Source organism: Ambystoma mexicanum, chromosome 2p, assembly GCF_040938575.1.
Source record: "Ambystoma mexicanum isolate Mex_15411 chromosome 2p, UKY_AmexF1_1, whole genome shotgun sequence".
NCBI lineage: Eukaryota > Metazoa > Chordata > Amphibia > Caudata > Ambystomatidae > Ambystoma > Ambystoma mexicanum.
In genome coordinates this window covers 1,078,193,678-1,078,770,393 of record NC_090923.1, presented here as the reverse complement: position 1 = coordinate 1,078,770,393, position 576,716 = coordinate 1,078,193,678, and the positions used below count along the sequence as shown (strand labels likewise).

The window sequence follows — 576,716 nt, the reverse complement described above, 5'->3', positions numbered from 1 at the left end:
TCAGATGAGGAAAGAGTCCGGTCTTGGGGTAGAAGGTGAGAGCCCGTGCGCCCCAGAAGGAAACCTGCAAATGGATAAGGAAGTATGATGGTCGGATCTGGAACAACCTAAAGATAGAACACCAGATCCTATAGCGTACCTGACCATCCCGAGGACGATCACATAGTGAGAAGGGCGAGTCCCCACTATATGTGAGTAGGTTAAGGTCGTTACCCACAAGGAGACAGACAGGGACGATTATCACTGCCATGGATAGGTTAATAGTGGGATCCGACTATGGGACGGGGTTTACAGAGTTTACCTTTTTTAGAAAAAGGGGGAGCAAGACCGCAATATATTCCATGGCCACAGATGGACAAGGATATGCAAGCTCCCTAGTTGGACTTCAGGCGCTGGGAAATTGATTTACAAATTAGAAAAAATGATAGGAGGCAATACCCTGGCCATAGGGGACATAAAAGGTCTCCTGGCAGCTATTGTTGGGGAGAGGGCTGGTGACATATGGAGAAGAGCGGGATATTCAAGTGTGACTGCACAAAACAGCGCATGATGGAGCGCTGCTTAATAATTGTAAAGCGGATGTTTTGAGGGCACTCAGGGTACAGTATCATGACATCACATAGGGGTGCAATTATGACACGTAAAATGAAGGAAGATGAAGACCCTATTGCTTACATTCAGGATATTCAGGAGAAATGGCAGCTTCAAACTCGCGAGCCATGGGGAAAAAGACAGTGGCATTATTTGACCACATTTAATGTCAGTGATTGCCTGAGTCAATACAAAGGCAGATGGAAATAAAAGTAGGGATGGATGCAAAGCCATGGGCTGAGATACAATTGACAATAGTGCACCATTGTCAGTTATTACAAGAGAAGGATGAGAATATGAAAATCGAGGAAGCCAAGTTAGAAGGGGCGGTACTGACAAGCGGAGATGGACTGTGAATGCAGGAAACAATGGGTACATCGCATGCAAATAATCTGCGGCCGATGGTTCAAGGTGGATATGGGTACATACCACGAGGCAGAGGTATGGGTTACAGAAGAAGAGGAGGCAGATTTCAAAATAATCAGGGTGGGTTTCAAGGTACGCAGAATGAGAACCAGCATGTTCAGGGAGGATATAACCAAGGAGGGACTAATAGGAGAGTTCCTCCAGCACGTTGAAATTGTGGAATGACAGGACACACTGCGTGCGAATGTGGGAAGGTACAAAATTGACAGTTCTCAAGAGGGGGCAACAGCTTTTCCTCCACCATACAGCACACAGACCAGAGGAGGTTTTGCCCAAGAGCACACATTTTATCAGACACAAGTGCAGCAAGAACAGCAGGTACAACAGCAGGAACTAGTGCAACTTAATCCACCACAAGGGCAGTCGCAACAAGCCCCTGTGCAGACACAGCAGTATGCAAACACAGGACAAGTATTGATGCCCAGAATAGGAGGTGTCACTGTTGTAGGAGGAAATCCTTTCACACACGGGGATGAGCCTGTATCCACAATAGGACAGCTCACAGTGTGACAATGTGTTCCGTACTATAGGGGACACCAGACCCCCAAGAGGAACCAGAACTCGATGTGACAATAGGAGGCAAATCCTTTTCTTTCTTGTAGACACTTGGGCAACTCGTTTGTGTATACAAGAGGGAAAATATCCAATGTCAGGTATTGCCATGAATGCTCAAGGGTTCTCTGGAGCTACAAGTCGAGTTCCTTTTACTGATACATTTCCAGTCACTATAGGAGAATGTTCTGTTCCCCTGTTATATTCACGACAGACACCCGTTAATATTCTGCAAAGAGATTTAATGACAAAACTTAATATGACAATTTCATTTACTGATCAAGGAATAGTGTGCTTCACTCCAGGAATACACTATGTAAAACGTGGGAGAGTTTATATTGGCATTCCCAGGGCAAGTGGCTCTGTGAGGCGTTCCAATAGATCCAGAAATGTTTCTTTATGGAGTAAGAATTTCATTGACATGGCTACCTGGCTTGGTGGGAAAGATTGTGAGAATACCGGATGAGTTTCTGTTTAGACCACAAATACCTATGGTTGCAGAAGGTGAACAGATTATTCCTATAGAAGCAGCCATAGTACAAAAAGAAATGCCAATGCTTGAAGGGAGAGACGATGAGAGTAGACCATGGAGAACAGTGATAGCTCTCGAGGAAGGGTACAGATTGAGTGACATAACTGATGACAAGATGTTTAGGGAAGACCGAACAGATGACAAAGTGGTGTTCCTCATGAGCATTACATACCGGATGAGGCTAGAGTCCCACAGTGAATGGCGATAATGCGGCAAAGACCTGCATCTTTTAAGGAAGACTTGGAAAAGGTGCCAAGTGTCTTATGCACCACAGGCCCTTATGACGTAGGTTTATTAAAGGGGATAGGAGAGGTTAAAATAAAGCTTAAGCCAGGAGCGATGTTACCTCGAGCAAAACAACACACCATGTCTTGTGAATCTGATCAGGGTATATTTCAGACTATTTCAGCACTGATGAATTCTGGTACCATCAGAATCATTGTGTAATAGGATAGGTGTTGAAAGCCTGCGATCCAAATGATCGAGGGAAAAAAGACCGAAGATTATTTTTCCGAAATTATCTTCAGTCTTTTCTCCCCTGAACAATTACAAACTGGTCCCCAACACACACATACACTTATGCTTACTTACCTTGTGTCCCTGCAACGCCTGTTCCTTTTCACTTCTGTGATAGGGAACCAGTACTGCAGGGTCCTTTCTTTTTTGGGACGGCTGCAGGGGACACCCCGGATCACAATATAGTGAGCAATGGTGCGGCGGGACAGGGGCGTAGGAGACACAATCTGGGGAGGGGGGGGGGGGGGACAGGGGACATCTTGGGGACTTTGCTTTATTTATTGTGTTCTAGTCAAAGAACTCGACTTTTCACAAGATTAGAATTAAAATAGCAGTACGTATTAAATTACAAACATCACTGTATAAAACAAGAGAAAAAAGAAAATTAAAGGATGCAGCAGCAAAGAACATGTCTTTGTATGTTGCATTTCTGGATTTTTCATTTGACTATGAGCTCATGGTAAGCGAGAGGAAATAATTACTTCCAGTGGGCCACAGCTAGGACGCCAGCTCGTTAAGAGGCAGATCACCTGTAAGTGGACTCCTGCCAAATAAAGGAGTTGCAGCCTTTTCTACCAACTGCAAATTGCTACTTATTTGTGTGGGGCAAGGAGACATGCGTGTCTCTTGGAATGGAAGGATGGGGGTTTCAAAGAAAGAGGAAATCTTGTTTGTACCTCTGAATAAGCCCTGTTATGGGAGTAGAGGGACCAGGTGTGTGATGTTGCTGCTTTGACCGTCCTCCGTGAGGGGGCGCAGTTGTGAATACAACAAATAAGGCGTATGAGTGTATCGCAAGCCCACCCCCTAATAAGCACTCCCGAGGTCCGCGGCCGGATGTGTCGGACCCAGGGGATGCCTAGTAGGTGGGGTGTATGTGGACCCGGGGGGGGTGGCCAGAGGGGCAGCCCGCTATGTGGGCTGCCCCTCCAGCGCCCCTGCGAGGGCTGGGCCAGCCTCTCACGATGAGTCTGATCCCTCTTATTCCATCTCATGCTGGCTTCACAGCCTAGCCTTTCTTTGCCTTTTTTATTCTGAATGCAGAGCTGGACTCTGTTCCTTTCTCGTTTAACATTTGCTGCAAAGCCTGATCCATTTGATTCTCTCATATGTTACTCGGACGGCAGAGCATGGGTCATCTGCCCTGTTACATTATTCAAAGAGCCCCCGCTGTCCTTTCTTTGCCTCTCCGTTGTCTCACTGCTTGCTTGCTTAATACATACCTCCTTGCTTGAACACTCAACATATTCTCCCTAACGCAGCAATGGCAGCTGCAGTCTGTCTTAACTTCTATTTGTTCTGTATCTTGAATTGGCCTCTTATTCCGCTTTTCTGTCAGCAGGGGAAAGGCATTTGCCAGTCACTGCCATGATGGATCTACCTGGCCATAAGAGGGCAACAGCTAGCCAATATTGGAAGAACATGGGCATATTATGCCAGAGGCTGGCCAATGCCTTCCTAATGCCTACACAAGAGACAACTCTTTCCTTTGTTTCTAACAGTAATTCAGTGGATGAAGAGACGTGAGAACACACATATTGCTTATAAATGAAGGGGATGATGTCACACTTGGTTAAGGCATTTTGCTCTCGCCAGGAGCTAATTTCCAGCTGCAATTAAGCATTTACGGGGCCTATTACTTTTGGTTGTACGTACCCTTTGAGGGTGGGCAGACATTGCCTCCTGCTTTAGCCCACTAACAGCTCTGCTTCGCAACTTTATCACACATACCTGTCAGGTGGCATGTAACTCAATGCTACTAATGTTATCAGCCTCAGAAGTCTGGAATCCTTTGCCACATCAACTAGGGTACAGGCTTCCTACCCGAGACTTGCTACCTGAGACTTGCCCATGTCTGAGTCGGCATCTGTCTCCCTGTGGGGAAGACACACGCAGAAAGAGCAGGGCACAGTGCCCTTGTGGGCTTTACACACTTCTTCCTCAGGGTGGGCACAACTCACTCCGCAAAGAAAGTGGCACATGCTGGGCAACATTCTCCCACTTTGACAATTTCACCCAAAGAGCGAAATTGGCCATTTGAAATACCTCTGTCGACTTATTATTGCGCAATCCACACTGATCCTGCTTAACGCGAGATGGCAATTAAGGGCATTTGCCAACGCACTCAAGAAGCACAGGACACCCTCTTACCAGCGACATGCCATGCTCACTCATTCTGATCACGAATTGCCATTTATCTGGGGTCATGTTAAAAGTATTGATTTATTTATTACATGTGTAGTATCACGTAAAACCCCCAAGCATCAAGGCACAAAGTAAACTGCATGGAGTGGACCACTTCCATTGGCCCACGTTTTTACTTTTCCGCCACGAAATGGAAGATTTTAGCGTAAAAGGCAGGTGAAATCACATTGCTTTTCCACTTTGGAAGAGTGTAAATACCTTGTGCAATTAGCAATTGCTGGCAGAATTGAAAATGGCTTCCTCTGGACTCTGCCCGCTTTCACCAGGTTTCATTTCCAAGCAGATCCCAGAGGAATCCCTTTCCTAATTTACAGCATGAGAATCCATGGTGGCAGTAAGGCCGCTTTTGTCTGGTGGAGCGGGAAATACAGGGGGTGATGGTATGTCCACTCGGCTCCTGAACTCCACCTAGAAAATGCACGAAAATCTGGCTAATTAGAAAAAGCGACAGTAAGTGTTTTCCACCACTTTTTCTGAACCAATTGACCTGGAAAATGCTGCGTTGCATCGGAAGCTGAATGCATTCACACTGCCTATTATCCCACCGGAAGATTAAGCCAGGAAGTGAACACAGGTGTTACATATTTCTTTGTACAATCTGCATTTGGAGCATTAACTAACTGAGCTACCTTACAAATTATATCTCCTCTGGAGCTTTACCGTCTTAACCCCTTAACTGCCATGGGTATTTCCCCCCCAGTGCCAAGGCCTTTTTTGGTGATTTCGGTATGTCACCATTCAATCCCTTGTAACTTCTTTGTTACATGAGATATCTCGGCCAAAGTTGGCCCCTTTTTTCCCACATCTAGGCGGTTGTAACGCCACCCAGGAATCCTAGTTTGCTGTAGGGGGGTGAGAGAAAATAACCAAAAAGGAGAACATTTGTTTTTTTTTCTCCAGAAAATGCCAATAAAATGTTGTACAAAGAAGCTTGTGGTGTTTTCCTTGTAAAAGCTAGGAACAAATGGTTTGCTGGGATAAGCCATTTTCCAGGCTTTCAAGAACAGATTGAGTGGAAACCAAAATAACATTTTGATATTCTAATGAGCTATTTTTTGAGAGGTAGGTGTTTTTGGCGTTTTTTTGTCCAATAGGACATGCGTGGACGGAATGGAAGAAAAGGGTAGGAAAGCTGAATGGGAAGCCAGAAAGGCATACATTTCTGAAAAGTATACAATATTCCAAGTTTAGAGAGGGGTGATTAGGTCAGGCAACAACTATGTAGGGAAAGATTCCATAGGTTGGGGGGAAATCGGGAAAATGACAGAAAAAAAAAAACACAATTTCCGCACATTTCACTCTGGACACCCACCGAAACACGCAGCCAACAACACATGGCCTACCTTCCTGCGTTCCCACAGGTTTCCCAATGAAAACAGTACCTGACATGTGTGGGTGCACCTACCTGGGTGCAAAAGGAAAATCCTAAAACACTGGGAACCCCAAGTCTTTTCACAGAGCAGATTTTCAGAAATTTTGCTCATGTGGACAACCTACAGATTTGGGCCTAGGGTGTCAAAGCCACGAAGGAAAATAGGGAACCCCATGCATTTCCAAAAAGAAGACACCCGTGGGAATCCACAGAGGTCTGACTTGCACGAATTGCCCCATAATTCATGACCCACAATCCCTGACACAGTCTGAAATTTGGTGGAAAAAACACACTTTTCACTTTGTCTGGGATTGTGGTAATAAATTATGGGGCAATTCACGCAAGTCAGACCTCTGTGGATTTCCACGGGTGTCTTCTTTTCGGAAATGCATGGGGGACCCTGTTTTCCTTTGTGGCTTCGACACCCTAGGCCCAAATGTGCAGGTTGTCTCCCCAAACCCTTTGGGGGTTACCAGTGGTTTAGCCTGTTCCCTTTGCACCCAGGTAGGTGCACCCACACATGTGAGGTACCGTTTACGTCGGGACACCTGTGGGAATGTGGGAAGGTAGGACATGTGGAGTTGGCAGCAGGTTTGTGGCTGGCAAGAGGGAAAGGTCTGAAAATTGTAGTTTTCACTAAATTTCAGATTTTGCCAGGGATTGTGGGTAATACATTCTAGGGCGATTCGCTCAAGTCAGACCTCTGTGGATTCCCACGGGTGTCCTTTTTTTGGAAATGCAAGGGGTTCCCTGTTTTCGTCAGGACACCTGTTGGAATGCAGGATGGTAGGACATGTGTTGTTGGCGGTGTGGTTCAGTGGGTGGCCAGAGTGAAATGTCTGAAAATTGTGTTTTTTACCAAATTTCAGAGACATTTCCCTCTGCCCACCCACCGAAACTCGCCGCCAACAACAGATGTCCTACCTTCCCGCCTTCCCACAGGTGTCCCGACGAAAACGGTACCTCACACGTGTGGATGCACTTACCTCTGCGCAAAGGGAAAAGGCTAACCCACTGATAACCCCAAGCCTTTCGGCAATGCAGATTTTGCACTTGTGGACAACCTACAGATTTGGGTCTAGGTTGTCAAAGCCACCAAGGAAAACAGAGAACCCCATGCATTTCCAAAAAGAAGACACCCGTGGGCACCCCCTTTGCAATAAAAACATCCATGGTGGTTTAGTGACCCCCCACACCCACTCAAAACAAGTTATCTTTTTTTAATTTTTGTTTTGCCTCTTTCCTAGGTGCAGATTGTGCTAGCAATCTGGCCCCAGGGAGGGCTCCATTTGATGCCCCCCATCCATTGGGGTGGGGGGGGGAGAGGGCCACCCCCCTTTCCACTAAAAACATCTACGGTGGTTCAGTGGCCCCCCACACCCACCCAAAACAAGTTATAATTTGTTTTATTTTTGTTTAGCCCCTTTCCTAGGGGCAGATGGGCACATGTGTGTGGCCATCTGCCCCCGGGGGGCAAAATGTACTGCCCCAGGCTTGGGGGGTGGCTCTGCCAATATTTAGGGCGTCTCATGTACCCCTTGCTAGGGGCAGAAATCTCCCCCAGGGAAGGCTACATAAGGTGCCCCCATTCACTTAGGGTGGGGGGAAGAGGGCCACCCACCCTTTCAAACAAAAAAATCCTTGTAGTCTAGTGGGCCCTCCACCCCCACCCAAAACAAGATATAGATAGATAGATAGATATATATATACACACATTTGTTTTGCCCTTTCCTAGGGGCAGATGGGCACATGTGTGTGACCATCTGCCCCCAGGGGGGTGGCAAAACATACTGACCCAGGCTTGGGGGGTGGGGTGGCTCTGCCAATATTTGCAGTGGCCTCTCCTCTCACCCCAAATGGATGGGGGCATCTCATGTACCCCTTCCTACGAGCAGAAATCTGCCACCAGGGAGGGCTACATAAGGTGCCCCCATCCACTTAGGGTGGGGGGTGCACCCCCTTTCAAACACAAAACATCCTTGTAGTCTAGTGGGCCCTCCACCCCCACCCAAAACAAGATATAGATAGATAGATATATATATATATACACACACATTTGTTTTGCCCTTTCCTAGGGGCAGATGGGCACATGTGTGTGGCCATCTGCCCCCAGGGGGGGTCAAGATGTACTGCCCCAGGCTTGGGAGGCTCTGCCAATATTTGCAGTGGCCTCTCCCCTCACCCCAAATGGATGGGGGGCATCTCATGTACCCCTTCCTAGGGGCAGAAATCTGCCTCCAGGGTGGGCTACTTAGGGTTGGGGGGAGAGGGCCACCCCATTGCAAAAATCCCTGGTGACTAGTGGCCCCACCCAAAACTATGTTTTAAAAAGAAAATGTTTTTTTTTGTTTGCACCCCTTCCCTGGGGCAGATGATCACCCATCTGCCCCCAGGGTATTGCCCTATGCTTTGGGGGCCGGGGAGGGGGGAGAGCAGCTTACATAGTAAGCAGCCCCTCCCCCCACTTCAAAAACAGATCTCTGCATGGCACACCAAACATATATTCTGGGAGGGATAAATGACATTACATCCCCCCACTTAAAATTGTGGGGGGGGATTTGTCCCACCCACCATGTCCTACACCCATGCGGCGGGACAACCCTGCAGCCCTCTTATTTTTGTATACAAGATAAGAGACAGATTAACCAGATTGTAGATGCAGAATTTCCTCTAGTTCCTAATCTGGCGACAATATTGTGCAGTATCCCGGTGGAAGCTCGATATTTCACAGTGATCGATTTGAAGAATGCGTTTTTCTCAATACCGTTGCGCAAGGACTCACAAGACTTGACTTCATTTACTTTTCACAAAAAAAAAGACTAAAACATACTTGTTTACTTCAAGGGAACTGTGAGTCTCCATCGATCTTTAACAGAGTACTACAGATGGATTTATGCAATATTGATCTCAAAAGTGCAGTGATACAATACGTAGATGACATCTTGATTTGTAGTGGCACAGACGATGAGTGCAGACAGGATTCTGTTCAGTTGATGACCATTTTAACAGACAAGGGATATAAAGTAGACAAGGAGAAGTTACAATACTGTCAAGAAGAGGTGTCGTATATAGGTCCATTGATTTCACATGATGGAAGAAAGTGACACCTGAAAAAGCTGAGACAATCATGAAAATCTCAAAATCAAACACATGAGGCCGCTGCAATAGTTTTTGGGTTTATGCAACTATGTTAGAGCCTGGGTGTTCGATTATAGCACATACACAAGACCACTTATGCAAGCATTAAAGAAAGCGCAAGTGGGTAAAATAAAATGGACTGAAGAAATGGAGGAAGGATTGGAGTTGAAAATAACTATTTGTACAGGCCCTGTTTTAGGAATTTCCAATTATGCTGAGGAATTCCATTTGTTTTCACATACAAATGAGACAGTTATGACAGCAGTACTTACAAAGAGAACCACATTGGGGTACAAACCTTTGTCGTATTACAGTGGGATTGTACAACCTGTTATGAAAGAACACTTCCCTTGCAAACAATCTTTGGCAGCTGCCGCGTTCGAGAAATCAACAGGTATTGTTATGGGCTGCTCTATGAGCCTCTTGGGGAGCATGCTCTTTTTGCCATTTTAGAGAAACCCAAGGGCACATTGACATGCCAAAGGGTTTCTGCTTATGAGGTAATGATTTGTAACCCAGCGAGTAAAATCGTAGAATGTAAAATAGTGAACCCTGCCACATTTATAGCTGAGCCAGTAGAAGACGGTTCTTCGAAAATTGATCAGACTAGTGGGGAAAGACATTCGGGTGCTGCAGTAATAAGACTCAGGTTAAATGGAGAATTTGAAGTAGTAGCAAGTGCAAGACTACCATCTCACTTTACAGCGCAAGCCGCAGAATTAGTAGTGCTCATCGTCGAGCTTGAAAAACACAAAAGGACAGGAAGTGATGGTGTACAGTGACTCTGCCTATGTGACATCAACCATACACGCAGGTTTGGCATGTTGGAAAAGGAGGGGCTACCTCAGCACAGACAGCTCTCCAGTGCAGCATGCATCCTTGTTGGATAGGCTTATTAAGGTACTGCAACTCACAGTGGCCATAGCGGTCATTAAATGCGCAGTGCATCTAAGCTAACAGATAAGATCACTTGCCGGAACGAAGCCGCAGACAATGAAGCCAAAAGGGTTGCATATTCTCCAGAAATTTGGAGTTTTGATACTGAGAGTATTAAAGAAAAAGTAGTTACAACCATGTTAGTGCAAGAGGGGTTTAATAAGTTGTCGATAAACCAATTAAGAGATTCAGGGAAGTGCACCACAGCAAGAGCAAGAACTATGAAAAGAAGGGGGTGTTCTTTATCCCCCACAGAAGCATTATGGCGACATGACAGCACTGGAAAGCTAGTGATGCCAGTAACGTTATTAAGGGTCGCTGTTCAACAGCTGCATTACCCTACACATGTAACTAGAGAGTCTTGTTGCTACGATTGCAGAAGACTGGTTCATTCCTAATTTGTTGGAACATGTTGCACTATTTATGATGAACTGCATCGTGTGTCAAAGGTTTACTGCTGGGCACACACTGTGGGCCTCATCATGAGTTGGGCGGTATCCCAGCGGTAATACCGCCGGGGCCATTAGCCCCAGATCACGGGTTTGGCAGAACGGTAATTCTGCATTGGGCCCATTGGGGAATTTTCAGCGCTGCTACCACTGGCGGTATTAGCACACGGTAATAGCATCAAATATCAGAAAATTTGCAGCAGTAAATCCTGCCACACCCGTGATTTGGCTGACCCTTAAATGTGGTGGCAATAGTGTTACCGCCGCATTTAAGGGTTACCGCCAAACTCGTGATGAGGCAGTGAGAACGATCAGAGGGGGTAATACCTGGACTAAATGGACCGTTTCAGCATTTATGTCAATATGCTACAGGTCTGTAACGGATATAGGCATCTATAAGTGGTGGTGTGTTCCTTTTCTGGGTGGATCGAAGCAGATCCATGTACACACACTGGTGCCACTTGTGCAGCGATGTTTTTAGTGCGTGATGTTTCCCCGAGGTGGGGGGTGTGTGAGATGCGATAATGGGCTGCATTTTGTAAATAAACTATAAAGCACAAGTTTTCTTCTGCTGATCACCCGCAAGCGAACGAGATATGTGAGACTCAACGGCCTCAACTAAAGGATTGCCAAGATCAAACAGACTTTTAAAAAGGGATGGCTGTATTGCCTACCCCATCCTTTATATGCCCTTTGGAATCAGCCGGGATCAGACCACCACCTCACCCCGCATGAGCTAGTTACAGGGCGTGCATGCGAACGACCCTTACACCTCCGTCTAGGAGTAGCAGTGATGCCCAGAGTGTAGCGAAAACTTTAGATGAGATGCACTATTATTTGACATGTATGACCTGTAGTATTTCTTTCATTTCAGATCAAATATAAGCACCAGCAGGGGTCGGTCTAAGAACAGAGAAGATAATTCGACAACCAATCCAAGCAAACTATTACCACCACCTAAGTTATATGTTGGGGACCTAGTCTCAATTAGAAATGTTACCAGAAAGTGACATGCGCCTCATTTCCATTGCCCTTTCTGTGTTGAAGAAGCGTCCCCTCCTGCTGTTAAAAAAACATGAATGAAGAGTTTGGCTGCACCTGGGTGATGTGAAGATCTATAAAGGAAAGACCTGCTCCCCCACGGTTGCCGATCCAGAAGCAAGACAAGAAGAAGAATTTCAGCGTGTGCAGACTCGATCAATGACAAAGAAGGATGACAAAACAACAAGTGATTAATACAGATTTTACGTTGGACTGGAATGCAATGCCTAAACGTCACTTCTTCAGCAGAAATGGGAAACGAGATAAGTACCCAGACACATTTCATGGACAGTTTTTGTTTTAAGTGATTAAACATACGGTACCTGTCGAGAGTGACGTTCATCGGATTGTGATAGCTGTCTTTGTGTTCATACTTCTATCCTACCCTGCTCCCGTTAGAAGAGACGTTAATATTCACACTTTTTTGAAGGATCCGAAAAATGACTCCGTGATAAGAAGACTTCTTATTGCTATAATTGAACAGATTTTACAGTTACAAAGAAATGTGATGATTGTATTGAAAATGATTAAAGAATAAAGTGGCAAGGTTCTAGAAGATGAAGCACAACGAGTAGTAGGATGGCTTGAGAGATGGATGCGTATGTTCTTATGCATAATATACGCTTGCAGGATTGTTCCCTTTGTCTTTCTGTTCCTCATCTTTCAGTCTCTTTCATGTTAGCACTTCCACTGAAGGAGAGGTCCCTATGGTTCTCCCTAATATGAAAACAAACTGCTTTTGATTCACTCCATGAGTATTACACAACATTTAGAAGACACAAGAGAGATACAGAGGAGGAAAGTGAAGGGATACATACCTATCTAGTTAACACCGCATTTGGGGAATAACGTGTTACCAACACATGAAAAAAGTGGGAGAGAAAGCATCTAAGGAGGGTTACTACATCTGCTCTATCATCCCCTATGCCATGAATACAGTATGCACTTTCATTGCCAGAGAGATTCCAGAGCACGATACAAGGTGCCCCAGTCATCTTGCAACATGTACAACTCGAGGACAATTCCAAGGAGGCTGAGCAACTTTGCGATGGAGATCGAAATGGCTGTTTCCATACCAGGATGACTATATCAAGACCTTACAAATGGAAAAGGAACCTGGATGGAAGAGCAGGATGCTGGCGTATCCTGCTGCAGGATGGGGTGATCATTAAAGAGATGAAGAAAATAAACTGCCCTGATGTGACGGAAATAGCTGGATCATCTGGATGTTTGGAACAAAGTCAATTTTTGATCTATGGACGAGTGAAATCCAAGAAGGGATGGCAAGAAGGAATGATGTCCTTTGCATTCCACCTGAACAGAGTACGTACAAGAAGTGCAGAAGTGAAACGCAAAAGTAGATTAAGTCATCAGAGAAGCTGGCTATATGTAGCGAATAGAATGCAGGCAGAGCCGCCATTGTGCAGAAGCTGGACATCAGTGTCAATTTAGTAAGCCAGGACCCATGAAGAGAAAAAGCGAGAATTGTGTTGCAGCAAGAATAAGCTGAAATCGTGGAGCTGCATGGTGAAGCTGTCAGGCCTGGTATCAAAACTGAAGCAGCCAAGGTCTGCTATCTATTCTTGAAAGGAGTGAACGTGCAAAGGATGAATCATCCCTTGTTAAGGTGTAGAGAAAGAACACCAGGAGTGCCAAATTTTATTCATTTAAGACCTTAAAAAACCTGCAAAATTGACCAAATCGTGGTCTCCTGTCACGTGAGCCAAGGATGAAAATAGAGTTGAACTTGGGAGTCCTAGAAGAACGATAGCGAGTGCCTGCACTCCCATGTATTCCCAGAGACATGGATTCTTTGAAAAGGCCAGGTTCAAAGACAATCTTCATGGCAGAAGGGATGAGAGATGTTGGGCTAATTGGGTTGGGAGGTAGAGTCAGGCCCACCTTCTTGGACATGGGTCTGGTCTTACGTGCTGCTAAGTGAACCGAATGTTCCAGACATGGCACAAGTGTGCCAACCAATTGCAGAGGTTCGTATAATGAAGGACCTTCTAGTTTGAAAACCAATTGTAAACCGTTTACTTAATGATTTTGAAGATGACATGTTTTAGAGGTGGACATACATTGTCCACCTGACAGTGGTCAGCCAATCACAATCCCAGTTCCTATGTAATGCATATTTATATGTTCCCCTTAAGCCAATTACAATCCCTAGTAGGTTTTTCATTATTTGCGACGTAGTAGGACGTCACCTCTGACATATTTTGAGTATAAAATGTATGTCTTATGAAAAGATCGCTGAGAGAAAATTGAGTGAACGTCCGTTGATGTTCGTTTTAACTCCCTGTTTTAGATAATTGTTAATAAAACAGAACATTACTATCTTCCCGAGTTGGTTTTATTATTTGGACTCAGTTATTCTGCAAACCCATCCATTGTATGCACGTTACAAAAGGGCCCTAAACTCACTCACCAAGATGTTTCATTGTGAGCAAACCGACTGAATGCTGGCTACAAAAATTCATTGGGTCTGAAACACCAAATTAGTGGGCAGTTATGTAACTAGGAATATCATCCATTAGTATTAGGTTAAGTTATATGGTTAGTGTACTTGTCCCAGATAACTCAAAAGTTTAGTAACTCTCAGTCTGATACTTTTGAAGTTTGGAAAGTTGGCATGAATCAACAATTTCTTCTTTTTACCTGAAATTAGTATATGTATAAGTAAATAGTCATTGGTAGTGATGACTTGTGTCAATATTGAAATATTGCATTATGTTGAAAAAATACTATAGCTAGCTAATCATCTTCCATGTCATCCAAAAGATTTTTTATCGGTATGGATCCCCAATTGGACTTTTGTCCTGGTTGTTTAATCTGGATTCATTAGAGTATATGGTGATAAACTCAATTTAGTAATATAATGAAACTGTCACAAACTATATATGGGATACATTACTCACCGTAATCGTATTTCTGATGCTTGTATCTGCTTAGATTCACATGCTGTGCATAGGCCGACATCTAGTGGAAGCTGCGGAGTATTACAGTTTGTTTTTCGAAAGTCGAAAATGGGCGTCGACACAGGCGTGCCAGTAATACTATCCCTAGTGTGACGTCCACTGTACCCAAGATCCCTCACGCGTGTAGGATCCTCAGATTGTATTTTTTCTGACATGAGGAAGCATGAGGAGTAGCGTGAGTACAGATAATCCAAGCAGATAGATAGAAAGGTAAGACTACAAGCAATCATGCGCCTTCTCTCGGAGGGGAGGAAGGGTGGGTCGCATGTGAATCTAAGCAGATACAAGCATCAGAAATACGATTACGGTGAGTAATGTATCCCTTCTGAGGCTTGTGGAATCTGCTTAGATCACATGCTGTGCATAGATTAGCGAGCAGTACCAGAAGAAGGAGGTGGGATGTGAGAAGGGTCATGAGCAAACAGATGTCTTAGAACCGCTTGTCCCACTTGTGTATCTGTCTTGGAATGAGTGTCAATGCAGTAATGCTGAGTAAAAGTGTGAATAGAGCTCCAAATAGCCGCTTTGCAAATGGTGTCGAGGGGAACATTTGCAATGAAAGCCAGAGTGGCACCAATGCCTCTAGTAGAGTGGGCCCTTGGCGTAAAAGGCAGAGTCTTTTCAGAAAGAGAGTAACACAGCTGTATACACAGTTGATAATCCACTTCGAGATAGCGCCCTTAGAGACGCGATCCCCCTCTCTGCCTGTAGCTACGGAGACAAACAGTTGATCTGTTTTCCTTAGCGGTCTGGTTTTATTTACATAGTATAGGACCGCCCTACGCACATCTAGGGTGTGTAGTTTCACCTCAGCCGAGCTTTGCGGGTTCTGGAAGAAAGCCGGAAGCTCGATGGACTGGTTTACATGGAACTTGGATATGAATTTAGGTGAGAACCTAGGGTGTGTGCGTAAAACCAGTTTGTCCTTGTGGATAGTAAAGAAAGGATCCTGCACTGACAGAGCCTGAATTTCACTGACCCTTCTTATGGAGGTAATGGCTACTAAGAAGGCCGTTTTATAAGTCAGGTGTTTGAGACTACTTTTATGCATGGGTTCGAATGGGGGTCCCATGAGCTTAGCTAGCACCACGTTGAGGTCCCATCCTGGCGGTGGGTTCGAAATAGGAGGGTGAAGTCTCTTTACTCCTTCCATGAAGGCTTTAACCACTGGTACTTTCCACCACGAGACCTTGTTATGGGATGTGGTGTAAGCCGAGAGGGCTGCCAGGTGTACTTTCAGCGAGTTAAAAACCAACCCTGCATCCAGCAGGTGGAGCATGTATGTCACAACGTTGGAAGGAGTGCAATCAACCGGGTTGATTTGTTTATTCTGGCACCAGATAACGAATCTTTTCCACTTATCAAAGTAACAGTGCCTTGTATTTGGTTTCCTGGACTCCTTTAGAATGTCCATACACCTTTGTGGTAATTTGAGATGTCCAAACTCTATGACTTCAGGAGCCATGCTGCTAGGTTCATAGAGTTGGGTTCCTGATGCACTGTTTGACCCTGTTGCTGGGACAGTAGGTTGTACCAGGCTGGGAGTCTGATGGGTTCGCACACCGCCATCCTGCGTAGGTGTGGAAACCATGGTTGTCTTGCCCACATGGGAGCAACTAGGATGAGCGTCATCGATTCCGTGTTCATCTTGTACACCACCTTCCTGATGAGGAGTTGGTGGAAAAGCGTACGCAAACATCCCTGACCAGTTCATCCACAGGGCATTCCCTTGGGAGTCCGGCTGGGGGAACCTGGATGCAAATCCTGGGCATTGTTTGTTTTCGCTTGTGGCGAATAGGTCTATAGTGGGGAAACCCCACTGAGAGAAGAGATCTTCTACTACGTCTCTGTGAAGGACCCATTCGTGTTCTTCTGGGAGGGAGTCTCTGCTTAGAGTATCCGCTAGTGAATTGAGCTCCCCTGGAACATGTTGCGATGACAGGAAGATGTTCCGTCTGAGTGCCCATATCCATATTTTCTGGGCAAGCTTGGACAGATTTGGCGAACGAGTCCCCCCTTGCTTGTTCAGATAGAACATGGCTGTCGTGCTGTCCGTCCTGATCTGCACCGACAAGTTCAGTAGATGGGGCTCGAACGCCTTTAGCGCTCGGAATACTGCCAGAAGCTCTAGCAGATTGATGTGGTTTTTGGCTACTGAGTGAGACCAGAGACCCTGAGCTGTGTGGTGGAGATGGTGAGCTCCCCACCCGGTCAGGCATGCATCTGTAGTCACCACGGCTTGTACTTCGGGATCGTAAAAGGGTTTCCCCTTTGCGAGATTCTCTCTTGTCCACCAGTGTAGGCTCTGTACGAGTGTTGGCGAAACGACCACTAGATCGTCCCAATGACCACTTGCCTGAGACCACTGTTTCGCCAACCATTCCTGCATGGGACGCATGCGCAGACGCGCGTGGGGGACCAGGTAAATGCATGACGCCATCATGCCCACTAACCGCATAGCTTTGCGTACTGTTATCTGTTGACCTGACTGATAATGCGGAATTTGCAGAAGTATATTCCGAATTCTCTCTTCCGAAGGGAAGGTCAATCCTTTCTGAGTATCTAGGATAGCTCCTAGAAACTGTTTTGAGGTGCTTGGCACCAGACTTGACTTTTTCTCGTTGATGGAGAAGCCTAATTCGTGGAGGAGGTCGATAGTCCTCTGAATGTTTGACCTGCAAATTCCTGGGGTTTCCCCCGTTATGAGCCAGTCGTCCAGATAAGGGTACACCGGGATTGCTTCCCTGCGTAAGTGTGCAGCCGCCACCGCCAGTACCTTGGTGAATACCCTTGGTGCTGAAGCTATCCCGAAGGGCAGTACCTTGAATTGGTAGTGGCGACTGTCTACCTTGAAGCGCAAGTACTTTCTGTGCGCTGGGAGCATGGAAATATGAAAATAAGCATCTTTCATATCCAGGGTTGCCATGTAATCCCCTTTTTTAGGAGGGGGATTACCTCTTGTAGCGTGGTCATACAGAATTTTTGGGGCTTGACATACTTGTTGGCAGGCCGTAAGTCCAATACTGGGCGCATTGTCAAATCTTTCTTTGGCACAAGGAAGTAAGTTGAATAGATACCCTTGTTTACCTGGTGTCCTGGGACGAGTTCTATCGCGTCCTTTTCTAGCAGAATGGCGATCTCCTCGAGAAGGATCCTTTGATGCTCTAGGGAGTGCACTCTTTGTCGTGGAGGATGGTTCCGGGGACGCTGCAGTAGTTCTATACAATATCCTGCGGATACTGTTGACAGCACCCATCTGTCTGAGGTGATCCCTTCCCAAGCCTGGGTGAAGGTGGAAATGCGTCCCCCTACTGGGGTTGCTTGGCAAGGGACCCTGAACTGAGCGTCACTGTTTTGGTGGAGGCGTGCCACCTCCCTTGTTGGGGCTGCCTCTGCCTCTTCCACGACCTCTCTTGTTACCCCTGCCGTAACTCTGGGTAGACTGCTGGTTGTTATTCCATTGTGTACCCTGTCCCTGGGCATAGTTGCCTCTTTGTGAATTTTGGCCGCGTGGGCGACGAAAATTACTGTTCCCCCTCTGGTTAGGGGGTTTGTTGGTAAGCTGGCCAAGGGATTTGAGAGTCTCATATTCATCTTTGGCATTTTTAAGTGCGTCTTCGACCGCTTTCCCAAACAATAGGTCGGGTTCCACCGGCTTGTCTATTAAAGAAGCCTGGGTTTCTGTCTTGAATCCCGACTGCCGTAACCACGCATGTCTCTTGATAACAGTACCTTCTGCTATCAATCTCCCTGCGTTGTCAGCGGCGTCGAAAGTTGCTTTTAAAATGCAACCAGACACGGCTCTCCCCTCTGCCGAGATCCGAGCCAGCTGGCCCTTTAACGGTTCTGGAGCAGAGGCAATGAGCGCCGCGACTTCTTCCCATTGATGGCAATTGTAACTAGCCAACAGGGTGGTGGAATTCGCAATCCTTGCCTGGTAGGCGGACGTTGAGGCTACCTTCCTGCCAAACCCGTAAAGTTTTTTGCTCTCCTTGTCGGGAGGAGCTTCTGATGAAGATAAGGGCGTGCCAGCCCTTTTTCTAGTGTTGGTAACCACTAGGGAATCTGGTTTAAGATGTCCCCTTATATACAGAGGGTCAGACTGGGCTGCCCGGAAAATCTTTTCAATTCTGGGGTTGACAGCTCTGGTGAGGTTCGGATTCACCAGGGAAGGATCTATTCTTCGTTGGATGGATTTGAGGATAGGGATGGTCTGAGCGACCGGTCTTCTCTCTCCTACAAACTCCTCCGCGAAGTCCCTTTCCTCCTGTACACCGTGGGTGTCGATGTGGAAGTGTTCCGCTGCTCGAGTGAGAACCTCGTTAAGGAGGGGCTGGTTATCAACTGGAGAGTCAGTAACTGGGGCTTCGCTTTGTACTGGGGAATCTACTCTGTAAATTTCCTGCTCATCTTCTCCCTCCTCCAGGTCCTCATCCTCTGCATAGTAATCTGTCCCGGTTTGTTCTTCCATAATTTCAAACTCCTGGTCCTCTTCAGGGAAAACTTGTCCCTGGTAACTGGGGAGTGGAGTAGAATATGGAGTGGAGTAAGGCTGAACCTCGAAGGGTTCAGGTCTTTCGAACCGGGGCTTTTTACTTAGCGGGATAGGATCGGAGGAGCCTGAGGGTGTGGCCCCTTGAGGGTTATATGAAAGAAAGTGTTCTGGGTTCTTATCATAAAAATCAGCCAAGGAAGACATCCTAGACATAACCCTGTCTATGTCTTCACTGGACCATTCCCTGGAACAGGGTATTACTTTAGCAGGTGGTGATTTATGGGACTTTTCAAGGGTAGACTTGTGTTTGCTTGTCTGCCTAGGGTGAGAGGATGGCTTTACAGGGGTGGAAGGCTGTGCTTTCCGCTGTTTCCCCCCCCTCCCCGTGCGTGGAAAAATGTTTTCCCTGTCCCTTGGGGGCCCCCAGAGACTTTCGACGCCTGGCGCCGAGGGTCTGGAGAGGTATCTGTGTGCTTCGGGCGTGGGGCCTCACTGGTGTTAACCGCGGTCTCGGTATCTTGGAGCGCGGCTTGGGGGTGGAAGTCGTCTTCGTCTCCCGACGATCGAACTTCCGTTAATGTGTGTAGCGAGGCACTCTTGGCAAGAGTGGATGATTGCCTTGCGTCGTGAGGTGATCTCGATCGAGAGCGCCCAGAGGACACCGAGTCGGACCGTTCTTTTTGTGCCTCTTTCCGGGAAGTCGACGTCGTCGAGGTCCGGTTGGTCTTAGTGTGTTTAGTGTGTGTTAGTTGTGTAGCGCTTGCGTCGCCGGGGGTCTTCCCCATAGCCGCCCTGCCGGACGACCTTCCGAGGTCGGGGACCTGCGCTCGCCGGCTGTCTTTCGACGCCGTAATGCCCTCGCCGTCCGAAAGTACGGCGTTGCTGCCATCGCTGAAGGCGCCCTCCGCTGCCATGGCCTCCTGCCTGGCGTGGTGGGCCCAACGCTTTGTCGAACGGTCCTTAAGTGTCTTAGGTTTAAACCTACTACACGCTCTGCAGTTCGCTTCGGGGTGATCCCTCGGCAAGCAGAGATTGCACGTGGCGTGCCTGTCGACCCAAGGGTATTTGCGATTGCACTTGGGGCAGAATTGAAAAGGGGTACCCTCCATACGCACCTTAAGGCAGCGGGCTGCTAAGTGTAGGAATATATAAAATGTAACTATATATCAAGAGTGAAGAGTATGTACCACCCCCCACTCTCCCTGCTTGTAAGGGCCGAGGCCAGCGGCCTACTAGGCCCGGGCCGAGGCCAGCGGCCTTCCGAGGCCCAGATCCGTCGTGCAGCAGTCGACGGTCGATGACTTCTCCAGCCGTCGTCGAGGTTGAGGGTCGACGTTGGGGTGGGGAAGGGAATGAATAAGAATTATAATTATAATAACAGCAAAAGTATGGCTAAGGCCAGGGAACTCCGCAAGATGCTTCCGACCAGTATGGCGGAAAAAAACTGAGGATCCTACACGCGTGAGGGATCTTGGGTACAGTGGACGTCACACTAGGGATAGTATTACTGGCACGCCTGTGTCGACGCCCATTTTCGACTTTCGAAAAACAAACTGTAATACTCCGCAGCTTCCACTAGATGTCGGCCTATGCACAGCATGTGATCTAAGCAGATTCCACAAGCCTCAGAAACATGGTTACTTCCTCATAAATATGTATGCTAATGATGCTCATCATTAGTAATAAAGAGTCCTTATTTGGGGCTCTTAAGCCACGTTCGGCGTGCCGCATGTATTCAAACATCCATTTCGGAACCCTTGTATTTAAGTAATGGCATCACGCACATGTGACATCAGATGCACGCAGCGCATAAATGCAACGTCTGATGTCATACCCGGTTTTGAATCTGAACAAACTATGCTTTCGCTGACATAGTAATAAGTATATAAAGTCTAGTGAGGTCAATATTCATTGAATTTTCTTAAGTACAATTATTGGTAGTAATACAACCCGAAAAAAAAATGGTGACGATTCTAAGGGTGTGGAGTCCAGTTGGTTCAAACGCCTCCAGTCACAGTATAGAAATCATCACAAGTGACCAAAGGATAAAGCATCCCATCACATACATTACACATTGCACTAATGACTTATTCATTTTCTTCTGAGAAACTGATAAATACTGTGCATGAAATGATTAAATCATTGTGTTAAGAACCAATAACACAAATAAGGGTGGGGAATTAACATCTGAATGGATTTCTATAATCCAAGATAAATAATAACTAATGGAGTTCGATTGATTCATGCTTTTCTGAAGGTGCAGAGTTCTATCTTCAGATTTAGAATGTATGAAGTCTATTTATAAAAATGGTGCACATATAACAAAACATCTTTTCCTTTTTGTTTTGCATTTGTTCTTTTTTCTGTTCCCTTATTTCCATGTCCCCAACCCTCTGCATTGGCCAATACATTTTTCTTTTTCAATTGTGTATACTATCTTTTTAATTGGGAAACTGTCTAAAGTGTGATCGAATTAAGGATTGGTTTTGTCATAATGTTGCCTTGATAATGACTTAGGTCGAAACACGCGTCAGCTTGAATAGGCATTTGTAGAATTGGACATGGCAGCCTGAATAGGCACATGTAGAATATGAGACTGATACAAAAATGGGTATTCTGTCGAATTGATACATTAGACATATGATGTAATTGTGATCTATGGTACCACTTAATTTATGTTTATAAAAGAAGTTATTCAAATATTTTCTTTATAACAGTCTTTTCCAGGCATGCGCAATCTTTGGGAATTATGCTTTAATCCAGTTGAATTTTTTGAAGGCGGTGGACAAGGCCTTTCACAATCCCTTTGCAGCAAAAACCCAGATCAATAATTTTGTAGTGGCCTAAGCACACAGTATCTGGATTGTTCAAACCTGGGTATCACCTTGAAGATACTGGTTGCATGTCCTGCTGCTTTTACCAAAGTCTGCTTTCCCGCTCCTGAGCCAGCAAATTACCAGAATTGCAAAGCTATTACCATGACAGGTGAGACAGACACTCCTGGTGCACCAAAGCGGTATAAATTGATCTCTCCACGAAGTGTAATGCATGGGCAATGAATAGCATGGCTCACGCGTGTGGTGCCCATGCCCTGCACTCAGAGACCTTGCATTTTGGTCATACTCCTCCACTCCCGACTCATCTCCAGAACCTTGATTAGTATGTACCACCCTAAGAAACCTATCAGGCTCTCAAATACCTTAAGGGGTCTCTGCATATTTGAAAGGGTAGCCCCTCGTCAGGGAGGAATGGCAAGTCTCTCTGATTTAACGTTTATGTTTGGGTGCTAAGAACTTTGCATCTGAGAAGCCCCCACACAGATCTAGTTGGTTACCGAAATATGTAATAAACTCTTGTCCCCATGGAGTGTGGCCTGGCTGGAAGCTAATGGCGGTCCAATCCCAATAGCTCCGCAGCCCAGAGAAGCTTAATGCAGCATGTGCAGACTCCAGACAGAGCATCCCAACATTGTGAAGCTGGATCAAGGCTCCTGAACTGGTGGGCCACTGAAATTTAGCAACTCCCGGATCGGGTTGCTGGAACTCGCTGCAATATTGGTGGGGACGGGCTGATGCAGGCTGTTTTACTGTGCCGAGAAAGTATGGCAGCCACCTGAGACGGTAGGATTAGAAGCCGGGAACCGCTCTGTGCCTAAGGACACTGCATCCTGCAAGCCACAGATGGAAAGCTGATAGCGGAGAAGCCTACGGTTTCTGCAGAGCAGGTTGCTGCCCGCGAGATCGGTGTGCATTGGGGATCCCCCTGATTGCCAGGGAAGGTCCCCTGAGGACTGAGCAGAATCTGCGCCGCATGGGACTGCCAAGCTGTCGGATCACCGGGCAGCCTCACCTTCATATCAGCCCCCCTGAGGAAGGGTGCAGGCCGGTAACCAGCAACGGACATGAGCAGGAGCCCGCCCGGGTGAAGGGTGGGCTCTGCGCTCCATAGGATTAACCGGGAGGCAGCTGGAGTGTTTAAAAACCCTGTTACAGCATGGTGGCATGGAGCGGGGGAACTGCAACGAGTGGTCAGCCTTTAAATATGTCCCCTTCCACTCCCACCACTGCAGCCCCACTTTGCAGCTCTACTATAAGACCTAAGAGCTGCCGCATAGTGTTTCTTACCCCTGCCAGTGGGGTGGAGCACACTACAGTAGAGATTTGACAAGGGCTGAGCGGCGATACAGTAATCGCCTCCGAATTTCCACCACCCCACCCCCCCGAGAGTAGAGGGGTTTCGTATGGTGGTGCATATTGTTAAGTTTTGATTCCTTAACTTCCCCAGATTCCAGTTCTCACTCCTCTGTCTGTAATTCGAGTCGCCGAGCGCTGTAGTACGTCTTCTTGTGAAGAGAAGGTCTCTCCCGGAAGTGATCCACAGTGAAGCCTCAGACTCGGCTTACCTGTGAACCCTCTCCGGCGGGTGACTGCAAGGTGGGGGGGGCGAGGGGGGGGTAGTGGAGGGGAAGCCGATACTGGCTGAAAAAAAACCCACTTGAGAATGGAGACTGCGGAGAGAAGTTCGTAAGCAAGTGTACCGGAGTGAAGTGTGGGCTCCAATGGATTAGAACCAAGTTTATGTCCAGACCGGGCACGACGAGAAGGCATAGCAGAGAAAGCAGAAAGGCAGAAACAAGGTAAGTCTGGGAAAACATCCCAGTTCTTCCGTGGGACCGGAAGAACAGGAGAGCGGAAGAGTCGCTTGCTGCCAAGAGTCAAAAGGCAAGGAGGTAAGAGGGAAAAGAGGCAGGTCTTCCCCAAGAAGAGGACCCAGAGAAAGAAAGCGGTGGCCAGAGGCCAAGAGAAAACATTAGCGAAGTGCAACCAAAGCCGCAGCGAGGAAACTGCACATTTGCAATGCACCGAGCCAACAGTGGGCGGGGCTTAGATACGCTACACAGCGTAAACAAAACTCGAATGCGGATCGCAGTCTAGGGAAGCGATACCTAACCCACAAGCGCCACTGCCCATGACAGTATGCCCTCTCATCCGAATTCCCCCCGGCTTCCCTGGATGGGCGAAATGGAATTTGCGGAGGACTGGGGCAGAGATATGAGACATGGGCTCCCAAGAGTCTTCCGAATGTGGATATCCTTTCCAGTGCACCAAGTATTCCAGCCGCCCTCATCTGTGCCTGGAATCACAGAGTTCTACTTCGTACTCTTATGAAGGGGGATTGCTGGTTTTCACTGGATCGGAACGCACCTTAGAACCCAATGACACTCCTTTGAGGAGAGAAGAATGAAACACTGGGTGTACTCATCTCAAGCTGGTGGGTAACTGGAGACGAAAAGCAACAGGGTTGATCCTTTCTATAATAGGATAAGGACCGATATACTTGGGGGGGGGGGGGGGGGGGGGAGTAGATTGTCGTACCCATCTATGTAGGTATTTAGTGGACAGCCAAACCTTCGAGCCCACCTTCCACTCTGGATTCTCCAGACTGTTTATCCGCTTGGTTCTTGCTTCTCATTCTACTATCCTGCAGGCTGAGTAAGGCCGTCTTGTGAGCCTCCGAAATGTTGTGTATAGCATCCTCCACTGCTGGCAGTTGTTTGCACTGAGAAATTTGGTAGGGCAGCATGAGGATGTTGACCGAAAGTGCAACAGAATGGAGTCCTACCAGTCGCTGAATGTTGGGTGTTATAAGCAAACTCTGCTGTGGGCAGAAGAGGCACCCAATTGTCTTGTTCCCTGTTGACATAACATTATAGATATTGTTTGAGAGTACCATTCAGTGGCTCGGTCTGCCCATTAGTTTGGGGATGAAATCCTGATGACATAGCCCATTCGATACCTAAGTTGGCACACAGATTTCCAAAACTTTGAGGTGTACTGGCTCCCTCAGTCAGCGGGCAAGCTGTGAAGACGAAATATGTCCTTGAGAAAAGGACCATGCCAGCTGCCATTGGTAGACCAGGGAGAGGAGAGAAATGGGCCAAATTGGTCAAAGTATCCACCGAAACCATAATGCAAGTACAAAACTGTGAGGAGGCAGGTCCACAATGAAGTCAGTAGTGATATGACTCCAAGGACACAAGGGTAATTGATCCTGTTGAAGCAAAGCACATGCCCTTTGGGTGTCATTTGTTTCAGGCATAAGTTGTACATGATTGCACATACTTCGCAACATCTGACCACAGCGAAGGACAAAAGAACGACGTTCAAATCAATTCTGTGGTACCAGACCTACCACGATGACCTGCAATTTTGGAATCATGACACCATTCAAGTGCTTGTTGACAAAGCGAGGAGGTAGGAAGGTATAATCTACTGCCCAGAAACAGCAAACCTTCCCGGTTGAGAACTTTAGAACTGTCTTCGATGGAAGGGTTGGAAATCAGCGCTTCCCTGCATTCTTGAAGGAAATAAGAAGCACGTGCTATAAAGAGATTCTTCTGGAAGAAACGTTCTGTCTGAAATGCTGTCCTTCTCCAATGTCTTGCGTGACAGGGCATCTGCTACTGTATATTGAGATCCTGGAATGTACGTGATAGTGAAATCATATTGTGCGAAAAAATGAGCCCGCCTGGCGGGAGTTGACGCACTCCATGGTCTGTAATACCTGTAGACTTTTATGATCAGTGCGGATGGTGAAAGGATGCAAACCACCTTGCAATAAATGTCTCAATTCTGCACACTAATTTCAAAGCCAAGAGTTCTTTTCCCAGCACTGAGTAGTTCTTTTGACTGTCTGTAAGGGTGCGAGAAAGGTAGGCTATGGGATGTTCCTGATTTTTGGATTCTTGAAGTAACACTGCTCCGATAGCGAAGGCTGAGGCATCAATCCCCACCACAAAAGGTTTCTGTTGGTTGGGATGTCTCAGAATGGGAGCTGTACAGAATAGCTCTTTTAGTTTCTTAAAGCCTTCTTCGGCCTCAGAACTCCAATGAAAAGGTAAATAAGTATTTTTCAGCAGCTGGTTAATTGGCATAACAGTTTCTGAAAAATTGGGAATAAACAATCGATAGAAATTGGCCAGTCCCAGAAATCTCTGTACTTCTTTGACAGTTGTAGGGGACTCCCATTTCAGAATTGCTTCTACCTTCTTGTCTTCCATGAGAATACCTCCTTGAGATAGGATAAAACAGGTAAGGCACTGAAGTAACCCCAGACAGACACTTCTTTCTTGGCGAACAAATGAGTTTGCAGACGGCTCAGAACTTTCTTGAGGTAATAGTCATATTTCTGGGGATCCCTGGAGAAGACAAGGATATCTCAGTAGACGATGACTGACATGAACATTAGATCCGAGAAGATTGGATCCATAAACCTTTGAAAAACTGCTGGGGCGTTCACAAGCCCAAATGGCATCACACAGTATTCAAATAGCCCAAATGGTGTACGGAAAGCTGTTTTCCATTCATCGCCGGCTTTTATCCGAAGGAGATGATAGGCGCTGCGAAGATCCAATTTTGAGAAGATTTGTGCTCCTTGGACTGCTTCCAGGAGGTCGGTAATGAGGGGCATGGGATAACGGTCTATGATGGTGACCTTATTGAGGCCTCTGAAGTCAATACACGGACGTAATTCTCATGGGTCGCTCTTTGGTATGAAAAACAAAAGGTGCCCCTGCGGGGGACTTGGAGGGTCTGATGAGTCCGTGCTTGAGATTGTCATCCAAGTATGACCGAAAGGTTTGTCTTTAAAATAAAGACAAGGAGAACATGCGCCCAAACGGAACCAATGCAGTGGGTGTCAGATCAATGGCACAGTCCTCTGTCTGTGGGGCGGCAACTGGAGGGCGGCCTCTTCCGCGAAAACTTCTGCATACTCCATGCGAATACCTGGAAGTGAATGACCCTTCACAGTGGGAGAAGTGATTGCAGCTTGAGCGGGCGTATGTAGAGGCGTTGGTTCTGGAAAACAGTGTTCCTTGCAATACTGAGAATCGAACACTAATTAGTTTGTGGTCCAATTTATCTGTGGATTAGGTTTATGTAGCCAAGTGATTCCCAGAATTATGGGAAAGTGAGCTGCTCTGATGATGCCAAAACAGTCTCCTGATGTTGAAATATGGTGATAAGTAGGTCATCAGTGGTTTGAGTTATGAGTCCCGAGTGGAGTGCCATCCACTCCTTCCACCTTCTGCTCTTCCTTGCGTTCTTTGCGGTGTAATCCCACCTGATAAGCCCACATGGTATCCACAAAGTTTCCTGCTGCCCCACAGTCAAGTAGGGCAAGGACCTCTAGGACTTTAGAACCTACTGTCAGTTTCACGGCAATCACTACGAGTCTTGAGTCGTCTGAAGGAGAGCGGGGGCTTATAGAGAGAACCATAGGGACTTCTGTTTGTCCTCGGTTGCCTGTCCCTAATGGGGCCGAGGATGATCGTTTCCCAAGCTCTGGGAAGCCAATTCCAGGCAGTTCTTGATTAAATGGGAATCCGAGCCGCAACAGGCGCAAAGACCCCTTTCTCTTCTGCAACGTCGTTCTTCCGAGGTCAAAGGTGCTTGAGTAGCCCCGATCTGCATGGGTTCATCTGTGCGGGAGGTTGAGGTCATAGGAGGAGGGAATTCGGAATAAAGGAAAGAACTCTTCATTCAACGCCTTTCCTGTCGTTCTTGAAGCCGGAATTCAATATGAAGAGCCGCTGACACCAATTCTGGAAATGTAGAGGGACGAGGAGCTCTGGCTAATTCGTCCTTTAGGTCTTCTTTAAGATCTCTCCGAAAATTCACGTACTGTGCCTGCTAAGACCAGCCAGCCGCTGTGGCTAGTCTTTTGAAATTTGTAATGTATGAGAGAACATCCATTTGACCCGGTCTCGCATCCAACAGGTCTTCACATACCTTGTAAGCGATTTCCGGTCTCTCAAATGCTTGCTGTAACTGACGAGTAAAAGCCGCAAAGTCCTGTATAACCGGATCTGAACTGGTAACCAATGGGGTAGCCCATGCCAGAGCGTTACCCGTGAAATCAGAAATTAGATATCCCACCTTGGTATGATCTGTGGAATAGGTATTGGTCCGGAATGCAAAATGGATATGACAAGCATCCAAAAATTCCTTTAATCTCTTGGGAGAGCCATCGAATTTGTCAGTAGACAATGCTATGGGCAGGAGCTCTGAAGGACGAACTTCTTTTGTGGTCATGTGCCCTAAGACATTGTTTTCAGTCTTCAATGTTCGTATTTCTACTGATATCTTCTGTATTTCTACAGTCATGTTCTGTACAGTAGATACTAGCTCTTGTAGAGGTTCTGGCGTTGCCATGTTTGGGCGTTGCAATTTGTTATGTTTTGATTCCTTAACTTTCCCGGATTCCAGTTCTCCCTCCTCCTCACCTGAATCTCCTGGTGGCCGTAATCCAAGTCGCCGGGCTCTGTAGTCCTTCTTGCGAAGAGAAGGTCTCACCCGGAAGGGATCCACAGTGAAGCCTCAAACTCTGCTTACCTGTGAACCCTCTCCGGCGGGAGACTGCAAGGGGGAAAAAGCCGATACTGGCTGAAAAACCCCCCACTTGAGAATGGAGACTGCGGAGAGAAGTTTGCAAGCACGCGTACCGGAGTGTGTGGGCTCCAATGGAACGGAACCAAGTCCAGACAGGGCACGCCGAGAAGGCGTAGCAGAGAAAGCAGAAACAATGCAAGTCTGGGAAAACGTAGCCGGCCGCGGGACCGTAAGAACAGGAGAGCGGAAGAGTTGCTCGCTGCCAAGAGTCAAAAGGCAAGGATGTAAAGGAAACAGAGGCAGGTCTTCCCCAAGAAGGGGACCCAAAGAAAGAAAGTGGTGGCCAGAGGCCACGAGAACACTTTAGCAAAGCGCAACCAAAGCCGCAGCGAGGAAACTGCACAGTTGCAACGCACACAGTGGGCGAGGCTTAAATAAGCTACGCAGCATAAACAAAACTAGAATGCAGATCGCAGTCTAGGGAAGCGATACCTAGCCCACAAACGCCACGGCCTGTTACCCATGACATATCCAGATTGCTCCAATCCGGCAGTGGCTGGCCAGGAGAGGGACAAGAGGCGAAAGAAGCGCAGCCAGCAATACACTTACTTATCTGCACCACCTCTGCTGTCCCAAGTCTGTTCCTACGCCAACAGGGCAGCCCTGTTGGAACATTACTTTATTCATCCAGAAGCGCCCTCCAGGGTAATTGAGCACCCCTTGGCTTGCAAAGCCACAGCCCTATCCCTGGCCTTAGATCTCGTTGGGGGTAGAACATGGAGGGGAAAATCGCCGGTGGAGAGCGTGGGTCTAGCAGGCGCTGGAACTGGCTGTGCTTTGGAGGAGAATGGGTGGTCCCAGCAATCTCACAGTGGCTCTGGAGCATGCACTGTTCTTTAGTATTATTAGCCTAATGGATTCCTGAAAGTAGCAAACTGTTTAGTTCCATCCATGCGCAAGATGAAATCTGTAAAGGCTAAGGAGAGGTTGATGCCAACCATCAAGGAGATGCTTCAACAATCAAAGGCAGTCTCTGACCCAAAGCAGGAGGCAGAGGACAATACGCAGCCCGTCAAAAAGGGAGACATCCTGCGCTTATTCCAATACACCCAGAAGGAAAGGGCGACGATGAAGGAATTTAAAAGCTCCCTCCAGGAATTGTCTCATAATGTGCAACAGAATGAGACCAGTTTGGGTGAACTTTAATCTGCCTTCTGTGACCGGGCAAACTCACATGATCAGTTAAGAGCAGAGGGTAGCAGTGCTTGAAGCTTATAGACCAACGTTGAAGAAAAGCAAGAGGATGCTGAAAACCGATCCTGTATAAATAATATCCAGATTAGAAGGATGCCAAGGGAAATAAAAGCCTAGGACCTGGAAGAATATGTCTAGGGGTTGTTCCGAGAAATAATAGGGGATGCAGATGTTGACCTCACGCTCAACTGAACACACAAGGTGTTTTCCAACTTCCAATTGAGGAAGAACCTCCTCCCGGACGTCTTTACAGGAGTCCACTTCTTTAAGACTAAAGACCATTTATTAAAAGTCCATATCGCTAAGGGGCCTGGAATTTAGGGGATCATCTCTTCAACTGGTCCAGGACCTTCCCCAAGGAACGATTAAAAAACGCGAGTCGATGAGGCCGTTGACCAATTGACTGTCACATAAAGGGATCCGCTATAGGTGGGGATACCCGTTTCAAATGAAAGGGGTCCAACACCAATTCACATCCCTCCAAGCAGCTGTGGAAACCTTGAAGATTCCTGAAGCGAACATTCATGCCCGAGGAGAGACCCCCCTATGGCTTCATCTGCCTCATGGTCCCAAACACTCTAGAAAGATCAGGAGAAGAGAAAAAAAGAAGGCCCTTGATGGACAGAAAGGAAAGGGGCAGACACTCGGAGGGCCCCGATTGAGTGGTATCCCAGGTGGACTGCACCAAAATTAGATCTCACAGGGATGCTAGCACAAAGATGTTGGTCAATGGTCAGAATTTGTAAAAAGTGGCAATTACTGTTATTAGGGCTTCGTTATGCCGTAAGGGTTTAAAATTATGATCAAGGTTAGGGATATTAGGAGTATGCGCCCTCTTTCAGGCGGTTCTGCCTGATGTTTACCCCAAACAGGATTATGACGTTCTAGTTTTTATTTTTGTTTCTATCCAAAATGGCAATGCGTTTCCGGAAAAACTGTGGCCACATAATACTTCAGTGCTCTAGCCACATCCAGCGAGTGCATAGTCCTTTCAGCTGGCACAAAGGTTTTGGAAAAAATACAGGTAACACCAAGGGCTCGTTGAGGTGAAATTCCGACGGAACCTTGGGCATGAAGGAGGGGAGCGTCCGCAGCACCACCCTTGTCGAATGAAAAATCAAGTAAGCAAGCTTGCATGATGGGGCCTGGATTTTACCTACTCGTCTTGCAGAGGTGATGGACTCAAGAAAAGCGGTCTTCCACAACAGAAACTTAAGCAGAGCTGAATGCATAGGTTTGAATGGCGTGGGTCCACCCCCCCCCCCCCCAATGAGCCTGGTCCACATTGAGTTCCCACATTGGGGCCGGAGCCTTCACCAGCGGGAAAAAGCAGAACTGTCCTTTGATTAACTCCTTCACCAGACGGTACAACCACAGGGAAGACCGTCCCGGAAGCTGGTGTAGCGGGAGATAGCCACCAGATGTTCGTTAATGGAAGCATGGGCCAGTCCCTATTTGGCCAATGACAGCAAATATGGAAGTACTTTTGGAGCCGTGACCTGCAAGGGGTTAATCTTCTGAGACCCGCATCAAATCGCAAAACACTTCCACTTGTGTCAGTAGCATTTCCGAGTAGACGATGCCCTAGCCTTGGCGAGAACTTCCTTGTAGTCCGCCGGGAGATCATACTGAATTCTAGCACTGCAGGAGCCAGGCCTTCAGGTTCAGAGACCCCGATTGTGCTGAAGAAAGGCACCTCCTTCCCTGGCGAGAAGATCCACGACCACTGGCAGCTTGACTGGTGGGGACGCTGACATAAGGAGGTCTGGGTACTAGATCTGCCTCGACAGCCATGCCGGTGCGACGAGGATCATCCTGCACTGGTACCGCCTGAGTGGACTGATGACTAACAACGGCAACAGAGGGAACGCATACAGAAAGGCCTTCCAAAGGGAATGAGAATTCATCCCCCATGCTTCCCCTGCTGGGGGAACCTGCTGGCAAACCTCCAGCACTTGGTGTTCGTCGCAAACTAATCGATCTGGAGAATGCCCCATTTGACCAAAAGATTCTCCACTAGGTCCTGCTGAAGTTCCCACTCATGGCAAGAGCGAAGCTCCCTGCTTAGAGAGTCAGCGACAGTGTTCTTTACTCCTGCCAGATTAAATGGAATGAGAAACATCTCCTGGGCCATACGTCCTGCGCCTCTTTGGAGAGTGCCAGGGATCTGGTGCCCCTCTGTTTCTGGATGTAAAACATTGTGGTGGTATTGTCTGAAGACCCTCAATACCTTGCCCTTGAGGGACAGCAGGAACGACTGAGGGCCCAAAACACCACCCATAGCTCCAGAACGTTGATGTGCAACGTCTTCTCCTCCGGCAGCCACAGGCCTCTGGCATGAAGACTTCCGGTGTGGGCTCCCCAATCTTCCAGGGAAGCGTCCGTCGTGACAGTCCACTGGTACGGTGGGGCCTGGAAATCCACGCCTCCCGTCAAATAAGAGCACACACCCCACCGCCTTATCGCTCGATGTATACCCTCGTATAGCATGATCCTGTCATGGAAACTACTGGACACCTGGGTCGAGGAACTCCTGCAGCAGTCCCATCCGTAACCTGCAGAGTCGGATGAGGTAAATGCATGATGACATGCCGAGCAGAAACTTGATGGCCCTCACCGTGGAGATGTTCAGTGCTAGCAGCCGCTGCACCTTGCCCAGGATGGCCTCTATCCTCTCCTCCGACGGTGATGCAGGCATGACACTTGAGGCGGGATCCCATGAACAGCACATCCTGCAATTGAGTCAAGCAGGACTTTGCGTAGTTCACTGCGAACCCCAGATCCGTCAGAAGGCGGACGGTCCTCGCCATGTGGTTGACAGCGACTTCTCTTGATCTGGCCTGGATGAGCCAGTCGTCCAAGTAAGGGTAGACGTGGATTCCTTGCAGTCGTAGATGGGCCGCCACCGTAGCCAGGCCCTTGGTGAAGACTCTAGGCGCTGACTTCAGTCCAAAGCGGAGGGCCTTGAATTGGTACTGCTTCCAATGAGCAACGAAGCGCAGAAACTTAGTGTCCTCTGTGAATGGGAATGGAACAAGTTACTTACCTGTAACTGTTCTCCAGCATGGATGCACATTCTCATGAATATTCCCCATCATCAGGCTGGGAATCCTCGGTAAAGAAAAAATCTGTTTAATTTCTGAACTTTCTCGTAACAACCAATCACTGTTCTCTGGGTCATACTGCCCCCAGCCAATGACTGCCCTCTACCTAAGCCCCTCCTCTGGCAGCCATCTTCAGATTTGGTAGCACGCAAAGTGGCAGTAGGACCAAGAAAAGAGTTGTACAGAGGTAGGTGGGAGGGTTTGCATAGGAATAAATGCTGGACCCATGCTAGAGAACAGGTGCAGGTAAGTAACTGCTAGACACATACGCAGACAAAATTACATTGGTTGCGCTGGAGTGGGTGCATTGTCACTTACGGCCCATGCCCTTCCCCATAAAATATTACACCACACCATTGGGTCAAGTGTTGGCAATAAAAAGGCCGTAGGTTTTATTATTTACAAATATGGTTATGGAACAAACAATCTCATGACATAATAATGCAGTACTTTGGGGCACCGTGTCCTGAGGTTACCCCCTCTGGTCCGTGCCGCCTTAGTTGTCCCACGACTTGCTGTGGCCACCATACAGTGTCCTGAGTTTCTTTCAGTTGTTCTTCACCCCTTTTCTAGGGTGGGCGGGCTTTGTGGCAAAGAAAAGTCAAAGTGAAGACGCTGAGAACACAGCGAACTTCAGTAATATATTTGGGTCCCTGTGCAGGGTCCACAAACAGATGGGCTGTCAGCAGCCCTCCCAGCCAGCCCCAGCCAACTACCTATGCCCCCCCCTGAGGAGGGGGGCATTTCTTTGTTTATCGCCCTGCCTGCCTATTCTTGTAACCCCTGGGTGCACTGCACCCATATATTCTGTTGGAAGGGTGAGGTATTTTTTATTACCTCACCCCGCCTGCGCTTTGAAGCACCAGAGCGGCTCTCCCCTCATCAATTGTGTGCAAGGGGAGCTGGCCCCCCGGGGAGGGCAGCTGACCCCTCTCATAATCCTGCCGCCATGTGGTTCCAGTTACCAGGCCTCGCATGGGGCGGCCCGGCGGCGTGGCCCATAACAGCTAGACACATATGCAGGCAAACTTACATTGGTTGTGCTGGAGTGGGTGCATTGTGACCTAAGGACCATGCCCTTCCCCTTAAAATATTAAACCGCAACAGTGGGTCAACTGTTGGCAATAAAAAGACTGTAGGTTTTATGGTTTACAAATATGGTTATGGAACAAACAATCTCATAACATAATAATGTAGTTCTTTTGGGCACCGGGTCCTGAGGTTACCCTCTCTGGTCCGTGCCGCCACACGGGTAAGTTCTCGGCTGCCTGTGTTCCCCCAAAAGTCCTGCTATTTACAGCCCCTGGTAGCGAAAGAACTGGTGATTTCCCTATATAATTGCTCCATGCCGTGCCCTGATAGGTGGGTGCCTTCCTTGTGAAACAGATCAGGGTCACCTAAAGTTATGGACGGGTGTTTTATAAAACCCAGCCCCCTGGCTACACAGAATTTTTCGATCCCTCGGTTCAATTTTCTCCTGGAATTGTCTACAGATTTATAACATGTGGCCCCCCTGCCAATTTTTCCTAGGCAGTATTGCAGAAAAGAAAATGTGTCCCTCCAGTTGTGTGAAATGCCTGCTAGTGAGGCGCATCTCTCTACATATAAAACCTTTCTCCCCATGCTCACAAGGTCATTGCCCCCCAAATGAATTAAGAATTCAGGTGGGTCTCTGTATGCGACTAAATCAGCCAATTTATCATGTATGTCTGTAAATTGGAGGCCTCTGTGGCCCCACTATGACGCAATCGTGTTCTTGAACGCTGGCCCGTCTTTAGTTTCCTCAGCCCACCGCCCCGTCCTGAACACAAACGAATGACCGACTATCCAGGATAATGTTAAAAGGTGCGTCCTGGTCCGCCGGGTTTTCTGGAGAGGAAAAAACGGGTGTGGGCAGGTGCGTGGAGGGGGGAGGGGAACAAGAAAACTATATTAGCTGTTGTCTGATTAGCTGTTTTATAAAATCCGATTTCCATCCCCCAATTTTCATTACTTGCTGAGGGCCCAACCCTCCCTCCCCCCCTGCTGCCCCAATCCTAAAAGAGTGGGTGCCAAACTTCCCACCGTCGGAAGAGGGGATCCACTAGATCATGCCGTAGTTCCCACTCGTGGCACGAGCGCAGCTCCCTGCTGAGTGAGTCGGCGATGGTGTTTTTTATCCCTGCCAGATGAAACGGCACCAGAAACATCCTTTGGGCGACGGCCCAATGCCACAGGTCCTGCGCCTCCTTGGACAGTGCTGGGGACCTGGTTCCGCCCTGTTTCCTGATGTAAAACATGGTGGTGGTGTTGTCGGTGAAGATCCTCACCACCTTGCCCTTGAGGGACGGAAGGAAGGACCTGAGGGCCCAAAACACTGCACGGAGCTCCAGGACGTTGATATGGAGGGACTTCCCCGTCAGGAGCCAAAGGCCTCTCGCGTGCAGATTTCCGGTGTGCGCTCCCCACCCTTCCAGGGAGGCATCCGTGGTCACTGTCTCCTGGTGGCCTGGGGTCTGGAAGTCCATGTCCGCCGTCAGATGCGCGCGGGTGCCCCACCACCGGATCGCTCGTCGGAAACTCTCGTCGAGTGTGATCCTCTCCTCGAAGTTGCCCGTCGTTTGGATCCAGCGCGCGTCCAGGAACTCCTGCAACGGGCGCATCCGGAGCCTGCACATGGAATGAGGTAGATGCAAGAAGACATCATTCCGAGGAGGGACTTGATGGCCCTCACCTTGGCCGCGTCGGCAACCAACATCCGCTGTACCTTGCCCAGGATGGCCCTGGTCCTTTCCTTCGACGGGGAGGCCAGAAGGGACACTGTCGAGCTTCGCTACCAGAAACAGTGCGTCTTGCGCAGGCACCAGGTGGGACTTGGCGTAGTTCACGGAGAATCCCAGGTCCGTGAGAAGTTGGACGGTCCTTGCCGTGTGCTCCACGGCGAGCTCCCTCGTCTTGGCTCGGATGAGCCAGTCGTCCAGGTAGGGGTAGACGTGGATCCCCTCTCGGCGCAGCTGTGCCGCCACTGGTGCAAGGCATTTGGTGAATACCTTGGGTGCCGACCGCAGACCGAAGGGAAGGGCTCTGAACTGATAGTGACGCCCTTGGACCACGAACCTGAGAAATTTTCGGTGCCCCTTTAGGATGGAAATATGGAAGTAGGCATCCTCCAAATCCAACGACAGGAAGTCGCCCTCCTCCAGCTGACCCAGGACGTGTTGGAGGGTGACCATCCGGAACTTCTGCGCCTTGATGAACTTGTTCAGCCGTCGTAGGTCTAGGATGGGGCGCCATCCTCCCGTCTTCTTCATGAGGAAGTATCTTGAGTAAACTCCGGAGCCCCGAAGCCTCTTTGGGACGAGTTCGATGGCGCCCTTCCTGAGATCGCCTTTACCTCCCGGAGAAGCTGAGGGACGTGAAGCTCTTTCCTGGCCACAGAGGGGACGCGCGGGCACCTTCTTTGAAACTCGAGTGCGTGGCCCTGGGCCAGGGCATCCAGCACCCAACGGTCGGTGGAGATGGACTCCCACACGCTGACGAAGCTCGCCAGCCGGCCTCCCACCGGGGGTGCTTCGGTGGGGGCCCGACCCCACGGCCGGTTCAATCCTGCTTAGACGAGGCTTTGCCGCCTTGACCTCCTTGGCGACGACGGCGGGGTCCGCCTGACTTGCCTCGTCCCCTGTAAGCTTCTTGAGATGACGAACGGGCCGCTTGACGGTAGGTGGAAAATCCGCCTTTGGAGGCACCCTTGCCTCCGCCGCTCCGAAAGGGCGGCCGCCGTTGCTGGAGAACCACGAGAGCCCGGGCCGTCTCCGTGTCCGCTTTAATGGCTTGAAGGGAATCGTCCACTGTTTTCCCAAACAGGTTGTTCCCATCGAACGGCATGTCCAGGACTCTGGTCTGTACGTCTTGACGGAAGTCATAAGCCCTGAGCCATCCACGCCGCCTAAGGCACACACCGTTGCCCAACTGGCGAAATCCAGTGTCGGCGATGTCCGTCGCAATCGTGATGGCGTGGTCCGACGCCACTTCACCTTCCTGCAAGATCTCTAGGGCATCCGCCCTCTTGTCGTCCGGTAGGAAGTCCAGCAGGGGAGCCAGTTTGTACCACAGCTCCCTGTCGTAGCGGGCTACGATAGCCAAGGCGTTGGCCGCCTTAATCGTCGTCTCTGCAGACGAGATGACCCTGCGCCCCATCGTGTCCAATTTCTTTCCCTCGCCGTCCGGCGGGGAAGTCGACGTGGAGGCCGCACCGAACTCCCCCCCCCCCCCCCCCCCGCTTTCTTCCTGGCCGCCGCAGAGACGACGGAGTCCGGGGTAGGCTGTGCCCGGAGGCACAAAGGGGCCGCGTCCGGGACCCGGTACTTCTTCTCGTACTGGTCTCTTCTAGCCGGCGTCGTGGATGGGTTCTTGAGGAGGGCAAGGCCCTCATCCCAAATATCGTCCAGCAGAGGTACCGAGAGGACCGTCTTCCTCTTGGCCTCGCGCCGCTGATAAAGGAAACCTTCCTTCTCCTCAGGGCAGAGCTGGAAGAGCTCTGACGCTCTGCCGATCATGGAGTGAAAAGATCCAATCTCGTCGGGCGGGGAAGCCCGGGTGGGAGGCGACGACGGCAGATCCTCCTCGTACACCTCGTCGTCCGTACCCGTCGCGGCCGTGTCATCCCCTCGAGTCGTGGACGGGGAGGAGGGCTGAACGGGGCGCGACGGCTGAAAAGGAGGTGGAGGGTGAATCCTTTTCTTAGGAGGGGGGCTGCCCGAAGAGCCTGGTTCCGGGTCCCCCGACGGGATCTCCACTGGCAACGGCAGTCTCGTCCTTATCTCTGAGCATAAGGACTGTATAGCCAACAAAATGGCTGCCGAGTTGTCTTGCGGCGCTGGTAGAGGGGAGTCGGACGGGCGATCAGGGGCCCCGTCGCTACCCTCGACTCCTGCGCCGTGGCTTAAGACCTCGACCAGTTCTTCCTCAGAGGTTGAGGCCGAATCCACGACGACCTCCTGCCCCCCCTTTTTCTTCTCCGGAGGTTTCACGGGGGTCCTGTCGATGGGCATAAAAGAGGACTCCCTCCGTGGTGGCAGGGAGACTGAGCCCCAAGGTCGCCACCACTGGTGTAGCCTCCACAGGCTGAGCCAGGGCCGCCGCGACTGTCTCGATAGAGGCCTTGGCCGGATTGATTAAGGCTTTCACCACCTTAGGTGCGCTCACCGCCTTCTCCTTGAGGGGGGGGGGGGGACAATGCCTCGCTCCCCCTCCGCCTTCGAGCTCGACCGGGGCCTCTCCAGGAGCTTCGCCGGGTGCTCGGCCTTCCTCTTACCCGACCCAGAGCGTTGGCTCGTGGTTGATGGTGCCGGGGAGAGTGCGCCCTGCCTGGCGCCTGTAGAGCCCGACCGTTCGGCGCTCCCGGTGCCAGCGGACTCGCGGTGCTTGGCCTTGTGTTGGACCCCCGTCGCCGGGGCGTCCTCAAAGGTCTTAGAAGACCGTTTGGATTTCTTCCTCCAGCCAGTTGGCGAGACGTTGATGGCGGTCCTTCATGGTCCGCTCCGACATGTTGCCGCAAAACGCACAGTCCTTCTCCACATGCGTCTTGTCCTCATGTAGGCAATAAAGACAAAAGGAGTGTTTGTCTTCCTTAAAGACATTCTGTAGCTGGCATCCAGGGCAGACCCTGAACAGCTTTCCGGGCGTTGAGCTTCCCTTCTCCTGGGCCATGACCGAGATGGGCCTGAGAAACTTCTGGAATCCTCCAAAAGCGTAGCTCGACGAATCTTCACCCTTGAGGGGCGTAGACGAATCCGACACGGGTCCCCGTTGATCGGATGGAGAGTCAGCGGAGCTTGAGGCTCTTTTGACCGAAAAAATGAAGTTTTTTGAGAAAAAACGTGAAAAAATAGCACTAACGCTCGAGAGCAATAGCACGAGGATCCCAACACATGAACGTGTGGTAAAAATCTGAAGATGGCTGCCAGAGGCGGGGCTTAGGTAGAGGGCAGTCATTGGCCGTGGTCAGTATGACGCAGAGACCAGTGATTGGTTACTACGAAAGAGATCAGAAACAAAACTGATACTGGTTTTTTTCTTTACCGAGGATTCCCAGCCTGACGGGGAATATTCATGAGCATGTGAATCCATGCCAGACCCCATGCTGGAGAATTAGGACTCTTTTGGCCCCCGTTTTTGATCATTGTATATCTATGCTGATGCTGTCACTTCTTACCCTGGTTTCCATGATGCCCAAACCATTGATGGTTTTGGTGCTGGAAGCTATGAACTCTCCCACCCTAAAGGCCCCAAAGTAGGCGAGTGAGAACGCTGTCTTGAATAATAAATCTTCATACGGATGCGAGCATATGCTGTCTAATAAATTTATTTTCACTAACTTATCAAAATCCAGTGGGCGCCGAGTGTCTACCTGAGGCCCCTCCATTTTGCCCCAACCCTTCAATGCATATGAAATTACTGCACTTTGTGTGGGGTCAGAGTCACCCCGTAATTTCAAATAGGATACTGCTACTAAATATCTTTTAGCCCACTCTCTTAAACCCTTGATCGTGAGCCCACTTCTAAAAGAATTCTCTTATTGTTATTAACTCCACATGCTTAACCCATGTTCTTTTAAAGACTGTTTGCAGACACACTGTATTGGGCTGTAGTGCTGCTTGCCAGTGCTTTCCCCGCCATCTCTGCTAGGAAGCTCATGGCAGGGTTCATGCTTTCTGTGGGCAGCATGCTGCTGGCACTTGTTTTTGGGGTGCCTGCTTGTTGATGCGCATCCCGGCCTCTGCCCTCAGGCGCAGGCGTTGATTCAACTCTCTGGCTGCCCATAATTGCCCAGAAGTCCGCCGGGATTGGTGTCATCTTCTCCTGGGCGTGTGGTGCTAGCTCCCGGAATCTTGTCCGCTGAAAGAGACAACGCATCTGCAATGTTATTATCTGCTCCAATGATGTGCTTTGCTTTGACAACAATGTTTTGGTGCAGTGTGACTGCTGTGATAGCTAGTAACACTCTGAGCACCAGGTGGCATTTGGTGGTCCTTCTGTTTATAATTCCTACCACTGCCATGATGTCACAGCATACCATGCGTTCCGTGTTTGCCAGCCGCCTACCCCATATGTGTATTGTTAGCCAGATAGTGAATATTTCGAATAGCGCAATGTTGTTTGCCCATCCCGCTGTGTGCCATGCCTCGGGCCATTGTCCGGCCACCCATTCTGTTTCTACCATCACCCCAAATCTCTTGCTTCCTGCTGCATCTGTAAACGGGACCCGTTTATCCCCAGTGTTCAATGGCGCACGCCAAAGTGTGGACCCGTTGAAATTTGTGAGGAAATTCCCCCAGACTTTAAGGTCCTCTTTCACTCCTCTGCCTAGCCTGATGTGCAGGTGGGGTTTGGTGCATGCTTTGGTCTTATGTTCCAGGCTCCTGGAGAATACTTTTCTCTGAGGGATTATCCTGGCCGTGAAATTGAGACTGCCAGCCAGTGATTGCAACTCCCTTACTGTGCCCTTGTTTTTCATGCTTAGTCCTTGGATTTTTGCCAAAAGATCTGCTACTTTTGATATTGGGATTCTGCAAACCCCTTCTGCTGAGTCAATCTCTATCCCCCAAGAAGATAATGTTAGTGGATGGCTTGGTCGTCTTCCCCACTGCCAACGGGATGCCCCATTGTGCCGCCATTTTCTTCAACTTTGTCAGCAACCTACCGCATTCGTATGATTTGGTAGGGCCCATCACCATAAAGTCATCCAAATAAACACCACTCTAACTCCTGGTAATTGCCTCTGAAATACCCATTGGAAAAAAGAGCTAAACTGCTCAAAAAGAGCACAGGAAAGTGAAACCTAACCATTGCTGTGATTTCGGGTGTACTGGTAGTAGCCTAAAGGCAGACTCAATGTCCAGGTTTGCCATGAGGGCTTTCCTACCGCAGTCCTGTATGAATCTTAACACCTCCTAAAAATGTGTGTATGTGACCGCAGATTCAGTGTGAGGTATGCCGTCATTTAGAGAGCAACCCCTGGGATATGATAAGTGATGTATTAACCTCATTTTACCGGGTTCTTTTTTGGGAACCAAGCCTAGTGGCGACACTAGGTAATTTGAAAAAGGCATTGTATCCCAAGGGCCTGCAATCCTGCCCAGCTGTAATTCTTTATCGATTTTTACTCTTACTATCTGCAGGTTGTCCCTGACTGAAACCAAATTCTTTGGTATTCTGTGGGACCCTACCCCCTTATACAGGATAATAAAATCATCTTTGAAACCTTGTTCGATTGCTGCGCTTATTTCCTTGTCGGGATACGACATTAATGCTGTGCTAAAGTTTTTGGGATTTATCTGGGTTCTGCCCAGTACTAGCACTGACAGGGGTGTTTCTTTATTGCTCTTTTTTGGTGTTTTTGGTCGGTAGTCTGGTGCAATTGCTTGCCGGGTGTTGCCCGTTGCAGTTGGAGCAGTTGTGCTTATACCAGCACTCCTTACCCCATGTGCACAGGTTTTTCCCATAATTCCGGCATGGAATATTGGCTTTTGTGGCGTGATGAGTCTTGCTCTGTCCGCGGGCATTTGACCTAGCCAACCATGGCTGTGTTTCTGAAAGGGCTGCTCCGCCTTCCTCTGCTTTTCGTTCTCTGAAAATCTGCTACCCTCTTGTGAGTATCTATTTGAATTCCCGGTTGCTAGGGCAACTTCCTCCTCAGATGGAGGCTCGGCATTCAATATGTACAGATCATTCTGAACTTCATCCCATTCAATGGCTGGTCTTTCTTACCTACTCCTAAAGTTTACGTCGTATGCCAGCCAACCCTTCCCTTCCCTTTATGGGCAAGTTTTACCTCTCTGATTTTGTCCATATATGCCCATAGTTTCACCCCATCCCCAGGGAACTTTTCAAGGTAAATTGTTGCTAAGATCGCAAATGATTTTAGCCAATTGTCCCAGTTCTGCTTCACATGTGCATTCCTGGCTATGGCTTTGTCCTCAATTTTCTTGGGGTCCCTAAAAGCATCCCTGCCCTTGCGTTGAGCCTCAATGAGCGAGAATATTACAATGAATTTGTTTACCCAAATAGCTTCCTTAATGGTTATGTCAATGTTCCATGCCAGGGATTTCTGATACCTATTAAGGATTTCTGTTTCAAAGGCTCTCAGTTAAACTCTAGCTGGGCGCTACTGAATATCATAATATCCGTATTGCTGTTGCCGATTGGGTCCATGGGCTCTGCGCTGCTTGTAGTGGGCATCGCCCATGCCTTTAGCGGGCCTGCTGTTTTTAGCCCTATTGGTGCAGCCACTGTTGCTAGCGTAACTGTGGGCGTGGTCACCTGTGTCGGTACTACTGTGAGAGACGTCCCTGGCATTGATGGTACTGGTGTTACGGTCAGTGGCACTACCAGTGTCACCGGATTTTTACTAGTATGGCTTCCACCGGTATGCTTTGGCCTGGTCCCCCTTCTGACACTTTGGGGACTTGCTTCCCTCTAATTTCTATCATCTTTTGCATCTCTTCCATATTCTTGCATAATTTTGACACTACGCTGTTTGTTACCTTTGCTAAGGCTTCCTCGGGCCTTGGTTTTCTTCGCAGGGGAGGGGCTGTCTTCATCCCTTGGTGGCAGTTGCAACCCCCCCTTTGGCAGCCAGTATAGATGTTCCCTGACCCAATCCCATCCGTAATGCTCGGCTGCCTCCTCTGCCACTCGCAGGTGTGGGGATTTGGGTTTTTGTGGCGTGTTAGTGGGGTCCTGTGGCTTCCGTTTGAGTGCCATGCTTCCTCCCATTTTAAAAAACACAAACTTTTAAAGTTTAAAGGCTACCTGCAATGGGCGCCCCTCATGCAACCTGCTATAGCCTGTAAGGAACAAGTTACTTACCTGTAAATGTTCTCCAGCATGGGTCTGGCATGGATTCACAGTAGCAGTTTCGTTTCTGATCCGTCTTCCTTAGTAGTAACCAATCACTGGTCTCTGGGTCATACGGTATACACGCATTTCGCCGACCTATTTTTCAACGTGGATCTTTTCATCGCCAATTTTCATCGCCAAAATCCCAGTTTTTTCAATTTTTTATTTTGGGGGTGTTTTGTAGGTGTTGGGGTATGATTATAATAGTAAGGGGGGTCTAGGGTAACCCCCCCACAATGCAAAAAAAAAAACAGGGTTGTTGACGAAGTCCCACGTTGAAAAATAGGTCGGCGTAATAACGTAGAACCGGGTCATACTGCGCCCAGCCAATGACTGCCCTCTCCCTAGGCCCCGCCTCTGGCAGCCATCTTCAGATTTGGTAGCACATAAAGTGGCAGTATGACCAAGTGAAGAGCCGCAGAGGGGTAGGAGGGAGGGTTCGCATGTGAATCCATGCCAGACCCATGCTGGAGAACAGTTACAGGTAAGTAACTTGTTCCTTCTCCAGCATGGAGTCTGGCATGGATTAACAAGCTCATGAATAGAAGAGTACATAGCAGTACACACATGCACAACCACTGGAGGTGGCAAAAGGCTCAACATTAAGCATTAAATAAACTTAACATTAAGCAACTCTTACCTCCCCACCAGGCACACCTTCAGGCGAACAGGTTGTGCAGCACTGCTTGGCTGACTCTGGACTCTTCCCAGGAATCCAGGTCGACGCAGTAGAATCTCGTGAATGTGTGCGTCGACCTCCACGTAGCAGCCCTGCAGCTGTCCAGCAGGGGCACACCAGACAAGATCGCTGTGGTAGCAGCGATCGCTCTGGTCGAATGGGCTCTCGGACGGCCGGGCAACGGTCGGTTTGCCAACCGGTGACAGTGCATGATGCAGCCGGAGAGCCATCTGGAGATGGAAGCCTTCGCGAGAGCCTTCCCTTGGTTCAGAGATCTAAAGTTCACAAACAGCTGTGATGTCTTCCGAAAACTCTTTGTGCGGTCCACGTATAACTTCAGCGCTCTAGCCACATCCAGCGTCCTCTCGGCCAGCGACAAAGGCGACGGGAAGAAAACTGGTAACACCAAGGGCTCGTTGAGGTGGAAGTCCGATGGTACCTTGGGCATAAAGGAGGGGTGCGTCCTCAGCACCACCCTCGTGTCGTGAAAAGTCAAGTATGGAGGCTTGCAGGATAGAGCCTGGATCTCTCCCACTTGTTGTGCAGAGGTGATGGCCACAAGAAAAGCTGTCTGCATTCGGTGCCATTGAAGTTCCCGTCGTGGAAGAGGCTCGAATGGCACCCCCATGAGCCTAGACAGCACCATGTTGAGTTCTCACACCAGGGCAGGAGCCTTCACCGGCGGGAACAATCGGAACAGTCCCTTCATAAATTCCTTCACCAGGCGATGAGACCACAAGGACGCCCGTCTCGTAGTTCTGGTGTATCGGGAGATCGCAACCAGATGTATCTTGATGCAAGCGTGAGCTAGTCCAGCCTTGGCCAGTGACAGTAGGTACGGCAGTACTTGAGGGCCGTAATCCACACAGGGTTAATCTTCTGTGCACGGCACCAGACAGAGAACCTCTTCCACTTAGGTCCATTGTACTCGAGAGTTGAGGACGCCTTGGCCTTTGCAAGAATCTCTCTGCAGTCAGCCGGGATATCGTACCCTCCAAACTCTAGTGCTGCAGGAGCCAGGCCTGCAAGTTAAGCGACTCCGGGTCGTGATGAAGGATGGCGCCTCCTTCTCTGGAAAGAAGATCTGCGTCCGTCGGCAGCTTGAACGGTAGGGACGCCGACAAGTCCAGAAGGTCGGGGAACCAGATCTGCCTCGGCCACCCTGGTGCGACAAGGATCATCCTGCACCGGGACCTCTTGAGCCGTTTGATGAGTCGGAGCAGCAACGGCAATGGAGGGAACGCATATAGGAACAGGCCATCCCAGGGGACCGAGAAAGCATCGCCCATGCTCCTCGGTTGAGGAAACCTGCTGGCGAACCTCTGGCACTTAGTTTGTCGCCGTCGCGAATAGGTCAATCTGGGGTTTGTCCACTTGATCCTGGCGTAGTTCCCACTCGTGGCACGAGCGTAGCTCTCTGCTGAGTGAGTCGGCGATGGTGTTTTTTATCCCTGCCAGATGAAACAGCACCAGAAACATCCCTTGGGCAATGGCCCAATTCCACAGATCCTGGGCTTCTTTGGATAGGGCTGGGGCTCTGGTTCCGCCCCGCTTCCGGATGTAGAACATCGTGGTGGGGTTGTCGGTGAAGCTCCTCACTACCTTGCCCTTGAGGGACGGGAGAAAGAACCCGAGGGCCCAGAACACTGCCCGGAGATCCAGGATGTTGATGTGGAGCGGCTTCTCCTCCGGGAGCCAAAGGCCTCTCGCGTGAAGACCTCCGGTGTGCGCTCCCCACCCCTCCAGGGAGGCATCCGTCATCACCGTCGCCTGGTGGGCCGGGGTCTGCAAGTCTGTCCCTGCCGCTAGATGAGCGCGAGTGCCCCACCACCGGATCGCTCGTCGGAAGGTCTCGTTGAGGGGTCCTGTCCTCGAAGCTGCCCGTCACTTGAATCCAGCGGGCGTCGAGGAACTCCTGCAGAGGGCGCATCCGCAGCCTGCACAGGCGCACAAGATAAATGCAAGAGGACATCATCCCGAGGGGGGACTTGGACCTCACCCTGGCCACGTCTGTGGCCAGCACACGCTGCACCTTGCCTAGGATGGCCTTTGTCCTTTCCTCCGACGGCGAGGCCAGACGCACCACTGTGTCGAGCTTGGCTCCCAGAAACAGTGCGACTTGAGAGGGGACCAGGTGGGACTTGGGGAAGTTGGAGAACCCCAGGTCCATGAGCAGCTGGACGGTCTTCGCTGTGTGTTCTACGGCGAGCTCCCTTGTCCTTGCTCGGATGAGACAATCGTCCAGGTAGGGGTAGACGTGGATCCCCTGCAGGCACAGCCGCGCCGCCACTGGAGCGAGGCACTTGGTGAAAACCATGGGTGCCGACTTCAATCCGAACAGGAGGGCCTTTAACATGTAGTGCCGCCCTTGGACCACGAACCTGAGGAACATCCGGTGTCCTTTTAATCCAACGACGACAGGAAATCGCTGGAGGGTGACCATCCGGAAATTCTGTGCCTTGATGTACTTGTTCAGTCGTCGCAGGTCCAGGATGGGCCGCCACCCTCCTGTCTTCTTTTTCACGAGGAAGTACCTTGAGTATAATCCGGAGCCCCGGAGCCTCTTTGGGACGAGCTCGATGGCACCTTTCTTGAGCATCGCCCTTACCTCCAACAGTAGTTAAGACGTGGTTTTCCTTCCTGGCCACAGGAGGAATGCAGGGGCATTTTTGTTTTTTTTTAGAAATTCGAGGGCGTGCCCCTGGGCCAGGGCGTCCAGCACCCAACGGTCAGTGGAAATGGACTCCCACACGCTGACTAACTTTGCCAGCTGGCCTCCCACCGGGGTGTTTCGGCGGATCCCGAAGCCACGGTCGGTTCAATCTTGCTTGGAGGACGCCTTGCCTCCCTGGCGACGACGGCGGGAACCACCCGACTTGCCTCGTCCTCTATAGGCTTCCTGCGACGAGGAGCGGGCTGCTTGGCGGTACATAGAGGAGCCATCGCCGAATCCCTTGGAGGTACCCTGTTTGCCTCCAGAGCTCCGAAAGGACGGCCTTCGCTGGAGAACTCCTAGGGCCTTAGCTGTCTGTGTCCGCCATTATGATGGCTTGGAGGGACTCATCCACCGTTTTCCCAAACAGGTTGTTCCCGTCGAACGGCATGTCCAAAACCTTGGCTTGTATGTCATGGCGGAAATCCGTCGCCTTGAGCCACCCTCGTCTGAGGCAAACGTTGTTGCCTAGCTGGCGGAAACCGGTGTCGGCAATGTCCATTGCCACCGTTATGGTATGATCCGACGCCACCTCACCTTCCTGCAAGATCTCCAGGGCCTCAGCCCTCTTGTCATCCGGTAGGAAGTCCAACAGGGGGCGATCTTGTACTATAACTTCCTGTTGTAGCGGGCCACGATCGTGAGGGCGTTGGCTGCCTTAATCGTTGTTGCCGCCAACGAGATAACTCGTCCCATTGCATCCAGCTTCTTTCCTTCGCCGTCCGGCGGGGAAGTTGACGTTGAGGCCGATGCCCCCCCCCCGCTTTCTTCTTGGCCACCGCTGAGACGACAGAGTCAGGGGTCGGCTGCGCCCTAAGGAACAAAGGGGGCGCGTCGGGGACCCGGTACTACTTCTCGTACTGATCCCTCTTGGCAGGCGTCATAGACGGGTTCTTGAGAAAGGTGAGACACTCGTCCCAGATGTCATCCAACAGAGGCACGGCGAGGACTGTCTTCCTCTTGGCCTCGCGCCATAGGTAAACGAAACCTTCCTTCCTTCTCTTCGGGGCAGAGCTGAAAAAGCTCAGATGCCCTGGCGATCATAGCGTGGAAAGACCCAATCTCATCGGGCGGGGAGGCCCGGGCTGGAGGCGATGGGAGCTCTGTCCCGTCGTCACCACCGTCATCATCCGTGGCCGTTCCCGTGTCATCCCCAGGTACGGGGGACGTGGGCAAAGGTTGAGCAGGCTGCGAGGGCTGAAAAGGCAGGGCTGGATGGGTCCGTCTTTTCTTGTTTGGGGGACTTCCCCGACGGGCCTGGCTCTGGCTCCTCCGTCATGCCTGGTTCCGGCTCCTCCGTCGGTGGTAGGGGCAATCTCATCCTTATCTCCGAACAGAAGGATTGTATTGCCAACAAAATGGCCGCCGAGTTGTCCTGCGGCTCCGGAAGCGACGGGCGCGATGGTTGACTAGGACCCTCGCCGGCGTCGCAGTCGCTCTCGTCATCCCCTTCATCTGGATCCCTCCCGTGGGACCGGGCCTCTTCGACGCCCTCGTCGAGGCCCTCCAAGACTTCAACCAGTTCCTCCTCAGAGGCTGTGTCCGTGTCCACAATGGCCACCGGCTCCCCCCCCTCTTTTTCCGCCGGGGTCTTCACGGGGGTCTTCTCGATGGGCCTGAAAGAGGCTTCCCTCGGCGGTGGCAGAGAAACTCTGGGCCCCGAAGTCGCCTCCACTGGTGTAGCCTCCCAGGCTGCACCAGGGCCGCCGCCACTTCCTTGATAGAGGCCTTCGCCGGGTGAATCAAGGCCTTCACTGCCTTCTGCGGGCCTGTGGCCTTCACCTTGGGGGGAGGGTCACCGCCTTGGTCCCCCTCGGCTGGATCCTTCGAGACGACCGGGGCCTCTCCAGAAGCTTCGCCGGGTTCTCGGCTTTCCTCTTCCCTGAGCCAGAGCGTTGGCTCGTGGTTGATGGCGCTGGAGAGGATGCGCCCTGCTGTCATGATGCCTACCTCCAAGGAGCCAGGTCCGACCCAGCAACCCCAGAGGCAGGCATCATTTCCCCCAGGGGAGTGCCAGCGGGCCCAAGCTGGGGCCCTTTGGATCTCAGTCCTGGCGCCTTAGGCGGCAGGCTCACGTTGGACCTCTGTCCTGGCGCCTTAGGCGCCAGGCTCATAAAGCTTCACATGTGTTCAAGTGTTTTAATGTGCACTTACCTGATGCAGACCATGCTGCCACATCCAGGCCCTCTTGAGGCCTGAATAGGAACTACTTTACCTGTGGGACTACTTTCCACCCGGGTGTGGTCGGGGAAGGATACATACCTGATCAGAGGAAGGATACACACTTGGAACTTCTTCCAAAGCTATTTAACCACACCCGATCAGCAACTCACGCTTCGCGTTGTTATGCTCCTCGCAGCTGGACGCTCACCGTGTCAGCTCCTGCATCTGGACTTCAGCCACGCCTGTCAGCATCCTGGGTCACCTGCAAAGGGAGACAAGAGACCTACCAGCTAATCTGCACCACGGAGACATCACCGACGATCCTGAAAGGGAAGACATTTTTAAAAGCATTTCGTTACGATCGCTGCAGCGCTGCATTTCACTCACCTTTCCTGGGTGCCTCCATCTTCAGCAGCAATCATCCGGATACACAGCCACTTCCCAGAGCCTAGAGAAAAAAACAAGAATAAGAGGTGAGAGAAGGAAGGGAATAGGAAAAGCTCAGTTTCCTTCTAAGACTTACCTGTTGGGTCATTCCCATTTCATTTCGGGTCTTGCTGCTTCCAAGCAGGACCCCGGCCCCTATGGGGAAAAAAGACAGACATTAGATGAGCGAATGCAAAAACATTACCTGAGCGCTCATCTAGGACTTACCAGATCTTTACTGGAACTGCACGTTTCACTTCGGGTCGGCGCCATATCTCCGGCATTCCGAACCCTGGCCCCTATGGGGAAAAGACATCAACATCAGCGCTTTGTTGCAAGAAGCCTCCAAAGGAATCTTCATTCATCACCTGAAAAATGTTCACCATGAATATTATTTAAAGCTTGAACTTTTGAACTTGCAACAGAACTTTTACAGCGCCTTACCAGTATAATCAAGCTTACCTGAACTCCCATCCAACCTCAATCCAGTGAAGTAACTGGGTTCAACGCGCCCCTGCGTCAGAAGCAGGATGGAGAGCTCGTCCTTTCAGACCCTAAGGTGAGACTTCACAGGGAATCGTGGAAGGGTATCGTGGAGGGTTGGAAGAGAGTGGGAGGCTTGAGCATAACTCAGTCAGTAGGTAATACTCCCTTTTCACGAACAGGGGAATATTCCTGCGAGCCGGAGAAGCCAGAGTAGAGGGCCCTTCCTGTCCATCTTCAGAGTCCTGCGCTTCACCATTGAAGAAGCAACAGCACTCGAAGCCAGACCTGCGCCTCCGTGGGAATCAGGTGAGCGTTACACCTGCCTGGCAGCCGAGGAGCCCGACCGTTCAACGCTCCAAGGTGCCCGCGGACTCACAGTGCTTTGCCCTTCTGTTGGGCCCCCGTCGCCGGGGCGCCCTCACAGGACTTCGAGGACCGCTTAGACTTCTCACCCGACGGGCTCTTTCCTTCCAGCCAGTGGTCTGTTCCGACATGTTCCCGCAAAACGCACAGTCCTTCTCCACGTGCGTTTTGTCCTCATGAAGGCAGTAGAGGCACTTCGAATGCTCGTCCTCTGAACACATTCTGCAGCTGGCATCCATGGCAAACCCTGAACAGCTTTCCGGGCGTTGAGCTTCCTTTCTCATGGGCCATGTCTGGGGGTAGGCCACAGAAACCTCTGGACTCCTCCAAGAAGCGTAACTCGACGAAAACTTCACCCTTGATGGGCGTAGAAAAATCCGAAACGGGTCCCCGTTGATAGGATGTAGAAACGGTGGAGCTTGAGGCTCTATTTGACTGAAAAATGAGAAAATCTCTTTGAAAAAGTGCAAAAATGCAGCAAAAAGCTCGAGAGCTACACACAAGGACTCCCAACACTTGATCGTGCGGTAAAAATCTGAAGATGGCTGCCAGAGGCGGGGCTTAGGGAGAGGGCAGTCATTGGCTGGGGGCAGTATGACCCAGAGACCAGTGATTGGTTACTACTAAGGAAGACAGATCAGAAACGAAACTGATACTGATTTTTTCTTTACCGAGGATTCCCAGCCTGACGGGGAATGAGCATGTGAATCCATGCCAGACCCCATGCTGGAGAAGGTTAGTTGCTCCTCGTGTTGAGCGATGCTGTGTTGTACCCCGTAGCAGGGTACTGTCTGGCTGCAGGTTTGTCCTTAGACGGACTGTGTAATGCCGTTTGTCCTCAACTGTCCCGTATCACTTCCCAAATCTATTATGTAGCACCTTTAAACTTGTGTCCAAAAAGAAATTGCCCCGTAGGAATAACGCGCTGTAGGTTAAAAGAAGTCTCCCCCCCTCCCCCCCACTGAGACGCACCCCAATTTAAATGCTTGTTTGCTCCCGTATTCCTGCACTAATTTCATTAGTACAGCTGGTCTGCACTTGCGTCCCAGAAAGAGTAAAACCCAACTTCCATTCTAGAAAAACATGCATTGTGTCTGCTCGACACCATGCGCATGTGTGTTCTGCACAAACTGGGCCTATCCGTTTTTATTAAACAAACGTCTTTACTTTCGAGCAAAACCTTAATGTGTCAAATGATTCTTTTGACAGTCTCTTTAACAAGGCTTGCTTTAAACCCAGGTTCGCCCAGTGCTTGTGGGTTCATTGTGCCGCCTCCCCGAGCTCCTGGAGTATTCTTCCTATGCTCAGTTAAATGAACACCTCTCCCCACTTAACTTTACCTGCATCCCCAGCGGTGTTGCTAAACCCTGTCTGCATTGCGTAGGCTTGCTCCTAATTAGCAGCCATGCTCCTGATGATGCGGGGCTTGCTGCATAGCCCGTGGTCGAGAATGCCCGGTGCAAAGGCTGACTTACATGGAATCAAGGTGCAAAATTCGCCGGTGGCGCTGAATTCCTTTCTGCAGCTTTGTCTCCCTGGAGGCTCCAAGCTGTAAAATTCAATGTCCTCTGGCCCTGCCTTGGCTGAAGCCGTGGTTTGCTGTCCTATAGGTTGCAGCTGGGCCACTCCACGAAAACTGCTAGTTTATTCTGCCACTACAGAAACAGGCCAATGTTCTGAGTGGAGGGCAGGAAAATACATGACACTGCGGCGAACATGCAGGGAAAGACAAAGTCCAAGAAAAGTCAAAGTGAAGCCACTGAGAACACAGCGAACTTCAGTAATATGTTTGGGTCCCCGTGCAGGGTACACAAACAGATAGTGATTTTTTAGAGCTGCAAGCAGCTCATTATATAGGACCCAGGGAGGCCCTGGGTCTCTGTGCTACTCTGTGTGGGCTGTCAGCAGCCCACTCGGCCAGCCCCAGCTGACTACCTATGCCCCCCCCATGCCCGCCTATTCTTGTAACCCCTGGGTGCACTGCACCCATATATTCTGTTGGAAGGGTGAGGTATTTTTATTACCTCATCCCGCCTGCGCTTTGAAGCGCCAGAGCTGCTCTCCCAGTGCAGCTCTCTCCTTATCAATTGTGTGCGAGGGGAGCTGGCCCCCCGGGGAGGGCTGCTGACCCCTCTCAATCCTGCCGCCATGTGGTACCAGTTACCAGGCCTCGCCTGGGGCGGCCCGGCGGCATTGCCCATAACTTGTTGCTTCTCCAGCATGGGGTCTAGCATGGATTCACATGCTCATGAATAAAGAATACATAGCAGTACAGACATGCAAAACCACGGGAGGTGGAAAGGCTCACCTTCAAGCAAACAGGTTGCGCAGCACTGCTTGGCCGATTCCGGACTCCTCCCTGCAATCCATGTCGATGCAGTAGAACTTCGTAGAAGGTGTGCGTCAACCTCCACGTAGCAGCCCTGCAGATGTCCAGCAAGGGCACACCAAATGGAAGCCTTGGAGAGGGCCTTCCCATGGTTCACAGGGCCAAAGTTCACAAAAAGTTGCGACGTCTTCTGGAAACTTTGTGCGGTCCACATAGAACTTTAGAACTCTAGCCACATCAAACGAGTTCAAAGTCCTCTCAGCCAGCGACAAAGGCGTCGGGAAGAATACATGCAACACCAAGGGCTCATTTAGATGAAAAATCCAACAGCACCTTTGGCATGAAGGAGGGGCGCTTCTGTAGCACTACCCTCATCTCATGGAATGTCAAGTAAGGTGGTTTACAAGAGGACCTGTGTATCTCTCCCACTCATCGTGCAGCGGTGATGGCCACAAGAAAAGCAGTTTTCCACGACAATAATCTCAGTGGACGCTAATGCATAGGCTCCAGCGATGGACCCATGAGCCTACTCAGCACCACATGGAGTTCCCACGCGGGGCCAGAGCCTTCACCAGCGGGAATGAACAGAACAGTCCCTTGACAAACTTCTTAACCAGACGGTGCAACCATATCGACCGTCCCAGAGATCTGGTGTAGCGGGAGATAGCCGTCAGATGAAGTTTGATGGAGGCATGGGCCATTTCAGCCTTGGCCAACAGCAAATACAGCAGTACCTGAGGAGCCGTGACTCTTACAGGACCTTCTGTGCATGGCACCAAACGGCAAACCTCTTCCATTTAGGTCCATAGCATGTCAGAGTAGACGATGGTCTGACCTTGGCAAGAACCTCCTTGCAGTACGCTGGGAGATCGTAGCCCCCAAACTCTAAACGCTGCAGGAGCTAGGCCTCCAGGCTCAGCGATCCTGGGTTGTGGTACAGAATTGTGCCTCCTTCCCTGGAAGATTCCCGACACTTGTATCCAATAGTCGTCGAGGAACTCCTGTAGAGGACGCATCCGCAGCCTGCATGGTCGGATGAGGTAGATGCATGATGACATCATGTCGAGCAGAGACTTGATGGATCTCACTGTGGCAACCTTCAGTGCCAACAGCTGTTGCACCTTGCCCAAAATGGCCGCTATCCTTTCCTCCAACGGAGACGCCACGCACAACACTGTTGAGTCGGGATCCCAGAAACAGCGCGCCGGACGGTCCTCGCTGTGTGGTCGACAGATGTCCTTTGAGCTTGCCTGGATGAGCCAGTCTTGCAGGAATGGATGCCTTGTAGCCGCAGCTGTGCCACCACCAGCACCAGGTGAAAACCCTTGGCGCTGACTTCAATCCGAAGGGAAGGGCCTTGAACTGGTAATGTTGCCCATGAACCACGAAGCGCAGAAACTTGCAGTGTCCCTTGTGGATGGGGATGTGAAAGTAAGCGATAAAGTCCCCCTCTTCTACCCGTCCAGTCATCATCCAGAACTTTTGGGACTTTATGTACTTGTTCAGACAACGGAGGTCTAGGATGGGCCTCCACCTGCCGGTCGTGTTACGAGAGTACACTCCGGAGCCTCTTTAGGACGAGCCACATCGTGCCCTTTTTTAGCATGGCCCGCACCTCCAGCAGCAGCTGAGGGACATGGTTTTCCTGCCGGACAACTGGTGGTATTTGGGGACACTTCCCTTGAAATTCCAGGGTGTGTCACTGGGCGAGAGTGTGCAGCACCCAACAGTCGGAGATGGCCTTCCACACGCTGACAGAGTTCACCAGCCAGCCTCCCACCAGGGTGCCCAGGTGGGGGCCCAATGCCATGGCCGGTTCAATCCTGTTTTGATGTCGTAGTGCCACCTTGGCGACAACATCCTCCTCCAGATTTGGCACGGCCCTTGTAGGTCTCCTGGGTCGAAGAGCGGGAGGGTTGACGGTAGGACGAGGCACCTCCACTGAATCCTTTGGAAGAACCATGTGATTTTCCGTCTGAAGTCCGAAAAGACGGCCGTCACTGTTGAAGTCTTGATGGCTTGAAGAGACTCACCCACGTTCTTCCCGAACAAATTGTCCCCTTCAAATGGCATGTCCAGCACCTCTGACTGAACATCCTGGCGAAGATGTGTGGCCCCAAGACAGCCTCGCCGACTAAGGCAAACGCTGTTGCCCATTTGGCGGAATCCTGTGTCAGCAATGCCTGTGACAACCGTGATGGCGCGGTCCGACGCACCTCGCCTTCCTGTAGAATCTCCAAAGCTTCTGCCTTCTTGTCATCGGGAAGGAAGTCCAGGATGGGAGCGATTTTGAACCACAGCTCCAGGTCGGAACGCGCTACAATGGCGAGTGCGTTGGCGGCCTTGATGGTAGTCGCTGCCGACGTGAAAACTCTTTGCCCCATGGCATCCAGCTTCTTCCCCTCACTGTTCAGAGGAGAAAAGGCCGCAGAAGAGGAGGAGTCCGAAGACTACTTCTTGGCTGCTGCCGAAACCAGAGTCTGGGTACAGTTGGGAACGCAAGCAATTAGGCGCAGAGTCTTGCACCCTGTACTACTTCTCATAACAGTCCCCTCTTCGCCGGAGCGGAGTAAGGATTCTTGAGGGACAAACCCTGGTTGCAAAGATCATCCAGGAGTGGGATCGAAAGTACGGTCTTCCTCTTCACTCCACGACGCTGGTATAGGAAACCCTCTTCTCCTCAGGGACAAGCTGGAATAGCTCTGAGGCCCTGGAGATCATGGCGTGGAACGAGCCCTATCTCGTCGGACAGTGTAGATCTGGGAGTTGGAGACAGGAGAACCCCAATCCGCTGTCGTCTGTGCCTGCCGTCGCCGTGTCAGGATCCGTCTCATCCCTTGGGGGCAGGGGGTAGACTAGGGGAGGTGGGGTGGGCGAGGGATGGCAAGGAGGCGGAGAGTGAACTTTGCTCTTCTTGGCCGGTGGTTCCCCTGACGGTACCAGTGCCAAGGGAAGGGCCGTCAGCGCACGAGATCCTCCTCCGAATCGGAGCATAGATTATACGAAGCAGCGAGAAGGTCCACCGAGAAATCTCCAGGTGGCTGCTGAGGGGGCTTTGGCGACAGAGGAGAAGGCGTTTGCTGCCCAGGGTGGTCCTCCAAGCTGTCAACGCCCTGCTGTTCCTCGGTCTCCTCGTCACCATCTTCACCCTCGTCGGGATCCTTGTCGTAGGGCCTGCTCTTGATGCATCGTTCCTCCTGGAAGGGCTGGAGGTTGGTAAGCTCCTCCTCTGAGGCGATATCAGTACCCTGGAGGGCTACCGTGCCCCCACCCTCTGCAACCAAAGGAGACCGTTTCAGTGAAATGATAGGCAACATTTTCTCCAGCGTCTTTTTGATGGGCTGAAAAGAGGACTCCCTCCTGGCAGGCAGGTATACTCTTGCCTTCAGGGTTGTGCCCTGCGGATCCGGCAGCCTTCGCGAGGGACGCCACCACTCCTTCGATGGAAGGTTGGGCTTCATGGCCTTGGTTGAGCCCGTGGCCTTCACCTTAAGGGGAGGGTCTGAGCTCCGCTCCCCCTTGGCCTTCTCCGGAGGGCTTGCCTGCATCTTCTCCAAGAGTCTACCCGGTTGATCCGACATCCTCTTCGCCGAAGATCCTAAGCGTTGGCTAGTGACCAAAGCCGCTGGAGACACTGTACTTGCCCTGGCCGCCAAGGAGCCCGTCACAACAGCGCTCCCGGTTATAGTGGACTCATGATGCTTAGTTGTTTGTTGGACACCCGCAGGAGTGCCGTTCCCCAAAGGTCTTAGAAGACCGCTCCACTTTCTTCTGGGCAGGGGCGGCATGCTGCCGGGATACACCCAGAGCAGAGGGCTTAGCCTGCAGCCACTCCTTGAGGCACCTGTGCCTTGAGGCACCGATACTTCAGGGTGCAGGGCACCATCTACTGACAAAGCGCAAAGTCCTTCTCTACGTGCGTCTGGTCTGAGTGCAGGCAGTAAAGGCACAGGGAATGTCCGTCGTCCGAAAAGACATTCCACAAGCCGCAGCCGGAACAATTCTTGAAAAGAGGCGCCGAGTCCTTCTCATCCGCCATGTGAACGCGACGTAGGCCTTGAAGAAGCTTCTGGAATCCTCCAAGAAGAACTAACGAAATTCAGCCTTGAGGGGCCCTGAAGAATGTGAAAAACTGGTCCCTGTTAAATCAGAAAGTAGATCGATGGAGAGTGAGGCTCAATTGACCGAAAAAATAAAGTATAACTCTTCCAAAAAGTGAAATTCGCAGTAAAAGCTCAAGAGCTAAGCACGAGGACGCCCAACACTTGAAGGTGCGGTAAAAATATGAAGATGGCTGCCAGAGGAGTGGCTTAGGTAGAGGGCAGTTATTGGCTGGGGACACCATGACCCAGAGTTCATTGATTGGTTGTTAGGAGAAAGACAGCTCAGAAATGAAACACTGATTTTTCTTTTACCAAGGATTCCCAGCCTGACTGGGAATAACCATGAGCATGTGAATCCATGCCAGACCCCATGCTGGAGAAGAACAAGTTACTCTCTTACCTGGTAACGTTCTTTCGATGGGATGGTCCGACGACGTACTCCATATCTATGACAGTAATCACCACAGCTGTGCTGCTTAGGAACATTTTCGGCATCTGCGTCCTGCGTCGATACGCTGTCCTCGAGGGCCTCCATCGAGCCGACATAACCGGATGTTGTAAGTAGGACGCACGTAGCCTCAGTTGTAGTTTTTTTCCCCAGAACGTGTGGCACCAAACCACTGCCAGTATGACCACAGAAAGCCTTGCAGAAAAGTAAGCTGCAATCGCATAAGAAATTTTGTAGCGGGGCAGCTAGGGAGGGAGTGATATGGAATACGTCGTCGGACCATCCCATCGAAAGAATGTTACCAGGGAAGAGAGTAACTTGTTCTTCGAGGGGATTGGGTCCTCTGACGTATTCCATATCTATGACAGACTCACAAAGCAGTACCAACGTATGAGGTGGGAAAAAATTTAGAATATAGACATTTAGAATGCCCAATCAAATTGCAGAGTAAAGGACCGCCTTACCAAAGGCCAAATCCTGCCCATGGATGGAATCTAGGGAGTAGTGATGTACAAAAGTATGGACCGAAGCCCATGTGGCTGCTTCACAGATGTTACGAATAGGAACACCCCTCTGCAGGGCAGTAGAATGGGCCCGTAAACCCACCGGAGGGTCCGTACCCGCCAAGTGTTAACATTCAGAAATTGCCAAGATAATCCATCCAGACAAAGTCTGCTTAGTAACAGCTTGTCCCAAACGCCTTCCAGCATAACCAATAAAGAGCTGATCATCCACTCTGACCCGGGACATTCGAGCAACGTAGAAACTTAAAGCTTTCCTAGGATCCAACCTATGGAGCCTCTCCCCTTCCTTATCAGGATGTGGAGGAGGATAAAATGCTGGAAGAATAACCTTGTGGCTTAAATGAAATTCCGACACCACATTCAGAAGAGAGGAAGGACGAACTCCAAGGACATCCCTGTCCTTATGAAACAGTGAAGGGTGGCTTAACTGAAAATGCCTGCAACTCACTCACTCTGAGCGGTGACCGCAACTAAAAACACAGTTTCAAGGGTTAACAGCCTCAAAGGACAAGAATGTAAAGGCTCAAACAGAGCACCCATAAGGAATTTCAGAACAAGGTTCAAATCCTAACCAGGCACCTGGAAAGGTGACGGCGGAAACACATTAGAGAGTCCTTTGAGAAACTGAGAAATTAAATGAGTTTTGAAATAAGAACACTTCTCAGACAAGCGCTTAAATATAGGCAGCGAAGCCAGGTAACCTTTAACAGTATCCACTTGCAGGTCCCTGTGGGCCAACGAAAGCAAAAAACACAGAACCACAGGAATGTCGCATGAAAAAGGATCCACATTCTTAACCCTGCACCAGTCGCAGAAATTTCTCCAATGGCAACGGTACAGGGACTTTGTTGCCGGCCGTCTGGCCGAAAGCAACACCTCCATCACATCTTCAGGGAGGTCCCAATCCTACCTCAACCTTTCAGAAGCCAAGCGTGAAGGTTGAGGGATCCGACCTCCGTATGGAGAACCTGACCTCCCTCCCGTGAGAGCAGATTGTCTCGGTAGGGAAGACGACATGGAGGGCAGATGGACAAGTCGAGAAGGTCCGGGTACCACGTCCTCTGGGCCCAAGCCGGAGCAATGAGGATTATCCGGGAAGCGAAACTCCGTAACCTCTGCAGCACTTGCGGGATGACGGGGACTGGAGAAAACGAGTACAGCAGTGGGAAGGACCACTCCACCACGAACACGTCTCCTAAGGCTCCTCTTGGAGGAAATTCCTGCAAGCAGAACCTTTCGCACTTCTGGTTGACACTGGAGGCGAAGAGATCCACCTGAGGGGTCCCCCAAAGGGCAAAGATCTCCAGGAGAATCTCCTGATCCAGCTCCCACTCGTGAGAGATTGCGCTCTGCCTGCTCAGAGCATCCGCCGTCTCGTTTTTTTCCGACCAGATGAGCTGCAGAGATCGAAACTTCCTGCTGGATGGCCCAGAACCAGAGCTGCATCGCCTCCCCACACAGAGGAAGTGACCCCGCCCCCCCCCCTTTTTGTTGAGGTAGTGCATGGCTACTGTGTTTTTTCCGTTAGAATCATGACATTCTTCCCTCGCACAGTCGGCAGAAAAGCCTTCAGGGCAAGCCTGATGGCCCTCAGCTCCAACAGATTGATATGGAGTCGACGGAGACCAACGACCACTGACTCAACTCGTTGGCATGAACTCCCCATCCCGTGAGGGATGCGTCCATCATGATCGTCACCTCCGGCCAGGGTAGCCAAAACAGAGCCCCCTTCATCTGATTGCCTTCAAAGCCCCACCACAGAAGGTCCTGGGCGACTGAGGGCAGCACCTGAACAGGGTCAGACATCCTGCCGGAGGACCGACCACTGCATCTTGGGGGCCCATTGCATGATCTCATCCGCAACCTGGCCTCTGGCACCAGAAGAATGCAGGATGCCATGAGGCCGAGCAACCTCAGGAACTCGAACGCCAGGAGACTGTGGGCATGTCGAAACTTGTGCACCGTCTGCTGAATGTGAAGTGCCCTAACCTGGGGAGGAACACACTACACCAGGGATGTATAGAGCACTGCTCCGATGTACTGGAGCCGCTACGTTGGCGTCAAATGGGATTTCAAGTTGAGGGAGAAGTCCAGCTTGTCAAGGGAGTGGCAGGTGATGGACAGATGATCCAGGACTTGCTCGGGAGAGCGCGCCCTGATCAACCAATAGTCCAGGTAGGCGTAGACGTGAATCCCCTTTCCTGAGATACGCTGCCACCACCATGAGCTTGGTGAAGACCCTCAGGGCGGAGGTCAATCCGAACGGTAGGACCCGAAACTGAAAGTGTGAGTTGCCAATCGCAAACCTCATGTACTTTTTGTGCTTTGGATGGATCGGCACATGAAAATAAGCGTCCTTGAGGTCGAGAGACACCCACCAGTCCTGAAGTTGAAGGGCCTGGAGGACTTGAGAAAGAGTAACCATCTTGAACTTGTCCTTCCTGAGGAGCTTGTTCAAACCGTGCAAGTCCACGATTGGTCACAATCCCAGTCTTTCTTCTAAATCAAAAAATAAGGGGAATACCATCCATTGTTCCTCTCCGCTACAGGCACCAGTTCTATGGCGCCTTTCTCCAGCAGGGATTGAATTTCCTGCGCAAGGAGCGGATCCGGACTCTTCAAAGAGATTCCCTGGTGGATTGTCGTGAGGCCTCTGCCAGAAAGGAAGACAGTAGCCATGGGCTATGATCTCCAGAACCCACACATCTGAAGTAATGGCACGCCACTCTACAAGATGCTGCGCCAGCCTTCCCCCAACTGACGAACCATGGGACATGGCCTCATGACTGAGCTGAAGCGGCAGTGCCTGACGGCAAAGAAAACTGCCCGAGCGGCCTTGGAACCTTGAGTACCCCGTTTTCCACCTCTGGCACTCCTACGGTGGCCCCTTTGACTTGCAGCTCCTCTCGATTTACTGAAGGATGAGTAATATCGAAAGGAACCTCCCCTCCATTGCTGTCCCCTAGGACGAAAAGGCGGAGGTTGGCGAACTGCAGCGCCCAACGACTTTGCTGCAGCTTTGGAGGTCTGCAACCTCTCAAGGCTCTCGTCAGCCTTGCTGCCAAAATGATGTACACCATCAAAGGACATGTTGAGGAGCCGGGGCTGCTCATCAGGAGCAAACCCTGATGTCCGCAACCACGCAAACATGCGTATTACGGTGCTCGCCGCCATGGACCGGCTGACACAATCTGCCATGTGCAGACCCGACTGAACGGACTCCCACATGGCATCCTTGCCATCCTGCAAGAAAAACCATCCCGTTCCTCCCCTTCGGGAATATGTGCAGCTGCTAACGAAATACAGTTCCACAGTGTGCCTGAAACGAGGCACGGAGTTGGCTGCCTGTAGAGCCATACCCCCTGAAGAAAACACTTTCTTCGCCCAGCCATCAAAACGCTTGTCGTCCCCATCAGGAGGGATGGTAGGATACGACGCCTGCTTTGCTGGGGCCGTAGCCACATGCACCACCAAACTCTCCGGAGTGGGGTGCGTGGTCAAGTAGCAGCGGTCGCTACCAGCTGGGCGGTATTTTCACGGCAAAGACTTGCTCACTGCCGGGAGACTCTCCGGAGCAGTCCAAGCTGCAGCCACCCTTCTTTGCAAAGCCATATGGAATGGCAGTACCGGGTCAGTTGGAGCACCTTGGTTGATGATGTCCGTCAGGTCATCCTGCAGAAAATTCACAGGGGGGGGGGCAGACCACCCCAAGTATTCCGTGACCCTCGACATAAGGCGCCAGTACGAGGACTCGGCATGGGTACCAGGCTCAGGCCTACAGAACTCCACCTCCGGAGAGGTGTCCAGACCACTAGCGTCGTGCAGTGACTGACGCAGGTCTTCAATCTGGCTATGACCAGACAAAATCTTGTCAGGCACCTCCTCAGGTACCATACCTTCCTCAGACCCCTCAGAAATACAATCCAGAGGCTGGAAAGAGGGCACAGAAAAAGGGACAAAGACATTTTTAGTCTTGACCAGAGCCTTTCTAGGGGGTTCCACCGTGCCACAGGGTACCTCCGACAAACTAGCCTCGAAAGGCGTTGACGGAATCGGAGTTGAGCGTGGCGCCGACAACTTCGACGTCAACACAGGCCTCAAGGGCAGAGCCCCGAGTGTGTCCTACAGCCTGGGCGCCGATGGCGTCAACGGCTTCCTCAGAGGCAGAGCCTTGAGAGAGTCCCTCGACGACCTCTGTGCCGATTTCTTCCTCGAAGACTTCACAGGCTCACGTGGTCTTGAGAGCGTCGAGGACCGGGACCTGGAACGGGCATGTCTAGAGCGACCATCCTTGTCCGACCGGGACCTCAAAGGCACCCGGTGGTCGCGACAACCGCTCGAGCCCAAAGGCGCACGAGTGGTCTCTAGCACGGTCATGGCTGGCGTCTTTCGACGGCACGGACGAACTGGAGCCCTACGACTGAAAAATTCCCATCATCTCCTTTCGGAAGGATTCCTATTTCTCAGGAGTGGAATGCTTGTTGGGACAAGCAACCCGCCGATGGGCGGAGTCCTCGGAAGAGGACGGGGAAGGCGACTTGTGACGGCCCTTCGATGTTAGCAACTGGCAGTCGACAGTCATCTGTATCGTGGTCCTCCCCCGAGGCACCAGAGGCCAGCGTTGTGCGTGTCCTTCAATGACATCTTGGAGCCGCAAACCCAACACTACTTTAAACCCGACTGGGGGTGGAAGAAGCCGAAGACATCATTCTCAAACACAAACGAACAGGTTCGAAGAACCGAAAGAACAGGATTCAGTAGAACCGAGGCATGCCGAGATCTCCAAAGCGAACACATTCGCAGAAAAAATGGAACTGAGGCTACGGCATTGTGCGTCCTACTTATAACATCCGGTGACGTCGGCTCGACAGAGGCCCTCGAGGACAGCGTATCAACGTCATCGATGTAAGAAATTTTCCAAAGCAGCACAGCTGTGGTGATTACTGTCAGATTTGGAATACGTCGGAGGACCCAATCCCCTCGAAGCAGCGATCGCTCTGGTAGAACGGCCAGGCAACTGTCGGTTTGACAACCGGTGACAGTGAGTAAGTAATACAGCCAGAGAGCCACCTGGAAATGGAAGCCTTGGACAGGGCCTTCCCATGGTTCACAAGACAAATGTTCGCAAAAAGCTGAGAAGTATTCTGGAAACTTTGTGCGTGCCACATAAAACTTCAGCGCTCTAGCTACATCCAGTAAGTGCAAAGCCGTTTCAGCCGGCAACGAAGGCGTTGGAAAAAAACAGGCATGACCAAGGGCTTGTTTAGATGAAAGTCCAACAGCACCTTGGGCATGAAGGAGGGGTGCGTCCTCAGCACCACCCTGGTCTCATGGAAAGTCAATTAAGGTGATTTACACGATAGGGCGTGGATCTCACCTACTTGTCCTGCAGAGATGATGGCCACGAGAAAGGCTGTCTTCCACGACAGAAACGAGAGAGACAGAATGTATAGTCTCGAATGGGGCTCCCATGAGCCTAATAAGTACCACATTGAGCTCCCACGCCGGGGCTGAAGCCTTCACCGGCAGGAACGAGGGGAATAGTCCCTTGACAAATTCCTTGACTAACCGGTGTAACCACAAGGAGATAGCCACCAGAAGAACATTGATGAGACGTGAGCTAGTTCCGATTTTGCCAGCAACAGCAAATAAGGAAGTACTTGAGGGACTGTGACCCTCAGAGGGTCGATCTGTGAACAGCACCAAATGGCAAATCCTTTCCATTTGAGTCCGTAGCATTTCAAAGTGACGCTCTGGCCTTGGCGAGTGCCTCCTTGCAGTCTGCCGGAAGATCATAACCCCCCCCGAATTCTAATGCTACAGGAACCAGGCCTTCAGGTTCAGTGATCCTGGGTCATGGTGCAGAATTGCTCCACCTCCCCTGGTGAGAAGATCGGCGACCACTGGCAGCTTGACTGGAGGGGCCTCTGGCATGCTGAGAAGGTCCGGGTACCAGATCTGCCTCGGCCACGCTGGTGCGATGAGGCTCATCCTGCACCAGCACTGTCTGAGCTGATTGATGACTTGAAAATGCAACGGAGAGAACGCATACAGAAACAGGCCGTCCCAGGAGAATGAGTCCCCCATACTCTCCGGCTGGGGAAACCTGCTGGCAAATCTTCGGCACTTGGTGTTCGTCGATGTCGCAAACAGATATCAGGATAGCCCCATTTGTCATACAGGTTGTCCACTTGGTCCTGCCCATGTTCCCATGCATGGCAAGAGCGTAGTACCCTGCTGAGAGAGTAAGCAACTGTTCTTTACTCCTGCCAGGTGGAATGTAATAACAAAGTTACTCACTGTAGTGACTTACTCCTAGTCCATAGTCCCCTTTCCTCCATACATTTGGGACATTCCGTCCAGTGGGACAGGACCAGAGCACTTTTGTAAAAAAGCATCACATTGAAAAATGTCTCCTCTTTACGTGGGGTACAGCACGTGGCCGGAACCCCGCCATCCTTAGCTCTGCATCGCCCTTCAGTCCTTTTCTATCGCCAGGTCTGAGACCTTTAAGCAATAATAGGATACTGCTTAGAGGGGACGGCGGGTGGGCGTATAGAGGAAAGGGGACTATGGATTAGGAGTAAGATAGTCACTACAGTGAGTAATTTATACTCCTACGCCCTGTCCTTTCCTCCATACTTTTGGGAGATTAGCAAGCACTCCTCAAAGGAAATACAGGTGGATGGAACCGCCTTACTGAAAAAGGTTTTTAAGAACAGTCTGGCCGAATTGAGCATCGGCTCTGGAGCCCAGGTCTAAGAGGTAATGCTTACCAAAATCTGGTGGGAAAGCCCACGTAGCTGCTTTGGCAACGGTTTGATGTGATTACAGAGCGACCAATAGATAGGAGGCAATGAGGGGAAAGCATAAGCTTTCATGTTGACCCACAAGCTGCAAAGAGGACCACCTCTGGCATGCCCCATTGCTGGAAAAAGTTGGAGATGATATTGCTGTTCATCTCACACTCGTAACCAATGCCAACTTGCGACTGAATTAATCTACGGTCACATTGAGGTGACCCAGGATGTGTGAAGCCTGGAGTCAAACAATATACTGGACGGCCGAGCACAAATGTGTATGCCAAGATCCACAAGGAGAGGGTCGCCCTGCTTGTTGATGTAAAACCTCACTTTAAGGGAGGTATTCAAAATGGCAGCCGTGGCCCGCAGAGGTTGGGCCGCCATCACCACACACCAGGGGCGAACTGCATCACAGGAGCAAGTGGAGCAATAGTCTCCCCAGGGGAGTCGGGGGCCTTGCGGGCCATCCTAGCCTTGAAACAAGGAACCTCGGCAGAGCCGGTACTGGCAGATCTAGGGTGTTTACTCGATACACAAGGGGCTTCTCCAGAATTAGCCTCTAGTGGAGGATCCTCGGCAAAGGCGGCACTGGAAGGTCTGTGGATGGTGACCACCTTCTTTCGCATCCTCAACAGAACTGGTATCACCACGGCTACGCGCGGAAAAGCTTAGGGATATCCCTTACAGCCAGGACCCTCGATGCGGGCCTCTAAATTGTGGTGACCAATTTAGCCCCAAGCAGGGGCACCTCAAGTTTAACCCTGGTCTTATAGCCGCCTCGAGCCAAGACTCTCTACAGTTGGCTCCAGATGGAGAAGCCTCAGGGCGAACCCAGGTATCCAAAGCCCAAGCAGAACTGGGATCAGGCTTAGCTCCAAATGGGGAACCTTGGAAGAAGATCCGGTATTGGGCGAGGCCCCTGAGAGGAGTTTCCGGTGCGTCTCGCCGAGCCCAAAAGGAATACCAGAATCTGAAGTGTTCTGCTCCCACGGAGAACCGCAGATATTTCATATGCGGGCTCCAGAGAACCGCAGATATTTCATATGCGGGCTCCAAGTAAGAATGTGCATTTACACATCCTGGAAGACCACCACACTGAGCCAATCGCTCTTCCGAAGAGGACTTTCTTTGGAAGGGCGTGATCAACTTGAATGTTTCTCGGGAAGATCGAAGATAGTGCGCAGACCAGCCTGGTTGGGCACTGTGAAAGGACAGCAGTACTAGCCCCTCCCTTGCTCCATGAGCAAAAACCCGCCTAACCGATGGACAAACCCCAGCAGTCTGTGATGGTTTGCCACGCCTCCAGATGAGACGGGATTCGTCCTACCAGCGAAGTGTAGTGTGACCGACAAAAAAAATATCATTTGGTGATTTGTAGAGGGGGCTGATAGAGAGAAAACCAACCACCTTGCAGCTGAACCTTAAGGCAGGGCTACCAACAGGAGTTTCAGATCAGCGTGCACAGCGACCCTGAAACCCCCTGATCCCAGAGAAGGACCGTACAAGGGGACTTAACTGAAGCAGTCACCAGGACCGACAAACGGGTCTTTGTTGTCCACATAGCGTGGAAAAGCTGCTCAGCCCAAAAGGAATGCTCCCAGCACCAGTCATGAAAGTTGGTGTAAGGGGGGCATCCAAAATGGCTGGGCAGCACCTGAAGAGAACTGTCATAGGAGAAAATGAGGCAACTGTCCCCTCAGGGGAGTCAGGGGACTTAAACACTTGGCCTTGAAACAAGGATCCTCGTCCGAGCCAGTGCTGGCAGACTAGGATGTTTAGTGGACATCCGAGGAACTGACCCAGAATTAGCCTCCAATGGCGGAACCTCGGGAGAGCCGATACTGGAAGGCCTGTTGCTGATCACCTCTGCCCTCTCGACAGAATCGGTACAACCACAACTCCGAGGGTGGGACGGTTGAGGAATGTACCCTACCGACAGGACCCTTAAAATATCCCTCGACTCAGTCGGTACTGTATTTAGAGGAACCTTTGGTTTAAACCCAGGACATAAAGCTCCCTAAAGAGGGGCCTTAAGCCGTGGCTCGGTGTGACAAGCACCAGAAACAGAGACCTCAGGATGTACCTCAGTATCCAGAGCCAAAGACTAACTGAGCTGAACCTTAGCACCCAAATGGTGAACCTCGGAACCACGTCCGGTTTTGGCAGGTCCTCTGAGGGGCCCTCAGAGAACACTCTGGTGCACATATTAGGCCCTTGTGGCACCTCAGGGGAATCCCTGGCAACAGCGCTACACAAGCCCCTCCCGGTCATGGAATGCTCTCACCGAGCGGGGCTGTTCATCGCCGTCCTCATCCGCTTAAGGATCATCCCAACGAGGCAGGAACAGAAGACTGGTCCTCCACGCCTACCGCCTCAGATTTTAAAAGAAAATCTGAAACTGAGCAGCCGGGGCTTGAAATACCTCCTCATAGGGTCAGAGTGCACAAGCATCTGAAACTTCCCAACAAAAATCTTCCTCAGCCGAGGACTTGGGTGTCGAAGAGGAAGAAACCGCTCGTAAGGGTCCTACTCTTCACCCCCCAAACTCAAGGAGGATGGTTGCCAGGAGGGTACACCATCGGCCGGGTCCACATAGATCAGTGGAGCAAAAGCAGGAGGGAGTGAGACAGTATGAGGTAGCGGAGCCTACGCATGCCGGTCAAACAAGGGTGAATAGGTTACTAGTGCCAAAAGGAATGCTCCCATCACCAGACGTCGGTATAAGGGAGGTATCCAAAATGGCCACCGTAGACCACGCAAGTTGGGCCGAAATTTTGTCGCCACCTGAAGAGAACTGCGTCACATGCGTAGCTGAGGCAATTGCCTCCTCAGGAGAGTCAGGGGACGAGACACTTTAGCCTTAAAAGGATCCTCGGCAGAGCCGGTACTGGGTGGTCTCGGGTGTTTAATTGACTTCTTCGAACCAGTCTCAAAATTAGCCTCCAACGGAGGAACCTCGGACAAGCCGGTACCAGAGGGAATGCGGTGCGTGACCCCCCTTGACAGAACCGGTACCACCATGACCCCGTGCGTGGGACGGTTGAGGACAATACCTCACCGACAAGACCCTCTGAAAAAGCCCCTCAGATCTGTTGATATAGACTTTAGCCTCCACAAGAGGAACCTCAGGTTTCAACCTGGTACGTAAAAAGCTCCCTTAAAAAGGCGCCTCGAGTCAGGACTGAGTACAGACTTTAGCCTCCAGAAGAGGAACCTCAGGTTTCAACCTGGTTACAGCACGGAAAGCTCCAGAAACAGACCTCAGAGTGAACCCTGGTATCCCAGCATCCAGACGAAGTGGGCTTAACTTTAGTACCGTGATGGTGACCCTCGGAACAATGTCTGGTACTGGCAGGTGAGTCAGAACCCTCAGAGGAATCTCCGGTATGCCCGTTAGGCCCTTGGGGCACATTAGGGGCAACCCTGGTAGCAGAGCTACAAGAAAGGCCCTTAAAGTAATCCCTCATGGGGTCAGAGTGCATAAGTCACTGAACCTTCCCTGAAAAGGCATCCTCTGACGAAGATGCTGCCAGGAAGCGAGACCGTATGCGGTAGTGGCATCCGAGCGTACCAGTCATTAAGGACAGAACGGGTTCGCACTGACCCGTGGAAACAGTTAACCAAAAAGAAGGTTCCTAGCACCCGCTGTCGATAGCGTGGGTGTAGAATCCAGAATTTCTTCGCAGACCATGCAGGAAGGCCTGCCATTTTGTTAACATCTGAAGAGAACTGCGTCATGTGTGGATGAGGCGGACATCTCCATAAACTGGTCAGGGGACTTGATTGAAACTTCAGCCTGGTCACAAAGATCTTCAGCAGGGCCGGTACTATGGTGCCCCAGATGTTTACTGGACATCCTGCCCCTTGAATTATCCTCCTAGAGAGGTACCTCGGCAAAGCCTGTAACAGGAGGAGTTATGGTCAGAGGCCTCTCCTTTTGCCCCCTCAACAGAACCGGTATCACTGCGAGCGCAGGAATGTTGAGGAATCCACCTCACAGACAAGACCTTGACAGGTCTCAGTTCTGTCGGTACACACCTTTGCCTCAAAAAGAGGAACCTCGAAACAGTGTTCAGTCTGAACAGCTCCCCCAAGAGGTGCCTCGAACCGTGGTTCGGTACAGAAAACCTAAACAGTGGCCTCAGGGCGCACCCCAGTGTCTGTATGGGAAGCTCCAGACAAGGAGACCTCGGAGCAAACGCCGGTACCCAACGCTCAGAAGGACTGGGCTGACTATTAGCACCCGATTGGTGAACCTCAGATCGTAATCCAGTGTCGGCAGGACCCTCGCGGGAACCCTCAGAGAAAACTCTGGTACACCCATTAGGCCTGCGAGGCACCTCGGAGGAAACCCTGGTAGCAGAGCTGTTAAAGCCCCTACCGGACCTGGAGGACCCCAGGAAGGAGTCCCCCGACCGGAGTACCATCAAAAGTAAGGAACTTACCGAGCATCTCTTTCCGTTGATGAAGAGTTGAAAATGCGGTGGAGGAATGTGCGGGAAGATTTCCTCCCACCGACGAAGACACTGAAGTGCACGGACCGAAAGGGAGTCGTAGAAACATGAGTCCCAACGGTGATCCGGTCCCAGACACTTCAGGGACATCTTCAATTTGACGTTACAGGTCATCCCATTTGTGGCAGCCATATCTAGCTAGAAGTGTAGTGTTGTTCGCTATTCTGGCTTGGTATGCCGCTGAGGAGGCAACTTTTCTGCCGAATGTACAGCTTACCATGCTTTCCCCGTCTGGCAGGGCCATAGCCGATGACAGGGGAATGCCCGCCCTCTTTCTGGTTATGGTGACCACTAGTGAATCAGGTTTTGGCTGACTCCCAATATACAGTGTCAGTGGGCGCTGGCCGGAATAGTTTTTCTATTCTGGGGATTAGCTGCCCTTGTGAGACTAGGCGAATGTAGCGAGGGCTGTATAAGTGTTAACAGACTGTAGAAGTGGAATTAACTGAGTGGCAGTCTGGCTCCCAGAATTTCCTCCACAAAGTCCTTGTCGACTTGTGCCTCTCGAGTGTCAATGTTAAAAAGTTGTGCAACTTTCAGCATCAGTTCTTTATATTGCAGTTGGTCATCAACGGGAGAATCTGCTACCGGCTGGTCTTGGTGGTCTGGCCGACTGGATGACGTAGATAGTCATAGAATTGGTCCCAACTATAAAGGTCCCCTTGAGAGCAAGGGTCTCGAGACCCTGTGAAATCTTCATTGTACATGTCCGAAGAGGGGTTTTGGTAGGTCAAGGATAGGGGGGCCTAGAGGAGAGGTGCTAGGCTGTGGCTCAAGACGTTTGTTTTGGCAGAGGGTTGTTTTGTTGAGGCCCCATGGCTGTGAGGCCTCTCTAAGGGACGTTAGGTCTACAGGATGCCTGTCCACAAAACAGAACATCCTTTTTAAAATAGTATTAAATTGTACAGGAGTATTTCAACAAAAGGTAGCTGGCGCTCCTCTCCAGAAAGAACATGGCATGATAACCTGTTCTGAGGTGAGAGTTTGCAGCACATGCTTTTTGCTCACTGTGCCTTTCACAGATGGGAAATATCCATTTGCATATCAGTCTTTGTCCCGCCCACATGGGCAGTCCAGCACCGAAATGCTATGGCAATTCCTCTCTGAACAAGAGTACCAAAAGCAACCCCATACACGTGTTTCAGCCATTGTTCAGGAGTATAGTCACAAGGTGGGAAGCCTGGCATCGAAGGGAGTCTGGTTCCCGATAGTGTATCTACAGGGGAGGAAGAAAATACAGACAAAAGCGTAGAAGATTGAGTTTTTTTGGTGATTTTGGTTTTAACAGGGTAGCACCAACGTGTTTAACAAATTCCTGCATTTTCGGCGTTTGTTTGGAAGATGCAGATGCAACAAGTTACTTACCTGTAACTGTTCTCCAGCATGGGTCTGGCATGGATTCACATGCTCATGAATATTCCCCGTCAGGCTGGGAATCCTCGGTAAAGAAAAAAATCATTATCAGTTTCGTTTCTGATCTGTCTTTCTTAGTAGTAACCAATCACTGATCTCTGGGTCATACTGCCCACAGCCAATGACTGTCCTCTCCCTAAGCCCCTCCCCTGGCAGCCATCCTCAGATTTGGTAGCACGTAAAGTGGCAGTATGACCAAGTGAAGAGCCGCAGCCGGGAAGGAGGGAGGGTTCGCATGTGAATCCATGCCAGACCCATGCTGGAGAACAACAGTTACAGGTAAGTAACTTGTTCCTTCTCCAGCATGGGGTCTGGCATGGATTCACATGCTCATGATTATAGGCATACATAGCAGTACACACATGCACAACCACGGGAGGTGGCAAAAGGCTCAACATTAAGCATTACATAAACTCAACATTAAGCAACTCTTACCTCCCCACCAGGCCCACCTTCAGCCGAACAGGTTGCGCAGCACTGCTTGGCCGACTCTGGACTCCTCCCTGGAATCCCGGTCGACGCAGTAGAATCTCGTGAAGGTGTGCGTCGACCTTCCCGTAGCAGCCCTGCAGAGGTCCAGCAGGTGCACACCAGACAAGAACGCCGTAGTAGCAGCGATCGCTCTGGTCGAATGGGCTCTCAGACGGCCGGGCAACGGTCGGTTTGCCAGCCGGTGACAGTGCATGATGCAGCCTGAGAGCCATCTGGAAATGGAAGCCTTCTAGAGAGCCTTCCCCTGGTTCACAGGTTCAAAGATCACAAACCGCTCTGATGTCTTCCAAAAACTTTGTTCGGTCCACGTAGAAGAACAAGTTAATTCTTACCTTGTAACAGTCTTTCGATGGGATGTTCCTCCGACATATTCCTTATCTTTGATAATTCGTCTCCAACTTGCTGGCCTCGGAAATTTTTTCTCTGTAGCGGGCGCTGCGCGTCGCCGTCTGCCGAGTCGATGTCCCTCGACAGCCACTGTATCGCCGCCGACGTCACCATGCTCATAAATAGCCACGCGCGGCGTCCGTTGCTCAGTTCTGTTTTGTAGCATAAGATAAGTAATGCCTGAATTGGTTATTGACCTTGAAGGAGCAACCCCAACGGAAGTATTACTGCGGGGATGGATGGGAGGGACGATAAGGAATACGTCGGAGGAACACCCCATCGAAAGAACGTTACAAGGTAAGAAGTAACTTGTTCTTCGAAGGGATTGTGTCCTCCGACGTATTCCTTATCTTTGATAGACTCCCATAGTAGTGGCATGTAATTGGAGGTGGGAGTAATGTTATGTATCGCCTTTAGGAATGAACCGCATGTAATACAGCTTTTCCAAATCTGGTCTCTTGACTAGCGGAGGAATCCAGGTTGTAAAGTTTTGTGAACGTATGTGCGGACGACCATGTGGCAGCCGCACATATGTCTCGGACCGGTACCCCTCTTTGGAGGGCCGAAGAGGCTGCGATACCCCTGGTTGAATGAGCCCTAAGATTTTGGGGTGGCTCTTTCCCTGCCAGTTTGTAACATTCCAGAATGGGCAAAATAATCCACCTGGAAATGGTCTGTTTTGTTATGGGTAATCCCAACTTGTGACCTGAGTATCCTACAAACAGTTGGTCTGCTTGCCTAATCCTAGCCAGTCTGCTGATGTAAAAGCTCAGATCTCGCCTTGGGTCCAGCCTATGTAGCCTTTCTTCCCCTTTCCCTGGATGGGAAGGAGAGTAGAACGAAGGTAAGGTAATTTTCTGAGTAATATGAAATTCAGAAACCACCTTTGGGAGGAAATTAGGCTTCACCTGTAGGACAACTTTGTCCTTATGGAAAACTGTATGGTGGGGGGTTTACAAGAGAGCTTGTAGCTCGCTCACCCTGTTAGCAGATGTTAGTGCTACCAATAGGACAGTTTTAAGCGTGAGAAATCTCAGCGAACAAGACTGGAGTGGTTCGAATGGAGTACCCATTAGGAAGTTTAAGACTAAATTTAAGTCCCATAAGGGAACTTGGAATGGTCTTGGAGGATAAACATTAGTTAATCCCTTGAGAAATTGTATTACTAGAGGTAGTTTGAAATACGATGGTTCCTCCGCAGTGCGCTTGAAGATTGAAAGCGCTGCGAGATAGTCTTTTACAGTGCCAACTTGAAGGCCTGAGTTTGCCAAGTAGAGTAGAAACGATAACACCGTTGGTGTACCACATGAAAAAAGGTCGATATTCCCTTCTCTACACCAGCTGCAAAATTTGTTCCAACGGCAGCGGTATAAAGACTTTGTTGCTGGCCTTCTGGCCGAAAGCAACACCTCCATGATGTCATCAGGGAGGTCCCAAACCTTGTACCTCACCCCTTCAGAAGCCAAGCATGAAGGTTGAGGGTTCTGATGTCTGGATGGAGAACCTGACCTCCCTTCTGCGAGAGAAGATTCTCTTTGAGTGGAAGACGGATTGGAGGGCAGATGGACATATCTAGAAGGTCCGGGTACCGCGTTCTCCTGGCCCAGTCCGGGGCAATTAGGATCATGGTTTTCGGGAATCTTCTCAACCTCCTGATCATTTGAGGAACAACAGGGACTGGTGGAAACGTGTAAAGGAGTGGGAACTCCCAGTCCACTACGAACGCATCTCCTAGAGCTCCTCTCGGGGGAAATTCCCTTGAACAGAACAGATCGCACTTCCTGTTGGTGCTTGTGGCGAACAGATCCACCTGAGGGGTTCCCCAAAACGTGAAGATCTCTTGAAGGACTTCCTGAGCTAGCTCCCACTCGTGGGAGACTGCTCTGCCTGCTCAGAGCATCCGCTGACAAGTTCTTCTCTCCGGCTAGGTGGACTGCCGATAGAGAGATTCCTTCCTGAATTGCCCAAAACCTGAGCTGCATTGCCTCTCTGCACAGTGGCAGTGACCCTACGCCTCTTTTGTTGAGGTAGTGCATGGCCACCGTGTTGTCCGTCATTATCAGGACATTTCTCCCCTGTACTGATGGCAGGAAAGCTTTCAGCGCTAGTCTGATCGCTCTCAGCTCCAATAGGTTGATGTGTAGTCTGGACTCCGATGGAGACCAACGACCGCTGATGGTCAAGTCTTTGGCATGGGCTCCCCACCCCGTGAGTGAGGCGTCCGACTACCGTTATCTCCGGCCATGGTTGCCAAAACAGTTCTCCTTTCAAGATGTTCTCTGGATAGGCCCACCATTGAAGGTCGTGGGCTACCTTGTCCGGAATCCGGAGATATGTCATTCTCCCTGAGAATTGCGACCACTGAGTTCTCAGTGCCCACTGAAGAGATCTCATTCTCAGGCGAGCCTCTGGCACAAGGAAGATGCAGGATGCCATGAGACCTAGCAACCTCAAAAAGTCGAAGGCCGGGAGACGTTGGGCATTTTGGAACTTGATGACTATCTGCAGAATATCTTGAGCCCTCACCTCTGGTGGCGAGGCTTTTCCCCAGGGAAGTGTCCAGGACCGCTCAAATGAACAGGAGTCTCTGTGATGGAATCATCTGCGACTTCTTTAAATTGAGGGAGAAGCCCAGTTTGTGAAGGAAGTGGCAGACATAATCTAGCTGGATCTGAGCTTGTTCCGAAGATACAGCCCTGATCAGCCAATCGTCTAGGTAGGGGTAGACGTGGATCCCCTTCCTCCTTAGACTCGCAGCCACTACCGACATTAGCTTGGTGAAGACCCTCGGGCGGAGGTCAGCCCAAATGGCAGAACTCAAAATTGATAATGAGAGTCGCCAATTGCGAACCTCAGGTATTTCCTGTGTTTGAGATGGATTGGCACATGGAAATAAGCATTCTGAAGGTCCAGAGATAACAGCCAGTCCTGGAGCCGGAGGGCCTGAAGGAACTGAGAGACACCATCTTGAACTTTTCCTTCCTGAGGAACTTGTTCAATTCTCGTAAGTCCAGGATTGGTCTCAGTCCTCCGTCCTTCTTTGGTATGAGAAAGTAAGGGGTGGGGGTTGGGGGGGGGGGAGGGGGGGAGTACCAGCCCTTGTTCCTGTCCGCTACAGGTACTGGTTCTATGGCACCTTTCTCTAGCAGGTCTATAATTTCCTGCAAGAGGAGTGGATCTGGAACTTTTAGAGAACTGTGCCCCGGTGGATGACTCCGAGGGATGTGTAGAAAGGGTAGGCAGTAACCCTGGGCAACTGTCTCCAATGCCCAAGCATCTGACGTTATAGCCTGCCATTCCGTCAGATGGAGAGTTAACCTGCCCCCTACAGGTGTTTTGTGTGGAAAGACCTCAGAGTGGTTTGGGGGCAGCTGATGCAGATGCCGAGGGTAAAGAGGCACCTGCTGCTGCTGCGGCTTTAACACTTTTGACCAGTCCACCTCGGGTGGATCTCCTTTGGCCTCTGAGCTGGCTGTCCTCTGCCTTTCCCGAATGCGGAATAGCGAAAAAACTTTCCTCTTCCAGAGGTTCCTGAGGGGCGAAAAGGAGTTTGGCGGATTGCAGCTCCTAACGATTTTGCCGCTGCTTTAGATGTCTGCAACTTTTCCAGACTGTCATCAGCCTTTTTACCGAATAAAGAAGAGCCGTCAAAGGGCATATTCAAAAGTCTGGCCTGTACATCTGGAGCAAAGCCAGACTTTCGCAACCACGCATGCCTGCGGATTGTCGTACTTGCCGCCATGGCCCTGCTGATACTGTCAGCAGAATCAATGCCAGTTTGAAGTGACTCGCACATGGCATCTTTGCCATCTTTAATAATGTTAAGGAAGGCTTCCCTTTCCTCTCCTTCGGGTCTGCAGTCAGCCGCTGATGAAGCACACTCCCACAGTGTGACACTGAACCTGGCGAACGTACAGGTGGCTTTGATGGACTTCAACGCCGACCTACAAGCAGAAAATACTTTTTTTGCCATAAAATTGTACCTCTTGTCATCTCTATCCTGTGGGACAGTAGGGTAAGCGGACCTGCTGCTTGATGAAGTTGCCGCTTGGACCACCAGGCTCTCTGGAGTCGGGTGTTTTGACAAGTATTCAGGGTCAGCCGCAGCTATCCTATACTTGGCTGACAATCTTTTATTGACTGCAGGGATAACTTCAGGAGTTTCCCAATTAGATGAAATCTCTCTTTGTAAGGCTGCATGGAAGGGGACCACAGGATCTTCCTGTGGACCTTTTTCTAATTTGTCTGTCAGGTCATCCTGTTGAAAAACAGGCGAAGGCGCAGACCAATCCATAAATTCAATAATCCTTGTCATCAGGGTTCTATAGGGTGTTTCGGCATGTTCCCCTGTGTCTGGCTTAACAAATTCCACTTCTGGGGAAGTGTCCAGCCCACTTGCCTCATGTAATTACTCCTGTAGGTCTTTCAACCTTCTTTCTTCAGAGGTGAATTCCTCTGAAACAGGTAGTGTGGTCCTCTGCAACCCGAAGGTTTCCTGGTCAGAATCCTCCTTCTTCATAAATTGAAGATAATCCAGGGTACACTGACCTCGGAAATGGTGTAAAACCCATTTCTAAGGCAGAAGGAGCCAAACACGTCATTATTGGGCGAGAAAACGTTGATGCCGATGTGACAGGCTTCGAAGGCGCCGAGAACGGCGTCGAGAACACTGGAAGAGGCCTCGAAGAACTCAAGAGGATCGGGATCCTACTCGAGGATGTCGACGGTCTCGGCGTCGTGCCCGAGGCTCTTGGTATCACCGTTGGCTGTGAAGTAGCTGTGGTTTTCTCCTTCATCGGCATCGATATCGGCAACAAGTCGATCGACCGATGAGTCGAAGAACCCTTCGACAACGGCGTTGATGGCGCCGATCCATGCGTCAAGGGGATCTTCGACGACGGCGAAGACAGTGCCTTCTTACCCGATGGCCCGTGGCGCTCTCGGGTGGAATCTTTCGCCGGGTGCAGCGATTCGCGGCGTTTCGATTTTTTGGGTTTTTCACCCGGGGCATCACCCTCAGCTGTCTTCGAGGGGGTCGAGGCCGCTTTCTCGAAGACGCTTAGCATTTTCTTCCTGAATTCCTCCCACTCAGCCCGAGAGCTGTGTTTTGTGGGGCAGGAGACCCTTTCTGGGGAAACAGAAGATGACGAGGAAGGGGATCTTCGACGTCTCTTCTTTGATTGTCTCGATCTCTACGAATGGTGGGAGCTAATTCGAGATCTAGAATGGGAATGCTTTCGACGGCGAGGAGACGAATGCCTCCACTCAGCCGAAGAAACTTTCGAGGAGGTTTTGACGGACTTACCTCTCTTGAGCTTGCCCTTGCGCTCCTTCAAGGCTTTCGCCGTCATGGACATGCAGTCCTCACACTCCGAACAATGGTGCTCGGCTCCCAAGCACCACAAGCGGATCCTGTGTGAATCCGTTAGACATTTTTTTACCGCAGTCTCGACATTTTTTGAAGCCGGATCGCAGCGTTGTCGGTTCCGATGAAGATGCCATCGAGAACGAGTTGATATATTCGAGTAAATGTAGAGGGTTTATCTGACTGAACTGAGCAACGATATTCCGAAGCCCCACAAAGCACGGAAAAACAGAACTGAGCAACGGACGCCACGCGTGGCTATTTATGGGCATGGTGACGTTGGCGCCGATACGGTGGCTGTCGAGGGACATCGACTCGGCGGACGTCGACGCGCAGCGCCCTCTACAGAGAAAACATTTCCGAGGCCAGCAAGCTGGAGACGAATTATCATAGATAAGGAATACGTCGGAGGACACAATCCCTTTGAACTTAAGCGCTCTAGCTACATCCAGCGAGTGCAAAGTCCTCTCAGCCGGCAACGAAGGCGACAGGAAGAAAACTGGTAACACCAAGGGCTTAAGATGGAAGTCCGATGGCACCTTGGGCATGAAGGAGGGGTGCGTCCTCAGCACCACCCTCGTATCGTGAAAAGTCAAGTATGGGGGCTTGCAGGATAGGGCGGGTCGTGCGGAGGTGATGGCCACCAGGAACGCTGTCTTCCACGACAGGAACTTCAAAGGAGCCGAATGCAAAGGCTCAATTGGCGGTCCCATGAGCCTGGTCAGCACCACGTTGAGCTCCCACGCCGGGGCTGGAGCCTTCACCGGCACGAACGATAGGAACAGTCCTTTCATAAATTCCTTCACCAGTCGATGAGTCCACAAGGACGGCCGTCCTGTAGTTCTGGTGTACCGGGAGATCGCCACCAGATATATCTTGATGGAAGCGTGAGCTAGTCCAGCCTTGGCCAGCGACAGTAGGTATGGTAGAACTTGAGGTGCCGTAATCCGTAGAGGGTTGATCTGTGCACGGCACCAGACAGGGGACCTCTTCCACTTGTGTCCGTAGGACATAAGAGTGGAGGATGCCCTGGCCTTTGCAAGAACCTCTCTGCAGTCAGCCGGGATACCGTACCCTCCAAACTCTAGTGCTGCAGGAGACAGGCCTGCAAGTTCAGCGACTCCGGGTCGTGATGAAGGATGGTGCCTCCTTCTCTGGAAAGAAGAGCTGCGTCCGTCAGCAGCTTGACCGGTGGGGACGCTGACCAGTCCGAAGGTCTGGGAACCAGATCTGCCTTGGCCACGCCGGTGCGATGAGGATCATCTTGCACCGGGACCTCTTGAGCTGGTTAATGAGTCGGAGCAGCAACGGCAACGGAGGGAACGCATATAGGAACAGGCGGTCCCAGGGGAACGAGAAGGCATGGCCCATGCTCCTCGGCTGGGGAAACCTGCTGGCGAACCTCTGGCATTTGGAGTTCGTCGCCGTCGCGAACAGGTCGATCTGGGGTTTTCCCCATCGCTGAAAGTCGATCCACTTGATCCTGGCGTAGTTCCCACTCGTGGCACGAGCGCAGCTCCCTGCTGAGAGCGTCGGCTATGGTTTTTATCCCTGCCAGATGAAACAGCACCAGAAACATCCCTTGGGCAACGTCCCACTGCCACAGATCCTGGGCTTCCTTGGATAGGGCAGGGGATCTGGTTCCGCCCTGCTTCCGAGTTGATGTGGAGCAGCTTCTCCTCTGGGAGCCAGAGGCCTCTCGCGTGAAGATCTCCGGTGTGCGCTCCCCACCCCTCCAGGGAGGCATCCGTCGTCAATTTTACCTGGTGGGCCGGGGTCTGAAAGTCTGTCCCTGCCGCCAGATGAGCGTGGGTGCCCCACCACTGGATCGCTCGTCAGAAGGTCTCGTTGAGAGGGATCCTGTCCTCAGAGCTGCCCGTCGCTTGGATCCAGTGGGCGTCTAGGAACTCCTGTAGAGGGCGCATCCGAAGCCTGCACAGACGCATGAGATCTATCAAGAGGACGTCATCCCGAGGAGGGACTTGATGAACCTCACCCTGACCACGTCCGTGGCCAGCAGACGCTGCACCTTGCCCAGGATGGCCTTTGTCCTTTCCTCCGACGGCGAGGCCAGACGCGCCACTGTGTCGAGCTTGGCTCCCAGAAACAGTGCGACTTGCGAGGGGACCAGATGGGATTTCGGGAAGTTGAGAACCCCAGGTCCGTGAGCAGCTGGACGGTCTTCGCTGCGTGTTCTACGGCGAGCTCCCTTGTCCCTGCACGGATGAGCCAATCGTCTAGGTAGGGGGAGACGTGGATCCCCTGCAGGGGTACACGTAGATCCACTGCAGGCGCAGCAGTGCCCCCACTGGTGCGAGGCACTTGGTGAACACCCTGGGTGCCGACCTCAATCCGAAGGGAAGGGCTCTGAACTGGTAGGGATGCCCTTGGACCACGAATCTGAGAAACTTTCGGTGTCCCTTTAGGATGGGGATATGGAAGTAAGCATCCTCCAAATCCAACGACGACAGGAAATCGCCCTCCTCCAGCTGACCCAGGACGTGCTGGAGGGTGACCATCTGGAACTTCTGTGCCTTGATGAATTTGTTCAGTCGTAGGTCCAGGAAGGGACGCCATCCTCCTGTCTTCTTCATGAGGAAGTATCTTGAGTAAAGTCCGGAGCCCCGAAGCCTCTTTGGGACGAGCTCGATGGCGCCTTTGAGCATCGCCTTTACCTCCAAGAGAAGTTGAGGGACGCAATGTTCTTTCCTGGCCTTGGGGGGGGGGGGGGACGCGCAGGCACTTCTTTAGAAACTCGAGCGCGTGACCCTGGGCCAGGGCGTCCAGCACCCAACGGTCGGTGGAGATGGACTCCCACACGCTGATGAAGTTCGCCAGCCGGCCTCCCACCGGGATGCTTCGGTGGAGGCCCGACCCCACGGCCGGTTCAGTCCTGCTTCGACGAGGCTTTGCCGCCTTGTCCTCCCTGGCAACGACGGCGGGGTCCGCCCGACTTGCCTCGTCCCCTGTAGGCTTCCTGTGACAACAGGTCGCTTGACGGTAGGTGGAATATCCGCCGCCGGAACCTTTGGAGGCACCCTGCTTGCCTCCGGTGCTCCGAAAGGGCGGCCGTCGTTGCTGGAGAACACCAAGAGCCCGGGCCGTCTCCGTCTTGATGGCTTGTAGGGAATCGTCCACTGTTTTCCCAAACAGGTTGCTCCCGTCGAACGGCATGTCCAAAACTCTGGTCTGCACGTCCTGCCGGAAGTCCGTTGCCTTGAGCCATCCACGCCGTCTAAGGCACACGCTGTTGCCCAACTGGCGAAATCCAGTGTCAGCGATGTCCGTTGCTATCGTAATGGTGTGGTCCGACGCCACTTCTCCTTCCTGCAAGATCTCTAGGGCCTCCGCCCTCTTGTCGTCCGGTAGGAAGTCCAGCAGGGGGGCGATCTTGTACCAAAACTCCCTGTCGTAGCGGGCTACGATAGCCAAGGCGTTGGCAGCCTTAATTGTCGCTGCTGCCGATGAGATGACTCTGCGTCCCATCGTGTCCAATTTCTTTCCCTCGCCGTCCGGGGGGAGGTTGACGTAGAGGCCGAAGCCCCCCCCGCTTTCTTCCTGGCCGCCGCGGAGACGACCGAGTCCGGGGTTGGCTGTGCCCGAAGGCACAAGGGGGCCGCGTCCGGGACCCGGTACTTCTCGTACCGATCCCTTCTCGCAGGCGTTGTGGATGGGTTCTTGAGGGTGAGACCTTCATCCCAGATATCGTCCAGTAGAGGTACAGCGAGGACAGTCTTCCTATTGGTCTTGCGCCGTTGATAAAGGAAACCTTCCTTCTCTTCCGGGCAGAGCTGGAAAAGCTCGGATGCCCTGGCGATCATGGCATGAAACGATCCTATCTCGTCGGGCGGGGAAGCCCGGGAGGAGGTGACGACGGAAGATCCTAGTCGTAAACCTAGTCGTCTGTACCCGTCGCGGCCATGTCCGTCCCCGTATCATCCCCACGGGTCGTGGACGGGGAGGAGGGCTGAGCAGGGCGCAATGGTTGTAAAGGAGGTGGAGGATGAATCCTCCTCTTAGGAGGAGGGCTCCCAGAAAGGCCTGGCTCCGGGTCCCCCGTCGGGAGCGGTTCCTCCGTTGGTGGTAACGGCAATCTCGTCCTCATCTCCGAACATAAGGACTGTATAGCCAACAAAATGGCCGCCGAGTTGTCTTCCGGCACTGGTTGAGGGGATTCAGACGGGCGGTCAGGAGCCTCGTCGGCACCCTCGACGTTCTCGTCTCCTACGTCGGGGTCCCTCCCGACTGGCTGGTCGTCTTCCACGCCAATGCCGTGGCTTAAGACTTCGATCAGCTCCTCTTCAGGGGTTGAGGCCGAATCCACGACGACCTCCTGCCCCCCCCTTTTTCTTCTCCGTCGGAGGTTTCACGGGGGTCCTGTCGATGGGCTTGAAAGAGGACTCCCTCCGCGGTGGCAGGGAGACTCTGGGCCCCGAGGTCGCCTCCACTGGTGTAGCCTCCACAGGCTGAGCCAGGGCCGCCGCGACTGTCTCGATAGAGGCCTTGGCAGGGTGGATCAAGGCTTTCACCACCTTAGGTGCGCTCACCGCCTTCTCCTTGGGGGAGGGTCACCGCCTCGCTCCCCCTCCGATGGGGCCTTCGAGCTCGACCGGGGTCTCTCCAGGAGCTTCGCCGGGTGCTCGGCCTTCCTCTTACTCGAGCCAGAGCGTTGGCTTGTGGTTGATGGCGCCCGGGAGGATGCGCCCTGCCTGGCAACCGTAGAGCCTGACCGTTCGGCGCTCCCGGTGCCAGCGGACTCGCGGTGCTTGGCCTTCTGTTGGGCCCGCGTCGCCGGGGCGCCCTCAAAGGTCTTAGAAGACTGCTCAGACTTTTTTCTCGCCTGACAGGCTCTTCCCTTCCAGCCAGTTGGCGAGACACAGATGGCGGTCCTTCATGGTCAGCTCTGACATATTGCCGCAAAAGGCACAGTCCTTCTCCACGTGCGTCTTGTCCTCATGCAGGCAGTAGAGGCAAAGGGAGTGTTCATCCTCCTTAAAGACATTCTGAAGCTGGCATCCAGGGCAGACCCTGAACAGCTTTCCGGGCGTCGAGCTTCCCTTCTCCTGGGCCATGTCCGAGATGGGCCTGAGAAACTTCTGGAGTCCTCCAAAAGCGTGGCTCGACGAAATCTTCACCCTTGAGGGGCGTAGAAGAATCCGACACGGGTCCCCGTTGATCAGATAAAGAAACGGTGGAGCTTGAGGCTCTTTTGACCGAAAAAAAAGAATTTTCCTATGAAAAAGCGCGAAAACGCACTAAAGCTCGAGAGCAATAGCACGAGGATCCCAACACTTGAACGTGCGGTAAAAATCTGAAGATGGCTGCCAGAGGCGCAGCTTAGGGAGATGGCAGTCATTGGCTGTGGTCAGTATGACGCAGAGATCAGTGATTGGTTACTACTACGAAAGACAGATCAGAAATGAAACTGATACTGATTTTTCTTTACAGAGGATTCCCAGCCTGACGGGGAAATTCATGAGCATGTGAATCCATGCCAGACCCCATGCTGGAGAAGTATGCATCCACCAAATCCAACGACGGGAAATCGCCCTCCTCCAGCTGTCCCAGCACGTGCTGGAGGGTGACCATCCGGAACTTCTGTGCCTTGATGTACTTGTTCAGTCGTCGCAGGTCCAGGATGGGCCGCCATCCTCATGTCTTCTTTTTCACGAGGAAGGAGAAAGTACCTCGAGTATACTCCGGAGCCCCGGAGCCTCTTCGGGACGAGCTCAATGGCACCTTTCTCGAGCATATCCCTTACCTCCAGTAGTAGTTGAGGGATGTGGTTTTCCTTCCTGGCCACGGGAGGAATGCGGGGGCACTTTTTTTTTAGAAACTCGAGGGCGTGCCCCTGGGCCAGGGCGTCCAGCACCCAACGGTCGGTGGAGATGGACTCCCACACACTGACGAACTTCGCCAGCCGGCTTCCCACCGGGGTGCTTTGGTGGGGGCTCGACGCCACTGTCGGTTCAGTCTTGCTTGGAGGATGCCTTGCCACCTTGGCCTCCCTGGCGACGACGAGATCCACCCAACTTGCCTCGCCCTATAGGCTTCTTGCGACGAGGAGCGGGCCGCCTGGCGGTATGTAGAGGAGCCACCGCCGAATCCCTTGGAGGCACCTTGCTTGCCTCCAGAGCTCCAAAAGGACGGCCGTCATTGCTGGAGAACTCCTAGGGCCCGAGCCGTCTGTCCGCCTTGATGGCTTGGAGGGACTCATCCACTGTTTTCCCAAACAGGTTGTTCCCATCAGAGGGCATGTCCAACACCTTGGTTTGTACGTCCTGGCGGAAATCTGTCGCCTTGAGCCACCAACGCCGTCTAAGGCAAACGCCGTTGCCTAGCTGGCGGAAACCGGTGTCGGCAAAGTCCGTTGCCACCGTTATGGCGTGGTCCGACGCCACCTCACCTTCCTGCAAGATCTCGAGGGCCTCCGCCCTCTTGTCGTCCGGTAGGAAGTCCAACAGGGGGGCGATCTTGTAACACAACTCCCTGTCATAGCGTGCTACGATCGCAAGGGCATTGGCCGCCTTAATCGTTGCCGCCGACGAGAACTCGTCGTGCCATCGCATCCAGCTTCTTTCCTTGGCCGTCCGGCGGGGAAGTTGACGTTCAGGCCGATGCGCCCCCCCCGTACTTTCTTCTTGGCCGCTGCTGAGACGACCGAGTCAGGGGTCGGTTGCGCCCCAAAGTACAGGGTGGGCGGCGTCGGGGACCCAGTACTTCTCGTACCGATCTCTTAGCAGGCGTCAGATGGGTTCTTGAGATGGGCGAGTCCCTCGTCCCAGATGTCATCCAGCAGAGGCACGGCGAGGACCGTCTTCCTCTTGGCCTCGCGCTGTTGGTAAAGGAACCCCTCGTTCTCTTCGGGGCAGAGCTGGAAAAGCTTGGATGCCCTGGCAATCATAACGTGGAAGGACCCAATGTCGTCGGGCAGGGAGGCCCGAGTCGGAGGCAATGGGAGATCCGTCCCATCGTCACCGCCGTCGTCATCCGTGCCCATCGTGGCCGTTCCCGTGTCATCCCCAGGGACGGGGGCAAAGGTTGAGCAGGCCGAGAGGGCTGAAAAGGCGGGGCTGGATGGGTCTGTCTCCTCTTGCTGGGGGGACTTCCCGACGGGCCTGGTTCTGGCTCCTCAGTCGGAAGTAGGGGCAAGCTAGTCGTCCTCTCCGTACATAAGGATTGTATTGCCAACAAAATGGCCGCTGAGTTGTCCTGCGGCTCCGGAAGCGACGGTTGACTTGGAAACTTGTCGGCACCGCCATCGCTCTCGTTGTCGGGATCCTTCCCATGGGGCCCAGGCCTCCTCAACGCCCTTGTCGAGGTCCTCCAAGACTTCAACCAGCTCCTCCTCAGAGGTCATGTCCGTATCCACGATGGCCACCACCCCCCCTCTTTCTGCCAGGGTCTTCACGGGGGTCTTCTCGATGGGCCTGAAAGAGACTTCCCTCCGCAGTGGCAGGGAACCTCTGGGCCCCGAGGTCACCTCCACTGATGCAGCCTCCACAGGCTGTGTCGGGGCCGCCGCGACTTCCTCGATAGAGGCCTTAGCCGGGCGAATCAAGGCCTTCACCACCTTCTGTGGGACTGTGGCCTTCACCTTGGGGGGGGGGGGGTCAGGGGGGGGGATCACCGCCTCGCTCCCCCTTAGCTGGATCCTTAGAGCCCGACCGGGGCCTCTCCAGAAGCTTCGCCGGGTTCTCGGCTTTCCTCTTCCCCGAGCCAGAGCGTTGGCTCGTGGTTGATGGCGCCGGAGAGGACGCGCCCTGCCTGGCAGCCGAGGAGCCCGACCGTTCGGCGCTCCTGGTGCCCGCAGTACTTTGCCTTCTGTTGGGCCCCCGTCACCAGGGCGCCCTCACAGGACTTAGAAGACCGCTCGGACTTCTCACCTGACGGGCTCTTCCTTTCCATTCAGTTGGAGGTGAAGAGGTCGATACTTCATGGTCCGCTCCGACATGTTCCCGCAAAACGCACAGTCCTCCACGTGCGTTTTGTCCTCATGAAGGCAGTAGAGGCATTTCGAATGCTCGTCCTCCTTGAACACATTCTGTAGCTGGAATCTAGGACAAACCCTGAACAGCTTTCCTAGCGTTGAGCTTCCTTTCTCCTGGGCCATGTCCATGTAGGCCTCAGAAAATTCTGGACTCCTCCAAGAAGCGTAACTCGACGAAAACTTCACCCTTGAGGGGCGTAGGAAATCCGAAACGGGACCCCGTTGATCGGATGGAGAAACAGGTGAGCTTGAGGCTCTGTTTAACCGCAAAATGAGAATCTCTTTGAAAAAAGCGCGAAAACGCAGCAAGCTCGAGAGCTAAAGCACGAGGACTCCCAGCACTTGAACGTGCAGTCAAAATCTGAGGATGGCTGCCAGGGGAGGGGCTTAGGGAGAGGACAGTCATTGGCTGTGGGCAGTATGACCCAGAGATCAGTGATTGGTTACTAAGAAAGACAGATCAGAAACGAAACACTGATTTTTTCTTTAGCGGATTCCCACCCTGACAGGGAATATTCATGAGCATGTGAATCCATGCCAAACCCCATGTTGGAGAAGCACCTTTTGCTGCCTGATCTTTGGCATGCGAAAGGAGAGCCTTTTTATGCAAGGTACCCAAACCAACCTGGGGGTCCGGTTCCGGAGCCCTGTAGTGTGGCGATAGCGTAAACGATGGCACAGACGATAGGGAAGAACTGGAGGCTTTTTCCGCAGACATCACATGGGCCTCAACGCTGGTCGAAAGTCTGCCGTAGGGCATGTGCTTTGTGTTCTTGGACTTGTGTGCGCTATGGCCGCTTAGTGTCACATAGCCGCCGGCCTGCTTACTGGAGTCGGGGTGCTGCACATGGGGTTTGGACGAACGCCACTCACCTTCAGCGTCACTAAGGACCCTGATACTGCCCTCACTGGAGTCCATGTCGAAGGCCCCGGCCTGCATTGCGTTAGCGGGCCAGCGTTCCGCCTGTCCGAAAGCCACATCTGATCTAGAGCCAGCATCCAAACTGTAGTGCTTGCAGAAAGCCGAAGGGGTGGCCCATGTGGCTGCCCTGGTTATGACTTGCCAGGGGACATGCTACTGGAAAGCGATGGCTGTTGCCTTGGCTCTGACCGCGTGGGCTTGCATGTTGGCTGGCAGTGGCTTGTGCTGTCCCTCATAGGCTTCTTTGATAGCTGAGACCATCCAACGGGCCATGGAGGCCTTCTAGCCCGTTCTTGATCCTCTGAAGGTTACAAAAAGTGTGTCCAACTTGCGGAAGCCCTTGGCCCTGTTCGGGTAGAATTTTAGGGCACGCCAGACACCAAGGCACTGCAGAACTATGTGCCTTGTCTTTGGGTTCAGCAAAAAAAACACGGGCAACACAATTTCTTTGATCAGATGGAATGCGGAAGGCACCTTGGGTAGGAATGCTGGGTGCATCCGTAGGACTATTTTGTCCTTGTGAAACAGTGTATGGCTCCTAGGCTACCAGTGCCTGGATTTCGCTGCTTTTGCAAGCTGAGGTGAGGCCGACTAACAAGGCCATCTTAATGGTGACCAGCCCGATGTCCGCGGATGCCACTGGTTCAAATGGTTTGTGCGCCAGGACACCCAAAACTATGTTGGAGGTCCCACCCGGGGTGCGGCCACTTCATGGGCAGGTAGAGCCTGGCGAGACCCCTCAAATGTTTGACAATCAGGTTGGAAGAGTAAAAGCTCTCCGCCTCAGAGTTCCATACCAGCCTCCGCACCTCAGCCCTTGGCTCCTAGCACCCCCCCCCTTCAGTGCCGGAACCGGAGATGGACACAGAGGAGGACCCTGACATGCCGTCTTCAACCAAGGCCTTCCACAAACGTCTGGCAGAGTACTTTGGCCTTCCTCAGCCTGAGGTCGAGCTACCAGCAGAGGGGGTCCTTGCAGAAATCCTCATGCTACGTCCCGTTGCCAGAACGGGATCCCGATGCAGAACATAGTTGCCTTGGCCAAGAAGGGTTGGCTCAAGCCCCACTCAGCCCAGCTGGTGAATAAACACCTGGATGCCAAGTACAGGCAGATGGAGGGTGATACTCTTGCTATCTGCCCATCCTCAGCCACACTCCTGATTGCTGCAGCATCAATGTACTCCAAGCCTCAGTCCTCAGCCTCCTCCTATGCGTCGCTACTAGGCAGGATGATCTTGGAGGCGTGCGGGAAGAAGCTGTATTCCAACGCGTCCTTGCACCTGCGTCAAGCCAACATTGATGCCATGCTGGCAGCCGTTAACCAGAGGCTCTGGCGGGAAATTGCAGATTTCCTCCCACAGCTTCCGGTGCAGAGTCAATCACGATTGAAGGCGGGATTGGCGGAGGCCAAGATTGTGGCGCAGGACATCGTGGAGTACTCCGTGGCCCACATTGACACCTCTGGCTGGGCCATCTGTATTGGCACGGACATGAGAGAAGAATGGCCTGGCTCTGTGCTACGAAATTCAACCCTGATGTCCACGAATGTATACTAGATCTTTGTTCGGAGGAGGTGACCTCTTCCACTCCACAACAGACGAGCTGGATAAAAAGAAACAACTCTCAAACGGCCAAGTCTTTATTCATCCTTACAAAGACCATGCCCAAACCGTACACCCAGTCACAGAAGTGCTCTAAGAAGGGGCGTACATATGGAGGGTTGCGCGGCTTCCAAGAGCGGAATTCCAGGCAGCCTTACTGTTCCCAGTCCCAACATCAGCGCAAACAAAAATGGGGTGAGGGCCCTTAGGCCTTTTTCCAATCCCCCTCCGCAACAGCCTCAGAGGGACGGAAGGCATGACACCCTCCGGGTCCATGTGTCTCCAGTGGGGGGCAGGCTTGCTCTGCACGCACATTTCAGGCGCCAGAATTTCACGGACCCCTGGATCCTCTGTAGTCTCCACGGGGTACCACATCCCTATCCCAGCCTCTCCTCCCTCCTCCTCTCCCACAGGTTGGAACAGTAACTCTTGGCGGAGATCCGGTCGCCCATCGAGAGCCAGGCAGTGGAGGAAGTCCCAGCCTCCCAGCGAGGCTTTGGCTTTTACTCCAGGATTTTCACCATGCAGAAGAACCAGGCGAGTTGTGCTGGGTGGCCTCTCCAAGAGGCTTAACAGCTCTGAGAACCATGGCCTGGCTGGCCACCAGGGAGCTATTAGAATGATGCTGAGGTGGCGAGACTCCTTGATCTTGCATATCACCCCGAGTATCAGCGGTGTGGGTGGAAAGGCGTATGCTGTCATTCTGTCCCACCGAATCTGGAATGCATCGCCCAGGGAACCCGGGCCCTAACCCTGCCAGGAGGCTAACAGTTGGCATTTCCTGTTGTCCCAGGAGTCAAAGAGGTCCACCTGGGGGTGTCCCCATTTGCTGAAGATCTCCCAAAGTACTAGGTCTTTCAACTGCCACTCGTAGTTGTCCGCTCCCAGTCTGCAGAGATCGTCTGCCTCCAGGTTGGATTCCCTCGGCAGGTGGACGGCCGTGAGGTAGATGTTCTCCAGGGCCCATTCCTACATGCCGACTGCCAAATTCTATGATTTCAGGTGCCAGGCTGCTAAGTTCAGAGTTTATGGGCATGGGTGTAGGGTCTTCCCCCTGTCCTGAGACATGTTGTATGGGCAGGGTAGTTTTACTGGTGGGGAGAGGGACATTTCCAGATGAGCGAACCAGGGTTGGCGGGCCCACATGGGGGCCACCAGTATCATGGTAACTGGTTCCTGGTGCACTATCTTGTTGATAAGGGGAGTCGGGGGAGAGTGGGGGGTGGGGACGATGAGGGGGGGCGGAAGTGTAGAAAAATTTCCCGGACCATGTTATCCAGAGACCGTTCCCCTTGGAGCGGTTTTGGGGGTACCTGGAGGCGTAGTCTTGGCATTGGGCATTCTGCCGAGTTTCGAACAGGTTGATTTCTGGGAAGCCCCATTCTGCGAAGACATTGGACAAGTCTTCGCGCAGACATCATTCGTATTCTTAGGGCAGAGGAAAATCTCTGCTGAGCACGTCTGCCAGAAGTTCCCCTGGAACATGTTGGGACAACAGAAACATCTTGTGTCTGAGCCCATATCCAAATGTTTTGGGACAGCTTGGATAGCCCTGGAGAGTGAGTGCCCACCTGTTTGTTCAGGTAATACATGGCTGTAGTGCAGGCTGTTAGAATCAGCACGGTCTTCCCTTGTAGTTGCATCTGAAATGCCTTGAACACCGCTAATAGCTCCAGTAAATTTACATGGTTGGATACTACTTGAGGGGACCACACTCCATGTGCTGTCTGCTGAAGCAGGTCAGCCCCCCCGCCACCCCGTGAGAGATGCGTCTGTCGTGAGAGTGGCTTCCACTGAAGGGGTGGTGAAGTTCTATCCCTTCAAGAGGTTTTTTCTTGACCACCACTGCACAGAGAACAAGGGCTGGCGAGACAACTACCAGATCTTCCCATTGTCTGCTGGCCTGACACCACTGCCTGTTGAGCCACTCTTGCATGGGACGCATGCGCAGCCGTGCGTGGGGAACCACGTACATGCAAAATGCCATCATTCCTAGCAAATGCATGGCTTTGCGCACAGTCACCTCCCGACTGGCTATATTGAGGGATCTGAAAAAGCATGTTCTGAACCCTCTCGTTGGAGGGGACGACGAGGCCGTCTTTTATCCGGATTAGAGCTCCCAGAAATTGTTTTATTTGACTGGGGATTAGACTGGATTTCTTCTCATCGATAGAGAACCCCGGACTGAACAGAAGGTCTATGGTCTTTTGGGTGTCCAAAAAACATGTGTCGTACGAGACCCCTGTTATGAGCCAGTCACCGAGAAAAGGGTAAACAGGGACGGATAACCTGCGCAGGTGTGCTGCAGCTACTGCCAGGACCTTCGTAAACACCCTTGGCGCCGAGGAGATGCCAAAGGGGAGTACCTTGAATTGGTAATGCCTGTCCACATCATGAACCTTCGATATTTCCTGTGCGCTGGCAAAATTGAAATATGAAAGTATGCATCTTTCATGTCCAATGTTGCCATGTAGTCCCCTGTTTCAACAGTGGGATCACCTCCTGTAGCGTTACCATGCAAAAATAGAGATTTTATGAACTTGTTCAGTGGGTGCAGGTCTAGAACAGGGCGCATGGTGAGGTCCTTTTTGGGTACAAGGAAGTACACTAGATAAATACCCTTGTTTACCTGAAGAATAGGGACGGCTTCTATGGTGTCCTTTCCCAGCAGCGCTTCCACGTCTTGATTCAGGATCTCCAGATGGTCCACCAAAGGCGCCGTGAGCACAGTGGTCTGAATTGCGAAGGTCAGGCGAATTCCACGCAGTACCAGTGGGCGACCATCTTTATGACCCACTGGTCTGAAGTTATCCCTTCCCATGCCGTGAGGAAAGATGTTAAGCGCCCCCGACTGGTGTGACATGGAAGGGTACCTGGATCCAATGGTCATTTCTGACCGGAGACTGCGGCTCGTCTAGGATTGGGGCCTCTACCTCTGGCTTTGCTGCGTCGCTGATCCCTTGGAGGGTAGCATGCAGGGCTTCCTGATGTTTGTCCAGCACTGAAGTTTCCCGTGCCATAGTTCCACTTGCATGGGACTGCCCTCGAAAGGACCGCCAAGAATGACTTACTCTCTGGGGGGATGGTCTTTGAATGATGTTGCAGAGACTTAAAAGTCTAATGCTCTTTTTTGGCTGTTTCTAGGGCCTCAACGACCGCCTTTCCGAAGAGGTTAGCTTCTATTGGTTTATTGATGAGCAAGGACAGTGTTTCAGGCTTAAACCCTGAGGTACACAGCCAAGTGTGCCTTTTGAGTAAGGTTCCTTGGGCCAGAGACGGCCTGCTGTTTCAGCCGCGTCCAGAGTGTTCATTACATTCTGGTTCACATGCCTGCCTTCGGTGACAATAGTGAGAAGCTTGGACCTGACTGGCTCTGGGACCTCTTGGAGACCTTCCTGTAGTAGGTTCCACTGAGCGTCAGCATAACTCGCCAATAGCGTAGTGGTTTTTGCAATGCGCGTGGGATATGCGGCAGCCGAGGTAACCCGTATACCTAGGGCCTATAACCTCTTGGATTCTGAAGGCACCTCCCCCATAGCAAGGGGTACTCCTGCCCGTTTACGGGTGGTAGTCACTACCATAGGGCATATAATCTCTTGGATTCTCTATCTGAAGGCACCTCCCCCATAGCAAGGGGTACTCCTGCCCGTTTCCGGGTGGTAGTCACTACCAGGGAATCGGGGTGGCGTGCCCTTTAATATATTGAGGGTCGGAAGGAGCTGGCCATAATAACTTTTCAACTCTTGGGTTCTCCTTAGGAATATCTTCTACAAAGTCTTGGTCAGGAACTGCCTCTTGAGTAGAGATAATAAAATGTTCAGCTGCCTTCTTTAACATGGTATTGAAGGCCATTTGGTCGTCTACAGGCAAGGCCTGGCGAGCCGGGGTGGACGGAGGGGAATCCAGGCACAATACATCAGTGTCCCGATCTTGATGGGGAAGCATCCATGGTCCGTCCCCACTTGCTGGGTTTCTTCCCAATTGTCCGTGGCATCCGCCTGATCCTCATCGTAATTCTGAAGGAAGGAATGTTCTTCATCTTCACTGTAAATGTCCCTATAAGTATCCATCTGGACAATGTCTTCATGATGGACAGGGACAGAAGGCGGATCTTCTTGGAAATGTGAAGCAGATTGCAGATTAGGCTCTCCATGAGATCTTTTCGGGGAAGGATGTTCAGAAAAACTGATAATTCTTTCAAGACATTGCATACGCCCTTGAAATGTCTCCCTTGTCCAGTTAAAGGACCGAGAAGGGCCTACAGGTGGAAAAGCGTCATCATCTGCCCTTTGGCGCTGAAAATCGTCTCAGGGTGTTGGAAAGAGCCTCTTTACTGCCCACATAGGTATCATGAGAATGGGGGCACCATGGCGTATCCAAAAATGTGTCCGCGGCCTGCTCCATGTTTTTGCGGCGGAACAGGAATAAGCCTAACCGCCGAAGTAATTCTTACGATGCTGTGTTCTATTACCGCCAAAACGGCGTGAGTTAGTGGGTCCGAAGGGCTATCGGTAGACTTACTGCCTTCTGCGGCGTTAGAGGGCCTAGTGGTCGGTTTTTCACCTTGAGACCTAGTCATGATTTTTGGGCCTTTGGGACAGTCGTAGTGTCGGATTTCCGCGCTTCGACATGCGCTTCGACATGTAAACCTGATTTAGGGGTAGCACCCTGGTTTGTTTTGGAATGCCCAGTCGCAAGACGCTGTTGCGGATGCGGGAAGGCTTTGGTTCTGTACGATCCGAGGAATCCGCCGAAATTTGACGGCCCTGCTGGCGCTTTCACCTTTTTTGACGTACCAGTTGAAATAGGTGGAGGGGCTGTGTGCTTAGTGAAATGAGATTATACGCCCCTGTCGCCGGGTGTTGTCCCTGAAGTGAGACCAGAGTTAGGCCTTAAAGGGTCAGGGACAGGCGTGGCAGACCTAGAAGTGTCCGCCTCAAGGTCTATTACATTCGCAATGGATGTTTGGTCATCGGAGGTGCCCCCGTCACTTTCGGTGGGTGTGGCGGTGGGGAAAGGGGGTTCCACGTGACATACCGTACGCAGCCCACCGCTTTACACAGCGCTCCTTAAGGGTCTTAGGCCAAAGGAGTTTACAAGCCGCACACCGCTTCTCGCCGTGATCTAAGGGGAGACAGGAGTTGCACGTCCTGTGTTCGTCCTTCCACGGATATCTGACCCTACACTTAGGGCAGAACCTAAATTGAGTCCTTTCCAAATCAAAAGGGGAAGATGACCATACCTAGAGGGTAAAGAGGGGGGAAAAATGAAAAACATACCGGAAATATGGCCACCCCGACACCACTCGCCCTAAAGTAAAGGCCGGCTAGAAGGCCCGGCCACGTGGATGCTTCAGCCGCCGGATCGTAGGCACCGAAATCCACCGCCATAGACAAGTCCCCCGTAGTCTTCCTCGAAGTTGTTCTTGGCGTGGAAATGACTTAAGGGGGATGGGGGCGGGGGGAGGAGGTGGTTGGGGAGAATAACCGACAATTGGGTTTAGGATAAACAATGTCTTATGTAAGAGCTCTGCTATAGGGCGACCAGTTATCTGGGTGGAAAAAAAACAATCGGAGGGACCTCGGCGCGTGAGGGATTTTGGGTACACTACACGTCACGATAGTGTTACACGCCTATGCCAACGTCCCTTTTCGGTCACCGAAAGACAAGATGCAATACTCTGCGATTACCGCTGGATGTCAGACCATATGCACAGCATGCGATTCTAAGCAGATTAAGAAGCATCAGAAACTACCTTTTACAGCGACAAAGTAATCCCGCGGGGACACCGAGCATTTCTGCCAAAAGTGCCGTCGCCTTTCAACTTGAACGAGGAAATAGTCCATCCTACGTTCTTTGCCGATCCCAAGTACGAAGCACAGAGTGCTGCACTGCCTGGATGTCAGACGTGCCTTGAAATTCTACTTGGACAGGACCCAGGGCTTCCGCAAATCGGGCACCCGGTTTGTCACTTTCGGAGGCTCAAGACCAGGCGGTCAGGCCTCCAAATCCCAATGGATGGTCTTGGCCACCAAAGTAGCGCACGAGGGCCAGCACAAGCCGCTTCTGGCCAACATGCACGACCACGCAGTGGTCAAGGCAACGGCCATAGCATTCCAGCGCCATGTCCCTTGGCAAGTCATAAGCAGAGAGGCCACTTAGGCCACTCCCTCGGCTTTCTGCAAGCATTACTGTTTGGATGACGGCTCTAGAGCCGATGCGGCTTTCTGACGTGTCGTCAATGGGGACTGAGGTGTGGCACTGGAGGGGGATGGGGGGGAGGGGGGAGTCAAGGCAGCGCATGCTCCCAGGGCTGCACCGCCACGCGCCTCTAAATTTAAAGAGGAAGGTTTTTTTTCTGGTGAAAAAGGTTCTGTCTCCCGTCCCTTGGAAGGGCTGCCCATGCAGTATGGAGGAAAGGGGACCAAGGACTTACAGTACGTTAGTCACCACGGTGAGTAACTAATTTACACAACACTACTGCCTAGATACACTAGGTCTTCAGGTGGTACAAGTGGTGCTAAGACATCTTTGCTACTGTTCCTCTGGGTTCTGCTTGCTAGTCTATGCACATCATGTTATTCTAAGCACATTCACAAGCATCAGAAAACATTACTCACTGTAATAGCATTTCGGATTGTATCTGCTTAGATTCGCATGCACCCACCCTTCCTCCCCTCGTGGAGGAAGAACAGACCTCTTACACCGTCTCTTTTGTACTCGCAAACGCTGACTATAAGGCTCCCTCACGGCAGAAAAAACGCAACCACTTAGACGCATGAGATTTTTGGTACACTACACATCACGTTAGGGATAGTGTTAGTCACGCCCATGTCTATGTCCCCTTTGTTCGAAAGAAATATGCAATACTCTGCAATTTCAGCTAGATGTCGGACTATAAGCACAGCATGTGAATCAAAGCAGATACAATCATCAGAAATTCTATTACGGTGAGTAATGCATGTCATATATATTTCTAAGGCTTGTGGAATCTGCTTAGATCACAAGCTATGCATAGGCCGACGTCTAGTGGAAACTGCAGAGTATTCGTTTTCGAAACTCGAAAAGGGATGTCGAAAGGGCGTGCCAGTAATACTATCCCTAGAGTGACATCCACTGTACCCATGGTGCTTCACACGTCCAGATCACTCAGATTGTTTTTTCCCGCCATCGTGAGCAGTCGCTTTTATATTTCGGCCGTCGGCATTTGCTGATAAGTTTAAATATAGTTCTGATGCTTGTTAATCTGCTTAGATTCCCATGCTGTACATATAGTCTGACATCCAGTGGTAATCGCCGAGTATTGTATCTTGTCTTACGAGAATCGAAAGGGGACGTCTACATGGGCGTGCCTGTAACACTATCCCTAACGTAACATGTAGTGTACCCAAAATCCCTCGTGTCGAGGTCCCTCAGATTGTTTTTTCCGCCCAGTTTACTGGTCGCCTTATGCGGAGCTCTTCCAGAGACATTGCTATATTGTTATACTTATTGATCTTTGGTCGTTTTATATTCTCTTACCGTCCCTTCCGTCGACGTCTGTTTCCTGACCTACGGCGAAGCCTGCTCTACGGACCTTCGACAGCAGTTGATCCGGTCGGCAGCGCCGACCCTGTGGCTGGGCCTTCTGGCTGGCCTACACAGTATGGAGAGTTGGGTCGGGGTGGACATTTCCTTTTTAAGAATGCCTTTCCCTTTCCTGTCTGTTCCCTTCGTTTTGACGTCATTTATTCTTGCGCTATGGACAGGACTCAATTTAGATTTTGTCCTTCATGCAAGGCAAAATTCCCGTGGAAAGAAACAGTGTAATAGGTGTCTTCCCCTTAACCACAATGAGGCGGCCTGTGCAGCTTGTAAGCTCCTCCAAGACAGTAAAGAAGCGCAGTGTTAAGCGGTGGGCGGCCTACGGAATGTCACAGGCCGAGAGAAGTTCCACCACAGAGTGTGATGACCAGGGTTTAGTGACAAGGGCTCCAATTCGGAGGCCATTAACCTCGCACCAGAGCGCTCCCGCGCCACGTCTTCCGACCACAGCATCCCAACAGACAACGTAGGTATGGCTATGAGGACTGTACATCCCAGCGACAAGGACGCACATTCTTCCCACACTAAAGACACAATCCCCAGTCTGTCTTGGAAACACTCGAAGAGTTCCATAGCGCCAACGGGAACACTGGATAGTTCGGCAGTGTCTGCCGATCTTCAGGATCGGCAGTCCACTCCGCTACCGCAGGTGCGGCATGCGACCGGGCAGTCTAAATCCAAGGGCGCTACCACCAATATTCAAGCGACTGTCGAAACGCACCAGAAGAAGGCGTCGGCAGCGTACAAGGCCCCAGTTACGCTGAAAACAACTGTGCAACTGCAAGCCCAGTCCAAACACTTTCCTGTGACACCAAGTATTACCGAAAGCATCGCCAAGATCGTTTCGGCGGCAACGGTCGAAGGACTCATCGAAACCCAAGGACAAACCTAAGGTCACGTCGAAAGAAAGATACATCAAAACCTACAGATGGGCCTAAAGACACGTTCGAAGACCCGCCACAACCATCGGAACCTCAAAGACTTTTCAGAGAGCCCTGTGTCTTTTAGACGTTAAAAGGAAAATCTCAGCGTTCTATAGAAGATCAACTAGAAGAGCCTTTTCCACCCCAAGACTCCTTTGGTTCCTTGTTATGGACCAGAGACATTTGAGGAGTGTATGAATAGGTTAGAGAGATTTGTTCAGAGACTTTCACACCCAAAAGGCCGAGAGGAGAGCCTTTTTACTCCTGTTGCAAAATTTCAAAAGACCTTTGATCCCTCTCGGGAAGAAGAGACCTATGACCTTACTGAGGAGGAGATCCCTATTGACCAATTCATTCAAGATTAATACCCCTTTGGGGACCCTGTGGATGATCCCATTGACCCCACAGCAGGTAGGGAGAACAATCACGACCGGGTCAACCCTCAGCCTTGGGCATCACCTACTACGCCCTGTGAATGGATCCCCCCACTACACCTACTCGACAGGCCTACCCATTTGACTACCAGATGGTGTTGAACGCCATCTTAAAAAGGGCAGCTGAAAATTTCCAGATTGCTACTCAGAGCTGTACCAGAGGCTGATTTTGTCAAGCACATCTTAAAAGAAAAGCCACCGGCCAGTCAGGCTATTCCATTGTTGAATTCAATCAAACGCTTGGCTCCTTCATTGTTGACACCCGCAAGGGCACCATAGAAGTCCTACCTCTTCTACAGGTAAACAAGGGTATTTATTCAGTGTACTTCCTTATACCCAAAAAGAATCTCACCATGTGCCCTTTATTAGATTTGCACCCAGAAAACAAATTCGTCAAACCTCAAAAGTTTTGTATGGTCACTCTGCAGGAAGTAATTCCCCTGCTCACACAGGGAGACTACCATTGGACATGAAAGATGCATAGTTTCATATTTCAAGGTCATCAGCGTACAGAAAATACCTTAGCGTTTGTCTTCTATCATGAATCTATCAGTTCAAAGTACTACCCTTTGGCATTGCCTCAGCGCAGAGGTTATTTACAAAAAGGTACTGGCTGTGGCAGCAGCACGCCTGCGCAGGCTATACATCCCAGTTTATCCTTACCTCAACGACTGGCTCATAACGGGATTCCTACGTAACATGCCCGTCAAATACAAAAGACTATAGACCTTTTATTCAGCCTGGGATTCTCCAACGAGAAGAAATCCAGCTTAGACCCCAGTCAAGTCAAGCAGTTCTTAGGGCTCCAATTCGAACAAAGGACGACCTGGTCTTCCCCTCCAACGAGAGGGTTCAAAACATATTTCAAATCCCTCAATATGTAGCCAGTCGGGAGGTGACGGTACGCAAGGCTATGCGACTATTAGGAATGATGGCGTCCTGCATTTATTTGGTTCCTCGTGCACGGTAGCGCATGCGTCCAATGCAAGAGTGGCGCAACAGACAGTGGTGTCAGGCCAGTGGACAATGGCATGATCTAGTGTTTGTCCCGCCAGCCCTCGTTCTCTCTGCAGTGGTGGTCAAGGGAAACCTCTTGAAGGGAAAGTCCTTCACCACCCCTGTAGTAGAAGCCACTCACGACAGACGCATCTCTTACGGGGTGGGGGGGGCTCACTTGCTTCAGCAAACGGCACACAGCGTTTGGTCCTCAGAAGTAGCATCAAACCACAAATCTGTTGGAGCCATTAGCAATATTCAACGCTCTGAAAGCCTTTCAGACACAGCTGCAAGGAAAGACGGTCCCGATTCTTACAGACGGCACCAGAGCCATGAACTATCTTAAACAAGGGGGTACTCACTCTTCAGGGCTGTCCTAACTGTCCCAGAACATTTGGAAATGGGCTCTCAATGTTGTCACAACATGTTCCAGGGGAACTAAATCTTCTGGCAGACGTACGCAGCAGAGATTTCCCACTACCCATGGAATATGAATGGCAATTACACGAAGACATAGTCTCCAACATTTTCGCAGAATGGGGCTTCCCAGAGATCGACCGGTTTGCAACTCTGGAGAACGCTCAATGCCAAGATTACGCCTCCAAATACCCACAGAATAGTTCCAAGGGGAACAGACTATGGATCACATGGTCAGGGAAATTTGTTTACGCTCGTCCTCCCTCCACCCCAACGCCTCCCCTACTCAAGATCGTGCACAAGATGCACCAGGAACCAGTCACCATGATATTGGTGGGTCCCATGTGGGCTTGCCAACCCTGGTTCGCTCATCTGATGGAGATGAGCCCGATGAAACTGCCTTGACCGTACAACAGGTCTCAAGACAAGGGGGAGACACTACACCCATGCCCGCAAACACTGAACTTAGCGGCCTGGCTCCTGAGGTCAGAGTTCGGGCACCTACAACTCCCTCAGATGCATGGGCATACTTGTAGAGGCAAGGAAACCTAACACCCGATATTGCTAGTCCAGTAAGTGGAAGCGCTTTGTCATTGGGTGCAATTACAAGAGCATCAACCCCATTGACTGCTCTCCTACCCACATTGTTTTGTACTGGACTAATTTACTAGACTCAGGGCTGGTGTTTAACTCAATAAAAGTTCACTTAGCTGCTCTTTCAGCCTACACCACGTCACACCAGAAGGTGTCGTGGTGGAAGATACCAGTTAAGGCTTTCATGGAGGGAGTGAAGAAAATTCACCCCCCCCCCAATTCTAACCCGGCTCCTGGATGGGACCTAAATGTGGTAGTGACTAGACTTATGGGGTCTGCGTTCAAGCCCATGCATAGAGCAAGTCATAAGGATCTTACCTACAAAACAGCCTTCTTAATAGCTATCACTTCCATAAGAAGTCAGTGAACTATAGGCCCTCAGTTCTAGACCCCTTTGTTACAGTTCAGAGATGAACAAGTTACTTCTTACCTGGTAACGTTCTTTCGATGGGATGTTCCTCCGACATATTCCATATCTTAACAGATCTCCAGGCTGCGCATCGATGTCCCTCGAGCCGATGTCCCTCGACAGCCTCCGTATCGGCGCCGACGTCATCATGCGTATAAATAGACTCGTGCAGCGTCCGTTGCTCAGTTCCGTTTTGACGTTAACAGTTGTTTTACATGAATTGGTTAGTGACACAGAAGGAGCGTAAACTGTAACCACAAGGGAAGTGTAACGCTCACCTGGCTCCCACGGAGGCGCTGGTCTAGTCTGGGTTGCTGTGGCCTCTTCAAGCGTGAAGCGCAGAACTCGGACCACCGATTGAACAGGACCCCCAAATCTTGCTGGTCTGGCCCGTAGGAATATCCTTCTGCAGATGAGAAAGGGGAATTAACTGTCTGCAGAATAGTGTGCATGCTTCCCCTTTTCCCCTCTTCGTTCTACTCTGACTTCCTCCAAAACCCCCGGTTTAAGCTCACCTTATGGTTTGGAAGGATGAACTCTCCATCCTGCTTCTGGTGCAGGGGTGCGCGTTCGTCCAGTTACTTCACTGGTTTTCAGAATGGCACTGGCAAAATCCACACTTTTCGGAGCGATACGCCGTAAGTATGAAGATTCAAAAGTTCAAGTGTGAGCTTCTTTTAATGTTGTCTTCCTAACCTGTGATCTGTCCTTTATTTCAGGTGCAGAACGAAGGCGATGGGTTGAGGGGTTAAATTGCCGACGGTAAAATCAGGTGAGTTAGTGATGAGGGCGACCCCTCTAAATGTCTTTATAATTCCCCAGTAATGTCTTTTGTCCTTTCCCCATAGGGGCCGGGTGCGGTACATGCCAAAGGAGCGGCGCCGACCCGAAATGTGGAATGGTTCACCACGAAAAGCCGGTAAGTATTATGGCTGAAAATTCGGCTTTCCTCCTGGGTTCCCTCTGCTCACCTTTTGTCTCTTCTCTCCCCTAGGTGCAGAGATGTGGCGACCGGTGCTGACAGCCGCGATGGACCCGGGAGATGTCTCGAGGACAGGTGAGTGAAGCGCGGCGCTGCAGCGAGCAACGCAATGCTTTTAAATGGAAGTCTCTTCAAGAATGCTGGCGTGAAGATTCCGGATGCAAGTAAGAAGTTTGAATAAGTTCTTGGTTGTCACCTTTCTCTTCTCTTCTTTCCTTACAGGTGTTCCATGTTCGAGGCGGGCGTGGCTGGAGTCCAGGTGCAGGAGCAGACACGGTGAGCGTTCAGCTGCTGGCATGCAGAACAACGCGAAGCACGTGTGGCTGTCCGGGCGTGGCTTAAATAGCCTTGGAAGAAGTATTCTTCCACAGCCCCACCCAAGTAACAAAATAGTCCCTTCAGAAAAATAGTCCCTCCTAAGCCTCATTTGGCTTGGGTCTTCATGCAGCATGGTCTGCATCAGGTGAGTATGCAGCATGGTCTGCATCAGGTAAGTGCAAACACTTTCCTTTATGAGCCTGGCGCCTATGGCACAAGGACTGATGTCGAACATGAGCCGGGCGCCAAAGGCGCCAGGACAGAGTCCAAAGAGCCCCTATAAGGGGCCGCTGGGCTTTTACCCGGGGGCGTGATGCCTGCTCCCGGGGGTGCTGGGCCTGGTGCTCTGGGGGTAGGCATCATGACAGGAAGTTTTACTAAGGGGATGGATGGGAGGGGCGATAAGGAATAGGTCGGAGGAACATCCCATCGAAAGAACGTTACCAGGTAAGAAGTAACTTGTTCTTCGAAGGGATTGTGTCCTCCGACGTATTCCTTATTTTGATAGACTCCCATAGCAGTGGTGTGTAACTGGAGGTGGGAGTAAAATTGCCATGTTTCCCTTCAAGAGTGAACAGAGTGCAACACAGCTTTGCCAAACCTAGTCTCTTGGCTAGAGGAGGAATCCAGGTTGTAAAATCTTGTGAAGGTATGTGCAGACGACCATGTGGCAGCCGCACATATGTCTCGAATTGGTACCCCTCTTTGGAGGGCCGAAGAGGCTGCAATACCCATGGTTGAATGATCCCTAAGATTTTGAGGAGGCTCTTTCCGTGCCAGTTTGTAACATTCCAGAATGGCTAAAATGATCCTTCTGGAAATGGTTTTTGTTATCAGTAATCCCAATTTGTGCCCTGAGTAACCTACGAACAGTTGGTCTGCTTGCCTAATCCTAGCAAGTCTGCTGACGTAAAAGCTCAAAGCCTGCCTTGGGTCCAGCCTATGCAGCCCTTCTTCCTCTTTCCCTGGATGGGGAGGGGGATAAAATGAAGGCAAGGTAATCTTCTGAGTGATGTGGAATTCAATAACCTTTGGGAGAAAATGTGGCTTCACTTGTAGGACAACTTTATCTTTATGAAAAATGGTATGAGGGGGTTTACAAGATAGAACCTGTAATTCGCTCACCCTCCTAGCAGATGTCAATGCCACCAATAAGACAGTTTTAAGGGTGAGAAACCTTAGTGAACAAGAGTGGAGTGGTTCAAAAGGAGTACCCATCAGGAAATTTAAGACTAAATTTAAGTCCCATAAGGGAACTTGGAATGGTCTTGGAGGATAGACATTGGTTAACCCCTTCAGAAATTGTATTACTATGGGTAACTTGAAATACGATGTTTCCTCTGCAGTGCGCTTGAAGATCGATAGCGCTGCGAGATCGCCCTTGATAGTGCCAACCTGAAGGCCCGAATTTGCCAAATAGAGTAGGAAGATAGAGTTGGTGTACCACATGAAAAGGGGTCAATATTCTTTTCTCTACACCAGCTGCAAAATTTGTTCCAACGGCAGCGGTATAAAGTCTTTGTTGCTGGCCTTCTTGCCGAAAGCAACACCTCCATGACGTCATTAGGGAGGTCCCAATTCTTGTATCTCAACCTTTCAGATACCAAGCGTGAAGGTTGAGGGTTCTGATGTCTGGATGGAGAACCTGACCTCCCTTCTGCGAGAGAAGATTCTCCTTGAGTGGAAGACTAATTGGAGGGCAGATGGACATGTCCAGAAGGTCCGGGTACCACGTTCTCCTGGCCCAGTCCGGGGCAATTAGGATCATGGCTTTCCGGAACCTTCTCAACCTCCTGATCATTTGAGGAATGACAGGGACTGGAGGAAACGCGTACAGAAGTGGAAACTCCCAGTCCAATACGAACGCGTCCCCTAGAGCTCCTCTCGGGGGAAATTCCCTTGAACAAAACTGATCGCACTTCCTGTTGATGCTGGTGGCAAACATATCCGCTTGAGGGATTCCCCAAAGAGTGAAGATCTGTTAAAGGCTTCCTGAGCTAGTTCCCACTCGTGGGAGACTGTACTCTGCCTGCTCAGAGCGTCCGCTGTCCAGCTAAGTGAACTGCCGACTGATTCCTTCTTGGATTGCCCAAAACCAGAGGTGCATCGCCTCTCTGAACAGCGGCAGTGATCCTACGCCTCCTCTTTTGTTGAGGTAGTGCATGGCCACTGTGTTGTCTGTCATTATCAGGACATTTTTCCCCTGTACAGATGGCAGAAAAGCCTTCAGCGCTAGTCTGATTGCTCTCAGCTCTAACAGGTTGCTATGTAGTCTGGACTCCAATGGAGACCAACGACCGCTGATGGTCAAGTCGTTGGTATGGGCTCCCCATCCCGTGAGTGAGGCATCTGACTACTGTTATCTCCGGCCATGGTTGCCAAAACAGTTCTCCCTTAAAGATGTTTTCCTGGCAGGCCCATCACTGAAGGTCTCGAGCCACCTTGTCCGGAACCTGAAGTAGGTCTGTCATTCTCCCTGAGAATTGCAACCACTGCGTTCAGTGCCCACTGAAGAGATCTCATTCTCAGGCGGGCCTCTGGCACAAGGAAGTTGCAGGATGCCATGAGACCTAGCAACCTCAAAAAGCCGAAGGCTGGAAGACGTTGGGCATTTTGAAACTTGGTAACCATCTGCAGAATATCTTGGGCCCTCACCTCTGGTGGCGAGGCTTTTCCCAGGGAAGTGCCCAGGACGCTCCAATGAACTGGAGTCTCTGTGATGGAATCATCGGTGACTTCTTTAAATTGAGGGAGAAGCCCAGTTTGTGAAGGAAGTGGCTAACAATCTAGCTGGATCTGAGCTTGTTCCGGAGATACATCTCTGATCAGCCAATCGTCCAGGTAGGGGTAGACATGAATCCCTTCCCTCACACTTGCAGCCACTACCGACATTAGTTGGGTGAAGACCCTCGGGGCGGAGGTCAGCCCAAATGGCAGAACTCGAAATTGATAAGTCGCCAATTGCGAACCTCAGGTATTTCCTGTGTTTGAGATGGATTGGCACATGGAAATAAGCATCCTGAAGGTCCAGATACCAGCCAGTCCTGGAGCTGGAGAGCCTGAAGGATCTGAGAAAGAGTTAACATCTTGAACTTGTCCTTCCTGAGGAACTTGTTCAATTCTCGTAAGTTCTAGATAGGTCTCAGTCCTCCGTCGTCCTTCGGTATTAGGTAGTAGGGGGGAGTACCAGCCCTTGTTCCTCTTCGCTACAGGTACCGGTTCTATGGCACCTTTCTCCAGCAGGTCTACAATTTCCTGCAAAAGGAGCGGATCGGGAACTTTCCGAGAGCTGTTCCTCGGTGAATGCGTAGAAAAGGCAGGCAGTAACCTTGGGCAACTGTCTCCAATGCCCAAGCATCTGACGTAATAGCCTGCCATTCCGTCAGATGGTGAGTTTGCCTGCCCCCTACTGGTGTCTTGTGAGGAGAGTCCACAGAGATTTAGAGGTGGCTGATGCAGGTGCCGATGGTAAAGAGGTACCTGCTGCGGCTTTTGTATTTTTGCCCCATCCACCTCGTGTGAATCTTTTTTGACCTCTTTGAACAGACTGTCCTCTGTCTTTTCCGAATGCGGAATAAAAGCGAAAGGACTTACCTCTCCAAGGAGGTTCCCGAAGGGCAATATGGCGTTTGGCGGATTGCAGCACCCAGGGATTTTGCTACTGCTTTGGATGTCCAACTTTTCTAGGCTGTCATCCGCCTTCTTACCAAACAAAGAGCCGTCAAAGGGCATATTTAAAAGTCTGGCTTGTACATCTGGAGCAAACCCAGACTTTCGCAATCACGCAAATCTGCGAGTTGTAGTACTTGCCGCCATGGACCTACTGATGCTGTCAGCAGAATCAGTGCCAGTTTGAAGGGATTCGCACATTGTGTCTTTACCATCTTTAATGATGTTTAGAAACGCTTCCCTTTCTTCTCCCTCTGGGAGGCAGTCGCCGCTGATGAAGCACACTCCCAAAGTGTATGGCTGAACCTTGCGAGCGTACAAGTAGCGTTAATAGATTTCAACGCCATGCTACATGCAGAAAAAACTTTTAGCCATAGTGTTGTATCTTTTGTCATCCCTGTCCTGTGGAACAGAAGGGTATCCCTGTCCTGTGGAACAGAAGGGTATCTCTACTGCCTGATGCATATCCTGCTTGGACAACCAGACTCTCTGGAGTTGGATGTTTAGACAAAAATTCCGGGACAGTAGTAGATACCCTATATTTGGCTGATAACTTTGTTAACCCCCGGGATAACCTCAGGAGTTTCCCAGTTAGCCAATATTATTCTTTGTAATGCAGCGTGAAATGGAACCACAGGATCCTCCTCTGGGCCTTTGACTAAGATGTCTGTAAGGTCATCCTGTTGGAATGCAGGTGAAGGTGTAGACCAACCCATGAATTCTATAATTGCCATTAAAATTCTGTAAGGGGTCTCAGCATGTTCCCCTGGGTCTGGTTTGGCAAATTCTATTTCTGGGGAAGTATCTAACCCACTTGCCTCATGTAGGGATTATCTAAGGTCCTTCAACCTATTTTCCTCTTGTTCTGGTGTTGCAGATCACTGCACCCCAAAGGGTCTTTCTTGATCTGAATCCTCCCCTTCCTCAAAGATTGAAGACAAAGGACTAAATGATGAAGATCTTGGAAATGCCTTAAATCCCATCTCCAGATCAGAAGGGGCTAAATTTGTCGTAATCGGTTGGGAAAACGCTGACGTCGTCGATGCGGACGTTAAAGGCTTCGGAAACACCGAAAAAGGCATCGAGAAGATTGGAAGTGGCCTCGAAGAACTCGAGAGGACCGGGATCCTACTCGAGGTTGTCGATGACCTCAACGTCATGATAGAGGCTCTGGGTATAACCACTGGCTGTGAGGTAGTGATGGCCGTGGGTTTGCTCTTTTTCGGCAACAGTGTCGATTCGATCGACCTGTGTGTCGATGAGCCCTTTGATAATGGCGTCGATGACGCAAATTTATGCGAAGGGACCTTCGACGATGGCGTTGATGGCACAGTGCCTTTGCTCGAGGGTTCATGACGCTCGAGTAGTTTCTTTCACCGGGTGCATCGACTCTCAGCGTTTAGATTTTTCGGGTCTTTCACCCAGGGTATCACCCTCAGATGTCTTTGAGGGGGTCGAGGCCGCTTTCTCGAAGACGCTAAGCATCCTTTTACGGAATTCCTCCCACTCAGCCTGAGAGCTATGTTTTGTGGGGCAGGTGACTTTCCGGAGAAACAGAAGACGAGGAAGGGGATCTTTGACGTCTCTTACTTGAATGCTTGGAGCTCGAAGAGTGGTGGGAGCTGCTTCGAGACCTAGACCAAGAATGTTTGCTGTGTCGGCGAGGAGACTAATGTCTCGACTCTGCCGAGGAAACTATCAAAGGAGTTTTAACTGTCTTACCTCTCTCAAGCTTCCCCTTACGCTCCTTCAAGGCTTTTGCCGTCATGGACATGCAGTCCTCGCACTCCGAACATTGGTGCTCCGATCCCAGGCACCACAAACAGATCCTGTGAGGATCTGTCAACGACACTTTCTTTTCACAGTCAACATTTTTTGAAGCCGGACCGTGGAGTCGTCGGTTCGGATGAGGAAGCCATCGAGTAAGAGTTGGTTTATTCGAGGAATAATGAATATATTCTCAGAGTAACGAACTGAGCAACGCGATTCCGAGGCCCACGAAGCGCGGAAAAACGGAACTGAGCAATGGACGTTGCGCAAGTCTATTTATACGCATGACGACGTCAGCACAGATACGGAGGCTGCCGATGGACATCGGCTCGAGGGACAGCAACGCGCAGCACCCTCTACTGAAAAAAAAATTCCGAGGCCAGCAAGCTAGAGATGATCTATTAAGAAAAGGAATACGTTGGAGGACACAATCCCTTTGAAAAGGTAGTTCAGAGATGAGGTGGTTCTGCGCCCTGACCCTAGATTTGTGCCTAAATTCATTTCAAAGTTCCATGTGAACCAGTCCATAGAACTACCAACATTCTTTCAGTACCCCTCAAACGTGGCAGAAAGAAGCCTGCACACACTGGATGTACGCAGGGCAGTCATGAACTCGACCACTAAGAAAGACAAACCAGTTTTTCGTTTGTGGCAGCGGGTAGAGAGGGTGACCTTATCTCCAAATCTATCTGAAGGTGGATTTGGAAATGCATCACAATTTGTTACAGTTTTACTAAATGAGAACTGCCCTTCAAGCCTAGAGCACACTTTACTCGAGGCACTGGGGCTTCCATAGCATTCATTGCAAATGTTCCCCTAGAGTCCATTTGCAAAGCAGCAACCCGGCGTTCTGTACACATCTTTACAAAACACTTGACTAGACACTCATTCTAGGTCTGATTCTCAGGTGGGACAAGCAGTGCCAATACATCTTTTCACTACTGTTCCTTCTCACAACCCACCTCCGGGTACTGCTCGCTAGTCTATGCACAGCATGTGATTGATTCTAAGTAAATTAACAAGCATCAGAAGACCTGCATTACTTGCCGTAAATGCATTTCTGATGATTGTACCTGCTTAGATTCACATGCGCCCACCCTTCCTCCCCATTTGGATGGAAGGAACATAGAAGTCTACTGCTTTCTCTCTTTTCTGTACTCATTCATGATAGTCATAAGGCTCCCTCAGGGCAGAAAAATTACAATCGGAGGGACCTCGACGCGTGAGGGATTTTGGGTACCCTACAGGTCACGTTAGGGATAGTGTTACAGGCACGCCCATGTCGACGTCCCCTTTTGGTTCTCGAAAGACAAGATGCAATACTCTGCAGTTACCACTGGATGACAGACTATTTGCACAGCATTTGAATCTAAGCAGATACAATCATCAGAAATGCTTTTACAGTAATTAATGCATGTCTTATACTCTGTCCTTTCCCTTCCGACATCCACAAATTCATCGACGCAGTGGAAAAGACAAGACAGCGATGTCAGACGAAGTCAAAATTCGACGGACCCCTTCGGCCTTGGTTGACCCACTGGGCCAAGGCCCTTACAGTAGGGAGAGTGGGGGGGCTGTCATTGTACAATGCATTTTCCCTCCCTTTCCCTTTATCGCCTGTCCCAGACATGGATAAAGCACCCTTTAAATTATGCCCCAAATGTAGTTAAGAAAAAGAATATTCTGTGGAACAAACAGTGTGCAACCTGTGTCTGAACCGCGACCACGACTAAGGGCACTGTTGAGCTTGCAAGCTCTTTAAGCCCAAGACCCTTAAGATTGCAGAACCAAGCGCTGGGCCCATCACACCATGCAAGTCGGGGCCGGCATGGACGTGGAGGGAGCTTCCAGTGACGGCAGCGTCGCTGTCTTTTCGGGTGACTGGGAATAGCAAAGTTACGAATTGCAAGCCCCCGACCCTAATAGACAGGATGGCGGATCTGTTACGGGGATGACACCCGGAGGCAAGAGCACTTCACACGCCACTAAGCACACACCCCACGGCGATGTGTCAGCGCTGCCGACCAAACGCCCAGACACAGCATCTAGAGGGAGATCTGTAGATTCCCTGTCCTCCGGGCATTCGAGGTTCCGATCGCCCCATGACAGGCACTGTAAACCAAAAGACACCGCCCCTAAAACTACATTGACCAAATGCCTAACGTCGGCAGACGAGGCAGAGGTCCTTTACAATTCCGAAAGTCAACGCATTTCATCTAAAAACACCGAGTTGTCGCGCCTGGTTGAAAAAACATGTCCCAGAAGGCCTGTTAAAGGCTACTCATTCCAAAAGTCATCCTCCAAGAGTTCTAATCACAAGGACAAGTCTAATAGTGACAAGTCTACCCCTTCTAAGGAAACCTTACCTGTCCCACAAGAATAATAAGTTACAGAATAAGGGCCAGAAGTCTCTGCCATACCTTAACCTTGGGTCATCCGCAGTTCAGCCCCATGGACAGCAGAAGACAGATGGGGTGATTGAGAGTGACATTTTTTGCAAATTTTAGAGAAAAACCCTCAGGCTGTCAACTTATCAGATTACACCTCCTACTGCTCAGGCTTCCAGCTCTCAGCCCCGGTGTTCCACTTCTCAGCAACTGTCTTCTTCCCAGCCACCAGCAAAAAAGGTCTCACTACTGTGGACCTTTATGAAATTCATACAGGCACTGAAGGACTACCAACACTTTGATCAATACTCACTACTCAATGGTGATGAAAAGGCAGAGGTGTATACTAGGTCTTCACCAATTCAACAGGATTCCCCAGTGCCTGACTCTCTGGTAGATAATCAGCCCCTATTCAACAATAATGAAAGCAGCTGAGCACTTTCGTATTCAAACACAAGAGACTCAGCAAGACAAAGATTTTGTCGAAGATCTCCTAGGAGACAAAAAAGCCGCCACCCAGTTTATCCCCATCTTAAGGTAGGTCAAGAGGGGAATCCAACCTTCACTGGAAACACCCAATCAAATACAGGCAGTAAACCCACGTGTAGAAAATCTTTTCCGCCCAGCGCCATCTGACCCTTTATATTTCAGGGGACAACTTAAGCCGGATTCGCTCATTGTCACAACTACCCGAAAGAGGGCAGGAACACCATTAGCCTCTTCAGAGGCTCCCCTAGACAAGGAGAGCAAGAAGCTCTATAACATGGGAAGGAAAGTTGCGACTTCAGCTGCGTTTCAAACTAGCATCGCCAACAATTCAACACTGTTGGCGAGCTAGGAGTGCCATAAATGGGATGAGATTACTGCCCTCATTGACTGTGCTCCAGAGCCTTTAAAGTGTAGACTTGCCCTAGTCACAGCGGAAGGCAAAGCCACTGCCAGCTGCAATTTCAAGAACAACCTTGACGCTGCAGATAATGTGGAAGGAACCATTATCAAGCGCCATGCTTGGCTAGGCCAGTCAGGCTTTAAGATCGAGACCCAGGCAACGTTACTCAACATGCCAGTGGAACCGACTGTACAAGTTGCAAAGCGGTAGAGGACGCTCTGAAATCAGCCAAAGAGGAATAAGATACCCTCAAATCCCTTGGACAACTGACTAATAACCTTCAACCTCACGCCTATAAACACCTGTGTATAGGTGACGTATAAATGCCATATCATATCTGGCCAGAGGGGCAGGAACAATTTTCACAGTTTTTGTGGCCAAAATTCCAAAGAGGCTCCAGATACGGACAAAGATACGGGGGAGATGCTCCACTTCTAGGGGTGGAGGAACACCTCCCAAGCAATGACAGCCCGCTACAGGTCCCCACCCATGCCTCCCCAGTACGGGGACGGATTCCACACTTCACCCACGCATGGGAGGGAAGGAACAAGTTACTTACCTGTAACTGTTCTCCAGCATGGGTCTGGCATGGATTCACATGCTCATGAATATTCCCCGTCAGGCTGGGAATCCTCGGTAAAGAAAAAAACAGTATCAGTTTCGTTTCTGATCTGTCTTTCTTAGTAACCAATCACTGATCTCTGGGTCATACTGCCCCCAGCCAATGACTGCCCTCTCCCTAAGCCCCGCCTCTGGCAGCCATCCTCCGATTTGGTAGCATGTAAAGTGCAGTATGACCAAGTGAAGAGCCGCAGAGGGGTAGGCGGGAGGGTTCGCATGTGAATCCAAGCTGGAGAACAACAGTTACAGGTAAGTTACTTGTTCCTTCTCCAGTATGGGGTCTGGCATGGATTCACATGCTCATGAATAAAAGAATACATAGCAGTACACACATGCACAACCACGGGAGGTGGCAACAGGCTCAACATTAAGCAATACAACAACTCAACATTAAGCATCACTTACCTCCTCACCAGGCTCACCTTAAGCGAACAGGTTGCGCAGCACTGCTTGGCCGACCCTGGACTCCTCCCTGGAATCCTGATCGACGCAGTAGAATCTTGTGAAGGTGTGAGTCGACCTCCACGTAGCAGCCCTGCAGATGTCCAGCAGGGGCACACCAGACAGGAACGCTGTGGTAGAGGCGATCATTCTGGTCGAATGGGCTCTCCGACGGCCGGGCAGCGGTCGGTTTGCCAACCGGTGACAGTGCATGATGCAGCTGGAGAGCCATCTGGAAATGGAAGTCTTCGAGAGAGCCTTCCCTTGATTCACAGTCCCAAAGTTCACAAACGGCTGTGACATCTTCCGAAAACTCTTCGTGCGGTCCACGTAGAACTTCAGCGCTCTAGCTACATCCAGCGAGTGCAAAGTCCTCTCGGCCGGCGTCGAAGGCGACGGGAAGAAAACTGGTAACACCAAGGGCTCGTTGAGGTGGAAGTCCGACAGCACCTTGAGCATGAAGGAGGGGTGCGTCCTCAGCACCACCCCCGTGTCGTGAAAAGTCAGGTATGGAGGCTTGCAAGATGGGGCCTGGATCTCCCCCACTCGTCATGCGGAGGTGATGGCCACGAGGAACGCTGTCTTCCACGACAGGAACTTCGAAGGCGCCAAATGCATAGGCTCGAATGGGGGCCCCCCCCATGAGCCTGGTCAGCACCACATTAAGCTCCCACACCGGGGCTGGAGCCTTCACCAGCGGGAACGATCGGAATAGTCCCGTCATAAATTCCTTCACCAGGCGATGAGACCACAAGGACGCCCGTCCCGTAGTCCTGGTATATCGGGAGATGGTAGCCAGATGTATTTTGATGAAGGCGTGAGCCAGCCCAGCTTTGGCCAGTGACAGTAGGTACGGCAGTACTTAAGGGGCCATAATCCGCAGAGGGTTAATATTCTGTGCACGGCACCAGACAGAGAACCTCTTCCACTTATGTCCATAGCACTTGAGTGGAGGACGCCCTGGCTTTTGCAAGAATCTGCAGTCAGCTGGGATTATCGTACCCTCCAAACTCTAGTGCTGCAGGAGCCAGGCCTGCAAGTTCAGCGACTCCGGGTCGTGATGACGAATGGCGCCTCCTTCTCTGGAGAGAAGATCCGCGTCTGCCGGCAGCTTGACTGGTGGGGACGTTGACAAGTCCAGAAGGTCTGGGAACCAGATCTGCCTCGGCCACGCCTGTGCGACGAGGATCATTCTGCACCTGGACTTCTTGAGCTGGTTGATGAGGCGGAGCAGCAACTGCAACGGAGGGAACGCGTATAGAAACAGGCCGTCCCAAGGGAATGAAAGTATCGCCCATGCTCCTCGGCTGCGGGAACCTGCTGGCGAACCTCTGGCACTTTGAGTTCGTCGCTGTCGCGAAAATGTCGATCCGGGGTTTGCTCCATCGTCAAGAGCCGATCCACCTGGTCCTGACTTAGTTCCCACTCGTGGCACGAGCGCAGCTCCCTGCTGAGTGAGTCGGCGATGGTGTTTTTTATTCCTGCCAAGTGGAAGGGAACCACAGATCCTGGTCCTCCTTGGATAGGGCTGGGGATCTGGTGCCTCGCTGCTTCCGTATGTAGAACATCGTGGTGGTGTTGTTGGTGAAGATCCTCACCACTTTGTCCTTGAGGGGACGGAAGGAACGACTTGAGCGCCCAGAACACTGCCCGAAGCTGCAGAATGTTGATGTGGAGAGACCTCTCCTCCGGGAGCCAAAGGCCTCTTGCGTGGAGATCTCTGGTGTGGGCCCCCCAACCCTCCAGGGAGGCGTCCGTCGTCAGTCTCCTGAAACATCGGGGTCTAAAAGTCTGTGCCCGACGTGAGGTGCGCACAGGTGCCCCACCATAGGACCGCCCGACGGCACTCCTCGTCGAGAGGGATCCTGTCTTCGAAGCAACCCATCGCCTGAAACCAGTGGGCGCCGAGGAACTCGTGTGGACGCATCCGAAGTCGGCAAAGGGGTACAAGGTAGATGCATGAGGACATCATCCTGAGGGGGGACTTGATGGATCTCACCCTGGCCACGTCCGTGGCTAGCAGGCGTTGCACCTTGCCCAAAATGGCCTTCGTCCTCTCCTCCGACGGGGAGGCCAATTGCCCCACTGTATCGAGCTTGGCTCCGAGAAACAGTGCTACTTGCGACGGAACCAGGTGGGATTTGGGGTAGTTGATGGCGAATCCCAGCTCCGTGAGCAGCCGGACGGTCCTTGCTGTGTGTTCGACAGCGAGTTCTCTTGTTCTTGCACGGATTAGCCAGTCGTCCAGATAGGGGTAGACGTGGATCCCCTGCAGGCGCCGCCACTGCTGCTAGGCAGTTGAATACCCTGGGTGCCGACTTAAATCTGAACGGCATGACACTGTATTGGTAGTGGCGTCCCTGAACCATGAACCGGAGAAACTTGGTGTCCTTTTAGAATGGGGATGTGGAAGTAAGCATCCTCCAGGTCCAACGATAGGAAGTCGCCCTCCTCCAGCTGTCCCAGCATGTGCTGGAGGGTGACCATCCTGAATTTTTGTGCCTTGATGTACTCGTTTAACCGACGCAGGTCCAGGATGGGGTGCCAACTGCCTGTCTTCATTTTGACGAGGAAGTACCTCGAGTACACTCTGGAGCCCCAGAGCCTCCTGGGGACGAGCTCGATGGCACCTTTCTTGAGCATCGCCCTTACCTCCAACAGCAGTTGAGGGACGTGATTCTCCCTCCTGGCCATGGGAAGTAAGTGAGGACACTTTTGGAATTCCAGCGAGTGCCCATTGGCCAGGGTGTCCAGCACCCAACGGTCAGTGGAGATGGACTCCCACACGCTGACGAACTTAGTCAGCCGGCCTCCCACCGAGGTGCTTCGGTGGGGGCCTGACGCTACGGCCGGTTCAGTCCTGCTTGGAGGAGGCCTTGCCGCCTTGTCCTCCTTGACGACAGTGGGATCCTCCACTTGTGCGACCTCTGTAGGCCTCCTGGGACGAGGAGCGGCCCGCCTGGCGGTATGTAGAAGAGCCACCGCTGGATCCCTTGGAGGCACCCGGTCTGCCTCCGGAGCGCCGAAAGGGCCGTCGTTGAAGTACCCCTAGGTCCCGGGACGTCTGAGTCGGTCTTGATGGCCTGGAGCGACTCATCCACCGTCTTCCCAAAAAGGTTGTTGCTGTCGAACGGCATATCCAACTCTCTGGTCTGAACGTCCTGGCAGAAGTCCGTCGTCTTGAGCCACCCTCGTCGTCTTAGGCAAACCCCATTGCCCATCTGGCGAAATCCAGTATCAGCAATGTCCGTTGCCACCGTTGGGGCGTGATCCGACGCCACCTCGCCTTCCTAAGGAATCTGTAGGGCCTCCGCTCTCTTGTCGTCCGGCAGGAAGTCCAGCAGGGGAGCTAACTTGAACCAAAGCTCCCCGTCGTAACGGGCCACGATCGCTAAGGCATTGGCCACCTTAATCGTCGTCGCCGCTGACGAAATGACCCGTCGCCCCATGGAGTCCAACTTATTGCCCTCGCTGTCCGGCGGGGAAGTGGAAGTTGATGCTGCCGCACCCGCCGCCTTCTTCTTCTTGGCTGCTGCCGAGACGACCGAGTCCGGCGTAGGCTGGGCCCTGAGGCACAAGGGGGCGGCGTCGGGGACCTGGTACTTCTTCTCGTACCTGTCCCTCTTGGCGGGCGTCGTAGAAGGGTTCTTGAGGACAGCCAACCCTTCGTCCCAGATATCGAGCAACGGCACTGCGAGGACCGTCTTTCTCTTGGCCTCCCAAAGAAAGTCTTCCTTCTTCTGTTCCTCCGGGCAGAGTTGGAAGAGCTCGGACGCCCTGGCTATCATGGCGTGAAAGGAGCCAATTTCGTCGGGCGGTGAAGGAATGTCCGTCGTTTCATTGCCACCGTCGTCAGTCCCCGTATCATCCCGAGGGTCAGGCGAGGGGGATGAGGGGTCCGCAGGCCTTGTGGGCACGAAGGGCGGAGCGGGATGGACTCTCCTCCGCTTGTTCGGGAGGCTTCCCGACGGTCCTGGCTCAGGATCCTCCGTCGGGGTCTGTGGTAACCTCGTCCTCATCTCTGAACATAAGGATTGGATTGCCAACAAAATGGCCGCCGAGCTATCCTGAGGCTCTGGCAATGGCTGCGACGGGAGGGACGGTTGCTCCACCGGGCCTTCGTCGTCGCCATCCTCGCTATCTTCAATTTCCTCAACTGGCTCCTTCCCCTGGGATCGAACTTTCTCGAACCTCTCGTTGAGGCCCTTCCCTGTTTCCACCAGATCCTCCTCAGAGGCCGATTCCGAGTCTGTAATGGCCACCGCCCCCCCTCTTTTTCTGCCGGGGTCTTAACAATGGGCTGGAAAGAGGATTCCCTCCGCGGTGGCAGGGATACTCTGGGCCCAGAGGCCGTCTCCACTGGCGTAGTCTCAGCCGGCTTTGCCAGGGCCGCAGCGACCGCTTCGATAGAGGCCTTCGCCGGCTGGATCAAAGCCCTCACCACCATAGGTGCGTCCTGGGCCTTCGCCTGGGGGGCCGGGGGGATGTCAGCACATCGCTCCCCCTCGGGTCCCTTCGCGATCGACTGGGGCCGCTCCAGCAGATTACCTGGGTTCTCGGACTTCCTCTTCCCCGAACCAGAGCGCTGGCTCGTGGTTGAACGTGCCGAGGAAGTCGCGCCCTGCCTGGCAGCCGAAGAGCCCGACCTTTCGGCGCTCCTGGTGCCCGCGGACTTGCGGTGCTTGGCCTTCTGTTGGGCCCCCGTCGCCGGGGCGCTCTCACAGGACTTAGAAGCCCGCTCAGACTTTTTCTTCGCCTTCTCACCTGCTGTGCCCTTCTCCAGCCTGGCGGCGAGGCGGGAACGACGATCTTGCTTGGTCCGTTCCGAAAGGTTCTTGCAGAACGCACAGTCCTTCTCCACGTGCGTCTTGTCCTCATGAAGGCAGTAGAGACATCGCAAATGCTCGTCCTCCTTGAAAACATTTTGTAATCCGCATCCAGGGCAGCACCCGAACAGCTTGGATCCGGGCGTCGAGCTACCCTTGTCCTGGGCCATGTCCGTTGAGGTAGGCCGCAGATCTTCCGGAAACCTCCAAGAAGCGTAAACTATGAAAACTTCACCCTTGAGGGGCGTAGAAGAATTCCGAAACGGGTCCCCATTATCGGAAGTAGAAACGGTGGAGCTTGAGGCTCGATTAAACCGAAAAAATTAGAAAATCTCCTGAAAAAGCGCAAAAATGCAGCAAAAACTTGAGCTAAAGCACAAGGACTCCCAACACTTGAACGTGCGGTAAAAATCTGAGGATGGCTGCCAGAGCCGGGGCTCAGGTAGAGGGCAGTCATTGGCTGGGGGCAGTATGACCCAGAGATCAGTGATTGGTTACTACTAAGAAAGACAGATCAGAAACTAAACGGATACAGATTTTTTTCTTTACTGAGGATTCCCAGCCTGACGGGGAATATTCATGAGCATGCCATCAATGCCAAACCCCATGCTGGAGAATAACCAAAGACAAGTGGGCGCTATCAACAGTAGCAGGAAGTTCTTGTGTGGAGCTCCTCGAAAAACCATTGAACCATCCCCCACGCCAAAGGAAGAACAGCTCACCCTGATGGAATAGGTCAAAGTGTTGCTTCTAAAGGATGCGGTCGAGATTGTGCTGTTCAGCGATGTATACAAGGGTATTTATTCAACATACTTCCTTGTGCAAAACAAAAAAATCTATGTGCCCAGTATTAGACTTGCGCCCTGTAAACACTTATGTAAAGCTACAAGAATTCTGCATGACAACGCCTCAAGAGGTAATCCCCCTGCTAAAGTGGGGGGGGGGGCGAGGGAGATGGCAACACTGGATATGAAAGATACCCATTTTCATATTTCAATGTTCCCAGCGCGCAGAAAACTCTTGCAGTTCAAGGTAGCAAGCCAGCACTACCAATTCAAGGTGCTACCCTTCGAAATAGATACAGCTCCAAGGACATTCACCAAGGTACTGACGGTGGTGACAGCACACCTGCGCAGGGAGACCATCCCAGTGTACGCCTTGCTGGACGACTGGCCGATCACGGGAGAAATACCCCATCTTTGCAAACAAAACACAAAGAACCATAAACCACCTTTTTCAATTGGGCTTCTCAATAAACAGTAAAGTCTTGTACCAAACGCAACAAAACAGTTCCTACCAACTGTATTTAGATACAAGAACAGGCTTAGCCTTTCCATCCATGGAAAGAGTGCAGAACAGTAGCATGCCCGTAGGGCAGATACCCCAGTATCAAGCCGGTCTCCAGCAATGAGTTTGCTAGGCATGATGGCTTTGTGCATACATCTAGTCCCACGCACACGTCTGTGCATGTTAATGCATGAGTGGTTGGCGAAACAGTGGTCTCAGGCAAGCGGCAAATGGGATGATCTAGTGGCTGTTTTGCCAAAACTAGTTCAGAACCTACACTGGTGGTCAAGAGAAAACCTGTTAAATGGAAAACTTACACAATCCGGAAGCGCAAGCGATCGTTACAACAGACGCACCAATCTCCGGGTGGGGGGGCTCATTACCTTCACCACACAGCACATGGTCTGTGGACTCCAATCACAGCACAGAACCATATAAACCTGCTACAACTAGTAGTATTCAAAGCACTTAAAGCATTCGAAGTGCAAATGACGAACCAGTCAGTTCAAATTCTAACAGACAGCACCACTGCAATGTTCTAGGTCAACAGGGGGGCACACACTCTCCAAGTCTGTCCAAGTTGGCGCAGAAAATTGGAAATGGGCACTTAGATGGGGGATATTCCTATCCTCTCAACACGTTCCAGGGGTACTCGCACTAGTAGACTCAGCAGAGATCCCCTATCAGAGGAACACGAGTGGCAACTACACCCAAGTATCGTAGACCACATCTTCTCTCAGTGGGGTTACACCACACTAGACTTGTTCGCTACAGGAGAAAAGAACAAGTTACTTCTTACCTTGTAACGTTCATTCGACGGGATGTTCCTTCAATGTATTTCTCATCTTAGATATCTCCTTCCAGCTCTGCTGGCCTCGGAAAATTTTTTCTCTCTAGAGGGCGCTGCGCGTCGACGTCCTCCGAGTCGATGTCCCTCGATAGCCGCCGTATCGACGTCAACGTCATCCTGCCTATAAAGGCTGCGCGCAGTGTCTGTTGCTCAGTTCCGTTTTGTAGCCCACAATAATATTTTCTGGACTAAACTAATCACCCTGAAGGAGCGTAAGCTGCAACAACAAGGGAAGTAGAACTGCGGGGATGGATGGGAGGGTCGATGAGAAATACGTCGGAGGAACATCCCGTCGAATGAACGTTACAAGGTAAGAAGTAACTTGTTCTTCGAAGGGATTGTGTCCTCCGACGTATTCCTCATCTTAGATAGGCTCCCATAGCAGTATTCTATTATTGGAGGAGGGAGTACTGACTTCACGCCGTCTTCTATTGATGAATAGAATGCAGTACAGCCCTTCCAAACCTAGTCTCTTGACTGGAGGAGGAATCCAAATTGTAAAAACGTGTAAAGGTATGGACAGACGACCATGTAGCGGCCGCACAGATGTCTTTAACCGGCACGCCTCTTGAGGGCCGATGAAGCTGCAATACCTCTGGTCGAATGAGCCCTAAGGTTTTGAGGGGGCTCTTTTCCTGCCAGTTTATAACATTCCAGAATGGCTAGAATGATCCATCTGTAAATGGTCTGCTTAGTTATTGGTAACCCCAGCTTGTGACCTGCGTAACCTACAAACAGCTGGTCTGCCTGTCTTATCCTGGCTAGTCTACTGATGTAAAAACTTAAAGCCCTCCTAGGGTCTAGCCTGTGTAATCTCTCTTCCTCTTTCCCCGGGTGAGGAGGATAGAAAGATGGTAGGGTAATCTTCTGAGTGATATGGAATTCAGAAACCACCTTTGAGAGGAAATTAGGCTTCACTTGCAGGACAACTTTGTCTTTGTGAAATATTGTGTGAGGGGGTTTACAAGAAAGAGCTTGTAATTCGCTCACCCTTCTAGCAGATGTAAGTGCTATTAATAAAACAGTTTTAAGGGTAAGGAATCTTAACGAACAAGAATGGAGAGGTTCGAAAGGTGTGCCCATCAGGAAAGTTAGTACTAAGTTTAAATCCCATAGGAGAACTTGGAATGGTTTTGGGGGATAAACATTGGTTAACCCCTTTAGAAACTGTATAACCAAGGGTAATTTGAAAAAGGATGGTTCTTCCGCAGTGCGCTTAAAGATGCATAGCGCTGCGAGATAGCCCTTAATGGTGCCAACTTGAAGGCCTGAATTTGCCAAATATAGTAGGAAGGACAAAACCATTGGTGTACCACATGAAAAAGGGTTGATATTCTGTTCTCTACACCAGCTGCAAAATCTGTTCCAACGGCAGCGGTATAAAGACTTTGTTGCTGGCCTCCTTGCCGAAAGCAACACCTCCATATCATCATCAGGGAGGTCCCAATCCTTGTACCTTACCCTTTCAGAAGCCAAGCGTGAAGGTTGAGGGTTTTGATGTCTGGATGGAGAACCTGACCTCCCTTCTGTGAGAGTAGGTTCTCTGAGTGGAAGTCGAATTGGAGGGCAGATGGACAAGTCTAGAAGGTCCGGGTACCACGTTCTCCTGGCCCAATCCGGGGCAATTAGGATCATGGTTCTCCGGAATCTTCTCAACCTCCTGATCATTTGAGGAATGACAGGGACCGATGGGAACGCGTACAGAAGTGGAAACTCCCAGTCCACTATGAACGCGTCTCCCAGAGCTCCTCTCGGGGGAAATTCCCTTGAGCAGAACAGGTCGCATTTCCCGTTTAGGCTGGTGGCGAACAGATCTACCTGAGGGGTTCCCCAAAGGGCGAAGATCTCGAAGGACTTCCTGAGCTAGTTCCCACTCGTGGGAAACTGTGCTCTGCCTGCTCAGAGCGTCCGCTGTCAAGTTCTTCTCTCCGGCTAGGTGAACTGCCGATAGAGAGATTCCTTCTTGGATTGCCCAAAACCAGAGCTGCATCGCCTCTCTGCACAGGGGTAGTGATCCTACGCGTCCTCTTTTTTTGAGGTAATGCATGGCCACCGTGTTGTCCGTCATTATCAGGACGTTCTTCCCTTGTACAGCTGGCAGGAACGCCTTCAGCGCAAGTCTGATGCCTCTCAGCTCTAACAGGTTGATATGTAGTCTGGACTCCGATGGAGACCAACGACCGCTGATGGTCAAGTCGTTGGCGTGGGCTCCCCACCCCGTGAGTGAGGCATCCGTGACTACTGTTATCTCCGGTCAGGGTTGCCAAAACTGTTCACCTTTCAGAATGTTCTCCTGACAGGCCCACCACTGAAGGTCTCGAGCCACCCTGCCGGGAACCTGAAGAAGATCTGTCATTCTCCCTGAGAATTGTGACCACTGAGTCCTCAGTGCCCACTGGAGGGATCTCATTCTCAGGCGAGCTTCTGGCACTAGGAAAATGCAGGATGCCATGAGGCCTATCAACCTCAAAGTCGAAGGCTGGGAGACGTTAGGCATGTTGGAACTTGGTAACCATCTGTAGAATATCTTGAGCCCTCACCTCTGGTGGCGAGGCTTTTCCCAGGGAAGTGTCCAGGATCGCTCCTATGAACTGGAGTGTCTGCGATGGTATCATTTGTGACTTCTTTAAATTGAGGGAGAAGCCCAGTCTGTGAAGGAAGTGGCACACGTGATTTAGCTGGATCTGAGCTTGTTCCGAAGAAACAGCCCTGATCAACCAATCGTCCAGGTAGGGGAAGACGTGAATCGCTTCCCTCCTTAGACTTGCAGCCACTACCGACATTAACTTGGTGAAGACCCTCGGGGCGGAGGTCAGCCCAAATGGCAGCACTCAAAATTGATAGTGAGGAGTTGCCAATTGCGAACCTCAGGTATTTCCTGTGTTTGAGATGGATAGGCACATGGAAATAAGCGTCCTGAAGGTCCAGAGATACCAACCAGTCCTGGAACTGAAGGGCCTGGAGGATCTGAGAAAGAGTGACCATCTTGAATTTGTCTTTTGAGGAATTTGTTCAATTCTCGCAAGTCCAAGATGGGTCTCAGTCCTCCGTCTTTCTTTGGAATGAGAAAGTAAGGGGAGTACCAGCCCTTGTTCCTCTCCGCTACAGGTACCGGTTCTATGGCACCTTTCTCTAGCAGCTCCAAATTTTCCTGCAAGAGGAGCGGATCTGGAGCTTTCTGAGAGCTGATCCCCGGTGGATGACTGAGGTATACGTAGGAAAAGCAGGCAGTAACCTTGGGCAACTGTTTCCAATGCCCAAGCATCTGACGTGATAGCCTGCCATACCGCCAGATGTTGAGTCAACCTGCCTCCTACAGGTGTCCTGTGAGGGAAGTCCTCAGAGTGGTTTTGGGGCGGCTGATGCAGATGGTAAAGAGGCACCTGCTGTTGCTGCGGCTTTTGAATATCTACCCCGTCCACCTCGGGTAGTTCTTCTTTGTCCCCTTTGAACCGGACGTCCTCTACCTCTTCCGAATGCGGAGTAGAAGCGAAAGGACTTGCCCCTCGCAGAGGTTCCTGTGGGACGAAAAGGAGTCTGACGGATTGCAGCTCCTAGGGATTTAGCTGCTGCTTTTGAAGTTTACAGTTTCTCTAAACTGTCATCCGCCTTTTTCACGAACAAAGAAGAGCCATCGAATGGCATGTTCAAGAGCCTGGCTTGCACATCTGGGGCAAAACCAGACTTTCTCAACCAAGCGAATCTCCTGGTTGATGTACCTGCCGCCATTGCTCTGCTGATACTGTCAGCCGAATCAATGCCCGTCTGGAGGGATTCGCACATAGCGTCTTTACCGTCTTGTATAATATTCAGGAACGCATCCCTTTCTTCTCCCTCCGGGATGCAGTCAGCCGCTGTAGAAGCACACTCCCAAAGTGTATGGCTGAACCTAGCAAGGGTGCAGGTAGCATTAACAGATTTTAACGCCATGCTACATGCTGAAAAGACTTTCTTTACCATAGCATCATATTTTTTATCGTCCCTGTCCTGTGGGACGGTAGGATAAGCCGTCTTGACATCGGTAGAGGATGCTGCCTGTACCACCAGACTTTCTGGGGATGGGTGTTTAGACAAAAACTCCGGGTCTGTAGAAGATACCCTGTACTTTGTAGACAGTTTTTTATTTACTGCTGGTACGACATCTGGGGTTTCCCAGTTTGTCATGATCTTCCTCTGAAGAGCTTTATGAAAAGGCACCACAGGATCCTCCGGTGGGCCTTTGTCAAGAATATCCGTGAGGTCATCTTGTTGGAAAGATTGTGAAGGTGCAGACCACCCCATGAACTCTGTGATCCTGGCCATTAAGGCTCTATAGGGGGTTTCAGCATGCTCCCCCGGGTCTGGCCTAGCAAACTCCACCTCAGGGGAAGTGTCTAACCCACTTGCCTCATGTAAGGAATCATGAAGATCCTTTAACCTGCGTTCTTCAGAGGAAAATTCCTCTCTAATTGGGGTTACAGGTCCCTGCAACTCAAATGTGTCTTCCTGTTCAGACAATTCTCCCTCTTCCAAAATTGAGGACATAGTTCTCAATTGTTCTGAACTCATAAAGGGAGTAAATCCCATTTCCAAGGCAGAGGGTGCCGAACTTGTCATTATCGGCCTCGAAAACGATGTCGTCGACGGCTTCGAGCGTGGCGTCGAAAACAAAGGCGGAGGCCTCGAAGACCTCGACAGAATTGGAATTCTACTCGACAATCTCGAAGCCATAGACGTCGAGGACCTGGGGATAGTCACTGGGTGTGTCGTAACCGTGACTTTTCTTGGCGTCGACGCCGGTGTCGAAGCTGGCGTCGAGTCGACAGACCCGTGTGTCGAAGGTCCCTTCGACAACGGCGTCGAAGACACTGACCTCGGCGTCGACGGAACCCTCGTCGACGGTGTCGACGGAACCTTCGAGGAAGTTTTGGAGGTCATAGTCCTACTCGAGGGTTCGAGACGAGCTCGAGAGGTTTCCTTCGCCGGGTACTGCGACTTGCGGTGTATTTGACCTTTGGGTCTTTCGACCAGAGCATCGCTCTCGGCAGTCTTCGAGGGGGGGGTCAAGGCCGCTTTCTCGAAGACGCTCATCATATTTTTGCGGAATTCCTCCCATTCAACCCGGGAACTATGTTTCGTGGGGCAAGGGATTCTTTTTGGCGAAACAGAGGAAGAGGAAGACAGAAGGGGATCTTCGACGTCTCCTCTTCGAGTGCTTCGATCTCGAGGAGTGATGGGACCCACTCCGAGACCTGGAGCGCGAATGGTGACGAGGAGACGAGTGTCTCGACTTCGTCGACGAAGAAGCAGCTTTAAAAGTCTTACCTTTCTCCAGCTTCCCCCTACGCTCCTTCAGGGCCTTAGCTGTCATGGACATACAGTCCTCGCATTCCGAACAACGGTGTTCAGCTCCCAAACACCACAAACTCTGAGGGTCAGTCAGCGACATCTTTTTCCCCACAATCTCTGCATTTTTTGAAGCCGGATCGAGGAGTTGTCGGTTCCGACGAGGAAGCCATCGAGTACGGATCGAATAACTCGAGGTAAATATGGATTAATCTGACAAGAACTGAGCAACGGTATTCCGAGGCACTGAGTAAGCGCGGAAAACCGGAACTGAGCAACAGACGCTGCGCGCAGCCTTTATAGGCAGGATGACGTCGATACGGCGGCTGTCGAGGGACATCGACTCGGAGGACGTCGACGCGCAGCACCCTCTAGAGAGAAAAAAATTTCCGAGGCCAGCAGAGCTGGAAGGAGATATCTAAGATGTGGAATACGTCGGAAGACACAATCCCTTCGAAGTAGTAATGCCCAGACTTCGCGTCCAGGTTCCTGCAGCCAGACTCCAAGGGGAACGCCCCTATGGATGAACTTGGCAGGAAAAAACATGTGTTCCTGGACGTCCGGGTTGAATTTCGTTGCCCGGAGCCAGGCTGTCCTCATGTCCATGAGGATACAGATGGTACGGCCAGCGTGTCAATATGGGCCACAATGGATTCCATGAGGTCCTGTGCCATCAGCTTGGCCTCAGCCAGTCTGGCCCTGAAACGTGATTGGCTTCACAGGCCGGAGAGGTGGTAGGGGGTACAAACTGGGTAGCAGGAGGCTGCTGGAGCCACTGAATACCCTTAAGGACACAGTGGGAACTTGCCCTGCGCAAATGGATCGGCTGTAGGCCATGTACCTGGTTGAGGCCAGTCCCACCTTGACAATCCTTCGCCGAACTCCTAGAATGGTGTCGGACGAGTCCCGATGTCTGGCAGGGTGGCCATTTTGTCGAGCTGCCTACCACGTGCCTGTGTCGTGTTGCTATGCTCACTGGGCCCAGCCTCCACCAAGAAAGTGTGGATCGCAAGGCCTGCCCTGCTCCTCGGGTCTAGGCCTGGTAGGTGCGACACCCTCGGCTGGTAGAGCCATGTATGTATGGCGTCCCCTCAGCAGTGTTGCCAGTACTAGGGCGTGGGCCCTGTGACATAATGCTGGTAAAAGGGCAGTGCTCCTCGGGTGGAGACCCGTTTAAAGAACCTTCCGGTCCCTCAGCACTGTCACCGGGAGGATCCAAGAAACACTCGGCCAGTAGGGGGTAGCTGGAGCAGCCCCGGTGCGTATGCTGGTACAAGGACCTGAGTGGTCCCTCCCACGCAGGGGTGACCTTGGGAAGCATTCTCCCTTGCGAGGTGAGATGGAAAATAGAGGCCCTACCTTGGGCCTGGCTCGATGTTTCACGAAAGTTCTTGAGGTCCTCTGGAGGAGACTTCTGGAAAAGCTCCCTCTACCTGACTAGTCTGTTCCTCAGCAATTTCGATGACAGGGTGTTGCACGCTGTACAAGCTTGCCAACCATGGTCTGGGCCAAGGCAACATAGGCAGAGGGGCTGGGGGTCTGAAGTTGGGAAGAGCCTGTTGCAGGATGGACACCTGCTGAACCCTGTGGAAGGCGACATGCGCTAGGGAGGAACGTGACACCTGAGGACCGAGTACCTGAATGATAAAAGAAAAAAGACAAAGAAGTATCCGCGCGTGGAATTACATGGCCGACACCAAACCCAGGAGCGCTGGTGAATTCGGCCCGTTTCCATCGATGCGGAAAAGGGGACAAAGGTGTGGCGCCGTAGGGCGGAGTCAGGGCAGTGCATGCTCCCAAGGCCGCACCCCGACACGCATCCAACTGGAAAGGAGAAGGTTCTTTTTGGTGAAAAAGGTTCCATCTCCCGTTCCTTGGAAGTGACGCCCATGCAGTATGGAGGAAAGGGGACGGGACGTAAGAGTAAGGTGTGTACAGTACTCCAGGTTGCTACTTCTAGAGGAACATATGTAATGAATGATATGGTAGCCCTGGGCGCCAAGTAGAGCATGCTCTAAGCGTGAAGGGTCGATCTCTCTTGGCAATGACACTGTGATGCAGTTTACAATCCACTTGAAAATTGCTGATTTAGAGACAGGGTCCCCTTGTCTACCAGCTGCCACTGAGACGCAAGAACTGGTTTGTTTTTCTTAGTGGCTTTGTTTTTTCAAGATAGTAGATAACAGTGCTCCTTACATCCAGTGCGTGGAGGCTTCTTTCTGCCACGTTAGTGGGGTTCTGGAAAAAGGTGGGTAGTTCCAGGGACTGGTTTACATGGAACTTTCAGATAAATTTAGGCACAGGGTGTGGGCGCAAAACCACCTTGTCTTTGTGAATCGTGACAAATGGGTCCTGAACTGAAAGGGCCTGCAGTTGACCAACTCTCCTTATAGAGGCGATACCCACCAGAAAGGTGGTCGTGTAGGCGAGTGCTTAAAGGCTAGCCTTGTGCATGGGTTCAAAGGGAGGTCCCAATCGTCTGGAAAGATTATTCAGTTACCACCTGGGAGCTGGGTTGGAAATGGGGGGATGCAGTCTTTTTACCTCTTCCATAAATGCTTTGATTACAGGAATTCTCCACCATGAAACCTTGCTCTGGTACGTGGTATATGTCGAAAGTGTGGCTAAGTGGACTTTAAGAGAATTGAAAACCAGTCCTGAATCTAAACAGGTAGGTTAGGTAAGACGATATCTTTAGGTGAGCATTCAATAGGATTGGTGCCCTTGCCATAACACCAGATGACAAAGCGCTTCCATTTGCTGGAGTAGCAGTGCCTGGTGGTAGGTTTTCATGCCTCTCTGAATAGGTCCATGCATCTTTGAGGGAGCTGGAAGTGCCCGAACCTTATGAACTCAGGAGCGAGGCTGCTAAATTGAGTTTGACGGCATGGATGTAGTGTGTCTCCCCCCCCGGTCTTGAGACAGCATGTTGTATGGGCACGGCAGCTTCCTGGGAGGAGAGACTGACATTGCCATGAGATGGGAGAACCAAGGTTGGTGGGCCCACCAGAATAATTGCGACTGGTACTTGATGCATCTTGTGCACTATTCTGTTGAGCAGGGGAATCAGGGCAAAAGCATAGACAAATTAACCAGACCATGTTATCCAAAGACCATTACCCTCGAGCGGTTCTGAGGGTACCTGGAGGAGTAATCTGGGCATTGGGCGTTCACCAGAGTGCCAAAGACTATCTCTGGGAAGCCCCATTCTGTGAAGACGTGGTGTACAATGTTCTCCTGTAGCCGCCACTCGTGCGATATGGGTAGGGGGAAGTCTTCTCAGAGTACGTCTGCCAGAAGATCGAGTTCCTCTGGAACATGTTGTGAAAGGAGGAACAGGTGTTTGAGAGCCCACTTACATATGTTCTGAGACAGTTTGGACAGCACTAGAGTGAGTGCCCTCTTGTTTAAGTAGTACATGGCCGTAGTACTGTCTGTGAGGACTAGAACTTTTTCCCCTGGAGCTGTGTCTGGAAGGCCTTCAGGGCCTTGAACACTGCTAGCAGTTCCAAAAGGTTGATGTAATTGGATGCTACTGCTGGAGACCACATGCTGGGCGCCGTCTGTTGAAGGAGGTGAGCCCTTCTAACCCCGTCAGAAATTAGTGGCTTCTACTGCGGAGGGGGTGAAGGTTTTCCCGTGCAGAAGGGTTCCCCTTGGCCACCACTGCAGAGACTGAACAAGGGCTGCCGAGACAACCACCAGATCGTCCAACTGGCCTGACACCATTGGCTCGAGAGCCACTCTTGCATGAGGTGCACGCGCAGACGAGCCTGAGGAACTAGGTAGACGCAGGAAGCAATCATGCCCAACAGTCGAATGGCTTTGGGTACGGTCACCTGGTGACTGGCTACATAGTGAGGGATCTGGAACAGCATGTTTTGAACAATCTCAGAGGGAAAGACGAGGCAGTCTCTGGTCCAGATTAGTGCACCCAGAAATGGTTTGACTTGAATGGGGTTTAGACTGGATTTTTTCTCGTTGATGGAGAATCCTAGGTTGAAGAGGAGATCTGTCTTCTGGGCATTAGTCTGGCATGTTCCGTACGAATCCAGTTATGAGCCAGTCATCGAGGTAAGGATAGACTAGGATGGACTGCATGTGCACGTGAGTAGCTACTACCGCCAGTACCTTTGTGAATACCCATTGTGCTGAGACAATGCCGAAGGGGAGAACCTTGAACTGATAGTGGGTGTCCTATCATGAACCGGAGATACTTTCTGTTCATTGGCAACATTGGAATATGAAAGTATGCATCTTTCATGTCCAATGTGGCCACGTAATCCCCCTGCTGCAGGGAATACCTCCTGTAGTATCATCCTGAACTTTTGAGGTTTGACGTACTTGCTCAACGGGCGCAGGTCTAGAAGATGGCACATGGTGACATCTTTTTTGTTTACAAGGAAATGCACTGAATAAATACCCTTGTTTTCCTGAAGGGGAACTACTTCTATGGCACCCTTTTCCAGCAGGACCTGAACTTCTTCGAGCAGGATACATAGGTGTTCTGGCAACAGGCATCTGTTTCTCGATGGGTGGTATTGAGGTGGCCGGAGAAACTCAATACAGTGCCCGTGGGCAAGGGTCTTTAGTACCCACTGGTCTTAAGTGATCTCCTCCGAGGGGTGGATGAAAACAAACAACCCCCAACCGGGGAAGCGTGGAAGGGGACCCGAACCGGCAAGTCACTTTGAGGTGGAGGCCGGGGATCCTCTATAAGTAGAGTTCCTGCCTCTATCGTTGCCCCTTCAAGGGCATCTTTGTTGGTATTGGAGGCTACCAGATGAGCCTCAGCCAGAGGACCAGGCGGGGTATTCCCTGAGCCGTATTGTCCCTGGGGAGAGCGTGAAAAGGATTGACCACGAAAGGACCGGCATAAGTTAGAGTATCCATGCTGGTGGAAGGGTTCAGCCATGATCTGGCTAGGCGAATTTAGTGTTTCGTATTCTTTCTTTGCCATCTCTAGGGCGTCATCAACCACCTTCCCAAAAAGGTTGGAGTCCTCCATTGGCTTGTTGATTAGAGAGGCTTGAGTTTTGGGTTTAAAGCCAGAGTTTTTCAACCAGGCGTGTCTTAAGTAAGGTCCCCTGGGCTAGGGTGCGTTCAGCTGTTTCAGCCAAGTCCAGTGTGTTCTTCAGTATGATGTGTTACTTGTCTGCCTTCAGCCACGACTGCCAGTAGGTGTGATCGGGTGGGTTCTGGAACATCTTGAAGACCATCTTGAAATAGGCCCCATTGGACAGCACTAACTTGCCAGGAGAGTGGTGTTATTTGCGATACTTTGAGTAGGCCGCACAGGCAGTAACCAGCTTACCCAGGGCATTAAGTTTTACAGTTTTTGTCCGGAAGAGCTTCCACCTAGGATATTGGAACCTCTGCCCTCTTACGAGTGGTAGCAACCACCAAGAAGTCCGGTGTAGCATGAACCCTGATGTAGATGGGTCAGAAGGTGATGGGCAGAATAATTTTTCAACCTGGCGGTGAGGTGCGGACAGCAAGGAAGGGGGCAGGCACCTCTATAGTGTTAAGGGGATGGCTGGACTAGTCAGCGCCTTCTAATTGAAGATATCCTCCATGAAATCTGAGTCTGGAGAAGATTCATGCACTGCAATTTGAAAAGTATTGGCTGCTCTTTTTAAAATGGCATCAAACATCTGGTCAACAGGTAGTGAATCCCTAGGCAGGGGGGGGGGGTGGGGGAGATCTAGGCAGGTAGCATCCGGGGTCACGGGTATGCGCTGGCGACAGCCAAGGGCCCTGATCCTGCTCCCAGTCTGGGTCTGGATAAGTTGGGTATTGTGCAACAGTTTTAGGGTCTTCATAAAAATCCACCTGTGTTGGGTCATCTGGGACCTCCAAGATATCTTCCTGGTGTCCCTATGCAGAGATGGGTAATTTCTGCAATTTCTGTCCTCTTCCCTGGGTCTTTTGGGTGTAATGGTCTGAAAAGCCAATGAACTGGGCTATTTTGTCCATGTATTGCTCAACCCTCTCCCTAGTCCATAGAGAACAGAAGGGTCTGGATGAGGGGAAAGGCTGCTCAGGAGGGGGGGGGGGGGGGGAGAGATTTTCCCAATAAGGTCTTAGAGAGGCTGGGGGGGCCTCAGAATACTATGACAAGAGGGGGTACTCTGCGGACACCGGAATGTTAGTCAAGGATTTTACACATTTTTGGCAGTTGTATTGAAGGTCTTGACCCGCCCGAAGGAGCAGTTGCGCCCTTGGGCTGTGTCAACGACAGTATGTTTTTTTAAGGTGAACACCCGTTGCATAGGTATGCTCAGTCGCATGCCACGTAAGCGTTTTCGTGGAGGGCACCGAATTGCAAGGTTCGGAAGGAGCCGTCAAAATTTTCCATGGCCCTGAAGGGGCCTTAGGTGTTGTGCTTGTGTACACATGGTGCTTGGTTGTCATTGTCGCCGGGGTGCGATTTCCCCATAAAAGTGCCAGTGGCCTGTGTTGGGGACAGGCATTTGGGAGCCCGTGGGCTCAGCTGAGAAGTCGATTGATTTCAATTCGGAGCCATGGCTACCGACAGATTCCTTGTTGTCTGAAGCAACAGCGCCAACGTGATAAAAGGCTTTCGGCCTGCACCGCGTAGTACGCCAGTCTTTCAACGTTTTCGGTAGAAAGAGCTTACAGGCCTTGCATGAGCGCTTGTCATGGTTGCGAGGAAGACCTCGATTGCATCGGCAATGGGTGTCCTTCTAAGGAAGCTTGCTGTTACACGACGGGCATAATTTAAAGGGACTCTCCATAGCAGAGGGTAGCGGCAACCAGACCAAGAAGAGACAGAAGGGTAAAGGAAATCCATTCTCAAAGAGGAATAAACCCATGGACTCACTCTCTCCACTGTAAGGGCCTGGCCAGAGGGCCAAGGCCACGCGGTAGACAGTCGCCGAGCAGTTGAAGCTGCGTCGGCACAGGAAACACAAGCAGTCAGTCGTCGAGAAGGTTTGTCGGGAGACTAGACAACCGTAGATTGTGGTGGCAACTTAGCAATATGAAACACTTGCGAGCTCCGCATAGGCAACCAACTAGGTTGGCAGAAAAAAAACAATCTGAGGTACCTCGAGGTGCGAGGGATTTTGTACACTACACGTCATGTAGGGGATAGTGTTAGTCACGCACGTGTCAACGTCCCCTTTCCATCTTCGAAAAAAAGATGAAATACTCTGCGATTACCACTAGATGACAGACTATATGCACAGCATGTGATTCTAAGTAGATTCACAAGCATCAGAAATATATGGATACATTACTCACAGTAATCGTATTTCTGATGCTTGCATCTGCTTAGATTCACATGCTGTGCATAGGCCGACATCTAGTGGAAGCTGCGGAGTAGTACAGTTTTCGAAACTCGAAAGGGGGCGTTGACGGGGCGTGCCAGTAATACTATCCCTAGTGTGACGTCCACTGTACCCATGATCCCTCAACACGTTGCGGTCCCTCAGATTGTTTTTTTTTCTGACATGAGATAGCATAAGGTGTAACATGAGTACAGTTTGAGTACAGTTGTATCCAAGCAGATGCATATCAGACAAGCTCAAGCATCCATGCGCCTTCTCTCCGAGGGGAGGAAGGGTGAGTCGCATGTGAATCCAAGCAGATACAAGCATCAGAAATACAATTACGGTGAGTAATGTATTCCTTCTGAGGCTTGTGGAATCTGCTTAGATCACATGCTGTGCATAGATTAGCGAGCAGTGGAAAAATGAGGTGGGATGTGAGAAGGTTCATGAGCGAATAAATGTCTTAGAACCGCTTGTCCCACGTGTGTATCTGTCTTGGAATGAGTGTCAATGCAGTAGTGCTGAGTGAAAGTATGTATTGAGCTCCATGTAGCTGCTTTGCAAATACTGTCTAGGGGGACATTTGCAATGAAAGCCAGAGTGGCTCGAGTACCTCTTGTGGTGTGGGCCGTTGGCGTAAAAGGCAGTGTTTTATCTGATCGATGTATCCAACTGGGCAATTCCCTGACTATCCACCTAGAGATGGCATTCTTAGAGATGCGGTCACCATCTCTGTTTGGCACTATGGAGACAAACAGTAGATCTGTTTCTTAGCGGTCTGGTCTTGTCTACGTATTAGAGGACCACTTCTCACATCTAGTGTGTGGAGTTTTACCTCAGCAGAGCTCTTGCGTTCCTGGACGACAGCCAGTAGCTCAATAGACTAGTTTACATGAAATTTGGAGATTAATTCAGGTGAGAACCTAGGGGGAGTACGCAAAACCAGCTTGTCCTTATGTATAGTAAAGAAAGAATCCTGCACTGACAATGCTTGGATTTCACTAACCCTTCTTATGGAAGTGATCGCTACGAAGAAGGCAGTCTTAAAAGTCAGGTGTTTGAGACTAGACTTGTGCATAGGCTCGAATGGGGGTCCCATGAGCTTAGAGAGAACCACATTGAGGTCCCAACATGGCGGAGGATTAGAAATTGGAGGGTGGGATCTCTTTACCCCTTCCATAAATGCCTTGATTAGTACCTTCCACCATGAGACCTTATTATGGGAAGTGGTGTAGGCTGACAAGGCCGCAGGTGGACTTTTAGTGAGTTGAACACTAACACCGCATCTAGCAAGTGGAAAATACAGGTTAGATGGGAGTACATTCTATGGGGTTGATTTGCTTAGTCTGGCACCAAATTACAAACCTTCTCCATTTGTCAAAATAACAGTGCCTAGTGTTTGGGTTTCTTGATTCTTTCAAGATATCTATGCATCTTTGCAGTAGATGGAGATGCCTGAACTCAATTACCTTGGAAGCATGGCTCCTGAGGTCATAGCGTGGTTGTGGGTGCACTGTTAATCCCTTGTGCTGGGTGAGTAGGTTGTACTGGCACGGGAGTTGAATGAGATCACACCGCAAATTTGCGCAGATGTGGATACTATGGCTGTCTTGCCCACATAGGAGCAACTAGGATAAGCGTCATCGGTTCCTTGTGTAACTTGTTCACCACCTTCCTCATGAGTGGAGTGGGGGGGCGGAGGCAAGAGCGTAAGCAAATTTCCCCGACCAGCTCATCCACAGGGCATGCAAAGTCTGGGCATCGACGATTTTCGCTTGTGGCAAATAAGTCTGTAGTTGGAAAACCCCATTGAGAGAAGGTGTTCTACGGCTCCTTCGTGTAGATGCCACTCGTGTTCCTCTGGTAGGGGATCTCTGCTCAATGAGTCTGCTAGAGCATTGAGTTCCCCTGGCACAGGTTGTCATGACCGGAACATCTTCTGTTTGAGTGCCCATTTCCAGATTTTTTGTGCAAGTCTGGACAGATTCGGAGAACGTGTACCCGCGTTTGTTGATATAAAACATCACTGCAGTGCTGTTAGGTTCTGCACTGACAGGTTTGTTAAATGGGGTTTGAATGCCTGAAGTGCTTTGAATACTGCCAGAAGTTCCATGACATTGATGTGGTTCTGAGCTGCAGTGTGAGACCACAGACCCTGAGCTGTGTGGTGAAGGTAGTGAGCCCCCCACCATGCTAGTGAGGCGTCCGTTGTGACCACTGCCTGTACCTCTGGGTCGTAGAAAGGTTTCCCTTTCGTTAGGTTTGCTCGGTTCCTAGACATAAAATCGAAATCAATAAAATCGAAAGTCAAAATGTCGAAAAAATAATCGAGAAAAAAAAAAAAGTCGAATTTTTTTTTAATACGTTTTTTATTTGAAATGGGGGGGTTCCCCCCCAACCCCCCTTTTTTCTATTTTTTTTATTTTACCCCTTTTTTTTTACTTACCAAACCCCAAAAAAATATATAAATAATAAAAAAACAAATTCGACTTTTTTTTCCCGACATTATTGATTCGACTTTTTTGTCATTCGACTTTATTTTTTCGATATTATGACTGGACACCGGTTTTCTCTTATCCACCAGCAAAAATGTTGTACAAGTGTTGGCGAAACAACCACTAGATCATCCCACTGTCCGCTTGCCTGAGACCACTGTTTCACCAACTACTCCTGTATCGGACGCATGCGCAGGCAACGAACCAGGTAAATGCAAGATGCAATCATGCCCATTAAACGCGTTGCTTGGCGCACACTTATTTGGCGGCTGGCCTGATAATGAGGTATTTGCAGTAACATTTTTTACTCTTTCCTCTGAAGGAAATGCCAATACTTCCTCTGTGTTTAAGGCAGCTCCTAGGAACTGAAGTGCTTGGCACTAGGCTGGATTTTTTCTCGTTGATGGAGAAGCCCAATTGAGAGGAGGTGGATTGTTCTTTGGATGTTCTGTCTGCAAATCAGGTGATTCCCCGGTTATGAGCAAGTCGTCCAGGTTGGGTACACTGGGATTGCCTCCCTGGGCAGGTGCGCTGCCACTACCGCCAGTATCTTTATGAATACCCTTGGAGCAGAGGCTATTCCAAAGGGCAGCACTTTGAATTGGTACTGCTTCTTCACTATCTTGAAACACAAGTATCACCTGTGCGCCGGGAACATTGAAATATAAAAATAGGCATCTTTCACATAGAGTATCTTTCACATCCAGTGTTGCCATGTAATCCCTTTTTTAGTAGCGGGATTACCTCTTGCAGCATAGTCATGCAGAACTTTTGTGGCTTGACATACTTGTTTGCAGGGCGTAAATCTGATACAGGGCGCATTGTTCGATCTTTCTTTGGCACAAGGAAATAAGTTGAATAAATACCCCTGTTTACCTGGTTGGCTGGGACCACTTCTATGGCGTCCTTTAATAGAAGTGTAGTTATCTCTTCCAGAAGGATCTGCTGATGTTCTGAGTGGATTGTCTGACGCGGGGGTGGTTGTGAGGACGTTGAAGTAGTTCTATACAGTAGCCCTCTGCTACCGTGGACAGCACCCATCTGTCCGAGTTGAAGCCCTCCAATGCGTGGGTGAAGTTGGCAATGCATCCTACTGGAGATGCATGGGAAGGTACCTGGAGCGGAACGTCACTTGCTTTGAGGTGGCGTGCCACCTTGAGCAGGGCCTCTGCCCCAACCACAGCCTCTGCCTTGGCCTCTGGGATAGCCTTGGAAGGCTTGTCCTTCATTACTTCCCCAGGAGGAGCCTTGGCCCCGATTTTAACTGGATACTCTGAGAATTTTGGCCACGAAGGTGAAAATTACCATTACCTCTCTGACCGGAAGGCTTGTTTGTGAGTTGACCTAAAGATTTTAGAGTGTCCTACTCTTCCTTTGCTGTTTTAAGTGCATCTTCCAGTGCCTTTCCGAAGAGCATGTTAGGTTCCACTGGCATGTTTATTAGAATGGCCTGTGTTTCCGGCCTAAAGCCTGACTGGCACAGCCATGCATGCCTCTTAATAACAGTCCCCTCAGCAATGACTCTTTCGGCATTGTCTGCTGCATCGAAATTTGATTTGAGACAGGCAGCTACGGCCCTTCCATCTGCTGCCACCTGAGCTAGTAGTGATTAGAATGGCTTCGGGGCAGATGAAAGTAACGCAGAAATTTCTTCCCACTTATGGCAATTATAACTAGCCAAGAAGGTTGCATTGTTGGCTATCCTGGTTTGATAGGCCGCAGAGGAGGCAACCTTTATGCCCATGGCAGAGATCTTCTTGCTTTCCTTATCTGGTGGAGCCTCAGAGGAAGCAAGGGGTGTGCCTGCTCTTTCTAGTTGTGGTGACAACTAAGGAGTCTAGTCTTAGTTGGCCCCTAATATATAAAAACGTCTGAGGGTGCAGGCCTGAATAATTTTTCCACACGCTGGTTAACGGCCCGTGTGAGATTGGGTGCTTCCAAGGATGGCTGTATCCTTCGTTGCACTGATTTTAGTAGCGGGATAAACTGGCCCACTGTCTTTTTGTCCCCCTGTATTTGCTCTGTGAAGTCTCTATATTATGTTACTTGCCATTTATATAGCGCCTTATGTATCATTGGTATGACCTCAAAAGTGCTGGTAGGTTGAACACTCTCGGGAATCGCAGTTCAAGTCAGTAGAGAGTCTCGTATGGTGCGTGGGTGCACTGGATGTGTGTGCAGCTGGTATGGTTGTTGCATGATAGCTGCTTCTTAGTAGTAGGTGTGGTGCTGAGGAATCAGTTGGATGTGTTCAGTTTGCGGGGTGGACACCCAGACCGAGTTCTGGCTGCGTTAGGCCCGAGGAGACGCCCAAGCTAGCCGGTATGTGCTCAGCTAGCTGGGTTTTATTAGGATGAGGTGTTTGTGGGGTCATGTTAGTATGAGAACAGCTAGGCTGAATGTGTCATAGTATAGCTGTGTTCTAGTTGAATGATGTATAGGAGAGAGTAGACGTAGTAGTGTGTTATGGTGGTTATCAGTAAAGCACCTGCAACCAAGCACGAAAGCAGGACTCTCCATCATGGCTCTGGCATGGATTCACATGCTCATGAATATTCCCCGTCAGGCTGGGAATACTCGGTAAAGAAAAAAAATCAGTATCAGTTTTGTTTCTGATCTGTCCTTCTTAGTAGTAACCAATCACTGATCTCTGGGTCATACTGCCCCCGGCCAATGACTGCCCTCCCCCTAAGCCCCGCCTCTGGCAGCCATCCTCAGATTTGGTAGCACGCAAAGTCGCAGTATGACTAAGTGAAGAGCCGCAGAGGGCCATGTGCGAGGGTTCGCATGTGAATCCATGCCAGACCCATGATGGAGAAGAACAAGTTACTTCTTACCTTGTAACGTTCTTTCGATGGGATGTTCCTCCGACGTATACCTTATCTTTGATCATTCGTCTCCAGCTTGCTGGCCTCGGAAATGTTTTCAGTAGAGGGCACTGCGCGTCGACGTCCGCCAAGTCGATGTCCCTCGACGGCCACCATATCAGCGCCAACGTCACCATGCCCATAAATAGCCACGCGCGGCGTCCGTTGCTCAGTTCCGTTTTGTAGTATAAGAAAAGTCATGCCTGAATTGGTTATTGACCTTGAAGGAGCGTAAGCTGCAAGGGAAGTATTACTGCGGGGATGGATGGGAGGGGCGATAAGGAAAAGGTCGGAGGAACATCCCATCAAAAGACCGTTACAAGGTAAGAAGTAACTTGTTCTTTGAAGGGATTGTGTCCTCCGACGTATTCCTCATCTTTGATAGACTCCCATAGCAGTGGCATGTAATTGGTGGAGGAAGTAAGAATGTCATGCATCCCTTGGGGATGAACCGAATGTAATATGGCTTTGCCAAATCTGGTCTCTTGACTAGTGGGGGAATCCAGGTTGTAACATTTTGTGAATGTATGTGCGGACAACCATGTCGCAGCCGCACATATGTCTCTGACCGGTACACATCTTTGGAGGGCCGAAGAGGCTGCGATACCCCTGGTTGAATGAGCCCTAAGATTTTTGGGTGGCTCTTTCCCTGTCAGTTTGTAACATTCCAGAATGGCCAAGATAATCGACCTGGAAATGGTTTGTTTTGTTATGGGTAATCCCAACTTGTGACCGAGTATCCTACAAACAGTTGGTCTGCTTGCCTGATCCTAGCCATTCTGCTGATGTAAAAGCTTAGAGCTCGCCTTGGGTCCAGCCTATGTAGTCTTTCTTCCTCTTTCCCCGGATGGGGAAAAGGGTAGAACGAAGGTAAGGTAATTTTCTGAGTAATATGAAATTCAGAAACCACCTTTGGGAGGAAATTAGGCTTCACCTGTAGGACAACTTTGTCCTTATGGTAAATTGTATGGGGGGTTTACAAGAGAGCTTGTAGCTAGCTCACCCTCCTAGCAGATGTTAGTGCTACCAATAGGACAGTTTTAAGCGTGAGAAATCTCAACGAACAAGAGTGAAGTGGTTCGAATGGAGTGCCCATTAGGAAGTATAAGACTAAATTTAAATTGGAATGGTTGGAGGATAAACATTAGTCAATCCCTTGAGAAATTGTATCACTAGAGGTAGTTTGAAATACAATGGTTCCTAAGCAGTGCGCTTTAAGATTGAAAGCGCTGCGAGATAGCCTTTTACAGTGCCAACTTGAAGGCCTGAGTTTGCCAAGTTGAGTAGAAACGATAACACCGTTGGTGTACCACATGAAAAAGGGTCGATATTCCATGCTCTACGCCAGCTGCAAAATTTGTTCCAACGGCAGCGGTATAAAGACTTTGTTGCTGGCCTTCCGGCAGAAAGAAACACCTCCATGACATCAGAGAGGTCTCAATTCTTGTACCTCACCCTTTCAGAAGCCAAGCGTGAAGGTTGAGGGTTATGTCTGGATGGAGAACCTGACCTCCCTTCTGCAAGAGAAGATTCTCTTTGAGTGGAAGACGGATTGGAGGGCAGATGGACATATCTAGAAGGTCCGGGTACCACGTTCTCCTGGCCCAGTCCGGGGCAATTAGGATCATGGTTTCTCGGAATATTCTCATCCTCCTGATCATTTGAGGAATAACAGGGACTGGTGGAAATGCGGAGGAGTGGAAATTCCCAGTCCACTGCGAACGTGTTTCCTAGAGCTCCTCTCGGGGGAAATTCCCTTGAACAGAACAGATCACACTTCCTGTTGGTGCTTGTGGCGAACAGATTCACCTGAGGGGTTCCCCAAAGGGCGAAGATCTCTTGAAGGACTTCCTGAGCTAGCTCCCACTCGTGGGAGACTGCTCTGCCTGCTCAGAGCGTCCGCTGACAAGTTCTTCTCTCCGGCTAGGTGGACTGCCGATAGAGATTCCTTCCTGAATTGCCCAAAACCAGAGCTGCATTGCCTCTCTGCACAGTGGCAGTGATCCTACGCCGCCTCTTTTGTTGAGGTAGTGCATGGCCACTGTGTTGTCAGTCATCAGGACATTTTTCCCCTGTACTGATGGCAGGAAAGCCTTCAGTGCTAGTCTGATCGCTCTCCGCTCCAATAGGTTGATGTCTAGTCTGGACTCCGATGGAGACCAACGACCGCCGATGGTCAAGTTGTTGGCATGGGCTCCCCACCACGTGAGTGAGACGTCTGACTACAGTTATCTCCGGCCATGGATGCCAAAACAGTTCTCCTTTCAAGATGTTCTCTGGATAGGCCCACCATTGAAGGTCGTGGGCTACCTTGTCCGGAATCCGGAGGAGATCTGTCATTCTCCCTGAGAATTGCGACCACTGAGTTCTCAGTGCTCACTGAAGAGATCTCATTCTCAGGCGAGCCTCTGGCACAAGGAAGATGCAGGATGCCATGAGGCCTAGCAACCTCAAAAAGTCAAAGGCTGGGAGACGTTGGGCATTTTGGAACTTGCTGACCATCTGCAGACTATCTTGAGCCCTCACCTCTGGTGGAGAGGCTTTTCCCCAGGGAAGTGTCCAGGACCGCTCCAATGAACTGGAGTCTCTGTGATGGAATCATCTGTGACTTCTTTAAATTGAGGGAGAAGCCCAGTTTGTGAAGGAAGTGGCAGACATAATCTAGCTGGATCTGAGCTTGTTCCGAAGATACAGCCCTGATCAGCCAATCGTCTAGGTAGGGGTTGACGTGGATCCCTTCCCTCCTCAGACTAGCAGCCACTACCGACATTAGCTTGGTGAAGACCCTCGGGGCAGAGGTCAGCCCAAATGGCAGAACTCGAAATTGATAATGAGAGTCGCCAATTGCGAACCTCAGGTATTTCCTGTGTTTGAGATGGATTGGCACATGGAAATAAGCATCCTGAAGGTCCAGATACCAGCCAGTCCTGGAGCTGGAGGGCCTGAAGGATCTGAGAAAGTTACCATCTTGAACTTGTCCTTCCTGAGGAACTTGTTCAAATCTCGTAAGTCCAGGATGGGTCTCAGTCCTCCGTCCTTCTTTGGTATGAGAAAGTGTAGGGGGGGGAGGGAGTACCAGCGCTTGTTCCTGTCCGCTACAGGTACCGGTTCTATGGCACCTTTCTCTAGCAGGTCTATAATTTTCTGCAAGAGGAGTGGATCTGGAACTTTTAGAGAACTGTGCCCCGGTGGATGACAGGGATGTGTAGAAAGGGTAGGCAGTAACCCTGGGCAACTGTCTCCAATGCCCAAGCATCTGACGTTATAGCCTGCCATTCCGTCAGATGGTGAGTTAACCTGCCCCCTAAAGATGTTGTGTGGAAAGACCTCAGAGTGGCTTGGGGGCGGCTGATGCAGATGCCGAGGGTAAAGAGGCACCTGCTGCAACTTTAGTACTTTTGACCCATCCACCTCGGGTGGATCTCCTTTGGCCTCTTTGAGCAGGCTGTCCTCTGCCTTTCCCGAATGCGGAATAGCGAAAGGACTTTCCTCTTCCAGAGGTTCCTGAGGGGCGAAAAGGCGTTTGGCGGATTGCAGCTCCTAACGATTTTGCCGCTGCTTTAGATGTCTGCAACTTTTCCAGACTGTCATCAGCCTGTTTTCCGAATAATGAAGAGCTGTCAAAGGGCATATTCAAAAGTCTGGCCTGTACATCTGGAGCAAAGCCAGACTTTTGCAACCACGCAGGTCTGCGGATTGTTGTACTTGCCGCCATGGCCCTGCTGATACTGTCAGCGGAATCAATGCCAGTTTGAAGTGATTCGCACATGGCATCCTTGCCATCTTTAATAATGTTAAGGAAGGCTTCCTTTTCCTCTCCTTCGGGTATGCAGTCAGCTGCTGATGAAGCACACTCCCACAGTGTGTGACTGAACCTGGCGAGCGTACAGGTGGCGTTGATGGACTTCAACGGCATACTACAAGCAGAGAAGACTTTCTTTGCCATAGAATCGTACCTCTTGTCATCTCTATCCTGTGGGACAGTAGGGTAAGCGGTCCTGCTGCATGATGAAGTTGCCGCTTGGACCACCAGGCTCTCTGGAGTCAGGTGTTTTGATAAGTATTCAGGGTCAGCTGCAGCTACCCTATACTTAGCTGACAATCTTTTATTGACTGCAGGGATAACTTCAGGAGTTTCCCAATTAGATGAAATCTTTCTTTGTAAGGCTGCATGGAAGGGGACCACAGGATCATCCTGTGGACCTTTTTCTAATATGTGTCAGGTCATCCTGTTGAAAAACAGGCGAAGGCGCAGACTAACCCATAAATTCAATAATCCTTGTCATCAGGGTTCTATAGGGTGTTTCGGCATGTTCCCCTGTGTCTGGCTTAACAAATTCCACTTCTGGGGAAGTGTCCAGACCACTTGCCTCATGTAATGACTCCTGCAGGTCTTTCAACCTTCTTTCCTCAGAGGTGAAATCCTCTGAAACAGGTAGTGTGGTCCTCTGCAACCCGAAGGTTTCCTGGTCAGAATCTTCCCCCTCTTCATAAATTGAAGATAATCCAGGGTACTCTGACCTCTGAAATGATGTAAAACCCATCTCTAAGGCAGAAGGAGCCAAACTCGTCATTATTGGGAGAGAAAACGTTGATGCCGTTGTGACAGGCTTCGAAGGCGCCGAGAACAGCGTCGAGAAAACTGGAAGAGGCCTCGAAGAACTCGAGGATCGGATCCTACTCGAGGATGACGACTGTCTCCGGTGTCGTACCGGAGGCTCTTGGAATCACTGTTGGCTGTGGAGTAGCCGTGGTCTTCTCTTTCATCGGCGTCAACGATGGCGTTGAGTCGAACGACGCGTCGAAGAACCCTTCAACAACGGCGTCGATGCCGATCCATGCGAAGGAATCTTCGACAACGGCGAAGACTGTGCCTTCTTACCCGATGGCTCGTGGCGCTCTCGGGTGGAATGTTTCGCCGGGTGCAGCGACTCGCAGCCTTTTGATTTTTTGGGTTTTTCACCCAGGGTATCACCCTCAGCTGTCTTCAAGGGGGTCGAGGTCCGCTTTCTCGAAGACGCTTAACATTTTCTTTCTGAATTCCTCCCACAGCCTGAGAGCTGTGTTTTGTGGGACAGGAGACCCTTTCTGGGGAAACAGAAGAGGAAGGGGGATCTTCGACGTCTCTTCTTGGAGTGTCTTGATCTCGACGAATGGTGGGAGCTACTTCGAGATCTAGAATGGGAATGTTGGCGAGGAGACGAATGCCTCGACTCAGCCGAAGAAACTTTCGAGGAGGTTTTGACTGACTTACCTCTCTTGAGATTCCCCTTGCGCTCCTTCAGGGCTTTCGCCGTCATGGACATGCAGTCCTCACACTCCGAACAATGGTGCTTGGCTCCCAAGCACCACAAGCAGATCCTGTGTGCATCGGTTATCGGTTTTACCGCAGTCTCGACATTTTTTTGAAGACGGATCGCGGCGTCGTCGGTTCCGATGAAGATGCCATCGAGAACGAGTTGGTATATTGGAGTAGATATAGAAGGTTTATGCTGACTGAACTGAGCAACGATGTTCCGAGGCCCCACGAAGCGCAGAAAAACTGAACTGAGCAACGGACGCCACAAGTGGCTATTTATGGGCATGCTGACGTCGGCGCCGATACGGTGGCCGTCAAGGGACATCGACTTGGCGGACGTGGACGCGCAGCGCCCTCTACTGAAAAAATTTCCGAGGCCAGCAAGCTGTATACGAATTATCAAAGATAAGGAATACGTCGGAGGACACAATCCCTTCGAACAGTTACAGGTAAGTAACTTGTTCCTTCTCCAGCATGGGGTCTGGCATGGATTCACATGCTCATGAATAAAAGAATACATAGCAGTATACACATGCACAACCACGGGAGGTGGCAAAGGCTCAACATGAAGCATTACATCCAAAACTCAACATTAAGCAATTCTTACCTCCTCACCAGGCTCACCTTAGGCGAACAGGTTGCGCAGCATTGATTGGCCGACCCTGGACTCCTCCCTGGAATCCCGATCGACACAGTAGAATCTTGTGAAGGTGTGCGTCGACCTCCACGTAGCAGCCATGCAGATGTCCAGCAGGGGCACACCAGACAAATGCCGTGGTAGCAGCGATCGCTCTGGTCGAATGGGCTCTCAGACGGCCAGGCAGCGGTCGGTTTGCCAACCGGTGACAGTGCATGATGCAGCCGGAGAGCCATCTGGAAATGGAAGTCTTCGAGAGAGCCTTCCCTTGATTCACAGACCCAAAGTTCACAAACAGTTGTGACATCTTCTGAAAACTTTGTGCGGTCCACGTAGAACTTCAGCGCTCTAGCTACATCCAGCAAGTGCAAAGTCCTCACGGCCGGCGTCGAAAGCGACGGGAAGAAAACTGGTAACACCAAGGGCTTGTTGAGGTGGAAGTCCGACAGCACCTTGGGCATGGAGGGGTGCGTCCTCAGCACCACCCTCGTGTCATGAAAAGTAAAGTATGGAGGCTTACAAGATAGGGCCTGCATCTCTCCCACTCGTCGTGCGGAGGTGATGGCCACGAGGAACGCTGTCTTCCATGACAGGAACTTCAAAGGCACCGAATGCATAGGCTTGAATGCTCCCCCCCGCTCCCGAGCCTGGTCAGCACCACATTAAGCTCCCACACCGGGGCAGGAACGATCGGAATAGTCCCTTCATAAATTCCTTCACCAGGCGATGAGACCACAAGGACGCCTGTCCCGTAGTCCTGGTATATCGGGAGATGGCAGCCAGATGAATTTTGATGGAGGCGTGAGCCAGACCAGCTTTGGCCAGCGACAGTAGGTACGGCAGTACTTGAGGGGCCGTAATCCGCAGAGGGTTAATATTCTGTGCACGGCACCAGACAGAGAACATCTTCCACCTCTGACCGTAACACTTAAGAGTTGAGGACGCCCTGGCTTTTGCAAGAACCTCTCTGCAGTCAGCCGGGATATCGTACCCTCCAAACTGTAGTGCTGCAGGAGCCAGGCCTGCAAGTTCAGCGACTGTGGGTCGTGATGGAGAATGGCGCCTCCTTCTCTGGAGAGAAGGTCCGCGTCCGCCGGCAGCTTCACTGGTGGGGACGTTGACAAGTCCAGAAGGTCTGGGAACCAGATCTGCCTCGAGGATCATTCTGCACCTGGACTTCTTGAGCTGGTTGATGAGGCGGAGCAGCAACAGAGGGAACGCGTATAGAAACAGGCCGTCCCAGGGAAACGAGAAAGCATCGCCCATGCTCCCCGTATGCGGGAACCTGCTGGCGAACCTCTGGCACTTGGAGTTTCGTCACCGTCGTGAACAGGTCAATCTGGGGTTTGCCCCATCGCTGAAAGAGTCAGTCCACTTGATCCTGGCGTAGTTCCCACTCGTGGCACGAGCGCAGCTCCCTGCTGAGTGAGTCGGCGATGCTGTTTTTTATTCCTGCCAAGTGGAAGGGAACCAGAAACATCCCCTGGGCGACGGCACACTGCCACAGATCCTGGACCTCCTTGGATAGGGCTGGGATCTGGTGCCCCCCTGCTTCCGTATGTAGGACATTGTGGTGGTGTTGTCGGTGAAGATCCTCACCACTTTGTCCTTGAGGGACGGAAGGAACGACTTGAGCGCCCAGAACACTGCTCGGAGCTCCAGAATGTTGATGTGGAGAGGCCTCTCCTCTGGGAGCCAAAGGCCTCTTGCGTGGAGATCTCCGGCGTGGAGATCTCCGGTGTGGGCCCCCCCCAACCCTCCAGAGAGGCGTCCGTCGTCACTGTCTCCTGAAACGCCAGTGTTTGAAAGTCCGTGCCTGTAGTGAGGTGAGCACGGTACCCCACCATAGGATCGCCCGACGGAACTCCTCGTCGAGAGGGATCCTGTCCTCGAAGCAGCCAGTCGCCTGAAACCAGCGGGCATCGAGGAACTCCTGTAGCGGACGCATCTGAAGTATGCAAAGGGGTACCAGATAGATGCATGAGGACATCATCCCGAGGAGGAACTTGGACCTCACCCTGGCCACGTCTGTGGCTAGCAGGCGCCGCAACTTGCCTAGGATGGTCTTCGTCCTCTCCTCTGACGGGGAGGCCAATTGCCCCATTGTATCGAGCTTCGCTCCCAGAAACAGTGCTACTTGCGACAGAACCAGTTAGGATTTAGGGTAGTTGGTGGCGAACCCCAGTTCCGTGAGCAGCCGGACGGTCCTCACTGTGTGTTCGACAGCGAGTTCTCTTGTCCTTGCCTGGATTAGCCAGTCGTGCAGGTAGGGGTAGACGTGGATCTCCTGCAGGCTCGTCCTCCTTGAAAACGTTCTGTAATCCGCATCCAGGGCAGCACCTGAACAGCTTGGATCCAGGCGTCTAGCTTCCCTTGTCCTGGACCATGTCCGTTGAGGTAGGCCGCAGATCTTCCGGAATCCTCCAATGAGCGTAAACTCGACGAAAACTTTACCCTGGAGGGCTGTAGAAGAATTCCCGAAACGGGTTCCCGTTGTCGGAATTAGAAACGGTGGAGCTTGAGGCTTGATTAAACCGACAAAAAAAATGAGAACATCTCCTGAAAGCGCGAAAATGCAGCAAAAACTTGAGCTAAAGCACGAAGACACCCAACATTTGAGCGTGCAGTAAAAATCTTAGGATGGCTGCTAGAGGCGGGGCTTAGGGACAGGGCAGTCATTGGTTGGGGGCAGTATGACCCAGAGATCAGCGATTGGTTGCTACTAAGAAAGACAGATCAGAAACAAAACTGATACTGATTTTTTTTCTTTACCGAGGATTCCCAGCCTGACGGGGAATATTCATGAGCATGTGAATCCATGCCAGACCCCATGCTGGAGAAATAAAAGCACCTGTAACGGCAGCATTGCCGTTTACCACCGGCTTTGGCACTGGTGTGTAATGCACAATGCTCCTACATGTACAAGTGAAAGGAATCAGTTGTACATGTAGCGAGCATTGTGCATTACACCAAAGCCAGCGGTAAACAGCAAGGCTGCCGTCTCAGGCGTTTTTTTTTTCTTTTTTGGCACTCCAAAATGACCCAGGGCTCATCAAGGGGGCATGGCCTAACTGCAAGGGTCCTGCTGGCCCGTTAGGCCAAGCTCCCTTTACGAGCCCGGCTCAATGGGCCACTGGCACCACTGCCAGGCATCCTTTTCTAGTGATCAACAACCTCTCCACATAGGGGAGAGGGTGTTGAGCTCTGCATTTCTTTTCTATAGGCTTGCCTGGCAGGGGACAGAGCCTCTCTTATTCAGCCTTAATGGTGGCGCTGCCCCTTGCCAGCTGTCTAGGGGCAGCGTCACCATTAAGGCTGAAAGGGTGAGGCCACTGGAAGCTGAGGCCGTTTTCCTGAAGACTGAAACTCCCGCGAGTGTTAGTCTTCGGGAAAACAGCCTCAGCTTCCAGTGGCCTCCCGTTTTCTCCATAATGGTGGCGCCAGCCCACGGGCATCTCCTGCTTAAAGGGATGCCTCGCAGGTGCGGCGCCACCATTATGGCTGAAAGGCATGTTTTTCTGGAGCCTGAAGCTTTCGCACACGAGCGAGAGCTTCAGGCTTCAGAAAAAAATCATTTTCGTGTAGTGGCCGGGACTGGCAGGGGAAATAAGTGGGCCCCGCAGGACCCCGCCTCAAAACGAATTTTCGGAGCCTGACGGGGCTGAGTCCCGGCAGGCTCAGGCCCACTTAAAGCCCTGGTCGGTAGTAAAAGGCAATGTTGCCGTTGTGGGCACTTTTTTTTTCTCTCTTTTTTAAAGTATTTATCTGATTAGATGGCCACTACCAACCCCGTCCCCTCTAGACCCCGCCCCCTCTAGACCACACCCCCTATGCCACCCCCCCCCCCCCCCAACTCCTCCCCCACTGCTGCACTTGTGGGATCCCCACCACATTTTTTCCATTTCCACCACTGGATAAGGGCCATGGTGAGGGGAAGATTGGCAAGTGGGGGTGAGCGGGATTGAGGTATTGAGCCACAAGTCAAAAGGAGTCGCTGGTTAAGGGTTTGTTGTTATGTGCAGTGGTTGAGGGAGGAGTTTGAAGCAGTGCATTGGCTAGGTCAGGGAGGATTTTCAGTTTCTTTCAGCATTTTCGTTTATTTGGGGATTCTGGTTCAAGTATGGGGGCGAGCAAATGGTGGAAGGCACAATGAAGTGATCAGATGATAGGTGTAGGGGGTTTAGATGTATCTGGTTGTGGACGCTATCCTCCTGTACCTCCTGTATCAATTTGGAAGTGTTCCGCCGCCTTGGCTAATACTTCGAGGAGGGGTTGATTATCAACAGGAGAATCTAGAGTACATTTTCGCCTCCTCCTCTGGGCTCTCATCCCCATAATAACGTTCATCTGTGTCCTCTTCATTAAGTTGAGGGTCAGATGCCCCCCACAAAAGAGATCTTGGTTAATTCAGGGTCAAATAAATCTAACACCGTACTTTAAGGGGACATTAGAGCAAGACCTCTTAGAAGAGGGTTGAGTGGGTAAGGCAGAGGCTTGAGAGCCGGAAGGTGCTGAGGTGGGAGTGGAAACAAAGTAATCTGGGGTTTTCGCGAAGAATTGGCCATGAAGGTCATTCTTCACATTACCCCATCAATATCTTGGGAAGACCATTCCTTGGAATCACAACAGATTGTGTGGAAAAAAACCCAAGTCCTCATTAGTGGGAGGTATTACTTTAGGCCTAGAGTCCTTCGGTTTTTCTGGATAATCTAGGTTTTCCCTTCTGTGGTGTCTTCTCCCTAGGAGGGCTCTTGTCCCTGAGGGGATTTAGAGGTCTTTCTGTGATGTTTTACCACACCCTGGGGCCCAGGAGTGTTTTACAGACTTCTTGGGGTCTACCGCCTTATCCGACGTCGAGCGTCTAATTCCTGAAGTGGGAGCCGAGGCTTTGTCCGCGGACGATCGACCTTCGGAATGAGTTTGAGTGACACCCTTGCAGTCCTTGCCTGTTGCACCCCGGTCGTGTGGGATAAAGATTGCCCAGAGGACCGGGACTCAGTGGACCTTTCTCAGGGTGTCAAACGTTTGAATGTTCGACTCCTTTGTCGAATCTCGACAAGGGCATATGCTTTTGTAGTGCTGCCGCCGCTGGGTGTAGTCCCCACAACATGGCCGCCCATCCTGTCCTACTGGGTCAGGGGTCTGCACTTAAGTAGCTGCAGCTACTCAGTCGCCGACCGAAGTGACGTCGCTGCCATCACTAAAGGTTCCCTCTACCTCCATGGCCTTGAGTTACCTGGCGTAGTGGGCCCAGCATTTCGTGGAGCGGTCCTTTAACATCTTTGGCTTGAAGAGCCTGCTCGCTCGACAAGACATTTCGACGTGGTCTCTTGGAAGACATGACAAAGTAAGTGTTTGTCTAACCACAGGAATTTTCGGTTACACTTGGGGCAAAATTTCAACGGTGTATTTTCCATAATTATATGTTATGGGTATGGTAGCTGGGCGAACAAAGTGTAGGAAGGGGAGAATATGCATTCTAAAATGGCCCCTCCCTCTCTCCCTACTGTTTGGGCCGAGGCCCGGGGCAGAGTTTTCTTTCTTCATCAGCGTGGTGTTTCGGCAGTCGGTGAAAGGATAGAAAGAAATACTATCGTAATTGTGAGAAGTTAATGGCTTAGTGCGGAAAGGAACTCAGCTATACGCATCCGCCTAGCATGGTGGAAAAAAGCCAACTGAGGGACCTCGACGCGTGAGGGAGCATGGGTACAGTGGACGTCACACTAGGGATAGTATTACTGGCACGCCCTGTCAACATCGATTTGAGTTTCGAAAACGAATACTCCGCAGCTTCCACTAGATGCCAGCCTATGCACAGCGTGTGATCTAATCAGATTCCACGAGCCTCAGAAGGAACAAGTTACTTACCTGTAACTGTTCTCCAGCATGGGTCTGGCATGGATTCACATGCTCATGAATATTCCCCGTCGTCAGGCTGGGAATCCTCAGTAAATAAAAAATCAGTATCTTTTCTGATCTGTCTTTCGTAGTAGTAACCAATCACTGATCTCTGCGTCATACTGACCACAGCGAATGACTGCAATCTCCCTAAGCCCCGCCTCTGGCAGCCATCTTCAGATTTGGTAGCACGTGAAGTGGCAGTATGACCAAGTGAAGAGCCGCAGAGCGGTAGGCGGGGGGGTTTGCATGTGAATCCATGCCAGACCCATGCTGGAGAACAGTTACAGGTAAGTAACTTGTTCCTTCTCCAGCATGGGGTCTGGCATGGATTCACATGCTCATGAATATAAGAATACATAGCAGTACACACATGCACAACGGGAGGTGGCAAAGGCTCAACATTAAGCAATACAACAACTCAACATTAAGCGTCTCTTACCTCCTCACCAGGCTCCCCTTAAGCGAACAGGCTGCGCAGCACTGCTTGGCCGACCCTGGAATCCCGATCGACGCAGTAGAATCTCGTGAAGGTGTGCGTCGACCTCCACGTAGCAGCCCTGCAGATGTCCAGCAGGGGCACACCAGATAGGAACGCCGTAGTAGCAGCGATCGCTCTGGTCGAATGGGCTCTCGGACGGCCTGGCAGCGGTCGGTTAGCCAACCGGTGGCAGTGCATGATGCAGCCGGAGAGCCACTGGAAATAGAAGACTTTGAGCGAGCATTCCCTTGATTCACAGGTCCAAAGTTCACAAACAGCTGTGATGTCCTCCGAAAATTCTTCGTGCGGTCCACATAGAACTTCAGCGCTCTAGCCACATCCAGCAAGTGCAAAGTCCTCTCGGCCGGCGACAAAGGCGACGGGAAGAAAACAGGTAACACCAGGGGCTGGTTAAGATGGAAGTCGGACGGCACCTTGGGCATAAAGGAGGGGTGCGTCCTAAGCACCACCCTCGAGGCATGGAAAGTCAAGTACGGTGCTTTGCAGGATAGGGCCTGGATCTCTCCCACTCGTTGTGCGGAGGTAATGGCCACCAGGAATGCAGTCTTCCACGACACAAACTTCATCGGTGCGGAGTGCATCAGCTCGAATGGGGGCCCCCCCCCATGAGCCTAGTCAGCACCACATTAAGTTCCCAAGCCGGGGCCTTCACCGGCGGGAACGACCGGAAAAGTCCTTTCATAAACTCTTTCACCAGTCGATGGGACCACAGGGACGTCCGTCCTGTGGTTCTGGTATATCTGGAGATCGCCGCCAGATGAATCTTAATGGAGGCATGGGCTAGCCCAGCCTTCGCCAGCGATAGCAGGTATGGCAGCACTTGAGGGGCCGTAATCCGTAGGGGGTTGATCTGTGCTCGGCACCAGATAGAGAACCTCTTCCACTTGTGACCGTAGCATTTGAGAGTCGAGGACGCCCTGGCCTTTGCAAGAACCTCTCTGCAGTCGGCCGGTATATCATACCCTCCAAACTCTAGCGCTGCAGCAGCCAAGGCAAGCCTGCAGGATCAGCGACGCCGGGTCGTGGTGGAAGATGGCGCCTCCTTCTCTGGAGAGAAGATCCGCGTCCGCCGACAGCTTGACGGATGGGAACGTTGACAAGTCCAGAAGGTCCGGGAACCAGATCTGCCTCGGCCACGCCGGTGCGACGAGGATCATCCTGCACCGGGACCTCTTGAGCTGGTTGATTAGTCGAAGCAGCAACGGCAGGAACGCATACAGGTATAGGCCGTCCCAGGGGAACGAGAACGCATCGCCCATGCTTCTCGGCTGGGGAAACCTGCTGGCGAACCTCTGTTAGAGTTTGTCGCTGTTGCGAACAGGTCGATTTGGGGTTTGCCCCATCGTCGGAAGAGTTGATCCACCTGATCCTGGCGCAGCTCCATGCTGAGCGAGTCAGCGATGGTGTTTCATTAGCCTGCCAGGTGGAAGGGAACCAGGAACATCCCCTGGGCGACCTCCCAGTGCCACAGATACTGTGTCTCCTTGGATAGGGCTCGGGATCTGGTACCTCCCTGCTTCAGTATGTAAAACATTGTCGTGGTGTTGTCCGTGAAGATCCGCACCACCTTGCGCGACGGGAGGAACGATCCGAGAGCCTAGAACACGGCTTGAAGTTCCAGGATGTTGATGTGCAGGAGCTTCTCCTCCGGGAGCCAGAGGCCTCTTGCGTGGAGATCTCCGGTGTGGGCGCCCCAACCTTCCAGGGAAGCGTCCGTCGTCACCGTCTGCTGGTACGCCGGTGTCTGAAAGTCCTTGCCCGCCGTGAGGTGCGCTCGAACGCCCCACCACTGAATCGCCCCCCGGAACACCTCGTTGATCGGGGACCCTGTCTTCGAAGGTGCCCGTCGCCTGCATCCAATGAGCGTCGAGAAATTCTTGAAGAGGGCGCATCCGTGGTCTGCAGAGGCGCACCAGGTAGATGCAAGAGGACATCATCCCCAGGAGGGATTTGATGGACCTCACCCTGACCACGTCCGTGGCTAGCAGGCACTGTACTTTGCCCAGAATGGTCTTCGTCCGTTCTTCCAACGGTGCCGCCAGGCACCTCACTGTATCGAGCTTCGCTCCCAGAAACAGGGCCATCTGCGACGGCACCAGGTGGGACTTTGGGTAATTTATTGCGAATCCCAGGTCTGAGTAGCTGGACGGTCCTCGCAGTGTGTTCGACAGCGAGCTCCCTCGTCCTTGAGCGGATGAGCCAGTCGTCCAGGTAGGGGTAGACGTGAATCCCCTGCAGGCGCAGCCGCGCCGCTACAGGGGCTAGGCACTTGGTAAAGACCCTTGGGGCAGACTTCAATCCGAACGGCAGTGCTCTGAATTGGTAGTGGCGTCCCTGGACGACGAACCCGAGTAACTTTCAGTGACTTTTGAGGATGGGAACGTGGAAGTATGCATCCTCCAGGTCCAACAAGGAACAAGTTACTTACCTGTAACTGTTGTTCTCCAGCATGGGTCTGGCATGGATTCACATGCTCATGAATATTCCCCGTCGTCAGGCTGGGAATCCTCGGTAAAGAAAAAACCAGTATCAGTTTCGTTTCTGATCTGTCTTTCGTAGTAGTAACCAATCACTGGTCTCTGCGTCATACTGACCACAGCCAATGACAGCCCTCTACCTAAGCCCCGCCTCTGGCAGCCATCTTCAGATTTGGAAGCACGTGAAGTGGCATTATGACCAAGTGAAGAGCCGCAGAGGGGTAGGCGGGAGGGTTCGCATGTGAATCCATGCCAGACCCATGCTGGAGAACAACAGCTACAGGTAAGTAACTTGTTCCTTCTCCAGCATGGGGTCTGGCATGGATTCACATGCTCATGAATAAAGAATACATAGCAGTACACCCATGCACAACCACGGGAGGTGGCAAAGGCTCAACATTAAGCATTACATCAAACTCAACATTAAGCATCTTACCTCCTCACCAGGCTCACCTCAGGCGAACAGGTTGCGCAGCACTGCTTGGCCGACCCTGGACTCCTCCCTGGAATCCCGATCGACGCAGTAGAATTTCGTGAAGGTGTGCGTCGACCTCCACGTAGCAGCCCTGCATATGTCCAGCAGGGGTACACCAGAAAGGAACGCCGTGGTAGCTGCGAACGCTCTGGTGGAATGGGCTCTCGGACGGCCAGGCAGCGGTCGGTTTGCCAACCGATGACAGTACATGATACATCCGGAGAGCCAACTGGAAATGGAAGCCTTCGAGAGAGCCTTCCCCTGATTGACAGGTCCAAAGATCACAAAGAGTTGAGACGTCTTCCAAAAACACTTTGTGCGGTCCACGTAGAACTTCAGTGCTCTAGCCACATCCAGCGAGTGCAAAGTCCTCTCAGCCGGCGACGAAGGCGACGGGAAAAACACAGGCAACACCAAGGGTTCGTTGAGGTGGAAGTCCAACGGCACCTTGGGCATGAAGGAGGGGTGCGTCATGAGCACCACCCTCGTGTCGTGAAAAGTCAATTATGGTGGCTTGCAAGAAAGGGCCTGGATCTCTCCCACTCGTCGTGCGGAGGTGATGGCCACAAGAAACGCTGTTTTCCACGACAGAAACTTCAACAGGGCCGAGTGCAGAGGCTCGAACCGAGGTCCCATGAGCTTGGTCAGCACCACGTTGAGCTCCCACGCCGGGGCCGGAGCCTTCACCGGCGGGAACGATCTGAACAGTCCCTTCATGAACACTTTCACCAGACGATGAGACCACAAGGACGTCCGCCCCGTGGTTCTGGTGTATCGGGAGATCGCAGCAAGATGAATCTTGATGGACGCGTGTGCCAGTCCAGCCTTGGCCAGCGTCAACAGGTACAGCAGCACTTGGGGAGCCGTAATCCTTAGAGGGTTAATCTTCTGTGCGTGGCACCAGACAGAGAACCTCTTCCATTTGTGTCCGTAGCATTTAAGAGTCGAGGACGCCCTGGCCTTTGCAAGAACCTCTCTGCAGTCGGCCGGTATGTCGTATCCTCCAAACACTAGCGCTGCAGGAGCCAGGCCTGCAAGTTCAGCGACTTCGGGTCGTGGTGGAGGATGGCGCCTCCTTCCCTGGAGAGCAGATCCGCGTCCACTGGCAGCTTGACGGGAACGCTGACAAGTCCAGAAGGTCCGGGAACCATATCTGCCTCGGCCACGCAGGTGCGACGAGGATCATCCTGCACCGTGACCTCTTGAGCTGGTTGAGCCGGATCAGCAGTGGCAGAGGAGGGAACGCGTATAGGAACAGGCCTTCCCAGGGGGAACGAGAAAGCTTCGCCCATGCTCCTCGGCTGGGGAAACCTGCTGGCGAACCTCCGGCACTTGGAGTTCGTCGCCGTCGCGAACAGGTCGATCTGGGGGTTCCCCACCGTCGGAAGAGGCGATCCACTAGATCCTGCCGTAGTTCCCACTCGTGGCACGAGCGCAGCTCCCTGCTGAGTGAGTCGGCGATGGTGTTTTTTTATCCCTGCCAGATGAAACAGCACCAGAAACATCCTTTGGGCGACGGCCCAATGCCACAGGTCCTGCGCCTCCTTGGCCAGTGCTAGGGACCTGGTTCCGCCCTGTTTCCTGATGTAAAACATGGTGGTGGTGTTGTCGGTGAAGATCCTCACCACCTTGCCCTTGAGGGACGGAAGGAAGGACCTGAGGGCCCAAAACACTGCACGGAGCTCCAGGACGTTGATATGGAGGGACTTCTCCGTCAGGAGCCAAAGGCCTCTCGCGTGCAGATTTCTGGTGTGCGCTCCCCACCCTTCCAGGGATGCATCCGTGGTCACGGTCTCCTGGTGGCCTGGGGTCTGGAAGTCCATGCCCGCCGTCAGATGCGCGCAGGTGCCCCACCACCGGATCGCTCGTCGGAAACTCTCGTCGAGTGTGATCCTCTCCTCGAAGTTGCCCGTCGTTTGGATCCAGCGCGCGTCCAGGAACTCCTGCAACGGGCGCATCCGGAGCCTGCACATGGGAATGAGGTAGATGCAAGAAGACATCATTCCGAGGAGGGACTTGATGGCCCTCACCTTGGCCGCGTCGGCAACCAACATCAGCTGTACCTTGCCCAGGATGGCCCTGGTCATTTCCTCCGATGGGGAGGCCAGAAGGGACACTGTCGAGCTTCGCTCCCAGAAACAGTGTGTCTTGCGCGGGTACCAGGTGGGATTTGGCGTAGTTCACGGAGAATCCCAGGTCCGTGTGAAGTTGGACGGTCCTTGCCGTGTGCTCCACGGCGAGCTCCCTCGTCTTGGTTCGGATGAGCCAGTCGTCCAGGTAGGGGTAGACGTGGATCCCCTCTCGGCGCAGCTGTGCCGCCACTGGTGCAAGGCACTTGGTGAATACCCTGGGCGCCGACCGCAGACCGAAGGGAAGGGCTCTGAACTGATAGTGACGCCCTTCGACCACGAACCTGAGAAATTTTCGGTGCCCCTTTAGGATGGGAATATGGAAGTAGGCATCCTCCAAATCCAACGACGACAGGAAGTCGCCCTCCTCCAGCTGACCCAGGACGTGTTGGAGGGTGACCATCCGGAACTTCTGCGCCTTGATGAACTTGTTCAGCCGTCGTAGGTCTAGGATGGGGTGCCATCCTCCCGTCTTCTTCACGAGGAAGTATCTAGAGTAAACTCCGGAGCTCCGAAGCCTCTTTGGGACGAGTTCGATGGCGCCCTTCCTGAGCATCGCCTTTACCTCCCGGAGAAGCTGAGGGACGTGAAGCTCTTTCCTGGCCACAGGGGGGACGCGCGAGCACCTTCTTTGAAACTCGAGCGCATGGCCCTGGGCCAGGGCGTCCAGCACCCAACGGTCGGTGGAGATGGACTCCCACACGCTGACGAAGCTCGCCAGCCAGCCTCCCACAGGGGTGCTTCGGTGGGGGCCCGACCCCACGGCCGGTTCAATCCTGCTTAGACGAGGCTTTGCCGCCTTGACCTCCTTGGCGACGACGGCGGGGTCCGCCTGACTTGCCTCGTCCCCTGTAAGCTTCTTGAGACGACGAACGGGCCGCTTGACGGTAGGTGGAAAATCTGCCGCCGGAACCTTTGGAGGCACCCTTGCCTCCACCGCTCTGAAAGGGCGGCCGCCGTTGCTGGAGAACCCCGAGAGCCTGGGCCGTCTGTGTCCGCTTTAATGGCTTGAAGGGAATCGTCCACTGTTTTCCCAAACAGGTTGTTCCCATCGAACGGCATGTCCAGGACTCTGGTCTGTACGTCTTGACGGAAGTCAGTAGCCCTGAGCCATCCACGTCGCCTAAGGCACACGCCGTTGCCCAACTGGCGAAATCCAGTGTCGGCGATGTCCGTCGCAATCGTGATGGCGTGGTCCGACGCCACCTCACCTTCCTGCAAGATCTCCAGGGCATCCGCCCTCTTGTCGTCCGGTAGGAAGTCCAGCAGGGGAGCCAGTTTGTACCACAGCTCCCTGTCGTAGCAGGCTACGATAGCCAAGGCGTTGGCCACCTTAATCGTCGTCGCTGCAGACGAGATGACGCTGCACCCCATCGTGTCCAATTCATTTCCCTTGCCGTCCGGCGGGGAAGTCGACGTGGAGGCCGCCCCCCTCCCCCCCGCTTTCTTCCTGGCCGCCGCAGAGACGACGGAGTCCGGGGTGGGCTGTGCCCGGAGGCACAAGGGGGCCGCGTCCGGGACCCGGTACTTCTTCTCGTACCGGTCTCTTCTAGCCGGCGTCGTGGATGGGTTCTTGAGGAGGGCAAGGCCCTCATCCCAAATATCGTCCAGCAGAGGTACCGAGAGGACCGTCTTCCTCTTGGCCTCGCGCCGCTGATAAAGGAAACCTTCCTTCTTCTCCTCAGGGCAGAGCTGGAAGAGCTCGGACGCCCTGGCGATCATGGAGTGAAAAGATCCAATCTCGTCGGGCGGGGAAGCCCGGGTGGGAGGCGACGACGGCAGATCCTCGTCGTACACCTAGTCGTCCATACCCGTCGCGGCCGTGTCAGTCCCCGTGTCATCCCCTCGAGTCGTGGACGGGGAGGAGGGCTGAACGGGGCGCGACGGCTGAAAAGGAGGTGGAGGGTGAATCCTTTTTTTAGGAGGGGGGCTGCCCGAAGGGCCTGGTTCCGGGTCCCCCGACGGGATCTCCACTGGCAACGGCAGTCTCGTCCTTATCTCTGAGCATAAGGACTGTATAGCCAACAAAATGGCCGCCGAGTTGTCTTGCGGCGCTGGTAGAGGGGAGTCCGACGGGCGATCAGGGGCCCCGTCGGTACCCTCGACTCCTACGTCGGGATCCCTCCCGACGGGCTGGTCTTCTTCCACGCCAACGCTGTGGCTTAAGACCTCGACCAGTTCTTCCTCAGAGGTTGAGGCCGAATCCACGACGACCTCCTGCCCCCCCTTTTTCTTCGTCGGAGGTTTCACGGGGGTCCTGTCGATGGGCATAAAAGAGGACTCCCTCCGCGGTGGCAGGGAGACTTAGCCCCGAGGTCGCCACCACTGGTGTAGCCTCCACAGGCTGAGCCAGGGCCGCCGCGACTGTCTCAATAGAGGCCTTGGCCGGATTAAGGCTTTCACCACCTTAGGTGCGCTCACCGCCTTCTCCTTGATGGGGGGGACAATGCCTTGCTCCCCCTCCGCCTTCGAGCTCGACCGGGGCCTCTCCAGGAGCTTCGCCGGGTGCTCTGCCTTCCTCTTACCGACCCAGAGCGTTGGCTCGTGGTTGGTGCTGGGGAGGGTGCGTCCTGCCTGGCGCCCGTAGAGCCATACCGTTCGGCACTCCCGGTGCCAGCGGACTCGCGGTGCTTGGCCTTGTGTTGGACCCCCGTCGCCGGGGCGTCCTCAAAGGTCTTAGAAGACCGCTCGGATTTCTTCTGCCTTTTCTCGCCGGACGGGCTCTTCCCTTCCAGCCAGTTGGCGAGACGTTGATGGCGGTCCTTCATGGTCCGCTCCGACATGTTGCCGCAAAACGCACAGTCCTTCTCCACATGCGTCTCGTCCTCATGTAGGCAATAAAGACAAAAGGAGTGTTTGTCTTCCTTAAAGACATTCTGTAGCTGGCATCCAGGGCAGACCCTGAACAGCTTTCCGGGCGTCGAGCTTCCCTTCTCCTGGGCCATGACCGAGATGGGCCTGAGAAACTTCTGGAATCCTCCAAAAGCATAGCTCGACGAATCCTCACCACTGAGGGGCGTAGACGAATCCGACATGGGTCCCCGTTGATCGGATGGAGAGTCAGTGGAGCTTGAGGCTCTTTTGACCGAAAAAACGAAGTTTTTTGAGAAAAAACGTGAAAAATAGCACTAACGCTCGAGAGCAATAGCACGAGGATCCCAACACATGAACGTGCGGTAAAAATCTGAAGATGGCTGCCAGAGGCGGGGCTTAGGTAGAGGGCAGTCATTGGCCGTGGTCAGTATGACGCAGAAACCAGTGATTGGTTACTACTACGAAAGACCGATCAGAAACGAAACTGATACTGGTGATACTGGTTTTTTCTTTACCGAGGATTCCCAGCCTGACGGGGAATATTCATGAGCATGTGAATCCATGCCAGACCCATGCTGGAGAACAATAGAAAGTCGCCTTCCTCCAGCTGTCCTAGCACATGCTGGAGGGTGACCATCCTGAACTTTTGTGACCTGCTGTATTTGTTCAAACGACGAAGGTCCAGGATGGGGCGCCAGCCGCCCGTCTTCTTCCTGACGAGGAAGTACCTTGAGAACACCCCGGAGCCTCTTTGGGACGAGCTCGATGGCGCCTTTCCTGAGCATCGCCCGTACTTCCAACAGCAGTTGCGGGACGTGATTTTCCTTCCTGGCCACAGGTGGAACGTGAGGGCACTTCAGGAATTCAATAGAGTGTCCTCTTGCCAGGGTATCCAGCACCCAACGGTCAGTGGAGATGGACTTCCACACGGTGAAATTAGTCAGCCGACCTCCCACCGGGGTGCTTCGGTGGGGGCCCGAGGCCACGGCCTGTTCAGTCCTGCTTGGAGGTGGTGGCCTTGCCGCCCTGGCCACCTTGCTGACAGCGGCGAGGCGCTCCCTGCTTGCCGCGACCCCTGTAGGCCTCCTGAGACGAGGAGTGTGCCGCCTGGCGGTAGGACGAGCCACAGCTGGATCCCTTGGAGGCCCCTTGTCTGCCTCCGGAGCTCCGAAAGGGCCGTCTTTGCTGAAGGGCTCCTAGGGCGCGGGCCGTCTCCGTCTTTATGGCTTGGAGGGATTCGTCCACCGCCTTCCCGAACAAGTTGTTGCCGTCGAACGGCATGTCCAACACCCTTGTCTGGACGTCCTGACGGAAGTCGGTCGCCCGGAGCCAACCCCGTCATCGTAGGCAAACTCCTTTGCCCAGCTGGCGGAACCCGGTATCGGCAATATCGGTTGCCACCGTTATGGCGTTGTCCGACGCCACCTCGCCTTCTTGAAGTATTTCCAGGGCCTCGGACCTCTTGTCATCTGGTAGGAAGTCCAATAAACCAGAGCTCCCTGTGGTAACGGGCCAGGATGTTGGCCGCTTTGATAGTCGTCGCCGACGAAATGACCTGTCACCCCATGGCGTCCAACTTCCTTCCCTCGCCGTCCGGAGGGGAATTCGACGTTGAGGCTCCTGACCCCGCCGCTTTCTTCTTCGCCGCTGCCGAGACGACTGAGTCTGGCGTTGGCTGGGCCCAGAGGCACAGGGGAGCAGTCTCGGGGACCTGGTACTTCTCGTACCTGTCCTGTTTGGCTGGTGCCGTGGAGGGGTTCTTGAGTACCGACAGGCCCTCCTCCCAGATGTCATCGATAAGGCAACGCGATGACAGTCTTCCTCTTGGCCTCCCGGCGCTGATAGAGGAAACCTTCCTTTTTCTGCTCCTCCGGGCAGAGCTGGAACAATTCGGACGCCCTGGCGATCATGGCGTGGAATGAGCCAATCTCGTCGGGCGGAGGCCCGTGCGACGGGAGACCCGTTCCGTCGTCGCCCTCAGAACCCGTCATCGAGCCCACCGCACCGTCATCTCCCGACTCGTGGGAGGATGAGGAGGGAACTGCAGGCCTTACGGGGGCGAGTGGAGGAGAGGGTTGCGCCCTTCGTAGTTTGTTCTGAGGACTTCCCGACGGGCCAGGTTGCGGGTCCTCCGGCCTGGCCGTGGTAATCTCGTCCTTATCTCAGAGCATAAGGACTGGATCGCAAACAAAATGGCCACCAAGCTATCCTGAGACCTAGGTTCCGGCTGTGCCGGAAGGGAAGGCTCCTCTTCCTCGCCATAGTCGTCGTCTTCCTCGGTTATCTCCCGAGGATCTTCCTTGCGGGATCGAACCTTCTCGAATTGGATTTCGAGATTCCTCACGGCCTCGGTCAGTTCCCCCTCCGAGGCTGACTCGGAGCTCGAGGAGGCTACCGTGCCCCCCCTCGCTTCTTCCATCATGGTGGCCATGACGATGGGCTGAAAAAAGGATTCCTTCCTTGGCGGCAGGGAAACTCTAGTCGGAGGCAGTCTCCGCTGCCGGTTTCTCTGCCGGCTTTGCCAGAATCGCCGCGATCGCCTCGATAGAGGCCTTTGCCTGCTGGGTAGGGGCCTTCACCACCTTAGGTGCGTCCTGGGCCTTCTCCTTGGGGGAGGGGCGACGCCTCGCTCCCCCTCTCCTGAGATCGGACGGGGCTTCTCCCGAAGCTTACCCAGGGTCTCGGACTTCCTCTTCCCCGAACCGGAGCGCTGGCTCGTGGTCGACGGTGCAGGTGCGCCCTGCCTGGCGACCGAAGAGCCCGACCTTTCGGCGCTCCCGGAGCCAGCAGACTCGCAGCGCTTGGCCTGGTGTTGGGCCGCCGGGGCGCCCGCACAGGACTTAGAAGCCCGCTCAGACCCTTTCTTCTTCTCACCCGTTGAGCCCTTCTCCAACCAGCTGGCGAGACGGGATCGACAGTCCCTCATGGTCCGCTCCGACAAGTTCTTGCAGAACTGGCAGTCCTTCTCTACATGAATCTTGTCCCCATGAAGACAGTAGAGGCATCGCAAATGTTCGTCCTTAAACACATTCTGCAGCCCGCATCCAGGGCAGCTGCGAAACAGCTTGGGTCCGGGTGACGAACTCGCGTCCTGGGCCATCTCGAAGTAGGCCGCAAATCTTCTGGAATCCTCCAAGAGGTTAATTCGACGAAATCTTCACCCTTGAGGGGCGTAGAAAAATCCTGCAACGGGTACCCGTTAACGGGAGTAGAAACAGTGGAGCTTGAGGCTCGATTACCGAAAAAATGTGAAAATTCACCTGAAAAAAGCGCAAAATACGCAGCAAAAGCTCGAGAGCTGAGCACGAGGACTCCCAACACTTGAACTTGCGGTAAAAATCTGAAGATGGCTGCCAGAGGCGGGGCTTTGGGAGATGGCAGTCATTGGCTGTGGTCAGTATGACGCAGAGATCAGTGATTGGTTACTACTACAAAAGACAGATCAGAAACGAAACTGATACTGATTTTTTCTTTACCGAGGATTCCCAGCCTGACAGGGAATATTCATGAGCATGTGAATCCATGCCAGACCCCATGCTCGAGAAATATATTATTGCTACTATGCACCTTACTCTTTTCCCCATTCGCAGAGTTGACATCCAACAAATGTCGAGGCAAGGGGACGAGATACAGAACAGCAATTTCTAACCAGGCCGGGAAGGAGCAAGTGTAGCTGGAAAAAAAGTGACACCTTAAGGATCCAAAAGAGGTACTGCGGCATAGAACAAGTTACTTACCAACTGGTAAAGTTTTTTCGACTGGATGTTCCTCCAATGTATTCCCCATCTTTGACGTGTAATGTCCACAGCTCGGCTGCTTTGGAATTCTTTCCAGCAGAGGGCACCCTGCGTCAATGGCATCAGGTCGATGTCCCTCGAAGGCCTCTGTCAAGGGTGACATCATTGGACGTTATAAGTAGCATGCATGGCACCCGTAACCTCAGTTCATTTTTTCAGCCTTGTCAGAACATAAGCTGCAACATCACGGGAAATTCTTCAGAGGTGTAGGCTGGGAGGGCAATGAGGAATACATTGGAGGAACATCCAGTCGAAAGAACGTTACCAGATGGTAAGTAACTTGTTCTCCGAATGGATTGTGCCTTGCAATGTATTCCTCATCTTTGACAGACTTCCCAAAGCAGTAACCAAAGGTGGAGGAGGGAGAAGACTTTAGATCTACCCAATTAAATGGCAGAGTAAAGCACAACCTTCCCAAAGAACACATCCTGAACATGTGAAGTATCCAGGGAATAATGCTGAACAAACGAGTGGATGGAAGACCACGTTACAGCATCATAGATGTCCTTAACATGAACACCCCTCTGTAGGGCTGTCGATGTAGCAATGCCCCTGGTGGAATGAGCCCTCAAGCGGGTCTTTGCCCGCAAGTCTATAGCACGAAAAAATAGTTCGGGTGATCCGAGACAATGTCTGTTTAGAAACAGCCTTGCCCAACCTATGACCAGTGTACCCCACAAAGAGCTGGTTGTCCACTCTGATATTGGACAATCTGGAAAGATAGAAGCTCAACACTCTCCTCAGATCCAACCTATGTAGCTGTTCCTCTTCCTTACTAGGATGTGGAGAAAAATAGAAGGCGGGTAGCACAACCTTCTGACTTAAGTGAAAGTCAGAGGCCACCTTGGGGAGGAAGAAAGGACAGTCAATACAACTCTGTCCTTGTGGAACACAGTAAAGGGTGGCTTGGGAGACAGTGTGCGCAACTCACTCATTCTTTGATAAGATGTTATTGTAACCAAGAAAATAGTTTAAGGTCAACAACTTCAATGGATGCGAGTGCACAACGAACGTGTCTCCTAGAGCTCCTAGTGTAGGAAATTCCCTGTAGTACCTCTCCGACTTCCAGTTGGCACGGGTCACGAACAGGTCCAACTGTGGGGTTCCTCCAAGAGACGAAGACCTGAAGGACTTCCTGAGCTATCTCCACTTGTGGGAAACTGCGCTCTGCCTGCTCAGAGCATCCGCCACTTTGTTCTCTCCGGCAAGATGCACCGCTGCTAGGGAGATTCCCTCTTGAATTGCCCAGAACCAGAGCTGCATCGCCTCCCTGAACAGCGGTAGCGACCCTACACTGCCTCTTGTGGAGGTAATGCATGGCCACCGTGTTGACCGCTTAGGGAGAATTCTCTTCTAAGGCTAATGTCCCTTACCTATAGAGTCCCCACAGCAGCTTTTCTGGATGTGAAGGGTTTATTTTTTACTCCTGCTAAGAGTGAGACTTTTTTCCCCCACTCTTAGACGTATTGCTGATGTGTGTTTTAGGCTATTTTTTGTGCTTATGGTCTATGGGGTTTCTCACCCTCATAGGTATCTTATTTCTGTGTGTTACACAGCACCCTCAGTGCATTAACAACGGGTTGTCATAGTAACCCCCAAACAGACTCCATACCCTGGAACGGACTACTGTCTCCCAGGGCATGTAAAGTTAGCATTGATTTTACTAGTCAAATCTATTGAACAGAACCAGTACAAACCATCCTATATGGAAGTACTGGAGGGGTTAATAATGTTTCCCCTGTGTCTGATAAAACGGAGTATGGCTGGTGGCAGTGGTTCTACACTCTGTTTAACCGCAAATAGTTTCCTATGGGATTTTCCCTTTGTTCGAGGCTATTTTTTTTTAAAAAAAATAGCCTCAAACATACTGCTGTTTATTTAATTATTTATTCTCCAGTTGGGTATTTTTGTCATCTGTTAAAACTTTTCTCGCATCCTCCAATTCTGACCCAGGTCGAGGATCCTTTGTTCGTCCTTATTGCGGGCTTCTGCACAGAAGCCCTCCTTTCGGCGCCAAGTGAGTCTAGGATAGACAGGATGTGTGGGAGGGGGAATAGGCACCCTGGACAGGGTTGCCAAAGCAACCCAAGTCGCACTCTGCCCCGATAGGCTGAGGGGCTATCTCGCCAGGATAACCACCCCGCTGTGTGAGTGACAGCTAAGCGGTATGAATGGGGGTTTTTCTGCATAAAAGCGGGGATCTGAGGACTGGAGGACAGGATGTCGCCACTGGACCTGAGAAACCCGAAGAGGAGAGAAGCTGAAGACCTCTGCAATGACAACCACCGGTGAAGCCCTGCTGCAGATCCTCACCACTTTTCTCCAACGACCAGAGAAGATCTTCACCTTCAAGAGTTTTCTTCCCTTGAGATGGTGGGGCCAACCAGTTCGCCAATCGTCTTCCAGGACCTGCCTTGGTTGAATCGCCAGTGCCAAGCACTCGGAGACCTGATAGCAAGCCACCCGTCCACCACAACTGTGATTTAAAGGAGCATACCTTTTATTCCGTTTTGGCATCACCGCGGCTGGCTTCATCCTTGGGCAGTGCAGTAACTCTAACCTTCCTACACGACGAGAGTCTCTCTTCCTCTGCTGGATCTCCCGAACTGCAAGAACTACCGCCACCGCAGGAGCCTCTTCCACTTTTAAGGTACATTGTTCCGCAAGCCCTCCCGTTTCGTTGGGTACTGGTAAAGGTGTTTTAAATCCTTTACTTAAATTTTGGGCTGGCCGTCCCCACCATCATCATTATCTTTTTACCTTCGGCAACCACATTTTCAATCGTTAAACAAAGACTTGGCGGCAGCTATTAGAACCGTTTGATCCTGGGGACATTGCCCTATACCAAAGACTGGCACAGGCCTATTGACTCTGGCTAAATCTGTTGCAACTGCCTTCTCTAGATTGCTTTTCATCGAGAAATGTGTTGGTGCACTTAAACTTTTAAAACCACCTTTTCCTTCCCCTTTATATATTATCGAAGTGCTATTTTGCTCGGTTTTCACCCAAGTATTGCTTATGCTAAAGTACTGCCTTGCCTAACTTGCTCACAATCCAATTGGGAAGTGCTGCTGCTGTGTTTAGGAGTCTAACCCTGTATAACTTAACAATTTCTTCAGAGACAGGGAAAGGTCAAGTGCCATTTCTGTTTGGTTTTACACTGTGCCGTTTTGCTCAGTGTTTCACTCTTGCTCAAACTGGTCTACAATTTAAATAGGGAGTTGTGTATACTATTGACTTAACACAAATCACTATCACAGCAAGTTAAGTGGGTAAAATATATATTTTTTGATACAAAGCTTTGGTCAGTGCTTCCTTGTTCCATAGTACTGTAAACCCTGAATACTGCTCATCTCCCTCTTGAGATAGGTCTGACTGCTCAGCCACAGCTACCAACTAAATCTGTGTGGTACAGACTAATACCAAAGGGTATTTATTGCATATACCTGTAGTCTTAATCTTCTGTGGTGCTCCCTAAGGGAACTGCATAGTATTCTGCCTAACATCCGTCATAATCAGGACATTCTTCGCCTGTACAGACTGCAGGAAAGCCTTCAGTGCTAGCCCGATTGCTCTCAGCTCCGAAAGATTGATGTGTGTTTTGGACTCCAATGGAGACCAACGATCGCTGATGTCAGAATGTTGGCGTGAGCCCCCTCACTCTGAGGGAAAGCATCCATCACTATGGTTACCTCCAGCCATGGTTGCCAAAACGGTTCCCCTTTCGTAAGATTTCCTTCACAGGCCCACCACAGAAGATCCTGTGAGACCCAGAACGGAATCTGAATCAGATCCAAGATCCTGCCTGAGAACTGAGACCATTGAGTCCCGAGAGCCCATTGAAGGGATCCGATTCTCAGTCGGGCCTCTGGCACCAGAAAAATGCTGGACACCGTGAAGCCGAGCAACTTTAAGAATTCGAAAGCCGGAACACTCTGGGCAAGTTGAAATTTGGTGACATCTGAAGAATGGGTTGAGCCCTCAAATCTTGGGTAGCGAGCACTTCCAAGGAAGTGTCCAACACAGCTCTGATGTACTGGAGGTGTCTGGAAGGTGTCATGCGAATTCTTGAAATTGAGGGAGCATCCCAGTTTGTGAAGGGAGTGGCCAAGGCCTGTTCGTGAGACCACGCCTTGATCAGCCAATTGTCCAGGTAGGGGTAGACTTGAATCCCCTTCTCCTGAGATGTGCTGCCACCACCATGAACTTTGTGAAGACCCTCGGGCAGAAGTCAACCCGAATGGCAGGACCCGAAACTAATAGTGCGAGCCGCCAACTGTGAACTGCAGTTATTTCCTGTGCTTGAGATGAATCTGCACATTTAAATAAGTATCCTGCAGGTCCAATGACACCCACCAATCCTGAAGCGAGAGGGCCTGAAGGATTTGAGAAAGAGTAACCATCTTGAACTTGTCCTTCCTGAGGAACTTGTTCAAGCACCGCAAGTCCAAGATGGGTCTTAGTCCTCCGTCCTTTTTGGGAATCAAAAAATAGGAGATATGAACCTGGTTGCCCTCGGCCTAGCGCACTATACAAATAAATAAAATACAAATACGGTGAATACAAACCCTTGTTGCTCTCCGCCACAGGCACTGTTTCGATCATGCCTTTCTCCAGGAGGGTCAATATTTCCTGCACAAGGAGCTGATCCAGAATCTTCAAAGAAAGCTTCCGCTGTGGATTGTCATGAGGCCAAAGAAAAGGGAGGCAGTAGCCATGGGCAATTGTTTCCAGAGCCTACGCATCCGAAGTAATGGCTCACCACTCTTCCAGATTACATGCATTACTTCCCGTAAAAGCATTTGATGGTATCTGCTTAGAATCACATGCTGTGCATAGACTAGCAAGCAGTACCCGAAGTTGGAGGTGGGTTGTGAGAAGGAACAGTAGTGAAAAGATGTCTTATACTAGTCCGATTCTCAGGTGGGACAGACAGTACCGAGTGTGTAGGCAATAGTGTTTTGTAAAGGTGTGTACAGAACTCCAGGTGGCCGCTTTGCAAATAGAATCAAGGGGAACATTTGCAATGAATGCAATGGACGCCCCAGTGCCTCAAGTGGAATGTGCTCTAGGCTTGATGGTCAGTTCTCTCTTAGCAAGATTGTAGCAGAGTGTAATGCATTTGACAATCCATCTAGAGATGGTGGATTTGGAGACTGCGTCTCCTCTTCCTGCCACCACCGAGACAAAAAAAAAACCATTAGTCTAAGTGGTCGAGTTCTTTCCATGTAGAACATGACAGCTGTGTACATCCAGGGTGTGCAGGGGACATGGAACTTTGAAATGAATTTAGGCGCAAATCTAGGGGGAGCGCACAGAACCACAGTGCCTTTATGAACTGTTACGAAGGGATCTAGGATCGAGAGCACTTGTAGTCACTTACCCTGCTGATTGAGGCAATAGCTATTAAAAAACAGTCTTAAGGGTGAGGTCTTCTTTAAGACTTACCTTGTGCATGGCCTCGAAAGGAGCCCCCATAAGTCTAGTCAACACCACATTTAGGTCCCATTTCGGGAGCTGGGTTAGAAATGGGAGGGTAAATTCTTTTCACCTCCTGCATGAAAGCTTTAATAATTGGTATCTTCCACCATGACACTTTCTGTTGTGATGCAGTGTAAGCTGAAAGTGCAGGAAGGTGTACCTTAATGGAGTTGAAGACCAGGCCCGAGTCAAGTAAATGAGTTGGGTATAATACAATGTGTGGGAGAGCAGTTAATCGTGTTAATGCTCTTTGAGTTTCACCAGATGACAAACCGTTTCCATTTACTGGAATAGCAGTATCTGGGGCTTTGCCTCCCTGAGAATGTCCATACATCTGCATGTGTCCAAACTCTGACCTCCACAGCCAGGCCGCTAAGTTCAATGTCTGCGGGCATGGGTGAAGTTGTTTCCCCTCTGCCTTGCGACATGTTGTACAGGCAAGGCAGTTTGACTGGAATAGATAGGGACATCTCCATCAGATGAGCGAACCAGGGTCGGGGGGCTCACATGGGGGCCACCAGTATCATTGTGACTGGTTCCTGGTACATCTTGTGCACAATCTTGTTGGGGAGACTGGGTTAAGGAGGGGCATAGACAATGCTGACCATGTTATCCAGAGTCCGTTCCCCTTGGAGCGGTTCTGGGGGTACCTGGAGGCGTAATCTTGGCATCGAGCGTTTTCCAGAGTTGCGAACAGATCCATCTCTGGAAGCCCCATGCTGCGAAAATGTTGGAGACAATGTCTTAGTGTAATCGCCATTCGTACTCCCTGGGCAACAGAAAGTCTCTGCCGAGTAAGTCAGACCAGAAGATGGAGTTCCCCTGGAACATGTAGTAGGAATATTAAGTTTGAGAGCCCAATTCCAAATGTTCTGTGACAGTATGGACAGCCCTGGAGAAGGAGTGCCCCCTTGTTTGTTCAGATAGTACATGGCCGTGGTGCTGTCTGAGGGGATCAGGATTGTCTCCCCCTGCAGTTGCGTCTGGAAAGCTTTTAGTGCTTTGAACACTGCCAACAGTTCCAACAGGTTTATGTGGTTGGATGCCATGTCTAACGACCAAATCTGTGCGCTGTTGAAGCATGTGAGCTCCCCACCCTGTAAGAGACACGTCTGTGGTTAGAGTGGCTTCCACTGAAGGGGTGGTAAAGGATTTCCCTTTCAAGAGGTTCTCCCTGGACCACTGCAGCGAGAGAACGAGGGCCGGCGAGATGACCACTAGATTGTCCCAATGTCCGCTGGCCTGACGCCACTGGCTGTTGAGCCACTCTTGCATTGGGGGCAGGCTTGCGTGAGGAAGGAACCAAGTAGATACACAACGCCATAATTCCTAGCAGTCGCATAGCCTTGCGTACACAGTCACCTCTCGACTGGCTACATACTGAGGGATCTGAAACAGGTTTTGTCTTCCCCTCCAGCGAGTGGGTCCAAGGCTGTCCTTTGTTCGAATTAGAGCCACTAGGAACTGTTTGACCTGACTGGGGTCTAGGCTGGATTTCTTCTCGTTGATAGATCTTTTATTCAGTCTGGGATTCTCTATCGTCTTTTGGATATTTGACATACATGTTTCGTAAGAGTCCCCTGTTATGGGCCAGTTGTCGAGGTAAGGCTAGACCGGGATGGATTGCTTGCACATATATGCAGAACTTTTGTGGCTTTACAAACTTGTTCGCTGGGCGCAGATCTCAAACAGGGTGCATGGTTAGATCCTTTTTGGGTACAAGGAAGTACACTGAATTAATACCTTTTACCCGTGCCAGAGGTATCATTTCTACAGATACTTTCTCCTGTAGTCTTTCTACAGAAGTATGCGAAGATTGTCTGGTGTCAGTAGTCTTGCTCGTGGAGGTCTGAATGTTGGGGACCGGTTGAGCTCTATACTGTACCCATGGGCCAGAGTCTTTAGCACCCACTGATCTCTAGTTATCGCCTCCCATGCCTGAAGAAACAATGTTAGACTGCCACCTAACAGGGAGGCATGGGAGGGGAGCCGAATCTTCGTGTCATTTTGAGCCTTAGGCCGAGGAGCCTCTGCGGGCAGAGATCCGGCCTCTTCCTTTGCCACAGCTTTGACCCCTTTGGGGATACGGGGTGGTGAATCCACTATTTCCCTGTGTAGAATTCCAATTGTTTCCCGATGAGTTGTTGCCGAGGGAAGCGTTGGACACGAAAAAGCCGTTTGGACCCAGATCCTCTTCTTGTAGAGGGTCTTTGTGTAATCTGGTCCAGTGTTTTTAGGGTGTCAAGCTCCTTTTTTGCGGTTCTGAGGGCCTCAGCTACCACCTCATCTACCGCCTTCCCAAACAGGTTGGATTCTTCCACGAGTTTGTCGATAAGTGACGCTTGCGTCTCTGGTTTAAATTGAATTCCGTAGCCAAGCATGTCTTTAGGAGTGTGCCCTGAGCCAGAGATCGACCAGCCGTTTCTGCAGAATCCAAAGTATTCTTAGGACTGCTCTGGTTCACCTGTCTGCCTTCAGAGATAGTGGAGACAAGACAAGTACGTAGGGGTTTGGGAACCTCCTGTATGCCTTCCTGTAGGAAAGCCCACTGGGCATTGGCGTAGCTGGCCAACAAGGTATTGTTGGCAATTTGCTTTGAGAACACGGCTGCAACTGTGATCTTTTTTCCAAGTCCGTAAAGTCGTTTACCTTTGTTAATCAGAGGGTGCCTTGCAGGTTGTCAAAGGGACCCCTGCCCGCTTTCGCGTAGAAGTCACCACCATGAAGTCTGGTGTGGAATGACCTTCGATATAAAGAGTCTGACAGAGAAGGGCGAATTTTTCTATTCGTGGGTTGACACCTATTGTGAAAGCAGGTGTCAATAAGGATGGCGATAGACGTTTCTTAATTGAATTGAGGAGGGCATGGCTGGCTGGTGTTTTCTCCTTAAGGATGTCTTCCACAAAGTCAGCTTCGGGGACCGCCTCATCCGTAGCAATCTGAAAATGATCAGATGCTTTACGTAACATTACGTTAAAAGTCAATTGGTCAACCGCTGGCAATGGTTGTCGTCTAGTGGGCGTGGACTGGGTAGAGTTTGGGGGTCACCCACATCTGGGCCTTCTTCCCAGCCCTCTATGGGCTCATGCATGTCTTCAGGGTTGATGAATTCCTCATGCTGGGTATCAGCATGAATGCAATCCTTGGTTAGGTCATAATTGTATATATTCTCTTCTAAAGTTCGGAGGTATGATTGTCACTCTCGCTGTCACATTCTGTGGCAGCGGCAGAAAATTTGGCCTTCGACATACCGTAGGCCGCCCACCGCTTGACTCTACGCTCCTTTAACATCTTAGGACGGAGGAGCGTACAAGTCGCGCATCCTTCCACCTTGTGATCGAGCGGCACCGGTTACACCGTCTGTGCCCATCTTTCCAAAGGAATTTGCTCCTACAATTAGGGCAAAACCTAAATGAGTCCTCTCCGTAGCCGAGGGTGGGTAGAGTGGCGAAGACCGAAAGGGCAAGAGGAAGGAAAGGGAAAGGCATTCTCTATTTGTATAGAAATGTCCACCCCGACCCCACTCTCCCTGCTGTATAGGCCGGCGAAAGGCACGGCCACGTGGTCGGCAAGGCGCATCAGCCGTCGAGTTCTTGAAGGTCTTCGGTGAGGTCTGTAACAGCCGTCGAAAACAAGGGACGGATGGGGTGATGGATATTTTATATAATTATTCGACCAAAGGTCGATGGGACAATAAGCAAAGTCTTTGACGAGCTCTGCATGAAGGCGACCAGTATGCTGTGCGGAAAAAACAATCTGAGGGACCTCGACACGTGAGGGATTTTGGGTACACGTCACGTAGGGATAGTGTTACAGGCACCCCATGTCGACGTCCCCTTTCCACTCCGCGGTTACCACTGGATGTCGGACCATATGCACAGCATGTGATTCTAAGCAGATTAACAAACAGAAGGTTGTATATAACTGTTCGAACGACAATTGTTCGAATGACAATTGTCCGAATGGCAATTGACCTTCTGCACAATTGACCGAATTTAAACTGTCAATTAGGATATATATGTGGGGGGAACCCCCAGAATCCCCCACCCAATCCCCTTATATTACCCCAACCCATTATATATATCTAAAAATGACCATCCGGTCTATTGTGCACAAGGTCAATTCGGACCCTTGTAATTTGGTCAATTGTATCATTCGAACAACAATTCGGGTAATACCTTCTAGATGCTGAGACAGCTTGCCCCCTACCGATGAAACATGACAAGGCCTCAGGGCGGTTTTGAAGCAGCTGCTGGAGTGTCTGATGGCAAAGAGGCTGCAGCTTGAGCGGCTTTGGAACCCCTACCTCGTCCACCACGAGGAAACTTATGCTGGCCCCTTTGACTGAGCATTCCTCTCGCCCTTCCAAAGGAGTAGAAAACAAAAAGGATCCACCCCTCCACTGTTGTCCCCCAGGACTAAAAGACTGAGGTTGCCTAACAGCAGCGCCCAAAGACTTGGCAGCTGCCTTCTAGGTCAACAACCTCAAGTCTCTTGTCAGCCTTGGTGCCAAACAGATGAGACCCGTCAAAAGGCAGGTTTAGAAGACGAGCCTGCAAATCAGGTGTAAAATAAGACTTCCGTAACCACGCAAACCTGTGCATCAATGTGCTCGTAGCCATGGACCTGCTCACACTATCCAGTGTCCAACCCAGACTGAAGGGATTCACACATGGCATCCTTGCCACCCTGAATAGCCAGAAAACCACCCCCTTCGGGAATATGCTCAGCCGCTAATGAAATGCAGTTCCATAGTGTGCATGTAAATTTTGCCAAGGCACAAGTAGAGTAGGCCGATGTTACTGCCATGCTCCCAGCAGAAAACACCTTGCGTGCCCATCCATATGCTTATTGGCCCCACCAGGAGGGATTGTAGAGTACGCCACCTGCTTTGAGGTAGCTGTAGCTGCCTGGACCACCAACTTCTCTGGAGTGGGGTGAGTGGACATGTAGCCAGGGTCGATACTAGATGGCCAGTATTTCTTCGTCTGAGACTGGTTCACCGCTGAGTAGCCTCCAGGGCGTCCCAATTTGCAGCCACCCTTTTCTGCAGGGCCATATGAAATGGGAACACAGGGTTGGTAGACTGACCCTGAACAAAAATATCCGTAAGGTCATCTTTCTCAAATGGCACAGGAGGCCTGGACCAGCCCAGATACTCCACAATTCTAGGCAGCAGTCTAGAATATGAGGAGTCGGCATGCTCACCTGGGTTCGGCTTGCCGAACTCCGGCTCGGGGGAAGTGTCCATACCACTGGCATTGTGCAAGGTTTGATAAAGATGCTCCATCCAACTCCTCTGAAATTAGGAAATCAGGAGCATTAGGGGTTCCATACAGGAGCCCAAAAGGGACAACCTCATCTTCAGATTGTTCCTCATAAACGTCAGTGAGGGACCTAAAAAAAATCCTTCCTCGGGAAAGGAGTGAACCTCTTAGCCACAGGCCTCAGACTTAGCAGTAGACTTCCTCCGAGGGTCCGCTTGCACAGGGACCTTCACCGTCGGTGCCGATGGCTCAGACAGCGTCAACTGCATCGAGGGCTGACTGGGTTGGAGACCCTGAAAGGCACACCCGACCGGCATAGCGTCGACACCTTCAAGGGCTTCCAAGGTACCTGGCACTTCTCGGGTGATCTTCCGGGGCCTTGTCTGAACGGGGCTGCCAAGGCTCTTGGTGTTTATCACGCCGTATACCCAGGCCCAAGGGCGCGCAAGTATCTGGCCAAGAATGTTCCGTGTCGGTTTCGTTAGAAGGCGAGGACGGAACAGTGCTATGTTTATCAAACATTTTCATGATCGCCACCCGGAAAGCATCCCATTCTGTCGGGGTTGATGACTTCGACGGTCAGACCATCAGTCTTTGGAAGGCATCCGCCGAAGAGGACGAGGAAGGCGACCGATGGTGCAGTTTCCAGGACCGCCTCAACGAGGACAAGTGGCGGGACCCACTCCTAGATCGAGACCGCTTGGACTTCTTCTGACAAGGAGAGTCACCTCTCGACTCGTCGGTCCAAAGTCCAGCAGGCTGGGATATACAGGGCTTGGATACCTTCCTTCCCTACCTTCAGTTTCCCCTTACGTTCCCGCAAGGCCTTGGCAGTCAACGACTGCCTGAGCAGGCATCCGTGTCGTGGCTCTCGCCGCGACACCATAGACAAATGCGATGCAGATCCGTGATGGAGGCCTTTGAGGGACAGCGCCTCGACGCACAGCGCCCTCTGCCGAAAAAATGTCCAAAGCAGCCGAGCTGTGGACAGTACATGTCAAAGATAAAATACATTAGAGGACAATCCATTTGAAGCTGGTGCACACAAATTGAGGTAGAAACTGCAGGCAGAATATGCACAAGCTTGAAGCTTGAGCTTTCAATTCTTTGCAAGGAACACTTAGCAGTACTATCAGGTAATATAGCCCACGTTTTTCAAGGGGGTTGGGGAGAATGCCACAAGGAAGATGGTTTACCATGCAGAAGCAACACATTTTTAATATCTGCCCACCAAAATCCTTTGTAAGCAGGTAACTGGTTTCAGACTGCTCAAGCCCCACTGCATCACTCCAGAAAACTCCAGCTATCCTTGTAGTTACCTAGATTATCAGTCCAGAAGAAAATTAAAATAGTAAAAACTTCAGGTCATTTAACTTCAAAGACTCAAGAAACCGACTTTAAAAACATTTTATTTCTTGAAACGTCCCCTTTAATACAGTTTAATCATACACAGCAAAGCAAGAAAACCTGTGTCTGGATAAACTGAATAGAAGAGCATTCACACATTATTAACAAATCACTGTGCTTGAACAGCAAACAATCACTTCACCCGAGTTACCCACTGGGAAACCCTCTTAGCAAAACAATGACTTCAGACAAGCAATGGGAAACTTGAGCTCTGACCATTCTCTACTGCTACACCCCTTTGACAGGACTTCTTAAAGGGCAGCTACTTTTAAAAGTATAGTTCAACTTGGTAGATTGGAAAAAAACGAATTCACGTCATCGTAAACTGGATCCTTCCCCATTCAACACCCAATTTCAATTCATTCAGTGGCAGGAAGTTATAATGTATTAACTACAGAGCATTAGTGATGAAACATCCAAATGTACAGAAAGACCCAAGATGGCGGGGTGGTCGGGGGAGATTGCAGAAAATTACTATCCAGGCTTCCCCCAAGGGCAATACCACATTTCCTACTGTGGATTTGCGGGGTCTGGAAAACATTTGTAGTACAGTTGCACTTGTCTGCCAACTAGGGGAATAATCAAAACAAATCTTGGCCACAGCGGTGACTGCCTACGATCCCAGAGATGACCATTATCTATGGGATGACGATCTACAAGTCTATGCCAACATTTGTCCTCAGAAATGTAATTCTGGAGCATAAGTATTCATATGGTGCTCCAGCACAGTAATTCCACAAAAGAGGACAGGCCATCACTAAGAGCTCAGGAGATTCAGCCCAGACATCCATATTTGCTGTCTACTCAGTTGAAGGCCATTCCATACACTGGCAACATGCTGCTGCTATCCAAAGAGCAGTCCAATTGTGGCACTAATCCGACCAGGGAAGAGCCCCTTCAGCATCGAGTAAGGCAATTTTATTCACAAGCACTGCTCCCACCTGCCGGAGAGTTCACAGCCATGTGTACGAGCTTCAATGCCTTTTCTTTGCAAAAAAAAGTTGGACAAGCAAGCGTGGTGTCGTGCATAGCCTCCTGGTAGACATACGTCAAGTTAGAAGGCAGCATATTGCAGAGTTATGAAGATGGTTCATCCAAAAAGAAAAGATCAAGCAAGTGTGTAAATAAAAAAAACAAATACACTGTACAGTGGAGATAACGGGAGACTCTTGAAGAGGGCAAGAGTTCTGCATTTTCAGTATGGTTAAACCCAGCACCTAGATGCCCTGCTTTAGGCACTGGGCATACGTTCAGCCTCTAAAAAGCTGTATTCTCTTTAGTAAACAGTCTAATTCTGCGGAGGGGGCGGTGGAGGGGCAGACATTCCAAATGGAGGTATACCCATGCCCATCAATGTGACGAAGTTGGAATGGTCCATTGGTGGAGGTGGCGGTGGTGCATACATCATGCCTGTGGTACCAGGTGGAGGCGGTGGAGCAACTGAAGACAGTGGAGGTTGAATCCCAGGCGGTAACAGTGGTAGATTTCCTTGCATTTGAGAGGCAGATCTAGAGGCTGCTGTGGATCCCTGTTGCTGCTGCCAAGGTGGAATGGATGTGGTGCCTGTCGATGTGGTGGTTGTGTCTACAGAGAAAGAATACAAATTATTATTCATGGCAGTTTGTGCAATTATACCAGCTACAGGGCTTCCAGGTCACAGCTTTGTTTTAAAGGACCCAATCTAACTGCACAGTGACAATGGAAGTGATATTCCTATTGGAATGCTGTCTTACTTTGCAAGTTGTTATTCTCAAGCAGAATCAGCCCCACCGCCCCCACAAAAAAACTCCCACCAGATCAAAGGCAGCGTGGACACGCATGCGCTTTACCCAAGCCTCCGGCGAATCCTATCTGCGCATGCGCCAATTTACCTACAAATAATCGTGAGGCAGCTGAGGTAGGAAGAAGAGGTGCTGCCTGCCTTCTGGGGCCCCGCCATGCTGTTCCGGCCGTACCCGATGCTCAAGAATAGGACCAGAGTCTCGGACTGTAAGTGATAAATTACACAACCTAAAAATGTAGTGAAACTTTGCATTCTTTTGAACAGCCATTTACCCCAACAAAAAGCAAAGCAGCAGTGAGTTTCCTGCATGTTCGTTAGAAAGCATAGGAGAAAAGTAAATTTTCAAACAACCGTCATGTTCAACAGTATATACCTGAAAGGACTGGGATGGTCCAACAAGATTTTAAGGGGTAAATGTGGAAAGTCCTAGTACTGAATGAAGCAGGGACCCCGCAGTGTAAAGCGAAAAGCGAACCTTGGTCATGATTAACTTAATTGTGCCCCTTAGTGTTAAAGTACTTGGGGCTGAATGTGCCCTCAAAAATGGGTGCAAGCTAAAAAGAAACCCAACTGGTTGTTAGACTGTGGAAAAGAGGGAAAATGTTACTTACCTGCAATAGCATTAGTGCAGCTTGTCTCAGTTTTAGGCTTGCCTGCAGGGCATAGCCCATCATCTAAGATTATTACAACCAGTTAGCTAAAACTTATCACAACACACTAAGCCGAAAGCATGAACGTCACGCGAGCCTGCTACCCACAATTTTCCTACTGGTCGACTCAACTTCTGATTGTAAGGAACAGTCCAAATTAATACAGATCCAAGTGTTCCGAGTAATGTAAAGCGATATACCATTTGATCTATAATATCTAACTCTCATTTCACATCCATTAACAAAGTGAGAAATGCCACAAACAAGCATTTCAGGAAAGGTTACTCTACTTTACTCTACAACACTCCAGTCAATAGTTCTTCCCTCCCACCCAGAATTTATGGGTGTCTGTCCCATGCATACAGGACAAGCAGATTTGCAGGTTCTGTTAAATTTAACCTACGCCCATTAAAAAGAGGAAACTAGACTTGCACAGCTCAACTTTCAGGTGCAGATAACCGAAGGAGACCCATACTGTTTCCTGACATGTCTAGAATAAAACAGCATACGGGAAGTAATATCTGGAAGACATCACATCAAGGTATTGCAAAAACCTTAAGGTAACACCTTCCCAGCTTCCCAAATATCTAAAACCTCAACATGGATCTTCCCACATCAAACGCTAAAGCTGATGACCCCCTCACCAAAATGCATTTGGCAGCAAGACCAATAATTTGAAAGCCTGGAAGAAACCCCAAGAACACTACCTTTTTTAACCAACCCTCAACTTCTCCCCATCTTACTCACCAGACACAAATCAGCCCCTTATACACATAAATGCCCTCTTCTCAGACCTCAAACATCACAAACTTGCACCTCTAAATACAAGTGACAGTGCCTGGCCAACACACTTGCATTATATGCACAGACACGACCTTTAGTGCATCCTACGGTACACAAATAAAAAGCTTTAAAGCATGCATAGCTCATGGTGCTTCCGATCTCCCAGATCGGAGCAGGAAGAAATGCATTTGCTGTGCAAATGTGCCAGCCCCATCCCCACAGGACAGACAACCATAAACTATGGAGGAAACGGTACAGGACATAGAAGTACTTTTCTGCACCCCATAGCAGGTAGGTTGGATTTGGCATAAGACTACAGTAAATACAAGCTACAAAAAATGACTAGTAACTGTTTCCATCTGCAGCTTGTGAATCTTTTAGATTCATATACTATGCATAGACAAGTGTTTCTTCAGTAAGAGTTCCAGAGGGACAATGGCAAACAAGTGTTTTAATACAGATTGTCCCACTTGAGAATACACAAGTGTTTAGGTGAAAGCCAGAAGGAACTGACTTTCCAGATGGGTTTTTTTCTGCCATGTAAATGGTTACATATGACAGTTTGTAAAATAACTGCAAAAAAATGTAGACATGCATTTTGGTGAGAATCTTGAATGTTACAAACACCCCTTTATCCTTATGTATGGAATGGTTAATCCACTGAGAGCCTGTACCCATGTTGAGGGGATGGCCTCTAAAAATGTGAGCAAGAGATATTTTAATGAGATCGTGTACTGGCTGAAATGGTGGAAGGACATGCCTTTGCAGAAACAGGTTCAGGTCCCAAGTGGGCATGGTCTGCTTACAGGTGAATGGAAATATGGAACATGGTACTTACCTGTAACTGTTCTCCAGCACGGGTCTGGCGTGGTTTCACATGCTCATGAATATTCCCCGTCAGTCCGGGAATCCTCAGTAAAAGAAAAAACAGTTTCACTTATAAACCATCTCCTGGCAAAATGCACAATCCTCCTCCTTGTCTGTCGGGTGCAGGCAGTAGAAGCACTCTGAATGCTTGTTGTCCGAAAAGATTTTGCAAGCCGCAGCTGGAACAAATCCTGAACTGGGGAGTTGAATCTTTATCCACCGACATGGTCCATGCGGCGTAGGCCTCAGGATCTTCTGGAAGCCTCCATGAAGAAACGCGACGAAATCCGCCCTTGAGGGGCGCTGAAGAATACAAAAAAAACAGGTCCCCGTTAATCGTAAGATTGATCGATGAGCACAATGCCCGATTGACCGAAATAGAGTAATCTTCCAAAAAGAGCAAAAATGCAGTAAAAGCTTGAGAGCTAAACACGAGGACTCCCAACACTTGAACGTACAGTAAAAAATCTCAAGATAGCTGCCAGATGAGGGGCTTAGGTAGAGGGCAGTCATTGGCTGGGGCAATATGACCCAGAGCTCAGCGATTGGTTTACAGGAGAGAGTTTATCGAGGATTCCCAGCCTGACGGGAAATATTCATGAACATTTGAATCCATGCCGGACCCCATGCTGGAGACAACAACATCTTACTTGCAGAGTCAACTACCACTAGCCGTGGCTAGTGGAGTGTACATTTTGGACCCTGTTCAACCCATGTGTACAGGTGCACATACTGCCCTTCAGTGCCAACACTCTTAGATTGTTTTACAATGCGCTTCAGGTTGGCCAAAAGTGAATGTGGCAGGTTTCTCAACAGACTCCCCTTGCTTCTGTACATCTGGGAGGTTGGTTGGGTGAAATTCTAAAAATGCATGCACCTGAAGAACAACTTTCTCACCCCTCTAACATTCTTTCCGGTCCTTCCAGATTCCTCAACTTCGATGATCACCTACACCAGAAAATTCCGGAGAACCACTCCGCCAAAGAGAACATCCTTTCATGACAGGAAAGTCAGGCAGTAATGTTTGGCAAATCTGTGCAGCAAAGCCCACGCATTGACTTCACAAATGTCCAAGACAGGGTAGCCTGGCCTCCAGTGGAAAGAGCCTTTGGACATCAGGTGCATCCTGCCCATCCAGACGATAACCTTCAGAGGTGCTACGAATGATCAAGTAGACAAGTAAAAGCCAATCCGGCATAGGGAACAGCATAGACACAAAATGCGTGACATTTTGTCTGATATGCCTAGCCAGGGGACATAGTGAGAGCATCACAGGGTTCAGGTGGTGATGGACCCCCAATCTACAAGGGAGGAGTTGAGGGAAGAAACAAAGACTGATCTTTTGAGAGGTCACATTTTTGACAACCTTGGAGAAGGGCTGTCTCTTTCTCAAAGGCACCAGTTTCTTGGAGAAAACAAAGCATGGAGGTTTGACCGAGCCAGGAGTTCACTCACTAGTCTAAACAGCAAAGCAGAGGCTCGTACAGAGTTCCGATAAATTGTTAAAGCTAAACAAATCCCATGCAGCAACAAACTGGCTGGGGGAAACTGGCTATTTAAAAGCTGTAAAAACTGCTAACAGTGAGAATGGTGGACAAGCCCTGCTCTGCAGACATCTTAAAGGCTGAAATGGCAGGCAAGGACCCCTTCAGTGTGAATATTTGCAGGACCAGCATGCCAAGGAAATCAAAGAGGACTATGGACAGGTAAAAGTGTCAAAATTCTCCTCCCTACACCAAGTCAAAAACGTTCCACCTGAAAGCATAGATAAAACAAATAAATGGAGCCAAGCCAAAACAAGCATAAAGTAGCACATCCAGGACATACCACTCCTTACCCCTTAGCTTCTGAGCAGCCAGTCATGGGGGTTGAGGCTTAGATGAAGGACCCAGGAAAGAGCAGGTCGACCCTCATCCGGAGGCAGCAGGGAGGACAAGGAACAAGTTACTTACCTGTAACTTGTGTTCTCCAGCATGGATTCACATGCTCATGAATATTCTCTGTAGTCAATCCGGGAATAATCCGTAAAAGAAAATATAATCTTTCACTTACAAACTATTTCTCCTCTAAACCAATCACTGCACTCTGGGTCATACTGCTCCCAGCCAATGAGAATCCCCTCCCTAAGCCCCTGCGTTGGCAGCAATCTTTAGATTTACTGAACAGGTAAAGAGGCAGTATGACTGTTAGGCAATATTTTTTGTAGTACCCTGTCGGAACACTACAAACAACAATGACTACAGGTATAGGCAACCCAACCTTTGGTAGAAGCTTCTACTACAGGTCGCCTGTTGAGCAGCCAGGCTTATCTCAAGAGGGGAAATGTGAGCTGTAGTGGCGTTACAAGAAAGATTCACAGTTCCAGACATTAAAATAATCTTACACTCAAGGTTTCTTGCATAAACAATTTATCAGTTATAAAGCCTTCTTCAGAAGGGAGCAATAGAATATTAACACAAATACTGTACACCGAGTTTTTGAATCAGACAAGGCCCTTTTGGGATGGCCCACAGACAACCTACACCCACAGGTGACTTCAGTAACAAAGGTGATGGGGACAATACCCTACTGTTAGCATTTAGAATACTTTTAAAAAGTAAAAGGCTTGGTCAGTCCTGCTTCGTGGGAGTCTGGAGGATCTTCCAAAAGCTCTAGGCCAGTTTACAAGCAACGCAAACAATCTGGTGTCCCTCTCCCTGGCGCCACAGTTTCCTGCAGCAACTGAGGAAATTCAACCAGCTCAGAGATGGGTGTCCAGGTGGCCTTCTTGGGAGTGGATTGGTCCCACCCAAAGGGAGAAGTCGTCCTTGCAGGGCTTATCCGTCGATGCAAACTTGTTGATTCGGCACTGCAGCAGGGCTTCACCGAGCAAACCAACAGTCCAGGAGTTGCAGCAGCCGTCCTCTTCAAGCTCTTTTCCTTCATTCAGTGGTCGAGTCTGCCTTCCAAGCCAAGAGACTTGCCTTTTATTCAGTTCTCTCCCATTAATTCCAGCCTGTCACTCACCCAAAAGGGTGGCCTTGCCAAACAGCAAATCACCAGAGTGCATTTGGATCTCTTAGGAGACTAAGCACAGGGAGCTTTGGTATCTCCCTCACTTCCTGCCTACCCTAGACACTCTGAAGCCAGAGGTGGTCTTCACTCTTGAAGCCCACAAAAGGCAAATGAACAAAGACCAAACCTGGTTTGGCGAGCAAAGAAAAACTTGAGAAGGACCTTCCCACAAAGACCTGATGAAAAAAATAAGGCAGGTACCATTTTAACAACGATGGCTAGATGCCATTTTGAAAAAGATGGCTCCTGCGGTTAACGATACCGGGTCCGCGAACGGTCGCAGTAAATTCAAACCTTGGTAGTTCAAAACTAATCCACTGCCACTAGCCAGTCAGTTGAGGAAAGGGTAACAAAAGATGTTACATGAGCATTTATGTATGTTACAAATTGCATTGATAGCAGGGCCTCTGTGGCCAAATTGCATTGTGTGTTCTCCGGACTGCATTGATGGGCCTCCCTCCCACTGTACAGGTATTTCAAATCTAGCTCACACTCAAATTTAGCTAAATCTAAAGTCACCAGTGAATTACGGTTGGGGGGGGGGGGGTCACTACACTAGGGCCTCTCGCATCACAAGGCGAAAGTCCAAACAGCGCCCGTCCAAGCCACCCTCCAACCAACAGATACCCTCCCCAACCCACGCAGCCTGCTCACAGTGAACCGCGCTCAGGGAAACTGACAGTAAAGAGACCCCACCGATAACACCCAACTTAATAACCTTACCACCCCCTTCCACTACACCACAAGACAACCAAACCAAAAAAGCAGGACCAACTAGACGTCACCTAACAAAGACTAAACAAACTATCAATCTTACAATGCCGCGCAAACGACTCATTCCAAGGTAAATACAAAGATGACAGAACACTCCAGAACAGCATCTTAGAAGATCAACCATAGACTGGACCCCCAAAGAAAGGAATACAAACCGAGGCTACTCTGAGAAGAGAAAAATCCCTCTACCTAACTCCATACCTCAGACAGCAGGCCACCACAGCAATCCAACCCAACATTAGAAGCAGCAACTTCAAACAACCTAACAAGCAAGCAGAAGGAGGACAACCAACAAAAACAGCAAACAGACGACCGACGCAATAACCCCCTATATCACCAAAACAAGAGGAACCTCCAATCAACCACCACAACTCCCAGAAGACAAACGCGATGAAAACACAAAAAACCCAAGACAAAACCTAGAAGAACTCGAAGACGCTGACACCCCGAATCCCACAGTCCAACAATTGACCGACCAGGAAGGAAACCTCAACACCGAACAGAAGGCGATCTCGACAAAGAGCAAACCAAACACCTCCAAACTTCACTGCAATCTAATAAACGCAAGATCCATGTCAACACACTCAACAGAAATCTTTGATCTACTCTACCACAACGGCATTGACATCCTGTTCATCACAGAAACATAGCTGGACGACAACTACAAAATCACACTCCAAAGCTGCCTTCCGACCGACTTCAAATGCCTACAAATAAACAGGAAAAACAAAAGGAGGAGGCATCGCTATAGCATTCAAAGAACACCTGAAAATAAAAACTGACAAACAACTCAACATCCTCAACTGCAAAACCATGGTAATACACCTAACAGCGAGCCCAAAAACCAACATCATTTACCTGGTATACAGACCGCCAACATACGATGCAACATTTGTCGATAACTTCATAGAAACCATCACCAACTTAGCCATCAACCACAAACACCTAATCATGGGGGACTTCAAAATCTGGTTTGAAGACAGTCACGCCAACTCCCAAAACTCACTAATTGAACAACTCAGCACCGTGAAACTACGACAACTAGTCAAAGGAGCAACGCACTCGGCAGGACACAACCTAGATGCAATTTTCACCAAAGAAAAACTCACCACGGCACCACCGATACAAATACTGTGGAGCAACCATCTCATCATCCCATTCGTGATCTACCCAAGCCTACATCCAACATCCAAAACTCACTACCACCACCAAAAGAAACTGGAAACACGTAAAAGAAAGCAACCTATTCGAACAACTGGAATTAACAAAACCCTCAAATACAGAATTGGAGCTAGCGGACCTAGACGGGAAAGCAGAGATACTGCACAAATGAATCACAGATACAATAGACAAGATCGCCCCAGAAAAAACGGTCACCCCATCAAAAAAAAGCAATGGCAAAATGGTTCACCTACTATTAAAGGACATGAAAAAGGAAAACAGAGGGAATTGGAATGGAGGAAAGAATACAACCCAATGAAAAAACCACTACCAGAAACAAATCCGCACATACACGAAGGAAATTAAAAAAGCAAAGACAAGACTACGATGACAGAATCAACAATGCCAACACAAAGAAATGTTTAGCAACATTGAAGAAATGAGAAACCCACCATGCTGCAATAACAATCCAACCCCCTCAGAAAACCTCTGCAAAGACCTGACAGACCACTTTAAAAAAAAAAAATCAATGACATCCGACGAACCATACAAAAGCGACCAACCAATCACAACACAACAACGGACCCAACATGGAACCAAAGCACAAACTCCAATGCTTCTCTGAAATATCAGCAGAGGCATTCGCAATGCTGGGAAAACTAAGCAAGAAAGCAGGAAACGAAGCAAGAAAGCAGGATCACCCATGGACCCCTGTCCCCCAGACATCTACAAATCAATCCTCGCGCAAGCATCGCCAGCAGAACACTACAGGAACCTTCTAAATCTTACTATCAACAGGGACTGTACCGAAGATCTTCAAATCAGCATACATTAAGCCACTCTTGAAAAACACGGGGTGACGTAGATGACCTTTCCAATTACAGGCCGATCTCTAACATCCCTTACCCAGCAAAACTTCTAGACACCTACGTATATAAACTAACCCAAGAACGCGTAGAAAAACACCACCTGCTGGACCAAGCTCAAATCGGTTTCAGACCAGCGAGAGTAACGGAAGGAACAAGTTACTTACTTGTTACTGTTCTCCAGCATGGGTCTGGCATGGATTCGCATGCTTATGAATATTCCCAGTCGTCAGGCTGGGAATCCTCGGTAAAGAAAAAACCAGTATCAGTTTTGTTTCTGATCTGTCTTTCGTAGTAATAACCAATCACTGGTCTCTGCGTCATACTGACCACAGCCAATGACTACCCTCTACCTAAGCACCGCCTCTGGCAGCCATCTTCAGATTTGGAAGCACGTGAAGTGGCAGTATGACCAAGTGAAAAGCCGCAGAGGGGTAGGCGGGAGGGTTCGCATGTGAATCCATGCCAGACCCATGCTGGAGAACAACAGTTACAGGTAAGTAACTTGTTCCTTCTCCAGCATGGGGTCTGGCATGAATTCACATGCTCATGAATAAAGAATACATAGCAGTACACACATGCACAACCACAGGAGGTGGCAAAGGCTCAACATTAAGCATTACATCAAACTCAACATTAAGCATCTTACCTCCTCACCAGGCTCACCTCAGGCGAACAGGTTGCGCAGCACTGCTTGGCCGACCCCGGACTCCTCCCTGGAATCCCGATCGACGCAGTAAAATTTCGTGAAGGTGTGCGTCGACCTCCACGTAGCAGCCCTGCATATGTCCAGCAGGGGCACACCAGAAAGGAACGCCGTGGTAGCTGCGATCGCTCTGGTGGAATGGGCTCTCGGACGGCCAGGCAGCGGTCGGTTTGCCAACCGATGACAGTACATGATACAGCCGGAGAGCCATCTGGAAATGGAAGCCTTCGAGAGAGCCTTCCCCTGATTGACAGGTCCAAAGTTCACAAAGAGTTGACACGTCTTCCGAAAACACTTCGTGCGGTCCACGTAGAACTTCAGCGCTCTAGCCACATCCAGCGAGTGCAAAGTCCTCTCAGCCGGCGACGAAGGCGACGGGAAGAACACAGGCAACACCAAGGGTTCGTTGAGATGGAAGTCCGACGGTACCTTGGGCATGAAGGAGGGGTGCGTCCCGAGCACTACCCTCGTGTCGTGAAAAGTCAAGTACGGGGCCTTGCAGGAAAGGGCCTGGATCTCTCCCACCCGTCGTGCGGAGGTGATGGCAACAAGAAAAGCTGTTTTCCACGACAGAAACTTCAACGGGGCCGAGTGCAGAGGCTCGAACGGAGGTCCCATGAGCTTGGTCAGCACCACGTTGAGCTCCCACGCCGGGGCCGGCGCCTTCACCGGCGGGAACGATCTGAACAGTCCCTTCATGAACTCTTTCACCAGACGATGAGTCCACAGGGACGTCCGGCCCGTGGTTCTGGTGTATCGGGAGATCGCAGCAAGATGAATCTTGATGGACGCGTGTGCCAGTCCAGCTTTGGCCAGCGTCAGCAGGTACGGCAGTACCTGGGGAGCCGTAATCCGTAGAGGGTTAATCTTCTGTGCGTGGCACCAGACAGAGAACCTCTTCCATTTGTGTCCGTAGCATTTAAGAGTCGAGGACGCCCTGGCCTTTGCAAGAACCTCTCTGCAGTCGGCCGGTATGTCGTATCCTCCAAACTCTAGCGCTGCAGGAGCCAGGCCTGCAAGTTCAGCGATTTCGGGTCGTGGTGGAGGATGGCGCCTCCTTCCCTGGAGAGTAGATCCGCGTCCACCGGCAGCTTGATTGGCGGGGACGCTGACAAGTCCAGAAGGTCTGGGAACCATATCTGCCTCGGCCAAGCAGGTGCGACGAGGATCATCCTGCACCGTGACCTCTTGAGCTGGTTGACGAGCCGGATTAGCAGTGGCAAAGGAGGGAACGCGTAGAGGAACAGGCCCTCCCAGGGGAACGAGAAAGCATCGCCCATGCTCCTCGCCTGGGGAAACCTGCTGGCGAACCTCCAGCACATGGAGTTCGTCGCCGTCGCGAACAGGTCGATCTGGGGTGTGCCCCACCGTCGGAAGAGGCGATCCACTAGATCCTGCCGTAGTTCCCACTCGTGGCACGAGCGCAGCTCCCTGCTGAGTGAGTCGGCGATGGTGTTTTTTATCCCTGCCAGATGAAACGGCACCAGAAACATCCTTTGGGCGACTGCCCAATGCCACAGGTCCTGCGCCTCCTTAGACAGTGCTGGGGACCTGGTTCCGCCCTGTTTCCTGATGTAAAACATGGTGGTGGTGTTGTCGGTGAAGATCCTCCCCACCTTGCCCTTGAGGGACGGAAGGAAGGACCTGAGGGCCCAGAACACTGCACGGAGCTCCAGGACGTTGATATGGAGGGACTTCTCCGTCGGGAGCCAGAGGCCTCTCGCATGCAGATTTTCAGTGTGCGCTCCCCACCCTTCCAGGGAGGCATCCGTGGTCACCGTCTCCTGGTGGTCTGGGGTCTGGAAGTCCATGCCCGCCATCAGATGGGCCCGGGTGCCCAACCACCGGACCGCTCGGCGGAAACTCTCGTCGAGTGTGATCCTCTCCTCGAAGCCGCCCGTCGTTTGGATCCAGCGCGCGTCCAGGAACTCCTGCAACGGGCGCATCCGGAGCCTGCACATGGGAATGAGGTAGATGCAAGAGGACATCATTCCGAGGAGGGACTTGATGGACCTCACCTTGGCCATGTCGGAAACCAACATCCGCTGTACCTTGCCCAGGATGGACCTGGTCCTTTCCTCCGACGGGGAGGCCAGACGGGACACTGTCGAGCTTTGCTCCCAGAAACAGTGTGTTTTGCGCGGGTACCAGGTGGGACTTGGTGTAGTTCACTGAGAATCCCAGGTCCGTGAGAAGTTGGACGGTCCTTGCCGTGTGGTCCACGGCGAGCTCCCTCGTCTTGGCTCGGATGAGCCAGTCGTCCAGGTAGGGGTAGACGTGGATCCCCTCTCGGCGCAGCTGCGCCGCCACCGGTGCAAGGCACTTGGTAAATACCCTGGGTGCCGACCGTAGTCCGAAGGGGAGGGCTTTGAACTGGTAGTGACGCCCTTGGACCACAAACCTGAGGAATTTTCGGTGCCCCTTTAGGATGGGAATATGGAAGTAGGCATCTTCCAAATCCAACGACGACAGGAAGTCTCCTTCCTCCAGCTGACCCAGGACGTGCTGGAGGGTGACCATCCGGAACTTCTGCGCCTTGATGAACTTGTTCAGACGTCGCAGGTCTAGGATGGGGCGCCATCCTCCCGTCTTCTTCTTCACGAGGAAGTATCTCGAGTAAACTCCGGAGCCCCGAAGCCTCTTTGGGACGAGTTCGATGGCGCCCTTCCTGAGCAACGCCTTTACCTCCAGGAGAAGCTGAGGGACGTGAAGCTCTCTCCTGGCCACGGGGGGGACGCGCGGGCACCTTCTTTGAAACTCGAGCGCGTGGCCCCGGGCCAAGGCGTCCAGCACCCACCGGTCGGTGGAGATGGACTCCCACACGCCGACGAAGCTCGCCAGCCAGCCTCCCACCGGGGTGCTTCGGTGGGGGCCCGACCCCACGGCCGGTTCAATCCTGTTTCGACGAGGCTTTGCCGCCTTGACCTCCTTGGCGACGACGGCGGGGTCCTACAGACTTGCCTCGTCCTCTGTAGGCCTCTTGAGACGACGAGCGGGCCGCTTGACGGTAGGAAGAGAAACCGCCGCCGGAACCTTTGGAGGCGCCCTTGCCTCCGCTGCTCCGAAAGGGCGTCCGTCGTTGCTGTAGAACCCCAAGGGCCCGGGCCGTCTCAGTGTCCGCTTTAATGGCCTGAAGGGAATCATCCACTGTTTTCCCAAACAGGTTGTTCCCATCGAACGGCATGTCCAGGACTCTGGTCTGTACGTCTTGACGGAAGTCCGTAGCCTTGAGCCATCCACGCCGCCTAAGGCTCACGCCGTTGCCCAACTGGCGAAACCCATTGTCGGCGATGTCCGTCGCAATAGAAATGGCGTGGTCCGACGCCACCTCACCTTCCTGTAGGATCTCCAGGGCATCCGCCCTCTTGTCGTCCGGTAGGAAGTCCAGCAGGGGAGCCAGTTTGTACCATAGCTCCCTGTCGTAGCGGGCCACGATAGCCAAGGCGTTGGCCGCTTTAATCGTCGTCGCTGCAGACGAGATGACCCTGCGTCCCATAGCGTCCAATTTCTTTCCCTCGCCGTCCGGTGGGGAAGTCGATTCGGAGGCCGCACCCCCCCCGCTTTCTTCCTGGCCGCCGCGGAGACGACGGAGTCCGGGGTAGGCTGCGCCCGGAGGCACAGGGGGGCCGCGTCCGGGACCCGGTACTTCTTTTCGTACCGGTCTCTTCTAGCTGGCATCGTGGAAGGGTTCTTGAGGAGGGCGAGGCCCTCATCCCAAATGTCATCCAGTAGAGGCACCGCGAGGACCGTCTTCCTCTTGGCCTCGCGCCGTTGATAAAGGAATCCTTCCTTTTTCTTCTCCTCAGGGCAGAGTTGGAAAAGCTCGGATGCCCTGGCGATCATGGAGTGGAACGATCCAATCTCGTCGGGCGGAGAGGCCCTGGTGGGAGGTGACGACGGGAGATCCTCGTCGTATACCTCGTCGTCCGTACCCGTCGCTGCCGTGTCAGTCCCTGTATCATCCCCTCGGGTGGACGCGTCGCGACGGCTGAAAAGGAGGAGGAGGGTGAATCCTTTTCTTGGGAGGGGGAACACCCGAAGGTCCCGGTTCAGGATCCCCCGACGGGAGAGGCTCCTCCGTCGGCAACGGTAGTCTCGTCCTTATCTCTGAGCATAAGGACTGTATAGCCAACAAAATAGCCGCCGAGTTGTCTTGCGGCGCTGGCAGAGGGGAATCCGATGGGCGATCAGGGGCCCCGTCGGCACCCTCGACGCTGTCGTCGGCACCTGCGTCGGGATCCATCCCAACGGGCCGGTCTTCATCCACGCCAAGGCTGTGGCTTAAAACCTCGATCAGCTCTTCCTCTGAAGCCGAATCTACGACGCCCTGCCCCCCCCTTTTTCTTCCCAGCCGGGGATTTCACGGGGGTCCTATCGATGGGCACAAAAGAGGACTCCCTCCGAGGTGGCAGGGAGACTGAACCTCGAGGTCGCCACCACTGGTGTAGCCTCCACAGGCTGAGCCAGGGCCGCCGCGACTGTCTCAATAGAGGCCTTGGCCGGATTAAGGCTTTCACCACCTTAGGTGCGCTCACCGCCTTATCCTTGAAGGGGGGGGGGGGGGAAGAGAACACTGCCTCGCTCCCCCTCCGATGGGGCCTTCGAGCTCGACCGGGGCTTCGCCGGGTGCTCGCCCTTCCTCTTACCCGACCCAGAGCGTTGGCTCGTGGCTGAAGGTGCCGGGGAGGGTGCGCCCTGCCTGGCGCCCGTAGAGCCTGACCGTTCGGCGCTCCCGGTGCCAGCAGACTCGCGGTGCTTGGCCTTGTGTTGGACCCCCGTCGCCGGGGCGTCCTCAAAGGTCTTAGAAGACCGCTCGGATTTCTTCCTCTTCTTCTCGCCTGACGGGCTCTTCCCTTCCAGCCAGTTGGCGAGGCGTTGGTGGCGGTCCTTCATGGTCCGCTCCGACATATTGCCGCAAAACGCACAGTCCTTCTCCACGTGCGTCTTGTCCTCATGTAAGCAGTAGAGACAAAAGGAGTGTTCGTCCTCAAAGACGTTCTGCAGCTGGCATCCAGGGCAGACCCTGAACAGCTTTCCGGGCGTCGAGCTTCCCTTCTCCTGGGCCATGTCCGGGCCTGAGAAGCTTCTGGAGTCCTCCAAAACGTAGCTCGACGAAATCTTCACCCTTGAGGGGCGCAGACGAATCCGACACGGGTCCCCGTTGATCGGATGGAGAGTCGGTGGAGCTTGAGGCTCTTTTGACTGGAAAAAAACGAAGTTTTGAGAAAAAAACGTGAAAAAAATAGCACTAACGCTCGAGAGCAATAGCACGAGGATCCCAACACATGAACGTGCGGTAAAAATCTGAAGATGGCTGCCAGAGGCGGTGCTTAGGTAGAGGGCAGTCATTGGCTGTGGTCAGTATGACGCAGAGACCAGTGATTGGTTATTACTACGAAAGACAGATCAGAAACGAAACTGATAGTGGTTTTTTCTTTACCGAGGATTCCCAGCCCGACGGGGAATATTCATGAGCATGTGAATCCATGCCAGACCATGCTGGAGAAACAGCATTACTATCCATCTGGGACGATCTCAAAACTAACGCAGACTCAAACACTACCACAGCCCTTATTCTGCTCGACCTCTCAGCAGCCTTTGACACAGTTAACCACGACACCCTGACCAAAAGACTAGAAGACATAGGCATAACAGACAGCACTACGCTGGACAAAATCATTCTTAGCAGGCAGAACAGAAACGGTATGGATAAAACCTTTAAAATCAACCCCACGAGTTAACGACTGGAGTCCCACAAGGATCCTCACTATCTCCACTATATTTCAACATCAGACTCCGGTCATCAGAATCTTCAAAAAAATACAACATTACATGTTACAATTACACAGATGACTCAGATCTACAAAATCAGAGACACCAATGCAGACCACTCAACCCTAACCGACTGTCTAAAAGAAGTCAACTGGATGGATGCCAACAACCTGAAAATAAACCCAGGAAAGAGTAATCATGACCATATCCAAAGCCCAAGAGAATGAAATTACCATTCCATGGCCCACGGAAATGGGAAACGCACCAACACCATCGAAGGTAGTAAAAAATCTGGGAGCCTAATGGACAACCACCTAACCCTGGAGCCACAAATAAATGCAACAGTGAAGAAATGCTTTTTCCTCTGCCGGACGGCAAGAATTCTACCTTTCCTCTCCTTCGCGCACAAAACACTCACTATCGTCGCCATAATCATGTCTAAAATAGACTATGCAAACAGCCTCTACCTCGGTATACCCGACTACCTCCCGAAGAAAATGCAACCGATCCAAAATGCAGCAGCAAGACTACTCCTGAAACTATCCAGAAGAGACCGCATCGCTCCAGCCCTAAAAACCCTACACTGGCTCTCAGTTAAACATCGCATCACCTTCAAAACAATGTGCATAACGCACAGGGCAATCAGTGGACAAGGAGCAGAATTCCTACAAAAGAAAATAACAGTCTACAAACCGAAACCCCTCCGATCGAGCAACGAAATCCGCCTGGAACTCAAACCACACCTCAAGAAAAAACTTGGAGGCACCTCCTACCACTTAGCCGCAAAAACCTGGAACATCCCAAAGGAAATAAACACTGAAGATAACCTAAAATTCAGGAAATCACTAAAAACCTGGCTCTACAACACCACAGACTAAACCTGAAAAACGAAACTGATAAAGGATAACTAAACCGAAAAGACACGGACATCCCTGACCGGGGAGAGTAAAGCCCATGGCAGCTGGACGGGTGACATTGGATAGACAAACACAGGCGGCACACACGGAGACTGAGTGAACTAACCCAGACAATCCCACCAACTCCTTCGCTCGCACAGTAATTTAATTACCGCCAGGTACCACGTTGGTGTGGAATTATCAAGACATTGACAATCCCCCACTACCTGAGAGTTTGTCATTAGCAGATGCACTGGCCACTATTGTCTAAATGGAGGATAAGGGGAGCCATGAGAGAGCATGTTAGAGGTGGGGGCCAGAGGAGTAAGGAACCTGTAGGCCAGTCAGACCCAGATCAGGACAGAGCCGCAATAGGGGAGACTACGCAAGCCGAGCGCTTCAATTCAGGATAGAGATGCAAACTAACCAACCCTACTAACAACTTCCCTTTCTGCATACACCTCTCAAACTCCAAACCAAACAACCAAATCTACAGCACAACAAACCGCACAAACTTCACTACATTGCAACAAGAAAACACACATAACCTTGCACAACAGTACACGACGACTACCGGCTGCAAACACCCCAGGCCCAGCCAACGGACCCAACGGGCTGAGGCCGCCAACAGCACATCACTGCTCTTGCTTTTTTCCTGCTTCCTCCCACTAACCCAACCCCCCCACCCCCTCTCCCTTTTCAGAGCCGCCAGAGCGCCAAGGGACCACTACGGTGGTGATAGTGTGCGGTACAAATGTCCTTTAACAGTTAAGTAACTTGTTCCTTCTCCTGCATGGGGTCTGTCAGATTCACATGCTCATGAATAAAGAATACATAGCAGTACACAAATTCACAACCACGGGAGGTGGCAAGGCTCAACATTAAGCATTTCAACATTAAGCAACTCTTACTTCCTCAACAGGCTCACCTTCAAGCGAACAGGTTGTGCAGCACTGCTTGGCCGACTCTGGACTCCTCCATGGAATCCTGGTTGACGTGCGTCGACCTCCACGTAGCAGCCCTGCAGATGTCCAGCAGGGGCACACCAGACAGGAACGCCGTAGTTCCAGAGATCGCTCTGGTCGAATGGGCTCCAGATGGCCAGCCAACGGTTGGTTTGCCAAACGATGACAATGGCTGATGCAGCCAGAGAGCCACCTGGAAATGGAAGCCTTGGAGAGGGCCTTCCCTTGGTTCACAGGGCCAAAGTTCACAAACAGCTGTGATGTCTTCCAAAAACTGTGCGGTCCACGTAGAACTTCAGCGCTCTAGCCACATCCAGCGAGTGCAAAGTCTTCTCAGCCGGCGATGGGAAGAAAACCGGCAACACCAAGGGCTCGTTGAGATGGAAGTCGACGGCACCTTGGTCATGAAGGAGGGGTGCGTCCTCAGCACGACCCTCGTCTCTTGGAATATCAAGTACGGAGGCTTACATGAGAGGGCCTGATTTCTCCCTCGTCGTGCGGAGCTGTTGGCCACAACAAACGCTGTCTTCTATGATAGCAATTTCAGGAGGTGCCGAATGCAAAGGCTTGAACAGAGGACCCATGAGTCTAGTCAGCACCACATTGAGCTCCCATGCCGGGAACGAGCGGAAAAGTCGTTACATGAACTCTTTAACCAGGCGACGAGACCAGAGACGATCGCTCTGGTTTAGCCGGAGATAGCCACCAGATGAATTTTGATGGATGCGTATGCCAGCCCCGCCTTGGCCAGCGACAGCAAGTACTTGAGGGGCCGCAATCCTTCGAGGGTTTAACTTCTGTGCACAGCACCAGACTGTGAACCTCTTCCATTTATGTCCGTAGCACTCAAGTGTCAAAGCTGCCCTGGCCTTGGCAAGTACCTCCTTGCAGTCCGCTGGGATCTCATACCCTCCGAACTCTAGTGCTGCAGGCTCAGCGACCCCAGGTCGTGATGCAGAATCGCGTCTCATTCCCTGGCAATAAGATCTGCGTCCACTGGAAGCTTCACTGGAGGGGACGCCCACATGTCCAGAAGGTCCGGGAACCATATCTACCTCGGCCACGCCGGTGTGACAAGGATCATCCTGCACTGGGACCATCTGAGTTGACCGATGAGTAGCAGTAATGGGAACGAAGGGAATGCATAGAGGAACAGGCCGCCCCAAGGGAAGGAGAACGCATCCCTCACTCCCCCTGGATGGGGAAACTGGCTGGCTAACATTCAGCACTTTGTGTTACTCGCCGTCGCAAAAAGGTCAGTCTGGGGATTGCCCCATCGTTTAAACAGTAGATCCACTTGATCCTGCTGGAGCTCCCACTCGTGGCGAGTGAGTCGGCGACAGTATTCACCACTCCTGCCAGATAAAGATACCAGGAACATCCCCTGGGCGATGGCCCAGTGCCACAGATCCTGCGCTTCCTTAGATGGCTGGGGAATCTGGTGCCCCCTGCTTCCAAATGTAGAACATCGTGGTGGTGTTGGTGAAGACCCACACCACCTTGCCCTTGAGGGATGGGGGAATGATCTGAGTGCCCAAAACACGGGCCGGAGTTGCAGAACGTTGATGTGCACAGATTTCTCCAAATGCTTCTTGCGTGGAGATAGAGGGATGCCCCATCCCTCTAAAGAAGCGTCCGTTGTCAGTCTCATTTTGTTCTGGGGTCTGAAAGTCCATGTCCGCCGCTAGATGCACGCGGACGCCCCACCACCAAATCGCTTGATGGAATGTCTTGTGGGCGATCTTGTCTTCGAAGCTGCCCGACACTTTAATCCAATGGGCGTCAAGGAACTCCTGCAGCGGTCGCATCCGCAGCCTGCACAGCCGCACGAGGGAGATGCATGACGACATTCCGAGCAGGGACTTTATGGACCTCACCCTGGCAACTTCCATGGTCAATATCCGTTGTACCTTGCCCAGGATGGCTTTTATCCTGTCCTCTGACGATGAGGCCAGGGGCACCACTGTGTTGAGCATGGACCTCAGAAACCAAGCTTACTGCGATGGCACCAAGAAGGACTTAGCATAGTTTATCGATAAACCCAGTTCCGTGAGCAGGCGGACGGCCCTCACTGTGTTCAACAGCGAGTTCCCTTGACTTCGCTCGGATGAGCCTATCATCCAGATCGGGCTAGACGTGGACCCCCTGCAGGTGCCCCGCCAGCGGAGCAAGGCACTTGAAGATCCTTGGAGCAGACTTCAAACCGAAGGGAAGGGCCTTGAATTGCTAGTGCTGTCCTTGGACCACGAAGCGCAGGAACTTTTGATGTCCCTTGTGGATGGGATGTGGCAATAAGCATCCTCCAAGTCCAGCGACAACAGGAAATCTCCTTCCTCCAGCTGTCCCAGTATGTGCTGAAGGGTGACCATCCGCAACTTCTGGGACTTGATGTATTTTTTGAGGCAGCGATCTAGAATGGGTCGCCAACCACAGGTCTTCTTTCGGACGAGGAAGAACCCAAGTATACTTGGAGCCTCTTTGGGAAGAGTTCAATCGCGCCCTTTAACATCGCTTGTACCTCTAGAAGCAGAAGGTGGTTTTCTTTCATGGCTACAGGTGGAAAACTGGACACTTCCTTTGGAACTCCAGGGTGAGTCCGTGTGCTAGGGCATCCAGCACCCAACTGTCGGTGGAGATGGATCTCCACACGCCGAAGTTCGCCAGCCGGCCTTTGCCGAGGTCGTAGCGCCTTGGGCCCCATGACGACAACCATTTCCTCCGGCCTTGCTGAGGCCCCTGTAGGCTTCCTGGGACGAAGAACGGGCCGCATGACGACAGAAAGAAAAGCGGCCACCGAATGCTTTGGAGGCACCCACTGACTAGCGTCCAGAAGCCCGAAAGGACAGTCGTCGCTGCTGGAGTGTGCCCAAGGCACGGGCCGTCTCAGTGTCTGCCTTATTGGCCTGCAGTGAGTCGTCCGTCTTGCTGAACAAGTTGTCCCCGTCAAAGGGCACGTCAAATACCCTCATCTGGACGTCCTGATGGAAGTTGGTGGCCTTGCGCCAACCACGCCGAAGGCAAACGCTGTTGCCCATCTGGCAGAACAGTGTCTGCAATGTCCGTGGCCACCGTGATGGCATGGTCCGATGCCACCCTGCCTTCTTGCAGGATTTCAATGGCCTCCGCCCTCTTGTCTTCCGGGAGGAAATCCAGGAGAAGGGCGTTTTTAAACCACAGCTCCCTGTCCTAGCGGGCCAAGATACCAAGAGCGTTGGCTGCCTTAATGGTAACCGCCGCCGAGATGACCCATCCCATTGAGTCTAGCTTCTTTCCCTCACCGTCCAGTGGGGAAGTGGAAGTCGATGCTGCCAACCCTGCAGATTTCTTCCTGCCTGCCGCCGAGACCACTGAGTCCGGGGACAGCTGAACTCTGAGACACTTCGGTGCAGTCTCTGGAACCCAGTATTTCTTCTCGTACCGGCCTTGAGGGTGGGTTCTTCAGGAGGGACAGCCCTTCGTCCCAAATGTCCAACAGTGGGATCGAGAGCATGGTCTTCCTCTTGGCCTCTTGTTGATAAAGTAATCCCTCCTTTCTATTTTCCTCAGGGTTGAGCTGGAACAGCTCCGATGCCCTAGAGATCATGGCGTGGAAGGAGCCGATCTAATCCGGGAGGGATGGGGGTCGGGCAGAGAAGCCCTGGGTACCGGCGACAGATCTGTTCCATTGTCGTCGCCGCCATGCGTACCCGTCGTCACCGTATCCGGCTTGTCCCGTGGTGGAGGGGGATGGCTGGTACGGTGGAAGAGGATGGGCTCGTCTCCCTTTTAGCTGGTTGATCCTCTGAAGGTCCAGGTGCCAGATCGCCCGTCGGAGGCGAGGGCAACCTTGTCCGTATCTCCGTGCACAGTGTGCAGAGCTAGTAGGATGTCCTCCGGCCTGTCCGGAGGCGGAGGTGATTACGATGGAATGTTGGAAGTGGCGTGGGGTGTCCGGTTCCTCATCGCCCTGCTGTTCCTCGTTGGTTCCCTCGTCGCTCTCCCCATCTGCCTCGGGGTCCTTCCCGTGGGACCTGGCCTCAACTCCATTCTCAGGCACTGTTGTCAGGCCTGAGATCGGAGTCCAGCTGGACCACTGCACCCCCCCCCCCCTTCTCGGCCAGGGGCGACTGTCTCAGGGATATGGTCTGCATGGTCTTCACAGAAGTTTTCACAATGGGCACAAAGGATGGTTCCTTCCGGGCAGCCTAGGAAACTCGCCTTGGTGGATGTCTCCTGGGAATGTGCATCTGCGGCCTTCGCTAGCGATGCCACCACTCCCTCAATAGACAGACGCCTGGTGAACCTGGGCCTTCACGACCATGGGCGCATCTGACCCCTTCACCATTGGGGGTGGGGGGTTGGCGCCTCACTCCCCCTTGGCTTTCTCCGTCGGAATCGATTGGGCCTTCTCCAGAAGCTTACCCGGGTGATCCGACTTCCTCTTTGCCGAGCAGGAGCGCTGGCTTGTGGTGGACTGCGTCGGCGATGCTACGCCTGGCCTGGCTGCCAAGGAGCCCGCAGTGCTTTGCCTTATATGTAGGGCCACCGTCGCAAGAGCACCCTTAAGGTCTTAGGAGCCTAAGAGAAAGTCTGAGCGAAGTACATTGACGGGTGTTAGGGAGAATTCTCATAAATGGCTTATGTCCCTCAGCAGCTTTGCTGGATTTCTAGGATTTATTTTTTTAACCTGGTAAGAGCGAGCCTTTTTTCCCCACTCTTACATGCGTTTTGCTGTGTGTGTTTTCACTTTCTGTGATCTTGAGCACTGGCTACTATATTAGCCTCGAACATAAACCCGCTTGACCAAATACATTTTATTTTGGCTCTGGTTGGGTTTATTCGCCATTTCCTTTTGTTAAAGTATTTCCCATGTTTTTCTCTGCGTGCCAAACCGGGGACGATTCCTTTGTTCGCTGTCTTTTCGAGGGCTTCTGCACAGAAGCCCTCCTTAAGGCGCCTGAAAGTCTAGGTAGGCAGGATGTGAGGAGGGCTCTTCGGACCCCTGTCATGGGTTCCCTTGGTAACCCAAGACACTCCTGTTTGATTGGCTATGGGGACTGTCTTTGCCGGGACAGCCACCCTGCTGTGCGATTGACAGCCAGACTGTATGAATGGGGGGCACTGCATAAAAAAGCAGGTCTCGGACTGGAAAGGCAGAGTCGCCACTGGAACGAAAGAACCAATGAGGAACTGGTAGAAGAGGACCCCTACAACTGAACTGCCCGCTGAAGCCCTACTGCAGATCCGAATCTTCAGAATCCGACGACAGAAGATCCTCCAGGAAACTTCTTCCCTTGAGCTGGTGGGACGAACCACTCGCTCCAAACTACAAGCTAGGACCCCTCTGGTCAAATTCGCTGTACAGAGCTACAGTGGGCCGGATAGCCAGGCAGGTCGGACCCGGCTTGGGTTTTAAGGAGTGCACCTTTTATTCGTTTTGCTCTGCTGCTGGCTACTTCGCTGGGTGGTGCAGGACCCTCCAGTCTTCCTACTTTGTGTCAGTCCGACAATCGCTTCAGGTACCGTGAGCCTACAGGAAACATCAGGATAGTCTGTCTCAGCTACAGCGCCCTCTCCGTTTTAAGGTACTGTGCAAATCCGGTTGTCCGTTTCGTTCAACTGCAGTGAAAGTGTGAAATCTTTCTCCAATCGGAGGGCTTGTCTTCTCTTTGAACTAACCTTTCTTTCAACCAACTTCGCCCGGAAACCGTGCCATGAACTTTACCGCAAACTACTCTGAATTGTGTGATCTTGAGCAAAAGACTTGACACACTGACTTTGGCCTTAAGCCTTTTTTAGCTGATCTCCTTAGTGTCATTTCTCATGTTCAACTGCCCTGAGCACTTAGCTGTTGGTTTGATTTAATCAATATTAACTTTGTCTTTCCCTCCCTTTTAAATTGCTGGAGTGCCGTTTTGCTCCCACTTCATTTTGTGAGCTTAACTTGTCTGGAATTTAAGGGAAGGGGTGTTGTGTATTAAGAGTGATTTTTAGACTGCTTATAATAGTGTAATATTAAACAACTGAAGAGTGAAATAAATGTAAATTCTTTTACTTGAAAACCTCGAGTCAGCGTTTGCCTGAATCATAGTAATTGCTGTCCTTTGTGCAACTATTTGTACTGCTCACTTACTCTTGAGATAAGTCTGGCTGCTTCGTTACTGCTACCACTTTAACTGTGTAGTACAGGCTTGTACCAAAGGTTACTGCATATAATTCTGCCTAAAACCGGGGCTCACCAGCCGCCGGTTTCTTAGTCTCCAGCCACTCGGCGAGCCACTTTTGACAGTCCATGATGTGGGAGGACATGTTCTTGAAGAATGCACAGGCCGCCTCCACGTTCGCGCTGTCCAAATGTAGGCAATAAAGGTACATGGAGTGCCCATCCTCCAGGAAGATGTTCCGTAGCCTGCACACTGGGCAGATCCCAAACAGGTGTCGAGTTTCCTTTATCTTCTGCCATGTCCACGCGGTATAGGCCTCCAAGAGTCTTCTGGAATACTCTGAGAAGTGAACGATGAAAAAAGGCCCTTGAGGGGCGTAGAAAGGTCCAAAAAACAGGTCCCAGTTAGTCGATTGATGGAGCTTGAGGTTTGATGGACCGAAAAATTGAGCAAAACTTAGAAAAATGCAGTAAAAGCTCAAGAGCTATAGCACGAGGACTCCCAACACTTGAACGTGCTGTAAAAATCTGACGATGGCTGCCAGCGGAGGGGCTTCAGTAGAGGGCAGTCATTGGCTGGGGGCAGTACGACCAGGAGAGCAGTCATTGGTTATTAGGAGAAAGACAGTTCAGAAACTAAACTGAAACTTAATTTCTCTTTACAGAGGATTCCCAGCCTGATGGGGAATATTCATGAGCATCCATGCCAGAACCCATGCTGGAGAACTGGGCAGTTTTTGCAGAGGTTTCAGAAGGAACGGCGGTAGAGTGTTTGCAGTGTCTGATAATCGCAAGGCGGCTAAGGCGCGGCAGGTTAGGCTGTATAGGTCGTGCCAAATTCTGCGAGGTCCGTGGTACAAAAGACAGACTTTTGGCAGCAGGACAATTGGCGATGCAGGTCTTAGTCCCTGGGTGATCTGGAAGACCGACCCACTACTAAGACGTGGGGAACCACCGAGTCTGCTCACTCGGTCTCTGCTGCAGGTCAGAGCACATCAAAGAGCAGTCCACGGCCCAGGTTTTTTCCTGCCCCGAGCGTTCCATGTTCTTTGGGTCGACCATTTTGGACCATGCAGCTGGCACAATCACCACGGTTTTACGAGTGAGAAGCAAGCTTCGGTACTGAAGACCGGGAAGCAGATAGACTACCCCGAGTTTGCGATCCAAAGAGAGCTGTTGAAGTGGCGACAAAGAGCTCGAGTATACATGGCTCGTGACCTGGGACTAGTAGATGCATGGGCCCTATCGATACTAATAACTATCGAGTGCGAGGAATGAGGATCTGACACATACTGCGGATTTGTTTATCCCTTGTGGACACAAGGGTGCAGTCCAGTGGAAGGATACCTGGATATTCCCATGCACAGGATAATTAATTCAACCAGTGCATGCATGATTTTGCTATTCTCTTTCAAGAATCCAATAGAATTCGACCAAAGAACATTCGCAAACGGGGCTGAAGGAGTCCCAATTGTCTGTTAAAAACTTGTTTTGTAGAATGCAACATTAATCAGGATTTGAATGGTACAAGTCCAGAATTTTAAGTGTGTAGTGGGATTATGTTGGTTCCCCTGAAGTAGTTCTCATAATTGGAGCAAACAAATTGCTACGATAGAACCAAACATGTTGGGTATGGAGCACTGTGTTTTAACAGTGTTACAAGACCAAAGTTATTTATTATGCAATACCTTTCAGGAGAAAGGAGTAAGATTGTACCCTAATAAAAAGGTTTAAAGGTTCAAAGTTTAAGAAAAAAGGATACCTTTATATATAAAGAAACTAAAAAGAAATGGTGGTTGCACTACATTTTTTGTAGTTTAATTTTGCACTTTAAGGTTGATCCGTTCCTAGTGGTCAATTGACCACTGTGGGTGAATCAACCACACAAAAACACTGATTTAAGGTATAGTTAACCATATGTATTTTTGTAGGTTTGTCTACATTGTCCCCTTCCTCCTTCCCCAGCCCAATCCCAATCCCGCCTCCCAACCCTCCCCCTGCACCCTAATTGGTCTCTTGGCAACATAAATCTTCCCAGGGCAGCCCCTGTAGCTAAGAACCCCAAGGACGGCTCCTACATTGGCGGCTCCAAGATGTGTCTGCAGGTGTCCGCAGGGGAAGCCAGTGAAGTCAGCCGTCAGACACCAACAAAAACTGTTAGTGTGGCATGGGTGGGGAGTGGAGCAATTACTCTACTCCAGAAAACCACTGCATTTTACCTCCCAATGACAGAGTGCCATAATATTAGCATGTCCACACTTAGCCAGAATTGTCAACATTAGCCTGCGTCGCATCCAGATAGGTTTTGATTGAAGGATAATATGCCCGCGCCCAGATACAACTTGAAGGTTAGGATGTGCCACACTTCGGACTGAACACCAGCCTGCACCGCTCCTAGATAAGATTGTGAATGTTAGCTTTCCCACACCTAGATAGAACTCTTAACATTGACCTGCGCCGCTTCTAGATAAGAATGAAGGCCAAAAAGTGCCACACTCATAGAAAACTGAATGTTAGCATGCTAAAGGTCAGGTAACCCACTAACCAATATAACCTCAAACTCTGCATACTTATCTCACTCAAAAACTCACAACCATCTCTCGCACCACAAGCCGCACGCACTTCACAACACTGCAACACCACAAGCCGGAGCAACAGCACATGCGGACTGACACCGATCCAATACCTGCACCAAAGCTCAGTATCTGGTGTATACCGAGCTGAAGCTGCCAACAGAACACCACTCCTCACTATCCTACTCCCTCTTCACCTTACTAACCCATCCCACCTTATCGTTTATAGATCCGCCAGAGCGCCTGGGGACCAATTCCGTTGGCGACGGTGCGCGGTACTAATACATTTAACATTATGAATGTTTTTAACCACATTAGGTTGTAAGGATTGTGATATATGTGTAATTTAAATTGTTTGAGATACATATAAATAAAATTCTTTTACGATTACATGTGTGTGCTATCCAGTACCTATTTGGTCCATGGTCTGGTAGATCTTGATATGAAAGAGAAAGGAGGGAATATTTGAGGAGAAAAGTTTAAAGGAGAAGCGACACATTGGTTCCCAGGTTTTGAATTTTTTGTATGCTTAATGGGCAGAACCTCTATGTCTTTAAAATAGCCCACAGTCTGTTGCTTGACCATGCAGCTTGGTCATGGCTCTCTGCCATCATAGGGCCGAGCATGTGGCCTGCTTTGGTAGAGATGAACAAGTTACTTCTTACCTTGTAACGTTCTTTCGACGGGATGTTCCTCCGACGTATTCCTCATCTTAGATATCTCCTTCCAGCTCTGCTGGCCTCGGAAAATGTTCTCTCTAGAGGGTGCTGCGCGTCGACGTCCTCCGAGTCGAAGTCCTTCGACAGCCGCCGTATCGACGCCATCCTGCCTATAAAGGCCGCGCGCAGCGTCCGTTGCTCAGTTCCGTTTTGTAGCCCACAATAATACTTTCTGGACTAACTAATCACCCTGAAGGAGCGTAAGCTGCAACAAGGGAAGTAGAACTGCGGGGATGGCTGGGAGGGTCGATGAGGAATACGTCGGAGGACCATCCCGTCGAAAGAACGTTACAAGGTAAGAAGTAACTTGTTCTTCGAAGGGATTGTGTCCTCCGACGTATTCCTCATCTTAGATAGACTCCCATAGCAGTATTCTATTATCGGAGGAGGGAGTACTGACTTCACGCTGTCTTCTATTGATGAATAGAATGCAGTACAGCCCTTCCAAACCTAGTCTCTTGACTGGAGGAGGAATCCAGATTGTAAAAACGTGTAAAGGTATGGACAGACGACCATGTAGCGGCCGCACATATGTCTTTAACTGGCACGCCTCTTTAATAAAACAGTTTTAAGGGTAAGGAATCTTAACGAACAAGAATGGAGAGGTTCGAAAGGTGTACCCATCAGGAAAGTTAGTACTAAGTTTAAATCCCATAGGGGAACTTGGAATGGTCTTGGGGGATAAACATTGGTTAACCCCTTTAGAAACTATTACCATGGGTAATTTGAAATAGGATGGTTCTTCCGCAGTACGCTTAAAGATGGATAGCGTTGCGAGATATCCGTAATGGTGCCAACTTGAAGGCCTGAATTTGCCAAATATAGTAGGAAGGACAAAACCATTGGTGTACCACATGAAAAAGGGTTGATATTCTGTTCTCTACACCAGCTGCAAAATCTGTTCCAACGGCAGCGGTATAAAGACATTGTTGCTGGCCTCCTTGCCGAAAGCAACACCTCCATAACATCATCAGGGAGGTCCCAATCCTTGTACCTCAGCCTTTCAGAAGCCAAGCGTGAAGGTTGAGGGTTTTGATGTCTGGATGGAGAACCTGACCTCCCTTCTGTGAGAGTAGGTTCTCTCTGAGTGGAAGTCGAATTGGAGGGCAGATGGACAAGTTTAGAAGGTCCGGGTACCACGTTCTCCTGGCCCAATCCGGGGCAATTAGGATCATGGTTCGCCAGAATCTTCTCAACCTCCTGATCATTTGAGGAATGACAGGGACCGGTGGGAACGCGTACAGAAGCGGAAACTCCCAGTCCACTATGAACGCGTCTCCCAGAGCTTCTCTCGGGGGAAATTCCCTTAAGCAGAACAGGTCGCATTTCCCGTTTAGGCTGGTGGCGAACAGATCTACCTGAGGGGTTCCCCAAAGGGCGAAGATCTCTTGAAGGACTTCCTGAGCTAGCTCCCACTCGTGGGAGCCTGTTCTGCATGCTCAGAGCGTCCGCTGTCAAGTTCTTCTCTCCGGCTAGGTGAACTGCCGATAGAGAGATTCCTTCTTGGATTGCCCAAAACCAGAGCTGCATCGCCTCTCTGCACAGGGGTAGTGATCCTACGCCGCCTCTTTTGTTGAGGTAATGCATGGCCACCATGTTGTCCGTCATTATCAGGACGTTCTTCCCTTGTACAGCTGGCAGGAACGCCTTCAGCGCAAGTCTGATGGCTCTCAGCTCTAACAGGTTGATGTGTAGTCTGGACTCCGATGGAGACCAACGACCGCTGATGGTCAAGTCGTTGGCGTGGGCTCCCCACCCCGTGAGTGAGGCATCCGTGACTACTGTTATCTCCGGCCAGGGTTGCCAAAAATGTTCTCCTTTCAGAATGTTCTCCTGACAGGCCCACCACTGAAGGTCTCCAAACACCCTGCCGGGAACCTGAAGAAGATCTGTCATTCTCCCTGAGAATTGTGACCACAGAGTCCTCAGTGCCCACTGGAGGGATCTCATTCTCAGGTGAGCCTCTGGCACTAGGAAAATGCAGGATGCCATGAGGCCTAGCAACCTCAAAAAGTCGAAGGCTGGGAGACGTTGGGCATGCTGGAACTTGGTAACCATCTGTAGAATATCTTGAGCCCTCACCTCTGGTGGCGAGGCTTTTCCCAGGGAAGTATCCAGGATCGCTCCTATGAGCTGGAGTCTCTGCGATGGTATCATTTGTGACTTCTTTAAATTGAGGGAGAAGCCCGTCTGTGAACGAAGTGGCACACGTGATTTAGCTGGATCTGAGCTTGTTCTGGAGAAACAGCCCTGATCAACCAATCGTCCAGGTAGGGGTAGACGTGAATCCCTACCCTCCTTAGACTTGCAGCCACTACCGACATTAACTTGGTGAAGACCCTCGGGGCGGAGGTCAGCCCAAGTGGCAGCACTCGAAATTGATAGTGAGAGTTGCCAATTGCGAACCTCAGGTATTTCCTGTGTTTGAGATGGATAGGCACATGGAAATAAGCGTCCTGAAGTTCCAGAGATACCAACCAGTCCTGGAACTGAAGGGCCTGGAGGATCTGAGAAAGAGTGACCATCTTGAATTTGTCTTTTCTGAGGAATTTGTTCAATTCTCGCAAGTCCAAGATGGGTCTCAGTCCTCCGTCTTTCTTTGGAATGAGAAAGTAAGGGGAGTACCAGCCCTTGTTCCTCTCCGCTGCAGGTACCGGTTCTATGGCACCTTTCTCTAGCAGGTCCCAAATTTCCTGCAAGAGGAGCGGATCTGGAGCTTTGAGAGCTGATCCCCGGTGGATGGCTGAGGTATACGTATGAAAGGCAGGCAGTAACCTTGGGCAACTGTTTCCAATGCCCAAGCATCTGACGTGATAGCCTGCCATACCGCCAGATGTTGAGTCAACCTGCCTCCTACAGGTGTCCTGTGAGGGAAGTCCTCAGAGTGGTTTTGGGGCGGCTGATGAAGATGCCGATGGTAAAGAGGCACCTGCTGTTGCTGCGGCTTTTGAATATCTACCCCGTCCACCTCGGGTAGTTCTTTGACCCCTTTGAGCCGGTCATCCTCTACCTCTTCCGAATGCGGAGTAGAAGCGAAAGGACTTGCCCCTCGCAGAGGTTCCTGTGGGACGAAAAGGAGTCCGACAGATTGCAGCTCCTAGGGATTTTGCTGCTGCTTTTGAAGTTTGCAGGTTCTCTAAACTGTCATCCGCCTTTTTCCCGAACAAAGAAGAGCCATCGAATGGCATGTTCAAGAGCCTGGCTTGCACATCTGGGGCAAAACCAGACTTTCTCAACCAAGCGAATCTCCTGGTTGATGTACTTGCCGCCATTGCTCTGCTGATACGGTCAGCCGAATCAATGCCCGTCTGGAGGGATTCGCACATAGCGTCTTTACCGTCCTGTATAATATTCAGGAACGCATCCCTTTCTTCTCCCTCCGTGATGCAGTCAGCCGCTGTAGAAGCACACTCCCAAAGTGTATGGCTGAACCTAGCAAGGGTGCAAGTAGCATTAACAGATTTTAACGCCATGCTACATGCTGAAAAGACTTTCTTTGCCATAGCATCATATTTTTTATCGTCCCTGTCCTGTGGGACGGTAGGCTAAGCCGTCTTGACATTGGTAGAGGATGCTGCCTGTACCACCAGGCTTTCTGGGGATGGGTAGACAAAAACTCTGGGTCTGTAGAAGATACCCCGTACTTTGTAGACAGTTTTTTATTTACTGCTGGTACTACATCTGGGGTTTCCCAGTTTGTCATGATCTTTCTCTGAAGAGCTTTATGAAAAGGCACCACAGGATCCTCCTGTGGGCCTTTGTCAAGAATAGCCGTGAGGTCATCTTGTTGGAAAGATTGTGAAGGTGCAGACCACCCCATGAACTCTGTAATCCTGCCCATTAAGGCTCTGTAGGGGGTTTCAGCATGCTCCCCTGGGTCTGGCTTAGCAAACTCCACCTCAGGGGAAGTGTCTAACCCACTTGCCTCATGTAAAGAATCATGAAGATCCTTTAACCTACGCTCTTCAGAGGAAAATTCCTCTCTAACTGGGGTTACAGGTCCCTGTAACTCAAATGTGTCTTCCTGTTCAGACAATTCACCCTCTTCTAAAACTGAGGATATAGTTCTCAATTGTTCTGAACTCATAAAGGGAGTAAATCCCATTTCCAAGGCAGAGGGTGCCGAACTTTTATTGGCCTCGAAAACGTCGATGTCGTCGACGGCTTCGAGCGTGGCGTCGAAAACAAAGGCGGAGACCTCGACAGAATTGGAATTCTACTCGACAATCTCGAAGCCATCGACGTTGAGGACCTGGGGATAGTCACTGGATGTGTGGTAACCGTGACTTTTCTTGGCGTCAACGCCGGTGTCGAGTCGACAGACCCGTGTGTCAAAGGTCCCTTCGACAACGGCGTCGAAGACGTCGACGGAACCCTCGTCGACGGAACTTTCGAGGAAGGTTTGGAGGTCATAGTCCTACTCGAGGGTTCGAGACGCGCTCGAGAGGTTTCCTTCGCCGGGTACTGCGACTCGCGGCGTTTTTGACCTTCGGGTCTTTCGACCAGAGCATCGCTCTCGGCAGTCTTCGAGGGGGTCGAGGCCGCTTTCTCCAAGACGCTCATCATATTTTTTCGGAATTCCTCCCATTCAGCCCGGGAACTATGTTTCGTGGGGCAAGGGATTCTTTTTGGCGAAACTGAGGAAGACGGAGAAGGGGATCTTCGATGTCTCCTCTTCGAGTGCTTCGATCTCGAGGGGTGATGAGACCCACTCCGAGACCTGGAGCGCGAATGGTGACGAGGAGACTAATGTCTCGACTTTGTCGACGAAGAAGAAGCTTTAAAAGTCTTACCTTTCTCCAGCTTTCCCCTACGCTCCTTCAGGGCCTTAGCTGTCATGGACATACAGTCCTCGCATTCCGAACAATGGTGGTCAGCTCCCAAACACCACAGACAAACTCTGAGGATCGGTCAACGACATCTTTTTCCCACAATCTCGACATTTCTTGAAGCCGGATCGAGGAGTTGTCGGTTCTGACGAGGAAGCCATAGAGTACGGATCGAATAACTCGAGGTAAATAGGATTAATCTGACTAAGAACTGACCAACGGTATTCCGAGGCACTGAGTAAGCGCGGAAAAACTGAACTGAGCAACGGACGCTGCGCGCGGCCTTTATAGGCAGGATGACGGCGTCGATACGGCGGCTGTCGACGGACATCGACTCGGAGGACGTCGACGCGCAGTGCCCTCTAGAGAAAAAAATTTCCGAGGCCAGCAGAGCTGGAAGGAGATATCTAACGTGAGGAATACGTCAGAGGACACAATCCCTTCGAAATGAGGGCTACTGTCTGCCAACGTTGTGCTCAGTCTGACGAGACTCCAGCCCAGTGATAGGAAATCCTGGAGTCTTAAACCATAGACAACCTAGAGGCCAGTAGCTTGTCCACTAAGCCCTGAAGAGAGCCTGTTCAGGCTGGCAAAAGGCCATGAAGAGCCCTCAACCCGTGGGTCGGTAGTAGCCTTCACGGCCCCTGGAGTAACCCTGATAACTTTAGGCCTCAAAGAGCACTTGACCTGTGGGTTGATAGGACCCTTTAAATCTCCATGCCTGGGTGGGGTGCGTGAAAACAAAATAGAAGTTAGTCGATTGGTGCTGACGATGTGACCTTTCAAACGGCCAAATAGTCCTTGATCCGGTGCAGAAGGGTGTCTCATAAGACCTTCCGCTACTGACTCAAGGGGCGTCGCAATGCCCATGATCCAAACGCTGTTCAGGCCAAACAGAAATCCCACTGGTGGGAAGGACCTAAAAACGCTTCGGGGTAGGCTTTAGGCATCAGAAGAAAATCCTGCCGTAACGAACAAAAACCAATAATCACCGGCCTACGTAGGTATGACTGAGGTATGCTAGCGTGCAGCAAAAAAAATAAATAAATGCAAAGTAGCGACAAAATAAAACCTAACAAAACTGGCAAGCAAGGCATATGGGCGGAGTCCGCATGGGCACGCACATCCTGTGTGCATCATTTTAAAGGGAACGTTATTGCAGTGCATAAAAGGCTCAGGTACAGTCCCTGTTGGACGAGGTATCCCCATCAGTATGGAGGAAAGGGGACATAACGCTACATAAACCCCATTAAACTTGGGCGTGAAAGGTCCCATATTATTGTCAGGTTCCCATTGCACAGCTCGGCTCAGGGCATAGAACAAGTTACTTTCTTACCTGGTAACGTTCTTTCGATGGGATGGTCAGACGACATATTCCATATCTAGGACAGGTAATGTCCACAGCTGTGCTGCTTCGAAAAATCTTCGGCGTCTGCGTCGATGTGCCGTCCCAGAGGACCTCCTCCGACAGCCGACGTCACCCGATGTGATAAGTAGGACGCACAACGCCCGTAGCCTCAGTTGTAGTTTTTTCCCCCAGAACGTGTGACCAGTTTTCTGCCAGTCAGACACAAGGCCATGCGGAACGGAAGCTGCAATCGCAAAAGAAATTCTGCAGCGGGGAAGGGAGGGAGCGATATGGAATAAGTCGTCGGACCATCCCATCGAAAGAACGTTACCAGGTAAGACAGTAACTTGTTCTTCGAGGGGATTGGGTCCTTCAACGTATTCCATATCCATGACAGACTCCCAAAGCAGTACCAAGCAAGGAGGTGGGAAGAGAATTTACAACAAATTTAGCATGCCCAATCAAAGTGCGGAATAAAGGACTGCCTTGCCAAAGGCCAGATCCTGGCCTCGGATGAAATCGAGGGAGTAGCAACGTACAAAAGTATGTACTGAAGCCCAGGTGGCTGCATCACAGATGTGACGAATAGGAACACCCCTCTGCATGGCAGTAGACACAGCCACTCACACAGCCACTCTCCTGGTAGAATGGGCCCGCAAGCCAGCCGGAGGGTCCGTACCCGCCAAGCGGTAACACTCAGATAGCTAAATTAATCCAAAGAGAGTTTCGTCACAGCTTGTCCCAACCGCTTACCAGCGTAACCAATGAAAAGTTGATCGTCCACTCTGACCCGGGACATGCGCTAAATATGTGTGATGTGGAGGAGGATAGAATGCCGGAAGAACAACCTTCTGGCTCAAATGAAATTCCGAAACCACCTTCGGAAGAAAGAAAGGACAAACTAAGGACAACCCTGTCCTTATGAAACACAGTTAAGGGTGGCTTAACTGAAAGTGCCTGTAACTCACTCTGCGAACGGAAGTAACCGCAGCCAAAAACACAGTTTTCAGAGTTAACCGTCTCAAAGGGCAAGAATGCAAAGGCTCAAACAGAGCACCCATAAGAAACTTAAGATTCAAATCCCAACCGGGAACCAGAAAAAGTGACAGAGGGAACACATTAGTGAGCCCTTTCAAAAACTAAGAAATTAAAGGAATCTTAAAATGGGAACATTCTTCAGACGAGCGCTTAAATATGGACCGCGCCGCCAGGTAACCTTTAATGGTCCCCACTTGCAAGCCCCTTTGGGCCAAGGAAGGCAAAACAGAGAACCATGGGCATGTCCCAACTCAAAAGGATCCACATTCTTAACTCTGCACCAGTCGCAGAAATTTCTCCAACGGCAACGGTACAGAGACTTTGTTGCCGGCCGCCTGGCCGAGAGCAACAACTCCATCACATCTTCAGGGAGGTCCCAATCCTTATACCTCAACCTTTCAGAAGCCAAGCGTGAAGGTTGAGGGATCTGACCTCTGGATGGAGAACCTGAACCCCCCCCCTCCCATGAGAGCAGATCGTCTCGGTAGGGAAGACGACGTGGAGGGCAGATGGACAAGTCGAGAAGGGCTGGGTAGCACGTCCTCCGGGCCCACGCCGGAGCAATGAGGATCATCCAGGAACCGAACCTCTGCAGTACTTGCAGGATGACGGGGACAGGTGGAAACGCGTACAGCAGTGGGAATGACCACTCCACCACGAACGCGTCTTCTAATGCTCTTTTTGGAGGAAATTCCCGCAAGCAGAACATCTCGCACTTCCGGTTCACACTGGAGGCAAAGAGATCCACTTGAAGAGTCCCCCAAAGGGCAAAGATCTCCAGGAGAATCTCCTGAGCCAACTCCCACTTGTGAGAGATCGCGCTCTGCCTGCTCAGAGGGTCCGCCGTCTCCGGCCAGATGACCAGCTGAGATAGAAACTTCCTGCTGGATTGCCCAGAAACAGCTGAATCGCCTCCCTGCACAGAGCAAGTGACCCTGCCCCCCCTTTTTGAGGTAGTGCATGGCCACCGTGTTGTCCGTCAGGATCAGGACATTCTTCCCTCGCACAGTCGGCAGAAAAGCCTTCAGGGCTAGCCTGACAGCCCTCAGCTCCAACAGATTGATATGGAGTCTGGACTCCGACAGACCAACGACCGCTGACTCAACTCGTTGGCATGAGCTCCCCATCCCGTGAGGGATGCGTCCGTCACGATAGTCACCTCCGGCCAGGGTAGCCAAAATGGAGCCCCCTTCATCAGATTGTCGTCGACGGCTCACCACAGAAGGTCCTGGGCAACCGAGGACGGCACCTGAACTGGGTCCGACATCCTGCCGGAGGACTGAGACCACTGGAGCTTGAGTGCCCATTGCAAAGATCTCATCCGCAACCTGGCCTCTGGCACCAGAAGAATGCAGGATTCCATGAGGCCGAGCAATCTCAAGAACTCAAACGCTGGGAGACACTGGGCAAGCTGAAACTTGTGCACCATCTGCTGAATGTGATGAGCCCTCACCTGGGGAGGAAAACACTGCCCCAGGGACGTGTCGCGCACTGCTCCGATGTACTGGGGACTTCAAGTTGGGGGAGAAGCCCAGCTTGTGGAGGGAGTGGCAGGTGACAGATGATCCAGGACTTGCTCGGGAGAGCGCGCCCTGATCAACCAATCGTCCAGGTAGGGGTAGACGTGAATCCCCTTTCCCGAGGTGCGCTGCCACCACTACCATGAGCTTGGTGAAGACCCTCGGGCGGAGGTCAATCCGAACGGCAGGACCCGTAACAAAGTGCAAGTCGCCAACCGCGAACCTCAGGTACTTCTTGTGCTTTGGATGTATCGGCACATGAAAATAAGCGTCCTCGAGGTCTAGAGACACCAACCAGTCCTGAAGTTGAAGGGTCTGGAGGACGAGAGAGAGTAACCATTTTGAACTTGTCCTTCCTGAGGAGTTTGTTCAAACCGCGCAAGTCCATGATGGGTCTCAAACCTGTCTTTCTTGGAAATCAAAAAATAAGGGGAATACCATCCCTTGTTCCTCTCCGCTAAAGGCACCAATTCTATGGCACCTTTCTCCAGCAGGGATTGAATTTCCTGCGCAAGGAGCTGATCCGGACTCTTCAAAGAGATTTCCCAGTGGATTGTCTTGAGGCCTCTGCCGGAAAGGAAGACAGTAGCCGTGGGTTATGATCTCCCGAACCCATACATCTGAAGTAATGGCGCGCCAGTCTACAAGATGCTGCGCCAGCCTTCCCCCAACCGGCGCACCATGAGACATGGCCTCATGACTGAGCTGAAGTGGCTGCGGCGTTGCCTGAGGGCAAAGAGGCAACAGCCCGAGCGGCCTTGGCACCTAGAGTACCTTGTTTTCCACCTCTGGCACTCCTACGGTGGCCCCTTTGACTGGCAGCTCCTCTCGCTTTACCAAAGGATGAGTAATAACGAAAGGAACCTCCCCTCCATTGCTGTCCCCTAGGACGAAAGGCGGAGGTTGTCTAACTGCAGCGCCCACAACTTTGGCTGCAGCTTTTGAGTTCTGCAACCTCTCAAGGCTCTCGTCAGCCTTGCTGCCAAAAAGATGTTCCCCGTCAAAGGGCATGTTGAGGAGTCAGGCCTGCACATCAGGAGCAAACCCCGACTTCTGCAACCACGCAAACCTGCGTATCACTGTGCTCGCCGACATGGACCGGCTGACACAATCTGCCATGTCCAAACCCGACTGAACGGCCTCACACATGGCATCCTTGCCATCCTGAACCATGGCAAGGAAACCATCCTGTTAGTCGGGAACATGTTCAGCCGCTAAGGAAACAGTTCCACAGAGTGCGTGAAACGCGACAAGGCACATATGGAGTTGGCCACCTGAAGCGCCATACCCCCTGAAGAAAACACTTTCTTCGCCCAGCCATCAAAACGCTTGTCGCCCCTATCAGGAGGGATGGTAGGATACAATGCCTGCTTTGCCGGGGCAGTAGCCGCCTGCACCAAACTCTCCCGGAGTGGGGTGCTTGTACAAGTAGCAGGGGTCACTACTGGCTGGGCAGTATTTTCGCGGCAAAGACTTGCCCACTGCCAGGAGAGACTCCGGAGTAGTCCAAGCCACCGCCACCCTCTGCAGAGGCATATGAAACGGCAGTACCGGGTCAGTTGGTGGACCAAGGTCGAGGATATCCGTAAGGTCATCCTGAAGAAACTCCCCCGTGGGAGCAGACCATCCCAAGTATTCGGTGACCCTCGACATAAGGCGCCGGTACAAGGAGTCGGCATGAGTGCCAGGCTCAGGCCTACAAAACTCCTCCTCCGGAGAGGTGTCCAGCCCACTAGCATCATGCAGGGACTGCCTCAGGTCCTAAAATATGCTATGGCACGAGAGAATCTCGTCTGGCACCCTATTAGGAACCATGCCATCATCAGAGCCCTCATCCACCTCTGAAATAAGCTCAAGATGGTGGTAAGAAGGCACAGAATGTGAACCAAAGCCATGCTCGACCTTGGCCAGAGCCTTTCTAGGGGGTTCCATCGAGCCTCGGGGTACCCCTAACACAGCCTCGAAAGGCGTGGAGGTCGAGTGAATCGGCGTTGACACTGAACGCGGCGCCAACAGCATCGATGGCGTCGACACAGGCCTAGAGGCCGGAGCCTCGAGGGTCCTTCAACAGCCTGGGCGCCGATGACTTCTTCGGAGGCAGGGTCTCGAAAGAGTCAGTTGACGTCTTCTTCGAAGACCACACAGGTTCACACGGTCTCGAGCACGCCAAGGACCTGGACTGGGTATGACCAGAACGATTCCCCTTGTCCGAGCGGGACCTCTCCCGCGAATCGTGCCGACCACCCGAGCCCGAAGGTGTGCGAGTGGTGTCTCGACCGATTTCACTCGGAGGCGTGGACGGACAGGTGCCCTGCGATTCGAGAATCGCTAACATTTTCTTCCCGAAGGAAGCCCATTCCTCTGGCGTCACCTGCTTGGTAGGCTAAGTGACCCGCCGACGGGCTGAGTCCTTGGAAGAGGACAGGGAAGGCGACCGACAACAGCACTTCCGGGAGTGCCTCGAAGAGGCAGAGGAGTGGTGGGACCGACTCCGGGACCGAGACCCACTGGACTTCTGACGACGCAGAGAGTCGCCTCTCGAATCGTCCGTCGAAAACCGTGCAGACCTCAACTTTCGTGGCTTAGACACCTTACCTACCGATAACTTCTTGCGCTCCAGGAAGGCTTTAGACGTGAGCGACTGGCAGTCGAGATAGTCATCCGTGTCATGGGCCTCCCCGAGGTACCAGAGGCAGGCGTTGTGCGAGTCCGTAACCGACATCTTGGACCCACAGTCCACGCACTTAAATCCCAGACGTGGGGCGGAAGACGAGGTAGACATCCTTCACGAAGAAGAAACTTCACAAAACGAACAGGTTCGAAGAACTGAGAAACAGAAACTCCAAAGAGTCAAGGCACGCCGAGATTCCCGAAGCGAACACGTTCACGGAAAAAACTGAACTGAGGCTACGGGCGTCATGCGTCCTACTTATAACATCCAGTGACGTCGGCCATCGGAGGTCCTCGAGGGCGGCATATCGACAGCATCGATGCAGAAAGATTTTCCGAAGCAGCACAGCTGTGATGATTACTGTCATAGATATGGAATATGTCAGAGGACCCAATCCCCTCGAACAAGGGTTGCGGTTCTAGGAAGATGAGAGTTCACAGTATCCTCTCTTGTGGGGTTGGGTTGGCTATAGCCTGTTAAAATCCTTAACTATACACGTCAGCCAGCAGGAATTGTCCCAATACAAGATGGTGAACCTACTGAACAACAATAATTGGTCCAGCGAGTATTGTGAGGTTGTTTTGAACCCATGCAAAGGTTCTAAACTGCCTTTCATTCAAGTCAAGCTCCAGGAAGGTCACCGCTACATGAAGCTCCCTAGAAATGAACTTGAAACTAAGAATGAACTGAAGAACGAAAAAAAGCAACAAGGAATCGAACGCTGTGAATCAAGACTCATAAGTGACAGAAAAGTTAACTAAAGAAATGCTAGGTCTTAGAAAAGACATGTAAATTGAATTGCCAATTGAATCTCACAAGAACGACCGTTAGATGCAAATATTCAAGAGAGTCCTGAGACTTTACCAAGTTAAGTTAATGTGTTGTAGTTATGTTTTTAAGTAAACTTAATTGTGAAAAGTTATGCTGCTCTGGCGTGCGAATTGCTCCGGATGATTGAAGCCTGTGAAATATGTGCGTGCGATCATCAGTTCCATGTAAACAGATCAGGAGGAAAACAATGCGCATGTGAATTGTATGTGAGCAAACGTTTGCCAGTGTCTGTACATAGCAAGGCTACTGCTTACAAGCGCAGAGTTTGTTAGCTTGCGGTTTAAAGAAAAGGACCCAACGGCGCGTGTGTGCAACGCGAGGAGACTGCAAGGCCGCGGGGAAGCAGACTAACATTCTTTGTGAACTGCAGGGCACCAGAATACCGTGAGAGAAAGGAGCTTGAAATCTCAAGTTCTAAAGCATGCAGCGAGTAGTACAGTGAAACTGAAGGTCTCATTTCTTTTCTAGGAGGGGAAAAGAAAATAAGCTAAAGGTGGTCAGTTAAAAAGAAACCAAGGATAAAACTGATCAGAAACTCAAGCAGTAAATGGTTGAGGGAGGAACATTTCTTCAGTGGTTCAACTAGTAGAATTCCAAAGGGACTAACTAGGCAGCAGAATGCACATAAAGAAAAAAACTGGTGCTGGATTCCATTCTCACTGTGCAGTAGACATGGAGGTGAAACAGTCCCAACTTTAATATCAGATAAAGCATCCTTTACATCAAGTAAAAAAAAGTTTCTTTAAAAAAAAAGAACATTCACCAGCTATATATGGCAGTTGCTACTTACCAGTAAGTCTGAGGCTTGCATTGGTTTAGAGCCAGATGCTAGGCCCAGCCCACCATTTAATGTGTGTTGCAAAGTGTTAAAAGTTTTTGTCCAAAGTAAAATGCTTCAACAGTTAATGCAACACTATCTTACTCCACATGAGCACACATCGATTTACTCAGATTTATTTTATGAACTACGCCTATACATGATAGAAAGGATAGGAACGGTAGAAACTTTTCTGCAGCTCCCATGCAGAGGGGAAGAGTGCGCATGTGACAAAACAGATCCAAGCCACTGAAAGACAATGAGGAACAAGTTACTTACCTGTAACTATAGTTCTCCAGAATGGGTCTGGAATGGATTCACATGCTCATGAATAATCCCGGTCAGGCCGGGAAGCCTCAGTAAAAACAGTTGCGTTTCTAAACTGTCTTTCTCCTATACACCAATCAGCGATCTCTGGGTCATACTGCCACAACCAATGACGCCCTCTCCCCAAGCCCCTCCGGCAGCCATCTTCAGATTTGGCAAGCACGTAAGGAACAAGTTACTTACCTGTAACTGTTGTTCTCCAGCATGGGTCTGGCATGGATTCACATGCTCATGAATATTCCCCGTCGTCAGGCTGGGAATCCTCGGTAAAGAAAAAACCAGTATCAGTTTCGTTTCTGATCTGTCTTTCGTAGTAATAACCAATCACTGGTCTCTGCGTCATACTGACCACAGCCAATGACTGCCCTCTACCTAAGCACCGCCTCTGGCAGCCATCTTCAGATTTGGAAGCACGTGAAGTGGCAGTATGACCAAGTGAAGAGCCGCAGAGGGGTAGGCGGGAGGGTTCGCATGTGAATCCATGCCAGACCCATGCTGGAGAACAACAGTTACAGGTAAGTAACTTGTTCCTTCTCCAGCATGGGGTCTGGCATGGATTCACATGCTCATGAATAAAGAATACATAGCAGTACACACATGCACAACCACGGGAGGTGGCAAAGGCTCAACATTAAGCATCACATCAACTCAACATTAAGCATCTTACCTCCTCACCAGGCTCACCTCAGGCGAACAGGTTGCGCAGCACTGCTTGGCCGACCCTGGACTCCTCCCTGGAATCCCGGTCGACGCAGTAGAATTTCGTGAAGGTGTGCGTCGACCTCCACGTAGCAGCCCTGCATATGTCCAGCAGGGGCACACCAGATAGGAACGCCGTGGTAGCTGCGATCGCTCTGGTGGAATGGGCTCTCGGACGGCCAGGCAGCGGTCGGTTTGCCAACCGGTGACAGTACATGATACAGCCGGAGAGCCATCTGGAGATGGAAGCCTTCGAGAGAGCCTTCCCCTGATTGACAGGTCCAAAGTTCACAAAGAGTTGTGACGTCTTCCGAAAACCTTTCGTGCGGTCCACGTAGAACTTCAGCGCTCTAGCTACATCCAGCGAGTGCAAAGTCCTCTCAGCCGGCGACGAAGGCGACGGGAAGAACACAGGTAACACCAAGGGTTCGTTGAGATGAAAGTCCGACGGTACCTTGGGCATGAAGGAGGGGTGCGTCCTGAGCACTACCCTCGTGTCGTGGAAAGTCAAGTACGGGGCCTTGCAAGAAAGGGCCTGGATCTCTCCCACTCGTCGTGCGGAGGTGATGGCCACGAGAAAAGCTGTTTTCCACGATAGAAACTTCAACGGGGCCGAGTGCAGAGGCTCGAACGGAGGTCCCATGAGTTTGGTCAGTACCACGTTGAGCTCCCACGCCGGGGCCGGAGCCTTCACCGGCGGGAACGATCTGAACAGTCCCTTCATGAACTCTTTCACCAGACGAGACCACAAGGACGTCCGGCCCGTGGTTCTGGTGTATCGGGAGATCGCAGCAAGATGAATCTTGATGGACGCGTGTGCCAGACCAGCTTTGGCCAGCGTCAGCAGGTACGGCAGCACTTGGGGAGCCGTAATCCGTAGAGGGTTAATCTTCTGTGCGTGGCACCAGACAGAGAACCTCTTCCATTTGTGTCCGTAGCATTTAAGAGTCGAGGACGCCCTGGCCTTTGCAAGAACCTCTCTGCAATCGGCCGGTATGTCGTATCCTCCAAACTCTAACGCTGCAGGAGCCAGGCCTGCAAGTTCAGCGACTTCGGGTCGTGGTGGAGGATGGCGCCTCCTTCCCTGGAGAGTAGATCCGCGTCCGCCGGCAGCTTGATTGGCGGGGACGCCGACAAGTCCAGAAGGTCCGGGAACCATATCTGCCTCGGCCACGCAGGTGCGACGAGGATCATCCTGCACCGTGACCTCTTGAGCTGGTTGACGAGCCGGATTAGCAGAGGCAAGGGAGGGAACGCGTAGAGGAACAGGCCCTCCCAGGGGAACGAGAAAGCATCGCCCATGCTCCTCGTCTGGGGAAACCTGCTGGCGAACCTCCGGCACTTGGTGTTCGTCGCCGTCGCGAACAGGTCGATCTGGGGTGTGCCCCACCGTCGGAAGAGGCGATCCACCAGATCCTGCCGTAGTTCCCACTCGTGGCACGAGCGCAGCTCCCTGCTGAGTGAGTCGGCGATGGTGTTTTTTATCCCTGCCAGATGAAACGGCACCAGAAGAATCCCTTGGGCGACGGCCCAATGCCACAGGTCCTGCGCCTCCTTGGACAGCGCTGGGGACCTGGTTCCGCCCTGTTTCCTGATGTAAAACATGGTGGTGGTGTTGTCGGTGAAGATCCTCACCACCTTGCCCTTGAGGGACGGAAGGAAGGACCTGAGGGCCCAAAACACTGCACGGAGCTCCAGGACGTTGATATGCAGGGACTTCTCCGTCGGGAGCCAAAGTCCCCTTGCGTGCAGATTTTCGGTGTGCGCTCCCCACCCTTCTAGGGAGGCATCCGTGGTCACAGTCACCTGGTGGGCTGGGGTCTGGAAGTCCATGCCCGCCGTCAGATGCGCGCGGGTGCCCCACCACCGTATCGCTCGTCGGAAACTCTCGTCGAGCTTGATCCTTTCCTCGAAGCTGCCCGTCGTCTGGATCCAGCGCGCATCCAGGAACTCTTGCAACGGGCGCATCCGGAGCCTGCACATGGGAATGAGGTAGATTGCAGGAAGACATCATCCCGAGGAGGGACTTGATGGACCTCACCTTGGCCGCGTCGGCCACCAACATCCGTTGCACCTTGCCCAAGATGGTCCTGGTCCTCTCCTCCGACGGGGAGGCCAGAAGGGACACTGTGTCGAGCCTCGCTCCCAGAAACAGTGCGACTTGCGCGGGCACCAGGTGGGATTTGGCGTAGTTCACGGAGAATCCCAGGTCCGTGAGGAGTTGGACGGTCCTTGCCGTGTGGACCACGGCGAGCTCCCTCGTCTTGGCGCGGATGAGCCAGTCGTCCAGGTAGGGGTAGACGTGAATCCCCTCGCGGCGCAGCTGCGCCGCCACCGGTGCGAGGCACTTGGTGAAAACCCTGGGTGCCGACCGCAGTCCGAAGGGAAGGGCTTTGAACTGGTAATGACGCCCTTGGACCACGAATCTGAGGAATTTTCGGTGCCCCTTTAGGATGGGAATGTGGAAGTAGGCATCCTCCAAATCCAACGACGATAGGAAGTCTCCTTCCTCCAGCTGACCCAGGACGTGCTGGAGGGTGACCATCCGGAACTTCTGCGCCTTGATGAACTTGTTCAGGCGTCGCAGGTCCAGGATGGGGCGCCATCCTCCCGTCTTCTTCTTCACGAGGAAGTAACGCGAGTAGACTCCGGAGCCCCGAAGCCTCTTTGGGACGAGTTCGATGGCGCCCTTTCTGAGCATCGCCTTTACCTCCAGGAGAAGTTGAGGGACGTGAAGTTCTTTCCTGGCCACGGGGGGGACGCGCGGGCACCTTCTTTGAAACTCGAGCGCGTGGCCCCGGGCCAGGGCGTCCAGCACCCAACGGTCGGTGGAGATGGACTCCCACACGCTGACGAAGCCCGCCAGCCGGCCTCCCACCGGGGTGCTTCGGTGGGGGCCCGACCCCACGGCCGGTTCAATCCTGCTTGGACGCGGCCTTGCCGCCTTGGCCTCCTTGGCGACGACGGCGGGGGCCGCCAGACTTGCCTCGTCCTCTGTAGGCCTCTTGCGACGACGAGCGGGCCGCTTGACGGTAGGAAGCGAAACCGCCGCCGGAACCTTTGGAGGCGCCCTTGCCTCCGCCGCTCCGAAAGGGCGTCCGCCGTTGCTGCAGTACTCCAAGGGCCCGGGCCGTCTCAGTATCCGCCTTGATGGCCTGAAGGGAATCGTCCACTGTCTTCCCAAACAGGTTGTTCCCGTCGAAGGGCATGTCCAGGACCCTGGTCTGGACGTCCTGCCGAAAGTCCGTAGCCTTGAGCCATCCGCGACGTCGAAGGCAAACGCCGTTGCCCATCTGGCGGAACCCAGTGTCGGCGATGTCCGTCGCCACGGTGATGGCGTGGTCCGAGGCCACCTCACCTTCCTGCAGGATCTCAAGGGCCTCCGCCCTCTTGTCGTCCGGCAGAAAATCCAGCAGGGGAGCTATCTTGTACCAGAGTTCCCTGTCGTAGCGGGCCACGATAGCCAAGGCGTTGGCCGCTTTAATCGTCGTCGCCGCCGACGTGATGACTCTGCGTCCCATGGCATCCAATTTCTTTCCCTCGCCGTCCGGCGGGGAAGTCGACGTGGAGGCCGCACCCCCCCCCGCTTTCTTCCTGGCTGCCGCGGAGACGACGGAGTCCGGGGTAGGCTGCGCCCGGAGGCATAGGGGGGCCGAGTCCGGGACCCGGTACTTTTTCTCGTACCGGTCTCTTTTCGCTGGCGTCGTGGAAGGGTTCTTGAGGAGGGAAAGGCCCTCATCCCAAATGTCGTCCAACAGAGGCACTGCGAGGACCGTCTTCCTCTTGGTCTCGCGCCGTTGGTAAAGGAAGCCTTCCTTTTTCTTCTCCTCAGGGCAGAGTTGGAAAAGCTCGGATGCCCTGGCGATCATTGAGTGGAACGATCCAATCTCGTCGGGCGGAGAAGCCCTGGTGGGAGGCGACGACGGAAAATCCTCGTCGTATGCCTCGTCGTCCGTACCCGTCGCTGCCGTGTCAGTCCCCGTATCATCCCCTCGGGTGGACGGGGAGGAGGGCTGGACGGGGCGCGACGGTTGAAAAGGAGGCGGTGGATGGATCCTTCTTTTCTTGGTAGGGGGAACACCAGAAGGTCCCGGTTCTGGGTCCCCCGACGGGAGAGGTTCCTCCGTCGGTAACGGTAGTCTCGTCCTTATCTCGGAGCATAAGGACTGTATAGCCAACAAAATGGCCGCTGAGTTGTCTTGCGGCGCTGGCAGAGGGGAATCCGACGGGCGAGCAGGGGCCCCGTCGGTATCCTCGACGATGTCGTCGTCGTCACCTGCGTCGGGGCCCATTCCGACGGGCTGGTCTTGTTCCACGCCTAGGCCGTGGCTTAAGACCTCGATCAGTTCCTCTTCTGAGGTTGAGGCCGAATCTACGACGACGCCCTGCCCCCCCTTCTTCCCCACGGAGGGTTTCACGGGGGTCCTATCGATGGGCACGAAAGAAGACTCCCTCCGAGGAGGCAGGGAGATTCTGGGCCCCGAGGCCGCCACCACTGGTGCAGCCTCCACAGGCTGGGCCAGGGCCGCCGCGACCGTTTCGATAGAGGGCTTGGTCGCATGGATCAAGGCCTTCACCACCTTAGGTGCGCTCACCGCCTTATCCTTGAGGGAGGGGGCACTGCCACGCTCCTCCTCTGCCTTAGAGCTCGACCGGGGTCTCTCCAGGAGCTTCGCCGGGTGCTCGGCCTTCCTCTTACCCGACCCAGAGCGTTGGCTCGTGGTTGATGGCGCCGGGGAGGGTGCGCCCTGCCTGGCGCCCGTAGAGCCCGACCGTTCGGCGCTCCCGGTGCCAGCGGACTCGCGGTGCTTGGCCTTATGTTGGGCCCCCGTCGCCGGGGCGCCCTCAAAGGTCTTAGAAGACCGCTCAGATTTCTTCTTCTTCTCGCCAGACGGGCTCTTACCCTCCAGCCAGCTGGCGAGACGTTGATGGCGGTCCTTCATGGTCCGTTCCGACATGTTGCCGCAAAACGCACAGTCCTTCTCCACGTGCGTCTTGTCCCCATGAAGGCAGTAAAGGCAGAAAGAGTGTTCGTCCTCCTTGAAGACGTTCTGCAGCTGGCATCCAGGGCAGGCCCTGAACAGCTTTCCGGGCGTCGAGCTTCCCTTCTCCTGGGCCATCTCCGAGACCGGGCCTGAGAAGCTTCTGGAGTCCTCCGAAGTGTAGCTCGACGAAATCTTCACCCTTGAGGGGCACAGATGAATCCGACACGGGTCCCCGTTGATCGGATGTAGGATCGGTGGAGCTTGAGGCTCTTTTGACCGAAAGAATCGAAGTTTTGTGAAAAAGCGCGAAAAAATAGCACTAACGCTCGAGAGCAATAGCACGAGGATCCCAACACATGAACGTGCGGTAAAAATCTGAAGATGGCTGCCAGAGGCGGTGCTTAGGTAGAGGGCAGTCATTGGCTGTGGTCAGTATGACGCAGAGACCAGTGATTGGTTATTACTACGAAAGACAGATCAGAAACGAAACTGATACTGGTTTTTTCTTTACCGAGGATTCCCAGCCTGACGACGGGGAATATTCATGAGCATGTGAATCCATGCCAGACCCCATGCTGGAGAAAGTGGCATTATGACCAAGAAGAGCCGCAAAGGGGGATGGCGAGAGGGTTCACATGTGAATCCATGCTGGAGAATAATAGTTAAAAGGTAAGCAACTTGTTCCTTCTCCAGCATGGAGTCTGATATGGTTTCACAAGCTCTTGAATAAAGAATACATAGCAGTACAATATTAGACAACCACAGGAGGTGGCAAAGCTCAACAGAAGCAATTACTCCTCCAGAATTGGCTCACCTTCAAGCGGACAGGTTGCATAGCACTGCTTGGCAGACCCTTGAATCCTCTCTGGAATCCCTGTCTACACAGTAGAATCTTGTGAAGGTGGGCGTGGACCGACGCAGCAGACAAGCAGATGTCCAGCAGGGGCACACCAGGCAGAAACAGTAGTTGCAGCGATTGCTCTGGTGGGATGGGCTCTCGAACGGCCGGGCAGCGGTCCGTTTGTCAACTGGTGACTGCGATACAGCGTGAGAGCCACCTGGAGATGGAAGCCCTGGACAAGGGCTTCCCCATTGTTCATAGGCCCAAAGTTCACAAATTGTTCAGACCTCGGAAACTGTGCGTGCTGCACAGGCTACATCCAGCGAGTGCAAAGTCCTTTGACCCGGTGGCGAAGGTTGCAGAATTAACACTGGCAACACCAAAGGCTTGTTGAGGTGGAATTCCGACAATCTTTGTCACGAAGGAGGGGTGCGTCCGCAGCACAGCCCTCGTGTTGTGGAAAGTCAGATAAGGCTGCTTGCAGGATAGGGCCTGAATCTCACCTACCCTACTAGCAGAGGCGATTGCCACGAGGAAGGCAGGTTTCCACAAGAGGGGCCTGATGCATAGGTTCCAAGGGGCCGACCCCATGAGCCTAGTCAGTACCTCATTGAGTTACCACGCTGGGTCAGAAGCCTTCACCAGTGGGAAGGATCAAAACAGTCCTTTGAAGAACTCCTTGACGAGATGTAGTATCAAAGAGAAGACCGTCCTGGAGACATGGTGTAGCGGGAGAGCACCACCAGATGTACCTTGATAGACCGTGCAGTAGCCCCATCTTGCCCAAGGAAAAAAGTACAGAAGAATATGCAGGCCATGACCCTCAGAGGATTGATCTGAGTTGAGGCACCATGTTGTGAAACGCTTCCACTTGTGCCCGTAGCACATTAGTCTTTGGCGCACTGGCCCTGGCAAGGACCTCCCTACAGTCCGCCGGCAACTCGTACCCTCCAAACTCAAAGGCTGCAGGAGCCAACCCTCAGGCTCAGCGACCCTGGGTCGTGATGCAGGATTGCGACCACTGGCAGTTTGACCGGGTGTGTCGTTGACAGGCTGAGAAGATCCGGGTACCAAATCCACCTCGGCCACCCCGGGGTAACTAATATAGTCTTGCATCGGCACCGTTTGAGTTGATTGAGGACTCAGCATGAGCGGCAACTGAGTTAGTGTACAGGAAGGAACAAGTTACTTAACTGTTCTCCAGCATGGGTCTGGCATGGATTCACATGCTCATGAATATTCCCCGCCAGGCTGGCAATCCTCGGTAAAGAATACAGTTTAATTTCTGAACTGTCTTTCTCCTAACAACCGATCTCTGGGTCATACTGCCCCCAGACAATAACTGCCCTCTACCCAAGCCCATCCTCTGGCAGCCATCTTCAGATTTGGTAGCACAAACTGGCAGTAGGAACAAGAGAAGAGCCACAGAGGGGTAGGCGGGAGGGTTCGCATGTGAATCCATGCCAGACCCATGCTGGAGAACAACAGCTACAGGGAAGTAATTTGTTCCTTCGCCAACATGGATTCACATGCTCATGAATAAATACATAGCAGTACACATGCAAAACAGGCGGTGGCAAGGCTCAACATTAAGCATCTCTTACCTCCTCACCAGGCTCACCTTCAGGGAAAAGGTTGCGCAACACTGCTTGGACTCTAGACTCCTCCCTGGAATCCCTGTCGACGCAGTAGAACTTCATGAAGGTGTGCGTCAACCTCCACGTAGCAGCTATGCAGATGTCCAGCAGAGGCACACCAGACAGGAACGCCGTAGTTGCAGCTATCGCTCTGGTCGAATGGGCTCTCGGTCAGCCAGGAGTCTCATCGCCACCCGGTGACAATGGGTGATGCACCCGGAGAGCCACCTGGACATGAAGCCTTGGAATAGGCCTTCCCATGGTTTACAGGGCCAAAGTTCACAAAAAGTTGCGCTGTCTTCCGAAAACTTTGTGCGGTCCACATAGAACTTCAGTGCACCGTAGCACTAACCTTGTCTCGTGAATGTCAAGTAGGGTGGATTAAAAGAGAGGGACTGGATCTCTCCCACTCGTCATTTGGAGGCGATGGCCACAAGAAAAGCAGTTTTCCATGACAAAAATTTAAATGGCGCCAAATGCATAGACGCGAACGAAGGACCCAGGAGCCTAGTCAGCGCCACATTGAGTTCCCACACTGGGGCAGGAGCCTTCAACGGCGGGAATGAACAAACAGTCCCCTGACAAACACCTTAACCAGACAGCGTGACCATAACGATCGTCACGCAGATCTGGTGTAGCGGGAGATAGCCGTCTGATGAACTTTGATGGAGGCATGGGCCAGTCCAGGTCAACGACAGCAGATCGGGCAGAACCTGCAGAGCCATGACTCGTAAAGGATCGATCTTCTGTGCACGGCACCAAACGGCGAACCTCTTCCATTTATATCCATAGCATTTTAGAGTAGGCGATGCGATTGGTAAGAACCTCCTTTCAGTCTGCTGGGAGATTGTAGCCCCCGAACACCAACGCTGCAGGAGCCAGGCCTTCAGGTTCAGCGATCCTGGGTCATGGTGCAGAATTGCGCCTCCTTCCCAGGCGAGAAGATCTGTATCGGTCTCAGCCACGCCGGTGCAGCAAGGATCATCTTGCACCGGGACCATCTGAAATTATCGACTTTTTGAAGCAACAGCAACTGGGGGAATGCATACAGAAACAGGTCAGGGCTGGGGAAACCTGCTGGCAAACCTCCGGCACTTGGTGTTTGTCGCCGTCGCAAACAGATAGATCTGGGGATTTGCCCAACTGCGAACAGGCGATCCACTTGGTCCTGCCGAAGTTACCACCCATGGCAAGAGTGCAGCTCCCTGCTGAGAGAGTCGGCGACTGTTCTTTACTCCTGCCCGGTGAAACGGGATGAGGAACATCCCCTAGGCCACAGCCCAGTGCCAAAGGTCCTGCGCCTCTTTGGAGAGTGCCGGGGATCTGGTGCACCCCGCTTCCTGATGTAAAACCTGGTGGTGTTCTTGTCCGTTAAGACCCGCACCACCTTGCCCTTGAGGGATGAAAGGACTTGAGGGCCCAAAACACTGCCCGCCGCTCCAGAATGTTTATGTGCAACATCTTCTCTGGCAGCCACAGGCCTCTTGCGTGAAGACTTCTGATGTGAGCACCCCAACATTCCAGAGAAGCCTCCGTCGTGACCATCTACTGGTGCCGTGGGGTCTGAAAATCTGCACGTCCGTACAGATGGGTGTCGCCTCCCCACCACTATCGCTCGACGGAAGCTCTCATCGAGTTTGATCTTGTACTGGAACCTTCCCGACACTTGTATCCAACGTCATCAAGGAACTCGTGTAGTGGACGCATCCGCAGCCAGCATAGTCAGATGAGGCAGATGCATGACGACATCATGCCGAGCAGACTTGAAGGTCCTCACAGTGGTGACTTTCAGTGCCAACAGCCGTTGCACCTTGCCCAAGATGGCCGCCATAGTTTCCTCTGACGGAGACGCCAAACACGAAACTGTTGAGTCGGGATCCCAGAAAAAGCACATCCTGCGATGGCGTCAAGCAGGACTTTGCATAGTTCACTGAGAACCCCAGATCCGTCTTGAGTCGGACGGTCTCTGTGTGGTCGACGTCGATGTCCTTTGCGCTTGCCCAGATGAGCCAGTCATCCAGGTAAGGGTATACATGTATCCCCGTAGACTCAGCTGCGCCGCCACCAGCGCCAGGCACTTGGTGAAAACCCTTGGCGCCGACTTCAATCCAAAGGGAAGGGCCTTGAACTGGTAATGTTGCCCTTGAACCAGTAAGCGCAGAAACTTGGTGTCCATTTTGCATGGGGATGTGAAAGTAGGCCCAGCGACGATACCAAGTCCCCCTCTTCTAGCGCTGTCCCAGTACGTGTTGCAGTCACCTTACGGAACTTTTGGGACTTTATGTACTTAAAACGACGGATGGTCTTTTTGACGAGGAAGGAACAAGTTACTTACCTGTAACTGTTGTTCTCCAGCATGGGTCTGGCATGGATTCACATGCTCATGAATATTCCCCGTCGTCAGGCTGGGAATCCTCGGTAAAGAAAAAACCAGTATCAGTTTCGTTTCTGATCTGTCTTTCGTAGTAATAACCAATCACTGGTCTCTGCGTCATACTGACCACAGCCAATGACTGCCCTCTACCTAAGCACCGCCTCTGGCAGCCATCTTCAGATTTGGAAGCACGTGAAGTGGCAGTATGACCAAGTGAAGAGCCGCAGAGGGGTAGGCGGGAGGGTTCGCATGTGAATCCATGCCAGACCCATGCTGGAGAACAACAGTTACAGGTAAGTAACTTGTTCCTTCTCCAGCATGGGGTCTGGCATGGATTCACATGCTCATGAATAAAGAATACATAGCAGTACACACATGCACAACCACGGGAGGTGGCAAAGGCTCAACATTAAGCATCACATCAACTCAACATTAAGCATCTTACCTCCTCACCAGGCTCACCTCAGGCGAACAGGTTGCGCAGCACTGCTTGGCCGACCCTGGACTCCTCCCTGGAATCCCGGTCGACGCAGTAGAATTTCGTGAAGGTGTGCGTCGACCTCCACGTAGCAGCCCTGCATATGTCCAGCAGGGGCACACCAGATAGGAACGCCGTGGTAGCTGCGATCGCTCTGGTGGAATGGGCTCTCGGACGGCCAGGCAGCGGTCGGTTTGCCAACCGGTGACAGTACATGATACAGCCGGAGAGCCATCTGGAGATGGAAGCCTTCGAGAGAGCCTTCCCCTGATTGACAGGTCCAAAGTTCACAAAGAGTTGTGACGTCTTCCGAAAACCTTTCGTGCGGTCCACGTAGAACTTCAGCGCTCTAGCTACATCCAGCGAGTGCAAAGTCCTCTCAGCCGGCGACGAAGGCGACGGGAAGAACACAGGTAACACCAAGGGTTCGTTGAGATGAAAGTCCGACGGTACCTTGGGCATGAAGGAGGGGTGCGTCCTGAGCACTACCCTCGTGTCGTGGAAAGTCAAGTACGGGGCCTTGCAAGAAAGGGCCTGGATCTCTCCCACTCGTCGTGCGGAGGTGATGGCCACGAGAAAAGCTGTTTTCCACGATAGAAACTTCAACGGGGCCGAGTGCAGAGGCTCGAACGGAGGTCCCATGAGTTTGGTCAGTACCACGTTGAGCTCCCACGCCGGGGCCGGAGCCTTCACCGGCGGGAACGATCTGAACAGTCCCTTCATGAACTCTTTCACCAGACGATGAGACCACAAGGACGTCCGGCCCGTGGTTCTGGTGTAACGGGAGATCGCAGCAAGATGAATCTTGATGGACGCGTGTGCCAGACCAGCTTTGGCCAGCGTCAGCAGGTACGGCAGCACTTGGGGAGCCGTAATCCGTAGAGGGTTAATCTTCTGTGCGTGGCACCAGACAGAGAACCTCTTCCATTTGTGTCCGTAGCATTTAAGAGTCGAGGACGCCCTGGCCTTTGCAAGAACCTCTCTGCAATCGGCCGGTATGTCGTATCCTCCAAACTCTAACGCTGCAGGAGCCAGGCCTGCAAGTTCAGCGACTTCGGGTCGTGGTGGAGGATGGCGCCTCCTTCCCTGGAGAGTAGATCCGCGTCCGCCGGCAGCTTGATTGGCGGGGACGCCGACAAGTCCAGAAGGTCCGGGAACCATATCTGCCTCGGCCACGCAGGTGCGACGAGGATCATCCTGCACCGTGACCTCTTGAGCTGGTTGACGAGCCGGATTAGCAGAGGCAAGGGAGGGAACGCGTAGAGGAACAGGCCCTCCCAGGGGAACGAGAAAGCATCGCCCATGCTCCTCGTCTGGGGAAACCTGCTGGCGAACCTCCGGCACTTGGTGTTCGTCGCCGTCGCGAACAGGTCGATCTGGGGTGTGCCCCACCGTCGGAAGAGGCGATCCACCAGATCCTGCCGTAGTTCCCACTCGTGGCACGAGCGCAGCTCCCTGCTGAGTGAGTCGGCGATGGTGTTTTTTATCCCTGCCAGATGAAACGGCACCAGAAGAATCCCTTGGGCGACGGCCCAATGCCACAGGTCCTGCGCCTCCTTGGACAGCGCTGGGGACCTGGTTCCGCCCTGTTTCCTGATGTAAAACATGGTGGTGGTGTTGTCGGTGAAGATCCTCACCACCTTGCCCTTGAGGGACGGAAGGAAGGACCTGAGGGCCCAAAACACTGCACGGAGCTCCAGGACGTTGATATGCAGGGACTTCTCCGTCGGGAGCCAAAGTCCCCTTGCGTGCAGATTTTCGGTGTGCGCTCCCCACCCTTCTAGGGAGGCATCCGTGGTCACAGTCACCTGGTGGGCTGGGGTCTGGAAGTCCATGCCCGCCGTCAGATGCGCGCGGGTGCCCCACCACCGTATCGCTCGTCGGAAACTCTCGTCGAGCTTGATCCTTTCCTCGAAGCTGCCCGTCGTCTGGATCCAGCGCGCATCCAGGAACTCTTGCAACGGGCGCATCCGGAGCCTGCACATGGGAATGAGGTAGATGCAGGAAGACATCATCCCGAGGAGGGACTTGATGGACCTCACCTTGGCCGCGTCGGCCACCAACATCCGTTGCACCTTGCCCAAGATGGTCCTGGTCCTCTCCTCCGACGGGGAGGCCAGAAGGGACACTGTGTCGAGCCTCGCTCCCAGAAACAGTGCGACTTGCGCGGGCACCAGGTGGGATTTGGCGTAGTTCACGGAGAATCCCAGGTCCGTGAGGAGTTGGACGGTCCTTGCCGTGTGGACCACGGCGAGCTCCCTCGTCTTGGCGCGGATGAGCCAGTCGTCCAGGTAGGGGTAGACGTGAATCCCCTCGCGGCGCAGCTGCGCCGCCACCGGTGCGAGGCACTTGGTGAAAACCCTGGGTGCCGACCGCAGTCCGAAGGGAAGGGCTTTGAACTGGTAATGACGCCCTTGGACCACGAATCTGAGGAATTTTCGGTGCCCCTTTAGGATGGGAATGTGGAAGTAGGCATCCTCCAAATCCAACGACGATAGGAAGTCTCCTTCCTCCAGCTGACCCAGGACGTGCTGGAGGGTGACCATCCGGAACTTCTGCGCCTTGATGAACTTGTTCAGGCGTCGCAGGTCCAGGATGGGGCGCCATCCTCCCGTCTTCTTCTTCACGAGGAAGTAACGCGAGTAGACTCCGGAGCCCCGAAGCCTCTTTGGGACGAGTTCGATGGCGCCCTTTCTGAGCATCGCCTTTACCTCCAGGAGAAGTTGAGGGACGTGAAGTTCTTTCCTGGCCACGGGGGGGACGCGCGGGCACCTTCTTTGAAACTCGAGCGCGTGGCCCCGGGCCAGGGCGTCCAGCACCCAACGGTCGGTGGAGATGGACTCCCACACGCTGACGAAGCCCGCCAGCCGGCCTCCCACCGGGGTGCTTCGGTGGGGGCCCGACCCCACGGCCGGTTCAATCCTGCTTGGACGCGGCCTTGCCGCCTTGGCCTCCTTGGCGACGACGGCGGGGGCCGCCAGACTTGCCTCGTCCTCTGTAGGCCTCTTGCGACGACGAGCGGGCCGCTTGACGGTAGGAAGCGAAACCGCCGCCGGAACCTTTGGAGGCGCCCTTGCCTCCGCCGCTCCGAAAGGGCGTCCGCCGTTGCTGCAGTACTCCAAGGGCCCGGGCCGTCTCAGTATCCGCCTTGATGGCCTGAAGGGAATCGTCCACTGTCTTCCCAAACAGGTTGTTCCCGTCGAAGGGCATGTCCAGGACCCTGGTCTGGACGTCCTGCCGAAAGTCCGTAGCCTTGAGCCATCCGCGACGTCGAAGGCAAACGCCGTTGCCCATCTGGCGGAACCCAGTGTCGGCGATGTCCGTCGCCACGGTGATGGCGTGGTCCGAGGCCACCTCACCTTCCTGCAGGATCTCAAGGGCCTCCGCCCTCTTGTCGTCCGGCAGAAAATCCAGCAGGGGAGCTATCTTGTACCAGAGTTCCCTGTCGTAGCGGGCCACGATAGCCAAGGCGTTGGCCGCTTTAATCGTCGTCGCCGCCGACGTGATGACTCTGCGTCCCATGGCATCCAATTTCTTTCCCTCGCCGTCCGGCGGGGAAGTCGACGTGGAGGCCGCACCCCCCCCCGCTTTCTTCCTGGCTGCCGCGGAGACGACGGAGTCCGGGGTAGGCTGCGCCCGGAGGCATAGGGGGGCCGAGTCCGGGACCCGGTACTTTTTCTCGTACCGGTCTCTTTTCGCTGGCGTCGTGGAAGGGTTCTTGAGGAGGGAAAGGCCCTCATCCCAAATGTCGTCCAACAGAGGCACTGCGAGGACCGTCTTCCTCTTGGTCTCGCGCCGTTGGTAAAGGAAGCCTTCCTTTTTCTTCTCCTCAGGGCAGAGTTGGAAAAGCTCGGATGCCCTGGCGATCATTGAGTGGAACGATCCAATCTCGTCGGGCGGAGAAGCCCTGGTGGGAGGCGACGACGGAAAATCCTCGTCGTATGCCTCGTCGTCCGTACCCGTCGCTGCCGTGTCAGTCCCCGTATCATCCCCTCGGGTGGACGGGGAGGAGGGCTGGACGGGGCGCGACGGTTGAAAAGGAGGCGGTGGATGGATCCTTCTTTTCTTGGTAGGGGGAACACCAGAAGGTCCCGGTTCTGGATCCCCCGACGGGAGAGGTTCCTCCGTCGGTAACGGTAGTCTCGTCCTTATCTCGGAGCATAAGGACTGTATAGCCAACAAAATGGCCGCTGAGTTGTCTTGCGGCGCTGGCAGAGGGGAATCCGACGGGCGAGCAGGGGCCCCGTCGGTATCCTCGACGATGTCGTCGTCGTCACCTGCGTCGGGGCCCATTCCGACGGGCTGGTCTTGTTCCACGCCTAGGCCGTGGCTTAAGACCTCGATCAGTTCCTCTTCTGAGGTTGAGGCCGAATCTACGACGACGCCCTGCCCCCCCTTCTTCCCCACGGAGGGTTTCACGGGGGTCCTATCGATGGGCACGAAAGAAGACTCCCTCCGAGGAGGCAGGGAGATTCTGGGCCCCGAGGCCGCCACCACTGGTGCAGCCTCCACAGGCTGGGCCAGGGCCGCCGCGACCGTTTCGATAGAGGGCTTGGTCGAATGGATCAAGGCCTTCACCACCTTAGGTGCGCTCACCGCCTTATCCTTGAGGGAGGGGGCACTGCCACGCTCCTCCTCTGCCTTAGAGCTCGACCGGGGTCTCTCCAGGAGCTTCGCCGGGTGCTCGGCCTTCCTCTTACCCGACCCAGAGCGTTGGCTCGTGGTTGATGGCGCCGGGGAGGGTGCGCCCTGCCTGGCGCCCGTAGAGCCCGACCGTTCGGCGCTCCCGGTGCCAGCGGACTCGCGGTGCTTGGCCTTATGTTGGGCCCCCGTCGCCGGGGCGCCCTCAAAGGTCTTAGAAGACCGCTCAGATTTCTTCTTCTTCTCGCCAGACGGGCTCTTACCCTCCAGCCAGCTGGCGAGACGTTGATGGCGGTCCTTCATGGTCCGTTCCGACATGTTGCCGCAAAACGCACAGTCCTTCTCCACGTGCGTCTTGTCCCCATGAAGGCAGTAAAGGCAGAAAGAGTGTTCGTCCTCCTTGAAGACGTTCTGCAGCTGGCATCCAGGGCAGGCCCTGAACAGCTTTCCGGGCGTCGAGCTTCCCTTCTCCTGGGCCATCTCCGAGACCGGGCCTGAGAAGCTTCTGGAGTCCTCCGAAGTGTAGCTCGACGAAATCTTCACCCTTGAGGGGCACAGATGAATCCGACACGGGTCCCCGTTGATCGGATGTAGGATCGGTGGAGCTTGAGGCTCTTTTGACCGAAAGAATCGAAGTTTTTGTGAAAAAGCGCGAAAAAATAGCACTAACGCTCGAGAGCAATAGCACGAGGATCCCAACACATGAACGTGCGGTAAAAATCTGAAGATGGCTGCCAGAGGCGGTGCTTAGGTAGAGGGCAGTCATTGGCTGTGGTCAGTATGACGCAGAGACCAGTGATTGGTTATTACTACGAAAGACAGATCAGAAACGAAACTGATACTGGTTTTTTCTTTACCGAGGATTCCCAGCCTGACGACGGGGAATATTCATGAGCATGTGAATCCATGCCAGACCCCATGCTGGAGAATTAACAAGTACACTCTGGAGCCCGGAGCCTCTTTGGGACGAGCTCTATCACAAACTTTTTTAGCATGGCCCGCACCTCCACCAGCAGCTGAGGGATATGGTTTTCCGGCCGGGCCACCAGTGGTATTTGAGGACACTTCCGTTGAAATTCTAGGGTTTGTCCGTGGGCGAGAGTCCAGCAGCCAACGTTCGGTGGAGATGGTCTGCCACACGCTGATGAATTCGATAGCCGGCCTCCCACTGGGGTGCACGGATGGAGGCCATGGCCGGTTAAATCTTGTTTTGACGTCGAAGCGCTGCCTTGGGGAGCTTGGCGACGATATCCTCCAGATTTGGCATGGCCCCTGTAGGTCTCCTGGGCCGAAGAGCAGGAGGGTTGACGGTAGGACAAAGCACCTCCACTGAATCCTTTGGAAGAACATTGGGATTTTCTGCTGGAGTCCGAAAGGACAGCCGTCGCTTTTGAAGCGTGCCCAGGGAACGAGCTGTCTGTGTCCACCTTGATGGCTTGAAGAGACTGATGCAGTCTTCCTGAACAAATTTTCCCCGAAGGGCATGTCCAACACCTTCGACTGCACATCCTGGTGACAATTTGTGGCCCTAAACCAGTGCCGAAGGCAAACGCTGTTGCCCATTTGGCGGAACCCTGTGTCGGCGATGTCCTTGGCCTCTGATGGCGTGGTCTGATGCCACCTCACCTTCCTGTAGAATCTCCAAAGCTTCTGCCCTCTTGTCATCAGGAAGGATGGGAGCGATCTTGAACCACAGCTCCCGGTTGTAACCCGCCACAAAGGCGAGAGCATTGGCGGCCTTGATGGCAGTCACTGCTGACATAACTTCGCTCCATGGCATCTAGCTTCTTCCCCTACTGTCTGGGGGAGAGGAGGCTGCCGAGAGGGAGACGTGGGGAGAGGGAGGCGAGGGGTTGCAAGGAGGAGGGTGAATCTTCTTGGCTGGTGTTTCCCCGGACGGTTCGGGAGCCGAGGGAGGGGCCACCACTTGTGGATCTCCGAGCATAGCGTATGCAAGGCAGTGAGAATGTCCAAGATATCTCCAGGTGGCTGTGGCGACGAGAAGGCGTTTGCGGCCATGGCTGGTCCTCCAAGCCTTCCTCATCCTGCCATTCCTAGTCGTCACCTTCATAATCGCCCTCGTCGGTATCCTTGCCGAAGGGCCTGCTCTTGAGCATTGTTCCTCCTGGAAGATCTGGAGGTTGGTAAGCTCCTCTCCTCTGAAGAGATCCGTGCCCTGGAGGGCTACTGTGCCCCACCCTTCTCTGCGACCAAGGGAGACTATGTCAGTGAAATAGGCATCTTCTCCGGCGTCTTTTCGATGGGCTGAAAATTATACTCCATAAAGTCACTCTTTAATTCAGCAACAATACCAAATTTTGTAGCTGCTCTTTAGTGCAATACATTCTTCCTGGTCATCCGTAGAAACACACCAGTGGTTTGTAGTCTCCTGGAGAATTTAGGGTACAATATGGGATCCTTGCTGCTTTAAAGGATTTCTATCCTTGTTCCACCATCTGTGAAGTCATCTGTTAGGAACAATATCATCCATTCAGAGGATTTACAACTCTTTGAATGAGATTAATCCTCAAAGAAAGGTTTCACAGTAAGGTGTGTTCCCCATTATGGAGAGAAAAAAATATTCTCTACAGTGTCTGGGAGATCATGTTTTGTGGCAAGTGTGGCCTGAAACAGCTGAATGGTGTTTCCCAACATTCTTGAATAAGGAGATTCTCAGAGGATTGTCTTAAGTGTGTAATGGCTTAGAACGTTGAATTGCCATTGATGAGGGAATCAAAGAATATTTGGATGTGAAAGATTCAGACAGGAGCTTCAAGGTAAAGACAATACTTGGTGACAAACCCCTCCTACGGATTAGGCATTGGGCATGTGATTGTGTGCATATCTGCAGTAGGTTTGGCTGAAGTATGTACCTGAGTGAATTGCAGACTTAAGCAGTCGTGGTAAGATTCCGGCACCATGTAGTAAAGATGCTTTATGTGCGTCTGCAGCATCTTTCGATGGCATCAGAAGTATCAACACCATGTTTGTGGGCAGGATTATGGTTGCTGGGAGCCAACATAGATTGCCCAAGTGTTGATGGTTTACTGTTGCCATGTTTAGGCCGGGACTTAAGGGTGCAGCCCCTCGGTCATCATGGTATGCCAACTGAGCAGGTTTGTGTGGCTCTATGGAGTTGGCTAAGGGGGTGCTTTCAACATACCCTGCTCCTGTGCCGCTGCAGATCTTCACTACATCCCCTCTGCCTTTCCTGGGCTCTTTCACCCGCAACATATTAATTTCGGCGGCAGCCTGCCCCTAAAATGGCCACCATCCGCATTTGTTTATGCATTGCCTAGCAACGACCAAGTTCTTCTTGAGGCACATCCGCAGGCGGAAGCCCCCCACCCCCCCTGTGTTAAGGCCCACGAGTGTACATGCCCTGTTTTGCTCCCGTTTGCGCACTGTGGCGCTGGCACCGTTCCCTACGTGTCGCTGATAATGTAAGTCCTATTCTTTGACTCGGCCATTATTCTGGTCATACTGATGCCCCAATTGCTTCCAGCACTCTCAACCGGAAACTGACTTTTGCTTACCGCTGTTCTAAGGAAGAAGATCTATTGGGTATTTAACTGTATTAATGGTCTTTGCACCTTACTATGACGCCGTTCAAATATCATCAATCAGTTCTGGGTGCTTTGTTGGTAATTCACGTGTGTCCACCAGCTGAAATATACTTTGGAAATCGAATATTGTTGGCTTCATTGTAGAGTTGGCCCGCCACCCTTTTTTACATTAGCACGGCTCGTTTAGCCACAGGCTCAAGATACTTTATACTCTTACTGCTATTATCCTGCTTGCTGTATCTAGCCGCCCGCTATTCCGTTGAGCCTCACTACCGCTTTGTTCGTTCATAGCGTTCGCCTCAATGCTAGTGTTGCCAACCTTGATGTGTTCTGTTTATAGGAAGATCGATATCTGTCGGGATGTCTACTTAGTTGCAACTTACATCACCATGGATATTGCTATGCCAGATTGTTGCTTGCTTCCGTACTAATGAGGCTTACTACATTGCTTCTGCATTCGTAAGTCCTCAGTGAGATCCAGAAGCTAGGCTTCTCTGCTCGTCATTTATTTGTGCGTTTACTCGCAGTCTGTAGCGGCACATCCTATGACATCAGTTGTCCAAACCCACACAACAAAAACACTTTACCATTTACTTGCATCACCCATTTGGCTACATGCTTCTGTTCCTCTGCCAGGTCAATCAGTAGCCAGGTCCCCATTTAATTTGTACACCCTAGCCCAGTGCACCTTCATGGTGCAACCACCGGTCACTATGTCACATGCTTCATTTCTCACTATCCCTACTCCGACACCAAGCAATTGCCCTTCTATCTCCATGCCCGTAGGCCCACAGCATACTATCACCTCCAAGCCTTCTGCCTTGACATCACTCCCAACCCTCATCTACATTCTCCTGCCCTATGGTTGGAACACTTCACTACCAAACCTCTCCCTAATCAGCCATGCGCATTACATCTCAGGAACCTTAGGCTAGGTTCCAGATTTCCCCACACAACTGGGTGCTCTCACACCCCAACTACCACGGCTAAATTGAGCAAAACCCTTGACCATAGCTTACAAAGCCTAAAGTCAGTAGCCACTAAAAACACCTCTCCTAAAGTCGCTTTGAACCTCAGCAGCAACCCTATAACGGACAGCAACATATCAATTAAGGGTGCCCTTGTCAATGCCAGGTCCCTCCTTGCCCATGCGTTGGACATTGCCGACTTCACATTACAGTCCAAGACTTAGGGCTTTCTAGCCATTACAGAGTCCTGGTTACACGCAGAAGCTGGTCTCACTCTCTGGTCATCCCAAATGGCTACTCCATTATTAGATGCGACCATAACAACAACCAATCCAAAGGCAGTGGCATTGCCTTTATATTCAGAAATTCCCTTGCTTTCAGACCCATTCCTAATCAACATAACCCTTCAGCAGAGCAACTCTGTCAAAATGCCCATATCTCCCAACCAAACCGCTACGATAGACCTTATCTACTGGCCCCCAGGTCATGTCACCACCTTCGTAGACTACATTACATCCTTAGCAGCAGTCAACACTAAGCCTAACTCGCAAATTCTCTTACTGGGTGATTTCAATTTGGGCTTCCAAGACCCCAATGACTAATGCCTTGGACTTTGCCTGTACTCACTAATCTAGGTTTCTTACACCACATCCATGAACCTACTTGTAACAAAGGGAGAACCCTGGATTGGTCTACCTGAACTGCAGCATTAACAGTGTCCAACACCCCCTACGCATGGTCAGACCAACATACTATAACGTTCAACATCAAGGCTACCAACAAATGCGCCAAACAGAACATAGCACCTTCCATTAGCACTAGGAATAAAAGGGATGTAACTAGGGAGAAACTGCTCCCTTTAATCCTTCCTATACTCAACGCCTCAAGGACATGTGCCAACCCTACAGTCTTAATTGATACCTATAATCAAGCTATTCTGAAAGCCCTCAATACTATAGAGCGACTCAAACAGCGGGAACCCAAACCCTGTGCATATCTCAATTCCTGGTTCAAACCTCACTTAAGAGCACTGCGCAAGGAAAAGAGAATCTCAGGCACGTTGGAAAAGCCTTCCATCAGATGCCAATAAGAACAGCCTTATTCTAGCATTACTCAACTACAAAGTGGCAATCTTCCATGGAAAAAAAGACACTTCTAATGCATATTGCAAGCAGAATCAAACACCAAAGAGATCTTTAAAATACTAAAATAAATGTAATCTCCCGCAGTATTACCAGACACCTGTAGCAACGACTGTATATGGTGAGCTAACATTCAAAAAGCTCTGACAAAACCTCATCTCTTCAAATCAAAATCAAAGCGAAAATAATGTAGTCTATTGGCTGACTCACATTTTGGGAACCCCACCATCAGCACCACTACACCTCCATACACCTTCAAACCATTTAGCTTCTCTCCCCTCTCCATCAAGGAAGTTGAAAACATTATCAGTAAACTTAAACTTTCCAACTGCCAGGGGGACGCATGCCCAGCCCCCATCATTAAGGAGGCTACTCACAAATTGGCACTATTCATCACCGCCCTCATTAATTCATCTTTCAACACAGTGATAGTACCAGACAACCTTAAAGATGCGTGGGTCATTTGACCTGGTCTCTTACCCGACAAACTAATGGCGTAATTTCGGCATCAGCCTACACATGTAGACTTTATCACAGCATTTCGGCAGTTACTTACCAGATCCCTGATTATGTCTAAACTGGATTACTGTAATGCCCTTTAGCTAGGGACCAGTAAGAACAATGCCATCATGGCAGCCCTAAACGTTTCAAGGAACCAGCATATCTCGGACACCAGACTGAGCCTCCGCTGGCTCTCAGTCTCACAAAGAATCTCCCTCAAAACTCACTCATTAACTGCCTAGCCAACCAGGCCCAGACTATCTGGCTACCCAATTTTCTCCCGAGACTTCCACCCGACCACAGCCTCTGCCACTCCTTGCTAGATTCAAGCTCAGGAAAGCCGGTGGGTCAAGTTTCCCATTCCTTGCCACCAAGTTGTGCAACTCCCGGCCCCAAACCACTCCGAACCTACTTTCCACTCGTTAAAGTGTAAAGTCAAACTGTGGCTCCAGGCACAAGATTCGTAAACCACCTCTAGCCTCAATGGTAACAATCCTTAATACTCTTGGTCATTTAACCTGATGTTGGCCCAGGTGCCTGTATTCTGTAATCTATGGAAATTCTATTGTAAATCTGTTCTTGTACCCTTTATGTAATCTGTATTAAGTAAATTGTTTTTTGGCTGTATACTGTGCCTCTAAACTCAAGAAATGCGCCCAAATGCCCTTGGGCCAGGTGCGCTTTATAAATAAAATACAAATACCATCTTGGATAGTATCTAGGGGTTCAGATTTGATCTTGGACACTGACTCAGATTGTCAACCTTTTCGGTGTCAAGCAATTAAGTGTGATCTGGTGTTTGGGATTCCATAGCATAGTTAGAACACCTTTTGGCTATCCGCACCTTTAATCTTTTTTGTTTTAAATGTCTACATTTGTCAATGGCATAGTAACAGGGAAGCTATACATTACACTCTCAATGCGAGTCTTGCAAGGCAAAGTCTTAGCAATCTGCGCAGTGTTTAAAACTGAGTACGTCCCATAGGTGAGATGTAACCCATGCAGGCGAAACAGAAACCAAAGAGGAAGGCAGGCACGCACTCATATCTAATTAGGTCTGCTTTTGTCCCTACTGTGAATTGGTTACCACTACAGATGACTTCAGTCTCCAGTTCCATGAAGATGGGAAATCTCTTCAGATCATGGGGCTGGGGGGGCAGGGCGCAAGCTGTGACGTTGATAAGTCTTGAACTGAGTCATTCTTTTGGTAATGGGGAGCAGCATTCACTACCGGGAACATACAGCGGTACACAGAGTAGGGAGTGTTACAATAAGGCCCATTACTGAAGTAATTTTACTTTGGACAAAAAAACTTACTCACACCAAACAGATGGCGGCCTATACAAAGCATTTCAGTAAACCCATCCATTAGCCTTAGAAATAATATGCTTATCTCCTGAACCCACCACAAATTTCTGGCCAAATAACCAGTGCAACTTTACCTCTGGATAAACAATGACAAGAGTAGAATTCTAGTTCTTTCAGAAAGAGGTCTGTCTTTCACCATAACAGTGCCATGCAAACAGGAGAAAGGTGGCTATTATATACACATTTTGGCTCAACTTCAGCAGAGCATCAAGTCCTGACATCTGCTATGAACCCACTGCACACACCTAAAGTAGAACAAACTTTCCACTCACTTTGCCACGGCAATGGTGCACTGGAGGACATACTGTTGGAAGATGGTGGACCCGGCTGCTGTTGCCAGGGAGGCAAAGGCCCAGAAGAGGTCTGACCGCTAGGCGGAGGTGGCGGGGGTGGAGGCGGCAGCATTCCCATGTGTGTTGGGTGCATCATCCCTGCACACAAAAAACAAAACGTCAAAATGTAGATTACAAAAACGACAAGTCACGTACTAGTTGGGTAAGAACTAGTGCAGTCACACTGAGAGACTACACAACACTTATCTGCTTGGCATTAGGTAACCCAAGAGGGGTAAATGCAAGTTGTAGAGCTGTACAAATGAAATCCGTAAATAATAGTAGCCAAGTGCACTTAAGGTTTCGGTTATAGTTATTTAACATACATTTTTAAATAAGCGTTCTTTAAAAAGGCAATTGTTGTAACAATGTAAATTAAAATTAATTATCGGAATCAGAACAAGTTAGTGGATACTCTTTGGATATGCTTCTTACACAATTTCGACACCTTGAGGTGACTTCATTCAGAAGGACAGTAACAGCATTTATATATCACACTAGTTACTTTGCAGATTGAGGTTGCAGAAATTAAAGGTTTAAGGAAGAAAAAGGTTAAACCGGTTCTGAGTGAATGTGAGGACAACTAAATCCAATGAAATCGAGACAAGCCTTTCCCAGCAGTAATAGTTCACAAGCTACCACCTACGAGGGACAAACAATATCAACGTCAATGGACTAGAAGAGTCTTCAGGGAGCCAGGACAGTAAAAGTCCATTGGAACGCAGTCTATGGCGCTGAGGCACTTCCTAGATCAGAAGAACAAGTTACTTACCAAATGGCAACGTTCGACTGGATGTTCCTCCAACGTATTCCACATCTTTGACATGTAATGTCCACAGCTGTGCATTTCGGAAACTTTCTCATCAGAGGACGTCCTGCATCGATGACGTCCTGTCGATGTCCCTCGAAGGCCTCTGTCGAGACCGACTTCACCTGATGTTATGAATAGGACGCACGGCACCCGGAACCTCAGTTTTAAGTTTTTTTCCCTCAGAATGTGCAGAACAAGTCTGTCTGCTTGACTACACATAGCCTTACGGAAACGGAAGCTGCAATAGCATAGGAAATTCTCCAGAAGGCCAGGTTGCGAGGGTGATGTGGAATACATTGGAGGAACATCCAGTCGAAAGATACTGATACTGATTTTTTCTTTACCGAGGATTCCCAGCCTGACGGGGAATATTCATGAGCATGTGAATCCATGCCAGACCCCATGCTGGAGAAGGTAAGTAACTTGTTCTTCAATGGATTGTGTCCTCCAACGTATTCCACATCTTTGACAGACTCCCAAAGCAGTACCAGTAAACGGAGGGAAAAGAATTTAGAGTACGCAATCAGATTGCAGAATAAAGAACCGCCTTACCAAAGGCCATATCCTGACCATGGATTGTATCCAGGAAATAATGCTCAAAAGGTGTGACGCGAAGCCCATGTAGCGGCAAATATTCTTAATAGGCACACCCCGCTGGAGGGCGGTTGCAGTAGGCAAGCCCCTAGAGAACTGAGCTTGCAACCGTTCAGGAGGATCCTTACCCGCCTATCGGTAACACTAATGGTGAGGATAATCCACCTGGACATGGGTCTGTTTGGTAACAGCGTGGCCCAATTGGTGTCCAGCATATCCCACAAAGAGCTGATCATCCACTCTGACCCTGGACATCCTAGAAATGTAAAAGCTCAGAGCTCTGCTAGAATCCAACCAATGAAGTCGCTCCTCTTCCTTACCAGGATGAGGAGGATAGAAAGATGGGAGAACCACGCTGACTCAAATGAAATTCAGACACTACCTCGGGTAGAAAGGACGGAAGTACCCCAAGTACAACCCTGTCCTTGTGGAACACAGTAAAAGGGTGGCTTAGAGGAAAGTGCTGCAATTCATTCACTCTGCGAGCAGAAGTAACCGCAACCAAGAACACGGTCTTGAAGGACAATATCAAAAGGACAAGAGTGCAAAGGTTCAAACAGAGCACCCATGAGAAATTTCAAAAACAAATTTAAATCCTAAACCAACACTTGGAAAGGAGGCGGTAGGAACACAGTCAGTCCTTTAAGAAATTGAGCATTCTTCAGACGAGCGCTTAAATATAGACTGCGCCACCGGGTAATCCTTAATGGTACCAACTGGAAGGCCCCTGTGGGCCAAAGAAAGCAACAAAAAAAAAAAGACTAAACCATAGCAATGGAGCACTGGAAAGGATCCACATTGTGACCTCTGCACCAGTCGCAGAACTTACAACGGTACAGGGATTTTGTTGCAGGCCGCCTGGCCAAAAGCACCACCTCCATCACACGTCATCCGGGAGGTCCCAATCCTTATAACTCAACCTGTCAGATACCAACGTGAAGGTTGAGAGTCTTGACCTCTGGATGGAGAACCGGTCAAGTCATTGGCATGAGCGCCCCGCCCTGTGAAGGAAGCATCTGTCACTACAGTCCCCTCTGGCCATGGTTGCCAAAACTGTTCACCCTCATCAGGTTCCCTTTGTTGGCCCACCACAGAAGATCCTGGGAGACCGAGAGTGGAATCTGAACGGGATCAGACATCTTGCCGGACTACTGAGACCACTGCATTTTGATGACCCATTGCAGGGATCTCATCCACAGCATGGCCTCTGGCACCAGAAAAATGCAGGATACCATGAGGCTCAGCAACCTTAAGAATTCGAAAGCCGGGAGACTCTGGGCATGTCGAAACTTGTCCTCCATCTGCACAATGTGACTTCTTGAAATTCAGGGAGAAGCCCAGTCTGTAGAGGGTGCGACAGGTGAGACATGATCCAACGCTTGCTCGGGGGAGCCCCTCCCCCACGCCGGATCAGCCAGTCGTCCAGGTAGGGGTAGACGTGTATCCACCCCCCCACCTGAGATACGCTGCCACCACCATCATTAGCTTGGTGAAGACCCTCGGGCGGAGGTCAATCCAAACAGCAGGACCCGAAACTGAAAGTCCGAGTCGCCAACCGCGAACCTCAGGTACTCTGATTGGGATGAATCAGCACATGAAATGAGCATCCTGTAGGTCCAGAGACACTAACCAATCCTGAGGTTCTAAAGACATCAACCAATCCTGAAGTTGAAGGGCCTGTAGGACTTGAGAAAGAGTAACCATCTTTAACTTGTCCTTTCTGAGAAGTTTGTTCAACCAATGCAAGTCCATGATGGGTCTCAATCCCCGGTCTTTCTCCGGGATAAAAAAAAATAAGGGGAATACCATCCCTTGTTCCTCTACGCTGCAGGCACCAGTTCTATAGCACCTTTCTTCAGCAGGGTTACGATTTCCTGTGCAAGGAGCGGATACGGAAGCTTCATAGAGAGTTTCCCCGGTGGGTTGTCGTGAGGCCGCTGAAGGAAGGGAAGGCAGTACACGTGGGCTTTGGTATCCAGAACCCACTCATCTGAAGTAATGGCTCGCCATTCTTCGAAATGCTGAGACAGTCTGGCCCCAACCGGCGAACCATGGGACATGGCCTCATGACTGTTTGGAAGCGGCTGTGGCAGAGCTTTAAGGCAAAGAGGCAGCTGCCCGAGCGTCTTTGGCACCACAATTTCCACCACCACAGACACTTTTACGCTGGCCCCTTTGACTGGCTGCCCCTCTCGTTCTACCAAAGGAGGAGTAGTAACGAAAAGAACCTCCCCTCCATTGCCGGCCCCTAAGACGAAAAAGTGGAGGTTGAGGCACATCTGCGCTTAAAGATTTAGCCACAGCTTTGGAGGTCTGCAACCTCTCATGGCTCTGGTCAGCCTTGCTGCCAAACAAATGTGCGCCATCAAAGGGCATGTTCAGAAGACGGGCCTGCACATACGAAGCAAAACCAGACTTCCGCAAATCTGCATACAATGGTGCTTGCAGCCATGGAGCAGCTAACATTGCTGGCCGTATGCAAACCACTGTATCCAAACCAGACTGAAGGGATTCGCACATGGCATCCATCTTGCACAAGACCAAGGAACTCATCCCTTTCTCCCCCCTCGGGAATATGCTCAGCCGCTAAAGAGTTCCACAGGGTGGGCACCTTGCCAAGGCACAAGTGGAGTTGGCCGATTAAGGCCATGCTCCCAGCAGAAAATGCCTTCCGAGCACAACGGTCGAAGAGCTTGTCGCCCCTATCAGGAGGGATGGTAGGGGACGCCGCCTGCGTCGAGGTGGCCGTAGCCGAATGAACCACCAAACTCTGGTGAGTGGATAAATAGCTGGGTCACTACGGAAGGGCAGTACTTTGTCAAAGATTTGTTAACAGCCAGAAGAGATTCCGGGGACTGCCAAGCAGCTGCCACCCTTTTCTGTAAGGTGAGTTGAAACAGTAACACCGGGTCAGAAAATGGACCTTGATCGAAGATGTCTTAAATCATTGTGTACAAAGTCTTCAGGTGGACTGGTTCAGCCCAGATAATCCAAGACTCTAGCCATGAGACTCCTGTATGAAGTGTCAGCATGAGCCCCAGGCTCAGGCCTACCAAATTCCACTTCCGGAAGTGTACAAGCAGCTGGCGTCATGAAGGGTTTGCCTAAACTCCTCCAATTGACTGTCCCCAGAAAAAAACTGGAGCCACATCAAGTTCACCAGGGTCCTCAAAATCAGACCTTTTATCCTCTTCATAAATGTTATCCAGAGGGAGTTGAAACCCTGGCCTGGGGACAGAAGAGGGCCTGGAGTCCAAAACTTACCCCTCAGACTTCATAGTAGCCTTCCTAGGAGGATCCATGATATCCGGGTAACTCCAATGGCAGATTGCGGGCCAAAATACCCAAAGGCATAGAGGGCGCCAAAGGCTTAGACGTCGAGAGTGTTGACAACCTCAGCGTCGTGAGCGCTGAAGGCTTCGACGTCGACACTGGTGCCGACGGCGCTGTGGGCTGATACGGCACTTTGCCGTCGTCTAAGTCAAACGGACACGGCACAGACCTAGTCGATGCCAGCTTAGAGCCCATAGCAGGTTGCAGCAGTCTCGCTGGAGACTAGGGCAGAGACCTGGAGGAATGTCTCTTGCGACTGTCCTGAGCCTTGTCCCAACGGGACCTCGAAGATTCCCGGTGCGAGCTGCAGTACGAGACCGTTCCTTGCCGGCTTCGTTAGAAGGCACGACCGGAACCGTGCCCTGCGATTGAAAGATTGCTAACATCTGCTCCTTATAGGCGGCCCATTCCTCTGGAGTCGAAGACTTTGTCAGGGCATGTCACTCTGAGGCACCATCTTCAGTACGGGGAAGGTGACCTGTGACGGCGCTTCCTAGAGTGCCGGGACGAGGAAGAAGAATGGCGCAAACCACTCGGCGACAGATCTCCGGGCCACCTCCTGACGCAGAGAGTTACCCCTTGAGTCTTTCCGATCCAGCAAGGTCTTGGCAGTCAGCGACTGGCATTTCAAACAGTAGTTGGTGTTGTGCGATTCGCCTATGCACCACAAATACGATGCGCATCGTTGATCCACATTTTCGACTTGCAGTCCCAGCAGGTCTTGAAGCCAGACCGCAGAGTCAGAGGGGTTGAGGAAAGACATCCCAACGATAACACAAGGAGCACCGAGTTTCACGAAGCAACACGTTAGCAGAAAAAACAGAACTGATGCTACGGGCGCCGTGCGCACCATTTATAACATCCAGTGACGTCGCCCTCGACGGAGGCCTTCGAGAGACACAGACCCAACGTCGACGCAGGAAGTCCTCTGCTGAAAATGTTTCCAAAGTGCACAGCTGTGGACATTACATGTCAAAGATGTGGAATACGTTTGAGGACAAAATCCATTCGAAACAGTCTTACTCAAAGAAGTTAAAGAGCTTGTAGAAAAACACTTGTAGGTTCACAAGCTGTTAAGCCTGTCAAAAGAGTTGGAATAAACTCCAAGGTAAGCCACTGCAATTCACAACTGAGAAAAGCACAGCTAAAAAGACAATTAGATAAGTACCCCAAGCCTAAGAAACAAGTCTGTTCTCCAGCATGGATCTGACATGGATTCACATGCTCCTGAATATTCCCAGCCAGGCTGGGAATCCTCGGTAAAAGAAAAAACAGTTCACTTACGTTTATACTGTCTTTCTCCTATAAACCAATCACTGAGCTCCAGGTCATACTGCCCCCAGCCAATGACTGCCCTCTCCTCTCCCTAAGCCGCTCCTATGGCAGCCATCTTCAGATATGGTAGCACGTGAAAGTGGCAGTATGACCAAGCAGAGTCGCAGAGGGGCAGGAAGGAGGGTTTGCATATGAATCAATGCCAGACGCATGCTGGAGAACAGTTACAGGTAAGTAACTTGTTCCTTCTCCAGCATGAGGTCTGGCGCGGATTCACTGGCTCATGAATAAAAGTTATTCACTGTAGTGACTACCTTACTCCTACTCCATAGTCTGCTTTCCTCCATACGTGTGGAGCAATCAGTTTTTCGGGACCGAAGCACTTTTGTAAAAAGCATCAGCATTTTTGTGCTTTTATTTTTACGTGGGGTACCGCACCTGGCCGTAACCCTGAGCTCCGCCACACGCATCGCCCTTCAGTACTTTTCTATCGCCAGGTCTGAGACCATTCAAGCAATAGAGGAAACGTTTTAGAGGGGACGGCGAGTGTATGGAGGAAAGGGGGCTAGGAGTAAGGTAGTCACTATGGCGATTAACTTTATTATAGGCCTACGTCCCGTCCCCTTTCCTCCATACTTGTTAATGTTAAAGGACATTTGTACCGCGCACGAACACCACCGAAGTGGTCCTCTGGCAGCTCTGGGAAGGGAGGGGGGGGGGGGGTTAGTGGGAAAGAGCTGGAAAAGTGCAAGAGAGCAGTGATGTGCTGTTGGCAACCTCAGCCCGGTGGTTCCATTGGCTGGGCCTGGGGCGTTTTGCAGCCGGTAGTTGTCGTGTACTGTTGTGCGAGTCTGTGTTTTTTGTTTTTTTGCCGCCATGTAGTCAAGTTTGTGCGGTTTGCCATGATGTAGGTTTGTGGTTGTGTTTGGTTTGGAGTTTGAGATGTATGCAGAGGGGGAAATTGTTAGTGCAGTTGATTAGTTGCCATCTCTATCCCTACTTGAGGCGGTGGGTTTCTGTATACTCCTCGGACGGGTTTTGGTAGCACCCCTATGCATCTGTCATGATCTGTGTCCATCCAGCCTTCAAGGTCCCTTTTACATCTAGCCCCCCCTCCTCTCACCTGCCTCGCAGCGCTACCCATCTTCCTTTCTCACTCATACAGTCATTGCACCTGCCTACGCATACGTATCCTGACCATTCCAATCACTGTGGTACCCGGTGGGAACTAAGGCACAAGTGCTTATGTTTGGGTGGGATTAGGTAGAGTTTGTGGATTCCGTCTGTGGGTGTCGCCTGTGTTACACTCTACCCGGTGAGACTCGCCCGGATGCCGTGGGAGCTTCCCCGTGGGTTCTGGGAGATGTCTGTCTAGTTTAGTCTAGTAATCCTTTTTCTGAATCAGTTTTCAGTTTTAAACTGTGGTGTTGAATAGCCAGGTTTAGTAATTTCCCAAATTTTAGGTGATCTTTGGTATTTCTTATTTTGGAATGTTGCTCCAGGTATTGGCAGCTAAGTGGTAGAAGGAAGTGCCTCCAGATTTTTTCTTGATGTATGGTTATGGTTACAGGCGGATTTGTTGCATGACCTGAGGGGTCTAGTAGGCTTGTAGATTGTTATTTTCTTTTGTAGGAATTCTGCTCCTTGTCCGCCGATTGCCCTGTGAGTTATGCACATTGTTTTGAAGGTGATGCAATGTTTTATTGGGAGCCAGTGTAGTTTTTAGGGCAGGAGTGATGAGTTCTCTTCTTGAAGCATACACCATAGGAAGTATGGGTGAATGGAAAAACTCCATTACTGGAATAAGCCATGCATTACTTACCGTAAAAGCATTTGATGCTGCATCTGCTTAGATTCACAAGTTGTGCATAGTGTCCGACATCCAGTGGTCACCGCGGCGTATTGCATATTGTCTTTCGAGAATCGAAAGGGTACGTCGAAATGGGCGTGCCTGTACACACTATCACTAACGTGACGTTTAGCGTACCCAAAATTCCTCACGCATCGAGGTCCCTCCGATTACATTTTTTTCTGCCGTGAGGGAGCCTATGACTATCATGAGGGATTACAGAAAAGAGAAAGTAAGACGTCCATGTTACTTGCATCCGAGCGGGGAGGAGGGTGGGTGCATGTGAATCTAAGCAGACACAATAATCAGAAATGCTTTTACGGCAAGTAATGCATGTCTTCTGATGATTGTTAATCTGCTAAGAATCACGTGCTGTGCGTAGACTAGCGAGCAGCACCTGGAGGTGGGATGAGAGAAGGAAAAGTTGTTAAAAGATGTCTTAGTACTGCTCGTTCCACCTGAGAATCAGATCTAGAATGAGTGTCTAGGCAATAGTGTTCTGTAAAGGTGTGCACAGAACTCCAGGTTGCCGCTTTGCTAATGGACTCTAGGTGACCATTTGCAATTAATGCAATGGAAGCCCCAGTGACTCGAGTAGAATGTGCTCTAGGCTTGAAGGGCAGTTCTCTCTTAGCACGAGAGAAACAAAGTGTGATGCATTTGCCAATCCATCTTGAGAGAGTAGATTTGGACACAGCGTCTCCCTCTCTACCTGCTGCCACTGAAACGAAAAACGGATTCGTTTTTCTTAGTGGTCGAGTTCCCTTCCATTTAAAACATGAATTCTCTGCATACATCGTGTGTGCAGGCTTCTTTCTCCCATGTTTGAAGGGGTTTGAAAGAAGTGATAGTTCTATGGATTGGTTCACATGGAACTTTGAAATTAATTTAGGAACAAACCTAGGTTGAGTGTGCAGAACCACCATCTCTGAACTGTTACAAAGGGGTCTAGAACTGAGAGCGCTTGTAGTTCGCCGACTCTTAATGGAAGTAATGGCAATTAAAAAGGCAGTTTTGTAGGTGAGATCTTGGAGACTTGCTTTATGCATGGGCTCAAAAGGAGACCCCTTACGTCTAGTCAACACCACGTTTAGGTCCCAACCGGGAGATGGGTTAGAAATGGAGGGTGAATTCTCTTTACTCCCTCCATGAAAGCCTTAATAACTGGCATCTTCCACCACAAGCCCTTTTGTTGTGTAGTGTAGGCTGAAAGAGCAGCCAAGTGAACTTTTAGAGAGTTAAAGACTAGGCCTGAGTTAAGTAAATGAGTCGGGTACAAAACGATGTGTTGAAGAGCTGTCAATGGGGTTGATGCTCTTAAGAGTTGCACCAGATGACAAAAAATATCCACTTATTGGAATAGCAACATCGTGCGTTAGGTTTTCTTGCCTCCCTGAGTATGCCCATACATCTGAGGGAGTTGCAGGTGCCCGAACTATGACCTCAGGAGCCAGGCCGCTCAGTTCAATGTTTGCGGGCATGGGTGAAGTGTGTCCCCCCTTAACTGCAACATTTTGTACGGGCAAGGCAGTTTCATTGGAGGAAATAGGGACATCTCCATCAGATGAGCGAACCTGGGTTGGCGTGCCCACATGGGACGCACCAATATCATTGTGCTGGTTCCTGGTGCATCTTGTGCTCTATCTTGAGTAGTCCGGAAGGAGGGGGAGCGTAAACACATTTCCCTGATCATGTTCTCCAGTCTGTTCCCCTTGGAACGGTTCTGGGGTACCTGGAGGCGTAATCTTGGCATTGAGCCTTCTCCAGACTTGTAAACAAGCCGATCTCTGGGAAGCCCCATTCTGCGGAGACGTTAGAGACGAGGTCTTCATGTAATCGGCATTCATACTCTATTTGTAGTGGGAAATCTCTGCTGAGTAAGTCTGCCAGAACTGAAAATGTTTGTGTCCGAGAGGCAACTTCCAAAAGTTCTGGGACAGCTTGGAAAGCCCTGGAGAGTGAGATCCCGCTTGCTTGTTTCAGATAGTACATGGTCGTGGTGCTGTCTGAGGATCAGGACCGTCTTTCCCTGCAGTTGTGTCTGAAAAGCTTTCAGTGCTTTGAACACCGCTAACAGTTCCAACAGGTTTGTGTGGTTGGATGCTATGTCTGACGACCAAACTGTGCGCTGTCTGTTGAAGCAGATGAGATACCCACCCTGTGAGAGATAAGTCTGTAGTCAGAGTGGCCTCCACTGCACAGGTGGTGAAGGATTTCCCCTTAAAGAGGTTCTCCCTCGACCACCGCAGCGAGAGAACTAGGGCTGGCGAGACAACCACTAAATCGTCCCATTGTCCGCTGCCTGACACAGAATGTTGAGCCACTCCTGCATTGGACGCAAGCGCACGTGAGGAATCAAATAAGGAACAAGTTACTGACCTGTAACTGTTCTCCAGCATGGATCTGGCATGGATTCACATGCTCATGAATAAAGACTACATAGCAGTACACATGCACAACCACAGGAAGTGGCAAGGCTCCATATTAAGCATCTCTTACCTTCTCACCAGGCTCACCTTCAAGCAAACAGGTTCCGCAGCACTGCTTGGCCGTGTCTGGACTACTCCCTGGAATCCCGGTTGATGCAGTAGAATCTCGTGAAGGTGTGCGTCGACCTCCAAGTAGCAGCCTTGCATATGTCTAGCAGGGGCACACAAGAACGCTGTAGTTGCAGCGATCGCTCTGGTCAAATGGGCTCTCAGACTGCCAGGCAACTGTCGGTATTTAAACCAGTGACAATGGGTGATGCAGCCGGAGAGCCATCTGGAAATGGAAGCCTTGGAGAGGGCCTTCCCTTGGTTCACAGGGCCAAAGTTCACGAACAGTTGTGACGTCTTCCAAAAACTCCTTTGTGCAGTCCACGTAGAACTTGAGCATTCTAGCCACATCCAGCGAGTGCAAAGTCCTCTCAACCAACGACGAAGGCGTCCGGGAGAAAACAGGCAACACCAAGGGCCCATTGAGATCAAAGTCTGACGGCACCTTGGGCATGAAGGAGAGGTGCGTCCGTAGCACTACGCTCGTCTTGTGGAATTTTAAGTATGGTGGTTTACAAGAGAGGGCCCGGATCTCTCCCACTCGTCGTGCGGAGGCGATGGCAACAAGAAACGCTGTTTTCCACAACAAGAATTTCAGTGGTGCCGAATGCATGGGCTCGAACGCTAGACTCATGAGCCTAGTCAGCACCACATTGAGCTCCCACGCCAGGGCCAGAGCCTTGACCAGCTGGAACTAACGGAAAAGTCCTTTGATGAACTCCTTGACCAGGAGGTTTGACCAAAGCGACGACCGTCCCGGAGATCTGGTGTAGCGGGAGATAGACGCCAGATGAACCTTGATGGAAGCATGTGCCAGCCCCGCTTTGGCCAGCGACAGCAAATAATGCAGCACCTTTGGAGCCGTAATCCGAAGAGGGTATATCTGTGCACGGCACCAAACTGCGAACCGCTTATGTCCGTAGCATTTCAGTGTAGACGAAGCCCTGGCAAGCACCTCCTTGCAGTCCGCCGGGATTTCGTATCCTCCAAATTCTAGCGCTGCAGGAGCCAAGCATGCAAGTTCAGTGACGCTGGGTCCTGATGCAGGATGGCGCCTCCTCTAGCGAGAAGATCTGCGACCACCGGAAGCTTGACTGTAAGGGATGCTGACAAGTCCAGAAGGTCCAGGAACCAGATCTGTCTCGGCCACGCCGGTGCGACGAGGAACATCCTGCACCGGGACCATCCGAGTTGGTGGACTAGTGTCAGAAGCAACGGAGGGAACACATACAGAACCAGGCCGTCCCAGTGGAAAGATAATACGCCCCCCCATGCTCCCCGGCTGGGGAAACCTGGTGGCAAACCTCCGGCACTTGGGGTTCGTCACAGTCGCAAACAGATTGCACCATCATCGGAACAGAAGATCCACCTGGTCCTGCTGAAGCTCCAACTCGTGGCAAGAGCACAGCTCCCTGCTGAGGGAAGTGATTGTATTCATCACTCTTGCCAGATGAAACGGGAGAAAAATCCCCATGGCAACGGCCCAGTGCCATAGGTCCTGCGCCTCTCTGGAGAGTGCTGGGGATCTGGTGCCCCCTGCTTCCGGATGTAGAACATTGTGGTGGTGTTGTCCGTGAAGACCCGCATCACCTTGCCCTTAAGGGATGGAAGGAAAGACTTGAGGGCCCAAAACACTGCCCGTAGCTCCAGTACGTTGATAAGCAACGACTTCTCCTCCAGTAGCCACATGCCTCTTGCATGGAGACTTTTGGTGTGCGCGCCCCATCCTTGCAGGGAAATCTGCGCTCGACAGATGCACGTGGATTCCCCACCACCGTATCACTCGATGGAAATTCTTTGAGAGAGATCCTGTCCTCGAAGCTTTGCGATACCTGAATCCAACTGCCGTCGAAAAACTCGTGCAGTGGCCGCATCTGCAACCTGCATAGCCGAATGAGGTATATGCATGACATCATGCCGAGAAGGAACTTGATGGACCTCACCCATGCGATCTTCAGGGTCAGCCGTTGCATCTTGCTCAGGATGGCCGCTATCCCTCCTCCGGAGAAGCCAGGCATGACACTGTGTTGAGTCGAAACCCCCAGAAACAGTGACTCTTGCAATGGCACCAAGCAAGAATTCGCTTAGTTCACCGAGAACCCCACCTCCATCTGCAACTGGACGAATTCCGCCATGTGCGCGACTGAGATCTCCCTCGATTTCGCTCGGATGAGCCAGTCCATGTAGGGGGTAGACGCAGCCGCTCCGCGACTGGTGCCAGGCACTTGGTGAAAACCCTTGGTGCCGACATCAATGTGAAGGGAAGGGCCATGAACTGATAATATTGCCCTTGAACCACGAAGCGTAGAAATGTTGTCCCTTGTGAATGGGGATGCGACAGTAGGCATCCTCCAAGTCCAGTGACGATGGGCAATCCCCTTCTTCCAGCTGTCCTAGCACGTGCTGAACGGTGACCATCCAAAGCTTCTGGGATCTGATGTACTTGTTCAGATGGGAGAGGTCCAGGGTGGGCCTCCAGCCGCCAGTCTTCTTGACAAGGAAGTACCAAGAGGAAACTCTGGAGCCCCGGAGCCTCTTTGGAATGAGCTCCATCAAGCCTTTCTTCACCATGGCCCGCACCTCCAGCAGAAGCAGAGGGACATGGTTTTCCTGCCTGGCCATGGGTGGTATTCGAGGAAACAGTTTGGAATTCCAGAGTGTGTCTGTGGGCCAGAGTGTCCAGCACCGAACAGTCGGTGGAGATGGACTTCCATACGCTGACAAAATCTGCCAGCTGGCCTTCCACCGGGGAGCACACGACGTCACAGCCGGTTCAATCTTGCTTTGCCGCGGAGGCGCCACCTTGGGAACCTTGGCAACGACTGCTACCTCCTCTGGATTTGCTGTGGCCCCTGTAGGCCTCCTCGGACGAAGAGCGGGACGGTTGGACGATCTTCCGTCAAAGCCCTTGAAGGAAAGTTGGGATTTGCCTCCGGAAGACCAAATGAACGGCTGTCAATGTTGAAGCATGCCCAAAGGCGAGCCGTCTCGGTATCCGCCGTGATGGCCTGAAGGGACTCGTCAACGGTTTTTCCAAATAAATTATCGTCAAAGGGCATGTCCAATACCCTCGACTGCACCTCCCGGCTAAAGTTTGTGGCCTTCAACCATCCTCACAGACGAAGGCAAATGCTGTTGCCCATTTGGCAGAATCCTGTGTCGGCAATGTCCTTGGCCACAGTAATGGCATGGTCCTACCACATTGCCCACCTGCAGGATCTCAAATGCTTCTGATCTTTTGTCATCGGGAATGAAGTCCAGGAGGGGAGCGATCTTAAACCAGAGCTCCCTGTTGTAGCATGCCACAATGACAAGGGCATTGGCCGCCTTGATGGTAGTTGCTGCCGAAGTGATAACCCGTCACCCCATGGCATCTACCTTCTTCCCCTCGCTGTCTGGGAGGAGGCCGCTGACGCGGAAGAGCCAGAAGATTTTCCTCGCCGCGACCACTGAATCCGGAGAAGGCTGGGCCCTCAAGCACTTGGGTGCAGAGTCCAGCACCCTGTACTTTTTGTACCGGTCCCTCTTCACCAGGGCCGAGGACGGGTTCTTCATAAGGGACAGTCCCTCGTCCCAGATGTCGTCCAACAGAGGGATTGACAGCACGGTTTTCCTCTTCGCCTCACGGCGTTGGTACAGGAAACCCCCTTTTCCTCCGGAGTCAGTTGAAAGATCTGAGGCCCTCAAGATCACAGCATGGAAGGAACAAGTAACTTACCTGTAACTGTTGTTCTCCAGCATGGGTCTGGCATGGATTCACATGCTCATGAATATTCCCCATCAGGCTGGGAATCCTCGGTAAAGAAAAAATCAGTATCAGTTTCGTTTCTGATCTATCTTTCGTAGTAGTAACCAATCACTGATCTCTGCGTCATACTGACCACAGCCAATGACTGCCCTCTACCTAAGCCCCGCCTCTGGCAGCCATCTTCAGATTTGGTAGCACGTGAAGTGGCAGTATCACCAAGTGAAGAGCCGCAGAGGGGTAGGCGGGAGGGTTCGCATGTGAATCCATGCCAGACCCATGCTGGAGAACAGTTACAGGTAAGTAACTTGTTCCTTCTCCAGCATGGGGTCCGGCATGGATTCACATGCTCATGAATAAAGAATACATAGCAGTACACACATGCACAACCACGGGAGGTGGCAAAGGCTCAACATTAAGCATTACATCAAACTCAACATTAAGCAATTCTTACCTCCTCACCAGGTTCACCTTAGGCGGATTGCGCAGCACTGCTTGGCCGACCCTGGACTCCTGCCTGGAATCCCGATCAACGCAGTAGAATTTCGTGAAGGTGTGCGTCGACCTCCACGTAGCAGCCCTGCATTTGTCCAGCAAGGGCACACCAGATAGGAAGGCCGTGGTAGCTACGATCGCTCTGGTGGAATGGGCTCTCGGACGGCCAGGCAGCAGTCGGTTTGCCAACCAATGACCGTACATGATACAGCTGGAGAGCCATCTGGAAATGGAGGCCTTTGAGAGAGCCTTCCCCTGATTGACAGGTCCAAAGTTCACAAAAAGTTGTGACGTCTTCCGAAAACACTTCGTGCGGTCCACGTAAAACTTCAGCGCTCTAGCCACATCCAGCGAGTGCAAAGTCCTTTCGGCCGGCGACGAAAGCGACGGGAAGAAAACAGGCAACACCAAGGGTTCGTTGAGGTGGAAGTCCGACGGCACCTTGGGCATGAAGGAGGGGTGCGTCCTGAGCACTACCCTCGTGTCGTGAAAAGTCAAGTACGGGGGCTTGCAGGAAAGGGCCTGGATCTCTCCCACTCTTCGTGCGGAGGTGATGGCCACAAGAAACGCTGTTTTCCACGACAAGAACTTCAACGGAGTCAAGTGCAGAGGCTCGAACGGAGGTCCCATGAGCTTGGTCAGCACCACGTTGAGCTCCCACGCCAGGGCCGGAGCCTTCACCGGCGGGAACGATCTGAACAGTCCCTTCATGAATTCTTTCACCAGACGAGACCACAAAGACATCCGCCTCGTGGTTCTGGTGTATCGGGAGATCGCAGCAAGATGAATCTTGATGGACGCGTGCGCCAGTCCAGCCTTGGCCAGCGTCAGAAGGTACGGCAGTACCTGGGGAGCCGTAATCCGTAGAGGGTTAATCTTCTGTGCGTGGCACCAGACAGAGAACCTCTTCCATTTGTGTCCATAGCATTTACGAGTTGAGGACGCCCTGGCCTTTGCAAGAACCTCTCTGCAGTCGGCCGGTATGTCGTATCCTCCAAACTCTAGCGCTGCAGGAGCCAGGCCTGCAATTTCAGCGACTTCGGGTCGTGATGGAGGATGGCACCTCCTTCCCTGGAGAGAAGATCCGCGTCCACTGGCAGCTTGATTGACGGGGACGCTGACAAGTCCAGAAGGTCCGGGAACCATATCTGCCTCGGCCATGCAGGTGCGACGAGGATCATCCTGCACCGTGACCTCTTGAGCTGGTTGATGAGCCGGATCAGCAATGGCGGGAACGCGTATAGAAACAGGCCCTATGCCACAGATCCTGCGCCTCCTTGGACAGGGCTGGGGACCTGGTTCCGCCCTGCTTCCTAATGTAGAACATGGTGGTGGTGTCGGTGAAGATCCTCACCACCTTGCCCTTGAGGGACGGAAGAAAGGACCTGAGGGCCCAAAACACTGCACGGAGCTCCAGGATGCTGATATGGAGGGACTTCTCTGTCGGAAGCCAAAGGCCTCTCGCGTGCAGATTTTCGGTGCGCGCTCACCACCCTTCCAGGGAGGCATCCGTGGTCACTGTCTCCTGGTGGCCGGGGGTCTAGAAGTCCATGCCTGCCGTCAGATGCGCGCGGGTGCCCCACCACCGGATCGCTCGTCGGAAACTCTCGTCGAGTGTGATCCTCTCCTCGAAGCTGCCCGTCGTCTGGATCCAGTGCGCGTCCAGGAACTCATGCAACGGGCGCATCCGGAGCCTGCACAGGCGGATGAGATAAATGCAAGAAGACATTCCGAGGAGGGACTTGATGAACCTCACCCTGGCCGTATCCGCAACCAGCATCCGCTGCACCTTGCCCAAGATGGCCCTCGTCCTTTCCTCCGACGGAGAGGCCAGAAGCGACACTGTCGAGCTTCGCTCCCAGAACAGTGCGTCTTGCGCGGGCACCAGGTGGGACTTGGCGTAGTTTATGGAGAATCCCAGGTCCGTGAGTAGTTGGACGGTCCTTGCCGTGTGCTCCACGGCAAGCTCCTTCGTCTTTGCTCGGATGAGCCAGTCGTCCAGGTAGGGGTAGACGTGGATCCCCTCGGCGCAGCAGCGCCGCCACCGGTGCGAGGCACTTGGTGAACACCCTGGGTGCCGACCTCAATCCGAAGGGAAGGGCTCTGAACTGGTAGTGACGCCCGTGGACCACGAACCTGAGAAACTTTCGGAGTCCCTTTAGGGTGGGAATATGGAAGTAGGCATCCTCCAAATCCAACGATGACAGGAAATCGCCCTCCTCCAGTTGACCCAGGACGTGTTGGAGGGTGACCATCCGGAACTTCTGTGCCTTGATGAATTTGTTCATTCGTCGTAGGTACAGGATGGGACGCCATCCTCCCGTCTTCTTCACGAGGAAGTATCTTGAGTAAACTCCGGAGCCCCGAAGCCTCTTTGGGACGAGCTTAATGGCGCCCTTCTTGAGCATCGCCTTTACCTCCAAGAGAAGTTGAGGGACGTGATGTTCTTTCCTGGCCACAGGGGGGGAGGCGCGGGCACCTCTTTAGAAACTCGAGCGCGTGACCCTGAGCTAGGGCGTCCAGCACCCAACGGTCGGTGGAGATGGACTCCCACACGCTGACGAAGCTCGCCAGCAGGCCTCCCACCGGGGTGCTTCGGTGGGGGCCCGACCCCACGGCCGGTTCAGTCCTGCTTTCACGAGGCTTTGCCGCCTTGTCCTCCTTCGCGACGTCGGCGGGGTCCGCCTGACTTGCCTCGTCCCCTGTAAGCTTCCTGTGACGACGAAAGGGCCGCTTGACGGTAGGTGGAAAATCCGCCGCTGGAACCTTTGGAGGCACCCCGTTTGCCTCCGCTTCTCCGAAAGGGCGGCCGCCGTTGCTGGAGAACCCCAAGAGCCCGGGCCGTCTCCGTGTCCGCCTTGATGGCTTGAAGGGAGTCGTCCACTGTTTTCCCAAACAGGTTGTTTCCGTCGAACGGCATGTCCAAGACTCTGGTCTGCACGTCCTGACGGAAGTCAGTACCTTGAGCCATCCAGGCCGCCTAAGGCACACGCCGTATCCCAACTGGCGAAATCCAGTGTCAGCGATGTCCATCGTAATGGCGTGGTCCGACGCCACCTCCTTCCTGCAAGATCTTTAAGGCTTCGGCCCTCTTATCTGGTAGGAAGTCCAGCAGGGGGGCCAGTTTGTACCACAACTCCCTGTCGTAGCGGGCTACGATAGCCAAGGCGTTGGCCGCCTTAATCGTCGTCGCTGCCGACGAGGAGGGGACTCTGCGTCCCATCGTGTCTAATTTCTTTCCCTCGCCGTCCGGCGGGGAGGTCGACGTAGAGGCCGCGCCCCCCCCCCCCCCCTGCTTTCTTCCTGGCCGCCACAGAGACGACCGAGTCCGGGGTCGGCTGTGCCCGAAGGCACAAGGGGGCCGCGTCCGGGACCCGGTACTTCTCGTACCAATCCCTTCTAGCCGGGGTCGTGGATGGGTTCTTGAGGAGGGCGATGCCCTCATCCCAAATATCGTCCAGTAGAGGTACAGCGAGGACCGTCTTCCTCTTGGCCTTGCGCCGTTGATAAAGGAAACCTTCCTTCTTTTCCGGGCAGAGCTGGAAAAGCTCAGATGCCCTGGCGATCATGGAGTGAAACGATCCAATCTCGTCGGGCGGGGAAGCCCGGGTGGGAGGTGACGACGGGAAATCCTCGTCGTAAACCTGGTCGTCTGTACTCGTCGCGGCCGTGTCAGTCCCCGTATCATCCCCACGTGTTGTGGACAGGGAGGAGGGCTGAACAGGGCGCGATGGCTGAAAAGGAGGTGGAGGATGAATCCTCTTAGGGGGAGGGCTCCCAGAAGGGCCTGGCTTCAGGTCCCCCCTCGGGAGCGGTTCCTCCGTTGGTGGTAACAGCAGTCTCGTCCTTATCTCCGAGCAAAATGGCCGCCGAGTTGTCTTGCGGCACTGGTCGAGGGGAGTCCGACGGGCGGTCAGGAGCCCCGTCGGCACCCTCGACGTTCTCGTCGTCTCCTACGTCAGGTTGCCTCCCGACAGGCTGGTCTTCTTACACGCCAACGCTGTGGCTTAAGACTTCGATCAGCTCTTCCTCAGAGGTTGAGGCCGAATCCACGACGACCTCCTGACCCCCCTTTTTCTTCTGTCGGAGGTTTCACAGGGGTCCTGTCGATGGGCATGAAAGAGGACTCCCTCCGCGGTGGCAGGGACACTCTGGGCCCCGAGGTCGCCACCACTGGTGTAGCCTCCACAGGCTGAGCCAGGGCCGCCGCGACTGTCTCGATAGAGGCCTTGGCCGGATGGATTAAGGCTTTCACCACTTTAGGTGCACTCACCGCCTCGCTCCCTCTGATGGGGCCTTCGAGCTCAACCGGGGTCTCTCCAGGAGCTTTGCCGGGTGCTCGGCCTTCCTCTTACCCGAGCCAGAGCGTTGGCTCGTGGTTGATGGCGCCAGGGAGGATGCGCCCTACCTGGCGCCCGTAGATCCCGACCATTCGGCGCTCCCGGTGCCAGCGGACTCGCGGTGCTTGGCCTTCTGTTGGACCCCCGTCGCCGGGGCGCCCTCAAAGGTCTTAGAAGACCGCTCGGACTTCTTCTCGCCTGACGGGCTCTTTCCTTCCAGCCAGTTGGCGAGACGTTGATGGCGGTCCTTCATGGTCCGCTCCGACATATTGCCGCAAAACGCACAGTCCTTCTCCACGTGCGTCTTGTCCTATGTAGGCAGTAAAGGCAAAGGGAGTGTTCGTCCTCCTTAAAGACATTCTGAAGCTGGCATCCAGTGCAGACCCTGAACAGCTTTCCGGGCGTCTAGCTTCCCTTCTCCATGTCCGAGATGGTCCTGAGAAACTTCTGGAGTCCTCCAAAAGCGTGGCTCGACGAAATCTTCACCCTTGAGGGGCGTAGACGAATCCGACAAGGGTCCCCGTTGATCGGATGAAGAAACGGTGGAGCTTGAGGCTCTTTTGACCGAAAAAAGAAATTTTTCTGAGAAAAAACGTGAAAAATAGCACTAACACTCGAGAGCAATAGCACGAGGATCCCAACACTTGAACGTGCGGTAAAAATCTGAAGATGGCTGCCAGAGGCGGGGCTTAGGTAGAGGGCAGTCATTGGCTGTGGTCAGTATGATGCAGAGATCAATGATTGGTTACTACTACGAAAGACATCAGAAACAAAACTGATACTGATTTTTTCTTTACCGAGGATTCCCAGCCTGACGGGGAATATTCATGAGCATGTGAATCCATGCCAGACCTCATGTTGGAGAACAAGCCTGTCTCGTCAGGCAGTGAGGCTCTGGCTGGCGGAAACGGGAGATCCCCTAATCCACCATCGTCCGTGCCAGTCGTATCCGTATCCTCCCTAGGTGGAAGGGAGGGGGCGAAGGGTAACAAGGCGGAGGAGGATAAACTTCTGATGGGCCCGTGCCGCAGGATCCTCCGGTGCAGCGGGGTCTTCAGTGGGCGGAAGAGGCTTCCTTGTCCAGATCTCCGAGCACAGGGTGTGCAGTGCCTGGAGAACGTCCACCAAAATGTCCGCTGGGGGTTGAAGTGGCTGCTGAGGGGACCGAAGCAAGAGTGACGGTAGCAGCTGTGTAGGGTCCTCCAAATTCTCCTCATCGTTTCTCTCGTCTGGGTCCCTTCCATAGGACTTTGCCTCGACGATTTTCTGTTGCAAAACAGACTGGAGAGGAGAAAGCTCCTCAGATGTTCATGCCCTGTAGGATCCGCATCCCCAGCCTTCGCTAGGGACGCCACCACTCCTTCGATGGAAGGCTTCGCCAGGTGAATTTGGGCCTTCACAATCTTGGTCTAGGTTGAGGCCTTCCCCTTGTAGGCAGGGTCATCGCCCTGTTTCCCCACTGGCTCTCTGTCTGGTCCTTCCAGGGCTTCTCCAGAAGCTTATCCGGGTGGTCCAACTTACTCTTCGCCAAACTGTTACTCTTCGCCAAACTGGAGCGTTGGCTCATGGTCAAAGGTGCCGGAAACACTGCCCTTATGTTGGGGTCCCTGTCGCCGGAGCGCACTCAAAGGTCTTAGACGACCGCTCAGTTTTCTTCTTGTGGCTGGGGGAGGCATGCTGGTGGGACTCACCCGTAGCAGGGGTCTTGGCCTGGAGCCACTCGGTGAGACGCATGCGCCAATCCTTCACAGTGCGGGGGGACCATCTCCTTGCAAAACGCAAAAGTAATCCTCCACATGAGTCTGGTCCGAATGCAAGCAATAGAGGCACAGGGAATGCCCATCGTCCAAGTAGATGTTCCGCAGGCCGCATCCTGGTCAAATCCTGAACAGAGGCGTCGAGTCCACGCGGGTTAGGCCTTGAAGCTTCTGGAATTCTCCAAGAAGAAACTGAGGGGCGCTGAAGTATCCGAAAACGGGTTCCCGTTAATCGGAAGATGGATTGATGGAGCTTGAGGCTTGATTGACCGGAAAAAGTAGAATCCTAAAAAATAAAAAAATAAAAAATAAATGCAAAATGTAGAGGGTAGTTATTGGCTGGGGGCAGTATGATCCAGAGACCAGTGATTGATTGGTTAGGAGAAAGACAGTTCAGTGAAACTGAACTTTCTTCACCGAGGATTCCCAGCCTGACAGCAGGGAATATTTATGAGCGTGTGAATCCATGCCAGACGCCATGCTGGAGAAATGCATGACACCATCATTCCCAACAGTCGCATGGCTTTGCGTACAGCCACCTCTCGACTGGCTACATATTGAGGGATTTGAAACAGCATGTTTTGGACCCTCTCGTTGGAGGGGCAGGCAAGGCTGTCCTTTGTTCGAGCCCCTAGGAACTGTTTGACCTGACTGGGGTCTAGGATGGACTTCTTGTTGACGGAGAATCCTAGACTGAATAAAAGAGCTATAGATTATGTTGGTATTTGACAGACAGGTTTCGTAGGAATCCCCTGTTATGAGCCAGTCGTCAAGGTAAGGGTAAACCGGGATGATGCTGCCACTGCTAGTGCCTTTGTAAATACCCTTGGTGCAGAGGCTATGCCGAAGGGTAGTACTTTGTACTGATATACTTGTCTTGAATCATGTCTGACGTATTTTCTGTGCGCGGCAACATTGAAATATGAAAGTATGCGTCTTACATGTCCAATGTTGCCATGTAATCTCCTGTGTGAGCAGGGCCATTACCTCTTGCAGAGTGACCATGCAAAACATTTGGGGCTTCACAAATTTGTTCGCTGGATGCAGATCTAGTGCAGGGCACATGGTGAGATCCTTTTTGGGTACAAGGAAGGAAGTACACTGAATTAATACCCTTGTTTACCTAGAGAAGAGGTACAACCTCTATGGCGCCCTTTTCCTGCAGGGTCTCCAATTCTTGCAGCAGGTTGCGCAGATGTTCTGGCATCAGGCGTCTTGGCGGTCTGAACTGTGGGTTCTGGCAGAATTCTATACAGTAGCCGTGGGCGACTGTCTTTAGCACCCACTGGTCTGTAGCTCAGAAATGTTAGCCGCCCCCGACCGGTGATGCATGGGAGGAGACGGGGAACTGCAGGTCATTTCTGGCCTGAGGCCAGGGAGCCTTAAGGGGTAGAATTTCAGCCCCTTCCTTTACCAACTCATTGCCCCCTTGTGGGGAATGGGGTATTGTAGATGCTGGTTCCTTGGGGAGAGGACAAGTTATTCCCCGAGCTGTAATGATTGAGGGACTCGTTCACCATGAAAGGAACGTCTATTCTATTCCCCATTCTTTGTAAAGGTCTCTGGGTGATCTGATCCAGAGCGTTAAGGGTGTCCTGCTCTTTTTTGCAGTTTCAAGGGCTTCATCACTGCTTTTCCAAATAAATTAGTCCCCTCCACTGGTTTATTTATAAGTGATGCGTGTGTCTCTGGCTTGAACCCAGAGTTTTAGCTATGCGTGCCTTTTCAGGAGGGTACCTGGAGCCAAAGACCTTCCGGCTGTCTCTGCTGCAGCCAAAGTATTTAGCATACTTTGGTTAACTTGCCTGCCCTCTGTCACTGTTGAGAGCAGACGGACTTGCAGTGGTTCGGGGACTTCTTGAAGTCCTTCCACTAGCTTAGCCCATTGTGCATCAGCATAGCTGGCTAACAACTTTGTATTGTTGGCGATGCAAGTGGAGTAAGCCGCCGCCGCCGTAGTGATCCTTAAGCGTAAAGTCTTACATTCCTTGTCAGGGGGTGTCTCCGTAGATAGGGGAACCCCTGCTCTTTTCCTGGTAGTTGTAACAACCTTTGAATCTGGAGTAGAATGATCCCTGGTGTAGAGTGGGGTCAGAGGGGCAGTGTCGAAAAAGCTTCTCTAGCCTCAGATTCACTGCTCTAGTAAGTGCAGTTGTTAATAAAGAAGGGGCCAATCTCTTAATTGAATTTAGTAGAGGCATAGCTTGGCTGCCAGGTGTTTTTTTTCAAAATGTTCTCCACGACAGCCTCCAATGGCTTCCTGAGTACCAATGTCGAAGTGTTCCACTGCTTTCTTCAATATGGCGTTGAAAGCCATTTGATGGTCAAGCAGGGTGGCCCGTCTACTAGGGGTGATTTTGTGGGGGGGGGGGGGGGGGTAGTCCAAGCACAAGGCATCAGGTTGCGGAGTTGGAGTCTGCAGCTTGGCCACATTGAGGGGGGGGGGGTTTTCTTAGAGAGTTCCACAAACCTCTCTAGCCTGTCCATACATCCTTCACATTTTTCTACGGTCCAAACAGCGGTCCAGGGGTAGAAAGGGCTCATCTAGTGGATCCTCTGTTTGCAAACATGAAGATTTTTTGATCAATGCCAAATAAATCCCTTCAGGAGCTTCAGAAAAGTCTTTTCAGGCTTCCAAGGTTGACGCGTGTCCTTTTGTCTGTGGGCCTTTCTGTAGGTTCCGGTAAATTCTTCTGCCCATCGTTGGGTTTCGATGAATCCTTGTACTTGTCCTTGGGTTTTGATGAATCCTTGGACCATTGCTTGTGAGAATCTGCCGAAATGATCCTGGCAAACCTTTCGGTAATCACTTCAGCATCAAGGAACTTCTGAAGTACGAGCCTCTGGTTGCAAAACTACTTTCGGTGGAACTGGGGCCTTTTCGGCCCTGGATGCCTTCTTCCGATGAGTCTCGCCGGAATGGTGATATTGGGGTCAGCGCCCTTCTGTTTAGTAGGCAGAGTCGCAAGGCGTACCTGCGGTTGCGGGGAGGGCTGCCGTCCCCGATGGTCGGCGGGCAGGGTCGAAGCTTTCCGTGTGCCCATTGGTGCTATGGACTGCTGCGACTTTCGTCGAAGACGTCCCTGGAGTTCTCTTTAGTGTGGGGTACATGTGCGTCTTGCGCCGGGGTGTACATTCACCATAGCAGGACCAGAGTCTAAGCTAGCGGGGTCGGGGGTCAGATGATGCAGTGTGAGTGCTCGGCCGAGAGGTCAATCCCCTATAAATCGGAGGCTTGTTTGTCACCCAGCCCCTCGTCACAATCGGTTGTTGTGGCAGCGGGAGAACCAGATTTGGCCTGCGACATTCAGCAGGCCGCCCAAAAGCTCCTGCAAAGTTTTTCGGGCACAGGAACTTGCAAGCTGCACAAACCGACTCGTCGTGATTGAGGGGTAAGGGAATAGTTTACCTGTAACTCCATTTCTCCAGCATTGGTATCTTTCATGGATTCACATGCTTAGAATATTCCCCGTCGTCAGACTGGGACCCCTCGGTACACATATATAGCCTTTTCCTATAGGAAAACTTCCGACACTTTTGTGTCCTATCCTCGTCCTTTTCGGACCCGCCTACGCATGCTCCGCAGGCCGTCCCAGTATAAGAGGACCACCCCCGCAGTTCCGCTTCAGATTTCGGCCCCTCCAAAGTAGGAAGGGTTAAACTTATCCATCACATACATTGCAGTCCCGGGGAGGCTTGGCGGGCGCATGTTAATCCATGAAAGATACCAATGCTGGAGAAATGGAGTTACAGGTAAGAAACTATTCCCTTCTCCAGCATTGGATCTTTCATGGATTCACATGCTTAGAATAGATTGTATAGCAGTAACACTTGAGACGGTGAGAATGCAATGTAACGCACCCTCACCCTACTACTCAACACATATGCGCAGCAGTAATAAGTTTACTCATATAACCTTTCCCACCGAAAGTATACTGTCAAAGGTAGAAAACACATTCTCCACAACGTGGAGCTTACCTTACTGAAACAGATGGCGCAGAACAGCTCTTCCCATCTGCACCTCATCCGCATGCTGCCTGGCAAGGCAGTAGTGGCGGGTAAACGTGTGGGGCACTGACCATGCCGCAGCTTGGCATATGACTGTCAGCGGAATTCCGGCCCATAACGCTGTTGAGGAGGACATCGACCTTGTAGAATGGGCTCTAGGATGTCTTTGCAGTGGCCTTCCGGCCTTAGAGTGACAAAAAACAATCGTCGACGAGACCCATCTGGCCAAACCCCGTTTCGAGATTGCTTTACCTCTCGTCGACGGACCATATGCGACGAACAGTTGCCGAGTAGCCCTGATGTCTTGTGTGCGATGTAGGTAGAATTTCAGAGCTCTCTTAACGTCCAGGGTATGAAGAGTTTTTTCTGCTGCCGACGATGGAGTGGCAAAGAAAGTAGGCAGAACCATGGATGAGTGTTTGTGATATACCGTCGGAACCTTAGGGACGAACGTAGGGTTAGTCGCCAGGACTAACCTGTCCTTAAAGAATCTTAGGTAGGGGGGGGGGTCCACGACCAGCGCTTGTAGTTCCGAGATATGTCTGGCTGATGTGATAGCTATCAGGAATGCCAACTTCCACGAAATGAATTTCATGTCGGACGTGGCCATAGGCTTGAAAGGCGGATTCAACAAACCTGCCAACACTGAGACACCACGCCGGGGGAAAACGTTTCACCGGGGGAAAGGCTCGAAATAAACCCCGCATGAAGTGTTTCACCAGTCTGTCACCGAATAGAGGAGACGACTGCCTCTTCCTTGTGAACCTCGAGATGGCTGCCAGGTGTACCTTTATCGATGAGGGGGACAATCCCTTTTTTGCTAAGAGGAGCAGGTAAGGTAGAACTTGTTCCGGCGTCACCAACAATGGTTGTAGGTCCCGCTGTTTTCTACACCATTCACAGAATCTCCGCCACTTATAGGAGTAGGATTTGTTAGTGGAAGGGGCTCTAGCCGCCTGCAGAATTTCTTGGCACTCCTCTGAAATGTCTAAAGCCCCGAATTCTGAGAAGTCAGGAGCCAGGACGTAAGGTTGAGACTGTCCGGGTCGTGATGCCACACCGTGCCTCTGTCCCGGGATAGAAGGTACGGGACTTTCGGAAACGCTATGGGATGTTCCAGCGATAGATGGAGGTCTGAGAACAACGGTTGCCTCGGCCAGTATGGTGTCACTAGAATCACCCGGCAATTGTATCTGTGTATCCACTGTATTGTTTTCCGTATGAGGGGGAAATGGGGTGAAAAGCAGAGGGACATGTCCGTCCATGGGAAGGAGAACGCCTCCCCCACCGAACCCTCTTGGGGCCACCTGCTTGCAAATTTCTCGCATTTCTTGTTTTCTTTGGTTGCGAAGGCGTCCAGAGGGGGGTGGCCCCATTTCTCGAACACTTTCTTCAAGTGACCCGTGTCCATTTCCCACTCGTGTATCTGGGCCATGTTTCTGCTGAGGGAGTCGGCTTGGCAGTTCCTCACTCCTGGAAGGTGATGAGCCACGAGGGAGATATCGTGCTTCGATGCCCAATGCCATGTTTTCTGGGCTTCTATGGAGAGAGTCCTTGATCGTGTCCTTGTTTCCTCAGATAAAACATGGCTGTTGTATTGTCGGTCAGTATCCGCACCCGCGACCTCTTGATGTGTGGTAGGAATGCCTTCAAGGCCCATCGTACCGCTCTGAGTTCCAGTACGTTTATGTGTAGGAGTGACTCCGTTGGAGACCAGCGACCTTGCGTTTGGAGAGCACCCATGTGCGCTCCCCATCCGGTTAGGGACGCATCCGTAACTATGGTGCTCTGGAACTCCGGCTCCTGTAGGGGTACACCTTTGTTCAGATTGTGGGAGCTCTGCCACCACTGAAGGGTCCGAAGTAGCTTGTCGTCGTCGACGGTTATCCTGTCCGACCACGATCCCTGAGCCTGTGTCCATCGGTCTGCGAGGAATTCTTGGACTGGCCTCATGAAAAGTCGACAGTTTCTCACCAGATGGATGCAGGATGCCATGGCCCCTAGGACCGAAACATACTTTCTCACTGAGATCCTGGTGTTTCGCTGTAGCCGGGCCGCCTGTTGAATGAGTCTCGAGGTCCTGTCGAGAGAAGGTTTCACCAGCCCTAGCTGAGTCTCGAACTGTGCCCCCAAGAATACCAGTGTTCTCGATGGCCGCAGAGAGGATTTCTCAAAGTTTATGGCAAATCCTAGCCGTTGTAGAAGCTGCATGGTGGTTTGCAGACTTGTGTTGGACGACGCTGGGGAGGATCCCCTTACCAGCCAGTCGTCGAGGTATGGGTGTACATGGTGGCTTTGCTTCCTTAGCCAGGCCGCCACTGGAGCCAGGCATTTTGTGAACGTTCTGGGGAGGTTTTGAGCCCGAAAGGAAGAACCGTGAATTGGTAGTGGGTTCGCCCTATTACAAAACGTAGGGATTTCCTGTGTTTCCGACACATTGGAATCTGGAAATACGCGTCCTGTAAATCCAGGGACGCCAAGAAATCTCCTTTTTGAACTGCGCGGATCACTTCCTGCAGAGTGAGCATCTTGAATTTCAGGCTCTTTAAGGACTTGTTGGGGACGCCATTTGCCGTTCGGCTTTTTTACGACGAAGTATCTAGAGTAGACTCCTTGGCCTCTCTGTGATGTTGGAACTAATTCTATCACTCCCTTCGCTAACATGAGTGTAACCTCTTGTTGCAGTGCCTTCATATGGGACTGAGGGGTGAACGCAGGTGGAATTTGCAGAGGGCTGTGTTTGAATTGAAGAGAGTGTTCGTGTCTTATAGTGTCTAACACCCATTGGTCCGTCGTTGTCCTTTACCATTCGTCGACATACGCTGAAACTCTTCCCCCCAGAACGGGTTGTGGAACGTCACTGCTGATCTTTAGTTTGCTTGACTCTCGCCGACGATAGGTATGATGGTCGTTTTCTGGAATACAGGAAGTTTCGTCGACGGTTAGCCGATTGTGAGGCACGTCGGTATCCCTGGGAGGGGTAAGCCGATCTGGCAAAGGATCTGTCTCCAGATGCAGAGAATCTTGAATTACCTGAAGCCGCTCTAAAGGGGCGAAAAGACTTGTAGCTTCTGCCACTCTGGAGGGCACCCAAAGAACGTGCCGTGTCCGAATCTTCTTTCATCCCTTTTAGGGCCTCGTCAACCTTCTCACCGAAAAGGTCTCCCTCAAAGGGCATATCCAAGACCTTGTATTGTACTTCTGGTCTGAAGTAGGTACACTTCAGCCATGACTGTCGACGTAATACGACCCCATTATTGACTTGCTTGAAGCCAGACTCAGCAAGATCCACTGCAATGTTTATTGCGTGATTTGAGGCTTCCTCGCCCTCTCGGACCAGTAGCATCGCCGCCTTCCTCTGTTGTTCCGGAAGATGGTCAAGCAGCGGAGCCAGCCTGTGCCACATCTCCCTATCGTATCTGGCTACAATTGCCAGAGTTTGCTGCCTTTACTGTGGTCGCTCCCACGGAGAGCACTTTCTTGCCAAAGGCATCTTGGCGTCTCGCTTCATTCTCGGGTGGAGTCGTGCACTTGTGCTGTGCCTTCCTCGCTGCCGCCGCCGACACCACCACCACCGAGTCTGGTGTTGGTTGAGAGGATAGACACTTGGGTGTAGACTCAGTAGCCTTAAAAAAATTTTCTAGGCGTCCTTTCACTGCTCGTTCTGAGAATGGGTGTCTCATTGTCTGCAACCCTCTTTCCATACATGGTCAAGTATCGTATCGAGAACACCGACCTTCTCTTGCCCATGTGGTCGAACAAAAAAGTCCTTTTTCTGCCCCCGCACCCTCATTCAGCCATGCCACCAGGTGTCGGTTCCGGTCTTTGAGGGTTTTTTGAGAAAAAACGTTGCATATGTCGCAGGCATCCGCCGAATGGCGAGGGTGGAGGCAATATATACAATCCATATGTCCGTCCCCCTCGTAAACCTTTTTCAAGCCGCACGTCGCGCATGGACGGAACAGCGCTTTTCCTGATACAGAGGACATATCGTACTCGAAATCCAATAAGGCAACCTAGTACAAAATAGTAAGACAACACGAGGAGATCTCACTACTTTGGAGACGGTTGAAATCTGAAGGGGAACCGCGGGGGCGGGCCTCTTATACTGGGACGGCCGGCGGCGCATGCGTAGGCGGGTCCTAAAAGGACGAGGATAGGACACAAAAGTGTTGGAAGTTTTCCTATAGGAAAAGGCTATGTGTACCGAGGGGTCCCAGTCCGACGACGGGGAATATTCTAAGCATGTGAATCCATGAAAGATCCAATGCTGGAGAAACACTGGTTACACACAGTGTTTATCCTTCCAAGGGAATTTGACCCTGCAAACCGGACAAAACCTAAAGGAAGTCCTCTCCATATCTGAGGAAATAAATTGTGACAAATAGACCCAGGGAACAAAGAGGAAAGGGAAAGGCATTCTCAGAAAAGGAAATGTCCACCTCGACCCCACTCTCCCTACTGTGTAGGCCAGCCAGAAGGCCAGGCCACACGGTCGGCAGCACCGACCGGACACCATCCGAAGAACAAAAGCAATTTCCATGGACAAGCTCCAGATAAGACTGCCAGTATGCCGGCCAGAAAAAAAACAATCTGCAGGACCTCGACGCATGAGGGATTTTGGGTAGTTAAGAACTTTCAAAAATGTGCCAATTCTTCACCCTAGAGACCCCCAGCAACTTTGCTGGATTTTGAGTATTTGATTTTAGCTGGTAAGTGTGAGCTTCCCCCCCCCCCACTCATGTATTTTGTTGTGTTTCTTTACTCTTGTGTTCTTTGATTGTGGAGTTTTAACATAACTCCATAGGCATCTTTTCATGCATGTTACACAGCACCCTCACTGCAGACAAACCGGGATGTCTTTTCAGACTTCGTTCCCAAAGGTTTAAATACGTTCTCTGGGATAAACTGTTTCCCAGAGAATGTAAGGTTAAATTGACTTTACTCGTCTTTTTAAATTCCTAGACCCAGCACACACGATCTTCCTATAGAGTGCTGGAGGGGTTACCTAGTATCCCTGTGTCTAGAAACTCATGTAGCAGTCAAATTCTACCCTTTTATATCGACGTGGCAGTGGTTATACAACAAACTACCATGATTGTTCCCGACCGCCAACACCTGTAGCTAAAAATTGCGGGAGCCCTGTTTTTTCAAGATGGCGGCTTAAGCCCCATTGTTTAAACAGATCCCGGTCTTTTTTCGCCATTGCTTTTTGGAAAGGTCCTTCTAGTGTTTGTGTCTGCACGCCAAGCCAGGTTTGGTCCCTTTGTTTCCATGCCTTTGCCGGGCTTCAGGACTGAAGACCCCATCTGGCGTCTGAGTGTCTGGGGTGGGCAGGAAGTGCCCGAACCTCCCTGTGCTTAGTCTCCTACGAGACCCAAATGCACTTTGGAGTGATTGGCTGACTGTCCGGCAAGAACAGCCACCCTTGCTGGGTAAGTGGCAGCTAGGCTGGAATGAAAGTTAATGTTAAAGGACATTTGTACCGCGCACACTATCACCACCGTAGTGGTCCCTTCGCGCTCTGGCAGCTCTGAAAGAGGAGGGGAGGTTGAATTAGTGGGAGGAAGCAGGAAAAGTGCAAGAGAGCAGTGATGTGCTGTTGGCGGCCTCAGCCCGGTGGGTCCGTTGGCTGGGCCTGGGTTGTTTGCGGCCGGTAGTCGTCGTGTACTGTTGTGCAAGGCTATGTGTTTTTGTTTTGTTGTTGCAATGTAGTGAAGTTTTTCGGTTTGTTGTGCTGTAGGTTTTGTTTGGAATTTGAGAGGTGTATGCAGAAAGGGAAATTGTTTTGTTTTCATTACTTGTATTGCGCACCAGACCCAAGGGTGACCAGGCGCATTTTTAAGACAACTTACAGCTTAGTTACAGGCAAACAGGCAAAAAGCAACAGGAAATATACAAAGAATATACACGTATTTACAGTTCTACTTAGGCAGGCGGTAACCGCTAGGTAGTAGGTGTGTGCCAAGTGAGGAAGTGGAGAGAGATGCAGGATAAGACCAGGCAGAGTAGTGGTCTATTTGTCTGCGTCTTTAATCCATCTTGTAAGGTTGTGTCGGAAGGTAAAGTATGGTTGATTTGTCCGCAAGGTGGATGGTAGGGAGTTCCAGAGTTGAGCTGCTTTAACTTGGAAGCTACAACCACCGACTCTGGATAATTTAAATCTAGGTGTAGAAATGTTGGTGTTGGCAGATCTGGTGAGTCTTGTAGGTTTAGTTCTTATGAGTCTCTCAGAAAGGTAGCATGGTGCGGCATTGTTAAGGCATTTGTAAATAAGAGAGACCACTTTTAGCTGGATTTTCTCTTGAGTAGAAAGCCAGTTGTTGGCCCTTCTGAGTTCAGTAATGTGGGTTCTCCTTGGGATGCCTAATGCTGCTCTAAGCGCATTGTTCTGTAAGATTTGAATTCTTTTGATAACTTCCATGTTGGCCCCAATATAGAGCGAGTTGCAGTAGTCCAGCTATGATAACACGAGCGCTCTTGCAAGTGTGATGCAACTACTATTGGAGAGGAAGGGTTTACCTGCTCTTATCAATTTCAAGTATAAGCGGTGGCAGAAGCCATCGCGTTCACCTGCTTGTTGAAGGAGAGGGTAGAGTCCAAGTAGAAGCCTAGAGTTTTTACTGCGTGAGCGGTTGTGATTTGGTTATTATCTATGTTAAAGGAGGATTAGTTAGCGCCCAGTTTTTTTAAGGGTAGCGGGTGTACCAAGGATAATGATTTCAGTTTTATCATCATTCAGGCATAGTCCATGAGTGGCCATCCATGCCTGGATGATGATACACCCTGTTCACCAAGGCCAAATCCTTATCATAATCACTAGTAAGTGGTGGGAGAATCTGAGTATCATCTGCATAGTTAGTGTAGGTGATACCAAGAAGGTCCAGATCATCGAAAAGGGGCTTCGTGAAGATGTTGTAGAGTGTGGGGGAACTCGGGATCCCTGAGGCACGCCGCAAGTAATGGGGACGGAGTCTGCTGCTGCAGTGGTGGAGAAGACTCATGGTCCTATTATTGAGGAAAGATTGGATCCAATTTGTGGCTTCTTCTGAGAAGTGTGCAGCCAGGTCCAAATGCCGACAAAGGACCTTGTGGTCAACAAGGTCGAATGCAGCTGATCTGTCCAAAAGGAGGAGTAGGGCTGGTTTCCCTTGATCCCTTAGCTCGTCAATTTGTGTTTTTAGATCTAAAAGGGCTGTTTCGGTCCCGTGTTAGTTTGTGTCTCTATCCTGAATTGAAGCGCTCGGCTTGCGTAGTCTCCCCTGTTGCGGCTCTGTCCTGATCTGGATCTGACTGGCATACAGGTTCCATACTCTAGTCCCTGCGTTTAACATGCTCTCTCATGGCTCCCCTTATCCTCCATTAGACTCTAGTGGCCAGTGCATCTGCTAATGACAACCTCTCCGGTAGTGGGTAGATTGCCAATGTCTCGATAATGCCACACCTTGGTACCTGGCAGTAGTTAAGTTACGGGGCGGGCGAGAGTGTTGGTGGGATTGTCTGGGTTAGTTGACTGTCTCCGTGCGTGCCACCTGTGTTCCCGTCTATCCGATGTCACCCCCGTCCAGCTGCCGTGGGCTTTACTTTACCCGGTCAGGGATGTCCGTGTCTTTCCGGTTTAGGTATCCTTTTTACCAGTTTCCTTTTTCCGGTTTAGTCTGCGGTGTAGTAGAGCCAGGCTTTTAGTGATTTCCTGAATTTTAGGTGATCTTCAGTGTTTCTTATTTCCTTTGGGATGATGTTCCAGGTTTTTGTGGCTAAGTGGTACAGGGAGGTACCTCCAAGTTTTTTCTTGAGGTATGGTTTGAGTTCCAGGCGGATTTCGTTGCTCGATCGGAGGGGTCTTGCTGGTTTGTAGACTGTTCTTTTCTTTTGTAGGAATTCTGCTCGTTGTCCGCTATTTGCCATGTGCGTTATGCACATTGTTTTGAAGGTGATGCGATGTTTAACTGGGAGCCAGTGTAGGGTTTTTAGGGCAGGAGCGATGCGATCTCTTCTGGATAGTTTGAGTAATAGTCTTGCTGCTGCATTTTGGATCCGTTGCAGTTTCCTCAGGAGGTATTCAGGTATTCCGAGGTAGCGGCTGTTTGCATAGTCTATTTTAGACATGATTAGGGCGACGATAGTGAGTGTTTTGTGCGCGAAGGAGAGGAAAGGTAGAATTCTTCTCGCCGTCCGGAGGAGGAAAAAGCATTTCCACAGTTGCATTTATCTGTGGCTCCAGGGTTAGGTTGTTGTCCATTAGGACTCCCAGATTTTTTTACTACCTTCGATGGTTTCGGTGTGTTTCCCATTTCCATAGGCCATGGGATGGTGGTTTCGTTCTCTTGGTCTTTTGGATACGATCATGATTTCCGTCTTTCCTGGGTTGATTTTCAGGTTGTTGGCATCCATCCAGTCGAAGACTTGTTTTAGACAGTCGGTAAGGGTTGAATGGTCGGCATCAGTGTCTGATTTTGTAGATGATCAGAGTGCCATATGCGTAGCTGTAACATGTAACGTTGTATTTTTTGAAGATTCTGATGACCGGGGTCTGGTAGATGTTGAAATATAGTGGAGATAGTGAGGATCCTTGTGGTACTCCACAGTCGTTAACTCGTGGAGTGGATTTGAAAGGTTTTATCCATACGGTTTCTGTTCGGTCTGTTAGGAATAATTTGGTCCAGCGTAGTGCTGTGTCTGTTATGCCTACGTTTTATAGTCTTTTGGTCAGGGTATCGTGGCTAACAATGTCAAAGGCTGCGAAGAGGTCGAGCAGAATAAGGGCTGAATTAGTGTTGGAGTCTGCGTTATTTTTGACGTTGTTCCAGATGGACAATAGTGCTGTTTCCGTTCCTCTCGCTGGTCTGAAACCGATTTGAGCTTTGTCCAGCAGCTGGTGTTTTTCTACGTGTTCTTGGGTTAGTTTATATACGTAGGTTTCTAGAAGTCTTGCTGGGTAGGGGATGTTAGAGATCGGCCTGGAGTTGGAAAGGTCATCTACGCCGCCACTTGTGTTTAAGAGTGGCTTGATGTATGCCGATTTGAAGATCTTTGGTACAGTCCCTGTTGATAGTGATAAATTTAGAAGGTTTCTGTAGTGTTCTGCTGGCGATCCTTGCGCGAGGATTGATTTGTAGATGTCTGGTGGACATGGGTCCATGGGTGATCCTGCTTTCGTGCTTCGTTTAACCAGCATTGCGAATGCCTCTGCTGATATTTCAGGAAAGCTTCGGAGTTTGTGTTGTGGTTCTGAGTTGGGTTAGTTGGGTTGTATGTTGTGGTTGGTTGCTTTTGTACGGTTTGACGGATGTCGATTTTTTTTTTGAAGTGATCTGCCAGGTCGTTACATGGTCGTTTTCCTGAGGGGGTTGGGGTGTTATCACAGCCTGGTGGGTTTCTCATTTCTTCAATGATGCGAAACATTTCTTTGTGTGTTGGTTAGTATAAGTTACTGACCGTAGTGACCAAGGAACAAGTTACCTACCTGTTACTGTTCTCCAGCATGGGTCTGGCATGGATTCACATGCTCATTAATATTCCCCGTCGTCAGGCTGGGAATCCTCGGTAAAGAAAAATCAGTATCAGTTTCGTTTCTGATCTGTCTTTCGTAGTAGTAACTAATCACTGATCATTGTAGGACCAAAGTTCTCAAAAAGTTGTGACATCTTCCAGAAACTCCAGAACTTCAGCACTCTAGCCACATCCAGCAAGTGCAAAGTCCTCTCCGCCGGCGACAAAGGCATCAGGAAGAAAAGATTCTGCGGAACAGAAGATCCACTTGGTCCTGCTGAAGCTTCCACTCGTGGCAAGTGTGCAGCTCCCTGCTGAGACAATCAGCGACTGTTCTTCACTCCTGCCAGATAAACGGGATGCGGGACATCCCCAGGGCAACGGCGTAGTGCCATAGGTCCTGCGCTTCTTTGGAGAGCGCTGGGGATCTGGTGCCCCCCTGCTTCCTGATGTAAAACATTGTGGTGGTATTGTCTGAAGATCTGCACCATCTTGCCATTGAGGGACGGAAGGAAAGACTGGAGGGCCCAAAAACACTGCCTGCAGATCCAATACGTTGATGTGCAACATTTTATACTCAGCAGCCACAGGCCTCTTGCGGTGTGAGCTCCCCATCCTTCCAGCGAGGAGTCTGTCACTAGTCTCCTGGTGTGGTGGGGTCTGGAAATCCACACCTCCAGACAGATGTGCGTGAACTCCCCACCACTTTATAGCTTGACGGAAGCTCTTGTCGAGTGCAATCTTGTCCAGGAAGCTTCCGGACACTTATCCAACGGGCATCGAGGAACTACACACCCGTAGCCTGCATAGTTGGATGAGGTAGATGCAGGACATGCCGAGCAGAGACTTGATGGACCAGGGTCAACAGCCGTTGTACCTTGCCCAAGATGGCTGCTACCCTCTCTTCTGACGTTGACACCAGGCATGACAGTGTTGAGCTGGGATCCCAGGAACAGAGCGTCCTGTGATGGAGTCAAGTAGGACTTTGCATAATTCACCGAGAACCCCAGGCGGACGGTCCTCTCAGTGTGGTCGATGGGGATGTCCCTCGAACTGGCCCGGACGAGCCAGTCGTTCAAGTAAGGGTAGACATGGATCCCTTGCAGTCACAGATGGCCCGCCACCGAAGTGCAGAAACTCGCTGTGTACTATGTGAATGAGGATGTGAAGTACACATTCTCCAGATCCAACGACGACAGAAAGTCACTCTTACAGCTGTATGAGCATGTGTTGAAGAGTTATGGACTTAATGAATTTGTTTAGTCGTCGCGGATCGAGAATGGGCCTCCAGCCCCCAGTCTATTGCACAACGGAGTACACCTTTTATAAACTCTGGAGCCGCTTTGGAACTAGCTCTATTGCGCTCTTTAGCATGGTCCAAACTTCCAGCATTAGAAGGACATGTTTTCCCTGCCAGGCCACCGGTGGTTTTCGGGGACATTTCTGTTGGCACTCCATGTGTCCGTGGGCGTCCAGCACCCACCAGTCGGTGGAAATGGTCTTCCACACGCTGGTGAACTTCGCCAGCCGGCAACCCCCCTGACATGGCTGGTTCATTCTTGCTTTGAGGTAGACAGGCCCCCTTGGTGTCCCTGGTGATGACGGTCCTCCGAAGGTTTTGGCATGGCTCCGGTTGGATTCCTGGGCCAAGGAGTGGGAGGGTTGGCGATAAGAAGAGGAGCCCCCGCTGTAACCCTTTAAAGAACGGGGAGACTTGCCTCCTGAGGACTGAAAGGACAGCTGTCGCTGCTGTAATGTGCCCAGGGCACACACTGTGTCCGCCTTGATAGCTTGTAGGGACTCACCACAGCCTTCCTGAAAAGATTTTCTCCGAAGGGCATGTCCAAAACCTTTGTCTGGACCTCCTGTCAAAAGTTGTGGCCTTGAGCCAGCCACTGCGACGAAGACAAACGCCATTGCCCATCTGGCAGAAACCCGCGTTGTTAGGCAGAAACCTGTGCATTGCCCTTAGGGAACACTGCAAAAGATTTAAGACTACAGGTGTTGGCAGTAAACCCACTTGGTAGCAGTCTGTACCACCCATATTTACCTGGTAGCTGTGGCTGAGCAGTCAGACTTCCCTCAAGAAGAGTTAGGCAGTATGCAAAATATACACAATAGGCACTCAGACACAATAATACAAGCAAACACTGACCAGAGCTTTGGTATCAAAGTATATAATTATTTATTTAAGAACACACAGTTTGAAACACTCCAGCACTCTTGTTGTAAAATATTCTAAACACAGTTACTATTGTAATATATACACCCCTTTTTCCTCATCAGATAAGTCACAGTAAAACACCACTTATTTTCATACAGACGTGAGCGCTTAACTAGATGGCACTCCAATAAGTTTGTGAGAAAGGGAGGGGAAAAAGACAGAATATGCAAAGGTACACCACTCTAAGGTTCAGGAACACTGTTAGCAAGGCAGAAGAGCAAAAGTCACTGGTGAGCCAAAGTCCAAAGGCTGGGCCCACTCTTAGAAAGAGCAGAGCACAAATGCGCCCAAGATCAGACCGTTACACTAGGCTTAGAACGTCTTGCAGAGAGTTCAAAAAGAGGTTAGAGAGGCTTTAGGAAAGTTTAGCCAGGGTGTCCCAGGCTAACCCAAGTTCGAAAGCCGGGGGCTAAATCTACCCCGTACAGTCGGTAGCAAGCGAAGCCGGGCGGGACAAGGTACCTAAGTGGGAAGGATCCTCCAGCGGTGGCAGTTGTTCCTGGCAGTGGGTGCAAGTTGCGTCGTCGTCCAGGGGAAAAGAAGATCTCGACTTGGAGGAAAGATGAAGGTCGTTGCACTACCAGGGAAGAAACCAGCCGCAGAGTTTTCCGGTTAAAGGTGGTACCTTTGTTCGCGGTAAAACGTGGTATCCCGGTTGCAAGGGTGCTTGGCACAGGCAAGGCGGCCACGCGGTACGTCGGGAAGGCGAAAAGACAGTGAAACTGGTTATCCTCACCAGTCAAAGGAAGAAGACTCTCCGGCGGAAGATCTCCTCTGTCGTTGGGAAAAGTGGTGAAACAGTCCAGCAGGGCTCCACCGGTGGTGGTGTCGTGGCAGGTCGGCTCAGCTTCTCCCTCGTCGGATTCTTGGGTCCTGTGGCGACTTCTGAAGTTCTAGTCCCCAAAGCCCTGCTTTTATGCAGAAAACCCCCACTCAGCCTAGCTGTCATTCAAACATGCTAAGTGGTGAACCGGCCGGCTCCCCACTTGGGCCAATCAGGACGGAGTGCGACTTGAGTTGCCTAGGCAACTCAGTCCAGGGTGCCTAAATCCCCCTCCACCCCTCCTAAGTACCCCAGACAGAGTGGCACCACTTTGGAAGGCTTCTGCGGAGAAGCCCGCCAAAAAGTGGAACAAAGGGCTTGGCTTGGCGTCACAGAAGAGAACAAACGCCATTTTAGAATCAAGTTTTGGCAAAAAATACCAACCGGAAAATATTAAATAAACCGGCGGTATGTTCGAGACTACCGTAAATAATTAAAGATAGTAGCCTAAAACAATGGGAAACCCCATAGGAAAATATTCGCGGTTGAATATAAAAAGTAGTATCCACTGCCACCAGCCAACACTCGATCAGGGGGGACGGAGACGTGCCCCCTCGACTAACAGACCCCGGGGCAATTGAATTGCCCCAGCCAGTACGTCCACAATATGATGGTTTGTACTGGTTCTGTTCAGAATTTAAGACTAGTAAAGTCAATGGTGACTTTACATGCCCTGGGAGACAGTAGTCAGTCCCGGGTTATGGAGTCTATACTGGGGGGTCACTATGACACCCCTGTGTCACTGCACTGAGGGTGCTGTTTAACACATCACAAAAACACATGAAGCCCTATGGAGTAAAAGACCCCAGAGCCCATTAAACATCTAGATTCAAAGAAACACTCAAATCATGCCCAAGAGTGAGGGTAAGAGAGTCTCTCTTGGCAAGAGAAAAAAAAATAAACCCCAAAAATCCAGCAAAGCTGCTGGGGGACTCACTAGGTTAGGAAATTCAGCCTAAACAGAGAATTCTCCCTAACATGCGTCCGATGTCCGAGGCCAACGTGATCCGAAGCCACCTCGCCCTCTTGTAGAATCTCCAACGCCTCTGACTTCTTATCGTCTGGGAGGAAGTCCAGCACAGGTGTGATCTTGAACCACAGCTCCAGGTCGTTGTGCGCTACGATGGCGAGAGCGTTGGCAGCCTTGATAGTCGTCGCTGCAGAGTAGATAACTCGCCTTCCCATTTCATCCAATTACTTCCCCTGGTTAGGAGGTGTGGACGCTGCTGAAGACTTAGAGCCAGACTTCTTGGCCGCTGCAGAAACCACTGAGTACGGAGACGGTTGGGCCCCTAAGCACTTAGGCACAGAGACCGGTACCCTGTACTTTTCTAGGCAATCGCTCTTCGCTGGGGCTTTAGAGAGGTTCTTCATTAGCACCAGCCCTTCATCCCAAATGTCATTCAAGAAGGGGACTGAAAGGATTGTCTTCCTCTTCGCCTCATGGCACTGGTATAAGAAGCCCTCCTTCTCCGGCATGAGCTGGAAGAGCTCTGAAGATCGCATGGAACAATCCCATCTCGTCCGGCAGAGGATCTGCGCAGAGGCGACGGGAGGTCCCCCAGCCCACCATCCATGCCCGTCGTCACTGTGTCTGACTCAGTCTTACCTGTGGGGGGTGGCAGAGAAGGAAGTGAAGGGTGCCTCCTCTTGTTGGATGGCAGTTTCCCCTGTCAGCAGGGTGGTCGGCACTGGTGCCGCTGGGAGAGCAGGCGGCATAGTCATCCTCTTCTGTATCTCGGATTGAAGGGTGGAGGGAATGTCCATTGAAAGATCTCTAGGTGGCAGCTTCGGCGTAGGTCCTGAAGCCCTCCGTCGCCATCCTCGACAGTAGCTAAGTGATAGTGGGCTTCGCTGTAGGTCATGACTCCGACATTTCCCTAGTCGCCACCATCTTGTTGGATGGTCTGGAGTTAAGACTAGTTCCTTCTCAGCCAAGGATATATCCGTGCCCTGGATGACAGTCTCGGGGAGATGATCGGCATCGTTTTCTCCAAGGTCTTCTCAATGGGCTGGAATGCAGTCTCCCTTCTGGGAGAAAGGAACACTCTTGCAGTTGAAAGGGCGCCCTGCGGGTCCAGCCCTGCGGCCTTCGAAAGGAGACGCTACCTCCAGCTCGATGGAAGGTGCTGCCTTAGTCTGGTGCACCTGGGCCTTCACATTTAGGCCAGGCCCCTTGTCCTGCTTGGCCTTTGTGGGCACCCCGGACACCTTGTCCTGCTTGGCCTTCTGCTTAGGGGTTGGAGTTTTAGTCCCCTTTGGCCTTCTCCACCAAGGATAGGCCAGACGCCATACCCTGTTTGGTCTTCTCCTTGATTGTCTCCGGGATCACCTTAACTTGCCCGGGTGATCCGGCTTCCTCTTGGATGAAGAGCCAGAGCATTGACTAGAGACCAATACAGCTGGGTATGTCGAACGTGCCTTGGCCGCCGAGGAGGCCGTCGCAACGGCGCTCTCGACAGTAGCAGACTCGCAGTTCTTGGCCTTTGGTTAGACCCACACAGGAGGCGTGCCCTCAAAGGACTTCGAAGCCTGCTCAGCTTTCCCAGATCCAGGAGAGGCATGCTCCCGAGAACCACCTGGTGCAGAGGCCTGATCCTTCAACATGCGTTTCGAGAGTTCACTTAAAAAAAAACACAATCCTCCTTTTGCATTGGGTAAAGGCAGTACAGGCACTGAGAATGTTTATCGTCCATGTAAACATTCCGATAGCTGCAGTCATTGCGAAGCTTGAAAAGGCAGGGGGAAATCCATCATCAGACATGGTCCACACGGTTAAGGCCTGAAAGATTTTCTAGAAGCTTCCACAAAGAAACTTGAAAAAATCCACCCTTGAGGGGCGCTGAAGAATCCAAAAAACAGGTCCCCGTTAAATCGGAAGGATACTCGATTGAGCACAAGGCTCTATTGACCGAAAAATAAAGCAAAACTCTTCCAAAACGCAGTAAAAGCTCCAGAGATAAGCACAAGGACTCCTGACACTTGCACGTGCAGTAACAATCTGAAGATGGCTGCCTGAGGAGGGGCTTAGGTGAAAGGCAGTCATTGGCTGGGGCATTATGCCCCCCCCCCTCCCAAGCTCAGTGATTGGTTGTTAGGAGAAAGATAGTTCAGAAATGAACCACTGATTTCTTCTGTATCAAGCAATCCCTGCCAGACCCCATGCTTGAGAAGAGATTAGTTTCTTACCTGTAACTCCATTTCTCCAGCATTGGTATCTTTCATGGATTCACATGCTTAGAATATTCCCAGTCGTCAGACTGGGAACCCTCGGTACACATAGTCGTTTCCTATAGGAAAAAACTTCTGACACTTGTGTGTCCTATCCACGTCCTCTCTGGGGCCGTCCACGCATGCCCCGTAGGACGTAGTGGTATAAAAGCCCCGCCCCCGCGGGTCCCGTCAGATTTCGGCCCCTCCAAAGTAGAAAGGAGAACCTGCTTATGCATATATCTTGCACATTGCATTCCGGGGAGGCTGGTGGGCGCATGTGAATCCATGAAAGATACCAATGCTGGAGAAATGGAGTTACAGGTAAGAAACTACTCCCTTCTCCAGCATTGGATCTTTCATGGATTCACATGCTTAGACTAGATTGTATAGCAGTATCCTAAAAGAAGGAGGTGAGAATGCAATGCAACATACACCCCCCATCTGTACTTCATCCGCATGCTGCATTTCCAGGCAGTAATGGCGTGTGAACGTGTGTGGGACTGACCATGCCGCCGCCTGGCAGATGTCTGTCAGAGGAATTCCTGCCCACAGCGCCGTGGAAGAGGCTGTCGATCTTGTGGAATGGGCTCTAGGATGCCCTTGTAGGGGTCTCCCGGCCTTGGAGTGACTAAAAGCAATCGCTGACTAGACCCATCGAGCCAGGCCTTGCTTGGAAATTGCCTTTCCTCTCGTCGACGGACCGTATGCAATGAACAGCTGTCTGGTAGTTCTGAGTTCTTGTGTTCTTTGCAGATAAAATTTCAACGCCCTTTTCACATCTAGAGTATGAAGATACTTTTCCGCCGTCGATGACGGGGTCGCAAAGAAAGTAGGGAGGACAATGGTCGACTGTTTGTGATAGACCGTCTTAACTTTCGGGACGAAAGTAGGATTAGTTGATAGCACCACTTTGTCCTTAAAGAATCCCATATATGGAGGGTCTTTGACCAATGCCTGTAGCTCTGATACTCTTCTAGCTGATGTAATGGCAATTAAGAAAGCCAGCTTCCATGATAGGAACTGCATGGATGAAGAGGACATTGGCTCGAAAGGTGGCTTCATTAAAGCCGCCAACAGCACATTTAGACTCCATGTTGGTGGGAACCGCTTCGTTGGGGAAGGTTCGAAAAAGACCCCTCATGAAATGTTTCACCAGTCTGTCGCTGAATAACGGAGAGGACTGTCTCCTACTCGTGAACCTTGAGATGGCCGCCAGGTGCACCTTTATGGACGAGGATAACCCACTCTCCGCCAGGTGAAGAAGATACGGTAAAACCTGTTCTGGAGTTACTTCTAAAGGCCGTACTTCATGTTGCGTTTGACACCACATACAGAACCTTCGCCACTTGCAGATGTATGACTTGTTGGTGGAAGGAGCCCTAGCCGCCTGTAGAATTCTCCGGCAATCCGACGAAACTTTCAAAGTGCCAAATTCCGAAAAAAGTCAGGAGCCAGGCCGTCAGGTTGAGGCTGTCCGGATTGTGATGCCACACTGTTCCCTTGTCCCTGGACAGGAGATTCAGAACCTTCTGGAAAGTTATCGGTTGTTCCAACGACAGATGCAGCAGGTCGGAAAACCAAGGTTGTCTCGGCCAATACAGTGCCACTAGAATGACCCGGCATTTGTATCTGCGTATCCACTGTACTGTTCTCCGTATAAGGGGAAACGAGGGAAGGCGTACAGGAACTTGTCTGTCCATGGAAATGAGAACGCTTTCCCTAGGGATCCTTTCTGAGGCCATCTGCTCGCGAACTGCTTGCATTTCTTGTTTTCTTTCGTTGCGAAGAGATCCACTGAGGGGTGACCCCATCTTTTGAAGATTTTCTGCAGCTGAATGGTGTCCATCTCCCACTCGTGTATCTGGGCCATGCTTCTGCTTAGGGAATCCGCTTGTACGTTCTTCACTCCTGGAAGATGGTGTGCCACTATAGATATGACAATGCATTACTTACCGTAAAAGCATTTGATGGTTCTATCTGCTTAGATTCACATGCTGTGCATAGGTCCGACATCCAGTGGTCACTGCGGAGTATTGCATTTTGTTTTTCGTAGTCGAAAAGGGGACGTCGACAAGGCGTGTCTGTAACACTATCCCTATAGTGACGTGTGTTGTACCCACAATCCCTCACGCGTCGAGGTCCCTCGGTTTGTATTTTTCTGCCCTGAGGGAGCCTTCTAGACGTGAGTGAGTACAGAAAAGAGAAATATAGTAGAGGATGTCTATGTTCCTTCCATCCGAGCGGGGAGGAAGGGCGGGCGCATGTGAATCTAAGCAGATACAACCATCAGAAATGCTTTTACGGTAAGTAATGCATTGTCTTCTGATGTTTGTTAATCTGCTTAGAATCACATGCTGTGCATAGACTAGCGAGCAGTACCCGGAGTTGGCGGTGGGTTATGAGAAGGAACAGTAGAGAAAAGATGTCTTAATACTGCCTGTCCCACCTGGGAGTCAGATCTAGAGTGTGCATCTAGACAGTAGTGTTTTGTAAAGGTGTGCACAGAACTCCAGGTAGCCGCTTTGCAGATGGACTCAAGGGGAACATTTGCAATGAATGCTATGGAAGCCCCAGTGCCTCGAGTGGAATGTGCTCTTGGCTTGAAGGGTAGTTCTCTCTTAGCAAGAGTGTAACAGAGTGATGCATTGTACAATCCATCTAGATATAGTGGACTTCGAGACTGCATCTCCTTCTCTTCCTGCTGCCACCGAGACAAAGAACTGATTAGTCTTTCTCAGTGATCTGGTTCTTTCCATGTAGAACATGACAGCTCTGCGTACATCTAGTGTATGCAGACTTTTTTCTCCCAAGCTGGAAGGGTTTTGAAAGAACGTTGGTAGTTCTATAGATTGGTTTACATGAAATTTTGAGATGAATTTTGGTGCAAACCTTGGGTGTGTGCGAAGAACCACCTTATCCTTGTGAACTGATACGAAGGGGTCTAGTACAGAAAGAGCCTGTAGTTCACTTACTCTCCTAATGGAGGTGATAGCTATTAGGAAAGCAGTCTTAAGAGTGAGGTATTTAAGAGTTGCTTTGTGCATGGGTTCGAAAGGAGTGCCCATGAGTCTAGAAAGTACTACGTTTAAGTCCCATCCGGGAGCTGGGTTAGCTATCGGGGGGTGTATTCTTTTTACCCCTTCCATAAAAGCCTTGATAACTGGTATCTTCCACCACGACACTAAGTTGGGAAGTGGTGTATGCAGAAAGTGCCGCTAGGTGGACTTTAATGGAATTAAACACTAGACCTGAATCCAGTAAATGGGTCAAGTACAGAATAATGTTAGTGGCAGAGCAGTCAACCGGGTCGATGTTCTTACTTCTACACCAGATGACAAATCTTTTCCACTTGCTAGAATAGCAGTGGCGAGTATTAGGTTTTCTGGCTTCCCTGAGGATCTCCATACATCTCTGAGGGAGATGTAAATGTCCAAATTCTATGATCTCAGGAGCCAGGCTGCTAAGTTCATGGTCTGAGGACATGGATGCAGTGTCCTGCCCTTGTCTTGTGACAGCATGTTGTACGGGCAGGGAAGTTTCATTGGGGGAGATAGGGACATCTCCATCAAGTGAGCGAACCATGGCTGCCGGGCCCACATTGGGGCTACTAGTATCATGGTAACCTGCTCTTGGTGCATCTTGTGCACCACTTTGTTGAGGAGGGGAGTCGGGGGGGGGGGGGGGGGGGGGAGGCGTAAACAAATTTCCCTGACCATTGAATCAACAGACCGTTCCCCTTGGACTGGTTCTGGGGGCACCTGGAGGCGTAACTTTGGCATTGTGAGTTCTCCAGGGTTGCGAACAGGTCTATTTCCGGGAAACCCCATTGCGTGAAGACGTCTAAGACGATGTTTTTGTGTAATTGCCTTTCGTACTCTTTGGGTAGGGGGAAGTCTCTGCTGAGTTTGTCTGCTAGCAGATTGAGTTCCCCTGGTACATGTTGTGATAGTAGGAACATGTGTTTGAGAGCCCACTTCCATATATTCTGGGACAGCTTGGACAGTCCTGGAGAGTGAGTGCCCCCTTGCTTGTTGAGATAGTGCATGGCTGTGGTGCTGTCTGTGAGGACCATCACTGTCTTTCCTTGTAAGAGTTCCTGAAAGGCTTTCAGTGCTTTGAACACTGCTAATAGTTCCAGCAGGTTTATATGCTTGGATGCTAAGCTCGGAGTCCACACTCCGTGAGCAGTCTGATGGGATAGGTGAGCCCCCCATCCTGTAAGGGATGCGTCTGTGGTTAGAGTGGCTTCCACTGCGGGTGTGGCGAAAGTTTTTCCTAATAACAGGTTTTCCTTTGTCCACCACCGTAGTGAGAGAACCAAGGCCTGCGAGACTACCACCAGATCGTCCCATGGTCCGCTGGCCTGACACCACTGGCTGTAGAGCCACTCTTGCTTTGGGCGCAGGCGCGCGTGAGGTACCAAATAAATACATGACGCCATCATCCCTAGCAAGCGCATTGCTTTGCGTACCGTCACCTCTCGACCTGCCACATATTGGGGGATCTGAAACAGCATGTTTTGGACCCTCTCGTTGGAGGGGAAGACGAGGCCGTCCTTTGTTCAAATTAGAGCCCCTAGGAATTGTTTGATTTGGCTGGGGTCTAAGCTGGACTTCTTTTCGTTGATGGAGAAGCCCAGTAGGGACAAAAGGTCTACGGTCCTTTGGGTATTGGAGAAGCATGTTTCGTAAGAATCCCGTTATGAGCCAGTCGTCGAGGTACGGGTAAACCGGGATGGATAATCTGCGCAGGTGGGCCGCTGCCACTGCCAGTACTTTCGTAAATACCCTTGGTGCAGATGCTATCCCGAAGGGTAGTACTCTGAACTGGTAGTGTTTGTTCTCTATCTTGAACCTGAGGTATTTTCTGTGCGCTGGCAACATTAAAATATGAAAGTATGCATCTTTCATGTCTAGTGTTGTCATGCAATCCCCCTGTGATAACAGTGGGATTACTTCCTGCAGGGTCACCATACGAAACTTTTGGGGTTTGACAAAGTTGTTTGCTGGGCGCAGATCTAATACAGGGCGCATGGTTAAGTCCTTTTTGGGTACAAGGAAGTACACTGAATAAATACCTTCTGTTACCTGAGATAGGGGGACAGCCTCTATAGCTTCTTTTTTCAGTAGCTTTTCTACTTCTTGAAGAATAGTGAGGTGTTCCGGTGTCATGCGTCGGTTCCGTGGGGGTCTGTATTTCGGGGAACCGTTGAATTCGATGCAGTATCCGTGGGCTATGGTGGATAATACCCAGCGGTCTGACGTTATTCCCTCCCATGCGGAAAGGAACGATGTTAGCCGGCCCCCGACCGGTGATGCATGGGAGGGGACCCGAATCTTTGGGTCATTTGTTGGTATTGGGCGTGGGGCCTTTTGGACTGGAGCCGCGCCCTCTTCCTTTGCCACGACGTTGGCCTCTTTGACTGAACTGGGTGCTTTGGTTAGAGGGCCAGTTGGTAGCAGAGTAAAATTGTTGTTGGCTTTGCTGCTGGCGTTGGCCACGAAAGGAGCGTCTATTGCCATAGCTGCGTCTGTTAGGTGGCCTAGAAATTTGGTCAAGAGTCTTGATGGTATCAAACTCCTTCTTCGCATGTTCTAGGGCCTCATCAACTGCTTTCCCAAACAGATGCGTTTGCTCTATGGGCTTATTTATTAGGGAAACCTGGGTTTCTGGCTTAAATCCCGAATTGCGCAACCAGACATGGCGTTTGAGAAGTATTCCCTGAACCAGGGAGCGGCCAGCTGTCTCTGCGGCATCTAAGGAGTTCTTTACGATGCCCTGGTTTACAAGAGTTCCCTCTGATATAGTAGCCAACAGGCGTGAGCGCAGGGGTTCTGGTGCGTCCTCTGCTTCGCTGCGCAGCTTGCTCCACTGTGCATCTGCATAGCTAGCTAGTAGGGAATTGTTATTCGCGATCCTGGTTGAGAAGGCGGCGGATGTCGTGATTCTCTTCCCAAGTGCATAGAGCTTCTTGCCCTCTTTGTCAGGTGGTGCCTCACTAGTAGATAGTGGTACCCCCGCTCTCTTTCTTGTGTTAGTCACTACCAGAGAGTCCGGGATAGAATGTCCCCTGATGTACAAAGGGTCAGAAGACGAAGGGCTGAAGAGCTTTTCTATCCGAGGGTTGACCCCTCGGACTAAGGCCGGATTGGAAAGGGAAGGAGTTATTCTTCTCTTTATAGAAGCCAGGAGCGGAATGGACTGGCTGACCGGGGCTTTTTCTTTAATAACCTTTTCTACAAAGTCTATGTCCGGAAGGGTCTCCCCTGTGTCTATTTCAAAATGCGCTGCTGCCTTGCGCAATAGTGCATTAAGTGAAGGCTGGTCATCTATGGGGGAGGTGTTCCCAATAGGTGAGTCCTTGGGAGGAGAAGGATGAAAGACATCAGGGTCTGAGTGCACTGATGGGGATTGCCAAGGCTGCACTGATGGGGAGTGCCAGGGCTGTGAGGTAGCTGTATCTTCTTCAAAAGCTCCTGCGCTAGTGTAAGGGTCTTCCTCAAACCTCTCCTCCTCAAGTTCTTCCTCTCCACCTAAACACTCCTCATCTTCCTGGAGGTATTGCTCCTCTTCAGTGAGGTCATATGCATCTGTAGAAGGGGTAAATAGCCTAGGAATCTTGACCCTAGGGTCATCCTGGGTCCATTCTCTTGGTCTTTTGGGTGTGTGTGTGGGTTTTGGCTACCCAAAAAACTCTCCATCTTTTCCATACAAGAATGGAGTCTTTCCAGGGTCTCATGGGGAACCCCTGAATAGTCTAGAGGGGGGAAATCAGTGTTTTCGGCTTCAAAACGCTTCGAACGCTCCCACGTCGTCGACGAAAGGTTTCCGTCGCCCTCAGAAAAGCCCTCCGGTAGTTCAGAAGTGCCTTTAGATGGATGGGGCAGTTCCTGGCTACTCTTGTGCTTTTTCGGTGTTTCTATATCCTTGGGTGCGGTATTGGACATCTGTTTCGTCGTCCGCTTATGTTTGTCCTCGGAAACAATTCTCGCCAGACTCTCGACGAAGAGTTCGTCAGTCGAGGGTTCTGGAGTCGGCGTTGCCTGCGTTGCGCGTTGTTTTTCAACGGCCGCTCTATGGAGCGTTACGTCGGATGTTTTTGGGGTAGCGCCCGTCTTAGATAAAAGCCCAATCGCTGGTCGCGTTTGCGGGTGGGGCTTGAGACCCTTGCGGTCTGAGGTCGACGCCGGAGTGCCCTGCGTCCCCTTTGGCGCTGGTGGATCCTTCGTCCTGGACGAAGAAGAGCCGTGGGTTGTGTGCTTAGGCCTATGGGGTCTGTGTGCGTCCTTGTCTCCGGGGTGTTCATCCCCATAAGCAGGGCGTGAGCCGAGCCCGTCGGGGCCGGGGACGGACGTCGAGGAGCGCAAGCGCTCCTTCTGGGGGTTAACGACTTCCGTAACGGACGTCGAGTTATCACCCTCCTCGTCACTTTCTGTAACAGCGGCGGCGGGTGAGGAAACTGACTTCGACATTGCGTAGTCCGCCCACCTCTTAACTTTCCGTTCTTTAAGAGTTCTTGGTTTCAAGAGCTTACAGGCCGCGCAGCTGTCCTCTTTATGATCGAGGGGCAAGCAACGATTACAGAGCTTGTGTTTGTCCTTCCAAGTGTATTTGCCCCTACAGCGTGGGCAAAACTTAAAAGGTGTCCTCTCCATAGCTGAGGCAATAAAAACTGGTGATAACAACCCCAAGGGAAAGATAGGGGAGAAAGACATTCTCGACGAGAAGGTAAAAGTTCGAAACCCCCACTCTCCCTACTGTATGTTGGCCGGCGAGGCCTGGCCACGTGTTCGGCAGCGCCGAAGGATCTCCTCCGTCTCTTCTCCTCCGTCGAAAACTTGCTCGGCGGAGAAACAGCTTCACAGCTAACGTCAAGGGGAGGGATCTTTAACAATAAGTATATATTAAGGACCGAGGTCCGTAGTAATTGTTTAGCAATGTCTCTCTAGGAGCTCCGCGTAAGGCGACCATAAGCTGGGCGGAAAAAAACAATCTGAGGGACCTCGACGCGTGAGGGATTGTGGGTACAACACACGTCACTATAGGGATAGTGTTACAGACACGCCTTGTCGACGTCCCCTTTTCGACTACGAAAAACAAAATGCAATACTCCGCAGTGAGCACTGGATGTCGGACCTATGCACAGCATGTGATTCTAAGCAGATTAACAAACATCAGAAGTTGTGTTTCAAAGCCCAATGCCATACCTTTTGAGCTTCCACGGACAGGGTCCTGGATCTCGTGCCGCCTTGTTTTATCAAGTAGAACATGGCTGTCGTGTTGTCCGTCAGCACTCTTACTCTCGACCCCTTGATATGTGGGAGGAATGACTTCAAGGCCCATCTTACTGCCCTCAGCTCCAGTACATTGATATGTAGGAGTGATTCGGTCGGGGACCATCTGCCCTGGGTTTGGTAGTTGTCCATGTGTGCTCCCCAGCCTGTCAGGGATGCGTCCTTGATGATGGTTCGCTGAAATTCTGGTTCTTGTATAGGTACCCCTCTGCCCAGGTTGTGAACGCTTTTCCACCATTGGTGGGCTCGGATGATTTCGTCGTTGACGGTTATCCTGTCTGACCGACCCGTGGCCTGCTTCCATCTGTCCGCTAGGAATTCCTGAAGTGGCCTCATGAATAATCGACAGTTGTCTACTAGATGGATGCAGGAAGCCATGGAACCTAGGATCGCCACATACTTTCTCACAGAGTGTGCAATGTAAACGTAGTTGACTCGTCAGTCGATTGATTTTTGACATTCTGTCTAGGGAAGGTTTCACTATTCCCGACTGGGTTTCGAATTGAGCTCCCAAGAACTTTAAGTTCTTTGATGGCCTTAGAGAGGACTTTCTGAAGTTCACTGCGAACCCCAGTTGTTGCAGAAGCTGTAAGGTGGCCTGTACGCTGTCATTGGTCGACGCCGAGGAGGATCCCCTCACAAGCCAGTCGTCGAGGTACGGGTATACATGATGCCCTTTCTTTCTCAGCCAGGCTGCCACGGGTGCCAAACATTTTGTGAACGTTCTTAAGGAGGATTTGAGACCAAACGGAAGCACTGCGAATTGGTAGTGTGTCCGACCTACCATGAACCTCAGAACCTTTGTGTTTGACACATAGGTATGTGGAAGTACGCGTCCTGTAGATCCAGAGGCGCCAAAAAATCTCCCACTTGAACGGACCCGATTACTTCCTGCAGCGTGAGCATTTTGAATTTTTTGGCTCTGTAAGGTCTTGTTGAGGTCGCGCAGGTCGAGAATGGGACGCCACTTCCCATTTGGCTTTTTTTACCACAAAACACCGTGAGTATTCCCCTTGGCCTTTCTGCGATGCAGGAACCAATTCTATGGCACCTTTTTGTAACATAAGTGCTACTTCCTGCAGCAAAACGCTCAGATGTGGTTGGGGTAGGAATACCGGTGGACATTTGGGAGATTTGCATTTGAATAGTAGAGAATGTCCGTACCTCACTGTGTCCAACACCCACTGATCTATGGTGATGTCTTCCCATTCTTTGACGCAGTTTGACACTCTTCCTCCCAGAACGGTGCGCTTCCCGTCATTGCTGGTCATCTCTTGGATGACTGGAAGTTTCTGCGCCGGCTTGTGTTTTGAGAGGCGCGTCTATATCCCTGGGATGGGTATGCTGATCTGCCAAAAGATCTATCCCTGGGTGCAGAGAATCTTGAATTGCCCGATGCCCCTTTAAAGGGACGAAAAGAATCGAAACATTTTTCCACTTTGAAAGGCACCCAACGAGCGTGCCGTATCCGAGTCCTCCTTCATGCCCTTCAGGGCCTCATCCACCTTTTCTCCAAAAAGGTCACTTTCGAAGGGCATGTCCAATACTTTATACTGCACCTCGGGCCTGAAGTTGGTGCACTTAAGCCAAGCCTGGCGTCTAAGAACAACTCCGTTGTTTACTTGCTTAAAGCCCGAATCCGCCAGGTCCACCGCTATGTTAATTGCATGATTCGACGCTTCTTCGCCCTCTCGTACCAGAGACATAGCCGCTTTTCTATGTTCCTCCGGAAGGTGGTCCAGTATAGGGGCTAGTCTGTGCCACATTTCCCTGTCGTACCTGGCGTCAATAGCCGAAGAGTTGGCTGCCTTCACAGTTGTAGCACCCACGGATAGTACCTTCTTACCAAACACATCTTGGCGCCTTGCCTCATTATCCGGAGGGGTAGAGCACTTGTGTTGGGCCCTCGCTTGTCTTGTCGCTGCCGCCGACACCACTGAGTCAGGTGTAGGTTGGGACGAAAGACATTTCGGGGTAGAGTCTGGCGCTTTAAACTTCTTGTCAATGCGGCCTTTGACGGCCGGTTCAGAAAACGGGTGACGCATGGTTTGAACACCCTCTTTCCAGACATGATCTAAAATGGGTATTGAGAATACTGAACGCCTATTCTTACCCATATGGTCGAACAGAAAACAGTCCTTTTTCTCCTCCTGCTGGACCAGGCCAAATTCCTTGCATGCCTTTTCCATCATTGAATGAAACGCGCCAACATCGTCTGGTGGAGACGGGTGAGTGGGGCTCTTTGGTGTTTCCAATTCAACATCCGACACCCAGGATGGATCCCTAGATGGAGACAGGGAGATGTCAGATACTGATCCTTGGTCAGATACAGAGTCCGACAGCTCACCCTCTTCGTGGACCACTGGAGTCACCGGAACTCTGGTCGTTTGGGTTGGACGATGTGACGGGCCTGGCTCGTTGACGGGTTCACTGGTGGAAGCCTTTCATCTAACAATTTCAGCAGCAAGTGCAATGAGGACAGAACCTCCATGGACAGGGCCGATTGTGAGCTTGAAAACTGGGTAAACACCTGAGAGCAGGTTGCTCCTGATGGTGACTTGGCTCGGAGCCCAAGATCTTCCGGGCCCGCAATCCTGAAGCCGTCTTCCTTCGAGGAAATCGACACTGCCTGTTCCTGCAGTAACGAGTCCGGCAACACCAGATCAAAAACCTCTGGTCTCCAGTCCTGAACTTCGGTCGACGAGGACATCGTCGCCGTCGTCGTCAGCGGGTTGAGGACGGGGGAAACCAACTGCGTTAGCGGCAGTGAGGCCACTGACTGGTTTGTCGACGGTGGGCCTGCAGGTGGCTTAGGCGGTCCCGCCTTCACAGAGCTCTCCCTGCGCTTTTCCGACTCTCTAATCGTGGCAGATCTATGAGGATCGCCCGAGGGGGATTTTGGCCTTTCCTTTCCATGTTTTTTCGACGATGATGACTTTTTTGAAGATTCTTTTGAAGAGTCTTTGGAAGAGTGGCTTCGTGGAACATCCTTTTCCGCCCGTCGAGTTTTCTTTGCCGGTGGTTCCGACGAGGCTGAACGGCGCGGGGCCCCCCCGATGTTTTCGTCGAGGCCACGCTGCGCACGGAGCCAACCTCCGACTGAGGATATGCTCCCGCCCCGTCATTTAACCACGACACCAGCCGCCGACTCCGATCTTTCAGGGTTTTCTGGGAAAAACCTTTACATATTTCGCACTGGTCTGCCGAATGGTGAGGGTGGAGGCAATATATACAATCTAGATGGCCGTTCCACTCGTAAACCTTTTTCAATCCGCACGTGGCGCACGGGCGGAAGAGCGGTTTGCCCGACATCCTGGTAAAACCAATAACCTTTCGATCAAAAACGAGTAATTTCAACAATAAACCTAGAAAGTAGAGAACGCGAGGAGATCCCACTATCTTTGGAGACAGTTGAAATCTGACGGGACCCGCGGGGGTGGGGCTTTTATACCACTACGTCCTACGGGGCATGCGTGGACGGCCCCAGAGAGGACGTAGATGTGGATAGGACACCCAAATGTCGGAAGTTTTTTCCTATAGGAAACAACTATATATGTGTACCGAGGGTTCCCAGTCTGACGACGGGGAATATTCTAAGCATGTGAATCCATGAAAGATCCAATGCTGGAGAAATAAGCAGATACAAGCTACTTAAAGAATTTCTAGCCAAGTAATATTTGTCTCAGTAAAAGAAAAGGCATTACACAACCTAGATAAGCGCAGGCCAGTAATCTTATCTAGACAAAGCGAATAAGGATAGTACTGTATAAATGTATGCAGATGCACGTGTATCCAACCATTTGGGAAGGAGTGAGAGCCAGGAAGAAACTAGAATTGAGACACAAAGCTGCCCAATACTAATTGTCTGAAGGACTGATCAGTTTCCGCATAACATGTGAGCAAAGTGAAGGCTTTACTTCCCTTTTCAAAAGTCGGGACAGATCAAAAACAGCAAAATTAATGGAATTACATCTATATGCAGAAAGAAAAAGCTTTCCTAACAAGGCCTCAATACGGATGCACTCACCGAGAAACGTCTACTCCATTAACTAGTATCTGCGGCAAGGAATCCCTGAAATCCAGTTTAGAGATGCCAAAGTGTCACTATCTAGCTTCCTCTACCCCAAAAAAAAAAAAAGGAAAGCCACCCGGGCCAAAACAGAGGGTGCTAGGAAAGCAAGTAGGATACAGATCACCCTCTCTAAAATCAATCACTACCCCACCCCCCCACTCACCAGCACTCTACCCTCCCACCCACCACCTCTACCCCTTCAGCTTCCACCCTGTCACTGAATATGAAATTTCCAAACCATCGCTGGTCTTAAACCCTCATGTTGTCAAGGTGATATATCTTGCCCAGCTCCACTCACCAAAGAATGCTCTGAAACTGTCATACCAATTATCACATCATCAGCGCCTGCTCAATCCCAAACAACCTTTAGCAGGCCTGGGTCTCGACTCATCAACCAAATACAAACCTACCTTGAAAAACAAGATCCTCAGCCCGCGCCAATCAGGCTTCCACCCGGACCAAGGCACAGAATCTGCACTACTCGACCTAAAAAAGTCAAATGGACGATATTCAGGACTCCAGGAACCTAGGTCAAGTAGTATGAGAGGGCCATCGGCCGCATTCGACCTTGTGAACCACCAAACACTCACCCACCCATCTTTCACTGCCAACTTCTCCCCTGAAGCAACTAAAGGAGTTGCATCATTACTAGCAGACAGAAAGGCTCAGCTCTTAAGAAAATGCATGGGCCCAACCCACTCCAGTACCCTGTGGTGTCAACTCAAGGATGCTGCGCGTCTCCCACCACCTAACATACACCAAACCTCTATTTGACCACCTCGACATTTCCAACACCAACTATGCCAACTACACCTAGATGTTACTCCTCACAGGTAACCAGGATTACAGCGCTGGCACAGTCAAGATTTTACATAATCCAAGCTTGGATGGTCGCCACCTCTGCTTCAATGATAAGAAATGCTCATTGAGCTCCCTTCAACCCTCACAACTAGCCAAGCTGGACCCTGACTTTTGCACCTTCACCGTGGATTCCTTCAACATCCCTGTCTCTTATCTTAAGACGTTGGGCTTCTACCTTGACTCAAGCCTCAACATGACCAGTCGGGTCAATGCAATTGCTTACTCTGCAGCCTATACTACAAAACTCTTAAAATCCCAGCAAACCATTGCCCCTCCACACACCACCACCACCACCACCACCTGAACATGGCCAGAGCAGTTCCCGGCTTAACTATTGCAATGGTCTCTTCGCAGGCACCTCGGAGTTCAACCAGAAACTCCAGACAATTCAAAACAATACCATTTGTGCCGTCACAAACCTCAAACGGGACCATGCATCAGCCCATTTAAGATCTGCACACTGGCTACCCATAAGTGACCGATTCACTTCAAAATTCTCTCCATCCACAGATGCCTCCAACTCTGCTCCATCCTACCTCGAACTAACTTGTCAGGTCCCCCCCGCCCCCCCATGTAGGGAAATGCAGGCTAGCGTCTGGTTGGGTAAGACAATTGAGGCGCCGGAGGGGTTGCAGTGTGAAGTTGAGTAAGGGGCAGTTGGCAAAGTTTATTTCTCCTTAAGATTGGCTACCAAGACAGCAGGGGAGCAATTGGCTGTTGAAGGTTTGTGAGCTAGTATGAATCTTCAAAAGGGTTCTAAACTGCCTTTCATTCTAAGCTCCAGAGAAATGTTTAGGAAAACAATAAGTTAATTCAGCATTCGGTGAAGGGAACAAGTTTATTGGTCATTTATAATGCACCTTTACACAAGTGTTTCGAGGCGCAACAAGGCAAGGGGGGATTTGGGGACAGGGAGGACAAAAGGGACGCGATCTTACTATGCCCGGACACTCAGATCGTGCAAGTGCAGTAACGAGAAGTACCGAAGGGCAGGTCGGAGGGTTGGGAGTGCACAAACCGGGAGTAAAGGCCTGTGAGTGCCAAGGAAAGCAGAGAATAGAGGGGGGCCCACAAGCTAAGTGAGGTAAGGGGAACGGGTCGTCTTGATGGGGGGAGGGGGTGTGGACCCTATATGACTGAAGGAACCAGGCTGGCAGTTTATGTCAGTGGGGGCATTAGCAGGGGAGGGAGAGATGGAAAGAAAAGAGGAAGGTCTTGAGGAGCTTTGGAAACTTAAGGAGATCTGGCTCAAGTCTGAGAGGGGGAGAGAGACCATTCCAGAGGGAGGAACCTCCGGAGGCGAGATCTACCCCCACCCCCCAACTCTCCGCTTGGCAAAGCATCTGATCTGCAGAGAGTTCGAGCTAGAGAACCAAAGGGCTCTAGTAGGGAGGTAGTTCGGGAGAGGGAGCTGAATGATGGAAGCATGGGCCAACCCTGCCTTGGCTAGTGACAGTAAATACGGCAGCACCTGCAGGGCCATAATCCATAGAGGGTAGAGTTTCTGTGCACAGCACCAGACAGCGAATCTCTTCCACTTATGTCCATAGTATTTCAGTGTAGACGAAGCCCTGGCAAGCACTTCCTTGCAGTCCGCCGGGAGATCGTATCCACCAAACTAGCGCTGCAGGAGCCAGGCCTACAAGGAACAAGTTACTTACATGTAACTGTTCTCCAGCATGGGTCTGGCATGGATTCACATGCTCATGAATATTCCCCGCCAGGCTGGGAATCCTCGGTAAAGAAAAAATCTATTTAGTTTCTGAACTGTCTTTCTACTAGTAACCAATCACTGGTCTCTGGGTCATACTGCGCCCATCCAATGACTGCCTTCTACCCAAGCCCCTCCTCTGACAGCCATCTTTAGATTTGGTAGCACGTACAGTGGCAGTAGGACCAAGAGAAGAGCCGCAGCGGGGTAGGTGGGAGGGTTCGCATGTGAATCCATGCCAGACCCATGCTGGAGAAGGGAATAGTTTCTTACCTGTAACTCCATTTCTCCAGCATTGGTATCTTTCATGGATTCACATGCTTAGAATATTCCCCGTCGTCAGACTGGGACCCCTCGGTACACATATATAGCCTTTTCCAATAGGAAAACTTCCGACACTTGTGTCCTATCTACTTCCTTTTAGGACCCACCTACGCATGCTCCGTAGGACGTCCCCATATAAGAGGCCCGCCCCCGCGGTTCCCCTTCAGATTTCAGCCCCACCAAAGTAGGAAGGGTTAAATTTATCAATTAAATACATTACATTCCGGGGAGGTTGGCGGGCGCATGTGAATCCATGAAAGATACCAGGAATAAGTTACGTCATATAACCTTACCCACATAAAATAAACTCATTAAAAAGGTAGACAACAGATTCTCCACAGCGTGGACCTTACCTTACTGAAACAGATGCGCAGGACAGCTCTTCCCATCTGCACCTCGTCCGCATGCTGCCTGGCAAGGCAGTAGTGGCGGGTAAACGTGTGGGGCAGTGACCATGCCGCAGCTTGGCATATGTCCGTCAGCGGAATTCGTGCTCATAAAGCTGAGGAGGACATCGATCTTGTAGAATGGGCTCTAGGATGTCCTTGCAGTGGCCTTCCGGCCTTATAGTGACAAAACGCAATCGTCGATGAGACCCATCGAGCCAATCCTTGTTTAGAGATTGCTTTTCCTCTCGTCGACGGACCATATGCGACGAACAGTTGTCTAGTAGACCTGAGTTCCTGTGTACGATGTAGGTAAAATTTCAGAGCCCTCTTAACGTCCAGGGTATGAAGAGCTTTTTCTGCTGCTGATGGTGTGGCGAAGAAAGTAGGGAGAACAATGGAGTGTTTGTGATACACTGTCGGAACTTTTGGGACGAACATAGGATTAGTTGCCAGGACTACTTTGTCCTTAAAGAATCTTAGGTATGGCGGGTCTACGACCAGCGCTTGCAGTTCCGAGATTCTTCTAGCTGATGTGATAGCAATCAAGAATGCCAACTTCCACTAAATGAATTTTATGTCGGACGTGGCCATAGGCTCAAAAGGCGGTTTCATTAAGCCTGCCAATACTGTATTGAGACTCCAAGTCGGGGGGAAACGTTTTTCCGGGGGAAAAGCTCGAAATAAACCCCTCATGAAGTGTTTTACAAGTCTGTCGCTAAATAGAGGAGACTGCCTTTTCCTTGTGAACCTCGAGATGGCAGCCAGGTGCACCTTCATCGATGTGAAGGATAATCCCCTCTCCGCCAAGAGGAGAAGGTAAGGTAGAACTTGTTCCGGCGTCACCGACAACGGTTGTAGGCCCTGTTGTCCCCTACACCATTCACAGAACCTCCGCCACTTATAGGAGTAGGATTTGTTTGTAGAAGGGGCTCTAGCCGCCTGCAGAATTTTTTGACAATCCTCCGAAATGTCTAAAGCACCGAACTCCGAAAAGTCAGGAGCCAGGCTGTAAGGTTGAGACTGTCCGGGTCGTGATGCCACACCGTGCCTTTGTCCCGGGATAGTAGGTTCGGGGCTTTCGGAAACCCTATGGGATGTTCCAGCGACAGGTGAAGCAGGTCGGAGAACCACGGTTCCCTTGGCCAGTATGGTGTCACTAGAATTACCCGACAATTGTATCTGCGTATCCACTGTATTGTCCTCCGTATGAGGGGGAACGGGGGAAAAGCATAGAGGAAGATGTCCGTCTATGGGAAGGAGAATGCCTCCCCCCTGGAGCCCTCTTGAGGCCATCTGCTTGCGAATTGCTCGCATTTCTTGTTGTCTTTGGTCGCGAAGGCATCCAGAGGGGGGGTGACCCCATTTCTCGAACACTTTCATCAGGTGAACTGTGTCCATTTCCCACTCGTGTATCTGGGCCATGCTTCTGCTGAGGGAGTCTGCTTGGGAGTTCCTCACTCCTGGAAGGTGATGAGCCACGATGGAAATTTCGTGCTTTAATGCCCAATGCCATGTTTTCTGGGCTTCGATGGAAAGAGTTCTTGATCGCGTCCCTCCTTGTTTCCTCAGATAAAACATGGCCGTTGTATTGTCGGTCAGTATTCGTACTCGCGAGCCCTTGATGTGTGGTAGGAATGCCTTCAAGGCCCATCGTACTGCTCTGAGCTCTAACACGTTTATGTGTAGGAGTGACTCCGTTGGAGACCAGCGACCTTGCGTTTGGAGAGCACCCATGTGAGCTCCCCATCCGGTTAGGGACGCATCCGTGACTATGGTTCGCTGAAACACCGGCTCCTGTAGGGGTACGCCGTTGTTCAGATTGTGGAAACTCTGCCACCACTGAAGGGTCCGAAGCAGCTTGTCGTCGATGGTTATCTTGTCTGACCACGATCCTGGAGCCTGCGTCCATCGGTCCGTGAGGAATTCCTGCACTGGCCTCATGAATAGGCGACAGTTTTCCACCAGATGGGTGCAGGATGCCATGGCCCCTAGGACCGAAACATTTTCTCACTGAGATCTTGGTGTTTCGCCGTAGTCGGCATGCTTGTTGATTGAGTCTTGAGGTTCTGTCGAGAGAAGGTTTCACTAGCTCTAACTGGGTCTCGAACTGTGCCCCCAGGAATACCAGCGATCTTGATGGCTGCAGAAGGGATTTTTCGAAGTTTATGGCGAATCCCAGCTGTTGTAGAAGCTGCATGGTGGCTTGTAAACTTGTGTTGGTCGACGCTGGGGAGGATCCCCTTACCAGCCAGTTGTGGAGGTATGGGTATACATGGTGGCCTTGCTTCCTTAGCCAGGCCGCTACTGGAGCCAGGCATTTCGTGAACGTTCTGGGGGAGGTCTTGAGCCCAAAAGGAAGAACCGTGAATTGGTAGTGAGTCCGCCATATTACAAATCTTAGGAATTTCCTGTGTTTCCGACACATTGGAATATGGAAATACGTGTCCTGTAAATCCAGGGACGCTAGAAAATCCCCTCTTGAACGGCGCGGATCACTTCCTGCAGAGTGAGCATCTTGAATTTTAGGCTCTTTAAAGACTTGTTGAGATCGCGTAAGTCTAAAATGGGACGCCATTTGCCGTTCGGCTTTTTTACGACGAAATCTCTTGAGTAGACTCCTTGACCTCTGTGATGTTGGAACTAATCTATCACGCCCTTTGCTAACATGAGTGTTACCTCTTGTTGCAGTATCTTCAGATGGGAATGAGCGGTGAACGCAGGTGGAATTTGCGGAGGGCTGTGTTTGAATTGTAGAGAGTGTCCGTTTTTTATAGTATCCAGCACCCATTGATCCGTCGTTATTCGTTCCCATTCGTCGACATATGCTGAAACTCTTCCCCCCCCAGAACGGTGTGTTGTATGTCACTGCTGATCTTTATTTTGCTTGTCTCTCGACGACGACGACGAATATGATGGTCTCTTCCTGGAAGTCTGGAAGTTCCGGCGACGGTTTGCCGTTTGGGAGGCACGTCTGTATCCCTGGGAGGGGTAAATTGATCTGCCAAAGGATCTGTCTCCAGATGCAGAGAATCATGAATTACCTGAAGCCCCTCTAAAGGGACGAAAAGACTTGTAGTTTCTGCCACTCTGGAGGGCACCCAATGAACGTGCAGTGTCCGAGTCCTCTTTCATTCCCTTTAGGGCTTCGTCCACCTTCTCACCGAAAAGAAGGTCTCCCTCAAAGGGCATATCTAAAACTTTGTATTGTACTTCTGGCCTGAAGTAGGTACACTTAAGCCATGACTGTCGACGTAATACGACCCCATTATTGACTTGCTTGAAGCCTGACTCAGCGAGGTCCACCGCAATGTTTATTGCGTGATTTGATGCTTCCTCACCTTCTCGGATGAGTAACATCGCTGCCTTCCTATGCTCTTCCGGAAGATGATCAAGCAACGGAGCTAGCCGGTGCCACATCTCCCTATCGTATCTGGCAACAATTGCCAGAGAGTTTGCGGCCTTTACTGTGGTCGCTCCCACGGATAGCACTTTTTTGCCAAAGGCATCTTGGCGTCTCGCTTCGTTCTCAGGAGTCGTCGTGCACTTGTGCTGGGCCTTCGCCTTCCTCGCCGCCGTCTGGCGTTGGTTGGGAGGATAAACACTTGGGGGTAGACTCTGGAGCCTTAAACTTTTTTTCCAGGCGTCCTTTCACTGCCGGCTCTGAAAACGGGTAACGCATTGTCTGCAACCCCTCCTTCCATACATGGTCTAGTATTGGTATCGAGAACACAGACCTCCTTCTCTTACCCATGTGGTCGAACAAGAAACAGTCCTTTTGCTGTTCTTCCTGGGACAAACCAAATTCTTTGCATGCCTTCTCCATCATAGAATGGAATGACACAATGTCGTCCAGAGGGGACATGTGAGCTGGGCTTCTAGGGGTTTCCAACTCCACCTCTGACTCCCAGGTTGGATCCCTGGAGGGGGATGAGATATCCGACATGGCTCCGCTGTCAGACTCCGAATCTGGCAGCTCACCTTCCTCTTGTGCCAGTGTTGAGATTGGCGTGCGTAGGTTGACGGGACGGGCTCGTCGACGGGCAGGTTTGCCTGAGGTAGTCTCTGGTCCAACGACTAACAACGATTGAAGCGTGGACAGAATTTCCAACGACAAAACAGATTGAGAAGAGGGGCAGACACCGGTATAACGGATCCCCTCGTCGAAGACTTGTCAGCCACTCGTAGCCCTAGGTCTGCTGGGCCAGCTATTCTCTCATTCTCGTCCTCCGAGGACAGCAACACAGCCTGTTCTTGTAGTAAAGTATCCAGGGGGGTCGGATCAAAAACTTCAGGCCTCCTGTAGAACCCCCGTCGACGATGCCACCTGCGTAAGTGGCAGGGTGGAGGCCGATGACTGGGCCGCCGTTGACGACGGTGACTTAGCAGGTGGTTTTGGCGGTCCCGCCTTTTCCACACTTGGCTTGCTTTTACTCGACGTCGATCTATGATGATCACCCGAGGAGGATTTCCTTTCCTTTTCATGCCATTATTTCTTTGACGAGGAGTCTCTAGTTGAGTGACTTCCAGACGACTCTTTTTCCGTCGGTCGAGATTTCTTCGCCGGTGGTTCCGACCAGGTAGCACGGCGTGATGTTTTCGCCGATTGTGTGGAGCCTACCTCCGAAGGGGGGTGTGCCCCCGCTCCATCATTCAGCCATGCCACCAGTCGTCGACTGCGGTCTTTGAGGGTTTTTTGAGAAAACCCTTTGCATATGTCGCAGTTATCCGCCGAATGATGAGGGTGGAGGCAATATATCCAATCCATATGTCCGTCCCCCTCGTAAACTTTTTTCAAGCCGCACGTTGCGCATGGGCGGAACAGCGCTTTTCCTGACACGGAGGACATTTTCTGTACTCAAATTCCAGTAATGCAACCTTGTACAAAATAGTAAGACAACGCTAGGAGATCCCACTACTTTGGAGACGGTTGAAATCTGAAGGGGAACCGCGGGGGCGGGCCTCTTATACGGGGACGTCCTACGGAGCATGCGTAGGCGGGTCCTAAAAGGACGTAGATGGGACACAAAAGTGTCGGATGTTTTCCTATTGGAAAAGGCTATATATGTGTACCGAGGGGTCCCAGTCTGACGACGGGGAATATTCTAAGCATGTGAATCCATGAACGATCCAATGCTGGAGAACAGTTACAGGTAAGTAACTTGTTCCTACTCCAGCATGGGTCTGACATGGATTCACATGCTCATGAATACAATAGATAGCAGTACCCATATGCAACCACAGGAGGTGGCAAGGCTCAACAAGCATCGCTTACCTCCTCACCAGGCTCCCCTTCAAGCGAACAGGTTGCGCAGCACTTGCTGGCCAACTCTTGACCCCTCGTGGACACAGTAGAATCTTGTGAAGGTGAGTGTCGACCTCCAGGTAGCAGCCCTGCAGAGGCAAACCAGACAGGAACGCCGCAGTAGCAGCGATCGCTCTGGTTGAATGGGCTCAGACGGCCGGGCAACGGTCGGTTTGCCAAACCAGTGACAGTGCATGATGCAGCCGGAGAGCCATCTGGAAATGTAAGCCTTTGAGAGGGCCTTCCCTTGGTTCACAGGGCCAAAATTCACAAACAGCTGTGATGTCCTCCGAAAACTGTGCGGCCCACATAGAACTTCAGCACTCTAGCCACATCCAGCGAGTGCAAATTCCTCTCAGCCAGCGACAAAGGCGATGGGAAGAAAACAGGTAACACCAAGGGCTCGTTGAGATTGAAGTCCAACGGCAGCTTGGGCATGAAAGAGGAGTGCGTCCTCCGCACTACTGTCTCGTGGAATGTCTCCTATGGAGGCTTACAGGAGAGGGCCCGATCTCTTCCACTCGTGCAGAGGTGATGGCCACAAGAAAAGCTGTCTTCCACAATAGGAACTCCAGCGGTGCCAAATGCAAGGGCTCGAATGGTGGACCCATGAGCCTGGTCAGCACCACATTGAGCTCCCACGCCGGTGCCAGAGCCTTCACAAGCGGAATAGTCCTTTCATGAACTCCTTCACCAGGCGGTGTGATGGATTTTGATGGAGGCATGTGCCAGCCCACCTTGGCCAGTAACAGCAAGTACGGCAGCACCGGAGGGGCCGTGATCCGTAGAAGGTTGATCTTCTGTGCACGGCACCAGACAGAGAACCTCTTCCACTTATGGCCATAGCACTTAAGAGTCGAGGATTCCCTGCAAGAACCTCCTTGCAGTCCGCCGGGATATCGTAGCCTCCAAACTCTAGTGCTGCAGGAGCCAGGCCTGCAGGTTCAGCGATCCCGGGTTGTGATGTCAGATGGTGCCTCTTTCCCTGGCGAGCAGATCTGCATTAGTCGGCAGTTTGACTGGGGGTTCGCAGACATGTCCAGAAGGTCCGGGAACCATATCTGCCTCGGCCACGCCAGTGCGACGAGGACCATCCTGCATCGGGACCATCTGAGTTGACTGTTGAGTCACAGAAGCAACGGAGGGAACGCATACAGGAACAGGCCGTCCCAGGGGAAGGAGAATGCATCGCCCATGCTGCCCGGCTGGGGAAACCTGCTGGCGAACCTCCGGCACTTGGTGTTTGTCGCTGTCGCGAACAGATCGATCTGGAGACTGCCTCAGTCTGAATAGGAGATCCACTTGATCCTGCCAAAGTTCCCACTCGTGGCAAGAGCACAGCTCCCTGCTGACCAAGTCGGCGACTGTTTCACTCCTGCCAGGTGAAAAGGTATTAGGAGCATCCCCTGGGCAACGGGCCAGTGCCCACAGGTCCTGCACTTCCTTGGATAGGGCTGGGGGGGGGGGGGGGGGGGGGGGGGTGATCTGGTGCCTCCCTGTTTCCGGATGTAGAACATCGTGGTGGTGTCGGTGAAGACCTGTACCTCTTTGCCCTTGAGGGACGGAAGGAAAGACCTGAGGGCACAGAACACAGCATGGAGCTCCAGGACGTTGATGTGCAGGGACCTCTCCTCCGGGAGCCAAAGGCTCTTGCGTGGAGATCTCCGGTGTGCGCTCCCCATCCCTCCAGGGAGGCGTCCGTCAGTTTCCTGGTGCGCTGGGGTCTGGATGTCCATGCCCACCGTGAGATGCATGTGGATGCCCCACCACCAAATCGCTTGACGGAAGGTCTCGTTGAGGGGGATCTAGTCTTCGAAGCTTCCAACGGGTGTCAAGGAACTCCTGCAGTGGCTGCATCCGCAACCTGCACAGGCGCAGGAGGTAGATGCACAATGACATGCCGAGCAGGGACTTGATGGGTCTCACCCTGGCTACTTCCATGGTCAACAGCAGTTGTACCTTGCATAGGATGGGCCTCGTCCTCTCCTCCGACGGTGAAGCCAACCACGCCACTGTCGAGTCTGGCTCCCAGGAACAGGGCGTACTGCAACGGTACCAAGTGGGACTTTGAAAAGTTGATTGAGAATCCCAGTTCCGTGAGCAGGCGGACGGTCTTTGCTGTGTGGTCGGAGAGTTCCGTTGACTTTGCTCGGATGAGCCAATCATCCAGGTAGGGGTATACGTGGATGCCCTGCAGGCGCAGCCACCAGCGCTAGGCACTTGGTAAAGACCCTTGGAGCAGACTTCAACCCGAAGGGCAGGGCTTTGAACTGGTAGTGCCGCCCTTGGACCACGAAACGCAAGATCTGATGTGCTTTGTGTACGAGGATGTGGAAGTAAGCATCCTTCAAGTCCAGCGACGATAGGAAGTCACCTTCCACCAGCTGTCTCAGCACGCGCTGAAGGGTAACCATCCGGAACTTCTGGGCTTTGATGTATTTGTTGAAGCGTGGAAGGTCTAGGAAGGGCCGCCAGCTGCCGGTCTTCTTTCGGACGAGGAAGTACAGCGAGTTCTATCGCGCCCTTTCTCAGCATGGCTCCTACCTCCAGAAGCAGCTGTGGAACGTGGTTCTTTCCTGGCCACAGGTGGGAAACGGGGGCACTTCCTTTGGAACTCCACGGGCCAGGGCATCCAGCACCCAACAGTCGGTGGAGATTGACTCCCACACGCCGAAGTGCGCCAGCCGGCCTCCCACCGGGGTGTCAGGTGGGAGCCCGACGCCATGGCTGGGCCAGCTTGGCAGTACGATGAACTGCCGCCAAATCCTTTGGAGGCACCTTGAGACTGTCCTCCGGAAGTCCGAAAGGACGGCTGTCGCTGATGGAGTGCCCAAGGCCTGGGCCGTCTCGGTGTCCGCCTTGATGGCCTGCAGTGACTAGTCCACCGCTTTTCCGAACAGGTGGTTTCCGTCGAAAGGCATGCCCAGTACCCTGGTCTGCACATCCTGACGGAAGTAGGTGGCCCTGAGCCAACTGCACCAGCAAACGCTGTTGCCCATCTGAGGAAATCCGGTATCGGCAATGTCTGTAGCTACCGTGATGGCGTGATCTGACGCCACCTCGCAGGATTTCCAGTGCTTCCGCCTCCAGTCGTCCGGGAGGAAGTCGAGGATGGGGCGATCTTGAACCACAACTCCCAATCATAGCAGGCCACCATCGCGAGGTCGTTGGCCGCCTTGTTGGTCGGTGCTGCCAACGGGATGACGCAAAGGCCCATGGGTCTAAGCTTCTTTCCCCTTGCTGTCCGGTGGGGAAGTGGAGGATGATGCCGTCGCCCCTGCCACTTTCTTCTTGGCTGCCGCGGAGACTACAGAATCTGGGGTCGGCTGCGCCCTGAGGCACATAGGAGCGGAGTCCGGGACCTGGTACTTCTCGTACCGGCCTCTCTTCGCAGGGGCGGTGGACAGGTTCTTCAAAAAGGGACAGCCCTTCGTCCCATACATCGTCCAACAGTGGGACCGATAGTACGGTTTTCCTCTTGGCTGCCCGTCGTTGGTAAAGAAATCCCGGGGCACAGCTGGAAAAGCTCAGAGGCCCTGGCGATCATGGCGTGAAAGGAGCCAATCTCGCCTGGGGGGGTGGGGGGGCGGAGGGGGGTCTTGGGAGGGCCTGGTCGATGGGGGATCCAATCCATTGTTCGCGTCGTCTCCGTCCCGGTCTCGTCCCGCGGAGGGTATGGGGGTGCAGGCTGGAAGGGGGAGGATGGACTTGCCTCCACTTGCTCGGTGGGCTCCCCGACGGTCCAGGCACCACTGGATCGTCCGCTGGGGTTAAGGGACACCTTGTCCTCATCTCTGTACACAGGGTCTGCAAAGCCATCAAGATTGCACCTGAATTGTCCTGCGGCGTAGGCATCGGTTGCGACAGGAGCGCCGGCTGGGAGTGGGATCCTCAGTTTCCTCCACGGCCCGCCGTTCTTAGTCGGCTCCACTGTCAGCTCTCTACGTCCGCCTCGTCGGGATCCTTCCGGTAGGTCCTGACCTCCTCGAACTTCTTGTCCAGGATAGCTTTGATGCCAGACAGCTCATCCTCAGAGGAGGTATCTGAGTCGGTTAGGGCTACCATGCCCCAGCCCCCCCCCCTTCTCGTCCCTTGGTTTCACAGGGATCTTCGATAGGCAGGCAAGAGGATTCCCTCCGGGGTGACAGGAAAACTCTAGGCCCGGAGGTAGTATCCACCGGGGTAACCTCCACCGGCTTTGTCAGGGCTGCCACAACTCCTTCAATCGAGGCCTTAGCCAGGTGAATCAGGGCCCTCACGACCTTTGGCGTGTCTGAGGCCTTCACCTTGAGGGGAGGATCACCGTCTCTCCCCCTGACCCCCGCCCCTTGGTTTCTCAGTTGGGATTGACCAGGGCTTTTCCCAAAGCTTACCCGGGTTCTCCGACTTCCTTTCCACCGAGCCAGAGCGTTGGCTCGTGGATAACCGTGTCAGTGACATCGCGCCCTGCCTGGCAGCCGAGGAGCCCGAACCAACAGCGGTCCCGGTACCCACGGTGCTTTGTCTTTTGTTGGGCCCCCCATCGCCAGAGCACTCTCAAAGGTCTTAGAAGACCGCTCAGACTTCTCACCTGCTGCTGGGCTCTTCGCCTCCAGTCAGCGAGTTGTTTATGACAGTCCTTTATTGTCCGGACGTACATGTTCTTGCAGAACGCAGTCCTGCTCCACGTGAGAATTGTCGGTGTGTAGGCAGTAGAAGCACCGGGAGTGCTCGTCCTCAAAGATGTTCTGCAGTACATATCCTGGGCAGTTCCTAAACAGTTTGGATGCAGTAGGCGTTGAATCTCCTTTGTCCTGAGCCATGTCCAATTCAGGGCAGGCCTCAAAGGTCTTCCGGAATCCTCCAAGAAGTGGAATGCGACGAAAATCCACCCTTGAGGGGCGTCGAAATTTCCGAAACGGGTCCCTGTTGATCGGATGAAGAATCAGTGGAGCTTGAGGCTCGAATTGACCGAAAAAATAAGAGTAACCTCCTTGGAAAAAATGCAATATGCAGTAAAAGCTCGAGAGCCAAGCACGACGACTGCCAACACTTGAAGGTGCGGTAAAAATCTGAAGATGGCTGCCAGAGGAGGGGCTTAGGTAGAGGGAAGTCATTGGCTGGGGGCAGTATAACCCAGAGACCAGTGATTGGTTGTTAGAAGAATGCCAGTTCAGAAGTGAAACTGAAAGAGATTCTCTTTACCGAGGATTCCCAGCCTGACGACGGGGAATATTCATGAGCATGTGAATCCATGCCAGACCCCATGCTGGAGAATACAGTATTCTCTATTAGAGCAATGGATGGTTGAGAACAATCTTGCTCTGAATAGGGGGGTTGGGGGGCAGCGGGGGGGCAATTTATGATACTTGGCATGCAATCTATGATTGCGAAGCTGGGTCCATCATATAACTAATTCCATCAAAGTGACGTCAAAACTCTGGGCATAGTGTTGGATCAACATTTAGACATTAAAGCTCATGTAGGGAGTTTAGTATCGTCGGCAGTTTACTTTATTAAATTGCTTGCTCACCTTTACCCTTTTATTTCTCAAACTAATGCCTAAACTATAGCTAGACCCATTATCGGATCGAAGTTGGACTATTGTGGTAGCCTTTTGGTGGGGGATTAGCAAAAACGCCATTAACGGGCTCCAAGTGGCACAAAACGGGGTTGTCAGAATAGTGGTTGATTAACCCGCAGTGATCATGTATCGCAAGCAAGAAGTTCACTGCATTGGCTTCCAGTAGCCTCTCAAATCCATTTCTGGCTATTGACAATAACTCTGAAATGCAGAATAGGCCTAATGCCCAAGTACCTTCAAGACCGTATCTCTAATACAAACAAACGATCCCTCAGATCTAGCTCCCAGAATTTCATGACAATACCCAGAAGCAAAACTAAAATGGAAAAGTGAGCTTTTGCCATAGCTGCACCCAATTCCTGGAATGCTCTTCCCCCAGTCTGAGACCAAGTATTGCTAACAAGCTTAAAGAAAAAATTGAAAACCTGGTTAGTTATTCTTTAATTTGCCTTGCTGCTTTTCTCCTGTGCCCTTAGCTAGGGAGCCTTTTTGTTCAGTGTTGTGTCGTAAAGATCGCCTTAACGCCTACTGGTTCATATATGTGCTATACAAATGTCAAAGTAAAGAAAGTAAAGCATGTGAATCCATGCCAGACCCAATGCTGGAGAATAAATGCAAAAGTTATTTCAAGGTATCAAACACAAAGATCATGGGCACAAAAATACCTTGCCTCCAGAAGCCAGCACGATTGATGAAGGCTCAAGGCTAGACTACTGTAATGTACTCTACACAGGAACCTTAGCAAAAAACCTGGACTAATTAAAACCATTCAGAATAACGCCCTCTGCGCAGCACTGGGCATCTCCAAAAGGGAACATATCTCTGCAGCCAGACAACAAGCGCACTTGCTGCATGTCCGCCAGCGCATCCTGTTCAATACACTCGCAATCACGCATAAATACATCCACACCACCTCCTTACCTATCAGACAGATCCTGCCTCCGGCTGCAAGACCTTTTAGAACACCATATGCTAACCTACTGCCGGTCCCAGGAATAAAACGTGCAAGAGGCGGTGGTGCTAGCGTCCCATTCATTGTCGCTAGACACAAACTCACTGCCTCACTCTATTAGAAGTGAACCCTCTCAACTCACCTTCCGCAAGGCCATCAAAACCAGATTGTCTAATACTTTTACACAACTGATAGGCCTCAACACTTATTGGTTTCCGTATGACTGCAACTCAAACGTAACCATGCTGCCTCCCATACGTGTTCAAACAATTTAACTAAGCACGCGTACTGAAATAAGACAACCTCACGCTTTTTAACTAATGAAGTGACCAAGCCACACACCTAAATAACTGTACACAAGACATGATTTGCTGGCTAATGTAACCCAACCGCCCACTTATATGATGCAACTAAGACATGCATGTAACAGCGCCTCGATGGCCCTGGGCTGTGTGAGCACTTTATAAATGCAAATAAATAAAATTAATAAGGCAGGTGATGTGTCACTCTGGAGTGCCGATTGGATGAAGAACCCATGCTGCAAGCCCAAGGTAGCAGCTCCTCAATCACCAGAGTTGTGCTGGTCATTAAATCCTGTGTGCTAGACTCTACTGCCAATTTCAGCCAGTCACACTCTCCCTTTCCCTCATCACCAAAGAGCTCGTCAAGTTTCACAAAACCACATCTCCCAAACAGAAAGTGACTTACCCATTTGATGGGGTCCAGATTGATGAGGGGATTGACCCATTGGTGGAGGAGGGGGTTGCATCCAAGGTGGAAGGGGTCCGTTTGGATTGTGAGATGGATGTCCTCCCATATTGGGCACAGTGTGATGGAAATTGGGATGTCCACCAGGGCCCCCAGAGTTGGTACTGTTAGACTGCATTCCATAAGACCTGGTTTCAGAAGGCGCAGACGTCATCCAAGGGGGACGGCCCTAAAGAGGAGACAAGAAATAAAGCGTAACAATTTTGAAGACATGGGTGCTGCTAGTCGTGATCTTCACTCCGTTACAAATCAGGTACTCTATAGCATACATAAACTAGCAATGGATGTTAGGATGCCAATACCCAATAACTCAACATCTTCAATTTATCCTAATTTTAATAACAGCAGCTTCAGCCCAGATAAACTTAAGATGCCAAAGCACAGTACTAGTCCACACAATCTTAAGGCCATTGATAACATTTTACAACACAATGGCTCTCCAGGATGATAGATACCCTTGCCAGATACAGGTTTGAACCTTTCCTCACCTTTATGGAGAGCCCAGGAATTACCCCAGCAATGAAAAAGTATTACAGCGTATCATGTACACTACTGAACAGCTTTGCGACAGCCGTTTATTTTTTTAATACTGGTGCTTCAGATGCCGTTTGCACAAGGGGAGCAATATCTATGCCCAGTAAAGATTCACAGCAATGCACATATTGCTGCATGTTCCACCACCTCATTCAAAAGCAAGCTCTATATTCCTCTCTTGACACAATACAGATGGAGGCGGCCAGAAGACAAAAATGAACAAGTTACTTACCTGTAACTGTTCTCCAGCATGGGTCTGTCATGGATTCATATGCTCATGAATAAGAATACATAGCAGTACACATGCACAACCAACGGGAGGTGGAAAAAAAAAAAGGCTCAACATTAAGCATTACATCAAAACTCAACATTAAGCAGTTCTTACCTCCTCACCAGTCTCACCTTAGGCGAACAAGTTGCGCAGCACCGCTTGTCCGACCCTGGAATACCAGTCGACGCAGTAGAACCTCATGAAGGTGTGCGGTGACCTCCACGTAGCAGCCCTGCAGATGTCCAGCCGGGACTCACCAGACAAAAAAGCCGTGGTAGCAGCGATCGCTCTGGTCGAATGGGCTCTTGGACGGCCAGGCAACTGTCGGTTTGCCAACCGATCACAGTGCATGATGCAGCCGGACAGCCATCTGGAAATGGAAGCCTTCGAGAGAGCCTTCCCTTGGTTCACAGGTCCAAAGTTCACAAAAAGCTGTGATGTCTTCCGAAAACTTTGTGCGGTCCACGTAGAACTTCAGCGCTCTAGCCACATCCAGCGAGTGCAAAGTCCTCTCGGCCGGTGACGAAAGCGACGGGAAGAAAACAGGTAACACCAAGGGCTCGTTGAGGTGGAAGTTCAACGGCACATTGGGCATAAAAGAGGGGTGTGTCCTCAGCACCACCCTCGTGTCCTGAAAAGTCAAGTATGGATGCTTGCAGGATAGGGCCTGGATCTCTCCCACTCGCCGTGCGGAGGTGATGGCCACAAGAAACGCAGTCTTCCACGACAGGAATTTCAACGGTGCCGAATGCAGGGGCTCGAATGGCGCCCCCATCAGCACCAGATCGAGTTCCCACGCCGGGGCAGGGGCCTTCACCTGCGGGAACGATCGAAACAGTCCCTTTATAAATTCCTTCAACAGGCGATGGGACCACAAGGACACCCGTCCTGTGGTTCTGGTGTATCGGGAGATCGCAGCCAGATGCATCTTGGAGGCGTGAGCCAGTCCAGCGACAGTAGGTACGGCAGCACTTGAGGGGCCGTAATCCGTAGAGGGTTAATCTTCTGTGCACGGCACCAGACAGAGAACCTCTTCCACTTATGACCGTAGCACTTGAGAGTTGAGCACGCCCTGGCTTTTGCAAGGACCCCTCTGCAGTCAGCCGGGATATCGTACCCTCCAAACTCATGCTGCAGGAGCCAGGCCTGCAAGTTCAGCGACTCCGGGTCGTGATGAAGTATGGCGCCTCCTTCTCTGGAGAGAAGAGCCGCGTCCGTCGGCAGCTTGACTGGTGGGGACGCTGACAAATCCAGATCTGCCTCGGCCACGCCAGTGCGACAAGGATCTCCCTGCACCGGGATCTCTTGAGCTAGTCGACGAGTCGGAGCAGCAACGGCAACGGAGGGAACGCATATAGGAACAGGCCGTCCCAGGGGAACGAGAAAGCATTGCCCATGCTCCTCGTCTGGGGAAACCTGCTGGCGAACCTCTGGCACTTGGAGTTCGTCGCCGTTGCGAACAGGTCAATCTGCGGTTTTACCCCCCCATCGCCCGAAGAGTCGATCCACTTGATCCTGACGTAGTTGCCACTCGTGGCACGAGTGCAGCTCCCTGCTGAGTGAGTCGGCGATGGTGTTCTTTATCCCTGCCAGATGAAAAGGCACCAGAAACATCCCTTGGGCGACGGCCCGATGCCACAGATCCTGGGCTTCCTTGGAGAGGGCTGGGGATCTGGTTCCTCCCTGCTTCCGGATGTAGAACTTCATGGTGGTGTTGTCGGTGAAGATTCTCACCACCTTGCCCTTGAGGACGGGAGAAAAGACCCGAGGGTCCAGAACACTGCACGGAGCTCCAGGATGTTGATGTGGAGCGGCTTCTCCTCTGGGAGCCAGAGGCCTCTTGTGTGACGATCTCCAGTGTGCGCTCCCCACCCCTCCAGGGAGGCATCCGTCACCGTTACCTGGTCTGAAAGTCTGGTCTGGGGTCTGAAAGTCTGTGCCCACCGTCAGATAAGCACAGTTGCCCCACCACCGGATCGCTCGTCGGAAGGTCTCGTCGAGCGGGATCCTGTCTTCGAAGCTGCCCGTCGCTTCGATCCAGAGGGAGTCGAAAAACTCTTGCAGAGGGCGCATCCGAAGCCTGCACAGGCGCACAAGATATATGCAGGAGGACATCATCCCGATGAGGGACTTGATGGACCTCTCCCTGGCCACGTCCGTGGCCAGCAGACGCTGCACCTTGCCCAGAATGGCCTTCATCCTTTCCTTCGACGGCGAGGCCAGACGCGCCACTGTGTCGAGCTTGGCCCCCAGAAACAGTGCGACTTGCGACGGGACCAGGTGGGATTTGGGAAAGTTGATGGGGAATCCCAGGTCCGTGATCAGCTGGACGGTCTTTGCTGTGTGATCCACGGCGAGCTCCCTTGGCCTTGCTCGGATGATCCAGTCGTCCAGATAGGGGTAGACGTGGATCCCCTGCAGGCGCAGCCGCGCCGCCACCGGTACGAGGCACTTGGTAAACACCCTGGGTGCCGACTTCAATCCGAACGGGAGGGCCTTGAACTGGTAGTGCCGTCCTTGGACCACGAACCTGAGGAACTTTCGGTGTCCTTTCAGAATGGGGATGTGGAAGTACGCATCCTCCAAATCCAACAGGAAATCGCCCTCCTCCAGTTGTCCCAGCACGTGCTGGAGGGTGACCATCCAGTACTTCTGTGCCTTGATGTACTTGTTCAGTCGTCGCAGGTCCAGGATGCGGCGCCAACCTCCTGTCTTCTTCACTAGGAAGTACCTCGAGTATACTTTAGAGCCTCTTCGGGACGAGCTCGATGGCACCTTTTTTGAGCATCGCCCTTACCTCCAATAGCAGTTGAGGGATGTGATTTTCCTTCCTGACCACGGGTGGAATGAGGGGGCACTTTGTTTAATTCGAGGGCGTGCCCCTGGGCCAGGGTGTCCAGCACCCAACTGTCGGTGGAGATGGACTCCCACACGCTGACTAACTTCGCCAGCCAGCCTCCCACCGGGGTGCTTCGGTGGGGGCCTGACACCGCTGTCGGTTCAATCTTGCCTGGAGGACGCCTTGGCCTCCCTGGCAACGACGGCGGGCCCACCTGACTTGCCTTGTCCTCTATAGGCTTCCTGTGACGAGGAGCGGGCCGCTTGGCGGTACGTAGAGGAGCCACTGCCGAATCCCTTGGAGGCACCCTGCTTGCCTCCGGTGCTCCGAAAGGACAGCCTTCGTTGCCGGAGAACGCCTAGGGCACTAGCTGCCTCCGTGTCCGCCTTGATGGCTTGGAGGGACTCATCCACTGTTTTCCCAAACATGTTTTTCTTGTCGAACGGCATGTCCCAACACCTTGACTTGTACATCCTGGCGGAAATCCGTCGCCTTGAGCCAACTTCGTCGTCTAAGGCAAACGTGTTGCCTAGCTGGCGGAAACCGGTGTCGGCAATGTTCGTTGCCACCGTAATGGCGTGGTCCGACGCCACTTTGCCTTCTTGCAAGATCTCCAGGGCCTCGGCCCTATTGTCATCCGGTAGGAAGTCCAACAGGGGGGCGATCTTGTACCATAACTCAGTCGTAGCGGGCCCCGATCGCGAGGGCGTTGGCCACCTTAATCGTTGTCGCTGCCGACGAGATAACTCGTCACCCCATTGCTTCCAGCTTCTTCCCTTCACCGTCAGGTGGGGAAGTTGACGTTGAGGCCGAGGGCCCCCCACCCAGCGCTTTCTTGGCCGCCGCTGAGACGACCGAGTCAGGGGTCGGTTGCGCCCTAAGGCACAGGGGGGCCACGTCGGGGACCCGGTACTTCTCGTACCGATCCCTCTTGGCAGGCGTCGTAGATGGTTTCTTGAGAAGGGTGAGACCCTCGTCCCAGATGTCATCCAGCAGAGGCACGGCAAGGACTGCCTTCCTCTTGGCCTCGCGCCGTTGGTAAAGGAAACCTTCCCTCTTCTCTTCGGGGCAGAGCAGAAAAAGCTCAGATGCCCTGGCGATCATTGCATGGAAAGATCCGATCTCGTCGGATGGGGAGGCCCGGGCTGGCGATGGGAGCTCCGTCCCGTCGTCGGTACCCGTCGTGGCCGTGTCGGTTCCCATGTCATCCCCAGGGACAGGGGACGTGGGTAAAGGCCGAGCAGGCAGCGAGGGCTGAGAAGGCGGGGCTGGATGAATCAGTCTCCTCTTGTTCGGGGGGCTTCCCGCCAGGCCCGGCTCTGGTTCCTCCGTCGAGCCTGGTTCCGGATCCTCAGTCGGTGGTAAAGGCAATCTCGTCCTCATCTCCGAACATAAGGATTGTATTGCCAACAAAATGGCCGCAGAGTTATCCTGCAGCTCCAGAAGCGACTAGGACCCTCGCCGGTGCCGCCGTCTCTCGTCACCCTCGTCGGGATCCCTCCCCGTGGGGACGTGCCTCTTCGACACCCTCTAAAACCTCTACCAGCTCCTCCTCGGATGCTGTGTCCGTGTCCACAATGGCCACCGCCCTCCCCCTCTTTCCGCCGGGGTCTTCACGGGGGTCTTTTCGATGGGTCTGAAAGAGGCTTCCCTCTGGAGGCAGGGAGACTCTGGGCCCTGAGGTCACCTCCACTGGTGCAGCCTGCACAGGCTGCACCAGGGCCGCTGCGACTCCCTCGATAGAGGCCTTGGCCGGGTGAATCAAGGCCTTCACCGTCTTAGGCGTGCTTGAGGCCTTCACCTGGGGAGTGGGGGGGGGGGGGGGAGATCACTGCCTCGCTCCCCCTCAGGCGAATCCTTCGAGACTGGGGCCTCTCCAGAAACTTACCCGGGTTCTCGGATTTCCTCTTCCCCGAACCAGAGCGTGGGCTCGTGGTTGATGGTGCCGGGGAAGGCACGCCCTGCCTGGCAGCTGAAGAGCCCGACCGTTCGGCGCTCCTGGTGCCCGAGGACTCACAGTGCTTTGCCTTCCGTTGGGCCCCCGTCGCCGGGGCACCCTCACAGGATTTAGAAGACTTCTCGGACTTCTCACCCGACAGACTCCTTCCTTCCAGCTGGAGACGAAAGTGTCGGTCCGTTCCGACATGTTCCTGCAAAACGCAGTCCTTCTCCACGTGCGTTTTGTCCTCATGAAGGCAATAGAGACATTTCGAATGTTCCTCCTCCTTGAACACATTCTGTAGCTGGCATTCAGGGCAAACCCTGAACAGCTTTACAGGCGTCGAGCTTCCTTTCTCCTGGGCCATGTTCGGGTAGGCCGCAGAAATGTCTGGAATCCCCCAGAAGCGCAACGCGACGAAATCTTCACCCTTGAGGGGCGTAGAAAAAAATATGACACGGATACCCGTTAATCAGATGTAGAGACGGTGGAGCTTGAGGCTCTATTTGACCGAAAAATTTAAAATTCTCTTTGAAAAAGCGTGAAAAACAAAGCAAAAGCTCGAGAGCTAAACACGAGGACTCCCAACACTTGAGCGTGCAGTAAAAATCTGAAGATGGCTGTCGGAGACAGGGCTTAGGGAGAGGGCAGTCATTGGCTGGGGACAGTATGACCCAGAGACCAGCGATTGGTTACTACTGAGAAAGACAGATCAGAAACAAAACTGATACTGATTTTTCTTTACCGAGGATTCCCGGCCTGACGACGGGGAATATTCATGAGCATGTGAATCCATGCCAGACCCCATGCTGGAGAACAGGGTTTAAATATTACCAATACAAATATTGGCAGCTTTACTCGTCAGTAATGGCAAGTAGTGCACCTCTGCAGACTTGTCTCTACCTACCCAGTCATGTTACTTAGCAGCATGGCGCTTGGAGACTAGCACAGGTCTATTTGGCCCTGGCTTCTCACTTAATCTCTAAATCCTGACCACCATCTCAGGCTCCTGCCTCTACCTCCACCCTCTCCTCTCCCTCCAGCCTGGCCACCCTCCCTACCCCCCGGCCCTTCCTCTCTTCTCCCCTGACGAGGTTTCAAGACAAGTCCGATCTATGAAAACCTATAACTAGGTTCTTCCAAAACCATTAAGAACCATATGGACACCCTCACCCCAGCCATGGCCGACTTCTGTAACCACTCTTTCGCCTCCGGGACCGTCCCCTGCCCCCCTCAGCCGACTCCTCCCTTCCAACCATATATTGCCTGATTTCTATTACTCCTTTCCTGGGAAAAATGTGAATCAATTTCTATTACTCCTTTCCTGGGAAAAATCCTGGAAAAGCTGGCCATTTCCAAGCTTAATCTTCTCACTGAATCTGTTGGTTGTCTCCATGACATCAATCTGGCTTCAGAGCAACCAGAAGCACAAGCTGCTCTCCTGAACATCTGTAAAATCCTTCTCTCTAACCTAGATTCTAATCTCCCCTCTCTTCATTCTACTTGCTCTCTTCTGCTTTTGACACGGTCAACCATGCCATCCTGCTCAACCAGCTCTGTGATAACCTGGGTACATCTGATCAGGCTCTGGCCTGGCTGACTTCTTTCCTCCCAGGTCAAACTTGGGTCCTTCCTCTCCACCTGCAGTGTTTCCCAGGGGTCTAACCATTCTCCCTGGTTGTTCGACCAATGCCTGGCACCTCTCGCCCACCACATTGCTGCTCTGCTCCAATTTCCAGTGCTATGCAGATGACACCCAGCTCTCCTTCAGGCACCGCTCTGCCGCCTCTTCTCCCCCTCACATCCCTGATTGACTGCAACCCAGGAGTGGTGCATCGCCAATGATCTCTGCCTGAATGCAAGCAAGACTGATCCTCATCAGCACCCCCATACCCCTCTTTCCCGCCACACACTGGCTGGCCTCCCTTGGCCCTCCTGCTCTCACCTCTGTGGCCAAGTACCTCTGGGTTATCTTTAATACCCCTCCTCATATTTCCGACGTCTCTAAGAAGTCGAACTACCAACTGCACCTCCTCAGGGGTATTCTTTATTTACTCTCCTTCCCCCAGAAACTCACTGCATCTAGAGCTCTGGTTCTCTCTAGGCTCGACTACTATAACAGACTCCTTTTAAATCTGCCTCTACTCTCCGTCCTCTGAAACTCATCCAGAAAAAGACTGCGAGACTTGTCCTTGGACTCAAGCCTAGGGATCGTATATCTCCAGCACTGAAATCGCACCATTGGCTCCCAGTGGCTGCAAGGATCAAGTTCAAGACCCTTTGCATGGTCCACAAGCACTACTGGGGTCTGGGACCAAAACAAATCTAGCTTTCTATTCTGAAGGATCTTCCTACTGTAGCACTTTGCTGCTCCTACTCCTTGAGGGTCAGTCGCTTTTCCAAGCAACAAGTTGGCAGCAGATCTCTCTTCGGCTGGCAACTCCCTCTGGGACAGCCTCCCTGCAACTTGAGCAGAACCATCCCAGGTTCCAGAAGCAGCTCAAGACTTCCCTCTTTGCTTCTACCTTCTCTTCCGCTACCCTGCTGATCTGTGATACTGCACTGGTTACCTGGCTACCCTATGTACCACATGCCCAGGTTCCTGCCTTCCCTGTTGCACACCTGCACTGCCCCCTGGCTACCCTACAACACCCATACTGCCACTTATCATCTGTTTTTCTGCACTTGACCATTGTACTGCCAACTGCTGGCCGCACTTGTTTTTCAATGTTTGATCCAATGCCTTGCAGTTCTCCCCTTCCCATGAGCGATCTCAATGTCACTGGGCCTAGTAAGATTCTCGTCTTGTCCTCCTCCCTCACAGTGCATTGAAACATTTGTCTATAGGTGCGATATAAATATAGTATCATATGCCCCTCCCCCTCATCCAAAACAGTTTCCATCACTGTTCATCTCAACATATACAGATGGCTGCATGAAAATTAAGGAACAGAATTAAACAGGCAGTTTGCCTTCGAAAATAACTAATGGAGCTACTTCATTACAGTGGTGGCATTTTAAAGACTGGAAGAAGCATTTCAGTGTTCATATAAAAGAATTTACAACAAAAAGTGTAAGGAAAATGTTGCAAGCAGGAAATTGTAAACTTTATTTGGGGCGAAAAGAGAAGGGAAGAAGGTGAGAAAATTGAAAGGCATTTGAGTAACTGCAAAAACGTCCCAAAGTTATGTAGACATTGGTAGAATATGCAAGAATGTGGGCGACTCCCAAGTTAGAACACAGCTTATAACATGTTCTATGGGTTGGTTCTCTACAGCCAGGTTTTAGCTCACTGCATCTTTCTGTTCTGAGCAGAGTGAGACCAAAGGCTGTCCAGGATTGGACAGCCCTTGTTTATGTGAATGATGCAGGCTGTAAACAAATTATTCTGTTTCGGCAAAATAATTTCTTGCTGTTCATCTCCAACCAAATAATTTCATTAGCAGCACATACGACATTCGAACAAATAAACTAAGCACCTCTTGGCCAAAAGTGGCATCACTTCTTGAAGACTACTCTAAAGCGTAATGCTTGCAGAACGCAAGACTTAACCCAAGTAGTATCACTACAAATTTCAGTAATCGGGACATAACTAATAAAGGCTACAGATGCGGCATTGGCTCTTGTGGAATGAACCGCCAACGTTTCTGCGGAACAGAGTCCATCCAAGTTGTAAGCTTTCACAATGCACGAGAACCCCCAACTGGCAATGGAAGCTTTCGCAGCCTTAGGGGTGTACCTGTAACAACTCCAACTCGACACTGATGACAGCCAAGCAGGGAAAGACACGTTCAAGACTGGTAATCAGGACAAACGCCAGACTAGACCATTACTCACCAATAACTATTGCTCAGAACCTCTAAAATAGATGCGGTCACTGCGGCTGGTGCTGGAAGATAATCTGGAAACAGGGACTCCCTCCAGTTCGCAGGTACTCTCACAATATGCTCACTCTCTGCTCTACACAATAGAATGCAGCTATACCCCTCGATCAATTCGCCCTAGCTGCACATATACCGCTATACCTCCATGAGCAGTCTTCAGAACGCAGCTATACCCCACGGAAAAGGGGCTTTGCTGTACACCATCATATACAGGCTCCACCACCGTCAGAATCCAGATACTGAGGTCAATCGGCCTTGCTTCACACATTCTACCGATCTCAACCACTGCACCACGCCTAGCAATAGAATGCAGCTACCCAACGTAGACCTCACATTCTGCGTGTACCCAAATGAACAAGTTACTTAAAATATCTGTCAACTTTCTTTCGATGGGATGTTCCTCCAACGTATTCCACAACTATGACAGGTAATGTCCACAGCTGTGCTGCTTCGGCAAATTTTAGGCAGAGGGCGTCCTGCATCGATCAGTTGGCCCTCCAGAGCCTCCGTCGAGGGTCGACGTCACCGGATGTTATATATAGGACGCACAGCGCCTGTAGCCTCAGTTATAGTTTTTTCCCAGAACGTGTGGCAACAATCTCCTGCCAATATGACTGCAGAAAGCCTTGCAGAAAAGTACGCTGCAATCACATAGGAAATTCAGTAGAGGGGCAGGCTGGGAGGGTGATGTGGAATACATCGGAGGAACATCCCATCGAAAGAACGTTACCAAATCTGGTAAGTAACTTGTTCTTCGAGGGGATTGTGTCCTCCGACGTATTGCACATCTATGACAGACTCCCAAAGCAGTACCAACAGAGGTGGGAAAGAATTTACAATTTTAGAATGCCCAATCAAATGGCTGAATAGAGGTCTGCCGTACCAAAGGCCAAATCCTACCCATGGACGGAGTCCAAGGAATAGGGTCTCACAAAAGTATGGACAGAGGCCCATGTGGCTGCTTTGAAAATATTGCGAATAGGCATGCACCTCAAGAGAAGCAGTGGAGGCAGCAATCCTACTTGAGGGTCCTTTCCAGCCAAACGGTAACACTCAGTCAAAATGATCCATCTGGACAAGGTCTGTTTGGAAACAGCCTGACCCAAGCACCTTCCAGCATAACCAACAAAGAGCTAATCGTCCACTCTGACCCGGGACATCCATGAGAGGTAGAAACTCAAAGCTTGTCTAGGATCCAACCTATGGAGACTCCTCTTCCTTACCAGGATGTGGAGCAGGATAAAATGCTGGAAGAATCACCTTCTGGCTCAAATGGAATTCCGACACAACCTTCCGAAGAAAAGAAGGCTGCACCCGCAGGACAACCCTGTCCTTATGGAAACCAGTAAAGGGTGGCTTGGCGGAAAGTGCTGCAACTCACTCTCTGCGTGCGAAAGTAACAGTTTTAAAGGACAACAGTCGCAACAGACAAGAATGTAAGGGCTCAAACAGAGCTCCCATTAGGAACTTCACAACCAAATTCAAATCCCATCCCGGCACCTGGAAAGTCGATGGTGGAAACACATTAGTCAGCCCTTTTAGAAACTGAAGAAAAAAAAGGGAATCTTAAAATAAGCACATTCCTTGGACAAGCGCTTAAAAATGGACAGCGCCGCCAGATAACCCTTAATGGTACACACTTGCATGACCTTGTGGGCTAAAGAAAGCAAAGGAATGGAACATTGGAAAGGATCCACATTATGTACCCTGCACCAGTGTCAGAACTTTCTCCAAAAGCAACAATACAGGGATTTCGTTGCAGGCCTTCTGGCCGAAAGCAACACCTCCATCATGTCTTTGGGGAGGTCCCAATCCTTTTACCTCAACCTTTCAGATACCAGGCATGAAGGCTGAGAGACTTGACCTCTGGATGGAGAACCCGACCCCCCTCCTGTGAGAGCAGATCATCTCAGTAGGGAGGACGGCGTGGAGGGCAGATGGACATGTCTAGAAGGTCCGGGTACCACGCTCTCCTGGCCCATGCCGGAGCAATGAGGATCATTCGGGAACCAAACCTCAGAAACTTGCGGAATGACAGGGACTGGAGGAAACGTGTACAGCAGTGGGAAGGACCACTCTACGAACGCGTCCCCTAAGGCTCCTCTTGGGTGAAATTCCCGTGAGCAGAATCTCTCGCACTTCCGGTTGGCACTGGTGGCGAAGAGATCCACTTGTGGGGTTCCCGGTTCGAAATTTCCTGCTGGATGGACCCGAAGAACCAGAGCTGCATCGCCTCCCTGCACAACGGGATTGACCCTGCCACCCCTTTTTTGTTGAGGTAGTGCATGGCCACTGTATTGTCCGTCATAATCAGGACATTCTTCCCCCGCACAGACGGCAGAAAAGCCTTCAGGGCTAGCCCGACAGCCCTCAGCTCTAACAGATTGATGTGGAGTCTGGACTCAGACGGAGACAAACGTCCGCTGGCCGTCAACCCGTTGGCATGAGTGCCCCAACCTGTGAGGGATGCGTCCGTCACGATAGTCACCCCCAGCCATGGTTGCCAAAATGATGCTCCTTCATCAGATTGCCTTAAACGGCCCACCATAGAAGATCCTGGGCGACTGAGGTCGGAATCTGAATGGGATCCGACATCCTGCCAGAGAATTGCGACCACTGCGTCTTGAGAGCCCAATGCAGGGATCTCATCCGCAGCCTGGCCTCTGGCACCAGGAAACTGCAGGATGCCATGAGGCCGAGCAACCTCAAGAATTCGAACACCGGGAGACTCTGGGCATGTTGAAACTTGTCCACCATCTGCAGAATGTGATGAGCACTCACCTGGGGAGGTGAACACTGCTCTGATGTATTAGAGCTGCTGGGTAGGTGTCAAATGGTCAAATGGGACTTCTTTAAATTGAGGGAGAAGCCCAGCTTATGCAGGGAGTGACGTGACGGACAGATGATCCAGGGCTTGCTCGGGAGAGCACGTCCTGATCAACCAATCATCCAGGTAGGGGTAGACGTGAATTCCCCCCCCCCCCTTTCCTGAGATACACTGCCGCCACCACCACCACCAGCTTGGTGAAGACTCTCAGGCGGAGGTCAATCCAAACGGCAGGACCCGAAACTGAAAATGCAAGTTGCCAACCACGAACCTCAGGTACTTCTTGTGCTTTGGATGAATCAGCACATGAAAGTAAGCATCCTTGAGGTCTACAGACACCAGCCAATAGTGAAGTTGAAGGGCCTGAAGAACTTGAGAAAGTTACCATATTGAACTTTTGTCCTTCCCGAGGAGTTTGTTCAACCAACGCAAGTCCATGATGGGTCTCAATCCGTCTTTTTTCGGGGTTCAAAAATTAAGGGGAATACCATCCCTTGTTCCTCTCCGCTAGAGGCACCAGGTCCATGGCGCCTTTGTCCAGCAGTGATAGGATATCCTGCGCAAGGAGCGGATCCGGACAATTCAAAGAGCTTCCCCGGTGGACTGTCGTAAGGCCTCTGCCGGAAGGGAAGACAGTAGCCGTGGGCTATGATCTCCAGAACCCACACATCTGATGTAATGGCCCACCATTCTCCAAATGCTGCTCAAGTCTGCCCCCAACCATCAAACCATGGGACATGGCCTCATGACTGAGCGGATGCGGCAGGGCCTGAGGGAAAAGAGGCAACTGACCAAGAGGCTTTGGCACCCCGAGTACCTTGCTTTCCACCCCGGGTACTCCTACGGTGGCCCCTTTGACTGGCAGCTCCTCGCGATCTACCAAAGGAAGAGTAGTACCGAAAGGAACCTGCCCTCCCATTGCTGTCCCCTAGGACGAAAAGGCTGAGGTTGATGCTGCAGCTTTGGAGGTCTGCAACATCTCAAGGCTCTCGTCAGCCTTGCTGCCAAACAGATGAACTCTATCAAAGGGCATGTTCAGAAGATGGGATTGCACATCAGGAGCAAACCCCGACTTCCGCAACCACGCAAACCTGTGCATCATGGTGCTCGCAGCCATGGACCGGCTGACAGTCTGCCGTGTCCAACCCCGACTCAGATTTGCACATGGCATCCTTGCCGTCTTGCACGAGGGCTAGAAAACCACCCATTTCCACCACTTCGGGAATATGCTCAGCCGCCAAAGACTCACAGTTCCACAGAGTGTGTGTAAGTCTCGCTAAGGCACAAGTGGAGTTGGCCAACTTCAAAGCCATACCCCTAGCCAAACAAAACTTTGCCCAACCATCAAAGCGCTCATCGTCCTCATCAGGAGGATGGTACGGTACGCAGCCTGCTTCGAGGATGCCGTAGCCGCCTGCACCAAACTCTCCGGAGTACGGTGTGTCGATAAGTAGCAGGGTTCACAACTGGATGGGCGGTATTTCTTCGGTCCGAAGCAGTCCAAGCCACCGCTGCCACCCTTCTTTGCAAAGCAATGTGAAACGGCAACATTGGGTCAGTGGGTGGACCTTGTTCCAGGATGTCCGTCAAATCATCCTGAGCAAAAACAGGTGGAGCAGACCACCAAGTATTCTGTCACCCTTGACATGAGACGCCAATAGGAGGAATCTGCATGGGCCCCAGCCCGGCCTCCGGAGTTGTGTCAAGGCCACTAGCGTCATACAATGACTGACGGAGTTCCTCCATCTGTCTATGCCCAGACAAAAGGTCATCAGGAGTAACTGCCATCTCCTCAGACAGTTCCTCAACCTCTGAAAGGTCCTGTAAAAGGTTGGAAAAACTCCAATCTAGGAGGAACAGAATAGGGCTCAAAAACAGGCCTCACAGACTTACTGAGAGCCTTCCTCGGAGGTTCCACAGACCTCAGTGGTACCTCCGGAGGCCCTCGAGGACAATGGATCGACGCAGGACGCCCTCTGCCGAAAATTTTCCGAAGCAGTACAGCTGTGGACATTACCTGTCATATGAAACTATTTTTCTACTGTACTCTCTCCACTGACCTGACTATGGTCCCCAGGGCGTTCAAACCACAGCACTTTGAGATGGAACAAGTTACTTAACTATTGTTCTCCAGCACGGATTCCCATGCTCATTAATATTCCCGATCAGGCCGGGAATACTCTGTAAAATACAAAACAAAAATGTCACTTTCATTTACAAACTGTATTTCTCCAATAAAGCAATGACAGAGCTCTGGGTAATACTGCCCACAGCCAATGACCCACTAGCAGCCATCTTCAGATTTGGTAGCACACAACACAGGTCGTCCAAGACAGAAGAACTATGACGCCTCATCAACAGCACTCTGACCCTGAAACGCTCCAACAGACCACTGTCACAATAGGTAAGACAACAGGTAGTACCAACCTCAACTCCACACCGAAGGAAATGTTCAGACATACCCATCAGTCCACACAATACTCACCAGGATATAGCTGGATCCGTGCCGCACAACCACACACCAGAGCGAGACTGCCTATAAGGACTCAGCACAACCTCACCCGCAGGAATGCAGCTCAAACAGAACCAGAATTGTCAGAATCTGGATACAGACTCCCACTAACCCAACCTTCAAATCTCTGCATACACAACCCACACAACCTTCTCTCCCAGCAATCCGCATGCACTTTAACAAACCGCATCAACACAAACAGCACACAAGGTCTCACCCGATCCGATACCTGCACCAAAGCCCAGCACCCGGTGGATACCGAGCGGAAGACGCCAACAGCACACCACCTTTCCTATTCCCTCTCCACCCGACTAACCTCACCCGCCCTCCTGTTTACAGATCCGCCAGAGCGCCTGGGGACATTCCGTTGGTGACAGGGTGCTAAATAAGCAGTTAACATCATGAAGTGGCAGTAGGACCAAGAGAAGAGCCGCAGCGGGGTACGCGGAGGGATCGCATGTGAATCCATGCCAGACCCATGTTGGAGAAAAGTTACAGGTAAGTAACTTGTTAGTTCTCAGCATGGGGTCTGGCATGGATTCACATGCTCATGAATAAATACATAGCAGTACACACATGCACAACCACGGGAGGTGGCAAGGCTCAACATAAGCATCTCTTACCTCATCACCAGACTCTCCTTCAAGCGAGCAGGTTGCGCAGCACTGGTTGGCAGACTCTGGACTCCTCCCTGGAATCCCTGTCAACGCAGTAGAACCTCATGAAGGTGTGCGTCTACCTCCACATAGCAGCCCTGCAGATGTCCAGCAGGGGCACAGACAGGAACGCTGTAGATGCAGCGATTGCTCTGGTCGAATGGGCTCCGACAGCCAGGCAACGGTCAGTTTGCCAAACAATGACTGTGATGCAGCCGGAGAGCCACCTGGAAATGGAAGCCTTGTAGAGGGCCTTCCCATGGTTCACAGAGCCAAAGTTCACAATAAGTTGCAACGTCTTCCAGAAACACTTTGTGCGCTCCACGTAGAACTTCAGCACTCTAGCCACATCCAGCTAGTGCAAATTCCTTTCAGCCAGCGACAAAGGCGTTGGAAAAAACACAGGCAACACCAAGGGGTTGTTTAGATGAAAGTCAGACGGCACCTTGGGCATGAAGGAGGGATACGTCCGTAGCACTACCCCCCTCTCGTGGAAAGCCAAGTAAGGTGGTTTACATCAGAGGGCCTGGATCTCACCTACCAGTCGTGCAGAGGTGATGTCACGAGGAACGCAGTCTTCCACGACAAGAACTTCAGTGGAACTGTCTGCATAGGTTCGAATTGAGGGCCCATGAGCCTAGTCAGTACCACATTGAGTTCCCACACCAGGGCTGAAGCCTTCACCGATGGGAACGAACAGAACAGTCCTTTGACAAACTCCTTAAGACGGGGGGACCATAACGACTGTCCCAGAGCTCTGGTGTAGCGTGAAATAGCGACCAGATGAACCTTGATGAGGTATGGGCCAGTCCAGCTTTGACAGACAGAAAATCCTGCAGCACCTGCGGAGCAGTGACTCGTAGAGGGTCGATCTTCGCTGGGTGTACCTGAGCCTTCCCAGTCAGGACTGGCACCTTCTCCTGCTTGGCTTTCTCCTTAGGGGAGGAGGGCCATGCCCCAAACCCACTTGGTCTTCTCCGGCAGGACGCGTTTGGGCTTCTCCTGGCGTTTGCCCGGATGATCAGACTTCCTCTTGCCCAATGATCCTGAGTGTTGACTGGTACGGAGGCTGGAGACGTTTGTTGCACCCTGGCCACCAATCAGCGTCTCCAGACTCTAGACGAAGCCCTGGTAACCTACAACCCTACCATTAACCTAACAGAATGACTCAACGAAGAAGCTATCGCTAATCTTCAACCAATCGTCATCACTGGAGAAGTACCACAATTGAACAGCCATGCTATCAAACTAGTGGACTGCAGAAACAGCCGTCGCTGTTCTTCATCCAATCAACATCAATGGAGAAAAACACCACGACTGGAGAACTACAAACCATAACAAGGAACCACCAATAAACCAAATCCCAGTAAGAAAATCCACTGTATAATAAACGCAAGGTCAATGTCCAAACATACAACCGAAATATACGACCTATCTGAATGAGGTATCGACATGCTATTTGTAACTGAAACATGGCTAGACTACAAGATCACCACCCTCAACAACTGCCTGAAAACTTCAAACGCATCCAAGCAAAAAGGAAAACTTGAGGGGAGGGGGACTGGCAATCATCCACGAGGATCCCCTGGCTATCAAACGGGAAGACCCATTAAACATCGCTAAATGTGAATCCCTAATACTACACCCATCGGTAAACCCCAAAACAAACCTGAAATTTATACCGATATACAGACCACCTGTAAGGTTTCCACACTTTGTTCATCAGTCTGGCGTTTGGGTACCAGCTGGCGTTTCAGGCACTTGTGAAGGTATGGCAAGAAAGGTCTGTCTAGTTTTAGGTTTGTTCTGGGTTGAGCTTGGTGTGGGAGGCTGTATTGGCTTCTGAGTATATATATTTATTTTTTTCTTTTTTTTTTTACAGGGGGCTTTACATCAAAGCAGTGATTGGCTTAGGCAATTGTGTTGTCACTTGGAACCCTCAGTGGGGTTCTAAACTGCTTTTCATTTTAGTTTTCACCAAAGCAGGTCATAGCCTTTTCAGCTCCAGTAAATAAAGAGTTTTTAGTTATTTTTCCCAAAGAGTCTAGTTTTCATTTGTAAAGAGAAATCCTTTTAGTCAATCCAGAGTCAACTCCAAGGAAGACATTTGCAGCAGAAGACAGCTGAGGAGTAATTTGTGAGAAGAGGAAGCTGAAAACACTGCCAGCAGAGGTTCAGAAATCAGCTAAGTGCTTCAAGACTATCTACATGTGAAACAAGAGTAATGGAAATGGTTTCTTGTAAGAGACATTTGAATCTAGCTATAGACTAGAGTACATTTACAGAAGTGAAAATAGGAAATTTAGGTCAAGGAAGTGATGAGTTTACTGAGTGAGAAGCGAGCTGTATATATTCAGTGTTCAGAGCGCGCATAATGCGCGTCGCGTTACATTAATTGCAGATAGTTGTAAATACTACCATTAGCTTCAGGCAGCTACGTTTAATATCCGCGCTTGGGACGGCGATCAGATCCCAGTCAGTGTGCAAGTTAAAGAAAAGGACCTTACAACATCGCGGTCATCTTGTGAAGCGGCCATTGCTTTTCGAGGGCACAGTTTACAGTGCGGAGACCAGCACTTTTCAGAGAGAATCCAATTTTTGTAAACTAACGTCGCAGCAATCGGAATAGTGAGTGAATATAGAAATCTGGAAATCAGATCTGAAGTAAGTGAAGTTGAAAAGAAAGATTACCCACAGTCATGCAGAAAGTGTCTGAAGGTTCTTTAAAAGAAAACTAGTGAAAACTCTAAGACAATTCTAGGGGTCAAAGACTTATCTAATTATAGACTCATTGAATCCAATTGAAGGTTCAGTCTGTGTGAAGTTCAAGCCAGAGTATTCAGAAAGCTGAGCAGAGCATTACAGACAAGAAAGTCTCCAGTTACTTCAGTCTACAGACCTATCAAGAGCCTAAAAGCAATAGAGCTTAGGCAGCAGGTATGAGGAGCTGCGAGTGGTAAAGTCAGCATAAGAGTGGGTAGAGTCTGAACTAAGAGTAACACATCGTGATTTATTCTTTTAGGTACTCTGACCAGAACACATCTTGAGAAGGCAGAAGTCAAGGGCAGTAGAAGATTCTGCATTTGTTATTTTCTCCATTTCCCCTATGGGTTTGCCAGCTAAATAGTTTTATTTACTGAATTGTTGGGCTGGCAGGCTTGGGGGGTCTGGAGGGCCATCATTCCTCCAGGATACTTCGGGCAGACCTGACACCAACAACCTACGACGCATCCTTCGTAGGCGCCTTCACGGAAGCAACCAGCATCCTAGCCATCAAGCACAATCTGATCATACTCAGATTTCAACATCTGGTTCGATGAAGAAACCACAGCCACACAAATCTTTAACCGCCCAACTGGCAGCAATGAATCTACAACCAGTCAAAGGAGCAACACACTCGGGAGGGCATACACTGGGTGCAATCTTCACCAATAAACAAAGGCACCCCCAATTCAAATACTCTGGAGCGACCACCTCATTCCATTCATAATCACAATGGCCTTCCCACTAAACAAGCAACAAGAAAAAAACACCTATCAGCATGAAAAGAAACTGGAGAACCATCAAAAACTCCAACCTAACTGAACTCCTGGAACTCAGCAAACCACAAGCAACAGTTAGGGAAGAAGCGGACCTGGACAAAAAAAAGTAACTTTACTCCACACCTGTAGCATAACAACCGTAGACGACATCGCCCAAGAAAAACTTTTCACTCCCTCACGCAAAACAATGGCAAAATGGTTCACCCCACTACTGAGCGCCATGAAAAGAAAAAACAAAAACTAGAATCAGAATGGAGGATCAACACTGCAAACAAACGAAAATTTCTACAACAGATATCCTCTCATAAAAAAAGGAAATCCAGACAGCGAAGAGAAAACATGACAACCGAATCTTCAAAGCATCAAACACCCAAAAAGAACTCTTCAAAATCATAAATGAAATACAAAACCCACCGGGATGCAACACCAATTCCATCAAGGAAACTATGCAATGACCTTGGAGACCACTTCAAAAATACATAAAATTATTACCATCCAACAAACCATACAAAGCAGCAGTTAAGCAGAATTGCATGCAGTACTTTCTGGGATCACCACATACAAGACTACAGGTGCAAGCAAAAACCAACCTTTGGTATAAGTTTGTACTAAACAGTTTGTGGGAGCGAGCTGAGCAGCCAGGCTCATCTCAAGAGGTAATGTGAGCAGTACAAGAGGTTACACAGAGGTCTTACAATCACAGTGGTTCAAGGAGACACTTACACAAGGTTTTTTGGTAAATCATTGATTACACAATCATTTAGAAAATATTCACTAGAAAGAGGCAGCTTAATATTATACACACACACTTAAATATCAACCCAATACGTTTCTCAACAAATTCGGCTCTCCTGAAATTGGAGCAAATTGGCATTTCAGTTACTTTCAATGGGAGTAAAAAGGCACAAGTTAGCGTAATCGATCAAATACTTTTAGGCAGTGCAAATAGTTATAGTTCACTAGAGGACTCGATTCAGTTCAATAGGCCTAGGCCAAAGACAATGGACGTGTCTTAGATAGGAACAAGCTTTCTTGTAGTAGCCGGTAAAGTCTTTCCAAAGTTCTCAGAAGTAGTTGATACGAAAAAGAATATGTTGGGTCACAAGCCGATTAGGCCTGCAAGTTGGTAAAGTTCCACAAAACTTTCAAAGCGAGAGAGGCGTTCTCTCAAACGGGTTGGCACAGTACCTTAATATGAAGCAAAAAGATGCAGCTGAAGATGTTGGTTCTTGGCAGCTCCTGCAGATCTCACTGTTCCTAAGCCTTAGTCGTGGGGGACAAGAGGTAGGACGTCGGGGACTCTTGCACTGCACAGGATCATTGGAAAACACTGATAAAAATGGAGTCACTTCAGTTCCAGTAGCTGTAATTCAAGCACAAGTTGGTGTCCTTCCCCCTGGTTAATCCTAACCAGCTCCGAGAATGGTATCCAGGTGGCTTACGAGTTGATTGGTCCCACCAACTCAAAAGAAGAAGTCGTCCTTGAAGGGCCTTCTCTGACGAGATGAACTTGGCGATTCGGACCTGCATCAGGGCTTTACCGGGCAAACCAATGGTCCAGGAGTTGCAGTAGCAGTCATCTTCCAGCTCGTCTTCTGTTCTTTTGTTCCAGTGGTCGACTGCTTTCCAGTCCAGGAGACTCGCCTTTTAAACAGTTTTCTCCCATTCATTCCATCCTAGCTGCCACTCACCCAGCAGGGTGGCTGTCCTTGCCGGACAGTCAGCCAATCATGCCAAAGTGCATTTGGGTCTCCTAAGAGACTTCGGGCACCTCCCTCACTTCCTGCCCACCCCAGACACCAGAGGCAGTCTTCAATCCTCAAGCCCGCCAAAGGCATGGAAACAAAGGGACCAAACCTGGTTTGGCGCGCAGAGACAAACAATGGAAGGACCTTTCCCAAAAGAAATGGTGAAAAGACGACCGGGACACGTTTAAACAAAGGGGCTTAAGGCGCCATCTTGAAAAACACAGCTTGCGCAATTTTTAGCTACCAGTGTTCGCAGTTGGGGAAAAAATCATGTTAGTTCATTTTAAAACCACTGCCACCAGCCATTTCAATAGAAAAGGGTAGCATTTGACTGCTACGATATGCATTACTTACCGTAAAAGCATTTTACGTTTGTATCTGCTTATATTCACATGCTCTGCATATGGTCGGACATCCAGTGGTAACTGCGGAGTATTGCATTTGTCTTTCGAGAATCGAAAGGGGTCGTCGACATGGGTGTGCCTGTAACACTATCCCTACGTGACGTGTAGTGTACCCTAGATCCCTCACGCGTTGTCGAGGTCCCTGCTATTGTATTTTTTCTGCCGTGAGGGAGCCTTATGACTATCGTGAGCAAGTACAGAAAAGAGAAAAAGATAGCACTTCTATGTTCCTTCCATCCGAGCAGGGAAGAAGGGTGGGCGCATGTGAATCTAAGCAGATACAACCATCAGAAATGCTTTTACGGTAGTAATGCATAGCTTCTGATGTTTGTTAATCTGCTTAGAATCACATGCTGTGCATAGACTAGCGAGCAGTACCCGGAGTTGGGGTGGGTTGTGAGAAGGAAAAGTAGTGAAAAGATGTTTAGCTTTGCAATGGACTCAAGGGGAACATTTGCAATGAATGCTATGGAAGCCCCAGTGCCTCGAATAGAATGTGCTCTAGGCCTGAAGGGCAGCTCTCTTAGCAAGACTGTAGCAGAGTGATGTATTTGACAATCCAACTAGAGATAGTGGATTTGGAGACTGCGTCTCCTCTTCCTGTCGCCACTGAAACGAAAAACTCCCCCAAAAGGAGCCCCCATAAGAATAGTCAACACCACGGTAAAGTGCCATCCGGGAGACGGGTTAGAAATGGGAGGGTGAATTCTTTTCACTCCCTCCATGAAAGCTGTAATAACTGGTATCTTCCACCATGACACTTTCTGTTGTGATGTAGTGTAAGCTGAAAGCGCAGCTAAGTGAACCTTTAGAGAGGTAAAGGCCAGGCCCGAGTCAAGTAGATGAGTTAGGTACAAACAATGTGAGTGGGAGAGCAGTTAATCGGGTTAATGCTGTTTGAGTTGCACCAGATGACAAACTGTTTCCATTTACTGGAATATCAATATCTAGTGTTCGGTTTTTCTTGCCTCCCTGAGAATGTCCATACATCTGAGGGAGCTGCTAAGTTCAATGCCTGCAGGCATGGGTGAAGCGTCTCCCCTCTGTCTTGCGACATGTACGGGCAAGGCCGTTTGACTGGAGGAGATTGGGACATCTCCATCAGATGAGCAAACCAGGGTTGGCGGGCCCACATGGGGGCCACTAGCATCATCGTGACTTGTTTCTGGTGCATCTTGTGCGCTATCTTGTTGAGCAGGGGAGTCGGGGCAGAGGGTTGGGGGGCGTAAACAAATTTCCTTGATCATATTATCCAAAGTCCATTCCCCTTGGAACGGTTCTGGGGGTACCTGGAGGCATAATCTTGGCATCGAGCATTCTCCTGAGTTGCAAACAAATCTATCTCTGGGAAGCCCCATTCTGCGAAGACGTTGGACACGATTTCTTCATGCAGACGCCATTCGTATTCTATGGGCAGAGGGAAATCTCTGCTGAGCAGGTCTGCCAGAAGATGGAGGACAACAGAAACATGTTTGAGAGCCCACAGCCAAATGTTTAGGGACAGCTTGGATAGCCCTGGAGAGCGAGTGCCCCCCGTTTCTTCAGGTAATACATGGCTGTATTGCTGACTGTTAGAATCAGCACTGTCTTCCCTTGTAGTTGCATCTGAAAAGCCTTTAATGCCTTGAACACCGCTAACAGCTCCAGTAAGTTTATATGGTTGGACGCTACTTGTGGGGACCACACTCCATGCGCTGTCTGCTGAAGCAGGTGAGGCCCCCCCAACCCTGTGAGAGATGCATCGGTCGTGAGTGGCTTACACGGCAGGGGTGGTGAAGGTTTTCCTCCTTCAGATGGTTTTCCCTTGACCACTGCAGAAAGGGAACGAGGGCTGGCGAGACAACTACCAGATCTTCCCATTGTCCGCTGGCCTGACACCACTGGCAGTTCAGCCACTCTTGCATGGGACGCATGCACAGCCGCGCGTTGGGAACTAAGTATATGCATGACGCCATCATTAATAGCAACCGCATGGCTTTGCACACCGTCGCCTCCCGACTGGCTACATAGAGGGATCTGAAAAAGCATGTTCTGAACCCTCTTGGAGGGGAAGACGAGGCAGTCTTTCATCCGGATTAGAGCTCCCAGAAATTGTTTTATTTGACTGGGGACTAAATTGGATTTTTTTTTCTTGGAGAACACCAGACTGAACAGGTCTACCGTCTTTTGGGTGTTCAAAACACATGCATTGCACGCGTCCCCTATGAGCCAGTCGAGGTAAGGTTAAACCGGAACGGATAGTCTGCGCAGGTGTGCTGCTGCTACTGCCAGGACTTTGGTAAACACCATTGGCGCTGAGGCGATACCGAAGGGGAGCACTTTGAATTGGTAATGTTTGTCCTGTATCATGAACCTTCGATATTTCCTGTGCGCTGGCAACATTGAAATATGAAATTATGCATCTTTCATGTCCAATGTTGCCATTTAGTCCCCTGTTTCAACAGTGGGATCACCTCCTGTAGTGTTACCATGTGACACGTTTGATTTATGAATTTGTTTGCTTGGCGCAGGTCTAAAACAGGGCGCATGGTGAGGTCCTTTTTGGGTACAAGGAAGTGCACTGAATAAATACCCTCGTTTACCTGGAGGATAGGGACGGCTTCTATGGCGTCCTTTCCCAGCAGTGCTTCCATCTCTTCATTCAGGATCTCCAGATGGCCCAGTGAGGCGCCGTGAGCGCGGTATTCTGAATTGTGTAGGTCGGGCGAATTCCACGCAGTACCCGTTGGCAACCGTCTTTATGACCCACTGGTCTGAAGTTATCCCCTCCCATGCCGTGAGGAAAGGTGTGAAGCGCCCCCCCCCCCCCGCACTGGGTTGACATGGGAGAGGACCTGGATCTGATGGTCATTTCTGATTAGAGGTTGCGGCCTCTGGCTTTGCCGCATCTGACCCCTTGGCGGGTAGTTTGCAGGGCTTCCTGATGTTTGTCCAGCATTTAAGTTTCCCGTGCTATAGTTCTTACTCGCACGGGACTGCCCTCGAAAAGGACCGATGAGAATTACCTCCCCTCTGGGGGAAAGGTCCGAGTAATTTGTTGCAGAGACTTAAGAGTCTCATGCTCTTTTTTGGCTGTTTCTAGGGCCTCATCGACCGCATTTCCGAAGAGGGTAGTTTCTTCAATGGGTTTATTGATGAGAGCAGCCTGTGTCTCAGGCTTAAACCCTGAGGTACAAAGCCAAGCGTGTCTCTTAAGTAAGGTTCCCTGGGCCAGAGACCTGCCTGCTGTTTCAGCCGTGTCCAGTGTTCTTTATTAGATTCTGGTTTGTCTGCCTTTGGCCACAATCGTGAGAAGCTTAGACCCGCCGGGCTCTGGGACCTCCTGGAGACCTTGTACTAGGTTCCATTGAGTGTCAGCATAATTCGCAAGCAGCGTAGTGTTACTCGCTATGCGCGCGGTATATGCGTCAGCCGAGGTAACCCGCTTACCCAAGGCATACAACCTCTTGGATTCTCTATCCGGAGGCACCTCCTCCGTTATAGATCGCACCCTACTTACAGGCGAAGTGTGTTTTTAATCTGATACTTGTTATATTGGGAGATTCCACCCAGAACCCATTGCGAATATTGACTCTGATCTCTAATTTCATTGACAGGTTAGTGAAGCTATCAACACAGCCCATACTCTATTCTTTTCTTCAATTAATTTAGGAGTTTTGATGATCAACTCAATAATATTAACTTAGTAATACTATTCTATATCAATCTTTTCAGAAAGAATCATCTCATATCAATACCTGAAGGGTTTGCCTAACCCGAAACACGTAGTATAGGACAGAAGACACATCAATTCTTCCTTGTCTAGCTATCAGATTATAGTGTGTGTAAAAGTTAAACTGAATGAACTATTTCTGTTTTCCAAATGATAATTGAACAGCTTAAGTGATGTAAACTAGCACATTGTCAATTTTTTTTAAACAAATGTACATAAACTGGACTCTGAGAATGATGTTATAAAGCACATGTACTAGATATTATCAACAGGATTTCATGTTGGTAAATGCCTTGAATTATACTTTTTAAATGTATAAATTGTAACCCTATGTCTTGAGTTGTTTCTTCAGAAAATTCAAATTACCTTCATCAAAGTGTTGAGCGGCTATTTTGCTGCTATAGTACGTGCCCGTTTGTATCCAGAGTTTCTTGTGATACCACCTATTTTCTCTTCAGTTGTTGGATCTAGGAGCATAGATCCCAACAGGGAGCACTATTAAGCTGATTTACACGTATTGAGATCATTTCATATTTAGATCCAATTACTCAATATACTATTTTAGAGTGCACCTCTACAACCAATTTGTTAAAAGGTAACACCCCGTCAGTGGACGGACCTGGATCTAAAATGTCATGTCAACCTGATCGAATGCAACTGGAGGGCTGAACCACCCCAGGTACTCTAACCCTTGACATCAATCTCCTATAGGAGGACTCGCCATGAGCCCCAGGCTCTGGGCTACCAAACTCCACCTCAGGCGATGTGTCCAGGCCACTGGCGTCATGTAAAGACTGACCCAGATCATCCAATTGACTGTCCTCAGAGAAGCATATCGGGAGCTACAAAAGGCTCCGACTGCACATCCAACCTCATACCTCAAATATCTTGCAGAGATCGAAAGAACTCCCTCCTTGGCACAGGAGTAGACGCGAGTCTGCAGGGGGCCTCACAGTCTTAGACAATCATTCTCAGAGGTGCCACAGCTCTAGGGGCCTCCACCAGCAAATTCAGACCTGTAAGCCCTGATGGCGCCGACTATTTCGGCGTTGACAATGGCAGAGGGCCCAGGCGAGGCACGGCACCAATGGGGTTGACACCTTCCCAGACTTTCTGTCCTCACCGGGAACCTCGACCTGGAACGTCTCTGGCGATCTACCGGAGCCTTGTCCGAATGGGACCTCGACGGTTCCAGGTGCTTATCGTGCCGACTGCCCGGGCCCGAAGGTGCACAAACAGACCGAGACCGACCCCTGCTGGCTTCAATCGAAGGCACAGACGGGGCGGTGCGCCGAGATTGAAAAATCTAACATTTTCTCCCTGAATGCCTCCCACTCCTCCGGAGTTTAGTTGGGCGAGCCAGTTTCCTCACGGAGCCATCCGACGAGGAAGGCGAAGACGCTTCTGGGAGTGCCTCAACAAGGACGTGTCGCGAGAACCACTCCGGGACCAAGATTCCCCTGGACTCAGACCGACGGGGAGTGTCACCCCTCGAGTCGTTGGTGGAAAGACGAGTAGACTTCTTGGATTTACGAGGTTTGGATACCTGACCTACCTGCAACTTCCCCTTAAGCTCCCGCAAGGCCTTGGCAGTCAACTACTGTCAGTGTCGTGGCTCTTACACAGTCACCACAAGCAGATACGATGCAGGTCCATCATGGACATCTTGGACTTACAGTCCCTGCACTTTTTAAAGCCTGACTGCGGTGTCAGAGGGGTAGAAGACATTATCGAAGTTGATAACACGAGGCATGCAGAGTTCCCAAAGCAAACACGTTTGGGGAAAAAAACATAACTGGGGCTACGGGCGCTGTGCATGAATTCACCCTCGACGGAGGCCTTTGAGGGACATCGACCCGATGCCATCGATGCAAGACGCCCTCTGCCGAAAAATTTCTGAAGCAGCACAGCTGTGGACGTCACATGTCAAAGATGTGGAATAGGTTGGAGGACAATGCATTTGAAAGGCAGAGTACCTCTGAGGTGGTGCAGTAGGAAGTTTGACTTTTTACAGACAGATGTGGGCAGAGAAGGAAAGGGTGCAATCAAAGATGACCGAGGTTCTTAGCCTCGCATGTGGGAGTAGGAGGGCCAAGAGAGGCTGGCCAGAGAGTGAGGAGAAAGGAGAGTGAAGGTGTGCCGAGGAGGATCTCAGTCTTGCTAGCATTCAGGTAGAGATCATTGGCATCACACCAATCCTGAATGGTAGATAGGCAATCAGATGAGGAGAGGAGGTGGCTGAGGGAAGCCTGACAATTAGTTTAGTGTCATCAGCATAGCACTGGAAATTGGAGCAGAAAATGGCAATGTGGTGAGCGAGAGTTGCCAGGTATTGTTTGAAAAGCCAGGGTGAGAGGTTAGACCCCTGGGGAACACTGAAGGTAGAAAGAGCTAGATGAAAGGAAGGAACCAAGTTGTACCTGGGAGGGTCGATGAGGACATCCTTGAGATGGTGGCCCTCTAGTGACCGAGGCGACTGCATCGACACACAGCCAAAATTGTTTTGCTAAAGCTGGATATCAATTATCCAATATGAGGAATACGTGGGACAACAATGCAATCGAATGAGGCGGATGGCCTGGGAATCACAGATTTTGCACAACACTTTGTAAGCGGCGTTGGCAGGAACTCATAGGCCCAAAGGGTACTTCTGGGAGACGCTCTTAATCTAGCACAAGGTGCTGCCCTTGCCCATCCAGGACACAAACTGATTGCACATTCTGTTAGCTTCCATGGTGGATAGGTCCACCTTTAGATCGCCCCTATGCTCAATATATGTCACTCAGTACTTGGGGACATATCTCCCACTTGCAATTACCCTCTCCCAACCTGATAAGCCATCTGCTTCCAAATTGGTGTCCAACGGACAGCTGTTCGATGGGAGATGGCCTATTCCAATATCTGGATTGTCAGTCTGCACAGGGTCAAGGATATGGTTCCCCCTGCTCGATGGAATACATACATGTGGAACTGTCCGTTTGAATACATACTCCCTTGTTCATGACCAGTAGTAGGAATGCTCTCAGCGCTAGCTGTATTGCCTTAAACTCTAGCGCATTTGTGTGGCTGTCCTTGTCCTTACATGACCATAGGCCGCAGACTGAGTGGCTGCCTAGGGTGTCACTGCAGCCTTACAGTGATGAGTTGGTTCTATAAACAGCATACAAACGGTCCTTCTGGTTGCAGCAGCTTGCTCGATGCAACTGAATTCTCATCTTAAGCCTGGTAAATGGGACTGCTAGGAGGCAAGCCGACATGATCCCTAAAGGGTATTGGAACCACCATGCAGTCGTAGCCGCTCTGCTCAGGAACTGACCAAATGCTGCCCTCAATGTACTGATCCTTTCCGGCATAGGAAAGATCTTTGGTTCCTGTGTGTCCCAGAAAGACCAGGGACTGTGTGGCATCAGCTGGGATTTGCACAGAGAACTCCAGCTCGTAAAGAATGCCCCTGAAATGCGGCACTGTAAATTGAAATCGCACCTTGCAATGTTGCTCCGATTAGCCAGTTGTCCAGGTAAACTTGGTGAGGTTCGGGCCTGAGAACGGAGACTACAGAATTCATCCTGGAAAAACAAATTCACCCCAAACTGGAGTACTTTGTACTGGAAATGGTGCATCACTGTGACCCTGCGATAACATCGATGAGGCTGCCTTATCGGGATGTGTAGCCAAGCATCCTTGAGGTCCAGGGAGCACACCCAATCTCCCCCACACAGATTCCGCGATTAAAGCCGGCATGGCCATCTTGAATTGTTGAAGGGGTAGGTAGAGGAAAGATCGAGAACTACCTTGAGGCCTGCTTGGGTTCTTTTTTTGAATCGCAAAAATGGAGTAGAAGCCAGCTCCTTAGGAAGGAACCTCTTCCAACGCTCTGCTGTTGATCAGAGTCGAGATCTCCGCTAGAAGAATGGGAGTCCCAATCTGTAAAATGGGCCAGCCGAGGGACTGAGGTTAAGGGAGACTGAACCCCATGGAGACAATCAAAATGATAGACGGGTCCCTAAAGTACACACATCACGACTTAACACGAGAAGCTAGCCTGCCCTCAGAGGAGAGCTGTGAAACAGGTACCCTTCTATTGGTTTTTACCATCTGAGGCTAGGGATTTGGATGGAAACTGGAAAAACACCTTTATTTGAAGATCACTGTTGCTTGAGTCTATGTAGGCTGGGTGGTCTGACCTGTTCTGCGCTCTTACAAGCCCCAGAAAGTTCTCCCTCTGTCAGATCTTCACACCGTCAGGATTTTGGCACCAGTAGCTAGTATAACTACGAATTTGGCTGTTTGAGTGCTGGCCTTTTTGTTGAGCTCCTAATCCGAGGAGTGAAATAAGTCCACACCTTCAAATGGAAGGTCCAGAATTTGCTCCTGAACGTCAAGAATGAACTTTGTAGCCCTCATCCAAGCTGAGCACCTTACGTCTGGAGATGCAGATGGCCCTCCCAAAAAGCATCAATGTGTGCCAACGCTGCCTCCATGATGTCCTGCACAACCATTTTGGCTTCAGCCATCCCAGATTTAAATGCTGCCTCTCCGTGAGAGGGCAGCTCTGGTAGAAAATCAGCGATCCCTCCATAGCCGCTGGTAAGCTGCTGCCTGCATTAAACCAAGATAAAGCAGTTAGGTAGACCTTTCTTCCAGAGACTTCCAACAACCTGTCCTCAGATAAGAATGTAGTGGTGCTTGAGGAGGTAGAAGCCAGTTGCTTTGACTACAAACACACTAACATTACCGAAGAGATAGGCTGCGGGTGTGCAGGCAATAGTAAGTCACCTTGTGCCCTTTTATATTTGGCATCCAGCCTTTTATTGGTAGGTGAAGTGAGGCATGGCCCAGCCCTTCTTTGCCAATGCCTCCTTGTCCTTTTGAAGGATTAATGCCTGATCTGGTTGCGGCTAATAGTGTTAATACCTCTGCCAGGAACCCCGCCATAGAAGGCTTCAGCAGATGTGGATGCCTCAGCGACCAGCCCTCCCCCGACCAGCACCCTGGGGTTCGGCACCAGTCTTCGCATCAGGTGCTTGATCAGTGTTGTCCTTTTGTAGGGCAAGGGGGGGGGACCTCTGGAACCTACTGCGAGACCGGGTCTGTCCTGCTGAGGCACCCGCACTGGTGCTGCTGGAGGCCTTGGCAGCGGAGGTGGCTGAATTTGCATTGGAGCAATTCGCCACTTGCCCCAGTACAACGGAGTCGGCAACTCTTTAATGAGGCCCTTCAGAATTCTCCCCATCTCATGGGACTTTGTCATGATTTTACGAGATAACGGCTCCAAACACCAGGGAGGTGTGGTGCTGTGGGCTGCATCATTCCGCTCCCATACCTGGCTTTCATGTAGCTTGCCTCTGTATAGTGCACCGATAATGAACGTAAGGGATATGCTGTACACAGTTGTGTTCATCAGCAACCACTCAACGCTAGGGGTAAAGTCTTGCCTCAGTGTACTGCCCAGAGTAATCTCAGACTCGCAAGGGCACAGTTCTTCAGGCAGCGCCATTTTGTCAACTGGAGCTGCCAGCCTGTCTGCCTTTGCAGGAAAGCATGGGAACTCTTCAGACAATGTACCTGCACAAGCATGAACCAGTTTGCCCTCGAGCACCTGCTCAGTACTAGTTTGCACCTCAGTTACAGACCTAGGAGGCTTCTTGCCCTATGACTTGTACCTGGTAGTACCTTGCAGTAAAGAGGCCCCCTAGGGCCTAAACCCAGTGTTATAGCAATGCCCCTCTGGAGTATACCCATTTCCAGAACCTTGCGGTTCCTCAATGCGGAACACAGAAGGATCCTAAGATCCCTTGGCCCAAATGGCAGTAGCTTGGAGCCTCGGGCCCCTGACTGGTAGAAGTATCATAATGATAACTCCTGCTTGGGATATCCCCAGGAAAGGAATGAGCGGTACCTTGGTGAATAAAGTACGTAGGATTTTACTTCCTGCATTCGTATTCCGTTAGCTGCTCGAGCGGTGATCTTGAAAACTGCTTCCCTCCACCTGGTGAGGGTTCTTTAATGAGCGAGGTGTGTGCATCATAAGTGAACAGCCTTCTCACCAGTGATCTTCACCCAAGCACAGGAGGCAGAAAGTGACAAATGTCAAGTTTCTGGAGAAGTGGCTGGCGCATGGGATTACAAGGGAAAAGGCCTCGAGCACTAGTGCAGTGATGTAGGGCCGCTCCCATCTCTGCGTAAAAGAGGCCCAAGGAGGAGGCCTCACAAGGATAGGAGACATGAAGGATTAAAGGGATGGTCTAGTAAACATTTTTATTTAAAAAATAGATGGGCCACAAAAAAAAAAACTAGCATCCTCCGTTTTAAAACTTCCTATGTAAAGTTTTGAGCTATTCAAGCTCAAAATTCGAAAAAAACACAAGCACAGGGGCGCAGCCATTTTGTGAAATGGAGGCCCTCCTGTGCTGGCTTTTGCGGCACTAATGAAGGAAAAGCCAGCCAGCTGTAGTAAACAAAGTCTACCGCTGGGTGGCTTTCCCTTCATTAGTGCCGGGACTCGGAGAACGCGGACCGGAGACCAGAGCAGGAAAGCTGCAGCTGAATCTCGGTAAGGCCCATTTATTTTTTTTACAAAAAATAAGCACTAGCTGCGTTTTTTTTTTTCTAAGTTTTCCCGGGGTGGTGTAGCCCGGAAAACTTAGAAATAAAACCGCAGCTTTAAAAACGTATTTATGTTTGCAGTCGCTTTTGAAGCGACCCCAAACAAATACAACGTTATTGTGTTGGAAAACGCTGCAGTTTTTCTTTCCAAGTTTCTCAGGCTCCCCCGGCTCGGAGGAGCCTGAGAAACTCGGAAAGAAAAACTGCAGCGTTTTCCAACACAACCGCGTTTTGTCTGCCTGAATCTGCTTTCCCATTTGGGGCTCTCGGGCTCTCTGGGAGCACCGGAGACCCAAAGTGGTAGCCACAGCAGGCAGAAACGCACGCGGTTATGTTGGAAAACGCTGCGGTTTTTCTTTCCAAGTTTCTCAGGCTCCTCCGAGCCGGAGGAGCCTGAGAAACTTGGAAAGAAAAACCGCAGCGTTTTCCGACACAATAACGTATTTATGTTTGCGGTCGCTTCAAAAGCGACCGCAAACATAAATACGTTTTTAAAGCTGCAGTTTTATTTCTAAGTTTTCCGGTCTCCTCCAGCCCGGAAAACGTAGGAAAAAAAAACGCAGATGGTGCTTATTTATTGTAAAAAAAATAAATAGCACTTACCGAGATTCAGCTGCAGCTTTCCTGCTCTGGTCTCCGGTCCGCGTCCTCCGAGTCCCGGCACTAATAAAGGGAAAGCCACCCAGCGGTAGACTGTTTACTACAGCTGGCTGGCTTTTCCTTCATTAGTGCCGCAAAAGCCAGCACAGGAGGGCCTCCATTTCACAAAATGGCTGCGCCCCTGTGCTTGCTTTTTCGAATTTTGAGCTTGAATAGCTCAAAATTTTACATAGGCAGTTTTAAAACGGAAGAATGCTAGTATTTTTATGTGGCCTATCTATTTTTTAAATAAAAATTTTTACTAGACCATCCCTTTAAAACAGTTACAGGTACACAATGTTGGTCGTTTTAGACTTGAGGATCTGCTTAGAATCACATGTTTTGCATAGACTAGCAAGTAGTCCCTGGAGAAGGTGGTGGGTGAGCGAGCTGAAGGGACAGTTGCAAAATGCTGTAAAACTGCGTGCCCAACCAGTCATTTCTTGATTGAGTGTCAACAAGTGCTGTGTCAAATGTGTGAACTGAGCTCCATTCTGCTGTTTTGCCAATAGCTTCCAGTGGAATGAGCTTTAGGGATAAATGTTAATGTTTAACTTCAAAGACTATCCATCTGGCAATAGTAGCTTTTGAGACAGGATCACCCTCACTTTCGGCTGCGAAGGGCAAAAGAAGTGATCAGTTTTCCCATGTTATTGCATGTAGGGCTCATTCTCTATTGTGAAAATTTGGAAAAAACTGGTAGCTCAATTGGCAGACATGAAATTTAGACATGTATTTTAGAGAAAAAAGTGGGTGAGTTCTTAAGACAATCTGGTTATGTATTTTAACCAAAGTCTGGCAAAAAACATCAGAAGCAATTAGTTATTGGAATCTACCTTATACATGAGGTAGAGGATATTTACCTGGCATGCCCTATTCCATATGATCTGGCATTTGTAACTCACCTATAGACAAGTGTTTCACTTTGTTTAGCGTCTTAACTTAACCAGTGAGATGAAAGCAGAAGCCTTCAGTGATTTCTACAGCACAAAATACATAATTTCTGGCACAATTTTTTTGAAGAAGCTTGCACACCGTATTCTTCCTAACGAAAGGAAGATCATTGCAGGTAAAAGATGGAACAAATGACTTACTGTAACTGTTCTCCAGTATGCGTCTGGCATGGATTCACATGTTCATGAACTTTCCAAGTAAAGACAGGAATTCTCGGTAAAAGAAAATCGTTTCACTTTCGCTTACAAACTGTCTTTCTCCTCTAAAGCAATCACTGAGCTCTGGGTCATACTGCCCAAAGCCAATGACTGCCCTCTCCCCAACCCCCGCTGGCAGCCACCTTCAGATTTGGAAAACATGACAGGAGTCCCAACAGGAAAAAAAAAAGTTTAAAAGCACTATGTGGCGGAATCTAGACGAAGTAATATTTTTCACATATTACAAGTCCATATGTTTAGACATATCGACTTGTAATATGAAAAAAACATTTCTCTAGACTTGCCCTAGTCCCTAAAAGAGTTGGGGCAGACCCTCCTTTGTTGCATCGTCACATTTGGTAGCACTTAAAGTGGCAGTATGCCCAAGAAGAACCGCAGAGGGGTATGGAGGGTTTGCATGTGAATCCATGCTGGAAAACAGTTACTCACCGTAGTGACTACCTTATTCCTAAATCCAGTCCCCTTTCCTCCATACTTTTGGGACATGCCGTCCTGTGGGACAGAGCACTTTTTGTAAAAAAGCATCAAATTGAAAAAGTGTCCTCTTTTTACGCAGGGTACTGCACGCGGCTACAACCCTGCCCTGCATAGCTCCGCCCCGCGCATGGCCCTTCAGATCTTTTCTATCGCCAGGTCTAAGATCATTTAAGCAATAATAGAGGATACTTAGAGGGGATGGCGGGCGTATTGTGGAAAGGGAACTATGGACTAGGAGTAAAGTAGTCACAACAGTGAGTAACTTTTACTGCTACGTCCCGTCCCCTTTCCTCCATACTTTTGGGAAATTCCAAGCACTCCTCACAGGAAAACAGGTGGATGGAACACGCCTTTACGGAAAGAGGTTTTTAAGACCTGCCTGCCCGAATTGAGCATCAGCTCTGGGGCTCAGGTCTAAGCAGTAATGCTTACAAAAGGGCAATGGAGAAGCCCACGTAGCTGCTCTGGCAATGGTTTCCCAGGGAACATTTCTGGAAGGCAACGGCAGCCGCCTTGCCCCGCACAAGATGGGCATGAATTCCCTTTGGAGGCTGAAGGCCCTGAACGGAATACGCACCCGACACACAGGAAGCAATCCATCGGGAGATAGTTGCTTTCGAGGCCGGCTTTCCTTTCGGGTCCCCCAAGGTCACAAAGAGCTGGGTAGAGCTCCTCAGTTTAGATGTTCTATCCAAATCAAACTTTAGAGCTTGTTTGACATACAAATGATGCAACACCCTCTCGGCATCTGAGGCCGGGTCTGGAAAGAACACTGGTAAGGAAATACTGGTTCAGATGGAAATCTGATACCACCTTTGGAAGGAAAGGATTGGTCCGGAGGACAACCTTATCCTTGTGAAAGGTGAGGAATGGATGTTCCACAGACAAGGCCTGAAACTCGCTTACACACCTTGCCGAAGTCACCGCAATCAGAAAAGCCATTTTCCTTGAAAAGACCTTAAAGTCCACCGTACCCATGGGCTCAAAAGGTTGGCATAAGGCAGTGAGGACCACATTAATTTCCCACTTTCGATGTGGGTTTTGCACCAGTGGATAAGGCTGCAATAGACCTGCAGATTCTTTTAATGATGGGGTTTGTCAATGAAAAAGAGCAAGAGTCCGTTAACGGGTAAGAGGCGATAGCCAACAAATAAGTCTTACAAGACTTATATGCCTGAAGTTGCCAGATGAGAAACGGACAGGACTGTGACCATGGTAGCTCCTCTGGGGTCCAGCTGCCTTGCTAAACACCAGTGACAGAACCGGGGCCATTTGCGCCTATACTGAGACAAAGGTTTTCTAGCCGCCTGGATAATACACATTATCTGCGGACAAGTTGAAACAATCTAAAGATTTGAACTCAGGCACCAGGCCGTCAAGCTGAATGATTGTGGGGAGGGGTGCCACATCTGATCTCTGGTGAACCAGGTTGGGCATCAGCAGAAGCCCGATTGGTGAGCAGACAGATGCTGAAGTTCAGAAAACCAGCAACTGGCTGGGCACCACAGGGCTATGAACAGGAGAGTGCAATTCGTAGTGATCCTGAGTTTGCATAGCGCTCAGTGAATTAAAAGGGAGAGGCAGGAAGGCGTAGGCCCTCCTGTTGGGCCACGAAATCACGAGAGCATCCCCCAGGGAAGAAGCCCCCAGCCCGTTCCTGGAAGCATGAAGAGGAAGTTTTCTGTTTGAGGACTTCCTAAAGCAGTCCACTTCTGGAGTGCCCCAATGGCAAAAAAGGTCAGAGAGGATCTCTGTGTTCAGCTCCCACTCGTAGCCGACCACCGCAAGCCGGCAGAGAGAGACTGCAGTTACATTCAGCCTGGAATGTGCACAGCCAGCAGCCAAACACTGCTGAATGGCCCATTCCCAAATCTGAATGGCAAGATCTACAAGGAGAGGTGACTTGGTACCCTCCCCATTTGTTGATGTAAATCATTGATACCGCATGGTCTGTGCGAAATGTGAAATGGTCTGTCCTGTGGAGACCATAGGTCGAAAGCCTGAAGATAATCCATCGTCGCGCCCCACCCGGTAAGTGAGGAGTCTGTCGTAATGGTCACTTGAAGTGAGGGCTCCTGAAAAGGAGCACCCACCGACAGATTGCTAGAAGAGGACCACCATAGATCTGTCAACATGCAAGGTTGTACCAGAATCATGTTCGTGTCTGGGTCCGCTGCCTGAAACCAGGAACTTCAAAGAGCAATCTTTGTGAGTCGCAATTTGAGACTAGCAAGGGGAAGCGCAAGCACGCACAAGGCCATGAGGCCTAGAAGCCTCTGGACCCACCTGGCCGACATGCTCTGACTGAATGAAAACTTGACGTGGTTAACAGATCTGCCATCCTGTCCACAGTCAAGTACACTCTGCAGTAGATAGTGTTCCAATGGAAACCCAGGAATATCAGGTCCTGAGCGATTGTCATGGAGGCAGTTCACTGACAGCTCAGACCGAACAGGAGCTGAAGGAGAGACTGAAGATTGCTCAAGGCTTTCACTTGACAAGGACTGCACAGAAGCCAGTCGTACAAATATGGATACACATGAACCCTGTAGCCATAGAAAGGCCGCGATGACAGATATTTTCCTGAAGACACGTAGCAATGAGCTGAGACCAAAAGGGAGCACTCTGAATTGGAAGTGCTTCTCTCCCAGGGAAACCGCAGATATTTCTGATGCAGGCTCCAGATCAGGATATGCAAATATGCGTCCTGAAGGTCCACAAAGCTGAGCCAGTCACTCTTCTGAAGAGGACCTTATTTGGCAGGGCGTTATCTTGAATTTCTCTTGGGGGGGGGAGAGAAAGACTGAACTGGGAAATGTCTAGAATGGTGACCAGTCTGGTGGAGTTTGGGCACCGTAAACTGAGTAGAAGCCCTCCCTTCATTCCACTAGGGGAGCGGGTTCCACCGCCTTGAAATCTAGAAGCTTCTGGACCTCGGCTCAGAGTGCATCTATGACTGCTTAAATGGAGGATTGAAAGGGGGGGCGGGGGGAGCGGAAGTCCGTCCGAGCGTTAGACAAAACCCACTGGTCTTCTTTGATAGTTTGCCACGCCTCCAGATGAGACGAGATTCGTCCTCCCACAGAGTCTTGTGCGAGCGCCAAAAACTTCTGCAACCTTTTTCACCTGTCTCTGAAGTGACCAAGAGAAAAAACCGACCCCGTAGCCGTCTCCAACGGGAGTTACCTCTCGGCGGAACAGTCCTACGAGACCTGCAGTCCTGGAACACTGAAGCCTGACGAGGACCGAGACTGGGATCCAGATCTCCAAGAGTAGACTGGGGCTTCACTAGCACCGACAGACTTGCCAGTTTTCTTGCTCGCCTTAGTCTTTGTAAGCTCGTCATCCGTTGAAGAATTAAAACACTCTTTGCCGTCAAAAAGCAGGTCCAGAACTTTATCTTGGACCTCCTTCGAAAACGTTGTTGCATGAAACCAAGCCTGACGAGGTGTCCACCCCCAGCATGAGCCTCGAGCTGATGTGTCGACATGGTGCGCAGCAGCCTCCAGCATATCCTGTGCCAACACCCTGGCATCTGATAAACCACCTTTAAAGTCTTCCAGTCTGTCAACAGGCATGAACTCCTGGAAGTCAACCAAATCCCTCCAGTTGCATATTCGCCACCGCCAAAATGAGCTCTGTGTTAGCCTGACGCAATTGCAGCACCGAGTTGGAAAACATCATCTTGCGCAAGGAATCGAGCAATGTCTTCCTTGGCCAGAACTTGAGCTTGAGCTGCAGAGGTCGCAGAGGCCAGCTTGGATTGCAGAGTGGCGGCAGCTACCACTGTTGAGGACAGGAGCGGGCATGATGCCAAGGCTACTTCCTCAGAGGTTTGACACCTGTAACGGGCGTCAATTTTTATGTGCAGCCCAGTGTGGGGTTTATCCCCGACCTTACGGGACTCGGCCAGGACGTCCCTCTGAAGGACCAGGCCGGTGCGTTCTTGTGGAGACCAGGTTAGCGCCCCGAAAGCACCCCTTTGTGCAGAGCGGGTGCCTCAGATTCTGGTATGTCAAGGAATGACATGTCCAGCACCTAGCCGTGGAATGCTCGGCCAGAGCGGGGCTGGTCCTCACTATCCTGATCTGCCAGAGGGTAGTCTAGTGCATCCGGATCCATCGGCTGCGATGCGACAGGCGTCAAAATTAAGTCTCGCTCTGCTGGAGTCTTAACGAAGACGAGGGAGGCAGAAGAGTGAGAGGTGGGCCGGGAGGCAGAGGCGGTGCCCGGGCGACAGGTGCCGTGACCGGCACTGTCAGGGCAGGTTGCTGCACTTGGGGCAGATTTCCCTAAAGAGTCCTTTAAAGTATTCCCTCATGGGATCAGTTCATGAGACCATGAAATTTCCCAAAAAAGGCATCCTCTGCCAAGACCTTAGGCACTGGAGTGGGCAGAGGCCGCTCACGAGGGGTAACCTCACAAACGTAGTGAGGAGGGCTGCCAAGAGGGCCCGCCACCAACCAGGTCTACATAGACCAATAGGAGGAAGCGAGACCGAATGTGGTAGCGGCATCCTCGGTAGAGCCAGTACAGGCCTTGGATGTTTACTGGACACCCTGTCCCTTGAATTAGCCTCAAAAAAAGGAAACTCGGCAAAGCTGGTAAGGAACAAGTTACTTCCAGCATGGGTCTGGCATGGATTCACATGCTCATGAATATTCCCCGTCAGGCTGGGAATCCTCGGTAAATAAAAAATCAGTTTAGTTTCTGAACTGTCTCTCTACTAATAACCAATCACTTGTCTCTGGGTCATACTGCCCCCTACCTAAAACCCCTCCTCTGGCAGCCACCTTCAGATTTGGTAGCATGAAAAGTGGCAGTAGGACCAAGAGAAGAGCCGCAGAAGGGTTCGCATGTGAATCCATGCCAGACCCATGCTGGAAAACAGTTACAGGTAAGTAACTTGTTCCTTCTCCAGCATGGGCTCTGGCATGGATTCACATGCTCATGAATACAAGACTACATAGCCATACACATGCACAACCACAGGAGGTGGCAAAGCTCAACCTTAAGCATCTCTTACCTCCTCACTACACCTTCAAGCGAACAGGTTGCGCACCACTGCTTGGCCGACGCTTCACTCCTCCCTGGAATCCCAGTCGACGCAGTAGAATCTCGTGAATGCAACTGCTCGAATGGAGGGCCCATGAGCTTGGTCAGCACCAAATTGAGCTCCCACACCGAGGCCAGAGTCTTCACCGGCGGGAACAAGCAAACAGTCCTTTTGTGAACTCTTTCACCAGGTGGTGCAACCACAGCAACGACCGCCACAGTTCTGGTATAGCAGGAGAAAACCGCCAGATGAATTTTGATGGATGCATGCGCCAGCCCCACCTTGGCCAGCAACAGCAAGTATGGCAGCAGTTGAGGGGCCGTAAGCCAGAGGGTTGATCTGTGCACGGCACCAGATAGAACCTCTTCCATACATATCCACAGCACTTCCGAGTCTAGGAAGCCCTGGCCTTGGCAAGTACCTCCTTGCAGTCCGCCGGGATATCATAGCCTCCGAACTCTAGTGCTGCAGGAGCCAGGCCTGCAGGTTCAGAGACGCGGGGTCGTGGTGCAAGATTGCGCCTCCTTCCCTGGCGAGAAGATCTGCGTCCGTCAGGAGCTTGACTGGAGGCGACGCTGACATGTTCAGAAGGTATCTGTCGGTCACGCCGGTGCGGCGAGAATCATCCTGCACCGGGACCTTCTGAGTTGACTGATGAGTCGCAGACGCAATGGCGGGAACGCATACAGGAACAGGCCGTCCCAGGGGAAGGAGAATACATCGCCCATGCTCCCTGGCTGGGGGAACCTGTTGGCGAACCTCTGGCACTTGTGTTCGTCGCAAACAGATCCATCGTCGAATAGTAGATCCACTTGATCCTGCCTGAGCTTCCACTTGTGGCACGAGCGCAACTCCCTGCTGAATGAGTCGGCAACAGTGTTTTTTTACTCCTGCCAGGTGGAAGGGTTCCAGGAACATCCCCTGGGCGACAGCCCAGTTGCACAGGTCCTGCGCTTCCTTGGATAGAGCTGGGAGCCGGGGGGGGGGGGGGGGGATCTGGTGCCCCCCGTCTCAGGATGTAGAACATTGTGGTGTTGTGGGTGAAGACCCGTACCACTTTGCCCTTGAGGGACGGAAGGAAGAGGGCCCAGAACACGGCCCAGAGCTCCAGGGCATTGATGTGTAGGGACCTCTCCTCCGGGAGCCAAAGGCCTCTTGCGTGGATATCTCTGGTGTGCGCGCCATCCCTCAAGGGAGGCATCCATAGTCAGTTTCCTGATGCGCTGGGATCTGGAAGTCCATGCCCGCCGCAAGATGTGCACAGGTGCCCCACCACCGGATTTCCTGCAGGAAGGTCTTGTTGAGGGTGATCTTGTCCCCAACAGGCGTCGAGGAACTCCTGCAGCGGACGCATCCGCAACCTGCACAGCCGCACAAGGTAGATGCATGACATACCGAGCAGGGACTTGATGGACCTCACCCTGGCAACCTCCGTGGTCAACAGCCGTTGTACCTTGCCCAGCATGGCCTTTATCCTCTCCTCTGGCGACTCCAGCCATGCCACTGTGTTGAGTCTGGCTCCCAGGAATAGGGCATCCTGCATGGAACCAGGCAGGACTTCGAAGTTATCGAGAACCCCAGTTCCGTGAGCAGGCGGACGGTCCTCGCTGTGTGGTCTGAGTGTTCTTGATTTTGCTCGGATAAGCCAATCGTCCAGGTAGGGGTAGACGTGGATCCCCCTGCAGGCGCAACTGCGGCACCACCGGTGGCATGCACTTGGTGAAGACCCTTGGCGCTGACTTCAAACCGAAGTGCAGTGCCTTGAACTGATAGTGCTGCCCTTGGACCACGAAGCGCAGAACCTTTCGATGTCCTTTGTGTATGGGGATGTGGAAGTAGGCATCCTCCAAGTCCAGCGGTAACAGGAAGTCGCCTTCCCCCAGTTGTCCCAGCACATGGAGGGTGACCATCCAGAACTTCTGGGATTTGAGGCGGCAGAGGTCTAGAATGGGCCGCTAGCTGCCAGTCTTTCGGACGAGGAAGTACCGCAAGCATACCCAGGAGCATCTTTGGGACGAGTTCAATCACGTCTTTCAGCGTTGCTCGTACCTCCAGAAGCAGATGTGGAATGTGGTTTTCCTTCCTGGCCACTGGTGGAAAATGGGGACACTTCCTTTAAAACTCCAGAGTGTGCCCGTGGGCCAGGGCATCCAGCACCCAACGGTCAGTGGAGATGGACTTCCACGCGCTGAAGTTCGCCAGCCGGCCTCCCACTGGGGTGCTCGGGTGGGGGCCCAACATCATGGGTGGTTCAGTCTTGCTTCGCCAAGGTCTTGCCACCTTGGGCTCTTTGGCGACGACGCAGGTGTCCATCGGCCTTGTTGCGGCCTCTGTATGCTTCCTGCGACGAGGAGCGGGCAACCTGGCGGTATGACGAGGAGCTGCCGCCGAATCCTTTGGAGGCACCTTGAGACTTTCCTCCGGAGGTCCGAAAGGATGGCCAACGCTGATGGAGAGAGCCCAAGACCCGGGCCGTCTTGGTGTACGCCTTGATGAGCTGCAGTGACACGTCCACTGCCTTGCCAAACAGCATGTCCAGTACCCTGGTCTGCATGTCCTGACGAAAGTCTGTGGCCCTGAGCGAACCGCGTCAGCAAAGACAAACGCTGCTGCCCATCTGGCGAAAACTGGTGTCGGTGATGTCCGTGGCCACCGGGATGCCGTGGTCCGATGCTACCTCACCTTCCTGCAGGATTTCCAGGGCTTCCGCCTGTCTGGGAGGAAGTCCAATAGGGTAGCGATCTTAAACCACAGCTCCCCATCGTAGCAGGCCACGATCGCGAGGGCCACCTTGATGGTCGTCACTGCCGACGGGATGACCCATCCCATGGCGTCCAGCTTCTTCCCCTCGCCGTCCGGTGGAGAAGTGGAAGTTGATGGCGTCGCCCCTGCCGATTTCTTCTTGTCCACCGCAGAGACCACCGAATCCTGGGAAGGCTGTGCCCTGAGGCACATAGGAGCGGAGTCTATGACCTGGTACTACTTCTCGTAGCGGTCCCTCTTTACAGGGGCCGTGGACGGATTCTTCAGATGGGACAGCCCTTCGTGCCAGATGTCGTCCACTAACGGGACTGAGAGGATGGTCTTCCTCGTGGCCTGCCGTCGTTGGTAGAGGAACCCCTCCTCCTGCTCTTCGGGGCATAGCCAGGGCATCGAAGCTTTTCCAGCTATCATGGCGTGAAAGGAGCCTGGACTCGTCTCCGCTTGGATGGAGGACTCTCCGATGGTCCGGGCGCCGCTGGATCGTCCACCGGAGGTAAGGGTAGCCTCGTCCTTATCTTGGTGCACAGTGTTTGCAGTGCCAGCAAAATGTCATCCTGCCCGTCGGCGGTGGCATTGGTTGCGAGGGCAGCGGCGTGGTATCCGGTTCCTCGATCTGCCATTCATCGGATCCACCCTCGCTCTCCACATTCGTCTCGTCGGGATCCTTCCCGCGAGCCCTCTCCTAGAACCTGTCCAGGGATGCCTTGACGACAGACAGTTCATCCTCAGAGGAGGTATCCGAGTCAGTTAGGGCTACCTATTCCCACGCCCACCCCTTTCCAATCCCGGGGTCTTGTCGATGGGCTGGAAAAACGACTCCCTCTGGGATGGCAGGGAATCTCTAGGCCTGGTAGTAGTCTCCGCTGGGGTCACCTCGGCAGGCTTTGCCAGGGCCGCCACGACTCCCTCAATCGGTGTGAATCTGGCCCTTCACGACCTTGGGCGCGTCTGAGGCCTTCATCGTGGGGGGGGCGGGGAGGTGGTCACCGCTTGGCTCCTCCTTGGCTTTCTCAGTCAGGGCCTGCTAGGGCTTCTCCCAAAGCTTAGCCGGGTTCTCAGACTTGCTTTTCACCGAGCCGGAGCGTTGGCTCGTGGTTGACGGCGTTCGTGACATCGCACCCTGCCTGACAGCCGAGGAGCCTGCACCAACGGCACTCCCGGTGCCCGCGGACTCGCAGTGCTTTGCCTTCTGTTGGGTCCCCATAGGTCTTAGAAGACTACTCGGATTTATCCTCACCTGCTGCTTAGCTCTTCGCCTCCAGCCAGTTAGCGAGTCGTGTTGCGACGGTCCTTCATGGTCCGGGCGGACATGTTCTTGCAGAACGCACTGTCTTCCTACACGTGCGACTCATTGGCGTGAAGGCAGTAGAGGCACCAGGAGTGCTCATCCTCAAAGACATTCTGTAGTCCACATACTGGGCAGACCTTAACAGCTTTGATCCAACGGGCATCGAGTCTTTGTTTAAGGTCATGTCCACGCAGCATAGGCCTTAAAGATCTTCCGGAATCCTCCAAGAAGTTAAATTCGACGAAAGTTCGACCTCGAGGGGCTTATAAATTTCCAAAACGGGTCCCCATTAATCGGAAGATGAAACGGTGGAGCTTGACGCTCGATTTGACCGAAAATTAAAGCGTAAACTCTGTAAAAACACCACGCAGTAAAAGCTCGAGAGCTTAAGCACGAGGACTCCCAACACTTCAACGTGTGGTAAAAATCTGAAGATGGCTGCCAGAGGAGGGGCTTAGGCAGAGGGCAGTCATTGGCTGGGGGCAGAATGACCAAGAGACCAGTGATTGGTTATTAGTACAAAGACAGTTCAGAGACGAAACACATTTTTTCTTTACCGAGGATTCCCAGCCTGACGAGGAATATTCATGTGAATCCATGCCAGACCCCATGCTGGAGAACAGTAGTTATGGTCAGAGACCTCTCCCTGTGCTCCCTCAACAGAACTGGTAACTTAGTGAGCATGCGAAAGTTGAGGGATCCACCTCACAGACAAGACCTGAACAGGCCTCTCTGAACTTTTGGTACACACCTTAGCCTCGATGAGAGGAACCTCGGAACAGAGTCCAGTCTTTATAGCTCCCAGAGAGGGAGCTCGAACCATCAACGGAGGCCTCGGAGCACCCCAGTGTCTCTGGGAAGCTCCAAAAACAGACCTCAGAACGAACTCTGGTACCCAATGCCTCAGCACGACTATGCTGGCTATTAGCACCTGATTGGTGAACCTCGGATCATGATCCAGTATCGGCAGGCCCCTCACGGGAACCCTCTGAGAAAACCCCTGTATGCCCATTAGGCCTACGAGGCACCTCAGGAGAAACCCTGGTAGCAGAGCTTTTGAAGCCCCTCCCAGACCCGGAGGACCCTGGGAAGTAAGGAACTTACCGGGCGTCTTCTCTTGCAGTCCAAGAGTTGAAAATGCGATGGAATAACTCTGCAAGATCTCCTCCCACCGACAAAGACGCTTAATTGCCCGGACCAAAAGGGAGTCGCAGTAGAAACAAGAGTTCCAACGGTGATCCGGTCCAAGCCACTCCAAGCAGAGTGAATGGGGATCCGCCTTAGCGAAACGACGTTTGCAAGAGGAAGTGACAAATCACAAACGATCCGGCATAGACGGAGGACTACGCAACTGCAGAACCAGAGCAGGGGAGAAGGACAACAGGAAAAGAAAAAGGTGTTCCCGGTGATGCAAGTGCGTCCAGCCACAACCGCGCAGAGAAAAAAAAGGACTGAAGGGCGATGCGCGGGGAGGAGCCAAGGAGGGCAGGGTTACCCCGCGTAAAAAGGATATTTTTCAATTTGATGCTTTTTTACAAAAAGTGCTCCGGTACCGTCCTACAGGACGGAATGTCCCAAAAGTATGGAGGAATGGGGGCGAAGAGTAAAACAGTTACAGGTAAGCAACTTGTTCCTTCTCCAGCATGTGGTCTGGCATGGATTCACATGCTCATGAAGAATACATAGCAATACATACACAACCAGAGGAGGTGGCAAGGCTCAACAGAAGCAATTACTCTTACCTCCGGACCAGGTTCACCTTCAAGCGAACAGGTTGCACAGCACTGCTTAGCCGGCCCTGGATTCCTATCTGGAATCCTTGTAGACACAGTAAAATCTTGTGAAGGTGCGTGTGGACCACCACGTAGCAGCCCTGCAGAAGTCCAGCAGGGGCACACCAGACAAACACTGTCGCAGCGATTGCTCTGGTAGAATGGGCTTGGGCAGGCAGCGGTCAGTTTACCAACCGGTAACAATGAGAAATGCAGCCGGAGGATCACCTGGAGATGGAAGCCTTGGACAAGACCTTCCCTAGGTTCACAGTACCAAAGTTCACAAAAAGTTAAGTCTTCCGAAAACGTTTTATTGTGAGCCACAGAACTTCACCGCACGCGCCACATCCAGCGAATGCAGAGTCCTTTCAGCCGGCGGCGAAGGAGTCAGAAAAAAAAAAAAAAAAAAACAGGCAACACAAAAGGTTTGTTGAGATTGAATTCCGGCGGTACCTTCTGCATTAAAGAGGGGTGCGTCTGCAGCACCACCCTCGTATCGTGGAAAGTCGGATAAGGCCACTTGCAGGACAGGGCCTGAATCTCACCAACTCTCCTTGCAGATGTGAGGACCATGAGGAAAGCAGTCTTCCACGAAAGGTACTAGAGGAGTTTAATGCATAGGCTCAAAAAGGCACCCCCATGAGCCTCATCAGAATCACGTTAAGTTCCCACAAAGGGCCAGGTGCCTTCACCGGCGGGAACGATCGGAACAGTCCTTTAAGGAACTCCTTCACTAGATGGTGTGACCAAAGAGAAGACCATCCAGGAGACCTGGTTTAACGGGAGAGAGCAGCCAGATGCACCTTAAAGGCGCACGCTAGTCCTGCCTTGGCCTAGGAAAAAAATTACAGAAGATCTGCGGGGCAGTGATCCTCAGAGGGTTGATCTGTGTCCGGCACCACGTTGTGAAGCGCTTCCACTTGTGCCCGTAGCACTTAAGAGTAGAAGACAATCGGGCCCTGGTCAGGACCTCCCTGCAGCCTGCCGGAAGCTCGAACCCACCGAACAAGGCAGCAGGAGCCAAGCCTTCAGGTTCAGCAATCCTGGGTCGTGATTTAGTATTGCAGCTCCTTCTCTACTGAGCAGATCTGCGACCACTGGCAGCTTGACTGATGTAGGTCAACAGGCAGAGAATATTCGGGTACCAAATCTGCCTCGGCCCTGCCAGGGTCGATTAACATCTTGCACCTTTTGAGTTGATTGATGACTCGCAGCTGGAGGGGCAACAGAGGAAATGCGTACAGGAACAAGCCTTCCCACAGGAAAAACGCGTACCCATGCCCGGCTGGTTAAACTTGCTGGCAAATCTCTGGCATTTGGAGTTCGTTGCCATTGTGAACAGGTCGATCTGGGGTCTGCCCCACTTGAGGAAGAGACTGTCCACTTGTTCCTGGTGTAGTTCCCACTCGTGGAAGGAGCGCTGTTACCTGCTGAGGGAGTCAGCGATAGTGTTCATGACCCGCGTCCGGTGAAAAGGAACGAGAAACATGTTCTGGGTGACAGCCCAGTGGCAAAGATCCTGCGCCTCGGATCTGGTTGCGCCCCCCCCTGATGTAGAACATCTTAGTGATATTGTCACCACCTTGCCATTGTGGGGTGAAAGGAACTTGAGGTCCCCAGAACACTGCTCACAACTCCAGGATGTTAATGTGGAGAACCTTCTCCAGTAGCCACAGGCCTCTGGCGTGGAGAGGTCTGGTGTGGGCTCCCCAGCCCTTCAGGGAAGTGTCCGTGGTGACCGTCTCCTGGTAAGGCTGACTCTGGAACTCTGTGCCCCCAGCAATGTAGGAGCGCACACCTCACCACCTTATCGCTCGTCAAAAACAATCTTATCTGCAAAGCTTCCGGACACCTTGATCCAGCGAGTGTCGAGGAACTCCTGAAGGAGGGGGAGGGGGTTTTGCATCCACAACCTGCTTTGCCTGATCAGGTAGCTACACAACAGTATGCCGAGCAGCGTCCTCACTGTGGCGATCTTCAGTGCCAACAGCTGTCACACCTTGCCCAAAATGGACGCTAGCCTGTCTGAGGGAGCCGCAAGGTAGGACGCCGTGTTGAGCCTGGACCCCAGGAACACAGCGACTTGCGATGGAATCCAGCAGGACTTCGGATAGTTTATGGAGAACCCCTACCTCTGTCAGCAGCCGGACAGTTCTGATCGACGACGATCTCCCTCGACTTGGCACGCGTGAGCCAGTCGATGTATGGGTACACATGTATCTCTTGATGGGGCAGATGGACCGCCACTGGTTCCAGGCACTTCATAAAGACTCTGGGCGCCGACTTCAGTCTGAAGGGAAGGGCCTTGAACTGCTAGTGCTTTCCATGTACGAAGTGTAGGAACTTCAGTTTCTCATGACTGGGGACGTGGAAGTACGTGTCCTCTAGATGCAAAGACAGGAAGTCTCCCTCCTCCAGTTGGCAGAGCACGTGTTGCAACGTGACCAGCCTGAATTTCTGGGACTTTATGTACTCGAGTCGTCGGTCGAGAATGGGCCTCAAGCCCCCGGTCGTCTTTTTTACTAAGTAGTAAGTAGAGTAAATCCAAAACTCTGTAGCCCCTTTGGGACCAGCTCTATTGCCCCCTTTTTAAACATGGCCTCCACCTGCAGCCGAGGGATGTGTTGTTCCTGCCAAGCCACCAGTGGCATCTGTGGACACATCACTGAAATCCTAAAGTGCGTCCGTGGGCACGAAAGTCCAGCACCCATCGATCGGTGGAGATGTTCACCCACATATTGAAGAAGCTCGCCAGCCGGCCCAATGTCATTTTGGATTGTGTGGACAGAAACAATGTCCTCTTCGTGAGTACCCTGGAGCACTTACACACAAACCTCTTCCTCCCCCCTCCCCCGCACCACTCGTGTCCAGAGGGGTTGGTCTCAGGCTTAGGGCTGCCATCCTCATCTGCGGAGTCTTTTCTACTGGTTTGGCTGAAGCATCCCCGCCTAGGAGGAAAAGCCACTCTGGCCGCCCTCGGAGCACCCTGGACCGGGTCAGCCCCTTTCGCCTTCGAAAGTGTGGCCGCCGACAACTTGATAGGTCAGATACCTTACCCTGTGGGTTGGCCTTCTCTGGTTTCTCCCGCAGCTTGCCAGGGGAAGCAGGGGAAGCAAACTTCCTCTTCGACGAAGAAGTGGAGCGATGGCTGGAGATGGAGGCCGATGGAGGATATGATCACGCCCTGATCACGGGACATGCTCGCGTGGCGACTGAAACAGACTTGCAGTGCTTGGCCTGGTCTTTGAAGAGGGAACACATCCCACCCCCCCCCCCTCTCCCCCCCACCCCCCCCCCCCTCTCCCCCCCACCTCTCCCCCCCACCCCCCCCCCCTCTCTCCCCCCCCACCCCCCCCACTCTCTCCCCCACCCCCCCCCACCCCCCCCCTCTCCCCCCCTCTCCCCCCCACCCCCCCCCCCTCTCCCCCCCACCCCCCCCCACCCCCCCCACCCCACCCCGGTAACGCTCTGACATGGTCCGGCGAACGGTGTAGGCCAGATGGCCATCTGGAATCTAAGAAAAGGCACTCAACGATTCTGCCCTTGAGGGGCGTTGAAAGATGCCGACAAACTGATCCGTTTGCCGGATGAAGAGCCAAAAAGAGCATACAGGGTCCAAACAAAAATTTAAACTTCCTAGCAAAAAAAACAAAAGCACAAACCCACAGAAACAGCTCTAAGAGCGACACGAGGACTCAACACTTGAACGTGCGATAAAAATCTGAAGATGGCTGCCAGAGGAGGGGCTTAGGGCGAGGGCAGTCATTGGCTGTGGGCAGTATGACTAAGCTTAGTGATTGGTTTAGAGGAGAAAAAGACAGTTTTAAGTTTTTAAACAAGGATTCCCAGCCTGGCGGGGAATATTCATTAGCAAGTGAATTCATGCCAGACCCCATACTAGAGAACCAACATTGCCTGAATAGAAAATAATCTTAACCTTTGGTAATATTCAAATTGATTAATCCCTCCTCCCACATAGTACTTCAATGCAGGACGAAAGAATCCATAACCAAGATATGCTTTACTGTGGATGCTTATACAAACGGCACAGCAGGGTCAGACATCTTTGAGTAATAAATACCTTCAGCAAGCCAAAATACCCACCCTGCAGTCTAACTCGGCATAAATGACATTTTATAAGTGGTAAGGAAAGGCTTTCTTCCTTGTGTAAGCTCCCAGACTCTCCATCATCACAAGGGAGAAAAGAAATCTACGGAGTGGAGACTTCCACCAACAGACTGTAGACTACAACCCAGGTCAGTGGGCTGGGGCTTCACATTTTCTTGTTGCAGTTAGGGATCATGTGTCAAGAATAAAAAATTGGAAATCCCAGTTCAACATTATTAAAATGAATGGGACTAGTGAAAAAAAGTCCAATCCTAGTAAATCTTTTTAAACTGTTCCAAGATGACCTTGCCCTGTGGACAATGCAAGCAATCAGAACACATCAACTCTGCAGAATTAGATAGCATAGCAGGTCACAGTAGCTTTACCTTGGTCAAACCAAAAAGACTGTACGCAGAACAGTAAGAAACGCAAGCCATTTGCAAAATGGTAAATGTGGTCTATAAATTACCTGTGATGACTGGTTTACTGATGCAGAACTCCTTGGTATGGGGGAGTGAGAAGATCCAGAGGAAGATCCCATGGACGAACCCAGCATGGATCCCATGGACGAAACCATTGTAGATCCCATGGACGAAACCATTGTAGATCCCATGGACGAAACCAGCGAGGAGCCCATGGACGAAACCAGCGAGGAGCCCATGGACGAAACCAGCGAGGAGCCCATGGACGAACCCATCGAGGAGCCCATCGAGGAGCCCATGGACGAACCCATCGAGGAACCCATCGAGGAGCCCATGGACGAACCCATCGAGGAGCCCATGGACGAACCCATCGAGGAGCCCATGGACGAGCTCATGGAACTCAACGAGGAGGGTACAGGGGATTCTCCCAGCTCTGCCATCAAAGATAGGTACTCTTTATCCATGCGCGCTTTATCCTGTGCCGACTGGGGATCTCCAGGTCTGAAAGGAAAAATGAGGTCATTACAGCACCAAAAGTTACAGCATTACATGGGATACAAGTAAAATGGGGTGCCATAGTTGGGAGGTCAAGCACTTGAAATAACAGATTTCAAAAATAAAACTGCCACTTAAACCTGCTACAATAAGCTATCCACTTAGGATTAACCTTAAATCCATTTTTAATGAAATAAAAGTAAAAGACTGACCCAAAGTTACCTTGCAAACTTGCAATCTGAGGCAATATGTCCAGCTCCCCCACACTTTGTACAGAGTGTAGTGTTGGTGATGCTGCGGGGCTCAGTGTTCTGCCATGGCCTCAAAATCCTTAAAAATAAAAATCACATCATTAGCAGTACATATAGTAAATACAAATTCATTTTGTTCACAAAAGTAAGGACTGCATCAGATGCAGCAACATCCTCAAGGGAACAAACTAATGAGATCAGCAAAACACTGCTCATAGCCTCTAAGAAAAGTTGCATCTAGAAGTGTGCCCAATTGCATTTTGAAGTTGCGCCCAATAGCCTCTCTGAGAAAGTTGCATCTAGAAGTGTGCCCAATTACATTTGAAGCTGCGCCCAATAGCCTGAGAAAAGTTGAAGTGTGCCCAATTGCATCTTGAAGTTGCGCCCAATAGCCTCTCTGAGAAAAGTTGAATTTAGAAGTGTGCCCAATTGTGGGTAGATTGGACGAGTGTATAGATTGACCGAGTGTGTGGAGCGGACGAGTGCGTGGAGCGAATGAGTACGCGGAACGGACGAGTGTATGTGGAAAGGACGAGTGTATGTGGAGCGGATGGCTGTGTGGAGTGGATGACTGCGGAGCAGATGAGTGGCAGATGAGTCTGTGGAGCGGATGAATGCATAGAACGAATGAGTGTATGGAGCCGATGGATATATAGAGCGGACGAATATGCTGAACGGACGAGTACGTAGAGCGGATGAATAGTGCATAGAACGGATGAGAAACAAAATGCATAGAACGGACCCGACCGCTCAGAATTGCGTGACATTACGCTTTGGAATGCAAGGAACTGTTGAAAGAGCATACTTCATATCACACCCCACGCTTACTCTCTCCTTACACCACCACTCAACTAGAACACAGAGATACTATGACACCATTCGGTATAACTGTTCTCATAACATCTGCCGCTTACACCCCATCACTCTAAGTAAACATCGCTGGTTTCACACCCCCCAGCCAGGCGTTTCTCCTCAGGCCTAACGCTGCCACTCGGCCTGGATAATTCCAGCCAGACCGAACACATACTCCTGATCTCTCAACCACCACACCTACCGCTAAGAAGCAGCTACCACATGAATCCGCACCCGCACCTTTGGACTCTATCTAATCTCTCTACTGACCCGAACTTCGGTTCCCAAGGGCGTTCAACCTACCAGCGCCTTCAGACCATACCAATGGTATATAAGGCGCTATACAAATGCAAAATAACATAACATGGGTATCCCGAATCAGCACAAAAGCAGGCGCAAGCAGTGCAAAAGGTTACACACTTCATCCATTATGCTTTAAAAGGTCTTCTACATGTCCCCCAATTTTCCTATATGCACACATTCACAAACGGTTTGGCAGATATAGTTAAAAATGGTACTAGTTGACTTGGGGGAAGTCTTAAGTAGATCCAGGTAGCAGTTATCAAGCTAAGCACACAAACAGGATAAATAGTCCTGATCACCCAACAATTTCAAAAACTGACCCCCTCAAAGGTAAAGAAGAGGGTGCAAACCTGTTGTCATCCTCACGAAGGGTCCCATTCAGACGAGCTAGCTCTCTCAACTGCATCTTTCTCAAGTCATTCTGGTCCTCTGGAGTCTCAATGCCCTGCTTCAGGATATTACGAATCTGTAGAACACATTGACAGTGGGGGGGGACGACAACACATTAGCTCACTTAAGTGATGAATCCCTGTACTGATTGATCACAAGTAGGTTGACCATGTAAACTATAGCTAAAACAGCAATGGGTGCATGGGACAGATCTAGGAATACAAGTTTGACAGGAAATTCAGCTGAACTATCTACAATGTAGGCGGGAGAAAGTCTACCACCAACGCCTATATTGTATGTATAGCAAACACCACCGCAGAAGGTACAGGTAACAGTTCCTTTAAATATTCCAATGTGTTTTATGCACAAACCTGTTCAACAGCTTTCTTCACATTCTCCATTGTATTGGCAGTGACTAGTGCATGCAGCGGCTCGTCTTCTCCTGGAAGCATTTGCCCATCTTTTCTTCCAACCTTTCCTTCTTTCACAGACCCTTTGCCTCTAATCATGATCTTTGCATTACATTCCTTCTCAATGTTCTTCAAGGTGTTCCCTCTATAAAAACACGTAGGATTAGCATGGACGTACACATTTCCCGCATGGATTTACTTAAAATAAGGTGCTGGATGTGCCAAGTCAAAGCTGGATGCAAATTAAAGTAGTTGTCACCAGTGGAAAGGAACAGAGGATTCAAGACACAAAAAGGGACAACACTTGTTTATTTTCAAGAACATACAATATTCTCAACCCTCTCCCCCACCACACCCACGACACCACAACCAAGTTCTACTCCCCAACTCCCCTCTGCCCCTCTGAATTCCTCAAGATACTGACACTCTGCCAGGTCTCAGGATCACCTGGGGACACCCGACTCCCCCCCCCCCCCCCCCACCACAGCTGAAATAAATCTCGACAAGCTACCTGTGCCAGCAACCATGCCCATGTAAGAAATAAAAAATAAAAACTGACTCTTGTCGCTTTCAACTACAGACCCAATCACGAACAACTGCTATAAAGCTAAATTAGCTGACCGAGCGGCATACTCGCAACTATGCCTCTTATCAGAATCAAAAGATAAACACCACCCAATCTAGCTTCAGACCTTTTCATGTTGAACTAAATCCTGCAGTTTCAATCTGGGACGATCTTAGACTCTGAAGGCCGCGCCACCCTAAAGCTACTCTACGTCAGCAGCGTTCAACACCACGGAACACTCGATCCTCACCAAAACACTACCCTTACTACCCCTCGGTTGCGGTGTCCCACAGAATACAGCAGTGTCCCACACAAAAAAAAAAATCAGTCCAGCTGCACACATAGCCAGACACTGCCTTTTAGATATGCATTGGCTTATTCCTTGCTCTAGACCTACATCACTCCCGCACGCTACAACCCATAGAATAAAGCTGAATCCCACGAAACATTCAGTCCAGCTCTTTGCATAGCTTTTTGATACCATGACACACCCATCTTTCTCACCATTGCAATGTAGGCTGCTGTTCGAGACCCAGCCACTTTCTACCTACCTTAACTTTGATATTTAATGCACATATGCATTTGACCACTTCTTTCATTACAGATAACAGACTCAAGTCTTCCAAAAGGTGTTCAACACAGCACATCAAGGCCGCAGTAGGCTCTATACAATAAACACCGAACACAACTTGGTGTAGCAAATACTGAATCAGTGTGTCCCAGAGAAGATTGTCTGTAGGCTGGAGAGGAGTAATCTGGACGTTCTCTTGGGGTCTTAAGAGCATTCCTTTTCCTCATTCAGCCCTTTATCCACTTTGCACAGAAAGCAACCTTCTGGCTTCTGTATATTCAGATTAGGTACAAAAAAAAAGGTAGCAGGCGCCCCTCTTTAGAAACATGGCATTATAACCTATTCACGTTTCTGGGGTTGCTGTTGGTACTTTGTTCAAAGGAGGTTTGCCTGGCATTTCGGTGCTGGGCTGGCCTTGTGAGCGGGACAAAGACTGATACGCAAATGGATATTCCTCCATTGTGAAAATTACAGTGATCAAATAGCGATGGCTGCGGACTCTCAAAGTGGAAAAAAAAACAGAACAGGTTATCATGCCATGTTATTTCTAGAGCGGGCGCCCGCTACCCTTTTTGTATCAGATTAGGTGTTAACATCACAGGTTCAGCCTGAACTGGACTCCCTTGAGGACAGTTTCCAGCCACTTGATCACCGGTGTAAAAAAATTAGCACAATACTCCAAAATAAATTATCAATCCACTTGCAGGTCAATATCTTCTGCAATACTTTCAGGGATGTGATGCTAGGACAGCAGTTCTCCAGCTTCCCATGGCCAAAGCATGAGAAGGCCATAGAGTCCTATTTTCCTTTGGGTTGTGTGACTTTCAGTTTGTTCATTTGAAATTTAGGTAAGCTACAAGTCAGAACTCCAAGCAAAAACATGACGATGGCCTTGCGGATGGCCACGGGAAATGTGATAACTCTGCACACATCAAAAGATCTAGGCACAAAGAAGATCTATTTTAAGGAAGTCCCCTTTTAAAAGATGCTCACTAATGCATGCTTTCAGTTGCATCCATTTTTGTCTGGATTACCTAGCCCCCTTCAATGCAACTTCTCCCCATTTTTGGGAGGGTCTGAAGACTATAAAACCGCTTCCATTTCCCATTTTGGCCCATCCAAGCCCTGATTTTTCACACCTTAGTTTCCGCTATCGTTTATAGTACATGGTCTATAGTAAACCTATTCCTTGCATTTTACCTTAATTTCAGAGTTAAAAATGAAATAAAAATAAGGAATGCCAACTACAAAAACAAAAGTGGGTTCTTTGGAAAACAATCGGGACAAAAACCAAGTCGGACTGAAAGGGGCTGCTAAAATGAAAGACCTAGTGTCCAATGCACAGTTCCTAATTAATATGCACAACGCCATTGCCTCTGCACCCAGGAGACTATCCTCAAGTTCAGTGTAAGGGTGGTAAGTGATAACACTTTGGTGCTTGATCTTGAGTAGTTATGGAGATGAATCCTGCAACATACTACCAGGGCAAAGCCCAACTTTTCCCACCTCAAAGATTTTTTTCCCTTTTTTTTTAATTTTCTTTTCTTTTTAAACTTCATTTATAATTTTCACCCACCTAACGATTTTAAAATATATAGCATGGACATAGCTGAAAAGCATCAGAGCTCTTCACAAACATTTATATAGCGCTCTATATATCATTGGTATGATCTTAAAGCGATAGTGGGTTGAACGCCCTTGGGGACTGCAGTACAGGTCAGTCGAGGGAGCAAGATAGGAAAAAGTGCTTGGGTGCTCTTGATGTGTGCAGCCAGTGTGGTTGCGTAATGGAGGCTGCATACCAACACTAGGTGCAATGGTAGTGCGAGATCAGACGAATGTGTGCAGTCAGGTGGTTGGTCTCCTAGCGAGCATTCTGGCGGCATTAGGCCTGTTGGATTTTTGTGTGTGCAGCTAGGCCGATGTGTTTGTGGGGTATAGCTGCGTCCTAATAGAATGTTGAGGTGTTCATGGAATATTGTTCGTATGTGAGCAACTAGTAAATGTTAAAGGATTTGTACTGTGCACTATCACCACTGGAGTGGTCCCCCTGGCGGTTTTAAAAAAAAGGAGAACGGGGCTGGGGGGGGTGAGTTAGTGGGATGAACCAGTAGAAGTGCAAGAGAGCAGCGATGTGCTGTTGGCAACCTCATCCCAGATTTCCGTTGGTATGGCTTGGGGCGTTTTCTTGTTGGAAGACGTGTGCTGTTGTGCGTGTCCATGTGTGCTTTGTTGCTGCAGTGTAGTGAAGTTTGTGCGGATTGTTGTGTAGTAGGTTTGTGGTTGCGTTTGGTTAGAATTTGAGGTGTATATGCAGAGGGTGAAGTTGTTGGTGAGTTGGTTAATTGGCATTGCTGTCTTGAAGTGAGGCGCTTCATTTCCATTTTTCTAATTAGGTGTAGTGTTTGGGCGTCTGTGTCTGCATCCAGATCAGGGCTGTACGACACCCATGGTCCCTTTCTCATATGACCTCCGTTCATATGCAGAACCTTGCCAGAGATGGGTACCAGCCACCTACGTGGCCGTTTGTATGCGGGGCAGGCGTTGGTGTGTCCCTTGCAGTCTAGCCCAGAGAGCATTCCTAATCTAGAGGGTGGCATTGGTAAGCCCAGGTTTACTCCCATGTGTTGCGGCTGCTCGGCATTCATCCTCTTATTTGGTTGCTCAATCACGTTACCGCTCCTACCCACTTTGGAATGTGCCAATGCTAACGCTTGCAATTATGCCCTGGTGCTGCTTCTGCCTTCATTCACAACTCTTTGGTCCATACCCCGGCCAATACCCACAGCTTAGTTAGTGTGGCAGGGGCTAACGTTCACCCAACTTTATGCAAGTATGAGCTATACTAGCATTTATCGAGTGGGTGATTGTTTGCTGAGAGTTGGCTAGGGATGCAGGATTCGGTCCTCGTGTGTCGCTTGTGTCCTATTAGACTTAGTGTTGTCTCTTGTTGTAGTAAGTTTCTTTATTCGGTTGTGGCTGTTGTCAATCCTAGATTTGTCAACCCACATTGTTTTTCTCATTTGGTGGTTTGGTTTTTCCGTTTGAATCTGTGATGTTGAATAGCTAGGTTTTTAGTAATGTTCTGAATTGTAGGTGGTCTTTGGTGTTTTTCTTTCGGGATGTTCCTGGTTTTTGCAAATAAGTGGGAGAAGGAGGAGCCTTCAAGTTTTTTCTTAAGGTACGGTTTTTCTTCCAGATGGATTTCATTGCTTGTTCTGAGGAGTCTCGCTGGGTTGTATTGTTATTCTTTTGCAGGAATTCAGCTCCTTGTCCGCCGATTGCCCTGTGTGTTAGGCACATTGTTTTGTGGGTGATGCAATGTTTGACTGGGAGCCAGTGCAGTGTATTTAGGGCTGGAGTGATGGTCTCTTCTGGATAATTTGAGGAGGAGTCTGGCTGCTGCATTTTGGATATGTTGTAGTTTCTTCAGGAGGTATTCTAGTATCCCGAGAGAGACTGTTTGCATGGTCTATTCTGGTCATGATGAGGGCAACAATTGAGCGTTTGTGGGTGAAGGAAAGGAAAGTTAAGATTCTTCTTGCCATATGAAGGAAGAGGCAGCATTTCTTGATTACATTTGAGATTCTAAGGTTAGGGCGTTGTCAATCAGGACTCCCAGATTTTTTACTACCGTCGATGGAATCAGTGCGGTTCCCATTTCCGTTGGCCATGGAGTATAGGTGTTCTCGTGATTCTTGGATATAATCATGATTTCTGTCTTTCCTGGGTTGATTTTCAAGTTGTTGGCATTTATCCAATTAAAGACTTTATAGACACTCTATTAGGGTTGAGTTATCGGCTTGAGTGCCTTCGATTTTGTAGATTTGAGTGTCATCTGCGTAGTTGTAGCATGTAATTTTGTACTTTTTGAAGATTCAGATTAGTGCCGTTTGGTAGATGTTGAAGTACAGTGGTGATAGAGGACCCTTGTGGTACTCCACAGTCATTGACTCGTGGTGTGGATTTGAAGTGCTTTAACTAAACTGTTTGATATGTCTGCTAGGAAAGATTTAATCCAGAGTAATGCTGTGTCTGTTATGCCTATGTCTTGTAGTCTTTTGGTTAGGGTCTCATGGCTAACTGTCAAAGGCTGCGGAGAAGTCGAGCAGAATCAGGGCTGAGGTTGTGTCGGGGTCAGAGTTTGTTTTTAGGTCGTTCCAGATGGGTAGTAGCTGTTTGTTCCTCTTGCAGGTCTGAAGCAGACTTGTGCTTGGTCCAACAGGTGGTGTTTTTCTACGTGTTTTTGGGTTAATTTGTATATGTAGGTTTTCTGGGTAGGGAATGCTTGAGATCGGCCTGTAGTTGGAGGTCTTCTACATCACCACTTTAAGAGTGGTTTGATATATGCCGAATTGAATGTTTTTGGTACGTTCCTGTTGCTAGTGAGAGATTTAGGAGGTTTCTGTAATATTCTGATGGCGTTCCTTGTGCGATGATTGATTTGAAGATGTCCGGCGGGCTCGGATCCATGGGAGAACCAGATTAGGCCGAAATTGATCGAGGGGTATTGCTGCGCTCTATTGAGTGTTGGTGTAGAGAGCGAGCATAGTGGTAGGAGAAGTGTCTGTAGTGGATGGTTTATTCTTACAAGCCCACTGTTCCAGGATTGCAATCTGGATGAGCTGGTAGTGGGCGTCCTCCCGTTTTGTGGTAGCGGTACACAGCGTTCGAGTCACAGCCAGGAGCAGAGTAAGATAGGTTTGCTTGGTCAGAGGGTCATTCTTAGGCTCAGCGCTATGCATTTTAGGGACCCAGTTTCGGGTCACTGGTTGAGGTTTATGGTGGGTTGCAAGGTAGGATTAGGCAGTATATTTGGATAGAGGGCCGGAGCTTTCTTGCACCAACATAGTCACACCAAGCCCATTTTCCCGGTCTCTGGCTGTGGTTAATATTGGTTTGCCAGTAGGTCTAGGCAGGATATTTGGTTATAGAACAAGGGGTATCTCGCACTAACGTAGTAACATCGAGGTAGTGATGCTTGTAAGTCTTGGTGTTTTAGCGTCTAGGTGAGATCGTATCTCAAGTAGTAGGGGCAAGATATGGAGCAAAAGGATATCAACTTGATGGCGCAAGAGGCTGCTAGGTCTGAGTAGTAGAATCGGGAAGCATTTACATATGTTTAAGCCTGCAGGACACTAAGGTTGTCATATGTGGTATACATTTCCTAATTCTGTCTTGGTGACTTATTGGTCGATTTCCATGGTCTTTGCTCGGTATCTCCCAAACAGCTGTCTGCAGGCTTCAATTATTTTCAAATGTAATGACATTGAAGTCATGGTCCATGACGATGTTGCGTTTCAGTGGCTATAGGTGGTCCTAATAAGGTTTGTTGAAAGAGCCAGGTTTTTAGAGCTTTGCAAAGGCCATGTCGTCTTGGTGGTGTCGAGTATGTGGAGGAAGAGAGTTCCACAGAGTTGGAGCCAAGGTTGAGAAGGCGGATCCACAAATCGTGGTTGAATTGGAGGTTGGGATCAACAGTAAGAGGGCAGTGCTTAATCTTAAGGTGTGTGATGGGTGGTAGGGTTTAATATTCTCTTGTAAGTATGCTGGGCCAGTCTTGTGCACTGCTCGGTGGGAGATTCATAGTATTTTTGTTGGTGGCCTTTCGTCCCAGAGGGAGCCAGTAAAGGGTGCGGAGGGGAGGGGGTTAGGGGGAGACGTGATCCCTGTGTCCCAGAGCAAGGGGTCGCGTTAAGCTCTTTGGAGTTTATTAAGTTGGTATGCTGGGGTACCCACTTATAAGGAGTTGGCATTGTCCAGTCTCGACGTAACAGCGGCAAGTCTGTTGGAATAGGTGTGGTAAAGCAAAATGCTGCTCAAGTTTGAGGTGTTGTGACAGGATTTTGATACATTATCGATCTGGTTTTTTGTCATCCATCAGTCGATATCTGAGGCAAGCTTCAAGGTCGGGATGTGGGTAGGAGCTTGTTTTGGGAATTCTTAGGATAATTTGGGTATTGTCAGTGCAGTTGTAGCAGTGAGGTGGTGTGCGCGGATGATTCATTGTAGAGGGGTCAGATAGAGGTTGAAAAGGAGAGCAGCAAGGGAGGCGCCTTGGGGTACTCCAGTGTTCACGGCACAAGCAGTCGAGACAAAAGGGAAGAGGAAAGCAATTTGTTTCCTGTTGCTGGGGAAGGAGGAAATCCATTTGGAGTACCGAGCCTCCGATTCCTAGAGAGTGGAAACGTTCGAGGAGGGTAGAGTGGTTAACGGTGTCAAAGGCTGCCGACAGAACATGGAGAATTAGTGCTGCTCAACCCTCAGTCTGCCGAGACCTTGAGATCGTCCCAGATCGAGATCAGGGTGGTTTCAGTTCCATGGCACAGTCTGACACCTGATTGAGCGGGGGTAGAGTAGTTTGTTGGATTCTACGAAGCGGTTGAGACGAGTATGCAGCGCGGTCATCGCCAGGAATCAAGTGTCGGAGATTGGCCTGTAATTCCTAGGGTCGGGCGGGGGTCGGGGGGCTCGAGAGATGTCTTTTTTTAGAAGCAGTTTAACATGTGCTATTTTAAAGGCCTCTGGAAAGATACCAGGGGTGCGGGAATCTTTTAGTATGGACTTTGCTTATTCTCCTGCACAAGTGGAGAACATTTCTTTCAGAAAAGGTGGGACAGAGTGTCAGGGGGGGCAATCCTGAGGGTCCTTAAGGACAGGGTGTGTGTTTAAAGGCAGGAGAGGTAGTAGCGACAGCAGGAGTCAGTGTTGATTGGTGAGATCCAGGTCTCAGGAAAGCAGACAAAGTGTAGGTCATGACAAAGAATATATCAAAAGTAGAGTGTATTAAGTTAGAGAGGGAGCGTGTGTTCCAGTGGGCTACAAGGAGAATAGGCAAGATTGGATAGGTTCCGGGAGGATAGAGGCGTGCCGGAAGGTGAGGCGAGTAATGCTGGGGAATAGCTAAGACGAGAACAGGGAGATCAAGAAACAAGGCAGGACCAGGGTGAAAAATTGAGAGCCTCAATCCACCATGAGCAGAAAGTCGCAGACAGCAACTAGTCTGGACTTCGCATTCACACATGAATGTAAACATCGCTATACACATCCAAGAACACAAAGCATCTGAGGACGCATGAGGGATCATTGGTACCCATACACGTAGTAAAAAAAAAAAGCCCCTAAAAAGGTATAGTAGACCCATGTCGGGACTGCGAGTTGCCTTTAAAAAAAGTCCAATTTTGAAAGTCGACAAATAACCCTAACCCCTACATTCAGACATAGCATTTGATGATTCCATTTGCTTAGATTCACATGCTGTGCATATGGTCCGACATCCAGTGGTAACTGCATAGTATTGCATCTGGTCTTTCGGGGACCAAAAGGTGACGTCCGCATAGGCGTGTCTGTAACACCATCCCCCATCGTGACGCTTAGTGTACCCAAAATCCCTCACGCGCCTATGTCCCGCAGATTGTTTTTTGCTGCCATGAGGGAGCCCAAGGCTATTGTGAGCGAGTACATAAAAGAAAGTAGTAAGACGTCTCGGGGAGGCAGGGTGGGCACATGTGAATCTAAGCAGATACAATTATCAGAAATATTACGGTGAGTAATGCAGGTCTTCTGATGCTCGCTAATCTGCTTAGAATCGCATGCTGTTCATAGACTAGCGAGCAGTACCCGAGTTGGAGGTGGGTTATGAGAAGGAACAGTAATGAAAAGATGTCTTAATACTGCTTGTCCCACCTGTGAATCAGATCTAGAATGTGTCCCCAAGGCAATAGTGTTTTGTAAAGTTGTGTACAGAACTCCAGGTTGCCGCTGCAAATTGACTCAAGGGGAACGTTTGAGTCAAACGTTTGCAATGAATGCTATGGAAGCCCCAGTGCCCCGAGTAGTGTGCTCTAGGCTTGAAGGGCAGTTCTCTTAGCAAGAGTATAACAGTGTGATACATTTGACAAGCCACCTTGAAATAACCGATTTAGAGACAGAATTCCCTTCTCTACCAGCTGCCACTGAAACGAAAAACTGGTTTGTCTTCCTCAGTGGTTTCATTCTTTCCAGATAAAACATGACCTCCCTGCGCACATCTAGTGTGTGTAGGCTTCTTTCGGCCATGCTAGTGGGATTCTGGAACAAAGTGGGTAGTTCAACTGATTGGTTCACATGGAACTTTGAGATGACCTTCGGCGCAAATCTGGGAGGAGTGCGCAGAACCACCTTATCCATGTGGACTGTAACAAAAGGGCCTAGAACTGAAAGGGCCTGTAGTTCGCTAACCCTTCTAATTGAAGCGATAGCCACTAGGAAGGCTGTTTTATAAGTAAGGTCTTTTAGACTTGCTTTATGCATTAGTTCAAAGGGAGACCCCATGAGTCTGGTCAAAACCACATTTAGATCCCATCCGGGAGCTGGGTTAGAAATGGGGTGAATTCTCTTGACCCACTCCATAAAAGCCTGAACCGGTATTTTCCAACATTATACTCTGTTGTGACGAGAGCAGCTAGATTTACCTTTAGGGAATTAAAAACGAAACCCGAGTCTGATAAATGAGTTAGGTACAACACAATGTGGTTAGGTGAGCAGTCAATGGGATTGACACCCTTGGTTTCACACCAGATGACAAAGCGCTTCCACTTACTTGAATAGCAATAACGAGTGTTAGGTTTTCTAGCCTCCCTGAGTATGTCCATGCATCTGAGGCAGTTGGAGGTGTCCAAACTCTATGACCTCAGGAGCCAGGCCACAAAATTCAGAGTTTGCGGGCATGGGTGTAGTATCTGTGCTGAGACAACATGTTGTACGGGCAGGGTAGTTTCCCAGGGGGGCGGGGGCATTTCCATTAGATGAGCGAACCAGGCTTGGCAGGCCCACATGGGGGCCACCAAAATCATGGTAACGGGTTCCTGGGGCATCTTGTGTACCATCTTGTTGAGGGGGGTATCGGGTGTGGGGGGGTCATAGACAAATTTCCCAGACCATGTTATCCAGAGTCCTTTCCCCTTGGAGCGGTTTTGGGAGTACCTGGTGGCGTAGTCTTGGCATTGGGTGTTCTCCTGAGTTGCGAACAGGTTGATCTCTGGGAAGCCCCATTCTGTGAAGACGTAAATGATGTCTTTGTGCAGACGCATGTTCTGAACCCTCTCGGAGGGGAAGACGAGGCCATCCTTTGTCCGAATCAGAGCCCCTAAAAATTGCTCGACTTGACTGGGGTCTAAGCTGGATAGAGAATCCCAGACTGAACAGGTGGTCTAGTGTCTGAGTATTCACCTGGCATGGTTCGTAAGTCCCCTGTTATGAGCCAGTCGTCGAGGTAAGGGTAAACGGGGACGGATAGTCTGCGCAGGTGTGCTGCCGGTACTGCCAGGACCGCCGTAAACACCCTTGGCGCTGAGGCAATGCCAAAGGGGAGTACTTTGAATTGATCGTGCCTGTCCTTTATCATGAACCTTAGATATTTTCTGTGCGCTGGCAACATTGAAATATGCAACAATGAAATATGAAAGTATGCATATGTCCAATGTTGCCATGTAATCCCCCCCCCCCCACCGTTTCAAAAGTGGGATTACTTCCTGCAGGGTTACCATAAGAAACCCTTTAAAGGGGGTTGGGCGAATTCCATGGGCGACCGTTTTTTTAGAACCCACTGGTCGGATGTAACCCCCTCCCATGCCGAAAGGAAAGATGTTAAGCGCCCCCTGACCTGGATGACATGGGAGGGGACCTGGATCCGTAGGTCATTTCTGACCAGAGGCTGTGGCTCCCATGGAGTTGGGGCCTCTGCCTTTCCTGCGCCGCTGACCCATAGGTGAGGGTGCTGGATGCTTGTCCCGAGTTCCAGGCGTTTCCCGTATAGTACATGTTTTGCGTGGAATTGGATTGGCCTCGAAAGGACCGCGGGAAACGCTTCCCCTCCGGAGGGGTGGGGGGGGGGGGGGCAATAGGAATAGGGGGGAGGATTCTGTATGATCTGCTGAAGGGACAAGAGTCTCGTGCTTTTTTGGCAGTCTCTAGAGCATCGACTGCTTTACCAAAGAGATTTGACTCCTCGATAGGAGTATTAATAAAGGCTGCTCGAGTCTCCGGCTTCAAGCCCGAGTTCCGGAGCCAAGCGCGTCGTTTCAACAGGGTCCCCTGAGCTAGGGATCTTCCTGCCGTTTCTGCAGTATCCAGAGTATTTTTTAGTACATTTTGGTTGACCTGTGTGGCCTCGGCCACGACAGCGAGTAATCTGGTTCTTGCGGCTTCAGGCACCTCCTGAGACCTTGTATAAGGTTCCACTGTGCATCGGCATAACTGGCAAGCAACTTAGTGTTTGCTATGCGCGTGGTAAAAGCTGCCGTGGTAATTCGCTTACCCAAGGCATACAATCTTTTTGACTCCTTATCGGGAGGTGCCTCTCCCAGTACAAGGGGTACTCCCGCCAGTTTCCGGGTGGTGGTAACCACTATGGACTCTGTTGTGGCGTGGCCTTTAATATATGTAGGGTCAGTAGGCGATGGCTGAACCAATTTCTCCACTCTTCGATTTACTGCCCTAATCTGGGCTGGTGTGACCAGGGAAGGAGCCAATCTCCTTTTAATGAAATTCATTAATGGAATTCAAGAGAGGCTTGGCTGGAGGGGGTGAGGGGGTCGTTTAATATCCTCCACAAAATCTTGTTCAGGTAGGGCCTCCTGGGTGGCGATTTTAAAATAATCTGCCGCCTTTAAGATGGCATTGAATGCCATCTGATCATCCACTGGGGAAGCTTGGAGGGTCGGGAGCGGAATCCAAACCTAGGACATCCGTGTCCTGGTCATGAGTAGGGAGTGCCCATGGTTCCGTCTCAACCTGGCGAGTGTCCTCCCAGCCTTCTGTGGCATCCGGCTGGCATTCCACAGAGTAATCGTTTAGGAAGGTAGTCTCCTCTTCCTCATAAATGTCCTGATAAGTGTCCATCTGGATCTCATCTTCTGAGTGGCGAGAAGTGAACTGTTCTTGAGATGGTCCAATATTTCCTAGAAATTTTGGAACAGGCACAAAGGGAGGGTTCATGCACCCTTCACATTTTTCTTTGGTCCATTTGGCGCTGGAATTGGGTTTCCCATAGAGCTAGCCAAAGGCTCCTGACTCTCCTCGTAATCTTGAGCCTCGGGGAGTTGCAGCGTGTCTTTCCACGTGTCCGCGGCCTGCACCTTCTGCTTCATTGCGTCTTTAGGCTTCAGCCCCACTGCCGAAGCAATCCTAGCAATGCTTTCGGCGATATTCAGTCAAGTGGGGCGTGCCGCATGTCCTAGATTTTACTACTGCCGGGGTATTAGAGGGCGTCGGGCATTAGAGGTAGGGGTGTCAGACGAGCGTGCTTTGACGGCCAAATGTGGTTTGGAGTGAGTGCTCTTATTTTTTGAAGGCCCAGTTGCAAGACGCTGCTGCAGGGAAGGCTGTTGATCTTGAAGATCAGAGGATTCCGTCGAAACTTTCGGCGGTCCTGTCGGCGCTTTCGCCTGTTTTGACAGTACCATCGGGGCAGGGGTTGTGTGTTTCTTATCTTGTAGGCCTTTGTCGCTGGAGGTTTTCCCCATAGCGTGACCCGTGTCAGGCCTAGCAGGGTCTGGGATGGACATGGCAGACCTAGAGGTGTCCATCGTGAGGTCAATGGCACCCGACACTGATGCCTGGTCATCACTAATGCCCCCATCACTTTCAGCAGGTGCCATGGTGAGAACAAGATCCAGCCCGCGACATGCCATAGGCGGCCACTGCTTAACGTGGTGCTCCTTAAGCGTTTTAGGTCGAAGGAGTCTACAGGCCGAACACAGCGCTTCGTCAGGGTCATGGGGTAGACAATTAATGCACTCGCTGTGCTCGTCCTTCCAAGATTATCTGGCCCTGCAAGAGGGGCAAACCTAAATGGTGTCCTTTCCATAGCAAAAGGTAATAAAGGCGATGACCAGACCTACAGGGCAAAGAAGGGGAGGGAGGGGGAGGGAGACATAGCTGAAAGGATGACCACCCTGACCCCTCTCTCCCAACTGTGTAGGCCAGCCAGAGGGCCCGGCCACCGGGACGGCTCCGCCAGAGTTAAGGCCTTGAAGTCCACTGCAGTGGCGTTTAAAGTCTCAAGTTGTCTTCGGCGGAGCACAGGAAGCACCGTCGAAGTTACTACCCGGGGATAATCGACAAAGTCGATACAAGGTATAACAACGTCTTATGAAAGAGTTCTGCACTAGGGCGACCAGTTATCTGGGCGGAAAAAAACAATCTGAGCTACCTCGACACGTGAGGGATTTTGGGTACACTACACATCACGGATAGTGTTACAGGCACACCATGTCGACGTCCCCTTTCGATCTTCGAAAGACAAGATGCAATACTTTGCGATTACCACTAGAGGTCAGACTATATGCACAGCATACGATTCTAAGCAGATTCACAAGCATCAGAAATAACATCTACTGGAACCCAGAAGCTTCCAATACATGGCTCTTACTGTAAACCATAGCAGATGTGCTTGACCAACAGTTCGAACGATGGGATGATCCCCATCTGCGGAAATCTGAACATTTACTGTTTCGACCAAAATCTACTTATCCAGAGTGCAGCTATGTCAGCTGCTCCGGCAGTAAGGTCTGGATTGGCAACAACCTTGCTCTGAGAAACATCGACATCCTGAATGGGCACATTGAGGGCAATATCCGGGCCCAAACTACGACACCAGGAAAAAGGGACAGGCAAATCTTGACTACATCTTTATGTCTATAAACATGAGCTTACTTGCAAGACTACTGGCAGTAGAAGACATGAACCATGAGCGACCATAACCGGTTTAAACATCCTGTGTACCTCTGAGTAAACAAAGGGATTTTCACCCGGGTGAGCTCGGAGTGATGCCAGGTAGAAACAGGTTGATAATGTACCTGGGAATCATTGGCCATCTGATCACCGAACTAAGATTTCAAATAGGGTGTGCGAGCGGGGAGCAGGAAAGGCAACCCATTAATTACTCCACTATGTTAAAAGACTGGAATTTAAAACCTATAGCAAAAGAAACATCTGCTACTGCCACAAATATGACTCAGTACTGGCTACTAGAAAGACGACCCTTAATTCCAAACTACACACCCTTAAAAAGGTTTGCACAGTGGAAGGCCAGTCTGTAATGAAAAAAACTGAAAGCAACAAGACCGGAATTGGGTGCTTATGCATAGGAAGAGAATGTTTCAACAAGACTCTTAAGCCATGCTGAACATGAACAAATAAATTGCGGAAATCTGGCAGATAATTGGCTCTATGCACGCCCCCACAAGAAGCCTAAACTCCGAATGCGGTAGCAGTGTTGCACAGAATTATATGCCGTACCCTTTGGGAACACCACACACAATTAAGACTACAAGTGACAGTACAAATTCACCTTTGGTACAAGCCTGTACTACACAGTTAGTGGTAGCGATGGCTGAGCAACCAGAGTTATCTCAAGATTAAGCAAGCAATATAAAATAGTTACAAAGGACAGCAATTACTATGATTCAGGCAAACACTGACTCAAGGTTTTCAAGTAAAAGAATATACATTTATTTCACTCTTCAGTTGTATAACATTAGACTATTATAAGCAGTTTAAAAATCCCTCACTAAACCACACCCCTCCCAATAAATTATAGACAAGTTAAGCTCAAAATGAAGGGAGCAAAATGGAACTCCAGCAATTTAAAAGGGAGGGAAGAACAAAGTTAACAGAAATTGAACCACACCAACAGCTAAGTACTCAGGGCAATTGAACAAGAGAAGCTACAGTGATAGAATCAGGTAGAAGAGGATTAGGGCAAAAGTCAATGGTCAAAAGTCTTTTGCTCAAGATCACACAGTTCAGGGTAGTTTGCGGTAAAGTTTGTGCCACGGATTCCGGACGAGGTTGGTTGATAGAAAAAGTTAGTTCAAAGAGAAGAGAAGGACAACCTTTGGATTAGAGAAAGATTTCAAACACTTTCACTGCGGCTGAACGAAACAAACGGATTTGCACAGTACCTTAAAACTAAGGGGCAGCTGTAGCTGAGGCGGACTTTCCTTGTAGCTCCTGCAGGCTCACGGTTCCTGAAGCGACTATCGGACTGACAAGTAGGAAGACTTGAAGGTCCTGCACTACCCAGGGAAGAAGCCAGCAGCAGAGCAAAGCAACAAATAAAGGTGCGCTCCTTAAAACCCAAGCAGGGTGCGACCATCCTGGTTATCCGGCCCACTGTAGCTCTGTACAGCGAATTAGACCAGGGGAGGGGGTCCTGGCTTGCAGTTTGGGCGAACTGGATGGTCCCACTAGCTCAAGGGAAGAAGTTTCCTGGAGGATTTTCTCCGTCAGATTCTGAAGATTCGGCCCTGCAGCAGGGCTTCACCCGGCGGTTCAGTCGTTGTAGGGGTCCTCTTCTATCAGCTCCTCGTTGGTTCTTTCGTTCCAGTGGTGACTGCCTTTCCAGTTCCAGAGACTGGCTTTTTTAATGCAGTTTTCCCCCATTCATACAGCCTGGCTGTCAATCACAGCAGGGTGGCTGTCCTGGCAAGGACAGTCACCCAGCCAAACAGGAGTGCGACTTGGGTTACCAAGTGAACCACATGGCAGGGGTCCCAAGACCCATACCTCACATCCTGCCTACCCATACTTTCAGGCGCCTTCTGTGCAGAAATCCACAAAAAGACTACTAACAAAGTGACCAAACCTTGTTTGGAGAGCAGACACGAGAAAGACTAACAAAAAGATATGGCGACTAAACCCAGCCGGAGCCGAAATAAAATATATTTGGTCAAACAGGTTTATGTTCGAGACTAATCTCATAGCCTAAAACATTATCACGTTTATATAAGAATCACGGTACGGAAAATAGGGTAGTTGCCACTGCCACCAGACAAGTCTTGATGTAAAGGGAGCGAAGCAGTGCGCCAAGAGAAACAGACAAAAAGGGATAAGAATTAACCCTTTCCAATACTCCATGTAAGATGGGGTGTACTGGTCTGTGGTTAAAAAGTGACTACATAAAGTTAATGGCAACTTTACATGTTTCTGCGAGACGGTAGTCAGGGGGGGTGTCTAAAAGACAACCCTGTGAAAGTGCACTGAAGGTGCTGTGTAACAAAAATTATGCTCATGGAGTAGCTGAGGCTCCAGAGCCCAAGATCACAAATGGTAAAAACACAGCAAAACACATAAGAGTGGGGAAAAGGCTCACACTCTTACCAGGTGAAAAAAATAAACCCTAGAAATCCAGCAAAGCTGCTGAGGGACTCATTAGGTAAGGGAAATCAGCCATTTATGAGAATTCTCCCTAACAGCCAGCGTATGGGTGGACCACTTTGCCACGCACTTTGAATGTAAGGCAGAAGATCTGAGCCAAGCTGAGACTCCAAACATCCCATGGAGCTTTGTCACGGAATTTAAGGACATTCTAGAATTGATAATGAAGGGGAGCAACTCGCGAGCGCTGGGCCCAGACGGGATGAACCACAATGTTCAAAAAAGGCCAAGGGCCAGACTCCTACACAAACCCTTTGCACACATCAAGAAGTCACGACAGGTCCTGTTGTCATGGAAATCCTCTGTGGTGGTCCCAGTCCATAAGAAAGGAGAAAGATCAGACCCCAAGAACTACCGGCCTATTGCCCTCCTGGATGTGGAAGGTAAAATATTTGCATCTTCGATCCTACAGGACATGTCACTCTGGAGTGAGTTCTCTGGTCATCGGAACAAATGGCAATCAGGCTTTGTCAAAAGGTGTCCGCACCTCGCTGAACATCTTCCTCAACATCTTAAAGGCCCGAACAGAGAGATATAGAGGCAAAGATCTATCTATATGGCATTCATTGACTTTGCACAAGCCTTCGATGACATAAACCGGCCAAAACTATGGAGGAAACTTGACGGATGGGGAACTCCCCCCCCCCGCCCCCCGTGACAGTGGAGTGCTGACAGATCGTCAGAACAACAACTTTAAGGATCAGGCAGAACAGGAGTTCTCGGACCCATAAGCAAATGACAAAAGCTTTAAAGCAAGGATGCCAGTTGGCATCCAAGTTCTTCAACTGGTTTATTTCAGATATAAAACGTACCTTCAATACAAGAGGTTTCCCTTCAAAACTTTATTTTTTAACACATTATTAACAGAAGGAAATTTGTTAAAGTTATTCCTAAAGCTGCGTCCCTAGCGTTATTAGTATTAGCCCTAGATGTGAAATATCTAATGTGTAGATAGAGCCAGCCCTAGCATATGCTGGTGTGCCGCCTACAAGGTAATGTAGATGTCCTTTCCCTTTCCTCTCTGACTACTTTCCTCAAAGTCTAAAACAAAATTGCACACTTCCTGGTGGTTGGTTTGAATCTTTATTTGTACCTCCTCCAGTTTGTGTGTCTTATCTAAAATTGTTTCTATTACCACTAAGGTCAAAAAACAATAAAAAAAGCTGGGGACAGATAAATTTCTTTTCACTAAGATCAGATGCCTATCAAATAGCTGAGCTTGTATTCACCCAGCTAGTTATTTTTGGTATGTACAGCTTGGATTCATTATTTGTACGATCCCCGTCATCTATGTTTACAGGGTCTCGGAGTATGGATTATCAGTCCAATACTACTATAACAATAGTCAACCGGTTTCAGCGGTGCAAGTTAATAGCCGCCTTCTTCAGGACAAATGCTTCTTATTGTTGCATTCTTCGTATAAATCTTTTTCTTGGATGCTGAGAGTTATCTTCGGGCGTCCAGTGGGCTATAACAGGTTTGTCCCTGAGTCCTATGGGTTAAAAAACAAGAAAAGGACAGATGTACTATCAGTCTGAGTGCTTTTCCAAGATCGTATCTAGTTTCCTCAAATGTGAGCTATTATTCCACAATATTGGAAGATGTTGGCCTTACCTATATTTATTTTGAGGTACCATCTATATATTTGTGTTGTCTTGAGGTCTCAGAGGGGTCTATTATCACTTGACCAGCCTTCCGTGTTCTTTAGAATCTAGAAATGGATGGCATATAAGTGCTGTTATCTCTCATTCTATTATGAACTATCTTGGAAGGATAAATATACATGCCTCTTTCAAAAGTTATTTACCTGTCTTCCATTTGTGATTGTTCACAGTAGTTGTGTAGAAGTTGTTCGTCTGTGTCTATGGAGCCTATAAGAAATAAAAAGGCCCCGTCATCTTGGCACTTAGGTTCTTATCTGATATGCATACTCTATGTTGTTACCAAGGAAAAATGCCTATTTGTGTGGATTCCCATCATGTAGCTTATTATTGTTGTAATGCTAAGCTGTTGTCTCACTTTAGCAACATGCTGTTGTCAGTCCCTAGATGTAAGACTTATTCTTCAAATAGCAAAAAATGTACATTGAAATCCATTACTCCCATAGAGCTCATCATAATATGTCAATTACATATATTGATTCTATGGTCCATTACGTGGCAGGCAATTGCGCCTCTGGGCACGTTTAGCCATAATCTACTCCCCCTATATTTTCAAAGGGAAAAGACAGTAGGCCCCCTCTTACCTCATAATTGCTTTCTGTTAGTCTGCACTGTGTTTCGTCTCCTGCCTGGCTGTTCTTGCGCTCTCCATCTTGGATTCGGCGTGTATTCATATGGACAATGCAATCACGTGACTTCATCGTGTTGCAATAGGACACTCGTCTGTTTTTATAATAACGGACCGGATGGTTTCCCATCTAAAATACACACCCTGTATTTTATTCATTTGTTCTATTTGTTTCAAGCATTTACTCGAATTGTTGTCTCCATACCATATATCGACAGTTATTTACCCTGACACTAATCCATTCATCAAGAACATTGTGAGCTGGCATCGATACATCGACGACATTGTTATTTGATGGAAACAGATCAACTTTAGACAACTTTATCTGCTGGATTAATGAACAGAACCCTTACCTCAAATTCACACATGAAGCAAGCAAAACAGAAGCCACTTTTCTACATCTGAAGATCATGAGGAGAGGTCAATCCTTTGAAACAACTGTCTTCAAAAAACCAACAGATTCTTGATTATAACAGTTATCATCAGAGATCACTGAAAGAAAACCTCCCGTTTGGACAGATCCTCCGATTCAGAAGGAACTGCTCAACTAGAAGAGAATATGATCAGCCATCAGAAAGATTAGCCAATAATCTCAAGGACAGACATTATCCCCATAGAATCATTAAACAAGCTAGAAAGAGGGCTAGGAACATACCGAGAGAAACAACCCTCATACAACATGAGAAGACAGAGGTGACAACAAAATTACAGCAGTTTTCAGTCATTCAGCAGTCACTAACCGACTGAAAAAAGAAATTTGCAAAGCATGGCATATACTAAATGTGGGAGAGAACCATTTGCCAGTACCGTTATTTGCGATAAAGAGAAGGAAAACCCTCAGGGACTGTCTAGTTCATACATACAAAGAAGAACTAAATACTATGAACTACACAGACATTATGGAATACATCCAAACCACTGGGCCATACACCATGTGGCAATTGTTCTGTATATAGAATTACAGAACGCACAACCTCTATTGACATAGGCTGGAATTATCCCTGGCAACAGAAACATTTTACAAACTGTAATACCACAAATGTGGTTATATTTGATCCAATGTCCATGTAACAAAAAATACATTGGAATGACTACGAGGGCAATAAAGATACGCATTGGCGAACATAGGTCCAACATTAGGACCAAGAAACGAACGGCACCACTTGTTGAACATTATATCGAGAGGGGGCACACAGAAGATGAACTGACCTGGACAATACTTGAAAGTCAGAGTACCAAAAAGAGGTGGCAATATTACTTAGAAGTAAACTATGGATTTTCAGACTCCAAAGTCATGAGTATGACTTAAATGAGGAAATCTGCTGGCAAACACTGGCAGTACAATGATAGAGAAAATGACAGCTTTTATTCCATTGTTATAATTCATTAAAATACCATCCATCTTGAATTAATTAAAATCTAGTTCAAGCCTTAAGTTATGAAGAAACAAATAACCTTTTCGACAAATGTATAAATGAACTTAAACTCTTTGATACAGCATCAAGTACTATAAAGATGCAGACAGTACAGATACTGATATAAGTGGACACCTGCCCAGAGGATTAGCGGTAATATAGTCTAACATTATAAACATGAGTCAACGCTGACTCCCATGACATACACGCTAATTACACTAGGACAATAAATGTGTTGCTGATGGCTTAAATAACTCCCGTTCTGTAAGAAAGGGAGGTGGATCCAACTACTATACTACACATCCCAGAATACATCTGACCTCCATCAATACGAGCGCTGCAGAGCAAGTTATTAAGCTTATGTATGAAAAATAGCCAATTGCTCTGTTGGCGACTATAAAAATCTAGTTAAGATATCACCAATATATTATGGATTATGTATAATATTGTTCATCCACAAGTGGAGCGATCTCCATAGAACTACAAATCGAGAGATGTGGGCATAAACTGTAGTCCCCTTTTTTTAAAACAAAAAATACATTACAGGATAGATATCCTTCACAATTAACCATCCGGCACTTTGAGCTACACAAACGGACAAGTGTTTCATCTTCAACATGATAGTCACGTGATGAGTGACTACGTAAATAAATGTCGAAATATGGTATGAAGACAATTCGAGTAAACGCTCGAAACAAATGGAACAAATGAATAAAATACAGGGAGTGTATTTTAGATAGGAAACCATCCGGTCCGTTATTTTTATAAAAACGGACGCGTATTCTATTGCAACACGATGAAGTTACGTGATTGCATTGTCTATATAAATACACGCCGAATCCAAGATGGCGAGCGCAAGAACAGCCAGGCAGGAGACGAAACACAGTGCAGACTAACAGAAAGCAATTACGAGGTAAGAGGGGGGCCTACTGTCTCTTCCCTTTGAAAATATAGGGGGGAGTAGATTTGATTATGGCTAAACATGCCCAGAGGCGCAATTGCCTGCCACGTAATGGACCATAGAATCAATATATGCAATTGACATATTGTGATAAGCTCTATGGGAGTAATGGATTTCAATGGGACATTTTTTGCTATTTGAAGAACAGTCTTTTACATCTAGGGACTGACAACAGCATGTTGCTAAAGTGAGAAAACATCTTAGCATTACAGCAATAATAAGCTACATGATGGGAATCCACACAAATAGGCATTTTTCCTTGGTAACATACAGAGTATGCATATCAGATAAGAACCTAAGTGCCAAGATGACGGGGACTTTTCATTTCTTATAGGCTCCATAGACCCAGACGAACAACTTCTACACAACTACTGTGAACAATCACAAATGGAAGACAGGTAAATAACTTTTGAAAGAGGCATGTATATTTATCCTTCCAAGATAGTTCATAATAGAATGAGAGATAACAGCAATTATATGCCATCCATTTCTAGATTCTAAAGAACACGGAAGGCTGGTCAAGTGAGAATAGACCCCTCAAGACAACAAATATATAGATGGTACCTCAAAATAAATATAGGTAAGGCCAACATCTTCCGATATTGTGGCATAATAGCTCACATTTGAGGAAACTAGATACGATCTTGGAAAAGCACTCAAAGACTGATGATAGTACATCTGTCCTTTTCTTTTTTAACCCATAGGACTCAGGGACAAACCTGTTATAGTCCACTGGACGCCCGAAGATACCTCTCAGCATCCATGAAAAAGAATTATACGAAGAATGCAACAATAAGAAGGAGGCTATTAACTTGCACCGCTGAAACCGGTTGACTATTGTTATAGTAGTATTGGACTGATAATCCATACTCCGAGACCCTGTAAACAGATGACAGGGATCGTACAAATAATGAATCCAAGCTGTACATACCAAAAATAACTAGCTGGGTGAATACAAGCTCAGCTATTTGATAGGCATCTGATCTTAGTGAAAAGAAATTTTCCTGTCCCCAGCTTTTTTATAATTTGACCTTAGTGGTCATAGAAACAATTTTAGATAAGACACACAAACTGGAGGAGGTACAAATAAAGATTCAAACCAACCACCAGGAAGTGTGCAATTTTGTTTTAGACTTTGAGGAAAGTAGTGAGAGAGGAAAGGGAAAGGACCTCTACATTACCTTGTAGGCGGCACACCAGCACATGCTAGGGCTGGCTCCATCTACACACTAGATATTTCACATATAGGGCCAATACTAGTAACGCTAGGGCCGCAGCTTTAGGAATAACAAATTTCCTTCTGTTAATAATGTGTTAAGATTAGGGGACAAACAGGAGGTGACCACCCGTTGACTCCATTTTGTATTTTCCCTCCCTTCAAAACTAGCCAAGGAACCCATTGGCAGACTAACGTACTAAGGGATCAAACACCAACAGGTCTACGTCAGCGTGCCACATTGCAAGATTATGTGGGGGAAAACAGTCTGAAAATCAACCCCAAAAATTCTTGAATCTCAACTTCAATGGAAAGCCTGGGGGTAAGCAGAAGGGAGGGGTTGGGGAACTCACGGTATCTAAGCGGTGAAAAATTAACGGAGGTAAGCACCAGTGTTTGTCTGAATACCAGCAGCAGGGATGCCCCGAGAGAAACCACCCTAAGAGTCAAAGCCAAAAATCTTGCTGCACAGGGAAGGCTTTTCCTAAAATTAATGGTGCCCTTGGCCTAATTTTACCACACAAAGGCGATACCCCAACCTCACATACGGGACAGAGGCATTCTTTACCGTCCCAACAGGGACTTGGCCGAAAATAGAAGGGCTGTTCTGGAAGAGTACTGGGCCTACCAAAAACCACCACTATCCATGCAAATTAGGATGGAACTTGGATTAATATCGTTGTACACGATAGTGGTGTGGAAATCTTTCCTTGTACCATAAAGTGCATATCGCCAAATCCCCTGGGAGACTTCAGTAATTAATAAAGCCTTGAACGAGAAAAGAAAAAGCTTTCAATGAATGGAGAAGCATCTGCCAGAAGATCTTAAGACTTGGGAGAATCCGAAAAATATCGAAACAACCCAGATGGAAGCAAACGAAAGTTACACACGTAGGATTGGATTCACGCACAGCGTGACAGACAATTTTATAAGCTTTACGGACAATCCCTTAAAGAATCCAGGAACCTGAACACACTAAATACCTGCAGCAGTTCCTTACCCGTCACTTTAGAGCACAGTTTATGCGCTTTTGCCTGAACTTGCCCACAAAGGAAATACTGAGCCCAAGAGCGCGAGAGATTAGAAACATCATGTAGGGTGTGTTTTAACAAAGACGTGAAGGAAACTTTGCGGTGCTTGGTATTATTCTGCCCAGCGGCAAGAGACATAAGGACCACCATCCTGGGCAGGATAACCAATGAATTCGAGTCGATGACGGCCGATTGGTGGCTCATGTTCACACAGGGAGAGTGGACATCTTTGACCCTGGCAGTAGTCAAGCTGCAGAAGGAGATTCAGTAGGATTGAAGAGAGAAAGCCCATTGGCTGACAGACAATTGTCAACTTTTGTTCAAAAGGTTTGCTTTGAAGAATTTCTGTATATTCAATAGGTATAAGGTTCTCTTTGGTTTAGCAAACACCTTAATAAAAGAAAAAAAGAAAGTTGTCATGGCAATGGCCATAGAGTTTTAGCAAAGATTTGTAACCCAAATTTGTAACATTCAAATGCTATAAAGTTTTAGAAAACTTGACCATTTTTAACAGAATCGAAGCCCATCTACCCCTCCCAGGTTTAGTAAGGTCATTCACAAATTTAACCAAAGCCTCCCTTGTAGTGCTGACCAAGCAGCAAGGCTGGACAAAGGGGGTCCTGTTGTGTAGTACAGATAACACTTAGACTTGATAAGCGAAAGACTCACAGGTACATTCTAAAAGTATCAGATATATTACAATACTATACAAAGGCACACATTAAATATTTCAAGGCTTAATATAAATATGGTAGTTGGTTACCTGACTGAGTTGTGTATATGCTATCTGTCTCATTACTTTAGATCCACAAGCAAAGCACATATCAATAAATAGGCTTTATAATAATGATAATGGCATCCAGCACCATATACTGTCACTTCAGATATCCAGCCCCGGCCTGTGTGCCAAGTCCCTCAGCCTTTTAGCGGTCCCAAAAGGTTCCCAAGGAAAGAGGAGTAGTCAGTAGGGCCCACTCAGCTAGCGCAAGTACTGAAGCTCAGTTAGGGCTTGGAAAATTCCAACCATGCGTAATAGGGATTTCAGTGTCTTAAGTAGATTTCTAACATAAGGATGAGCAGACCCCGAGCACCACCAGGGGGGTTAGGAGGGTGTTTCAAAGAAATAAGGTCTTGGGCCGACAAGCCCTTGGAAAATCTAAAGCGGTCCCAGGTTATAGTAACTTTCTGGTGTAGTCGACAAAAGGAAGTTATTTCGCGGGTACAAGGGTGTTCAAAGTCAATAGTCTTTAGGTTCTTATGGAGAACCAAAACTTAAGGGGAAGAGGTGGATAACTCCATCTTCACATATGCATTTCTTACATGAACACTAGACTGAGTCAGGAGGTACTCAGTAGTTGAAATTCGGTATTCCAGCAGGCTAGTCTGCTGGTGGAGGGCAGAACAGCACATGCCACAGTCCAAGCAGTCTTGAGGACACCCACGAAGAGCTTTAGCCATTAGGCCACCCAAAGTACTTGCAATGATTAACAGCTAGATGCGGCCATTACTACAGAGGAAAAGTAAATATCCACACTCTACAACTGAAAACTGGCTATGTACCTCTAGCAAGACAGAACTTATTGATCCCCCCCACCAGTCTTATTGGATGGGGGATCTGGGAATCTACCAGCACGAACACAGCCCAATGACCTGTTCTTGGGTGAATAACCCCTGGGAGAGACTCTACCAAGTCTTTAGCTCACTGTCCCCTATACATGTCCCTTTTTATGTAGGAAGGCACTTCAGGAGGTATTTCGATATGAAGGTAAAAGTCCACAATATGGTATTGGCTGAGCCAATGCTGGTTTCCACAGTAGTCCTCGTTAGTCTTCAGCTCCATTGGTCAACTTGGTTCCAGGGTCCAGTTCATCTATCTAGAAACCAAGCCTCCAGGAATCTGCCAAGCAACATCTAAACCCCTGGAGGAATGTGGATTAGGGTTTCCTGCCAAAACGGGCACACAAAAGGAGCCTTTGCAGAAGCCTGCCAGGGTGCATGAGAAAAAAAAAAAAGAGGGTGTTCTCCACATGGAGAGGTAGGAGGACCAGAACAAGAAAGGCCATTTTGAATAGAATTTAAAACATGGGACAGCTTGGAGTATACTTGTAACCGTTCTATTGGGGCAAGTGCCAGCCAACTAACATTTTGCGTCTATTTTTAGCATTTAGAGCGCCAAGGGACCACTCCGGTAGCGATAGTGTGCGGTACAATTGATAGATAGCATTAAATCTGTAGTGCCGAGCCCTTCAGCTTTCGGTTTTCATCCCGGGACTGCTTCCTGGTGTGCCTCCCCTGAGCCCTCCCTCCACTGCCGATTGATCCTTTGAAGCCTACATTAGACACAAAGGCAGCCCACTGCCCATGCTGCCCTGTTGGCTAAAGGCCCCAAGGCAAAGGGCAGCTTGTGAAGAAGCAACTCCAGTCCGTGTTTGCCTATGAAGTCTGCTACAGTCAACTAGCAGCAGCTGACAGCAATTACTACATTAGGAATTACAATTACTATATTCCACAAAGGCCTAACACTGCTCTCGCTGAAAGATTTGCCAACTAGCAAGTAGTCCTATGACTGCTGCACACAAACCTTTAAGCACCATTTCATTAACTCTCGCGCCCCCATTTTAGGCCTTTCTTCCACTATCCAGGTATTCCATATCTAAATATTTATGCATTTACTGAGTCCATTTTTTGAGGTTTCGCGCTAGAATCGAGGCATCTCATATCTAGGGGTTGCAGCATTTGCTGAATCCGTCTATGGCTCAGACCTGCACCGCCCCACCCCCATCCTGCTCCCCAGCTGCACGAGCAAAACAGGTTTTCACTATCAATTAAGGGTGCATCCTACCAACAAGGTACACCATGCACCACATCGCCCAAAGCAGTGTTGCATGCTGGGGCGCCAATATGCTCAACGATACCCAACCCCAACAGTCTTTCACGCACAGCCCAACCTCAACCCTCCACCCAGTCACGTAGCCCCTCCCTTACCGTTGAAAACTGAGGCATACGCGCCACTCTTGCCGAACAACCACTTTCACCCCCTCTGCTCCAACCTCCACATACATCTCTCTGCACGAGCCTGAGTAGCACATTGGAGACCAAGAGTTGAAAACATTGACCGCACCCCTCTGAGCATCCCCACGTAGTCCCGCAAACCCACCTCATCCCGGGCTAGCTCATGCCGTCCAGCAATTCCAACCAAACCACACCAAATTGCTTACATTCTCATCCACGCCAGGTCAGTCTTTAAAAACAAATGTAACGCTTGACTTTCTTGGACGAGAACCATCAAATCCTTTTCATCAGAAGAGCCCTGGTTTGCCGACAACTACGAACCCATTGCACAAAAGGCCTTGCCGAGTAACTTACTTACCTGTAACTGTTCTCCAGCATGGGTCTAGCATGGATTCACATGCTCATAATATTCCCCGTAGTCAGGTCGGGAATCCTCGGTAAAGAAAAAAATAAAAAAATCAGTATCAGTTTCGTTTCCATCCGTCTTTCTTGGTAGTAACCAATCGCTGATCTCTGGGTCATACTGCCCACAGCCAATGCCTGTCCTCTCCCCAAGTCCCTTCCCTGGCAGCCATCCTCAGATTTGGTAGCACGTAAAGTGGCAGTATGACCAAGTGAAGAGCCGCAGCAGGGAAGGAGGGAGGGTTTGCATGTGAATCCATGCTGGAGAACAGTTACAGGTAAGTAACTTGTTCCTTCTCCAACATGGGGTCTGGCATGGATTCACATGCTCATGAATATATTACATAGCAGTACACACATGCACAACCATGGGAGGTGGCAAAAGGCTCAACATTAAGAATTACATAAACTCAACATTAAGCAACTCTTACCTCCCCACCAGGCCCACCTTCAGGCGAACAGGTTGCGCAGCACTGCTTGTGCGACTCTGGACTCCTCCCTGGAATCCCGGTCGATGCAGTAGAATCTCGTGAAGGTGTGCGTCGACCTCCATGTAGCAGCCCAGCAGGGGCACACCAGACAAGAACGCCGTAGTAGCAGGGATCGCTCTGGTCGAATGGGCTCTCGGACGGCCGGACAACAGTCGGTTTGCCAACCGGTGACAGTGCATGATGCAGCCGGAGAGCCATCTGGAAATGGAAGCCTTCAAGAGAGCCTTCCCTTGGTTCACAGGTCCAAAGTTCACAAACAGCTGTGATGTCTTCGGAAAACGCTTCGTTCGGTCCACGTAGAACTTAAGCGCTCTAGCTACATCCAGCGAGTGCAAAGTCCTCTCAGCCGGCGACGGGAAGAAAACTGGTAACATCAAGGGCTCGTTAAGTTGGAAGTCCGACGGCACCTTGGGCATGAAGGAGGGGTGCGTCCTCAGCACCACCCTTGTATTGTGAAAATTATGGGGGCTTGCAGGATAGGGCCTGAATCTCTCCCACGCGTCGTGCGGAGGTGATGGCCACCAGGAATGCTGTCTTCCACGACAGGAACTTCAAAAGGCGCCGAATGCAAAGGTCAGCACCACGTTGAGCTCCCACGCCGGGGCTGGAGCCTTCACCGGCGGGAACGATCGGAACAGTCCTTTCATAAATACCTTCAGTCGATACCACAAGGACGGCCGTCCTGTAGTTCTGGTGCATCGGGAGATCGCCGCCAGATGTATCTTGATGGAAGCGTGAGCTTGTCCAGCCTTGGCCAGCGACAGTAGGTATGGTAGCACTTGGTGCCGTAATCCGTAGAGGGTTGATCTTCTGTGCACGGCACCAGACAGAGAACCTCTTCCACTTGTGTCCGTAGCACATCAAGAACCTCTCTGCAGTCAGCCAGGATATCGTACCCTCCAAACTCTAGTGCTGCAGGAGCCAGGCCTGCAAGTTCAGCGACTCCGGGTCGTGATGAAGGATGGCGCCTCCTCTGGAAAGATCTGCGTACGTCAGCAGCTTGGCCGGTGGGGACGCCAACAAGTCCAGAAGGTCCGGGAACCAGATCTGCCTCAGCAACGAGGATCATCTTGCACCAAGACCTCTGGAGCTGGTTGATGAGTGCGAGCAGCAACGGCAACGGAGAGAACGCATATAGGAACAGGCCGTCCCAGGGAAACGAGAAGGCATTGCCCATGCTCCTCGGCTGGGGAAACCTGCTGGCGAACCTCTGGCATTTGGAGTTTGTCACCGTTGCGAACAGGTCGCTCTGGGGTTTGCCCCATCGCTGAAAGAGTCGATCCACTTGATCCTGGCGTAGTTCCCACTCGTGGCACGAGCGCAGCTCTCTGCTGAGTGAGTCGGCGATGGGGTTTATCCCTGCCAGATGGAACGGCACCAGAAACATCCCTTGGGCAACGGCCCAATGCCACAGATCCTGGGTTTACTAGGATAGGGCAGGGTGTCTGGTTCCGCCCTGCTTCCGAATGTAGAACATCGTGGTGGTGTTGTCGGTGAAGATCCTCACCACCTTGCCTTTGAGGGACGGGAGAAAGGGCCCAAGGGCCCAGAACACTGCACAAAGCTCCAGGATGTTGATGTGGAGCGGCTTCTCCTCCGGGAGCCAGAGGCCTCTTGCGTGAAGAAGATCTCTGGTGTGCGCTCCCCACCCCTTCAGGGAGGCATTCATCGTCACCGTTACCTGGTGGGCAGGGGTCTGAAAGTCTGTCCCTGCCGCCAGATGAGCGTGGGTGCCCCACCACCGGATTGCTTGTCGGAAGGTGTTGAGGGATCCGGTCCTCGAAGCTGCCCGTCGCTTGGATCCAGCGAGCATTGAGGAACTCCTGTAGAGGGTGCATCCGAAGCCTGCACAGGCGCACAAGATATATGCAAGAGGACATCCCGAGGAGGGACTTGATGGACCTCACCCTGGCCAAGTCCGTGGCCAGCAGACACTGCACCTTGCCCAGGATGGCCTTTGTCCTTTCCTCCGACGGCGAGGCCAGACGCGCCACTGTGTCGTGCTTGGCTCCCAGAAACAGTGCGACTTGCGAGGGGACCAGGTGGGATTTCGGGAAGTTGATGGATAACCCCAGGTCCGTGAGCAGCTGGACAGACTTCGCTGTGTGTCCTACGGCTAGCTCCTTTGTCCCTTTACGGAAGAGCCAATCGTCCAGGTAGGGGTAGACGTGGATCCCTTGCAGGTGCAGCCACGCCGCCACTGGTGCGAGGCACTTGGTGAAAACCCTGGGTGCCAACTTCAATCTGTATGGGAGGGCCTTGAACTGGTAGTGCCGTCATTGGACCACAAACCCCTGGTGTACTTGTTCAGTCGTCACAGGTCTAGGATGGGCCGCGATCCTCATGTCTTTTTTCACGAGGAAGTACCTTGAGTATACTCCGGAGCCTCTTTGGGACGAGCTCGATGGCACCTTTGAGCATCGCCCTTAACTCCAGTAGTAGGTGAGGGAACGTGGTTTTCCTTCCTGGCCAGCGTCCAGCACCCAACGGTCGGTGGAGATAGACTCCCACACACTGACGTCCCACCGGGGTGCTTCAGTGGGGGCCCGACGCCACGGTCGGTTCAGTCTTGCATGGAGGACGCCTTGGCCTCCCTGGCGACGACGGCGGGATCCACCCGACTTGCCTCGTCCCCTATAGGCTTCTTGCGACGAGGAGCGGGCTGCCTGGCGGTATGTAGAGGAGCCACCGCCGAATCCCTTGGAGGCACCTTGCTTGCCACCGGAGTTCCGAAAGGACGGCCGTCGTTGCTGGAGAACTCCTAGGGCCCGAGCGGTCTGTGTCCGCCTTGATGGCTTGGCGGGACTCATCCACTGTTTTCCCAAACAGGTTGTTCCCGTCGAAGGGCATGTCCAACACCTTGGTTTGTACGTCCTGGCAGAAATCTGTCGCCTTGAGCCACCCTCACCGTCTAAGGCAAACGCCGTTGCCTAGCTGGCGGAAACCGGTGTCAGCAATGCGAGGACTCCCAACACTTGAACAAGCGGTAAAAATCTGAGGATGGCTGCCAGGGGAGGGGCTTAGGGAGAGGACAGTCATTGGCTGTGGGCAGTATGACCCAGAGATCAGAGATTGGTTACTACTAAGAAAGACAGATCAGAAACTAAACTGACACTGATTTTTTTCTTTACCCAGTATTCTCAGCCTGACGGGGAATATTCACGAGCATGTGAATCCATGCCAGATCCCATGCTGGAGAATAGCAATCCTACACAAACACCCAATTCCCTCTGCTTATCAAGGACGCCTCAGCCAGCACCAGATTATGTGTCCCTTCTTGTAAAACTCCACTCTCACCCCTCCCCACCCTCTCACCCCCCACAGCTTCCTCACATTTACAGATCCCCTAGCTACAACCAAAAGTTTGCAGATGAACTCAGCGACCGCAGCGCTCCTACAGCTATGTTCAACCTACATCCAGCACTCACCATCCTAGGTGATTTCAACATCTGGCTCGACTACTCTTCAAACCCCATGACCTGAGCTCTCCCAGACAACGTAGAAGCCAGAATGCAAAGCGGCCTGACCTGGGCTCTGCCGGAATTCAGAAAGTTCCTATGAGGCCAAGTACACAATAGTCAGGGGTATTACCTAGTGTCTTATTTTGCCTTGTAATGTCCTTTTCAAACACAGGGGTGGGTTGGTGGACGAGGCCGTCAAAAATGGGGGGATAGGGGGAGGGGGCACCATGGTCAAGCGGTACAACCGAGCTGGCGCAGGGCGTTTGCTCCAAGCCCAAACCCGGGACAAGGGATTATTTTAATCCTTTCTTGGTTGTAGCTTATTTAGGTTTGGATTTGCTTTATTGATTTACGGTATTCAGTGTTATGTTTTTATTTGAAAAAGGTCCCAAATGGGAATAGTTTACCTGTAACTCCATTTCTCCAGCATTGGTATCTTTCATGGATTCACATGCTTAGAATATTCCCCGTCGTCAGACTCGGTACACATATATAGCCTTTTCCAATAGGAAAACTTCTGACACTTTTGTGTCCTATCTACGTCCTTTTAGGACCCGCCTACGCATGCTCCGTAGGACGTCCCCGTATAAGAGGCCCGCCCCCGTGGTTCCCCTTCAGATTTCGGCCCCTCCAAATTAGGAAGGGTTAAATTTATCAATTAAATACATTACATTCCGGGGAGGTTGGCGGGCGCATGTGAATCCATGAAAGATACCAATGCTGGAGAAATGGAGTTACAAGTAAGAAACTATTCCCTTCTCCAGCATTGGATCTTTCATGGATTCACATGCTTAGAATAGATTGTATAGCAGTAACACTTGAGACGGCGGTGAGAATGTAATGTAATATACCCTCAACATACTACACAATGCATATGTACAGTAGGAATAAGTTACCTCATAAGCTTACCCACATAAAATAAACTGTCATTAAAAAGGTAGACAACAGATTCTCCACAGCGTGGAGCTTACCTTACTGAAACAGATGGCGCAGGACAGCTCTTCCCATCTGCACCTCGTCCGCATGCTGCCTGGCAAGGCAGTAGTGGCGGGTAAACGTGTGGGGCACTGACCATGCCACAGCTTGGCATATGTCCGTCAGCGGAATTCCTGCCCATAAAGCTGAGGAGGACATCGATCTTGTAGAATGGGCTCTAGGATGTCCTTGCAGTGGCCTTCCGGCCTTAGAGTGACAAAACACAATCGTCGATGAGACCCATCGAGCCAATCCTTGTTTAGAGATTGCTTTTCCTCTCGACGGACCATATGCGACGAACAGTTGTCTAGTAGACCTGAGTTCCTGTGTACGATGTAGGTAAAATTTCAGAGCCCTCTTAACGTCCAGGGTATGAAGAGCTTTTTCTGCTGCCGATGGTGTGGCGAAGAAAGTAGGGAGAACAATGGACGAGTGTTTGTGATACACTGTCGGAACTTATGGGACGAACATAGGATTAGTTGCCAGGACTACTTTGTCCTTAAAGAATCTTAGGTATGGCAGGTCTACGACCAGCGCTTGCAGTTCCGAGATTCTTCTAGCTGATGCGATAGCAATCAAGAATGCCAACTTCCACGAAATTAATTTTATGTCGGACGTGGCCATAGGCTCACAAGGCGGTTTCATTAAGCCTGCCAACACTGTATTGAGACTCCAAGTCGGGGGGAAAAGCTCGAAATAAACCCCTCATGAAGTGTTTTACAAATCTGTCGCTAAATAGAGGAGACTGCCTTTTCCTTGTGAACCTCGAGATGGCCGCCAGGTGCACCTTTATCGATGTGAAGGATAATCCCCTCTCCGCCAAGCGGAGCAGGTAAGGTAGAACTTGTTCCGGCGTCACCGACAACGGTTGTAGGCCCTGTTGTCCCCTACACCATTCACAGAACCTCCGCCACTTATAGGAGTAGGATTTGTTTGTAGAAGGGGCTCTAGCCGCCTGCAGAATTTTTTGACAATCCTCCGAAATGTCTAAAGCACAGAACTCCGAAAAGTCAGGAGCCAGGCTGTAAGGTTGAGACTGTCCGGGTCTTGATGCCACACCGTGCCTTTGTCCCGGGATAGTAGGTTCGGGGCTTTCGGAAACCCTATGGGATGTTCCAGTGACAGGTGAAGCAGGTCGGAGAACCATGGTTGCCTTGGCCAGTATGGTGTCACTAGAATTACCCGACAATTGTATCTGCGTATCCACTGTATTGTCCTCCGTATGAGGGGGAACGGGGGGAAAAGCATAGAGGAACATGTCCGTCCATGGGAAGGAGAATGCCTCCCCCCTGGAGCCCTCTTGAGGCCATCTGCTTGCAAATTGCTTGCATTTCTTGTTGTCTTTGGTCGCGAAGGCATCCAGAGGGGGGGGGTGACCCCATTTCTCGAACACTTTCATCAGGTGAACTGTGTCCATTTCCCACTCGTGTATCTGGGCCATGCTTCTGCTGAGGGAGTCTGCTTGGGAGTTCCTCACTCCTGGAAGGTGATGAGCCACGATGGAAATTTCGTGCTTTAATGCCCAATGCCATGTTTTCTGGGCTTCTATGGAAAGAGTTCTTGATCGCGTCCCTCCTTGTTTCCTCAGATAAAACATGGCCGTTGTATTGTCGGTCAGTATTCGTACTTGCGAGCCCTTGATGTGTGGTAGGAATGCCTTCAAGGCTCATGGTACTGCTCTGAGCTCTAACACATTTATGTATAGGAGTGACTCCGTTGGAGATCAGCGACCTTGCGTTTGGAGAGCACCCATGTGAGCTCCCCATCCGGTTAGGGACGCATCCGTGACTATGGTTCGCTGAAACTCCGGCTCCTGTAGGGGTACGCCGTTCAGATTGTGGAAACTGCCACCACTGAAGGGTCCGAAGCAGCTTGTCGTCGATGGTTATCTTGTCTGACCACGATCCTTGAGCCTGCGTCCATCGGTCCGCGAGGAATTCCTGGACTGGCCTCATGAATAGGCAACAGTTTTCCACCAGATGGATGCAGGATGCCATGGCCCCTAGGACCGAAACGTATTTTCTCACTGAGATCTTGGTGTTTCGCCGTAGTCGGCATGCTTGTTGATTGAGTCTTGAGGTTCTGTCGAGAGAGTTTCACTAGCCCTAACTGGGTCTCAAACTGTGCCCCCAGGAATACCAGCGATCTCAATGGTTGGAGAGGATTTTTCGAAGTTTATGGCGAATCCCAGCTGTTGTAGAAGCTGCATGGTGGCTTGTAAACTTGTGTTGGTCGACGCTGGGGAGGATCCCCTTACCAGCCAGTCGTCGAGGTATGGGTATACATGGTGGCCTTGCTTCCTTAGCCAGGCCGCTACTGGAGCCAGGCATTTCGTGAACGTTCTGGGGGAGGTCTTGAGCCCAAAAAGGAAGAACCGTGAATTGGTAGTGAGTCCGCCCTATTACAAATCTTAGGAATTTCCTGTGTTTCCGACACATTGGAATATGGAAATACGCGTCCTGTAAATCCAGGGACGCTAGAAAATCCCCCTCTTGAACGGCGCGGATCACTTCCTGCAGAGCGAGCATCTTGAATTTTAGGCTCTTTAAAGACTTGTTGAGATCGCGCAAGTCTAAAATGGGATGCCATTTGCAGTTCGGCTTTTTTACGACGAAATATCTTGAGTAGACTCCTTGACCTCTCTGATGTTGGAACTAATTCTATCACGCCCTTTGCTAACTAGCGTTACCTCTTGTTGCAGTAACTTCAGATGGGAATGAGCGGTGAACGCAGGTGGAATTTGCGGAGGGCTGTGTTTGAATTGTAGAGAGTGTCCATTTCTTATAGTATCCAGCACCCATTGATCCGTCGTTATTCCCATTCGTCAACATATGCTGAAACTCTTCCCCCCAGAACTGTGTGTTGTATGTCACTGCTGATCTTTATTTTGCTTGTCTCTCGACGATGACGACGGATATGATGGTCTCTTCCTGGAAGTTCTGGTGACGGTTTGCCGTTTGGGAGGCACGTCTGTATCACTGGGAGGGGTAAGCTGATCTGCCAAAGGATCAGTCTCCAGATGCAGAGAATTACCTGAAGCCCCTCTAAAGGGACAAAACGACTTGTAGTTTCTGCCACTATGGAGGGCACCCAATGAACGTGCAGTGTCCGAGTCTTCTTTCATTCCCTTTAGGGCTTCGTCCACCTTCTCACCGAAAAGAAGGTCTCCCTCTAAGGGCATATCTAAAACTTTGTATTGTACTTCTGGCCTGAAGTAGGTACACTTAAGCCAATACTGTCGACGTAATACAACCCCATTATTGACTTGCTTGAAGCCTGACTCAGCGAGGTCCACTGCGATGTTTATTGCGTGATTTGATGCTTCCTCACCTTCTCGGACGAGTAACATCGCTGCCTTCCTATGCTCTTCCGGAAGGTGATCAAGCAACGGAGCTAGCCTGTGCCACATCTCCCTATCGAATCTGGCAACAATTGCCAGAGAGTTTGCGGCCTTTACTGTGGTCGCTCCCATGGATAGCACTTTGCCAAAGGCATCTTGGGGTCTCGCTTCGTTCTCAGGAGTCGTCGTGCACTTGTGCTCGGCCTTCGCCTTCCTCGCCGCTGCCGCCGACACCACCGAGTCTGGCGTTGATTGGGAGGATAAACACTTGGGGGTAGACTCTGGAGCCTTAAACTTTTTTTCCAGGCGTCCTTTCACTGCCGGCTCTGAAAACGGGTGACGCATTGTCTGCAACCCCTCCTTCCATACATGGTCTAGTATTGGTATCGAGAACACAGATCTCCTTCTCTACCAATGTGGTCGAACAAAAAACAGTCCTTTTGTTGTTCTTCCTGGGACAAACCAAATTCTTTGCATGCCTTCTCCATCATAGAATGGAATGGCGCAATGTCGTCCAGAGGGGACGGGTGAGCTGGGCTTCTAGGGGTTTCGAACTCCACCTCTGACTCCCAGGTTGGATCCCTGGAGGGGGATGAGATATTCGACATGGCTCCCCTGTCAGACTCCGAATCTGGCAGCTCACCTTCCTCTTGTGCCAGTGCTGAGATTTGCGCGCGTAGGTGCGTCGGTTGACGGGACGGGCCCGGCTCGTCGACGGGTGACTGTGGCAGGTTTGCCTGAGGTAGTCTCTGGTCCAACAGCTGTAACAACGATTGAAGCGTGGACAGAATTTCCAATGACAAAACAGATTGAGGATTGAGAAGAGGGGCAGACACCTGTATAATGGATTCCCTCGTCGACGACTTGTCAGTCACTCGTAGCCCTAGGTCTTCTGGGCCAGCTATTCTCTCATTCTCGTCCTCCGAAGACAGCAACACAGCCTGTTCTTGTAGTAAAGTATCCGGGGGGGTCGGATCAAAAACTTCAGGCCTCCTGTAGAACCCCCGTCGACGAGGCCATCGTCGACGCCGTTGTAGGTGGGACGGTGGATGCCACCTGCGTAAGTGGCAGGGTGGAGGCCGATGACTGGGCCGCCGTCGACGGTGAGTTAGCAGGTGGTTTTGGCGGTCCCGCCTTTTCAACACTTGGCTTGCTTTTACTCGACTTGTGGTCGATCTATGATGATCGCCCGAGGAGGATTTCCTTTCCTTTTCATGCTTTTTTGATGAAGATGATTTCATTGACGAGGAGTCTCTAGTTGAGTGACTTCCAGACGACTTTTTCCGTCGGTCGAGATTTCTTCGCCGGTGGTTCCGACGAGGTAGCACGGCGTGATGTTTTCGCCAATTGTGTGGAGCCTACCTCCGAAGGGGGGTGTGCCCCCGCTCCATCATTCAGCCATGCCAACAGTCGTCGACTGCGGTCTTTGAGGGTTTTTTGAGAAAACCCTTTGCATATGTCGCAGTTATCCGCCGAATGATGAGGGTGGAAGCAATATATACAATCCATATGTCCGTCCCCCTCGTAAACATTTTTCAAGCCGCACGTCGCGCATGGGCGGAACAGTGCTTTTCCTGACACGGAGGACATTTTCTGTACTCAAATTCCAGTAATGCAACCTTGTACAAAATAGTAAGACAACGCGAGGAGATCCCACTACTGGAGACGTTTGAAATCTGAAGGGGAACCGCGGGGGCGGGCCTCTTATACGGGGACGTCCTACGGAGCATGCGTAGGCGGGTCCTAAAAGGACGTAGATAGGACACAAAAGTGTCGGAAGATTTCCTATTGGAAAAGGCTATATATGTGTACCGAGGGGTCCCAGTCTGACGACGGGGAATATTCTAAGCATGTGAATCCATGAAAGATCCAATGCTGGAGAAAAATCAGTTACAATCTCTGTACCACTTTCAACTGCAGCCCACGCCCAAGGCCACCATCTTCCAAACCCCACTTTGGAACAAAGTCACCATCTCCCCGACTTGGCCAACTCCCTTCTCAACTCACTCAGCACTCCTTCCAGGAACGGACACCCGCGTGCCGTCCCCACACCCGCCCCCCCCACCCAAACTATTCTACCACTGGCTCTCCAGCGCCCTCACACCCCTCACCACAACACAAAGCTGAGAGATCCGGCCCCACACCCAGGTGGTACGCCACCAACCACATCTCTAAAAACACTCAAGCACCGTCTGGAATGGACCTGGAAAACCAACCCAACCTCTCAAAACAAAAAACTGTCCTAGTAAGACTAACAAAGTACTATAGATTAGAAATAATAAATGCCAAAAAAGCCTTCTATGGGGAAAAGAATCCTGACCTCTTACGACCCATGCAAGGAATTGCATAACATTTTTAGGGTGTGGACAAGGCTAGTCAAATACAAGGGACACATTAAACCACCCGACAAACCCGAATCCACACAAATATGACACTCACCTAGGCCCAATAAGAAGGCCAACAAAGTTGATCTCAGGATATTCATCTTGTGGAATCATCACTTTGTCACTCACACGTGTTGCTGGAGGTCTGAAAAAATAACATTCATAAATGGGTTACACAAGGTTTCCTCAATGAATGAAATAAGTAGATTAAACATATTTGTGGAAAAACTGTACTACTGCCATATCTGATGGAAGTACATCGTAGCAACAAAAAGTGAGTCCCAATGTTTGTAGTTTTAAACACTGGTGGTCCTTCAAAATGTATCTTCTTCAGTCAGTGGCAACAACTTATTTTAAATTTTTAACACCAGTTTTTAATAAGGCATTAATTTCACAACACCCTGCAACCATCCCAAAATATTCTGTATTTGTTATGTATGCCTTCGAACAGCCTTGGTTGTGCATTTCCCACAAATTCCTTCGATACCAAACATGCAGAGAAAAGAAAGGGAGAAAACCACTAACCACTGTTCAATCTTTGACAGACCGCTTAATAGTTGAAGCAACACAGAAGCATTCTTCTCTCCGATTGCAGTTTGACTAATATGGATAATTTTCTTATGTACTAGAATACTGAATATGTTTTAGAACATACTCATTTGCTTCATCTACATGCGCTCCCACAAATAAACTGAATTGTCTTTGTGGTGATTGTTTGGCTTTGATGTGAGCGAAGGCTCTTGGCTTTTATTTACTAGAAACGCAAATTTGATATTTACATGTGGAGCATCTCCCAAGAGAAATGAGGTAGGATAAATGTATAGTTACTCACCGTAGTGACCAACGTACTCCTAGTCCATAGACACTTTCCTTCATACTGCATGGGCGTCCCTCGCTAGGGAAGGGAGCCAGAATCTTTTTCACCGGAAAAAACCTTCCCTTTAAATTTAGAGGCGCGGTCCCGGGACCATGTGCTCCCCTGACTCCGCCCACCGGCACCACACCTCAGTCCCTACACGTCGACAATAGTAAGATTGCCTAATTATTAGGGGGGATGGTGGGACATATGGAGGAACGGGGACTATGGACTAGGAGTACGTCACTATGGCGAGTAACTATTAATTACTCCTACGTCCTTTCCTCCATACTGCATGGGCGATTACAACTGAATGTAGTCCAAGGGTGGAGATGTGAACCTCCTTAAGAAAACAAAGTTCTTTACAACGGACGGTCCTAAAGCCGCGTCACGTAGAGCCGGCGACCAACAGTAGTGCTTGCAGAAAGCCGAAGGGGTGGCCCAGGTAGCTGCCCTGCTGAGGACCTGCCACAGGACAGGACTCTGGAATGCAACGCCATAGTCTTCGCTCTGCCAGTGTGGGGATGCACGTTAGCTGGAGTGGTTTGCGCTGCCCTTCATAGGCCTCCTTGATGGCCTAAACCATCCACCTCGCTATAGATGCCCAGGCCTTGACCACCGGAAGGTGACAATAGAGCATCCGACATGCGGAAGCTCTTGGTCCAGTCTAGATATAATTTCAGAGTGTCTGCCATCCAGACAGTGCAAGACCCTTTGAGCATCGTCCTTCGGGTCAGCAAAAAAGGTAGGTAACAATAGCTCTTCATTTAGTTGGAAGGCAGAGACTACTTTAAGGGTTCTGAAGTCACCAGTGCCTGGTTCTCGCCGATTCTACGGGCAGAGGCGAGACCACCAACAGAGGTATTTTAAAGGAATGGTTCGGTCAAAAAACGTTATTGCCCCTACGGGTCGGCTGTGTGTTTTTAAACCCAAGTTGCTCGATTTTAGAAAAATTTCCTATGGACCTTTGCTGAGTTTTCGTCCATTAAACGCACGCGAAAAAAGGCACCAGGGAGCTGTCATTTTGTGATAATCCTATCATTTCCCCCCGACCCCCCCCCCCCCCCATCGCCCTGGCTGACCTGCTTTTGCGGCACTAAATCATATCCCCCGCCCCTGAGCCTGTCATCAGCAGACGCGTACCACCCATTTCATAACGCCAAAGGACGTCTCGTGTCAACATTCGCTGCGCTTCAGCTAATGACGTGTCGCCATGGAAATGTCAGGACGCCTCTTTCCTCAATGAGTATAAACAGACCGTTTCACAACACAGCAGCAGATTTTCGATTCCATTCCTCTGTTACTTTGAGTATTCTGTGACTCGTTTCTGTACTCTGGTCAGCTACCTTCGTTGCTTGTAGCTCGTGTGAACAGATACCAGTACCACCGCTACAAATTATTTTAGTTTGTGTAACACACAATGGATACAATAATGCCCTACATGTACGAGCCCGAGTATACCGAGGAGGAACTACTGGAAAGGGAAACCTTCGAAAACGGTGGGTCTCCAGAAGGCAGTTGGGAGGACGATTCAACAGCTGAAGAGCCTGGACCTAATCGCATGGACGTTGTTTCCACCTGGTGCACATGCAATCGGTGCGAGCTAATGTCAACCGAGGACGAGAACTGCTGCTGCTGTGAAAACTCGGGATGCGTGGCCTACATCTCGGAAGGCGAGCCACGACCGCAATGCATCACCGAGCTGCCAGACTTCAGGACAGCCTGCCTCACGCGGTCCGTGTTGAGGATGATGGTGCTTATGCACGAACTTCGCGCAACTGTTCGTCTTCGTTATCCGAGTAACGAGTAAGTATACTCTGCTTGTCATGCCACTCCCATTTCATGGTCTTCTACTATATCCGAAATTACATATACATATCATTGTAACGCATGAAAGTCGTTCAATAGTGTTTAGATAGCATTTGTCCGAGCAGAATGCCATTAGTTACAAGAATTGTCATTGACAACAAACATTTATTTAACTTATCTTGGTCATTTAAAAACAGTTTGTTTCATTCCTTTTCACAGGTGGTACAGGCTGGTGGCCTATCGTTCCTTTACATGGTGGCTTCACGGGAGGCTTGGACACAGCGTTCGAAGAGTGATACCTGCCTGTGCCGTTCGTGCCATAAGAGAAACATTCCCAAGTGACAGCGGTCAGTACAGGGGATTTTCTCTCGCTGTGCTGCAACCTAAACTGTACAATGTGTAAAGTTTTGTATTTGTGTCATCAAAATAAGCTACAAAATAAAACCACATATTTTAACAACGGTTGTTTCGATTTTTTAAATCAATCAAGTGTCTCCATTCAAGGATGGACGTCAGACACCTGTGCTCGGAATGGGTGAAGTTCAGGTCGCTGTGAAGCAGGGTTGTCACTATATAAGCTAACATAATATATTTTCAATAATGCATGCACTAAATAACACTTGTTCAAAGTCTTTCAGTCGGTTATGTGTCTCTATAAAAGTCACATATATCAATACGATCAATTAACATTGGATTATACAGGCCTTAGGTCAAGGGTCTTGACCACTAAAAAACTGAAGGGTGGGTCTGTGCTCACAAGAATCTCCGATATGTGGCATTTGTTATTGATAGGCAACGATATACTGCAGTAGGGGTCTAATGTTAGTTGGGGATCTGCTAGGTGGGCATCATGGCGTGGTCAGTGGTCTGGCACATGAAGAGAATACCTTGCAGGGACACAGGGTCAGAATGGCAGTAACTTTCCACTGGCGAGGGTGCATGGTCAAGTTTGTGGAGATGAACGAGCCATGTGCTTGGTTCAGGCCGGTTCACATGCAGGACTGTGATCTCAGAGTGATGTGTTACATTTATTAGGTGTTGCAAATACCTCTGGAGTTTTCCAGTCAGAGTGGGAACAAGGCTGTGGGCCATGTGCTCTGAACGCTGTACTATCGCAGTGAGGCCTGGTCACCAAAATGGAGTGGAAAGGGGGTACAAAAAAGGATGCCCAGTGTCCTGCTCAGTGTTCCCATATACGCAAATGTCATGCAAAGTTATCACATAAGGGCAAGGGACGGGCGCAAACAGACAAGGTGCCAAACAGCATGTACACTTCAAAAGGTATCCCACGCCCAGGGGCCATCGCTCACATGGCCTCCTCAGACCCCGTGTCTCCAGGCAGGCCTCCCAAGGAAGGCCTCCCCCTGCAATCCACACAAGTGTCTCCATTCAGCAGTCTTCCTATGCCTTACCTGCACGCCCCAGGCCCATCCATCCCACCCCCTCTATCAAAGGCGGTTCGCACCCGGGGATGAGTGCTGGCATGGGGGGCTGTCACGGGCGCAAACGGCCAAGGTGCCAAACAGCATGTACACTTCAAAAGGTATCCCATGCCCAGGGGCCATCGCTCACATGGCCTCCTCAGACCCTGTGCCTCCAGGCAGGCCGCCCCCATGCAATAAACATAATACCACGACATACACGTCATTCATTCACAAACACACCCGTTTCTAATACTTAATAAACCACGATATGTCTCATGAGAACATCTTTGTGCTTTGCAAGTCAACTCCTGAACCTTCTACCTGAGAAGCACTGAGATCTATGCTAATCTGCTCGTCGCCGTGCTATCTGTGACCGCTTCGAGCAAACTCGTCAGTGTGCTACCTGTGGCCATCTACCTGTTCTCCTGCAACATACTGCTCGACTGTTCGTTGGTCAAGGTAAGGCCATGTATCCTAGTCATATTTCGGTCATTTTTACATTTCAATCCATTTGCTATTAAAGTACCCAACAGAGCTATGGTCATTGGTCTCATTGCTACTGACTTGAGTTTCAATTGTTATGCTATCAATAGATCTATTTATTTTCATCTGTGTCAATTGTCATCGAATTGCATCCTTCGGGGGTCCAGTCTATAATGTAAGCATGGTTCCTTTTCGTGCAAGACAGAACATCCAAGGGACGCGTCACATTTTCAGAGTATAGTCACATCATTTAAAAAAATGTCTAACTTATGCAAATACTACGCCGCACATGATGAACTGGTATAGTTCCGGCGACCAAAACAAACCTTGCATTGAGCATGGTATGGTTCATTTACCATGACATTTGTATTCATCAAGGTTTTATAATCTTGATATTTACTTTTCAGAATTTTCAACAATGCCTGCCTGTTCGATTAGCAGTTGCCCTTCAAAGACCCATGCTAAATCTGAAGGCACTACAATGCATGTATTCCTGAAAACTGTTGATCGAATAAGAGAATGGGTCAGACATTGCAGATATCCACTGGATGAGCTGGAAAGTAGAGTCCAACAAGTCTTTGAGGACAAGAGGGGTGATCGATACCGCATCTGCAGCCGGCACTTTCCCTCGAACATGTACACCACATCTTGGGTAACAAAGAAGAATAAACGGCGATCGACACGAAAATTGCTCGCAAACGCTATTCCCACTCTATTTCGTCCACAATCCGCCACTGGTGAGTCATGTGTCCGTTTTTAGCTTTAGGCCTTGCGGTAGTGTGTAGGTAGCCGAATGGATTCATTGATATTTCAGGTGTTTCCAATTTGTAATACTTGCGACATTGATATGAGTATAGCTTTTTTATTGACATCAATATATTATTTTTAGATTTCATAACCCACAAACGAAATCTATATATGGGCACAGGGAATTGTGCTATATTGCGCATTACTCAAGTATTATGTTTCCTTACATGGCAATTTTAAATATTGGCATTTCATTATCAAACAATAATTTACCTTTACAACTTCTTGACTATCCCTTGAATCTGAAGCAAGAACATTCTACTTCTGTCACGTGCTCGCAGTTATCAACCACTTCTAGCGCGTATCAGGTAATCATACTTGGCTATTCCGCTACAGACTTGTTTTATGCATGTCAAGTAATAGTTTGTATGTATCGTGTGATTATTTTACCAATTGTTTGGTTAGTGCTTTCCAATTGATATACACCTTACTTGTCTTCCCCTGGTGTTTGTTTTCAGTTATAATTAGTGTTATCCATACTAATGCAAGTACTGTCTTTCAGGGAGATGCTGAAGCGTCCACCACATTCACAACAGCCCTAGATGTTCTTCAGCAGCCTGAGGTATGGATACTGACAGCTCAACTGACCGTGATCACTTCGTTTGCTTGTTCTACACCAGGTTTCATTTGTGGTTAGCCGTTGATATGTACCTGTGCGGTCGACCCAAAGCGTGTGCTGCGTTTTCAATATTGTAATCCTTACTAATGCAAATACTATGTTTCAGGCAGTTGTTGAATCATCAACCCAAGCACTTGATGCAGAGCCTGACATTCAAGTAATTCCGGTGGAAGCGGGACCATGCGGATACGAATCGGCCCAACAGCTTTCGGAAGTGCGCACCACATTGACAACAGCCCTAGATATTCTTTAGCAGCATGAGGTATGGATACTGACAGCCATCGAGCGTGATCATATAACGTGATTCCATTTGCTATACTTTCACGCAAGTACTGTGTTTCAGGGAGATGATGGCGCTTCCACTACAATCACAAGATCCCATTTAGATGATGCTGATGTAAAGAAATTGGAGAAATAAGTCGATTAAATCGGATCAATTTTAAATATTCCTTGATTCTTTTAGACAATGCAACATTTGTGGTTCTCTTTATATGTACCTGTGCCGTCTACCCCAAGTGCGGGTTATGTTTACGATATTGAAAACCATCGTAACGCAAGTACTGTGTTTCAGGGAGTTGCGGATGCCTCCTCTTCAATACAATCATTCGTGGCAGTCCACGTAGAGCCAGAGGTATGGATACCGACAGCTCCATCGAACTAGGTCATCAGAGCTCGAATACTTGTCGTTTGATTGTTCCACACAATGTTTAAATAGTGTTTGGCTATTGAGATGTACATGTGTGTTTTATGCTAATAATATTTTGATACACAGTAATGAAAATACTATGTTTCAGGGAGTCGATGGAGCCTCATTCCGTGCTGTCTATACGGACACAGAAAATATAGTCGTTGCAGCGCAAGAGGAAGGGGAGACACGCGGATACGTATCGGGGCAACAGCGTGCAGATGTTGAAGGTCGAGTCAAAAACGTTGCAAAGAAAAGTAACAAAAATAAGGTTACAAACAGTTCATAACTTTAGAAATGTTTTTTGTGCTGGGGACTATTTTGTTTTTTCCAGTCAATTGTACTATACTTTATCTTGTGTTTAAACTGAACATCCCTTTTCCAATCTGTCCTGTGTCCAATCTGTTACCCGTGGGTCTACGAACTATACAGACAGACAGTGAAGCGAATGAGAGAAGTTGCTTGCCAGACCATTTACACTATGGAGGAACTATTAATTTAGACGCGGCATGTTGAGACTCGGGATGCTCATGTCCAATGGACAGAACGTGAAATGAATGTGCCCGGATAATCCTGCAAAGTTGTATTGGACAATTGCTACAGTACGACCGCACCGCCACAACATCATGATACTGATGTATTGAAGATAGCTCTGAAGTAGTCGCAGATCAATTCACACACTACACCCGCCAAAAAATGCCACCAAAAAAGCTGTCGACATTGTTGTGCTCTCCCATCAATGTTGAGGTAGCAGATGTTGAAATGACAGAATGAACCAGCAGCAGCATTCACCGACGCATCATAACTTGATAGCAGTGATATTTCTTTCAAATGTGGTGATATGTCCTCAACGTCACAGGCCGAAACAATTGACGCAGGATGACAGTCTAATGAAAGAGGGCAAATACATGGTATTCAACAGTTGTTTGATGGATATTATAAGTATGCTGAAATGTGGGCATTCCGTCAGAGGGGAAAGTATGTGGGAAGCCATTGATTCATGTGACTCGTCAAAAACAAGGCAGTAATGTCACAATACATGCCGCCTGTAGATTACATCATACGTTCTCATGGTCTGCACAAACGATGCTGGGGAAACTGCCAGCAGGCAATCTACTGGGTGGAGCTGCATCACTTTTTAGTGGCTCCAGTTTTAGAAAGTTAGAGTCTTTCAGTTTGTGGGACTCCCATTTCATTTCAAAAACGCAGTGCTACAAATACCAACATGATTATCTGTTTCCGGCCATTAGTGATGCTTGGAAAATTGAACAATTGTCTCTAGCAAGTACATTCGAAGGCAAACTATTCAGGCTAGCTGGCGATGGACAGTGTAACAGCCCTGGATTTTCTGCCAAGTACTGCACCTACCACTTTCAGGACATGGATAGTAAGAAAATGTTGAGTTCGGTGGTCGTGCAGGTAACACAATGTACATCCTCAGTGGCCATGGAGAAGGAACAAGTTACTTACCTGTAACTGTTGTTCTCCAGCATGGGTCTGGCATGGATTCACATGCTCATGAATATTCCCCGTCAGGCTGGGAATCCTCGGTAAAAGAAAAAAAACCAGTATCAGTTTCGTTTCTGATCTGACTTTCGTAGTAATAACCAATCACTGGTCTCTGCGTCATACTGACCACAGCCAATGACTGCCCTCTACCTAAGCCCCACCTCTGGCAGCCATCTTCAGATTTGGAAGCACGTGAAGTGGCAGTATGACCAAGTGAAGAGCCGCAGAGGGGTAGGCGGGAGGGTTCGCATGTGAATCCATGCCAGACCCATGCTGGAGAACAACAGTTACAGGTAAGTAACTTGTTCCTTCTCCAGCATGGGGTCTGGCATGGATTCACATGCTCATGAATAAAGAATACATAGCAGTACACACATGCACAACCACGGGAGGTGGCAAAGGCTCAATATGGAACAAGTTACTTACCTGTAACTGTTGTTCTCCAGCATGGGTCTGGCATGGATTCACATGCTCATGAATATTCCCCGTCGTCAGGCTGGGAATCCTCGGTAAAGAAAAAACCAGTATCAGTTTCGTTTCTGATCTGTCTTTCGTAGTAATAACCAATCACTGGTCTCTGCGTCATACTGACCACAGCCAATGACTGCCCTCTACCTAAGCACCGCCTCTGGCAGCCATCTTCAGATTTGGAAGCACGTGAAGTGGCAGTATGACCAAGTGAAGAGCCGCAGAGGGGTAGGCGGGAGGGTTCGCATGTGAATCCATGCCAGACCCATGCTGGAGAACAACAGTTACAGGTAAGTAACTTGTTCCTTCTCCAGCATGGGGTCTGGCATGGATTCACATGCTCATGAATAAAGAATACATAGCAGTACACACATGCACAACCACGGGAGGTGGCAAAGGCTCAACATTAAGCATCACATCAACTCAACATTAAGCATCTTACCTCCTCACCAGGCTCACCTCAGGCGAACAGGTTGCGCAGCACTGCTTGGCCGACCCTGGACTCCTCCCTGGAATCCCGGTCGACGCAGTAGAATTTCGTGAAGGTGTGCGTCGACCTCCACGTAGCAGCCCTGCATATGTCCAGCAGGGGCACACCAGATAGGAACGCCGTGGTAGCTGCGATCGCTCTGGTGGAATGGGCTCTCGGACGGCCAGGCAGCGGTCGGTTTGCCAACCGGTGACAGTACATGATACAGCCGGAGAGCCATCTGGAGATGGAAGCCTTCGAGAGAGCCTTCCCCTGATTGACAGGTCCAAAGTTCACAAAGAGTTGTGACGTCTTCCGAAAACCTTTCGTGCGGTCCACGTAGAACTTCAGCGCTCTAGCTACATCCAGCGAGTGCAAAGTCCTCTCAGCCGGCGACGAAGGCGACGGGAAGAACACAGGTAACACCAAGGGTTCGTTGAGATGAAAGTCCGACGGTACCTTGGGCATGAAGGAGGGGTGCGTCCTGAGCACTACCCTCGTGTCGTGGAAAGTCAAGTACGGGGCCTTGCAGGAAAGGGCCTGGATCTCTCCCACTCGTCGTGCGGAGGTGATGGCCACGAGAAAAGCTGTTTTCCACGATAGAAACTTCAACGGGGCCGAGTGCAGAGGCTCGAACGGAGGTCCCATGAGTTTGGTCAGCACCACGTTGAGCTCCCACGCCGGGGCCGGAGCCTTCACCGGCGGGAACGATCTGAACAGTCCCTTCATGAACTCTTTCACCAGACGATGAGACCACAAGGACGTCCGGCCCGTGGTTCTGGTGTATCGGGAGATCGCAGCAAGATGAATCTTGATGGACGCGTGTGCCAGACCAGCTTTGGCCAGCGTCAGCAGGTACGGCAGCACTTGGGGAGCCGTAATCCGTAGAGGGTTAATCTTCTGTGCGTGGCACCAGACAGAAAACCTCTTCCATTTGTGTCCGTAGCATTTAAGAGTCGAGGACGCCCTGGCCTTTGCAAGAACCTCTCTGCAATCGGCCGGTATGTCGTATCCTCCAAACTCTAGCGCTGCAGGAGCCAGGCCTGCAAGTTCAGCGACTTCGGGTCGTGGTGGAGGATGGCGCCTCCTTCCCTGGAGAGTAGATCCGCGTCCGCCGGCAGCTTGATTGGCGGGGACGCCGACAAGTCCAGAAGGTCCGGGAACCATATCTGCCTCGGCCACGCAGGTGCGACGAGGATCATCCTGCACCGTGACCTCTTGAGCTGGTTGACGAGCCGGATTAGCAGAGGCAAGGGAGGGAACGCGTAGAGGAACAGGCCCTCCCAGGGGAACGAGAAAGCATCGCCCATGCTCCTCGTCTGGGGAAACCTGCTGGCGAACCTCCGGCACTTGGTGTTCGTCGCCGTCGCGAACAGGTCGATCTGGGGTGTGCCCCACCGTCGGAAGAGGCGATCCACCAGATCCTGCCGTAGTTCCCACTCGTGGAACGAGCGCAGCTCCCTGCTGAGTGAGTCGGCGATGGTGTTTTTTATCCCTGCCAGATGAAACGGCACCAGAAGAATCCCTTGGGCGACGGCCCAATGCCACAGGTCCTGCGCCTCCTTGGACAGCGCTGGGGACCTGGTTCCGCCCTGTTTCCTGATGTAAAACATGGTGGTGGTGTTGTCGGTGAAGATCCTCACCACCTTGCCCTTGAGGGACGGAAGGAAAGACCTGAGGGCCCAAAACACTGCACGGAGCTCCAGGACGTTGATATGCAGGGACTTCTCCGTCGGGAGCCAGAGTCCCCTTGCGTGCAGATTTTCGGTGTGCGCTCCCCACCCTTCTAGGGAGGCATCCGTGGTCACAGTCACCTGGTGGGCTGGGGTCTGGAAGTCCATGCCCGCCGTCAGATGCGCGCGGGTGCCCCACCACCGTATCGCTCGTCGGAAACTCTCGTCGAGCTTGATCCTTTCCTCGAAGCTGCCCGTCGTCTGGATCCAGCGCGCATCCAGGAACTCTTGCAACGGGCGCATCCGGAGCCTGCACATGGGAATGAGGTAGATGCAGGAAGACATCATCCCGAGGAGGGACTTGATGGACCTCACCTTGGCCGCGTCGGCCACCAACATCCGTTGCACCTTGCCCAGGATGGTCCTGGTCCTCTCCTCCGACGGGGAGGCCAGAAGGGACACTGTGTCGAGCCTCGCTCCCAGAAACAGTGCGACTTGCGCGGGCACCAGGTGGGATTTGGCGTAGTTCACGGAGAATCCCAGGTCCGTGAGGAGTTGGACGGTCCTTGCCGTGTGGACCACGGCGAGCTCCCTCGTCTTGGCGCGGATGAGCCAGTCGTCCAGGTAGGGGTAGACGTGAATCCCCTCGCGGCGCAGCTGCGCCGCCACCGGTGCGAGGCACTTGGTGAAAACCCTGGGTGCCGACCGCAGTCCGAAGGGAAGGGCTTTGAACTGGTAATGACGCCCTTGGACCACGAATCTGAGGAATTTTCGGTGCCCCTTTAGGATGGGAATGTGGAAGTAGGCATCCTCCAAATCCAATGACGATAGGAAGTCTCCTTCCTCCAGCTGACCCAGGACGTGCTGGAGGGTGACCATCCGGAACTTCTGCGCCTTGATGAACTTGTTCAGGCGTCGCAGGTCCAGGATGGGGCGCCATCCTCCCGTCTTCTTCTTCACGAGGAAGTAACGCGAGTAGACTCCGGAGCCCCGAAGCCTCTTTGGGAGGAGTTCGATGGCGCCCTTTCTGAGCATCGCCTTTACCTCCAGGAGAAGTTGAGGGACGTGAAGTTCTTTCCTGGCCACGGGGGGGGGGCGCGCGGGCACCTTCCTTGAAACTCGAGCGCGTGGCCCCGGGCCAGGGCGTCCAGCACCCAACGGTCGGTGGAGATGGACTCCCACACGCTGACGAAGCCCGCCAGCCGGCCTCCCACCGGGGTGCTTCGGTGGGGGCCCGACCCCACGGCCGGTTCAATCCTGCTTGGACGCGGCCTTGCCGCCTTGGCCTCCTTGGCGACGACGGCGGGGTCCGCCAGACTTGCCTCGTCCTCTGTAGGCCTCTTGCGACGACGAGCGGGCCGCTTGACGGTAGGAAGCGAAACCGCCGCCGGAACCTTTGGAGGCGCCCTTGCCTCCGCCGCTCCGAAAGGGCGTCCGTCGTCGTTGCAGAACTCCCAGGGCCCGGGCCGTCTCAGTGTCCGCTTTAATGGCCTGAAGGGAATCGTCCACTGTTTTACCAAACAGGTTGTTCCCATCGAAGGGCATGTCCAGGACTCTGGTCTGAACGTCTTGACGGAAGTCCGTAGCCTTGAGCCATCCACGCCGCCTAAGGCAAACGCCGTTGCCCAACTGGCGGAACCCAGTGTCGGCGATGTCCGTCGCAACGGTAATGGCGTGGTCCGAAGCCACCTCACCTTCCTGCAGGATCTCCAGGGCCTCTGTCCTCTTGTCGTCCGGCAGGAAGTCCAACAGGGGAGCCAGTTTGTACCAGAGCTCCCTGTCGTAGCGGGCCACGATAGCCAAGGCGTTGGCCGCTTTAATCGTCGTCGCTGCCGACGAGATGACTCTGCGTCCCATAGCGTCCAATTTCTTTCCCTCACCGTCCGATGGGGAAGTCGATGTGGAGGCCGCAACCCCCCCCCCCCGCTTTCTTCCTGGCCGCCGCGGAGACGACGGAGTCCGGGGTAGGCTGCGCCCGGAGGCATAGGGGGGCTGAGTCCGGGACCCGGTACTTTTTCTCGTACCGGTCTCTTTTCGCTGGCGTCGTGGAAGGGTTCTTGAGGAGGGAAAGGCCCTCATCCCAAATGTCGTCCAACAGAGGCACTGCGAGGACCGTCTTCCTCTTGGTCTCGCGCCGTTGGTAAAGGAAGCCTTCCTTTTTCTTCTCCTCAGGGCAGAGTTGGAAAAGCTCGGATGCCCTGGCGATCATTGAGTGGAACGATCCAATCTCGTCGGGCGGAGAAGCCCTGGTGGGAGGCGACGACGGAAAATCCTCGTCGTATACCTCGTCGTCCGTACCCGTCGCTGCCGTGTCAGTCCCCGTATCATCCCCTCGGGTGGACGGGGAGGAGGGCTGGACGGGGCGCGACGGCTGAAAAGGAGGTGGAGGGTGGATCCTTCTTTTCTTGGTAGGGGGGAACACCAGAAGGTCCCGGTTCTGGGTCCCCCGACGGGAGAGGTTCCTCCGTCGGCAACGGTAGTCTCGGCCTTATCTCTGAGCATAAGGACTGTATAGCCAACAAAATGGCCGCCGAGTTGTCTTGCGGTGCTGGCAGAGGGGAATCCGACAGGCGATCAGGGGCCCCGTCGGTACCCTCGACGATGTCGTCACCTGCGTCGGGATCCATCCCGACGGGCCGGTCTTCTTCCACGCCGAGGCCGTGGCTTAAGACCTCGACCAGTTCCTCCTTCGAGGTTGAAGCCGAATCTACGACGACGCCCTGCCCCCCCTTTCTCTTCCCCTCGGGGGATTTCACGGGGGTTCTATCGATGGGCACAAAAGAGGACTCCCTCCGAGGTGGCAGGGAGACTGAGCCCCGAGGTCGGCACCACTGGTGTAGCCTGCACAGGCTGAGCCAGGGCCGCCGCGACAGTTTCGATAGAGGGCTTGGCCGGATGGATTAAGGCCTTCACCAGCTTAGGTGCGCTCACCGCCTTATCCTTGAGGGGGGGGGGGGGACACCGCCTCGCTCCCCCTCCGCCTTCGAGCTCGACCGGGGCCTCTCCAGGAGCTTCGCCGGATGCTTGGCCTTCCTCTTACCCGACCCAGAGCGTTGGCTCGTGGTTGATGGTGCCGGGGAGGGTGCGCCCTGCCTGGCGCCCGTAGAGCCCGACCGTTCGGCGCTCCCGGTGCCAGCTGACTCGCGGTCCTTGGCCTTATGTTGGACCCCCGTCGCCGGGGCGTCCTCAAAGGTCTTAGAAGACCGCTCAGATTTCTTCTTCTCGCCGGACGGGCTCTTCCCTTCTAGCCAGTTGGCGAGACGTTGATGGCGGTCCTTCATGGTCCGCTCCGACATGTTGCCGCAAAACGCACAGTCCTTCTCCACGTGCGTCTTGTCCTCATGTAGGCAGTAGAGACAAAAAGAGTTCGTCCTCCTTGAAGACGTTCTGCAGCTGGCATCCAGGGCAGACCCTGAACAGCTTTCCGGGCGTCGAGCTTCCCTTCTCCTGGGCCATGACCGGGCCTGAGAAACTTCTGGAGTCCTCCAAAAGCGTAGCTCGACGAAATCTTCACCCTTGAGGGGCGCAGACGAATGCGACACGGGTCCCCGTTGATCGGATAGAGAGTCGGTGGAGCTTGAGGCTCTTTTGACCGAAAAAACGAAGTTTTTGAGAAAAAACGTGAAATAGCACTAACGCTCGAGAGCAATAGCACGAGGATCCCAACACATGAACGTGCGGTAAAAATCTGAAGATGGCTGCCAGAGGTGGGGCTTAGGTAGAGGGCAGTCATTGGCTGTGGTCAGTATGACGCAGAGACCAGTGATTGGTTATTACTACGAAAGTCAGATCAGAAACGAAACTGATACTGGTTTTTTTCTTTACCGAGGATTCCCAGCCGGACGACGGGGAATATTCATGAGCATGTGAATCCATGCCAGACCCCATGCTGGAGAACTGGTATTTTTCACCACAACGCCTTCTGTTGTGATGTGGTGTAGCGAGCAGCTAAGTGAACTTTCAGGGAATTAAAAACCGGGCCATAGTTTAGTACGCGAGTCAGGTACAATAAAATGTGTGTAGGAGAGCAGTCAATGGGATTGATGCCCTGGGAATTTCACCAGATAAGCGCTTCCATTTACTGGAGTAGCAATATCGTGCATTGGGTTTCCTCGCCTCCCCAAGTATGTCCATGCATCTGAGGACGTTGTAGGTGCCCAAAACTATGACCTCAGGAGCCAGGCCGCCAAGTTCAGGGTTTGCTGGCATTGGTAAAGTGTTTACCCTTGTCCTCAGATAACATGTATCGGCAAGGCATTTTCATTGGATGGGATAGGCTCATCTCCATCAGGCGAGAGTACCTGGGTTGGCGGGCCTACATGGGGGTCACCAATATCATGGTGACTGGCTCCCGGTACATTTTGTGCACAATGTCGAGGGGGGGGCTGGGGTGTAATCTTGGCATGGAGCATTCTCCAGAGTAGCAAACAAGTCGATCTCTGGGAAGCCCCATTGTGCGGAAACGTTGGACTGTCTTCATGTAGTCACCATTCATACTCTACGGGCAGTGGGAAGTCTCTGCTGAGCACGTCCGCCAGACGATTGAGCTCCCCTGGAGCGTGGGGACAACAGGAACATCCTGTACTTGAGAGCCAATTTCCAAATGTTTGGGACAGCTTGGATCTGGAGTGTGTGCCCCCTTGTTTGTTCAGGTAGTACATAGCTGTGGTGCTGTCCGAGGATCAGGACTGTCTTCCTCTGCAGCGGTGTCTGGAAGGCTTTCAGTACATTGAATACAACAAACAGCGCCAACAGATTTATGTGGTTGGATGCTACTTCTGGGGACCACACGCAGTGCGCCATCTGCTGAAGCAGGTGAACCCCCATGAGATGTGTCCGTCGAGTGTGTGGCTTCTACTACGGGTGTGGTGAAGGGCTTTCCCCTTCAAGAGGTTTTCCCCTCGACCACCACTGTAGAGAGAACGAGGGCTGGCGAGACAATCACCAGATCTTCCCATTGCCCGCTGGCCAGACACCAATGGCTGTTGAGCCACTCTTGCATGGGACGCATACGCAGACGCGCACGAGGAACTAAGTAAATGCAGGACGCCATCATTCCCAACAGTCGCATAGCTTTGCATACCGTCACCTCCCGACTGGCTACATACTAAGGTATCTGAAACAGCATGTTTTGAACCCTCTCGTTGGAGGGTGAAGACTAGACAGTCTGCTGTCCGAATTAGGGCACCTACAAACTGTAGGACTTGACCGGGGTCTAGGCTAGATTACTTCTCGTTGATGGAGAATCCCAGGCTAAATAAGAGGTCTATCGTCTTTTGAGTGTTCAACAGGCATGTTCCTTAGGAATCCCCTGTTATGAGCCAGTCGCCGAGGTAAGGGTAAACCGGGACAGATTTTCTATGCAGGCGAGCTGCTGCCATTGCCAGCACCTTCGTAAACACCCTTGGCGCTGAGGCAATACCCAAGGGGAGTACATTAACCGATAGTGCTTGTCCTCTTTCATGAACCTTGGGTGTTCTCTGCGCCATCAACATTTAGATATGAAAGTATTCATCTTTCATATCCAATGTTGCCATGTAATCCCTTGTTTCAGCAGAATTATTACCTCCTGCAACGTGACCATAAGAAACATTAAAGTTTGACAAATTTGTTCGCTGGGCGCAAGTCTAGCACAGGGCGCATGGCGAGATCCTTTTTGGGTACAATGAAGTACACTGAATACCCTTGTTTACCTGTAGAAGAGGGACGACTTAGGGCACCCTTTTCCTGCAGGACCTCGACCTCTTGCAGCAGGATGCGTAGGTGTTCCGGTGTCAGGCGTCTTGATTTCGGCGGTCTGAATTGAGGTGGTCGGCAAAACTCTATGCAGTACCTGTGGGCAACAGTCTTGAGTACCCACTGGTCTGGTATCCCCTCCCATGCATGAAGGAATTAGGTTAGGCATCCCCCGATTGGGGAGGGATGGGAGGGGAAGGGACCCGGATCCGAGGGTCATTGACCTGGGGCCGGGGAGCTTCTGGGGTGGAATTTCAGCCCCTACCCTTTCCACAGCGTTGTCCTCTAGGTGGATACGTGGTGGTGGGGTTAGATCCCTGTCCTGACGAACAGGGTCCTGAATCATACTGGTTGTGAGGGGAGCGAGATTGCATACAAAAGGAACGACGAGAGCCGCCCCCTCGGTTGGAAGGGTCTTTGGGTAATCTGGTTCAAGGACTTGAGTCTCATGTTCCTTCTTTGCTGTCTCAAGTGCCTCATCAATGGCCTTGCCGAACAAGTTGGTTTGCTCAATCGGCTTATCAAGGATGCCTGGGTATCAGGCTTAAATCCAGAGTGCCTCAACCAGATGTGCCTTTTTAGTAGAGTGCCCTAGGCCCAAGTCCAGCTCGCTGCTTTAGCACCATCCAACGTAGTTAAGAATATTGTGGTTCATCTGCTTGCTCTCAGATCCGATCGCAAGCAGACGAGCCTGCATCGGTTCAGGGACCTCTTGAAGCAGGTTCCAATGGACGTCCGCATAGCTAGCCAACAGTGTGGTGGTGTTGGCTATGCGAGTGGAGAATGCTGCAGCAGTCTTGTGCGTTCAACTTAACATTCTTTATCAGGCAGTGTTTCACCTGTAGACAGGGGGACACCCGCCCATTTCCTCGTGAGCAGGGAATCCGGAGTGGCATGCCCCCTAATGTAAAGGGGTGCAGAGGTCGGTAGGAGAAGGGCGAACCACACCTTCTCCACCCTAGAATTAACCCACGTGGTCTGAGCTGATGACGACAATGAAGGAGTCAGAAGTCTTTAAAATAGAGTTCAGTAACGGAATGGCCAGACTAGCAGGTGGCTTTTCCTTTAGTATGTCGAACAAAATCTGAATCCGGCACAGCCTCCTGTGTGGCGATTTGGAAATGTTCTGCTGCCTTCTTTAAGATGGCTTTGTATGCCACTTTATCATCAACAGGCAAGGCCTGGCGAACTGGTGCGTTAGGAGGGGAATCCATACACATGGTGTCATGGTCCAGGGTAGGGATAGGGGACGGGCAAGGTTGATCAACTGGATGGTTGTCTTCCCAACCCTCCATGGGATCAGCAGGATCATCATTAGGGTCAAAAGGATCATCACTCTGAATGTACCCACAGGAACATCAGTAAGGTCCAAAACATTTTCTTCATGAGGAGCATTAAAGGTCCTCTGAAGCTTAACCATAGGCGTATGACTGTACTCCTCACAAGGCCTCTTTGGAGCAAACCTCAGAAAATTCAACAAACTTCTTCAGTCTGTTCATGCACCCCTCAAACCTCTCTGGTCCATGATTAACCAGAGTCGTACAGGGGAGGAAAGGGGTGTTCTTGACGATTTTCCTCTCTAGAGCGTAATTTTTTAAAGTCATAGATGAAGACAAGGGGCGCTCAGAGTAATCCTTTCGAGGCTTTCGGAGTTGCGACGTGTCTTTAGACGCGTCTTTAGGCCATTCTTTCAGTTTCGACGTCTCTTCCGACTGTTCATGTTTCACCGCCGAGGCGATTCTTGCGATACTATCGCTGATGCTCGGGGTGTCAGGAGGTTTAACTCTGAGCCGGTGGCTGCGCAGTGGATTTTGGCGCCATCAGGGCCTTAAGAGGTGTCTGCACTTTCTTCTGAGGAGTCTTGACGGCTGCGTGTGTTTTGGTGCTAGCTCCCTTACTCGACTTCCCGGACACATGCCGCAGTTGCTGGGAGGGCTGCTGATCATTAAGATCAGCAGGCACCGCCGAAGTATCCAACGTGCCCGTTGGCGCTTTGACTGGACTGCCAAAGCAGAACCGTGGATTGTATGCTTTGTGCGGGAATCAGGTGCATCCCTGTGCCGGGGTGCATTGTCCCCATAGCAGGACTCTCGTCGTGCCCATCGGTGCCAGACGCTGTGGTTTGAGAACTCTCCACCTTAAGGTTAATGGCCTCTGAAGTGGAGCACTGGTCATCGCCAACCTCTTTGCCACACTCGCCGGCTGTGGCAGTGGGGGGGGGGGGGGTGGGGGAATTACTTCCATAGGCTGCCCACCGCTTCAAATGGCGCTCAAATAGTCTTGGGACGTAGGAGTTTACAGGACGCCTCGTTGTGATCGAGGGGGAGACACTAATTACACTGACTGTGGCCTTACAAGAAGGACAAAATCTAAATGGAGTCCTGTCCATAGCGCAGGATTGTGATGACGACAAACCCAAGGGAACAAAGAGGGGGAAAAGGAAAAGCATTTTTGAAAAGTATGACCACACCGACCCCTCTCCCGACTGTACAGGCGGGCCAGAAGGCCCAGCCACGTGGTCTGCAGCGCTGACCGGATCAACAGCCGTCGAAATTTCAACAGCAGTCTTCGTCAGTGGCACAGGAATCCATCAAAAGGCGTGACAATGAGAATAAAACGACCAAAGGTTGAGAAATCTAACAATAACGCAATGTTTTATGAATAGCTCTGCGCTAAGGCGACCAGATAGCTGGGCAAAAAAAAAAAACGGGAGGGACCCCGACGCGCGAGGGATTTTGGGTACACGTTAGGGATAGTGTTACGGGCACGCCCATGTAGACGTCCCCTTTCGATTCTCGAAAGACAAGATGTAATACTCTGAGGTTACCACTGGATGTCGGACTATATGAACAGCATGTGATTAAGATTAACAAGCATCAGAAATCGTTTTATTGTTCCAATCTGGAGCCCCAGATGCAGCAAAAAAGAAAGCACCATAGGAGTGCTGCATTGAAAAGGGTTCACATCCTTATCCTTGCACCAGTTACTGAATTTATTCCAATGACACCGATACAAGGATTTGGTTGCTGGCCGAAAGCAAAAACTCTAGTACGTGGTCCGGGAGGTCCCAATCCTTACATCTCAGCCTCTCAGAAACCATGCGTTAAGGCCGAGTGTCTTGACCTCTGGTTGGAGAACCAGACCTTCCCTCTTGTGAGAGAAGATCCTCTTTGTGGAAGACATATTGGAGGGCAGATTGACATGTCCAGAAGGTCCAGGTACCACGTCCTTCTGGCCCAATCTGGAGAAATTAGGATCATTGTTTTCCTGAACTTTCTCAACCTCCCGATTATGTGAGGAATTACAGGGAGTGGAAATTCCCAGTCCACTATGAACGCGTCCCCTAGAGCTCCTCGGAGGAAATTCCCTCTATCAGGGTTGAGATTTCCTGCAAAAGGAGCAGATCTGGAATTTTGACAGAGCTGGCTCCCGGTGGATGATCCAGAGGAAGGGAGTAACCTTGGGATACTGTTTCCAGTGCCCAAGCATCTGAAGTAAGCCCTGCCATTCATTCAGATGCTGAGAGATTCTGACTCCCACCGTGGTCTTGTGGGTCAAGGCCTCAGAGTGGCTTAGAGGCGGCTGAGGGTAAAGATGCCGTTGCGGAGGCTGCTTTTGCACCCTTACCTCGTCCACAGGGTCCTTTGTACAGCCTGTTCTCTTCCTCTACCAACTGAGGAATAGTATCGAAAAGGACTACCTCCCCAGGAAGATGAGCCCAAATGAGGTTGCTGAATAGAGGCGCTAAGGGACTAGCAGCAGCTTTGGAGGTCTGCAGCTTCTCTATCTGCCTTGCTGCCGAACAACCTCGAGCCGAAGGGCATGTTGAGCAGTCTGGCCTGCATGTCCAGTGCAAACCCTTACTTTTCTCAACCACGCAAGTATGCGTAGCACAGTGCTTGCAGCCATGGATCTGCTAATGCAGTCAGCAGTATCCAGTCCTGAGGAGACATTCTCCCATCGCCTCCTTGCCATCCTTAACTAAATTCAGAAAGCCATCCCTTCTACTTCTGGAATATGTTCAGACGCCATACTAACAGTCCCACATGATACGAGTAAACCTGACCAGGGTACAGGTGACAGTGGACTGCCTGAGGTAAATACCTTGCGTGCCCATGTGTCCACTTTATCATCTGAGGGGATAGAGGGGTAGGCAGACTGCCTGGTGGAAGTAGCAGCCTGGACTACCAGACTCTCTGGCGTAGGGTGTTTGAGATAGACCGGGTCACTGGATGATGGTCTAGATTTCCTAGGGAAAACTCCTGTTGACAGAAGGACCAGACTCTGGGGCTTCCCAAGTTAGCTACCACCCTCCATATAAGGGCCTTGTGAAAAGGCAAGGCAGGGTCTTTTTGGTGACCTTGGTCCTGGATATTCTTCATGTCATCCTGTCCGAAATTTGGTGAAGCCCTACTCCAGCCCATGTACTCAGTGACCCCGTTCATCTATAGCCTGAATCAGCATGGTCCGATGGTCAGGTTTACCAAAATCCAACTCTAGGGATGTATCAAGACAGCTGGAAGAGTGGAGGGGAGTCACAGATGTTTCAACTGAAGACTCAGGATTGTCTCTTCAGACACTTCGTGCCAAACCTCACTCCTAATGGAGAATCATCATCTGAAGCGCTATCCTCATAAAGCGAGTACATGGACTTAAAAGTCCAAATATTTTGTTCTTGTACAGTTAAATGCTTTGATGGAATCGAAGACAACCGTAGACGGAGTATGAGAAATCTCTCAATTTCGAAGTCGCCGAAAATTGTGTTGATGCTGTTTGTTTCTTTGCCGGTTTCTGTTTCTTTGCCGGTTTCTGAGGTGGAGGCGACTCACGCGTCAATGTCTTCGACACCCTTTGTCGGGTCAAGCGTGTCAAGCCTCCGATTTACTACTCTTCTTGCTCAAAGTAGTTTGACCTTCCTGCGTTATCAAACGGAGCAACCGGGGTCTGGCTCTTGTGACTCTTGAGGGGTGTCAAAGTCGCATTCTCAAAGATCCAATCTAGTCAGACATCGTATAACCTCAGTAGAGGTACTCTATGACAAAGAAGACAACCTGTGGCGTCTCTTTGTAGCCTTCTTGGAAGACGATGAGGATCGTCTGGATCGACTCCTCGATCGGGACCTCTTCGAATGTCTATGTCAAGTAGAGTCCTTGGACTCCCCAGACTTTTTATGTTTCTTTGAAGAAACCTTCAAAGCTTCCCTCCCCACTGCTAATTTACCTTTGCGTTCACGGAGAGCTTTCTCAGTCAGACTGCCCCGAAGCCCGGTGACTGGAAGCCAAACATTAAAAAGGCAGTTACGGTGAGGATCAGTTATCGACATTTTCACCCGCAGGCGCGACATTTCTTGAAAATGTCAGGGGAAAAAAAGCGCGACGCTGAGCCATCGGAAAAACGGAACCGACGCCAACGGGCGCGGCACGAGCTACTTATGCTGATGACGTTGACGCGCTACGGCAGCCCTCAAAGGGCAGACACCACAACATTGTGCACAGCACCACTCACTGTGGGTGCGCCGCCACCACCGGCAGTACCTTGGTGAATACCCTTGGAGCCAGGGCTATTCCAAAGGGCAGCACCCTGAACTGGTAGTGCCAGTTGTCTATTTTGAACACCAGAATCTTCTGTGTACTGGGAACATTGGATATGAAAGATGCCTATATTCATATTTCAATGTTGCCATGTAATCCCTCTTTTTAGTGGGGGAGCGGGGATTACCTCGCAGTGTAGTCATGCAGCATTTTTGTGGCTTGGCATACTTGTTTGCAGGGTGCAAGTCTAATACTGGGCGCATAGTTAGATTTTTGGCACAAGGAAGTAGGTTGAATAAATACCCGTTTACCTGGTTGCCCGGGACGAGTTCTATGGCGTCCTTTGCAAGTAGAATGGCGATCTCCTCGAGGAGGATTTTCTGGTGCTCCAAGGAGTGTACCTTCTGTCTTGGAGGATGGTCGCGGGGGCATTTTAGTAGTTCTATACAGTATCCTGCAGAGACACTGGACAGCACCCATCTGTCCGAATGATCCCATCCCATGCGTGGGTGAAGGTGGAAATGCGCCCCCTCCCCCCCCCCTACTAGGGATGCATGGGAGGGGACCCGGAGTGGAACGTCACTGTTTACTGGGCGGTGTACTACCTCTGTCGGGACTGCCTTTACCCCTAGTGCGGCCCCTGCGCGGATCTCTGGTGGAACCTTGTGTTGTCTGCTGCAAGTTGAGCTAACTGGCCCTTTAGTGTTTCAGGTGCACAGGCTACTAGAGCAGCTACTTCTTCCCACTGATGGCAGTTGTAACTTGCTAAGAGAGTGGTACTGCTAGCAATACGTGCCCGATAGGCTGACGTGGAGGCAACTTTCCTACCCATGGCATATATTCTTTTGCTCTCCTTATCGGGAGGAGCTTTGGAAGAAGCAAGTGGTGTACCTGCCCTCTTTCTGGCAGTTGTTACTACGAGGGAGTCTGGTTTTAATGGACCCCTAATGTACATGGGATCAGATGGTGTAGTGCTGAATAATTTAACACTCGTGGTTTGACCACGAGTAAGATTAGGAGTTACCAGAGAGGGATCGATTCTACGCTGGATCGATTTTAATATCGGGATAGCCTGGGTAACAGCTCTTCTGTCACCCAAGATGTCCTCGGCAAAATCTTTATCTTCTTGGGCACCTTGTGTGTCCATTTGAAAATGAGCTGCTGCTTTAGCCAGTACCTCATTGAGGAGTGGCTGATCAATTGCGGAGTCGTTCACCGGGGGGTCCTTAGGAATAGGAGAGTCAAGGTTGTAGGCTTCCGCCTCATCCTCTTCCTGGCCCTAGTCATCCCCACAGTAAGAAACCCCTGTCTGGTCTTTGTGTGTTTCCGTCTCCACACCATATGATTCTGGATGGTAAGGTTCAATTAGCAAAGGGTCTGAAAACAAGCCCTGCGCTGGAGCCTTAGAGCGGAGCCTTTTAGTAGGGGGTTGAAAGGCCGTGGACCCCGAAGGGGCAGAGGTAGCTGGAGTGCTGGCACAGCTCTGGGAATAACTAGGGTCCTTCTTATAGAAGTCTGCCATAAATTACATTCTTCCCTACCCTATCAATGTCTGCAGAATTCCATTCTTTTGAACTAGGAATAACTACAGGATCTTCACCCTCTTCCTCCATGCCCATATCTTGAACAGTGGGAGGAACTCTTTACCTTGGTGACAGGGACCTTGGATTTTTCTAGAGATTTAGGGGTCATTTTTCCTTTTGAACATGGTGTTCTGAGGGTTTTTTGTGTTTCCCCCCCCTTCCCATGACTAGAGGAATGTTTTCCAGAACTCTTAGGGGCCTCTGAGGGATTAGACGCCTGGTGTCGAGATTCACAGCGTGTCTAGGCTCGGAGGTGGTACGAGATTCGGAGGTTTTTGAAGATGGAGGCCGAATCTAGGAAGTAGACGTCGAACGTGCTACTGGAGGGGGGGGGGGGGGGGGGGGTTGGAATAGTCTGACCCTCAATGGGTAATGTGGCACCTTTCCCAACCGTGGATGGTTGTTCTTTGTCGCGAGGCGAACGTGACCAGGAATGCCAAGAGGACAGATTCAGTGGACTGCTCTCTTGGTGCCTTTCGTTGCCGATCGCTCGACATACGTGTTGAGTCCCGGCTGGGGCTAATGTGCTTGGTGGAAGTGGTGTGTGTTGCGCTTATGCTGCTGGGTGTTGTCCCCATAACAACAGCCAGCCAGTCCTCCAAGGGTGGGGGCTTGCGCGTGGGTTTCTGAAGTCACCCCGTGCCCTCGCCGTCAGATAAGGCAGCGTTGCTGCAATCGCTGAAGGAACCCACAGCGTCCATGGCCTCTAGCTGCATGCCGTAGTCGGCCCAGCACTTCGTCGTGCGGTCCTTGAGTGTTTGGGTTTGAAGAGCCTTATAAACAAAAGAGGGACTCCAAAACGTACAGGCACTCAAATGGAGCAAACAGACATCTATAAACACAAGGGTGTGCCTGAACATACAAAGTCAAAAAATATCATTTGTGGAGCTAACAGTATTATTCTCCTGGTAGCCTAAACAATAGATTAAATCAAATTCTACAAGCTCTACAGGTAGCCTCGGGATGGTCTCGTGGGAGACACCGGTTACAAGTATTGTCTACCCAGGGAAACTTCCTGTTACACTTTGGGCAGAACTTAAGGGAGTACTCTCCAAATGTTTACTAATTGGCAGCGGGTGGGTGTATGTAGGAATTGAGTATGACCACTCTCCCTACTTGTACAGGGCTAAGGGCTGGACCGAGGCCAGAGGCCTTCCGAGGCCCAAAGTCCATCATGGAGTCTCGACGGCTGGTGAGCTCAATCTTCACCGACATCGATCTTCGGAGTAGGGTGGGAGAAACGGGGAAGTATAGTAATAAATATTGATAAATGGATAAAGCCAAGGGAACTCCGCAATATGCTTCCGACAAGTATGGCGGAATAAAAACCACCTGAGGGTCCTACACGCGTGAGGGATCATGGGTACAGTGGACATCACACTAGGGATAGTATTACTGGCACCCCTTAGTAAGACACCCCTTCGAGTTTCGAAAAAATAATACTCTGCAGCTTCCACTTGATGTCAGCCTATGCACGGCATGCTATCTAAGCAGATTCCACAAGCCCAGAAATATATATATAAAATAATAAATCACTATTTTTTAATATACTCTAAAGGGTGTGCATTTCTTCGGATCTGTGTGTTCGGCTTTCTGTGTACTGATATACAGCTCACATTCCTCTTTCTAAGAACCCTGGCTGCTCTGCTACTCAACCTTGGGTAGAACAGGCTTAAGTTAGGGCCTTAAAAATCAAGGGATACATCCCAACAGAAAACATACCCAACAGTATGCAATCTTTTAAACCATTAAAAAAGGTTTACATTTCTGTAGTTTCTCCCCAATCCGGTAGGCGGCAACTATCGAGCACTGTTCCAGCCACTGTACATCCATTGTTTGCATGGGGCACACTATTCTAATGATGCAAGCTTTTGCTGCATTGAAATGTTCATGTGCGCTATTGACAACTGGCAGCTGAACTGTTGCAATTTAATGTGTACAACTACGTTTTTTAAAATGATATGGCTTATCCAATTTCTCCTTCAATTGTGCTACAAAAATGCATGATGTTTAACAATTTAAAAAAATGTCTCCAGAGTGAAATCCAGCTCAAGTCCCCTCAAGGGTGTTCATGGTGACTTACTTCTCTTGCATACATAAACCACTTATTAAAAATGCAGCCACCAATGTTCATTACACTTTCTCCTTTCAGTGGTGACTTCCACAAAATGCTTTAGACCAAGCAGCCCTCCACCCACTTTCTGAATTTGACAGCACTGCTGTAAGGTGCAGGTTCCTGATCCAGCAGGATCAACTCTTGATGCAGACCAACTAAAGGCCCAAAAGCTTACCGATTCAATGGAGGACACTTTTGAAGGCCTCTGGTTGAACGAGGACACAGCTTTGCATTGCAGGCGGTTATGATATTTTATTTGTATCGCACTCATACACAAGTGTCAGAGCGCGACAAGGCAGTGGAACAAGGGAGAACAAATCAACGATCTTACTAGGCCCAGTGACATTGAAAATGCGCAAGTGCATGGGAAAGGGAAGCAAGTGCATGGAAGGGGGAGAGGAGAGTTCGGAGCAGCGGAGAACAGATCAATAAATACTAATAGATAATGGAGCCAATAAACAGTGGTAGTGCTGCCAGCAAGTGAGAAGTGCAGTATTTACAGCAGCAGACTGGGTAGGTCTGAATAAGTGCATAATGGAAGAAAATGGAGGAGGCAAGGGGACCGTATGGGTACAGATTCAGTCCCCATTTCAAGGGGTGGCCAGGTGGCAGTGCAGGAGGGTGGCAGGGTGAGCAGGTACCTGGGCCCAGGGGATAGAAGGTGGCCAGGTGCAGTGCCAAGAGAGTACATCAGCAGGGAAAAGGGGGAGCGAAGGCAGAAGCAAAGAGGAAGGTCTTGAGGTGCTTCCGTAACCAAAGATGGTTCTCATGTTTTAGATTGGCAGGGAGGCTATTCCAGAGGGAGGCCCCAGCCGAAGAAAAAAAACTATCCCCAGCTTGTTGCTTTGAAAAACGACTGACCCTGAGGGAGTTAGGGGAGCAAAGAGCGAGAGAGGGGAGGTATTTACAGATGGATAGCTGAAGGTATTTTGGACCCAGACCCCAGAAAGCCTTGCGGCCCATGCAGAGGGTTTTTTAATTTAATCCTTGCATCCACTGTGAGCCAATGGAGAGATTTCAAAGCTGGAGAAATACAATCCCAGGGCTTGGGGCCAAGGACAAGTCTCTCAGTCCTGTTCTGGGTTAGTTGCAGAGGAAGGTAGATTTAGGAAGAGGCCGATACAATAGTCCAACCTGGAGAGAACCAGAGCTTGGGAGACAGTGAGCTTCCATGGGAAGGAGAGGAAAGGCAGAGTACCTCTGAGGAGGTGCAGTAGGAAGTTTGACTTTTTAGAGATAGATGTGGCAGGAGAAGGAAAGTGTGGAGTCAAAGATGACCAAGGTTCTTTGCCTCGCATGTGGGGGGAGGAGGGCCAAGAGGCCGGCCAGAGAGTGAGGGGAAAGGATGGTGGAGGTGTGCCAATGAGGAGGATCTGTCTTTGAGTTGGGTCATCAGCTTAGCACTGGAAATTAGAGCAGAAAATGGCAATGCAGTGGGAGAGGGTTGCCAGGTATTGGTTGAAAAGCCAAGGTGAGAGATTAGACTCCTGGGGAACGCCACAGGTAGAGGGGAAGATAGAGGATAGGAAGGACCCAAGTTGGACCTGGGAGGGTTAGAGAGGAAAGAGGTTAGCCAGGCCAGAGCCTGATCAGTGATACCAAGGTTATCACGGAGACGGTTGAGCAGGATCGTATTGACGACTGTGTCGAAGGTAGAGGAGAGAGAGTAGGATGAAGACAGGGGGACTGTTAGAGTCAAGGTTGGAGAGCAGATATTCACAGATGTTCAGGAGAGCAGCTTCCGTGCTTCTGGCGCTCTGAAGCCTGACTGGTTGTCATGAAGACAGCCAACAGAATCGTAATGAAGGTTAAGCTGAGAGATGGCCAGCTTTTCCAGGAGTTTGCCCACGAAGGGGGTAATGTAAATAGGGCGATAGCTGGACAGGAGGGATCAGCTGTAGGTTTTTTGGGGAGAAGATGCTTCAGAGGGAAGGGAAAGATCCTGAGGCAAAGGAGTGGTTGCAGAAATTGGCAAGGGCCAGATCAAGGATATCAATGTGGTCCTTGGTGGTTTTAGAGGACCATGGATGAACCTGTTTTGACAAGGCTTTCATAGATCGGAATTATCTAGCGACCTTGTCAGGGGAGAAGAGAGGAAAAGGAGGGTGGGGGCATTTAAGGGGGGCAGCCAGCACAGAGGGAATAGGAGGGGGAGGGACAGAGGGTGGACAGGATGTCCTGGGTTTTTGAGATAAAAGGAGAGAAAAGGCATTTCAGAGAGCCCGGGAGGCAAGATGAGGGGTAGAGACTGCAGCACGGTTGGCGAGCTCCTTGCAGATTTTAAAGAGTTGGCCGAGTTGTTAGATGCCGCAGGGACACAGGCTTGAATGTGGACTCTTCTTGGTGTGGACAGTCGGTATTGCCTTTGGAGAAGGCAACATGCCAGTTTATCAGGCCAGGTTGAGTTGGCAATGATTTTTTTTCATAGATTTGTAATGCGTCAAAGTCTGCAAGCATCAGGGTGCAGACAAACCCGATAGGACTTAGAAGTCATAGCTAGGCACGAAACAAATCTGGCATCGAACCAGGGAGGGTTCGTTAGCCAAGTCTTCAACTGATTCCTAAATGCCAAGTGGCATTTCTCCAGACGTAGCTTCAGAGGTAGAGCATTCCATGAAAGCTGTAATAATGTCAAATGAGCGTACACACCCTTTGGACTTTTTAGCACGTGGAACCACAAGTTATCCATGGGTGCAAGAACGAAGATGCCTGGAGGGTACACAAGGTGTTATACGATTAAGATGTATGGGAGCCTTCCCATATATGCAACAGTGGGAAACCGAGAGGACCTTGGCTCACAGATACCAGCAGCCACTTCTAGTTTCCTTCTGGCTGCAGAGATGTGCTCCCTCGTAGGGATGACAAACATTATCCCAACTGCATCATTTTGTCTCATCTGCAGTCTGGTTATGCATTGTTTGTTAGCTCCTATATGGATGGCTTTGCAGTAGTCCAGCACAATTATGGCCCGGAAGGGACACTGCGATTTTTCTGAGTTAAGGGTTTGGCAGGTCTTAGTACTCTCAGATGGCATTTCGAGTTACTGACACCACCATTGCAGCAGAAGCAACTTGCAGCATCCCTCCGATCGCTAAGGTTTCACATTTAAAGATTTAGGGTTCAAATGAAGAATATCTTCAAACGGTCCACAGATGTACAAGATGCCAGGCTGAAGAACCAGTGCATTAGGGTATCTGGTCCCTAAACCAGTTCCTGTCCACCCCCAAAATCCCCCCAGTTCACAGCAGAAAGATTCCATTCCTTGGCTCGTGAAACCACCCACCAAGAGGCATTGCCATTTATGGCAGTTTCCTATTCTGGACCAAAGGGAAGGAAAAGAAAAGCAGTGGGCAGGATACCATTCTTAAGCTTTGCCACGTTAGTAGCAGGGGTGGGGAGGGGGGTACTTTTGCAAAACAAATAAAATAGTGCACCAGAAAAATGCAAAAAAGAAGAGGCACTGCCACCAGCCTGACCGGAACACTACAAATAGTGTCATACTTCACAGAAAATAAGTGGGCCGGCAGGCAACCCTTTGCAGTAGTATCCTTAAGGGAGGCGGTAGTTCTACACAAGAAAAATGGGTCGCCTAAACTGTTAACCTTAGGGATGAACGGACTAGTAATTCACCCAGATAATTTGTAATGTGTAAAGGAGGCCCGGGGGTCGAGGAAGGCCCTCACTTGCCAATTAGCGCCAGTACATAAGCTCGGTGTCTTAAAGAATGAGGTTAAAAACAGCAAAAAAAAAGGAAAATTTCCCAATAGCAAGCCACTGGAAGTCAACACGTCGAGACAAGACCAGGTTAGCTGCAGGTTTGGGGACAGGACTATAGAAGTAATCAGTTGCACTGCACAGTTAATGAGGTGTTGATGGGGTGGAGCCCACGTGCACAAGACATGCGCCAAGACAGTTTGATGTAGTAGTTTGCAAGCTTGTAGATTTGGGTTTTACGTAGTTGAAACAATGCAAGGCCTTAGTTCTAAATGTCAATAAAGTAAACATTACTCACCTATACAAGTGTTTGCTACAGAATTAAAATCCATCTTTTATACATACATTTTGCAATTTGACGATACAAACCTGTACTGTGGTTACTTGGAGACCTTGTAAACCCTGCACATGCACAACAAGCGCCAGATCCAAAGCAACAGAGGCCTTATGAACAATCCCCCTTAAACGGATCCCCCTGGCAAAATTAAGAGTTTTAGCATTGGTAGCACGACTATTTTAGTTTTAGCATGACTAGTGCAGTTTTTATGGCGATTCATAAACAAACGGCAGATTGGTCTGGTCTTGATGAACCAGATCCTCTTGTGCATCTTACACAGGTGTCATGAAATCGTAAAAGATGCAGACTTCTGATCTGTTCAGGTGCTCTTACTTGTAATCTGCCGGCGGTTTGAAGTCTGGATTAAGGGCAACCATCTCTGTAATCAAGTTGTGCCTTTCTTCCTCCAGTTTCTTCCGTGTTCGGAACTCCCGGGTGTTGAGACGCTTCCCCTCGCTATTGTAAATTGGTTCAGGAGATGGTGACCTGCAGGAAACAACTTGGTATTAACGACCCTAATAGGACCTTTCATGGGACACTGTATTAAGCCCCTACGCCCAAACCTTTTACGCACCCATGAGCCTCAAATTAAGGCACTTATCCCTTGAGCTAAATAGAGCATCGGTTTTAGATTAGACTGGATAAGGACCTTGCATGGGGAAAAATCCTCATCTGCCTATTGGTTGAGGGGAGGGTGGGCTAAACACAGACACCCATTATAGAGGACATACAATTGCTTGTAATGGTATCAGTTATCGAAGTTAAAACAGTGTACATTTATAGATCATTTGAACTATTTAAAAAAAGATGGATATCATTTTTTTTGGGAGACTTTAAATACTAGCAAAAAAAATAAAACCCCACTGAGCTTTAATGCACTTTCCATCACGGCCATTTGAGAGAAAAGAATTACAGCACAATGGATTAATGTATGCAAAAAGGCAAGAGCTTGAGCTGTGCAATTGCCGCTTTGTTGCATCACCAAAAACTTGATGCCAAAGAACTTCAGCTTTGTTTTTCGCCCATTCACTGTGCCGCCGTCTGGACCCAAAGTTCAACCTGTTCTCAATGTCGGTTACGTTTCGGGAGCTTGGCTAAAAGCAAGAGGTTAAACATACTAAAGCCTCGTCGAGGCCCAGACTCAAATTCCAAACCCCTTTCTGCCCCCACATTCTAGGCACGAAGTGCAGAATCGGAGCAACCACTTTCTACACAAGATTAGTCTAATTTTTTTTTTTTTAACAAGGAAAAACTCGTAGCTAAAAAGTAAAATTGTCAGTTTAAGTTACCACAGTCATATTTGCGGTAAGGAAAATGATTAGAACACTTCTAACATTTACAAGTTAAAGAAATGTAATGACATTTGAGGTCAATGGTGCACAAGCTGCAAGAATGGAAGAGGTTACCCACATCAGGTTATAAAGTAACATCCTGAAAAATTATGGAACCTACATCCTCGTTAGGGGTAAATAACAGTTAGCTGAATGGAGAGGAAAGTTATTATATGGGTTACATCAAGTCATCACAAGGGAGAAAAAAGGTCAAGTTTGAACACGTTTGCTGAGAATTACAATTCACGCATGTGTAATTGATTAAAAACAGGCCCAACCAAGGTGGCTTGTAAAAAAAAAAACACGTCTTTGTTGCTAGTGTCTTTAGTGTAATCTGTCACGTCTAGAGGGTTTCAAACATTCACATTTTAGAAATACAAACGATTATACAGGAACATGGTTTTAAAAATTACCTTCTCAGTTTATTTTTAAGCTGCATCGCGTGTGAAAGTCCCCAGCTAGTAAAGAGCAAGGTCAAGTTATGTTTGAAATATGTGTGAAAAATGTACCTCTTGAACAGTCTGAAGTCTAATTAAAGACTGGAAGGCCAGCAGGCCCATTACAAGCAGTCGCAGGGACGGGAAGCTATTGAGATCTAAAATCGGGCAGTCATAACCATTGTCTAGCGAACAAGTCAAACATCGAAAACACTGAGGGTACTATGTTTACAGCATTTTCATTGAGGATCTTGCCAACTTCTACATTGGGGTGATGAAGTTCGGTACTATGGCAAATAAGTGTAAAATGACAATACGTTGGATAGACCTAATATTTATTTGCAACCCGACCTAAAATGCACGTTGCTGCATAGTTTACATGGAGCATTTAACAAAATGACATATCGCTAAAAACTAACCCAGGAAGCAAACATGACAAAAATGCATTGCACACAATACATTTAAGTACTTTGGTTCAGGTTCACCAGTCAAGAAAAGCACACTGCTTAATCAGTGTGCTGGTGGCTCAATTTAACTTCATCTTGTAAACCCACTAAAACATACTGAATGGAAATGGCTTCAAATTTGTATTCCATGTGACAAGCGAAATGCGAGATCTCGATGTCACTTTGGATTACTTTCAGGGCACTTGACGTTGTTCACACCAAGAATAAACCACCATTTACCTAAATGACGTAATGCAGTGCAACAGGTCCATGAAAAAGCAACAGTTTCCATTTTCCTACTAAACGTACTGAAGCTGCCAGCAGAATTCTAAAAAAGCAGCTGAACAGTACACACCAAAAAAACAGGTGAATAGATTTGAACCGCTAAAGGCAATACAGCACTTCTAACTGGCGGGCACCTACAACACGTCCTTGGTTTAAAAAAATGGATTGCCAATTTAGCAAGCTTACTGGGTCATTAACCAGAGCCGAAACCTGCTGATGGCCACAAGATGCCAGCGGCCCCAACACTCCAAAGCCACTCCCATGTCCAATTCAAGACGTATAAAATAGACCAAGACTTGAAACAGAATGACTCCTCTAGCAAACTGTACAAGCAACAAGTCTAAACGGCACCAACATGCAAAGCTTTACAACGTTAATAGCAACCATGACGTCCCACAACTGCTGCAAACCATCTCCACTGACTTAAAATGTATGAAGTCTATTAACCTCAAGTGTAACCAGGTTTGCATAAATGGGGTAAGGCATTCTACTTTTCATCCAATACTACAAAAAAAGACCAGCAAACAATCGCTCCGTTTTAACAAATATCTTTTCATTATTCACTTAAAAGCACAACTAGAGCTGCGATTGCAGAATCCAAATATGTAATATAATTGTGTCAGCCATGTGCCAGTTTCCTCGACATTGAGCTTCGGTGAGTTTTAAGGGCTTTCAGGACTAAATATTCAAAACAGAACTATAATATCCCCAAAGTAGTCCAAACGTCTGGAGATGTTTACGGTACTGACATGCCACCAAAAAAAACGCATTAAAAAGGTAAAAAAAAGTGTTACTGTCAGCTGGTTAAAACTTGTATCCCAACCTGTCCTCAGGGTTAGGGGGGATCCCCAGGTCTCCTGTGCGCAGTTTACGAGTCAGGTCTTCAATCTGCAGTTGTACTGGAAGAAACCAGGTTAGGAAAGAAAAGGATGGAAAAAAGACAATGTTACCACAAACATTTCAACTAAACATTAAAGCATGAAGAACTGGAGAATTTGCAAGGGACGGCTGGCAAGTAAGCCGTTGGAGAGCAACTCTCCACGAACACCAACCAGTCATACTCCAACAGGAAATAAAACAATGCATGAGGAAAACCTAGCCAAGTTGTCACATTTCCAATAAGGAAGCAAACATGTTAATTTGATATAGACTCGATACAAACGCACGATAAAACCCCCAGCAAGTCTTTTTATTCAGCATTGTGCATTTAGTTGTCTTTAAATGTTGGATTACACGAAGCGAGGAAGCTGTACAGTAAACATGCCTAGTCCAAAATGAAACTTAGTTGCGTCTCACAATCTTTCCTCCAATTTTATAGGGCATGATACAGGACGATTTCGTTTTGAAACACGGTTCACATTACAGAATCGGTATCCACCATTAACACTACCATCCATGACAAGTTCAATTGTTTGGTTACCTTGATGTGGACCTCGGTACATCGAATACCTTAGATACCTCCACCAGACTAAAATTGTCACAAAAATAGCATCCAATGCTGCACACATACAGTAAAGGCAGTTGCCCGGAAATAGAGATTGGAGTTTGTAACGAGGGGGGGGGGGGGGGCAGGGAGTGGTGGAATGAAAGTCTTACCCATACACAATTGCTGGGACCAGATTACCAAGTGAAAGAATGTTGGGCGTTAGTTACTTCCCATATGCTCAAGCAAGACTTCTAAATGCCTGGCCACATCGTGCATTTTACAGGACAAGGGTTCAAGTGTGCATCATTGAGTGTTCACTTGGAGTCAGACATACCTTGGAACGTTAAGTACAAGTTACTCACCATGGTAACTTTTGCACTCCATATAGCAAGGACATTCTCCATACGTGTAAAAGACATCATTTTATGTAGCAAAGGCATTTTTATCCAAAACAGCAGGTGAATGCATGGGTGACCAAATGGGCCTCAGAGGACCTGTAGCATGTCAGTCTATCCATATAAGCAAGCATCTGACAGTATCAGTGAGTGGGACGTGAGTATATCACACGAAGTAATGGGGCCTATTTAAAAAAAGTAGTGCAATACCTACTAAAGTCTAAATTTACTTTTAGGTCCAATCCACGTTCCTCGATATAGATAAGGGAGTATACTACGCAGTTTGCATGATTAGAACGCACAAATCCGGTAGAGCACTGGGCAATGAATGATGTGCAAGAACAGGTTCAACAGAATAGTTTGAAGTGTCCTATATTTAATCAAGATATGCAAACATTCTACATTTCAATGAAAGGGGAAAGGATGATGCTCATTTCTGTTGAGTCAATAGCACCCCATGTACTATGAGAAACAAACAGAAGCTCAGCAATTTATACAATAAAAATGTGACTTGAAAACAGAATCAGGACAAAACATTTAAGTAGTTGCACATATGGCTCACCAATAAGCAACCAAAATCAATGTCCATTCATTAAATGTTAATCACTAAAGTTATTTCGCATACATTGTGTTAATGTATCCACCCTTCATTAGAAGATTATGACATGCACACATTGCATTAATCAGAAAAGATCGATTTCCCTCGAGGTATTTAACAATTACAATAAGATACATTAAATTCAAAATTGATTTAGCAAATTACATCACAAAAAGTAAGTTTTGAGATCTCTTATTGGACTTACTCGAAATATGCAGCGATGAAACAATGCATTAGCTTCAAAGTGTCAGGCTTAATGGTACAGTGAAAAGAATGTAAAAACACCCACCGGCAATTTCGTTCTCAAAGCAGAAAGAAAAAAAGGGCACATTTACAGTTTAAACTGCTTTGGATAAAGTAATAGTATGCATGGAATGATGGCCTGTAATGGGCTCCCTTAAAGGAGCACATACCTGAGGAAACAGTCCACATTTCAGCATCGGTTTCTTTTCTTAAAGATTCTACTTCCTCAAAGTAACTGTTAGTTAGGCACAGGCAGTCTTAATGGGCGGCCCCTGTAGTTAAATTATTTTTATGTTTGAGAAACTGAAACATGATTTTTTTAAAATACAACTGGAAAGTGCATTCTGCAGCCTCTGCTAAGTGCCAGGGCCATTTTTTTTTTATTTGTTCATAGCGCTAGTGAAGCTTATATTACAATCAATGCATAGTGACAAGTAAAGTTTCGTTACAGGTGTTCATTTCAGGCGTAAATTGGCAATAATTTAGGCACATTTGTCAAACAATGCATTTTGGACTTTCTTGAGAAAGATTAGGTAGGCAAGTTTTTCTTGGATACAGGACGGGAGCGTGTTGCACAGAGTGGAAGCGATAACGGTGAAGCTCGTTCCCCAAGCTCCGTTGAATCTAGGGGCAATTGATGAGGAGGCTCGCAGGCTGCGTGGGTTGGACTTTTGAGATGCGATGGGCGAGATATGGGGCAGTGTTGTCAGCAATGAGTGAGGATAGGTATTTAAATAAAGCAGTGGGGTTTACTAGCTAGTTTACAATGTGATGCTACAAAATGTTCAAGGTTAAACTGAAGCAATCTCCAATGTAAGTTGACGCAGCAAGCCACGAGCTTTAGGATGGTTTCATGGCTTGCATACAATAAAGGCCAATATAAAATACATTACCTATTTTTCAACAGAGCCTTGTTTGCAGTGCTCGAGTATGCGTTATGCAGGAAAATGGATACCAACCATTGGACACCCAAAATCAATGTTCTCCTTCACCCATTAAGGGCTCTTGGCGTCAAACAGCCGTTGGTGAGCGGTGGTACAGGATGAATGGTAGGGTATTCTGGCTTAAATTGCCTTTCTACACCTTGCCTCAAAATTGCCCACAGTGCGTCACCAAACCTAGAATTATACCTCACATTTAGGTTCAGCATCTTCAGGTACGTGTGTTCCCACGTTATTGTGTGTGGTACAGGTGACCTTTTAAAACCATCAGACAGATCTTGCACTGTGTGTCCATCCCGTGTCAAGTTTCCATCCTCTCGTTTCTTTTCTCGTTCAAGACGGCATACGATTCCAGATTTGTCCATGGCAGGCATTTATGTTGCTGCACTATAGTTAATGTGAGGTTATTGCGGGAATCTGCAAACAGCTACTCCACCGTAGGAAGGTCTTATTGGAAACGATTACTGTTATACATCTGCAGTGCCTACATCTACTGGGCAAGGGCATGGGTGTTTGGTAACAAATTAATGGTTTGACATTGCCAGTGGCCAGGACTAGCAGCCCAAAGGAAAGATACTGGAGGAACACGCACAATGGCCACAGCCGAAGGCCATAGCTAGTGAGACCTGGATTTATGGGAGTGAGGTGGCGACAAGAGATGGGGGCCAAGTATCTGAGAGGTCAGGGAACAAATTTTGCATGCTTTTTACAGATAAACCAGTCATTTGTGTGCATTTACTGATAACTAGGTGTTATTACATTTCTAACATAACATGGCTAAAGGAAAACATTTTTAAAAATTCAAAAAAATGTAATTTCACTGCTTCATTGAGGTGGGGGTAATGGTTTGGCTGAAGGTTATGGAACCCAAAGGTCAGGGCCAGTGGGCACACTTCAGGGTGTGGCCACAGACCGAAGGCCATAGCTAGTGGGCCAGTTTATGAAAATTACTGGAGCAAGATGTACAGTGGCCACAGCAGAAGGCAGTTGTCCGTAGTGGGTCCAAAAGAAACAATGGGGGGGGAGGGGGGGGGGTATTTACCGTTGACACAGCCAAAACAAAAAGGTATAACAAACCCTTGAAATTCACTGAAAAAATCTTAGTTAAGTTGCAGATTTAACGCAAGACCCTTGAAATTCAGCGGATGTAAGAAAGTCATTTTTTTTGGGGTGTTGCCCAATTCAAATTTGGGTGCTTCCATTTCCCTTGCACCATGCAGCACTCAGTTTCATTCTGCTGCGCCCCATATGGAACTTGGCTGTGTGCACATGCTGCATTGCGTTTCATTCCGCTTTAGCTAAAAATCGAACACTGTACTTGCTGTTAACATTTAAATAAAAAGATTGAGAGTCTCCCTTAGAGTTCCAATGTGACAGATTTCTCTCGGTTATTCTAGTTGTCTAATACAATAAGAATGTTTTTAACTTCTTTTCAAAGGTGTCTGTGGACCATCTCTTAAATCCAGGGGGATCGCATTCCATTGCATAGAGGCTGCCATGCAAAATGCTCCCTTAAGAGCTTTGCATCAGTGTTTTCATTAGGTGGGAGTTCTTAGATCTCAGTCCTGTTTCTCTACCAACCCTTCCATCAGATGGCATGCGACCCACCCAGCATTTGTGGATGATCAAAAGCAATCTAAGCTGCCTTCACTGGAAGCCAATGCAAGCTACGGCTATCAGACACGTGATTTCTCCATTTCAGTGCCTTCACTACCCTAACGGCGCGGTTCTGAATTACTTGCAGACTATTAATCTCCAAATTGTGGAGCCCCAATAAGTAGGCTGCAGCAGTAGTCAATCTTTGTGCCGATTATGGCTCTGGCTATTGCTTCTGCATTGTTTTGTGAAATTAAAGGCCGTAAATGGGCCAATAACTTTTGGTAATAGCTGGATCAGGCTGCTCACTTGAGATTTCTGATCTAGGACTAAACCTAATGTTTTGACTTTCTTTTGCGTCTCAATCTTGCAGTGTGCAATGTTAAAGCTACTGAATGATGGTCCTGACTTGGCCAATTTCTTAGTCGTTCCCGCCATCATAAGTTCAGTTTTTTCGTTGTTCAATGCTAGGCCGTTCTGTACCATACGTATCTGGATGATGTCATACCTTATTGATCTCCATTTCATCCATATTGTGTACCCCTGTATGCAGTAAGCCACATTGTGCGTCATCTGCGTAATTAGAAAATGTGATGCCTTTGTACTCTAACGACGAAAAAGGGCACCATGAAGAAGTTATACAGGCAGGGAGATACGCATGCACCCACTATAGACTAAGGCTACTTGTTCCGACTGCCTCCCCACTGGCTACACTGCCCTGCCTTTCACTTAGAAAGGATGCAACCCAATAAACCGCTTGCTATGAGAAAGATGCAGCGTCCCTCAACCTGGCGACCAAGGTGGAGTGATCCACCAAGTCAAACGCTGCAGAGAGATCGAGAACCAGCAGCAAGATTTAGCCTATGTCCATGGCTTCCAACAGTTTGGATTTCAGGTTAAGAAGGGCTGTCTCCGTCCCATGATATTGTCTGAAACCCGATACTTATTCAGGTGCGTCAAGATTTCCTAATAGGCAACCCCATCAAGAATCTTTAGGAGAAATGGGGTGTTCGTAATCGTACTGTAGTTAGTTGGTGTGCGTGGGCATTGCTCTGTCTTTTTAAGAAGAGGCGTTATACGTGCTTTTTTTAGTCCCTCTGGCACATGATTATGTGCGAATGAGGTGTTTACAAATTTGGTTAGTGCCGGTATTAACGTGGGTGCACACTAATTATCAGAGCAAGGGTCCCCCTTGCAGCTGGTAGTTTTTAGTTGTCCGATAACCCCTGCTAGCTCTACTTCAGTGATGGCGAGAAATAACATTCCTGCTGTATGCTGGGTTTACTAGCAACATCCTTCTGGTCCGTTTCAGAAGGAATGTTAAAAGTAGCGTTTTTTCATTTTCTCCAATTTATCCATCATGGCTTCCTGAATTGATGAGCACCATGCCTGGTCTTTCACTAGTAGTTTTTTACTGGTCCGTTAGAGCATTCCTGCTCTCAACATTTTAAATAGAATATCAAAAGCTACTTCTGAAAGAACTATCGTATTTTTTTTGCCCAATTGATTGCTTTTTTTATAGATCCTAGCTGCTTCTTTATACACTTCCAGGCCTGGAGCGTCCTGCCTCTTCCTCCAGTCATAGAAGTATGTCGTTCTCCTTGTTTTTAGATCTTGAATATCTGAGTTAAAACCATTTGTTATTCCTGCGTTCTTCTGGACAGAATTTCTTCTTTAATGGTGCTACAATTCCTGTGATTTCTTTAAGTGAGGTGAGAAATGATGGTCATCTCTTGCAATGTGCCCACCGCCATGATTTCTGCAGTCTGTGTGGAAGCCCAAGGTTTTAGTTTATCAGATGTCAGTTCCTTCACGTTCCTTACTAGGATGGGTACCCCGATATAGTCCCTTTATAAAACTTTGTGTTAATCTGAAGGTAGATGCAAGAGTGGTCCAACCACGGACATGGGAAGACTCCCCACATTGGGGAGCAGCAACCCAAACCAGTTTAAGTCCCTTGTCATGCGTGGGGACTGTTGGTGCACAGAGCAGCCGCCAAGTGTCACCAAGCCAGTAGTTGGAAGTCGCCCATCATTAGTAATTGTGTTTGGCTTGAGCAACGGAAGAATGAGATTACATAACTGGTTAGGAAATCAGGTCCTGCTATTGGTACTCCATATACCAATATTTCTGCGCTCATACCTATTTTTGCCAACATTAATTCAGTGCCTGGTATGTCTTCTACCTTTACCTCCCAAATCTTTACACACCCCCTCCCCCCCCCCCCCCCAATACCCTCCTTCCTACCTTTACACAAGATGCAGTAACCACAGCTTTGAAGAAGGGCCGGGTGCGGCATGGCTCCATGTTTCCGTTAATGCACAAATGTCTAGGTTTTGTTCCTGTATACGTAATGCTACTTCTGCCGCATGTTTGATGAGGGACCTGATGTTTAACAACGTTGTCTTGAGTGTGCAGGTGGGACAACCAGCCTACCTATTGTGCCACTTGTAGTACCCCTTTTACCTTGCCTAGCTGATTGCTGTATGGTGGTCGTGGTAGTATGATGGTGGTGGTAGTATGTATGTTTTCTTCCAGAGAGGTCCAGCTCCTTTAGCATCCCTGGTTCCACCTGTGCATGTGGTTCGTCCTCCCTGCGGGCCTTGAAAGCAACCTCACAGGAAAGATCAGAGCCCAATGACGCAGTTAGAGGAAGGGGGCTGGTTTTGTTATGAGTGCCCAGTGGTAATGCAAGATTTGCAAGCCGATTGCTCCTTGCAATCTCGCCTTGAGACGCGAACATGAGACTATTGTTGTCCAATCTAGCCCTAGATGCGTTAATTGCCTCCAATACCCGCTTGAGGCCCATAAATTATTATGATAAACATTTCTGGAAAGTGTAAACAAATGAGGCACCGCTTACTGCCACCCAGACCGCTTGGGATCTTGCACTGGCGCCCATGCGCCCCGATTTGCAAATTCAAGCGTGAGAAACTTGCAAGCCCTCTGGGGTTCTACACACTGATATTCTGGCGATTCTACATTTGCACGAAAAGTCAAAGTGAATGCTGAAGTGAGGGCTGAACTAGTCGCACACAAACCTAAAAACAATTACTAATTTTCAGCAAGGAGCTAAAATAATTTAAACGTCACAATTGCTGCTAAAATAATCAAGATTGCTAGATGAAAAAAAAAATTTCTCCTAAAAATGAACTAAGTTTACCTTTAAAAAAAGCTTTTGCTGCGAGTACATCCTGCATTAACGTCCTACCTTGTCCTGTATTTAACCTCTGCAGGAGCTCCCTCTGGAATAGCCTCCCTGACGCACTCCGTCTTGAGCATGATCTCCTTAAGTTCCAGAAACACCTTAAGGCTCAGAATGACTTTCCCCTGGAGCACTTTTAAACACTTGCTTTGTGTATAGGCGTTTTACAAACAAAACCTACCTACCCCTACCCCCTCCTCCCCCTGTCCCAGAGGAAATTTGTCAGCTCTGCCATGGTGAAAAAAACATGACCTTAATTGAACCACACTGTTCCTGTGTTGCTGATCAGAGCCTTTGTGTCCAAGGAATGCGGATCCAACCTGGTAGGGTCACCCAGGAACAGTAAAATATGACATGCATTACTTACCGTAATAGCATTTCTGATTATTGTATATGCATAGATTCACATGCTGTGCATATATTCCGACATCCAATGGTTATTGCATCTTTCTCACAAAGATCGAAAGGGGACGTCGACATGGGTGCGCCTGTAGCACTATCCTTAACGTGACATGTAGTGTACCCAAAATCCCTCACGCGTCGAGGTCACTCAGATTGTGTTTTTTGTGAGGGAGAGGTTGAGATCCATGTTCCTTCTACTCCAAGAAGGGAGGACGGGTGGGCGCATGTGCATCTAAGCAGATACAATCATCAGAAATGCTATTACGGTAAGTAATGCATGTCTGATGCTCGTTAATCTGTTTAGAATCAAATGCTGTGCACAGGCTGCCGAGCAGTACCCAGATATGATGGTGGGATGTGTGCAGGCACAGTAGCAAAGAGGTCTTCCTACCACCGCTTGTCCCACCGGAGAGTCAGACCTAGAGTCTATCTTGAACAGAAAGGGCCTTTAGTTCACCAACTATCCTTATTGATGCAACTGACACCAGGACGGCAGTGAGTGCTTTAAGACTAGCCTTATGCATAGGTTCAAAGGGAGGTCCCATTAGTCTAGTCAGTACAACATTCAGGTCCCATCCAGGAGCTGGGTTGGAGATAGGGTGGTGAAGTCTTAACCCCTTACATAAAAGCCTTGATCACTGGAATTTTCCTCCACGAAACCACCTTCTGGGACGTGGTGTAAGCTGAAAGTGCAGCTAAGTGGACTTCTAAGGAATTAAAAACCAGGCCTGAATCTAGAAAGTAAGTCAAGTATAGGATAGTATGTGTAGGTGAGCAGTCAATAGGATCGATGCTCTTGGTATTGCAACCGATTTTTATTTTTTTGAATTTTTATTCCTGGCATTTGTTACACACCCAAACCCGGAGTTATCACAGCGTAGGTTGCATAGAAATGCATGTGTGGTTACAGAGGCAGTTCCAATACAGGCAGGATTAGATGCAGAATTAGTTACAATACAGGAACCACAGTTTGGGATAGAAATAGTTACAATATAGGCAGGGCATTTCAAGATACAGTGATCATAGTGTGTTCATAGTGGAGACCCTACTGTTTAAAATTGTTTGGAGAGCCAGGTTTTAATAAGACTCTTAAAGTGCTGGCGGAAGGGCTCATTTCTAATGTGCATAGGAAGGAGTTCCAGATCTTGGGTTTATCAACTGGGAAGCTGGCATCCCCTACCCTAGAGCTCTTGAATCTTGGGACAAGTAGGTGTGTGCTGGTGCCCGATCTGAGGGATCTAGTTGGCCTTTTTTGGGCGACGTAGTTATTGGAGGTATAAGGGGGCATCATTGGTGAGTGATAGTCTTAAATGGGAATCTGGCTTGAATGGGAATCTGGCTTGAATGGGTAGCCAATGTACTTCCATCCTAATGTGAGAAATATGATAATTTATCATTAATCCTAAGGCTGCACGCAAAGCTTTCTTTTGTAGCAGTTGATTAGTATTAGTAGTTCCTAGTAGGAGGATATTGCAATAATCCAGTCGATAGGAGGGCTCGAGCTAGGGTAATGCAGTTTTGTGGGGCAAGAAATTGGCGGCCGAGTGCCATGAGTTTAGCCGCGTAGACCATAGTGGACGAGAGAGCACTGATGTGTTTAGTCATAAGGTTGGTTTCTAGATAAACACGCAGTGTTTTCACCTATTAGAGTACTGGGATGGGTGTTCCGTCAATGGAGATGGTGGAGTAGTTGCCATGAAGAGTTTATAATCGGGTGGGGGAGCCCACCATGAGGATCCGTTTTTTCGTCATTAAGGTACAAACTGTTAGTGACCATCTAGTTTTGTATCGTCTCCCGTGATGGGGATAAGGATCAGAGTATCGTCTGCAAAACTGGTGTAGATGACTCCCCATGGCTTCGAGGGCTGCAAACAGGAGTTTGGAATATGCGTTATATAAAAAGGTGGGGGGATAGGCAGGAACCTTGAGGGACCCCTAGGGGTACTGAGAGGGGTCGGCAGCCTCATGACAAAGCATTTCCATTTATTAGAGTATCAATGAATGGGTTTTCGTGATTCTCCAAGTATGTCCATGCATCTTTGAGGCAGATCACCTCAGGAGCCAGGCTGATAATTGAGAGTTTGTGGGCATGGATGAAGTGTTCCCCAGTCATGCGACAGCATGTTGTACGAGCATTGCAGCTTCCACGCAGGTGCGACTGACATTACCATCAAGTGAGAGAACCAGGGTTGGCGGGCCCACATCAGGACCACCAGAATCATAGTGACTGTTTCCTGGTGCACTATCTTGTTGATTAGGGGAGAAGTGTAGACAAAATTTCCCTGACCATGTTATCCAGAGACAGTTCCCCTTGGGGCGGTTCTGGTTCTGCTGGTACCTGTAGACGTAATATGGGTATTGTGCGTGAGTTGTGAATAAGTCCATCTCTGGGAAGCCCCAGTCTGCGTGGATATTGAGAACAATGTCCTTGTGTATTGATATTTTATTTGTATCGCGCTGGTACACAAGTGTTTCAAAGCGCGACGAGGCAAGGTAGGGGAACAGGGGAGAACCAAAACAACGATTTTACTTGGCCCAGTGACATTGAGAACGTGCAAGTGCAGGGGAAAGGGAAGGGGGTGGGGAAGAAGTGCGTAGGGATGGGGAAAAGTGGAAAGTGCTCAACAGAATGCGACTCCCACCCCTCAAATGGCACACATCACTCTCAAACTACACCTCTGTCGTGTGACAAAACCCCTCAATATGAATAAATTTGTATATAATTAAGCTAGTTTCATCATATTGCAATTGAAGTAGATTACCGAAGAATACTAATGTGAAACCACAGCTGTTGCTGCCCAAGTAAATGTTTTTTCTGTCACCTGCGCTTAGGGAAGGCTTTGCCTGAATGCAGTTTCAAACTGTCTGTACTGGTACACTGCAGTGTGAGCAGCCTACCAGGGTCTGAGGGCCCACTGGCCTGGCCCTGTGTTACAGATATTCTGTTTGTACCACCTCACTTGTATTTTGCAAGGGGCAATACTAGACTAACCATATGAATTATTTTATGATAGGTTATCATTCCAAGATGGACAGTCTGGTACACTTACTGTAAGTTTTCAAAATACCTCAGAGTGGGAAAGGGGACATAGCACCAATGAGGATTCCTGTATACTTTGCATTAAATCACAGATCATTTTAGGACTATACCAGTGATCGGATATCACATTTGATAAAAGGATTGTATGCGTGAATCTCTAAATTCATAACTGATGCATGGCTTGGTGCTCGCATCAAGCCACATAAATGGGGTGCAAGGGCTATTTTGCTTCTTGTTTATGGTTTCCTCAGGGAGGCCTTGGCATAGAAGGTTTGAAGACCACTGCTGTAAGGTGACAGAAACAGACCCAAGTGCAAGGGTTGCCAGGAGGCAGTGCGGGTGCGTGACAGGGTGATCAAGTTCCTGGGCCCGAAATCAGAGGGTAACCAGGTGCATGAAGCACCATGGTCTTGAGGTGCTCCCGGAACCAGAGATAGTTCTCAGGTTTGAGATTGGCAGAGAGGGAGTTCCAGAGGAAGGCCCCAGATTGCCATTCGTACTCTACAGGTAGTGGGCAGTCTCTGCTGAGCATGTTTGCCAGAAGATAGAGTTCCCCTGGAATGTGTTGTGACGGGAGGAACATCTTGGGTTTTGAGAGCCCATTTCCATACGTTATGTGACAGTTTGGATTTGGATAGCCCTGGAATGTGCATGCCCCTTGCTTGTTCAGGTAATCCATAGCTGGGGTACTGTCCGTGAGGACTAGGACCGTCTTCCCTGGAGGCCAGTTTGGCATGCCTTCAGGGCTTTGAACACTGCTAGCAGTTCAAACAGGTTTATGTGGCTCGTTGCAACAGCTGGAGACCATACGCCATGTGATTAAGAAGGTGAGCCCCCCTGACCCAGTCAGAGATGCGTCCGTGGCGAGTGGCTTCTACTGCGGGGGTGGTGAAGGTCTTCCCCTCCCAGAGGTTTTCCACCACAGCAGAGACTGAACGAGGGCTGCCGAGACCACCACAAGATCCTTCCCATTCTCCGCTGGCCTGACACCATTGGCTTTAGAGCCACTCTAGCATGGGGTACATACAGACATGTGAGGAACTAGATAGATGCAGGGGGTCATCATCCCCAAGTAGCATGGCTTTGCGCACGGTCGCCTCACGATTGGGTACATAGTAAGGCATCTGGAACAGCACGTTTTGAAGCCTCTGAGGGGAAAGCCGGTCTTTGGTCCAAATTAGAGCCCCCATAAATTGTTTGACTTGGCTGGTGTCCAGACTGGACGTTCTCGTTTGAGAATCCCAGACTGAAGAGAAGATCTGTCTTCTGGGTATTTGATGGGCATCTTCTGTACAAATCCCGTTATTAGCCAGTCTTTGAGGTAAGGATAGACTGGAATGGACTGCTTGCATAAGTGAGCAGCTACTACCGCAGTACCTTTGTAAACACCCTGGGGGCTGAGGCAATGCCGAAGGGTAGAACCTTGAACTGATGGTGCTTGTTCTCGATCATGAACCGTAGGTACTCCGTGCGCTGGCAACATTGAAATATGAAAGTATGCATCTTTCATATCCAGTGTTGCCATGTAATTATTACATCCTGCAATGTTGTCATTCTGAACTTGTTCTCTGGGCACAAGCCTAACAGGGCGCATGGTGAGATTCTTTTTAGGTACAAGGAAGTACACATAATAAATACCCTTGTCCGTTGTGTCCTGGCCAAATGGGTAGTCTTCCTGACCATAGGGATCCTCGTAGACCTCTTTGGGTTCTGAGAACTCAAAAACATCGTCCTGGGGTGTTTGACTTGAAAGGGGTGGGGGGGGGGGGGGGGGGGGAGAATAAACTTTTCAGATAAGTTTATAAACGGATTGTCCATATAGCTCTCAAACCTCAGTCTGGTCCACAGAGATTAACTGGGGGGGGGGGGGGGTCAGGGGCAGCTGTCCAGGAAGACAGGGGTCCTTCGAAGGAAGAGATTTGTCAGGCAAGTCTTAGAGAGGGGCTGGGAACCTTCTGAATACTCTCAATGAGAGGATGTGCTTCTTGGCCTATTTGCCAACAAAACATTATTTGCAAGACTCTCGCGCAGCTCCGGTGGGTGAGAGGGAGATTGCTCCGCCTACCTTCGTAGTGCTGGTTGTTTTTCTGCTCTGCCGAAACCTTTGGGGCCGATGTGCTCTTAGATGACATGACGGCGCCCAAAGAGATGCCCTTATGGCTGGAATGCCCAGACGCATGCCGCAACGGCAGATGTGGGGAGGGCGGCAGAGCTTGAGGATCAGTAGGCTCCAGCCCTGTTGGCGTCTGTTTCCGTATTCGTCGAAGTAGCCTGTGAGGTTGAATGCCTAGCCTTCGATGGTGCGAGTGTGCCTCTGTCGCTAGGGTGTGACCTCCACATAGCAGTACCGGTCGGAATGCCTGTGGTGCCGGGCAACTGGGAACCAGACGGTTCCGCTGAAAGGTCTATGGCCTCCACATCAGAGCCATTGCTGCTGTAGTCCTTGCTGTTGACGACTGCGCCTACAGGAGAGGGGGGGGGGGGGGGGGCAGAACACAATAAGCCTGCATCGCATAGGCCGCCCACCATTTGGTCCACCTATCCATCAACGTCCATGGACGGAAAGGTTTGGATTGCTCGCCGTGATCACAAGGGAGACACTTGTTGACGTGCCTCTTTCCACAGGTATTTTCCCTTACATTACAGGACTGACAAAATGTTAATTAAGTTCCTCTCCATAGTAGAGGTAATGGGCGGCAGCCAGACCAGAGGGGAAAATAAAGTGCATTCTCAGCGAATCAAACCCCGGGGGCCCACTCTCCCTACTGTAGGCCACGCGGCCGACAGCATCCACCAATGCACCAGTCATCAAAAGCTAGACGTCTTTGGCAACGGGATCCTCGAAGATGTGTTGAAGACTAGATGACCGCCGGTCGTGGGACAAAAATGATGAATTAGCAATACATCGAGCTCCGCATGGGGCGAATAACAACTTGGGTGGAAAAAACAATCCGAGGGACCTAGACGCGAAAGGGATTTTGGGTACACTACACGTCACGGATAGTGTTAACCCAGGTCAACATCCCCATTCGATTCTCGGAAGAAAGACGCAATACTTCACGATTACCACTATGACTATATGCACAAAATATGATTCTAAGCAGAACCAACATCGGCAATATAGGTCTCTGCTTTATAGTTTAGTATCGAGATACATAGGAAACCCGAAAAATGTATTGCTAATAACTTCACTTATGATGGATTTGGCTGAAATGTTAAGATTGTTGGCGCAGGCCTGCATATGAAAACGTGGGGAAAAAAATAAATTTAAGTTAACAGCAGTTTTGGCTTAGTCCCCATTCCTTTTCCCATAGAGAAAAAGTGTCAAAGTGTTGCTCCAGCGCACCGCCAAAACCATTGGAGGGCACTGGACCAGGTACTAAACAATGTGGGCACAAAGCGTTGGTTCGATTTCCAGGAGTGTTCTTGCATCCAGAAATTTGTAAAAGAAAACTGCATTGCAGCAGAGTTATTCAGAAGTGAAAAACAGCAATTGTTTCTTCGATGCATGACATGACTAGCTGCAGCTATTCCGCTAATAAGCGCAAACGAAAAGTGAAAAAAAATGCTATGGGGATTGGGGAAGAGCCTATGCAATCCCATAAAGATAGAGGTGGCTAGTTGCACGTAAAAAAAACCTGTTATAGAAAACCCTTGAAACTCACTGAAAAAATACTTCAGTGCAGATAAGTGGCCCAGATTTAACAAAACCCTTGAAAAAACCCTTGAAATTCAACAGATGTGGAAGTCAGGACCAGCTTTAACTCCGAGGGTTCCCGTTTCAAAGCCATTGAACACATACATATTATATATAAGAGAAGGGAGTCAGACACATACAACATGGCATTATGGAGTACATCAAAGAGGAACACGCTGGTCAGGACATCCCACACCTGCTGAATTTTAAGGGCTTAGTTTTGTCAAAACTGGTCTATTTAACTGCACTGTAACAGAAAAAAAATGGAGTGAAAATTTACATCCCGCTCTCTTTGGGCAATCTGCAGTTACACATCCCTTGCATCTATGGTTCGGTTCTATGAGGTTGTTTGGGCAAATCCAGGGCAGATGTGAAGGTTTTGCATCTAACACTGCGTGGATGCATTTCAGGTCTTTGTATATCTAGAGCAAGTGCATTTCTGGTCAGACCATGCTATACTTCTTAGTTGTGTGTGCGCAAACAGAGGAGCCGTTTTCTTCATCCCTGGTAATCATTGGTTGAAGTTCGTGAATAGTCCTATTCAGTGGTGTTAACTGCTGGATGATACCGGACCAGAGTATTTGTTGTAGTAGGTTGTCCGAGTATTTTCAATGCACAACCCAATTATCTGTCAATTTATTTGGCTGACACCTTTTGGCAAGCATATGTAGTTTGGCAAGTTTGAGGGTACCCAGAATAGTGATCTCTCTGAAAGCCTAACGGAATTGGAGAACATGTCAGAAATGTATGAGTGTGATACCACGGGAGCAACGCAAATGTCCTGATTTGACTTCATCCCCACAGACATGGTACAAAGGAACCCGGTCAAGAGAATCATAAATAAGCATTGGAACACCATCCAAGTTGTTAACAGATTATCTAGCCTTTTCCCAGACCCCATCACAATCCCATACAAACGTGTTAACAATCCAAGGATCATGCTAGTTTAACACTAATTCTGAGTGTCGGATTGGGTATTAGACCCATTTTTTGGGAAATTAACTGACAGAAGCAATGCATTATATACAGGCAGTTAACCCTTTTTGTACATCAACTTTGAACTGCATTTTGCTTGCAATTAGGTTAACAATGCTTTTACCGCATACATATGTATTTTGTTGACCAAACCTTTAAGTGTTTATTAGATAAAAGTACTCTTTGGGTTCAGTGCGAGTTTAGAGCATGCACTTTGTTCTTTTCGTGTATTTATACCCTTTTGCAATGCATTTTCATTATTTGCAGTGTTTATTTCTTTCTGGTTTTTCTTGGATTATTTCACACATCAGGGGCGCTTTAATGTGGGGCTTCTTTTAGTGAGTTTTTCAGTGTCATTGGATTTAAGCACGATTACGAAGGGTCTGTGGGGCCACTTTTTAATATTTTCTATGCTCATCTATCAACGTGGCACATGTGTCACGGTTTCCTTGACCACCAACCTCAGGCAGTGTTTTTTTTTTTATTAATCTACTGGAGGTAGCATCATTTTGTGAATACAATCCCTTAGTCTATACCGTGGGGCGAATTTCAGGGGTTACTATCTGAATATCAGTGTCGGGTTGAGGGGCAGAAGGCCACAAGTTTTACCTATGTGCGTTTGGGTCTTATTTCTCATTTATTATGACCTTGGTTTAGGCCTTCACTCTTGTGCTCCGAGGAGGGAAGCTTCCCCAAGCCAAGAGGGAGGAAAATAACCAGCATGCCGATTGGCTATAGTGATAAAGCCCATTTGACCAACATTCTAAACTGCCTTTCATTAGTTTTCCCCCCAATTGGCAGGTAATGTTTTCCAAGCCCCCTTTAATTTAAACCCAGGGCAGTGAAGGAGAAAGCAGCTTCAGCCACAGAAGGCAGCAGCTAATTTCTTATTTGCTCTTGCTATCTTATTTGAGACATTTGATTGAAATAAACAGGAATTACATTTTACCAAGGCTGGGTACTCATATGTGCCTAAGAGAAGTCGATGTTTAAATAGAACTTTCCAGGCAGCGCGAGGGAGAAGAAATGTGACATTGACTCCCACTGTTACTGCAAGCTAGCAGTAAAAACAATTATTTTGGTTTTCCATCTTTAAACATTTTTCTGGATGCGAGGTTAGCGCAGTAGTAAGGAATGCAACCAGAAAATACCGTTTGTAAAAGTAATTGAAAACAAAAGCAGAGATTCAGAAATTGAAGAAACAGCGTTAGGCAAGAAGCACGTGTTAGCAACAAACTACTCTTTAAGGTTGATGAAGCAAAGAAATCAACTTTTGGAAACCATAACTTTTCGGAGTGATCTAGACAAAAGACATTTTAACAATAAGTTAAAACTGCAAAATTCCTCTGGATATAGTAGATGGAAATTCAGGTAGTGAGTCACCAGGGAATTAAGGGGGAAGGTATTTAACATGTATAAGCTAACCAGTTACTCACCCTCGCCCCATGCAGATATCCTCCCGAGTTAAGGCCTGGCATCTCTAATGTTTGCCATTTTATCCACTTCCCCTTGGGGGTGTTCCGGGTTAAGCCGTTTATAACTTAGGTAGTGTACCATCTTGGAGGGACTCAGGGGTTCAGCAGCGCCAGAGGACATCTTGTAAAAAGTAAGGTGACCAATTTGGTTATTGTTAAGACATGGATTGTTACACAAACGATTCGAATCTCGCAGGACCTTTGATGCTTTCTTTATCGCTGAGCTAGTGAATTTTGCCCCCAGCCTTCAACACCAACTGCTTTCGGTTCTCTGAGTTTGTCGTTGGGTAATATGTTTCTGAGGAGGATTCGACATTGGTTCTGTGCTTCCACTTATCTCTCCGACAGGTTTTGGTGCGCTTTTTTCAGAACCCTGGCCTGGGTTTCCATTGGGTATTTTAAGTGCAACCAGGTATGATTGTTGATCTGGACTTATTTTATGAATTCACTACGGATGTTATGTTTAAGGTTCTTATACTGCAAACTGTTGCCATCTGCGTGGTTTCCTGCCAAATCTAAAGCAAAGTGGGGCAGGAGGGTGTTACTATGTGTGCCTGCCCATGCTACTACAAAGTTTTAAATGGGGTATTGTGGATTTTAAGGTTTATGGATGGTTACACTCTACCTTTAGTGACAAACATGGCACTAAGGTCATTAAGATTCACCACAATGAATGGTTACAGGTTTGTGCCCAATGGGTCAATTATGTAATTGTTTAGGGGATGGGCCTTGAAGGAGGATCTGGATGGCCCGGAACTGCATTGGTCTTTCAGTTGTGTGCTTTTTGTTCTATATATTTAAAAAAAAAGAAAATCGCACCTGCGAATGTCAATATTTATCATCTCAAATTCTGAAATGTGCGAGTTCTGTTGTACAGACTAATTGTAAACATCACATTTTAGCTAGTTGGCTATAATCCCCCCCCCCCAGCCTAAATGTGTTAGGCCTCAGGAAAAGGACGGCAATAATGATGGCTCAAGCAAAAGTTGCAGGAAGATCTAGATTTAGGCAAGCGTTGGTATGAGCCCAAGTCCTGCATCACTTTTGCCTGGACACGAGAGCCGGTAATCAAACCTTTAAGACTAGGAGTCTTGCAGGACAAGTGATCGGGGCCTTGTAGAATTGTTAAAGACTGATTAACGATTTAGTGGACATAAGGAATCAGTCCCAAAGAGGTTTCAATAGTCTTACACATGGACTACAGGCCTTCGATAGGCCTGCACCTAAAGAGTTGAAGGGGCCCTAATTTTGGCTTCTGATAGAAGAGTGAACACATTCCCGACTGGTTCCAAAATAGCTCTTCTGGTGGGCCTGCCAGCTGCCAGTGCCCCTTAAGATATGCTTGACTTGGATGAAGGTCAGAGCTCAGATGCTAGGTACGCCGATCTCAAATACTATGCAGACTCCCACTTACTGCCTGCGCCAAGTGTATGCACTGGTGGAGGAACCACGAATACTAAAGCCGGTGGATGGCGGTGCAGGTTAAGACATACTGGTCACGGCAGCGTAGATTACTGGCCATCAACAATCGAGTTAAACCAGAATGATCAGTCCTTTTCCGAGAAAAGCTGCAGCATGCAAGTACACATCTCAGGGTAGTCACCGAAAGGCCTTGCAAAAGTACATTGCCACCATCCAGGAGAAGACCATAGCTTGAACCGCAGATCATAGTTTGTTTTCTGGGATGAATGGCTTGATTTTCTGCAGGAGATAAAGTTGATACCAAGCCATGTGTTTCTTTCATGCTACGTGCTGTTTGAGAGTGTCGGTAGATGTCGAACCTAAATGATTTGGCGCAGGTTGCCAGCTGAGGCCCTCAAGGTTCATAGTAGAGAGCCAGGTCTGGATTGTCAGGGTGTTCGGTGTGGTTGTCAGCAGTAGGAATTTAGCCTTGGAGGGGTTGAACTTCAGGTAAGCACTGACATCCATGACTGGCTCAACATGAAGCAGTCCTTGAGTCTGTGGAAATCTTCGATGAAGGATCTCTTGAGGTAGAGCCGTGCGTCATCTGCGTATTGGTGGTGTTGAGCAAGGAAGATTAAAGATCACAGGGGAGAGGATGAATGAATCCTTGCGGGACTTCTGTATGGAGAATAGGCCTATGTCCAAAAGGGACAGAAAACCTGCCCATGAAATATAACTAGAGTGGGAAATCCATCCATAGGAGGCATCTGTCGTCCCCGTTCCTAGGACGACAGTTGGAAAAGCGGCAATGGGAATGTTTCCTTAGTGCAGCTTTAACCTTCGATTTAAACGGCACTCTGTTTTTCTATCCTGGTAATTTAAGATGAGCCATTTTTGGCCTCAGTTATCCATTTGCTTTGTGAGCAGACTGGTCCACCCTAGGGTATCTCCCTTTAGCTTTTTCATACATTCTTACTTTGTACAAGCCACCTTCACTAGACGAGGGACACCATCCCCTTTTAATTTTGTTTAGCAAGATTAATAACATGCAACCATGTTTTACAACTTTTTCCAGTAAACAACCACACCTTTTTTATTGCGATAATGCCATTTTCAATTCCCTACACAGAATATAGCTGCTCAGTTTCATAACTTGTCCTCTGGCAACCTTCAGCCATCTAAGGTCAGAAACCCCCAAACATGGGCATCCAATGCACAGCATCCAGCTCTAGATTCCCAGCGCCTTGTGCAACAAATTGGCTGAAAAATGGGATTGCAACTATTCCACCCCCCCATATACTTTTCTCCTAGGTAAGTGGTTCGTATTGCTTTGCAGATACGTGGGGTAGCTGGCCGTTTCAATTGGACAACCACTGTTGGAATGATGCAGATCCTTCCCCCATTGGTGGGCTGTGGCAGCCCCACAACGACTGGATAAGAGGACAGTCTGAGGCCATTCTGTTGGTCGCCCACAGGAGCCAACATACTAAAGACAAGCCCAAACCAAGGGCTACAGCTGAAAGAAAAAGCATGGTCAAGTTATCCACTCGGATAATATGCACATTTGTTGGTGCCTGCCACCCATAGACTGGTGGGAGCAACAAGTCATGTCCTGCAATTGGACTTTGGAAGTGTCCCTGGACCATCCGAGTCCTTTTCACTGCACTTTACATGGTCTTGAGACTTGTCAGCAAGTAACCTGGTCACCATACCACTCGTCCCCTCACCTAATAAGGCTAGCATAATTTTGGTTAAAGCGCTTCTCTTGTAAGCATCACAATGACAAGCAGCGCAGACAAAAAAAATGGGACACAAGCCCACTCCATAACATTACCCATACCTGGTTGCAAATTACTATGGAGGGGTGGGGGTACTTTTGAGACTTCCTTAACTCCCATGCAGGTATTAACCTGCAAATTCTACTTGGTCACTGGGATGCTTACTTACCCTGGGTGGGGGCTAAACGTTGTAAAAAACCTGGAAGGTATTGTTCAGGGTGCAAAATGTGCACCCACCACTAGCCATGTTAGTGAAATGGTGCGCTGTAAGAATAGAATTGAGTTTGCTGGCAATTTGAATTTTTGCCCCCTACAGTTTGTGTATTACTGGTTAACCATGTTGTCTCTCCCCGCTTCACAATAAATTGTTTGCAGTGAAGCAGAATTGTTGCAAGTAAAGTGTTGTGCAGTCCACCTATGGGGCTTCTGTTGGGAAGGGGCATAATACTTTGTCATTCCCAAGTGCTTTAGAATTAGGCAAGACTTCAGTTAACTGTTTTCTAAGCACTACAGAGTCCGGGGGGGGGGGGGGGGGGGTTCCTAACTAAGGATAGGTAGGATTTAAATATAAGGCACATAATTATTTAGCTGACTAGATTTGTAAAACTGTTAAAGGGTAGTTTGCTTTTCTCAAAGCACAGTGAACAGCAGAATCCTCTGTGCCAAAAAGAACGCAGCCTGTGCTAAAAATGGACTGCAGGCAGAGTACATAAGGTAACTCAGCAGGTGTTCCCCGTCCATTACAAGCCAATGGAGACAAAAAAAAAAAAAAAAAAAACTCCATGCACAACAGAGTACTATGGATGGGAAAACAGGGGTTTTGTAGAAACTACTGGACCAGATAACTCAAAATTATATTGAAGTGTTGAGTATGGCGAGAAGATGTGTTTATGAATGTTTATAACACAACAAACGATGCTAAGCAAGAGCTACAATGTATTCCTGCAGAGGCAGCAGTATGTTAAGCAGGATTGGTCTAAATGTAAACCTGGCCATGCAACACTGGAGACTACAGCATCCCTTGTATGGCAAGAAGAACAGTTTTGGATGAGCTCTGCCGGTATCCAGTGACCAAGTTAAAAAGAGTACATAAAAGGCGCCTGCTGGCCAATTGTCTGGAGGAGCCAGCCAAGGAAGACAGAATGCTGGTCGAAATGGCAGAGCACTGCCACCCCCCCCAATCCTCATCTTTGCAAAGATTAAAGTTTGTTAACTCTTGCAAGATATACTCATGGCCTTTATTCCCTACAGGGATGAAAACGGTACCTCATGTGTGGGTGCACCTACAGGGGGTGCAAAAGTCAAAGGGTACCCCACTGGGAGCCCCAAGCCTTTCGCCACTGCCCATTTTGTTCATGTGGGCAACCTACAGATTTAGGCCCAGGGTGTCGAAGACAGCAAGGAAAACGGGGATCCCCAAGCTTTTCCCAAAAGGGGACACCTGTGGGAATCCACACATGGCCAAATTGGAGGGGCGGCTCATCTCATGTAGCCCTCCCCAGGGTCAGATTAAGGGGGGGGCTGTCCTGCACTCCTCCCTGGGCTCAGGCGTCCGTTCCTACGAGCAGATATCTGGTCCCAGGGAGGCCTGCATGACATGACACCCAAACCTTACTGCCCCACCCACTGGGGTGCCTGTCCCACCATTTTTTGGGGGCCCTCTCCCCCGACCCCAAATGGGTGGCAGAGGCACCTCATGCAGGACTCGCTAGGCCTCCTACAAACGACTGCGTGAGGTACACCCCCTCCATTTGGGGTGGGGGGAGAGGGCCCCCAAAAATGGTGGGACAGGCCCCCCAGTGGGTGGGGTAGTAAGGTTTGGGAACCCCGGGGCCATATTGGCACATCAATGTGCCCCTCTGTGCCAAGGCAAGTTTTGTAAACAAAGAAAAAAATGGAAAATGGTGGAACGCTTTTGGGGGGGGGCAACCCAAAGGGTCTGGGAATTTTCTAATGGGATGGGGCATGGCCCCCTGCCCCCCTCCCCCGCAATGGAGTGGGCGCCATGTCATGTAGCCCTACCTGGGACCAGATATCTGCTCCTAGGAACAGATGCCTGAGCCCAGAGAGGAGTGCAAGACAGCCCACCCCCTTATCTGCCCCTGGGGAGGGCTACATGAGATGGGCCGCCCCTCCAATTGGGGTGGGGTGGTGAGGTGCCTCCCCCCTTCACATTAGAAAATTCCACAGCGGTGTAGGGGGCCCCTCCGCCCCCGCTAAAAGGCAGCCTGCCATTTTGAATTGTGTTCTTTGTTTACTGTACCTGCCTTGGTGCAGAGGGGCACATTGGTGTGCCAAACTGGCGCTGGGGTGCCCTAACCTTACCGCCCCACCCTCTCCCCCCACCCCAAATGGAGGGGCGGTGTACCTCACTCAGCCGCGGAGGCTTGCATGAGGTGCCCCTTACACCCATTTGGTGCGAGAGGCGGAGAGGGCCCCCAAAAATGGGACAGGCCCCCCAGTGGGTGGGGCAGTAATGTTTGGGCACCCTGGCGCCAGATTGGTACACCAATGTGCCCCTCTGCGCCAAGGCAAGTTTTGTAAACAAAGAAAAAAGTTGAAAATGGTACTACACTTTAGGGCGGGCTGAGGGGCACCTTAAACCGCCAGGTAATTTTCTAATGTAATGGGGTGACCCTCTACCCCCCACACCAAATGCAGGGGAGGGCATCTCATTCAGCCCTCCCTGGGTCAGATGCCCCTTCCTAAAACCAGATATCTACCCCAGGAAGGGCTACAAGGGGTGCCCCCATTTCCCCTTTTCTGTCAAATAAATCCCTGGTGGCTAGTGCCTCTCCCCCCCCCCCCCCCCCACTCCAACCCAAAAGTCCCTTATTTTTATTTTTGCCCCCTTTCCTGGGGGCAGATGATCAGCCATCTGCCCCCAGGGTTTATTAGATATGTGCCCACATGCTTTGGGGGCCGGGGAGGGGGAGAGGGCTGCTTACTGTAAGCAGCCCCCCCACATCGCAAACATAACCCTGGTGGTCCAGTGGCCATTGCTGGTCATGGATCGAGCACTCTGCGTCGATCCGTGACCAGCAATACATCAAAAATTTTGTATTTGGAAAGGGGAGAATCTCCCCTTTCCAAAGACACCAATTGTACTACAATCCATGGTGGTCTAGTGGGCCCCAAACCCCTACCTTCGAAATTTTATTTTTTTTATTTTCACCCCTGGGGGAAGATGACTCTGCCCCCAGGGGTCTCCACAGCCATGGCGCCATGCTTCGGGGGCTTGGGGAGAGGGGGGCCGCTTACCTAGTAAGCGGCCCCCCTCCCCAAAACAGATCCCTGGTGGTCTAGTGCGCATTGCTGCCCGCGGATCGAGCTCTGCGCCCGATCCGCGGGCAGCAATGCTGTCTCACAAGGTATCGTTGGAAAGGGGAGGATCTCCCCTTTCCAACAACACCTGCCTCGATCTCTGGCTTGAAATATAGCCAGAGATTGAGGCAGAGTAAGGTGAACACTCAACTTCTGTTTTCACGGCGGGAGCCGAAAATGGCTGCCGCTGGGAATTTACTTTCAATTTCACGCCGGTGTGCGTCACGCATGCTGACGTGAAATTGAAGGAAATCCAACCCCCGGGCCATGTGAGGGGAACCTCCCCCTCACATAGCCTGGGGGTTGGATTAGAGTTTTGCTCGATCCCTGCTTTGCAGTGATCGAGCAAAGCAGAGTGCCAAAACCGACGAGCCAGCTAGTGTGTGGCAACCTGGAGCAGTTTCCACTGACGAGCCGGCTCAGTGGTGGCACTTAAGGGGTTAATAATGAACCAGTACGCATGGCCTTGCTTCCCCCCCCACCCCCAACCAGTGTGTACTGCATCAGTCTACTTCATGAACGGAATAGACACGCCGAAAAGGAAATGTATCACGGGGCCATCAACCCCGGAATACTAATGCCAATAAGCTTCTCACTGGCGGGCCAATACCGACAAAGGTAATGCCCCCTTGGCCCTTCGCCCTCACATGTAACCATGGGGCCCCCGGGGGCATTAGCTTATGCAGTAATGGCCCGCTGACGAGGGACTTCTTGCCAGAGTATTGTCGTACCAACAAACCAAGCCATTGCTTAGCCTATACTACCCAGAGCTTGGAAAAACCAAGCATGAAAAGCCCTTACTTACCCACTAGGTTGCCTCTCTGAACCCACGCACAGCGATAGTCCTGAAAATACCTCTTAACATGCTCCTCTTACCATCACCGAATGTGGTTGGCCTCCAGCTTCAAGCAGTGTTGCTTCCTCTTCAGAGAAATAATCAATTATCAGTGGATCAGCAGTGCCATTTAGGTGCTTGTTGCCTTTTTTCTTTTAAAAGGAACAGCTTCCATGGCTGGAGCAAGATCGTCAGCTGTCCTCAAAAAACACCAGGACGACTCTCTCCGGAAACAGCAAGTAACACCAGCATAATTTTTCTCCTCCTTTCACAACACTTGTTGGGCAACACCTCACATCAAACTGGGAGTCACGCGGAAGTTCTGTTGCAACCAAGCACTTGTACTTCCACAATAACGGCGGGTGTGAATACCAGAACAGCTTGCAGCCCACCTATTTCCAGCCACACTAAAATGATGTGCAATTAAGATGCATTCAATGGTGCAGGTCTTAAACCCCCAAAAGAGGGAAGAGCGATTATGGTACACTTCGGGCTACCCTGCGGAGTACGTCTCATTTGCAAGCGCCTTTGTGGAGTAATAATAATAATAATAATAATAATAATTAGGCTTTTATATAGCGCTACAAACCCTCAGGTATCTGAGCGCTGCTTATTATTACCCACGGTGTGTGGTGCTCATTTATCGACCTCGGAAGGATGAAAGGCTGAGTTTGGCCCCGCCGGGATTCGAACCTGCGTTAACAGGCTCTGCACGGGTGTCAAAGCGGGCGCTCTACTCGCTGTGCCACTTGACCGGCTAGATACAGGTTGCCATGGCGCCTGCACAAGCTACGGCGGAAACCGTGTCAGCTGACATGTCTCATACGTGGAAGATGTACAGCACGACACGCCCCCATACGGGTTTAAAACCGCTGCCTTCCAAAGGGCTCATTGCTGCTAATTAGTGATTCTTGCTATTGCGGTTATGTCTGTTTTTCTTTTGTGAAAACCTTGTCACGAAAGCCTGATCTGATCCCCTGGTTCCGACCCTCACCCGACTTCTGGATTGTTACTCCTCACCTCTTTTGGCACTATTTACAGATCGCTACGGTATTGACCCGGACTGCCTTCTTTTTCCCTCATCATATGCTCTCTGGGTATTGATGTGGAACGCTATTGGATTGTTTTTTTCCTGCTGCCCCTCGCAGTTTACCCGCTCCGGCTTGCCATCAGCAGACGGGGAACGTTATTGCTTTATTCCTCCTGCTGCTGCTGGCCCTCGCAGTTTACCCGCTAGCGGCTACTTGGAACACCTCAGCTGCTCCAATCCTCGCCTGGAAGTGTGTTCTCTCAGGTTAACTTCCTGTATCTATTTATTGGGCAATTCTGCCAGCGCCATCTCTGGCTACATTGTACCACTTACCACCTACTGCTCTGTTGGTTATTTCCTTGTACTGGATTTTGGGACATTTATTGGATTACCATACTTCATGAAATTATCAAAGTGCATATTGACGCTCTCCTGACCTTGCACCACCCTCGTGTCCCCAGGTTTACTTCCCTGTACCAACGTACCCGTTTGCTATTTTATCCTGTCGTTTTCTCCAAACCTGGACATCGTTAAGCCTTGAAAGCCCCACAATTCAGGTCTGTTTTTGGTTAAATACTCTAAGAAACCATTAGACTATTCTCACTCATTGGGTTTGATTCTTTTGTAGATCCATCCCAGGTGAAGCTCCACTCCAACCCTTGCCTACGTATTTTCTATCGGATACTGTTGCTTGATTGCATATGGCCTCTCTCAACACCGTTTAATATCTTTGTATTCCTTTGCAGCATTGGTATTGGAGGTGCCTGTTCTCCCCGCTCTTTTATTCAACTGACACCTCTGTTCTAATCGAAACAGCAGAGCGGTACGTTGTAGAGAAGAGCCCCTCTTTGAGGATGCCAGAGTCTTCAACGCAGGGGAGCTGGAATTGGAGGCTGAATATCGATTCGTCTCCAAGGTCATTGATCCTCATTCCGGACCTACTTACGGAGCGGCGAGTAACAGATTAGTTGTTTAGTGAGCGTATACACCAATACTCACCTACTGTCTCACCAATGCCCAATTAAGCGTTTATGACCTGGGAGTAACTGCTTGCCATGGAAGTTTATGGACTCTAGCAATAAGAAATTAGGCAACCGATTGCGTTATACATTGATCTTTCCAGTGGAAACACCTTGTTCTGCAACCGCTTTGTTAAAAGTACATTGACATACACATATTAGGATGGCTGGTTACACCTGCCCACCTCTTCTAACTGGGCTCCTAGCTCCAATTCAACCCCAGGCCATTTGGATCAACTGGAGTCCAATCTGATCCCAGCTCATAACTTATCAGCGCCCCCACCCAGGTTTCAGATTAGAAGCCGGATCAGGATTTTCAAAGCAGGAGATGTGCGGTCTATTGAGTCGGGGTCCTTGGAGTGGGTCTATGTTGTTCTTTTCCTTATTTGTAGGAACTAATCTAATCCCAGCCCAAGATGGAGTTTGTTGCATGCAGCACTGTTTGGCTGTAAGTTACCTGTGATGTGGTTCGGGATCTTGCCAAAGATTCTAAACTACCTTTCATTCAGACCAGGTCACAGCGAGAGCTCAAGAAATCATCAGAAAGACAGACCCATAGAAGACTAAAGAGGAGAATCAGTAAAACACCAGGAAGTCTGAGGAAATACCATCACTCAATGAGAAGTGATCATTCAAATAAACTCTGAAGAATGTGTTTTAATATGGACATGTTAAGAAGTCAGGATTAATTTAATTAGCCAAGTTAAGTTGATAGCAATTCAGTAGAACAAAGTCTCAAGATAACCCGAAGAACATTAAAAGATGTTTTATTAATTCCCAGAAGGAATCTGCTTAGAAAGTAAGGTGTGCGCGTACCAACGTTATTTAACTGTAGTGCACGAGATACTGTCGTAATAACTAATGAAGCGCATGAAGGGTACAGCATGCATTAATCCTAGCACGATGGAGACTGGAAGAGTATAGCTGTATTCTCCTATACAAACAGTTAAGTCTCTCGATGGCCTTACGAGTAAAGGACCTTTCAACGTGCGCGTCACATGTTGGATCCGGAAGCCTCACCTGAGAGGAAAAGTAAATAAGGACTTGTTATGCGATCACGATGTCACAGCATGTGAAAAAAAATGCGTTTCCAGTCAGCAAGTTAGGAGAGACTGATCAGTAAGAGGAACACAGCTACGCACGTTGCCCAGAGCTGGGATAATTTTTTGGTTAGTCATTTCGTTTTCTTTTTTAAGAGTCAAAGACTGTCAGTCTTTAGGTTTCAAGTACTACCAGCATTGTTAATAAGTTGCACACAAGGAAAGTTAAGGACTTAGTGTTCCACTGTCAAAAAGCTAGAGAGAGCCATCTTCAGTTCAAGAAGATTAAGCCTTTCAGCAAAGAAGCAAAGGACACAGATAAATGGGATATTAAAGAGATTTACAGAGGAGTTTTGGGTTAGAGGAATTAATAAGTGCGTGTGTGATTCAATGTAGGTCAGTTGAACAGTTCAGCAGAAGGGACGTCCAAGTTGCAAGGACTTCCTTCCAGCAAGACCAGTCTTTTCCCCACTTCCCCCTTTGGTTTGCTTGCTCAGCAATTTTAATTTCAAGATTGTTGGGGAAAGCGAGTCTAGGGGGTCTGGAGGGTTATCATCTACTCCTACAGGAACAATGAGCTTGGACGAGATATCGGTCCATTGTGGGTATCCAAAGAAGGGAATTCAAATCGCCAAATATCTTCAGGGACAGGCTGTTTTACAAGAACCACTTCCCATCTCTTCTCCTGCATGGAGGGACTACTGTTCATTCAAACGACCATGTGCTACACAAAACCTGTGCCTACCTTCATTAGTGTCATTTTAAAACAATATGGTAATCACCTGGAGACTTCAGAAGAGAACAGCTTCCCCCTCATCCAGTACAACATCTCTAGCACCATCGACACCCCAGTATAGGCTTGTAGGGACAGGTATACCAGACATCAATAAATCTTTAGGAGCATTAAGAAATCATGTAAGCCTGAAGCCTTCCATCTTTACCCATCAGACTTGCTCTTGCTTTAAGGGCAGCAATACTACACCTTTATTAGATCAACCCGGGTGGGACCTGAAACTATGAACTACTGACTCACTCAGGAGACTGCACCTTGGCATTTCCTTCAGTCATGTCCTTCTAGCTAAATTTCAGGCTGATGCACTTTCTTTTGGAGCAGATTCAATTTTGCCACCCCACAAATAGGCAATTCACAACAAGGTATTTGTCCAGTTTTTCTGTCAGCCACAATATTAGTCTTCTTGAATTCAGATAAATTATATGGAAAAGGTGAAGCCGTGTCTTGGTAACATTACGCAGTTTCAATGTCCCATTGGTGGTAGTGCCCGGGGGGGAGGTGGTGAGGGAGGGAGGGGGAGAGTAAAGGAGCAGCAGAAGAACACTAGTATGCAAAATTAACCTACGCAAAAATACATTCTATGTCCCCTGCAAGTTGTGCACAAGTATCCGGAGTGAAATTGAATCCAAGACCTAGAAAGGGTGGAAAAAGCCAAAAAGGTGCTAAGAAAACAAGAACAGGCATAATAAAGCAGGGTTCGAAATTGAGGGGAGTCCTTTAGCTCCTGCTTGTAGCCTAGAAGAGCCTGGTTAGCTGGGCACCAACAGCTACCACGAGCTCTTTTTGAACCATCCACCCCCCCCCCCCCAGTCCAATTGATGGTGAACACACCCCTATGTGAATGTAACTGTGCATTTGGGACAATCTATAAACAAATCTATAAACAAACATTAGGACACACCAATACAGCATCATTTAAAGCATAAATAAATAATGGACAAAGTTCTTGGTTTCCATCTAATGTGGAAGTTAAATTCGTGGAGCGCTATGTACTAGCTCCTCGCTCTCCAATGGTAGCTCCCGGTCACAGATTAAGGTTGGTGCCCAGGAGCTGCCGTTAGTTCCTGCTTATCCAATCTTACTATCGAGCCATATGAAGGGCCCAGATTCGAAATTAAAGCAAAGATGGTGTCTCAGGTAGTAAGAAGAGCAGTGCGTGCGGCTTCAGCTTTGAACATATGGCACCAATCTGGCTTTGAGCTCAAGATCATAATTTAATGTTACTCAACCTGTGGGTCTTGTGGCAATTTGAAGATTCAGAACCAACTGTTGGCAAATAAAAAGGGAATATGGGATAGCTTTTCAGAGTCACACAAACCACCGGTCTAGAAAGCTTTGTGTGTGCATGGGTTTACCATGTCATCAGACCACAAGGACATGGAAGGCAGAAGGCATGCAAAGCAGTTTGTAGCTTATAAAGTCAGCTAACAACTTTTGGCGACAGGAGCCATTTCTTAACCGAGACCTGGTCATTATATACAAATTCTCCCTTTTGAGAGTCAGGTAATTGTTAACCTTTACATTTTGTTTTTTGTAAGTAGAAACAAAAACGGGCAATACAATATATTCCTTGTATACACACACGCGCACACACACAATAGATCCGAAAAGCCCAAGAAAAACAGTTCTAGTTTTGGACAGCAATACAGGCCCTGCACACGCAGTGATGAAATGATATCAATTTTAAGTGCACCAACTGAATATGGCCACCAAGTCTTTAAACCAAACCTATTTTAACTAATCATTTACTGTGCAGTTAATTTGGTGGACTTCTTACAAAAGTTAAGGCTGTATGTGGGGGATGCAACACAAGAGGCACCGAGAGTGGTGGGTGGGTTCACATGTACATTGCAAGGAGGCGTAGGAAACTGGGACATTAAAAGCAACAACACACCTGCTGCATACATACAAACAAGAGGCTCTCGAATAACTGGCTTCAAATTGTGGCCAAGGTGAGAAGTAGTAAAGGTTGTGCCATGTGCAAAGGTGGTGCGCCTTCATCCGCAAGACCCGGAGAATCAGTTTAAGCTTCTGAAGGACATTCAAAATCTTGCTGAGTTGCAAGATAGACATGAGACTGCTACTCTAGGAATGTGCTTTTTGGGAGGAGAAACAGCCACAAAGAAGTTTCACTTCAGTGACAATTTCTACAGAGAAGGCACAATGGGAGAAATTCAGTTAACCCAATTAAAGGCTCCAACAGTGCCAGATGACACGATTCTAATTTTACTAGACTGTAGCCTCCTTCCCCTGCTTTCGTTCAACTTACTGCACTCACTCGATCCAGCAGAGCAAGGACTAGTTTCCCCAGGTGGGAGCATACATCACAGCCGAGGAGCAGCAATTTGGTGTAGTACGAAACCATAGTACCAAATTTACTGAATTCAAAGTAATTGGTTATATTTTGATACAACATCCACATTTTCCCATTTTACCAGTGCTCAAAATATTGCACGCCATCATAAGCTGTGCAAAAATATAATGGTCTAAAAAAATTGAATTACCCACTGAACATGAAAAGTTGTGTAATGGAGGGCATTTAATCTTGTAAAACAAGTCAATTTCTGATTCTGGTGAGAACATAATGCCCGATTGGGAGGTGGGGGGGGGGGGAGGGGGTTGGAGAGGAGATCATCCAGCATATATATGTGAACCAGCCCTTCATCCAGAAGTCACCCGTATACAATCCATAATAGCACTGGTGGCAGGGGAATGAAGGTATTTAGTCTATATAGCTCTCTTCTCGACAACTTGCTGGGAACCATGCACCCAGCAAGAAAGCATGGAGTTTGAGAGGGTGAGTGCACCTAAATCACCATAAGGGACAAGTTACTTACATGTAACTTGTTATCCATCATGGATTCACATGCTCATGAATATTCCTAGTCAGGCCGGTAATCCTTGGTAAAAGAAAAAACAGTTTCACTTTCGTTTACAAACGGTCGTTCGCCTATAAACCAGTCACCGAGCCCAGAGTCATACTGCCCCAGCCAATGATTGCCCTCTCCCTCAGGTTATGTTATTTCAAGGCAAAATACTGTTTTACGCAAACTAACACCATAAAGTATGGAGGAATGCATCAAAAAGGCTTTTACAGTCCATTCGCAAAAGTGTGCCTGAAGTTGTACGGCATGCTCTTTTTGCAGTGAATCCTCCAGCTTCACTACACCGACATGTCCTTCAGGCTGTTAAAACTGGCAAACATGGTTTGCCTTAAAAAAAAGCACCCAAGTTATAAAAATGTATATATTTTACAATGCATGTTAAAATGCAGTACAATGGGGTACACATTTTGTTTTGCGCCTTAGATTAACTCTGGACTTTGTTACTTTGTGTGGGGCTAAGGAACAGGCTGGTGGCAGCAGTTAGTGTTTACTAACAGTTTGGTGTTTTTTGCTTTACCGCGTTTGGCTAGTGTCCAAACATGGCCGTGCAACAAGGTTGTTTGTCCCTTGCCCATCTTCTCTGTAACCGTTCTTCCTAATCTACGAGGACAAGAAAACCCTTATATGGACTTTCCAGTGCCCAGGAAAGCTGAGGCATTACCATTAATATTTTGACAATGTTAGGCAGAATATCTTTTGTGCGTTTGGTGGTCCTCCCCAAGTGGCTGTATCGTTTCATTAATATTCCCATTAAGATTTTTTTTTTTGCAGACACTGGATTGCTGGGGTAAATTCTGCTCTTTCTTGTCCAGAGGCACAATCTGTTGCCAGCAATGATCAACGTTGTTTGGAATGTAGTGTCTAATGTGTGGCTTCGCTCCAGCCACACTTTGACCATGCTATGTAATGTATGACCATGCTCTACAATACATATATGGTAAATGATGCTCCGTCATGTTTGTTATGGAACATTAACAGATGTTTGACATGCACCATTTACAGAAAGCACTTCCCGTCCAGTGTGTTCAAGAATTTACACAGCATTATAAAGCAATTAACTTAAACGTATGCAGTCTTTTGCATGACAGGTAAGTAAGGCCCTAATCATCTAAGTCAACATTTTAAAAAAAAAGGGGCGTGGGAGTACTACTTCTGAACTGCAAAAAAGGTACCATTGATTTGCAACTGCCCCCATGGTCCATTTAAGCATGTCCTTTTAAACCTCAAGAAATATCCTTAAACATTGTGGTCTGTTAAATGCCCTTTTTCCTGTCATTATCCAGAGAGCTGCATCTATCGCATCTTTGCATATTCTATGTTCGTTCTACAGGGGTGTGGTTTTACAGTGCTTTCTAGCTAAATATTATTGTGTATTGTGTGTTTAAGTATATATATAGTTTCGTAGAATCTTGATTCGACATTCCTTTATTTTGGACTGTTATACTTTGCTGCTGCTACTGAACCACATTTACACCCCTCGAGTGGATAGCCTCTCCTCGGAACAAGTTATCACAAACGGTGAAGGTATATTTCAATTGTGCCTATTTTTACCTGCATGATTGCATTGGCTCATGGTTTGTACACACGAGAGCAGAGTGGTCATTTTATCATGTACTTATCCTTTTACTCCTGGATGGTAGAAGTTAATTTGTCACATTCAGCCCAGGCGTTTGGTTTGCAAATCTGCAGTTAACACCCCCAGGCAGCAAACAATGGTTCAGTTCGCCACCACATGCACGCATAATTGCCCAGAGTTGTACGATTTGAGATGCGGATAAACAGATATGACATCAGTACAGCTGGGGAAGAGTTCTTACACAGGTTTCAGTCAGCCTAAAAGCCAGCATGCAAGTTGGAGAAAATAGTTCCAGGCAGTTGTATTTTATACCCTAATGGAATATGATCCAACGCAGTGACCAACATTAAGCAATTATTAGAAATATGTCACGCCTAATAAACAGAAAGCCTCCCGATTGGACGAGATTGAAAGTATTTGTTTAAAAGCATGCCCTCTATTCTTCGACCTATATCAGCCTAGGCTAAAAGCGTTATAAAAGACCCAACAAACTTCACCGTGGATCTCCCGCATACTTCGAAGCACCCCGTCCAAACGTATATCAAGCCTCCCAATTTCTAAATCACAGATCACTGCTGTCAGTGCTCTGGGTGTTAAAGTACTGTCAAATTAGCAGCAACGCTACTGGATAGGCACGAGATGATTTAAAAAGACGAGGAGAAAGTTAACCATCATCAACAAACGTGAGGGTACAGTATAACTATCCCCATTAACGATTCATTGCGAATGCCAATTTACGTGCAGGTTTAGGCATGCAGTGGAAGGGAACGTTTGTATCACTAACTGCACTTGCAATCAATAGTTATAAGCCTTCAACCAATACTTACAAGCCACCAAAAGGGGGGAAGGGAGGGCTATGGCGCGAGTGGCCACGGTAGGAAATGCCCACAGACACAGGTTACCTTCATTGTATGTGGTCAGGCCCCACACCCAGCTTTCTGCCTGTAGACATTCAGTGAACGTTGACATCCTGCCCCCATTGGTGGAAAATGAGGGCGAACAAAAATCCAGTCTGTAACAAGGCACACACACACTAATTCCATACTTCTTTGGCCATCTAGTCATGGGGAGACAACGGGCATCCTTCCAAAGCAGCAAAAAAAAAAAAATAATAAAAAAAACGATTCATTGCGCTGCAGTGCTTGTAAGCACCCCATACCCTCAACTTCGGGTGCCCATTGAAATCGTGCAACCTTAATGACATCTGCCCCTTTTTTCAATTCAGTTCGGCATTCTCCACACATGCCTTATTATTGCAACTCAAAAACAAAGCTATCGTGGATGAGAGCCAACATAAGAAAAAGAACCCAAAAGCCCTCAAACACACTTAAGCGTTCAATGAACAATAGCAAAGTTTCAAAGATGATAGAGACTAACTCACGAAATAAGTCTAAACACACATTTCAGCGAACCACTTACACCGCGGTAAGCTGGGGGTTTGATCACAATTCATGAAAGACTTACAGTACAGCAAACATTGGCCAAGCATGGTACATAACATTCACATGCGTAAAAAAGGTAATGCTCCTCTGTCAGTGTTTTACTGCACAGAAGCGTGCATCTGAATGGACCTTCGATTCCTCGTGACACGGTTTACAGGAACACAGAGTCCAGTTTACCTCGAAATGTAGTCCAACTACCATGCATTAGGAACGTGCACAGCATCCGCTTAATGGCTAAGGCAATAGTGTACAAAACAAACCTTGACAGTAGACGAACAAAATGCAATTATGATTTCAATGAAATGTATTACCTATATAAGCCCTCTCTTGATCTCGCGTCAACCCGGGAGGGATAACCGTAGGCATTCCGGGGATGATTGTTTTCTGGTCAATAATATCATTGTTCCAGCGGCTTCTCTTCCGCTTCCTGGAGAAATCAACTGCGGGATAAACAATTTGCCAGCATTAAGAAACCGAACATGCCGTAGTGGGGGTTCGCGCGAACCTCGAATGTCAACCATATACAAATATGCATTCTGGCTCAAGTAGTAAACAGGTAACGTGGCACTGCAAGCCAAGCTCATATATTGGGCCGATCGTAACGACCCGTCCACACACACACGATACAACACAAATGACTCACAGTAAGTCTAACCGGTCTCAAACGTATAGAAACTAACTCAATGTTGCCTTGAGTGGGTTCCAAACACTTCGAAACCATTCCAAACATACCCCAACAATTGCGACTCGAAGGTCAACTCAACAAAAAAAAAAATCCTGATATATATATATATATATATATAGGAGATTGATGTGACGACATGAAGCACACTTTCGACCCCAATACAATTAGTGTCAAACAAACGCATGCGACGTTAGTTACATCAGGGTTATTTAACCCACGCAAAATGATGATTCAACACCTACCTGAAACTGAACGCTTGAGCGACTTCCTGTTTGCCAACCCACAATAACCCCAAAAAGCAGCGACAACCACCACCCCCCTTTCCAGGCAAATCAAAATGTTACATTTCAAAGACCAGCGTGAAAACACCACTTTCACCCCGTTCAGATGAATATCTAAAAATGTCCAGAAAGTAGAAAGGTTGTGCATGCAGGTTACAAATATTAAACCCACCTCCCGAGTGGGTGTTTATCGTTGAGGTATTTCACCACAGAAACAGCTACCATTTACCACATGCTACCAAAAAAAACACCAAAAAAAAACTCAGCAAATATCTGTCGCATACATTTAAGACGTTCATCGAATGTTCGTTATTTTTGCCTGGCATTTGGAGCCTTATGTAATTCAAAACGACGATAAGCTAACTCCTTGCAGCCAGCAGCAGTTTCTCTCGCTAGGTGCTAATCACCTGGAAATAGTAACTCATTTGGAGCCTTCTACCAGGCAGCGCTATTAGACGCACGGCGCAACCAACAGCACCGCGAGTTCACCGTCTGCGTGCAAAACCCACATTTCCAAATCAAGTCCCTCGCTGGGCACAGCTATGACACCCCGGGACAAGAGGCAAACCTAATTTGACAATATCTTCAAGCCTCGCCTCTCAAAACACGAAAGATATTAGTCGCTGGCCTGAACGTTGGAGCAGGACCTCAACTTGGGGACACCTTCAATAGCCCTTTTGACTTGGTTGCCATGTTGGAATTCGTGCACGGTTAGGGTTTGCTTCATAGCCACAAACAAGGCCCTTGGGGGGGACTCGAAGAGCTGATGACAACATGATATGGAATTTCATTGGGGGAATTTATCACTTCGGGGTTTAGTGTCCTTTAACCCTGGAGACCCCCACCCTCAACGCCCGCACCTCCACGCCGTCCGCTCTCACTCACCTCCTCCTCCCCCTCTGGCAGATGCTGCGGCCCGGCCCGGCCGTGATCTCGGAGGCGGTGACTGTGGTGGCGGCGGCGGCTTGGAGGGCTGCGGGAATGCTGCCCGAGAAGTCAACTGGGCCTTTGGATGCGGCGGCGGGGCCTGCTGTGGAGCCGGAGAGGAGGGAGGCGGGGGAGGAGGCGGCGGTGGTTGTAGCAGCTGCAGCTGCTGGGCCTGTTGAGGCGGCGGTGGCAGCGGGGGAGGGGGCGGCGGCGGCAGGAGAAAGGCCTGGGGTGGGATAAGATGGAAGGCTAAAGGAGCCGCCACCGCACCATGCGGGGGAGCCAGCCCCGCCAGGCCCTGGTCGTAGCCCCGCTTGGCGCCGATGGAAGGGTGCAGCTTACCCATCGGTGTAGCGTTGGCTCCGGTTGCCATGAGGTCGGATAAGTAGCCGCCGCGGCCTCCCCCTCGCGCGCGCCACCGGCTCCCTTCTCTCGGTGTAAGAAGGGCGGCCTCGAGCGACCGTTAACTTTCAAGTGGTAGATTTCTTGGGGAGGCGAACGAAGACGGCGGCAGAGATTCTCGTGAACGCGCTTCGGGAACTTTCTACCTCTACTACAACCGTGTTACGTACAATCAGCCCTCGTGACCATCATCGAACCAATAGCAAGCGATTGGCCCTGGCTGCTGGTCTCTGCCGGTCTGCGTATATCGAAAGTCAGCGTGACGACAGATACAACCAATGGAAGTGTCACTCTGTGGTTCCAATGCCATACAGACATCTAGTAAAGAAGCGGAAGTTACGCCGCTACGTTTGTTCAATGCTCACACTAGATTCTAGAACGTGAATTGTGGACCGGGAGAACCCTGGCAGTCGTTTCCAGCCGAGTGTGAAATCTCATGCAATTAAATCGTGTGCTCGTCATGACCAACTAACTATATGTAGATTGTGAACGTGTTTTAATTGTATAGTTTATAAAAATGTAAGCAGATTTCTACTTGTAAACGTATATAACATAAGTTCTCAGATAAAGCCATATTAAAAATCATGATGGTTTAGTTATTCCATGATGGCCACCTATTTGTAGTGCAGCGGCCTTAACGTGTGTGTGTGTTGGGAGGCGGGAAGAACACGAAAAAAAGACTACTTACAACTTGCCGCCATACTGCTCCGGTTGATACTAGTTCCCATCCGAGAAACGGACCATCGGCTGTTAGGGCCATTTCTCAGATGGGAAATAGCTGCTTCAGTGTGAGTGAGCTAGTTCCCATTAGAGAAATGGCCCTTTTTTGCCCCCTAGTGGCTAAGTCCTGCATAATAATGGGAACTAGCCCACTCACACAGAGAAGGCTAGTTCCCATTAGAGAAATGGCCCTTTTGCCCCTAGTGGCCAAGTCCTGCATAATAATGGGAACTAGCCTACTCAAACTGAGAAGGCTAGTTCCCATTAGAGAAATGGCCATTTTTGCTCCCCTAGTGGCCAAGTCCTGCATAATAATGCGAACTAGCCTACTCACACTGAGAAGGCTAGTTCCCATTAGAGAAATGGCCCTTTTTGCCCCTAGTGGCCAAGTCCTGCATAATAATGGGAACTAGCCCACTCACACAGAGAAAGCTAGTTCCCATTAGACAAATGGCCCTTTTTGCTCCCCTAGTGGCCAAGTCCTGCATAATAATGGGAACTAGCCCACTCACACAGAGAAGGCTAGTTCCCATTAGAGAAATGGCCCTTTTTGCCCCTAGTGGCCAAGTCCTGCTATTTCCCATTAGAGAAGTGGCCCTTTTTGGCCCTAGTGGCCAAGTCCTGCATAATAATGAGAACTAGCCCACTCACACAAAGAAGGCTAGTTCCCATTAGAGAAATGGCCCTTTTTGCTCCCCTAGTGGCCAAGTCCTGCATAATAATGGGAACTAGCCTACTCACACTGAGAAGGCTAGTTCCCATTAGAAAAATGCCCCTTTTTGCCCCTAGTGGCCAAGTCCTGCATAATAGTGGGAACTAGCCCACTTACACTGAAGCAGCTATTTCCCATTAGAGAAACGGCCCTCTGACCTGGAAAGGCAGAAAGGTCCTCTCGTCTAATGGGAACTAGCCCACTCACAACGAAGCAGTTATTTCCCATTACAGAAACGGCCCTCCGACCTGGAAAGGCAGAAAGGTCCTCTCGGCTAATGGGAACTAGCCCACTCACACTGAAGCAGCTATTTCCCATTAGAGAAACTGCCCTCCGACCTGGAAAGGCAGAAAGGTCCTCTCGTCTAATGGGAACTAGCCCACTCACACTGAAGCAGCTATTTCCCATTAGAGAAGCGGCCCTCCGACCTGCAGAGGCAGAAAGGTCCTCTCGTCTAATGGGAACTAGCCCACTCAGACTGAAGCAACTATTTTCCATTAGAGAAACGGTGCTCCGACCTGGAAAGGCAAAAAGGTCCTCTCGTCTAATAGGAACTAGCCCATTCACACTGAGGCAGCTATTTCCCATTAGAGAAGCGGCCCTCCGACCTGCAGAGGCAGAAAGGTCCTCTCGTCTAATGGGAACTAGCCCACTCACACTGAAGCAGCTATTTCCCATTAGAGAAACGGCCCTCCGACCTGGAAAGGCAGAAAGATCCTCTCGTCTAATGGGAACTAGCCCATTCACACTGAAGCAGCTATTTCCCATTAGAGAAACGGCCCTCCGACCTGCAGAGGCAGACAGGTCCTCTCGTCTAATGGGAACTAGCCCACTCAGACTGAAGTAGCTATTTCCCATTAGAGAAACGGCCCTCCGACCTGGAAAGGCAGAAAGGTCCTCTCGGCTAATGGGAACTAGCCCACTCACACTGAAGCAGCTATTTCCCATTAGAGAAACGGCTCTCCGACCTGGAAAGGCAGAAAGGTCCTCTCGTCTAATGGGAACTAGCCCATTCACACTGAAGCAGCTATTTCCCATTAGAGAAGCGGCCCTACGACCTGCAGAGCCAGAAAGGTCCTCTCGTCTAATGTGAACTAGCCCACTCACACTGAAGCAGCTATTTCCCATTAGAGAAACGGCCCTCCGACCTGTAGACGCAGAAAGGTCCTCTCGTCTAATGGGAACTAGCCCATTCACACTGAAGCAGCTATTTCCCATTAGAGAAGCGGCCCTCCGACCTGCAGAGGCAGACAGGTCCTCTCGTCTAATGGGAACTAGCCCACTCAGACTGAAGCAGCTATTTCCCATTAGAGAAACAGCCCTCCGACCTGGAAAGGCAGAAAGGTCCTCTCGTCTAATGGGAAATAGCCCATTCACACTGAAGCAGCTATTTCCCATTAGAGAATCGGCCCTCCGACCTGCAGAGGCAGACAGATCCTCTCGTCTAATGGGAACTAGCCCACTCAGACTGAAGCAGCTATTTCCCATTAGAGAAACAGCCCTCCGACCTGGAAAGGCAGAAAGGTCCTCTCGGCTAATGGGAACTGGCCCACTCACACTGAAGCAGCTATTTCCCATTAGAGAAACGGCCCTCCAACCTGGAAAGGCAGAAAGGTCCTCTCGGCTAATGGGAACTGGCCCACTCACACTGAAGCAGCTATTTCCCACTAGAGAAGCGGCCCTCCGACCTGCAGAGGCAGACAGGTCCTCTCGTCTAATGGGAACTAGCCCACTCAGACTGAAGCAGCTATTTCCCATTAGAGAAACGGCCCTCCGACCTGGAAAGGCAAAAAGGTCCTCTCGTCTAATGGGAACTAGCCCATTCACACTGAAGCAGCTATTTCCCATTAGAGAAGCGGCCCTCCGACCTGCAGAGGCAGAAAGGTCCTCTCGTCTAATGGGAACTAGCCCACTCAGACTGAAGCAGCTATTTTCCATTAGAGAAACGGCCCTCCGACCTGGAAAGGCAAAAAGGTCCTCTTGTCTAATGGGAACTAGCCCATTCACACTGAAGCAGCTATTTCCCATTAGAGTAGCGGCCCTCCGACCTGCAGAGACAGACAGGTCCTCTCGTCTAATGGGAACTAGCCCACTCAGACTGAAGCAGCTATTTCCCATTAGAGAAACAGCCCTCCGATCTGGAAAGGCGGAAAGGTCCTCTCGTCTAATGGGAACTAGCCCATTCACACTGAAGCAGCTATTTCCCATTAGAGAAGCGGCCCTCCGACCTGCAGAGGCAGACAGGTCCTCTCGTCTAATGGGAACTAGGCCACTCACACTGAAGCAGCTATTTCCCATTAGAGAAACGGCCCTCCGACTTTCCTGCCTCTCTAGGTCAGAGGGCCGTTTCTCTAGCTACTTCAGTGTGAGTGGGCTAGTTCCCATTAGACGAGGGGACCAATTGATCTCCTGTTGATCATCACCTTGTCCCGAATGTCCTCTTTCTGATAATCTGATAATGTTCAAAACAACACTTTATAGCCAACCCTCACAGTGCTGTAACAAACTCCTCAATGGTCTCACAACATTTCTGTTGTCTGATGGAAAATTGATAACAAGCCAAAATGTTATTCCCCTTCACCTCGTAATGCTTGTCCATCTTGGCTATGCATACATCAAGCTGGTTGCCCATATTGATGCATTCAGCTAGTTTTAAGAAATTGTTGTCCAGCCCGACCTCGACAAAGAAACAGTGCCTCTTTCTTTTTACTCAAATAATTAGGACCATATACTGCTAACATATGCTTCTGGAATCTTTCTTTCGATATAATAACCTAGGAATAACCCAGTGCCTTGTATATTTCCCATAATCTTTGAATTCATTTCTGTTGCTTCCCTATTTTTGTGCTCTTGGTATTTGTCACCTTGTTCACAGGGACAAATGTCTGTAATCTCCCTTTTAAAGTGCAATGAAAAAACACCTCTCAGAGTAACAGCCAATTGTGCTACGGCATGCTCCCTTCTTTATGTGTGCAAGTGTTTCTTTCGGTCGCTACAGTGCACGTGGGACAGGCACAGCACGGAGCGCAGTGTCCCCAGTGAAGGCCTTCAGCTTGTTACATAGCTAAGCAACAGGCATGTCAAATCCTTATCATCTCTAAAATTGCCAGGTAACAACTTGCAACACCGGACAATGCGTCCTTGGATCACGTGTTCTGTCGTCTGCATGCACGGCTATGCTGCTAGGGTGCTTCCTGTGTCCTCATAGGCTCACGCACAGCCCAGATAATCCCCAATACATGCCTGGAGAGTCCCACTGAGCTACCATTTTGACTGTGCAACCAACCCTGTACCTGTTCAGCCAGGGCAACCACACTCAATGGCAAGTGCAGGCTCTTTGTCATTGCCGCAACTCATCACCAGTTAAGGAAGTGAACCAGAACACAGCCAGTATGTGTGACTTAATTTCTTTTAAGTTCATTTTTATGCTGTAACAACTCTCTCTGTCCTCCCCCTTACACCAACCACCATACAACTTGCCTTGCATCCTCTTCTAGTTCTCTGTTCACATTCCACACCCATAAGATTCCGTCTGCTGACATTCCTAACACTGTAAGGAGTCCCCCTTTCTTCTGGAGGACTTTAATCCCATGGCCACTTTCCTTATTCTAATATTACTCAACTAGAGTTGTATTGCCAAGTGGGAATGCTTCAGTTAGTCCCCCTCTAGTGCTCTATATGAGCATGGGTTGATCCTCCTCGGATTGACGATGCATTGGCCCTATTGGGCATGAAGATTTGTTTGCTCTCCTGGCCAGAAAGACCATTTGTTTGTCCCGGGCTTGAAGATGCGCTGGCACTCCTGGGCTTGAAGACAAAGATGGGCCCTTCCAGGGGCCAGAAACCGATGATGTGATGCATCGGCAGGGCCAGAAACCGAAGACAGGCCCACTCAGTTTGGTGTTGAGAGTTAAACCACGGTCAAGTTGGTTTACCCAGGGTACTGCACTCCTCCTCATCTTTCCAATACCCCTCTCTACTTTTGATGGGCTAGGTATTAGGTTAAGATGTACAACCAGGCACCAGCTAGCATAATACTTAATGGACACAGGCTTTCGTCCACAGCATTTACCTTATTTTCAGGGTCCACCTTCTGCACTTCTTCCTTCCTCCACCTTCCTTTTCTTCCTCAGTAGCTTTCCAAAAATGTTCCTCCATCGGTGGCCCTCCTCCTACACTGATTTTGTCTGTACCTTTTAAACTGTTCTCCAAGTAATTTCTTCCTTTCTCTTGTGTCTCACCTTCCATCTCTGCTTTTCCCCCATTGCTAGTTTTCCCCTTTTTACGCTGCTCTCCACTTTCCCTTCTTTTGTCCCATCTTCACCTTCCTCTCCCATCCACCTCAAGTCTTACTCTCCTTCAACTCCCTTCGCCTTCCTTCTTCCTCTTTTACTCCGCTCTTTACTGCAACGCTTGTTTCTAAACTCCCATACTAGGCCTTCTACCAAAGCCTCCCTGTATAGTCCTGCCCCTTTTTATACTGAAAAAGGAAAGGTGTTAATTAATGTGCCCAACTCCTTGTGTGTACGTGACAAAGTGATTGGCTCTTCTGAGTAACTCGCCATCTTCAGATCTAGTGATTCTTATCAGTTATAAATTGTCAGCTGCCAACTTGAAGTCAAGCAGCGCTGTCATGGTAGCTGCCTGACCCCACCATGGTGCCTACTGCAGGCAGCTGCGCAATAACTCTGCCAACCTTGAACCTCCTCATATGCCAACTTCATTGCATACACAAGCTCAAGTAGGTCTTTTCCACAGTCCATCCTGCAGACTGTGTATTCAAATGTACTTTTAGTGGGATCAAAGACGATACCCACAAAACTTTTGACCTTCTAATGCAGAGTTGTTCATTCTTCAAAACTCTACCAGGTCTTGAATTACAGACTGGTACCTGGCAAAGGATAAAGTGTATAGGGTATACGCCTTGGGAATACCTTATATACTGGCTATTATCTTTCTGAAAGTACAGGCCCCTCCAGGGTCTCGTAGCTCCATTCCCATATGTCCACCTAGAAACATGGTCACAGTTCTCTCCTTTTTTATGCTGTCACTCAGTTCATTGTTGTACTTAATATGTAATTCTTTTCAATGACAGTTTCATATTTTAAGTCGTTTATATTCCATGAAAGTATTTATATTGTTAAAGTAGGCCTTATTTTCATTTATTTTATTACTCGAGTTATCAGTTCATGGTTCTTACAAATGTATCATATTCAAGATTTATTATAACCATTTAATTGGACCAAAGTGTGAAATATCTTAGCCTTTGGCATAATTATGGATCTATGTGTTTAAATTGAACCTGAAGTAGTTGCATTTTTTCCAAATGTTTTGTACCCATTTTTTTAAATATCAGATTTTGGGGTAGGTCGCTCTCACTGCACTTGAGGATGGTGGACTCACATGGTAGACAGATGCCGAAGGCCGGGGACATCACCTCCAGCCGTCCTCGAGTTTTGGCTGGGCTACATTACAGCTTTTCCCTTCGTGGAGGTTTTGGCACACTGCCGAGGCTCCTTGGTGGGGGAAAGCTGTACAATAGGCCAGCCAGAGCTCCAAGATGGTTGCAGGTAAAGTGCCCAGCCTTGGGCGGCTGTCTCCCATGTGGGTTGACCATCCCGCAGCCCAGCAGCGGTTCCAGGAAGCACCAGAAGGGTGCCACTCCCTCAGGGTAGGTGACCCTGTCAGTGCTCCCTGGGACAGCCGCTGCACTTGGAGATGGTCACTCCATATGGGAGACAGCTGCCCAAGGCCAGGAACAAACTATCCTGGAGTTCTGGCTGGCCTGTGTTACAGCTACTCCCTCTGGGAAAGGTCGGGGAACCTGCCAGGGCTCCCTGGGAGTCCTGCTGCACTTGGGGATGGTAGACCCACATGGTAGAGTCATCCAAGGCCGGTGACATCACCGCAGACCATCCTGGAGCTCTGGGGTAGGCAGCATTACAGAATTTCCCCTCAGGGAACGGATGGAGACCCTGCTGGTGCTCCTTGGAAGTGCCGTTGGACTTGGGGATGGTTAACATTTTTTCACCCAGATAGGTACACCCACACAAGGTACTGTTTTCATCCAGACACCTTTGGGAAGGTAGGCCATGTGTTGGCGGTATGTTTCAGTAGTTTCCAGGTTGGAAATGTCTGAAAATTGTGTTTATTTTCCCTAAATTTCAGACTTTGCTGGGCTTTTGGGTAATAAATTCTAGTGCAATTGGCACAAGTCAGACCTCTGTGGGTTCCTACGGGAGTCTGCTCTCCTGAAACACTTGGGTTACCAGTGGTTTAGCCCTTTCCATTTGCACCCAGGTAGTTGCACCGACACATGAGGTACAGTTTTCGTCAGGACATGTGTGGGTATGTAGGATAGTAGGACATTTGTTGTTTTCTCTTGGTTTAACATTTTCATACATTTGCTATTGCACTTTGTTACACAACCCTTTAATTTCCCAAATGTGAACTACATGTAGCTGCCGATTTAAGCACTGTATGCTTTTGTAACCTGCTCAAGTCACCTACCCTTCAAAAGGGCTGCCTGTGCTCTTTCAAAAATGGTATGCTTGCCATTCCTCACATTTATTTTCCTTATTTACACATGCTAAGTATGTCTGTTTAGGCCGTCACCATAAAATTCCTGTGTACTATGGCTCCGTTTTTGGCTTATGGTACATGCGATTTCCTAACTGGAAAAGTCAGGAGAATGTAGCGGGGCACTGCTTTTCTAAATATTCATAGAAGCCATTACCTTACAGGTCCAACCATGTCCAGCACATACCTTTTTTAACTGTAATTTTTCAAATCTTTCCCCAAACTATGGGCATTTTCCCTACATAGATGTTGCCTCACCTGCACAAATCACCCTTTCCTAAACTTGGAATTTTGTCTTCTTTTCAGAAATATATGCCTTGGTCTTCCCTTCAGCTTTCCTACCCTCCTCTTCCATTCCGTCCCCGCATGGACTATTGGGGGGGGGGGGAGGGGTAAACCTGCATAGCTCTCACAACATTGATGGTAACCTTATTTTTTTGGTTTTCACTCACCCTGTTCTTGAAAGCCTGGAAAATGGCAAATTCAGTCAGCACAGCAAATCATTTGTTCCTAGCTCTTACAAGGAACACCCACAGGCTTCTTTGTACATAATTTTATTGCCATTGTCTGAAAAAACAAGAAATGTGCTCCGTTTTCGGTTATTTTCTCTCACCCCCATACAGCAAACTAGGATTCCTAGGTGGCGTTATGATCACCTACATGTGGGAAGAAAGGGGGCCAAATTTGAGGGAGATATCACATGTAAATAAAGCATTACAAGGGATTGAATGGCAACATACCGAAACCACCAAAAAAGGGCTTGGCGCGCGGGGGGGGGTGGGAGGCATTGGCAGTTAAGGGATTAAAAACAAATAACACATTAGCTTAAAGAAATAGACAATTGGGTAACTGAAGTGTTTTTATTATGACAAGTGCTTACACTGTAAAGCAACAAATAATACATATACATGTGTAAACCAAAGATCAAATTGGTGGAGCCATATGGAGTGAACCTGCTTTACCTGGGGGATTGGAAGGAAAAAGAAGCTGAATAATGAAACATTTATGGAAAAACAGTTCTCATAACTGCACATGAGTCGCTGCAAGAATTGGATAAAAGAAAAAGTAAACTTTATTATTGCAAATGTTCACAATCTTTTGTCACAATATTTCCTGTAAGGGCTCAACAGATATTACGACTTCACACCTTCAGCAGGGGAACGATGATACACAGTGCCGGAGGTTTGTGACGCAATTATCGATCTATAAATTATTTGCTTTTCATAATGGTGCTGTAGTGTGAATAAGTACAGGTAAACTATAGACAACTAAAGGTCTCAGAATATTTTCAAATAAAACATGTCACTCAAAATATGGATTTATAGGACAGTGGGCCTCATTACAAGGTGGGCGGAATGGGTTTAACAGCGCCGGTAAACCCAATCCACCCTATTACGAGGTTCCCTTGCGGGACCCCCCTCGGAACGTCTGGTTAGACCAGACGTCCTTTGCGGGTCCCGCAAGGGGACCATTCCCATTGAGCCCTGTGGGGCTCAAATGGAAATGGGGATGGGTTTTTTGAATGAGGAATTACCGGATCCTCCAAGGTTGGAATGGCCTGGTAATTCCTCATTCAAGGAACCCGGACCAGAGTTTGGAGGCAGCCATGGCGCTAATAGCACCATGGCTACCTCTAAACTCGTAATGCGGCCCAGTGAGTTAAAATAACATGAAAAGCAACTCGCACTGCCTAAAATTAAAAATGCGATTAGAGTGGAAGGAACTCAGAAACACTTGACACGTTTCTCAAGCGCACCTGGCACTTTTTGAATCCGTTATACTCGTGGCACTTTAGTCAGGCATTTGCAATAGTTACGATTTGCCTTGAAGTAATATGGTTCTGCTTTGACTTTATGACGCATTTGCACACAGCACTTTTATATGGATGTATAATGGATTTATATGTACAAGGCAGTTTGTCAGTATTTAATATCAGGCATTCCAAGCGGAGTGGCCGAGCACGAATGTACAAACAGAATTTAGCCTGTAGACATTCTGCCCCAGTTCCATAAAAGGCATGATGTACTAGACATTAGCCCTTGACCTGAATGGGCTTGGCCATGGGTAGCCAATGAAGATGGTGCACACATGGAGTAATGTGAGCACAACTAGGTGTGTAAGTGGCTACTCTGGCTGCAGAGTTATGCAGGACCTGAAGGTGCCATAAGAAGTAGCCAGTTTGTGCCAGAAATGGGCCGTTGCAGTGTTCCATGGAGGACATAACAAGTAAGGACACCACAGGGGCATGTAACTGAGAAAGGAGTAAACAAAGAACCTTACTATGGGGTTTTCAGTTGAAGATGGCCCCTTTGACATACTAGACTTAGCTTTTCTGTCTGCGGAATCTCAGATGACATATTTACCCCTAAAGATGGCCAAAAAGAGGGGGTCCAAAAGGCAGTAGAGGAAGGAGGGCCCACCACCAACACCTCATTTTTTCCCCTTGAAGCAGCTATTACACATCCAGGCACCCACAGCTTCGAGACAGGACCTAAATCTGGTCGCTGTCTCGACAAGAGAGAGATCTAAACGGACCAGGATCTGTGTGATCTGTTAAGAATAACAGTGGAAGCCGTGAGAGCAGATAAGCTTGGTAAGAGGTTACATGTACATGTTAAACAAAACCTGGAAGATGGAAGAAACCAGAGGGAATCCACATCTCAAGGCAGACGGTACAGAGTGAAAAGGAGGGGGATGGAAATTGACTGTTCGGTTAGAGGAAAGCAAAGAAAACCAGGAAAGTACGGCACCAGAAAGGCCGGCCCAGACGAGCAAGGCGGCATGGTCAACGGTATCAAAGGCGGCAGATAAGTCTAGTAATAAACACCGACGCTGCCAGAGTTGTGCATCCAAGTCGCATCATCAGCGTTGGAGACCAGCACCCCCTCTGTGCCACATCCTGGACGAAAAATGGATTGAGAAGTGTGGAAGAAAGATTACTCAAGAAAGGGAAGACGAAGGTTCAAAAAGCTTCATAAGAAGATTCCAAAAGGGCCCCCGCAACCACCCCACCGTGAGGAGCGCGCTCCTCCCCGGCCATCCGAAAAAGGAGCAATAAGCGGCGTTACAAGACCCCAGGGCAGCAAAAGCAAAAGGGACGACCCGTGAAGCGAGTGGTCCCCAAGAAAACTTCAACTGCAGCGTTTGGGGGCAGAGTTAGTGGACCTGAGACCGCCAGCAGCGATGCCTGTGTGGGGACTGTCAGTCAAGCCGGAGGAGATCAGAGAACCCACGCGGGTGGTGCAGAAGACGCAGGGTGCCCATTCAGCCAAGACAACATAGGCGAGACTGGGGAGTGTGAGCGGACCACCGCGGATCCACTGGCAATACAGCAGAGCCGGCGCAGCCCGGACACCCAGCTACAAATGAGAGGGAACGGGTAGTATTCCCCTGAAATCCTGCACCTGCCTCTGCCCCATACAGCAAGCCCGGCTCCACGCAGCGCAGGACCTCCACGAACCACGCGGCACAGGGCCCCCATGAGCTGTGATGCGCCCCAGCTGGCGCAGGGTAAGTAGGCATAATTAAGGGAGTTGGCAGCCATGAAGCAGGCGCACGCAAGACACTCCTCTCCCAAACAACGGACATGGATGTTTATGAAAGCATCTGCCCCAACGCACCATAACCTACACTTGGAAGGAGACCCCCCCCCTATGGCAGGAGACCCGCAGCATACCCAAACCCCAGCAAAGGCCCATGCCATACCATTCACCAACATCAGAGGCAAACTGCAGTAATAGAAGGGTGACAGCACTAAGTCTCCTGCAGCATCCCCCGCTAACGGCCAGGGAAGGAACCCGGGGCGAGGGGTGGGGACGGCACGTGCCCCCAACCCTCAGCATTTGACTCTGCAGGAGAGCGCTGCTTCGCTCCACCACCCACCCTTATGAAAACTAACCCTGCCATGCAAGATTAACCGAGAAGGAACCTCCATGGATTCAAGAGCATACTTAGAGGCTCAGGAGTGGTGGGAACACAGGGGCCCACCGGGAAGAAATTCAAGAAGCTCCTGGGCTCCAGGCCAGTGTGACACTGCAACCATAACCACTTTCACCTTTGAGCGTATTAGCCCCACAGCCCCCAGGGGGCAACCAACCCAGGCTCTAAAGGGGAGCCAGACCCCCGCTGCGCACAGGAGGGAGAGAAAAGCATCCCCTTCCTACAGAACAACTGGCCAATACCCCGGGGTCAAGAGGAACCTCAGAGGCCTGGGAAGAAGCCCCCTACAGTAAGATGCAGGCAGGCACTCGCCATCAGCAGGCAATGTTGCGCAACAAGGCCAAGGAGGCCAAAAAAGTCCCCTCAAGGACCACAATCTCAAGAAAACAGAAGGGACCCTCCAAAAGCTATGTAGAAATGAGGGGGAAGTCCCGGAGGAAGAGGATCCATGGATGACAGAGAGGCAGCAGTTGGAGGAGCCCCCGACGCTACCACAGGAGCAAGAGGTCACGAGCAAGGGGCTGCAACAGTGCTTTAAGGCATTCAGTGACCAAATGACTGCTACCCTTCAGACACAATTAAGCCTAATACGCACAGAACTTGCACAATCCCTGCAGGAAATCAAAGGCGACAGTTGAATTGATACAAATGAAACGCAATTCAAGAACTCACTTAAAACACCCGGAAGATAGATGTATTAGCGAAGCTGCAGGCGGTAGCGACACAACCTGGAGCTCCAAAGCCAAGGACTTGGAGAATCGCTCGGGAAGGTCCAACATCAGGGTGAAGGGGCTGCCAGAACGTCTGAGCGATGCCGACCTCAGGGAAACAATGCAGCATGTGTTCAAAGATTTGCTGGTCATGGCTGGGGGAGAAATTCTCAGATAGAAGGTCCGCAGCGAGAAGAACCCGGGGCCAGGCCAAGAGAAGTGGCGATGGCTTTACAGCGATACGACCGAAACAAATGGATCCTCCAAGCGGCAAGGAAAGCAACCCTGATAAAAGTGAACAGCGCCGTCAGAACTTTTCCAGGACCTGGCCAAATCCATACTATCAATGAGGAGGCAAATGGGCCTGGTGACCAAAGCCCTTACCAAAGCCCAGATAAGATCCAGGTGGACATTCCCCTTTGGAATGGTCTTCAAGTGGGAAGGGTGCCAACACCACATCACTACGTTGGATGAGGGACCCAAGATCCTGAATATTGAAGAAGAAGGGGATGCAGGGGGAGGACCTAATAGGAGGCCAGAACATGAAAGCCACCAAGAGAAGCCATGGGAGTGGAGAAGAGTAGAGAGGTCAGAGCCGAGACACAAACAATTGCAGGGTCCGGGGGGGATAGCAACCGAAGCCCCAGGCTGAATAGGCTGTCCACTTAACAGCAGCAGGGGGGCGGGGGGAATCACGAGACAAGGGTTAAGACCTGGTGGGGTTACACAGGGAATGTCAGCCTAAGGGTCGGCTCCGGGAGACGGGGGGTTAGGGGGCGACGGATCTTGGAAACAGGGGAGAGCAGAGGAATGGCTCTCCCCGCACAGTTATTCTCTGGGATGTGAACGAGATCAAGCAACCTAGGACGACGTTACGGCTTGGGGAAGTTGAGCCGAGTCCAGCCGGAGGGGGATCGTTTCAACATGGTTACTCTCAGAACGTAACGGGGTATGGGTAGGGATCCAAATACTAAAACTCAATGTTAGAGGACTAAACACACTGACTAAAGAGACAGAAACTGGAGAACCTCCTCCAGGATACCAAGCCCGACATTGTGACGCTCCAGGGGATCGATATCCGTAAGCAAGACAGATACAGAATGAAGTTGAGGATAACCCCAGGTTCTGCAGGCCAACGACAAGAGCAAAGCTTGAGGGGTCCTCATAGCATTTAGACACCTACCTGACATCGAAATAATAGGCACAAAAGTCGACAAGGAAGATAGATTCCTCTTCGTCCAGCTACAATGGGGGGTGGCCTCTCACAATCGCCACAGTGTACGCCCCCAACTCAGGGCAGGAAGAATACTTGCAGGGGGTTTTGGAGAAGCTAAACCAGTTAACAACGAGCCAGCTAATACTGACGGGATTTTAACTTGGCGTGGCGCTCATCCACAGACAGAAGCGCAGACAGGACACCCACATCTGAAGGCCCATCTAGTAAACTACAGGCTAGCATAACAGAATAGCATTAGCAGATACATGGCATGAACTAAAAGGGGACTCCAAGGGGTATACTACTCACATGTGCACCGAACATCTCAAGAATTGATTACATATTGAGACACTGCTCTGCCAAGTACGGATCATAGAAAGGGAAACCATAGCCCTGCCCGACCACACTCCCCTGCAGCTAGAAATCCAATGGGAGGGGGGGTGCCTCTGGAAGTGGCGGTTCCCCTGACATCTGCTGATGCAGTAATTTGCGACGAGATACACAAGTCCATCCGCAACTTCTTTGGGGAAAATAAGACCCCGGAGGTGCAGGAACATGTAGTATGGGACGCCTTTAAGGCAACCATGCGGGGGGTGCTCATAGCAAAGCAGGCATCTCGAGTCAAACAGGAGAAGGCCCTCCAGGTGGACCTAGAACAGGGGTTAACAGAGACATATAGGGGGGTAATGATCAGGGGGGTAATGATCAGGAGGGAGTATAGGCATATCAAAGGGCAAATCAATATCCATCTAGCTAAACAAGCAGTGAAATCGCTCCGATTCTTGAGGCAGAAGTATTACCTCCAGCAAACAAGACAGGCCGGCTCTTAGCCAGGTAGGTTAAGCAGAAGGAGGCGACAGGTACAATACGCCACATTCAGATGGTGGAGGGACAGGAAACCACACGTACAGAAGAGATCCTTCAGGCGTTCACAGAGTTCTATACAAGCCTCTACTCTGCGGAGGCACCGGAGAGTGACCTCCAAAAGGCCTTCTTAAAATCTTGCTGGCTAAAAAGATTAGAACAGAGCCAGCGTGACGCTTTAGAATGGACGATTACCTAAGACGAGGTGCGTGCAGCGATCCAATCGCTACAACCAAATAAAGCCCTAGGCCCGGACGGGTACTCCGCCACATTCTATAAAGCATTCCATACCATATTAGTCCCGTTAATGGCATCCCTGTTCAACTCCTTCTCCGATACGGGCCGCATCTCCCAGTCCATGGAGGAGGCCAAGGGAATCCTCTTCCCTAAACCAAACAAGAAACAAACCCTCTGTAGCCTACCGCCCTACTGCCCTAATAATCCTTGATGCCAAAATCTTTACAAAAATTCTAACATCTACAATGGATAAAGTAATCACTGACCTGATCCACCCGGATCAAGCAGGCTTTGTCAAGGGGCGACAAACGTTTGTCAACATTAGGGGAATATCCCACCTGATAGAGAAGTCAAACAGGGCAGTCCTGAGGGCAGGGAGTGTTAGCACTAGATGCAGAGAAGGCATTTGGCCAAGTCAAATGGTCATTCTTGTTTGCTACGATGATGGTTATGGGGTTTGGCCCGGGACTTGTCCACCTGGTCAAAGTCAACTATGGAGCACCACTTATCAGGCTGGCTATCAATAGGCATGTCTCCCAGGCGATAAGGATCACTAGGGTTACTAAGCAGGGCTGCCCAGGTCACCATTCCTGTACGCAAGCTTTCTCGAACCCTTCCTAGCTAGAATTAGACAGGAGAGGGGAATAAAAGAGATTACATTCGGTGGGGAAGACTATAAGGCAATGGCCTTTGCCGACGACCTCCTAGTCGTGCTAACAGACATGGACACTTCCCTCGGGAAGTTAACAGCACTCCTAGGGGAATTTGGCAGAGTGGCAGACCTGAAGACCAACAACCAAAAACAACAGTAGATTAATGAAAACATTATTGGCTAATGTTTTCACTTTGGTTCGTCTTGCGCTGGTCCAAGAATGTTACCTCTAGCAGCACAATACGAATGCCCCCGGCCGTCCCTCTTAATCACGGCCCCAGTTCCGAAAAACAACAAAATAGAACCAGTGTCCTATTACATTATTCCTAGCTTAAGTATTCAGGTGACCAGCCTGCTTTGAACACTGTACTTTTTTCAAAGTAAACGCTTCAGACCCCCAGGACGCTCAGGCAGGGGCTGGGACAGGCAGTGGTAGCTCGCCTCACGGCGGACCACCAGCTCAATCCCAAAATCCAACTACAAGCTTTTTAACTGCAGCAACTTTAATATATGCTATTGGAGCTGGAGTTACTGTGGCTGCTGGCACCAGACTTGCACTCCAATGGGTACTGGTTAAAGGATTTAAACATTGTACTCATTCCAATTACAGTGCCTCGAAAGAGTCCTGTACTGTTATTTTTCGTATCTAACTCCCGGAGTCGGGATTGGATAATTTCGGCGCCTGCTGCATTCCTTGATGTGGTAGCCGTTTCTCAGGCTCCCTCTCCAGAATCAAACCCCGATTCCCCATTGCCCATGATCACCAAAGTACCATCGAAAGTTGATCTGAATGCATCGTCACGGTCACATGGATGTGCGATAGGCCTGAGGTTATTTAGAGTCACCAAAGCGGCCGGGCGAGCCCGGATTGCTCTTGGTCTGATAAATGCATGCATCCCGGGAGGTCCGCACTCGTCGGCATGTATTAGCTCTAGAATGACCAGTTATCCAAGTAACAGATGGCACGATCAATGGAACCATAACTGATTTAATGAGCCATTTGCAGTTTCACTGTACCAGTCGTTTGTACTTACACGTGCATGGCTTAATCTTTCAGACACGCATATGCTACTGGCAGGATCAATGAGGTAGCCGCACCTGATGGAGGGTGGCAACGGGGGGAGCCGCGCGACTGCCTCAGAGCCAACCTGCGCACCCTCTTGGGCTGTCTGCAGGACCCGAGCGCCAAAGAGCATCCCTAGACGTGTGCGTGTCGGGTGGACAGGTTGGTCACGCAGGTGCTGGCGGCCGGGCCTGCTCAGCCATGCCACAGGGTGGGTGGGAGGGAGAGGCCAGGCACAACTTGAACCGGTAGTGGGGTCTGCCAGCACGCTGCCACTGGTATGGCGACAGAGGGGGTCAGCAGCCAACGTGTGTTCCGAACTGCTGGAGAAACGTGCTTGGTGGAGGAGGGGCCGTGTCGTGGCTTGCGAGGGGAACCCGTCTGATCTGACCATTGGGGAGCTGCCGGGCTGCTTAGCCTTCGCTCTAGAGCTGCTCAAACGAGGGGGCCCTCCCCGAGGGAAGCAAACCCTTGACACGGTCCCAAGGCGGGTGGAAGCAAATTGCTTGAAACAGCCGAGGATGGCCAAGCAGTCCAACCCTAGACAGACCAAGTGCACCAAATCAATCCCATGGAGTGCTCGGAAGAGCACCTCCAGCAGGCCAGTCTCTGCTGGGGCATTGCGTGGGGCACGCCCCCCGGCTGGGCCGGGTTTTCACCATAGAGCCCGGGTTGGGCAACGAGAACCAAGAGGAGCGCAGACAGGTCCCTCTCACCCAGTCTATAGTAATCCGGAGGAAGGAGACTAAGTTTCGTCATCTGTGTACCCAGAGTGACAGAGCGGGACCTCTCGGCAAAAGCCTCGGGCTCCTTAGAGACCCAACTGGAGAAACATTTTAAACTGATGCCCATCAGAACTTCCAGAGCAGCCAAGCCGCCTGGTCCTTGCAGACATTCCTCTGGCCAATAACCAGATGGCCGGGCTCGGAGAGCGGCCATCTGGTAGGTCAAAGCATTCCAATGGGCCTGGATGGGAAGGGCCTTTGGCCCCCCCACCTGACAAAGGACAGGGCACCGGCAGGTGCCCAAAGGCATGGGCCAGCACCAATCGTCATCCTCGAGCTCTGGCAAGGCCACCTTAGAGTTTTTCTCCCCCCCTCCACATAAGAGGTTTTTGATCCACCCTGGAGCTTATCTCTCTGGGGAGGGACAGTCGCCCCACATGTGAGACAGGTACCCAAGGCTGGGTGCTTGGGGGGGACCAGCACCCCCCCAGCCATCCTGGGGCTTTAGCAGGGCCCATTTAGAGCTTCCCTTTCCAGGGCTCCCCGCAACTACCGCAAGGCTTGGGGACTCCACCCACACGCACAAGGCTGGCACCCAAGGCCAGTGGGGGCAGCAGCCCCAGCCACCGTGGAGCTCTGGCCCGGGCCGCCTTAGAGCTTCGCCCGCCACATTAGAGCTTTACCCTCCAGAGAGGGACAGGGCTCCCCAGGATCACCACCAGGCTTGCGGACAGTCAACCCAGACGTGAGACAGGCACCCAAGGCCAGGACACCCCCGCCGCCAGCCACCCTGGAGCTTTAGCAGGGCCCCTTTAGAGCTTTTCCCTGTGGGGAGCGATGCGACTACCACTGGGTCTGGGGGCTTTCACCCTGGAGCTCTGGCCTGAGCTGCTCCCACAACATTAGAGCCTTTCCCTCCAGGACTAACCCACAAACACTGTGGAACTCAGGGCCGGCCACTGCGAGAGCATTTACCCCCACGCGGAGGAAAGGGACCCGCTCAGGGCGCCCCTTAACACACGCACCTCGTCTTGGACCTGACCACAACTGGTTGATACTTGCCAGAGGACCGGGAGCAACCCACGAACGCCATTGAACTAAAGCCGGTAATTGCGCCACGGCCGCCCTGAAGGCCGCAAGGTGGCACTTCCATGCCAACCGTAGACAAATGCAGGAGTCAGCCGTGGCAACCACAACTCGGGCCATCTGGGCCTACTCCCCGGGCCAGATGGCCCAGGGCCGTACCTGCCCCCACCACCCAGGGGCACAGGCTTAAGGTACCACCCCGCGTGCTCTGGGGTGGGTGCTTAAGCTGCTGCCTCTCTTCCCCGCCCTGGGTTTAAGGCACCAACTCAGCGCTCTCGGGCCGGGGAGACACTTCCACGCCGACTATTAAGCTTACGGAACCCGACCGGAGACAAATGCAGGAGTCAGCCGCAACTCGGGCATCTGGTCCACCAGCCACAACCTGGGCCATCTGGGCCTACTACCAACCCCACTTTCCAGGGGCACAGGCTTTAGCTACAACCCCGCGCCCTGGGGTGGCTGCACCCTCTCTTCCCCGGCCCTGTTCGGGGGCTTAAGGCACCACCACGAAGGCCCGGGCCCAAAGCCATGTGGTCTGCCAGGCTGACCAGGAAAGGTGAGAAGAGTGCTCCCCGCACAGCCCGCACACCCCCGCAGGTGCGCCCCTATGGTGGGTGGTATTTTCCTGTGCACTCCGCATGCCCCAGGAGGAAGGATGGCGAACCTTGGCGATGCTGCCGCCTTGCAACAAAAGCTTGGCTCAGAGGATGACTTCCAATAGATCGCAGCGACGTAGCTGCTCTGCTACTTACGAAACCCTGAACCAGAATCAGGTTGTCGATGAATGATTTAGCACCAGATTCCCACAAACATGCGGTCCACCATGGGTGAGAGAGGTGGCCCCCATTCTGTCCACACTCAAGTCCTGAGGCAAGCGGCTCTACACACCGGCCCCGAGGCCGGCTGTCCTAAGCTAACTGATGCTCGACAGCGCTGCAGTATCACGGTCTGGGGTGAAGGGGGGGATTTTGGACATAGAGGCGTTCAGTCATAATCCCACAGATGGTAGCTTCACCCCATTGGCTCCTCAGCCAAGCATGCACACCAAATGTCTGAACCTGCGGTTCCTCTCGTACTGAACTGGATTACTATTGCAACAACACATCATCAGTAGGGTAAAACTAACCTGTCTCACAACGGTCTAAATCCACCTCACGTTCCCTATTAGTGGGTAAACAATCCGATGCTTGGTGAAATCTGTTTCACAATGATAGGAAGAGTCGACATCGAAGGATCAAAAAGCGACGTCGCTATGAAGGCTTGGCCGCCACCAGCCAGTTATCCCTGTGGTAACTTTTCTGATACCTCCTGCTTGAAACCCAAAAAGTCAGCAGGATCGTGAAGCCCTGCTTTCACGGTCTATATTCATACTGAAAAATCGAGATCAAGTTAGCTTTTGCCCGTCTGCTCCGCAGGAGGTTTCTGTCCTCCTTGAGTTCGCCTTAGGACACCTGCGTTATCCTTTGACAGGGTGTACCACCCCAGTCAAAATCCCCACCTGCCACTGTCCCCAGAGCGGGTCGTGCCCGGCAGGTGCCGGGTGCTTGGAGCCAGAAGCGAGAGCCCCATGGGGCTCGCCCCCCGCCTCACCGGGTAAGTGGAAAAACAATAAGAGTAGTGGTATTTCACCAGCGGCCCGAGGGCCTCCCACTTATCCTACCTCATGTCTCTTCACAGTGCCAGACTAGAGTCAAACTCAACCAGGTCTTCTTTCCCCGACGATTCTGCCAAGCTTGTTCCCTTGGCTGTGGTTTCGCTAAATAGTAGATAGGGACAGTGGGAATCTCAGAAAGATGACGAGGCATGTGGATACCTTAAAGGTCATAGTTACCTCATCCATTTACCCACGCTTCATTGAATTTCTTCACTTTGACATTAGGAGCACTTGGCAGAAATCACATTGCGTCAACACCCTCCACAGGCCTTCGCAATGCTTTGTTTTAATTAAACAGTCAGATTCCCCTGGTCCGCACCAGTTCCAAGTCAGCTGCTAGGTGTCGCCGAGGCAGAATGCCGGCCCTGAACCCCCAGAGGAAGAACAAGATTGGCGAACACTGCAGCTGGGGTGATCCCCAGGAAGGGACAGGCTCGCATCCAGAGGCTGACTTCCCGTACCTACATTGTTCTGACATGCCAGAGGTTGTCCGCCTTGGAGACATGCTGCGGATATGGGTACGGCCTGGCACGAGATTTACAAAATCTCACCCAGATTTTTAAGGACCAGCAGGAGCTCACCGGACGCCGCCGGAACAGCAACGCTTTGCAAAGGTCGGGCCCCTTTCTCGGGGCAAACCCATTCCAGGGTGCCCTGCCCCTCACAAAGAAAAGAAAAGAACTCTCTGTGCAGCTGGGGGCGTGGCTACAGAGCCATGTAGGAGGACGTGTTTCCAAGGAGGCTCCTGATGATCCTGAAATGATCCGAGAAAATGTGACACATTGAAACCATCCTGGTCTGAATACATCGTTTGCCCGAGTTCATGAACTAACACTGCCCAACTGGAGCTGGAGATGCGAGTGAAATCAGCCGGAAGAATTTTGTGGCGGTGCGCTTGTGAGGAATCTAAAATGGCGATCCGCCAACAACAAAGAGTTGTGGAGGACAGCTGACTCGCGAGCAGCCCGTTGTAGGAGAGAGAGCTGCGCTCAGATCGGGTCTGCCAGAAGGGGCCGCGAGTAGAGCAGAGCTGTGAAGACCCCCTGTGGCCACAGCGCGGGACCTGGGGGAGAAGCCCGACGTCGGAGTAAAACGGCAAACGAACAGTGCTGTGATTGAAAAGCGCATGCCCGGTGCGCGACGAAACGGGACTGGAACCCCAAGCAGTCCGCGTGTATGCGTGATAGACTACACGGCTGCTCACCCATGAATAAGTGACAGTACAATATACACTGCAATACTCGGCAGTGTATGCGCAACACATACGAGGCACCGGCGTGCCCACAAGCAGCTGTAGCGAAGTGACGGCGTGTGAGCCGTCCAAGCATTATGGGTGGTTTTGCTTGCAGCCGGAGTGGAGACTTGGTCATTAGACAGGCCTATGACAGGGCAGCTTTTCGGGTCGCGCATGGTGTCCACGGCTGCAGGCTCCGTGTTGCGGCCATCCGGACCGAAGGTAACGCAATAACACGGATGTACAGGGCCAGCTTAGTATACGGAGTGCCACACAGGAAGACCCTGAAACGGATGCAATCAAGTTTCACTGATAATAAAGCCGAGCACAGCCTAAGGGTTGCCTGAGACCTGACGGAGGCACACAGGGGGACCCTGATTAGATGCGATAGCAGCTCCTAGCAAAACAGATGCCAGCTTAATCATATCACCCTTTGCAACGTGTATAAGTTCACGCATCCACCGGGGACAAGGGAGTTGATCTTTTTGCAGCACAGGGCAGGGTCATGCAGAGCGCTGACCCTGCAAACATGGAACTATTGCATGGTGGAATGTGGAACCAGTAACTAGAATGAACCGGTGACGACCAGAGCACTACTGACTTATATTTAACTAACTATCACGTTGCCAAGCAATTCTTTGAATGGGCTGCGATGCGGAGCTTGGATAGCGCATTCAAAATGGCGCCAATGCGCGCGTGTATATAGACGCAGGGAGCTGCCCGGTACGCTGTGCACCAAGCGGATCGATCAGAGGGAGGCAACGCTGGGAGCATCCGTCTCCTTTAATGAGGTGATGGGAGGAGAGAAAAGAGCACTGTTGCTGCTCACAGACAGCTGATAAGCTGAAATGCCCATGACACAATAAACCCAGCGCCGCACCGTGAGACGAAGAGGCGCAGGCACACATCGGCAACCCAACCTGCAACAAACTCCACTAAACCATCCTGTGGAGGCTAGTAAACACAATAGCACAACGAAGAACAAGACATGCCTATGATTGATTTATGAATGCTGATCCAGCCACCCGAGCGGCACAGACAGGCTTAGACAGAAACACAGAGACTTGCAGCCGCCTGAAGTGGGAACAAAGAGACGCAGACAACGTGCCCGAGGTGGCCGCAAGAGGTAAGTGCAGATGAAGGTGTATGGGGTTGCACCATGAAAGTGGGGACCAGCAAGAGTGGCCACCTGAGCCCGCAGAGCCACACCACCGCCAGGCAGACAGCCCGGGGAGCTAGATCGACTGGGTCAGGGTCCTTAGTCCTGTGAAGGCTGAATGAACCCACATGGGTACATGGGAGGACACAGTCCATTCTAGAAATAGGGGAGGTCGCTGGAGGACACCCCTGAAACGATCAGGCCGGGCTTAGACATTTTGGGCAATTTAGCACGTTCTAAAAGAGGACAGCACGTTTTGGGGCCGACTCACTTTACCCTGACGCAACAAGATGTCCAACAAACCCATCAGACAGAAAGGCAAGCAGCCCACACTGGACGATTTTGCCAAAACACCACCAGGTGCAGAAGGGGCCAGGAAGAAAGACATGACCCCCGCTGAGGGCCCAGACATTATGGGCAACCAGGAGGTACTTGCGGCGATTGCCGACCTGAAAGTGGCCTTGGAGACCAAACTGGGCCTGGCAATCAGTGAATTGAAAGCTGTACTTGAGCTCAAAGTTGGAGCGGTGCAGGAGGACGTAAATCTTCTCCGGCAAGACGTACGATTGTTGGCTGAGCGCACGGAGGACCTGGAAAAAGAGGTGGCCCCGAACACAGCAGCCTGTGCTGCCCATAAATCTGAACTTCACGCCTTGGTACAACGTGTGGGCAATCTGGAGAGCAGGTCGGAAGAGGCGGAGGGACGCGCCCGAAGGAACAATATTCCCATTGTCGGAAGGAGCTGAGGAACTAACCCTACGAATACATCGAGTCTATGCTATTACAGGAGATAACCGGGGAAGCTCTGTCCTAGGGGTTCGCTGTAGAGAGGGCACACAGGGCCCTGATGAGGAAGCCACCGCCGGGGAACCCTACCCCCCCCCAGGTCGGTGATAGCGAAGATCCTAAACTACCGGGACCGGGAAGAAAATCCTTGAACACTTTCGGAAGGGCGGCACGATACAAAGAGGTGCTGCGAACATAACGGCATACCCGGATTATACCTTGCAAGTACAGCGCAGCCGCATGAACTTTGGGTCCGTGAAAAGAAGATTGCGGGATGCAGGCCATAGGTACATGCTGCTTTTTCCAGCTAAACTGAAGGTTTTCTACAAAAGCAGAACCTTGTTTTTTGACACCCCAGAGGACGCCATGGGATGGTTAGATGCGCAGAGCTGTCCCCAGGAACCGGACATCCAGGGAGCAGAAGGTGGAGATAAGTAACATGCGTCGGAAAAGCGCCCTAGGTGCTGCAGCTCATGACAATGGGACTTGAATATAGCATTGCATATACCGGCAGAGGAGTGTGTTCAGAGCTACAATTATAAATATGAGACAGTGGCACTGGAAACCTTGATATAGAAGCTATACGGAGCATGACCTCACACCCCCATAGCGAATAGTTTAGTTAGGTCACTGGTAGTTCGGTGACACCCTGCTGGGTTCTGGGCTGGGGCCTTTTAGGGCAGAACCAAACGCAGGGGGGCCCGAGATCCAGGGATGGAGCTGGGCACTTGTTGGGGTTGGGGTAGACGAAGTGGGGGAGGTGGGAGGGTGAGAGGGGTGTGCAGTGGTTTGAAGTTGGGGGATGGGGAGTTGGGAAGGGGGTTGGAGGGAAGTTTGATGGGAGGGAAAGGGTATTGAGCCAAAATGTGACCCTTAAGGGGCGGGATATCATGGTGATGGCGCCAGGGTGCCTTACAGTGGTTACCTGGAATGTCAGGGGCCTCAACAGCTATCTGAAACGTAACAAGGTGATGATGTATCTGAAAAGGTTGAGGACCGACATAGCATTATTGCAAGAGACCCACCTCACTAGGGAGAAATTGGAGGTGGTTAAGAAGAAGTGGAGGGGGTGCCTGGTAGGGTCCACATACTCGGCCTACGCTAGAGGAGTTATCATCTGGGTGGCGCCGCAGGTACCATTTCAGCTGCTTCAGGTCACGGGTGACCCAGATGGCAGATTGACTGCTGTGAAGGGTATATTGGAAAACCGAGAAGTGTGTATTGTAAATTTATATGCCCCTAACCAGGACACAGCGGCTTACTTTAGGACCCTGTACGGTAGAGTCGGCCCTCTGCTGGGTGGTGGGATTATTTGGGGAGGTGATTTTAACTGTGTACCTAACCCTAATGTTGACAGATCGGATAGTAAGATAGACAAACCAACCCCAGCAGCAAAGGTGCTGCAGGCCCTCTTCGACCTAGTGGATGTCTGGAGGCAGTTGCATCCAGTGGATAGACAATACTCTCACTATACAGCACCACACGCCCTTCACACAAGATTAGACTATGTGTTCGCCTCCACAGAGTTGGTAGGAGAGATGGAAGGTGCGGAATACAAAGCTAGGGTGCTTTTGGACCACTCCCCCCTGGTCCTGGAGTGGCGGCATCAACCTCCCAGGGCACGGATTCCCACTTGGAAACTCAGAGCCGAGGCTCTGCAGGACCCGGGATTCAGGGAGGATTTAAGAGAGGCGATCACTGAGTACTTCGAGATAAATACTGGTAGTGTAAGCTCTATGGGAACTGTTTGGGAGGCGTTTAAGGTGGTTTTGCGGGGGGTTGCCATTTCGAAGTCTAGGGGACTCCAGGGGGGCATAGAGCAGAGTGGAGGGAATTGAGGAGGAGTTGGAGGGCAGGATGCGTACGGAAGGCACCGCTGATGAGGACAGAGACAGGATAAGGCAATTACAACAGGCCAGTGGGGACTGCTGGGACAGGTTATGTAAACTAAGCTATAAGAAATAAGTGGAGAGACAGCACGCAGGGGGAGGTAAGCCGGGCAGGTTGCTGGCCTGGCTATACAAGAGTGAGACGCCGCGAACGGTGATCAGGGAAATTAAAGGCAAGGGAGGGTGGACTCAGAATACCCAGGAGGGGGTGAATGAGGAGTTCCTGAGATTCTATAAACATCTTTATGAGGACCCAGGTGGCCCTAGAGACCGCGAAATTCGGGTAAAATTGGAGGACATGGGCCTACCCACCTTAGATGAGGCAGAACGCGCAGACGTAGATGCCCCTATTACGATGGAAGAACCCGAACTAGTGGTTCGCTACTTGCCCACCTGTAAGGCCCCCGGGTCCGATGGGCTTCCAAGTGAATTTTATAAAACCTTGCTTCCCCCGCTGCTGGCCATGCTTAACCAGTCATATGAGCAAGGCAGGCTACCAGAGACCCTGCGAGAGGCGGTGATTATCCCGCTTCTGAAGCCGGGCAAGCCTATCACTGATTGTGGGTCGTACAGGCCCTTATCGATGCTCAATCAGGTTAGTAAAATCCTCACTGCTGTACTGGCAAATAGGCTTAAGGCTGTCATTGGTAAACTGATACACGCCGACCAAACGGGCTATGTCAGGAACATAACTGATAATCTCAGAAGACTGCATCACATCCTTGACCAGACAAAAAATGACCCAGGTGAACTGGCAATAGTTTCATTAGATGCGGTCAAGGCCTTCGAGCCAGTGAAAAGGCCCTAGTTGATCGCAACCTTTAAGGGCTATGGAATGGGACCGGGGTACCTCAGGTGGGTGACAATGTTATGCAGCTCCCCGATCGCCAGGGTCAAAACGGGTGCTATCATTTCGGACAAATGGTAACTAAGCAGAGGCACTAGACAGGGCTGGCCGTGGTCGCCCATGTTATACATATGGGCACTGGAGCCATTGGCCACCTGCCTGAGACAGCAATACGAGGAGATAGGTATTCGCACTGCGGATGGCATGCAATTTTTTTCTTTATATGCGGACGACATACTATTATATTTACGCTACCCAGAAGAGAACATGCAATATATTCTAGACATGATGTAGCAATTTGCCGTTCTCTCTGGCATAGCGGTTAACCCCCAAAAGTCTAGCGTGTTCCCTCTGGGGAGATACAAGCTTGTCTTGCCCAGGAGTCTGCAAGTGTTGCCGATTACCCTGGCACACAAAGTCGTTCCGATATCTCCGAATTGACATATACCATATGGCAGAAGGACATGCACGCAACACGGTTAAAGCAGTAGAAGGAATTAAGAACAGCATGGGATTCTGGTCCAGGTTACCCCTGGCTATGGTGGGGAGGGCTGCTCTGCTAAAAATGGTAGTTTTGCCCATACTGTTGCATTTCTTTGTTAACATCCCGCATGGGATCCCGAGGCGCTTTTTCGCTAGCCTCCATAGCCTGTGTAGGAGCTTCATCTGGGGCAACTCCAGGAACAGGGTGGCCCTCTGGAAACTACAGAACTCGTGTGATAGGGGAGGGATCAACCTGCCAAATTTTGAGCTATACTATCTGGCAGGGCAGCTGCAGTATGTAGCAAGATGGCTGTCTGGCGAGGAGACGGCAGAAACCAGGCTGCTGTGCAGGGAACTGCTCCCCTTCTTTCACAAAGAAGTGGTGTGGCTGTCCAAGTCGAGGGTCCGGGGGATGGCGGGGCTGCTGGTACTGGGATGGGAGATATGGCACAGAACGTGGCAGATTGCGGGACACCTGGTTCCGTACTCTATGCAGGTGCCACTTGCAGCACTATGTGGAGAGGATCCCCAGCTGATACAAGGGGTCCGCAAGTACTGGGAACCAGTGGGCCTGGCCACCCTGGGAGACATATGGCTGGAAGGGGAGGCATTAGAATTCCCGAACCTGATCGAAGATACTGGGGTGCATAAAGGGCAGTACATAACTTACACCAGAATTGTCAAGAGAGTACGAGTGAAGTGGCCAACAGAGGTGCTCACCGGACAACCGGATGCCACTATGGAGGCTATATATGATATTTCAGAGGGTGGGCATGAGATTTCCCGCATATACGAGCTGTTGGGGTCCAAGGTGGGGAAGGACTTGACCCAACAGACAACTTTGGGAGGTTGAAGTGGGAGAGCCCATGTCGGATGGGCTCTGGAAAAGAGCCCAAAGATATCATAAAAAAGTGTCCTAGAACGCAAGGCTCCAGCAGATCCAACTATATGTCACACATAGAGCATAGCTCACCCCCAGTAAGATCGCTAGGTTTGGTGGCCATACGACTCAGAAATGCCCTACGTATGGGGTGGAGGAGGCTGGGCTACTCCACATGTTTTGGGCCTGCCCTGAGGTGGGGACACGCTTAGCAGGAAGCGGTATTACACTGAAGGTGGAGTCGGCCTGGGCATGCATGCTGGGGGGATTCCCTAGGCCACGTAACTTAAGGCACATAAGCAAAATGAAAGATCTAGCATATGTCCTGGCCAAACGAAGGATAGCAATGTGCTGGAAGGCAGCCCAGAGGCGGAGGATAGAGTTGTGGTGGGCTGACCTCTTAAAATGGGCAGAGGCAGAAACGGCTGTTTGGTGGGACACGGTTTGTAGGGGAGGGGAGGAGGAGGTAGGACCCCTAATTCAATGGAGGCAGCTGGTGGCTACCATGAGTGGCCCCCCCAGTCTGATCAGAGCGATGATAAAACGGATAAAGAGACGACGATAAACCCGCCTGAAAAATCACAGGATGATGACATGGACATATGGGCTGAAGTTAGGAGGGAGGGAGTTTCATGAGACTGGACAATGCTGATTGTAACACTCTGACGCTGAATCTGATGATGGAATTGTTTTTTCCCAAAAAAAAAAAAAAAACTCTGTGCGGCTCCCGCCGGCTTCTCTGGGATCATTTGCATTGCCGCACTGGACGCCGCAAGGGCGCCCGTCCCTGCCACTCTGGATTTGGGGATCTGAACCTGACTTCCTGTCGATCGGCTGAGGGCAATGGAGGCCATAGCCCATCCCTTCCGAACGGCGCTCGCCCATCCCTTAGGACTGACTGACCCATGTTCAACTTCTGTTCACATGGAACCGTTCTCCACTTTATTCTTCAAAGTTCTCGTTTTAATATTTGCTACTACAACCAAGATCTGCACATGCGGCGGCTCCACTCGGGCCCTCGCCCCGGGCTTCTGTGCGTACTGCAGCAGCCCTCCTACTCGTCTGACTTAGCCCCCGCGGCTCTCAACGCCGGCCTGGTATGGGCCTGATGCTCCAGGGCCATCCATTTTCAGGGCTAGTTGATTCGACAGGTGAGTTGTTACACACTCCTTAGCGGATTCCGACTACCATGGCCACCATCCTGCTGTCTATATCAACCAACACCGTTTCTGGGGACTGATGAGCATCTGCATCATGCGCCTTAACCCCGGGTGCGGTTCATCCCGCAGCGCCTGTTCTGCTTACCAAAAGTTGCCCACTGAGCACTTTCATACAATACCATGCTCCACGCCAGCAAGCCGTGCTTCATACCCATTTAAAGCTTGAGAGCAGGTTGAGATAATTTTGGCCCCAAGACCTCTAATCATTCGCTTTGCTAGATAAAACTGGGGTTTCCGTGCGCCAGCTACCTTGAGTGAAACTTCGGAGAGAACCAGCTACTATATCATTCGATTAGTCTTTTGCCCCTATACCCAGGTCGGATGACCGATTTACACATCAGGACCGCTACGGACCTCCACCAGGCCGAGTTCACCATCTTTCGGGTCCTATCACACACGCTCATGCATCATCTCTAACAGAGCGGGGGAGACGGGTCGGTGGAGAACCCACCGCGACAGGATGCCACTGCAATCGCCGGGCACCGGCCCTCAACATCATTACATCACAGGGTTTCATTCATCCCTCCGACTCGGGCAGGCATTATATTCTTAGTCAGTGTTTCCAGACAGGTCGGGTGGTTAACCGACCCCTGGCGCCCTTTGTGGGCCTCCCCGCCCGGCAGCACGACGTGGTTGGGGTGTATTGAGGGCAGTCCACCACAGTCACATCGGGAGCCCCGTCTCCCGTAGCCACTCTAGCAACCCCGAAGAGGGGCCAGGACAGTTTCCGGATAAGGGCCCGGTGGTGGTCTATCTCCCTCAGCCCCGTGGACACAGCAAAACTGCTGTCAGGGGGCTGTAACACTCTGCTGGAGCAGAGAGCCACCTGCCCCCTGGGGCCTTCCCAAATGCACCCTGCTGGGGCTGGATGTGCCGGGCCGCAGACCCGCAAGGGCCTCCACCGTTCCAGGTGACCAACCTGCCTGCCGTGTTGAATCCTGTGGGTGGACTGCACAGACCCCACCAGTTTACCGCTCAACCGTTTCACACCCTCTTGAACTCTCTTCAACTTTCCCTTACGGTACTTGTTGGTCACCAGTCTTGCGCCTGTATTTAGCCTTAGACAGAGTTTACCACACGCTTTGGGCTGCATTCCCAAGTAACCTGACTCCAAGAAGACCTGATCCCGGTGTGCAAGAGGCTGCTATCGGCCTAACACCATCCGCATGGGGAGACTCGATCAGAAGGACTTGAGCCCCCTGAGTGATGCCGGGGAGTCGGTCTTCTGTACGCCACATTTCCCATGCCTGCTGCTGAATGGGGATTCGGCGCTGGGCTCTTCCCTTTTCACTGGCCGTTACTGAGGGAATCTTGGTTAGTTCCTTTTCCTCTGCTTAGTAATATGCTTAAATTCAGCAGGTCACCATGTCTGATCTGAGGCCGTGGTCGGGGAGCACAAAGCTCAGGGCAGCTGGTCTCGGGCCCGTATGGGGGGTTGCCCCTGCCCTTGGCTCTGGCGAGTGTATTCTGGCCCAATCTGTGACCGAAGCCCACATGGTCACGAGGTCCGTGCTCCATGGCCATCCTGCGCTGGCAGCCGTGGGACACCAAAGACAGCCACACACAGCACGGCCAGGTGCCCCGGGGTAGGGTGAAGGTGCGCCAGGCTTTTTTAAAGCCTGCTGCCGCTGCCACCACATCCGGGGCGCGTCGGCCACCCGGCCCTCCCGAAACCAGCATGAGGTGGGGAAACTGGGGAAACCAGGACGCGTCGGCAATGAGCTTGCGCGCCAGATCCAAGGATCCAGCGACGGTGCTGATCGGGGTCTGACCTTAGGGGGATGAATGGAATGGGGTCCCTGCGACAGCCCCAGCCACGCCAAAGGAGTGAACCCGGGGCGATTGATGTACAAGCGACCCTCAGACAGGCGTAGTCCCGGGAAAAACCCAGGGCCACATGGTGCGTTCGAAGTGTTGATCAATGTGTCCTGCAATTCACACTAATTCTCGCAGCTAGCTGCGTTCTTCATCGATGCACGAGTCGAGTGATCCACCGCCAAGAGCCACAGGCAACTGTTTTTGTCCTAGACGTCGGCCTGACCCTGCCGGTGCAGGAGAGGTTGGGGGAGGCAGCACTGGCTGTGTCAGGACAGCCCAGCTCCCTGTCTAGCTCGGCCGAAAAAATTGTGGTTTCAAAAAAATAAAAAATAATAATCCAGGTGCTCAGCCTGACCGCCAGCTGCAGCAGCACAGCGCTTCCCAGGGGGATGGAGGTAGGCCGCTCCGCCACCTGCTCACACGGCCCGATCCACTCATCCTTCCCCGACCCCTTCCGCTTCCCTTTTGGGAGGGAGGCTGGGAAATGGACAACGAGGCAGGCCAGAGACAGCACAGACAGGGGGTCGGGTGGGACCACTAGAGTCTTCAAACCCCAGCCCGGCCGCATAGGTCCCAGCTCCAGGTACCTGGGCAAGAGGGAAGGTCACCCACTGTGCCAGCGGGCCTGGCCATTGCTCACACACAGATGTGGGCGGCTGGAACCTTGGCGCCCACCGTCAAGTGAGCCAGCTGCACCATGGATCATGCCTGGCTTGCCCGGGTGCCTGTCTGCCTGGGGAGGCACCCCTCGAGAGCAGTTAGGTTTCCCTCGGCTCCCGGCTGCTCCCAGTCAGGGCTTCCCTGGTGACCGGGGTGTCCCCACCAATGCCCAGCCGCTGGCAGGTCAGAGAGAGGAGTGTGCGCCCCCGGCCAGCGCAGATGTGGGCTCAGTGAGGAGAGGGGGCTGGTTGACCACGCGCACCGGACCGCTCTGCGAGAGGTGCCCCGGGATGTGGGTGTGCACGTCTGGGATGCAACCGAGGTCGGGCGCACGGCTCTCCCTCCGGCTGCTCCGCTGTTAATGATCCTTTATGCCCCCACCCACAAGCAGAAACCATTCACACTCAAATGCCCCATTTCTCCTTCCAAACACGTTCCAGATTCAAATGCCACCTCCCTCCTGTCCTACATGCCACCATCCCTCCATCCGAACCCACAAAGACACCAACATCCGTCCCTCCATACCTACACCAAGATGCTCCACCCCTCAGAGCCACACCCATATGCTTCCTCTCTACCTCCACACTCAGATGGCGCCATTCGCCCTCTCTCTATACCCACACCCGATTACCCCATCCCTTCGACACACACATGCTCCCACCACTCCAATAAACCAACATCCTTCTCTCCAGACAAACATTCCCCATCCCTCCATTCACACTCAGATGCCCCCTTCCTTCCCACCAGAGCGCTCCAGCCCTGACCCACATGCTCCACCATTCCCTGACATGCCCCCATCATATGCCCATTCCATATCAACAATGCCCCCTCCGATCCAGACTCCACGATGCACAATTCCTTCCTCAAGACCCATACCATGATGGCCCATGCTCCCTCCACACAGAAAGATGCCCCTATCCGTCCTCCGACCAATGAGCCCAAATCCTTCCCTCCAGACCCACACCAATGTGCCCCATCCCTCCCTCCAGATGCACATCAATGTGTCCTGTGCCTCCCTTCATACCCAAAGCAATGTCCCCATCCCTCCCTACAGACCCACACCCATGTGCACCATCCCTTCCTCTCAGAACCACACCAAGATGCCCCATCCCTCCCTCTAGACCAATACCGTAATGCACCATCCTCCCTCTACATAGCAAGATGCCCCTTGCATCAGATGCCCATGTGCCGATCCTGAATCACATGCAGATAGCCCCAGCCAACCCCCTCTAAAACCACCCATCCTAGTATGCCCCCATCCGCCCAGACCCACACCAATGTGCCCCGTCCCCTCCTTCCAGACCCACACCAATATCCGGTCATCCCTCCCTAGACCAATGTCCCCATCCCTCCCATCAAACCCACACCAATGTGCCCCCAACACCTCCCTACAGAGCCACACCAAGATGCCCAGTCCAACTTCCCAATCCACACCTAGATGACCAATGCCACTCTCAAGACCCACTGTGCCCATCTCTCCCTCCAGAAAAACGCCCATGTGCCCCATCCACCTCCCTCCAGAGCCATACCAATGTGCCCCACCACCTCCCTCCAGAAACACACCAATGTGCCCCCACCACCTCCCTCCAGAGCCACACCAATGGGACCCGACCACCTCCCTCCAGAGCCACACCAAGATGCCCGTCCCACTTCCCAACCCACACCTAGATGACCCATGCCACCGTCCAGACCCACTGTGCCCCATCTCTCCCTCCAGAAACACACCCATGTGTACCATCCCTCCACCCAGATCCACACCAATGTGCCCCCACCACCTCCCTCCAGATCCACACCAATGTGCCCCCACCACCTCCCTCCAGAGCCACACCAAGATGCCCCATCCCACTTCCCAACACACACCTAGATGACCCATGCCACCCTCCAGACCCACTGTGCCCCATCTCTCCCTCCAGAAACACACCCATGTGCCCCCACCACCTCCCTCCAGAGCCACACCAAGATGCCCCGTCCAACTTCCTAACCCACACCTAGATCACCCATGCTACCATCCAGATCCACTGTGCCCCATCTCTCCCTCCAGAAACACGCCCATGTGCCCCATCCACCTCCCTCCAGAGCCACACCAATGTGCCCCACCACCTCCCTCCAGAGCCACACCAATGTGCCCCGTCCAACTTCCTAACCCACACCTAGATGACCCATGCTACCCACCAGACCCACTGTGCCCCATCTCTCCCTCCAGAAACACACCCATGTGCACCATCCCTCCACCCAGATCCACACCAATGTGCCCCCACCACCTCCCTCCAGATCCACACCAATGTGCCCCCACCACCTCCCTCCAGAGCCACACCAAGATGCCCCATCCCACTTCCCAACACACACCTAGATGACCCATGCCACCCTCCAGACCCGCTGTGCCCCATCCCTCCCTCCAGAAACACACCCATGTGCCCCCACCACCTCCCTCCAGAGCCACACCAAGATGCCCTGTCCAACTTCCTAACCCACACCTAGATGACCCATGCTACCCACCAGACCCACTGTTCCCCATCTCTCCCTCCAGAAACATACCCATGTGCACAATCCTTCCGCCAAGATCCACACCAATGTGCCCCACCACCTCCCTCCAGAGCCACACCAATGTGCCCCCACCACCTCCCTCCAGAGCCACACCAAAATGCCCCGTTCCACTTCCCAACCCACACCTAGATGACCCATGCCACCCACCAGACACACTGTTCCCCCATCTCTCCCTCCAGAAACACACCCATGTGCAACATCCCTCCGCCAAGATCCACACCAATGTGCCCCACCACCTCCCGCCAGAGCCACACCAATGTGCCCCCACCACCTCCCTCCAGAGACACACCAAAATGCCCCGTCCCACTTCCCAACCCATACCTAGATACCCATGCCACCCCCCAGACACACTGTGCCCCATCTCTCCCTTCAGAAACACACCCATGTGCACCATCCCTCCACCCAGATCCACACCAATGTGCCCCCACCACCTCCCTCCAGAGACACACCAAAATGCCCCGTCCCACTTCCCAACCCATACCTAGATACCCATGCCACCCTCCAGACACACTGTGCCCCATCTCTCCCTCCAGAAACAAACCCAGGTGCACCCTCTGATCCACACCAATGTGCCCCACCACCTCCCTCCAGAGCCACACCAATGTGCTCCCACCACCTCCCTCCAGAGCCACACCAAAATGCCCCGTCCCACTTCCCAACCCACACCTAGATGACCCATGCTACCCTCCAGACACACTGTGCCCCATCTCTCCCTCCAGAAACACACCCATGTGCACCATCCCTCCACCCAGATCCACACCTATGTGCCCCACCACTTCCCTCCAGAGCCACACCAAAGTGCCCCACCACCTCCCTCCAGAGCCACACCAGGATGCCGCGTTCCACTTCCCAACCCACACCTAGATGACCCATGCCACCCTCCAGGCCCACTGTGCCCCATCTCTCCCTCCAGAAACACACCCATGTCCTCCATCCCTCCCCAGACCCACACCAATGTACCCCAACCCACACCACTGCCCCTATTCCTCACCCAGACCCACACCACTATGTCCTATCCATCCCTCCAGACCCACACCAATGTGCCCCCTTTCTCCAGAGCCACGCAAAAGTGGCTCATCCCACCAGACCTACACCAGCATGCCCCTATCCAACCATTCAGACCCCAGCATGATGCCCAATCCCTCCCTCTAGTCCAATAACATAATGCCTGATCCTTCTTCCAAATAGCAAGATGCCCCTTCCCCCTTGCAACAGATGCCTGTGTGCCATCCCGAATCACACGCAGATAGCCCCAGCCAACCGCCTCTAAAACCACGCATCCTAATAATCACACCGTCATAAAACATTAAATCACTCTATTAACCCCCGTTGATCAGTTAAACACAAGCATACACTGTCTCCCTATTCCTTTTCTTAGCCCTCCATACCTTTCATGTTGAATAGCTGAGCATGATTTTTAAAGTAAATGTAATTTCCTGCTCCCCCGTCTAAATCGGGTGTCTTGCAGGAACGTTCACGGTATCCGGAAGAAAATTCCAATTTACAGCCTGCCAAAAGCACACGGGTTGCTGCTGTTCCTGCAGCCTGGCAGCCAGAGCCTTGCCGCTCAGGACGCTCCAGGGCCTCCTAGAAATGTTCCCGGTGTTGAAATGCCAACCCCAAAACGCTGCTAGCCAAAGGTTGGCAGGGTCCGGTTGCACTTGCACCGGCGGCAGCCAGAGCGTTCAAAATTCCCGCTCAGCCCCAGCCCGCTTACTGAACGTGCTCCAGAACCGCTTCTCTGCTCCGGAAAGCACACGAATGACATTAGAGGTCACGTGACAACGAGGGGGCGGGCCGTTGCTATGGTCCTTTTCTCGGATGGGAACTAGTCGCTACCATACTGCTCCCACTCCAGGCGTCCTGCTCCTATGGACCTTGGGAGATCGAAGCTAACTTTAGAAAAAAGACGCACTGGGTGCGCTTGTACGTATTCATGTGCACTATGAGCCTAGGAACAGCTGCCACTCATTAACCATCACTGCCAGTTCACCTTTATCACACGAGAAAAGCATTGTGGATATACAATAGAGCCCGAACACACGGCTATAGCTCCAGAAACGTGTCTTTATGTACAGAGCAGGCTCTTCTACCCACTTCTCAATACTCAAGCATACAATTTCACACTTATTGGGGTTCATCACTGCAACACAAGCTAGGAGGCTTTCTTTAAATTAGTGTAGGCGTGGGCGGACCCAGGCAGGCGCTTCCCCATCCAATTGGATGATGTGCACATATCCACTATTCAGCATTCAACCCACGTAAAACTCACAATTCCTCCCACCGCCATGTCTGCCTCACAAAATCCAACAACACACTACTCCTCCTCCTGCCACTCACCCCGTCACCTCCCAGCAAAGCCTTCCCACTCAACTCAGCCACACCCTGCGCAGACAATCGAACCCTCATCAATTCTCTCTATACAGCATGTCTCTCACACCTAAACAGAAAATGTTCCACAGTCTCAGACACTCCACACACCGCACAGTCCCTCGACTCTCGCTTCCCCACTCTAAACAGTCATTCAGCCCCATATGCCCTATTCTCAATCGATTCAGCATCACCTCCTCCCCCCTCCTCCATTCTAGACTTCCCGGATCCACCTTTACTGACACTTTCTCACAAATACCAAAGGCATTTGGCTGAGCACTAGGCTATGTATAGCGCCCTCAGCAAACTTAGGGTTGGTTAAAAAAAAAAGCTTGAATAAATCATTGTAGCTGAAATGTGAATGTAGAATAATTCGTTTGTGCCAAAGTGCTGCTCAGTAGCCAGCACATAAATGCACCTCCACTTCACAGCAATATGAGCAATGCATTTTGGGTATGCATATTAACCCTAATGCAAGCCTTTAGCTAAAAAAAACATTCTTTGTCTTACAGGGCAGTGCTGTCTAGTGCATAGTTTCTTCAAACCAAGAAGACAAACAGTTCTCGCGGGCGATGACAACAGCAACCTTAGGGTTTTTCCGCAGCAGGCGGTTCACGTGTTTTCCATCCAATAGGATGATGTATGGCTATGATTGTCACTTTTCTCCACTAGTTTCCATCCAATAGGATGATGTACGGCTATGATTGTCACTCTTCTCCACTAGTCTAAGGAATGCACCATCCACCATTATATTTAGCGCAACATGCAAAACCCAGTGAAAAACTGTACATCCCCCAAGTAAACCATAACCCTATCACAACTTTTCTAGAGTGATCAATAGACTCTGATAAAACTTGAAATTTCCAGGAAATTCGCTGTTGCCTTAACAATAATCAGCAACTTTTCTGTGTTGCTCAGGGTCCGAGCTGTTCAATTAATAACCTCAATCACAAACAGTAACAAATTACTTCTTTGTAAGAACCAGTGCATTTTTGTTCACCATTTAAGTGGCTGACTTGACTACAGAAACTCCCAAAGTAGATGGCACCCCATTTGACTCCTCCTGCCACTGAATGCTCATCTGTCTCCCGAACTTCTGCCACCACATCAGCATACGAAAACACTTCAACCTAACTGACTGCACTCGGCTTCTTGCACATTTCAACCTAACAGACTGCACTCGGCTTCTTGCACATATGCAGGGCACTTTTAAACATAGCTCAGTGATCAAAATCATTCACGTGAGCGCAAATGTCGAGCCTCCAGAACGCTTTATGCAAGCCAGTGTTCGCCCACCATCACCAAAACTACAAACCAGAGATCCAAAAGGCCCAAAAAGCCTATTACAGCAAAATAACCCTAAACTGCTGCAGCAGCTGCAAAGAGCTCCTCCTGATCTTCCCTCTTCAAAGGAATTCGTGAACCCCCGCCTGCACCTCTGCCACAACCACTTCCTCGCAAACGCTATGCAACTCCCTCTCTGAACACTTCCACAATACAGCCCTAGACAGAATGGCCACCCTTAATGCCAAACTAGAGCAATACCTAAGTCAGTGTCCGGATAGGCGATATTGAGACACCTTTATAAGGTTCCGATTTACTCTCTTGCAAATGGGAGAGGTGTTGGCAATAAGAGGACTAAAGGAAAGTATATGGGCTGTTCTGTGTGTTATCGAAGGATGTATTGATTGGATTTCTTGTTTTCGTTTTTGTAAAGGTTTGTTGTAAACCAATTCCAGTACTGCAGAAAGATAGACCAGACGTCCTTACCAGCACCCGCGAGCAGACCAGGATGCTAACAACCGGCCCGTCATTAACGGGCCCGTTGTTAGCATCCTCCCCATTCCCATTGAGCCCTATGGGGACATGGTGATGTACTGGGTCCGGGTTCCTGGGAAAGAGAATTACTAGGCCCTCCAAGGTAGTAATGGCCCGGTAATTCCTCGTTCCTGGAACCCGGACACGGTACCCGGTATGGGGGTAGCCATACCAGAGCGGCATGGCGACCTCCATACTAGTAATGAGGCCCAATGTGTTTGAGACTTTTAAAGTATGTATTCTTACTCTTAAGTTATTCATAATGATTTGTTGTATTGTACTTTTTGTGTGAGTTGTATAAGGGTTTGTATAAAACCAGTTACAATAAATAAAAATAAATAAAAAAATAAGCCAAACTTTCTAACCTCGCCCCCACCAGTGTTTAATTTGTGGCAGTGCTTGGTGCAAACGGACTCTTACCAAGGCGCTACCTTCATCCATCGAGGCAAACTCGCTCCTCGGACCACGCTGCATGGGGAAAGGTATGAAAGGAGCATGAGTGAATAAACAGACATTTGAACTCTAAGAGAACTATACATTTGGTTTACACACAACTTACCTCGGAGTCATTATTTGTCTGCAACTCTGCCAAATACCTTCGGATCAGTGAAGTAACTGAAGTTCTACGCGCCCTTGCACTCCAAACGCAGGATGGAGAGTTCATCCTTCCTAACTATAAGGTGAGACTTTATGAAGGGGAACACTAGAAGTTTTCGGGAAGATAGTGTTAGTATTAACCCCTCTATCACGGGTGGCTAATTCCCTTTACTGCTTCTTGGAAAATCCTCTTGCGGGCCAGGCAGACGAAACTGAGTGGGCAAGTGCAGTCGATCATCACTTCGCCACGAGTCACACTGGTGGAGACCGCAGCATCCAGCTTCGTTCGGCGCCCCTGTGGAATCCAGGTGAGCGTGACAGAACGCAAAGCCTTACTACAAATCTCCACCCGGGCATCATGGACACCTCAGAGACTGACCAATTAGCCCAACTACTGGGGGAAGTTAGGGCTGAAGTGCATTCCGCCCGTCAAGAGACTAATGCTCTCAGGAGAGAACTGATTGTGGCAAAAGAACGTACGGATGTTCTCGCCAGACAATTACTTCAAGCTCAAGCTGGACACACACCTTTACCTGGACTCGGGGGAGCTCCTGCCAAGCTCAATCAAGTAATCCAGTACAAGTGATTTTACCAGGGACAGTCCCTTTAGCACCACCAGAACGCTTTGCGGGGGACCCTTAAAGGTTCGCCGTGTTTATGAACCAGTGCTGCCTGCACTTTTTATGTAGACCTGGAGCCTTTCCGAATGATCAAGCAAAGGTAGCCTTTGTACTATCGTATCTCAGTGGCAGTGCAGCCGATTGGTCTGTTCCACTAGTCAACCAGGATGACCCTCTTCTTCAGGAATTTCAGGGCTTTCAACTAAGCATGGAAAGACTATTTGCCTGACATTCTCAAGGCCAAGTTTTGGATAATGAACTTTTGTCCTTGCATCAGGGTAACCAGGATTTGCTGACCTACATCGCAACTTTCAATAGGTTGGTGGTAGAAACCGGATGGCCAGAAGTCAAGCGGATTACGCTATTTCATCGTGGGCTACGAGGTGAACTAAAAGATGTTTTAGCACAAGTAGTGAACCCACCTCAAGAATGTGCTGAATACATTGACCTGGTTGTTCAGTTAGATCACAGACTTCAGAATCGAAAGGCTGATCGGGCTAGATTCGAGAATCGAGTATTGGTAAGACCTAAGGACAACGCAAATTGGGGGGGGGGTTAAAGGACCTTTGACTCAAAAAGAAAAGGACAAGAGGCGACAGTTACAATTGTGTTTGTATTGTGGAACCTTGGGGCATTTTATACGGGATTGCCTAGTGAAACCACCTAAGAAGGTGATAGGAGTCGCCGACAAAATCAATATGGAATCAGAGCCGGGGAACGACCATGCCCGACAAGTGTAGAGGTCCACTTTCCGAGCATGAAGAAGGACACTCAGACCACGCACCTAATTATACCAATGGTCCTTATAGATCATCGACAGCCATCTCGTATGCACGCAGTGAGAGCATACATTGATAGCGGAGCCATAGGAAACTATATGGATCAAGAATTGGCTACGAGGATGAACCTGTCTCTTTGTGAAAAAACCACAACTGATGTAATCACCACCGTCGATGGGACCGAAATAGCTTCCGGTCCAGTAACTCATTCAACTATGGAGATGACACTGTTGGATCAAGATGGGCATCGAGAGAACATTGTGTTTGACTTAATCAAGGCCCCACAGTTCCAAATAATTCTGGGGATGCCATGGTTGGAAACTCATAATCCTTGTATTGAGTAGCGAGAAAAGAGAGTGACCTTCTCGGATTGTGCACACACTTGTTACCCTGAAAGAACTTTGATAAAAAAACTGGCTACGGTCATGAATCCGACAACTCAGTTACCCCAGGAATACCAGGAATTTCAGGATGTTTTCCAAAAAAACCAAGCAAACACGTTACCACCCCACAGATCATACGATTGCAAGATCCATCTCCTACTTGGTGCTCAAGTCCATGCAGTAGAATCTAAGCCCTCACAGAACCCGAAAATCTTCATTTATGTCAATATTTGGATCAATACCTAGCTAATAGCAAGTCTCCAGCGGCATTGTCTTTATTCTTCGTTCCTAAAAAGGAAGGTGACCTCAGGACTTGTATTGACTATCGTGCATTAAATCAAATAACGGTAAAAAACCGATACGCGTTGCCCCTGATCCCAGAACTACTGGACCAAGTGAAAGATGCTTGTATCTACACTAAGTTGGACCTCCGAGGGGTGTATCATCTGGTACGCGTAAAAAAGGGTGACGAATGGAAGACTGCCTTCCGTACCAAATACAGATGTTCGAATACCAGGTGATGCCTTTTGGGCTTTGCAACACACCGGCAGCTTTCCAGTATTTTATGAACAATGTCCTTCGCGAACTCATAGACGTCTCTGTTTTTGTATACATAGATGACATCTTAGTATACTCTTCTTCTGAACAAGACCATGTGAAACAAGTTTGTGCTGTATTAGAAAAACGACGTCAGCATAAATTATATGCAAAATTGGAAAAGTGCGTTTTTCATACTTCGGAAGTCGAATTCCTTGGATTTATCCTGACCCCAAATGGAGTTCGAATGGATTCACGAAAGGTGGATGCAATCCTCAAGTGGCCCTCACCTACCTCGATTAAAGGGGTACAGAGTATGCTTGGATTTGTGAATTTTTACCGCAGATTCATTCCTGATTTTTCACATCTTGTACACACCATCACAGCTCTTTGGCGGAAGAATAAACGCTTCCAGTGGACTGAAGAAGCAGAAAAGGCATTACAAGACCTAAAACAGAAATTCACTTCAGCTCCTGTTTTAAAGCACCCACGCCCAGAACTTCCTTACGTGGTTGAAAAAGATGCATCCAGCTTAGCCATGGGAGCTGTCCTTTCCCAAAAGGATCCTGAGACTGTTCAACTTCACCCGGTGGCATTCTGGTCATGGAAAATTTCAGCACCTGAGTTAAACTATGCAGTTACCGACAAGGAATTACTGGCCATCAAGTCGGCGTTCAAGGCCTGGCGTCATTATCTTCTCAGAGCTAGACACACCATCACCGTAATCACGGATCACAGGAACTTACAATATTTAAAGACAGCCAATGCTGAATCGTCACACCAACTTAGATGGGCCTTATTTTTTGCGGAATATGATTTTGTGATAACTTACCGACCTGGTTGTCGAAATGGCAAAGCAGATGCTTTATCTCGTATTGGAATGGGAGAAGCATATTCAAATCCAGAACCTGTACCCATAATTTCAGAGAGAAGAATTCTTGGAATAACTACTCTACAGACTCTGGACGACGTCCATAAAGAGATTCAGCAGCTTTTCGACCCTGCAGCCTTACAAAGCTGGTTAAACAAAGGCAAAGATTATTCAGTCATCGATCATTTACCATACTATCAAGGACGTCTTTACCTACCAAGTAAAGAACTACAAGAACATGTTATCGCCAATTATCAAGAGACTTTCGTAGAAGGGCATCCTGGGATCGCTAAAACCGAGCCCAAGATCAAAAGACAATTCTGGTGGCCTACTTGGCGGAAAGACATTGGGCCTTATTACGACCTCAGCACTAAACCATGGTGCTATTAGCACCATGGTCCATGCAGGGGTCCGCCATGGTGAATGGCAGAATTACCGCCCCATTCCAAGGTTGGCGGGGCGGTAATTACCCATTCATCATGGCCCCTTCCCCATTCCCATTTTTGGCCGATAGGGCTCAATGGGAATGGGGAAGGCGCTAATTACGGCACCGTAAATTACGGTGCCGTAATTAGCTCCTAGGTCCCTTTGCGGGTTGGTTTTTTAACGCCTGCTAAAAGCAGGCGTTAAAGTGCAACCCGCAAAGGGGCCGCGTAATCAGGCGTTAAGGGTTTAACAGGGCCGACACCTTTTACGGCGCCCTTAACCCCTTAACGCCTGGGTTGTAATGAGGCCCATTAAGTCATTTGTACTGTCTTGCAGTATTTGTGCCCAAAATAAGACCCAGAAGAAGAAACCAGCAGGTCTATTACAACCTTTGGACATTCCACCTACACCTTAGCATACCTTATCCCTTGACTTCATTATTGACCTTCCTCCATGTAATTGGTAGAACACCATCCTAGTAATAGTGGATCTTTTTTCCAAAATGGCTCATTTCATTCCATTAAAGGGTCTACCTTCAGCCTCGACCTTGACCAAAGAATTTCTAGAACATATCGTCTGAATACACAGATTCCCCTCCGTACTGGTTTCAGACCGGGGAAGTCAGTTCATTTCTCAATTTTGGAGGAAATGCTGTCAATTGGCCCAAATCGATGTAAGACTATCAACCAGCCACCATCCTCAAACCGATGGTCAAACTGAGAGGACCAATCAAACACTAGAGCAATATCTATGGTGCATGTTACATCAAACCGAAGGCAATTGGACGGAAAGTTTGTAGATATCCGAGTATGCCTACAACAACTCATTGCACTCAGGAACAGGACAAAGTCCATTTTACACTATATATGGATGGCATCCTCGAACCTTTGAACTCGACCTGCCTCAACACTTAGAGATGCCCGCCGTGAGCAACCTACACGCCACTATAACACAGGATTTTAAAAGAGCAACCGAACATCTGAAACAGGCTAAAGAGAGATGCAAGAAAACCGCAGATCAACATAGAAGCGAAGCTCCGAAATACCAGATAGGAGACCAAGTTTGGCTAGCTTCAAGACACATACCTTGGAAGGGGACTCGCACCTTTAACCCCAAGTATTTGGGACCTTACACTATTAAAGCCATTATTAATCCCGCGGCTGTCAGATTGGAGTTACCGTCAAATATGCAAATTCATCCAGTCTTTCATGTTTCACTTTTAAAACCATTAAACCATTACAGCCAGGGACAAGACTAACCAAACCACCTAATCTCATCCTAATAGACAGAGAACCAGAATTTGAAGGTAAAAGTATTTTGGACTCAAAAATAGTCAAATCAAGACTTTTTTATCTGATTGACTGGAAAGGTTATGGTCCACAAGAAAGGTCATGGGAACCAAGTGACAATATTCATGCACCTCGACTGGTGAAAAGGTTCCACCAAAATTTCCCTGACAAGCCGGGGCCTGTAAGGAGAACCGCCTTAGGAGGGGCCTTGAGGGGGAGTGCTGTCATGATGCCTGCCCCCAGACATCCGGAACAGATCCATCTATCCAGGGAACAGGCATCCACGAGGACCCAGGAATTCCTAAAACCCTGTCTAGGGGCTATATGGGTTCAGTCCTTGCGCCGTAGGCGCCAGGCTCTTATTACCATCTTTAAACAGTGCAGGTCATCCTGCAAAGAACTCATGTACAGGCCATCATGAGGCCATGAAGGGACTACTTTCCTTTAGGAACTATTTTACTACTTGGGTGTGGTACTGGAACACTTTACCTGGGAACTACTTTTTTGATGCTATTTAAACCACGCCCGAAGAGCAGCACACGCTTTGCGTTATTCTGCATCTATGCAGCGTAACGCTCACCGTGTCTGCAGTCCAGTATTCAGTCTAGAGCTACACCCGTTTGTGTCCAGAGCTGATCCTAGAGAAAAGGAAAGAAGAAGAGAAGGTTAGAACAGGAAGATTCCCATTTGGTCATCATCTTCTCCTGGAGCAGCCACATCTGTGAGAAAGGGAAAAACATTTAAAACAACCGCGTCGCATTGCCAGCTGCAGCGCCGTGCCATACTCACCTATCATTAGAGCATCTTCACAACCCAGCGCGGTGCCCGTTGAATCGCCGCTCGCAACATCAGCATCTGAAAAGGCAAGAACAAACAAAAGGTGAGCAGGGTTCCGCCAAAGGCATTCACTTACTTACCGCAAGATACTTGCTTGGCATATTACCGCTCGAGGCAGCGCTGGTCACCATTCTACGCGCGACATTTTCGCAAAGGCGCAGCACCTTCAACGAAGATAGAGAACTATTGGTTAATCGCACTTGGAACAATTTTACTTGCTAAACAGTGCTTGCTGCAAACTGACTCTTACCAAGGCGCTACCTTCATCCATCGAGGCGAACTCGCTCTTCGGACCACACTGCATGGGGAAAGGTATGAAAGGAGCATGAGTGAATAAACAGACATTTGAACTCTAAGAGAACTATACATTTGGTTTACACACAACTTACCTCAGAGTCATTATTTGTCTGGAACTCTGCCAAATACCTTCGGATCAGTGAAGTAACTGAAGTTCTACGCGCCCCTGCACTCCAAACCCAGGATGGAGAGTTCATCCTTCCTAACTATAAGGTGAGACTTTATGAAGGGGAATACTAGAAGTTTTCGGGAAGATAGTGTTAGTATTAACCCCTCTACCACGGGTGGCTAATTCCCTTTACTGCTTCTTGGAAAATCCTCTTGCGGGCCAGGCAGACGAAACTGAGTGGGCAAGTGCAGTCGATCATCACTTCGCCACGAGTCACACTGGTGGAGACCGCAGCATCCAGCTTCGTTCGGCGCCCCTGTATGGAATCCAGGTGAGCGTGACAGAACCCAAAGCCTTACTACAAATCTCCACCCGGGCGTCATGGACACCTCAGAGACTGACCAATTAGCCCAACTACTGGGGGAACTTAGGGCTGAAGTGCATTCCGCCCGTCAAGAGACTAATGCTCTCAGCAGAGGACTGATTGTGGCAATCCAGGTGAGCGTACAAGAGGCACCTGTGTTTTGAAGATGTAACATGGTGTCAGACAAGGGCAAGGCGAAGGCTATCCATGGACGTTCAATGTTCAAATACCAAGCAGTCTCAACAGAGCAGACAAGGAGAGGCAGTCGGGAAACCAGGAACATTCCGTGTTCAAGTACCAAGTAAATTCGCCAGAGCAGACAAGGAGAAGACAGTCGGGAAACCAGGGACGTAACGTAATCGGAGTGTAGCTTTCAAACCAATGAGGATGATGCAGTGGAAGTTTGGGGCTGTTCCGTGGTCGAAAAACGAAAGGAGTTCAGCTGATCGGCCGATGAGCAAGGAAGTCTGCAGTGAGTCATCGAACAGCTGGCTGTAAACTACAGCAGTGAGAATCCAGGAAATTCCACAGGGCAGAAGTAAGTTGCAGGTACAGAAACGTAACCCAACTTCAATCAGAAGCCATGTACCAGCGTTTGTGATCTATGAATATGGACCAAGGAGCGGACATGTGACCGCGTAGACAATGTCACTACCCAGGCGACTGGGCACACCCAGGAGGAGATGAGCATGGGCAGTTGTCCTGATTTCAAATCCGTTGCCTGAATAACGGAAATTGACGCTTTCTGTGCTGGTGCACATGAAGCTGTAACAAACGCCATAGTAGTTGCCACGAGTGTGTTCATAATAAGTGGTTATTGGGGAAACCACGCTGTGAGGAGCGCAACCCCTTGGCAACCATGACAGCGGGACATTTAAAAATGGCATAGGTAGTAATGGAGAGAACTGTGCAGGAGAAAGCAGTGCAAAAGAAGACGTGCAAATCCATGCAGTTGCTTCCGAACATGAGTACCAAATACTGGCATGGCAAAAAGGAAGAAGAGGCGTAGCAAGCACATCTGAAGGACAGTGGAAGCACTGGAAGCCAAAGAAGAGCTCTTCGAGGTATGCTCGTGTCGAGAGGCAGCATTCTGCGGTCCAGGCCCTGGAGGTAGACGGCGAGTGATTGCAAACCTGTGGGAACAAACATCCACACCATGTAAGAAGCCGACCCAGTGAGGAAGCTTCATCACAGAGGCACGCCAAGAGTCGGAGACGCTATGAATGACGGGGGAGTCTGCCCAAAGTCGTTGGGTACCCCGGGGCGTACCGACATGCATGCAACCGAGTGATTGAATGGTATGAGATTGCTAATATGACAATACTCAAAAGTGGTTTGAATGCAGACAAAACCCAACACCAATTCAATACCCAATAAGAAGAATATTTGAAAACCGACAAGACAAAGTGCAGCAACAAACTCCAAGCAAGTACAGATGCATGAGATGCCAATGTTGGGGAAAGCTAAAGCAAAGGTTAGCCTAAGTAAATATACTGAGCACCTTAGGGTATATGCTACTGTGGTATAGTGAAAAGAACAGTGACGAAAATAAGAAGTCATGGCAAGTGAAAACACCAGGTTAATGGGCCTCATTATGACTCTGGCGGTAGCTGTGCCAGTAAATACTGGCACGGCTGCCGCCAGAGTCATTTGTTTTCCCAGAAAAAAGAAAATCCCCATTCCCATCGAGTCCCATTGGACTCAATGGGAATGAGGAGGACGGATGCATCGGCGCTATGTGCAACAGTGCCGGTGCATCCGTCAAGGTCTGCAAGCCGGTGCCATTCCGCCCTCGTAGTTTGCCGGTTTGGAAACAACGGTACCGGCAAGCTTACCAGTACCGTTGTTTCCGGACCGGCAAACTCGTAATGAGGCCCAATGACATTGTAGGAAGATGCCTGGCAGGGGAGTATACTACAGATCTGAAAAACCCATAAGAGGATTCCTGGCAGAGGAGTATACCAAGAAATCCGCCAAAGATGTATAAATATTCTGACATTGTGTTAACCCTGACTCGGGACTTGTGCTCATAGGATTTGGGAGACGCACTCTTTCACACTCACAAGTAACACACAAGTACAAGAATACAAAGTCCTACCTGATCTTCAAACGATAGATTGAGGATAGGAGAGATTCCCCTGATGTTCTTTCACTGGGCAGCTGTAAAGTGCACAATGTGAAAACATCAGGGAAACCCTCGAGGGGAAGAAAACCCTTGTAGATGGTGATCGTTGGAAGCGGAAGGGAGCTTGTCTCAGGTGTGTGTCTTCCGGGTGTAGTTAGTCGCCGTTGGATCGTCCTCGAGACGTCAGGGTGTTCAATCCGGTTCCGACACTAGCTATAATGAGAATGGAAATTTAACCCGGATAAAAGTAAGCAGGTAAGTTAAACAAATGGATAATATACTACCCTTGACGCTAGTTATTGCTGAGGTTAAAGTAGGCTGAATCCTCGATGGAGCTGAGAGTGAGGATCTAGAGGGGGATACAAATCTTAAGCAAACTCAGATAAGACGGGGAACATAAAGACCACTAATACTGGGAGATGTTCATACCGGAATCCTGAACGGAGTTTGGAAGGTATTCCCGGGGAAACGTTCCACGAGGGAATAGAGGTGGTGGCTGGGAGATGCAGTCCGCGTAACCGCGAGTTGCATGAGATGCTAAATTAAAGGAGTAAATAAGATGAGTTGGTATTGGAAGTGATGTAGTGGTATGTCTACCTGCGTTGTGCAGTTCCCCGGAAATGTTTGTGTGAACGAACAGATGGACACGGGGAAAGAGAGGGAGTTCCTGCTAGCGGGAAAGAAAGAAAAGGAAAACGTGAATCAGGGGTTTGGAATGCAAGCAATAAGTCTAGGAGTTCCTAGCTGCGATACTCACGAAGCGTGACTGCTGTAATCAGTAGCAACGCGATGCCGTTCTGTATTCGGTCCCGAAGTACTTTCTCAGCACGGATGGGAGGAGCAGGATCAAATGCCTTCAGAGCCACTGTACCATCACCCTGCGATACAGCGGCCATCTTAGGTAGGAGAATCTGAATGCTTGAGATACGCCGCCAACGGCGCCACAATGACCATTTCCCAAGAATGCCCGAGGGTTTATAACACATTGTGGGAAGATACCTGGCAGAGGAGTATATTAGGGGATCTGAGAAGCCCATGAAAGAAGTAATGGCAGGCAAGAATACCAGGCACCTAAGGTTGTATACAAATTCTGACATTGTGACAAGATACCTGGCAAGGGGCTATACCAGGGAATCTAAGAAGCCCATAGAAGGATTCCTGGCAAGGGAGTATATCATATAAATCCACAAACAAGAACTGTATGAATCCATAAAAAAAACACAAAGGAATTCTTGGATAAAAAGACACTTTTTGACACAAAGGAACTGTTGTTAGAAAGAAACACCTTTGCCATCCTACCTAAAAATCCAGGGCAAAGGAGTTATCAGAGAGAGCAGATAGAAGATGAATTTTGAGATTGGTTTGAAAAATATAGAGAGAAGAGAAAGAGTTAATAACAAGAGTAATAGAGTTCCAATGCTTGGGGAAAACAAGGCAAAGGGTAGAGAGGAGAATTCGCACGGGGGGGTTTAGGGACAGAGAGAAGAAACTGATTCTAGGCGGAGAGTATGGTAGGAGAACATAGTAGGATTAGTGAAGAGGGGAGCACGATCATGGACAGTGTGACGAATCTGAGGATGTCATCCCTTCTCCCCTAGGGCAAAACCCAGCCAGATCCCTGCTGCTCACAGTCACACCACCAGGCTCGTTGGGCCACTAACCTCTGGTCTCGGCTCTCAGCTGCCGGGTTCCGACTTCTCTCTGCCACCCTTCACGCTGGGTATCCGTGTGGCCCTCTGGCAGCCTAGGCCCACCTTGCTGTCTTCTACGCTGCACTGCATCACTCGCTGGGGCCTCACCAGGACTCCCGCTGCCCCCAGCAGAATTCCACTACAGGGACCGTTGTCTCCTCCTAGATGTCAATAATCTGAGCGGATAGGAATGAAGAGGTTCAAATGGAGCTCCAACCAAAAATGTTAATATCAAGTTTAGATCCAAGGCTAGGAAAATGAAAGGGACCGGTGGGAAAATATTTGTCAGTCCCTTGAGGAACTGTAAAACAATGGGTATTTTAAATAAGAGCCTTGGTCTGGCGTGAGTTTAAAGATGAATAATGCTGCCAGGTATCCTTCGGCAGTAGCCACCTGCAGCCCCTGATGGGCTAGCTGTAACACAAAAGAAAGCACTGCAGGTGTATCAATATCTTAAGCTCTACTCCAGCCGAAAAACCTAGACCAACGGCAGCAGTATAGTGATTTTGTTGCTGGTCTTCTGGACGAAAGCGACACCTCCATAACTTCTTCTGGAAGGTCCCAATATTTAGAACTTAACCTCTCACAAACTAAGCATTAAGAGTCAGAGTTCTGATTTCTGGGTGAAGAAGACAGCCTCCCTTTTGTGAGAGTAGGTCCACTCTCTGGGGAAGATGAAATGTAGGCCAGATGGACATGTCTAGAAGGTCCGGGTACCACGTCCTCCTGGCCCAATCCAGAGCAATCAGGATCATGGACTTTCCAAACTTTCTCAACCTCCTGATGACACGAGGAATGACAGGGACTGGTGAGAACGTGTATAGGAGTCCAAATTCCCAGTCCACCACAAACGCATCCCCCAGAGCTCCTCTCAGCAAAAAATCCCTGGAGCAGAACAGGTCACATTTCCTATTGATACTGGACATGAACAGATCCACTTGAGCTGTTCCCCAAAGAGTGGAGATCTCTAAAAGGACTTCCTGAGCTATCTCCCACACATGGGAGATTGTGCTCTGCTTGCTCAGAGCATCTCTTCTCTGGCCAGATGAACAGTCGATAGAGAGATTCCATTTTGAAGTGCCAAAAACCAGAGCTGCATTGCCTCCCTACACAGTGGTAGTGACCCAACACTTCCTCTCTTGTTGAGGTAATGCATGGCCACTTTACTGCCCATCATTATCATGATGTTCTCCCCCTGCATGGAAGGCAAAATGGCCATCAATGCCTGTCTGATTGCCCTCAACCCTTAAAAGGTTTATGTGTAGTGTAAGGGTGCAGAAGTAAGTGTCAGAGACAAAGGTAACACAGATTCGGTTATAAACTTTTATTAACCAATAAAAGGGTTAAACAAAAACAATCTCTCCGTCCCTAAAGCTAAGAGGGATTTCCCTGCCTTAATGAAATCTAAAGAAAATGTCAGGATGTCAATTAATGGTCTTTCACGGTCGTGTCCAAAAACCCTGCTTCTGACCCTCACACTAATAACTTAAATCTAATGTGCAAGGATGCTAATTTCTCAACTGAAGTGATGATGACAGTTCTTGCCAACTGTTAAACGAAGCGTTGCCTGAGCACTGAGTACCTAATTTTCCTGGTGAGTGATGTGAAGAGGCAGCCAGTCTGTCAATATATGCTGAGGCGGTGAACTAGCAATGCGGGGTACCAACCCAACACCCTCCTGGTTGACTCCTGGTTGACTGAAACAGGTTGGGGCTGTACTGGCTCCCAATGCCACAGGACGACTCTTCTCAGATTAGCGTGACATCAGGACAGTGTAAGCACTGGCAGAGAAGGTCTTGAGATAGTCTAACTGTATTGCTCAAATGTATAACACAGATTTGTGAGGGTGTGCGGAGCACAGGTTCCAGAAGACAGGTTGACAAGGTTCCACAATGGTGCAAACAGTTGGTTCTAGAAGGCAGGGTATGAAGCTGAGACACAAGGCAGGCAGAAAACTCGTTCCAGGAGGCAGGGTACCAGGCAGAGACACAAGGTGGGGTCAATGACAAGAGGCAGACTACCGGGGAAGCCAGGGAAAGCCTTAAGAGGGGACCCTGCAGAATCAGAGAGTCAGAAGAGAACTCAAGTAAGGAGAAGGGGAAAACAGAAGGCAAGGACCTAACCCTGAGCCCCAGGGCAGGGGTTCAAACTAACACCCAGAGAAGGAACCGGGACCAACCCACCAGGAAGCAGGACCAAAAAGGAGGCAAGGGGAAGATCCAAGGCAGGAGTGAAGAGCAAGGGTTAAAGAACAAGGTTCGGAGTGGGAAACGCGATCAGGGATCTGACCGCATTGAGACGCAGTGTGATCCTGCAGGCGGAACCCAGATAAAGGATTGGGTCCAAACGAGGCTTGGACCGCAAGCCCTTATTGCCAGGCAGACTGTGTATGCGCGGAGGGACAGGCACGGTCGCCCGTGCATGCGCAGACCCGTAAACATGGCTGCGTCCAAGGAGCCGGGTAACCGGACCGAACGTGCCTGTGAGAAGTGCCACCTGGGGTAAAGCATCTACGTTGGGGTCCGCTGGACCTGGAGATCCCGTCTCCTAAATCTGGTGAGTGGCGTGACACCATGCCCCCTCCCAGGAAGGCCAGAAGCCACGGGCTTCCAGGGATACAGGAGAAAGAACTCACAAACCAAACGTGGGGCATGCACAAAACTGATCGGCTCCCAGGTACGATCACATACCGGGTAGCCCTTCCAATCCACCAAAAATGGAAGTACCCCACGTCGGATCAGGAATCACAGGTCTCCTGCACTTTGAAGTCCGGGACTCCATGTACACTGATAGAGACAGGCTAAGAGCAAGAACGACCATAGGTGTAAGGCACATAGGGTTTCAGGAGTGAAACATGGAATACAGGGTGGACGCGCCAGGTGGGCGGTAGCTGCAGGTGGAATGCCACTGAAGGCAAGCGCTTGGTGATCTTAAAGGATCCAAAACAACAGGGTGCCAGTTTGGTTGGCAAATTGCGTGCAGGTAGGTTTCTTGAGGATAACCACACCATGTCTCCAACCCGGAGCATAGGCTCAGTGGAACGCCTCTTGTCAGCCTGTGCTTTCATGCACTCAGGTGTACTCCGCAAGGGTACCAGCTGCCAGTTTGAATTGGTTATAGATGGTAGTAACCATGGCAGAGGGAATGGTGCTGGGTAACACTGGGTGGAAGGGCAGCAACTTGGGATGTAGTCCAAAGGAACAAAAGAAAGGACTAAGACCAGTGGCAGAATGTAGAGCATTGTTATACGCCACCTACCTATGCAGTATCTAGATGGTCCAACTAGTTGTCCTGTGTGGCATTAGCGTAACATTGCAAGTACTGCTCCAGTGTTTGGTTAGTCCGCTCCGTCTGTCTGTTGGTCTGATGATGATAGCCTGAGCTCAGTGCCCGCTGAATGTCCAAATGGTTACACAACTGGTTCCAGAACGAAGAGATGAACTGAGAACCACAATCTGACAGTATCTTCTCTGGGAGACCATGGAGATGATACACCTCGTGAAGGAAACTGCAAGCCATCTGGAGGGCAGTAGGGATCTTCGGGAACTGAACGAAGTGAGCCATCTCGGTGAAACAGTCTACAACCACCATGATACAGGTGTGCTCATTGGAAGGGGGCAAATCGACAATAAAATCAGTAGGAATGTTATGCTACGGGTAGGGAGGTGCTTCGGTAGGTTGCAGGAGGCCCAAAGGTCTTTTGCCTGGGGTCTTGGCTTGAGCGCAAACAGAACAGGATTACACTAATTGTTTTGCTTGACTGGCCCATCCCGGCCACCAGAACTGTCAGGCAATCAATTCCTGAGTGGCTTTTACTCCTCGATGACCACTGATCATGGAACTGTGAAGCCTTGTAGTATCACTGTCTAAAGGCTGATAGTGGGGATGTATAAACGATCCCATAAAAACACCAGTCCGTCACGTTCACATACTTGAGGTCGACGTAATAGCCCCGGCCTGGCTGGATACTATTGGTGTCCTTCAAGAGAGACCGCAGATGTGGTGCAAGGATAAGCAGAAAATGTTTCGGGGCTATCAGCGGGATTTCAACATCATTGTCCAAAGAGTGTGACAAAGCATCAGCCTTCAGGGTTTGAGCAAAGGTAATATACGTCACTGCAAAATCAAAATGAGAAAAGAAAAAGGCCCAGCGAGCTTGTCGGGAGGTTTTCTCTGCAACAAGCGTGGGTACTGTAGATTTTTGTGATCAGTGCATACTTCCACAGGAAACTTTACCCCCAGAAGATGATGTCTCCATTCTCCAAATGCAGCTTTTTTTTAAAAAAAAGTTTTTTTTACCAACTTTATTTAATTTTCAAGGCATCACAGACATGAATCCATTAGAAAAACTCAGTACAGCCCCTATCCGGGGATTCAGTGTAAAAACATATGGCTGTGTTACCCATGTAAATAGAGTAACAACCCCTGAACTCCCCCCTCCCCCTTCCCCTTTTCTTTCCCAACCTATCCCAACCTAAAGGTAGAAGGTTCAACTTTCCAGCTCGTAAGTGCAACAGAGTGAATCATTTGTAGTCTAAAGTTCAGTTTCCGTGATTTAGAAACAGGGTTTTCAGATGATAGATATCGCTCGAAGCAGCCTTGGTTTAAAGAACATCTGCACCTTATCATCCATGAACTTGTGAAGTGGCAGCCAGGTGTTTACGTATTTGGTATAGGAGCCTTGGGCCAGTGTCGTCACTTTCTCCATGGCCATCACCCCCTATAGTCTAACCCACCACATGGCTGTTATTGGGCCTTCTTTTGTCTTCCATGCCTGTGCGAGTGTTATTCTGGCCGCGCTCAACATGTGGGTTATAAGGGTGGCTGTAGGCCCTGAGTTCGCGTAACTCCCCTCCACTTCTTCCCCCAGCAGAACCACCAATGGATCTTGAGGCAGTTCTACCCCGGTGACATCTTTGATATGTCTTAGAAACTCCTTCCAATAGGTCGCTGCCACTGGGCAGGACCACCACATGTGTATGAGGTCCCCGGACTGTCTGCAATTTCTCCAGCAGGCTGCGGGATATTCCAGGTTGATTGCATGCATGCGTGCAGGTGTCATGTACCATCGAAGGCAGAGATTATATGCTGCCTCCTTTATGGAGGTGCATTTGGATCCTTTAGTTGCTCTATGCCAAATGCGACTCCAGGTCTCCTCGGAGATTGGTTTGCCCAGATCTGCCTCCCACTTTTGCATGTATGTAAGTTTGTTTTCGGGGTTAGCCTCTCCTGTCAGGCGATATAATCTAGTTATGCCCTTTTCTGGTTGACCTTCTTGTATTGTTAATTCTATGCCTGTCGGGTTTCTGGTTGCCCTTTCTTTTACTTTAGCGTTAGAAACCCAGTGCCTGAGCTGACAATAGTGATATCGTTCCCGTTCCGGTAAGAGGAATTTGGACTTGTAATCTTCGAAGGTTAGGGGTGTCCCTTCTGCGTATTGGTCTTGTAGGTTTATGTTGCCCTCTCTGCCTCCCCATTGTGTCCAGAAGTTAGCTTGCATTCCTAGGGTAAAGTCTGGATTATAACCGATCGGGGCCAGCGGGCCTTCTCCTATTTTGATTTTCTTGTGTCGTAGCACTCTGTCCCAGTACCATAAAGTAGTCTTTGTTGATTCCAATAGTGGACCCTGTTTACCCCTGTGACGTGTGGCAAGAAAGCCGAGATTCCCTAGGGGAGTCTTGGTCGCCATTCTTTCTATTGTAACCCATTGATTGCGGTTCTCTCCAGCTGTCCATTGTAACATCAGGGCCATTTGTGCCACCCATAGGTAACGGCGGAGCTCCGGAACCCCCAGTTCCCCGGATATTTGTGGTCTGAAGAGCACCAGTCTTGCTATTTTTGGCCTCTTTCCCCCCCAGATAAAGGACATTATGTCTCTTTGTAGTGTTTGGATAGCTGGACCAGGGATTTTTATCGGAAGGGCTTTCATCACATATAAAATTTGTGGGAGTAGGGTCATCTTGACCGCCGTAATACGTGCCCTCCAGGACAATTCCTGCATTTCCCACCATTTTAGATCGTTAGTTAGGGATTTGAGAAGATTTGGGATGTTAGCACCATATAATCTATCATAACAGGAGGTTAGTTGTATCCCCAAGTATTTTACCGATTTACGTTCCCATTTTAGCTGATATGATTTTTCCCATTCCGGAATTCGGGTCATCTCTTCCGTGATATTAAGAGCTTTAGATTTAGGATAATTAATATGGAAGCCTGAGACCTGTTCGAACTCCTCCAGTAGTCGTATGGCTGCTGGCAGGGAATTTCCAGTGTCTCGTAGGAACAGAAGAATATCATCTCCATATAGTGCTATCTTCTGTTGCCCTACATTGCCCACCTCCACTCCTCGAATCCCTGGGTGTTCCCGGACTCTACGTGCAAACGGCTCCATGGCCCTGGCAAATATCAGGGGTGACAATGGACACCCCTGTCTCGTGCCTTTCTGAATGAGGATGTCTTTTGTGAATTTACCATTGATCATGAGCTTGGTGGAAGGGTGTATAAAGTTCGCCATGACCATGCGAATGAAGATCGGTCCACAACCGAATTTTTCTAGGGTTAGTCGGAGAAATCCCCAGTGTAAACTATCGAAGGCCCTGGATGCGTCCAGAGCTGCTACTGAAAATATTTGGCGTGTCCTCCGCCCCCAGTCAATCGTGTCATTAGCCGTCCGTATATTGTCATATGTGTGGCGCCCCTTCACAAACCCAGCCTGGTCTGAATGTATTATCTCTGGGAGAATCACTGCCAATCTTCTCGCTATTATCATGGAGTAAATCTTTGCGTCCCCGTTTAATAAAGAGATCGGGCGGTAGCTTGTACATTCAGCTGGGTCCCTGTCTGGTTTCAGCAATAATATCATAGTTCCTAGGTTCATGTCCCGGGATATTTGTCCTTTGTCCCTAATGGAATTAAATAAGTGCGTCAGGGGGCCTACCAGTATGTGCTGACATTTATTGTAATACATATTGCTTAATCCATCGGGCCCCGGGGCTTTTTGACTTTTTAATGCCCTTATTGCTTCCCCCACCTCCGCCTCTGTTATTGGGGCTTCCAGCTGTTGTCTATCTGCTTCATTAATTTGTGGTAAATCTATCTGATTTAAAAAGGCTACTTGTGCTGCCTCATCAAGGTTATCTTTCCCCATGTTAGTAGAGTGGAACAAAAACATTTCTTCTTCTATTCCCTTCTCTCCCCTGATTATGTCTCCGTTTCCCTTACGTAACTGGGTTATCCGATTCCGGAGTTTCTGGTGTCTTAATTTGGCGGCGAGGAACCTATTGGCTTTACCCCCATGAATATAGTAGGACTGTTTTGTCTGTATCAGCAGACGTGCTGCGTCATCTGTTAAGTGGGTTTCTAAAATTGCTCTAGCTTTTTTAAGTTACCGCCATGCCCTCTGTGAGCCCTTTTTTTTATATTCTTCCTCTGCCACTCGTATGTTAGCCTCCATGTTACTTTGTACTCTCGCCCGTGTTTTGGTATAGTTTGAAGCTTGTGCTATTAACTCCCCCCGTATCACTGCCTTGCTTGCAACCCAGATGGTTGCCCAGTTCATCCCGGGGGTTATGTTTTCTTGAAAGTAGTTTCTTAAAATTTGTTCTATACCCTCCCGGACAACAAGGACTTTTAATATTATTTCATTCAAACGCCAGGGTTTGCGGGGTTGTTGTTGTGGGTGGTCTAGTTCTATTTTCAAGATAACCGGGGTGTGGTCTGAGAGGCATCGTATTCCAATGTCTAGGTCTGTGACTTGTGGGACCAATGTGTCTGAGATGAGTACCATATCAATATGGGAGTAACCTTTATGCACAGCGGAATAGTGAGTATTTGTTTTGTCATGTGGTTTAAAAAAACGCCATGTTTCTAGCAGGTGTAATCCCCTTAAAATGTTTGCGAATGCCTGCCTAAATGAGTGGTCATGGGGAGTAGCTGGAAGGGTTTTATCCATGGCCGAGTCCATGACCCCATTAAAGTCACCACCTACAAGGATCTTCCCGATACCCCACTGTGCTATTTTAGGGAGTAACTTCAGCAAAAAATCGTCCTGTTTAACATTGGGAGCATAGACTGAGATCAGTGTGACCAATTGTCCACATAGTTTCCCTCCCAGCATCAGGTATCGGCCTTCTGGATCTTTTTTGACAAAACGCTTTTCGAAGTTAACACCCTTTGCCAATAAGATCCCCACTCCCCTTTTCTTAGACCCACTGGAGGCCAGGTATTGCATCGGGAAGGTTCTGTGCTTCAGCCTCCATTCATCGTCCGAGAGTAAATGTGTCTCTTGTAACCAAACCACTGAGGCTTGCATGTCCCTCAATCTGTTCAATATAGATTTCCGGTCGACTGGAGAGTTCACCCCCTGTACATTCAGCGAGATAAAAGTTAAGTTCGCCATTACCTCATTTTCAGCCATTTATCCCCTTCATTATGATCCAACTCATGTCTGTTGTAGAACATCCTGTATATGTATTGTGCCCTTCTACCTGAAACAGTTAACATAAAACTTCCTCCCTCCCCCTTAACTATTGGATTAGAACTTCCAACTTGGAGTATGAACATGTTACCAATGTGGTATATCACCGGGTGAACTATCCCCCGGGACATGTGGGGTCCGTTGACCCATTTCCCTTTCTCTCCCCCCTCCCCTTTTCTTTTACCCCGTTTCGCCGTCTGATGGCACTCGTATCAGCTGTTCTTTGTTCATGTTGACCTGTGATTTCTCTACGGGCATAGGCGCCCGTTTCTTCATTTCCTGTCCCTTCTGGTGGTGCCCTCAGAAAGTCTCTCGCAATTAGAATCTGCGTGGCCTCTCAGGCATGTCCTGTTGGTTGTGCCTCTTTGTTGCGTCTCCGTGCCCGGGGTCGCCCTGGTTTCCATTGGTCTCTCGGATGACTCCCCGCCGGTTCGTCGTCTTGAGATAGGGAACCTTCCCCGTCTGTGGGGTCGTCTCCTTCGTTGCCTTGCATGATTTTCGCCATTTCTTCTTCTTTGGCGACCGAGAATCTCTGGCCTTTCCACTCAAAACGGAGGCATGTTGGGTGGCCTCATCTATATCGCACCTTTCTAGTTCTCAGCCAATCAGTGACCACTCTCAGTTTCTTCCTTCGGGCCAGCGTAGCTTGGGATAGATCTTGGAACAGTTGGGGCGATGCAGAGCGGAAGATAATAGGCTCTTTTTGGCGGGCGGCTTGCATTATGTCTACTTTCAGTTGATATAAGTGGATCCGGGTCAGAACATCTGGGATCAGGTTCTTATTAATTTGATATGTGGAGTAGGTTCTGTGTGTCCGGTCCAACATGATTTCTTTGTTCACCTCCACATTCAAAATGTCACGGAACAGGTTGATCAAATATTGGTTCAGGTCTGAGTCCGCCACTGTCTTCGGAATTCCGCGAATACGGATATTATTATGTCTGGACCTGTTTTCAGCATCTTCCTGTCTGTTTTGTACTTGCTCCATTTGCTGCTCCAGTTCCTGTACCCTATGCGCCAGGATGTCGTGTTCATGACCCTGCTCCGTTAGCACTGTTTCGACCTTGTCGATCCTCTTTTCCGCTGCCAGGACTCCCTTGTTGAGGTCCGAAATAGATTTAGCCAGGCCACTTGCGCTCTCCTTGATATCTTTCTTAAGTTCCTGCAGCATTTCTAAGAGATCCGATTTCCTGATAGCTGGGTCTTCCAAAATTTCGGGTCCCTCTACACTTGGGTGATGCACCTGAGCTAATGCTTGTACCTGGTTGCATTTTTGTGCATCCGATGTTTGAAGCATCGTTTTGATGTCGCCGGACCCTTGTCCTTTGGATTTCGTGGTTTGTTTGGACATCGTTATCTGTATCCCGGAGGTGATTCGTCTCAGCGCGGAGTCAAAACAGCAGGTCTCTTGTCTTTACCTCCGTCGCTTCCCCATCAGGGGTGTCTTGAGGTGCTATTTTGTTAGAGGAGCCGTCACGATCAGCTCCATGGTTCTCTGCCTGCGCTTACCAGAATCTTCCTTGCTTTCTTTACTTGCTGTCAGGACCGGAATGGGCACCCAGTGGGGTCCTCGGTGATACGAACCGGCTTTTATGCCTGGGCTTCCCGTGTTCTTAGGTGTCCGGGACCCTCTCCAGTTGGAGTATTGCACTCCTGATCAGGCGCGTTTCCCCAGTTTTACTGTAAGTCCCCAGAAAGGGGGGGAGGAGTGGGGGAAGCGCCGCGGTTCCAGCCGTGGTCTTGTATGGTGTGCCTCAGCGGCTTCTGGAGTCTTATCACGGCACCTCCTCCCTCCCCGCTGATCCTCTCCGGAGCAAGGTTTGGCAGCCCACAGTGATCCGACCGCGGGGTGTTGCTATGCCGGCCTGATCCAGCATTCCACTTCTCCCCTTCTATATTGCAGGGGGTGCGTTCCAGCCACTAGGTTCCATTGTGGAGCTTCGTGAGCCCCCTTCCATCCTGCCCCCAGTGTACTCCAGCAAGCCCCGTGGTGATGAGTGTTGCGTGTGGTGGGGGGGGGGATTCCTACTCATTGTGGCAGTACTTTTCTTAGGGGTGCTTTCTTTTCATGACATTAAAATTTATTCGTCAGATTCCACCAGCGTGGGGGTATTGTAGCATGCCTCCTTTCATGGGCCTCTGCATCCGGGGCTAATGCAGCTCCTCCTCTCCCCCTCGCGGGTCCGTTCCGGAGTCACTGGACTGGACGCGTGTTAACGAACCCCCGCGTGCCGGGCTATTCAGCAGATCCTACCGCTCCTCCTCACCTTCAGTGCATTTCGGGGCTGCCAAGTGTGTAGAGTTCTGCGATCCCTCTCTGCCGTGCCATCATTGTATTCCTGCAAGTCTCGAGGCTTCAGGTGGGGGCAAAGGACCCACTGACAATGGATATGCGGCTTCATCGGCTCGCGTATTTCGATTCTTTTTACCTTTTCATGGGGCGTGTTGCTATTGTTGGTGCCTCCGCAAAGCCATCAGGTCGATCGGTGGGTCCGTTGATTATATCCCGAATGCCAGGTGATTACAGGTCCGTCAGCGCTGAAACTACTTTCTGTCCGCCATCTTTGTTGCGTGCAGTGCCCGCATCAAAAAGTTCAAATATCCTCTTTAGCAGCGGTTTAAATGTGTTCCGCTGTGATACATCTGCTCTCCTCGGTTACCGACGTCGATCCGTGGGTTCTGGTGGCTCGCATATTTTATTTTAAGGGTATTAGGGGTTCGAGAAGGGATTGGGACCGGGAGCTCAACGAGGAGGCATCCTACGGCGTCCTCGGCTGGCCACGCCCCCCAAATGCAGCTTTTATGGCCAAGAGCACTTCTTCAATGACTGCGTAATTCTGCTCGCTTTGGGACAGTTTGCGTGAGTAGTAGGCTATGGGATGTTCGATTCCGGACTCTGGGTCTTGTTGTAGCAAAACAGATCGAATGGCAACATCTGATGGTTCAGCCGTGACTAAGAATGGTATCTCATCGTTGGGATACCAAAGGATGGGTTCTGACATAAAGACATTCTTTAGTTCCTTAAAAGCTGCATCCGCCTGGGAATCCAAGAGGAAGGGTATCTTGTTGCTGGTTAAGCGAGAGAGAACTGTCGTCAGGTGTGAAAAATGGGGTATAAACCGATGGTAGAAATTAGCAAAATCAAAAATTGTGCAATGATTTCAGGTCATGTGTTGTCATGAACCATCGGACGCGTCCTTTCTGGACTTCCTGGTCCCTGACCCATAGGGGCTTGCACTCAGCAGTACTCCCAACATGGCCGCCGAACGCGGAACGCTGTTTATAAGTTTCCGCGTCGTACGCACTACGCTCTATAAAGCGGACACGCCCCCACGGCCCAGCGCGTCTCAACTCTACTCTGCTGTCGTAGTTCGCTTTTGCTATATCCTTTGATTCCTGGTTCCCGGTACCCCTAATTTCCTCCTCCTTCATTCCTCCTCTTTTTTGTCCTGTGTTGCATCCCGGATCTCGTGCACTCGTTCCCCGAGCGCACTCTTCGCCGTTTCCTGGACTTTTCCCGGACATCTGAACGTTCCCAGGAGACGGGACGCTGAACACACGCTGGAACCCGAGGACCTACGCACAGGGTTATACAAGACCCGAACTGTGCGAAAGAAGACTCCATCGAAGAACTCCAACAAACTACATAGACAGGTGAGAAGGGGGGAAACCTGTGACAGATTGAGACGCCAACAAACTGATACAGATACAGACATGGAGGCTGCAGTTCAAGACCCCATGTGCGGCATGCAAGAGTTAACCTGTAACGCTCACCTGACTCCCACAGAGGCGCAGGCCTGGTTCGCGCTGCTGTGACCTCTTCTAAGGTGATGCGCAGGGTTCGGAAGACGGACTGGACTGGGCCCCCAAATCTGGCTTGTCTGGCTCGCAGAAGTATCCTTCTGTAGGCGAAAATAGGGGATTAACTGTCTGCGGGGTAATGCAATAAGCCTCCCACTTTCCCCTCTCACCCTCCTCGAAACCCTTCTGTGATTCCTCGTAGCGTCTCACCTTAGGGTCTGGAAGGACGAGCTCTCCATCCTGCTTCTGATGCAGGGGCGCGTTGGTATCCAGTTACTTCACTGGATTTTCGGATTGGTGAGAACCAAACTTGCTTGGCTTCCAGGTAAGTTTTTTGATAAGAGGTTCCCCTTGTGTCCATGCATTAATGTACTAATGCTAGTGTCTTTTTCCCCATAGGGGCCGGGGTACGGAATGCCGGGGAACAGGCACCGACCCGAGATGAGAGGTGAAATCCTTGTAGAAATCAGGTAAGTCTTTAATGAGCGTTTTTTGGTAATGTCTTTTCATTCGCTCATTAACGCTGATGTCTCTTTTTCCCCTTAGGGGCCGGGGTCCGGAAATGCCAGTATGCAGCGCGGACCCGAAATGAAGAGGGAATGAATCAACAGGTAAGTCTTAACATGGAGATTTAGCTTTCCTTATTCCCTTCTCTCTCTCACCTTTTGTTCTGGTCTTTTTCTCCCTAGGCGCTGGGGCGTGACTGCGAATCCGGATGATCGCTGCTGAACATGGAGGCGCCCTGTAAAGGTGAGTGGAATGCGGCGCTGCAGCGATCGACGCGATGAGCTTTTAAATAAAAGTCTTCCTTTTCAGGATTGTCGGCGAGATGTCTCCGGGATGCGGATTTAGCAGGTAAGGACTTTTCCTTCTTCTGTTCTCTTCTTCTCTTCCATTGTAGGTGATCCAGGATGCTGGCAGGAGTCAGGATGCAGGAGCAGACACGGTGAGCGTCCAGCTGCTAGATGCAGAACAACGTGAAGCACGTGTGGCTGTTCGGGTGGGGTTTAAATAGCCTTGGAAGAAGTTCCAGGTATGTATCCTTCCTCCAATCAGGTATGTATCCTTCCCCGACCACGCCCGGATGGTAAATTAGTCCCACAAGTAAAGTAGTTTCTGCCAGGCCTCAAGGAGGCGGGATCCTGCAGAATGGTCTGCATCAGGTAAGTGCACCCAAGCACTTCCATAATGGGCCTGGCGCCTATGGCGCCAGGACTGATGTCTTTTATGAGCCTGGCGCCATAGGTGCCAGGACACTGTCCAAAGGGCCCCTATATGGGGTTGCTGGGTCCTTCCTTGGGGACTGGATGTCCGCTTTCGGGGACGCAGGGCTTGAACCGGCTCCCCGGGAGCGGGCATCATGACAGCACTCCCCCCCAGGGCCCCTCCCAAGGTTGTTCCCTCCGGGGGTTTTGGTTTGTCTGGGAAGAGTCGGTGGAATTTCCTGACTAATCGAGGTGCATGCACATGGTCGCTGGGTTCCCACAACCTCTCCTGAGGTCCGTACCCCTTCCAATCAATTAGGTAGAACAGTTTTGACCTAAACATTTTTGAGTCTAAAATGTTCTTCACTTCAAATTCGGGCTCCCCATCTATTAGAATAGGTTCTGGAGGTTTGAGTAGTAGGGTTCCGGGTATCACTGGTTTCAGAAATGACACATGAAAAACAGGGTGAATTCGCATACTAGCTGGTAAATCAAGTTTAACAGCCACTGGGTTAATTATTGCCGTAATAGAATAAGGTCCCAGATATTTTGGGTTAAAAGTTCGAGGCCCTTTGAGTGGTAAATGTCTGGTAGCTAACCACACTTGATCCCCAATCTGATACGGAGGTGCTTCACTCCGATGTAGATCAGCATTCTCCTTGTATTTTCTCTTGGCTTGTTGTAAATGCGTAGTTGCCTCTTTGAAGGCTTGGATAATTGTAGAATGCAGATGTTCTACTGCAGGCATTCCGAGGTTCTGAGGTGAGTCAAGGTTTGAGGTTCGAGGGTGATGCCCAAACAAAGTATAAAAAGGACTGTGGCCAGTTCCAGAGTGTACCGAATTATTATATGCGTATTCGGCTATCCAAGGAATGTCTTTCCAGTTGCTTTCAGATTGCTGTAACATACACCGTAAGTATTGCTCAAGGGTCTGATTTGTCCTCTCGGTCTGACCATCGGCCTGAGGGTGGTGACTGGTCGATAATCTTACGTCGATCTGCGCCATTTGACAACATTTGCGCCAGAAGTGGGAAATGAATTGGCTTCCCCGGTCAGAGATTAGTATAGATGGGAATCCATGTAGCCGAACAATATTTTCGAGGAATTCTTTGGCTAGGACAGAAGCTGAAGGTAAACCTTTCAAAGGAATAAAGTGGGCCATTTTGGAAAACAAATCCACAATTACCAGAATAGTATTGTACCCCGAACAAGGAGGCAGGTCCGTAATAAAATCCATTGATAGGGTGTGCCAGGTTGCTGGCGGTATGTCTAGAGGTTGAAGGAGACCGGCTGGTCTTTTCTTTTGACTTTTATTTTGGGCGCAAACACCACAGGACATCACAAAAGATTTAACATCTTTTCGCCAAGAGGGCCACCAAAATTGTCATTTCACCTTTTCCTCTGTCTTGGCAATAACGGGGTGTCCCTCTATTAATGCATCATGATAACCGGAAATAACTAGTTCGTATAATTCCTTATGTGGCAGGAATAAGCGTCCTTGGAAATAAGGTAAACCATTATCTATGGTAAAGTCTGATCCCTTTTGTATCCAATCCTGTAAGGTTGTAGGGTCCAGGAGTTGCTTCGCTCTGGCTTGAATGTCTTCAAGCGTCTGTAACGAAGTCATGCCTAGAATCCTCTGTTTGGGAATTATTGGTACTGGTTCTGAGTTTGTATCAGATTCTCCCATTCCAGTTCGGATAAGGTGTCTGCTTTGCCATTCTTGCAGCCAGGTCGATAGGTAATCACGAAATCAAATTCAGCGAAAAACAAAGCCCATCGGAGCTGCCGTGATGACTGAGCCTTGGCGGTTTTCAAATACTGTAAATTCCGGTGATCAGTGATCACTGTGATGGTATGTCGAGCGCCAAGCAGATAATGCCGCCAGGCTTTAAAAGCGGACTTAATGGCTAACAGTTCTTTGTCTGTGATTGCATAATTAACCTCGGGTGCCGAGAATTTTCTGGACCAAAATGCTACGGGATGCAGTTGGTTGGTTTCGGGATCTCTTTGGGACAGGACAGCTCCCATGGCTAGGCTGGATGAGTCAGTCTCGACGACATAAGGGAGATCTGGACGCGGGTGTTTCAATATAGGTGCAGAGGTAAACTTAGCTTTTAAATCCTGAAAGGCCTGCTCGGCTTCTTCAGACCATTCAAAACGTTTATTTTTCCTCAAGAGTGCAGTAATGGGTTGTACCACGCGTGAAAATTCTGGGATAAACCTGCGATAGAACTTGGCAAAGCCGAGCATGCTTTGAACCCCTTTTATAGAGCTAGGTGATGGCCATTTGAGGATGGCATCCACTTTTCTTGAGTCCATTCGGACTCCTTTGGGTGTCAGGATGAAACCTAGAAACTCGACTTCTGTGGTATGGAAAACACATTTCTCCAATTTAGCAAATAGTTTGTGTTGGCGCAGTTTTTCAAGTACTGCCATGACGTGTTTTCTGTGATCAGATTCCGAAGAGGAGTACACCAGAATGTCATCGATATATACGACAACACAAACATCGTTGAGCTCCCGAAGGACATCATTCATGAAGTATTGGAAGGCAGCCGGCGCGGTACACAATCCGAAAGGCATCACCTGGTACTCGAATAATCCGTATTTAGTACGGAAGGCAGTTTTCCATTCGTCGCCTTCTTTAACTCGTACCAGATGATAAGCCCCCCGGAGATCTAACTTGGTGAATATGCAAGCGTCCTTCACCTGGTCAAGGAGTTCAGGGATCAGAGGCAGAGGATAACGTTTTTTAATCGTTATCTGGTTCAATGCGCGGTAATCGATACAAGTTCTAAGGTCGCCTTCTTTTTTGGGCACGAAGAACAAAGCCGAGGATGCCGGGGACTTTGACGGGCGAATAAAACCATTAGCTAGGTATTGATCCAAATATTGTCTCAAATGCAGATTCTCAGGTTCGGTAAGGGCATAAATCCTTCTACAAGGGGGTTGTGCACCGGGTACCAGATCGATTTGGCAATCGTACGATCTGTGAAGAGGTAACGTGTTGGCCTGTTCCTTTTGGAAGACGTCCTGAAAGTCTTGGTATTCCGGAGGTAGTTGCATGGAGGCAGAGGTTACTGATGCTAGATTAATCTTCAGGTTTTCTGGGTAGCAGGTTTGTGTTCAATCCGGGAAGGTTATTCTCTTAGCTCGCCAATCAATTCGAGGATTATGTGTCTCTAACCAAGGGATTCCAAGAATAACCTGAAACTGTGGAGCCTTGATTACATCAAACACAACACCCTCCCGAAGGCTGTCGGGACCAATAAGAGTCACCTCAGTAGTGGAATGTGTTACCAGTCCAGAGGCAATTTCAGTTCCATCGACTGTGGTGATGACATCTTTGCTGGTTTTAGGACTGAGAGGGAGGTTAATCCTAGAGACCAATTCACGATCCACATAGTTTACAATAGCCCCACTATCGATGTATGCCTTTATTGCATGCAACCGCTTAGGCTGTTCTGGATCTACGAGAACCATTGGCACAATGAAATGCAAGGTCTGAGAGTTATTTTTCAAGCTCGGCAAGCGGACCTCTACACTTGTCGGGCGGAGTCGTTTCCCGAAACAGAGTCTTCATGGTTTTTATCAGCGGCTCCTACCGCCTTTCGGGGCGGTTTTGCCGGGCAATCTCTTAGAAAGTGTCCAGAATTCCCACAATAAAGACATAATTTTAACTGCTGCCTCCTTTCACGTTCCTTTTGAGTTAAGGGTCCTTTAACCCCTCCAATTTGCAAAGGCTCAGAGACATCAACTCCCTTGGGATTAGCATGGGTCTTGACCAACACCCGGGTCTCAAACTTGGACCGATCTGCTTTTCTGTTTTGAAGTCTGTGATCCAATTGGACCACTAAGTCTATATACTCTGTGCATTCTTGGGGCGGATTTACAACTTGGGCCAAGACATCTTTAAGTTCTCCGCGTAGGCCTCGATAAAACAACGTGACTCTTTTATCCTCTGGCCATCCCGTTTCCACAATTAGTCTATTAAAGGTTGCAATATAGGATAGGAGGTCCTGATTGCCCTGTCGCAGGGATAGAAGTTCGTCATCCAGAGCCTGCCACTGAGAGTGTCGAGCAAATAACCTTTCCATGCTTGCTTGATACCTTTGAAAATCACGGAGAATCGGGTCATCTTGAGTAACCAGTGGAACTGACCAATCGGCAGCGCAGCCGCTGAGATATGACAATACAAAGGCTACCTTGGTCTGATCATTAGGGAAGGCCCCAGGTCTGCATAGGAAGTGCAAACGACACTGATTCATGAATACGGCGAATCGTTTGGTGTCCCCAGCAAAGCGTTCGGGTGGGGCCAGCGGCATGTTTCCAGGTAGATTAATCTGCACAGGGTTACTGGAAACCACAGGAGCGGGGTTCCCTCCGGAACCGGGTAGAGGAGTTTGCCCAGCTTGACCTTGCAAAAGCTGTCTGGCCAGGTCTTCAGTTCTTTCCTTTGATATTATTAATTCCCTCCTGAGGGCATTAGTCTCTTGACGAGCGGCATGTACTTCGGCCCGTAATTCCCCAGTAATTGGGCCAACTGATCGGTCTCAGAACTTTCCATAGCGCCTGGGTGGGAATTTGTAGGAAGGCTTCGCGTTCTGTAACGCTCACCTAACTCCCACGGAGGCGCTGGCCTGGTTCGTGCTGCTGTGACCTCTTCTAAGGTGATGTGCAGGGTTCAGAAGACGGACTGGACCGGGCCCCCAAATCTGGCTTGTCTGGCTCGCAGAAGTATCCTTCTGTAGGCGAAAATAGGGGATTAACTGTCTGCGGGGTAATGCAATCAGCCTCCCACTTTCCCCTCTCACCCTCCTCGAAACCCTTCTGTGATTCCTCGTAGCGTCTCACCTTAGGGTCTGGAAGGACGAGCTCTCCATCCTGCTTCTGATGCAGGGGCGCGTTGGTATCCAGTTACTTCACTGGATTTTCGGATTGGTGAGAACCAAACTTGCTTGGCTTCCAGATAAGTTTTTTGATAAGAGGTTCCCCTTGTGTCCATGCATTAACGTACTAATGCTAGTGTCTTTTTCCCCATAGGGGCCGGGGTACGGAATGCCGGGGAACAGGCACCGACCCGAGATGAGAGGTGAAATCCTTGTAGAAATCAGGTAAGTCTTTAATGAGCGTCTTTTGGTAATGTCTTTTCATTCGCTCATTAACGCTGATGTCTCTTTTTCCCCTTAGGGGCCGGGGTCCGGAAATGCCAGGATGCGGCGCGGACCCGAAATGAAGAGGGAATGAATCAACAGGTAAGTCTTAACATGGAGATTTAGCCTATCAGGATTACACTGATGTGTTTTCAACTGCCATAGTTCAAGCCCTACCCCCTCACAGACCTGAAGACTGCGCTATTGATTCTGAACCCTCAGCAGTGATTTCCTTTGGAAGGATGTTCATCGTATCAGAACCAGAGAAAAGGGCCCTCTGAGAATACTTGGCTACCAACCTAGAAAATGGCACCATACGACCATCCAAATCCCCGGCAGGAGCTTCGTTGTTTTTCGTTCCCAAGAAAGATACTAAGGAGCTTAGGCCTTGTCTTGATTATCGTGGTCTTAATCAGTGCACTCTCGAGGACCGCTACCCATTGCCCCTAATCTCGGATATCCTGGAAGCAGTGAGAGGAGCTGTAGTCTTCACAAAATTATATCTCAGAGGTGCCTACCATCTGATCCGGATAAAGGAAGGTGACGAATGGAAAACAGCATTTAGAACATCCTTTGGTCACTTTGAATACCTGGTTATGCCCTTCGGACTCGCCAATGCCCCAGCGGTCTTCCAACGTTTTATGGACCGGGTGTTCTCCGATATGCTGTTCCTCTTTGTCATAGTTTACTTGGACGATATACTGATATACTCCAAGGACCTTCTAAAGCATTAAGAGCATGTTAAGGCAGTTTTACAGCGGCTACATGAACATAAGCTCCTGGCTAACCCCGAGAAATGCCTTTTTCATGTCTCTACTGTTCACTATCTCGGATTTGTCCTTAGTCCAGAAGGTATTGGAATGGACCACTCAAAAGGAAATTCCATACTATCCTGGCCTGTTCCAACTACTGTGAAACAGATTAAATCCTTCCTGGGGCTTGCCAACTTCTACCGGAAATTCATGCCTTCCTTTTCGGAGATAATTCAACCGATCATTACATTGTTGAAGAAGGACACTCCCTTCCTCTGGACAGCAGCCCAAGACGAGGCGTTCCAACGATTGAAGTCGGAGTTTACACAAGCCCCCATCCTGGCTCAAACTGACATTGATCGTCCTTTCCTAGTGGAGATGGATGCCTCTAACTACGCCATCAGAGCAGTCCAAAGAAACAGATACATTAAGAATATGGATACCGTCTAAAGAACTGCAAGACCCTAGACGGGCACGTGGCCATAACCAGCCAGTGGACATTCCAGCAACACGCACCCTGAAGCTGAGCTCTAAAACTTTACCACCCACCAAGAAAAGAGACCAAATAGCCAACTTGGAAACTATCCCCGGTGGAAACCTTTCTCAAGACCTCCTTGAAATTTCTCAACACTCAGCTACGAAGATCTGTCACCTAGATCACCAGACATCCCAGGGGAGTCGTCCAAAAAAGCGCTCCACCCAAAGCCTAGTCAGAAACAGCTGCACGTCTCTCCTGCGGAAGGCCAAAGGAAAGACGGACCCTGCCCGTACAGACCACACTCAAATTCGCCAAGTGCAGCCCTCGAAGCTCTAATGGACCTTCAGAAAAAAGAAAACGCCCCGGCCCTGAAAGCAGCTACGGATTCCAGCTCAAGACATAGCCAAATGCAACGACAGGGCAGGTCCCGTGTCCCCTCGTACAAGGAAAGGACTAGACCACATAAGACCGAGCATAAGGACCAAATAAACTTGGACAATTCGTCAATCTACAAGGTGGAACAAATCTCCGCCAAGGACAGTTACTTAGTCCTCAACTGGAGAACAGTCCTGAAAATCTTGGCTAAAGTTGACAAACTGCGACACCTAACTTCAGATGATATAGTCCTTGTGGAACCCTACCACCGGGACCACAAAGCCAAAGCCTACCTGCATATCAAAAACAAGGCAGTAAAAGAAATTACGGCCGAAGTAGAAAGGGACCTCTGTCGCGTAGGCCTAAAATGACAACTGATACCCAAGCTTTCATCTGTAAAGTCTTCCAGTGAAAGAGAACACAGGGTCACGAAGAACCTCCCACCCAAAAAAAACAACAATGCGGCACGCCACGACAATGATGCCGGATGGACCAGCAAGAAAAATTCTCACCCCGAAGAGCAGACAGAAAATGGAAGCTTGGCTAAAAAGAAATGGGTATCCTTCACCCACACAGAAAATGGAACGCCAAACAGCAAAGAAGTGGACTACGAAACGCGACATCGAAGGCAAGCTAAGGCGTCGCCTCCGAGGAGAGACCATACCGAGTCGTCTGCGCCTAACCCATGGAAGTGGATTTCGGACAACTTTTCTCGATCGCACAAGAAATAGCAGCGACTTCCGTGTCCCATGGTGAATAACTTCAACCAGGAGAGCGACATACCACAACCCAAAGTCAGCACCCTCCTAATGGCATCATGGAACACGCGTGGATTTCACCACTTAACCACCCCGAATGACGCAAACCTGAGCTCCTTCGACCTTATCTGCCTACAAGAAACATGGCTTCTTACCAAACCTACACTTGACGGGTACGACATAGAAGTCTCACCAGCCACTAAGGCAATCGCAGGCCGTCCCTTGGCAGACATACTGACTGCCATCCGCCTGGGCTTGGGTATCACCCCGATGGGAAAGATCGCAGAGGGCTTTGGTATTCTAGCAACTCTCTCATCTTGGCATCATTACAATCACTACAACAACTGCTGGACAAACATGGAACTAGCAATATTAAATCTATATTGGAACCCAGAGCGAACCACTTGCAAAAACTTCTGCAACTCCATAACTTCCATCATCGATGAAACTAGAGTTGACCGGGGCGTCCCCAACCTGATAATATGCGGCTACCTAGATGCCAAATGTGGGTTTGGAACCATCACCACTAAAGACACCCTGTCGCGGATGCTGCTGGACGACCGGGGCCGCACTTGGTCAAAGCTAATGAAATCAAGAAATCTACACAACAGCAGCCCTTCAAGAAAACAAAAGTCAAATCCCCACATGGGAAAGACTAGGGGCATCAGCTATTATTGACCACATTTACATCTCGGAGGGCTTGATTCCCTTCTTTATTGACTTCACAGTGTTAAAAACAACAAACAGTGACCACAATCTTCTCCAGATGTCATGGTGCGGAGCATCTCACAAAAGAACTTATTACCAAGCCAACATTGAATCAAAAAATCAACAAAATCGCCTCTGATTGTCTTCTGACAACGTAAGACGCCTCCCCTCGAAGGCACGACTCAACACGAAAGGCTGTTTCACGAAATCGAGACCGACGGAATGGCTACCTCTTCCTCTTGTGGCTGAGCAGATGACCTGGAAACGGAAACGGAATTGCAATCAACCCACTCGACAAGTTTGCTTGCAACAGAAGCCCAGAGGCCGTCCAACTACCAAACGGGTACTGTGCTCGGCCGTTTCACCGCTAATGCGAGCGACACCCAGCCAGAATCTGCCGAAGGGCGGACTCGGCAGGTGTCTCAACGACCGGGTGCTTTACCCTTGACGGCCGTTCTTGATGGGGGCACGCCAAAGCATCTCTTCTCTCCAGGAGTGCGCTTTCACGCAATAAAGCGTGACACTCGCGTTGGCGAGTCAAAGATGCCTCAAATGGACCAGGCCTCCAAAGAAATAGACCATTCAGCTCAAATCCATTGCGACAGATCCACAGTCCAGAATCCACCTAAGCGCTCAAAGTATGCCAAACCTGAAGCCACACCCCGTAAGAATACCAGGAACGAGTCCTGGACCACGGACTCTGGCGGCGAGACCTCACCTCTAATTAGATGTTCACCCGACGACTTAGTCTTTGAAGTGTCACCAAGGGAAAAACAGCGCCCCGCTGCACAGTCAGCCGACCATGCCGACCCGCATACGAAACCAACATCAAGTTCCGCGGAAGTTGCAGCCTTGCCCTCCCTTAAGGGTGACACAGCACAACCACCAAAGACTAACTTGGGAACCAGCCCTCCCGCTACTTCCAGGGATGTACTGGTGCCGCCAATAACAGATTCGCCTCAGGCGGATAAAACCTTGTCACTAAAGGAGAGTGTCAAAAGTAAAACCAAGCCCAGGAAAGTCTGGACAAAAAAACCCTGTAAAATACAGCCTAAAACCCAGAGAGGCATTAAAGGGCTGTCGGTCCCGCTGCTTTCCTCGTCCTTGAAAGAATACTTCATTAAGCAGCATAAAAGAAAACTTGATCAGGACCCCGAACTCTCAGACGCCGAAATCTTGGAAGCAATTAGAGAATCCTCGCCAAGAACGAAAGCTCCAAAGTCAATCTCCTCAGCCCAAGATTCTCTCCCATGCCAGCCTTCTGTTACCGCCCATGGGCCAAAGAGAAGTTGAAGTTCAAGCCTTGCACAGTATAAACAAGTCAGGGGTCACGGAGGGGCCACAAAGTGAGGAGAACCCCCCCCGCATACCGACAGGGTCAGCAAACGAGACAATAAACAACATTTCATCGTCTGATGACACTAACATCACGGCGCATAAAGGGAACAGGGCCAGTTCAGAACCCAGAAAAACACACCCAAATAGGTCTGAAGCAATCCTGGAAGAAAAACTGGAAAAAATTGAAAAAAAAATTGAGAGTATCTTACTGTCACACGTAAAAGTAGTGACCGACCCCGCCCAAGGAACTGAATCTAAATCTACACAGACCATGGCTAATGGAAAACAGCAAGACATGGCCCCTATTTGCGAAAAACGGCCCTCAAAGCTGGCCACATCTTCTTCAACTTCCAGCTCTTCTGATCAAACAAACGGTTGCGTCGCGCACTCCAAAGAAACAGTCCTAAAGCAGGAATTCGAGGACAAGTTAGAACACCCCATCGCTTATCTCTCGCAAACCCTAACTCCTAGCGAAACCCATTATTCTGTTCTGGAAAAGGAACTGTTAGCCGTCCGTCAAGCCTTCACAGAGTGTTACGCTCACCTGGTATCCACAGGGACGCCACCCAGCCGGGTTACTCGCTGGTATGCTTCTCAGCTTTGCCCTGATGTGGTCTGCGGGGAAGGTTTTGCCTGAAAATACAGGAGGACTGTGTTCAAGGCTGACCGAATGGGGTAAATTTGCTCCGTCCATCCGTTAGGTTTGAGCCCCTCTGGGACCGTCTCTACACCTTGAGGTAGAGTTATGCGTGCTCTCCGTCCTGCCTTCTTTGCAGGGGCGCGTTGTCTTTCATGGGCGTGTGCGGTCCAGTTACTTCACTGACGCCGGCCCGTTTGATATTGTTCAGGTAGGTCCTATTGCTGTTCTTTAGTTTTGTTGCTATCCTGCATGCCTTTCTTTGTTTAAAAATGTCTCTTTTTTCTCCCTTAGGTATGCGGAGCTTCAGGGCGGCGAACTGGCTTGTTGAGCCCCGCTGGTAAATGATGGCGTATTAACAGCGCTATGATGCTGTAAGTAAGCGCTATGCGCAGCGCTGCAAAGTCTTGCCTTTGCTAACCTGTGTTTTCCTTCCTTGTAGGTCACGGTGTTCTTCGGCGCGAGTGGAATGTCCGGAGTGGTGCCAGCCGAGAGGCGACCAGCCAGGTAAGCCTTTTGAGCAGTTCGTAACTTGCAAATGTCTGTACTGCTTTCTTTAATGTTGCCTCTATCTTCCTCTTTCAGGTTGTTCTGTCCGGGAGACGTGCAGATTCGAGGAAGCTGTTCTCAGTAGCTGCGAGTGGCTAAAGATGAAGACTGCAGGTAAAATGCTGCTGCTAATGATGTTCCTTTTGTCTCCTTGCAGGTTCTGCTTCTCCAAGGTTCGAGGGAATAGCTGGACACAGTGAGCGTCATGTTGCAAGCTGCAAAGTAACGTGAAGCGTATTGTCTTGCTCGGGTGTGGTTTAAATAGCCCCAACAAAATAGTCCAGGTAAAGTAGCCCCTAGGCTGCCACACCCAAAACACTAGACCGCATAGCTTGGTTCTTTCGAACCAAGCTATGTGGAAGCCTCCATGTTGGCTGATAACACATTAAGTAGTTCCCAAGCACATGTTTTTCATGGTGTATGAGCCTGGCGCCAAAGGTTCTAGAGGCCTGAGTCCTGACTCCACCTGGCCAATGGGTTTGCCAGAGGGGTTTTTGGGCGAGGGTCGTGACAGTGAGTGGCGTCATCTACTCCTGGGAGCAAAACGTCCTGTTCAGGTCCATACAGATCATCACAATCTTCAAGTTCTACAATCCCTGGAATGTAGGAATAGTCGTCAAGCCCGTTGGGCCTTCTTCTTTGCCCAGTACCAGTTCCAAATCCATCATGTTCCTGGAACACACAACATAATTGCTGACGCCTTATCCCGATGTCCCGACTACGAAACTCTTGAAGATCGATCCTTCCCAAAGATGTTTCCCCATACAATTTTTGTAGCCCAAGCAATCACTCTCCTGGAAGACATTCCGATTCAAACCCAGTCCTCTGAGATCTGGAAGGAATTTACTGGGAAGAATCGATGGAATCTTAAAACAAAGGACAGGTATTTGTTCAAGGATAATGGCCTGGTCATCCCCACACAGAGCCTGCGACAAAGGATTACAAGCCTCTGTCATGATACCCTTCATTCAGGACATTGTGGCATTGCCATCACTCTCTGTTTAATACAAAGACAGTTTTGGTGGCCAAAAATGAAAGTTGACGTCCAGCAGTATATCCAAGCCTGTGCAGTCTGCAATCAAAACAAGCAGGATAACAAGAGGCCGGCGGGTCTCCTACTCCAACCAATGCTACCAACAAGACCCTGTGAATTAATTGCTACAGACTTTATTGTGGAACTACCACCTTCCAGGGGATACACAACTATCATGGTTACCATTGATTTGTTCACTCGCATGGCTCATTTTACACCCTTGTATAAATTACCATCTTCCTCAGAACTCGCTGGAATCTTCCTGGAACACATATTCCGACTTCATGGACTCCCTTCCAAGATCATATCAGACAGAGGACCTCAATACATATCTCAATTCTGGAAACACTTATGCCGTATACTAGGAATCCAACGTGCCCTCTCCTCAGGTTATCATCCACAGACCAAAAGAGCTACTGAACGTGTGAACCAAACCCTGGAGCAGTATCTTCGTTGTTTCACCACCACTTGTCAATTTGCATATATAAGTAACTTTGGGTCTCACCCTAAGTTACTAGGGGAATCCAGACATGGACCCCTTGCTCACTATTCTTAGAGAGCCACAGCTCCTCCCTACTGATGAGGTCCAACCAGACTGAAACACTTGTCTGGGGATGCTGTTGGTACTCTTGTTCAGAGGAGAATTGCCTAGCATTTCGGTGCTGGACTGCCCCAGGGTAGGACAAAGACTGATATGTTTGGGATATTTCTTCTCTGTGAAAGATAGTGAGCTAAAGACTCTGGGTAAGTGTCTTGTAGCCAGGACTAATGTCTGGCAGAGAGACTCCCAGGACCCCCCTTGTCATTTTGTTCTTAAACGCCTCAACTCAGCCTTTCATCCTTCTGAGGTCGATAAATGAGTACCAACACAGGTTGGGTGATATTGGGTGTATATTTTTTCTATATAAAGCGCTTAAGCGTAAGTGCTATATAATAACACATCATTATCATTTGGTCATGGACTTCTGCTTGCATTCACAGTAATTTGGTAATATTGGCCTATACACACTGATCTTAACAATACATATGGCGATCCATTCTTGTATGAAATGTACATCACATTATAGTGATATTGTAACCATATTCTTCGTAGTGTACAATGCTGTGATGCCACTTCCTGTTTTGTCAACAGGTGAAAGGTCGTGTTCCATCGTTTCCCGCGATATCACTTCAGGGTGGGGTCAAATGACATCACTTCCTGTGATGTCATCAGGGGTCAAGGGTCGTGTGATGTCAGTTCCGCTACCCCTGGCATTTTGGTGAAATGACGTCCCTGCAAGGACCTAACCTCGAGCCCCAGGGCAGGGGCCCAAAGCAAGACTCAGAGAAGGAACAGGGACCAACCCATCAGGAAGAAGGACCAAACAGGAGGCAAGGGAAAGATCCAAGGCAGGAGTGAAGAGCAAGGGTTAAAGAACAAGGTTCAGAGCGGGAAACGCAATGAGGGATCTGACTGCACTGAGACACAGTCCTTGTTGCAAGGTGGACTGCGCATGTGCGGAGGGTCAGGTATAGATGGCGGTGCACGTGCAGACCTGTAAACATGGCTGCGCCCAAGGAGGTGGGGAACCAGAGCAAACGGGCCCATGAGAAGCACCACCGGGGGTAAAGCCTCCACGTCGGGTCCTCTGGACCCCGAGATGCCGCCTCCTAAACCCAGTGAGTAGTGTGACACCAAAAGAAAGTTCCCAATTTCTCGGGTTGTCAGCAAACAAAAAAACAATTGTTCCACAAAGTTATATTCCAATGACCAGGGTTTGGCCCCTTTCCCCTGGATTTTCCAAGCTATTCTTAAAAGATGCTAAATTAATGCTCCCAGCTTTCCTGTGATTACTTCTTCCTTGTTCACATAAAGTTTATGTCTGGTTTACTTTCCTGCCAGACATTCCCCAGGAAATAATAACGGATAGCCTCAGTTAGTATCTTCCTTTTTAACTCGTTGGGTCCGAGACCGCGTATTTTCTTGTATAAATGTCACCTTGTTCTTTATGGGTGTAAGTCCCAGACTTCCAACAATGTATTATACCAGCTTGGTGTGCTCTCCTACTAAGCATATATTTCTTTCTTTCTTCTTTTTTTTAATTGTGTCATTAGTCATATGTAGACTTTTTATAGTTTTCTCAAATTTACAAAAGTGCACTAAAAATAACAAATAATGCATTTATCATTTCATTCAATACATTTCATTTAAAAGATATATATATACGTATAAAAATATCAAACTGAAATGTATCAGTTGCTCTTGCATTTCAGATTATCTTTCCCTTCACAAGGTAATTTCAATGAAATGCAATTCATTCAAAAGTTTCAGCAGTTCTATAACTAAGGAGATCTCTTTACCAGCAGAGAGCATGTGCCAAAATTCTTTGTTTTTAACCAATCGTTGTCATGGCCAAATTTAGAGAAATACTTCTCTCTAACTGATTGTGTGGCTGGGCAAATTATCAAAAGATGCCTTGTCTTATATCCTGAACGAGACCTTCACCACAAAGGTCACATTCTCCTCCTTGCGATCTTAATTTTGCCATATTCTTAAAGTTTCTTTCGTTTTTACCAGATTAAGGCAAAAGCGCAGAGGTTCTGCACGCCACTTAGGGTTTGGAAATCTCCTTAAAGGAGACAAAACATATTCACTGGGTTTTACACTGACGGCGAAATTTCGAGTGTTTTTAAGATCGCAGAATAATGCCCTGGTTGTAATCCAATCTGTTCTCATTAGGGCCTGTTTTGCTTTGTCCGGATTTTCAATGAGGGTTTCACTAGTTATTTCACATTTATTGAGAATTTGTTCAGCATATTGCTGTAATTTTGATAAATATTGACATTTTTGTGAGTTTGTGTGATCTCGTATATCTTCATATAACACATTTTTGCATGGGTTTAAAATAGATCTGTGTAAAAGTAAAACTTTCCAATCAAATTATGATTGTAGTGAGTGTAAGCCCAGTTCATATCTAAGACGGGCTGTTGTTAGTGACATTGGAAGTGACAAGGTTTTTTTCCACAAGCGACCCTCAAAAAGAGACCAATTAAATTGCCAGGCAACTGGATTGAGTTCCATCCCATATAAGATTGACGGGATTACCTTTCCCTTATAGAATTTTAGCAACTGTTACTCACCGCTCCGGTAATCGATCACTGCCTGTAGATAGGCGACCTTGGAAATGGTAGTTTCCACAGATATTCACAAGACAGCCTCTGGTAACCCGACACCCACTGAATTCTAAGATTCAGGCATCCTCAAGGAGGGGCTCTTTTCTGCGATGTGCCTCTCTGCTGTTTCAACCTGAACAGGCAGAATTGCCAATCGCCTAAAAGAGCGGGGAGAACACACACCGCCAACCAATGCTGCAAAGGAATACATAGATGGTTAGAGGAGCCAAGGTATGAAGGAATGCAAGAAAACAATAGTACTAAGGAGTACCTAGGCGGGGTTTGAGGAATGGAATCTGCTATAGGATTGACCTATAAAAGAAAATAAACTATTATCCTCTATGTCAATGTAATAAACCAGAGCATCCCAGAAATAAATGGGTAAGTAATTCAAACACAGACCTGAAGGGAGAACTGGCAGGAATGAATGAAGTCCAAATGAAGGGAAACAACAAAAGGATAAAATAAAAAAAGGAAGGTTAGTACAGGAGAGTAACACGGGCGGTACGAGGGACGCACTAGTGACGGGTTGGTGCATGTACCGGAAAGCGTCAATATGCACTTGGAGAGTAGTTCACTGTAGAATGTTGAAGTCCCAAAGGATGTAGAAACCAAGTTCAAAAGTAAAGGCTAACGGTGGAATACAGTATGAACAGTTCAGGATAATAGCAAGTGAAATGGCCTCAGGAACAAGAAAGAGACCGTGGACGAGTACCGAGGACAACCAATTACCTTAGTGGACCGTAGAACCAGGAAGTCACTGAGGAAAAAGGCAGGCAGTCCGTGAAGGAGTCCGGGTCAGTAAGGGAGCGGGCGTAACCAAAACCAAAGGAGTATCCAAATGCAGTCCAAATAGAATAGCCAAGCGTTGGGAACCAGAAGATCAAAATAGAGCACTGACTGGGTGTCAGAAGGGAAAACGGAACGGAACCGCAAGGAGAGTAATGCTACAATTAGCAGCAGCGAGCTGTACGAGTAGCAGTGCTTTAAAGTACAGGAGGGCGTGGATTAGGTGCGCGTTCCTTACGCCTGCAAGGTGTCAGCTGACATGAGACGCGCCAGCGTGTAAACAAGCGCCATGGCAAACTGTATCAATTCCAGAGGGGAGCTCGTGAGTATGCTCTTCTTCGCGTAAACGCAGCGGATGAGCCGGCGCTGTCATTCCGGGTAGAAAACTTAACAGCAACAGTATGATTGAGAATCTACACAAAAAGTTTAGTATTTCTTTTCAGCTGACTCACATATTGTGTGATCTTACTTTCTAATTCCACAGTCAGGTCTTTTAATGACTTGGTTATTAATTAAATCCAAGATACTTTTTCTTGTTTAATACAGGTAGAGTATGGTTGTTCATGCACCATTTGTGTAGTTCTTTCCGATTCGAATTTGATTCTAGGATCATTATATTTGATTTGCTCAGGTTGATTACTAATTCATTTATGTCAGCATATTGTTTTATTTCTTTTATTAGATGTTGGAGCCCGATTGCAGTGTGGTCAATCTGGGCAATATCATTAGCATAAGCTAGCAAGTGAACAGGGCTTTTTACTATTTTGGGGCATGCACGTGTGTGTGTGTAAGCAGGAATTTTGCAAGATCTGCAAGGTATAAATTGAAAAGGAAGGCAGCTAGTATGCATCCCTGTCTCACTCCGTTGGTGGTAGGAATACCCGGAGATAGTTCTCTGCTTAACTTTAATCCGACCCGTATTAAGGTTTGTTGGTGAAGAGCTATTAGAATGGCAAGAAATCCCTAAGGAATTCCCCATATCTTTAATTTTGCCCATAATTTGACCCTATTGACTAGGTCAAAAGCTTTAGTTAGATCTTTAAGTGCTATGTATGCAGGCTTAGATTTGTTATGTGTGCTTTGGTCTTTGATGGTATAAATAATTAAGCCATTAAGTGTGGTGGAAAGACCTTTACGAAAGTCATTTTGTTGCTTGGCATGAATTGATTTACTATCGGCCCATATTTCAAGATCTTTTAACACTAGACCTGCAAAGATTTTACTATTGCAGTCTAGAAGGGCTATGGGACGGTAGTTTATGGTGTCCATTCTGTCACCTTTTTTGTAAATAGGCATTATGATGGCATGGTGCCACGAATCGGGCATAGTTGACGTGTGTAGAATATTTTGCAAGAGGCCATGCAAGATCTTAGACCAGGTTTTTGGGTCTGCTTTTAGGATTGCGTTAGTTAGGACATTAGGGCAGAAGGCTCTAGAACTAGAGGATTTGGTGATAAGACAATCTATTTATTCAATGTACATCGTGAGAGACCATATAATTCCTTTCTTACAAGCTATTAGATCTTCGCTTGGTATGATAATGGTCTCTGTAAAAAAATCCACCCACCCATCACTTGTGATTGTGGTTGTTTGCAGCAAATTCTGAGTTGTGCTTTGGCCATTAATTAACAACCAAAAATTCCTAGTTTATGTTGGCAACAAGGCTTGGAGCTTGGTTTGGCCATCTTTGATGTTACAAGTTATTCTATGTGTACGGGACCAATGATGGTATCTATATTGTGAAGCACCTTCTTTTTTTCTTCTAAGATGTTTTTCTCTAGCCCCTCATGTTTGAGAGCATGCAGATATTTATTTAATTCTTTCTTTTTCATATAGGTTATTGAGTCAAAACTGTGCAAATGGAACTTAACATTTAGGTGTTTTTTTCTTGAGGTGGATCTAAATCCCATAAAAATTCAACATACCTGCCAGGAACACATAGGTTTTTTTGTGTCCAAGGCAAGACCTTTGTTTACTATCTCACCCAATTTAAATTTTAATTTTTTCCCTTTCCTTGTGCAGTTTCTTATGGTATTCATTTTTAATGTGCGAGCAGTTAAGGGATAAGCAGGCCTGGAGCGAGAGATGGTCACTATATTTCATCTGGACCACTCTGAACTGTATACAATGATGAAACAGTTCGTGGGATACTACTATGTAGTCAATCATGGATTCTGCTTTCCCGTTTTTCAATGTCGAAGCGGGTGTCAAATCAGTACATATATTGCTATTCAGACTTGGCAAGTTCCAATCAGAGAATAGGCTCTCTAATAAGTCGCTATTATAGCAATTAACTCTAGATTTTGGTCTATATCTAACAGTACCCACAAAATAGGCATTAAAGTTGCCTCCAAGGATGAGGAGATCCTCACAAAATGAGATCTTCTATTAAAGTCAAAATGCCTTTAGATGCTGGATTCCAGTAGGCATTAATCAGGATCATCCCTCTTGATTTTTCACCATGTTTAACAGGATCTACGTGCTCCGACCGCGGATGAATGTCTCGCAGCCGGAAAGTTTGCATGAGAAAGGTGCGAACTACCAATAGTTTGCACCTTTCTCATGCGAACACACGTACATACCCACACCCCCACCCACACCCACAACACACCCATGACACACCCCCCACCCACACCCCCAACATAAACAAACCCCACATACCTTCTTCTTCACGCTGGGTCCCTATGGCACAAGTTCCCTTTCACATCCGTGATCGGGAACCGGCACCGCATGGCCCTTTTTCTTTGTTTTACGGAAGGCTGCGGGGGTGGCCCCCGCAACCCCTTCTCACTATACTATGAAGTATAGTGAGCGGGGCGATGGGGGTGGGACCCCCACAGCCCCCGTTTCTTTTTTTTTTTTTACAATGCTACCACCAAAGGATCAAACTTTTGGTGTTTGAACCTTTGGTGGTAGAATTTTTAGAACTTTTGGTTCATGTGAATCATTATGTTCAGTAAAAAAGTACAAACCCGTTTAACAGTACATTTTACAACAAGGATGCCTTCCATATTGGACCTCAGACACTTGATGTTGCTGGCAATGGTGTTTCTGATTGCTATCAGTGGTCCTCCTGATGCTCCTCCACCATTCGGACATGTGGCAAGTTGGCTTTCTATAGAGAATCCATCCATGTGTATATTTTGCATCAACCATATTGTTTCACAATTTTTATACAGTGAAGTGCCTCTTGAATTCCAGCTAAATATGTGTAATTCCTTTCTTCCCTAGAGTAATTTCTCAGTGATATTGAGCCTTTGTAGCACTTCTGTTAGAATTTCTGGAAGTAGGGTCAACATTTTAGATTTTTCTTTGGACGAATTATCAGTGTTTCTTACAGTTCTATTTGATGAATTTGATGTTCTGCACTGAAAGGGGGCTGGATTTTGATCAGTCATTGGTGCAGTTTCTCATCTATTTGTAGATTCATGAGATACTACAGATGGTAAGCTGCTGGATACTTCACTGGCTAAGTGCCCCAGGTCTTCAGGGCATGTTAGTAAGGCGTTCATTCCTTCATTTGTTTTCAAAAGGAGTTCCACAATGGATGTGCATTTTTCATGGGGAAAAGAAATGCGTTCAATGTCTTTGCTTGAAAACAAGTAAAGGTCTGGGACTTGTTTGGTGTATGACAAGAGGTTACTAGAATTAAGGTCCCTTTGTCCTGTTCTTTGATTTAGTTGTCTTAACCATAGTTTTGGTACACCAAATGGCTTTTTTTTATTACTGATGTTGCATCAATTTGGCTTCCTTTTCACATGATGGTTGAGTTGAGTCTAGGTTAATTTCCATTTAGTCCGGCAAGTCTGATAGAACTTGAGAGGGCTTTGTTTGGGCAATTTTGTTTTCCTCCAAATACTTTACCTTCATTTGATTTTTCTTACAGAAGATTGGAGCCAAACACAAAAGGTTTTATTCGAGCTTTTGGCTCTATCATGAACTCCTGTATCTGGCAACTAGTGCTAGTTCTTATTTTTTATTTTTCTGATAATACCGAAATGGGATGCACATCAATACTTTTTGTGGAGTCGTCTTGAGTTCCACTTTTCATTTTTTCTGCATGTTTCGAAGTTGTTACCATGATGGTAGTTTTGTTTTTCTTTGCTTTTGCTTGATCAGGTTCAGTCAGCTTGTTCAAGGCTTTAAAGAAGTATCTTTTTTTCTTGTTTCCTTTCCATTCTTTCTTTTATCTCTGAAATGTGTGGTATCGTTGGAATCTTCTACTATAATTTGTTGATTTATTTATTTGCCTTTTTTCTTGATCGCTGCATTGCATTTGCAATATTTTCTTCATGTTCTTTGTTTACATCTGTTTTTTTATTTTTCACTGCCTTTGTGTTATTAATTACACCATCAGTTGTGGAAATATGATTTTGCTCTGACTGCATGGTATTAATAATTGCATCCATCTTTGGCTCAATTATTTGCTCTAGTTCTTGATCGTCAACCATTTGAGCTAACCTCATAAACTCTTCCAGTACTGAAGAGGATTGCAGAGTATCATCTCCATAGAATTGTTCATCACAGGTTGGTACTGCAATTACTTTCTCTTCATTGGCAGGTTTTTTAGTTCGGATAGTACGGATTTAAGATCTTTCTTCATATACTCACTGTGGTCTTTGTGAGAATTAAGATCTAGTTTTAGATCCTGCAGAATTGATGTATGCTCTTTACCCATTATTTGAAGTGTATCAATGGGATTTTTTAGTTGAGTATTTATTGCCATGCTTAGGCCTACCAAGGAAGACTCCCAACAGCCCACTTCTCTTGATAGTACAATTAGGATTCCTGAATATGTGTTGACTTCAAAGAGTCAAACATGTTGACTAAGGAATTGAGTACAAAGGTCAGTGCTGTCAAGGTAGAATCGTGAGATTTCTCTACTATGGTTTGACCTTAGGAAATGGTATAGTGAGGATTTGATGTCTTGGGACTTTCTCTCAAATTTGTGCTCCTACTCAAAGGTGCGGACTGAATGTTCTGTGGTGTTTTAAGTAGTGGTGGTATGCTTCCAATTTCGGCGTGATATATCAAATGCTCGCGAGGATCTCTGCCCATTTCTATAGAGATCTCTTTGTCTGTCTCTATTTGTATGGGAGAATTTGTTTTCATTTTGTCGGTGGCCGGACATTGTTGTGATCATCCAGTTTCACCATGAATTATTTGATGTATCAAGACTCCTAGTCAGGTGTCTACTTCGAGCTAAATTGGAAATGGTCTTTTTCATAGTAGTCGTTGAGATGGTATATTCTAGATTCTCACAGTTAATTTCTTTAATCAGTTCTCTCAGGATGGGAGAAATTTCTTGTGTGTCAGGTTCACTGTTGCCTCCATTAAAAGGAGCAATGTTTTCAGTCTGAGAAAGAGGGCTTACTAAGCTCTAATTGGCTGCTATAGGAGGAGGAGGATCTGATTTGAGTATGTTGTTTTGCGAGATGTGTGTATCTCGTGAAAATTCCAATTGCAGAGCTCTCAAATCATTTTTCATTAAAGTACCTCTTAAGTTGTAAATAATAACTATGTAGATGGAGTAGTATAAAAATGGTACTTGGTTCTTTTGGTGAGGAGTATCACTCACCCTTTCACTTTAGATGTCTCACATTAAGAAGGGTGCTCAATTGTGTTCATGTAATCATAGCCTGAAGTGGGACCCGCAAGAATGTCTAAATTATGACTGTTGTTGCTGTAAGAAGAGACCGTAATCCACAGAGAGGCACTATACGACAGAGACTGTTCATACAAAACACTGAATGGGTGAACCGGAATGTGGCCAGACCTCCAGCTGTCCAACGTACATGGCAGCTTCTCACAGGGTGCACGCGTGGCAGATATCTGTCTATTCTTAAAGTTTGTGTAGGGTAACAAGGCAAAGGATAGTGTGTCTTACCCAGCAGTCACCCAACCACTTGCCGATGCCAAATACGCCAAATATGCTGCAGGCTCGAAGGGGTTCAGAGACAAGAGGTGGTAGTAAGATGTAATGCCCAACAGTTGCCTGGGTCTAAGCGTTCCAAGTCCAAGCAGGCCAAATGCAGTCTAAAACACTAGGAACAGGAGTTATTTACACGCAGAGGGGATTGCTTCATTTGTTGTGTAATTGGGATGGCTGCGCAAGGCAGCTCGTACTTTGAGGATATGAGGGTATAAAATTGAGGACTCTTGGCGTCTCTTACCCTAACAGCTGGGAATGCTCAGTTACCTCTTTACCCGCCGAAGATGCCAAAGACCAGAAATACTCTTCTTATCTGTCTCTTCTGCACCTTCCCATTTTGCTTACGTAGCAAAACTGCAGATACACTGCTCCAATCAAATTGAAGTCAGCATCAGCCTTCCTTTATCACAATAGACCAGTTACACAGTGAACAACTGTAACTAATATCATTTCCTGGTATGCAGGCTCTCTGCTTACTGCGAACACAGAACAATAAGGGAGAAGAATTCAGTGCACATTTGAAAAACGAATTTCAGAATATGTATTTTCACCCCATTTGCACATAGCGATTACATTAGAATGTTAAACGGTTAGCTCTAGTAATTAGTAATTGTTAATTGAGTCAGTTAGATGAATAATGTAGTCTCCTATGTATGAGGTATTTCAAAGAAGAGAGAAAAAAAATGTCTGGTGCACTTTTAAACCTGCAGCCTGTCTCCAGCCACATACTCATATGTTATGCTGGCAACATAGACTGGCTATATGTGTATGCCACATTGTTGCTGGCAACAACATGCCATCACATTCAGTAAGGCGCAATACACTCAAAGGCGCTATAATGCGCTATTTTTCGCATTCAGTGAAGTGCTACACACTCCAAGGCACTATAAAGCGCTATATACTACTACATTGTCCCTCCTTTTCTGACAATTTGGCAGTGTTCCAAGCCACAATTGGAGGTAACCCAACTTGCACTCCTCCTTTCTTTTAAAATGTATGTGTATTGGGATATCTTTCATTCACTGTTGTCGCTAATATCCTAAGCAACATCTTCACCTTTATGGACAAAATGATTAACCATTCTTCTATCACTAGCACTACAGCAGCTAAACCCACCATAGTGCGTTCCACCCAGGTTCCCCAATTAAACCTTTCCACTTCCATTATACCCAGGCTACAAGTTTCTAAGTTTGGGATCAAGTAAACCTCAGGCTCCCATGACTGAAATGCCACCACTTCTGGAATCTTAATCTTTATAAATGTACTTCTTGCCAAAATCCCACGTTATGTACCCACTTAGTTTGATAAATAGGTTCAGGAGCTATATATGGGATGTATAATAAAAAACCCATTTCCATCCTTTCCAAATTCACATATAAGGGCATTGCATTGCCCATTTCAAATGCAATTTTCACTTGTACCACATCAATCTCCCTCCTGGTCAACCTTTCTATCATTTGAGGAATAATATCTTGTGAAACAAAATACAATGGTATATGTCCTCGAATTAATTGTGAAATTGCAGTTTGAACTTCTCTCATGTAATTCGTCAACAATCTATCAACAGGGTTTATTACATTCAGGATCTCATTCAATATCCGGTCATGCTTAATTATTAATTTAGTAGAACTTCTGCTTGCTCATTCAAAATAATCGCAGTTTTATTGATAAATTTCACTTGTTCATCCAATCCACCTCTAATTCCATCTAAAGTCTTTTGGAACATTTCTAAATCAAAACTCAGCTGTTGTGCTTTAGTACTCAGTGTCCCTATTGAAATGGCATTGGCTGTTGACATTGTAGTACCTATTATAGCTCCAATAATAGACATCACCAATGAGACCGCAAGCATTACTGCTCCTCTTTTTCCTCTCCTTTTCTTTATGTCCGCTGAATTAACAAATGTTTTTTTCTAATTGCATCAACATATCTCTTACTGACTGCTTGGCGTTCTCTTTTCTCAGTTCTAGCCACTCTTTAGTCTGCTCAGCTCTAATTCCAGTGTTATTAAAATGTTTTTCCATCAAAGTATCAGGATTCAAAGGTATATAAATATTTTGAAAGATCATCCTTCTATCGCTCATTATGAACCCGGGCGCTACTTCACCGCAATGCCAGGTGCTGGTCCGGGCTCAATGACAACTTGTGCTTCCAAAGTTTTGAGATTCCCTCCAATCATCAGTATTACCAACCACGTCGCTGGCGCCATCATTAATGCTTCTCGTTTTATAGGTTTGGTCTTCGCCCCCGGCTGGGGCTTTTCCGGAATCCCTCCTCGTGGATTCCAGGACTCCATCGCCTCCCGTGTCCTCCGGTCCTGTGACCTCCGACCTCAAAATACAGGTTAAGGTTCTAAATCAAATAGAAAAGAAACACATTAAGTACATAGCACAATACTAATTTAGCATCCTTACTAATAACTTAAAAAATACCTCCCAGAGTCTCCTCCTTTGGGACTTTAACCTAGGCCTTAAAGACCCCAAAGATCACCAGGCTACCCTCATCAACAATACTCTGACTGAACTAGGCTTTACCCAAAGAGGATCTGGCCCCACCCACAATAAAGGGAGAACCCTTGACTGGGTAGCAGATTATTACTGCGCGGCCTCCATCACCGATAACTCCCCTCAACCCTGGTCCAACCACCACCTCTTCTCCTTTACCCTCGAAGCTTCGAGCCCCATCACCAATAATGTGCTAGCCTCAGCCATCCCCACGAGAAGCAAAAGAAATATCACAGCAGAAAAACTGATCCCTCTCATCGTCCCGACGCTAAACCAACTCCCGGCTACCTCCAACCCATATGACCTTATAGAAGGCACAACAAAATCAATGGCACAGCCTTAGACTCTATTGCACCGCTAAAACTAAGAAAATGTAAACCAAAAAAACACCTCAACCATTGGTTTTCTAGTCACCTTAAAGTTCTTAGATTAGAAAAACGCAAAAAGGAACAAGCCTGGAGACTATAACAAGATGATGCTCAATAAAATAACATCAAATTACAAAAAAGAAATCATAGCTGCCAAGCAAGAGTCTTACAACCAGAGAATAGCATAGTCCAATTCCAGTACCAAAGAGCTGTTCACGATCATTAAAGAGCTAGAAACACCTGTGCTAACTCCAGACACTTGTGTAAAGGACAAACAATGGTGCACTAGTGTCCAAAATGCCCTAACTAATAAAGTCCCAGGCATACAAACTAAAATTAAAAACAAGAAAGAATCCATAACCAAACTAACCAATCCCAGTAATTTTCCCCCGCCCACCACACCCCAACACCCTCTACCCAACGCCACTCGCTTCAGCTTCTCCAAAGTCTCCACTCTTGAAGTGGAAAAAATCATTCTCAGCCTAAAACCATCTAACTGTCAGGGCGACCTCTGCCCCTCTTAAATCATTAAAGATGCGGCTAGAGACCTCTCACCATTCATTACCAGACTCATTAATGCCTCCTTCTCCTCAAGTACAGTCCCTAGTAACCTCAAAGAGTTATGGGTCCTCCCCCTTCTCAAAAAACCCTCTCTTGACCCATCCATTCCCACCAACTACAGGCCCATTACCACTGTTCCATTCCTGCCCAAGATACTAGACAAGACAGCTTACCAACAAATACAAAAATATCTTGAAATAAACCATCTCCTGGGTATTCGGCAATCAGGCTTCAGACCGCAACACGGGACTGAAACGGCCCTCATCGACCTGAAGGCCCAAATTGACACCTTGAGAGACAATGGGAAAACTGCTTTAGTGCTTCTCCTAGACCTCTCTGCGGCATTCAATCTAGTTGATCACAACATTTTATGCAACCATTTGGACTCTGCTGCCCACTTCTCCCAAAAAGCTATTGGCTGGTTCGAGTCATTCCTCAGCAACAGATCCATGCGTGTCTTCTCTACCATAGCTGCTGCCGACCCTATCCCCATCACATGCGGAGTTCCCCAGGGCTCATGCGTCTCCCCTACACTGTACAACGTATTCACAAAGCCCTTGTTTGATGATCTCGACGGTCTGGGTATCACCTACACTAATTACGCCGATGATACCCAGATCCTCATTCCGTTGACGGGAGATTACAATTATGATTTGGCCTTGGTGAACAAGGTGTACCTCATCATCCAGGCATGGATGGCTTCTCACAGTCTATGCCTGAATGATGACAAGACTGAACTCATCATCCTGGGCGCCACCTCTAACCTAACCAAACTGGACTCCAACTACACCAGTTTCATTATAGACGGGAACCCAATTAAGGTAGCTAAGGAAGTGAAAACCTTGGGAATTTACATTGACTCCTCCCTCTCATTCCACAAACAGGTTAGCCTCCTGGCATCCTCCATGGCCTACACATGTAAGCTTATAAGAGCAGCCAAACCTTTCCTATCCACCCAGAGTTGCATCACATTAGACAGAGCCCTTGTATTATAAAAATTGGACTCCTGCAATGCCCTCTATGTAGGAGCCAGCAAACAGGTTACTAACAAAATACAGACATTACAAAACAACGCTCTCAGAGCAGCGCTAAGCATCCCCAAGAGAGAACACATTTCTAACATTAGGAGATCCCATAATTGGCTCAATACTACAGATAAAATTCTGCTCAAAGTAGCCTCACTAACACACAAATTCCTCAACAACGCTGCCCCCCGCTACTTAGTCGACAGAATAAGTAAACACACCTCTAACAGACCCACAAGAACTTCCAACACAAATCTGCTTACAGTTCCAAGGTTCAAACGCACCAAAATGGGTGGCAACAGCTTCCAGGTGAAAGCAGCCCAACATTGGAACTCCTTGCCACCCACTCTAAGGACACCCCAAACCTATACACATTTTAGACGTAACTATATCCATTGGTTAAAGACTAATGACCGCTAAAGTGACTACTCATTGCTGCTAACTATGTAAACATATATATTTGTAAATTTGCAAACTACTGTCTGTATCGTGACTGCTTCAACCATTGTACCCATTGTAATTATTGTACTGTATTTTAACCTGTAACCAAGCTGTGAATAACCTTGTTGCATCTGCGCCCTCATACCCTCGGGTCTGGTGCGCATTACAAATGAATAAACTAAACTAAACTAAACTAAACTAATTTCACCCTTTTACCAAAAATAAAATATATATATATATTCCAAAACATTTCAAACTTTTTCTTTCTGAAATTAAGCATATGTTAGAGACAGAACAAACATACACAAAGCATCATTGATCATTTAACATATTTCAACTTTGTAAAAATAATTTTATTAGCTTCGGCCCCCTTTTAATGATCATAAATATATAGTATTTTTATTTACATCTATTCCATTACAACAATCACCTCTATTTTTATTTCTCTGGTATTGGGCTCTATAAATAGACTCATGTGTTTTCTTTCATGTATTTAGGGCACTTGATCTGTTTCTACTCGCTCAAATCTCCTTACTTCATGTTTGGGATGCCAGGGCTTAATTTGGTTAACATGAACAAATTGCTCTGCTACCGTTTCACCCTCTGTTCTTAATATTTTGTAAACCACTGGAGACACCTTATCTATTATTTGAAATGGCCCCTGCCATGCCGCCAGAAATGTAGAATTTTTCTGTTTACCCTTTCCAAAATGAAATGTATACACCTGATCCCCTACACTATACTCTTTCACAGATGTCTTTTTTATCATAATATGATTTTCAGAACGGAAGACCTTAAGCTAGTAGAGCCATATCACAGGGAAAAGAGGGCAAAGGCCTATTTACATCTTAAATCAGTGGGGATTGAACACATTGACCAACAGGCCTATGATGAAATCGAATCCTGGGGCTTCCGTCTGACGGAGTTAACCAGAATAAGGGATAAAAGGCCCCCCTCAAAGGAAAAGGCAGGAAGTCCTAAACTACTAAAACACTATAAATCTAAGACAGAAGAGCTATATCGCCAAAACCGCTGGAATTATGCCAAGGAGCGGGATGCAGCCCAAAAGGACCACCGTGACCCCAGATGGGAAGGAGTCCGAAAGAGAGATAGAAGCGGGAGGGGTAAAGAAACCCACAATGCAAGTTGGTCCCGAAACCCTAGGGAGAGCCGGGACAGGGACCATGGATATACATTGGACTGGCCAAGCGGAGACAAGCATCGTGAGTCGCGGAGGGGCACAGTTGAAGAGCCAAGTAGAAACGATGAAAAGAAAAGAGCCCAGGCCAACGGCAAGGGGGTAGTATCGACTTAACGTAAAACAGGCCCGTGGAAATGGTTAACGCGAAGTTGGAACAAAAACACAGGAAAATAGCAACGACCAGGGTCACCCAGCGTCCTTGAGAAAAATTACAGCATTGGCGCTGAGAGGCCCGAAAAGGAATATTTCAGCTTGGGTTTGTGGAAAACAAGAGGCCACGTACATTTGACAACAGTCGGAGAGGTCGATTTGGGACTCTACGACATAATATGTCTACAAGAAACGTGGTTGGTAGACAAGCCGGCTTTTGATGGCTATACTGTGGAAATCTCATCGGCGGTGAAAGGCCTGCTAGGTAGACCATCGTCCGGTCTGCTTGTGGCTATTAAAACAGGACAGGGGCTATCGGAACCAAGAAAATGGAAAGAGGCATACAAACTGCTGGTGGTTCTGACGTAATGGAGACAGTCAAATGACAGGAAGCAAGACTCTCACCCAAAAGTCCCTAGCAATATTAAACTGCTATTGGAACCCGCAACGGATGTCCACAAAACGTTCTGTGCTAACATGAGCGCCACGATCGACCAGCTGTATGAGGAATTCGAGAGGATTGAAATCATAATTTGCGGCGATTTCAATGCAAAATGTATTCATCCGGGGACCACACAGCCGGGAACTGCGCAGAGAGGGGGATAAAAGAAGCAGCTGGAGAAAGAGGAAAGGCGTGGAATGAAGTCATCAGAGTAAGGAACATACAAAACACAGCCTCTCTCTTTCCTTCGCAATCAAACCTCCCAACGTGGGAACGAAATTCCTCAATTCGACCCTGGACTACATTTTTATTTCAGAGGGTCTCAAATGTGACATGAGGAGCTTTGAGGTCATAAAAACTCAACAAAGCGACCACAATTTACTAACTTGCACATGGCAAGGCAGCAGACCAAGCAAAGAATCTTACGAAATAGCTATTGAAGCTAACGCCCAAAGAGTACGACTCAGGATAACTGAAGTTGATATCGTGAAAATCAAACGAGCTTGGGCACAAAAAGGTGAACAATAACCAGGCGAATAATATTGAAGACAGGCCAAACTACCTACCACTGTTACTGGCTTTTCGAATGCAGGCGACAAAGAACACCAGTAAACCAGACGCTGCAAGACACGCATTTGACAAAGCATTGGTCGATAAAAGAAAAGTGGTACGAAGATGGAAAAGAATAGCCAAAAAAACGAATGCTCGGGAAGACTGGGAGAAATGGAAGCAGGAAACGAAAGGGTACAAAAATTGGCAAAAACAGCACAGAGCATGCCAATACCAAAAGGACGCAGAGGAGATGATGGGCAAATTGCAATCAAAAAAATCCAGTGAGTTCTGAGGCCTAATAAAAGCAATGACCAACACACCAAGCTCCGTGCAGAGTAACGCTGTGCCTGAAGCAAGCTGGATATGGTACCTAACCACAGAATTTAAGAGCCCGGAGAGAGCTGTGTTTATGGAGAATCAACGGTCCAACATACCCTGGATAGATGTATCCGATCCAGCTGATATTGAAAGGACAATCAACAAATTGAAAATATCTAGAGCCCCGGGCCTGGATGGCCTAACAAATGTGGACCTCAAACTGTGCCCGAAGGAATGGTCGGAAGTGATCAGTAAGATCTTCGAGGAGTGCGGCAAGAAAAAAATGATCCCGAAAACTTGGCTGAACGTGGTCATAGTTCCAATTTATAAGAAAGGAGCCCGAAGTGAGCCACAAAGTTACAGACCTATCGCCCTATTGGACAAAATATGGAAGATTTTCGCAACTCTCTTGCTCTCACAATTCCGAATCTGGGAAGAAAACGGCCCATCGAAAGACTTCCTGCAAACGGGCTTCCAAAAAAACAGCAGCACCGTGATCAACATTCTATTTTTGAACATCTTGAAAGCCAAAGTAAAGGAAGGGGCGCCTAAGATCTTTCTGGCTTTTGTGGACCTATCAAAGGCTTTTGATAGGATAGGCCGGAACAAGCTATGGTCTAAACTTCAAACTTGGAATTGCCCGGAAGAGGTGATGGACCCAATAAAAGCTCTTCATGCCGAGACTAAAATCAGGGTGAAATTAAACCAACAGGGCACCTTATCCGAGGAGATTGAGGTAAACAGAGGCGTTAAGCAGGGGTGCCCATTGCCCCCGGCCTTATTCATAGCGTTCCTGGGAGATTACCAGCACTCAGAAAGTAAAATAAGAGCATTTCCGCCTAAAATCGGAAAAACAGAGATTCCACGCCAGTTGCATGCTGACGACGTGATCCTGATCGATCAAACGAAAGTGGGGCTTCAACGGAAACTATCCAATTTGGTAAATTACATCAGTGAAAACAACCTTGAGATAAATAAATCGAAAACAAGATCTTGGTTATAGAAAAAGGCCCAAGTCAAACGAAAAAAAATCAGTCATTGTTTCTCGGTAATATCAAAATAGAAACTGTCAAGAGCATCAAATACCTGGGCGTTTTGATGGATAGTTCCGGAACGGACAGCGGATGGCAAAGTCAACTGTGGGAGAAAGCTCAGCGTCTGACCGCACAAACAAGAGCAGTGGAGAAGAAGTATGGAAAATGTTCACTAACTCCGGCGATAACCTTTTATAAAACAAAGGTAGTGCCATTGTTAGTCTACGGAACGGAGTCTTCATTGTACATACCGCGCCAGATATGGACAAAATTGGAGGGGTACGTATGGAAAATGCTGTTAGGTCTTCCGAAATCGACAGCTATGCCGGCGATCAGGAGAGAATTGGGCCTGGTATCCTTAGCGTCAATGGTGGATCAAAGCGCGATGAGACTATTCAGGAAAATAATCATGTCTGACACTCTACGCACCTATAACATCCTGAGAGAAGAAATCAAAGCAGGAAAATGCACAGCCTTAAACAAATGGGCTAAGACTAGAAAAGACGATCTAACACAAATAGCCTGCTCAGAAAAAGATCAGAGGGAAAACCCAGACCGAATTAAACAAAAAATGGAAGAGTGGGATTGGATTATTACAGTGGAAAAAGCAGCTGGAAATAAACTTCTAACCCATTTACCTCCCACTTTCAACAGTCTGAAAAAACCACAAAATTACTGTTTAAAATTGCCAGACAAAAAAATGAGAATCTTGTTTCTGAAAGCCGACTAAATCTGCTACCAACACGGGAGATCATAGCTATCCGCGAACCTAAGAGTCTCAAGTCATGTTGCCTGTGTGGAAACCAAGCAGTGACAGAATCTTTGAAACATCTAGTGATGGACTGTCCGAAAACCATGGAAAATCGAAAAACTTACCTCCGGCCTTTGCTCGCCAACGCTTGGATCCTGGAGCCCGATGACTGGTGGAATAGACTGATATCAGGCGAAAAAACGAATTGGACGGTGGCCATGGCGAAGCTAATAGACTTAGCTATGAAAAAAATCAATTTACATGTGGCCTCAGAGCAAACAGACCAAAGAATTGAACCAGCATAGGGAATTGGAAAAAGACGCAAATCCCCGGGGTGTGTCTACAATATTTACCCCGACTACGAGAAGATGGGGGGGTTGTGCATGAAGACGTTCCCTAATGAAGGAAAAGCAACCGCGAGGAAGTTTTGATAAAACTCAGTTTTTCTTATTGAGTAAAATTCAAATAAAAATAAATAAAAAAATAATATGATTGCGCACTGGCAGCGGCTTTTCCCAAATTCTTCTGCACAAAAGCAAAAGCATGTTGTAAATGCTTCCTCAGTTCTTCCATATATTCATGAACTGTAGATGCGCTTACAAGTATCTGTTCATGTGTTCTGTACAATAGGTGTTGTGGCAACACCATCTTCCTACCTGTCAATACTTCATGAGGGCTGATACCTGTTGCTTTGGCAGAAGTTGATCTGATTGCCATCAAAACCAGAGGTAAACGTAAATCCCAGCTAGAACCTGCCTCTGCTACAAACTTCTTCAATATATCCACAACAGACCTATTACAACGTTCAACACCTCCAGAAGAAGCGGGTCTGTATGCAATATGCAGCTTTCTTTTCACCCCCAGTATCTGCCACACCTTACTCATTAAAGCGCTCGTGAAATGGCTTCCTCTGTCTGATTCTATTCTTTGTGGTAACCCAAATCTTGAAAATATATGATTTACCAGTAATGTAGCTGCTGTTTGCGCACTACAGTCTGGTGCAGGAATTCACTCTATCCATTTTGACATTAAACAAACCACACTCAAAATATAACGGTTCCCTCTGATCGACCTTTTTAAAGGCCCTACATAGTCTATTTGCAAATCTGACCATGGAAGGGTTAAGCCTCTTTTCATCAGTGGGGCCCTATGCATTGGTGAAGCAGGTTTAAATTGGTCACATACTAGACATCCCCTAGTATATAATTCCACATCTTGGGACATATGTGGGCAGTAAGCATAATCTTTCAGTATCTCTAGTTCAGTGGTCTTCAAACTTTTTTGGCCTGGGCCCCCCCTGAGCAAAGTTTGGGCAGGCCGCCCCCCCCCCCAAAAGTGCCAGATGGACAGTATGTACAAATCGCTATGAACCTTTGCGTGCCGTCATCGCACCCTACTCCCAGTACAGACCCTGGGCTCTCCCCACCCTATCCCACCACTATCCCAGTGCTGCCACCCATCCTGCTCCCACCACAGTCCCATAACACAAGCATAAACACATCCATACACATTTAAATAAAAAATAAATCACCATAAACGTACCTTGCGTGGTTGCTAAAATGCCCCGCTCCAAGTTGCTCTGCCCGTATGTGCGAGGAGGAGCAGGAGCACCCCCTCGCACATACGTATATATATATTTGTATATGTATATATGTATGCATGTATATATTTTTATAAAGCGCCGGTAGCCCAAGGGCATCAGGGCGCTTGAACATTACAACATAGAAGAGAAGAAAGCAGGCATAAAGAGACGCGAAACAGTTGGCATGGAAGACCTGACAGCCACTAGCGTTGGAGATCTTATCTGAAGAGGAGTGTCTTCATCCGTTTCCTAAATACAAGGTGGTTTGCTTCTGACCTCAGTGAATCGGGAAGGCTGTTCCACAATTTAGGTGCCAGTACCAGAAAAGATCTACCCAACCCCGATTTCAACTTGAAATTGGGTACGACCATGAGGCACTTTCCTTCCGATCGTAGTCTTCTCCTGGGTGTGTAGAGGACTAGGCTGTTTTTCAAATACTCTGGTGCTTTACCATAGAGGCACTTGTGGACCAAAGAAAGAGCCTTAAACTTTATACGTTCCTCTACTCTTAGCCAATGAAGGGAAATCCTATCGGGGGTGACATGATCTTTCTTCTTCAGATTTTTTACTAGCCTAACCGCACTGTTCTGGATCACCTGACATCTCGCTAAGTCCTTAGACGAGGCCCCTAACAGCAGTGCATTGCCATAGTCGAGCCGTGATAAAATAATAGCTCTGGCAATGGTCGCCAGGTTACATTCATTTAGGAAGGGCTTGATATATATCATTAGCCTGAGATAATAAGCCGTGTTTTTTTGGAGATAGCTGGTCTGGGCATGAGAATCTACCGCAGAGTTAACCATCATGCCCAAGGTTTTCACTTTAGGGGCCACCGAGATGATGGCTTTCTTAATTTGGAAGGATTTGTACTCTGCCCCTAGATTAGCCAACTGACGACTGGAACCAAACAGCATCAGTTCGGTTTTTGAATCATTCAGGCACATCCAGTTAGCCTGCATCCAATCGTCTATTGTCTTATAAACCCTTGCAATCACTTCGCTGTCAGCGGCGTGCTGGCTGCCCCCCAGTTCCAAAATAAGTTGAGTGTCATCTGCGTAATTCGTAAACGACACGCCTGCATTCACCAGGGTGCTGCACAAAGTGCGCATGTATATGTTGAACAGCATTGGTGACAAACTGGCCCCTTGGGGCACTCCGAAGAGGATATCGCAGGGATCAGAAAAGTTGCTGCCCCAGTGGACTCTGGCTTGGCGGTTCGATAGAAATGACAATAACCAGTCAATAGCTCCTTCGGAGCAGCCCACGTTCTCAATGAGTGCCTTGATGAGGAGTTGATGATCTACCAGATCGAAGGCAGCGCTTAAATCAAGAAGCATCAGCATCCCTAACTTATTTTTGTCAAGCAAGCTCAACATCTGATTCTGTAGGTCCAGCATGGCTGTTTCAGTGCTATGAGATGCTCTGAAGCCAGATTGTTGCTGGTGCAAGGCTTCCTGATTCTCTACAAATTTCTGTAGTTGCTGCGTTGCTACCTTGTCCAGTAATTTAAGAACAAAGTTGGAATTTGTAATTGGGCGCAGGTTAGCAGGGTCCTTTGGATCCAGGCCGGCTTTTTTGACAAGAGGGGTGATGGTGACCTTCTTAAGTTCCTTTGGCACTACACCCTCCTGGAACGAGGCATTCACTATTCTCTGGAGAATGGGGGCAAAAATGTCTTTATGTTGCAGAATAATGCTAGGTGGTAGAATATTTTCTGCACAGGTGGTGGGTTTCATATTGTTCAGTACCTCTAACAAATCTGCTACAGTGATGGGGTCAAATTTGAAAATCTGTTCTCTTGTGGTTATCTCTGCTTCTATAGATTGTATCTCCTGGTTCACAGAGGTTCTAGCCTTGATAATGTTTTGTCGTGCTTTATCAGTTTTAGCTTGAAAAGCCTTAGAGACAATATTACAATCCTCCTCTGTGGGCGTAAACGGGGGTGTGAGACTAGCAGGTTTTTCAATGCTCTTTAGTATGTCGAAAAGTTTACTAGTCTTGTTGTCAGCAAGTTCAATCTCTGAATTAAAGAAGTTAGCCTTAGCTGACTTTATTTTGTCTCTATATTCCTTGTCCTTTGTTTTCCAATTATTTTTACTATCCACTGATTTTTCTAGGATCCATTTCCTCTCCAGTGTACGTTTTTCCTTTTTTAAAGTGTGGAGCTCCTTAGTAAACCATTTTTGGCAGTTGTTGTTTTTTCTGGCTAATTTAGATTTGAGAGGGGCCTCTGCCTCCACCAGCTCAAGAACGTGCTTATTGTATTTGTCTAAGAGGATTGCGCATGAGTCGAGATCCTGAAAGGAACACAGTATTTCATCAGCGCATGACTTAATCTGTACCCTGTTTAGATTTTTGAAGTTTCTATTAACTACTTGGATATGGGGATTGTGCTGATGTACGTAAATAGGCAGTTTTAGATTGGCAGATACCAGATAGTGGTCGCTCCAAATGCAGGGCGTGGTTCTGCAGTCTTGCATGGATACATTGTATCCACATAACCAGTCCAACTGGTTACCCTGAGGGGTAGTGGGAGCCTCATTGAAAACTTTAAAGTCCAGGTTGTTCAGCGCTTTTTCCAAAGCCATGGCTCCTTTATCCTTCTTATTCCCTCGCCAGAGGTTAAAGTCACCCATAACAACAGTGGACACATTAACGGATCTTAGGGAATTTAAGTGAGAGCAGAGTTCCGTTGAGAAATCCGAAACCAGAGCCGGAGGTCTGTAGATGACCACCAAATTAAGGGAGTTGTTGGGGGAGAACACCAATTTGAGGTGCAGTGCTTCACACCCGCTACAGCTTAGAGTCACCTTAAAGAGTTTAAGGCTGTCCTTTGCGATGATTGCCACCCCACCTCCTCGACCCTGCTGCCTATTCTCCATGTAGATGGTGTAACCTTCTGGTACAGCCTGCTCACAAGTAGGCCCCACTGGGTCTGAAAGCCAGGTTTCTGTTAGGCAAAGAATGTCGAAGTCATTAGAGGTAATCATGTCTTTGACATTGTGTGCATGTTTTGTCAAAGAACGTGTATTAAGAAGACCAATATTTAGATGCAAATACTTCTGTGGTAAATCAATTGTAGAGTTACCCTCTAAGACGTTATTTTCAGTCCCCCCCTGTAATTCCACTCGCCTTGCAGCATCTGATGTACACATATTTCTAGGTCAGGCTTACCTAAGGCTCCAAGTACCCGGCGGCACAAGAGACCGAAAATAAAAGGGGGGTGGTGAAGCTGAAGCTCACCGAAGTGAACCGAAGTAAACCGGCTTCGACGCGCCGGCGCTGGACGCGCCTGACTTCGTGTTAAGTAGCACAAAGAACTACAAGAGTTCTGGGAGTTGTAGTTCAGAGTAACTAGTACTCCTGCAGCAAGTGAGGCACACAAAACGGCTCACTAACACCACGGATTCACATACACTGTTTAATTCACATTCACATACACTGTCCTAAACTAGTAACAATCGAATTTAGCAGAGATTTAGTATTAAAATGAATTAAAACCATTCAGTATTAAACAATTCTGCAAGTAAAATAACTAATACAACGTATAAAAAGTCTAAAAGCAGGCGGACAGATAAAAATCACAACTTCCGCTTTACTGATGGAATTCTTATGTCTTTACCTGGCAGGATTTTAAAAAGCAATCAATGAGATGAAGCCTCAAAACTGAGACTTTATACTGGAATAAACCGGCTTCGACGCGCCGGCGCTGGACGCGCCTGACTTCGTGTTAAGTAGCACAAAGAACTACAAGAGTTCTGGGAGTTGTAGTTCAGAGTAACTAGCACTCCTGCAGCAAGTGAGGCACACAAAACGGCTCACTAACACCACGGATTCACATACACTGTTTAATTCACATTCACATACACTGTCCTAAACTAGTAACAATCGAATTTAGCAGAGATTTAGTATTAAAATGAATTAAAACCATTCAGTATTAAACAATTCTGCAAGTAAAATAACTAATACAACGTATAAAAAGTCTAAAAGCAGGCGGACAGATAAAAATCACAACTTCCGCTTTACTGATGGAATTCTTATGTCTTTACCTGGCAGGATTTTAAAAAGCAATCAATATACATACATGCAGTGCCCCAGCCTCCATTTCCAATGAGCTATGTAAGGCTGGCGAATCAAAACACCCCCAGCGTTGCATGGCTTAGTGATCATGTGCGGCTGGGGAAATAAACTGTCAAAGGCAAACAGAGTTTCCCTTTGACAGTTCAGCCAGCCCAGTAGCACACCCTCAGCTGGAAAAAGCAGCTGAGGGAGTGCTCAGTGTTTCACTGGCTGGCTCCTCGGATCCTCCATAATAGGTGAGGTGTCCAGGGGGTGGACGCCCCTCACCCATTACGGATGAGCCGGCAGGCTTGGACTGGCCTAGAGGGCAATATGGAGATGACCGTACCAAAAATGCAAAATGCTATTGTAGGCCAGTAAAAATGGGCCACTTTTTTGGCCAATGTGGGCCAGTTTGAGGAGTTACTTCATTATGCAGATAGTAGTTTTGACCATTGTTGCTGAATAAATATTCTTTAAACATCACCATTTGTTTACATTTGAACAAAAAACAACCCCTTGGGTACTATTCAAACAGTCTGTGACTAAACACTGAATATCCATTTGCAACTGCTGGCCATTTTTTCATTGGTGCCTAAGACCGTTTTATGGCCCAGTCTGACTATGTGAGCTGCCCCTTCCCATTTCCTCCAATCTAAAAAAAAAAAGAAAAAAAAATGTTTTTTAATTTTTTTTTTTACATTTCATACTGGGCTCTGGCGTCCCCCTTGGGATGCGGCCAGGCCCTCCTGGGGGGACGCGCCCCACAGTTTGAAGACCTCTGCTCTAGTGCTTTTTGTGATCCTCTGTGTCCTGCAGTTATTGTACCATGTGCATGGTGTAGCATTAGCCCTCTGAATGAAAGGGGTACCACCCACTGTATTTGTCCTGTTATGGATTCCCTAATCATGAGTCCATCCTGTAGTCTAATTCGTTTTTTATTCTTTAATAGCACCCTCAACTCTTCTTTTCCCACACAATCATTTTCTGATAAAGGATTTTGTTGAGGGTCTATCAAAAGATTATAATAGATTCCTAAAATTGGATCATCTTTTTGTGCCTTAATCAGGTCTTGACCTGGTGTATCATAACTCCATTGCACTACTGGTTGTTCTACCTCTTTTGGAGCTTTAGAGCGTGTAATTGCATCAATCTGTATTTCACCAAGTAAATGTTCAATCGGTAGCAACTCTCCCAGCACGGCCCCAATTTTAGCCAAATGATCTGCCTTATCATTTCCCTCCTTCTCCTCTCCTGGAGTTTTTAAATGTCCACAAATTTTCCTCCAGTATATTGTTAATTCATTCTCTGACGCCAATTTGTCCATAGCATGTATCATTTTTCCATGTTTGAGAGGCTTTTTATTGTAGGTGATCATACATCTTGCTTTCCAGCCAGGTAAATATTCCACAAAGCTATTTTGTGCATAATCAGAATCAGTCACCAGGACAATTTCACTAAATTTATTATCAACTGCAGTAGTAATTGTTTTATAAATGGCTACCAATTCCGCTACTTGACTGCTCCTAGTCCCAGTTCTCATCCCTATACTGGGAATGTCTTCACATTTCAACCAGACATTTCCTATTCCTGACGCCAATTGTTTATTACTGTCATTTTCAATGTGAAAAGCACAACCGTCAACATATACAGTTGGCAAATTCTTGCATGTCTTTTCATCAAAAGCCTTGTGTGGTGATGTTCCAAACTCCTGTAAACTAGATTCCACTTCTACTTCATTTGATACATGTTCAGCTGCACAGTCATGTAAATCTGCTGAACCTTGAGCAACTGGGCTTTTTTTGTTTTGGCCATATCTCACATCTACAGGAAAGCCTTGCAATGCCAGTGTCCATGAAGTAATTCTAGACTGTGCTAGATTGCCTGACCTAATTATTTTACTCTCTAAAAACTGCAATGGTATGCTAGTATGGCTTTAGAATGGTCATTTATACCTATGTGAACCCCTGGTTGCTCATCCTCCATGTGTATTTCAGCAAGAGTAGTAATGTGTTTTCTGTGTCTGTTTTAGGAGTAGTATTCTGTTTGTATTTCTTCTCTTTTAAATAAAAGTGTAATGTGTGCTCATCTATTTCAGTTTGACATTTTTTCCTAGGGTCTAAATAAATCTGTACAGATTGTTTCTCATTTTCACTTTGCATTTTATCTTGACACATCAAGATAACAGTGACGCTAGGTATACAGCTATTCTGGAAGTATACCTCCACTGCATCATTCGTTTTGGCAACGGTGTGGCATTCATTTATATTGCTGTTTTGTGATTTTATTTTCTTAGGTCTCAATGGTTTTTTGGTTAAAGACCACAATACTCCATTCACCCCAACTATGAGAGGAGACAATCTTTTCAGGCAATCTGTCCCCATCAGAAATGGAATTTCACAAATAGATGTGATCAATACCTCCTGTTTCATTCTGTGTTTTCCTATCTTTATGTCAACTTCGGTAACACCTAAATAGGCACCTCTTCACCGTTAAAATTATGCACTGGCCCTTCACTTTGCCTCACTGTGATCTGATTCTGTGGAGATCTCCCTTCATTGATACTTTTTACCAAGTCTTTGGACATAATTGTGGCCTGTGCGCTGGTGTCAATCATCGCAAAAGTATTGCATTTCTCTTCTTCAGTGATGGGAGCATAATACCTGTCTTCAACTTCCTCTAATACACATAAAAAGTGTGAATTCTTACTGATTTCAGGACTCACCTTTCTCAGGCCTTTCTCACTTTTGGCTAAGCACATTGGCAAATGGAAAGACATTTTTCCCTCCTTTCTGTCCACTTCTGTGTGAGAGACTTTATTCATTTTCCCATGTTCAGAGTTTTTTTGGAGTGTGGCCGCTGTTCGCCCATCCATCCAGGGATCATCAGAGGTCACATTACAATACTCCAACTGAACATGTGTGACAACATCACTTGGCAATTTGTCATTTTCTAACTCTGTGCATGGTACCAGTCCTTTAACTTCTTCAAAAATATGTGGCTCAAAGAATTCTTCGGGTGATTGATCTGTACCCTCCTTTTGAATATTTATTTTTTCTGCCTGTGTTTGGTTATTGTTTTGATTGCCCAGGGAAGGCGTTCTAGCATCCCCACCTACTCCCTGTTCATTGGTATTCCCTGTGCATGAGTCATTTTTCTTAAATCTCTCTCTTTGTTTTTTTGGAACTTCAGGTTTTCCTTACTCATTGGTACACATCTCCAATGTTTGATTTAGCTCTAAGTTAAACCAAACTTCTTTATTGTAAGTATTTCCACTTTCTGTCACATGTTCACTTACTGGTACTTTCATTTTTAAATCATTAGGCACCTCAGAGTCATTATGCAAAATCACATCAGAGCGTTCTGTTTTCTTAGCACTGCAGGTATCATAAATACTTAGGGCCTCATTACATGGTAGGCAGTAGGGGTTTACCGGTAAGGGCACCGGTACCGGTAAACCCCTAACGCCTTACTACGAGTTCCCTTTGCGGGACCCGACTTTAACGGCTGGTTTTACCAGCCGTTAAAGTAGGGTGCCGCAAAGGGACCTCAGAGCTAATTACGGTACCGCAATTTGCGGTACCGTAATTAGCACCTTCCCCATTCCCATTATGCCCTATGGGGGCAAAAATGGGAATGGGGAAGAGCCTTGGTGAATGGGGAATTACCGCCCCCGCTCACCTTGGAGTAGGGCGGTAATTCCGCCATCCACCAAGGCGGACACAGTAAAATACCAGCGGCAACCATGGCGCTAATAGCGCCATGGTTACCGCCTACTGTGTAATGAGGCCCTTAGTCACTTTTCAGAAACCACCTGGTCAGTGCTATGGCCTTCTGCCCCCTCCTTCGATGACTTTGTGCTGTCCAGAGCTTTCCTATTTGCTCAGCCAACATTTTCACTTGGGCCTCGAGACACTGGAATCTTTCCTTTTCTCTAGAATCCTCTCTCTGTGGCCTAGATCGATATTGGTTGTTTTCCCCCTGACTGAATCTATTCCGATACCTCTCAGGCGAATGACTTCTATTGGGATTGTTCCTGAACTCTTCATTCATATGTGGAGGGGAGCGGGGTGCACCCATCCTTTGGTTATAGTCTCCTGGTGGTGGTGAATCATTGTATTGACGTGGAGCATAATTCATATTCTGCCTCATGTCCTGTCTCTCATTTTGTGGATACTGGCCCCTATGTTGATTCCCATTATCAGTAAATCGATCCACATATCGGGGTCTAGCCTGATTACCATATATAATGATGTTAGGGTGAAATCTGCTCTGTGTCCCCAATGTCTGATAGGGACCATTATTTCTTTGATCCTGGCTTTGCCTCTGGTTATTGTTCATACCTGAAATATCAGGCCGATATCCTGCCCGGGACCTGTCCCCTAAGTACCTAGGACTAATGTAATTCTCACTATTACTAGGGTCATGTGATTGAAATATTGGTGTAGGGAGTGGCGATCTCTGTTGATTACCCCTTTGTTTAGGTGTCAAATTAGTTTTACCTGGACTTTGAGCAGACTCAAGGGACATTTTGGCTGACCTGATCTCCATCACTGTTGCTGAGGGTTCTTTAGATTTTGGTCTAGTGTCTTTCATTTTATCATTTTCTCTAACCTGACAATAGAGTACCTCATATAGTTTTGTACTTTGGTGTACAATCCATTCAAGTGATTTGTCACGGTCAAATTCACGGACCAACTGTGATATGATGTCTTTCTGTAGCCCATAGAAGTAGGCAGTTTTAATCTCATTGGAATTGGGGTCAAAAGATACATCAAAATGAGAAAAAGCTCTTTTCAAGTCTTGCAAAAATTGCGAGGTGACGTGTTAGGCCCAGCAGTAATTGTGCAAGCAACCTTTTTCGCCTCTTGCAATGACTGGAAAGGAGAAAATTGACATCTGATTTCTTTTTCAAACTCTCCCCATGTCATGTTCTGCTGTTCATTTAATCCCCTAATGATGCTGGCTGTGGGAGCATCTAGAGTTAAATGAAAATATTGCCTGTATTGCTCCTTAGTTATCTGGAGAGCTTTACATATATCATGCACCACTTCTAAGTGGTCTTCTATGCATCACTCCCCTCCTTTTTTAAATGGTTTGATCAGAGCTTTGATGGATTTCATTATCTTAATGGGCTACTCATTGCTATGCCCGGAATTGCACTACTTTGTGATTCAATCCTGGTTTCAGGTGTATGGGATTGGTGGCGGCCCCCAATGGGTGTATCAAATCCCCCAAGGGTGCTGCAACCAAGTTCAGTCACCGGCCCAATCACTGGGGCACTAGCTCTTTGGGTAGAAATAGGATTCACCTCATCTCCATTGAATGTGGTGCCCTGCCGTCTATCCTGGGACCTGTAGATGCATATATGCTGTTCCAAATCCTTGCACTTCTTAGGAGGCCATCTGCCTCCTTATGCAAATAGTTGCTTTCATCACTCATTTTATTAATTACCTCCTGCATATCGCCCATTTGCATTTGGCATTCATTGAATTCTTTGTTTCTCTTGTCTCTTTCTTGAAACATTTTAACCATTTCCTGTTCAGCATTTTGGAGATCACTTTCTTTTTTACAATGTTCTTTTTGCAAAATCTGCATTTCCAAAACAACCTCATCTTTGTCTTGTCTAATCTGGTCTACCAACGCTTTCAAATGTACCAATTCTTGTTCACTATCCTCAAACTGTTTCTTGCTTTTAGACAATTGAGTATCAAGATCCCTACATTTTAACTGCATGTCTTTTTGACATACCTCCAATTCTGCTCTTAACATTTCCTCTTTTTTACTAGCCCCATCCAGATCACCTTTTAACTTGTTAATCAGATTATTATCATTTTCTTGCATTCGCAGGGATCTGTTCAGGATAAACCATGTCTTGGCACATAGCCGTATCAGACAATCTTTCTCTGCATGTTTATCAGCTGCATTTAATAGTCTCAAAAGGCAGACCTGAATTATGCTGCCTTCTGAAAAAATGCTGTCTAATGGTTCTTTCTGTACTTCACCATAAATGCGGTCATGCCATTCTGTGGCATTATTTGATGACCATGTCCCATGTGCATATAACTTTGCCTCCAGATATTGCACTAGCTCTGAGAATGTGGCTTCCATTTGAGACATTCAGAAATTCACTTTTAGTGTCACGCTGTTATCATGAAATGGGTTCCCTCTAATGCACGTATGGTAGTGTGAGACACACTTGCCACGCCCAGTAGGTACTCTATAATCACTTTCCCGGCCTGCGCACCATATTTGTAGGATATTTTGTGTAAATTTGGGGTCTGGTGGTATTTTCTTACCGCCAAAAGAAGAGTGGTAGTTTAGAACTACTTATCCTCGCGTTTAGATTGGGTTTGTCCTCATATCCTCCTAGAGACCATACCTTATTATATTATATTGGCTAATCCAGTTATATGTACTGGTGGCGGTATTTGGTGGTAATAAATAACTTAGTGGTAGCATGATTTTCCTTCCCTACATTATAGCCCCATCATACACAAAACTTTCCTTACTATTACAATACTCTTAGTGATCTATAGAGGGCCTTGGACCTACATTCAGAGACACCACAGTTTTACATAGAGTGCCACCTACAACCTGTGGCCGGTATCACTGATTTATTTACAGCAGTGAACTATGCGTCTATGGGCCTTATTACTGGTTCATAGACCTCCAGTAATCCATATATTGTATTAGATTTCCCACAAACAACATGCACTGGGGAACACACACATACCTCTATTTATCACCGCTAAGTCTATCTATCATTCCATCTGCATTTACAAACTGGCAGCTGTATTACCAAAGAACACAAATCTTCCCCACAACATCCGCATATGCAAACCCAAAACAATGAAAACTCAGAAGCATTTATATATGTATATATATATATATTTTATATTGTAAACAATTACAATGTCATGATACAGATCTTGCCATTTACATTTTCAGCGCTACCTGTAACAAGATAGGAAGAGAAAAACAACATAGCAGGTACAATGCAAATAAACCCTTTTCAAAAACAGGCATCACATTTTATAAATCAACACATGACACATGAACATGCAGGATATTTTCTTTTGCTTTGCTATTCTGACTGCCTGGTATTTTTAGAACACATTCGTCAAACAATCGCACAAGAATAACCTCACTTCGACTGGATGCTTACCAAAGATTAGCAGTTCCCTCTCCCGCACGATCTCTTTTCACTCGAACAGGCCCAGTCAGCAGGGGTTGCCTCTGGAACCTTGGAGGTCTGAAGAGTGTGGCAAGAACATAGAGTTCTCAAGCCAGCGCTAAATGTGACTAGGCACGTCCGTCTGGGAGCCCAGTCATTCCTCAAACTAACTCTCCCTCTGCCCTTGTTCCCCCAGCAAAGTTCTGCACCTTCCCATTTTGCTTACGTAGCAAAACTGCAGATACACTGCTCCAATCAAATTGAAGTCAGCATCACACTTCCTTTAGCACAATAGACTAGTTACACAGTGAGCAACTGTAACTAATATCATTTCCTGGTATGCAGGTTCTCTGCTTACTGCGAACACAGAACAATAAGGGAGAATAATTCAGTGCACATTTTAAAAACACATTTCAGAATATGTATTTTCACCCCATTTGCACATAGAGATTATATTATGATGTTAATAAGTTAGCTCTAGTAATTAGTAATTGTTAATTGAGTCAGTTAGTTAGATGAATAATGCAGTCTCCTATGTATGAGGTATTTCAATGAAGAGAGATTTTTTTTTTCTGGTGCACTTTTAAACCTGCAGCCTGTCTCCAGCCACATACTCACATGTTATGCTGGCAACATAGACTGGCTATATGTGTATGCCACATTATTGCTGGCAACAACATGCCACCACATTCAGTGAGGCGCTATACACTCCAAGGCGCTATAAAGTGCTATTTTTCACATTCAGTGAAAGGCTACAAACTCCAAGGCACTATAAAACGCTACATACAACTACAGGGCCCAGACTTGCAATGCTGCCAAGCACATATTCCTTTCTGGAATGTCTCTGTTTCTCTCAGAGTCCCAGACCCTCTTATTATCTGGCTCTCATATGCGTGTGGGTATGTAATGCTTTGAAAAAATGTAATATCTTTGAAACATGAAATCTATTCGAAATGCATTCTGGGTGTAGTGCACATTTTCCTCATGTTTCAGTGAAGGCTTCATTTTAACGCAAGCTCTGAATATTGTCTGCACTCTTTGAATCATTGGAAAAATATCTTGTTTTTTCTCTGCCATGTTCAAGGACTGTTTTAAGTTACTGGGGGTCATTACGAGGTTGGAGGTAAGGGGTTACCGGTAAGGATGCCAGTGCCAGTAACACCGTAACTCCGTATTCCGAGGTTCCATACCGGGTCCCGCTAAGGCCGGCCGGTTTAACCAGCCGCCCTTAGCGGGAGCCGTTAAGGGACCATGGAGCTAATAACGGGCCCGCTATTTGCGGGCCCGTTATTAGCTCCTTCCCCATTCCCATTGAGTCCTATGGAGGCTCAAATGGGAATGGGGAATGGTATTCCCCATTCCGACTACCCGGACCCGGACCCGACTTTGGAGGCAGCCATGGTGCTAATAGCACCATGACTGCCTCCAAACTCGAAGTGAGCCCCACTGCCTGATAATGTTGCAGAAGCCGAAAGTTGTCCCATTAGAAAGCAAAATGTTGACCTCTTCAGATGACCATGGGTTGTTTGGCCGACTATCTCTTGGAATTGGCAACAGGTGAACTGTGAGAGCCAGGATTTTCTGGAAAATGCAATTATGCATTTGTTTAATGTTTAAATTGGAGAGCACTGGATTAGACTGTCAGAGAAAATACTTCAGTGCTGGAGAAAAGGTAAATGTATCTACCGATCCCGTTGTGAAGATTCTCTCTCTGCCAGCCTGGTATGGAAGCTGTCCATTCTTTTGGCGAGATGACGCTTGCAACTGAACCAATGGTGACATATACCATTTAATTTGCTTTTATTTTTTGTTGTATTATTCATTAATAAATGGCCTTAAAGCACCGTTTCTATTAATCAGCTAAGTGTATGTGTACATTCTTGCATCTAGTGTATTGGGGAGAAAACTAAGTGATATGCAGACATCTGTGCACTTATCTAGAAAAATCTAAACAAATTGGCATCAGAAACATCTTGGCAGCCTTCTGCTTTTAAATTTCAGCCAGCCGGAAATCGGTGCTCGTACCTCAAAACGCACGATTTATGTTGCATGTGTTTTGGTTTGAAGTGAAAGCTTTGCTGTGTTAGAGGTGCTTTGCGTGCAATTGTTTTGAGGGATTTCAATTAGACTGCAGTGAATTGTTCATTGTACGTAGATCATTGTAAATTGCTGTAATTATGCATTGCTTGTTTAAAATGCGAGATAAGTATTCTTCCGCTAGCAGAAAGTCTTGTGATGTGTTAATTCCTGGTTCAGACTACAGCTCCATACGATGTATTAGCTAAAGAATGTGCATGCGCTGCTGGTTTGAATGAGCAATGGGATGAATCATTGCACAGTGTAGCGCCTGCTGTTTCTTGCTTACAAAAGGTCCCAGTGCTGAAGGGTAATGAATCAGCAACCATGGGTAGGCGGGACTGGATTATTCACCAAGCTTACTGGAGGATACATCAGAAAAATGTGCAATTAGAGGCAAACGTCTTGCGTTTAGAAAAGGAGACAGCAGCAGAAAGACAGGTTTCTTTAAAGCAAGAGCTGCAATTAAAGATCTGCAGTGGCAAGGCCTCTAGGTATCATTAAATTTCTGAGTGGGCAGCTGTCCGTGTGGCCAGATACAAATATAAAAGATGCTGTGGCTGTGTGGACAAACACAAGGTAGCTGCAGTTCTTGTCACTGTTGATGCGAATTGGAATCTTGATTCATGGGACGTTGACATTTAGTGCTCAAGTGACACAGATTCTAGTCCTGAAGTGTAAGTAGAATATAAATTGAAACAGGATGAGAAGACTGTTACTGCTAACCCAGTGACTAGACGCAGGGCAGGTCCACACCCACACAATACTGGAGGTGTTGTGGATTTAACCAAACTGGAAGATTACATACAACAGGAGGTGGGTGAGATTATTACTCAACTGAGGCAGAAGTCAGGTGAGCCTTTGCTTACTTGTATGTTACGTATTCATGATGGCGGAGCTGGCGGCTTATTAGTGTATTCCCCGGACTCCCCACTCTTCGTACCTCTGTCCACTGATACTAATATACAGGAGGTGTTACGGGCTGGGCCTCCACCCGATGTGAATGGGCAGCCCTCGCAGGTGTCTTTATTGCACCTACAGCTCAGGCGTGTAACAGGAAGTATCCTATTACCACTGATTGGCTCACTGAAGAGAAAACGTGCTATACTTTAAGAGAGGCTATTCAAAAGATCAGAGAACATGTTATGAAGGCGGCTGTTCACATGGATGAACCGATACATATGGGGGTGGTGCCATTGTCAGTGTCAACAAGAAATATGGTTATTAGAACTGCCCCACCGACATATAAGCGTGTCATAATGACTTTGCTTTTGGACATGACTGGGAAAGCAACTGATGAAGTAGTGGATGCTATAAAGCAATTGTCAGATCTGGGTGAATGGGACAAAAGTGAGGACAAACCTTGAGAGAGGTAGGGGCATAGTTAGAGGACAACAGAAGCCAGGAGACATGATAGCAGAGATTCCCGGTGTCCAGAAAATACATGTTTTTGGCATTGAAATATGGTGTGCCACGGGAAGAAATTGATAGTATTGAAACCAGTGAGATGCATGAGTTGTACAAAAAGAGAGGGCTTGCTGGGAAAGAGCGCTATAAAAAAGTCAAGAGACAGGTGGTATCCAAGCAGAAAGGTGACATTTCACCTTCAGTGCCCCCCGAGGAGGAGCAGGTAGAAGGGTCCATGGGGATCCCTAACCAGTAGCAACCAACATATGTTGAGTTGAGAAAAACAGTGAGTGCTATGTTGGAGTTTAAATAGGATCATGGCCAAGTACCGACAGTATCAGCTTGTTTAAAAGTTGACAGATTACCTCATGTTAATATGAAGATATTTTGGAAGCCTGGGAATACACAATAGGTATGAGATTTGATTGTTACTGGGGCGGAGGCCTCATTGATTCATGGAAATCCTTCAAAATTATAAAGGTCGACACTTTACCATTACTGGACTGGGTGGAAAAGAGACACCTGCAGTACAGACAGGAGTGGAGATGAACCTAGGCATTTTGAAAAACAAAAATATCAATATTGATTGTCCCAATACCTGAACACATAATAAAGTTTGACATTTTGAAAGGGGTGACTTTAGGGGGTAAAACGTATCAATATGGAGTGAATGCATTGATTTGCACATCGATTATTGCGGGCAAATTGAAGATCCCTCCGGTACACGTGCCATTGGCCACGAAAGCAAGTGTCAATGAAGCAATACCGCATTCCCGGGGGACACAAAGACATTTCAGACACCATTAAAGAATATGTAGAGGTAGGGGTATAAAGGCCAGTCTTTACTGCTTGGAAAAATCCGGTCTGGCCTATAAAGAAAAAGGAGGGGAGTTGGAGAATAACTGTGGACTATAGAGAGTTAAACAAACACACACCCCCTTTAGTTCCTGCAGTGCCAGATACTGTTACCTTGATTGAGAACATACAGAAGTTTGAGGAAACCTGGTACGCTGTGTTAGATTTGGCAAACGCATTTTTCACTGTGCCAATTGCCGAAGAGTGCCAGGAGCAGTTTTCATTTTCTTGGGGTGGGCGTCAGTACACCTTCACAAGATTTCCTATGGTGGCAGAACACTTAGACAAAATACCATGTAAGCCTGACATACAAACCTCACATTACATTGATGATATTGGAATTCAGGGCAAGGATGAGCGCAGTGTGCAAAGGGCTGTTTGGATTCTGCAGACAGCATATACCACATTTAGGGAAAATCTTGGCCCCACTTCACAAAGTTACATTAAAGAAAAATGAATTTGAGTGGAGCGAAGTGCAGCAGAGAGCATTTGATTTGGCAAAGGACACAGTGCAGAGTGTGCTTGATTTGTGGCCTTTAAAATCAGGAGAAGTGGAGCTAAATGTATCTGTGTAAGAAAATTAGGTTAACTGGAGCCTGCGGCAAAAATCAAGACAATAAGCGAGTCCCTTTGGGATTCAAGAGTCACAAATTACCTGAGGCAGATGATAAATATACTCTATTTGAGAAGCAATTGCTAGCATGCTATTGGGCTCTTATTGATACAAAACAATCGAAAGTGGGTCATGATGTACTGATCACACCTGAAATCCCAGTTATGCAATGGGTAGTGAGTTCTCCTAAGACACACAGAATAGGACACACTCAGGAATCCTGTATCATCAAATGGAAATGGTACATTCAAAACAGAGCCAATTCAGGAAAAGGTGGGATTGCGAAATTGTCGTGTCTAATGAGGGATAAAAGGGTTTCAACCCCCTCTCCCGAACCACAGAAGCCGAATAGATCAACCCTCCCACCGTGGTTGGCACGGGCGTGTGGATGTATATACACAGATAACCACGTGGCAGCCAATGGGGGGAAGACGGAGTTAAGGAAAGGGGGTGAAATGACAAAGGGAAGGTAGGGAAGAGAGAACATGCATATACTCTGGGTAAGGCTCTTGTAACCGGGACTCATGTCTGACAGAGAATCTCCCAGGACCCCCCCTTGTTATTTGCATATTTCAAGTAACTTTGGGTCTCACCCTAAGTTACTAGGGGAATCCAGACGTGGACCCCTTGCTCACTATTCTTAGAGAGACGCAGCTACACCCTAATGATGAGGTTCAACCAGACCGAAACACGTGTCTGGGGTTGCTGTTGGTACTCTTGTTCAGAGGAGAATTGCCTATCATTTCGGTGCTGGACTGCCCCAGGGCAGGACAAAGACTGATATGTTTGGGATATTTCTTCTATGTGAAAGATAGTGAGCTGAAGACTCTGGGTAAGGCTCTTGTAACCGGGACTCATGTCTGGCAGAGTGTCTCCCAGGACCCCCCCTTGTTATTTGCATATGTCAAGTAACTTTGGGTCTCACCCTAAATTACTAGGGGAATCCAGACGTGGACTCCTTGCTCACAATTCTTAGAGAGACACAGCTACACCCTACTGATGAGGTTCAACCAGACCGAAACACGTGTCTGGGGTTGCTGTTGGTACTCTTGTTCAGAGGAGAATTGCCTATCATTTCGGTGCTGGACTGCCCCAGGGCAGGACAAAGACTGATATGTTTGGGATATTTCTTCTCTGTGAAAGATAGTGAGCTAAAGACTCTGGATAAGGCTCTTGTAACCAGGACTCATGTCTGGCAGAGAGTCTCCCAGGACCCCCCTTGTTATTTGCATATTTCAAGTAACTTTGGGTCTCACCCTAAGTTACTAGGGGAATCCAGACGTGGGCCCCTTGCTCACTATTCTTAGAGAGACACAGCTACACCCTACTGATGAGGTTCAACCAGACCGAAACACGTGTCTGGGGTTGCTGTTGGTACTCTTGTTCAGAGGAGAATTGCCTATCATTTCGGTGCTGGACTGCCCCAGGGCAAGACAAAGACTGATATGTTTGGGATATTTCTTCTCTGTGAAAGATAGTGAACTAAAGACTCTGGGTAAGGCTCTTGTAACCGGGACTCATGTCTGGCAGAGAGTCTCCCTGGACCCCCCTTGTTATTTGCATATATATATATATATGACACAGACACCTAATACTGTAACTCCTGCCTAGCCTGTCCAACTCCTGAGTACACTTAAGTAGAGATTAGGGTTCTTAATTACCCTACACCATACCCCTGACCCTGACCATGTGGGTATCACATATAGCAGACATGAAGCAACACAAACTGCATGGCACACACAAGGGAATCTTCCCTACATGAATTCAACATGACACATGGCCCCGTGGGCTGACATTTAACATAAACAAACAGAAGTAAAAACATAAATCGTGACTTTCCTGTCGTGGTAGGACTGAACAACCTTGCCCCTTCCCATTAGTAAAGATTCCTCTCTTTACTGCGAGTATTGCCTCATACTCCAGGTATAACCCGTGCTACACACACCGGTTTACCTAACATAAATAACTCATGAAGTCTCTCAAAACGTAGCACATAACACACAAATCCTTGAATTTACTTATCTTAAGGTCCGGGTACCTCGAGAGTACACCCGGACATCAGGACATGCCGCGTGAAACGCTGTAGCCTCTGGGAGCTACTGCCGCGCATAGTCTGAAGGCAGCGGTATGAAGGAGTTCACCACTGCGGCCCAGAGGGAAATGGGGGGGGGGCTGCTGCGTCACTCGCGTGGCCTCCAGAGTCCGCCATCAAGGATCCGCATGTGCGGGCCGGCAACTCTCTCTCTCACTGTCCTGTTGCCTGCAGCCCTTGTTCGCCTCCGTGAATGTTTCTCACCAGCTCTCCATCAGATCGTCCAACACTCCTCACACGCCGTCATGACCGCCCGTGCTGCACAACCTCAATTACCAGCACCTGTGCACGGGCGGTTAATGGCTAAATACTCTCCTAATGGTTTCAGCTGTCTCACGGTGCGAGTTCCATAGACTACAACTCGCCCCTAAGCATGCTGGGAACCGTAGTTTTCTCCTCATTTTCTAATATACTGTCTCCTGGGTTTGCCCCAGACCCTATTCCCGACAGAAATTACATGAGCAAGTGGCTAATATACTACCTGTAGATTGCATACCACAGAAAGTGACCAAGGTACACAAGTCTCCAGTGAAATTGGAAGTATCTTATGGAGATCTGACAGTGGAGTAGACAGGGCATGCTTGGCTTACTGATGGCTCTGCTCGCTCTGTAGGAACTGAGCGCTACTGGAGAGCAGTGTCATATAATACTAAAACAAAAAGATCTTGACAACATCAGGGAAGAGCAATCAGTTTGCATAACTCTATGCAGTCTATTAAGCTTTGAAACAAGAGACACCTGGTCAACATAATTTGTATACAGGTTCATGGTCAATGGCCAATGGGTTACCTATGTGGCAGCAAATATGGCAGAAGAATGGTTGGAAAATTCATTCAAAAGAATTGTGGGGAAATTAACTGTGGCAAGATATCTGGGAAATGCTATCACAAAGTGAAGTAACAGTGTATTATGTGGATGCACACTGTAAAACTGATTCATTAGAATGTTGGTTTAATTCTGTTGCAGATGAACACACCAAGATTTCATCTGTGGATGCAGAGGCTCAGGAGGGCGATTTGGAGGGTCTGGTCAAGTGGGCTCACCAGAAATGTGAACACATGGGAGAAAAAGCTACTTGCAGGTGGGCACAAGCTTGGGGGATCAATATCCCTTTAGAGGTAGTGTAAACAATCATTTTGAAATGTCCAGTGTGTCATCA

At 49.8% G+C, this 576,716-nt stretch overlaps 1 protein-coding gene, 1 long non-coding RNA gene and 1 other non-coding gene across 8 annotated transcripts; all 3 read right to left on the bottom strand.

Annotated features, from left to right (window-relative positions):
* Nucleotides 1–170,130: 170,130 nt before the first annotated feature.
* SF1 (splicing factor 1) lies at nt 170,131–462,637 on the bottom strand. 6 transcript variants are annotated; one of them, XM_069645032.1, is made up of 13 exons: nt 461,976–462,561; nt 460,436–460,564; nt 425,829–425,904; nt 422,840–422,992; nt 392,743–392,832; nt 355,335–355,518; nt 354,924–355,039; nt 353,390–353,497; nt 352,720–353,173; nt 303,443–303,671; nt 234,711–234,869; nt 172,018–172,133; nt 170,131–171,730 (listed from the first exon to the last, which is right to left on the bottom strand). In XM_069645032.1, exons 1-12 carry the CDS (start codon nt 462,388–462,390, stop codon nt 172,018–172,020), a joined length of 2,229 nt encoding a protein of 742 aa, XP_069501133.1. In that variant the 5' UTR covers nt 462,391–462,561; the 3' UTR covers nt 170,131–171,730. The 6 variants fall into 6 exon arrangements, with proteins under 6 accessions (XP_069501133.1, XP_069501136.1, XP_069501134.1 ...); XM_069645031.1 differs by having other exon boundaries at nt 171,314–171,730; nt 172,022–172,133; nt 461,976–462,533; XM_069645035.1 differs by lacking the exon at nt 172,018–172,133 and having other exon boundaries at nt 462,360–462,637.
* LOC138567136 (uncharacterized) lies at nt 372,538–373,584 on the bottom strand. Its single transcript, XR_011302111.1, has 3 exons — nt 373,518–373,584; nt 373,325–373,421; nt 372,538–373,202 (listed from the first exon to the last, which is right to left on the bottom strand). It is a non-coding gene; the product is annotated as an uncharacterized lncRNA (long non-coding RNA).
* A 30,291-nt stretch (nt 462,638–492,928) lies between the features above and the next one.
* On the bottom strand, nt 492,929–493,079 carry LOC138568353 (5.8S ribosomal RNA). Its single transcript, XR_011302691.1, has one exon. It is a non-coding gene; the product is annotated as a 5.8S ribosomal RNA (ribosomal RNA).
* Between the last annotated feature and the right edge of the window lie 83,637 nt (nt 493,080–576,716).

Excerpts from the sequence above, each read along its gene's own strand:
- SF1 (XM_069645030.1), bottom strand. The coding sequence starts at position 462,390 with ATGGCAACCGGAGCCAACGCTACACCGATGGGTAAGCTGCACCCTTCC. Across the intron at positions 425,905-460,435 it reads TCAAGAGAGGGCTTATATAG|TACAACTGCAGATTGAAGAC; the intron begins GTAATACATTTC and ends GGTTTCTTCCAG. Across the intron at positions 353,174-353,389 it reads TCAGATTGCAAGTTTGCAAG|ACCTGGAGATCCCCAGTCGG; the intron begins GTAACTTTGGGT and ends TTTTCCTTTCAG.